A 503,737-nucleotide genomic window follows, 5' to 3' on the forward strand; every position below is an offset into this window, starting at 1 on the left:
TTTTATATTAAAATATTATAAATATTTATAAATTTTTAGCAATTTTTTAACAATTTAACCAAAATAAATTAAAATTATATATAAACAAATTATATAACTTCTTTAAAAATAAATAATATATATAAAATATTATAAAAAAAATAGGTTATTAAATATTATATATATATATTTAATAATAATAACTTAATATTTTTTAACATATTTTTTTTAAAATCTATATTAAATTTCATACAAACAAAATTACATAACGCCGTAAAAAAGTTTAATAACGTTATAATAATTAAATAATACTAAATTTAAATTATATTTAATTTATAAATACTTATTACAAATTAAAAATATATAATATTAAAATTTACGCAATTATTAACGCATACTTTTAATATATCCCTTAATTTTATTATAATATATTAATTTATATAACTTATTTAATATTTATATAATATATTTAAATTATTAACCAATTTAATTACACACTTTTTATTATTCGTTTAAATAAAAGTAATAAATTATTAATTATAATTGCATTTTATTATTACTTATTATAAAATATTAAAACTATACGTTTTTCGCATCGTTTTATATTTTATTAACGTAAACCTAATTTAATTAATACCAATTTAAAATAATTAACGCATTTTAAAACTTTAACGGAAAATTTTTATACCTTTACCGACAATATTTACTTTACTTCCCGAAAAAAAAATTAAATTAATATTAACACTATTTTAACTAAACTTTTTTATTTTTATAACTACTTTTTTTTTAAAAAAAGTATAATTAATTAACATATTAAAAATTGGTAATTACAACTTTATAATAGTTGTATAATCTTTTAAAAAATAATATACTTTTATACAAGTTTTAATTAATTTATTTAATACTAATTATATTATTATTAAAAATATTTTGGTTAATTATAACATAAAAATCTTTAAATACGCAAATATATTACTAATAAAATAACTTTATTATATATATATATACTTTTAATTTATTTTAAATTTGTTAAATTTATACAAATTTAAAACTTATATTATATATATAAATAAAAAAATAAACTTTATATTATTTTTAATAAACTTTAAATTTTATATAATATATTTAATCCCAAATTGGCCGAAAATTATTAAATCTTATTAAATTATAAAAAATAAATTAAATTATAACGTTTAATTAATTTAAACTAAATAAATTTTAACGTTTATCTTTTAAAATATAATTTAATAATTTGTAATAATATTTTAATATATATAAATAATATTTTTAAAAAAATAAATAATTAAAATAAAAATTTATTTTATTTAAATTAATATTATTACTTATAAAAAAAACTAATAAAATATAATTTATAAAAAATTAAGTTTAAGATATTAAAATTACTTCTTATTAATTATAATTAAAATTATTTCGAAATATTATTAAGGAAAATTAATATTAGTTTAAAAAATTTAGAAAAAATAAAAATAAATAACAAAATTAAAAATAAACTTTAAATAATAAAAATTTAATTATTATAATAAATTATAATAATAATAGTAATAAAATCTTATTTAAAAAATTATTATAAAACCGTTTATAAATTTTTAACCTGGTTATATATAATAAAATAACTACATTTAAATTAATATTAACTTTTTCGAATTTTACTTTAATGTTTTTTAACTTAATTAAATTAAATTTATTTTTAATATTATTATTTTTTATCTTTTTTTCCTCCTTTTTAACCTTTTAATTTTATTACTTAACTTTAATATTATTATACTTTATTTTTCCTTTTTTTTTTTTAACCTTTTAATCTTATTGTTTATTATTTTATTTAATTTTAATTTATATTTGTTAAGGTTTAATTTTAACAGTTTTTAAAAATCTTGCTTTTTTTTTTGCAAACTTTTTCTTAATTATTTTAAGCCTTTTATTATTAGTAATATTTAAATTTTATTATAATTTAATTATATTTATTACTACTTTATTTAAATATAAATTAAAGTAATAATTTTTATTATTAATATTTTTTTATTTAATTATAAATTTATTCTTAATTATTATAATTATATAAAATTAATTATAATTAATATTAAATAAATTAACTTACTTTATTATTTTTTTTAATATTACTTTTATAAATAACTATTTTTTTTTATAAAAATATAATTAAATTAAAAATTTTTTAAATAAAAAATTAATTAATTCGTAACAATTTTTATATATAATATTAATTAATAATTTTATAATTTATCCGGTTACGATTTGGATTAATTTAATAATAACAATTTTAAGATTATTATAAAATAATATTTTATAAAAATTAACAAAATATAAATATATTTTAATTTTATTAATAATAAATTTAATTAATTTACGGTTATTTATTAAATTAATTTCGTAAATCTTTTTAATTATATTGTAATAAAACTTAAAATTTAACCTTTTATTATTATTTAAAATAATAAAAATTAAAATTGTATAAGCAATTTAATAATTAATTAAAATTAAAATAAATTATTTTAATAAAAAAAAACTTTCGGTAAAATTAATAAATTTTAATATTTTTTAAATAATACCAAAATTAATATTATAAACCTTATATATTTTTAAATAAAATAACTACTTTTTAATATTATAATATATATATAAAAATACCAAGTAATAACTTAATAAAATAAAAAAATTTATTATATAAAATTACTTCTTTTAATATAATTAAAAATAATATAAATATTAATTTAAAAATATTTATATAAATAAAAAAGTTTATATAACCATTTAAATATTTTAAAATAATTATAAAAATTTTTAATTTACTTTTTTATAAATATATTAAATTAGCTATTCCTATTATAAAACTTTTAATTAATTTTTTAAATTTTGTATAAACATAATATAATTATTTTAAGGTTTATATTTTAAGGGGGGTAGGTGTATTAACATTTTTGAGGTTTTAGCACAGTCACCGCCTTGGTCAACCGTAGTCCTTTTGACAAGCGAATGCTGCCGACTTGATGGACTTGATGGCGCTAAAAGGTCCCAGCAAACGGAATTAAGATTTCATTTCAATGGGGACGTAGTGTACGAAGGTTGGGGCCAAAAGTTCCGCACATGTTTAAATCTTGGCATCGTATTTTATACGTTTTTCGACTTATTGGTACTGTATTAGCCACACGCTAAGCTGAAGGTCGGATAGTGGCTCGTTCACTAAGTTTAGGTGGCTTACCACTATATTTATAGCGATATTAGCCACTATAGCTTAAATAAGACCGTACAACCTCTTTTTTATTCGCACGTGGCTTTGCCAAGCTTAGATGTGCGAAACTTTTGGCCCCAACCTTTGTAGCACTTGCATCAAATACTTGCATAATACAAACGTAGCTCCTCCCACGAACAGCACGAACTGCACGAACTGCACGAACTGCTTCAAGAGTGGGGGAAAAAGTGGATGGTGCCATCAAGATCACCCGGATGGCGTAACAAATCATATTTCTAATTGGATTCGAAGGTTGACGCGCGACTTCCATCTGTTCTCCATCTGTTCTCCATCAGTAGAATGTCATGCATGTGCGTAATGAGTACCATAAGTCAAGTTCTCGGGGTTCATATAGAAACTCCAGTCTCCTCGGATGCATTAACCTAGTAACTTAACTATAAGGTAGATACCTATGAAATATAAAACCCAGAACCTTCTTTGCTTTAACTAGGTACTATAAAGTTGGAGAGAATTAAAAGATATTGCCGTGAATATCCAACATATCCAACCTTCAACCCCGCTTAGTGAACCAACCACTTAAACAGCCACTATCTAAGACATCACGACTAATAAACTTGAGACTCACGAAAATGGCTCCCAAGATCTTCCTGTAAGTAAAGGGCTAACGAAGACTTAGGCAGAAACAGAATAACTTGGAGTGCCTATAAGCTAATACATCTAATAGCACCGGTGCGACTGGTATGAACTTGACAGCCCAGCTATAAACAATATTTCATCGGGTCGATATGAATACTGAATGCTCTTAACAAATAGGCTACATTGGTGGTGATGTCCTCTACCAGCTGAACAAAGTCCACCCGGATTATGAGTATACACTACTTGTACGAAACGAGGAGCGAGCCAAGCCCGTCGCCGCTGCTTACCCCAAGGCCCGTATCGTCTACGGCACTCTAGACGACGCCGAGGTGATCGAGAAGGAGGCTGCCGCAGCAGATATCGTCGTCCGTACGTTACTATTCCAATCCAAGACTCAAAAGAGAAGAGCAAATAACTTAACGCCATCCAGACACTGCCGAATCGGCCGACAATGTTCCTTCTGCAAAAGCCATTGCTAAGGGTCTCGCGGCGGGCCACACAGCCGAGAAGCCCGGCTACTGGATCCATCTCTGCGGAACCGGCATCCTAACTTGGTACGACGTAGACAACAAGCGCTATGGCCAACCGCCGCTGCCGGAGCAGAAATACCACGACATCGACGACATCGACCGCATCCTCTCAATCCCTGACACCGCGCTCCACAGGGACGTCGACAAGATCGTGCTGGCAGCAAACGACTCCCCCGGGGTCAAGACCCTAATCGTCGGACCACCCACCATCTACGGCCAGGGCCGCGGTCCTGTCAACCAGCGCAGCATCCAAGTACCCATGCTCATCGAGTACACGCTAAAGAACGGTTATGCACCAATCCACCCCCCCGGTCTAACCGAGTGGAACAACCTGCACATCTACGACGTGAGCGACTTCTTCGTGCAGGCCGTAGAAGCTACGCAGGACCCTTCTAAGGCCAACAATCCCGAGATCTTCGGTCCCAAGGGGTACTTCTTCCTCGAGAACGGCGTGCACAAGTGGAGCGACGTAGCTAGGTGGGTCGCCGAAGAGGCCGCGAAGCAGGGTCTTATTCCCGAGCCCGCTACGAAGGAGGTCGACTTCCCCTTCTTCGGGGCCAATTCCAAGGCTGTCGCCGCTAGGGCGAGGAAGTATTTCGGCTGGACGCCTAAGGGTCCGTCCCTGAAGGATGATATCCCGTCAAGTGTGGCTCTTGAGGCGAAGAGGTTGGGCAAGGCTTGATTAAGTTGATCTGGAAGAGATATTACCCGATGCCGATTCTCTATAAAATTTGTTAGCAGAGAATTCCACGGTAATCTCGTAGTAATAGCAGGCGACACTGATGTAACTTAATACAATGCTCCAATTTCTTAATTAACGACTAAATATAGTGATCCAACCTGTTTCCACCTTGTACGTTCCATTCATTATCATAACGGTCATATGCCCAAATACATCAAAGATAGACATCCCTGTAAAACATTTCATATACTCACGAGCCTGTAATCAGGGATGTTCAATATCGAAGTACACCTTGACTTCGACCTCGTTGCTCCAACCAGCTGTTAGGCCCATCTCATTCCACGCCGTTTCAATATCAATTTCCAATACATGGCTGTCGGTCTTATTAACAGTAACAGTGTGAGGCGGAATTGGTTGTCCTTGAATAGTAACCATGAAATCCCGTTCGATCGACATGTCAGGGAGACTTGAGATATACACCCCTTCGACTAGTTAGTATAACAATTGAGTCACTAGCAGTAACAGGGACTTACCAAGAATCCCCAAGGCTTTGAGCCGTGTATCCAAGAGTACCCTACCGGTATGCAGGAGCTCAGACTCGTTTGTGGTGATAGCGGCAGCGCCCGTCATCTTCCCGATGAGGCCTAGATTTGCGACGTATATCCTACCGTTCGTCTCGCTGTCAAACCGTGTTATGGGGAAGGCGGTAAAAATTTCGTAGTCCCGGACATCTAACGATACCGCGAGGATAGCAGCAGCAGAGCCGGGTTCTACGACGGATGTTACGAGACCGCTGTGGTGGGCACGCACGACGTATAAATTCGACGCGGACACACCCGGGAAACGCGAGAGAGGGATGAGCTCCCCCACCGCCCGTCGCGATATGTTGAAGACGCCTAGTAACGGTGTCCCAGTTACAGCTCGGCCGTGGTAACTGCCAATTTTGAGGATTGCAGGCTCATCGTAACTAGTATACGCGTCGATGCTTCTACCTACTACGCTGGGTCTGAAAATAACGGTCTTACCTCGAGGCGTTGGTCCTGTCATCTCAGCAATGAGATCGATATTGTGTCTTCCAGGGGTATCGGTTATATAGATCGGCCCACCACTGAGACACCGCGCAGCAGCGTGGAAACCAGCAAACTCATGATCGGTCTGAAACATATCCCAATCTGGTAAGATGTTTAGATGCTGGGTAAGCAAGGCGTTGTGGGCGTTCGCGAAGAGATGCCACGGATGTGACTCTGGGATATCGGGATAAAAGTCGTCAGAGTTACGCGCGAGCATAGCTGGTCTGTTTTGCGGCAGTTGCTGAAGGAATAAGAGTTGCGGCGCTTGCGACATACACGATATGGCTTTAATGCTGAAATACCTCAAGGCCGATATTATCCAGCTATCAAGGTACGCCTCGGTAAGTTCTCGACGGTGTTTAGCTGAGACCCAGGTGTCTATCATGTACTGCACATCCGTTTTGACACCATCGATCCCACAGTCTGATAAGAAGCGATAAAAGTCGTTATAAAATTTCCCAACATCTTCTTTTGCGATAACAGTCATAGGACCGTTGAGGTTAGAATCAGCGCGATCAATTTGTACTGTCTTATAAGTCTGGGCGAGGTCACCAGTGCTTGAAATCCCTCCCCAGTAACCAAGCAAAGCATGCCAGACGGCGACGTGTTGGATACTTGGATGCTTTGAGCGGATGAGAGATACTGTGTCTTTGAGTCCATTCGGGAATGCGTTTGGTTCAGCTTCGAAACCCTTCCAACCATGTTGGTATTGATCCTGGCCCTGGTAATCAATATCTTGCCAGTTATCATCTATGATGAGACTGCTGATATTGATGTGGTCCTTTGCTAGTGCTCCAACGGCACGTATTATTTTCTCGTCTGTTAGATGTTGACCCAGAGCATTCCAGGTACCTATTCAAACAGCAGGGCTAAGTTAGACTCATCGAGAAAATTCAGGTGGGCAGATTGCTTACAATAACCCAATCCATCATACCAATTTTCGTACCATTCAGGCTTGATGTCATTAGTCAAACTCTGGATTTCCTTAGTAAACTCATCCCTGCTATTACCCGTGGCGGCCATAACGGCTCGAGCGTGGTACATGACGGCTGCTACCGCACTCTCGAAATCATCGCCAACAGAAGCCAAAACTAGACCGGTTGATTGAGCTTCGTTGTCGCTGCGTATCTACGAATCAAGCATGAGATGACTATCGTGGAACGAATTGGTTTGTGGGTTTGAGCTCTTACTTACATGTAATCTTACAGAACCTGTATCCGAGCTGCGGAAGAGCGTGGCTACGTTGCCAACTCCACTAACTCCTAGTAGGACAAGATGCTTTCCTTGATGACTTAGAAAAGAGCACATCACGGCATCCTTGTCCAATTTGAATGACTTCCTGCCATGCCTAGGACCTAACCACGGCGACCCATGGCGAACTAGAGCGAAATACCTACAACTCGGTCAGTTCCGCAATAATAATTAACGTCTATACTAGTTTGAAAAAAACAAACATCCTGACTTACCGCAGAGCACCACCCCACGGAGTCCCGAGCTCCACATCGGCATATGCAGAACGATCATCGCCGGCCGGATTCACACTCGCGCTTACAGTCCAGATTTGGGTATTGGGGGTTTGACTCTTCGCACCCGTGACCGTTAGCTCCGGGTTAAGCCCATGAATTATTTTAGAGAGATTCGTGTCCATTCCATTATTTGGGGATGTTGGGCTAATCAAAACGATCCCATCGTATATCCCTGAGACTTTGCGAGACCACCTCCAAGGCTGATTACGGCCATTGCGGAACTTCAAAGTAAATTTTAGGGATGATGATACAATAAACGGCGCTCCAAAGTACAGGCGAACATGCGAATTTCTAACAATTTGAAGTGCGGAGGGAGAATCGTTGACGGAAATGGGCGATAACGGCTTCTCCGTCCAGTCGGCACCGGAAGAAGAGTACCAGACGGCAACCTCCCAAGGATCTTCTGTACAGCTACTGTCTACTTCTAACAGAGCAAGAAGTTGGAACGAGTTGTCTTTGAACTGAGTGACCTGTCCAAGAGGTGGATAGCTTGATATGGTTGGTTCCATCCCGACGGCGGGAGCGTCCGGTCCAGAGACACGGACGGCGTGGAACTCGGAGTCGATATCACGTTCACCTTTAGACATAATTACAAGTGAAATAACTATTTCATTTTATTAAACAACGTAAGGGGAATGGTACGGATTATTATAAGCAGGATCAAGTAGGTAATTATTCAAATAAAACAGCGGTATTAGGAATTAAGAATCGAATAAAACATTCTTATGGTTTAAGGACAACTCGGCCAAGTTGCAACATTAAATTGTGGAAACTCTTAAGTTCTTGGGAAAGTCTTGAAAGTTCAACAGATGAGCCCAAGACCCATAAACGACCCATAAAAGCTACTTGGCCAATCAAGAGTTGATTATTTCTCGTCACAGTTACTTAGCCACAGATCGTTGACGCTAACCGGAATTTAGCGGGAAGAAAGTTAAAATTTTGAGGCTTGCGTCTGTGAATCCCACAAGCCGCCCCAATGCACCTTTGACTTGACGCCTCAGGCCAAACCCAAAATTTGAGCTTTCGATTACCGAAACCGAACCGTTCGTCCAAGATTTACATCAAACCGCTCACTCCCCGTAATTCCACCCTCCCGCACGCAACACCCTAATGGCGTCCAGGAGACTCGCTTTCAACCTCGCGCAGGGCATGCGCAGCCGTGCCGCGAATTCTGCCATACGACCATTACGAAGAGGTTTTGCAACTCCGGTGACGTCTCCCGTTGGCGCGAAGACCCAGACCACAACATTGAAAAATGGTCTGACGGTAAGCTACCCCCAGCGGCCAATTGGGCTAGTCAATGCTTCTTAAACTTGTATCTGACGGTAAACCGAAAGATCGCGACCGAATACTCCCCTTGGGCGCAGACTTCGACGGTGGGAGTATGGATCGATGCCGGTTCGAGGGCCGAGACGGACGAGACAAATGGAACCGCACATTTCCTAGAACATCTCGCCTTCAAGGTATTTACGGGCGTATACCTCGGCAAAATTACGCATTACTTATAGCTTCCATAGGGTACCCAGAAGAGAACTCAGCAACAACTAGAGCTCGAGATTGAGAATATGGGTGGTCATCTTAACGCTTATACCTCGGTGCGTTAAATATAGCCGGCAACATTATTACTCCCGACTGACATATGAATAGCGTGAGAACACCGTCTACTTCTCCAGAGCATTCAACTCCGATGTTCCTCAGTGCGTCGACATCCTCGCCGATATCCTCCAGAATTCTAAACTTGAGCCCTCCGCCATCGAGCGAGAACGTGATGTCATTCTCCGTGAATCAGAGGAAGTTGAGAAGCAGCTCGACGAAGTTGTCTTCGATCACCTCCACGCCACTGCCTACGCTCACCAGCCTCTCGGCCGCACTATCCTTGGACCTCGAGAGAACATCCGTGATATTACCCGAACCGAGTTAACCAACTACATTAAGACCAACTATACTGCTGACCGTATGGTTCTCGTCGGTGCTGGTGGTATTCCTCACGATAAGCTCGTCGAGCTAGCCGAGAAGAACTTCTCTAGCCTTCCTACTTCTTCGCCTCACACCGAAGCCTACCTCCTCTCCAAGCGAAAGCCTAACTTCATTGGTTCCGAGGTTCGAATCCGAGACGATACCATCCCATCCGCCCACATCGCTCTTGCTGTTGAGGGTGTGAGCTGGAACGACGACGACTACTTCACTGCTCTAGTTACTCAGGCCATCATCGGCAACTATGACAAGGCCATGGGCAGCGCACCTCACCAAGGCAACAAGTTGAGCACCTTCGTTCACCACAATGACCTAGCCAACAGCTTCATGAGCTTCTCCACGAGCTATAGCGACACGGGGTAAGCTCTCCGGTATTCTACATTTCTTGTATCTTGTACTAATCAGTTCCAGTCTATGGGGTATCTACCTAGTGACCGACCAGCTCACCCGTATTGACGACCTGGTTCACTTCACTCTTCGGGAATGGTCCCGCCTTTCTAGCAACGTCACTGAGTCCGAGGTCGAGCGAGCAAAGGCTCAACTGAAGGCCTCAATTCTCCTTTCCCTCGACAGCACATCCGCCGTTGCGGAAGACGTCGGCCGACAACTCGTCACAACCGGCCGCCGCCAGAGCCCTGGTGAGATCGAGCGTGTCATCGATCACATCACGGAGAAGGACGTAATGGACTTCGCCCGGAGGAAATTATGGGACCAAGACGTGGCCATCAGCGCCGTCGGCAGTATCGAGGGCCTTCTCGACTACCAGAGAATCAGGAACGACATGAGCCGAAACTTTTAGGCGGACAGTGATTGGGGACAGCGGCTTGAAGGGGGGGACTCGGTCATAGAGTGTATCAGATAATCACGCACTTATTGTACCATACCATAAAGATTTCTCATCTGTTAGATTCCCTCGACCGGCCCAGAAGATATTTTGTTTGTGTTACCTTTTCTGCATCGGTCCCTATAATGCATGGGTTAGGTACCCAGGACTGGTGTCATTGAGTTTAATGTGATATGTTAACGATCAAGTTAGCTCGCTTAAATAGCGAATACAAAGGCTCTTCAGAGTCGAATCACTAACTTTAAATAGAGGAGCATCTGTGAAAATTCTACTAAATTGATTCGTTGTCTAGCCGTCTACCAGATCGGGAATTTCAGAGTTCTGTACGATGGATGCTATATGTCCGAGATTTATATACTCTTTCCACAGGAGTATGAGATACAGGTCGCTATAGAATACGTAGCCCACTATCCCAACGTCCTATGCCAGGGAACATCGAGCCGGTACTATTTACCTCGATCAATGGAGTCACTCGTGCTTTCGACTGCCACGTATGAGTCAATACCCCTTAATCCATTGAGACTCCCTATTATACCGCCCATCGCTACCTAGGTATAGGTAGCTTTTCAGCATCGCCAACTATAAATGGCTAAACTGTCTAGTCAAAGCACGTCTGTACCAGATATTCCCTGTGGCCGTCCTCGTATCGAAGCATCATTCCGATGACTTATAGACGGCCTGCAATACTAGGTTTACAAGTGATCTTCGGTCACTCAAAGAGAAACTCATACAACTCAGTACTATTTTCAAAGGGAAATATATTAACGATAATCAATTAGCCCTTCTCTAGGCTAAACTATCAGCCCTTTTCAACACAGATAGAACGAGGATGGGATATTACGCCAATGAGTGGCATCATTGAAGCGCCGAATGAGACATATTGATGTCTTTGTAACTTATCTCAGGCTTAAACCGATACCGTACGAGAGATGAGAGGCGTGGGTTCCCAGTTAGTCATTTGCTCAAGAATCCCCTGATGTTCCCAGGTGTAAGACACCTTCAGGAACAGGTAATTCCTAGATTTTTATAGGATATAATCTCTCCTTGTCTTTGAGCAATATGACAGCTAAATCTGGGTCAGGGATGATTATGCTCAAAGTTTCTGCTTACTTATCTTAATGGAGGATGATACAAGGATGAGTTGTCACATGGTTTAGACAATAAAAGAACCTATTTTATGTTTGGGGAAAGGTCTGTCATAGTTTAGCTTCAATTTTGGCACTGAAGCTTAAAGAATCAATGCCATAAGGAAGGATGTGAATGGATGCTTTAAAACATACCTCCTAATCTACCTTTTAAGTAGCTAGGAGGTAGTTATCAAAGTGAATATAATAGGTATAGGAAAGAATAGTAGGTGGACGTTGACGAAATGAATAAGTCTAGGTAGCTCAGATTCTATCAAGTGGCAATATTTGACTCTAAATGCTAGGAAAGAGTCTCTAGGTATTCCCGTTAAATAGAAGATCACATTTCCTAGTAAACGGAATCTTAAAGGGGTGGATATAACAGCAGCCGTCAATATTGGAGCAAGACGAAAGGGCATTTTAACGTGATGATCCCTGGAATATATGGTGTGATCTATTGTTGGTGGTTGTAGATTAATATAATTAACGATACATTGCCAATGCTGCTGGCCAAGACTTCACTTAATGAGGCAGAATTCTCCCAATAGATATATTAGTTCCATAGCCGTGGATCCTCACTCTCGCTCGTACTCCGCTTTTCAAGTTTGGTAATCCCACCGCGTCGATCTATCATATCCTGGTGAAAAAGCTCTTGGCTCGCTTCACATAGAGGAGGGGAGGCTCAGCTTCTCCAACTTGGACCTCTTCACTTTGAGGGGTCCCATGGCCACACTGTAGCCAATACGCTCTCGAAACTGGCCAGGAATAAAAACTTTATACTGGAACATTTACCGAGACAAATTTAACTCCGTACACCTAGGCAGTAAAAGCTACCTAGTATTCAAGACAAGTACCTACGTGACAAAATATTCATTCAGAAACTTTAGCTAGAATTTGACGTGATGTAAGACCATATTGATCTTTTATATTAGAATATATCGCACGGTAATAGAAGTATTATTTGCATTGTAGTGTTGACCCGATAACATCACCAATAACAGCATACAATGAATCCATATATACAAACATAAGAGGAATTCCCTTCGGGGTTAACCTGCACCAGCTAGATAGCTCGCGTTAATAACCGTGATTCATACCCGTCGTAGTTTTAAGTCCTTAAGCCTTCACGAACTGACCAGATAGGTAGTAATATTCGGCATCCATCTCCTCCTGTACCTGTCTCCAAAGCCCCTTCTGCAGCGTGCCGGAAAGCCAGTAATTGCCGGCGGCATCCTTCCCAACGATGGGAAACGAGTTGCGCGTGGGCATGCCGTTGACAAGACCGTTGGGCTGGATGTACGACGGACGTCCGATCTTGTTGGCCCGCTTTTCCGGGTCCGCGCCGGGACGCACTACCGCGGCCGAGAAGTCCGTATCGAAAAACTTGGCCTTATTCCAGTTGGAAATCATCATGGGCACCATCGCGGGGTCGCCGTACAAGGCCGTTTTGCCCCTCTTCCCGGCCGCAAGGTCAACAGCGGCGCGTGCTTCCACCTGCGCTCGTGTCCCTTGTTCGGCAATGGATCGGCGCACTGCAGCTGCGACGTAGCCCAAGGGCCTTGCGAATAGGTCTCGCATCGACACGAACGCCCAAACGCCAGCAACAGCGTTGCCGACGTAAGCATGTGTCTGCGGAAGAAGGTCCTTAGCGAGTACCGAGCGCATGCCGAAGGCGTTCATGATGGACACCGTCTGTTCTGTGTGCTGGAGGTGTCGGAGGGCGAGGCGCGTGACCCAGCCCGAAAGCACGTCGCCTTCGCTGACGAACGGTTTCACCTTCTCGTCCTCGTCGGTCTGCGAGGCGAGGTAATCGAGTGCTTCCTTATGCAGGGACTGTACGTGGGCAGCTGGTACACAGACCATCCGCGTGTCCTCGCCGCGCGACCAAAATAAGGTTGTCCAGATATAGGATATGGCGAAAATTAAGGCTTGGATCGGGGCCAGGCGGCGGTGAGCCAAAACGTACGGTTCTTGCGGATCTGTTCCTAGCGATTCGAGCGGGTCTTGCAACACGCCGTAGAGCGGCTTCACGTCGTCATCCCTACCCTCAAGCACGGCTATCCAAGCATCTAGAAGCTCCCTTCGTCCCATCGCATCGAGTAGCGTGTGTGGCCACGATAGCGAGACGATCGTCGCGTCGGTAAAGGACACAATGTGTAAGCTTAGCTGCGGTGCGTCAGTGTACAAGTAGTCGCCGAGTCGTCGAGGAGCACCCCATCGGCGCAACAAAGGCGCAAACTCCTCCGGGTCACTCAGGACGGCAGGTTTCGCGGTAGCCCTAGGTAGACGAGAGCCGGTTGGGTGCCTGGCAATCTCAACATTGTGTTCTATGTGCGAATATGCGAATGCCGGTCTTTTCTCGCTAAAGGAAGTTGGAATGTGATATTCAAGTTTACCATCACCCTGTAAGTATATTTTTTAGTTATTGGAATCTGTTCTAGGAAGTTGAAGACCCTATGCTTAGACGACATAGTAAGAATAGCGAGCATACGGTGAGTCTCAGCCTTGCACCTAGCTTACGCCAGTCACTCCGGCTAAGAAGCTTCTCTAGCGATAGACGTAGCTTATCGGCATCCAACACGTCATCAAATCGCATGGTGAACTCGACAATAACCTTTCTGTTGATCGGTGTATCGTCGAACCGGTGTAGCGGGACGACTGTGTCTGACGATATTGTCAACGGCGACTTGATGGCCGGTTTGCTGGAAAGTATGTTCCCCATGTTGTGCGAGTGGCGCTACAGCACCAGGCTGTACTGAACACCGAAGGTCTAGACAAGAAGTATGTTATGTGCTTCTAAGTTACAGTCCCTACAACCCGGGTCGTCCACGGAGTAATAAATGGCAGGACAAATCTGGCCATTATAGATAGTCTACCGCAGCTGACAAGCTACCCGACGCTTCGGGGAAATTTCCGTGCAAATCAACTGCCTAGCGACCAGCTCAGTTGATATCCGAGATACAGGCTAGTTATTCCCTGACGATCTCTGTCATGTTTGGGTGTCGGGTCCACAGGAATATATAACATCGTCAATAGCAACGTAACATGTTTATATCTCGTGCTGCATGCACGGGAAGGAGTCGATAGGGGGATATCATTTCGAGATGCTCATTGGCCCAACCGCCGACCTTCCCCTTTCTGTGTGTCGATATCTTGGAAACACTTCGTATAGACGAAATATCACGGGCAAGGGTAACGATACGGATTGCGTAAGTATTTCTTGGCAGAGACGACTATGTATGTATATACGTATTCTTCACGTAGCTTGATGCAACGCGGCGCCCAGGTCCACGGTATGAAAGGTACCCGAGACAGGGGAAAAAGTGGCTAATAACACTATAAAATAATCTGGATGATTATCAGCACTTTTGCTAGCAGAACACCGGAGAAGGTCAGCTTTATGGCCAGAGGGAGAAAGCTAGCTCGCGATGTTTCTATGTCGAATGATAAATCATAGGTCCTAGGGTCTACCGATCGCACATGCTTTAATATGCTCGACGGAAACATCCGTAAGCGTTATTGGTCGACGAGCCAATGGTCGTGGGGGGCTCCCTCATATTGTACGAGGGTATAAATGCATGTACAATCTATGTAACGCACAATCCCTTCATCTGGTAGGTGGGACAGGGATCTTCACGGCACTTGAGTCGTGGTTTTAACGTTATCACGACGATCATTTTTATTAACTGAGGTGACATTTCATTACAGAGGATCACTATTTACCGGGTAAGCAGATAAGCGAAACATATTAATGTTTTCGTGCCTAGATTTATCTTAGGCGCCTCTTAGACTCTTCCTTGTAGTACTCAGTTTAGACGCTGGTGGATTTTTACTTCGTAGGGGTCTCTTTTTGACTTATACCTAGGTTGATAGCTCTAAAAGATCGGAGTGACAAAATCTCACGAGGCCGGATAGCTGCGTCTGAAAAAAGGATTTCACGGAGCTACCCCCCGAAGTCCCCGGAGCTCATTAGCCGGAGCTGTAAAAGCGGGTTCCCGCGGGTTTCGACATCGTCTAGCATGATTGCGTCAACCTCGTTAAGCATCTAACGGTGGTGGGCTTCTCCTACCATTTGACAATATAACATACGTAGACCAAGAAAGCTTGTCTGCGGTTGGATATGACCCAAGCACAAGCTTCATTAATTAAAATAAAACGATGATGTAGCTCCTTGCGTGGTTTAGCCTCGTCCGAACCACCTAGCGATTCCCATGTGAAGTAAAAGATCGGTATTACGGAACTTGGCCTCCGGATAGTTTAGTATTCTCCTTGTTGTCATTCAATTATAATACATACAAGACCGAAGTAGGTCGACGAAAACGTCGAAACGCCACAGATAGGCTTCGCACGGGCGGAACGGCTGCATTTTATGCATCCACCCGATGCCCATGCACAGACCATATTCTGAGAGATTACTTGAAATCTATGTAGTACCACGTTGTTGTAAACTGGACGACGCGTTCGTGACCCCGGCCCAAATAATGCCTTATCCGGTGACTACTAAATATTGGCTATTTCAGGTTTAGGAGCACGTGAATGACCAGCTCACACGCATATATAGTAGGTACCTTATAACATGAGACGGACGGGTTATGTTTAATTTGAAATCATCTTTTTTTCTCCTCTTCATCAATCCGTGTCATCCCCCACTCGGCAGAGTCATCTCCGGTTTCTCATAGTTAATAACTAAGCTAAACAGCTTACGTAGGTAGTATATCATATCTATTTCAACCATTCTCTATGAGTACAGCTAAACTTGTTTTACTATGTCGGGCTCAACGTCATTATGTTTCCTCTAAAGCTTGTCATGATATATGATGATGTCGCTTTCGATATTATACACGTATCAAATTTGAAAGTGTTGGAGCATAATCTCAAAGACAACCTAGGGTTATGCTATGCGCCATGGCATTGTTGGTTCTAAGTCTTTAGTACGTGAAGTAAGAGCGCATTGAATTACCAAGGTCTGTTAATGTTGAATCTTACTGTCAGAGATCACCCTTGGTATGTTACACCACCCACAGAGTGACAGGTAACTAGCTGGTATATAGCCCAAGCATGTAGTATATTGAAAGATACCTTAACGCCTACCTCTATATAAATCAGAGGGCACTTCATATTCCATAGCTAGCAGGTAGATAGTAAGGTGTAGTCTAAACTGACACTTACTCGCTGTCGCTTACAGCGTACTAAATAGCCCTCTCTCTATGACAACACTAATAGAATCAATCCTTGGCGTAGTTATAATATTACGAAAGAGTATATTGCTACTCATTATAGGATTATTATGATATGCCCGGGTAGGCCAAAGTTATATGTTGAAGATCATAAATTACCTAAGGATGGCTATCCGAACAATATATAACCAATAATTTAATACGCTAATTCGATAACTTGTAAGTCACTAAACCGTGAGATTCTTAATGAACTTTTCATATCCAATTCTTAAACTATATTCCTGACGCGGTAAGTACTGTTAGATAAAACTCTTGATTGGTGTCATACATAGAGTAAATGTCGGGATAGTTGAATTGAACTATTAACGCCTACCTATCCTCTTTCGAAGGCGCTGCGCGCCTCTTATGTACCTAATTCTAGTAGATCTACCCCTGAATCTACCCCTAACTCACTTATTTCCTAACAAGTACTTAAAGTTGCCATGGCTGGACTTCAACTTCCGTCACCCTTCCTACATCCATTTTCATCGCCGGGACAGTAGTAACGGTAAGTCTCATATTACTGATAAAATAGATAGGCAGTTTTCTTAAGGAGGAAGGGGAATATACTGGAGTAAGATGCTGTCGAGTAAGCACCAAGATAGATCGTCACTCATCACCAGAATTTCCCATCTAATTGCCTTCAAGATCAATTCTCTATTAAAGCCCGCCCTGTCGTATCCACTTGGTCGACAAGAATAACAGATGTGTGTTGTCCATTGTATTTCTGATTTACTATTTTGATTGATCTACGACTGCAACTATATGTTCTGAGAGGCTGTTCGAATTAAGCGGCGTATGAGTCTACTTGAGGTGGACGCATGAGTGTGAACGAGGCGTTGTGAAGAAACAAGCGGATGTTGTGATATTTATATATAGAGCAAGTATCGAGCGTCTCATCTAGGACCTAGGCGAATACCTTGAACTAATACAGGCTATCGTCTAGATAATCTTCATTGTGGGGTTGTGTGACTATAGTTCCCCAAGAGCTAGGAGCAATTATCGTGCTTGGAACCTTGGATTTTCTATCTTAGCTAGGCCTACGGAACTCTACTTCTAACTAGGCACATATATTAAACGTACGGTATGGCTTAGCAAGCACTATTCACATGACTGGCTGTATTAAGCCACAGACAACTAATCGCATATTAATATATTTATATTTACTTGACTTATATGTCCCGTTCTCGGGATTTGAACCATCGGCCCCGCCCAAAGCCTTTACGCTACATTTGATTCGCTAGCAAATAAAGCCATTGGATTAAGGAGATTGGGAAAGGATTGTGATATTGATTTTAGGGTTCGTTTGGCGGTTGATGTATGCAATGCTATGCTTTAAGTCTTGGAGTAAGGGGCGCGCTATCACGAAAAAGAGGACCATGGGGGGTCAATGAGGCATATCCCGCGTACCAATGAATAACTTGGATACTCCGGAGTATGTCGTTCTCCGGTATTCATTCTCAATTTCGAGTTGAGAACTGGCGGATTTGGGCTATGTATAGGCATGTGTAGACAATCAACGACTACTACGTTGGCCCTAGGTCATGGCCCAGCTGCCCGACCGCAAATAGGATTCTCAAAATGGGCCAATTAAGTATAAACACGCGCGGAACACATTCTGTGCGACAAGAATTCTGACACGGCCCTTCGACCGTCGGCTCGAAACATCGTGTCGTTATGGAAAGCCCCATTCACAGCTTTCCTCGTCACAGGTAGTTGTACGTCTAAACACCGATCATAGAGCTGTTGACTGAGTTCTTTAGGAACTAGCTCATCCTTCCCTGCTTCTAAAATGAATACCTCCGGGGGAGAATTGCCAGTTTCATACTTCCGTGATATAATCCCCAGGTTCTTCCAGCTGTCGAGGTGGTTCCGCAGAAACGGCCAGAGGTACCGATACGGCAACCACTTCTGCGGATAGAGAACCTCTAACATGGCACGAATTGACGTGAATGGGGTTTCGAGAATCAAGGAATCCAAATGTACGTTTACGGGTATTATGGCCTCGGCTGCGAGGTTGGTAGCTACACCCGCGCCAATACTTTGGCCCCAGAGGACGACCTTTGCCGAGGGTCTCGACTCTTGGTTCTCTCCGCCGTAAGAATTACGATGCAGCTGAGAAATCCAGCTAAGAGCGGCGGCAGTATCCAAATTGAGACCCCTTTCGGTAGGACGGCCTCGTGAAGTCCAATAGCCCCTATAGCTAAGACATGCAGTTGTGCATCGAATATTTCGATCATCCCATTGTGACGAACGTCTCTTTAGCATGCAGAGGATCGAGGAAAGGTCGGGTAAGCGAGGGGGGGTGGACGAGGCGTTCCCTATCGTTAATCGTGAGCTGATCTCGATCTCTACCCCACAGAAGCAGAAATTCAATGCAGACCCTGTAAATAGAGTATGTAGAATGCAACATTTGGTACCGTAGACGTTGCACCAGAACCAAGTTCCATGTCCGTAATACACAGAGCAAGATCTGTCCCGTCAGCTGCGCGGATTCTTTCTTCCCGCCACTTAATGCCGGCACACCGATTGGCATGATCTTCGATCTTCTCCCAACGCGCATTGGGTGGTAGGCCCGGCATGTATATGATTTTATTCTGAAAAATGACCAACATCAAACACTTCCAGGTCCACAATGCAACGAATAAGCCGCTGAACACTACGGGAGCGAGCACCAGACCTTCAACGTGGTACCTTCTCCTGCATGTAAATGAGTTGTCGATGCGGGGTGTCGTGGAATGCCGTGGCGGGAGAATGGCCAGGTTTGGGATACCCCGAATGGAGAACCGGGAAAGACGGCGAATTGAGAAGGACATCGTGATTGCGAACTCGAGATCATGGTTGAATGGCTGAAGGTCTTTTATGCGGGGTGAAGCTATGCGCGCGAAATATGCGAGTGGATGGTAAAGTTATGATGATGCATTTCTCGACATTAAAATGGTGTGTCTTGAGCTGCACGAGAGCACAAAGAGGGAAGAATTCTCGATCGAGAATTGTTATACGTTGTTCTCAACATATGGGATTTTACTTTTGCATATGGAGGTTTAAAGTTGGAGAATCTCGAGCTTTATGACGATGTCAGGGGGATGCCATAATTCTGTCCCATAAAAAAAGACTAGCGTCCCGCCATCAATCCCCAAGTATTTCCAGCACAGCTCTTTCCACATTTCAACCGACTTATGTGTACTTACCTTAGGTAATCTGACGCTTAAGTTATCTCGGTTACGTGCTGAATATACGGTAGCACAGCATTTAGGTATGTATACCTTAGGCATCTGAAGCACTATCTATCAACACCTAGCCCAACTAGCACAATATCCTAAACATCGTCGTCATCAGGGACCCTGCAGTACAGTGCTTGCACGTGGTACATGTCATAATGGGGCCAATATTCCCCGCTCTTAGCATTAACCTGGACTAACTAAACTAAAGTCTAGAACATCATTGGATTCCATAATCGATATCAGTGGATCGATACCACGGTACAACGACTTTACGAAATACGCTAGCGCAGTAACTCTACATACCAAATTCCGCCGTCATGTCTCCAAACATTCTACAACTTTCTTCTTTCTTAGCGTGTCCGTCACCGAGCCCGCGATTCTTCATCTTCCGTCCCTCCTCACAAACTACCACCAAATCTTTCAAGATGCCTGGCCAATTAAACGGCGACGCGGATCACAAGCCGCCCACCGACCACCATATAGATGTGGTTGAAGACGAGACCCGTTCCGAGCGGGGAGATGGCCATCCTAGCCCCGGTTTAAGAGACAGCAAAGGCTGGGACGGCAAGCTGCGAGTCGAACGCAACACCCTGTTTAAGAATCCTGAAGCTCTGTCGGATCCCGAATATTCGGACGATGAAAATGTACTTCCAGGAGAAGAAATAAGTGCAGATGAGGGTAAGTTCATTTAACACCATATCTTCTATTAGCACCTTTATCAGCGGAACTCCTTTATTGACCGTTGTGTGTAGACCTCCTTGACGACGAAGATCCCGATACGGATGATATTAGTCTTATACATTCACGAATCTCTTCTATCTCTGCTCTCCGGCTGGAACGATTTAAGAAGGTCATACGACTATGCCTGCGTCAAAACCTCGTCCAGCACATCGAGGGGCTCTCCGACTTAGGCCCCACTCTGGAGGAGCTTGACCTATACGACAACCTCATTTCACACATCAGGGGTTTAGACGACTTAACTAACCTCACAACCCTCGATCTCAGCTTCAACAAGATCAAGCACATCAAGCACATCGAGCACTTGACAGAACTCACCGATCTCTTCTTCGTATCCAACAAGATTAGTACCATCGACGGGCTATCGACTTTAACAAAACTCCGACAGCTTGAGTTGGGCTCGAATAGGATAAGGGAGATCAAGAATCTCGATGCGTTGAAGAATTTGGAGGAACTCTGGCTAGCAAAGAACAAAATTACCGAACTCAAAGGCCTGGCTGGCCTGTCAAAATTAAGACTCCTAAGCATCCAATCGAATAGAATCAAAGACCTTTCTCCTCTGCGCGAAGTCCCTCAGTTGGAGGAGTTGTATATCTCGCACAATGCCCTCGAAAGCCTTGATGGTTTGGACGGAAGTCCTAATCTAACCATCATCGACATCTCGAATAACAAAATCCAGAGCCTAAAAGGCATGAGCAATCTGAAGAACATCGAAGAAGTATGGGCAAGCTATAACCAAATATCAGACTTTGCAGACGTTGAGCGGGAGTTGGCCGACAAGGAGAATTTAACAACGGTGTACTTTGAGGGAAATCCTTTGCAGCTGAAACAGCCTGCTCTGTATCGCAATAAAGTGCGACTGGCGCTACCGCAAGTCCAGCAGATTGATGCTAGTGAGTATTCATTGCAGAGACAAACAAAGGATCTAATGCTAACACTGGGGATAATAGCTTTTGTGAAGGCGGTTTAACCGCGAACCTATTTTCATAAGATGGATATTTGTTTGATGTGGAGTTTCCATATTGCATAGCACGGCGTTCAGGAGGGGTTTACCACGAAGGATTAGTTTGGGATCGAGCGAAAATAAGCCCTCCTTGTATTGTCAGATTAAGTCGCTTTAGGATAAAATACTTATTCAGGAGCAGACGGCCTTGACATTTTCAAGCCACCGTTGGGATATGTAACTCGGCAAAAGAGGGACGAACAGTGCTCGACACTGAATCTATGTCAAAAATAACCATACGCTCACGGAAATGGAAAATTACGAGTTTCACAATGTATTCATCCCGTCGGTGTTGATATCACGATACAGGTCGGAAAAGTCTAGTCTACCTAGACACCGGTCTAGCAAAATGACTCCCATGATCATAACAGACTTTACAATAGTGCCCACAATCGTCACTGCCAACGACGAAGATCCTCTACCACTATTCATATTAGCTTACTCAAACCTGATTACGTCGAGAAGCTCAAGCGCAGAATACAGTAGAACCCGCTGTCCAGCCACCGGGTGCCTATTTAACCAAAGATCCACATCTTATCCGTGTCGAAGTACTAATTAGAGACATGAAGGTTAGCATATATTTAGATTTAGAGGCCAGCAGGCAGTAAACAAATGAAGTCGGAAATGTCTCGACTCACGTTAGAAGGCTGGTTGAAGCGAATGCCTGCATCCTTAGCAGAGATGCTGTCGATATCAGCCTGCTCGAGATCGAATCCGGTACTGTCCAAGTTCTGGGCCATGATCTCGGGACGGACCGTCTTAGGGATAACAGCAAGACCACGTTGAGTAGCCCATCGTAGTAGGATCTGCGAGGGCTGCTTGTTGTACTTCTCGGCCAAACTGGTAATCAGGTCGTCCTTCATCAGGGGTACGAGGGCCTTGGCGTGCTTGAATCCGAACTCGAGGAAAGAAGCAGGGCCGAAGGAGGAGTAGGCCGTGACGGCGATACCCTCAGCCTTGCAGAGATTCAGCAGCTCCTGTTGTACTAAGTATGGGTGGTGCTCGATCTGTAGAGCAGCTGGGGGAATGGTTGCATATCGTAGCATGTCGTAGATCAGTTGCGCCTGGAAGTTTGACACGCCGATCGACTTAGTCAACCCCTTGTTTACCAACCCCTCCATGGAAGCCCACGTTATGTGCAACGGAGTGTTGGATCGGACGATGGTGGACTTGCCGTCGTAGTGCCATCCCGGAGGATACCGCACGGCCGGGTCGACGTACTTTAGAGCACCGGGGAAGTGGATCAGGTATAAGTCGAAGTAGTCAAGACCCCAGTCGGACAGGGAGCGCTTGCAGGCGGGCTCTACCTTGTCGCCATCCTCAAAGACAGGCCATAGCTTAGACGTAATGAAGAGATCCTCTCTCTTCACGATACCCTCCTTAATTGCACGCGCCACACCCTCACCACACTCTTTCTCGTTACCATAATCTAACGTGACGAAGAAAGCATATTAGCGACCCATGATAGTTCCCAGGTAGACCTTATTGTATAGTGTAGATTAACACGCCTGGGATCTTCACATGAGATGCAGACCAGGGGGTACCCCTGAAATGCTGGGCAGCGGGGTAATAATACCCGAGGAGGGGCTCTTATTACTTCTGAGAACTCTTCACGCGCCAACCTCACGATAAGGTATGGGAAAATATAGATGGGATGGGCTAGACATACCGCAGGCACCATCAAATAACCGGTAGCCGGTCTTGATGGCATTGTAAACCGTGTCGGCGGCAGTAGCGTTGTCAACCTTCCACAGACCGAAGCCCACCTGGGGCATCTCGTGGCCGCTGCTCAGCTTGATAGTCGGAGCCATTGTAGTCGATTTTATACTAAAGTGACGATAATAAGTGCTAGTGATCGGATAGCAGTTCGATATCCCGGGGTACTTTAGCGGCACAGAGAACCGACGGGAGAGTAGACGAGAACTACGAGGAGAGAGAAACGTAATGACAGATCGCATGGTCCTCGCGGAGTGCTGTTGGTGGGAGCAAGTCTTTTATACCCTTTTTCCCTTCTAGCCACGAGAGTAAATAAGCTACCCTGTTGACTACATCTCTACATCAACAAAAACCCTACCACCCGCGACCGCATTCCTTATGTGGAGATGTGCGCTTGTTAAAACACATTCGCCAAAGGAGGAAAAATTGGGCTGGCCGTATCTCGCCGAACAAACCCCATACGCTACAGTACTATCGTGGGCTCATGACTTAACTGATTGGCATGGATAATACCTCCTCACGATAGAAAGAACTCTGTCCTCCGCACGAAGAAGATGGGGGGAACCATTAGCGAGCCTCTCATTTGCTCGTTTAAACGTAGGCGGGGGAGAAGGCGGGTGTAAGTTGCAGCTAGAAAGCTCGCTAGGAACAAAACCGACGAGACGAGACGCAGCTCGAGACTATCTCGAGAAAAAGGAAAAGAACATACCTAGCAGCAGCGTGGATTGCAACGCTATGATTCGCTTGGGAGAGTGATTTCGCCGAGACCCGACTTTGTTTACCTTACCCGTCGCCGATTCGTCGATTGGAATACCCTCGCTCCTATACAATTTAGCCTGAATGTCAATCGTGGATACCTATGGGGGTCCACTGCGGCTAATTCTCCATTATCTCTTCAATCTCTTCACGCCTCCCCAGTTATAATCAGCGTGTTCGATGAGTCAGTTAATAGCCTGACCTGACTCGGGCCTGACCTGACCTAGCCTGGGTAGATAGCTTTTTCGGGATATCTATACAGTTCAGGTATAAAAGATTTTTATTTGCCTAACAGGCAGATAAGTTGAGGCTGTTCAGGCCCACTTTAATATATATTTATAGGATATAATTGGTCGATTTAAAGCAAACTATGATCGGCAACGTTTTATATTAAGGTAAATACAGGGTTGTTTCTGGCACCTTTTTACAATTGACGTAATAATAAGCTATTAAGACAATTCTATTTTAATAAAAAAAAGGGTACGTACCCCGATACGTATAAGGTAATGAGGCTATTTGTAATCGTGTTTTTTAAGGTCACGATAACCTTTTGGTGTTTTGATTAAAAAAAAGCGTTAAGGGTGGGGTTGAGTGGGTATATATTTTAGATTACCCCGAATCTGACCAATTGGATAGCGCGGATTTTGATTACCTAAATTTTTGCCTGTATCGATAAGAGAGATGCCTTTAAGTGCCTCAGGCCAAGCCCACGATACTGCCAGGTAAGCCTCATTTTTAAATATATTTGACCTGACTCGGATAAGGTCAAGTCTTTACAGTTATCTGACCTGACCTGGCTCATCGAACACGCTGGTTATAATCTAAGCTCGTGCTTACTTCTGTCGCTTTCATCCCACGTTTCTTTGCTGGATGTAGACGAGCTCCTCTCTTTTGTTCCCCCATTTTTTGACATGTTACTAATCACAATTTCTTAAAAGTAAATACTACAGGTCCTAATGTACCTGGAAGACTCGAAGGTAGGTTTATTCGACCAATCACTGGCCGTTGTAGATCGGGCTTGGCGATCTCGTATATGTCATTCAGATCTTCGACTCTGCGGCTCCTAATCCGCGCAGGTACTCTTGCGAACGTTACCTACCCCAATTAATTCCTATTATTGACCTCCCAGTGGCTCGTCTAATCTAATGCAAGGTCTAGCATAGAGTCTTATAACAATAAACTATAATATAAACATGAGAGGATATAAAATAAATGTCCGAAGTTTACCCATCTATATATTCTCCATAAACCTCCCCCCTATATTGAGGTATTAGTAGAATAAGGTAACCCGTGCTATGTTATATTAAAAATTAGCCCATCGTATTTAGATATTCAAGTACCACCATTCACACAGGTAGGTACCTAGTTATCAAGGTATTTTTAGAGATTATTAGCGAGGATACTCACGATACCGGCGTAAACCTTTTATCAATGCTGGTTACTGTTTAACGAGGGGATATATCCATCTTTCCCTTCTCTCAGGAAATCATAATAGTATTATGAAATACCCCAAGTAGATATAGTATTTGCGTTTCAGCAACCCCTTATTGCTACCACATTGTTGTCTAATAGGCAACCTTTGAACTTTCAAATCATGTCAAAAATCGATTACTAAGTGTTAATCTTTTTATTTTATTTCCCCCCCCAGTAACTTTCAAGGTTGAAAGGCATTTTCCGGAAGCGATCTCTTCTTTATTCAGTTTACCTTAAAATGATATTCCAATTGTTCTTAGTATGTCCTTTGGGTCTTTGTCTGGCGGAACTAACCTTCTCAGCCTTACATACCTACCTAATCAACGGCCGCAATATTTCAATATCTGTATAATTCATAACCCTCATTAATATCTCTTTACAATTATAGGATACGCACAGGTAGAAACATATGGTGAAGTATTGATCTATCGTAATCACGAAGAATAGAGGAATGAGTTCCAACAGGCGGCAGAATCGGCCTTTTGGCAGTAATATGCTCTTGAGTAAGAAACCACCAAGAAATTTAAGCACACACCAGACACTAATGTTTGGGTTAAACTATAGAGCATCTTATGAAACGCCGTATAGCAGGATCTCGATCAGGTGAAGACCCGTCTTTTATACGCGCCCGAAGGTCGTTGAGAAAGCTCCAGCAAAACTTCGAAGAAAACTATCCAGGGCGTGCCAAATTTCAGAGGGTACTTGGCCATGGCGGTTATGGCCTTGCCACGATGGTATGTAACTTGAAGGATTTGCCAATTCCTCCATCCATCAACTTGGACATGAGCCCCCCTACTAAATATATTATAACAAACAAAGCGTATATACTATGGTTAACGGTTGGTGTTATAGTGGAAAGTGAAGACCCGCAGCGGCCGCGAAGTTGACGTTGCTGTCAAGACGAGTATTAGAAAAGGTGATGAAGAGAGAGAGTTAAGAACCGAGATCTTTATTCAGGGGGTAAGTGAGCGTGCGCTCTTAGTCAAGTTCGCATTATTGACTTTTCAATAGGAGCTACTCCTAGGTGCGGAACATATCGTCCAACTTATCGATATCGAGGAAGACATTCCGGATACCGCCAAGCTCTACAACAATCGAGCTGCAACAGTACCGGTCATGGTTATGGAAGTTCTCGAGAAAAATACACTCGCAGATCTTATAGATAGGATTAATAGGGCAAGAATTGCGAATTACCACATACTTGATGATGATGAAGCCGAAAGTCCTTGGGCAGAAGGACGTTACGATAGGAGTGCCTTCCAAATTGGTTATATTCCTAATCGAATACTATGGAGACTTTTCTTGTGTTGTAAGCCAAAGCAGACCTGGATTGTAGAATTTATTGGGCAACTACTAAAAGAAAGCATCCAGTGGCCAGAGGTGTTACCGGAATGGCGTACGGGCCTCCAACCGAATCAACTTATGTAGAAGGGCAGCCATATCGTGAAAATGTACGAGACCGGGCAGTTAAACGGCTACTTCACATGGATCTCGATATATATAATGGTTGGAGATTTCTTCATCATATAACCTAAAACTAATGTAGCTAATAGCAAGCAGTCCTTGTCGGAGATATTAGCCACAGCCTAATGGACCCCGAACATGTCATGGCCCCAAAAATAAAGGTTCGTTATTCATAAAACGCCTACCATACTACCGCTAACTAACTGTCTCTATAGATAGCCGACTTCGGGATTTCTATAGAATGGTTTGACGGGATGACGGTTCGCGAGTACGAAGCTACCTTTCCCGGTTCCCCCCGTTTTATGTTACCCTTTATACGATGCGCATTATTAGATTGCTAATGGCTAATCCGTGACTTAGGAGGGAAAGCCTAGTACAGAGAGGAAAGCGCGATTTTTACGCGCCAGTAAGTTGTGTAATTCCCATTTTAACTACCTTTAAATAGTAACTTACGTTATGAAGGAACAAAAAGACTTTCGAAATGCCGCGCGGGATCCTCGTGCTATAGGACCTGCGATCAATATATGGGCTATAGGATTAGTAAGTATACTCCTCTCCGCGAGGAACTCTTGAGTTTAGTAATAACCCATGGTTGTCGAGTAGATCATGTTGAACCTCTTAACGTTGGCACACCCGCGCCTTTCGTCTTGGGAGCCCAGGGTGAGAACATATAGCGCACCGCACCAAGGAAACCACAATTATCGACAAAAATTCATAACCTGGGGCTGGTTCCTCCTTGATGACGAGGAGCATCATCCTAGCCCGTTTATCATGTCATTCGACTATGAGCTTCGCCTACTAATAGCACGTTGCTTGGAGACTTATGGCCCAAGACGTCCAACGCCAGGCCAGCTGATAGCAGTGATCCTGGAAAACATCGCGAAAACAGACGCTAAATCTCAGAGACTTTCAGACGAAAGAATTGCCCGGGAAGAGCAGGATTACAGGCAGCGCCTGATAAACGAGGAGCAGAGGGAATCTGAAGCCATGCGATATTCTGATTTCTACGATCCTGATTTTGATGACTCGCGGGACTTTGGACACTCAACTCGTCCACGAAATATTCCTCCTGACGATCCGATGAACATGGATCCGAGTGAGTTGAATCAGTGGCTGGAACAGTTAGACCTTAATGCTCCGGTACGCCGCAATAGGCTCGGGCCGCCAATTTTCTTCGGTTCTCAGAGTTCTCAGAGGACTGTCGTCCCGAAGGAACCACCCCTAATACCCATTTCGGACGATATGCATATCAGCGGCGACCCATGGAGTTACCTAATGGGAGGGGAACCTCGCCCTCCTCCTCCGGCATACGACCCGATCCCGATATACGAGCAGCAGCCTATTGCGGGACCCTCAACCGCCACCCCGGGTCCGTCTGTGGTTGTTCCCGAGCCTCCACCGCCAAGGCCAAGAACGCCGGCAGCCCAGAGAACCATCACGCGCAACGACTACCGCCCGGTCACGGAATTCCAGACGCCGCCCGAGCTCGAAGACGTCGACCTGCTTGTGAAGTTCTACAACGACCACCTCCGCGACCCACCTCGGAGAGTCGATCCTTACGCGAAGCTATGGTCAAAGAACACTCCCGAACCGAGTATACAGAATCCGACACCCCCTAGAGTAGGGCGCCACGTCAGGTTTAAGTTAACCCCGGTCCCTCCCGGGGGGATTCCTTCTGCGATTTGGAATCCCCCTCCTCCTCTCGGATATCCTCCCGATCTTTCTCCCAATACAGAGCGGGAACGTGAAGATAATTTGAAGGAACCACCAGCAGTATTACCTTCTGACCAGTTCAATGAAGGTGACATATATGAAGGTGAGGCTTGATATCTCACGAGACATACCATATTACAAGACAGGCTGACCATATGCAGCCACTCCCCTTCCCCCCCGCCCCCCTCCCCATACGAAGTTTGCCGTATGACGTAGCTTACTTCAATCTAGACGGGCTGTATCGCTGTACAATACTATAGCACTTGTTGTTTTCTTCGCTTCACTCAGATGTTTCGTGTATCGAACATTTATTCGACTTGTTGGGGCGTTCAGGGGATGCTTAAATAAACATATTTAGATCATTTAAGTTGAGTTAGTTATGAAATACAATGAACCCGGGTCGGGATTTAGGGTATAAATCGGAACTCACTATTTCCTACGCCTTAAATTTATTCTTGTTAATAGATGATCAGACATGATAAATCTAGGGTATTTCTCTACTTAAGCCTTTGATCATACTTATAAGGGTCTTTCCGCTCCTGAATCCCTTTCAGGTTGCTATCAGAAATCCACCATACTCATCAGGCAATTCCTTTCTATCGATGCACAATAGATCCACCAATGCTTCCAGTATAATCCCTATAAATACGTATGATCTTTATACCGCTTATCCCTTTTTCTTCTCCTTCTCCTTGCCCTTCTCACTCATATCTTCCTAATCCTCATTCCTCTCCGTAACCACCAACCAAAAAGTCCTAGCTTCCAACTCAAGCGGGCCAAGAACCCGTACATTAAGCTCTGCAATATGTGCTCCCAGGGCAGCTAGCTGCCCTTCCGCGCTTGCGTCCTTGGCCCCGCGTGAAGTCTGCAGTAATTCGTCGGCGGACAGGCCAAGAATCTGACCTAGTTCCGCTGTGTCCAGCAGATGGGCGTCGAGCCCGCGCCGGTGCAACCACTCGATGTTCGCGGCGGCTGTGTATGCAATAGCGCGCTCCTTTGGCGTCTTCGGCTCCCGGCTGACGGCGTTTATAGCCGCGAACGGAAGTCCGACTGCGGCGCCGACGGCCCGGAGGGCGGTGGCAACTGGAATGACGATGGTGGCACCTACGACATGAACTGCGGCGCCGACCACGTTCCCCGACTTGGCGGTATCCTTAATGGTTTGGCCTGAGGCTTTAATGTGCGCCATCGTCTCCTTGCCGAAGCGCTTGGGCACGTCGCCGACGTGTTGCGCCATGTCGCCGGCATGGCTGACGGCTTTCTGTGAGACGGTCGCCGCTAGGAAGCCTGATAGAGTGCGGATGAATCCGAGCCAAGTCTCTTGTGTGATTCCATGGCGTAGTAGTGATGGCGAGGATGCTTCGAGGAAAGGGGAGGTGGGGTCTGCTTTGATCTGGGGGATTGCGATAGGACACTGATCGCTAGTGTTGGCTGCTAAAGCCGAGTATGGTGGTAGGTCACTATCAGGAGGGAAATTGAAAGGGGAGGCAGCTGTCGGCCCCGTTTCCGGTGTCTCTGTGACGATCGAGGGGCCGGAGACATCTTCATATGAAGGGAGTGCCTCACCCTGTGCTTCTTTCTCCTTTGACTGTGCCATGGAGTAGATATTAGATTATAAATAGTAGATTACCTATCTTTCCAAATTCAATATTTACCTAGTTATACTCTCCGGATCGACTGATGGATAATTCTTGACTAAACTTCTATGAGAAAACTACGAGTATTAATAATAAAATTCGGAATCATGTATTAAAAGAAAAATGCCGAGCTCCGGCATGGCGATGCCACTGCGCCGCTTTGGAGGTGGGGTAGCTACGCGTTGTGAGGCCTCTGAGAACTCAGCTGGTGGAGATTATAAATAACGAAAGCGAGAACGAAAACGGTGGAGATATGTCCATGGAACTAAGTAGGTTAGTTTGGTGAGATATTATATCTGTTTCTACTTTCTCAAGAAGTTGAACCTAACCGGTTAGTAAAGTTACGAACGACATTTTAGAATCGTTTACTTACAGCTTTAACAGAGCTAAGCCGCCAAGCAACGATAGGGCTGATGGATCATTAAAGGGTGATCTCTATAGTGATGTGTGGCTCTGTTCCTGTTCTACACTGCGGCAATAGAATAGCTAGGTCTAGGTACGGATCCGTACAGCCACTATTAAACCTGTTTACGCAATGCTTCTCATTTCACCACAACATAAATGCGGAACTTGACTATAATATACTTATTGAATATTCCTGTATTCATAGCCATAATCCGTATTCAATTTAACTTTACCTAATCCATATATCTTAATTAATGAAAATTGGTTTACACTGGTTAATACCATAAGCCCTTAGGAACGATCAAGGAAGCGAACTTGGTAAAGTATAGTCACATAAAATTCGTCTACTAGTATAGACACCGAGGTGATTAAGAAAGCTTAAATGAAGGGTATAGACTTGCATTAGACTTGTATCAAGGTCAGCCATCTGAGTAGCCAACTTCTTGATGTTAAGCTTTTACACATATGCAGGTCATCGGGAAACCAAGTCTAACTATTACCACTAGACAACAGAGTATATTACTCTGTGGCTTGCCAACACTATCCATCATAAGACTCAAACGGATGAGAGCTGATTGGAGGCTTCTTAGCAATTCCGTAATGTAGCACGGTTATGTGGCATTCAGATGAAGTACTACCGACGATCACTGCCAAGGTGCGTGATGTAATGTGATAAGGTCTCATCCCGCCCTATCCAAGTTCGCAGCTCCCTTTGGACAGCTTCTGCATATATATAGCTTCGGCTCTTTTTGTTTCATATTTCTAGGAGTCGCCGTGGATAGCACGTTATCGTTGACGTAGTCGGCTTTACTATCACCTTACCCCTGAGAACCTGGGGTAACGTTCATATAGACTTTCTATAATAGGCAGTTCAGAACATCGCCGACCCACTTGACTGACCACTTGAGCTATGTACATCGATACCCCGGACTTCCTTAATTACTTTCTTGATTACAAGATATTATAGTATTTAGCTCCTAGGTACACAACATAGAGGCAATCAAGAGACACTTCAGATGGCGAACTAAATATCACCTCTCTATAACGTTTGAGCGTATTTGCGGTCTTTGTTTGCTCTAGATAGGTAAATAACAACTTGAGCATGCTTTATATACGTTAGAGAATTATAATTGTCGCTCGTCTTGTGATATCAATCAAGATCGATGACTGAAACATGCGGGAAAAGGTAGCATATGCAAGACATTTAGGGTGGCATGAGGCTCTAGGCTGACAGCTACCTAAATCAAACACTTAATCTGGAATGCAACTACAAGGATAAAATAGGAGGTGCTCAACGTTACACTTCATTCCGGCATGCGGATGGTCTTAAATATACTCAAGGTATCTATATAGAAAGTACGCACCAGGTGTTGCTCGACCTTTGATTTCCACCTTGTGTCGTTATCAACTGGAATCCGTCCTACTCCTGAAAGATCACTTAGTCGTTGAACTCAAGCATTCGATCCCAATATGCATATCTCCCGAGCTGTAACAACCGCAACCGCTGCGGCGGCACCGCGGTTCGCCATGTACTACGACCAGTGGCACACTGCGTCTCCCAGCAAGGACCAGATGGCCGGAGTAACACATGTAGTCACCGCATTTGCCGGCACTACACTATTCACAAGCGATCCGGCTAGCTACTATTCGCCGTTCGTAGACGTAGGAACACTCCGCAGCCAATTCCCCGACGGAACCAAGATGTGTGTGGCGATCGGAGGATGGGGTGACACTTCTGGATTTTCAGTCGGTCAAAAGGACGATGCGTCGAGGAAGACTTACGCGAAGGGTGTTGCCGCGATGCTCGAAAGCCACGGTTACGACTGCGTTGGTGAGTAGCTCTAATTCCAAGAAGAAGAAAAAAAGACAACCGCAAGATCTATATTGTTAGTTTGGTGCTAAGCCTCGGTAGATGTGGACTGGGAATACCCCGGTGGTAATGGTGAAGATTATAAGCAGAACCCCAACTCGGGCAAGGTCGACGAGATCGCCAACTACGCCTTGCTACTGCAAGAAATCAAGTCAGCGATCGGCGACAAGGAGCTTTCCATCGCGGTTCCCGGCCTTGAGAGGGATATGATTGCCTTCACATCTGAGCAAGTCCCCAAGATCAACGATGCTGTCGATGTAGTTAACGTAAGTCGCACGTACACTAGTAACATACTCCAGACAGAGGCTAACAAGAGCTCCCCCGACAGGTTATGGCATACGACTTAATGAACAGGTAAACACTACCAAACAAACGCGATATCCGTCCAGTAAACACCCCAGCTAACCTTACCCTCCCCACAGACGCGACACCCAAACCACGCACCACACCTCCGTTAAAGCATCCCTAGCCACGGTCGACAAGTACATCTCCCTCGGCATGGACGCCTCCAAGCTCAACCTCGGCTTCGCCTTCTACGCGAAATACTTCGTCACCCAAGGCGAATGCACGCAGCCGATCGGATGCCCCACGGTCCAGCTAGAAGACGCCAACGGCGGCGACACGGGTAAATCCGGCGCCGTGACCTTCCTCGAGGGGCCCCCGGTCCTGTCCAGCGGGAAGGCCGACACCGAGGAGGGCGGCCAGTGGTACTGGGACGCGGCCGAGAGCAAGTTCTGGACGTGGGACACGCCCGACTTTATCGCGCAGAAGTTCGAGCAGATTGTTAAGGCGAGGGGGTTGGGTGGCGTTAGTAAGTTCTCACTCACTGCCTTATTTCTTGTTGTCTACCTATCCATATATTCTGGGAAAGGGGAGAAAGAAGCTGACTTTTGTTCGTGTACAGTGGCATGGAGCTTGGGTGAGGATTCAGCAGACTGGACGTACGTCAAGGCTATCCAGGCTGGTTTGGCCACACTATAAGCGGTCATGTCGTGATATTCCTCTTTACATTTCGTGTAAATCTTTTCAACTGAGACGCTGGGTCTTGGACCTTTGTATATACCATAACTTCCATGCATTATATTGAATTAGCACATCTCAAGCAGAATCGAGTTTCTACTACAAAAAATACCTATTAGCCTAAGAAAGTAATAATTGAATCCGATTAGGAAACGAGATTTCGAGAGAAAATATAGCTTCTACAACCTCACAGCTTAACAACTAGGTGGAAAATAAAGCCACATTCGATTTAGCACAGAATGATATTCGATATGGAGTAGGCGGTACCGCTATATTCAGAGATTATCGGGTATTTTAAGACTATACGAAAGGATAAGACCTACTATTTGCAGGCGATTTCCGAGTCATTAACAATTCTGTCCAATCCTACAAGATCTGTCCCACTACTCGTCGTCTTCGTCAGAAGACTCCTCATCCTCGTCGTCGAAATCCTCCATTTCTTCATCTTCCTTCTCCAATCGAGCAGCATTCTCTTCCAGCGCCTCTTGCTCTTCTTCCTTTCGCTTCCGCTCGTCCTCTTTCCTAGCCTGCTCTAGCATCTTAGCCTTCTCCGCCCCCGCTTTCCTCTGAGCAACGACATAGGCGCCAACCGGGGTCTTTTCCCACTCAAAGTCCTTCAGGAACGCATCGACCTGTGACCGATCTCTAGGCGCGAAGTCGACCTTGGCCCTTTTACCTTCGATGAACTTCACATTTGCCTCAAGCTTTTGAACTAGTAAAACGAGACCAGCGCGAACCTTGCTATTGTTGTTTCCACCTGTCTTCTTTCTTGACTGCTTGAGCCATCGCTTAAGCATGATGATGACAGGTAGGGCAAACTCGGGGAACGCTATATTCGTAGACCATAGAACAAAGTACTCCGAGAATAGCTCCACCACCTGTTCCCCGACTCCATCTTGATAAACTCGCGTCCGCAGATATGCCTTGGGGGCCTTGTAGGCCACGTGGAAATCGAGAGGCTTGATAGTTGACTGCTTTGGTGACTTTCTTATCTCTGCGGAGTTTAAGACTTCTAATAGAGCCGATGCTAGCGGGATATAAGTTCCAGTTGACCGTGAAACACGAAGAAGCGACCTGACCATATGAAATCGAAGGGGAAAATAAGTTGCGGTAGGTATTAAGCGCATGGCACCAAGTGTAACTTGGACAAGCGGGTAGATGAGGGGCCTGAGCTGGGATTGCTTCCCAGTTTCCGCCTCCTTCAGCGGACTGCAATGCTCCGATAGTACACAGGACCAGAAGTCTACTGAGTGTACATATTGCCAATTGTAGATGGTTCTATACGAGTCGTTTTGGTTGTGCACGATGCTGTTGCGTAGGTGGATAGCAAGTTGGCGGATGAAAGTGAAAGCCGTTGTATAGCCAATATTTTGATCTAGGGCCCAGAGCTCAGCGGCAGAGTTTTTCATTAAGTTGATTCCTTGTATCGTGTTGACGTTTGTCACACGAGATCCTGCGACTAAGCCTTGGTAGGTTGCTTTCAAGACAGCTTCTCTGATACCTTTGTCGCCCACGACGACCAGTCGTCGCAAAACTAAGAAGGCAGTAATTCGAGTTGAGTCGCTACTCGTAGACTGCGACCAAAATCCGACAACAGCTTTGATCAGATTTTTCAGTAGCTTTCGGAAACTCAAGAGGTAAGGGACAAGGGGCGTGATAGCGGATAATGTCAGCTTGAGGGTAGCGTCATCCGACAGCGTACCGACCAGGTATAAGATGGAGGATATGAAGGATTTCAGGAGCATTGAAAGAGTTTTAAACTTCTTGGTATCCGAAGGGATATGAACCTTTCCGGATGAAGACTCCTTGATAGGAATATGGTGCTGAATGACTTCAGGGATTTGCTTGAGCGCAACAATGAGGATGTCGTGGAAAACCTCGGGGTTTGATATCTTGTACATCTGTTTCCTTCCCTGCTCTTCGTCGTCCTCGTTCAGGTGTGCTGCGGATCTAAATGCCAAAACTACTTGCCTCGCAGCTCTGAGTGATTGTTTATCTGACAGTGCTGTCTTCCACCGTGAAACCATTGCCTGTGTTAGCTCGTTGTCGGCTTTATCTTCTTCGTCTGCGCCATCCGTCTTTCCTTGTTTCTTTTCCTTCTTTCGTTTCTTCTTGGGTTGGTCTTCTTCCTCGCTACCGCTCAACTCGTCTACTTCGGCTAGGTCTGCATCATCGAATTCTAATGCTTCGGGATCGTTCTCTTTTAAGAATTTGTAGAAATCGGGGTCTTCCTGAGCAAGGGCGTCCATCGCCTCTTTACTCATGCCGATATCATCGGCATCTTCGTCGCCTGAATCTTCACTTTCGCTGGCGACAGGCATTTCGTCGGCGGATATATCGATGTCGCTACCTTCATCCGACGTAGCATCGTCCTCGATAGGCTCGTCTCGCTTGCGTTTTCCTAGCTTCTTAGACGTCTTCTTGGCCGGTTGAGCTTTGTCGATTATCTCAAATCCACCGCCGAAGAAATCATCAACGCTCATTTCATTGACGTTGGATGTTCTCTTGGAGCCATTGGGCTTATTGGATTTCTCGCCATCCTCGGCGCCCTTATAGAACTCGGCATCTTTTGCTTTTTTGGATTGCTTCTTGGCTTGGACCTGATGCCTCTGCTTTATTTTTGCAGTCGATTTCCGTTGATCTAGAACACCTTTTAGGTGCTTCTGCTCGAACTTCTTAGTTGCCTTGAAATTTTTCTTTGCGCCCGCCATTGTAAGATTTGTCACGAAATTGTGACAGCGTAGTCGAACAATTGCGCAATGAACTTGGTAAGTGATTGATTTTACGGGTGCTGTATCGACAACTGCGACAAACCAAATTTTTTTTAGATAAGCTTATCGCGGGGTTCTTATCGCAATCTAGTAGTCTAATACATGTAATTCAATATGGTTGGCTCATGGCTGCACTGCATGGGTACCTCTAGGTAAAGTCCCTTACCTAAGCCATTCAACAAGGTAACTGCAAGTTGCTACTGAAAGTGAACCAATTACTTTACCATTAACTAACCCATTACATACTTCTCTAATATTAAACTTGGTCTCTTCCTTTTCAAGACTCATTAGGACTTATCAATATACAGGCTTTACAAGATGAATCCCCGCCAGGCCTATGCCCCAACGCCCCATAGCTATGTCCCTAATACCGCCCTATCAGCTACGATAAATCTAGATGAGGTATGCATTTAATCATCTATTCTACGTTACTCATGAACCTATGCTAATAAATCTATAGGAGGTGAAGCTAGCAGACACCCGCGCTGAGAGGGACCTACAAGATTCTCTTGCTGAGATCTTTTCTATCATCGTCACCTTAGATGAACTGGAGAGAGCATTTCTTAAAGATGCCATTCCCGAAACCGACTATACTGAGATTTGCGAACGATCACTGAAACAGTATAAGTCTATTCTAGCAGACGAAACTGTGGCTAAAGCTTTTGTGGGCCTGGAAGAGTTCAAGGCCGAGTGGGATGTAAGGAAATCTGTTATATTTCATGGCTAGCACTAATCGCATTCTCATAGCTCGAAGTTCCTAGGGCGACAGAGCGGCTTAGAGTAGGCATGCCATCAACTGCTGTCACTGCATCAACAGGGGCCGCTCAAGCATCAGCTTCGGCAAACAACAAGTCCGGTGCTCTCATCCTTGAAGCGACGCAGGACTTCATCACTTTCCTAGATGCCTTGCGCCTCGGACTTTTAGCAAAGGATCAACTACACCCTCTCCTGACTGACGTTATTCAGAGCGTCAACAAAGTCACTGACCGGGATTTTGAAAATCGCGGCAAAATTGTACAGTGGCTGATCACATTAAACCAGATGAAGGCGACTGAGGAGTTGAGCGAACAGCAGGCCAGGGAGCTTGAGTTGGACATTAACTCGGCGTACTTGGGTTTCAAGAACACGTTAAACTAATACGCCCCAAAAAGATATCAAAGTCATATATCGAGTTATCTATCAATGATATAGGCATTGAGAAAACGCTTATTTTTTTTAAAAAAATGACTGATGACTGATGACCACAGAAGGGCGTTGAGGAAGAGAGTGGGTCTTAGATTCCGCCATTTACTGGCCAATTGGCCTAAATGGACCCACCATTAGGGCGCGAGTCTGTCATGCCCAAAAAACATCTCACAGAGTATTTGAGACGAGGTTCGTGAGGAGTAATTTGTCGATGGACTTAAGAACCTCAAAATAACCCCCGAGCCGAGCCAAACGTATCCATCTTAAATACGAAAATATTAAATCCATTCGAACATTACACTACCGAAATCTTCGATATGCAGCGCACCTATCTCGCGTTCCATCATAACGCTAAGCTCCATACCCTACAAACTGTAGTCACTGCAGTCCGCTCAATAGCAGCTCTTGAGGAGGCTAACAAGGGACTTTTCAAACAAGCCAAGGAAGATGACCATGTTGTAGTCACGGAGAAGACTATATTCCACCCTCAAGGCGGAGGTCAACCTTCTGACGTTGGTGTGATGAAAAGCCCTGAGGGTACAAGTTTTGATGTGTCCATGGTGCGCACGAGTGCTACAAACGACGGCGAGATACTGCATTTTGGCAGGTTCGCGAATACTACGGCAATTTTCAAGGCTGGGGACTCGGTCACTCAAACCATTGATAGTGAGAAGCGGAATCTATACTCCCGGTATCATACAGCTGGGCACGTTCTCGGTGCAGCTGTTCGACATCTCCTCGAGAAAGAGATAGCCAACTTCGATGAACTAAAAGCATCACATTTCCCCGATTCTGCTGCTTGCGAATTCCAAGGTCTCATTGAAGGGAAATGGAAGGATGCTATTCAAACTCGGTTGGATGAGTACATTAGCAAAGACATGCCAGTTGAAATAGATTGGTGGGACGAGAACGACTTCAAGGTAAATGGACTTGAAAGATTAATACCCGATCGCAAAGCAATGGGTATGACAGACGATGAGAAATTCCGAGTCGTGAAGATTGTCGGAGCCGAAACCTATCCCTGTGGCGGCACGCATGTTGACAGTACAGAGCAATGCGGCAAGACCAATGTGAAGAAGATTAGTCGAGCGAAAGGGACAAGTCGAGTGAGCTATGTGCTACCTTAGCAGTTGGCCGTCGAAGCGGTCAAATACGGCCTTTCACAGCAAGAATAAAACTCACCTAATGTAACCTAACTGGACTAAAGGGTACGTGCTCAGAGCCTGGCGTGAATGTCAGACAACCTTACCTAACTTAAGCGTTGTCGCCCATTCGAATTACAATATTCTAGCACGTGGGTGTATAATTCTAGGCATAATCCTAGGCCGAAGTTCAAATTTTAACCCATCGACAACTTAAACAAGTCTAGATATCGGCTAGCTAACGTATCTTTCGATGATCGCAGTACGATGGAACAGGTAGACATCAATCCAGATGAATCAGCTAGAAACGGCTTTACACATACTCCCTTGCAACAAGGTACAGGGTATCATTTGACCTTTGGTCCCTGTGGGACTGCTGCAGGAAATCCAACGCCGATCGTGGGAACCTGGAGTTCAATCGGGGGCGTGTATGGTACATCAAGCCTATATTCTCCTTCGTATTCATCGCCAATATCGAATCAAGTATGCACATCAACCCGCGCACCACCCAACTTGAGCGGCTAGCGCGAATAGCTATCCTCTCAAATAGCATTATCCCACACCTTTTGTACAAGTAAATATCGAAGATGTTTAGCGTGGATGGGTCTTAGGCGATGCTGTGTAAGAGGTTTTGTTTCCAAAAGGCCCGGACATGTGGTCCAAATGATTGGCTAAGACAACCGTAAATGGCCATTGTCAACATGCCTAGGTTAACCTAAAGCTTTTATTACATTAGTGGGGTTTCCTGCTCAGTGGGGTACAAAGTTCAGGGTCTTTTCAATTACGAAGTACATGCATGCATCTTACATATACATGTCTCTTGTACATGCATGTGCTCAAGAGGCAGAGAATTCAGATACTCCTCAACCTACTACCTTTACTACCTTCTGCATGTGTATACCTACACGTATATCTAGTTGTCAGATTAACGATATCCCACTCACCATGCATGTATGTAAGTACTCCTTTTGGTCATGGGGTAACTCAAAATGCAAGTAGCCAAAGCTTTTCTGTTGGTAAGAGGTGGGCAACTAGTACGAAGGACTCTCTCATATATATTCCTCTATGGTCTACCGTTACTTTCCCCCCCTTTCTCCTTTTCTGTTCCTTATACCATATACTCTTACCAATTGCTGTAATTCGATTCAACATATCGAAGGAATTTCAACATCCCGCTCTCATTACTTAAGCAATGAGAGAGTATCATGGCTTCTCTTGGTGGTAACATCTTACCCCCTGATCCGCATACAAAAATATATCTTGCTGGAGTAGCAGTTGTCCTATTGGTAGGCGTATGCTACTCTACAATGCTTGCGAGGAAAGCAAAAGACAGCGAGAACCCTGGTCTCGTACAGTCGTTGTGGCTTTTCTTCTACACATGCTTCCTCAAACCGCATGATGGCGACAACAATGGCAACCAGCAGGATGCCCTTGAGAGCTTTTACAAGACGCAGGCCGGCGCATACGATGCGACGAGGAAGGCCCTCCTAAAGGGTCGCGAGGACATGTTAGCTCTTGCAGCTGCTCAGCTCTCTCATCGAGCAACACAAGGCGGCGAGAAGAAGAGACGTGTTTGGGTAGACGTACGTGCCCAATCACAATTACGGTCATAAATCACCAAGGTTACTAACCATACAAATAGGTTGGTGGAGGGACTGGTTGGAACATTGAATCCATGTCCAAATTCGTCGATGTTGCTCAGTTCTTTGACAGTGTGTACCTGGTTGACTTCTCCCCATCTCTCTGTGAAGTCGCTCGCAAGCGTTTCGAGAGACTGGAGTGGAAGAATGTCAAAGTTATCTGCCAAGATGCAAGAAATTTCCGCTTGGAAGACCACGAGCCTTCTTACCAAGGTAGACGCGCCTCCGATTCTCTGAATCGGAACTACTTCTTCCAGGAGAAGCCTAGACATGGCGGTGCCGACTTGATCACCATGTCATACAGCTTATCTATGATTGTGAGCATGATTCAACTTAGGCATATCGGACATTTACTTACAAAGTTATAGCCTGACTACTATTCTGTCATTGACTCGCTGCCGTGTTTACTGGCTCCGAATGGTATAGTTGGCGTGGTTGACTTTTATGTTCAATCTCAAGTCGATATTAGCTTCCGAAACTATACCGGTGGCCATGCTAACCGCCATGTCAACTTCTTCGGCAGGACATTCTGGCGTGCGTGGTTTGATATTGACCGAGTTGCTCTCGAACCTGGAAGGCGTGACTATCTCGAGTATAGCTTCGGTACAGTCTTGAATGTGAACAACCGAAACTACGCTCTAGGTGCAATTCCCTATTACATATGGCTGGGAACTCATAAGCAACCATCATCATCATCCAGCATTCCACACGAAATTGTTGAAAAGCTCGATGCTCTGGTTACCGAGTCACCTTACCTTTACCCAGCCAATCACTCAGCCGCTCTATCTCGCGCAGTCGAAAGGGCTACGCCAGAGATCCGGTCTAAGGCTTTTGACGCTGCTATTGTCAATCTTTCTTCTAACTTGCCTCTTCCGTCCTTTTTCTATCAGAACCATCACTATAGGATTTATTATGACGATCAGCTCAAGAAACATACTCAATTCAACGATGAGTATATCTATGCCTTCACCTGGGAAGATACTCGTGTCGATGAACGCATCCTCAAGCTGAAATCGGACGATGTGGTGCTGGCTATCACCAGCGCCGGCGATAACCTTCTTTCTTATGCTCTACAGGGACCAACTAGAATCCATGCGGTCGATTTGAACCCGACGCAGAACCACCTTCTCGAGCTCAAAGTAGCCGCATTCTCTTCTCTCCCCTATGAAGATTTTTGGAAGATTTTCGGCGAGGGCAAACATCCCGAGTTCCGCTCCTTGCTCATCTCAAAAATGTCTCCTCATCTATCTAGTCGTGCGTTCCAATACTGGCTTAACAACCACCACATCTTCACCAAGATTCAGGGTGGTCTGTACGACACGGGTGGATCGAAACATGGGATTCGCATCTTCCGCTGGATTTCTCGCGTATTTGGATGCCGATCCGCCGTTAAAGAGCTACTCGCTGCCAAGACCTTAAACGAACAGCGTGAAATCTGGCGCAACAAGATTCGCCCAGCACTCCTTTCCCGCCTAGTCTCCAAGTTCGTCGTGAGCCAGGAGTCCTTCCTGTGGACGGCACTTGGAGTGCCCAAGAACCAGCTCGCAATCATTGAGGAGGATCATGCTGTATCGGAAGTGGTCTGCGGCCCTGACGCACGGGCTAAGAATACGCGCTCCCACGCCATCTGGGAGTATATGGTCAATACACTAGACCCGATGGTAGAGTCGACGCACATCGCGGCTGACAATCCGTACTACCTGGTGTGTCTTGACGGCAAATTTAGTCGAACCTGCCATCCAGACTACCTGTCACCTCAAGCGCATGCCCGACTCTCTCGCCCGGGGGCGTTCGATGGGTTACGCATCCACACGGACGAGATCGACGAAGTGCTCGCACGCATTGCGCCCGGTACCCTGACAGTGGCTGTTGTTATGGATAGCATGGACTGGTTCGATCCAGGATCAAACGCTGCCGCGGCACAAATTGCTAAGCTCAACCGGGCGTTACGCATGGGCGGACGTGTTATGCTGCGCTCCGGGGGTCTCCGGCCTTGGTACCTAGCCGAGTTCGAACGGCACGGGTTCTCAGCTAAATGTATGGGCGAACGCACGGGAGGTAAATGCATCGATCGTGTGAACATGTATGCAAGCTGCTGGATCTGCACCAAGCGCGAAAACCTGCCTCCGCCTACTCCAGAGACGGAGTCGGTGGCTGGTTCTGAGATCACTTCTTTACAGATTTGAGATGTATTTAAATGCATCAGAGGGAAGAATAAGTCGTCGTGGTCTCCGAGAGGGATCCCAGAATAAGACCAATTCAATTACATTCTAATCGCTCATTACCATCATCCTTCGGCAGGAAAGATGTTCGTTAGCTACGGTATATATCATACTATTTATTTATTGATATGTTCCCCTCGTCGACATTGGAAGTTCATATGGCTCGAATTGATTTATTAACAAATGAGTTTGAAAACTTCACGATAACATTTATAACATTAAATTACTTAAACTATTTGGGTCGTGCTCGTGAAATGTATCCTTAATTGTAGTTAGTACCGCGCCACGAAAGTGTAATTTTGAATTAATTCGGCTGCCTGGAGCTGAGCTGCATGTACCGTGAAACTACATAAGGTCGTTGATGTGCATGGCGTGACTAATAATAGTCAGAGGCTTTTTAAAAGATAAGCACTCCCCTTCTAGTACCAAAACTTTATAGAAAAAACAACTAAAAGGGGACATAGAAGGTTTTACAACAAATGACGAGAATATTCAAATGAGTACCTACTTAATTTAGTAGGCCATTCTAGGTAAATTGCCGCCACCATGGCGCCTCTTACCAGTGAGCCCGATGCTATTCGGGTCGCACTTAATCTCGCTCGACGCAATGTATTTTACAGCCTCGTCGTTGAGATTGCGGCGTACATGCGATCGCAGCTAGAACTTCCCCACAGTCCTAACGGATCACCATCTCTCTCGTCCTCGTCAGGGCGAGCTCCACCTCCATATTCAGAGACAACAGATGCGTCTCTATTCGCACCCCGCACTAGCAGTCGGGACTCCAATCCTGCGCCGCCACCACAACCACCACGGCCGCAAAGAACGCCCCCTAGTCCAGCACTTTTTAGACTACGGAAGGCGGCACTGCTGCACTTCGACTCATGGCGCGACGAGACTCTCGCTAAACTAAGGGAGCTTGTAGCTAAGCCTGACGATCAGAAAGTCGTTGATGCCCGTCGGAAGCGTTCTGAGCAGATAAACGCTAAGACCAGAGAGGAACCATCCGACGGCGAGGACCTGCTGAGCTTCAGCGACAATAGCAGGTCTACTCAGACGTCAATGGCACCGGCACTGCCGCCCCGGTCTACCGGACCGACCAGTCTAGCCGCCTTCCAGGCCTTGTACCACCCCATCCCCACCCGGCTCACCACGATCCCCATGGAGGATCGCAAGGAGGTTCTAAGCGCCATGCTAATCCTACTATTGTCTATCGGTAACTACTCGGCATATTCGCGTACGCTGATCTGCTACCTGACTTCTGCGCTCGAGATCCCACCCGCGTTCCTCAACGCCGAGGAGACGGAGATCGCGACGACTATGGTCGAGGCCGCGAAGAAGGCTGAGCAACAGGGTGGCATGTCGGCCGAGGCCGAGGCGCAGAAGCGCAGGGAGCAGGGCCAGGTGGGCCGATTTTGGAAAGTTGGGTTGGCGTCCGTCGCGGGCGCCGCTATTATTGGTGTGACGGGAGGTCTTGCTGCGCCCGCTGTGGCCGGTGTGATCGGTGGTCTCATGGGGTCCGTTGGGCTGGGCGGCCTGGCGAGTTTCCTGGGTATCTTCTGGATGAACGGTGCTTTAGTGGGTACGATCTTCGGGGCGTTCGGGGCAAAGATGACGGGCGGTATAGTCGACCAGTACGCCAAGGAGGTTGAGGATTTCAAGTTCCTGCCGCTACGGGAGGAGTGGGGTGAAGGGTGGTCGAATAAAGAAGACGGTTCGAAAGCTCGCAGGCTCCGCGTTACTATTGGTATTAACGGCTGGCTTACGTCCGAGGAGGACGTGACAAAGCCGTGGCGAGCCCTTGGTGACGAGACTGAAGTATTTGCCCTACGATATGAGATGAAGAGTTTGATGGCGCTCGGCGATAAACTCAGAAGCCTCGTTGGCTCTACTGCATGGAGTGCTGTAAGAGCTGAGATCCTTCAAAGGACAGTGCTTGCGACGCTAAAAGGCGCGCTATGGCCTATCTTTCTCCTGAGCTCGGCTTCCAATATCGATAACCCGTTCAGTCTTGCGCGAAACCGATCCGAGAAGGCCGGTAAGATTTTAGCAGACGCACTGATCAATAAGGTACAGGGAGAACGACCAGTAACCCTAGTGGGATACTCGTTGGGAGCACGGGTGATCTACGCTTGCTTGCGAGTACTCGCAGATCGAAAGGCCTTTGGACTCATAGACAACGTAGTCCTGATTGGAGCACCGGTCCCATCCAACACAGGACACTGGCAGATGATGCGGACAGTGGTCTCGGGCAAGCTGTTCAATGTGTACAGCGAGAACGACTACATCCTGGGTTTCCTGTACCGCGCGACAAGCATGCAGCTCGGCATCGCCGGACTACAATCCATCGGTGATGAGATTGAAGGGGTCGAGAACCTGGATCTGAGCAACGAGGTAACAGGCCACCTGCGATATCCGGAGCTCACGGCTAAGATCCTAACACGGTGTGGGTTTCCCGACGTCCGCGGCGGCGCGGGCGCTATCGAGAAGGACGAAGGGAAGATCGAGATTGAGCTTCGCGATAAGGATTGGGCTGAGACAGGAAATCTGATCGATATTGAGGACAAGCCGGAGCGGGCGAAAGACGAATTCGAGACGATGCCGAATGAGAAGTTTGACCTGGCGGCGAAGAGTGTGCTAGAGCTGAAGAGCGATATTGGTGTGAGAAATGCGAAGATAGAGGGGAAGAAGGATATGAAAGGGCCTGCTGTCGTACCACAGCAACCAATGGCGGTGGCAACGACGACGACTGTATCTTCCGTATCGAGCTTCACTGAGACGCGTAGGGATACCCCTGAAGTTTCCTCCATCGCTACTTCGTCCAGGTCAACGAGTGCGACTCTGGTTGAGAGTCCACCGCCTGCGTACCCGGGTATTGTACCGAATACTAGCCGCAACGACTACCACTACGACGACGATTATGATTCAGATGAGGAGGGTGGCGGGATTAGGATGGTGGATAATGACTCAGGTGGAGAATTGACCTTCATCGAGCCGCTACGTATTGAAGATTGATTATGTATCAAGACGTGTTGAGAGGACGGCATATACCCAAGCATGGAGGAGGCAGGCCATGAGATTTTCATTGGAGACACGGAAGTGGTAGGCGAAGTGTTGGTATGAACGAAACATTCCTTAGGGAGGCCATGTAAAATAAATACACCATATCTAGTAGCTATAGAGTTAAGAGGATTTTAGCCGAAGTAGCCGTGATTAATCCTCTAGTCACAATGAGCTATTCACAGGTTACCAAAATATGAAATTAAATTTACTGCGAGATTGCTATATGTAGTATGTTTCTATAAAATGCCCGTAACTAAACTGGTTTATCTCCTCTACCATGTAATCATTACTCTAGTTAACTTCATATGCTCTAATATATCCCCTTTATCCCCGACACAATTACTCTTCATCACATCCGTTTTCGTGCGTTGACGCTGAACTTCTAGCCTCCTTCGGCACCTTAACGAAAAGTAGTAGTGTAGCAACAGCAGCAATAAGGATTGACAGCCCAAAATACGGCAGCCCAATCCATCCGCCACCCAATTTCATCCCAAGAGCAAAGAGCGCAGCGAGAAATAGCTGGGCATACACGCTTCCAACAACCTCGGTCATGGCGACAAGACTGAAAAGTCGAGAGCGATGCTCTGGATCGACATATAGACTCATCAGGCTTCGAGTTAGGCTATTGAAGCCGGAGCCAAGCGCCATGAGCATGAGCCCGAAAATAAAGCCCGAAAGTGTCGGCGCTAGGCCGAGGATGAATATCCCCACGGCCAGGAGCGTATATGACCAGCGCGCCAGGGACAGGTCACGATGATGCTCGTCGGGCGCTCGGATCCTTTTAGGTGTTGTGTCTTTCATGACATATCCGGTAACCCATGGTAGAATTATGAGGGCTTGAACAACCTGGGCGGCTCCATACGTAGACTGGATGTAGCCCGTCTTGTAAAGCTCGATGCCGTACCTCTTTGACAAAAATTGCACCATAAACTGAAGCGCCGCATACGAAACGGGCGGGGTTCCAAGGCATGTTATTAGAAGAAGGATGAGGGATGTGGACTTGAGCATTGAGAGCGACTCCTTAAACTGGGTGATGACATGCGATACCCGTGACTTGAGGTCTGTGGTTTCTTCTTCATATTCTACCGATTCCAGTTCATGGCCATGTTCTTGGCCTGGCTGATGCTTTAACGTTTCTGGAACGAAGAGGAAAGCAATGCCGCTTAGTGCGGTGACGGCAAAGGCAATCCAGATCGGCGGCCATGGTCCCGCCCTGGCCATTAAGACGGCAGAAAGTGCTGGAGCTCCAAGATTCCCGCATAGGCTGGCGACGTGGACACGCATGAATGCAATAGCTCTATAAGTCATGAGTTATGAGTGTCATTCGATCCTCGTGTAAGACTTAGGTACCTACCTACCTCTCTTCTTCGGTCGTCGAATCAGCGATCATACTCAATACGATCCCGGAAATAACCGCACTGCCACCGCCGAGGAAGTTGCCCAGGGACCCGAGCCAGATCAGCTCGACAGGGAATATGTTGTGGAAATATACTACCGTCATGGCCCAAATAATCCCGAGAAGAGATCCGGCTAGAGCGAGAGCGACTACGGGCTTTCGTCCGATTCTTGTGTGAGTTAGTCTAGTTGATAAGCTGAGTATCAAACTGTTCTACTCTACGCACCTGTCTGCTGCGAGACCCCAGGGAAACGCGGCGAGGAATCCGGCGGCAGCATCGGCGCTACTCTGAATAGCCAAGATGAAAGCTACCTTATTCTGGATTGCGTTCTCCTTGCAGTGTTTCTCGTCGATGGGGTCAGATGTGCTCCCATCGAGACCGTAGTACTGCCGACATGCTGCGTCCTCTAACAGACGGGTTTCCGGTATTCCGATGAGCCCAGTTGAGGAGGACGATATTAGGATAATAAGGCAGAGCAGGTTTACAATCGTGCGCCCGCTATGTACCTTGGGCACATGAACACTTGTAATCGATGTAACCGATAGCCTCTGGCGATGTGACGGCCGTCTTGGTCGCTCGTTTGTCAACAGGGGGGCTGTCTCGGTGATGGTGATCTCATCCGAGTCCCGACGATGAAGCTCGTCGCCACCCATCGTTATATTATTCAAATCGGAAAACCTTCAATATCATGATACCTTCAATCGATTCAAACCGCGTCTTCTTGATCAGATGTAAGATTATTTAAGATGACAATCTGAAGGAATGCTCAGCAACTGAAACTTGTTTACTCCCTCGTTAGCGCATTCTGATTCCGAACGGGAACCAGCCTAAACAGGAAGGATTCCGAACTCCGAATTGACGTGCTCGTCTAAGACTCGTCATACCCTATGATCCTTACTCCTGGCGAATCAATAGTTGATAGGGTTATTCCGATCGTGAATATAACTTCATCCGTCGTAAATACAGTATTAATATAAGTTTCGGGAAACCCTTTGCTTTGGTAGCAATAACAACGTGGTCACTATCACATCCAATATCATGAGCCTTCACATTCTCAACCTAAAAACTAACTTGAGAATTACATAGTTAAGAACAGTCAAAACCAGACGCAGCATTGGTCTACGCGAGACTATTACAATGACCAGATGAGCAGAGAGCTATTTTTTATCTCGAAGGGGCAGAGATATACCGTATTATTGCGAAGTACATCTGTTCCCCTTTTAGCAACTGCGTGTATGCTTTTTGGATACGTGCATCCTGGCGAGTATTTCATGCATCTAACTTTCGGGAGAGAAGAAACAGGGGGTTTATATATAGTTTCTCACCTATGCCACATGCATATTCAACAAACCTTTCATTACAAACATATAATACTCTGTCTTCAATGCTAGCAAGCTATATAGTATACTGTAAGTAAGAGGTACTTATTTTGACAAAAAGAAATATAATATTTTAACCTCCTCCTAATCACCTCGCTTTACAATTTGATCGGGTATATCACTGTACTAAATTAACTGTGTAAGTCGCTGGAATTGGAGGGCATATAGTAGTTACCTACGTACTTCCAATTATGTCTGTATATTTTATCGATATAAATTCTTAAGTACGAGTCATACCTTTCAGGAACGGGCCTCGATTATTGTAGATCAAGCCTCATACCTAGGTAGCTAATCTGTTACTTCCTAATACTTGGCATAGCAGGCGAGTCCAAATTATATTAGGTACCTAGCATGTTCTTGTCTGTGCTTTAAGAGACTTGTTCTAAAACCTACCTAAACATATACGGAGCACGGAGATTGTTCATTCGTGATGGAAGAATTTGCTCAATAGGTACCCTGGTATTATACCCGATCTGTCTCCGTGACGAAATGTTATCTTGTATAATTATGGCTTCGGGCGTTGAATTTGTCGACTGTAAAAGGCTATCCATGTCCGTGTTCCATTTTCATCTTCTATCATTCACAGACCTTCTCCATAGGCAGTACCAAACACCAATCTTTACTAATTTACTTGAACATTACTAACCTCAGATCACCATAGCCGTAAAGTGGACGAGTTAAAAATTAAAAATTCGTCGCAGGCTATGTCTAACACATGTTCTCATTGTAGATTAGCGTCGAGACTTATTACATATTTGTTGTGGCTACCTAAAGTAAAGGGGTGAGCTCTGCAGTGCAGACGCCTTTTTACGAGTATATTCAATATCGGCGTATTTATAAGCGATGCTTCTATGCGACTTCCATCAACATCTCACAATTTCATCCGAGTGTCGTGGTTCGTACAGGATATTGATAGCCGTGATACACAGACTGTAGCTGAGTAGACTCAGGTCTTGCCAGGTACTGGTGGACTCACTACAGCCCGCCCGTAATACCATATCACTATGTCTCAGTGATAGTATTTACCTAGGTACCTAATATAAATAGGGTTAACAGCGTTAGCCTTGTAGGGCTAGTTGATAGTCCTGTAGCCCTGTAGTTATCCCTAATACCGAGCTTCCTTCAACGACCTAACCACCCAACAACCCCACACGTTTCTACTAATTAATTACCTTTTTTTGCGGGCAACTTGATGGCTTAGCAGTATTACTTTTCTTCCTATGTAAGTGTGTTGAAATCACGACTCCAACCTTATTCTGCTGATCTTGCAGTTTTGGACTCTCGTACTCTTGGCTAACTGACAACTTAGATGAATTATTTGGTATGTACACCTATCTTGGCCCGCTCTCTCCTGTACCATCCCTGCTCATCGCGGATACGTCCATGCATCCTTCGTTTAGTTCCTCTATCATACTGTATTGAATCCGGACGTGTTGAATAAGTAGTCGGGTTGAGAAGTTATCATTGATTTCGTACTGTGCTAACTTACATCTATTCAAACTTAGCTTAACTCTTTCCTTAAGTTTCTATGACCAGGTCAAGCGACGAAGTTCATATGGATGGTGTTAATAGGAATCTGGCCCGTCTGTTTTTGGAGTTCATGAATTACCATAACTGAAGGCTAATACATCGATCTTGACGTACTGATCTGATCTGATCTTGACCGCTTGAGATCCCAACGTGCTTGTAGGGATTCCCGCGGAGATATCTGAGATCGATTCCGATTTGCACGGCCTAAAGATGCGGGCCACGGTACCGTTACAGTCTGTCAGCATTTCACTAGAAATCGGTATGTAACTCGATTGGCCCGTCACGCTTCATCTTACCTGTTTCCGGAAAGGTGAACTTACGGTGAACACATGCTTCTCCAAATACTGGGTAGCTTTCGTCTCATCTTAGAAACAACGAGACCCAATCAATATTAGGTCCAAGCTTCGGGATGACGACTAAAAAGCAATGTTGAGACCTTACGAATAAGTCCCAAAAGGGCGGGCGAGACTTCTAGGCAAAGCATAGCCTCCAGGCTGCCATACAACTAGACACGCGTGCGCCCCTCGTCAAGTGACCCCCCGGATACTGAAGCCATGACATATCATACTGCAGTACCCTGGTTCTATGACAGTCGAATTCTCACCAGTTTAGATCGTATATAATGGCCTTAGGCACGTCGACTTTTCTTTTACTACTTTGAAGTTATTTGATGTCTTTTAAAGGACTTGTCTTGTTATCCTACGGACCTACATTGCTAACTGTGTAGGCTCATCAATCTTTCCTATGCTGTGGCGTTGAAGGAATTTGATCCAATCCAGCCACTGTCTTAAGGTTAGGTACCTAAGGTAGATCGATTTAGATCTTATATGAAATTATCAATTTCTGGTTTGGGAACGATTGACAGCAACCTTGAATGTTTGAGAGATAAGTTATCACCTGTCATATACTCTTCCTTGTCATTTTCACGTCCGTTATAAATAAGCAGATGAAAATGACACAAAAGCCTCCAGCTACCCCTACAAGCCTTACCGAGGGGCGTTACTGCTACTATTTAGATGTATTCTTGTCCAATAGGCTGCACACCCCGTAGCCCTAACTGTACCGATATCTGCATGCTGCTCTATATGGTGTCGTGCAGCTAGGTAGTAAAATGCCAACCGCGGGATTTCCGGGGCCCCTCCAAAGAGTCACTAGCGCAACGTCCGCTCATTTCTCACATGTACTTCACAGTATAACATACTCCATACGATCGTATGTAACGTGGCTCGATGGCGTTACGAGCATGGAGATGGGGAATTCATTATACATAGGAGTACTTGGCTAGGGTTGCCTACGGCTTCAAGATCCTAGTTGAAACAAATGAGGAATGACACAACAGAGAACTACCGCTGTTAATATTATTATATCTCAATACTAAAATGCAGGGTGGCAGATTTGGAAATGCAGCTGCATCTCAAAGTGTTGTATTGTCTTAGCCAAGCTGAATGTGAGTACACATCCTGTCCCATTGTTTCTAGCCTGCCTTTCAGAACATCCTGATTATTCCCCAGAACAGAGTGTTTCACTAGTGACATGCGGCTAATAGCTTCCAGAAAACCCATAGTCCTGCTGGTTAGGGCTGCAGGATATAAGTTCGAGCGTAGGTCTCATGAGAACGTCTTAGACGAACCCGCTCTCCACCTCACCAGTTCCGTGTCTTATTTTATTCATGAAGATATTCATCTTACGAGAACTCCTTAGCCGTTTTATTAGAATATTATCTCTTTCACTTACAAGTAATTCATCCTCAATATGGCAATCAAAGACCGCTCGGAGTACGTCCAACCCTTTACGAGGGTCATAGATTTTGGAACCCAGAATGAAAAACGCCGTCCGCTACCGGTATTCCAACCAAAGCACGAACAGAATCTACAACGGCGAGCTCGAGGTCGGAAACAAAACCCATCCACTATGCTCCCGGTGTCGGCGAATCGATTCTCGAAAAGAACCCTGCGTCAGTACCTCAACACCATCACCGTGCAGCTCCCACTGTCCAAGGGTCTCTGCCATCTTGAGATCCTCCCTCAAGACATCATCAACCAAATCAGCCAGTACGTCCCGTACGAAAACCTGATTTACCTCTCCTGGGTATCGAAGGCACTCAATAAAATGGTCGACCCGCGCCTGGCACCCCACGAGACGAAGCTCTCGTTCGTGCTACGCGCCGAACGCGACTTCTACCGGCACTACAGCAGCAGGCCGTCCAGCCTCGGCTGCTTCATGTGTTACAAAATCCTTCCCGCGAGCGTCTTTGCCATCGACCAGCAGCTGCAAGCTGAACTGCCCGCCTCTGCACTAGGTGGGTCGGTGGTAGTGAATCTGCGGCGGTTCTGCATCGGCTGTGGTATCCAGTCCGGCTTTCACAAACCGGGAGACGAGCTGATCACGCGGATCGACGACCGGTTCTGGATTTGCGACTGCTTGTGTGTCCACGGCGAAAAAACGCTTGTCTGTCGGAGCTGCGGCGTGATGTGCTACCTCAGGCCGAGAAGGGCGAAGGCCGTGCCGTTGTTGAAGTCGACGGTGGGATATTCGGACTAGGACGTTGATAACGCAGTAAGGGGAACTACGCACAGTTTACTAATTCGTGCCGGAGGTAAGATTTGATTCAGTCTTTCCTCTTCCCCTTGAAATCTCTAATTCCCAGGTCCAGGAGAGCAAATCTGGGTCATGGATATATACTTGGTTAGATAAAGTGAGATTATTCAGGCTCGCTGTTAATATTATGTGAGCTTGATGCTCCAGGTGGGTTTTTGATTAGCGATTAGCATGTCGATGGATGGCAATAAGTGTGTTTTACTACAAGGGGGTAACAAAATGTGCTTTATTTGGATATCCAATGGGAGGTTGCCCCGGGTACCGTTGCTCTTTGTACAATACGATAGAAAATAACTATCTAACTTGGGTACTTTGTGTTGTATTCCGGTCAGCCGCACCCGTGGTTTTGTAGCTGAAAATGACTTGACAGTGATCTACATTTGTGGCGTTAAGATCAACCCCTGAGATTGATCAAAGCGTATTTATTTATGTACGGGGAGACACGCGACTTCTTGTCGTTTTCGGCCAAGTATCTAGCCTACTCGATTATTTTCAGTGAATGTCGTAATGCTTGCGTAGCATGACTTATTTCCTGCTATTAATAAGAAGGAGATATCAGGTAGGTAGGTAAAGTTCCATAGCGGAGGAGGGGGGTTTGGGAGAATGATTCCAAAACTGGAATGGTTCCGTATGGCGCAACGTTTTTGGGTTTTAAGGGCTCTGATTGGTCAGAATTTGGAAATAGTGGGTCTTGGTCCCACTTTTAAAATCTTATTTTACAGGAACCGTTCTATAACCGTAAAACCATTCCATCTTATATAATCGTTCCCATTTTGGGAACGATTGCCCGACTTTTGACTTAGAAAAAAATAAAAAAAAATAAAAAAAATTTTTATAAAATTTTTTTTTTCTTTAAGTCAAAATTTTACTTTGTCCGAAGTAAAGGTTATAAGGACTAAAATCAAATGAATTGCATCCTGAAATAATTCGATGAGATTGGCCACCTCGTCCCATTAGCTCAAACGTTTAAACTTTAAACCTTATTAATTAATTGTGGGGTTTACGGTTACACAGACGCGAAAGCTGTGGGTTCGAGGACCGGTCTTTTCTAATTTTTTTGACTTTTTCGACTTTTACCCCACTTTTTCACGTGAAAATCACGTGAAAGTCACGTGAATAGCAAAATCGTTCTATTTTACGAAACTATTCCGCGTTTTGGAATCATTCCACGATGTTGGAATGCACCAAGCTGATTCCGTTGTTACCATCATATGGTATAGTTTTTATATATGGAATAGTTTCATATTTATGGAATCATTCTCCCAAACCCCCCTCCTCCGCTATGGTTGGGAAGACCTAAAAAATATTGTAGTTTAGAATATCAGAATTGCGATAATAAAAGGTAAAGAAAATACCACAAAGAAGAAAATAAAAGAAAAAAGACAAAAAAGCTAAGACTCAAAATTCGACCCGAATCGATTGACCAGAACAAGTTGGCCTACTTGCCGCCCCTCATAGAAATCGAACCCAAGCCCTACGAAAAACTCCTCGAGGAATTATTTCTATCCCTACTTCATTACCACTACACCACGGCCATGTTGGTTTCGCAGCACTGATCAGGGGTGAAAGAACAGCTGCCTAAGGGGTTATTTAAGTCGACAGCGGGGTACGTGATGTTGCTTAGCAACAGCAAACAGCTGCAGCACCCAGCTTTAGAACCTTAGACAAATTAGCGGGCCGATTGCCGCCTCTAATAAAGGCCTGTAGGCTACGTAGAATTTCCCCCTTCCCCGGAAATGATGCATTGGGAGTGCGGCAGTCATATTTCAGGTAAATCTTGACTTGTACGGGAAGGCGAATGACGAAGAAACGTAAGTGAGCCCCTTTAAGCTTGTGTGTTGACGTATTCTCTTTTTAGTTATTTCTGTTGAGCTCATCATGTCTACTCTGGCGATTTCAAGACTTAATCTCAAGATCATCTTTTCCTCGACACAGCATTAGCTATCCATATTCCCGGATTCAATATGCAGATAGGTATACTAAAATTTACTTGGGAATTTAATTTACAAGGCTCAGTTATGATCAATCCAAGGAACTCTTAGAGTAGCATAGTTTCGTTCTATTGTAAGGGCTACTTTCTAAATTTGTATTCCGATCAAGTGCTTAATCCTATAACTATTCCTGCAACTAACATGGAAACATGCTGAGCCAAACCTCCTAGGTAACCAACATACAAGTCATCTCACTACTTTGGCCCTCAAAAGCCCTACTCATAGTCCTATCTTACAACTGCTCCGGATGTCATAAGAACTCCATTAGGTAATTCATCATACTCCTTAAGGTAAGAAATATTATTCAGGCCAGGTGTTGTCGACGAAGTGGAAAAACGACATAATACCAATTATTTCCGGACGGTAAATCATACCATGCCCATCTTATCCCGCCTAGAAGTGATGTTCTATATATGGAGTCGTAGTAATAACGATATTTCTACAATAACGTCGTAATCCAACATGTCCACGCCGTCTTGCAGGCTTGTCGCAATATACTTTCTATGTCACGATAGAGTACAATGATCGCCCATGATATGACTTCAACCAACAGAAAGCTCCCTTACTTACCGTTGGTCCGTAGAAATTAGTAGTTTCTGACTATCCGCGCCGTGCCGTGTTACACAATAGGACTTTAGGCAAACGAGATCACGTCTACCTTAGTTAGATAATCATCTCTAATCCGAGGTAGTCATATTAGTAGGAGCATTTAACACCTGAAGGATTCTGACGGCTCCTTTCGGAAGCCTTTCCGCGGTTTCTTACTCAGCGCTCTTAGCAAAGTCGATCTTGCGAGGTATGCCTCGTAATCGAGTAATCATAGAATTTATGATATTACAGTCCTCGAGATCTTTCATGTTACATCTATAGTCAGTCCCACTACACTGAGCACGATTTGGTGCCCTAACTAGGGGTACCTAAGGGTACGATCATCCTCGGTATATTAAATAGGAATATAGTATTTTATCAGCATGACTGAGGTATAGTTTCACGCCCAGTTTTTAACAGGTTAGGGCGAGTTCAAGGCATAAAGCTTACGACAGTGTTCTTCAAGTGCCACTTGAATTATTATAGGTATCTAGATTAGGTAGGTAGTGAGTGACGCCCATGCTATCTACCTAGGTCCATAAGTAAGTAGTCATGGGCTACCGGTGGGATTTACCTGAATTAGACCTATTATCATCATACGAGGCCTGTTGTCATGAGGTGAACTCCAAGTTCTAGGTGCGCCTTAAAACACAAAGACCCTGCTTAGCCCTACCTTAACAGAAATCCCGATGGAGCCCATACCAGACTATGGCGAGAATTGGCTCGAATAATCCTCCCGTCTGTGCCATACACGGGACTGTCCTGCTAAACAGGTAATATTGTCAGATCTTGGAACGTAATGCTACTATTTGCTGTCCTGATAGAATCCAAGCGACAAGGGCTAAGGAGGCCTCAACACGGCTGGGATGTTGGATGAGCCAGGGAAAGTTATAGTCTTTGTGGATGAGACAGGATAATCTGAAAATCTGAGGCGCCTAGTAGATTTACCCTTGCGTGCGGGATCGCCTATATCTATAACTTGAAGAGATATGCACTCGGTGAAAAATAACGGGAGGAACAATAGGCATACGACGCTAATGATCCTCAGGTAAGTTCCTCGTGCTTTTTCGATAGGCTCTGGTATTTTTATAAATCTATCGGGTCCGTATTCCAGGTCCGATAAGGTGGTAGATCGGCCCCTCGAACTTGGAGAATTTTAAAAAAGGAAAATAGCGTAGTAGTAAATGACACTAGCCGTCACTATATCGGGAATGGCGACGATGCTACTCACCAATACGGGCGATTATAATGCATGCAAGCTTGTGGAGGGGTATAGGCCTTGGCACAAAGTTCATAAATTGATCGCCAACGGGGGGACGACGCCTTATTAGGTTCCCATTTTGTATTCGACAGTTTGCTGAACGGGGAATGGAAACCCCCGAGAGAATATGATATAGAAAATAGGAGTCAAGTTTTTCGAATGACAAAGTATCATACGTGCTGGACCGCTTTAGACGCATCTTTGGGTAATGTTACATTGCATACTGGTTGTTGATTGAGCCTCTATCGAAACATGAAACATGATGACATGCAGCACCATTTGAAAATGGGTAGGGGTCCATAAAGCTGACATGCTAGAGATGGGCATATTGTTCCAAATAGGGGAAATGGCGGCGAAATGAGCTAGATAGGATACTACTGAGTGAGGTTACGCAATCTATATTTTGCATAGAAAGGCGACCAGTGGTGAGTGCGAGGGGTGACTAGACCGTAGCAATGCGAATAATTCATGGTCACGAGCTCGGTAGGAAAGCTGCAGCTGAAACCATTTGGTAACCTATAAACTGGGAGAGATATTATTAGATGATATGTGTTAGCAGGGCTCATTCTTCAATACGACTTGTTGACTCGGGGTCTCCTTCATGGTCTACCTATGCGTATAACCCCCACGGAATTTGAAATTCGCTACGGATATCTAGAATACCCCAATAGGGTGTCTGAAGCGCGAAAACGAGCTCATTCAGAGATCCGGTACAGAGGCACGACATGGAGGCGTTTTGGTGCATAGAAGTTTAGCTCGGTCGAGCTGAGTCTTTCGGTAGACCGGTAAGGCTGCTGATAATTTGACACAGATGACGTTGGTATCGAACGCACATGTTCCTGCATAAGGCAGATCGAAGGTGGCTGAGGGGTAAGATAAATTGATGCGCGACAACAGGCTGCAGTTACGTCCAAGAATGATCTGCATCCTACTTATTCTATGACTTACATCCGAAAGGGATAAAGTAGTGTAACGAATGCCCGCCGTATCGGAATCGCGAGACTCGGGCGCTGGGGATAACTTAGTCAGCTCATATTCCATGGAACACCGTCCGGTGTATCGGGACAGTCACCAAAGCCATGGTTCTTGATATTGTTAATATCGGTTACCAATTGTCCTTGGCAGAACGGCAAATAGTGTAGGATCAGCAGCAAGGTTACTAATGTCCGGGATTTTAACGGCATGTAGAATCTTCAATTGGTTAGGGGGCCCTGCCGGTAGCAAGCATTATACTTGACAAGCATTGAGAGCCGGCACGGCTCGGAACCGTTCGATAAATAGCCGTCTCAGGTCAGATGTTTATATCGATTTTTAGATTCCCGCGAGGCATAAACGGTCCTCCAATCCTCGATCTTGATTTTGAGTTGAATCGGCAACCTGTAACATACGCGGATTGAGGTTCCTTGCATTCGCCAGTCGTCATTCCTTTCCAGTCTGCAGCCAGAATAATACTCTTAACCAGCTGACTTGTGTCAACTCCGCAAACCCCGATCCTGTTAACCCTGTCGTCAACTAGCAGTAGGTATAGGTGTAATAATCCCTGAAAGGGTTTCGTGACGGAGGATTTGAATGCATCTTGAGCAATCCTATCCGAGAGAAACCCTGTAAAGTATAGACGTTGTGAAAATCAGAAGGTCGATCTTGACCATGCCGAGTATTGGGCACACCGCGCCCGTATACTGCGTATGTTGACTAGTGGTATTTTTCTAACACACGGTTAATCAATAGGAAACCGCTTTTTCTTATCTTGAGCCGGGAATAGCAGCTCGGGATGGCAGTTATATGCCTGTCATTGGTTAGCGGATGCAACGTCGCTCGTCGAATTCTTCGCTGTTTCAAAGGGTCCTCCGGGTTATTCTCAGGGTCGCATGGGCTTTTCTAGAAAGAAAATAGAAAGTTCTCCTTCGTAACGTTAGGTTATCGGGTATGTCGGCCGGGTAATACTAGCGAGTCTTGCACCATCCCGCTGCATCCCGTTGCAACTGAACTCCAGAGGCTGTAGAAATAGAATCCTAGCGGCTTGCTTATCCCCACGTGCGACGCGCTCGGTTCTTGACTACCTAAACTAAATAAGTCAGCACTGATTTGATCCGTCTACGGCGGGACGAGCGGGAGGCACTGAACCTTGAAGCTGCTACCTAGTGTACCCATCGTGAAATAGAATGACCTATTCTAGTCGATTGGGACAAGGTCTGTCTTCTATTCGGCCTGTTCGGTAAGCAAGGATTACTCATTTTGGATATGAACGGTTCACGACCGACTAGCATAGAATGTTTCTGATTGGTGTAGTATAGTAAGAATCTCAAAGTCTAGGCCTCGTTTGGCGAGACCCGACGGACATGCGAGATGCTGGTTGAGGAAGGATTGAGGATTTAAGATGGATTCCTTTGAAGATTGGGTCCTGGGTTACTTAAGGTTCTTATTGGCTCAGCAAGCGCGTAGGCTTCCTAATCAGGGCAGGGCTGTGGCTTAATTGAGCCTGACTGAAACTAACGGCCCCCACCTAGCCCGACCGCGAGGTAATATGTTGTACCTATTTTGATAAGGATATTAACGGGGAAAGGACTGGGACGTCTACTTCTGCCAAGGTTGTCATTCATCGTTAATACTTAAGTATCAGCCACACCGGACTCGCCTAGGTATACCCCCCTCTTTAGATGCACTAACTAGCATGTCTATAAGTGTTCTTTTGCCGAAACAGGTAACTTGAATAGTATGAACCGGACAGGCCTTATTACAGGTACATACATGAGGTAGGTAGTTTATGTACCTAGGTATTGGTGGTCTTTTCGGTAATACCTCGGTACGTAGGTACTTAAACTTAGGTAATGTAACACTAACACACGGGATTTTACATACAGGGCGCATATCGCTTAACGCTTACGACGCGCGCCTTGCAGACATGACATTGTTCTTCCTCCATTCGTCTTTGCCCTGCTTCAACCTCCCCTCCTTACCAATCCCCGTTCCACCAATCCTCGATGCTAGAAATTAACTATCACTACATACCTAGGTACCTAAGGTACCCAAAAGATATTTCAGTAGCCGGACCTTCACTTCAGCTACCGCATTAGGCCCAAGCTCCGATGATGAACTTCTCTCGTTCTTCCATATCCCCTTTTCTACGGATCTCTCCGATATAACCCACGCTTCATGACGATCCGTACTATTCGCTCCGGGTTGAATGCCTGGGTAAGTTGATATTATGAATCTATGAATCCATAATCCCGGTATCGTCCCAGGGACGTGGACTCACAAGATTCTCGGAAGTTATCATGACGCGTATCTGGACCCAATAGTTCAGTGTTTGGTTCTGTCATGTCTTAACTCGGCTCGACTTGAACACCAACATGATGTTGTAAGACGTACATGCCATGCTCCAACCTATATCATCTGTTAGCCTTATACGCTCAGCTCGCATGATTTTCTCCCGCTGTGCCCGATATCGTGCAGTAACTGCGGCGTGTTTAGTCTTAGATCTCCAGTCCAATGCTACGGTAATATACTCTGTGGTCGCGCTCCTCCGACGTCTGGTAAAGTATTGTCTTTCGTATCTTATTTTCTTTCGTGAGCAATGAATCAGACCTGTCCGCAGTGATGACTGCCTTTTCAACTCCAACCTGTTCCTCTTCTCGTCTTCAATGCAACCCCTCTAACTACATATAGGATGCGATCCTAACATAACCTTGTGCCTAGTCAGGTGGATGAGCTAGGCAGAGGGCGCAGGCTTCGAATCCCGGACCCCAACCAACATCCTCAGCCGTGATAATGTAATGTCAGACTTCTTTGCATGTTCATGAATTTCAAGGTCATTATCTAGTGTACCAAGGAAAATCTAAGTCCGGATCCAGCCTTCGATCCGGAGATGCTGTAGCATGTAGTGACTTTACCACCGTCTTACTAGATCTCACTTGTGTGTTTAACTCGACATGTTTCTTTTTTGGTTTCAAGTACGCAGTTCACGAACACTGATGGCCACTCTTTCACTCGGGTTTTCTGATCCAGATTCGTTTCGTACATGTGATGGATCATAGTGTTGTAGGCTGACTAGACTGGTATGATGTCTATAACGGGTATACGCCTTCAGTTATACAGACCTGGATCCATGGTGTGGTTCACGGGATCCTGCCGTAGGGCTGAGGCAGTGATCTAATCTACCGTAGGCGTCCAATTGCAACCTAGCAAAACTGGCCTCGGGACGTCAGATCGTTTGGTTACACGTGAACGCACTATATAACCCTCAAGCTTTCCCTTATGTCGTTAATCCTTTCCCTTGACACTATCTTAAGCCATCACAACCATCCCCGTCTCTCTTAGAACAGTCATCCTCATACGCATTCGTCTTCCAACTTATACCTTAGACGTCACTCATTGTACGTTCTCCTTGGTCATTTTTTGACGATACCAAGCATCAAGAACATTCAGTATGGCTTACCCCTTATTATAACCATCCCGACGTTTCTACCTATTAACATGAGCTAACACCCGCAGTTGCAGAATCACACCGTAACCCATCCACCAGCTTGTACCGGGAAACCCCTGGTCTGAAAATTCGCCATCAGCAAAGACACGGTAGTCAAAAGTATCTGGAGTCCGGGTACAAAAGGATCAATTTTCAAGGCACAGAAAGAAAAGATAAATCAACAAGAAATTCACTTCATCTACGCCAAAATGCCTGAATCAGGATCTGACGTCCCTTCCAACGACACCGGCTCCAACGGCTCTGATACTGGTTCCGAGACCAGCAGCACCCGTGGAAGAAGCCGCAGCGGTTACAACTAAGCTTGCTTCTTGTATCAAACTTGGAATTAGGCATACCCGGATGGAGTTAGGGGTTCGATGGATTCCCTTCTTTTAGGTTTGGTTGGAAAAAGGATATTATATGGACAATTTTGATTCGGATGGGCTATCAGGGGCAGAGTTTCTAAATGACTGACTTGCCTAGTCCGCCCACTTTCTGTACAACAGGGTATACACTTGGGTTTTCTGGTTTACTTCTTTTCTTCCGGCTCTAAGCTGCCTCCTTTACTCATAGACGATCTCTTTTTATCCTAGACGATATTCTGCATGTGGGAGTTTCACCCTTAGCTATAGACGAGGAGTCAGGTTTACCCCTGAGATCCATCTGCGCAAGCAGCGATACACCAAAAATTCATGTAGTTTAGAATAGACATTTTCATACATCTTTGCCTTCCTAAAAAGCTCGCATAAGAATAGAGTTCGCTTAACCTCGTGCACTCACGCTTCATACACCATGCCTAAGTGACACAAGCAACGGTAGAAATATTGAATGCGGTTTATCCTTTCTGCCTAGTAATATTGCTTGTGTTACTAGATATCAGCCTATCCATCCCTACATGGGCTCTGCCTTTCTCGAGGGGGACAGATTATAAAGAAAATGACTAATATATCTCGACCGTCCCAATAGGGTCCCTACATGTAGAGGGCACCGCCAGCGCCGTGCCCCTGACTAGAGCATGCAGGCTAGTGGAACCATAGAACTGCTCTAATGTCGTGGTTCTATGTTTGCCGCACGGGATGGGCCGCCCCCATCCACGATTGCGTACACGTTTGTCAGCTTATTTCCAGGTAGGTAAGATGCTACGGTATCCGAAGGTTTGGTTTCATGTATAAATGCGCTTCTCATCTTATGTAATACAGTGCTGCCGTCAGAGTTTCATACGTCGCCTAATTCTCGTTAGGTTGGACTCGTGCTTATTGCGCTGTGCTATATCGAGACTCGAAGCGCCATTCCAAAAAGGTAACGAGGGTAAACAGTAAATAAGGTCATTTAGATGCTTATTTCCGTATCCTACCCTCGACGCCAACGGTTTCTTCTAGCGGGATACATGATTATGTCAGTCGCGACCTTATAAAAGGCCAATATCATCCTACCTGACATCAAGTTTAATACTAAAAATCTTAAATATAGAAGATACTACTTTGCTAACGGAGAAACAACCACAAGAGATGTAGGATTTAAGGCGTATCTTCGCCCTGCCGTCATATCAAGTCCCACTAAAGCCAGGGAGCCTGGCTACGCACGGTTCATTACCTGCGCCTCCTGACCCATAGATATACACTATGTACGGGTAATTCTCCTCGCCTTCCTTTATTTTATGGCTTGGCTTTGGAATACATTCGGCGAGCGGTGAGTCGTAGCCGACGAAAATCACACACCTAGGTAAGAGGTAGGTAACCTTACAAGGGACCCAGAGCCGTATTCATAGATATCCTTGATCTATTCCTGGGGTATCATTGACATGTCAGATATACCCAAGTACTAATTACCCATACAGATCTACTACTTCCCAGATGGTCGAATGAAGTAAGCAAGACAAAGACAGGGTCAAAACTAGTGTACCTAGGCAAACTAGATTTATCCCCACCTGTCTAGGTAGTTAGAGGCTACGATATTACTTAACACAAAGAGCGTTACGTATTTCGAGATCCCATTCTAAGGAACCTCAAGGCGGAAAAAAAAAAACAGTGTGCTCCTAGACCGGGTTAGGAAAACGGAGTATCATTCGCCATGGTATTGGTAAGAACCTTATCCCAGTATTGCACTTCACATGTGAATCAGTCCCATTCTAGTAACGTGTGAAGTAGACCCTTGCACATATTACGATACGATATGTACCCGCAATACATTTAACTGCCGGCATTGGAAATTCTATTTCTATAAGGATCAGACGTCACACGGTTGCCGTTCACTTGCCCAAACAGAAGAACCTCTGCCTAATCTTGGACAAGGACTAAATGCTTTACCTAACTCCTATCTCCGTATACCGACTATGCCGACTATTTTAGTATTTTTTTCTATTTTATTAGCGACGTGCTCAGTATATCGAAGACCCTATGTTTTCTATAATTAGAGTCTGAAACTACCAAAGGTGTGGTAGTTGTAACGCGGGTCCATCTGATCGGGATTACATTCCTCAGCTCTTATTAGAATCATTCAAGCAAGGTAGCTTATACGTTCTAGGTTAAGAAAATAATAGTAATTATCGTGCACAGTAATGAGCGAAATCTCAAACAGTATAGGTACTCGAAATCGTGCTGCATATAATACCTTCTCTCTTAAGACTCTATCCACCCTATGATCCTTCCATATTCTCCTATGCTACTAGAAGAATTCGCAACTATTCTGCGCCGCTGATCTGCTTACATGTTAAACTTGCACTGGTAGCATTGCATTGTAACGTCCCGTCCCGTCCTCTCCGTGAAAGATGCCAGTTATCCGCCTCGCTCACATGTGACATCTGCAATATTTTACCTGACCAAGCTCCAACAAGCAGGTACTTTGCTTTAACAATAGATGCAAGAGGTAGGTTTAACTACCAAGAGATCATAAAGCAGATACGGAGATCAGACGAGAACTCCGAAAGAACATGTTGTATCATTACATTCTGATTTCTCGGTCATAGATTGCTTTCCAACATGTTTCCCTAGAATCAGGCACGTAAAATATAAAAAGCTATTATACTTTAGGCTATGCCATAGTCAACTCCTTTGAACTCTTCTGAGCAAAAACCACTCGTTTACTCCTGGTTCCGCATAGCTTAATCAATATTTATATAATTTAACCTCAAAAACCAACTGCGGTAAAAATAGCTACATCAAGTGTAACCATGTCAAATTTGTACCACTATAGAAAAGCAAGACAAGATAATCACAGTACCTAAGGACTTTAAAATATTACACATTATATACAAAAAAGGTGTATTCGAAGCAATAAGTTATAACATTTTCGGCTTCTGTCTAGTCGTGGCCTTTGGGGATTTTCACCAGTTATCACAACACATCACAATACGTATTATATCTATTTCGGATTAACACCTTGACCTCCTGACGTCACGGCGATCTAGAAGCAAGAACGCTCATTTCTACACTAAATTCTGTCCAATATATTCCAGATATATTAAGTATTCAGTCTGTAAAAGAGTTAAACCCCGTAGGTAGATATGCTTTTCGTGTTATTTGAAGTATAATGCTTTTGCTATTGTTTGCTACTGTTGTCATCGTTCCACTATATGACACATTATGGTGTAACAGGACTCTTCGGATATTTACGAACAGAGTCAGAGTCAACTCCAGGCATTATATTATGTAGATGCCTAAACTTACATTTTTTCCTCTATCTTGTGTTGTCATCTAAGGCTAACATTTAGTCTATATGCTCAGCTTTCTCTTTCTCTTCTTTTTTTCCCTTCGCAAATGATCACATTGAAAGACTGCTTCCAGATTACGTGGGGTTAAACACCGTTCGCGATCCTTTTACGTCACTTTCAAGCTACAAGTTAAGTACCAGTTTCTACCAGATAATGAAAGGCTGGAAGATTTTAACATTGTGAAAATTTACAGACCTCGGTTTAACTTTTTAACACCTTACCTATGATATAGTGAAAACTGACCGGAGCTACCAGAACTCCGATAGCTTAGGTTACCTAGGTAGGCACCTAATTATATTTCAGCATCTCATACCCCTTGATTGCCTTTAGATATTTTACAGTTTTCAACCTACTTCAGCAACTACAACTACAACTAAAGTCGTGATTCTCGGCCATGATCACCGGAAAATCGGGACGTCAGCACAGCTTATAACCTACGGTAACGCTCGGGACAGAGATAGCTTGACTTCCGGATGCCGACTCTAGACAGTCACGTCCCGGGGACAATTTAGGTAGGTACTCTTTAGTCCACTACAAATATTAACCCTAGTTTTTATCCACCATCACCATTGGCCATCAAATCCTTTATTTATCATCCTAGGCTCCGACTATACTTCATCAGGTACCTACACCAACCCAGACCTTGCACAGTCCACTTAAGAACAGTGCAACTCACAATCAACCATTCAAAACATTCCATCTCAACTTATTGTCAGACATTCTCTAAACTCCTTATCAGGCACCAACAACAGGTCTGCGTTGTTGATAGTCATCAGAGATCATTATTTCGCACCTCATTTTCCTTCTACTTCTTTGCACCCCATCAACAAGAATACCCCACCAATAAGACATGCGAAGGGTGATGTCCATAACATGAACCTGTTATCATCACCAGCTCTCGGGCTTCCTAATGGAGCAAAAGAAATTCGCAGTTACCAGAAGTCTGATAAATTTTGTATTGAGCATTTTCAACGCCAATACAAACACTGTTTTTGAGGAACAATACCTTATAGGTACTTAGAGTGAACCGCTCTGCTTTCGGTTCTGCTCCAGTCATCTGTCTTCGTACGTATTCCGGTCGTGGATTTCCTTCCTTCAGTCTTTCTATACTACGAATCGTCCCCCCCTCCCCCACCCCCTTTTATCCACACCAACCTTGAAGAAAAAAAAAACGTTCTGGTTCCATGATCTATCAACATACCATCACAATACTTTCTTTTTTCTATTCTTCCTGTTTTCTGTCCTCGCCATATCCCGACCTGCCGTGTACATACTAACGGTGCTATCTGGTCTGCATTGCACTCTACACGCAGGGGGGATGGCTTGGTAAAGCTGCATCTTCTACCCTTATTTTAATATCTTCTTACTCGTCCCTTCCTCACGTCTTACTAATATCGTTATTACTTTAACAGCTTTGACACAACTGGATCCATAAATCGCCCCTGCCTAACAATCCACCCCCAGTCTAACTCTAATTACCAATCGTTCTTTCATACTTTATATGTACGTTCATTCCTAAGACATAATGGACCGGCCCGACTTCCTAGAAAGATATTTATTACAAACTCCTCGGCCCTTCCTTACTACAAGACCGACATCTTACATCATCAATACCTTACCTACATCATCAACACCACTTTACATCATCAATCTCTCTACACCGTCGATACCGCTATCTAACTAAACCTTCAGTAGCACTACCTACAATGTCTGTACCGGTATCTGTCGGCGACAAAAGTCAGACCCCGGTCTCCATGACCGAAGGGAGTTCGATTCCGGAGACTTTGACCAACATAGATCTCAGCGACAGCAAAGAGCTTTTACGGCAGCTAAGGCGACATATCAGCTGGATTGTCGAATGGGTCGAAAAGAATAAACCCTTGTGCAATTCCAACAACGAAGACGAGTCTATAGGAGAGGTTGGTGGGAAAGCTAAGCTAGATGTCGGCCACTCAATCCAGCCTCCCATTCCGGCCAATACCGAATGGTATACTTCATCCTCCTATGATTACCAGAATACCGACAAGAGTAGGGAGGTTCTGAGTCACGACACGGGCGATGAAGCAAAAAATAATCTAGGTGACGAGGCTAAAGAACCAAGCACCGTCCCGCATCGCCTGGTCGACGCCCACGAAGCAGCAGCCAAATCTCTCGGGTATGGAAGGATCCCTTACGAGTACCTGGTAAATCCTGAGGAGTATGGAAACCAGTACTTCGAGGTCAAGAAGTCGCGACTTGGAGGGAACGGGGCTTTTGCAAAGACGGATCTGAGGAAAGGCCAGTTGATTCTCGCAGAACGTCCAATACTTACGGCAAGCCCTGTCACTTTATACCAGGATATAGAGTTACTAGCGCCGGAGCTTCAAGCTGCGTTCTATCGAATGCATGGGCACAAAAGATCCCCTGATCATGACAAGCGGCAGGCAATCTTCCTGACTAACGCGTATGTTTTATCTATATTATATTATACAACTACCCATCGAAGACCAATGTGCTAATCAGAACTGATAGCTTTGCGGTTAAGGAATCATCCTTCATCTACTTTATTGCCGCACGATTTAATCACGCCTGTGGCCAGGTCAGTTCTGTCAAGTACCGTATCGCTCAGAACAATATTATAGAGCTCCGAATGGCGAAGGATGTGCCCGCTAGCACCGAGCTGACCATCTCGTACGGATCGATGTCGCCGAGCAGCCTATATGCACTATGGGGGTTCCGCTGTGCTTGTGGTGGCTGTAGGCCCCTTACGGACGCTGAAGTCAAACGATTAGACAAGAGGGATGATGATGCATATGGAATCTGGTAGGGTACCGATAAGAGACGGTTAGACATTAGACGTGGGTGGATAGATACATGGGCCCTGTTTAGATGGGTGGCTTTTCGCGACTGGGTTTGTTCTAGCAAAGATTGACCCTGATTCTTTGATTTTTTCTTTTAAAGGGTACCCGATTAAGGGGAATACAGACTTTACTAAAAGCTGTTTTAAAGAGGTGGTGAAAGGAGGTAGATAGACCACTTTATAAGATAGGTACAAAACTACCTAATATATTACGTTGACTTCACACTATTCCTCTTTTCTCTTTTATTTTTGATTTATTTTACCATTATTTGTAAAAAGTGATGGATTCATTGTTCACCTCATGACAGGTATACTGAAGGCAGGGACGTGCCTGCCTTATTGTCTTGTAAGATTCCATTTGTATTGACCTCAATGTATGTAGGTAGGTACATATGTACGTAACCTCATGTATGAATCACGTGGTGTCGCGTTCAATATATGTACCTAAATTGGGCGGCATGAATGCAAACGCGATGTAGGTTCCTACATGTACTTTAAGTCTGTACAGAGTCTGTACAATTGGAGTCTGTACACAGTGGTTACTTTAACCTAAGGTTAGGCAGGCAGCCGCCCATGCTATGCTAAGCTGATAACTGACAAGGCAACTACCAAACGCTATGATAGAACTCTGGACTTGACTAATGCAACCTTCTTTTTTTCTCTCTACTAAAAACATGTCGTGAAACAAATGTGCGTGACTAAATCATTGCACTGACTTCCGTTTTATGTATGTTGTCCTAGAAACTCTCTTAGTATTACCCTTTGATCATTCTACATGGTATGCCCAGCAACGGATATCCATTTATATACCTATGTAGTTGCTACCCGGGCATCCAACTACTTAGGACCGTTCTCTACTATTACAACATCACACACCTAAGACATTTGCCTGGTCTGTATTTCTTGAGTTCCCTCTCCGTTTATCACTTCCATCACTTCCATCACTAGGATCAGGATATCTTCTTAACGCCGACACCACTATACCCCCTTTACTCCCTTATTCACCATATTAAGTATTTACATTGTCAATTCTACTTTGGTACTGTAATAAGGGACATCTTCACCCCATCATTAGGTTTTGATTCTTGGTTATTTATCCAAGATGCCTCCCTTTCCTACTTTCGACTGCTATGCCACCCTCGAGGTAGCAAGCACTGCAACAGAGCAGGAGATCACTGCCGCCTACCGCCGCTTAGCCCTTATTCACCATCCAGATAAGAACCCCAATAACGCTGAAGCTGCTACGGCAACCTTCCAAAAAGTACGTTCTAGTTCCTATCATTCAAGGCATAGCACTGAAACTGAGCTAATATCTAACAGATCCAACTTGCTTACGAGATTCTTCATGACCCTATTAGTCGTTCTCGTTATAATCATCACATAGCCTCTCGGAACGCCACTACACCCCCTCGGCCCGAATCTCAGGCGCGATCGAATCCTTCGGACTGGACTGATGTTGATGATGATGATGATGATTGGATATACGACGATGTGTTCCTTCACATCTTCCGTTACTACTTTTTCGGAGATGGGGCTCGGCAACCAAATTATCCAGGATCTTTCGACAGAGATAATGTCTTTAGCCAGTTTCAGCGGGAAAGGCGAGAGGAACGTGAAAGGGTCAGCGAGGAGACTCGTAAGCAAAGAATGGCCGAGGCAGCACGCAAAAAAGCTCGAGAAGACGACAAGAAATCTCAAGAAGAGATGAAAGCTAAGCAAAAAGAGGACGAACGAGTCACGGAAAAGTCCGACCAAGAGATGCGCTGGAAAAAGCTCAACGCCGTCACCAAGGACGAGAAGGTAGAAGCTTGTCTCCACTCTGGATTCTGCAGCAAGATCCAGCAGTCTAAGAAGTTCAAATGCGGCGCTTGTCATGTGAAACGAGGCATTATAGCTTTCGAATGTCCCTACTGTTTGTTGCACATCTGTCAGCAGTGCGTGTCTGACTTCGCCAAGAAGCGCTCCTTAGCCTCGATGCAGGACAGCTCTAAGCCTGAAGTTGATCCCAAGTCAACGGTTAAGCCCGAGCCAGAGCCAGAGGCAGAATTCAGGCCCGAGGCCGAATCATCAACTCAAGCGAAGGGCGGGCGCCACAACGAGGGACCCAACGCTAAATCCAAGGGTGGCAAAGGCCACAAAAAGAATGGATATGGGAAGAAAGGACGGAACCCAAGCTCGTGACTTTTACTGCAACGAAGCAGATGATGTTGCTCCCAAGTGTCCCAATGGCCCTAACCGCCAGGGCAATCGACACACCTCAGTAAAGGAGATGAGAGCGATGCAAAGCAAGCATCATTTAATAGTGAGGGAACTGAGACTGCGATGTTATGATTTAGGATTCATTACGAGCTAAGTTACGGGGTTTAACGGAAACTGACAGGATCTGGTGTTTTATGGGTTCCACATCAGAGGAATAACTACACCCCGGAGGAGTTTTCAGTACAGATTGGCGAGATACCCAAGGATGTTTGTAGTAATCGATGTTTTTTAACAGTATGTTCGGCGGGGCTTTCTCCTTTTACATGTGTCTACGTGCCTGATCAATTATGTGCTATGAAGAGTTAGTCTGATTGTTAGTGAAATTCATTTTTGTTATGGGAGTTCATATCGGCTACGTGGTTGTAAAGTAAGGCGATACCTATTCTCATCATGGTAGCTATGAAGATCTTGTGGGACTTTGCTGCTCAACAATGTAAATGGTGTAGACGTAATAAAACCAAGCTTTCCATACCCTCGTCATCAAGGCCTGTGAGATTAGTGTAGGAGTTGACGAATTATCTGCGAAAAGATTTCACAGTATTTTGGATTAAACCGTCACTTACATATAAAAGTTAGGTTGAGGGAAGTAATAAACTTAATTAGCAATTCGGACCCGAAATAGAGGCATAAATATGTAATGAGAGTCGGAGTGAAGGGGTGATTTCTTTAAGACTTGGGAGCAATGAGCGGCTTGGTCAAATTAGATACCTCCGTCATACCTATGACTTACCTGAGGTAGCCCCGGGAACATTATCATCAGCAAAACCGGCGGAACTCAAGAAACGCATCCATCAATATAGGTTAGGCACCCAAGAACCCAACATCGAAAAATACCCAACCCGTCCCTCAAACCTAGGTACCTTAGGTACTCTATATCGCAAAACCCGACCAAACAAAACCAAGTCACAATTCCCTAACCTCCGCTTCGCACCGGCTTCCCGCCTCGGGAGCCGGCGCGCACAGATAAGATATATATATATATATATATAGGTACCTTATATATCCGAGACGCGCCACCTGTATATCAGCCCATCACGCCAACTCGCTCGTATGAGTAGGTAGGTAGGTAGGTAGGTAAGGTACGGTACCTAACGCACGGCTAGAGACAGCACACATGACGGGCGCTGTAAGCGCCCCGGATGTCTCACAGGGGCAGTAGTACAGCGTCGGCAGCCACCGCTCGTTAACTCGTCGGTTTACGCACCCGGGAACGTAAGGGAGAATTTACCTAGGTTAGGTATGCTTCGGGTGCTGGAAGTAAGGGCGGAGAAAAAAAAGGGGGGGAAACGGGATGCTTTTTTTTCTTCTTCCTGCGGCCGGTTGGTTGGGTTGTTGTATGGTTCCAGCCCCTCGGGTGCTGTGAGTTTGACAGGATATAGTTATGTAGGTACCTCTTAGTATGCGTGTAAGAGGGGGTATGTTTGAAGGGTTTGGACGAGCCTCAGGGTCCTAGGGGTAATTTGACTGATTCGCACGTGATCTCTATTCACTTTGAAGCATGAGCTCAGGTTGCCAATACATATAATGGATATATTTACAAAAAACACAATACAAGCTCTGGTAGTCCATCAAGATTTAGAGAGGATAGTAAGATACGAATTCTGCGCACAATCAAGACTGGTCTTTTATTTCAGGGGTTTATATATCAATTTGAGAATCTGCCTCGGCCGGGTGTTGATCGGAAGCGGACAAATCCCCGTCATCCCATCACCCCTTTCAGGGTCCCGTTGAACTGACGCGAAGGAGCCTACATGCAAGCTCTACCTCTGGCTGCCACCGGAAAAAAAATGCAAGATGTGATCAGACCCGTAATAATGCTACTCATGACCGAATGTCCAGCTACCCGCTTTGCTTTCTACTTCCTCCTCTTTTTGCTTCAGCCTCCTACTATATCTGCTAGCAGACTCAGCTCTCCCCTTCCCCTCTCCTCGCGTGCGTGAAGCACATAAGGCACCATCGGTAACAGTAAAAAGAATATTAACAAAAGAAAAAGAACAAATAATTTGTATCGCTTTATGACGGCGGTAACGGCGTCACTCAACTCTACCCGAGCAAAGGCGTAGCGTCTGAAGACCCTCCTCTTTTCATGTACCAATATTTTATAACACCTATGTGCTAACCCGGGATCTCGTCCAGCCCATTTGTGTTCTCGCTGTATCTCGAAATGGCAAGCTCCTCTTATAGAATAAGTTTGCATTTATGTAGCTGATCAACTTTGGGTCCGTCCACCGAAGGATTGAGGAAAGGAGGCAGAAGAGAGGGGCGGCGCGAGCTCACGCAGCCTAACTCGGTATATAAGATTAAACTGTACATATACACCAAAAAATTCGAAGTTATTGTCACCAAACGCCCGCCGCTATGATGGCTACCCTAGGTAGTGTTCGGTTCGTTTGCCGTTCTCATAGAATAGAAATTAACTGAAGCTTAAAGAGTGACATCGAGAACTAGGCTGACGTCTTGAACGTTAGATCCGGCCAGGTCCTCGAGGACGGGTATCAAGTCTAATAATTCATTGTCGTGAGCATCCGAGAACCAACTGCTGATAGGCACAGCGTGTTGAGGATGGAAGATGTACGAGGTAGGCGAGTTGTCAATGATAATAGTATCCTTGAGGTCCCTGCCGACCTGGGAAAGATCCTTGACGTAGTTGCCTTGGTGGTTATAACAGCTCTCTCGGAACAGTCGGTGGTGGACAACCTTGTGGATGTCGAGCTGATCTAGCAATGGGTCGCCGTACTGTTTAACCAGATTAGAAAAATGAGACGGTAGTAGTAGTATATATAACGTACCTTAGAGACAGAGGCTGTGAACACTACGACTTCGTATAGCTCGCCCACACGCTTCATGAACTGATCTACACCTGGTCGTTTGATGACATACACGTTATGATAATTGCCCTCAATTTCAACTGGTATCGTGAAATCAGCTTGGTGTAGTATCTGCAACAGTTAGTTTGTTGACCACGTTTAGATGAACATTTCTATGACATACCTTAAAAGAGCTATGCACCAAAGTCTCGTCTAGGTCCAATACTAGACACTTTTTGCCCTTGAAACGGGGTTCAATAGGTGGTAGAAGATATTTTTGTTGACCTTGCTCCAGATCCACGGATTTCTCCTCTGGCGCAATGAGGACGGGATTGGCAACGGGGACCGGTCCGGGAGGTGGCGGCGGAACCGACTTCGCACATTCAGACTCGTCGTCCGTACCAGGTTGTTTAGCTAGTTCAGCTACAGCTAGTTCCGTATCTGCCATCTCAACATCGCCGTCAACGTCCCTGGTGGATGGCCCTTCGACAGCATCCGCCTCCGCTTCATGATCTTCTACAACAGGAGGGTTAACCGTGATGCTGGGACCCGGTACACCGACCAGGGTAGTCTGTTTCGACTCGCTCTCGCGTTCGCCGACCGTGGACTGGTCCTGAGTCGTTGACCCCGAGACCCGCTTTGCGGATTTGGATGCGTCTTGAGCAGCGGTGCTTGCTTGAGGCGACGACTCCTTCTCCTTCTCGTAAACTTGAGTCTTGCTACCACCCGTCTGCTCCGAAGGTGTTGTAGTTCGTCGGCTAGATGTCAGTGGTCTTTGAGGGAGCTTGTCGAGTTTGTGAGAAGGGAGTGGATCTTCACCACCTTCGAGGGTGCTGGCGTGATTAGGAACAACACAGCATCCAAGAAGAGCCAGTAACCCGCCCTTTTTCCGCCGTTGCGGAGCCCCAGCCGGGGAGTTTGGCAGCAATGTACTTGGTGTAGTCGTGGGATTCGTGGCAGCCCCAGAGTGATTGCTGGACGCACTACCGTTCCGACGCCGGCCAAGCATACTGTGTTTTGATTCCTTAGAATTGCCACCAATACTATCTCGCGGATCGTCAGCAGTCGTCCCGCTGAGACCCGTTGTTGCTGACGATGACTGTATCTTTTGCGATGAAGATCTCGACGGTACGTTTAGGAGGCCACGTCCTTTTCTTGAAGCTAATCCGTCCTCGGCCGTAACTGATTCCTTTTCCCTCGAGTTTTCGTGCTCCGCCAGTGCTTTCTCGTCAGCACCTCTGGACATTTTTCCCAATTAAAAGTTGATGCTTGCTAGCTATAGGAGACGGCAAGCTATCGCACTGTAAAGGTAAGATTAGCCACAGACACATGCCAAAAACTGGAGGCTTATTCTGCTTTAAGTAAGGCAGATTAACTGGCGCATAAGATCGCGTCGATCAATTGAAAACGAACGGCGCTTCTAGGAAGTAAAGGGACTCGGACAGAAACAGTCCCAATCAAGGCGTGGAAAAGCTTATCAATTGTTTCTTACCTCGATACTCAACGGCCGTTCACCTTAAATAGCTGCCTAAACCCCTGATGCAGCAATTGGTGGCCTTGAACGGCCGAGTAGTTATTATGGCCGTGTCGGCGACCGCGACCAGAGGAGAGGCTGGCTGATGCGGCTGAATCGGGAATGTAGATGGAGATTCTAAAAAACCACGAGACGAGCGAGGGAAATAAGAGGCGATGCGATGGAGATGTCGAGAAGAACGGCGCGTCGTGACAAGAAACCCTGCTGAGATTTGAGATAATTCGGGGAGATGAAGTGGGTCAGTCGCTTGGGACTTGCGAAGGAGGAAACAGATTGAACCCGGATGTAGACAGATGACGAGCCTCGAGGTACCTTTGGGGGGTCGGGCGGGTATCTGAACAAATAACTCCAAATCCTAGCTGTAAGAAGAAAAAAATAAAGTAATGGCACAAAAAGCCCAAAGATGTCCCGTCGAAGAACCTAAGTGAAAGGGAGAATGAAATGGATTGAACAAGTACAACGCTGGAAATGATACCTAAGGTAAGGTAATAGAGGGTAGTTATGGTAAGCTTAAGGCTTAAGGTACATACGTACAAACAGAGAGCTGGCTGTAAAAAAGAAATGAAGACTATCTCTTCCACTGCTCTGCGGGATTGTTGCGCGGAGGCTGAAGAAGTCTGGAATCGCAAGCGAAATGATTTCCGCAAAGAAACTGAACCACATTTGGGGGGGGCAGGGGAGGGCACGGAGCAATTTGAACAGGGGGGGGAAAGCCGCTAGCGTGCCTGCCTTGCCTGCTTAAATCACTTAAAATCACTTGAAGTCACTAAGAAAAGGGTGTGACAGGGGTAGTTTAGAGGCATCTGCCCAGTTGATTGCTACATTAAACAGGTAGGTAGCATGTACTATGTAGCCCACTGGCGGCTGGGCTAGTCTGGTTGGTTGGTGTCCAGTAGGATTGCTTATTACATCTACATGTACGGATTACAATGTAACTAATGAAGGTACCTATCTAAGTACTCCGTTTGATTATCACCCACTGTCACCGAAACATACCTACCTACATGTAATTAGGGTAGGGACTTGAGAGGGAACATGTTTATATTAAAATCTGTTAGGAAAGATATGAGAGTTCTCCATACCTCCGAAACAGAATCCATCCCGCTTTGGTACTGCATCAATCATCAATACCTACGAAGTACCTGCCTATGTTCCCATCCACCTTCCCAGCTTCCCTAGCTTCCCCCCCTATCTACCTACCTACTACGTTGTTATTATTATTATTATTGTACTAAAGAATCCACCAGAGAATAAAAAGAATTAGGTGGTTGCTCATTCAGTGGTGTGTAATTTCACGGACAGCTACTATTGTATATGGACTAATAATCATCCGCAATTGCATTTCAAGACTATTGGGTGTAAAACTTTTTTGGTGGCTTTATTAAGTGTGCATCAGTATATCCGTTGTCGTCCTTGCGCCTTTGTAAGGACAGTAGTGCAATGTAAATGGCTGACGAGTTATCATATTTGCCCAGCATCTAACTTACAGGTTCGGTGCCACATCAATGATTGACCTACTAAGTTAGGAGCTATGTATCTATATTTTATTGATCAGGAGTCCATCTCTACCTATCCTCGACCTTTTCGAGATGTCAGACAGATGAACCGTTTCAACATTGAAAAAAGTAGCAGCTACCTGTTAGACCATCTGTTTGCATGACTTTTTTATCGCCCGTCACATCCATGCGGCGTATAACGAAAGGGTTTCCGTTACTACTGCAGTCGTACCTACTATGCGTAAGGCGGCAAGGAGGACAGGAAGCTAGGGTAGCTACATGAACATTTGGACCAAAATTAAGAGTGTCGTGGAGAACGAGCCATGCAACTCTCCGAAGCCCGTTTTTGATTGGTTCCGTTGGCGCCCGTTGAGAAGTGACGGTTGAGAAATGGAGCCAGACTATTTGTTCACTTACCTTTTCAAGACACAAGCTACAGCCAACCGGCATTCGATCATTTACACGAATAACGTTGAGCATGAACATTTCAGTAACACAAGTACAAATCCGTATAAATCATATAATGCAAAGGATATTTATGATACCATTAAGATATCGTACCAGGCAAACGAACAGTTACAGCGTAAGACTGTCCGGTTATTTTTATCTTAAACGATCCAGCCAGTTGGGTACATAGTATATTACTGTCGTATAATATCCACCTATCACCTTTCCCGGAGTCGAATCATAAATATTTTGATATCTTATTGGATCAATTATGTAAGTCCAGTCCAGATGATATTTTTGGTACAACCGCTTTTAATACCAAGCTCCGATCTAAAAATCGTAAAGCGAGTGAAAAAAAAAAAAAAAAAAAAAAAGCCCCAATTTCTTTCCCCGGACTTCTAACCTGCAAAACAAGCCACAGCCTCGTGCAGGCCCACAAGCTGCAGGTAAATCGTGGGGGAAGGTGGCTCATACCTGGGGCTTCGGCCACGTGATAGCTTAACCTTTCAACCAATAACCGTAAAGATATCATTGACGGTTTCCGACTTCAGAGGATCAACCTCGGATCATCACATGCCTCAGCTTCGGTCGCTTTCAATCGTCACCAATGACGGAGTTACAAGCTATCCCAGTTCTTCTCCTCTATCTCAACTACCTCTCAGAGACATGTCCGTAGCATTTACTTCCATACCAGAAATTCAAGCAATTTTATCATTACTTCATTATCCTCGCTCTGTCTAGAAGTCCCTTAGATCCCATCGCTGTAAATGGCACTCGGAATAAACTAATTACAGGCCAGTCCTTATTGATGTCATGTCACAATGGCGGTGCAATCCACTCTTCGCCATTCGGCATCCGACGACATACTCGTAGCCTTTCTCGACAAGTATAGCAAACTAATCCGAGATCGCCTACGAAAGACCTCCCGGCGTTCCAAGCTCTTTGCAGCCCTCCTACTCGCCGCGTCGATAATACTCAGCGCTGAAGGTGGTCGGAGATGGTGGAACCGGAGAAGGCAGGAGAAAGAGCAAGGACGGAAGCTCTTGCGCACGAATTCATGGTTATTCAATAAAGATGGCTCGCGAACGATATACGTTCCGTATAAGGACGGAACGTCCAAAGTGGTTATTAATCGGACGAAACCTTTGACCTTCGAAGCGCATCGTAGGCTCTTCCTAAACCCGCCCAAGGTTTCGGGACTTGGCGATGGAACCGTTCCTTCAGCTCAAACCAAACCAGGCCTGAATCTTGCTTTCCTACATCAGTTTCTCAGCCTGATGAGTATTATGATACCGCGATGGACTAGCAAAGAGGCCGGGTTATTGGTCAGCCATGGCGCGTTTCTGATGCTTCGCACCTATCTTTCGTTAGTAGTTGCGCGCCTAGATGGTGAGATTGTTCGCGACCTGGTCGCAGGTAATGGAAGGTTATTCCTCTGGGGTATAGCAAAGGTATGCTACGATTCTATATCAAACTCGGTTGTGAATGTGTCACTGACTAAACTAAGTGGTGCGGACTTGGTGGTTTTGCCTCCTACACCAATTCCATGATCAAATTCCTCGAGTCTAAAGTATCTATCGCATTCCGAACTCGATTAACAAGATATATCCACGACTTATATCTTAATGACAATCTCAACTACTACAAGATATCCAACTTGGACGGCGGCGTCGGACAAGGAGCCGACCAATTCATTACACAAGATCTAACCCTGTTCTGCGCTTCAGCTGCCAATTTATATTCCTCACTTGGGAAGCCATTCATCGATCTCTGTGTTTTCAATTATCAATTATATCGCTCACTAGGTCCACTCGCGTTAACCGGTCTTATGAGCAACTACTTCCTGACAGCAAGTATTTTGCGAAAGGTGTCGCCTCCTTTTGGAAAGCTCAAAGCAGTTGAAGGACGCAAAGAAGGAGACTTTAGAAGCCTTCATGCCCGTTTGATCGCAAATGCCGAAGAAGTCGCTTTCTATGGTGGTGCTGAAATGGAAAAGTCTTTCTTAAACAAGGAATTCAAATCCCTCAAGAGTTGGATGGAAGGAATCTACCTACTTAAGATCCGTTATAATATCCTCGAAGATTTTATCTTGAAATACAGCTGGAGTGCTTACGGTTATCTCTTGTCATCTTTACCGGTCTTCCTCCCAGCTTGGGGCGGCTTAGGAGGCGCAATGGAGATGGTTGACAGCGCCGAAAGGGGTGGCCGAGAGCGCAATCGTATGAAGGACTTCATCACGAACAAGCGACTTATGCTCTCGCTCGCGGACGCGGGTGGGCGCATGATGTACTCAATTAAGGACCTTTCCGAACTGGCTGGTTACACTAGTCGCGTTTATACCCTAATTTCGACGCTACACCGCGTGCATGCCGACGCATACGTCCCGCGACCAAGCGGCAACGAACTATACTCGCTTTCCGACGTCCAGGGTACCGTCCAGAAGGGCTTTGACGGCGTACGATTTGAGCATGTACCTATCGTTGCGCCTGGGCTATGGCCTCAAGGTGGCGAGGAATTATTAGAGTCACTATCCATGATAATCCACCGAGGAGAGCACTTATTAATATCCGGTCCGAATGGTGTTGGCAAGAGTGCTATTGCTAGGGTCCTTGCTGGACTTTGGCCAGTCTACCGTGGTTTAGTGAGTCAGCCCAAGTCGATTGGTCAGGATGGAATTATGTTCTTGCCTCAGAGGCCGTACTTAAGCGTGGGCACCTTGCGTGATCAAGTCATCTATCCAGATGGTGAACTAGACATGCGCCTCAAGCGTAAATCCGAGGATGAACTAAAGCGAGTGTTGGATGCTGCCAAGCTTGGCTACTTACCTGACCGAGAGGGCGGCTGGGATACTCGGAAGGAATGGAAGGATGTTCTGAGTGGCGGCGAGAAGCAAAGAGTTGGCATTGCCCGGTTACTATACCACGAACCCCGATATGCTGTAATCGACGAGGGCACGAGTGCTGTCTCAAGCGACGTCGAGGGTCTACTATACGAAACATGCAAGGAAAGGGGCATTAGTAAGTCACGTGATAAATACCTCTTCTACCCATAACTAACAAATCGCAGCTTTGATTACCATCTCGACACGTGCTTCTTTGAAGAAATACCACACCTTTAACCTCATGCTTGGGATGGGTGAGACCGGCGACAAATGGGAGTTTGAGCGGATTGGAACAGAGAGGGAGAAGATGCAGGTAGAACGGGAACTACAAGAACTTCGCGAAAGGCTGTCTCAAGTTGAGCAGTGGAAGCAACGGCACGAGGAGATCGAAAAAGAGCTCGCACAAGTATGGGTCGATGGCGATGCCTCCTTGGATCCGCCCCCGTATGTGGAAAATACTATTGAGCCCGAACCAGAGAAGGGTGAGGCCCAGTGATGTGATCTGCGAGAGTCACGACATTACTGAGCGATGCTATGTAGTTATGAATTATTGTAACTAGCAAATTTACCTAACGTACTGAGCGATGTCATCTCTGCTGTGTGTTGGATTGAAGTTCTGGGTAACGCAGGCCATATACCTAAGCGGGGACGTCAAGATGCTGGCTAGCGTTGACCTTGAGGGAGTTAGAATAGAAGAAAAGATAACGGTTCGTTCGGTCATATGAAAGGCTTCCTCTATATTATTCTCTATATTATTGTGCCAGATCCCAAGGCATAAAAGGTTTATTGCTACTAGTGAAGCTCTTGTATTACAACTCGACGAGGTAGGACCTAAGAGTCAAAAGCCCCTTATGACTAGCCCATGAAGTCTCCCAGGATATTTCCGATAAACTTTAGTTTCCTATAGACTCACGATATGCACGATGTAGATAAGATGTATTGTATGTGCTATTAAGCACGCTAGCTACTCATATATCTTGGTTCACGTCTAGCCTTGTTTATTCCTGTCTGTGAACTTATTTTGAGGCATACATATCTTAAATCCAAGCAAAATTTAAGCTAAAAGGGGATCATGGATTAGGTAGAGGTTATCTGTAAATCTATATCAACGCAAAATATTCTCTTTGTATTAATCTATTTATCGGTTACGGCACTTAGCCAGCTGTGTTACAGATAGGTACCAGTCGCTGTAGTCTTTAGATCTCGCTGCGTCCACTGCCTAAGCTGTTTTTGACAACTGTAGCGAGATAGTTGCGCCTTCCTAGCACCCAAATTAAATGGCTACCTGTTTATTCTGCCAGTCGCCGGACTGGCCTGCCGGCTGCCTTGGTCGCCTAGGCCGCCGCACTGAAGGATATAAGGCCAAAAAGCAGAGCAACTTTCAGCCGACCCCGCAAAAAGGAAGTAACCCTGGGTGACTGGAGGCTAGAGAAAACTGCACCGTGGTGTCATATGCTGGACCGGTATGCCCGTGACTTGACAGTACGATGCTTACAAAGTAGTTTTTCGTAGGTCCTGGGTTCAACACCCAGACCGAGCTTTTTTTGCTTTTCTTTTTTCTTTTATTTCTGATTCTTACGTACATCCTTTTCATTTATTTTTTCTGTCCTTCGAGTTTCTCTTTTTCTGCTTGGCCTCCTGTATTTTTTGGAGGGGAAATTTATGCGAAGACGTAAATACAAAATAGCCTAGGTACATTACCAGTCAACGCGAATTAATTTTTAAGATACCGGTTTGTTTTCCTTCGTACATCCTACTTGAATCTAGTATTTATAGTTGACAGAAGTGTACCAGACAATATTTTAATGATCAGCCCCTTTTACCCCTTTTCCGCCCTTACGGTCTCTGTTGATCACACGGGAAAGGCTACGAGTACCAAAGTTCGAATAGCTTATCGAATTACTTCCAAATATATATCTACCTACATAACGTAGTTTAATTACTCAAGTTTTAGTTAAAGCAAAGGGTATTCAAGATTAAGCTCTAGACAATGTTGAACGTAGGAATGTGTAGTCCCATTTCAAATCCGAACCACCGTAGAAGCGGGAGCGAATCGGTCGAAAACCCGGCATGATGTAGATTTCTCATTAGAGCATGAAAGTATCGTGATGTTGTATGTATTGTTTCTATGAAACGTCCTTTATCTGATCGTATAACTCCATCTGTATCATGATCGACGCATATAGTGGGGTTTCTATAATTACTTCGCCGCAATACCATATCGTAATGTCGAACACAGCCTCAAAACACCTGATTCACGCCACGGCAATAAACTTATAATCGAACCTTCTTTCCCTTCTTCTAAATATCTCCTAAGTTCCGATAATTAATTCTACCGGCGTTTGCATTGTCGTCAAAAGGCTTTAACCGTAGGATCACATCATGACAGGGCGTCTTCTAACTTCATCGGAGAAGCCGTGGCGGGACGACCCCAGCGACGAGCCGCCGGCATACAAATCAAGCAAATTCCAGTCAAATAAAGCTAGAGATGATCTCCAATCGTACCAGGAAGTTGTCGGAGATGATCATGACGAAAAGAGCTATCAGGATGATAAGAAACCTACAAGTTCCAAACCGAAGAATAATCAAGACCTTCCACCTTGTAGCCACTGGTCGGAGAGCGGGTGTAATATGACTGCCAACTCTAGACAATGCTGCTCTTGTGCCGACGATCGGCCTAAAACGGAGTCTGGACTCTATCCTATGTATGTGGATCATGAAGGCTGGGTTGAAAAGGCTACTAGGTGGAAGTATTACTGCCCGAGCTGTCAAGGTACGTCTAGTTACCTAGTTTCCTTGCTAGTGAAGTCCGCATACAATCTACTAGGGGCTTCCTATTCTTCATATTTCTTCAACTAACTCGAAGTAGAATATTTCGACCCGGATGCTAAGGCAAGAAGTTTGAGAGACCAGTGCGCTTGGGCAGAGAAACGCGCACAATCCTTGGCTGACGAGCGGGACCGACGATATTTCGGTCTCGGGCGCTGGATACATGTCTGCAGCGAGTCAATAAAAAGTTGCTTGCCAGAGTGATCGATCGTAATACTCCAGTGGTTGGGAACGTTCGATTGAGGAAACACTTTCTAGGATGGTTCAAAGAACAACATATCAGTGTATATATGTGTATCTATCGCGAGAGTCGTCAATATACCCCATATGTACCTGTTTAAAATTACGCAATTTCGATGCAAACCTTCCCCTGGTGCTTCCCTGAGGCTAGATATTCATATGCCTCCTTCGTCTGTTCCAGCGTAAAGATCTTAGGGTCGACGATAGGGCGCAACTTGTCTATATTGGCCTCGATAGCGCGGCACATATCTTCCATCTGGAGCCGAGTGCCGAGCCATAGACCACGAGCCGTGAACAGTTTCATCCAGCAATCCAACAAGACGGGCATCTCCGCAGCCCCGTCACCACCGCCGACACCTCCTAAGACGCAGACTACGCCATCGTGTTTTACAGCTGCGACGCTCTGCTTCAGCGAAGTCGGCCCCACGACATCAATAACATAGTCAACCCCGAATCCTCCAGTAAACTCCCTGGCTGCGGAAGCCCAGTCGGGGGTCTCGCGATAATTTATGATATGGTCAGCACCCAACTTCTCAAGAAGTTTCGCTTTCTCGGGTGAGCTCGTCGTCGCGATAACCCTGGCGCCGACAAGCTTAGCGAACTGAACGGCAAAGATGCTCACCCCACCAGTGCCTTGCGTCAAAACCCACTGGCCGGCAGCGACTGGTTTCCCAGATAGGCCGAAGAGCGCATTCCAAGCCGTGAGTCCCGCACAGCTAAGCGTCGCAGCCTCCGGGAAAGTTAGGCCCTCGGGCATCGAGACAAGGCCTTGCTCGTCGAAAACTCCGGCAGTGCGTAGGGTGCCGTCCACTGAGGCACCAAGACCAACTTTTGACAACTCTTCGGTGAACGATCCTGCGATCAGCCGAGGGTTGAGAGCGGTAATGACCTTGTCGCCTGGCCGGAACCGACTAACGTGCCTCCCAGTAGCTACGACAATTCCCGCTCCATCGGAGCCAGGAACGACGTTTGGCTTGGTGCCCCAGGGGAATTTCCCCTGAGAGACCACGATGTCTCGAAACTAGATTTGAGGTTAGTTTTGTGAGTAGAAGGTAAATATGCGAACCGACATTTAAAGAGGCACCATGAACTATGACCAATAATTAGTAACGATGCAGATAAAAGTATCGACCGAGTCTACTAACTAGAAACTTACTTCTAACTAAGACTTCGGTATCGCCGAGTTCAGGCACTGGCTGCTCTGAATATTTCAGGGATTCAAGGCCATCGTAGCCTACGACATTCCACTGCTTCGTGGTCTTTGGGACGGGCTGGGCCATTGTAAGATGTAAAATATCCCGGTAATTAATAGGTAATTCCTGCACACCAGACTGATGTTTGGCGTCTACATAATAGGTAGATTGATGTTCAATATATACTAAGAAGAGGTTAAGGGGGTTTATATGACATTACATAAGCATAACCTAGGGCATTGAGATGTTAATATTCAAATTTATAAGCATGTCCGTGGAGTTCCGTGGATCGCACCATCAATTGGAGCTAAAAGCACATCATGGTCAAATTCATACTGACTTATAAATAAGTTATAAATAAGGTGATTTCATACTCCCTGAGCCAGTTAGAAGTAGTCGTATAGAGTAATGAAGGTAAGTTATGAAAAGGGGCTTGCATATTAAATCCCGACAACTGCATAATGTACTAATACGCATAACTAAATGCATTCTGTATTTGATAATCGAATTATATCAATTGACAGAGATTTGAAAAGAGAAATGACAAACGAAATCTTGACAACTTCAAACGTCATCGCATTCTTAAAGAATCGCTCACATCTACTCTCATTTATCTCTGACTTAGCTTGGCTGTTATAAATACATTTTACTATAATTCCTGATAAGATAGCACTTCTCTTGTTACAGTTAGCCTAACCGATCAATACCGAGAAGACCCTGTCGCATGTTACATCAAAGCAACCTATGCTCCATTATGTTTATACGTGTAGACAGTTATGACCATCCATCTCCAACTACTAACTAGAGAGATGCTACGATACAAGGGAGTTTCTACATACGTACCAACGAGCACTTACACGGAGGCCGAGGGTAGCAACGGAATCATATGGGTTGACCATGAATCTCCTCTAATCTGATTGGGTGATACACCCCAGCTCTATGCAGCGCGACGAGTGGGCAGATCGTATCAAACGGAGATTGTCTTATCTTACTTATCTCTTCATCACATTTCAGCAGCCAGGGATCAAGATTCAGTTGCATCTAGGCTGACGGACCTACAAGAATGAGCGTGCCACTGCATCTGCACAGAATTGCATATGCCCGCAATGGTCGATTCGATGTCGCTTATCTGATCCCGAGCAACCCCCCAACGTATACTCTATACTTTGTTGCTTGTTACTTTCTATAAAGCAAAGACTTGCCACTCATTTCTTCAGTCGGTTCTGTTATTATTAAAGTTATTATTAAAGTTAAAGAGATCTATACATTAGACACATTTAAGAATCTAGGGTATCAGAGTCATAAGAGCAAGCATGACGGGGAATACACCTACTCTCGACGAGGAAAAGAAACCCGAACTGGGAGGCTTGGACAACGATACAGTTGTCGCTGTCGACCATGGCATACAAGTCAATGCCGCAGGATATAAAGATCAGCTAAAGCGTCAATATGGTCTTCTCGGAATCGTCGGTTTTGCCCTTACCGTTGATAACGCCTGGGCAGCTTTAGGATCTTCGATATCAGTTTCAATTCGTAAGTAAAGCCCTACTCATAACTGGATACATGATTTCCTTTTTTTCTTTTTTTCTCGATGTCGAACTAACGTGAGCTTGGTTATCAACAGTAAGTGGGGGGCCTCCAGGTCTGATTTTTGGCCTTGTTGTTGCTTTATTTTGGTATTCCTTTATAGGTATGAGTCTGGCCGAGGTATGTTGTCCTCCAATTTCCTCTTATAGAGACCCAACAGACCTGAGAAAGTTATGGGAAATTAATTTGGATGCTAACTTCTCTTTAAGCTTGCCTCGTCAGTTCCCACCGCTGGCGGTGTATATCATTGGGCGACCATCGCAGCCGGGCCAAACTGGGGTCGAACCGTCGGGTTCTTCACAGGTTGGATCAACTTTTATGGCTGGATGTTTGACTTGGCAGCCCTAGTTCAAATCACCTCCAATATTCTTGTTCAGATGTACGCGGTTTACCATCGGGACACTTACGTTCCAGATTCCTGGCATGTCTACGTCACGTTCATTGGTGTCCTATGGACTTCAACCTTATTCGTTATTTTTGCGAATAGACTCATCCCATATACCCAGAATTTCGGAATGTTCCTCGTCATGGTCGGAGGTATCGTGACGATCATTGTGATTTCGGCTATGAGGCCAGGTTCTCACGCCTCTAACCATTTTGTATGGGGTTCGTTCGAGGAAAACAACTGTGAGTATCATTCAAAACATAACCTTACTCCTTGAGCACATAACATCTTCGAGCTCATAGATATAGTCCGTAAATTCGGCTTCTTCCCAACATATTCTCTATAATGTTATTATGTTACTGACTTCGATATGATAGTGACGGGCTGGCAAGGTGGCGTTGCATTCCTTCTAGGAGTGTTGAACGGCGCGTTTACCATCGGCACGCCTGATGCCATTACCCATATAGCAGAAGAACTTCCACACCCAAGGAGAGACCTTCCAAAAGCCATGGCGCTTCAGATAGGTTTAGGCTTCCTGTACGCGTTTGTTTTCGCTATTGCGCTTAGCTACGCCATTACAGACCTCTCAGCGCTACAAGGTGGCATCAATACCTATCCCCTTGCTGTCATATACCAGCAAGCGACAGGTAGCTCAGGGGCGACCTTCGGCCTCTTATTCATCCTGTTCCTCACCAGCATGTGCTGTTGTGTTGGGACGGTGCTAACGAACTCACGCACGTACTGGGCACTGGCTCGAGACAATGCCGTGCCGTTCTCTGGCATTTTCGGTAGCGTTAACGAAGAGCTTAGTTGTCCTATATACGCAACCCTATTCGTGTCTGTTGTCGCTACTGGTCTTGGTGCAATCCCCTTGGGAAGCTCGAGCGCCTTCTTGGCTCTAACGGGCTCTTTCATCGTTTTAACGACGGTGTCATACGCAATTCCGTTTACTGCCAACATGATTACCGGACGAAAATATTTCCCCGCAGGGCCTTTTCACATGGGGAAATTCGGATATGCAGTGAATATGGTAGCTGTTTTGCTTATAGCAATGTTTGTCATATTATTTTGCTTCCGTGAGCTACCCCCGTCCTTCGTGTGAGTTGACTTGCTAACCTCTTTTCGTAGCGTATGAGATACCCACAACCGTCGAGGCTATGAACTACAATAGCGTGATTCTTGTTGGGACTCTCACGCTTTCGTCGATATGGTGGATTGTGCATGGAACTCGGCATTATCCGGGGCCCAAGGTGATGAAGTTATATATTCATGATGATTTGGTCCCCACGAACAATGTGGGAGTAGTCGAGAAGTCCAATACGTCGATAAATAACGGGGGCAATTAAACAACCTAGAGTTCACAATAGGGAACTTTGAGAGTATTAAAATAAGACAAAAGATCGACAGTTGGGATTGACTCGGTTATTCCTGACTCGAACCACTTACTCACTAATACCATGAGCATTGAGTTTTACACTAAAGAATTCCGAATATGGGAGTACACTTGAGCGATGTATCAGCTCTCGGAGACAGCTATAATTATTCAAGAAACTACCAATTGCGTTTAAACCCTTACAGCTACAAATAGAACTGGCTTGCGGGCTTAGGTTGCGATTTATGTTCGAATCAGGAGTCTCGGAGAGCGTTGCGCCGACTTCATCTCACCCCGATTGGGGAAGCCCCAGCGAGCCTCTTAAGTCTTGCTCCGCGATTCAAGCCATTGTTATTCTAGTCTTAGAAAGACTAGATCCTTTTCAGGCCGATTATGACAAGGATCCTAGGATATCACCCCAGAGATTAACTCGGCCATCATAAACAAAAGCAGGTACTCATTTCCAAATCTTCAAATTCCAATCAGCAGATACATTGGTCGCATAGGACCCTGATGTACATCTGGCCTTTTATAATTCCGTACCTGACTTTGCCGTGTGGGGAATTCATGGGGTGATGCTCGTGGTGCCTCGACCGTTCGTTGCATTGCATCCGCAGAGATGGACCTAGTTCTAGGCCGTCGAGATGATTGGAGGTGCCATCCATACAATTTAAATAGCCTTTCTCCATATGTATGGATGGAGCACGTCGATCCGCCTTGATCGATAGCTTGCCAATGAGGGCTTCACCGGTGATGTCTGGACATTGGCTGGGCGGACTACGCATAAGTATTTCGTAGTTGCTTTAAATATACATATACGTAGCTCGAGTTGCCTCTTTATTAGAAATTGTTCGCACTACTTGCTACTTCGTATTCAACTTCCAGGTCAACTCACTCAACATGAAGTATCTCGTAGCCGGACTTCTTTCGCTCGCCGGCGCTGTCTCGGCTGAGGGGCAACTCTGGGGACAATGTGGCGGCCAAGGCTTTACGGGGCAGACAGCTTGTCCTTCGGGCTCTACTTGTCAGATCTCGAATCAATGGTATTCACAATGCGTTCCTGGTAAGAATAGAGAGAAGTGGGCATACTACACAGAGAACTAACACACATTCAGGAACCGACCCAGCGAACAGCGCATCAAAAGTAACTGCCAGTCCTACTAAAGCTATTTCTCCCGCAGCAACGGGCTTCGCAAAGACGGACGGTCTGCTCTTCAACATCGACGGCGAAACTAAGTACTACGCAGGCACAAACAGCTACTGGGTCAGCTTCCTAACCAATAACGCCGATGTCGACAAGACGTTCGACCAGCTCAAGTCGGCGGGCCACAAAATCCTGCGCGTCTGGGGCTTCAACGATGTCACGTCTCAGCCAGGGTCCGGCACGGTCTACTTCCAATACCTGTCGGCAAGAGGCTCGACTATCAACACGGGAGCCAACGGCCTGCAGCGCCTCGACTACGTGGTCTCGGCTGCCGAGAAGCGCGGTATCAAGTTGATTATTAACTTCGTTAACAACTGGGGCGACTATGGTGGGATGGCGGCTGTAAGTTGTTGTTGTTGCTGTTTTTTAACATATAAATCCCACGTTTCCCTTTTCCCCTTGAAAACGACCCCTTAGGTAGATCTAGTAGTAGCGAGATCGAATACCTATTAGGTCCTTGTTTGATGATATATATATAAAAAGACAACTGACCTCGCGCCCTAGTACGTAACCGCCTTCGGCGGCTCCCAAAAAACCTGGTACACCAACACCGCCGCGCAGAACCAATACCGCGCGTACATCAAAGCAGTCGTATCGCGATACGCCAACTCCCCCACGGTATTCGCCTGGGAACTCGCCAACGAGCCGCGCTGCAACGGCTGCGCGACCAGCGTCCTAACCACCTGGGCCAAGTCGACCTCGGCCTACGTCAAGAGCCTCGACCCCAACCACATGGTGACGCTGGGCGACGAGGGCTTCGGCCTCGGCGGCGGCGACGGCAGCTACCCCTACCAGTTCGGCGAGGGCCTCGACTTCGCTGCGAACCTTCAGATCGACACGCTGGACTTTGGCACGTTCCATTTGTACCCGAGTACCTGGGGCACGCAGAACGAGTGGGGGAACGCGTGGATCGAGGCCCATGGCGCGGCTTGTGCGGCCGCGGGGAAGCCTTGCTTGTTTGAGGAGTGTGAGTATACCTACCTACCTAACCTAGTCCGTCCTTGATTTTTGATCTATAGGTATGTATCGGACACTGACTTTCGAGACAGATGGATCCACAACCGACCACTGCGGCGTCGAGGGCAAGTGGCAGAAGACCTCGCTCTCGACCAAGGGTCTTGCGGCAGACTTGTTCTGGCAGCTGGGGACTACGCTGAGCACGGGACAGACGCACAATGATGGATACACTATTTACACAGGTTCGTCGGAGTGGACTTGCCTCGTTACGAACCACGTCGCTGCTATTAAATAGATGGGATATTATCATTAGTATTGGTTAATTAGCCAGAGACAAAGCAATATCAATACGGATCGATACTATATAAAGAACCGTTATGTTTCTGTGTATGAATAATGCCTCAGATATTGTAGTATTACGGACTCGAGAATAGCGTAGATATGTATACTGTCTAAGAGAGAGAGAGAGAGCAACATTAAGAGACATAGGCACAAGACTTATCCGGTAAGACTCGTCATAGCTTGATATTAAAGAGATTATGATGGTAAAACCCTGCAATGTATGATCATTAAACGCCGTCATGAGCTTCCAGCCAATGTATACCGCTCTAGCAAACAAAGGATATCACGATGGAACGCCGATAACCAAAGACCGTAATCAAGACCCGTAAAGTATTACCCGACCCAATGCTATTCATACCGTCATCAATGCTTCTTTGAATCATTTGTCGTGTCGCTATTCTTTTGACCAGATGGAGTCCTCGGTTGGAATCCAAACCTCTGCAATTTCTGCGTAAACTTGAAAGTCGCCTTATTCTCGACGCGGCGGACCTCTTCCTTTTCCCTCTCCTTCTCGAGAACTTTCCGTTCCTTTGCTGCGCTTTCGCTTGTATCGAGCTCCGCCTCCTCTTTCTTCCGGGCCTCTTCGGGGTCGAACAGCTTCTGCTTCTGGTGCGTGAGCGTCTGCATCGCCTCTTTGCCCTTTTTCTTCGTCTTGACGTATGCCTCCAGCCCGACTAGGACGGCGTAGCTTTTGCTGATGCTCACGTGCGACATGTCTACGCCTTCTTCCTCTAGACTGTGCACAAAGGCGCGGAAGTTTGAAGCCGGAGGGCGGTAATGGCCTCTATTTAACGAGTTAATGATTACTTCTTTAGTAAGGGGCTTGGTGAGCCTAGCAAGCCTCGAGAGCAATAATAACTCCCGAGGCAGGCCGAAAAGGGGGAAGGAACTCTCAATGTTACATACGAGAGTGGCGACAGGCTTGATAGCCGGCCGTTTTTTATCTTAATCAACCCGGCTGCGGATATCCGCGATCCTTGTAGGAACGAGCTGTGCTGGAAGGCGCCACTGTTTTTGACGCCGACATACAAGCGGAACGATGTGTCGGCAACAAATATCCACGTATTTTTGCGGACCGTCTTGCGGAGGAGCTTGTTGAATATTGTTGCGGCTGATACGTGTCGGATTTTCCTAACACCCTTTCGGTCGTCAAAGTCAGGGTCCGCGTACTTTGCTGCCATTGCAGCTTCTAGCTCCGACTCTCGTGAAGACCTCAGAGACGACGAACCTGAGTGGCTGTGCGGCTGTGGGGGCGATTCTACGTTAGATTTGACTTGTACGTGTGACTCGATATTTGCTGAGAATGAGGGCGTAGGGTCGTCGATCGGGACGATACCATGAATGCTGTCCTTCCACTTTTCTGTGGTGTCAATACGCATGCCATTCTTGGCCCAAACTAGACGGCCTTCCACATCGACTTTCACTAGATAATACTGCCTCTCCTCTCGGCTCAGATACCGCACCTGCTCGCGATCCAACCTTTCCCTAGGACAGGCTGCCAAGTCGATTTGCCTACCTTCACCATAGTCTAGCCAATAAAAGAAGTTCTCGTTGGTATTAGATTTCTTCCATTCTTCGTGGTATGCTCTCAAGTTAGACCCGTACCGATGCTTAAGGTCGACCATTTCTAGGAAGTATTGTAGTCCCATCATTCTAGCGCGTTCTCGTCTCTTTGCTCGAGACTTCATCCGCTTCTTTCTCACTTCTGCCTTCTTTTCGGCACGCATACCTTGCAAATCCTCTTCGTTGAGTGACGAGGATGAACTATCTTCCGCATCGTCAGAATCCTCATCTGCCCCGGCGTGGCGGGCTATCTTGGCCACCCTCATCCAATTCCTCCGTGCTGTGGATCGGCTACTGCTAGGCGTCCTTTGGTTGCCTGCGTCACCGTTCTCAATGCTTTGCGAGCTATCCTGTGATTCCTGTCTAGCTCGAGGCGTGTTTAGGTCTTTCCATTGTGCGTCTCTGATTGCATGTGTCCACCTGGTACCTGCATCTAAACCTAGCCCTTGCATCTCTCTGCGCACACGATATCCACGATAGCTTCGTTGAATTACGGTTGCCGCCTTCGACCTGATACAGTCATCTGCGGCTTCGCTTTTTCCGTTAGACATTGCATCCTTGCTACTCGGCCTGGAGCGCGATTTAAAATTTGAATGTTTATGCCTGAATATAGAGTGATGGTGTCCTAGACGCTCCTCTTCCTCAGCTACCTTCGATTGCATGAAGTCTCGTCTTGCCTGCATGCTCGTGTGGGCAATTACTAAGCTTTGGCGGCGTAGCTCTTGATCGCGACGCTTATGCTCTTTTTCGCGCTGTTCTTGTAGTTTTGTTAGACGCTGGAACTCCTCCTTGGATGGCGGTTGCAGAGAGTCTAAGTATTCCTGGCGACTCTGGTGACTCAGGTGTGATGTAGTAGTATCCGGGGAATTTTTAGATTCCCTGTACGGACCGGGCGATGACGGTGGGGTTAGCGGGAGAGACCCCGGTGTAGCGGCGGCGAGCTGCGGGGCTAACGAGTGAGATGAAGATAGAGATATGGATAGGGATGGAGATCGTCCACTTGCGGGTGACAGTATTGGCGTAACATTATGGGCCATCCTGGCCATCTTACGACTTATATCGTCACAGTAGAAAGGTCACCATTAAAAATGAAGACGAGGAAGCTTAAGGCTACTGTATCGCTGCGATGCCATGTGTGGCTACTGATAGGTTTGATAGGTTACCTAGATAGTTGAGAAGTTAAACTGACGATATTCGGAAAACCTCCAGGTAATGCGTGTAATTGTAGGTGTATAGGGAATTTTGATATGTATAAATGCCTGATATCGTCAGTGGCTCTGTCCAGAATGACGTAATTACCTACCCAAAGGTACCTATACGTATGTCGGTTAAACGGCATACTATGTGCGTGCCAGATTTAACATCTGTTTCGTGTAACATGACAGCGAGAAAGAGGAATGGGCTTACTTAACGGTAGAGCTTACTAATTACATAGGTTAATGTCATATGTAATGCTTGTGATAATAAATAGGAGTATACTTAACTGTATGCAATGAGGTAGTCAGTCATATTATTTTCAAATGTAGTTTGCTTCTGTGACTTTTAATATTATTGACATTCGTGAAGTTATATGCACCTACATCTTGCTATAATTATAGCGTATCTGTAACATATACCTGCTGTATTAACATGGTATCAAAAGACACAGGAGCTACAGTTGCATATTTTTTTACTTATTTATACAGTTAGAAACTTCATAGTTTTCGGATATAGTTAACTAGTAACTATTACCAAAGCGAAGACTGGGCTACACATTGTAGAAAATCCGAGGACAATTAAGAGTAAAGAGCTTGTAACTTGGACATGTCCCCTTCATTACTTCCTTCGGAATTCAGATGAAGATTTAGACGGTCTCGCCTATCATCATTGGTTTAGACCATGGCTTCATGTAATCGACCGTTTACAAATAGCAGACATGTTACCAAGATCAGGCGGGCTTCGGAAAGATAAAACCTGCAGGTGAACTAAGGTACGTTTCCCGGCATATCTCGCTTCGATAGCCCTATGGTGTGACATCAGTAAGCCTAATCCGTTGTGACGGTATTATGTGTGGCAAGATTCATTATCTCATTAAGAGCGATCTGCTTTGTATATCATTTAGGAATTGGGATAGTTGTTGCTGATTTGATATTTGGAGGTTGAAGATTTAAAGCAATTGTTACAAAACAAAGATTAGGTTGCTCGGTTTTTAAGAGTCTGGAGTCAAACAATACATGTACATCTAAGATATAAATTACTGAAGTTACGATGATGAATACATTGCTGAATACAGTCCCGTACATTTCATGCTGTTACTTCCTATGTTTTAAATTAGAACATCGAAAGAGGTAATCAAGTACATATTTACGGCATGTGCATGGGGGGGCTTGCATACAGTTTAACAGAACAGTGCTTAGATGACTCATCTAATGTTCAATAGTACCTACATGTAAGGTTTAAGCTAACTACCTGTACCTATACGAACAACGGAACAAGGAGGCGGCCTCCAAGTCTGGGGGAGAGTGCCATAGCGAACGCCCAAACCATAAAGGAGCTGCCTAGATGCGCACTGTACATACTACAACTATAGTTGGGTACCATAGTAAGAGTCCAGCGTTGCGCGCGTGCATCTGTAATAACTAAAAGAGTGATCAATTGATGACAGAGGCGCCCAGAAGTTTGATTTTGGCCCCAAGAAATTTATCTAATTGCTTTGGTACGTCAATGCGCATTTCGTAAATACCATATTAATCTTGTCCTGTGCCACCAGCGATCATTATGATCATTATGTCAATTCATACACCACGAATTGATGGCTACCTCTTCGCGACGACCTGATGCGCTCCAGCGCCCCCAGCAGCAGCACTACCAGCGACGCGCCCATCCCCATCCCCATCCCCATTCCCATACTCATCCTCATCAACAGCACACAACTAACCACACAATTAATCCTAATATTAAAAACATCAATCCAACTACTGCAAGTCTTGACGCTAATAGCGTGGCTGCTAAACATGCTCATGCCATCGCGACACATATCAAAACGCGAAACTCGCAAAACATCCTTCAACAGACGAGTCCTTCACGAATGAAGCGCCCTCTAGATTCTATCGCTAATAACTACGACCCTCCCAAGACCAAAAGAGCCCGAATTACTGTCGAAATTCTAGCAAGACCCATTCCTCCTACCAATCCTCATAGATCCATCACAGTGAACACGGTGAACACGGTGAAGCCACAACCCCAACTTCAAACCGAAACTCATACGAACGAGTTTCCGGTCGCATCAACGCAAATTCTCCCTGCTCAACGGGAAACTGCCAAGACGGCGACAGTAGTAGAACCTGGTTTAAAAAGGCATAAGGAAAAAGCTATCAATGGGATTAAACATGAACTTGATAGATTACAACCAAGTGCAACCGATACCAATTCGGCAACAGAACGGCCCGGTCGCAAGTTGCGGTCACAAGAGGCAACTCGCTTCAAGAGCGAGTTGTCAGCATATTTCCCCGATTATGATGAAGTAATCGGTAATGATCCTAAAGAACAACGTAAGTGCAACTACGGAATACTACAATTCCCAATTTCTAATTTCCCAATTGAAAACTATACCTATATTATTACACTTTTCTCAAGATGTATTCCTTCAGTTGCTAATACCAGAAACTAGACGTTCTTAACCTCGATACCCCAATTGTCCTCGTCGATACCAATCCCCTCTCTAGTAGTCATCAATCACAACCCCCTGTACCCCCTCCAGACGCAACGACAGACGCCAGCGAGCGACCCCACACTATATATAATACAGTGCGAACTTACGGTGATAATCTGTTCGCTAACCTGTACGACTCTCAACGAATTGATTTCGCCTTTCTTGAAGCACGATATAATGGCAAAGATGTTGAGGATCCCCTACCAGATGCTTATTTTGGACCAGCGCATAAAAAAGCTGAGAGGTTAGAAAAATCGATCCGAAATACAGAAAAAGGTCGCGCACAACATGAGAAGGACCAAATCATTCGGCTGCTCAATGAGCTCCAAGGCCATGACTGGCTAAGAACAATGGGTGTCAGTGGTGTCACTGAAAGCCGTAAGAAGACATTTGAGCCTGCCCGAGATCACTTCATTAAGGGTTGTCAAGCGATCTTGGAAAAATTCCGCGTATGGAGTCAAGAAGAGAAAAAGAGGAAGCTTATGAAGGAACGCGCGTTAGCGGAAGAGGCAGAAGAAAACGAAGAAAAAGAAACTGAGGAGGAAGATAACGATGACGAGCAACTAAGCCAGGAGAGTGCTTCAGATGCGGATGAAGAAATGGGCGACGTTGAAACAGACGACGATATCCGGGAAGATGTTAGCGACGGTGATCCCCCAGACTATAGTGATGCCGACGCATCTGCAAGGCAACTTCTTGACGAGGCGTTAGCACGGGCTAAGTACACTGCATCGAGCTCTAAGAGATCTCGGGGTGAACCACCTCCAAAGTCCCCAGAACCATATGTGGCAAAGGAGTTTACGTCGTTCTTTGTCAAGAAGCATCAGCGTGAAGCAGCTCTCAACAAGGGCCGGCGAAGAGGAAGGACTATTGTAGCCTGGGGCCATCCTATCCCAGATATGGTCGAGGACGACTTTGAATTACCCGAAGAATACCGTGACATGGAGACTTTGAAAGCCCACGAGAGGCAAAAGAGGCGGGAAAGGCGTCAGCGTCAGCATTGATTTATTGAATCGGTGTTAGGGCTTTCATGTTTGCCTTCGGGATATAAGGCAACACTTAGCATATATGTTTATTGCTGGACTATCGGGACACTAAAGTTCCTATTCACTCAAGTGCGACTGAATGTGGCTCTGGATTCGAACCTTTGTTCGTACTATATAACGATGCGTTTGGGCATTTGATGTGATGGCCTAATAGCAAAACTCCTGCTAAAGCCTATAGTGATACATGAAATGATATTGATGGCAGTGAACCTGAGAGACTTATCTGCTAGGCAAAACATAATAGGTGTCAGGTGGATTAGGTAGTAGGTAGCATCAAGAACAATATGAGACATGCAGCAACTCGAGCGTTTAACTGTCCCGTTGTGATATGTACCTAACTAGAGGGGCAGAGTTTGGATGCTGCGTACCACCATCTCGGGACCTCGCATCTTTTAGTTTAGGTAATATATTAAGTACAGGTACCGTAAGAGGTACATTATGGGGCTGGGGGGGTCTATTGACATGGTGTCAGCATACGTGTTGAGGTGTGGACATAATGTCGGCCATGCGCATGTCAAATGACTGTTACTACGGCGATTCGCTAGTATTTGTAGTATGGTCACCCCCGGGGGTGATTATATCCAGATTATAAAGATGACCAGGTCTGAAATAGCTACCGTACGTATACGATTATACCTTATTGTAATCGTATTGCTTCCAAAATACTGATATATTGGGAAAGAATAGCCTTTTAGAGATCGTCACCAACGGTAGTCACAGTCACCTAATCGATATATGTCATATATAAGACCATGTCAGGCCAAGAGACTATGTCAGGCCAGGTAATCTAATATATTAAAAAAAAAAAAAAGAATAGAAGGCCTTGTAATCTAATACAAGGCCTTCAACATACTTATATATATACAGCACAGGCACAGGCACATGTAAAAGTCAATTGAAAAGATTACTTGAACTATTATTACGAGATTACGGGCTACGTGTTTTACCATTACACTACGAGGTCATTACGATTACGAATAATTAAAGTCTACTGTATTGCAGTATATATGCATACTCCAGGCATTTATTTAACCTGTATATACCCGGGGCTGACATTATGTTGAATTCCTGACATCGTTGTGGACATAGTGGCTATTTGGACATCGTTAACAGGCCTGGCAATTACGGCGAAATAGACAGTACCTTTGACATAATAAATACCTTGACATACTGTCTATTAGTATTGACTTGTAAGTACCTGCAATGAAATCGGTACAACAAGCTTTGCAGACATTGTATTGACCTGTTGACATGGTCTTAAGGGCCTGTAATTATGTAATTACACTGACACCTTTGCTGACATAATGTCAATAGACCCCCCCAGCCCCATAATGTACACAAGTAAAGTAGGTGGTACTTAGGTACATGAGAGTATGCGGCGCTTGCCTAGAGATGCACGGACCTTACATGTACTATCGATTCGTTAGGCCGTTCTTACCTTTGCAGCTTTGTAATATGGTAGCTACGTAGGTCAGGTCGAGGTGGGAGCTTTCTGAAACTGCGCGAAGCTCTTGTTGATTAACCGACCTTTTTTTTCGACAAACCACATTTTTCTTCGCCTTTATGCCTGCGCATCAAGACTGATTATTTGGAACTCATTGTTCCGCACAATAGCTAATAGTATTACTTCGTACTCTGCGCGTATTGTAGCCGCGATCCTTCAGCGCGCTCTACAATCGCGTGTGAGGCTAACCTAAAACACCGACATTTATTCCACTAACTATCTTCGATATACTTTGGTGTATCTGGAAAACTACCCCCCGCAGGTTTACCTCTTTCTAGTGTCATACATTTACAACAGCTCCTAGAAAGACCAAACTTACCGATGCATACGACCATTACGTAGCATAGCGGCTTCGCAGACGCTCAGCATGCCTGGCATCGCAGAGCCAGAACATATCGAGGCCGGCGATACTCCTCCCGTTGAGCTTCCTGTCGATGACACCCCTCCTCGCCCTTACGTCGTCTTCACCCAGAATGTCGATCTCGAAATCGATTTTGCCCAAAAGCGCGTCCACGGGCGATCCGACATTCTAATCGTTCCTTTCCTCGATGTTTCCGAAGTCTTTATCGACGCCCGTCAGTGTGATATCGATGTGGCTCAAATCACCGTTAGCAACTGTGAGGTGGAGGCCTCCTACACCGATCCTTGCGAATCAATACGAACACCTGAACACTACCGATGGTCAGCACCTCAGTGGCCGATTAAGAAGCGCCGCATGCAGCCGTTGCTACACCACAAACGCAAGGAAGTGTCAGCGCTAGACCATGACCTAAAGTGTTGTACTCCTCTTGATGGATCCATTAGAGTCAAACTCCCGAGTGTAGACGAAGTGCTACAGAAGAATAAAGACTCTCAGAAATCCGACCAGCAAGATATACTCCTACACTCTGACGGCACGATAGGCGGCTACAGGATTCGCATTCCCTTCAAGCTGAAAAATGTCTGCGATGGTCTCCAATTCGTTGGTGTTGATGAGGCGGATATCCGATACCCTCACGTCTATACCCGTCACTCTATCGAGCCTGGTACGGCATCTTCTATCTTTCCGTGTGTCGATGATCCGGGCTCGCGAAATTCTTGGAAGATTTCTATCACTTGCCCTCGGACACTCGGCGATGCGTTCCGCAAGCCGCTTACGACGCAACAACCTAAGGGAGTTGGTCCTACTAATAGAAGCCACAAAAGGAAACACGGCGAGGATGAACCTAGAACAGTGGATATCGCCCTTACGGAGGAAGACAAAATGCTAGATATGACCGTCGTCTGCTCAGGGTATTTGACTAGCGAGGTGGTTCACAAAGACGATGAAACCAAGAAGACTATGACTTTTGAGATCGATCGTAACAAGGCGGCAAAGCATATTGGTTTTGCCGTTGGGCCTTTTGAGCACGTAGACCTGTGGTCGGAATTCCGCAGTGAAGAGGACGACACTAAGCTTGGTGTCAACGCCGTCAAGGTCCACGGGTATTGCCTTCCAGGTCGTGCGGAAGAGGTTAGAAACACGTGTTCTACTCTCGTCACGGCGGTGGATTACTTCGTACTCACTTTCGGTCGGTATCCGTTTGAGAGCTACAAGGTCTGCTTCGTTGATGACATGGTTGAGGACACTATACCTCTGTGCGCCTTTTCGCTATGCAGCACTAGGCTACTCTACCCTGCGGATATTATTGATACCGAAGTGGAAACTACAAGGACGCTGGTGTACTCGCTAGCAAGCCAGTGGTTCGGCGTCAACATCGTTCCTAACACAAAAGGAGACATATGGCTCGTCGTTGGGATAGCATGGTTCTTAACTGACCATTTTATGAAGACATTGTGCGGTAACAATGAATACAGGTTTCGGATGAAGTCGATGTCGGATCGGCTTGTTGAGGTCGACATAAAACGTCCGTCTCTGCAAGACATCGGCGAACACCTTTACTTGGGCAGTTTCGAGGTGGATTTCATGAATCTTAAGGCACCTCTAGTACTGTTCATCCTAGATCGCCGTCTTTCCAAATCATCTAGCTCTACAGGAATCTCCAAAATCATATCTCGAATGGTCAGCAAAGCAAATACGTCCGGCCAGGCCCTCGACGAAATTTTAGAATCCAATGCATTCCGCAGAGCTTGCGAGAAGGCCGGAAACACGAGGCTGGAGCACTTCTGGAATCAATGGGTGCTCATGTCTGGATGCCCGAGGTTCGAAGTCTTCCAACGGTTTAACAAGAAACGATTATGTGTTGAGATGACAATTCGACAAACTCAAGATATAGCTTTTCTCAAGGCCAGGCCGCTCGACAAGAATGACTTCTGGAGGGATGTCATGGAAGAGAACCATGCCGTTTACGCAGCCGAATTGCAACAGTCTTTTACCGGGCCCATGACTATCAGAATTCATGAAGCAGATGGCACGCCTTACGAACACATAGTTGAAATTCGAGAGGATACTGCCAAATCTGTGAAGTTCGAGATACCCTACAACACAAAATACAAGAGGCTCAAGAGGAACCGTCGGCAGCGCGAAAGGGCATTGGCCAGCAGTACGAAAGGGAACGAGGATGGGCATAGGGATCTTTATTATTTAGGTGATGTTATGCAGCACCAGGATGAGATGGAAGAATGGGATTTCCGTGATTGGGACGAAGAAACTGAAGCGAAGATGGACCAAGAATCTTACGAATGGATACGAATGGATGCCGACTTTGAGTGGATCTGCGAGATGCAAACAAATCTCCCTGCTTACATGTACGCATCGCAACTGCAACAAGATAGAGATGTTGTTGCACAGCAAGACTCCATGCTATTTCTTCACAGGAGCTTTTCTAAGACAGGACCCCACCCTCTCGTCTCAACCATACTCGCTCGGACTGTATTGGATCCTCGATATTACTACGGGATACGCGTCATGGCGGCCGATGAGCTTCCTCGCCATGCGGTGAATGAGCATGTGAATTGGATAGGGCTTCGGCATTTGATGAAAATCTTCCAGCATTTCTTTTGTCAGCCGGGAACATATACCCCCTTGCCGAATGACTTCTCAAATAAGCGCCAATACCTAATTCAACGTACTATCCCCGAGGCTATATCCCGCGTCCGTGGCGAAGACGGCAGGTGTCCTAAAGATGCGCGCATGTTCATCCTCGAGCAACTTCAAGCCAATGACAATTCGACCAATATCTATTCCGATCAGCCATATATCTGCAGGTTAATCAAAGCCTTGGCTATTTGTCAAATTCCAGACGAGAAGAAAACTAAACAACAAAAGTCCATGTCATTCGCCTTCGAGGACGCCGACGGTGACGAGGTAATGGCCGATCCTATCGATTCAGAGCCAGAGGAATTCCGTAGGCTGGCAATGGAGGAGATCGAGCGATATCGTAGGATGGATGAGTACTCTCCTTCGTACCAGAACTGCTTCACCACGGCCGCACTCGATGCTCTCTGCCGTTTAATGAAAGCGGAGGTTATTAAAAAGGACCCCGTCGTATTTGTTCAATACCTACAGGACCAGACTTATGACCTTGTCCGTGTCAAGGCCTGCGAATCACTTATCGAACTAGGAATGCTGGAAAGCCCTAAGTTCCTGCAATTTTACCTGAATTTGACCAGTACCGATCCTTCACCATTCGTCCGAGACCGACTATTCAAAGCCCTCTGTCGTGGCTTTGCCAGTATCGCTATTGGAGAAAACGAACGGCCAGAGGAGCGAGCGCCAAATCAGCCAGCGGGAGATGACCTTATCGTTGAGCGTGACGATGAAACGATGGAGGCTAGAAAAAAGGCAAAGGCCCGCAAGGAAGATCTCTCAGTAGCGCTTGCGGCCCTGAAGAGGGAGACTACGGACAATGAGAACTTACAGAAAGCCATTTGGAATGCGATAGACTCGCCTATCTTGACTGTATCAGAGCGAATTAATCTTCTCGAGCTATGCTCGATACTAGTCGAGGATGAACCATCACTAACTTTGTCTTTCGATTATCCTACCTACTGGACCGTCGAGCGTGGCGAGAAAAGTAGGTCTAGATGCTTGGTGACATTCAAGCGGCATTTTAGGAGGAAACCACGCAAGGTATACGCTACACAACCGTTGCCACCCAAACCAGAACCCAAGCGAACCATCACTCTAAACCTCAACCGAAACATCAGCTCAGGTTCGAAAGCTGCAACGCCTTCGGCCGCCCAAGCTCCTCCGCTACCTGCACCAACTGCTCCCACTCTAAAACCTTTGGAAGCTGTTCCTGCACCCAAGTCTACTGCACTTCCTTCTTTAAAGCCCTCGCTTACGTCGAAGGAAAGAGAGCCTGTTCCTCCTGTGAAGCAGCCCGCTACCCAGGAATCGAAAGAAAAACCCATTCAAAAACAGGCAAAGCAGCCCACCGCCGTAGCCACATCCCAAAAAGCTTCTTCGTCGAGTTCTTCTCAGGAAAGGCCCAAAATAGGCGATTCTCACAAAGACAGCATTTCCGTCCAGGCCCCCGTACGACCTACGGTCGAACTTCCGCAACCCGAGCCAAGGCCAGCGCCTTCGAAGGTTAATGTAAGCAGTCATTTAGCCCCCCCGAAGCATTCGAAGCCCCTTAAACGGGCGAGCACCGAAGGCGATGGCCCTCGGCCGACTAAAATGGTCAAACTTGATACCTCTAAGATTCCCAGGGCGGAATTGGAGAAACTTGGAAAACGACGGAAGCCTAAGATGCTGGTCACAGTGAAGTTCAAGGCCTGGGACAGATTACGTAGACGCAAAGACAACGTACCTCAAGCTGGTTCAATCCGAGCTACGCTTAAGCATCGTAGACCAGAGGATAAACTAGGCGGCTTCAACCCACGTCAAGGCGCTCGTCCGGCCTCGCCTGCGGCTAGGGTTTCGGATTTTGCTCCTATGAAATCATCTTCGGCAGCACAATCCTCCTCTCAGAACCCCCCTGCTAGACCCAATTCTTCCTTCAAGGTACCGTCACATTCCTCTCAGTCAAGCGGAAACAACGGAAAGCCTAGAAAACCTCTTCCGGAAATGCGCAAGCCGCTCCCGTCAGCAGCGCCGGCCAACCCCGCGCCGCCGAAACAACCTCAACCATCCTCGTCCCCTCCGGCACCGAAAGGCCCTCCCAAGCTAAAGATCAAGCTGAAGCCGCCTACGTCGGGGTCACCAGGGACTTAATACGGTAATGAATGCATCGTCGTTTGTTTTGCTTGAGTATACGGAGCTACATGGTACCCGCTAAGCTTAGTGGGATTACCTGGCCCCCTTTTGTTCGCAAATATATTCACTTCTTTTTTGCAATGCATGGCATCGGCGTTAGGAACAAGAGGATATGACTCCGGCCAAAATGCGGTTGCCTTTTTTTTTTTTTTTTTTTTTCGTACGTGTACATTTCACTAGGAAACAATGAATAGGTGGACAGTGGTTAGTGAATGGACGGAGGGGCGGATGGATTTAACACCTCAAGACTTGCAATGAGTAGCTACTGTTGCTATCTGCAGGTCCTGGCATCGAGTCCTAGCAGAGGAGGAAGGAAGGAAAGCAATGGGCCAAGTGCGTACATTACTAGTTAAGCCTAGTAGGTGGCGTTGATTACGAAGTCTTTTTTTAATGCAGAGTACAGTGCTCTATTGCCTGTAGACGTGTAGCAGAACGTAACCGTGATTTGTCTATGTGATATACTACAGACCTAGCCCCAGGCTCGTAGATGGATAGTATTCCCCGATACGCTCGATATATCTTTTTCGGTTATTGTTTTGACATTAGCGAATATGGCTTCAGCCCCGACTGATTCAATTACTACTTTCTAGACATCCATCTATTATACGTAGCTTTTGTATCCCACATGTTGGGAACGCTAACAAGGTAGGCAATGATCTCCAATCTCTAATACAATCCAATCGCAGTTCTCAGATATATATCTCTTCCCCTTCCTCTCCTTCATTCGAGTCCGCTTTGCAGCACTACAATAATAGAGGTCAGCATGTTTCTTAAGGACACGGCAAAGGGAGTCTTAGGGGGAAAAACTAACCTCAGCCTTCGAGAAGCTCTAAGTTTGGGGCGAATTGGAATCGACATACTCCTGATCTTAGTAGCCCCTTCTTCGCCATCCTCGCTAGATATATCGTATTCACTCTGCTTTCTGTTTTCGCTAAAGCATTTGAGAGCTCACATAAACAAACAGATACCTGCCCATCTACCCTTTCACCCACCCCGTCCCACACGCAACAAGCAAGACACGCAAGCACCCCTTAAACCCACCGCTCCAGATATCATTTCCTAGTCTCCGCCTCTCCTGTAGGAAGTTCCATCTTTGTCACATTAAATCGCCTCTGCTATGCAATATGCAGCTACCTGGTTCGGCAGCGCTTGACTGACTAGCAGGGACGAAGTCGCTCTTGGGGCACAGAAGAGCCGTAGGCTATCTCGCGATGCGAGATGCTGGGGTTCTGTGCGTGCGAGCTTGTGACTAGATGGAACTTCTTCTGGGAGGGGCTTCGCTGTACTTTGATAGATGGGGAGATGGGTGGGATGGCTGGTTCTTGGTTTGCTGTGGGGAGAAGAGGGGAGTGAGGAGGGTAGATAGATAAGATGGCTGTTGTGGTTATGGTGAGCTCAGCATGTTGGATTTGGTGTTGAACGATGGTGAAAATGCTGGACTAGCGATACTTGCACGGGGGCTGCGAGAGTGTTTGTGTGTATCTTATATATATTGGAAGTCTTCACTGTGGAATAAATGTGAGTAACGCATTCGTTTAAAACAGGGTCCTAGGTATAGGATTGCCTCTAAACACAGGTCGACCACGTTTCGAGACTCGGGAACCATGAAAAAAGAAAGAAATAAATAAGAGATAAGGTAGACTTACTATTTCGCTCTTTCTAGCATAGCTAGCATATCAAATCAAGTGTGTCCTTAGTCATTGCCCCCATTCCCATATGATCCAGTTCCTTAATCCTTAAAAGGTAAGAAGCAACAGCCAGATTACGCCATGCCCACACCAGCAACGCAAAAATTAACGGATGATCGCAATGGCAGGGTCCTAACGCCGTCTCGACCCCGTCCCCGCCGTCGACCCCGCAATACCTATCCGCTCTTCTCTACTCCGCGTCATCATACGCGGTGCTTGTGACGGGGCCGCGGTAGTTGGCTCCGTGCTTCCCTGTCTGCTGGTCGCTGATCGAGCCGTCCCCGCCGTCCTTCCTGTCTGCCCTGTATTCCCGCTCGCGCCCGTGATCCGCTGCATTCGTGTCGAGGGGGCTGGTGCGGTTGGAGTGGTGTGTTGGCTCCGTGATGCTCGCATTTGCTGAAGGTATGCGGCGCGTGCCTGGCCGGGTGACTGCTCGCGCCTGCTGAATTGTTCGCGGGCGGCGCGGCGGGGCGCCATTACGAAGGGGTCGCTTGTATCGGCTTCGTCTGCGTCCGCGTCTACGTCTGCGTCTACGTCTGCGTCTACGTCCATGTCTTGCATATCTTCGTCGTCTTCGATTCGTGGCGGCGACGGAGTTACGGACGAGGAAGAAGTGTCCATTGCGGTAGGTTGCGGTTGTAATGGGTGAGAGGGAGCACGTGAGCTTGTCTGGTTTTGCGATTGGGCTTGCATGGCTGCGAAGCGGCGGTCTTCGTACGCGGCGACATCTTCGGCGGTGAGGGTAAGCGTTGTTGGTGGGCGACGGAGCATTGTGTGTTTGGTTTTTTGGTTATTTTCTTTTTGGTGAGGGTCTCGGTTGCTATAGTGTTGGCTTTGGTCTTTCGTTTTGCTCGTAGTGTTGCGCTGATCTGAGGGTTGTCGCTTAAAGAGAGGATAGCGATACCAATAAAAGAAGGCAGATATTTGATGTTTTTAATGAGTGATACGAAGTAATTGATTTAGAGATATTGATCCAATTGTTAGTGAAGAATGCTTAGCAATGTAGATACAGGATAGACTGCGAGCGCTGAATATTGCAATGTGTTTTGTTGTTGTTGTTGAGGTTAAAGGTAAACATAAATTTAATTTCCATAGCGACAACCTTGAAATTCACTACTGGCAGTTGCGGGGTCCAACTTTGGCGGTGATGTTGTACGTACCTAGGTACCTTTTGGTGGGACATCCCGCACCTACGCGCTTACGCGCCTATTTTTCAGCCCTATTAGTGGGACAGGTACTTAGAAACTACATACATCAAGTTTTGGGGTCCTTTTGTAACGAAGTATGATGATATAACTGGGCAACATGAACTTGCATTGTACATGCACGTTAGGTACCTGATACCTTATAGAAAACGTTTTAGTAAAGTATTGTATTGTATTTTATAAGGCAATTTTACAGCTTCTTCCAGCCCGGATCTCTCTACATCGTTGTTATATATTACTTTTGTATAGTGCTTAATAAGGTAGCCAATATTTACATAAATAGGTATGTTCCCAAAAATCATCCTATGATTCTACATATATGTTGATTGATTTAATCTGGTGTCAATTTTTAAAACATCTAGTTTAGAAGCATGGCATTATTAAATTGTTTCCCTGGCGAAACTTTAGCTAATATTTAGATCTTTTTTATGAAAGTATATCTGACCAAGTTCACGATCTAATTCTAAAATATCTCCCCTAGAGTATAATGCTAACAATACGGGAGGGTGTCTCTAACATAAGGATCTAAACATGTTGCATGATCTCTAGTTTGCATATGCCTTTTTCGGCAAGATCTTCGTTGAAGAATGACAAGGCAGGTTGCGTATTCCGGAGATGTTGGCCCAGTCCTTCGGGTCGGGTACTTTGCCTCGCTAGTCCGGGAAGTCCGGGGGAGAGGGAAATACCTAGCCACAGCTCACGGAAGGATCCAATAGTAGTATCACGTTGATAGTCGTATTTGAAGGAGTACTTGAAGATATGGGGAATACTAGGGTAAAGAATTACACGCTGATACTACCACCACGGATTCAGCGGATAAGGAGCCGGATTGCAACCGCAAGCCCTGGAATATAGCTGATTAATGGTTAACCCAAGGATATGGTTGCCGGAATTCGTCATCATTCAGGGTGCCATCGTACCATATCATCCATATAAGTTAGCCGACTAACGCATTATGGCAATATAAATCTTCTAAGTTAAGATCGAGATACATACATAGCCCATTAACAAAGCTATTGCCGGAAGTCAAGGGCTCGCTTCCGGTGAGCCGTATGTGTGCACATAACGGAAGTCGTGGGATGTACATAGAGTCCAGGGGTCCGTCCTGAAACATTCTACCAGCTATTACGATGATGCCTACAGCTTTTGCTATCACTGTAGTATAACTCCTTATAGAACCGCTATGGCTAACGACTTAGCTACGCCTAAGTATTCTATGAAGTGCTCAAGTTTAAGATCGTGATATTTAACCTCTTCATTATATGGAAACAAAGCCTATCGTCTTAACCATAAGACGGGATCGTGTATACAGGACCAATTTAAATGAGTTGATAGGCAAATACAATTTTATGATCTTTCCATGGGCAATCTCTCATTCTTCTTTTAATATGAGCATTTAGACTCTCTTCGCATATGAGACTGAGAAGCTAGACTAATACCAATCCCAGACCACTACTCTAGGAGACCGTGGTTTAAAATTTGGGCATACATCCAACTTAAAGAATCATAGGAAACTTACTAGTTATATCGTATCGTATCTTTACGATTTAAACTATTTAAATTGTGTTCGTAGAAAAAAGAAAACTTCATGTTCAACCAGATCAATAATACCTGGTACCTGAAAGTAGCACCAAGACAATCGACTAACAGTTAGGTTCAATGCAATTAAGCGATATACGAAGGTTGGGGCCAAAAGTTTCGCACATGTCTAAATCTTGGCACCGTATTTTATACGTTTTTCGACTTATTGGTACTGTATTAGCCATACGCTAAGCTAAAGGTCGGATAGTAGCTTGTTTACTAAGTTTAGGTGGCTTACCACTATATTTATAGCAATATTAGCCACTATAGCTTAAATAAGACCGTACAATCTCTTTTTATTCGCACGTGGCTTTGCCAAGCTTAGATGTGCGAAACTTTTGGCCCCAACCTTCGTACATAACTCAATTAAGCCCACTAAAATTTTCCTGTCTTTCAACTTTGCGCCGAATGCAACTTTCGGTGCAACTCTCGTAAACCATCATTAATACAAAAACACAACATGCACCCTTAAGATAAATTTTAGGAAGGGCATATATACAACAAGCCCATAACATACCCGTCCGACCGACAGTCAATCCTACCATTCTTATAATGGACGCGCACGCCCTGCTAACCGCCCAAGGGTGGCGGGGCAAAGGACACACGCTGCACCCGACGAGCGACAGCACGGGATTGACGCACCATTTGCTGATGAGGCGCAACGACGACGGTAGCGGGCTCGGAAGCAAGAAAGGCGATCACAAGGCCGAGGCATGGTGGCTGAATGCCTTCGACCAGGCTCTCAAGGGTATAGACACCAAGACCGGCACCATGAAGCAGACCCTAAAAGGCGGCGCGCTCGAAAAGATCACCTCCCGCGGCGCAGCTAGCAAATACACAGGCACAAGAGGCCTATACTCTTCGTTTGTGCGCGGCGGAGTCATAGAAGGGACCGTGGGCCAAAACCTGGTGACGGGGCTTCCGACGCCCCCAGATAGCGGTGTTGGCACGCCAGAGGCTTGTGCCAGTGTAAATGGAAAAGAGACGAAAGAAGAGAGGAGGGCTAGAAGAGAAGCTAAAAGGCTACGGAAAGCAGAGAAGCAGGCGAGAAAAGAGGCAGAGGAACGAGCTACGAGGAAAGCCGAGAAGAAAAAGGCGAAGAAGGCGGAGCGGGAACAGATAAAGGTCGGAGAGACGAAGGAAGAGCGTCGCGCGAGGAGAGAGGCGAGGAGGAAGCGGAAAGAAGAAAAGAGACGGCTTAAAGCGGCGTCTGGGGGATGAGCAAGGGATGCCGAGGGAAGAAAGCGATTTACTCATTGAAGTTCTCATACCCGGAGCTTCTCTCCTCAGATTCATGATGGTCGAGATGCGATATACTACCTCTGTGGTGCGTTCTGCGGTGCACCCGTGGACCTACGCCGAGGGGTTCATTAAGTTAGCGTCCTTTCAGGACAGGGTTAATCACCAGAGATAGACAGCCGGCTTACTGTTGTAGCTCATGCTCCTCTTGAGCAGGTTGCTGTTGCTGTCTCCGTTGCGCGTCTCCGCAATATTCCCATAATGCAGCATTTATAGCCGCGATAACGACGAGGAGGAAAATTACAACTAGGATTACCCCGATGATATCCTTGACCTCCCAAGTATATACTATGACCTCTTGTCTAGGTACTCGTAGATTGCTTCCCATTGTGCTTTGAATTATGTTTGATTTGATACATCTCTAAAGCGCATGCACGTGTACACAACTTGATTGGAGTAAGGGGGCGTTCCAAGTTGGTTCGAATAGAATTTATTATGTTTCCTTGGGGATCTTGCCTGGCTTATTTGACAGTATCCAAGGCCGTCTCTCCCAGAAGTCATCCTTTATAATGTCTACATGGTCGACCAGCACTTTCGCCTTCGCCCGTCGCTTTTTGTCTTTGTCATCCTGCGTTTTGGACTGTCGTACAGCTTCTGCCAACTCATCGGCGGTCTTAGCTACGTCGTGGTTGCCAGGCTCGACGAGTTCGTACTGTATACGTTAACACTGCGGCCGAACTATATGGAGTACCTAGTGAACATAACTGACATCTCGATATATGACGCTCCCTTTCTTGAAAATCTCAGGCTCGTTGTTATAGTTGATTTTGAACCTCGAGAAAAGAAGCTCATGCTTATCAGCTGCGAGAGTACCCTGTATGCCGGTTAGGCTAGCTTGGTCGTGGGAATAAGGCAACTCACAGATAATAGCTGCTCGGCAGCCTTGGCGTCCATCCCGGGGGGTAGTTGGACGAGCGACCAGAACGTAGTGTTATACAAATTGTTGATGTGGCCTATTGTTTCATCAGCGTCTTTGATTTGGCCGGATACCGAAAGAATCCTCACAGTCTACTTGGCGCCAGCTCATATAGTCTCGTAGGTTCTGTACGCTGGGGTAGCAAACAGCCCGGCCATCAAAGCTAGGAAGCGGTGGCGATAATGGCGTATCTGGAAAGTAGGTTGACCATAGGTGGATGTAGTATGCAGTAAATGTCGAGACTATCGTCGAAACGATTTTGCTACACACTTTGAGTAAGACGTACTTAGACGATGTGGCTCTTGAGTAGCTTACCTCGCCCTCCTTTCGAATAGAGTACATGTCTTATGGAAGACAAAGCTGGTGAAACTTAGTATCGGCCGTTTATCTTCCTACGGACAGCAGATAATACCTGAACTCATCGCTAACACCATAGGCGATACTGATGTCGTGGATTTCAGTTACGACGGCTTTAGCAGCAGCGTTCATCAAGTCAAGAGCTCTACGGTCATTGGGTTTCTCGAAATTATATTTGGCACATAATCTATCTCAGAAATACACATCAGAATAGGATCGAGACAGGAATGTTCATAGTTGGGAGTATTACTTTGTGAATCCTCTACCGTCTATTCTAACCACAATCCAGGTATTCGGCAGTAGATGGTCGACTTGCTCAAATTGTTTGACATATTCAAATCTGAGGTTAGGGTTAGATTCTATAATATCAACATATTGGACTAAAGGGAATAACTTGCCTCGAGTTAGCCATTTTGTTGGCTTTATCATAGGAAATATACTATAAATAGATGCATGTAGAGTAGATACCTATTTCATGTTTAGATGCAACCTTGGAAGATTGTATATAAAAGTACTCTGATACTTATAGATTATTACTGCTGAGTCATTGATGCCCACTGCCAGGATTGTCGCAGAGTGGGGAACCAGTGGGGACATCTGAGAAGTACCTGTCAAGATCCCTGCAGGCTATCTGCACGTACTGCAAGGCTACGAAGGTACCTACCTGCCTCTGCCACATGCTTGATGGAAGCTGAATTTGAAAAATATCGGATACAACTACAACTTTAAATTGCAATACCTATTCGATAATTATTCGACAGTTGTATATACATGTCTCGACACCCAATCAGCACGTTGCAGACGAATTAATACCATTTCCCGAGCCGCAAGACATGAACGCGCCGACATGAATCTGCTGCTTTCCGACGACTACCTGCTCCAGGACTATCCCGAGAATATCACAAATACGATCCGGTCCGGTCATACGACATGTCTCCGCTTCAATCGCAGAGGCGACTACTTGGCATCAGGTCGCGTCGATGGCACAGTAGTAGTTTGGGACCTCGAAACGATGGGCGTGGCGCGAAAGTTAAGAGGTCATAGAGCGGCAATAACTTCACTTAGCTGGTCCAGATGTGGTCGTTATTTGCTATCTGCTTGTCAAGGCTGGAGGGCCGTTTTATGGGATCTTCAAGATGGTACGAGGTATCGAGAAGTGCGCTTTCGTGCCCCCATCTATACGGCAGATTTACATCCTTGGAATCAGTAAGCATTGCCCATATTCACGATTTAATAACTAGAAGCGCTGACCACAGCGCCCATTATAGTAACCTATTCGTTGCGTCCGTATTCGACGAGGCCCCGTCTATTGTTGACATGAGTGGCCCGAGCGATGTCAAACATACCCTTCCCTCTGCGCCGAAACGAGCCAATGCCGATGTCGATGCAGCGACGAAGGAGAAACATGCCAAAGAAGACGCAAAACAGATGACAACTGTCACCGTGTGGACGGCTACAGGTGATCATGTCCTAGCAGGTACAAATAAAGGTCGCCTCAACATCATAGACGCGACTAGCCACGAAATCATATGGTCAGAGAAGATATGCAGTTCGGTAGTGACTACATTACGGCTGACAGGGTCTGGTCGTGAATTATTGGTCAATTCACAGGATCGGATCATCAGAACCTTCCACGTACCAAACCTATCAGCAGAGGATCTCGACCCCGATACGATACAGGTGCCATTAGAACACAAGTTTCAGGATGTTGTTAACAGACTTTCTTGGAACCATGTCACATTCAGCGCCACCGGAGAATACGTGGCAGCTTCTACATATAATAATCACGAATTGTATATATGGGAGCGAAATCATGGTAGTTTGGTACGAATGCTGGAGGGGCCCAAGGAGGAGCAAGGGGTTATCGAGTGGCACCCGCACCGAGCTGTACTAGCCGCCTGCGGACTCGAAACCGGTCGCATCTACATATGGTCGGTGACTACGCCACAGCGCTGGTCAGCACTGGCACCGGACTTCGTTGAGGTTGAGGAGAATGTAGAGTATATAGAGAGGGAGGATGAGTTCGATATCCACCCCCAGGAGGAGATTAACAAGCGTAGGCTGGACAGGGAAGACGAGGATATCGACGTATTAACATCGGACCTAAGCAAGGGGTATCACGAGGAGGTCGACGGCGCAGAGTTCCGGATGCCTGTACTATTTAATCTTGGCGAGAGTGACAGCGAGGAGGAGTTCGTTGCAGTGTCGACGGGTACGGTTCGGCGAAGAAGCTTGGGCGAAGGCCATGAGGGCGAAGCTCCGGTCGAAGAAAAGGTAGCCGGAGGCAAGAAAACAGCCGCGAAGGGTACAAGAGGTAGGAAGAAGTAAGATAATAGTACCTTCTAGTGGCTTCCTAATGAGACGAATCCCCTAGCAGCAACAAACTGCCCAGTAAAAGCAATTATCTAAGCACTGTTACACTGTGTGTTTGTAGAATTAGTCGTATCATGGTATGTGCGTGAGTTAGTGCGTGAGTTAGTGAATTAATGTTGCGCGGCAGATACCTGTTGCCCGTTTGCTGGGTACCTAAGTACTTCCCTAACGTACCTGTCTATATTGACCATTTGTGGAATGCAAATACTCTCTGGTCGTTGTTGTTTGACTCATCGGGCAGCTGCAATTTTTTCGCCAAGGTCGCACGACCAAACCTTAAATTGAATTCTTGAATACATCCTACAGGTAAGAGGTACCTACATGCATTGATCGACCTGAATATTTTAAAGTTTGGGTTGCCTGTAACTTTGAAGCTACACCAAGCCTCTGGCGTTAATTTACATCAAGCTTTGTGTGGGGGGAACCCTAGGTACATACTTGTTTCGCATCGCATCTTTTAGGGGACTTTTAGGTAGGTACATATGTACCTAAGGTACCTACCTTGCCGATTGAGGTCTCGATCAGCCGCAAGGAGAAATTTGCTTCCGAAGACCCATTGTTCCATATTTGGCTTAGCGTAGAATCGTGGCGGCTTCTGCCTCACTATTCCTTAGTCCTCTCAACTCCTTCCAAGAAAGGCTTCTCACAACCATAACAACAATCTTACGATTGACGAAACATCACGACGCGCTCCGGATACCGAATCAGTCCCCTCCCTGCGACTGACCGAAACTAACTATCGCGTCTGCATAGTGATTTTTCCATTATCGCGATTATTTTTCGACCTGCGCGCGCGCTGGAACGGTACTAATCGTGTTCCTCGGGCCTCTGGCCTGGTTGGAAACGGCCCTCCAGCGCCATTCTTTCTTGTATCAACGACCACGCCTATTGTGCCTTTCGCTGCCGGTTGTAAATAATTCAGCTGCCTGGCCGGCATTATTTCCCCTTCTACGAGTCACGATCCGACGGAATAATTCAACTCACTACCTTTTTTTTTCCACCATACTCTCATTTCGACCTAGGCCTTTGCACACACCGCGCATTACCTGAAACCACTCTTTCAACGCGATCATAAAAATTTTCCATCAAATTACGAACTCAACTACTAATATTTATCAACCAACGAATCTATCAAGATGGCGAACCTTCATTTCGCGCACTCCGATGCGCCTCTCAAGGACATCAAAGAGATTCAATTCAGTCTTCTCTCGCCCGAGGAGATCAAGGGTGCGAGCGTTGCGGCAATCACTTACCCCGAGACTATGGACGAAACCCGGACGAAGCCTCGTATGAATGGTCTAAATGACCCCCGCCTGGGCTCGGTAGACCGCCAGTTCAAGTGTGCCACTTGTTTAGAGCCTATGGCCGAATGCAATGGCCATTTCGGTCACATTGAGTTGGCAACGGCTGTCTATCACCCGGGTTACATCAAGAAAGTCAAGAAGATACTAGAGATCGTCTGCCCGTACTGTAGCAAGGTTCTGGACGACAGAGTCAGTATCTTCTTACTTCCTGGCTAACCTGAATCTTGTTGATGCTGACCCTACCTAGAGCAATCCAGAATTCCAGGCTGCAGTGAATATTCGAGACCCGAAAAAGCGTTTCCAGGCTGTCTGGATCGTTTGCAAGGGTAAGAGAGTTTGTAGTAATGAGACTCCAAAGGACGAGGACAAGGAATACGAACCAGGTAGCAAACCAAAGACGGAAGGCCATGGCGGTTGCGGCAGCCTCCAGCCTGCAATCCGTCAAACAGCTCTCCAACTATGGTCCCACCAAAAGACGGTGAACGAGGATGGTGTTAAGGCCAACGAGAAGAAGGAGCTCAAAGCTACCGAGGTTCTCAACATCCTAAAGCGTATCACTGATGATGACTGCCGGGATATGGGCTTGAATACGGAGTATGCTCGACCCGAGAACATGATTCTTACGGTGTTACCTGTCCCACCGCCTCCAGTTCGTCCCAGTATTTCTATGGATGGTACCGGCCAAGGCCTAAGAAACGAGGACGACTTGACCTACAAATTAGGTGATATTATCCGTGCCAACAGCAACGTCCGCCAAGCAATTCAGACAGCTGCACCTGCTCATATCCTTGAAGAATTCCAACAACTCCTCCAGTACCATGTTGCCACCATGATGGATAACGACATAGCCGGCCAGCCTCAGGCACTCCAGAAGAGCGGTCGTCCGGTCAAGTCTATTCGAGCACGTCTAAAGGGAAAAGAAGGCCGACTGCGTGGTAACTTGATGGGTAAGCGTGTCGATTTTTCAGCCCGTACTGTCATCACTGGTGACGCAAATATCTCGCTCGACGAAGTTGGTGTTCCCAAGAGTATTGCACGAACATTGACATACCCCGAGACCGTCACGCCGTACAATATTTCTCGCCTCCACAAGCTTGTCCAAAACGGACCCAACGAACACCCCGGCGCCAAGTATGTTGTCCGAACAGATGGATCCAGAATCGATCTGCGACATCACAAACGTGCTGGTCAAATCAATCTCGAGTATGGTTGGAAAGTCGAACGACATCTTCAGGATGGTGATTACATCATCTTCAATCGTCAGCCGTCCCTTCACAAGGAGTCCATGATGGGTCACAGAGTCAAGGTCATGCCTTATTCCACCTTCCGACTGAATCTATCTGTCACCTCACCTTATAACGCCGATTTCGATGGCGATGAGATGAATCTTCACGTACCGCAGACTGAGGAAACGCGGGCTGAGATTCGCGAGCTTTGCATGGTGCCTCTGAACATTGTTTCACCCCAACGTAACGGCCCGTTGATGGGTATTGTCCAGGATACTCTGGCTGGTGTGTACAAGATGTGTCGTCGGGATGTATTCATGACGAAGGAGCAGGTCTACAATATCATGTTGTGGGTGCCTGATTGGGATGGCGTTATCCCCCAGCCTGCCATTCTCAGGCCGAGACCTCGCTGGACAGGAAAACAGATTGTCAGCATGATCATCCCGAAGGAGATCAGTATCTATACCAAACCTCAAAGCGGCCCGTGGCTCCCATTAGTAGATGACGGGCTCCTTGTCCAGTCTGGACAGCTACTTTTCGGCCTGCTTACAAAGAAGAATGTCGGTGCCTCTAGTGGAGGTATTATTCATCTTTGTTACAATGAGCTCGGTCCTGAAGGCGCGATGGCATTTCTTAACGGGTGCCAACGCGTTGTGAATTACTGGCTCTTGCATAATGGTCATAGCATTGGTATTGGTGATACAATTCCAGACAAGGCAACAATTGAGAAGATTCAGGCTCACATCAACGAACAGAAAGAAGAAGTAGCCCGGTTGACTGCACAGGCAACAGCAAATGAGCTAGAAGCTCTCCCTGGTATGAACGTTCGAGAAACCTTCGAAAGCAAGGTTTCTAAGGCTCTCAACTCCGCCCGTGACAAGGCGGGTACCACCACTGAGAACAGTCTCAAGGACAACAACAACGCTGTAGTTATGGCTCGTTCTGGTTCGAAGGGTTCGTCCATCAATATCTCTCAGATGACTGCTCTTGTCGGCCAGCAAATCGTCGAAGGCAAGCGTATTCCCTTCGGCTTTAAATATCGAACTTTGCCGCATTTCACCAAGGATGACTACTCGCCGGAAGCCCGTGGATTTGTCGAAAATTCGTATCTTCGTGGTCTAACTCCTTCGGAGTTCTTCTTCCACGCCATGGCAGGTCGTGAAGGTCTCATTGATACTGCCGTCAAGACGGCCGAAACTGGTTACATTCAGCGTCGTCTTGTCAAAGCCCTCGAGGATGTTTCTGCTCGATACGATGGTACAGTTCGCAATTCGCTTGGCGATATCATTCAGTTCATCTATGGTGAGGATGGTCTCGATGCTATGCACATCGAGAAGCAGCCCATGGATCACTGGGTTATAAGAGATGCCGATTTCGAGGACCGGTACCGCATCGACGTGATGGAGGGTCTTCGCCCGCGTGTGCTCGATGCTCTGGAATATGGGCAAGACCTCATTGGTGATGCACATGTCCAGGAACTTTTAGATATGGAATGGGAAGCCATTTGCAAAGATCGCGAGTACCTTCGAGATCTGAAGAAGGATTCCGAGAAGCTCGAGGAAATGTTCCAACTTCCCCTCAACACAGGTCGTATTATCGAGTCGTCCAAGAAGCTACTTAAAGTTGATGATGCGAGACGAAGCAACCTCTCGCCTCAAGACGTCATCCCCGTAGTGAAAGATCTATTAGAGCGAATGGTCGTGGTTCGCGGCTCTGATGACGTGTCTAGAGAAGCTGACGATAACTCAACAAAGCTCTTCAAGGCCTTGCTGCGTTCGCGATTGGCATTCAAGCGTCTTGCGGTGCACCACCGCCTGGACAAGCTGGCTTTCCGCCACGTTATTGGCGAGTTAGAAAACCGATGGTCTAGAGCAATGGTAAACCCTGGCGAGATGGTTGGTGTGTTGGCTGCGCAGTCAATTGGTGAGCCTGCAACACAGATGACTTTGAACACTTTCCATTTCACGGGTATCTCCTCGAAGAACGTCACTCTCGGTGTGCCTCGTCTGAAGGAAATTCTCAACGTTGCCAGCAATATCAAGACACCTTCAATGATGGTTTACTTGGACGGTAACACCTCCCAGGACCATGCAAAGAAGCTTCGAAGTGCGGTTGAGCACACTAATCTGCGCTCCGTCACGGCGATGACCGAGATCTATTACGACCCTGACATTGAGTCGACTCAAATCGAGCAAGATGAGGACTTTATCAGCTCATATTTCTTGCTTCCTGATGACAGTCAGCCCCCTATTGATAGGCAGTCGCGATGGCTGCTTCGTTTCGTCTTGGATCGACAGAAGATGCTCGACAAGGGTCTCACCGTGGAAGATGTTGCCATCCGCCTCAGAGAGGAATATCCTACTGATCTAGCCGTTATCTGTAGTGACAATAACGCGGATCAGCAGGTGATTCGCATCCGCCCAATGCCGGAAGATAAAGATGATCCCGAGAAGAGCATCGAAGACGATGTGATGCTAAAGAGGCTAGGCGAACATCTTCTGGAGAACCTTACACTCCGTGGAATCAAGGGCATTGAGCGTGCTTTCTTGAACAAGGGGACGAAGATCGCCATTGACAAGAGCGGCGCTATGATTCAATCGAAGGACAGCCCGCTCTGTGAGGAATGGTACCTCGATACTACTGGTACAGCTCTACGAGATGTCCTGGCAGTTCCTGGTGTAGACGCTAAGCGTACTATTACGAATGACTTATGGCAGACTGTTGATGTCTTCGGTATCGAAGCGGCTCGATCTGCGCTTCTCAACGAATTGAGACGAGTGCTGGCTTTCGACGGTTCATACGTCAATGAGCGACATCTTTCTCTCTTGGTCGATGTCATGACATACAGGGGCAGCATTGCCGCGGTTACTCGTCATGGTATCAACAGAGCTGATACTGGAGCCTTGATGAGATGTTCCTTCGAGGAGACTGTCGAAATTCTCTTAGAAGCTGCTGCAATGGGTGAAGTAGACGACTGCAAGGGTATCTCACAAAACGTTATGCTTGGTCAGCTTGCTCCCATGGGAACAGGCCACCTCGATGTTTTCCTGGATCCTAAGATGCTTGAAACGGTCATCTCAGATAACTCCAGGATGGGTTTGATGCCTGGAATGGCTGTCAAAGGGGGTTCGGTCGAAGGAGCTGCGACCCCATACGACACCGGTTCGCCGATGGCCGATTCTGGTTACGGAATATCCCTGGCTTCCCCATCCATGGGTATGGGCAATTTCTCGCCTATCGTTGGAGCCGGCTCCGACTCGCCTTCGGGCTTCGGAACGGAATATGGAGGGTTTGGAAGCGCTAGCCCGTACGGAGGACGAAGCCCCGGTGCTACAAGTCCATTCTCCGGTGGTGCCTCTCCGTCTTCCCCTTTCAGCAGTTATGGTGCTGGTGGCTATTCTCCAAGTTCACCTAGCGGCAACTATTCGCCGGCATCACCGATGATTGGAGGCCAATATAACAGCTCACCACGCTTTAGCCCATCCTCTCCATCCTTTTCCCCCAGTTCGCCTCAGTTCAGAGGTGCAAGTCCGTCAAGCCCGAACTACAGTCCCACGTCGCCTGTCTACTCTCCTACGTCTCCTACATCGCCCAGGCATTATTCTCCATCGTCACCTAATATGAACTCGCCTACGTCACCGAGTTACTCTCCGACAAGTCCCGCCTACAGCCCCACATCTCCTCATCATGTAGGCGCTACTTCACCCAGCTACTCTCCTGTGTCGCCGAACTACTCACCCACCTCCCCGACGGGTTATTCTCCGACGAGCCCGCTCCACAGAGCTCCAGGAGCGCAGCAATCCCCAACGAGTCCCAAGTACTCGCCTACGGTTAGTCCCCAGCCTATTACTACGACTTTGACCCCGTGCTAACATCAGCCTAGTCTCCTCAATACTCCCCTAGAACCCCCGGTGCCGGCGGCAGCACCAGCCCTAAATAGTATGTTCTAACATTTTAACACTTACTCCCCTGATCCTATATCGAGACTAACCAACTTGACAGCTCTCCTACATCTCCCAAGGGTGATTAAGTCACTTATGCATAATATACACCCACGGCGTCTTGCGTGTCTTTTACACATGTTGCATTTAAGGGGTTTTCGTTTACTTCTATTTCTCCCGCTCTGGTAGCTTTCTACTGCTAAGAGCCCTAATGCATCACCATAGAGGAAAGACGATTTCCTTTTTTGGCATGACCGTGGCAATCACATCTTTACAAGATTAGAGAGTAAAATATGTTCTCGAACGACAAAAAAGTAAAAAAAAGGTTTTAGGCATAGCGGAGGAAAGGATGGCGTCTCTTCCCCTCCAGGTCTATGCTTGTACAACTAGTAAGAAGGGAAAAGTGGCATTGTTTTGGCTTTTTGAGTTACCGTTATTTGATTCAGTCTGTTACTCTTTTTTTTTTCGCACCCGCAATCCCCCTGCGGTAGACGACGGGCGGCAGATTGGGCTTTTTTTTAACCCCGCCACATAGTAAGTTCGAGTCCAAGTTTAGTTTATAACGACCGTCTAGGGAGGCAAAAAGAAAATGACGGCGACGAGATGAGAAGAGCTACGAGGTGGCGGTTCTGGCTGGCTGGCAGGCAGATTAGGCAGTTAGAGCATCATACACCATAGTGAATGCAAATGCCTCTATTAACTTAATAATCATCCAAGCTGTTTTAATGATTGTGAGTGATTGGTTGATAAGCTAGACACATTATAGCTCGTAGGAGTTAAGATAATCGACGAGAGCGAAGAAGAAAGCGAAGTTCGCTATCGCAAAATCGCGAATCGCTTCTAATCGGTCATCTGTCTGTCTACCTACTCCCGCCGTAAAGACGAACTAAGCTATTCGCAAACGTACCAATTGCCTATTACTAATTACGATACCTTTGTAAATACGCAAGGTACTCAAGCGACGGGCGCAGACGTAGAAGGTTTGGTGTCTAGGGTGAATAGTACCTTATGCAATGCATGGATCGACGCGATCCTATCTGTCTATTCGTACATGCGTCTCTTGTATCTATCTGCCATGTAGATACCTAAAATACCTACATCTACCTAATATAAGCATGCACATGGTGTACTAACGAGGTCGTATTCCGAGATCCACCAGGTTGGCTCGGGTCCGTAGGGAACCATCTATATGGCCAGGTAAGAGTCGAGGGGGAGAGAAAGGGGGGGCCGGTTTCAGAGTCCCTCGGGGTTCCGTGTGTGCTGCGGAATTACGGCACCTCGGTTTTGCATTGGAGATAGATGCTGGGCCGCATGGTATGGGATGTAGGTATGTATGTATGTAAGATTGAGAAGCATCTCACCCCTTAGTATGTATTCGTACGCACGTAAGATATAGCATTTTAGCATGGTGCCTCGGCTGCGACGGGGTCCTTGGTTGTTTGAACTTGAAGTTTTGCCTCTTACCTACCGCTCAGTCGGTGACATTGCGTCGGGCCCGGCAGATGAAGGGATTTATTTGGTAAAGAGTAGCGAATGATTATAGTAGAAGAATAGGTAGGTAGGTACCTAACGTATAAAGAGAGGTAATAAGCAATACCACGTTGTGTCAAGTGGTGGCAGAAGGTGGCGGCCGGCGCGTAAATGAACAAGTAACGGACGAATTAATTGTGCGTCGTGCGTCCAGGCCACATGTAGACCACGTGAGGTGAGCATTGGGTATAAAAATGACCACGCATCAGACACATGGCACTTCCGCACTTCCGTATTCTCTCAGGGATGAAAAGGTAAGATTTCGGTTGGGGTCCGGGGACGATTATGGGAGCGTTTTTTCCCAACGTGACGAGATTAAAAACGATCGGGTTGACGTAAAGCTGGGATCTGGGACCCGTAGGGCTGAGAAGATGGTGTTGGTGGCTTGGGGTCCAGTCCCGCCAACGGTAGTTTGCGGCGGGCTATGCACCGTGGCTTAGGGACGAGGCACATTACACCACTTCTCACTTCTGCATTTTACCCAGCTAATTCCGGCTTTTATGTTAGTATAATTATAGAATTTGGTACCAACTCGACTCGACTAGGTGAGTATATCGGTGAATGATATTTCGAGTGGAAACGGCCTCATGACTTAGGCAAGTGTTCAAATACGAAAAGGGTGCTTTTCTTAGCAGCAATTTTGGCTGTTGGCGGCTAGGTACACCATCTAGTCTGACTTGTTTCTTCCTTTGCTCACACCTCAGGTGGCCCCAAGTCGATCAGTGGTTTAGGTACAACAATGTAGTCATAGAACAGGGCGCTCAAAGCTGACCACAACGTAGATATTCGGAAGGGATAGTTGTTGCACCGTTTTCCACAATTGACGATGCCCGAGTCGGCAGTTGTCGCTCGGGATTGCTTTCCCGCCGATGATGAACAATCTCATTTGACCGAGCAGTGCGCCGTGTTCCGTGCGGCCGAAACCTGGGAAAAGCCGATCTACCTGCACGACGGCGGTGCGACACGTGCCGAAGGATTGGACGTGCAGAAGATTTGCCGGGGTTCGGGTGTGTATATAAATTTGACTGCCGGGAACGATACGTCAGCTGGGATATATTCGTTGGTATCGGGGAGATGATCATGATAAAATGAGCTATTCCTTTCCCCAATCCTTCTTGCCCACGAGACACTGGATCCTCATGCGACTATAGGCGAAACCCCATGTAAATTAGGTAGTTACCTAGGTAGTATCATTAATATATCCAAATCAATGATATAATCAGAGGCCAGACTAGTAACTGTCTTACTATAAATCTGTTATAGGGTGCGTAGTTATTGTCTTTATCTTAGCAATGCGAGCGGATAGCTATTGTAATAAAATCCTCACGAGGTCCCAGTTGACTATTTCGCATTGGTTCACATATTATAAAGCCGAAGTTAAGAGGTATTCAGGCAATCTTAACATCTCAGTTTGGTATATAGTGGTGAGTTTCAGAGCTGTAAGATTGTTAGCGAGATTGCCTTTAACTAATCTTCAAATCTGGTCGATTCGAAAAGTTGAGGAAGTATAGTAGTTGTCGATAAGGCTACTATAATTACGAAGGAATTGCTAGGTATGCATATATTTGCATCGGGGTTGTAGAGTGCGCTTTCGTAAGCCTAGCGATCGAAGTAGTTCTGCATAGGCCGTTAAACACATGGCAATGGCCGATACGTTAGAGTTATAATGATAAAAGCTCCGAACTTTTGAACAATATGCGGAAGAGTTCCCTTATGGCCGAACGAGAGTAATTATTTTCGAAGAGTATTCTCCTTTGACTAGACTTCAAGGCTTACGTTAGGAGGTAGTTAGTGGTGAAGACATAACCCACAGATGAAGTCGCGAAATTCAACTGTACCCAAAGTGTATACAACTCGCAGGGTGGTGCGTTAGCTTAAAAAGCATATCCAGTGCTGATAGGAACGCTGGTTATGAGAGTTCCAATAATCAACCAACTAGATGATCTCGAGAGGCTGGGAAGTTTCTAAGCTTAGCGCATTTCCACTTGGACACTTCGCGGTCGAACTCGACGAGAACATGGAATTTCGCCAAGAGTATATTCGCCAAGCTTGGTCGAGTGAAGGTTTGCTAGGAAGACTACCTAACTTGAGTAATCCGCCAGTCCGAGTTGAGAGTGTAACCTCGGAAAGGAGTCAGGCACAAGAACAGGCGTCCAACAGGGTTTGTATGACAGGAAGCAAGATTCTGTTATATTCGTTTAACATTGTGTCGAGTAAATTGCCTGCGTGATGTCAATCTGCAGTTGCGCTTCATCACAGCAGCATAGCCAGATTGCGCGCTAGGGTATTGCCATTACCAAGCTGATACACAGGTAGATACCCAACAGCTTTCAAAGATGACTTGAGATTAGTGCCGGAATCGTCGGTCAGGAATGATGCCTTGTACATCATGGCCGCGTTGGTGATTCAGGCATCATTCTGCCCTATTACACATTTCACATACTGCTTCGCAATCCGGTAAATCCAATTATTCGATATGGTGTTGCCAGTGTAGTGTATATCTAACTCCGCAAAGCTAAAACCACTTTAAGATTGGCGAATAGGATTGGGGACGGCACCTCGCGCGATTGTGGAACTTCCCCTTTCTCTGTTGATCCCTGCCAAACTTGCACAAGAAGAGAAAGTTCCCCGGTGACTTGGGTGGGCCATCAAAGTTAAAACTCGCAAACTTCGCTTGGGTTGGGTGCCCTATAACTCTGATACAAGGCTGACAGGGCAAGTTTCGACAGAGTCAATATTATAGGGTAAGCCTAATGTGACTTCGTATAGTGCAGCGTAAATTCGAAGCCTAAGGAGTTATTAGGTCGTCTATTAAATCAGAATAACTCAAGGGGGTCGAATATCTGAGTCATCTGGTGTTATCTATATGACGGTAACCTAATCTCTAGAGTTAATGTAAGAATCTAAGGTTAAGTTAGTGACTAGGTTAATAAGGCTGCCCATCCCCTTCGGCTTTTTTTGAAGTTGGCACTATCGTAGACGCCTTGGAGGGGTTTCAACCGCTCTGGATAATCTTATTGGTTGCTGACACGCCGTAACCGCCATACATTTAGATTATCCTGGCCCTGCAAGGATCGCACATGAGGCGATGAGAGATGCAGGGGTAATGACAATTCTTGTTCGGGACAGGCAGATGGATTACCAGGTTTAACGGGAAAGAATCCATTCTAGCCGATCTATGACGGCAACGGTGTAGGTTGTAGTAATGAACACTTTTGCTTTTGCTACGGAAGGTCCCTGGATAGGTCCCTAGGTACCTAAGATATAGAGTTGAAATTGTCTCCAGTTCGCCGTGAATCATATTACGCCCCTTGCTTGACTTGTGTGATGCTACTTATTGAGGCTGCCACCATCAATTGCTCCCGAAGGTGATATTGAAAAAGGAGGGCGACTGCCTTGTATGTTACACGATGTGGTTGTGTAATCCATGTGTTCCTAAGGAATCGAGGTGATGAAGTTATTATTTGTCAGTGATTTGTCGGTCTGATTCATAGTTGATTACCTAGACAGGTAGACAGATAAGCCATCTAGGCAGTGAACTGTTGATTGATATTTCCCGCTCTATTCGGTAAGCGCATTGGCCCAATTAGGCTCCGAGACGCAGCTTTCCATCATTCTCCGACGTTGGTATCAAAGGTAGTCGAATAGGTAGCGATGACGGGTTGCATAGGGGTAGTAAGAGCTCATTTAAGTCGCACAATGCTAGGAACGGGAGAGGATAGTATAGGATAAGATAAGAGAAGGGAGGAAATAAGGGGAGGTAGGTTGCCTCGGGGAAGACTAAAAGCTCGTAAAGATGCTGTGTTATCCGACGTAGTATGCTTAGAGAACACCGACGGATGTCGTATCTGCCCGGGACCGGGCCGCTCTAACGGGCCAACGCACATCTGACAATGGCGCGGCTTAGACCAAGTAAAAGGCGAGGAGTTAGTGACTAGTGCTTAGGCTTAGACTATAGGCTCTAAGTCTTTGTATTAAACCGTCCACCAATTGCAACTAGATATAGCCAGATGGCTAATGTAAAATCGTCGTAGCATTAAAAAGTAGCTTAGTTAGCCGTCGGCCCGAGCTGCATACATGCGGGCGAAGTCATGTTAAAAGGCGCGATGCAACCGAACCGGCGCCCGTGTAGGGTCGTTATTGGTTGACGAACCGCAGTAAACGAAGGTCATCCCAACTATGACCAGGCCGAATGACATGGACAATAATTAGGATAGGTATAGTGAATCTATATCTATTAGTTAGTTTATCAAGGCATACTCTCGAGCTCCATCGGGCGATAATTGATTTTGATATTTGATACAAATGTGGTTGATATGTGGGGGGGATGCAAGTCAGTTCCATCCCAAGAAAAAAAAGACACGGGGATAAGTGAGATCTGATAGTCCTTTTAATTACATTTTGAGCCCCCCTTTTTTAAGTGAGATTTACTTCTTAGTAGCTCCATAGTTGAATAAGCCTCCAATTTGCTACTTAATAAAGTAATATCTACGAAGTACTCGGTTTTAAAAGGATTAAGGTTTTAAACAAGCAAGGGATTGAAAGTATATGGAAGTCACCATCAACTACATGAGGTACCTAAATACCTCGTACGTAGTAGTAATATGCAACTGCTGCCAGGCACGCAAGGGACAAACCACCAGAGATGCAGCACTTGCCTGATCTGGAATAGACGATTAACCGTCTACTCTAGCTGCAGCACCCTGTTAGAAACCATCAATCAAACAATTTTCCCTTTTGTAATTATTATCTTTTTACTTGCACCTTATGAATCACATGATACAGTACAGATGCGAGTAGTCCTTCGCTACCTGTAATATCAGGTACATTTCAATCCAAGACCACCGTAGGATCCTTCCAATGCGGCGTATTCTCTTCACAACGTCAGCTTTGCCATCTCGTCGCCTTTCGAGAGCCTTTGCGCTGTTCCGGGCTGGCCGCCAACACCACTTGTTGGTTACCAAAACGATCCCGCGCATTGCGACCCAACCGACATTACAAGGCTGCTCTGCTTCCCTAAATATACTGACACATACTTTACCCTGCATTGATTACCTGGGCCTTCGGGTAGATGCTTTTGACCGCGGAATTGGCCGTTATACTTCCATTCCGTATGCTCGGTTGAGTTGTGTCACGTTTTACGGCCGCAACTGGACCGCATGTCGCTAACCGTCTCTGCCATGCCATTCGACGCGAATTTCGGTGAATACCTGCTGTTAAAAACCCATAATGAAAGAGTAAGTAGATATAGATAAATGCAATTGATTAAAAGGAGATCAAGGGCTGTCTGAAATTATCCCACACGCATAACACCTAATAAATAGTCTTTCAAATCCGGCCCCTAATAACCCGCACCACGACATCGTGGATTTCGAATCGAAGAATGTCTAGACAGAAAAAGGAGAGGGAGTCGACAGGGGGGAAAACTCCCCATTATGCCACAACTTCGAGGGAATGTGGCACTGTCAAACGCTGACACCGGGCCAGATCTTGAACAACATCGGGAAACAAAATAGGAAAATTCAGGTATCTATGCGATCGCTCGCAAGTCGCTCTTCCATCCTACCATACACGCTTCTCAACCATTCATATACTTTCATGTTCGTAAGACAGTCTCAATAAATATTTCTGGAGAGGATGACAGGTTAGCATAAAGCCCGTGATAGTCGTAGTTGAAGTGTAAAGCTCACATGCTTGCCTTTCGTTAAGCATGAGTATCACATGGGCCGTCGTTGCTGCCATACTCCTTAGCTACTCCCTTGGTGCATCCTCCCATACTGTTTGGCGACTCGGCACAAGGAGTCTCGTGATTTTGAGTGCAGCCGCACGAGTACTCGATGACGTAGACTTTGCACATGATGAACTATTTTGATAGTATGGGGCGGTAGAGTTTGTTATAGGACCCGTTTCGCAGAGGGTTCGACTCTACTAGCTTCTCTGTTAATAAATATTCATACAATCCCACGCGATATAGACGAACAAGTACGTTGAATTTTCGGTATAAGCTTTCCCGGATAAGATAGCCGCGGTGTTCTTGAGCGAGGAGCTAATATAGCACGATATGAGTTGTTACTAAGAGTTGACTGATATGGTTTGAGGTCGGTGTTGACTGGAGAGTGTGTGTGATGGTGAGGAACAAGATATGAGCATCGTAGTGGGCGGAAGCTTAGAATTTATAGATGTAGAGAAGGTTCATGAGATACCTTTGACGGATGAGTAAAATGGATATATGTCAGATCCCTTGTTTGTTACAAGAGGCCGGCCAGTCTGAACTGTAAGCGGATTAAGCGCTGGTAACTTGAGGTGGGCAGACTGCGTCGAAGACTTCGCCGCCGCAGCAGTTCGACAGAATATCTTGTTGGGGATAGAATATTTTCCTAGACTAGAGTAACAGGTGGTGTGTGTAAATTACCTAGCGGCTGTCACCGGACCATGATGGAGAGGTCACCCTCCTATTACCAACAGGTATCTATACGATCGAAGGGCTTTTAGAGGAAAGTAGAAAATGGAATATGAAGTGTATGCAGTTAGAACTCTGGTTGCAGCCGCCGACACGCGCGGTTCTGCGGCAGCCGTTGATGCATCCGCGGGTTCGGTGGAGAAGTAGGGTTTGGAGTCGACCTTGGAACGAACCATTGGGCGTGGCCGTGAACGTCATCTGGTAAAAGTACTGGAGTTGCCGGTCTCTCCTTCTAGGCACTTCACGAAGCAGGCCGAGGGCTCAGTCCCGCGCTAGGGTCGAACTACCTACCCGTGGAAGGAGCAGGGGTCTTGCGGCGTTCCGATCAAGAAGGCAGATAAAATAGAAACTGGTGGAGAGGAATATGAAATGAGCTGAGTTCGAGCCGGGCCAGTAAGCAAGCGAGTGCGGGCGTTCAAAAAGTAAGGTTATCCAAAGGCTTCTTCACCACCCAGGCGATCCGATTAGGCAATTAGGGATGGACGACGTCTGCCCTAGCATGTAGAAATAGGCGTCTGACAGGTTCCTGCAAATCAGTTGGCAGGAGACGCGAATGATCTGGGGCTATTGCGTTTGCTTGTTCCTTTGATTGTAACCGTTGGCTGCGTTGATTTCATCATTATACCTAGCTATTATCATGTGTTACCACATCGCCGCTAAGGACCAGACGACCCATGAATATCCAACAATAGTAGTAAGGTCTCCTCTTACTATTCTATCGAAGGAACCCGTAGAGCAACTTGGCTAGTCGAAAAGCCCCCGAAAGTGTGTTCCTAGCTTAGGAGCGCCACAAAGGCAGAGCTCGATGTTTGTTGTAGGTAACTAGGATATTGGACCCGATAAGTTATTGGGGGTGAAGGAGTTACGTTAGGTACTTAATCCGTACATCTTTTCCCGATTGCTTGCCCTGGTCTAACTCCAAGGGTCCATACAAGTGGGCCAGATGAGAGACAGAAAGCGAGATCTAGATATCGAGTGGAAAAGGTGTCTAAGATGAAAAGGGAAAACATGAATAAAAAAAGATTTTCAAAAAAATAAAAAATTGTCTAGATAGGTGTACTTTTGAATCCTTCCCGTTGGGACCAACATGCATAGCTGTAGGTACCGAGCATGCCTGCAGCATGTGTCAAGAAGTGAGGCACCAATACCCCTGGCATGAGAACACCCATGGCCCGGTTTGTGCCACTTACATCGGAGTGGCTTTATCGACGAGCCCTAACACACATGGGGAAAAATACCTAAACTAAAAGGTAAGATGGATGAGAGAGAAAAAAAATGGAAAAGTCTGGGGGCAAGGAGTTTTAGTTTTGGTACGTAAGGTAGGTATATACTACCTGCCTCAATGCATCGTTGAAATAGCAAGGAAGGAGTGAGAGAGAGGTTTAGGGTAAGAGGTAACGTTGGAATTGGGTACGTTAGGTACAAGGTATGTACCAGGTACCTTATGTAGCAATTAGGTACATCTTGGGCAGGTCAACTAAGTTTAAGGTACAAAGTTACTTACAATCAGGCAGTGGTTTCTCAAATTGTCCCCAGAATGTGCACTCGCATTGTACATGTAAAATACCTATGTACATGTAAATTCGCGTAGGTACCTAGGTACCTAACATATGTACCTTGAGTTTAAATCGCAACTATTGCCTACAAACCTTTCAAACCTTACAAACCCTACAAACCCTACAAACGCGCTCCAACATCTCTTCCCGGGCATGATGCTTGCAAATGATACAAACAATGGTTTCCCACGCCTCGTAGCACGCGAGAAGGTCGATTGCAGAAGAGACCGGGAGATAAAGGGTCAGAGCCCAAAAAATAAAAAATAACCCGATGTGTGTGGTACTAAACTGCCAACCATCGGCCCCCATTCATCACCACGTCTCATGCAGAGAACATTCTCTCGCCCAGTTTTGCGGAAGAACGGTAATCATACTCAGGAGAAGTCATTCCAGAAGGCTTCTCGACGCGACTGTCACATGGCCCCCTAGACGCTATATTGGAATTCATATCGGTACCTATTTCCCAGTTACATAGGTGTAGGTACCACTTACACCTCCATCATCACCGGCCTAAACCACGACCTCCTTAGTTGTGACGACTATGATACCTACTTTAGCTACCTAATGGGACTGCCTCTCACATACCATGCGGCTAGGCATATTCTTATCCGCGATTCGTTAGTTACCTACGGGGCGTATCTATGCTAGCCGAATGGGACGGGCCGGCTGCCGTCTATCTCAATCTGCCGGGCTTGTTGTAGAAAGAACACGGACATTCTCCAAAGCAACTGTGCACTAATGCTGTCGAAATCATGGTACACGGTCTAATATCGCGCTATTATAATACCTCTCTAGATGAAGAACAGCCCTGCATGAAGTAAGGGACAGAGTCATGTTGAGCGGGAATCTACGGCACATACACTTTAGTCCATTCCCCTGACTAACCATGCACCGACGACCCCTTGATCCCGAGACTTTCTGGTGGTGGCCGTTGTCACCCGATATGTGACTCGGGCGCCAGTCTCATTCTAGCTAGATGTCATGAATCGACCGTTATAGCTTCCTAGCTACTTAGCGTTCCCGTACTCATACGCTGTCGCAATAACTTGTATTCACCGGTTCGCCTTGACTAACTTTGGCCTTCCAATGGAGACAGCATCTTGATCCGGCCTCGGGCAGTAGTACAAATTGAGGTACACCTAGTCCCACATATGGCAATCGACATTATAACTTTACGAATATGAAAACTACCTAGTGAGTCATTGATTTGGATATTACCGTGTTGATGACCCCCCGTTTGAGAAATAGGGGGTGAGAGGCGCAATTCAAAAGTCCAGCATAATGTTGATATGACTTTTGATCCATCCAACCAACATCTATATAGTAGAACAGCCTTACGGCCCGCGAGTTATGCGGCCATCCCCCCTCAGAGAGTGCGTCCCGGCTGCCTTGCAGAGCTGCGGCCAAAACGCGACCTCTCTTGACCGACTGCATCCACATGTCGCCTCCAACGCCATGGTTCTCTCTTATTTGACTTACAGCGACATTGAATCAAGTGACCCTTTAATCTCCAGAAGTCATCAAATGCTAGCTAACAAGATCTAGCCGAGCGGCCGCCGCGCTGAATTCTCTGCAGTAGTAAAGACCGTAGCCACGGCCTTTGAAACCGAAAGGTGGGGAGAATAACGGCATATCAACGTTGCTTGACCTGTTTGGAAGCCTTAATAATAATCTACAGGCAAAAATGTTTCAAATATGGCTCTAAAGTGTTAAGTAGCATTAAACCCGAGGTTAATGACTCCGCTTGGCTTCTTAGTCCGGCTGACTTCGAGATAGCCAAGGGAGTGGGAGATCTCTACGACCGGTCAGTACAATGGATGTAGCCCTTTGCGCCTGGCCTCTTGAGGCTAGTACAGGGTCGACGCGGCTGATTTCTCTAACGCTATCATACTCTACTTTGTTAGAGCCTCCAATTTTTTATAGATCGATAATCTATATCGTAAAAAAGAAAAGAAAACCTTGCATAGATTCTAGCTCAAGCTGACAGTTTTGGGGGCAGTGAAATATTAGATGCCAACCAGCACACATGCGCTTATACTAGGCGCGCTTAGGTTAAGTGTAACACCGAAGAGCCGCCCGAGACGTCCCATCACAAACATCATACAACATCTATACATTTCTCATTACAATTTTCATACGTGGCAGGGCCTAGAAACTCTGGGTTTTAGGCGGCTGTGCGCGGAAACTAGCCAATCGCCTTGTCGCGTTGACGAAATAAGCGCCTGCTCGTAGCGTACCAGAGTGTCGGGTCTGGCTACTAATGTCATCACTCTCTCCGAAAATCTCACTGCGTTTCTCTATGCATTTATCATAAGCTTAGATGCTCAAATACGAAGAGGGATAAGCTATTTCACTTGCCTCGAAGCGGAATGCCCCTCAGCCTACCTAAGAATGTTGGTGGACTGTTCCCTAGCCCTTACTCGGCGCAAGACGCTATGTCTACTTTCGAACATGGAACATGGGTGATAAATATGTATACTTCCAACTAACTCTGCTGCTAGCGGAGTAGTATGGGTGCATTCCTCGTGGGTTTCGGGAAGCTGCCTGCTATGGATGTGGCGTTGAAGGGGTGTGAACTCGGCTCGCTCAAGTCGCTCGCGGGGCTAAGAATCCCGAGATATAATCGCTACAAACCCATCTACCTACCTTAACCACCAACAGGCACTACCTTTCTTAGAGCTCGTGGGCCGCTTTTAGCCTTACTATCGATGTCGGGCCGATCCTCCTCTATATCCATCCCGTGTTGCTAACAAGTTCTCCATGTAAAAGAGGAAGTGACTAGGGTACCGGGACCTGTATGATGCCTGAACCAGACATAGACGGACGGTAAAACTAGAAATAGGTAGAGTATTGCCAGTCGCTTGCAGCTTCCCCATCATTAGATTAGTGTCACGCTATGCAGTTAGTTGATCCTCGTCACATTCGTCTCAACAGTAATGGAGGACCCCCTCCGATTTCCAAGCGTGCCCATCTTCACATCTCACTGACTTGAACCGATGACAACAAGGTTCTTCTCGATGTACCCCAATATTAAGGATCTGCCTAGTACTAACTGGTTACCTATGTAGGACCAAGCCGGAGCTGACTGAATTTACACAAAACTTCGAAATGCCAAGGGAGAGATTTACGCTGATAATGACTGCCCCAGAGATGGGGGTTCAGCGATCCTACGACTCGTCACTAGTTAAAAAAATAGCGTATCTTTCGACTCATAAAACCATCTCGATCACACCTCGCCCCTTCATATGCAAGTCCAAGCAGTTGATGGTAGCAAGTACTCCAACATCTCTACCATCCCCTCCAGACACCCCTATGTTCCTACATACCACGCTCCCACCCTCGTGGGGTCAGCAGCTTGTGATGACCCCAAGGCTCTAAGATTAGTGTCTAAGGGATTCCGTGTGATGTAACTAAACTTCACTTTAGGAGTGAACACCAAGTTCATCATTACTCCCTCGTGGCCCTGCAGGGCCAAGGACACGCCATTCATAAACGTCACGTAGTAAAAGCCCCGGAAACTCCGGTCAACCAACTTAAGATTCTCCCTGGTCTAGTCTACTCACACTCGTCCTGCGAATGATGCCGATAACACCCAAGCCAAAATCAGGCTAACAGCTCCTGGGTACGCGTAGCCTCCCCAATGTGCGCTATTAATGACAGCATGGCGTTGACTGCCCAAAACCATGAATTTCTATTGTACAGGACTTGTCGACGGGATAGGTAAGGGTTAGGGTGGTTAGGGGGTATGGTGCCCAACGTTAGCGGATGGATTCTTAGTAACCCCTGAGTGCTACACCGGAAGCCGCGTCTACTCTATTTTGGACCAAGACACAGAAAATTCATCGCGTAGCCCGGCCCTTCCATCCTCTCAAAAAGATATCTAAGGAGTAAGCAACATCCTCCGACCCCTTTACCGTCAAGAGGATGTTAGTAATTCATGCCTGCTCTACCTGGATTATCTGTGTCAAAGTCGAAAGCCGCAAGACAGACGACCAAGGACAAGTTACCACAGCATACCAAGTAAACTGAATTCCAGTTCACGGGGAGTCTTGACTGGAGAACGGTACCTAATTCCTAAAGAGTACAGCAACTACAGCAAACCTCGAGTGGTCTGCCTCTACAGGCATCTATTTCTCAGTACCAACTAAAGACAACGCACTTTCCAAATAGTCCTAGCCAGTTCAATTATACCAAGTGCCACTAGCGAAGCCTCTTTCGACGAAGGTAATTAACTCCATCTCTTCACTTGGGATCACCCACCACATATAAAACCAATATCTCAGTCGCTCAAGGGGCGAAGGAAACTAGACAGACAGAAGCCAAAGACCTCCAAGGAACTTTAACGCTAGTATCGCTAACTCGAGTTAGGTATGAATTGCCTCCTACTAATCCTAAGTTTCTACCGATACACTCAAAGACCGAAAGCTCAGCCGTACGTCCATATTCCAATAGGGGTATGAGAAACGAATACTTAGACAAAGCAATACACGATCTCCCCCGTTCCCTCTTCCCAAGCCTTTTAGAAACCAATATCTTGGTATACAAGAGTAGCAGAAGCACCACCTTCACAACATTGAGTCACTCCTATATTAGTTACTCTCCATCCGTATACCACTTTTGCGTTAGGCTAGCCTGGATTGACACACACGATATAACTACAAGATTGAAACTCATCATGCTATCAGCTACAAAGCCGAACCTTTGGGACTTCATTAGTATTCAGAACTACTTTCATTTTTGTCCACGTCTTATTGCCACCTTATCCCCTTTTATGGATAACATGCCAACTAGCCGGACAATGCTGTCATGTTAACGGGCTCTATGCATAATTCTCCTGAATTGAATGGTCCTTGCTTTGAATCTACGATCACCACAATCACACACACAGCCATCAGTATGGGGACACGAGCAAGAAGTGGGAACATGGCTATATCAAGGTATAAAGGCTATGGACTTAGCTAAGATTATGCTGCTCATATAGCTGCATGTGCACTTGTCCCAGACATCTCAGTGGTCCACGAACCTAGCAGTCAGCACTGACCTCAGCTCTTACCGAATAGGGGCGTGTTCGCTAGAGACGTTGCGCCGTATATCATTGGTTCTGGTGTACCTGTTTACCGGCCTAATAAGCCGCTAACCCCCGTAACTTTCACCTGCTTATTTGTTATAAACAGGCTTAGGTTGAAGTAGACTAGGTATGGGTGATAGTTATCTTGAAGTCAGCTATTGCGGGGCAAGTGATAGGAGTGGTATGCGGATGAAGGATTTTATTAGGGCTTTATTTAGTAGACTTTTTAACCCTCCCCAAACGCAATAGGATGTGTGACCATTATATACCTTAGGTTAGGTCGTTACTATACATTGTAAGTCAGTGGTATAAAACACCTCTGGAAGAGGAAGGATATATCAATTAGACAAGTATCAACGGACTCGACGTATTTAGGACCTCCGTTTGCCCGCTTTACAGAAGTTCTAAGGAACGTGGTACGTATTATATAAGGAATACCATGCAATATTCAACATCTATAAGCTCAAACTTGAGGATGGCCAGGAGCACAACAAAATTCTTAGCTCGCATAGTTGATTATGGTGTCAGATTACTGGATCACTGAGGTATCTGGGATAGAGATTTTAGCTATATGACTAACACAGTCTTTTAACGTTCTTAAGTTAATAGTGAGAAAGATCGTGTTGCGCAGAGTGAAAGACAAGGGTCTAGCAAGGTATTTTTGTGACTATATTGACCAATGCCTCATTCCAAAAATAGGGGGAGGGGTGCCCCCCTTATCTGGACCTGGCATCTATCTACTGCCATACGGTGGAGCCTATTATATTCAGAGATATATATCCATGTAGTTCAACGGGTTTACGTACTAACATCTTGTTCACATAGATGGTGAACTTAAAGGAGAGTTGTGGAGGAAATATATTAGCTCTACGAGGCTAGCATGTCATATTCTAAAACGGGGTTTTTATTGTCTAGATCCCTTAACCTAATTATCACCTGCTATATACGAGCTTATGTAAAGGATCTAATAGAATAACTAAAGTATTGTCATGTGTACCACAGTACTAGGGCTATATGATAACTTGGAAGCTTTGTTTGGTAAATATATGCGGACCACACTTACCTGGCTCTGTAACTACGTCACGTTATAACCTTAGGGAGGATAGGTCGCTGCCCTATACGCCGTCGTGGAATTTATGTATCTGCAAACTAACTCTATAGAATCCTATATGCCATTTTTCTAAACCAACTCCTCGATTAGGGCTTCCTTGGACTCTAGTAGTACAAATAGAATTCCTAGCTCTAGGAATGAAATGTGATATGTGACCTAGTAGAGTGGCTTGAACTTAAGAATAAATGACATCTAACTTAACCAGTAGGATGAAACTGTCTTATTCGAAAGAAACCCAGCACTTTACTCATCATGAATTAATAAATTCAACCGAGTCTTGAGGTTCTTATAAGGACTAGAAGTAGGAGAGTGTCATTACGTGATATGTATACCTCTATTCAACAGAGGCTTACCGTGTAGATACGTAAGTACAAGCACCTATCCTTCAATATCCGATACTGCCCGGCTACGATAGAAGCAGCTTCTTAAACGCATCGTGAAATAGAAATCACCTCTCACAAGTCCTTAAACCCCCGTTTTAGGAAACCCGATATCTCCGGGGCTTCCCTGTGATCCCTCGTAAGGCCTCTCCGGACAATCCCGTTAGCGGCTTGGCCCACCCAATCGCAGTCTGTCTAACCTCCCGAACTCAGTGTCTTCTCGCCGTGATGCCCCGGGGGACCGGGTGTCTTGCTGTTGATTTAAAGTCAAAAGGAGCCGCATCGCGCTTCTCCACACCTTTCTCGTCAATATCAGATCGTCGTCGGTTAGTCCTGAGCCTCAGAACGATGCTCGAACGACTCCGAGCCCACACGACCCGTTTGCCACCCGCTCGCCCGCCCACCGCGTGGAGCCGAGGATGTACCCAAGCTTACCAATGTCTAATCGGAATCGGATCATTTCCCTCTCTGGGCCTCGGATATAAGATAGCAAAAGGCCGTTTTTTTTTATGCTTATGCTTGGCTAATTCGTCGCCCAATTGTGCACCCCACGTGCGAAGTGCGCGTTTTCTCTCGTTCTCTCGTGCTATGCGCTGATGGCGCGGAGGTGTGCACCCTACGTCCGCGGGCAATGACCGCCGCGCCCAATCACAGCAATACGGAGGAGCAGATAGAGCCTAGCGAGTCTGTCACCCCGGCCAACATTCTCTTGTCCAACAAGGGTATGATGCTTTAGGATTCCTAGGGTGTGGAAGTGGGAAGTGGGAAGTGGGATGTGTGCTGACTGCTGAAACTTCACGCACGTTGCGGCATAAATAAAAAGAAGAAGAAAAAGTAAACCGTTATGGCAAGTCTTGGCGATTTCATTACTAGAAACGCATACCAAGAGACTACATGGTATGCTTTACACACTACCTGAGAGTGTGTGTGTGTGTGTGTGTCTGGGTTATCGGTGTATAGACATAGACATGTGGGGGGACACACAAAACCTTGGCGGAACCTTGGGACCATCCTTGAACTATGCTCTGCCTATCTAATAAGGGTCTAAGGGGTGGCTATTGTCTATAAAGGACGCATCCCATTCTCTCGAGGAGCTACTGATCTCTCTCACAATCGTTCTTCTTTCTCTAACACAGACAAACAGCTCCCAGACAAAGCCAGAATCCTAAAGCACTTCATAGCTCCCCGCTAGTTACTCAGACTAAACTCTATCGTCACCATCGACTTAAGGAATATATCTGCTTAGCATTTATACTATCTACGAATACCCCCCACATATTCTACCAACTACTTCTACACTCTATCAACAACCACAGCAAGATGTCTTCCAACACCAACACCATGGCCCAGCAGGTTCGCAACAGCCAGCCCCAGATGTTCCTATCTCTGGCTCCCACGACCTCTGCCTCGTACCCTACTGCTCAGAGCATCAAGCCCGCCCTCCACGCCCGCCGCAGCTCCAGCCAGAGCAGCGTCGGAAGCGTGAACAGCCTGCGCTTCCTGAAGCTGGGTCCCGTCCACTACGGCGAGCACCCCGGCGAGCACAAGGAAGACTTCCACGAGGTCGCCGTCGAGTAAACGGGTCGCTCCCCCCCGGGAAACTTTTCTGTTCCATCACCGTTTCGTTTTTCGCAAACTAGAGAAAATTGGCACATGGCGACATCATGGCTTAGCTTCACGACATGAAAATTTATTACGATCTACATTATAGCGTGCACACCCGATGGAGGGAGGGTTCATTAAGGAGGGTTGCGTCTGGTTCTGATTTCTTCGTTCGTCTTCCGCGGGGCGTTTTGGGATGGGAATTTGCGATGGGATGGGACGGGTTTTGAAGATTAACACGGGATTGGATAGAATATTGCCCAGAGTGCATACTTGGTGTTACGAACCGTACGCACGCACACCTTGATACCTTGATGGGTGCGGATCATAAAAGGGCAGATCCCTTGGCGGTTATTTGCGGCAAATTGATGCCTTATCTCTCTATACTAGCATCGTGTTATGTATGCAGTTGGCGCTTGATATAAAAAAAAATACAGTATTTTCCAAAATCCTAAACAAACCGGTTCGATTTTCACATGTGGGAAAGAAATCATATGTCCGAAAATTCAGTCACCCTTGTTCTCTGCACGAATACGTAGATTCTGGCCAGTCAGGGGATTAGCCAGCTATGTTGCCATGTGCGCTAGACCACGTCCGAGGTATCAGTCGCATTAATCGTATACACATACATGGGTCCCCCCTTTGACGTGTTCTAGCTTTAGCTCTGTACAGAATAGTAGGATGGGGAGGCCGCATATACCATCCACAAGCAGTAAGAGGATGAGTAGGTCGTTCCCCATCGCATATTTTTTCTCCAAAAAACCTCAGTGCAACTCATAATTGGTCCGAGCTGACACATGCTTGCCCGCCTATCCCTTGCTCTTCGAAATAAGCTCAGGGCTTCTAGAGTCTAGACAATCAGACTTGTGATGAAATGTTATTTGATGTATGCTTTTTCATTAGACGCAAGTATCCATCCATACACGACGATGACCGCATTTTCAGGTGGCTGATCTTCCTCCCCTATTACAGAACAATTTGCAAACACCACAGCCAAGCGAAAACTAAGACGGGATTTGAGAGGCTTGGCGGGGGGGGGGGGGAGGGTTACGTGGGTAGGTTAGGTAGGCCAAGGCAATATGTCATAGGTATTATTAGGATACGGAGTTGATATTGTCGATCTAATACCGTATTTCGACGGACCCTTTATCCGCTATCATGGACTGACCCACCGCCGATCTGATATGAATGCCTTAAAACCCTAGCTTTAAAAGCTTGGACAAAAAGCCAAATCGCCCAGGAGTATCACAAGCTTTGTCTCCGTTCTAAAGATAACACTCAAGTTTGAAACTAAATCTACACTACAATCTAATATCCCAAGCTGCCAAGATTGCCGAGCGACGCTTGGCGGGAATGTTTTGTTTTACATAGCATTAGCTACTCGCTGCGACGTCTCTTGTTTCTTTTCCTTTCCGAAAGGCCGAGGAAACGGGGCGAAACGTTTCAACCGTTAAGATAGCCCGTTTCTATATACATGAGGATATCCTTACTATTGTTAGTAGTGTATACACTACGCTGCATAGTATAGCGTATTATATCTTAGTAAATATAGATACCGCACAGTGTAATAAAACATGTCATAAGAGGCTAAGATATAATAGCCCACCGACTTTCGAAACCACAAAAACAGTATACAGATAGTTACTACGTACAAACGGGCTTATCAATCCGGCAATCCAAACACATGTGTTTTATTCAATCTTCATACAGCTACGACACATGTGCATACGCTAATTTTTATGTATGTAGGCTGTACAATTAATGCCGGCATGATCCCTACCATGGCAAGCGCAAGGTTAAAACGGGCTGGACTTGTCCCGTCTCGCTACCTTATCCACGGTCTTGGTGCTCGCCTTATCCTCTTCCCTTCCCACCCCTCCACCCCTCCATCCCCCCGCGTCGACGCGCTTTGCCACACTGCCAATTTACACTACCTACTACTACTACAACCACACGCACATACACGCATACATTAGGGTTTGATGACGGTACTAGCAGCAGCAGAGGCAAATGTGACGAGCAAGTCAAAGGACCTCCGGTCCAATTGCAACAAATGCGTCTATCCCCCCCTTTCTGCCCCTTCCTCTCCTTCTCGAGAAGAGGTATCCAATCGAGCCCCAAGTCACACCTACACCCACCTACACTATTGCTTATCTTGCACGTTTTCCTCGGCTGCCTACCGAGCGGCTTGGAGAGGTCTTACCCTGCACGTGCGCAACTGATGAGATGGGGGAGAGCAAAGGGGGCGATGCGTGCGGGTGGTGCAACTCTAGGGCGAGATCGCGTCGAGACCTGTCTAGGCTGCACTCTGTCTTACGATAGATCGATTGATTGAATCGCACATACGTAATTGTTGGAAGGAAATGGTAGCCTACTGGTGCGTTTCTTCTGACACGAGCTCATATTGTAGGTCCCTTGCGTTTGTCGCCTTGGGGATTTTGCCTTCACTAAGCTTATTCAGTTCTTTCACCATGAGCACATGATGAGCGGCACCTATTATATTATCTATCCCTCTTATTGATGATATACACTACTATACGGACAACCACCTTAAGTCCGGGTATATACGCCCACGTATGTAATATGAGACCGGGGATCTATGTACTCACCAATCTATTCAATGAGACCCTGCGGGATTTATATGAAATGCTGTAAGATGAGCGCAGTGCAGGGTAACATGAACTTAATCAGCCCTTGCTTGTAGCGAATGAGAACGTGACGATCCCAACGCTTCGCTTTTTTCTCTCTGTAAGTGCAATTCTGTTAAGTTGGGGGAGTTCTACACTACATAGGTTTTCGATCCCGTCGCGCGGGGCAATGATGAAATGAAAGACAAATAGGACAAATAGGTTATGTATGTAGTATATCACCAGATGATGCTAGTTATATGTACCAATGTATAGACGCAGCTAGCTAGCTTAAACCCGCGCTCGTGTGACTACGTTAGCTCTACGAGAGATGGAGGAATGCAATTCCAAGACAGGTATGGTAACTCGTCCCCTACATATATACATTTAGGTAGCGCAGAGGCGTAGAGGGACATGACGTAGGACTTCCTGATTATTAATAGAGCGTTATTGGCAGGCATTCCCCGGACCCCAAATCTAATATAATCTAATAAAATCTAATAAAAGCACGCTTTAACGCTACTAGCGATAAGCATTAGGTATTTTGTATTTGTAACTAACATCTTGAATAGATATCTAATCTGCACATCGATGTTTGCCATCCGCTGAAGATATCAAGAAATGATATCGGTAAGGTACGTTGATGTGCAATGCGGATGGCTTATTACGCCCCCCTTGATTAAACGTATCTCTAAGCCCTTCTTGGCATACGCAAACACCATCTTAACAGAAAAGCCCGTATTACCATGCTCGGAGATTCTGTTGAGATGCCTAGACGGTTGTGTTACGTGTCCCCGCAACAGGGCGAAATAAAGTAAATGGTCTAGAATATGGTGCGAGAGACAACAACACATCTTGCCATGTACTATGTAAGCACGGGGTAAGAACGTGGACGCCCACCGCGGCTGGCATGCCGATGGAACTACCGCAGCGGCAAGACAGGCTGGCGGCAGGAGGCTTTCTCTCGGCGGGGCGGAGTCCGCGATACACCGCTCGAGGAGCAATGTGCCAAGTTGATACCAAGAATACCAAGAGTACACAAGACGGGTTTATGCAAGTCGCACAAACTTTGGTGGGTGTAGCTTGTCTCGATTCGTCTGTATCTACTCTGATAATCCGAGTATCTGTAGGTAGAATAGATGCTTTAGGTATGATTAGACCTTAGTATCCATCGACTGTCTTCCCCCGAGCGTGACATATCTAGCTAGCCCGGGTCGCTTGCGGTCGATACGTAGGAGAGCTGGCAAGCATCTAGGCTTCGAGGTAGGTGAGACTTGGCGCGGTGGTGTGCCGGGGCAAGCTGAAGTCATGTTTCACAGATACTGAGCGCGGGTGATCGACAGGGCCTTGCTCTAGTTTCTACCAAGGGAGTGCCGACACTAGAGAGTAGCTTGGCGAGCTTGGCTGCATGTTCTATCTGCGCTGAATCTACTTGGCAAATTTGAAAAAATTGTAGTTTTGCACTGTTTCCTGATCATATATTGTTGACCATATTAGGTTGCAGAAAAGTCCGAAGTGTAACCTGCAATAGCCATAGCGATGTGTGTGCCGTTGGTCCACGGATGACTGAAGACAGAGTTCAAAAGTCAATAGGGGCTTAGCTATAATGGCCAAGCATTCACTAAGAGACATAGATGATGGAATAGCACCGATAAGGGGTATATTTCTCGGTTATAGTTGGTGTAAATAGACCTTATAATTCCTGGTGGGTGCTTAACAAGCGCACTAATTTGACTTGACCTAGCGTCTGTTGGCTGGCGACCTCTCGGCTGGAACTTAGTAATGCCACTGGATTTAGAGATGGGTTGTCGACTTACGCGGAAATATTCCGATTTATTTAAGCCAAGCAGTAGTAAAGCATCTGTCCCACGGATGTTTCAAATTGCTCGCCCCGCATAGTCGAGGCCATCTCAATAGGTTCGTTCACCAACTCTCACGATCTTCTGACCGACACCATACATCTCGGCCATAGCTCTCCAATTTAGTGAAACCCAATCAGGGCCGTTCCTCAGAATGGCTAGACCTTGGTCATCGATCGATTCAGCATCTGATTTAATATCCATTCTGATATCTGTCTTGATCGATGAACTTGTCTTCCGGTGAAACGGGCAGAAGACGGTGAGATGAACCTTCCAGGCCAATAACTCGACTTTTTCCAAATAAGGGTCGGCTAGAAGCCTCAGCAATGCTTGGAAAGGGGGCCGTTGTACCATATCGGGGTCAGGCATTCTATTTGGACCACGCCAACTTGGTGGTCCCATACGTAATCTGAGCTCTCGCAAGCTTCCACTAAGAACCATATCAGAGAGAGCGGGCCCTAAGACACGCTCAAACTCTCCACCTACCCTTGTAAGGTGAAGGGTCAAGCTGCGCACCCGTCTCCGGGCATCCTGTCCCTCTTCGCTGAGAAATCCTCCCCGACTGGTGAGATGTACGGGTAGCCGGTGACTCTGCGCGTTCAAAGTGAAGCGGTTTTGAGAGTAGAAGATGGCAGATGCTTCTTGGTACATCTGCATATTGACGAGGAATACGTCTAGGAAATATGCGGAACCAGAGACCGATGCCGATGGGGCGAAGAGAGTTGTGTTATGAAGTATAATGGGGAAGTCTGAAACGAGGAGGTGAGAGAGAATAGCATCTCTCAACTCAGGTGGGAGGTCGAGGAAGCGGAAGGTCTTGCTCGCCGCCGCCATCGTTTTAGTCGGTCCTGAAGCTGACTCTTATGTAGATGATGTTGACGTTGGTATTCATCAAACCAGGGGGGGTATTTCCAAAGAATCACCACGTATATGTTTAACTCTTGCTAGAGTTCTTGTTAGGGTGTTAAATCTTCGATATTAATAGTGAGATCCATTCGTTATTTCTTTGTTAACTGTAAAAGTATTGTGATCGTTGATCATTAGATGATTTGAAGGTCTACGGTTTCGTGACCCTCGGTAATTCATCGAGTGGGAAGATGCCACCGGAACGAATAAACGTTACCAAGACAAAGGAAGGTTATCTTGAATTAGCTTCCAATTTGTGGTAACTATTAAAGATTCAAGACAGGTTAAGCGTAGTTAAGTCTTTGTAAGATTGCTAACAATAGGTATGAATTTCGAAGTGAACTAGGGACGAGGTTCACCAAGTACCGTAACCGGTCCTGGAAACATGACGATGTTACAGTTGCATCATTAGGCCTTTGCCCATTGAGTACGCGGTTAAGATGTTGATTAGGTTAGGTAGTTATAGCATATCTGGGGGTTATTCAAGATACGCGTGCATGGAATGTAGGATCTGAGGATATAGGTTTATGTGAATATGCATATACTCCATAATGTACTATCTTATCTAGATCCCGGCTGCTAGCTTCATGCAGGTTGCACCGTAGCTTAGGCCTTGTAGCGCGCTTGAGCTTCAACTTTCCCATCAACCATTTCTATTACCACTGTTTTTATAACGTTTGCGCCTTGCCAACGCTACTCCCCTTAGCATCGCGTCTGAAATGAGGAAAAAGGGTCGAGGATGCAGTGCTATACGGAGCTGACGCCGCCTACGGCTGTCACACATTCCTTATGTCTCCCGTTTATCACGGCGCAGAGCAATAATCTTGTTGTCGCAAGAGCATCTCTCCTTCAAATCTTCACGACCAAATCAGTATCTGCCGAACTCGACAAGGCCCAGAATTCCCAATTGCAATCTTCTAGATTAGCTGACCACTACGATTCCCGAAGTAATGACGATGATGGCCTCGAAGCCTCCTTTCTTGGCGGCGATTCCGTCCTAGTCAGGTCTGACCGTTCGAACTATACGAAATTGGTGCTCGTTGCCGAGTTCCCGCTGGCTGGAACTATCACTGGACTTGCGCGCATAAAGACCGATACAACTGCGTCGGGCGGAGAAGCCCTCTTGTTGGCATTCAAGGATGCGAAGCTTAGCATGGTCGAGTGGGATCCAGAGAAGAATTCGATAAATACCACCTCGATACACTACTATGAACAAGAGGATCTTCAAGGAAGTCCATGGGCTGCACCTCTGAGCCACTATGTCAATTTCCTAGCAGCAGACCCGGGTAGCCGGTGTGCTGCTCTGAAGTTTGGGGCGCGGAGTCTTGCTATCATCCAATTCAAAGTTCAAGAAGAAGATATAGATATGGAGGACTGGGACGAAGACTTGGATGGGCCACGCCCAGTAAAGGAACTTTCCACTACGCTCCCAAATGGAACTAGCAGCAATGAAGAGACACCATATTCAACCTCATTTGTCCTTCGACTGCCAAATCTTGATCCTAGCCTCATCCACCCTGTGCATCTTGCCTTCCTTCACGAGTATAGAGAACCAACGTTTGGCATACTGTCCTCGACTTCGTCCCCATCTTTAGTCCTCGGTCGAAAAGATCAGTTATCATACATGGTGTTCACCTTGGATATCCAGCAAAAGGCCTCCACAACCATTCTGTCAGTGACAGGCCTCCCACAAGATTTATTTCGGGTAATCGCACTCCCTGTGCCGGTTGGTGGTGCTCTTCTAGTCGGTACGAACGAGCTTATACATATCGACCAATCTGGAAAGTCACATGGCGTGGGCGTCAACCCATTCGCAAAGCATACTACCTCTTTTAGTTTGGTCGACCAAACCGAGCTTGGACTAAAGCTGGAGGGCTGTGAAATTGAGGCATTATCTGCTGAAAATGGAGAATTTTTAATGGTCCTTAGTGACGGTCGTATGGCGGTTATCACGTTTAGAGTCGACGGTAGAATCGTATCGGGACTAAGCCTTCGATTAATCGCTCCAGAGGCCGGTGGTGCTATCATACCAACTGGTGTTACGACATTGAGCAAACTAAACAAGGCCTGTATATTTGCAGGCAGCGATGGTGCTGACTCGTTAGTTATCGGTTGGACACGTAAACAGGCACAGGCTGGAAGAAAAAAGTCTCGTCTACACGACCCTTCTCTAGACCTTGACTTAGATGACGAAGACATGGAGGATCTAGAAGATGACGATGATTTGTATGGCGACGATTCCGCACCGGCTAGACAGTCATCGAATTCTGCTGGTACGCCAGGCGGCAAGTCTGGCGAGCTCGTCTTTCGTATACACGATCGGCTTGTCAGCATCGCGCCTATTAGGGATTTCGCACTTGGACAGGCGGTATCATCTAATGAGGAAGAGCAGAATAATCAGAATGGTGTTACCAGCGATCTCAGCTTTGTCGGCGTCTGTGGCCGAGGCAATGCTGGCTCGGTTGCTATAATCAATAGAGAAATACAACCGAAAGTCATTGGACGTTTTGAGTTCCCAGAAGCAAGGGGATTTTGGACTATGGCCGCGCAGAAACCAATACCAAAGTCATTACAGGGTGACAAGGGAGCTACGTCCATGGGTGCTGAATACGAGACTTCCGTCCAGTATGACCGTTTCATGATTGTGCCCAAGGTGGATTTGGATGGATATGAGACTTCGGATGTGTATGTTTTGACGGGTGCCGGATTCGAAGCGTTGACCGGAACGGAGTTTGACCCAGCCGCTGGCTTTACTATCGAAGCCGGTACTATGGGTAATCATATGAGAATCATTCAAGTTCTTAAGACTGCTATCCACTGCTACGACGGAGGTATGGACGTCTCCTATCTCGAATTGAACAACTACTAATACGGAGACAGACTTCGGGCTTACTCAAATCCTGCCAATGCTCGACGAAGAGACAGGTGCAGAACCCAGGGTGGATTGTGCTAGCATAGCCGATCCTTTTATATTCCTAGTTCGAGACGATGCAAGCGCATTCATTGCGAAGATAGATAAGAACTTGGAGCTTGAAGAACTTGAAAAGGAAGACACAGCCCTTAACTCGACAAAATGGGCAACTGGTTGTTTATACGAAGATAGATCCGGCGTATTCTCTGGAGCCCAGACGGATAAGGGCGCAAAATCAGATGAAAATATAGTCATGTTCTTACTCAGCAAGACTGGTGCCCTACATGTATGTGTTGTGTCAAGATTCCCGATTTTGTTGCTAATATCTCTAGGCGTATGCATTGCCCGATCTCTCCAAACCTATATATGTTGCAGAAGGCTTGCCCTTTGTGCCACCACTCCTTTCGGCAAACTACGCCGCTAGACGAGGAACCGCTAAGGAAATCATCAAGGAGATATTGGTCGCTGACCTTGGAGACATGACTTCCTCGTACCCGTACTTGATTGTGAGTTTGCACAATTCTCCAATGCATGGTTCAACATTGCTTATTATGTCTAGGTTCGCCATGATAATGACGACGTGACGATATATCAACCCTTCCGTACACCTTCGGCTACTACGCAGGAGCTTTCTACAACGCTTCACTTTCAAAAATTACCTAACCCTATCTTAGCAGAAGATCCAGTTGTGCCAGCAGATGATGAGGATGACGAAATAAGAAAGGCACCTCCGATGAGACGATGTGACAACATTGCCGGATATAAAACTGTTTTCCTCCCCGGCAGCTCTCCGAGTTTTATTCTTAGATCATCAAAGACTTTACCTAAGGTCCTGAGGTTACGGGGCGATGGAGTTCGAGGAATGAGCCCGTTCCATACTGAGGGCTGTGAGCGAGGCTTCATCTATGCAGACTCGAAGGGCGTTGCGCGTGTTTCTCAGATTCCGGTTCGCAACAGAACCTATGCCGAGATAGGCCTGGCCCTCAAGAAAGTACCTTTAGAAGCCGACATGCACTCTATCTCATATCACCCTCCGTCAGGTACCTTCGTCGTTGGTTGCGATACCTTGGAACCATTTGAACTACCAAAAGAAGATGACTACCACAAAGAGTGGCAACATGAGAAAGATCTTGCTTTTAAGCCTATGGTTGAACGAGGTCAGGTCAAACTAATAAATCCTAGCAGCTGGACCGTTGTTGACACTATCGAGATGGAGCCATGCGAGACAGTAATGTGTATCGAAACGCTCAATCTAGAAGTCTCAGAGTCTACGAATGAGCGAAAGCACCTTATTACCATCGGCACGGCTATATCCCGCGGCGAGGATCTTCCCATCAGGGGCAGAGTTCTCGTGTACGATGTAGTGACAGTCATTCCAGAGCCAGGAAAGCCCGAAACAAACAAGAAATTAAAATTTGTAGCAAAGGAAGACATCCCTCGTGGTGCGGTCACGGCCATCTCTGAGATAGGGACTCAGGGTCTGATGCTGGTTGCCCAAGGGCAGAAGTGTATGGTGCGCGGTCTAAAGGAGGACGGCACCCTTCTGCCTGTTGCATTCATGGACATGAGCTGCTACGTAACCGCGGTTCGCGAACTTAAAGGGACCGGTCTCTGCCTCATGGCCGACGCGGTCAAGGGAGTTTGGTTTACGGGCTACACGGAAGAGCCTTATAGGATGGTGCTCTTTGGAAAGAGTTCTACTAGGCTAGAAGTGTTAACGGTAGACTTCTTACCAGATGGGGAGGAACTTCTCATTGTGGCCTGTGATTCTGATGGCGGCATTCATATTCTCCAGTTTGATCCTGATCGTAGGTCTTCCCCTCATATCCCTCTAACCGTGCCATAGGCCAGAGCTAACAACGTAACCAGATCCCAAGTCCCTACAAGGTCATTTGCTCCTCCACCGCACCACATTCTCCACCGGCGCGCACCCTCCTACGCGTAGCATGTTACTCCCACGCACACTCCCATCAGACTCGGACTATCTCTCTCAACACGTCAATGGCACCTCGGCCGACGACGACTATTCTTCCCCGGCACCACCCTCTATCCTCCTCCTCGCCTCCCCCACCGGCGCCTTAGCAACCCTAGCGCCTCTCTCCGAGCCCCAGTACCGCCGCCTGTCTCTCCTAACCGGCCAGGTCCTCTCCTCCCTACCGCACTATGCCGGCCTCAACCCAAAGGACTACCGCGCTCCCACTTCCACGGGCGTAGTGGGTCGTCTACCACCCGGCGTCGATGCGGGTATGGGCCGCAGCGTCGTAGATGGTGCCCTGCTCACACGCTGGAACGAACTCCCTGTCGGTCGTCGCGCCGAGATCGCGGGACGTGTTGGATTCGCAGGCGTTGATGAGGTGAGAGATGTGTTGAGGGAAGTATTGGGCGCGAGTGGATTGGGATATCTTTGAGTAATTGGACTGACTATTGGCTGTGTGTAATAATACTACGGACCTATTCACTTTACCATTAGATAGACTTCGTCGCAGAAGTTCTGGGCGGCGGTGTTGCAGTTGTCTATCAGGTAGCTATCAAGTTGGCTTAGAATCAATCAGCTTTACAATCTTTGTACAAATAGGAGATGAATCAATTCATTTGACGCAGGACTAAACCAGATTGTATGGCTTGAATGATTTGGTTGTCTGCGAGGTGTTCCCCTTCACGTTTGCATTAGAAATAGGTAGCTTTTGAATTGTTCCTGTTGAAGGGTTTGTATAATTCAAACGTCCTTCTCCATTGAACTCATTCTGCTAGTTAGCCCTCGTCCTAACCCGCGTGCATATCTGCCAAATCGGAATCATTCCGCATCTCTGCCTTGCTATGCCTAAGGAAAAAACAAACCAAACAAGCCAAGCCAACTCTATAGTCCGCCGTTCATATTCCCTGAGGCCCCAGATGCCAGTACCAGTGAAATCCAGACGCGACGTTTCCGTAGTCCCCCCTTAAAACAACCCAAAATGCCGCAGTGGCAAACTAACCACCGCCAGTTAGTTACTCCTTCGAGCCTTGTCCCTATCTGTGTCTTCACGTTGTCCGTGATGCATGCAGATGACGACGAGTACTGGTAAATAAACACCTTCTTATCCAGCCCTCTTGCAGCGGTTTAGAGCCGCAAATTCAACCCCGAGGTGTGACCATCTCGTAACTTTCCCTATTCCCTTTCCATCCCTCTCGATCCATGTCTTGCGCATGTGCAAGATCAATCACTGGACTCTTTCATATGGATGAGGGGGAGTTCCGTTCCTTGTGAATAAACCAAACGCAAGAGAAAATCATTCCCGGCGTAGTGCCAATCCTATATGGTAACGCCTCGAGAAATCAAATCGATGACATAAGAAATCCTTCCGATCGCAGGCCAATCTGTGAATATCGGTGTAACTCATATCGGCGACAGCCCTAAACCAAATGATCAAACTAGGATAGAGAGCATCTAGATGTCGTCGTGCTTGCGTCGAATGCTACCAATACGGCGCTTAATGCCGTCGCTAAGTCGCTTCCCTTTGGAACTACTAGACGGACCTGCCGATTCCAGACTAGTACTTCGTGGTCGGACAACAGTGACGTTGCCGCCCTTGCCGGCCATTGCAGTGCTGCGGCCCGTGGGCTGCATCTCGAAGGTGTTAGGTTGACCGAGCGATTTGCGTTGTAGATGCTTCTTGCGCTTGAGGTCTTCCTCGATGCTGTATGCGGGTTCGCCCTTACCCTTTAGGTCATTTGGGTGGTACTTCTATTGGCATGTTGTTAGCAGGGTTGACTGGTTTTGTCTGAGGAGTGTCTGGAAAGAGGAAGGACTTACAATGTGATCCCATCGCTTGTATGGGCCACCTGGAGCGTCTTCCTCACGCATGAGATCGGCGCCCTCTTCGTAGTGCATGACGCGACCGCTGTAGTCTAGCTCACCGGGCGGAATTGTCGCAGTGCCCTGTAGAGGGACATGGCGTTCTAGGGAATCGACGATATGCTCACGGGGGGTGGCTTTGAGAGCTTCCATGTTGCCATACTTCACGGCTTCCACGGGAGCGTATCTCTTATCGCGGTTTCGGGCGGCAAGCGTGGCGTCGTAAGGGCCGTCATGGTGGTAGATTCCGCCGAATCCGGTAGTGTCGAGAGCATCGACAGTGTCTGCACCTGTGCGGTTCTTCTTGCGAAGATGAGGGGCACGGTCGGCGGCCTTTGTGGCTCGCTTGATTGCTTCGAGAGGTCGCTCAGACATCTTCTTCAAATAAGCACGAGTGCGAGAGAAGGCGGTTCGGACACGGAGCTTGAACTTTTTGATAGTGAAGTGTTGTAGCTTAGGCTTAAGCTTCGGACTTGGGGTCTCTGTCTCTGAACTGAGGTTGTTTGAGGTTGAAGAAGAGTCCTTGGGGTCTGTGGGTGTACTATCTTTCTTAGTAGATTTAATAGTATTTCTTCTTGAAACCTGAGTCTTTTTTGAGGTAGCTTTTGTAGTAGAAGGGTGAGTAGATTGTTTGGGTGCAACTCTTGGTGCGGTAGCAAATTGCTGATAAGGTTCACGTTCAAATTGCAAACCAAAAACCTCGTAACTAGGCTGATATAAATTTGAAGGATTAGTAAAAAGCTCTTATGCCAAGTCAGAGTCCGGATCCTGCAACACGCGCGTTCAAGACATGACTATGATGTAACCGGCGAGAGCCGAACAGATACATCCAACCTTCCAAAGTACATCCAAAGCCTATCTCCCGCTCTTGCATGGAACCATACCCCTGCTCGACCCACTCGTCGATGCTAGCGTAAGATATGACGTATGTGACAGGGGTAGCTCAAGGTAACATCAAAAACGGTTGGCAATCACGATCGGCAAGAACGACGACTTGCTGTTGAAGTCGTACAATAACTCCAGTATAAATGCTCGTGTCAATATGTCACCCTTCGGCAGTATATATCACGGATAAATAGTATATCAACGTGGTATAGGTAGCACATGTGTTTGAGACAATTCACATGGGTGATTGTTTGGTTCACAAGATCGCGACACAGTATAGCGGACACAATATAGCAGATAGAGTATAACAGACAAAGCATCGCATCACATCACATATACACGAAGAATCAAGTGTATTTTTATATGGCAGAGATTTTGTAGGGGGAGGGGATACACTCAGTTATACTTACCCACGAAGAATGGTCACCCATGGCGCCGACTGATACAGAAAGGTATATCTGAAGAGAATATTGTTGATAGAGGTGAATAAATCGTCTTGATGTTGCCAAGGCAAGGGGAGTGTTGAGTATAGTAAAATCGCCGACCGGAAAAAAATGAACTGTGATGTTTTTAGGAAAAGGTAACTTGGTTGTGGGACGGCGAAAGAAATTTGGATGTTGTGGGATCTAGGGTCAAGAGTTGGAAGGGGGTGAAAGAAGGCAGGCGCCGATATGAATGATAAGAAGGAGCGAAGTAGGGGCGCCATATCGCTGTAATTGAATTAACACCTGCTACTGAACTCTCTCAAATTCTCTTAGGGCAACTACGGCTATGGTAAGTAACCTTATTTCTTTGAAGACGCTATTACAAAAGAAGTAACCCTCCAATCCTTAATTCTTGATTACTTCTAGGAACAATACTGGATGACTAAAGCATTGAAAATTTGTCCTCCTATCATAACTCCTTAGTTAGGATATTGTGACCTATGGATATCTTCAAGGTTAATCAGCGCATGGTTTCCCAAACCATATTTAGCTATACCTTATATATTATTTTGACCTTCATATACTAGGTATTTCTGCTAATATAAGTACTGTCTTTCTCTCTATATCCTTTCTACTTGTCAGGGGCAGCCCTTGGTAATATATACCACTACAGAGTGACAGGTAGCTAGCTGGTAAATAGCCAGTATATATTATATATTGACGAGATCTTAACAGCTACTCCTCTTGAATATCAAGGACACCAAGATTCCCTTATATACAAAATAGCAAATGACTAGCTGGTAGATAGCTTTAGCCTAAAACTTAAGACCCTTATCACGTCATACGCCTATCGCAATACTAGTCATCTGACACTACTTTACAAGGTAGGCAAAACCCATCATTATTCTACTAAGGAACTTTTTAGAGCCACTCCTGTCCTATATACTGCTGTGTTGTGCTGTTACCAAATCTTAATTAACTTTCTAGGAATAGTTTAGATTAGATAGAATTATACTTTTGCTTTTCATCAAGAATCTCTACTACAAGTTTCTCTCACTTCGAAGAAACAGTGGACAATGCTATAATTATGATTAATGAATAAGAAATATTTCAACCCACACATGATCTATGGTGTATCTCAGGGGTCTTTACATTTCACAAATACTTTCTAGTAATTAACCATAAACATAAGCAAAGTTGAATTATAATAAACATACTGTTATTGTGTATCGTTAAATGAAAAATATTCACCAGTTATATAACGTTAGCCAGGTATTTAACAATTGTTGGCTGATGTCCAGCATTAATACCATTGCTTCTAAATTGAGAACGTAAAAATGCTAACATGCTAGCCTTTTCTTATACCTATACCTTTTTTTTCAGAGCCTTGCATAATAGTAACTTATACAGCTGGCTATATGACTTGAAGTGTTACTAATTCTAAGTCAAACAATTAGTTGCTATTACACCTACGATTGCTTTATACTATATACCGCGCAAGGCTTATATAACTACCTTATAAGCACTTAAAGATAGTTTTATATAGTTGTAAAGAGTGTATATTGATAGGAGTGTTAATGCCACTCTTTTATTTGAAACAAGAATAGGTACCTCTTAGTATAGTATGTAGGTATACGTCGATATAAATATATACAACTACTTTAATTAGATAGAACTTAGCAAGGAAGATTATATAAAACATTATACAAGTGTATAGGAATTGTCTACCTCGCCTCTATACTTTTTAAAGATAAGGTATATTACGGAGATACCCTGTCTACCTGCATATGCCCCTTCAGCCCTACGGGCTGCCGCCGCCGCTAATGCGGGTCGGGTAACACCAAAAGCAGGAGCTAATGTGAAGGGGCACCGCTATCTCAAAACATGCTTCAAATATCCGTTGGTTGCAGCTAACGAAGTCCGATAATTGTACACCTGGGTACCTAGTACTTACAGATTCACTAAACCATCGAGTGTCTTACTTTTTAAGAAAAGGAAATACAGCAATGCGATAGCTTGAGCATATAGCTAGATGGCGTTAGTAGACTACCCCTCTTCCTCCGACTCGGAGTCTGAAGCTGGGGAAGCAGCATCTGCAACTAAAAGGCAGAAGACATCGCATGGCAAGACACCAGCGAACTCAGCTGCGCTCCCGCCGCTCCCCGATGCGTTTCACGACCTATACGCGTCCACCGTGCGGGTGAGCACATCCGACGACCCAACGCTGCACCAGGGCCGCAAACGCGTGAATCCGCACAGAGTCGGCAGCTGGCCGAGCCACTTGTATATCGAGTGTAAGTCGCAGTATCGCAGACCTCAGATATCCGTACGAATAACACGTATGGAGAGGATACCTATTGCTTATCAGGTACTTATCCCGGACTGCATACACGTCGCTAACGAACTCCAGGGCACCCCACAACTTCCCAGCGCAATGTTTTGTCTACTCTGCTTTCGGATCTCCAGACAGCACTCACGCCCCTATCCGTGAACATCACGTCCTTCCTGACGTCAGACTTAGACGCTCCGCAGCCGCTGCACATCAGCCTGTCGCGGCCCATCGTGCTGAGCACCGCGGAAAAGGACGATTTTCTGGAGCAGCTAATCTCACGTATCAAGAGCAGCAGTATCGGGCCCTTTGATCTCGCGCTACGGGGTTTGGAATGGCATCGCACGAGCGAGTCGGAGCGCTCATTCTTGGTATTTAGGGTGGGGAGTGCTGGTTCCCGTCCTACTCCCGCTGCTGTTGCCGCTCCTACTGCCTCGGCTCCGGTGGCCGATGGAAGAAGTAGTAGGAAGCGTGTCGGTAAGACAGGAAAGGGGAAAGGAAGTAGTTCCGAGACAGATGCACCTACCGCCGGCCCCTCAGATAACCCATCCCCATCCCCAACGCAGCAGCCGCATAACCCAGAACTAGCAGCCCTTCTCCAGCGATGCAACGCTCTTGTGCAAGAACACCAACAACCACCCCTCTACGCCTTCTCCGGCGGCAGCGACGACGCCTTCCACATCTCCATAGCGTGGTCCTTTGCCGCGCCCTCATCCGACGTCAAGGGACATACCGAGCGTGTATTCGCGACCGGTCCGCAAGCCGAAGTGTTATCGATGCGGGTTCCGGTGCGCGGCGTCAAGGCCAAGATCGGGAACGTGATTACGCATGTCGAGCTGCCGGTGCGTGGGAAGAGGGGGGTCGGAGAGGGATAGCTGGACCAGGAAGGGGACTATGGTAATATGGGGAATTGTAAAGAACTTGATTACGGATATTGAAGAGGAGATATGGATAGCCCTTGCTTGGTACGGCAACAAGGGAGGATACGAGACATGGATATATGTTTATAAATGGTATGTAATATGCTATTCTGCCTTCACGAATAGTGATATGACCTTAATTGTTATAGACATGATGATATAATCCTATTTCTTTTCTGCGGTCTGCAAATACCATTCTATCCACAAATCAAACGCCAAAACTCCGCCTATGGATGCTAGCTTGATGCCATCGTTAGTAATGTAAGCGCGTATACAAAAGCGCCTGGTGACTATCTAACCCTGAACAAGTGCCGCTGATTCGAATCCCAAGTATACAAACGCAGCTCTACAGCTCATCGAGGCTAGGCCGCGCGAACCCCCAGGAACGGGGTGAGATGGGTAGACCGATATAGAACTCCCAGAGGCGTTTTAACTCTGAGAGTACGATATAGAACCTAAAACATATTAGCATTTTGGTATGAGAAATACAGCAAAGGTAATTTCGACTCACACTGTCTTCGGGAAAGTTACCCAAGATTTTAGGACAATCTTAAATGCCTTGTATACCCTGGAAAACTCCTCATTGAATACTTCACTCGCCGTCTCCGGGTTGCGGCGTTCCCTTTTAGGTGACACATCGTCTTCCTCCTCCCACTCCTCCTCGAGCTCCGACTCGGCTTCTGGTGTTGCTTCTGGTGTATTTTTTGAAATGCCCACCGCATGTGGCTTTTTGGCCCGGTCAGGTATTGCCTGTGTGGACTTCTCTTCAGCCTCGACCATGCTCCTAAATCTAACAAGAGCTTCCATAGAACTGCTTAGTCTGGCATAGGTGTTGAACAGCGCTACGAGTTCTGTTCGCTTGAGCACCGGGATATCCTCGCTGTCGTTATCAAACTCGAACAGCACCTTCAGCGCTGCACCGTATCCTGCAGTCTGCAATTTGCCCCATAGCCTACATTTATCGCAACCCACGCAGTCCATCACGCGGCTGACATTCCGGAACCGGTTCTTGAAATCCTCCTTTAGAGACGGACCCTCACCATTCTTAAACATGAGGCTCTCGTCAAAAATCTGAGGTACTGAGGCGGCACTCTGAGTTACAGCGAGGACTTTGGCCTTTGTAGCTGCATCCTGCTCTTCATCGCCAGTGCAGAACGTGTAGTTCTGCAAGTGCGGGCCAATCTTGGCAACAGCACGGGTGACGAGAGCATAGTTGAAATATAGGTTGGAAATACGTTCGGGGTGGGCATGTAACCTTGCTTTGTAACATTCTAGATTGGGTTGCCACTCGCCAGTAGTCTGGTTCAAGAAGTCCCAGCAAAGATGCGTACTAATGCTCGCGTGCATACCGGAGACGACACGGTAGAACACGCGCTTCTCTAGACACTCTCCTTCGTTCTCTAACCCAGTCTGCGTGAAGGTAGTGCTTGGATTTTGATGATGCAGTTGCAATATTTGCTGTCGTTCTGCATCCTGAAGCACGTTGCGGAAGTCCTGTGCGGCTGGTCCTTTAGCCACAGGGCTGGTCCCAAGGGAGGCGGAATGCGGGAACGAAGACTTCTGGAAACAGTTCTCCCTGTAGATGGCGTCCCATACCATCTTGGCACCTTCGCCGGCGTATCCAGTGAAACGCTCAGGGTTGTGGACTAAACTAACGTAGTCGCCTTTGCCGGTTGCGCTTTCGTCCTCCGGTACGCAGTAATCTCGCTCGTCACATTCATCGTCGTACTCCACTACACAACTCTCGCCTACGTTCTCTCCCAAGAGACCTTGTAGTGGCTTCTTCGGTCGCTCTTTCTGGACTTTCTTCCCGGGATGCTTCGCAGACGGTCCCTCTAACTTGCTGAGTTCGCTTGCCCTCCATATCTTGGGTATATCTTCCTCGTTATCTATTGTGTTCACTGCACAGGCTATATTGCCACACATGGCATTTTCGTCGTTCCAGAAGGGGCATTTTTTATTAAACAGGTTGAGGCGATAGTAGGAGAAGAAGTCGGTTTCTCTGATTAGCTCGTCTAAGGCTGGCTTGACTTTACGGTTTAGTCTCTCGAGTGTGGAATAAGAGGCACAAGCATCGGATACGATGGCGCGGGGCGAGATCTGGACAGTTTCATTTTCGTTAGAAATAATAAACTGATATTGCGATGTCGTCGCTGCCAGAGAACTGGCGGTAAGACATAGATAGACAACTACGTTGTTCAATGAAGGCGACATACTGCGCATGAATCATCTCGAGCTTCTCTGCTCTTACATTGCCCAGGTGTCCCCCAAAGCGCAAAGAGTGACAGGTAGAAGAGTTTCGCCGACTTCATAACGGCGGAATCGTGCCGGGTATATAGGTGGAGGAATGGATGATACCTAATTATTATTAGATTGTGAGGAGAAGACAAGACAAGGCCTGGCCTTTTTTCTCTTGTCGGTATTTGATGGTAATGTGGTAAGGAACTCGGAGGAGCAACTCTGATACGCTGCTACGGTTAAATTCCAAGTAGGTAGGTAGGTAGCAACTAGGGATAGGTACATAATATCATGTACCTAATGTATAATGCAAGTACGAAGTACAACCTTAGAGCCACCTAACCTTTAACCTTTTCAATATTTCTTGTTGGAATTCGATGGAAAGCAAGACTTAATAATTATGAAAACCGTACAAAGTAGAATGGAGAATATTATACTCGTAATATATTTTATTGATAAACCTGCCAGCGTGTTCACTTTTCAACGTCATACGATTGTGGTCTGTAGACGAGCCCGTATTAATTTTTTCGAACTACGGATAATGTAATGTTGCCAGTTTGCATTGCCCCAGGATCCATTTGTTGAGTGATACCTACATGAATTAGGTACACTGATGATACATTATACCTACATACATAGTACCTAGGGACGTACCTACCTGTCTTCTCTCCCTGCATGTGCATATTAACCTAATTGGCAGCTCCCGGGGTGGAGGTGCCTATTACGGGAGGTTCTAGAAACGGTGGCCCGGAAGCTTCCACTCATCTGCAACCTGCCGATACATACCTCGTACCTGGTCACACAGAGAATAGAGTGGAGCGATGACACCTGCGTCTATGTATTGACACTACAGTCTTTACTAATCTATATCTTATGCAGGAATTCCAATATTACTTCACATTATTGCCTTGGTATCCTTTGTGACAACTTGCCACTTTAATTTGTCGGCTCAGCGAGTATTGGTCGTACGTTAAATAGATTAAAAGAGTATTGTTATTAATTAGCAAACCGTTATACTGCAGGATCTTGGTTGGCTTACCAGTGATCCCGTAGCCAAGGTTCAAAGCCCTGCCTACCTAGACCAGTAAGAAATGCAGATAAAAATAAATGTCCGCTAATAGCAAGTACAGATAAAGTTAAGCTGTCCAAGATCTTAGCATGTTTAAATATTCAAATCGTTACTGTATCTGGTAAAGCTAAAAGCTCTTCCTGGTATATTCTATTATGTATTATGTGATGTCCATGTCCCTGTCATGCAGGCTTCGCCGTGTTTGTTAAGAGGTAGCTTATCATAATCAAACCATAACTACTAACAATTTTCCTAATCAATGGCATGATGCTCTATTCATTCAAGTTCCTATGGATCTCTATAACCCAAAGGTAACTGGCCAATGTGTGGTTATTTATGTCCCAACAGGAATAGAGCGCGGGCTCGTAGAGAATCTAATTCCTTATAATCACTGAGTATCCGCTGCCATCACAACCGAGCCGCTTAGGTCTCCTTCGTGCCCTGGAATAGATGCCAATAACCACCATTCTCATCTGTACGTGTTTCACGCCGCGAGCTGTCGTATAGTTTTATGGCCTTCTAAGTTTATGAACGACATCGACAGGGAAGAACAGCCCCGTTTGCGCCTCGGCGGGTCGAGCAAGAAACCAGATGGGTGAATAGACTCGAATTGATTAAGAACGGCCATAAATCGTCGCGTAGCATTATCCTCTAACAAATGCAGATGTCGCTGTGCAGTGGATGGGTGTATCAAGAATAATTTACAACGATAGTCGAACCCCACATGAGGTAACAGGTCAGCGTTCATATTTGGATTGCTCATAGATCACTGAGGTGCTTGATAATTGAGAGGTCGCCTTGGCGGGGTTAGCATTATTCGGCTAGGTAGATTCGGCGTTGAAAAGCTTACTTGAATAGTAAGATGTGCGGCTCTGGTTCGTGGACTTCATAGTGCTCCCAGCCTAGGCTCTGTAGTTTCGCGTCTTGTTAGTCCACATGACTACCGCTATGATCAATAACACCAGAGCAACCTACCTGAGTAATGCCGATCGCACGCCACTCATCTTCCCACAGTAGCTTCAATGTGCCCTTGGATGGGTCGTGGTAGTCCTTGGGAATGGCCTTCAACATAGCTTTCGGCAGCTGAACATGACGGTATTCGTATTCGCTGTCCGAGTAGCTAATCCTCTTAGTTAGTAACGCACTATAGATCCTTGCACTACCGAATTGTCTTGCAACCATACCGAGCAGAGTAGTGGATCGAGTCGATGAATTCTTCAAGACGCGCGCGCTCATCGTCGGTCAGAGGGCGAGGCGCCTTGTTGCGACGCGTGACATCAATATTCATGGGCGGCATGGCTAGCGAAATAATTAAGTCTTATGGTAGGGTTCGGAACGGTAGCCTTCTAATCGTGCAGCTTATTAGGTAGAGGAGCTGGCGCAGATTTCAGAAGGCTATGCGTGCGAGAATAAATGAAAAGGGAGCGTGAGATTAGGTGTCGGCTGGCCGAAAATGTATGCTGTCGCGTGAGGAGGAGGGGAAGAGTAAAGACGCTCCCGTCGCTTGTCGCTTGTCGCTTGTTGCTTGTTAGAGTGGATATGCGTCCTCCAACACTGCTGTGCGCGCAGATGAAACAGAATAATCAAACGGTAAAATGTTTGAAGAGTTACAGGCAAACTTTGAAGTAGCCTAAACGAATAAAAAGAAGAAGTTACAACTTGAAGGTTGTAGGGTTATTGGTATTTTGGGAGGATAAGAGCGCGATTCTTAAAGGTCGAAGTTGCGGTCCCTAAATTTTGGTTGCATGGAAGGTGGAAGTAAACAGTGCTTGAAGTGGGGGCTTTAGTTGAGGATAAGCCACATACAGTGAAACCTGTCCATAACGAATCTACTCTATAACGAATACTCTCCTTAACGAATCGATATTGGGTTTTTTTGAATTTTATATGTGAAATAACGAACTTTTTTATATAACGAATTTCGTTAGCTTCGAGGCTTAGTCACCACCTAATTCGTTATGAAAAAATAAAGTTAAACCGGTTTAAGAATATTATTAAGCCTATTTTGGCTTAGACTTTTAGTAAATTTCGTTAAGTTACTATTTTGATTGCCACTTTTCCGTTTTGGGTAGGAGTATGGTCTGTGCACTTACCTACTCTATAACGAATATTTACCATAACGAATCCGAATCGATGTTTTATTCAATTCGTTATGGCCAGGTTTCACTGTAGTAGCAAATTCGTACCTTATCTGAGGGGCAGGGGCTGGCAGGACGACACTGGGATGCCTAAGCTGAGGTAAGGAATGGACAACAGACAGGTACATATGACATAGGTACTTAGGCCCGTGCACTCTATCTTTTTTCTTGTGGCGCATTAGTGCTGTAACAATTGTGTTACCTCAGGTGAGGAAGGAGAGATCTGGGCTTCTTTGGTTGCTAGGCACGGTGGGCTGGGCTGGCTGGACTGGCAACATCGAGTGTCAACGGAAGTTGGCAGCTGGCAGTTGGCACCTGGTGCCCTATTACTTTCAACGAACCTTTTGCGCAGAAGCTTTCCCCATAATATTGTTGTGCATCGACGCCTTCGCGGGACGACTAGACATGCGTATCGTATCAACTCTCTGCATTGCGACAATACTCTAGGCTACAATACTCCATTCTTCTTGGCGTTGATTTTTCAGTGCGGGATGTTCGTCTGCTGAGGTAATTCGGTTATTCTATATCGATAGGTACCTACCTATTGACCAAAGAGGATAGGTAGAAAGGTTTCCCTCTCCTATCCGTCTTACATTATTAGTAGCGGTACCAACAATCCGCGTCGGACAACCCACATATCATCAACCACCATCGCATCGCGTCAAAGGCCCTGCAACCCCATCATCCCAGCAGCTAAAAGCTTATTGACTTTTCCATTGATCGCGCAATACGGCAAGCTATAAGCTGCAACACCTCGGTTCGCTTCTGGATGCGCCCGCGATCCTTTTTCCGTCGCGGCAATGGAAAATAAGAGGAAGGCTAGCGGTGCAAATGGCATCGACTCGTCGGCAAATGACTCTAATGACCGAGCTGCTAAGCGTCGCAGACTAGTAGAGGTATGTTATCTACTTCGAATCTCCATTTGACCTTTCACAGCATTTTGCGCGTAAGCCTTGCCGCAGCACGGCTACATTGCCTACATCGGGTTCCTGTGCACTGTAGCCGCGATGCGATGCGATGCGAACCTGTCGTGGATTATTTTGAAAGATGAGAGACGAGAGTTAGAGCTAGGGGGGGCGGGGGTTTAGGACAAAAGCTACGAATGCTATTCAGATGCAACGCCTTTCCCGCCGAACACCCTGTCTGTCCTCTATGCATGCTCACAACCTCGAACCTCCAAATTCTGCAGTTTTGGGGCTCTTGTTCCCCTATCCCTCCTATCTACTTGTTTCTAATTTGATTGCTACTATAGGAATTCGGGGATCTCATGAATGGCGAGACTAAAGAATCAACTACTGCGTACGGATTAAATATTTTGGAATCAATCAGAGCTACTACCGACAAGAAGTATGCGCAGCTCCTTTATTATTACTTGCATGCAATAATATATCCCCCCGACACCCATCTTGAGCTTCGCTCTTAACCTGCATTTTACTTTTTAGAGCAAAAATGCACTTTGTAAACAACATAGCTGACTCCTCGTCTGTTACAGTGGCCGTCCAGTTTCACCTTACTTTGAGAAGCTTCCTTCCCGAAGCAAGGATCCGGAATATTACCAGAAAATACGCCTTCCTCTCTCCTTAGAATCGATCGAACAAAAGTTGAAGAATGGCGAATATACCAACTTGTCTGCACTGGAGGGCGATCTCAAACGTATGGTTCAAAACTCAAAAGAGGTCAGCGAGCGCACGTCTATGACTTTTGGCGATGCCGAACGAGTGCGTAAAGCTGTTAGCAACTTGATGACAAAACACAACCCTGCGTATAAGACCGGCACCTATACTGCTGTTGCTACTCCACTACCACCAACCCCCGAGCCAGACGATAATGAAGGCGATGAGGATGCCGAGGGTGAAGAAGAGGAAGAGGAAGAGAATGACGTCAGCGTACAGAATCTACAGACCAGTCGGGAAACCGATACGGAAGAGGTAGCCCAAGATGAAGAAGCCGAAAATGAAGAAGTTGAAGGTGAGGAGGGTGAGGAAGATGAAGAAATTGATGAAGAGGATGAGGAGGTCGACGAGGATGACGAAGACGAAGAGGATGAAGAGGATGAAGATGGAGAAGATGGAGAAGATGAAGATGGCGAGCCAAGCCCGGCAGCCCGAAAACGGCGACGACCTGGCCGACCACCGAAGAATCCTGTTGCGCACGCTCGAAAAGTCGCAGCCCGCGGACCGACGCCAGGCAAAGCTGATACTCACTATGAAGAGGTCTCATACAAGGGCTTGACCTTTCAACAAGCACAGGAGAAGATCGTGGAGGAGCTACTCCGAAAGAAAGACGATACGTAGGTCTATCTTCCTAACTCTTTGGTATGCAGTTGACTGATAAGCCTGGAGTGGCGAATATCCGTATTTCGAGCCGTTCATCTACCTACCACCTCGATCCCTTAGGGACTATTACGAGGTCATCAAGGAGCCATTGTCGCTCAAGGCGCTACAGAAACAAGTCCGAGGTCAACATGGCAGAGGAGGGGCAACGTACATGACCGATTTCAAGAGTTGGGCTACTTTTGAGGACCAGGCCAGTTTAATCTGGAAGAATGCCTACCATTACAATGAAGATGGGAGTGAAATCTCCCTCATGGCCCAGGAGCTTGAAGTAGGGTTTTCTATCCTATTTGATCAAAATTTGATTGACTGACTAACTGTTGCAGCAACTGTTTCAAGAGCAACTGAGGGAGGCCAAGCTTCATGTCCCAGAGCCGCCTCAGCCACAGCCGAAGATCAAGCTGAAGATGCCGCCCAACTCGGAGACTCCTGTACATCCTAAGAAGATTACCATTCACGTTGGCGGTAAGAATAGCGCTACAGGATCGCCGGCCCCGGTGACAGGCCAATCCGGCGAAGGGGAGATCACTCGTAACGGTACACCTATAAGTAAAAACCCCTTTGGCGGTTCGACGGCAACTTCGGTCAGCCTGAGCCAACTCGAGAAGGCCAGAAGCATGTCAGCTTCTGCAGGCCCTCCTAGTCCGTCGGCCGCAGGACCAACGAAGTCCGAGGATGCCGTTCGACCGTCCCCAGCGTTCACGAACCATCAGCAATTCGCACCCCCGGTGATACCACCTGCTTCGAATGCTCTACCTAGCGCTCTGCCGAACTCCCTACCTAACGTTATACCAAATGGTGCCCTTCCTACGCCGACGCCGCCGCCGCCACCGCCGCCACCACCACCAGCTCCAAAGTTATCGGCTGCAGAAATCCTTGAAGCCCAGAAATACCGACCGCATCCAATTAGTAAGAGTTTTCCTTCCGATACCATGTTTGTATATTATTGACCAGATCACAGAGGAATCGGAAGCTATCATGCCCAAGCTTATCATCATGTCTCATCCTGAACTCCAGATTGAGAATCGAATGTCAATCACGATTCCGGCTAGTCTTACTGAAACCCAGCAAGAGCTTGTTTTGAATGCCCCTACCAGTTATTACCGCCTCCGACTTAAGCCAGAGGTGGCACCATTCTTGGAGGCTCAACAGCGTGAATGGAAGTTGAATGTGATACATAATGGTGCGCGTCTATACCCTCCCCAAAGTCAGCCTAACAAACCAGGCGAACCGGTTTTCGACGTTACTCTACAGTTTGGCCTTAATCGCCTCGAAGTATCTTTGGTAGCAGCCCTTCCGAAAGGCCAGAAGGCACCCAACGGATTAACTATGGAAATGGAGAAGTTCGTGGTACATCTTAATGTACTTAGACATTGATAGCGGGCGTTTTGATTGAACGTGCTGGCAACTAGAATATAGTTCAGTCGTTGTCTTACATGGAATTATTAGTCTGCGCCTCTTACGGTTAGCTTTTGGAGTTGTACTCGGTGGAATCGGAACGAATAGGTTCAAACTAGTCAGGTACATTCTGGCCAATGAGGCAATCTACATATTTGTACGTCTAGGAGGTTCATTGTGGTGGAAACTTGGTGGCAGTCGCCCTAACAATTTTGGGAATGACTCGTCAGTTAATTGCGTTGCCTTAGTTTTAGTTATAAGAATGAATCTCAATTCTTGCAAATCAACTACTCTACGGGTCAATGCAAACAAGGGTTATCCAAGAGAAAGTATATGCAACTAAGCCTACATAAACATACCATACATAACATATGTTTACATCCGTACGTTGGGAACTGTTGAACATGTCTTGCTCAAGTATTTTCAGCAGCTTTTAGAAAAACATATTTGAGGGACCCTTTTTTGGTGGGGTGGAGATAGGTTAGACAATTAGTTCAGCCAGTGGCAGCCCAGTCCAAAAGGCTGGACCCTGAACTTAAACGGTCCCTCCGAGTACGTACCCTAAGACGCTAAACCGGAATTATATTAGTTCCGGCGGCAAAGGTGGGATGGGGAAAAACAGAAAAAAAAATTTGAGAATTGTAATTATTTTTACCGCCCGCATAAAAATTCGTGAAATCCCCCCTCCATAAACATCCCTCCATACCTTACCTTCTGGTCCATCGTCCCCAGAACAATTTCTTCCCGCAACACCAACTGTATCTGTGAACTTGTTCAGTTGAGAAAAGAACCTTCACAATGGCGGAAGAAGTCTACGACGGTGCTATCGGCATTGATTTGGGTAAGTTTTCACAATCTCTTCTTCACCATTCACCCCGCACCTTGACATGTCATTCTGTCGCATTACGACCTGTTGGGAAATTTTATGCTGCGATGGGCACCCACTAACATTTATCACCTTTGTGTGAATAACAGGCACGACCTACTCCTGTGTCGCTGTCTACGAGGGCAACAATGTCGAGATCATTGCCAACGAGCAGGGTAGCTTTACTACCCCTTCTTATGTCTCCTTCAACGAGAAGGAGCGCTTGATTGGTGAGGCTGCCAAGAACCAGGCTGCTATGAACCCGCGAAACACCGTTTTCGATGTCAAGTACGTTTTGACCCCGCGCCCCAGGATTTCTCTTTTTCTCGCAGGACCACGCAGCTAATTTGTTTTGCGACAGGCGTCTGATTGGCCGACCTTTCAACGACCCCATCGTCAAGAAGGATATTGAATCATGGCCTTTCAAGGTCGTCGAGCAGGGTACCAACCCTCTCGTCCAGGTTGAGTACCTGGGAGAGACAAAGACTTTCTCTCCTCAGGAAATCTCTGCCATGGTCCTCACCAAGGTAATTCAACACCACAATGTATAGTGCTGAATAACAGACTCTAATGCAATCTTTATAGATGAAGGAGATTGCCGAGGTCAAGCTCGGAAAGAAGGTTGAGAAGGCCGTCGTCACCGTCCCGGCTTACTTCAATGACAACCAACGTCAAGCCACCAAGGATGCTGGTTCCATTTCTGGACTTAACGTGCTCCGTATCATCAACGAGCCTACTGCCGCTGCTATTGCGTACGGCTTAGGTGCCAACAAGTCCAACAAGGAGCGCAATGTCCTTATCTACGATCTTGGTGGTGGTACTTTCGATGTGTCGCTTCTTAACATCCAGGGCGGTGTTTTCACCGTCAAGGCCACCGCTGGTGACACCCATCTTGGTGGACAGGACTTCGATACCAACCTTCTTGACCACTGTAAGAAGGAGTTCCAGCGTAAGACCAAGAAGGACATCTCTGGTGACCCGCGAGCCCTCCGAAGACTTCGGACTGCTTGTGAGCGTGCCAAGCGAACCCTGTCCAACGGTGCCCAGACCACCATTGAGATCGACTCGCTTTTCGATGGCGAAGATTTCTTCCTTCAGATCACCCGTGCTCGTTTCGAAGACCTGAACGCCAAGGCCTTCAACGGCACATTGGAGCCTGTTGCCCAGGTCCTAAAGGATGCTGCCGTCGAGAAGAGCGCTGTTGACGAGATCGTGCTTGTTGGTGGCTCTACCCGTATCCCTAAGATCCAGAAGCTCCTCAGCGACTTCTTCGATGGTAAGAAGCTCGAGAAGAGTATCAACCCTGACGAGGCTGTTGCGTACGGTGCTGCCGTCCAGGCCGGTATCCTCTCCGGCAAGGCCACCTCGGCTGACACCTCCGACCTTCTCCTTTTGGATGTTGTCCCTCTATCCCTCGGTGTTGCCATGGAGGGTAACATCTTTGCCCCTGTCGTTACCCGTGGTCAGACCGTCCCCACGATCAAGAAGCGAACTTTCACCACTGTTGCCGACAACCAACAGACTGTGCAGTTCCCCGTTTACCAGGGCGAACGTGTCAACTGCGAGGACAACACCTCCCTTGGAGAGTTCACATTGGCACCCATTCCCCCCATGCGTGCCGGAGAGGCCGTTCTTGAGGTCGTCTTCGAGGTCGATGTTAACGGTATCCTGAAGGTTACCGCCACTGAGAAAACCTCTGGTCGCAGTGCCAACATCACCATCTCCAACTCGGTTGGTAAGCTCTCGTCGACTGAGATCGAGAGCATGATCACCGGTAAGTTTTATCCCTTTGTCGCTTAAGCCGCTAGAGCGCAGCTAACTCTCTACTTAATAGACGCCGAGAAGTTCAAGAACAGCGATGAGGCTTTCAGTAAGCGATTCGAGGCTAAGCAGCAGCTTGAGTCCTACATCAGCCGCGTTGAGGAGATTATCTCCGACCCCACCATGTCCCTCAAGTTCAAGCGTGGCCAGAAGGACAAGATCGAGCAGTCTCTTAGCGATGCTATGGGTCAGCTTGAGATTGAAGAGTCCACCGCTGATGACCTAAAGAAGAAGGAGCTGGCTCTGAAGAGACTTGTGACCAAGGCTATGTCCTCCCGATAAAGGAGTCTCTCATTATTTGGCGAATTAGGTCATGGATTATAGATGGGCGGCTGGCTAGGGTCCCTAGAGTCTCCCATAGGTGTTTTTGATGCACATCTGCGCTGGATTGACATTGGCATCCAGAGGGGGGAAAATAGGACTTGATGGTTCATTCGGCTTGGTGAGACACGAGGGAAAACATAAAAGTCTTCCAGGATGGTCTTACGCTTCCATGGTCCTGTTACCCACTATATCCCCTTCCCCTCACGAAAAACAACCACCATCGGCTGGTTGGCGGCGTATTTGCATGTAGACTAGGGAAAAAGTGACCCAACAGGGATGATTGCACAATGAATTTAATGTCTCTCACGTTAACCTTTTTTATCTTTCTCATTTTTAGAGTGTTCTTTTTGTCTCTGTAGATGGTGTTTTAAGACGAATACCTTTCGGTTCTCTTTAGGTAAGGTACCTCTTCTTGGATATGTCGTGATGTGACCTAGTGACCCCCGCAGCTATCGGTACTATTTAACGCGATTCTCCAAGGTCGGAGTCCCGCATATTAATGTAGTTTCCAGAGGGGGATAGAAGCAGGCCAAGTGAATAATACTAAATACAAGCTATCCTATTAGGTTATGATTTCAACTTATACACAACACATTCTATATATACTTTCTCTTCTATTATTGACTTAACAACCATGTCATCAAGTACTCGAAACGACAAAGACAAGTCCCAAGCGGATGCGGAGCTCAACGGGGACTATGACTTGTCACAGGCGATCGACTCACGGCAGGGGATGCGGCAGGGACTGACGTCGTACGGGGACGCGCACTTCTCGCTGTTCCTGCGCAAAGTGTTCATCAAGGCGCTGGGGTATTCGGAGGACGCACTGTCGCGGCCGATTGTTGGTATCGTGAACACCTTCTCCGGGTTCAACCCGTGCCATGCCAACGTGCCGCAGCTTATAGATGCGGTGCGAAGAGGAGTGCAACTTGCGGGGGGGCTGGCGGTGGATTTCCCGACGATTAGTTTGCATGAGTCGTTTGCGGCGCCGACGAGCATGTACCTTAGGAATCTGATGAGTATGGACACCGAGGAGATGATTAGGGCGCAGCCGGTTGATGCGGTGGTGTTGGTGGGAGGTGAGTGTATTGATGATTTTGTTTGAGGCGTAGTTGCTGAACAGAACAATAGGATGCGATAAGACGACGCCGGCGCAGCTCATGGGCGGGATATCGGCAAACAAGCCGATCTTGCATCTTGTCACGGGGCCGATGATGCCGGGTAGCCATAAGGGAGTCCGGATCGGGGCGTGTACTGACTGCCGGAATAACTGGGCGAGCTTTCGGGCTGGTGTTATTGATATCGAGGAGATTGCGGCGCTGAATGAAGAGCTTGCGCCGACGGTAAGTTCTATGGATCTTTGTTAGAGGAGATGTGCTGAAGATGGAAAATAGGCTGGCACGTGTGGAGTTATGGGCACGGCGAGTACAAGTGAGGATTTTTCAAGATTGTTTATTGCCCCTTTTCGCTATTTGCTTCCTAACTGAATACCTGGTTTATAGTGGCGTGTATACTAGTCGGACTCGGCCTCATGCCATTTAAAGGGGCAACAGCACCAGCCGTATCGTCTGCTCGCCTACGAATTGCGGAAGAGACGGGTGCTACCGCTGTGAAAATTATTTCAGCCGGCGATAAGTTGAAACCGCAGGCTTTACTAACGCGAGAGTCGTTCCTCAACGCCATTACTGTACTACAAGCCATTGGTGGCTCTACAAACGCTGTGGTGCACTTAATGGCTATTATTAATCGGCACCCTGACGTTGCGGGAACAATCACTCTTGATACCTTCGACGAGATCGGACGCCGCACTCCTCTCCTCGTAGACTTGAAACCTAGTGGTTCTTACTACATGACCGACTTCCACAATTCAGGAGGCATGGCTGCGCTGCTACGGGAACTGAGACCACTCCTACACTTAAACGCACTGACGGTCTCCGGGAAGACGCTGGGTGAAGCACTAGACAGTGAGCGCTCAATATCGGTGCCGCAAGAACTACGTTGTATCCAACCCTTCGACACCCCTCTTTATCCGGCCTCCTCGCTGGTCGTGTTACGCGGTAACCTCGCACCCGGGGGCGCCGTCATGAAAGCGAGCGCGTCCAAAGACCGCCGGCTCCTAAAGCATTCTGGGAAAGCCGTAGTATTTGCCGGGTCCGCGGACCTAGCCGCACGTATCGATGATGAGAATTTAGAGGTCACGCCCGAGAGCGTGCTAGTGCTACAGAATATTGGACCGGTGGGCAACCCAGGTATGCCGGAGGCCGGGCTAGTACCGATCCCACGGAAACTAGCAGCGCGCGGAGTCACGGACATGTTGCGAGTTTCGGATGGACGGATGAGCGGTACTGCTGGTGGTACCATCGTACTACATGTCTCACCCGAAGCGGCGAACCCGGAGTCTGTGTTGGGGATCGTGAGGGATGGCGATGTGATTACGTGCGACGTAGAGAAGCGACTTTTGCAAGTTGAAATTGGCGATGAGGAAATTGAGCGTAGGAGGAAGGCTAGGCGCGCGGAGGTGGAGAAGGCTGATTCAAAACACCCTTGGAAGGCGAGGGAGAAGATGAGAGGGTATAGGGGCTTGTATATGAGGTCGGTTAATGAGGCGGATCAGGGGGCGGATTTTGACTTTTTACGTGCTGAAGGGTCGGGATGATGACAAATTATGTAGGAAGGTCTACTATGCTATTGTAAGCTGTGTATCGATGGTCGTCGTCAGGGGCGCCATTGAAAGTAGTGCATTTATGAATCGGGTAAAGATGCCATATAACCAGAATACAACGCCTATGGTTTCTAAGGGTTCATTGATCTTTAACAACTAGAAGAGGTTTTCCAATTTTCTTCGCCTCTTCATTTAACGCATCGACCTCAGCCTGCACCAGCGGGATTCCCGTCTTTTCTCTCTGCTCCTGCGTCAACTGCTCGATCTCTCCCGGGAAGTATATCCGTTCGACACCGGCGGCTTTATCCGAACCAACAACACGTTGATATAGAAAGTCCATCCTCTCCCGGAACTCGTCGTGGCTCATGAATAGATCCGGCTTGATAGCCACGAGGAAGTGCCCGACATCTGATGCTCTGCTTGGGTCGTATGGACCTGTAACTCCGCCTGCGAATGCTGAGCCTATATGTCAATATTAGAAGAAAGCTAGAGTAAATATGTTGCGCAACGGTTTTCTCACCGGATAATACCCCCGAGAATACATCCATCATGATAGCCAATGCCGAGCCCTTAGGTCCTCCCATAGGAAGCATAACTCCCTCCAAAGCCGCGCCCGGATCATCCGTTGGTCTCCCTTCAGCATCTAAAGCCCAGTCTAAAGGGATCTTCTCTCCTCTTCTCTTAGCCTTATAAATCTTACCCCTGGCTGCCACAGATGGCGCCATATCCAGTATAAACGGCTTCTCTTTCCCCCCAGGAGCACCGCAAGCAATAGGCGACACACCCATGAGCTTGCTCTTACCGCCGAACACAGGCAGCGCGGGGCTCGAATTCGTAAAGACCAGACTCATCATTCCCGCGTCGATAGCCTGCTGGACGATCCAGGCGCTCATGCCGAAGTGGTTCGAGTGCTTGACGCTGACCATGCCGATGCCGAACTCGCGCGCCATGTCGCAGGCCGTGCGCATCCCAACCTCCGCCGCCAGGAATCCGAAGCCGTTGCGCCCGTCGACCTGCGCGACGACAGGTGTGACTTTCGAGACGTCTGGGGACGCGGTAGCGTCTAGTACGCCGTTGCGCACTCGCGCCATGTACGACGGGATCCGGTTGATGCCGTGCGTATCGACGCCCCGCAAGTCCGCTGCCACGAGACATCGCGCTACAATGGCAGCGTTGGGCTCCGGCACACCGTTCCCCGCGAGGATACCCTCGATGAACTTTCGGGCCTCGGTGGCTTCGACGTGGAGTTTGGGTTGGGCTGCTGATGTCTCGGCCATGTTATGTTGGTTAATACGACTAGTACGGTACGGAACAAGGAGATGCTGATTTTCAGTGTTCAAACTTGAGATTCTGACGGTTAAATTTGAAATGTATAAGTCCGTATACGTAGCCCGGATTACTTGTTCCGAAGATAGACTCGTCCGACCTCGGACTCGGTGCCGTTGCTGAGATGACTCCAGCGGAGCGGAGCTATGCCGAGGTTCTCCGCTTCTATAGGTGGTTACTCAGGTAGTATAAGGCAAATCCCTTTATAGGTAGTTAAGAGGTTTCTAAGAATAAGCCAGTAAGACTGTACTAGTTCTCCTTCGGTACGGTAGTTTTTTTTTCCTTTCGAAATTGCAATTAATTCGGTGTTGCTGTGCTTATAGAGAGGAGTTGAACTGTTATGTCCCACAACAATACTATCTTACATCGCATACACCGAGTACCTAAACTAAACCGAGGGCCCCCCCTGTGGGGACCACAAGAGCCCGACTTTTAGCAAGGCTTATGTCATCCCTTATGTCATCCCCTTATGCCATCCCCCATCCCCTTATATCGTTTTCCGAAATTTAGCCGCTCATCCCACAGGGTCACGTGCCACCACGCCAGACCGCGCCTTCCCTCGCGCGGCCCGGCGGTGGCACGATGCTCTGGCTATGTCTCTGGCTATGTATTGTATTGTCGTCTATCTTTTTTTAAAATAAGAAAAAAAGGAACGTGTGGGATTCGAACCCGGCTTCCTGTAGAAGTCATATGGCGTTGTCCCGAAAGGGTTTAGTTTTGCACTTAAGAACATGTGACCTGTATGTGGCCTTGTATTGGCATATGGCCACCTAATGTGATTGGTTAAATTTTTAGCCTAACCTGGTGCACAGGCCACCTTTTTCCCCAATCCTTTTATCTCTCTTATCAAAAGCTTTATCCTCTTATCGGCTTATCAAAGGTCTTATCAAAGGTCTTATCAAAGGTCTTATCAAAGGTACGTACTACCCAAAAAATTTCCAAATTAAAACTAGTCTAACACTAGTCATGCAGCTAAAACCTTAGCTCCATATTTTAGCCTATTACAATACCTGGGACCCACAACTAAAAGGCACTAGTGGGTGCACAGACGAATTGCCTAATTAGGAAATATCCTTAACTTGGCCTGGCACAATAACCCTCCTAAAAGTCGGGCATGAATAAAAATGTTCTCATCGTGCATAATTACCTATGTTAGGGTGTCGAGGGTAGTCTAGTTTCGGAAACATTCTGGCAGTAAGACAAGCCCGTAAAAGTGACCGACCGTATATGTTAGCGGCCTGCGGAAACTTTTCCCGGACACTTTATAGACATTTTGGCCTAGGCATGGATGAGGAGAGTAGTATTTAAAGATCAAATAGAACCTCTCCTTTAGAATATCTAGAATATTGTTATATTGCCAGTCGAATTTTAAGAAAATATGGCGCACCTAGAACTTTTTGTCTTCACATGGGGCCTCTACCCCCGCCGTATACTCATCTACCTTCATGAAAAGGGGCTCCTCAACTCCCCACACATTAAAGTCGCACAGGTGACCATATCTCCTACTGCTGAAATGATAGCGCCAGGAAAACCCAAGGGTACCGTGCCTATTCTAGCCTTGCCAGATGGAACTTTCATCAAGCAATCAGTGGCGATCCTGGATTACTTCGAAGACATATGCGACAATCCTGAGGAAGACTGGCAAAAGGATATTGCAGCCGTTGCGAAGACCTCTATGAGAGGAAGAAATGCGCGTGATAGAGCAACGACAAGAGAGATTCTTGCGTTGGCGGATGAAGCTACATCTATGTTCGGGTTTGCTTGTCATAAAGGCAGCAAACTCTTCCTAGAGATGGAGCTTACAAACCCGGTTGCATCGAGCATGGCTATCGTAAGGAGGAGCATGAAACTCCTCGAGCCTTACTATGAGGGCCGATTTGAAGGAGATAGTTCCGAAGCCGAGAAGGTTACTATAGCAGACTGTGTATTTTTCTCGTTTCTGCAGTTCTCCAAGGAACTGTATGGGGTTGATCTGGTGGCAGATTCGGAGTTGAGAAATCTGAGGAGGTTCTATGATGCATTTAAGGAGAGGGACAGCGCTAAGATCCCGGAGGACTTTTATCCTCGGTATATTAAGGAGCTTGCTCCTGTCTGGCTGGAGTGATGGTTATGATAGAAGGTGTATATAAGGATATTGTATAGAAGAAGGATCACACAAGAGTAGAAATAATTGACTCTAGGTATACGTGTCTGCAGACTTGAGCAAGTTAACATTGGACCCGAGATTAACGATGGATCGGGAGAACTGGGTACTATGCATAATCCTAAAGCGCTTTTCTTTAGAGATCCGATTTTAGTCTTACCTTGGTGCTATCTACACCATAGGTAATACCTATAGCAGTTGTCGCACACGTGTCAACCTACTTGAATAGTAGGTAGGTACCTATGCTTTACCGTATATTTTTCACATATGTAGAACCCCAAATAAGAGGTATTAAGTCTACTTTTGAGCTTAATATTACCGAAACGGAGACACTATCATATCCTTTTAACAGAGTACGCAAGTTAAATGTGACTTTATAGTGTAATAAAGGCACTCCCGAGAGCACGGTTATAACTTATACTATTATAAGTTATCGGTAAGGCGCTACTTAGTTGTGCCCAAGATACCTAGCTATCCGAATCCGGTTCACGCTTGACTATATCTGGGACGATGCGTATTCCATCATACATTGAACCTTGCCAACGCATAGCGGTGTGTATATCATCCACCCATGCTGTTGGGACCACGTGTCAGTATAAAAGGGCTACAGCTCAGCTTAACTTATTGTTTTTGCTTTTTTTATACTCTTTGAAGGAAAGGATCTGGCTCTTCTAACCACGAGTCAATGACTACTTGTCCAGCGAATTCAAACTAGGTAATATCTCCGTAGGAAGCGTAAGTAATTCAGGTTTCACTGTGAGCGGGTTTATCAAAAGTCTAGTAGAACTAGTTATCTGCATGGCTACGCGGCTTGAGTGGGCATATGCAAAGCATGTGTCAAGAGCGAACACAAATCCACATTGAAGTTGGATTTATCATGGGAAGTCATGCATGAGCGGAGTGGAAGAGACGACCTATTTCCCATTTCAATATACTACTTCCACGTAAATGCATTAGGCACATACAGTAATAGTATCGAAGCCTTAGTATCCCTGCCCATGTCCGCCGAAACAAGTTCCTTTGCCAGATCAAATAAAACTCTCAGCAACAGCATCTAGTTAAGCAATGTTTGGAGGTTCGTTGACCACATCGTCCTTCTTGGCGATATTCGGGGGCTCATTGACTATGTCCTCCCTCTTCGCAATTACCGGAGGTTCGTTAACCAATTCCCCCCGCTTGGCGATGGCTGGTGGCTCATTGACTATATCTTCTTCCCGCTTCGCAATAAATGGAGGTTCATTAACTACCTCGTCCCACCTAGTAACGAGAGAGCTCTCAGCGATCGCTGCCTCTATAAAAAAGGTTAGTCCCCGAAGGTTGAACATGATTGCCACTTTTTATGTGTCAAGTGCTTAACTTACTGAATGGAAGCGCTGTGGCTGCTGATATAATGGCATATGCCAGTAGGAGAGGCTTGCCGAGAAACATGTTGATATGGGATGCAATTCGTACGCGAACACAAAATTATTGCGTTATGTCAGTATGATATCTTCGAGTTGGAGGTTGTTTTAGTATCCGTGGCCCTGGAGTTCTTGGCTAACCGTCAGTTCGGGAGGATGCCAATATATGCTGAAGAATTTCCAAAACTCGGGTTCGCATAAACAAAAGTAGGTGATATGTGACTGTCCGTACAGGGGCGGGTCAACTACTCCATGAACCACGGGCGTGAATTGTCTAGATGAAACTATTGGCTGTGACGGAGTTGAATAGATGTGTCTATGCAAGACGAAGGCGCTACGAGGAAATGCCGCCGTCACATCGAAAGGAACATTCCGCTGTCTGCCTTGGCATATGGTTGGCGATTGTTATGTGGTTTATTCTTCAATGTGACGGCGGCGCATATCTGTGCTACCATGTGATTCCCTAATATATCTGGATCCCGCCTTATGCAAGCCCAGTGCCGATGACACCCTGGACACCTTATACGGAAGGATCATCCGCAACCGTTCCATTGGGAGATTCTTGATGTCTATACTCGCACGATAGGACTTACCGACTTGCTCCATCTTCTTTACATTTACTTGATGCTAAAAGGTTTCCCTTCATTTCTTTTGTTTGTTGTTTCTTCGATATAGCGAACAAAAATCGTGCCCAGGCTAGTGCTCTTCAGCTACAATGACCGAAAAACATGAGTATAAGCCCTTGATGGGCGAAGAAATAAGTGAAGAAACCCAAGGCCTCGAAAACCAACATCCTACGAGTACAGCAAAAGACACCAAACGGTCAAATCGGTTTAACATAGTTCTAATAATACTCATTGTCCTCTCACTTTCTTTGAATATCTTGCAGATCAGCCTCTACAAGGTATTACTCTCACATAATGCTCGGTGCGAGTCTGGGACATATCGAACAAAATATGGTATGGTTCTTACCTCTCTCAGGAACATGAAGGAACTTTACTTACCTCTTCCTCTAGCCGGGTTAAAAGAAGGCGAAGTAGATGTATTTTGGAACCAGAAAGGCGCCTACACAGACTCTGACGATGATGTACGGGATCGCCTTTGGGATAGCCTGGACTTCGACCCGGGTGTCGTCGCCGTACCTAAGTTATGGGCGGCAGAGAAGGGCTTGGATGAAGGCGCAACCTTTCCTTGGGATTCCAGCAAATCTCTCTATTTCGTGAACGCTTATCACAGCTTACATTGCATCGTATGGGACCCAGACCGCTTCAGCCAATTACATGCTAAAACTCCTCGCAGAAACAAGTTTATCGAGCTTTCAGGGACTACCGAATGGGAAACCCTCCATCGATATCGAACGGACACGTAGTGCACTGCTTAGACCAGCTGCTTGCGGATATTAAGTGCCAAGCGGACGACACGCTCCGCGCCACAAACGTTTCGACTCCTCATAATTCGGCTGTATATCAAACGCACAAGTGTCGCAACTGGGATGCATTAGAGAAATGGACGCAGACTTATCCGAGCTGCTACCGCTATGGAAACGGCACCTTCGAGGACAATCAGCCAAGCCAGCTTCCGAGATTTAGGTTCTGTCAGGAGGGTACCCCTGAGTTGGAAAAGGCACGGAAGTATTTTGGAAAGGGTAAGGACTGGAAGCCTATTGAAGAGAAGAAATTCAGCTGGGTTGATTGAGGTATAGCTCTACGCATGCTAAATCAAGCTTGTTCACTAACTACTTAAGTTCGGATATATGATGAAATATCGCATCTAATACGATACCCCAGTTCTACCATATATCCCTCCTCTCATACCTCGTCTTACCTTGAAGTTTGAACCCATACCATAGTCGGCTATCGACGGGTTAAATTGTGCTCTATCCAACTGAAAACCTCATATATTTGCCTTCGGAGTTTATTATGGTGGCCTGACGTATTGTCTCAACCATAAGGGATGGGTGCTAGCTTTAGTTTCTCGTCGATGCTTGCTGGGCTCTATATATTGGGTGGTACAGCATATGTTCGGTCATCATCAAAGGATAACACCCCGCCGGGAAGCTTATGCCCGGAAAGATGCCCTTACTTGCTATTGTTTAAATGTGATACACGCCGACTCTCACCCCCAGTCCAAATTCTTGGAGTACGCTGCTATCCCTCAGTTGTGGCGCCTGCAGCCCAAAAAGAAATGCCGTGGGTGTTGCCGATCGTTCACAACCGGAGTCGAAAGACTTCTTATGACTGTGGGACGTTATAAGTTGCGAGATGCATTGTGCTGTGCCATCGGCACGATGCCTGTTGTTCTAGAGCGCAAAATCTGATCGCCGTTAGGAACCTTCAGGATTGACCCATCGAACTGAGATCTAACAGATCTAATAGAGCTTGATCAAGTAACAAAAGGCGAAACAACAGATCCTTACTCGTAAAAACACTAAATCCCCGACATTACAGAAGGCAAATTAGAATACGTACGAGTTATGCAAAAGCAAAAGTGACAGCCAATGCTCTAGAAGAACAGGTACATAGTGCTCCATTTGTATTATACCATGTCTGTGCACGATCCTTCCGGGCCGTGCCACACACCGACGCGATGCAACGCAACGTCGGTAATCATCTGACTAGGTAGGTATGGGGGGAGGAGATATGTAATGGAGGTCAGCACTGTAGTAATCCGCAAACGCCACACCCGCTGCATGTTGGAGGCCCTGTTGAAGTGTTTTAGTGCTTATCCATCAAGCCTACAATACTGTTCAGAACACTAAATAGCACCGGTATATAGACATAGTGCGGCTTAAACCTTTGATAAACTGTGTTTGGATATGCCGTCTCGTCTGTATGAAGACCCCGAAAGTGACAGCTGTAGGGTTATTTCCAACCTTATTTTATCCCCGCATATAGTGTCTTCTAAGTAAGATTATAGAGCATAGTGAAATAGCCTTAGTCAAAGGTGAGCACAAAGATAGTAGGTACCTAAAGTATATATACAAGGTATATATCGATATTTAATAGAGGCGTGTACCAAAAGCTCTACGTCTAGACTAAGAGATTGAACTAAAACTTATGACGGGATATCTTGACTTTCTCTTATGCCGCGAATTTTCGTTTGTCCCTTGATCTCAATGCTTGACCATATCTCATCAAGAGCAGCGGGACGGGTATGAAGGCTAACGCAATAAAACCCAACACCGAGTTGCCCCAGCCGAGCCCTAGCTTTTGATATAATGGTGGCCCTGCGAGTGGAACAAATGTTCCACCAAGATTTCTCAATACAGCACACCCGGCAATTGCGCTTGCAGCGTATATTCCAAATGCGTCGACTAGGTAGCTTCGCACCGGAATCGTGGTGGAAACAAGACCCATACCCAGGATCCCGGTAGCGATTATTGGCGCCAAGAAGTGCGTGTGAACCTCGGCTGTCCAACCGTACATGAACAGGCCAACAGGAAGAATAAACCCGCCGAATATAACGGGTGGAAGACGCTGTTCAGGTTGAACTTGTCCGGATTTGGCCTGACGACGAACCCAAAGATCGAGCGTGGCTCGACAAAAGAAAACGCCAATTACACAGCCAATACCTACGTAGAGGTTAGCAAAAACTATGACAGTTCGACTCTAAGCTGCAACTCACCAAGTCCCAGAAAGCTGAGGCCGACTACGGTTGATGAGAAATTGTAAACGGATTCGAAGACAGATGTGATGGTTGTCATAACGAGGTAGAGATATCCATAAACCACAGCAACATACAGGGACATTAGGAATAAAATGGGTGACGTGAAAAGTAGTAGCAAAGGTCGTACACACGCATTTTGAAGCAGCTGTAGCGCCGTGTGCTCTGTTTCGTACTTAGACCTTATGTTAGGGTTATTCGTTTCCTTACGAAGCCGCTGTGCTTTGCCCTTGAGGATCTGTACGGAATAAGTTTCACGTAACAAGAGCAAAAAACCTATCTCGAGAAAGCCGCATAGAATGGTGATGAGCCAGAAACACCATCGCCATCCCACTGCGCCGCCAAGATAACCTCCTATAATAGGACCGACGACGGGCCCCAGCATCGTAGCAAGACCTACTATTGACATTGCGCTTCCTCGCTGCTCAACCCGGAAGAGATCACCAACAATGCTGGGGTTGAGCGCCGTAGACACAACTGCCAAGCCATTCAGGAAGCGGAATGCTACCAACATCTGGATATTAGTACTCAAGGCACAAGCGGCCGAGAATATAATGGAGAGGATATTGCCGGCATGGTAAATATACAATCGTCCGTAGAGCTCAGAGAGAGGTGCGACGATGAGCGGTCCGAAGATTTCGCCAAGTTCCCAAACCGAGACAATGAAGGTTATGTAGAAGTCGTTGGTCTCGCTAAACTCGGCCAAGATCTGGGGTGCGACTGGCGCGCAGATGATCGTCGCTAGAGATCTGAAGAGCCACGTTAGAAAACCAACTTGTGCAGATAAGATCGGGCAAAGACTTGCACTGCGAAATCCAACAGAGAGACCAAAACAATTAGCGACCATTTGAGCTTCGGGGACCAATTTTGAGGATTTGATAAGTCTGTCTCGTCGCCGAAGTCAACAAGGCCCCCTTGCCCGGCTTCTGATCCTTCCCGATCCACGTCAATCGGCCTGGACGAAATTGAGGGGGAGGGGGCTTTTTCGGTTGCGTTTGAGGCTTCTACTAACTTGGCCGACTTGACATCGTCGGGGGATAGGTCGCTAGATTCGACCATTGTAGAATGATTACCTAGTGTTAACGCGTGTAGCTACATAGAAGTAACAAAATGTGAAATGTATGCCAAGGAAGAAAGTCTCGGCTGCAGCATTCAAATGTTCAACCTACTTTAGGGGAACTGGTTGCGTGATAGTCTTCTACCACATTTTACCTATGTATCTACCACCTTAAGCCACAAATCGCGACGCAGGTATCTCTCCGTTAGAAGATCTTCAAACAAACGGCCAGGGTATCTTTTAACATGTAGATAAGCTGTGAGATGGCTCCAGATAGGCTTCTTATTACGATACAAAGCTCTGATTGGCTGATGCATCATGCCGCATTCCGAAAAGGGTATACGCTAAGCCCGGCTCAAGCCCTGATTGGCCAGTCTCCGTAGTTGGATTCTCCCGAGACCCTTCAGTTTACGAGATGTCATTTTCTGTTTGCAGGAGTTGCTGATGTGCATTATTACATGGATTCGATACATCCATGTAATTCTCAAGTTGCGGGACTTGGGGTGGGAAGAACTAGCATGGCATGTTCAATTTTAATCAAGCAACAGATATCTGTAATTCTATGTCTATATTCTATTGGGTAGATTTAGCATCCCTCGCATCCCTTGCATCCCTCTTCATAATGAACCCATGGATAGGACACTCGAGCCTTTCTCTCTCCGCAATGAATTCTTTGCTTGGATTCTCTTCCTGGGCGTCTAGGTAGAAATCGCCAATAACGTAAAACCCTTGCTTTTCGTACGTGCGGCGAGCCATCTCGGTAGATTCGACGAAAGATTCCAGGCCGAGTTCATCTGCTTTTCGCGTCCCCCACTCCAGCATCAAGCTTGCGGCACCCCGGTTCCTGTGCGCTGAATGCACGAAACATAGTGATATCACTGTATATAATTCCCCGAGTGGTAAGCGGCCACACGAAGCCAAGAGATATAAGTGAAACGTACGTATGTGCGGCTTGTTCATCAGGACTGGGCGATGTTTTCCTAGGCAGGCGAGGAGATGATCTCCAACCTGTCTTAGAGGACCTGGTGAATATCCTCGTTCAGTACCTGCATGTCTTTCCACTCTCTTGACTCTTTCTGCTACGCACCTTCAGGTAGCCAAGACGCCTTTCGTACGGGTTGTTCGACCGCGTATGGATTTGTCTCGTAAATAATATATCGCGTACCCCCAATCACTTCACCAGTACTTTCGTCGGTAACATAGACCCAATGACTACCAGGCTGGATTTTATGCCAGACTAGTTGACGGGCGCAAGCCTCCTCCGGCGAGGTGCCTTTGGTAAGTTCGAAGACGCCATTGAACGGGTTACTGTAGGCCTCGTGCTCTGTAGCGTTTATCGCCTTGAAGTCCTCATCGTTTGTAAGTTCGTGGAGCTTCAAAGACATGGCGAATGGAAGCAGCGAGAGGGTATGGGGTGAGAAACCGGAAACCGGAGTGAAGACAAGTTGAAGCTGAATATCAAACTCGAGATAAAGCCTTCTCATTCATTCCCCTCCAACAAGAATAATAGCGGCCGATCCGATGTAGGACACCGTCACGTGTCGTATTCTCTTCCGTATACCGTACCGTACTATAATCTCGCTCATGATGTACAGGTACTCAGGTAGATTAAAGCCGGCTATCCAATCGCGTTCGGAATAGAATAAATCAACTGACGTTATTATTCGACAAACGTAAGTAACGCTACAATATTCGAAATGCGACCAATGATAAGTCTTTGCGCCTACTTATGAAGGTTACATCTTACCTACATATCTGCATGTATACGGTGGATAGAAGTCCTGTAAGCGTTACATCCCCAATGCTTAGCTTAATGCTTAGCACCTAAAGCACCCTATAACGGCTCCCTCGGCTTGCATTTTGGTAGCAGCCAAGGTGACAGGCAACCTTCCTCTCGTGGTATTTTCTCGCACATGCATCGTCCTCGAGAAAACGTGTGTTCAATGTAACGCTTCTTTCCTTTTCTCTCTCTCTTCTCCCGGGATTATGCCTGCTTCTTGTAATCTAGCTGTACGCATCGCCCGCCTGAAATGCCAGCCATCTAATATGATCTACATCCAGCACAGGAGCTGACCCCTCGGCTCGTGTTAGAAGACGTTTGGGTCGCCCGCTCTCTTTGGATCGCCTGAATCCTTCTGTAGCAGACCTGCACGGCACTCACTCAGCCTACTGCTGAATTAATTACAATAACCAGCCCACCGAAAGTTTATCCTGCCTAAATCATCTTGGTTATCTTTTGATCGCACCGCTATTTCGTACTAGTATGTGATATACCCGAGTAGGCGAGAGACGACAATAGAGGACCATGATCACGGCTCAATGAACTCCTCCGATACGAACGTCTCCCTGCACGACAGTCCCGATAACCACGGGTCGGTGGTTAACCTGGTATCATGGTTCTTCATCATTTGCAGCTTTCTCCTGGTCTGCACTAGGCTGTCAACGAAATGGGGGGTCTCAAAGTCGTTCCATTGGGACGACACGATGATTGTAGCGTCGCTGGTGAGTCGCCTCTATCAAGATTATAATAACATTATATGGTATTCTAATTTCGCTAGGTATTTAGTATTGCGCAAACGATAGCGGCATCTATCGCGGTTGGGAATGGGCTGGGACGACACCAAGATACCCTCTCTAATGACAACATTATATCCTTTCAAAAGGTGCGGGAGCCCTTTCATAGGTCAGATTGGCAACTTCAAGCGCTAACATCTAACTACCTAGTCTTATTATGCGGCGAATGTTCTTTTCGTAGCGAGCCAGGCTTTCTCTAAACTCTCCGTTATCTTTTTCATAAGAGTTATATCGCCCATCAATTTCCACAGGATCCTAACGTGGATACTCACGGGGGCTACGCTTGCCTGGGCGTTGACCTCGACATTAGTATTAATATTCCAATGCGATACGCCGAAGACGTGGGAAATTCTTGGGGACGAATGCATAGATCAAGATGCAATGTGGGATTATATCAACGTGGTCAATATCGTGCTCGATTTCTTTCTAATATGGTTGCCATTTGTGGTCGTATGGAAACTACAGACTCATTTAAAGCGCAAGATTACGGTCATATCGTGCTTTGCGACTCGAATCTTGTAAGTCTCTAGAAGGATCGCATCTCAGAATCATACACTAACATAGACTTCAGGACTATCGCCGCGCTGATTTGGCAGATGATAGAGTCTCAAACGGTATCTAACCATCAAGACGCTACATTTGCATACTGGCTCATTGGTGTTGCGATGACACTGACCCAAAACCTGGGCATCATGACTGCCAGCGCCCCATATCTAAAACCGTTCCTCGACAGTCTAGAATCTGGAATGATCCGAAGCGACGATCTTCGTCGCCGTGGGAATATTACGGGAAAGTCGTACGGGTACGGACGAAAGCAAGATGGCTCCGGCGCATCTAAATCTACGCATTCTACATCGCACGAGTTGGGAAACCTCGGAATCGCAAACTCCCAAGTAACTACTTCGATTACCGTTGGAACGGCGCACACCACGCCTGATTGGGATGCCAGCAGCCGCTCTAGCCAGGCGAAGCTCATTAAGCAAGTTAAGAGCTGGGGGGTTACGAGTTCACCAACCCCGGCGGGCGAATAGCTAATTTGCACCAGGGGGTACGAATCTGTAAATACGCCGAGTAATGTCTCTCTTATGATAATATCAAATTTCACCTTTTTCCCCTTGTTGATAGCTTCAACTGCGGCGGTACTTACAATATCGCTAACGCATGATGGCGGCGGGACATCCCGCATTCATCCCCGCTATCATAGATAAGGACCCACATTAGCCCCACATACGTATCTACATGTATTATTAGAGCTAGCATCTTGCAGATGCCTCGAGGAACCTCTCTAATACATCTTCATCTCAACCATAATCATTGTAAGCCTACAATTTTTCGTATGGTTTCCGAAAAACAATTCTTGTATGGTTTCCAAGAATAGCCTCTGATCGTATTGCTTGAGGTGCTACCAATTATCACAATATTGTATGTATTTGATGTTCATGTTGTAATGGCTAAGTTACAGGAGGGAGGATCTAGCTTTATATACATGTGGGTACCCCACATGTCATGTGATATATGACACCCGCGGTGGCTTATTACCTGTCATACTAATGTACTAATGCCTGTATGCGGCGAGGTTCACGGCCGAATCATACTATTCCCATTGTGATTTCGCCACCGGATTCTCGCGCAAATCGCGGCCTTTTTGCACACTATATCTATGGCCAGTTATTGAAATATCCGAGACTGGAAATAACTAACGAGCTGAACTTAAAGGCAGATCTTAGCTGTGATATAAAATATAATAGGAGAGGAATACGTCTCTAAATTGTATGGCAGAGTAGATCATTCTGCTTACTTGAACTAGGTATATGATAGGGACTTGATGGGTAGGATCTCTATTACGTGACATCTGTTGGCTGTGGTTTGTCGAATCGAGTAGCATACCCGGGCGAATCCTTCCAATGCGATGCACGGTCATCCACATCAGAAGCTCGTCCGGGGTCATGGTATGTAGAGAGCATTTCCGGCTAACGACCGAAGGTATTGATACTCGACCAATCCAGTAGGTCGCGCAGAATAAACGTCGTATCCGTTATCTCGCAAACTCCCTTGCCCATATGTGCCTTTCGAAAGAAAACGCTTCTTCTGTACGTATCAGCCGTTACTGACGACTGTGGCGCGATATGTACGCCAACCCCCGACGTCGCAAGCATTCTAGAACAGGGCATGTGAAAGCTGCGGCCCTGCTGGAAGCTTCAATAATTTCAATCCCTCGGTTTCAGCCGGGGCTGAAACCTTCCGCTCAGAGTACATGCACGCTTCTCTTCAAGCTTGAACATATTCTTAATTACCTATACCCCCATAATATCACTACTACTACCACTACTACCACTACTACTTACCCACTTCCCATCCCATGCCTCTATTTCCATTGAACGCCGTCGCAAAGAACTAGAGCCCTGCGAAGCTTTGTCGCCCTCTGGGTAGGACGCGAAGGAAGTACAACTAAGCTAAGATGGCGGACGACTACGAGCTCAAGTCGACCAAGCGCGACGACAATGAGGCGACGTCTACCGAGCTCAATATCGAGCCGACGGAGACGACGGGAGGAGGGAAGAAGTCGATTATCGATCGCGACAACCAAATTCTTGCTCGACTTGGGAAAGTCCCCGTGCTGAAGGTAATGCGTGATATTTACTTCCATTAGCACTAATAAGCGATTATTAATATTTCGTCTTATAGCGCAACTTTGCCCTCATGTCCATCCTCGGATTCAGCTGCACGGTTATGAATACTTGGGAAGGAGAGCTGGTGTATGTTTCTCCCTCCACCATGCGCATTATTCTTTACCAAGACTTAACCATTTTCATAGGCTTTTCCTTCAAGCATACGAGAATGGTGGTTCCGCAGGGTCTATATACGGATTCATAATCGTCTGGATTGGCACTCTCTGCGTCTTCGCAACTATGGGTGAACTGGCATCGATGTAAGCGCATCACCTTTCACAATCAAGGCTCGAAAATAACTAATACTCTACGCAGGGCGCCGACGTCAGGAGGTCAATATCACTGGGTATACATGTTGGCGCCGAACAATTGGCGCAAGTTCACGAGTTACTTCATCGGTATGTCTGAATACCTATGCACTTATTCACTGCGAAGCCTAGGCTAAGATGTATAAGGCTGGTTGACGGTCATCGGCTGGCAAGCTGCTGTCGCGAGTCTGGGTTATCTTGCTGCCGGTCTCATCCAAGGCGTCGCCGTGATGGGAAATCCGGACTACGTACCGCTACCTTGGCAGAAACTCCTCCTACTGTATGCCTCCGTCGCATTTGCGGTGTTCATCAACACGGTTGTTAGTAGTGCCCTGCCAAAGGTAGAAGGCCTAGTCTTGATCCTCCACATCCTTGGATTCTTCGCTATTCTCGTGCCGCTGGTCTACTTGAGCCCTCATAAGAGTGCCGAAGAAGTCTTTACGTCGTTCTCGAATGGAGGAGGGTGGCCGACGCAAGGTCTTTCTTTCATGCTTGGCATGATAGCGGCTGTGTTCAACTTCCTCGGTATGTTATTACTCCTTCTCATGCGTCGAAAGTATATTGCTTGGCTAACAGGAAAATAGGCGCGGATGGTGCTGTGCACGTAAGCACGCTTGAATAACTCCCCCCTATTCAGGTCCACTAACAATTTTCTATAGATGTCTGAAGAGATTCAGAATGCATCCGTCATTGTCCCACGAGCAATGATTTTTACCGTTCTCTTGAACGGTACCCTAGGGTTTGGCAGTCTCCTTGCTTTATTATTCTGCATCGGCGACATAGATTCTGCTCTAAAGACACCCACTAAATACCCCTTCATGGCGATATTCCAAGAGGGCGTAGGGTCGCGACAGGGCGCTCAGACCATGGCTTCGATCCTTGTAGTCTTGAATCTTTTCGCTATGGTATCCCTAATGGCTACTGCCTCCCGAATGACGTGGTCCTTCGCGCGAGATAGGGGTCTGCCGGGTTGGTTTTACATTAGCAAGGTGAGTATCGTCACTAGTATAAAGTCAGTTACCAGGCTAACATCGAATCCAAGGTTGAACCTAAAACGTCTATTCCGGTAATTGCAATCGTTCTTACGACTATCATCTCCTACCTTCTCGCCCTTATCACGCTGGGGTCCTCGGTAGCATTCAACGACATCGTTTCCTTGACTGTAAACGGCTTAGATGGCGCATACCTCATCGGAAACAGTCTTCTCCTCTGGCGCCGATTGACTGGCGGTATCCGCCCGTATAACCGGGAGAACACGGCGTTGACCAACACCAACCACGAAAACCTATCGTGGGGCCCTATGAAAATCCCAGAACCATTTGGAACTATCGTCAATGCATTTGGCTGTGCATTTCTTGCAGTCATGTTGTTCTTCAGTTTCTGGCCGACTCATATCAACCCCACTGCCGAAAGTATGAACATGAGCGCTCTGATGGTTGGAGCGACGCTGATCTGGTCTGTGATATACTACGCCGTCTGGGCGCGGAAAGTGTATTCCGGGCCGGTTATTGAGATTAATAATAGTTAGGTTATTTCTAGGAAGTAAATAATATTAAATTTAAAGATTATCTACCTAACCTTTCTCAAAGACGTTACCTACGTCTCCTAAAGTCCTATCTTGTAGGATTGCAAATGTACCTCTTGGTATCACATGGGTGGGATTTGTGGAAATGTAAACCGCCAAGCGACGCAGTACACGATCTCTTATACAATGACCAAGCTTGCCAAGAATACCGAAGTACGCCGAGTCGTAGCCAAGTACCTAATATATAATAGTAAGCCTTAAAGAACGGGGAGAGCTTATTTTAACGACGATTCTCAAGGGTTTTCCATACTATATAATATATATATTTCTGGAGAAACCTTCTTACGCGAAATACAGTTGTTATTGGCGTGTAACCCCCAACGTGGCGCAGTTGCTCCTTAAAAGATGTCTCGAGGCATATTTCCCCGACTTTGTCTGGATTATTATTTTATTCCCCTTCACAACACAGACTTGTCTATTCCCTACAAGAGTGTCTAGCATGGACGATGTGAAAAGGGCACTGGAGCAAGGTCTAGATCCTAACGTCCAATGGAAAGAACTCGAGATTGACCGCCCACGTCCTACTGGGGGTTGCGTGCTTATTAGTTCTGATCCTTATCGTTCTTGGGCAAATTATAACACGCCGCTCCATAAATCTTTGTGGTATCGACATTACGATGCGGCAGCTCTCTTGCTGGAGAGCGGTGCTCGGATCAATCTATACAACGCACTCGGGAGAACACCGCTACACGAAGCTCTGCTACACGAAGCTATGCCACATGAAACTCCTAACCAATGCTTCGATTATACTTCTTCCCGTTATAAAAAAGTTAATTTTCTTATTGAAAATGGTACAAATACCAATGCAGAAAGCGAAGAGAGGTCCTGTGACGACCAGTATACACATCGCTCAGGGGCTGCTAGAATCGTACCCTAGCACGAGGCTATCAGGGCCTTGGATCTCCAAATGGTGAAATTGCTAGTGGAAGCAGGGGCAAGTCTTACCCAGATGTCTCCAGGATGCTTTGGTTCATAAAACTGGTAGATGGGCGGGCCGCAGTTCGGTGAAGTCTACAAAGTTCGGAATAACACCCAAGATTATACTATTACCAAGTGAGAGGTTATGGTCTCCCGCGATTTTCATAATCCACGAGAACCAGTCCGAGACTTTGATAATTGACCATATGTCTAGTATGTTTCCTTCATGTCGTGCTATGAGATTTAATAGTCGATATCATGGCTTCGACGTTCAATACCACTAATCTCTAATTCCACCCACAGATTCTTTTATGATAGACCTACAGTAACATGCCTCGAAATTTCTTATATGACTTATTGCAACCCATAATAGATGGGGAGACTGAGTCTAGGTGGCAAGCGGTTCAATTGATAGTTAAAGCATTTCAGGACATCGGAGCCGCCTTGCCAGAATCACAGGCTCTAGGTACTTGGGAGGATTCCGGAGACGACATTTATTGTTTAGTTGTTGCTCGTATCGGCGTGATACCGCCGCCAAACTTTGGGTATCCCGCTTTCCCTGGTGGAAGGCCTAAATCCCTCGTCTGTATATGCCTCACCCCTGTACATCGTGATGAAGGAACCGAGACTAAGGCACCGCACAACATGTATCGTCGTGTAGGATTGTGTGAGTTTTGGGATCGACCGGAGTTCTGGAAGGGCGCCATGAAGGATGAATGGGTGGCTATTATATGAACCCTAGCGTAGAAACTCGATTGAAATATAGTAGTTAATATTGGACTAGGTTAGACATATTGTAGAATATATTCAATTACCCCTTACTTCAACCCCACCTTCAATACTTAGGTAACTATGAGCGTATCCCTTGTTAGATCTATTAGCACTTAACAAACTCTTAAGGATAACTCCTTCTTTTCCATGACATCGTCGTTTCATTCTCACTAAGAAAACGCCGAGCATGGTCGTCACTTTCGATGTTTCCCCGGAGAAGGAGGGGAGCGTATTGAACTACTTCTATCGCCAACTTACGCAAACGCCGGCCGAGGTTCGTGGGATCGACCTTGGTGGGAAAACAGCAATCGTAACGGGATCTAACGTCGGAATTGGCCTCGAATGTAGTCGTCAACTTCTGGACCTAGGGCTGAGCAAACTTGTTCTTGCCGTCCGAAATGTCTCCAAAGGCCAAGCTGCGGCTACCGAGTTGTCTAAGGATATAAACCTCAATCCAGGTACTATTGAGGTATGGGAGCTAGACTATGCATCGTATGACTCGATTTGCTCCTTCGTAGAGCGAACCAAGGGCCTCGAGCGTCTGGACATTGTGATTCTTAACGCCGGTATTATGGCGACGGAGGCGAGGATCAATCCGAGCACCGGCCATGAGGAGACTATACAGATAAATTATCTTTCAACAGCTCTCTTAGCCATTCTACTTCTTCCCGTGGTCAAATCAAAGAGGCCATTAGCAGAACAGCCAGGCCGTATTACCATCACGTCGTCCGATACAGCCGCTTGGGCAAAATTAGACGAGAGAAACGAAGAACCCCTATTATCCTCTTTTGATAAACCTGGTAAAGTGGACATGTTGAACCGCACTTTTGTATCGAAGCTATTGGGACAATTATTCTTGGTCGAGCTAGCCAAACGCGTACCTTCATCCGTCGCTGTGATCAACATGGCGACGCCGATGATGGTTTATGACTCGGAAATCAATCGTGAGACTGCTCGCTCGCTCATGGGAAAGATTGTAGAGGTATTTAGGAGAAGAATTGGTTATACGGCGGCAGTTGGCGCTCGTATGGTAGTTGATGCGGCTGTGAAGCATGGCGAAGAAACACACGGACAATATTTAGGACTTCAGAAGCTAAAGCCGTAAGTGACACCTAACTACCTTTGGTGATATGACTCTTTAATATTTACATGGGTATTTAGGATGGCACCAATTGTTTATTCATCCGAAGGCGATCATTTACGGAGTGTCTTATGGAGGGAAACACTTGAAGAATTCTCGTTTGCGGGAGTTGAAGATATTCTCAATGAGGTCAATAGTGACCGGAAAGAAGTATGAATACCTCACAGCGTATCATGTCACGCCAGAAACAGGCAGGCCATAAATGGACTTTGGAGTGTGGTACTAACTGAATTGCGAAGATACTCTAATAGAGATTCGTAAGTTGAGCCTCAATCTTTGAGGGGCGAATGGGGACAAGTCATTACAAGTTACTTTATGAAGGAGTACCGAAACAGTCGGCGCATACCAATGTATTAAAAAGTGATTTGTATTTTATGTACTCATATGAGTTAGGTACCTACCTAACTCGTGTAGGAACTATGGTACGAGGCTGCACTGGTATCTCATTGTTGTATGCCTAGGTTGATAACGATGGCTCGGTCCCCAATCGGCCTGACAGAGACGGTCAGATGCAGCATTGCGGCTGTTAATGAGCCTATCGGTATTCCTAACAAGGTAATTTATGAGGGGGTAGAAGATGACTTATCATAGGAGATATTGACCTGTAGAATATAATAATCAGAGTACGACAACTTACAGCCAATACTTCCCGTTCTCAACGGGAGAGGAGAGAAGTATGCATATCGACGAGTTTTTATACGACTCCCATTGGTAGTATTGATATATTAATTGGACGCACGGGATTTACACCGCGAAGAAATGTAATAATACGAGCATGAAACCCTACGTCTTATATCAGCACAATTTGTCTCCTAAAGTTGCCTACTTAAGCATATTCTTAACTACCTACCTAGAAGGAGAAAACGGGCCCCAATTGACCTCCCCTCAACTGACAGCTGAGGAGCGAATGTAACATTGAGTAGTATAGAGGTCTAATATTGCGACCATCACTGGAGGTGGATTATTTCTTCGTCCAATCAGAACACAGGGGAAAGAATATCTACAGATTTTACTAATGGAATCATCTAACCTAGGGATACAGTTCCACACTTCAACTAAAATGCCTTTCTGGTATCAAGAAAACGGACTCTAATAGTCACGACCGCTGACGAATATCTACAAAAGTCTTTTGACAGTTTAAATCATAGAAGTATATACGATGCGTGGAAAGTAAGTGATGAGGCTGCTCCACCGTGGATGGTGGATGCCTTGATGGAACGCGGTAGGACTTGTTTGTACGGTTACTTTAGGGTATCGGAAATAAGGTCGGCCGTAACATTACTTTGCAAAGAGGAGTAACATACGTGAGGCTCTTGTACAAACCCTAGGATAAATGCATCGGTCGTCGCATTTCAGTAGGTAAACATCGAATTCAACCCCTTAATAAATGCACTATTAACTATCAAGTTCCATCAGTGCCTACAATAAGTCTTCCTATCGAGTAATCAATGGATTCCCCTTCGAATCAGTTACCACCGGAAACCGACCTTTGCAAAATACCGACTGGTATCCCTCCCCCTGGACAATCTTCTGACCTTGACAACGCAGACCTGAAGTCTTTGACAATCTCCCTCGGTGTTATCTTAACGACTATCGCGGTGGTCTTCAGCCTTGGTAGGCTCTACGTCAACTTCCGAAAGTTGACAGCGGGTGATTGTGAGTTATCTAGGTACCTAGCCTATCACTTACACGAAACAGTGTTAATGAACATCGACCAGTCTTCGTATTTGTTGCCATTATATCCAATACTGCCACAGTAGTTTTGATGATTATCTGTATGACATATTGTATTATGCATTCTTATTCAGTCGATAACCTTCCCACCCCTAGATGCCAAATACTTCCGGCATATATGGAACATGCCTTTATGCTGGATCAATGATAACTTCGGAAAGGTGAGCAACTGTCATACCCTTACCTTTATGTCTTAGCCTAGAGATTACTAACATCACAATTTACCACCTCTAGATAGCATATGCCTGGGAGATGACCGCGACCTTCAGTACCTTTCCTGGTAGAGCCGCTACTTTACTACTGTTCTACCAGCTCTTTACCATATCTCGCTCGATAGGTATAGCTATATGGATCGGCATGGCTATTAGTCTCATAATTACAGTTTGGACCATATGCATATTGTCTTATGGCTATGCTAACGAGAAAACTCGGGATCATCCTGACGACACTGACGGCATTATAACCATGTGGATCCTACGATGGTCACTTCTCTGGGGTACATTAGATATCTTGATCGACATCTATATCTTCATCTTGCCACTACCTATTATCTTTAAGCTAAACCTATCGAAGAAGAAAAAGCTGCAGGTCTCGGCCATATTTTTCATAGCGTTACTGTAAGAAATGACGCTGTAGACGATGCTTCTTTGGGTATTTATAACTAATGTTCTCCAGTGGTATCGCCGTCAGTATCTTAACGCTTGCATATAGAATAAAGGCACTGCAGAGCCACAACTTCGATAGCACATACAACACTGGAGTTTTGATGATATGCGGGTAAGCCTTCTATTTACCTTCAACTCCCTCTTTACCTATCGCGATGAAGAAAATACGCTAAGGTGACATGAACAATCTCCCCAGTCTCGTGCAGATGAATGTGACTCTCATAATCTGCTCCACCCCGGGATTCGTGGGCTTCATACGTCTCCATATCTTAGAGTCACAGACCATCAAGGCTCTCCGGTCGATGCTAAGAGCCGGCAGAAGCCCACACAGCCAATCCAGCCTGTTCAAGTCCTGGCAGAGCCCCAATCGACCTCGTACCGGACGTGATGAACCACCAAAGCAAAAGCGGAAAAGTTTAAGGAGCATGACTGATTGCGCCGAAGTAAGCGACACATGCTTACTCAATAGCGGGACTACGATAGATCCAGAGGGGCAGAGAAATACCCTCGCGGTTAGCGGCGCGGACAAGGAGAACGAAATCGTCATGAATGTACTTAAAACGGTGGATGCTGAGCATTCCTCTATTTCACCCCAGCTTTTGAGTGATGACAACTCGGCCTTGTGCGAAAGTTCCAACGGACTAGAGGATGGTGGTTAAATCTAATCTAATACTTCGGTCTAGAATGACCTGGTCAATTATTTCGTTTACAAAACCAAACGGACAAGAGAAATTCAAAAGTCTACATAATTTGATCCAATTATTCGGACATTGTTTCGAGAAACGATTATAGGTGACGAGGATACTGGCTTCATACAAGAGTAATATAATATATTTCATTTTTAAGTATCATATTGTTCCTTAAATACACATCAAGTACTACCTTATTCCGGCTCGCACCGCTGTACAAGAAATGTAATTTTACGGGACATCAATGAACATGCTTCTTGGGGGACTTTAAGCGATATGGTTGTTAGGGAATTATTTGCGAATAAGTTATTAATTTTTCAACACTATTTTATTTCTTTACTAATGTTATTCATAGCCGCTCTACTAGACCAGTCCTTTTCTAATCTCATCACGTACCTCTTGCTACGTCCCGTTTTCATAACTTTCAATTCGTCTTTTCATACCCCTTTTAGTCCAATATAAGATACCGGTGTTCGGTTAACAGTCTTGGCTTATCAGAATGATACGATCGTATGGATAGGGGGGCGACTAGGATAGTATTTTGTGGAGTAATCTACTCAGGAGAGCCAACAAACTAATTTTTTTTATAGATATACGCTGGAGTATACAAGCCTAGAAATTAGTAGGAAGTCCCTATATCATACTGCTTCGTGATTTGAGGGTTTTGGCTTGGCTATGCGTACTAGATGCACCTCTTGGTTTTAGCTAGTGATACGGCCTTTCGTATATTGTCTTTATAGTCCGTCGTGTAGATTGCGATTGGCCTACAATGATATCACCTCTTCGGCAACATTATCGACTTCTTCATTGTGACCTGTAGACATTGATACTCTCGGTGCCTCTTGCTGTTCCTGAGCCTCTGAAGCTGGATCTATCCATCGCTGAATTGCTTTCAATTTACCCTGAATATCCTCTACGAATTCATTGGCAAATCTTGACTTCAGAGATGCAAATATATTCTCCGCTTTCAAGTAGTACTTCTTCGCCATTTCGACATCGTGAAGATTGTGTCGATCTTTGGACCAATGCACGAAATACCCATCGGCAAGGTCCTTGTTTGCAAACCCAGCCTGTAGTGGATCGCTATTCCGAAGCTCGTAGCCCTCGATCGCCCGTTGAATTTTCCTTCGCCCATCGTAGAATCTATTCAATCTTATCAACCAGGTGCCATATGTACGCATACTGTGGAGGGTTGTTGCGTTATTCCTAGGCAGGGAGTTTTCAAGATATTGGATGAATTCTTCGAAGTCATCACAGGCCTGTTGCACAGCCGTCTCGTCAACATCTTGGTGTTTGCAGCACTGTGCCATGCGGACCGAAAGTCGGTGCCACCGCAGGTCGAGAGCAATCATACCGTCTGCTGCACAATGTTCTCCAATATACTTCTCAGCTTCTTTGAAGCATTTACTGGCCTCATCTAGGCTTTCTGTAGTATTTTGGAGAAGGAAAACAGAGCCAAGTTCCTTTTCAGCAAGTGCAGACTCTAAGGAGCTCCCTAATGTAGCTTGTAGTCTAAATGATACGAAGCTTAAAATTTCCGATGCGTCATTAAGTTCGCCTCGTAGTTTTAGAATAGTACCCAGATGTCTTTCTATTTGGAGCTCTTGCACTCTGGCATACTCTTCTGATAGCCCTCTGTAGTGCTTCTTTGCTCTACCCAATAAAGTTTCAGCTTCATCAAGTCTGCCTCGTTGTATAAGGACGAGCGCAAGATTGATATCCAAGATAGAATTTGAAGAGTCTCCTAGGTGTGGTTGCGCGGGGGTACTATCAATAGACTCGCGTATTTTTTTGAAGCATGTCTCCGCGTGCTCGAACTCACTCCTATCCTTGTATATTGTGCCCAAGTTGTTAAGGATAATATAGTAATCTGCATCCTGATAAGGCAAAGTATTCACCTCTTGGGTTTCACCGTCAGTGGAGACAGTTCCCTCTTCATCCTCTAAGTGGTCCATAAGTGACAGTTCTTCATGAGTTCTTAGGGCCCAAGCATAGATTCTTGCTGCGTCGTCCAATTGACCTCTTCGCTGAAGTAGTAGTCCAAGATTATTAAGACCTGGTAAGATCCCACGGCGAATATTTAGGCCGTAGCTCTTGAGGATTTCCAAATTCTCCTTACACTGCATTACGTGGGGGAGAATCCGGCGCTGTTCTTCCGCAGCCTTTTCGTTATGATCATTCGGTACCGCTCGTGCGACATTAAAGATTGCAGAATTGATGTACAATTCCACATCGCTCCTCTGAATCGCAAGCGAAAATAATACTTTGTGGACCGCGGGATGAATGGCGATGCCGCCTTTTCCAAATTCTCGATTCGGTGCTTGTTTAATCAAGGACAATGCCCCAAGTTGCCACACAAGATAGTTAAACTTACCATGGGGCAGATCCAGGAATAGCTCGGCCCAAATACACCCAGGATCCAAAAAGGTGCAGACCAGGAGAAAACCCCGGGCCTCTAATTCGAGCCTCTCGATGGCTAAGCTTATAGTTTTAGTAAGTGTCCGATTTAGGCCAAGCTTGGAGTCGTCAAGAATACTCTCGTCTTGGGACTGCCAAATACTAATATAGCCTTCAACATCTGTTCTATACTGTTTCATATACCGGGCTGCGCTATCAACTGACAACGCATGGTTGTCGAGGAGTTTCGTCAATTTGAGGTAACCTAGAATTTTGTGAGTATATAAGATCGTATTAGGAATCATGTGGCATACTGCTGTCCCCCGATCCTTCTCGAAGACCAAGAACCTTTTCTATTAGATGTAGGCTTTCAAAATCTTCTAAGCCGTCTACGTGGATGCTTGGATATATTTGTGCGAGATCCCAACTCTGAGAGGTTATTATAATGGTCCCCTGGTGAATTCTCTCAACAAAGTACTGAACCCAGTGTTTACTCCCGCCAACCACAGATTTGTTGAGATCCTCAAGATAAACGTCATCTATGAGGATAAACCACTTAGTATTACCTTTTGCGTTAAACCATTGAATGATAGCGTCTATATTTTTCTGTTTTCGGTCTTGAAGCTCGCGGGATTCCCCGGTCGCTGAGAGGTCCCACGTTAAATCTACTGGATACGATGGTGGAACGAGACCGGGTATATCCTCTGCGAACCTAGCTAGCGTTATGTTGAAATCGATTTCTGATTTTCCGGGAAGCTCAAAGCGAGCAGTAAAGTCTTTTGACCTCGCAAAGTGACGAGCCATTAACGACTTGCCACATCCTGCTATTCCGTATAGACACAAAATAGATCGGAAATGCGGAGTTGTACCAATCTCTTCGGTCATTCTGCGTAAGAGACCAGATCTGTTTATAAAATTCGCTGCCTTCTGCTCGAAGCTATCGGAATGAGTCTTATCGACATCGAAGCTTCCGGGAGTCGGTAACGCGGGCTTCGCTATATAGATCAAAAGACATTATTAGGTATGAAAATTTTCTTTATCCAGGGCTAGGTGACTTACGGGTTTCTCTGCCGCTCTTACTCTCTGATATTCCGGAAATTAGCATAATCCTGTCAATCTCTTCTAGAAACTCACCAAACTTTCGTTTCTCTAACGAGTTCTTCCAATTGGTGTACATGTTACAAATCTCACCCGAAACGGTTAGAAAAGAACGGTCATCCGGACCCGAGAACTTGTTCAGCTTCAAGTGGTCTGAATATAGGTTGGATCGCTTCCAGCCAGGGACATGGGCAGAAGTTTCGCCCACCACCTATGTAATATTCAGTTTGGCGCACTCTTCATTAACCTGTCGTAAGAACATACCCTTCCTCGAATCAGACCTGGAATACCGAATCTCTTCCCATAGTCCGTATCGTTTGTTTCAATAAAACACCATATAGGTAAGTTCAACCTTTCCCGAAGTTGGCCAAAAGCATGTACTTTGTCTTCCAGATGTTTATTGTGACGACCTAAATCTGTAATAATGCCGCGGTTGGAACCTGCAAAACTCATAAGCCACGCGGACATTGCGGCGACACTTTGCATCTTCGTGCCCCTGAATGGTGTCCCGAGAGCCGCGAACCCAATCGTCCGTTCGGGTAGGTATCCGTATCTTTTATCACGGTCGGCATATAGTAAGCCCTACAACGTCAAAACCACATTTAATCAGATACGACACGTGCAAGAGGTCCTATTGACTTACGTGTAACACGACCAAACCACCGAGACTATGTGCGATAAAGATCAAGGGGCGATCCGAGACATCAGTACGAAAATTGTGCAAACTGTGAATTAACTCCTCACCGCAGAGCTCAAGGCGAATTTTAGGAGCTTTAGAGTGCCATCTCGATTCGTAACTATAAGTCATGATTCGCGCATTTGGCACTACAGCAGGAAGCATTTCGGGATCTTTCAACCAGTGGACATATGGCGGTTTCCCACCCTCGCCTTTCCAGGTCCACGACCAGTCTACATTAGAACCCAGACCATGAACCGCGATTATACTAGTCAGGGCAGTCAGTTGAGCGAATCTATAGAGACAGATGGGGACTTACTCGATTTCAACCTCCCCAGCGGTAGCACCCGTTGGACCATTATATAATATTTCAAAGGGTCGTCGGTTTGTAGATGTCTGCGGTATTAAACTTAGTCATTTATTTAGGGTATATTGATTAACTACGTGGGATTCGCTGACTAGTTTCCTATCCCCGAGAGAGAGCCCAGTGACACTATCCTCTCGTTGCTCGCTCTGTGTCGTCCTACTAAACGAGGATCGCATGCGCTGAAAAGTGTGGGACATCCTTGAGACGGTCGACAAGGCTGGAAGGCGAAGCGTCTAGGCCAAGGACCTAAAGCTCAAGTAGTAGGGCTCTTCTGACTCGTCAATGACTGCGCCAAGCAGATCGTAAAATATTATACAGAGAAAGCGAAGCGAACGGATTGGATGATGAGATTTCTAGAGGGCTACACGATGAAGGAAACTTGGGTGCCATGTTGATAGTGTTCATAGAAATAAAATAAAATGACCCCTGGTAATCCATACAGAAGCTGACTGATAGGGTTACATTTTGGCCGCCGTCCCCCCTGTAAGTCTTGGTATATTTTCTGCCAATGGCTCTTGTACTCGGAAGCCATCTTTCGAGAGAATGCGGAGTCAGCGGTCCAGCGCTTAATGCTCCCGATCGGAGAGGTCAGTTATCCCAAAGTTAGATGTTTAATACAAGAACTGGCCATTTCAAGGGCTATTTTTAGATGATTTATATATTAATCCATTTCAACCATTTTTAGAGGTTCTCAAAATCTTACCCAGGTTGGTTTCTTCATTTCCATAATCTTACATATAATCTGTCCAATCAGAGTCTCGCTCCTAGGACCCCTTTGGAGTTGGTTCAGGGTAAGGATAACTCAACCTTGATCCATATTGACCGGGTACTCGAAATTATAATTAACGAAAATTCCGATGTAAAAATAAAATAAGTCTTTTATCGTCTGGGCACGCAACATTGTTACCTAAGTCCCCTTCACCGCGACCCTACAGGCTTAATATTTTCGCTGATACTTAAGTGCCCATATCCCATCGCCTCTTGTCGGCTCCTGGTTTGTGATAAGACCTTTTACACTGTTTCCTTGTAATGAGATCATTTGAGGATCCCGTTACTAATTTTTGCCATTTCTAGTCTAACGGCCAGCGACAGTAACTAAGTTAGTGTTAAAACTCGATGGTAATACGCCACACTTCATGTTCTTGATATTTTTTACCCATTATATACCGACTACCAGTAGTTATAAAGTCTGTCAAGCAAATAAAACGTGAGCTAGGGATGCTATTGTAATTCTCTATAATATTTCTAAAATATCTATCATCATCCTCGAGCGATAACACATGAGTTTGTGTACGGCGTCCGAGGTTTGACTCGTCCTTTCGATCAAGTGTAGATTGATGTGTAGCAGCAAGCGGCCAGTCTCAAATTTTTCATACAATACAAGCTAGTGCGAAACATGTAGAAATATCTCGCCCTCAATAATTCAAGCTTCAGAATTGATTGCCCAGCCTTTCCTAAAAGTAGCATTTCGATTTCGGGACGATTAAGGTTAAGCCCTCCCCTTGGACTAAACAAGCCCACAGATCCAAGGCACTTTTCAGCATGTCGAGGAACACCTAAGAATACAAGTACCGGTGTAACTCCGTACATAAAAGTCCCGGCTAAGATTCCCCTTCTAGTAAGATTTGAAGGTTCTCTAATTCCTGACGATCGAGTTTTTTCGCATTAAAGAAATATGTGAGGTATGCTGATTTACAGCTCAGGGCTAGGGCTACAGAAGCCTCAGGTGAAAGATAATCATGTAGCTCAATTAAGATATCGAGTGGTTGATTTAGTAGTAGGGATGTAGGTTGTTGATTTATATTGCGCCCAAGCGACTCGGGAAGAGAAAGGCTGTTAGCCATTAGGGAAATGTAGCTAAGGGTAAAAATCCCTAGGAGACTATGTATAGTATGAGGATATTATTACACTAGAAAGGAGTTTGCATCCTGACCCTTGAAGAATAAGAGAAAAGATGTCTCAGATTTGTCGTCGTGGACTTAGGGGATTGACTGCTTGCAGGTATAGTATGTGACATGTTTGCAATCGCTTTTCAATTACGGCGGGCTATCCTACCATTTATATAGTCATTCAGGAGCATCAAAGCAAATAGAGGTGTGTCGTAGAGTTTCGAAGTTGATAAGGACCAGTCTGTGTCCTCAGCCAGGGCCTCAACTCTATGTTATGTAACTATCCATAACTATAACGCCGTCTATTAATATATCATTCTAACGCTACATAAATGCTGGGATATATTCGTCTAGACAGAAAATATCGATTTTTCAAGTTTATGTAAAAGTCGAGGAACATCGAAACTTAAGGAATACGTCATGACAACGGAAGCTCGAGCAAAGCTTCCAGCATCATCATCATCAACAACAACGCTGGCATTCCAACATTCAAGCTTCTATGAACGCGGGGTAAATTTGCCTCCGTCAAGCTTCCCTTCTCCAATGCTCAATTATTATTTTCCATTCTAATTCTCAATCCTTTCTATTAGTAGCATCGAGACCATAAAGTATTGTTCTACTTCTAGCATCGTCGAAAATGGCTGCCCAAGGCTATGTCCAGACTTCCCTTATCTGGGTGACTTACGCCGTTGCAATTTTATTGGCCTTAATTGCTGCTAGCATCACCACTTTTATATGGCAGACCCCACGCGACCGATCTGCGATCGTTACCATCGTCGCCATTGTCAGCTTTACCTCCCTCTTCGCGACTGTCTTCCTCCTCCCTGTCGACATCGCCCTCGTCTCCTCGACTACGTCCACGGCCCTCGGCGCTAAGAAGGACTGGGCTACCCCCGAACGCGTCAACAACATCCTCCTTACACTCAAGATCGTTTATTATTCCCTCTACAGCTTCGATGCCCTGCTCTGCCTGCTGATCATTCCTTTCTCTTACTTCTGGTATGAGGAATATGACGAAGTCGAGGAGCAGGAAGGCAACCAGACATTCGGCTCGCGTCTCTGGGGAGCTTTCAAATATACCATTGCTTTCATACTCTTGATCGTCATCATATTCCTCGTCGGTTTCTTCGTTCCTGCTGCCGGCGCCCACGGCGATGGCAAACACCTCGATCTCGACTTCTTCAAGAAGCTCCTCGACGAGAACCATGGAGAGAAAGCGCTGACGTTCGGTGTCGGTCTACTGGTTACGCTGGGAACCCTACTATATGTTCTCTACACCGGTGCTGGTCTCGCACTTTTCCCCGTCTCCTTCATCAAGTCCGCACCCTCCGTTTCCGCGCCGCAGCTCTCCGAAAACACTGCATCCCAGCTCGAGCAGAATAGGGAGCGCCAGAGACAGTTAGAATTGCGCAGTGCTGGTCGATCAGATGGAATGCCAACCAAGGACAGGCGTGAACTAGAGGCCCTTGTTCGCGAAGAACGGACTCTGGTGCGTCGCGAAAGGCTTGCTGCCGAGGCGCAGGGCGAAGGCAAGGGTTTCATCGTCAGGGCATGGTCAAAGATCTGCGCAGTTTTCAGACCGCTGAAGCTCATCGGAGGAGTCCTACTTATCGTGCTCGCACTACTGATCTGGGTCTCCATGCTAATCACAGGCATCGACAAGGCCGCCAACTCGGTCTGCAAGGAACACTGCGGATACATCCTAGCGCATATCAACGTATTCCAGCCCGTCAACTGGCTTTTCGTACAAACGGCCCGTGCATTCCCCGTGGACTACGTGCTCATGGCGCTCCTAATCCTACTATTCTTCAGCAGCTCCGTGTCGGGCCTAGCCGCTATCGGTATCCGGTTCTTATGGCTACGCATCTTCCGGATTAGCAAGGGTCGCACGGCGCCGCAGGCTCTACTCATCGCGACAGTCATGCTGGCACTTATCATGCTAGGTATCAACTACGCTATAGCTATGATGGTAGCACCGCAGTACGCGAGCTACGGCACCCAGACATTCTGCGATCTACCGCCGAAACACCCTCTCGGACGGCCCGACTGCACCGACGCCCCCGAAGCTGTTAAGCCGTGCTCGGAGTGGGCGGGCAGCGCGTCGCGCGGGCGGTGGTCGGTGGAGCCGCAATCTGTGTGCACGCCAACTGTTATGTCAACGTTCCTTAACCGCATCACGCTTAACTGGCCCGTGTTCGGTGCTATCGCCTTCTGGGCGCAGTTTGCCTTCCTCGGCGTCTTCCTGCTCGTGTTCCTGACAAGCCTATTCCGCGCCCCAAGGCTCAACCTCAGCGAGATCGACGAGGAAGCCGAGGCTGATGAGGAAGAAGGTCTGCTGGCGAGTACCGGGCGCCGTTTCGGTGCTACCTGGCAAGATATTACCGGCCGGCCGAAGCGCGGGAACGGAGCAGGTGGAAATGGTTCTGGTTACGGCTCTGGAGCGTAGCTTACCTTAGGTACCTAGTTACTCTAAGTCGTTTAGCTATGGATGGCTTACGGTGTGATAATGGATATGTTGTCTATCTATATCATGCCGAGTGGGAAGACTTGTTTAAACAGTTTGATTTTAAAATAGTAGCCGGTCTTCCCTTCACCGCGTTCTAGGTATGCAATGGAATGAATGGGTTCATACATGAAGGACATTACATCTATCTAGCTTTATTGTGAGGTTGTCAAAATACAAGGGATACGTGTGTACGGAGTACGGGTATTAGCTTGCGGGCAAACGAGCAAAATGGACTGGACTGGACTGGACTTGACTTGACGGCGTTGTGATACTTGTGATACTGAGGTTCTGCTACTACTACTACAAATTGGGGCGTGGTGCGGATAGGTTAGGTAGGGAATGTTAGAAATAGGGAATATGATATTTCTTCCTACTGATATACGTGTAGCATACGGTATTTATGCATGTACAAACCATTGTGAATATTTGTCTTGTTGAACAAGTAGATGATGGCTTTAAGGGGGCTCCTCTCAGGAGGTATTGCGCCCATCTAGGTTTTGAGAAGGGGCTTACTCTAGGACTTCTTGTGAATGTAAAACTGGATGACTGGCGAGCATTGTTCGCTAGTAAGTACATATTGTGCTATGAACTCTGAGAGTGTGTTGGGCTATACTATAGTGTTGCGTGAATTGTCTTATGACTGGGTTTAGAGTTCTAGTGTATACTGTCAGATTTTAAAAGTTCGAACCAGTTTACCCATCATCCTTTCTGTCCATACACAACCCAATTCTGATGTATCATCCATTAGATCCCGAGCTAAGATGACTTAATATACCCGATGTGTAAGGCAGAATTTACCGTTGTCAAGGCGTACTCACCCTCGTTATCCAGCTTGCTGATGCCAAGAACTACATTATCTACTTGTTTACCCGTATAAGGAAATAGTTGCGAGATGATCACCCCATGGATGTATGTATTGTCACGTTAAAATAATTAATCCGACTCGAGTCCATCGAGGCCTCCGTGGCTAAGCACTGAACCAGCAGATCTCTCAGATAGGTAGTATCTCGTTTTCGGGAATGGCATCAAGGGAAAGGGAATATAGGTCACAGCGCTGGGTATCTAGATATAGTTACAACTCAAAAACTACAATGTCAATCCAACCTAACCGTAAAGGAACCAATTATGGATCGTCAGCGTCTGACATACTTCTCCCAGCGGTGTCCGCGCTCATCATACCCGGCGCTAGGACCAACATGCATCTCCTTCCAACACCTCGCGCAGTAGACGTCGCCGTCGCAGTCTAGACAGCGAATGGCGCCGTCCTCTAAACATACGACGCACCACGTCTTCTGGTCCTCGTCTGTGAAACCAAACCGCTTGATGAGCCCCGGGGCAGGTCGATCAGCCGGTGCGAAGGTAGGCGCCGAAGGGAGGCCTAAAGAATCGATGTCTGCTGGTACTGAAGGCAGATCCGGACCAACAGGTGTATCAACGTTGAGCGCAGCCATGCGAGACGTGATGGATGCTGCAAAGTCGGTGTCGTTCTGCGACGCTTCGGGATGATCTGGTTGGTGTTGGTCCTGGAGATCTGACGGAACCGTAGGTAAGTTAAAGGGGTCGCTTTCATCGAACCCTTGTGCTTGTGTACTTTCATTTGCTGCCTTACCGCCTTCGGTACCTGGTTTTGCGGTGTGGCTTGGTGAAGTGGGTGAAGAACCAGGCTGAGATGGAGACTCATTGGCCTGATCGTATTCTACCTCGTCAGCTGTTTGGGCGAGAATATCGTCGGCTTCACGAGTCATCCGTTCACCCTCGGAGTCATCGTCGCTACTGTCTTCACCTTCGTTCTCGATACGAGATTTCTTAGTCTCCGGACCCTTTTCTGGATCTTGGCTGGTTTTGGTAGCATCCCCAAGTTCCTCGAGAAGTGCGGTTACCTTGCGATGCTCGTCTTCAGCTAGTACCTCTTCGAGCCATTGCTGGTCGGATTCGAGGTCTGCAAGAAGCTCTTCGAGCGTCTGGTCGTCAGTGTAGAATAGTGGATCTTCATCTTCGTTCGCATCTTCTGTAGATGAAGTTTGTGTTGCGTCTACGCCCGTGCCCGAACTTTCGGGATTAGGAGGTGGCTGTGGTGGTGGATTTGAAGATGGCGAAGTGATAGTCCCGTCGTCTCTACGACTTATCCCTGAGCCGGAAATGGTATGGATGTTACTATCATTTTGGTTTCGAAGACTCTTTAGCCTTTCTGTGAGAGCATCTTCTTTGGATAAAGGCTTAGCTGACTCTATAGTAGATGCTGCAATTGACCTAGACACGCTTAGCGAACTTAGAGTCTCATGTAAAATAGAAGTTATACAAGGTTGCCCTACTTTGATGACGGGCTCAGATTGACAGTGCTAGGCTTAAGGGCATTTAGCCTCTCAAGAAGAGTTCGATCAGATCCCGGGAGGTCCGTCATGGTCAAGGTGAACTTCGCGGAGTGGGGCGATACACTGATGTTGTTGTGTTTAATGATATTAATAAGTGGCGGTACGAGGCGTCAACTTTGGTTTCCTATTGGTTTCCCAAATGCTGCTAAGGTTGATGCTGACAACTGTAAGGCTGAGCAGGTGGTCCGGAGATTATTGTGTACCGAACCTAGATACATGTAATTAGTGTATCTTGCCAATCGGGGAATGTGATGTCACTTTCAGATCGGGCTCAGTTTAAGTTGCACTAACAGGTACCTGATGTAGTGGACTCTTGACAGAGTTATTACATAAGTGGCATAGCCCTTAAATGGATAAAGTATTCCAAATCAGGTTCCAGTTCTGCTGTAAGTCGTTGTACCACTTACATGCTTACACATGATAGGCTATAAATTGAATATCCTTGATGATTTGACATCGTGCTCGGACTCTATCGTTTCAATTGGGTATTGAAATCATATCATCGAAATGTTATTACTATCTTACTGCAGGAGTCAGCCAGATCCCTTCTAGAGCAATTCTAGAAGTGAATCTATTGAAGTCATGAACAGGAGGCTTAGACAAAGGCTTAACTCGATTCTGTTAAACAGTAGACGTCACGAGAGAACAAAGAGGCAATGATGAACCAACCCGCCTAACCTAGGAGCTAAAGAAAGTTAAAAATTGGCCACGCCCGCCACCTCCCAGTTGTTGAACTGCCGCACTATCGTGTGTAGTAGTTTGCCAAGATTTGCTTGGCACCGCAGTTTGGATCATACGTGCCCAAAAGAGAACTATCAAGAGTCATACCTACATCAACCGTGCATCAATCTAGTTACATATATTCCAAGTTTTCGCCTTTTTCTTGGTTATTTCCGATTTCATCTAGATCCTCCATCATCGGCATCTCGCTAAATCCCTAGCTAAATCCAAACATTGCTGTACCTCAATATCCTACCGGAAAGCTTTGACCTCATTGCTTAACTAATTGTTTACAATTGATACTATCGATACCCATAACAAACGCGACTCTCATGAAGACTTCACATTTCCTCTTCGGCCTAGTCGCCCTCGGCCAAGGCATCAACGCCGCAGCCATTCATAGTGTTGAAGATGTCGCGTTAGATGTAGCGACACCGGATATTCCGATAGAACAACGGGATCCGGAGACGTTTGCGCAGAGTGAAGACCTGTGGAAGCGCAAAGGCGGTGGAGGAGGTGGTGGTAGAGGCGGCAGTGGCGGCTCTAGCGGTGGCTCTAGCGGTGGCTCTTCAGGTGGTTCTTCAGGTGGTTCTTCAGGTTCGTCCGGCGGTCGCGGTGGTTCAGGTTCCTCAGGTATTTTATATATGGCAGTGTATTCGTCAGGGACGCATATAAGCTAACAATCCCATTACAGGTAGCTCCGGAGGCTCTTCTTCTAGCGGCGTCCGACCTAGTTACGGAGGCGGGTCTTACTATGGCGGTGGTGCAAAACAGCCGTATGCGTCCGGCGTCAGAAGCCCCTCAGGCATCTTGCCCTTCGTCCTCGGCGGCGCCGCGATCGGGACCCTTGGCTTCGTAGGCCTGAGCTTGGCCTACAACGCATACGCGTATCCCTACGCGAACCGTTACTATTACCACAACAGCACGACCAACCAGAACGAAACCAAGCCTGTTACGTGCATATGCGACTACTACGGCGTATGCGGCTGCGACGACAATGGCAACCAGACGTATTTCAACTCGGTTATCGGAGACGGCAGCTATCAAAACCTGAACAAATCGCTTGTTACGGTAGCTGAGAACGAAACTACGCACGAGAAAACCATCTACATCCTCGGCACTTTGCCCAATGGCACAACCGATGGCACCGAGGATGCGGGCGCCGGCTTGCAAACACTAGCTCGCGCCGTAGGCTGGTGGCCAGTCGTGACGACGGCAATTGCCATCGTATGCCTTTCGTAATGACGAAGGTTTTGTTTTGATTTATAGCCTACGCTTTTTGTATATATGACTTCGTACGTTCTTTCACGCATGACCGCCATGAGATAAGATTTGCGGCAACGCCTCGAAATCAATGGTTGATATCCCTATAGGCGTTCTGGTTTTGTCTAGAAAGAGAGGGTCGGTTGGGGGTGGGTCGGGGTAAAGTTTATGACCATATGGCTACTGCATGATGTGAGGCAGTAGGAAGTAGCCTTGTGGATCTACGAGCTATGCTAACCGCAGACATGAAGTTAGAGGTTTTCTCCTAGACAAACAACAATAACATTTTACTTACCTAATATGACCATGTTTTATTAAGTGATATATTATAAATAAGCATTTAGGTACAGCTGGTAGCTGTAGCCCTTAGCTAGATCGAGTTTCTCGATATATGTTCAGGGGTATCTCTCATGGAACAATTCGCCATGCATCGCTATATATCATAGTCCCCATCAGCAGTAAGAATAGCAAATAGCGAGACATTCTCCCTTCTATGCCGGATCTGATGTCTTAGGATCCTTACTATCCTCGGTAGAAGCATCCTCTCTTTCCTTCCGCCTCTTCACGCACCAATCTCCCAAGATCTTCCATATCCTCTCCTTTTCCTCTGGCCTCAACGTAGCCGCAAGTCCACTCGTACTAGTCGCTACAAACACCCTCGTCCCCTCCCAAGGTTCCTCCTCCCCATGTCCCTCAATAACACCCATCCTCTCCTCCTGCCACCCATACTTAAACTCGCCCTTCTTCATAGCCCGTCCATGGCGCACACGAAACACACTTTCCCAGATACTCTTGCCCGTGATACACGCGACCTCGGGCCGCCACCGGCGACACTTGTCCTCGAGAATAGCAACGCCCTCGTCCATCTCGGCCTTGCTCAGCTCGGCGCCGTTGCGCGACGGGCGGGCCACAATGTTAGTGTGGCCGAGCGCGTACCGCGCCGGCATGGTTTGGTCCTCGTACGCATGACATCGGACCGGCGTGATCCCGGACGAGTAGAGCAGCTTCCAGAAGAGGTTTGATGGGTGCGCGTATGCGTGCCCGACGCGCGCTGTCTGGAGGCCGGGATTCAACCCGATGAAGAAGATTAATAGGTTTGGCGCGATGGCGTCTGGGAGTAGGGGTAAGTGTGCGTATATTGAGGGCGGGGCGTATGAAGACGGTCCTCGAGATGGCTTTTTTGGAGAGGGTGAGGCTGAGGCTGGGGGTGTACTTTTGCTGCTACTCTCATCTGCGTCTGATACCCCCGAGGGCGTTTTGCGCTTCTTTGATTTGGGCGGCGCTTCTGATGATAGTGAGGGTGAGCTCTGAGATGAGGCGGCAGACTGAGGTGTCAGTAAGCTCTGGCTTCGGCGTGGTGATATAGACGATGAGTTTTGGCTTGACCCCTTAAACATGAAATTCCTCAATTGAAGACGGCCTTCAAAGCTTGTCTCTCCAAGTGAATTGTCTATCTCTTGATTATCTTCATCAGCCGCCATCATGCCGGTTTATGACGAATATGAGCCTACTAATTGCTCCCGTGGGTGGCCAAATTGGTTAAAATTATAGAAGTAGTTACGTTTTTGTGGAAGCACCTGAAAGTGAGAGCCTTGAAAAGTTTGGTCTATGTTAAGTTAAACTGCTGTAAATCTTCACGTCAGGGAAAGAGAAGGCAGATACTAGATACATTGTCACTCTATTAGTTAGATTCCCGGGGTAGTCGCCCACTCTTGACTTGCCGTATGAACATAGTAGATCTGCTAGGGTCTTATGTAATTACCGAGTTATGTGATAATCGATAAAAGGTACTTCGTACATGTACTAATCTTACAGAAGGTACGGATTAAGGTACTTTAGGTACCTACTTTGTATACTATGTAGCATCTTACAAATTCGTATACCTAAGTCTAAGACTGATTGCAAACGTCAATTGAACAGATGGCATCACCGAAGCCTTCGTGTTGATGTCAATCCAAGACCATCATTCCTATCCAGGTCCTCGTATCGAATGCCAGATCGGAAGGACTTGTCAGGGATTGTTGCAGGAGCCGGCAGCGACGCGACCCAGAGCTTCCAAAACTGCGGGCACACCTGCAGATCGGATACGGCAAGTCAGGTACCGCTAGTCTCCTGCGAATTCAATTTACAACTCGATATATTACGTATGTTCATATAGGGTAAAAAACACATTTTCGGGAAAATGCCAGGTGCAACTACGATTGCAATATCACATATATCACACGTCGTCAGCCCGCCAATCTATGTACAAATATATACAGCAAACGGACACTATGCAGTCTCTAGGCTAGTTATACGAAATGTGACTTTGAACAACGTAGCGAATAGGAGGTGGCTGCGTCGCCGCATGGCTTGTCGAAGCGGTGAGATGCGAGATACAAGTATCCAACCAGATAATCGAGATGAATAGGAGGGCGGGAGAAAAACAGGAGATGCTGGGTGATGGTGTCACTAATGCACTAACACGCTTAAATGGAGGGGCAATGCGAAAAGCTGAAGCTGTTAAATTCCCCTCAACCCCACTAAGTCTGCATGTGTCATGTGATATATGACAGCATGTTATGCCGGGTTATCTAGCCTCTTTAGTGGGTGGTTAAGTGTAATGTACGCTAATGTACATGCAGATATACACTAGGATCCCTTGTTCCTGCCCCTCAGCCCCTCAGCTCTTACAGCTTATTCGTATCCTAGGGGGATCCCTTATGTATTTAGGTACTTATTCTTCTTTTTTCTTGACTTCTCAACCTCAAGCATCTGCTTCTTCCATAAAGTCAGCACTAGCTTTAGGATTCTAGGCTGTTTCTTGGCAAGCGATTGGTATATTTCCTACCTGCTTTCCTCTTTTTCTATAACCTTTATTCATCCTTACGACTCCTAACACCACTCAAGATCACCATGCCAGAATTCACTCCTGCCGAGGTCCAGAACCTCAAGTCCGTATACGAAAAGGCCGGCCAGGGCCACGTATTCACCTACTTCGATTCCCTAAGCCAGCCCGAGCAGAAAGCTCTCTTCGAACAGCTCCAAAAGATCGATCCCGCCAGAGTTCACAAGCTACGAGACCTTGCTCTGAACCCACCGACAGAGGAGGGACAGACCGTCCTTGAGCCGCTTCCCGAGTCCGCAACCGCTAGCATTTACGATTCGAAGCCGGAGGATATTCAAAGGTGGTATGATCTCGGTCTAGAGCTGATTGGGAAGGGCGAGGTTGCCGTGGTTTTACTGGCTGGCGGTCAGGGTACTCGCCTGGGAAGCAAGGCCCCAAAGGGAGCCTTCGATATCAAACTTCCCTCCCATAAATCCCTCTTCCAGATCCAAGCCGAACGAATCTTAAAAATCCAAAAGCTGGCTGCTGCGCGGGCCGCAGACCCTAGTAAGGCTGTGATTCCATGGTTTATCATGACCAGTGGTCCCACACGTGGGCCGACTGAGAAGTTCTTCAAGAAGGAAAAGCTAGACGAGCTTAGCGCCGAGGAGAACGCAAACCGAGCCAAGGGCGAGCCTTATTTTGGCCTCGACCCCAAGAACGTGACCATCTTCGAGCAAGGTGTGCTCCCTTGCATCACGAATGACGGAAAGTTTATGCTCGCAAGCAAGGGAAAACTTGCAGTTGCCCCTGACGGCAACGGCGGCCTATACAAGGCTCTACAAGACGAAGGAGTTCTCGAAAAAATGCGACCCAATATCAAGCATGTCCATGCGTACTGTGTTGACAACTGTTTGGCCAGGGTTGCGGATCCGATCTTCATTGGATTTGCCGCCGAAAAGAAGGTTAAGATTGCCACTAAGGTTGTGAGGAAGCGAGATGCCAAGGAGTCGGTCGGTCTCATTCTGCAGAAGAATGGCAGGCCTGACGTGGTCGAATACTCAGAAGTTGACGATGCCACCTGCCAAGCAGTAGACCCCAAGCAGCCCAGCATCCTCAAGTTCCGCGCTGCCAACATCGTCAACCACTATTACTCATTCGAATATTTGGACAGCATGGGAGATGCTGTGAATAGCTTACCACCGCACGTTGCCCGAAAGAAGATTCCCTTCTTTGACACCGAGAAGGGCGAAGCTGTAGATCCCAAGACACCCAATGGTATTAAGTTGGAGCAATTCGTCTTCGACAACTTCAAGTGGCTAAACTTGAACGAGTTTGCTTGCTTCGAGGTCAAGCGTGAAGAGGAGTTCTCCCCGCTAAAGAATGCAGACCCAGCCCAGAAGGCTGACGGATCATTCGAGAAAGAGCCTGAGGACAGCCCTACAACCAGCCGCAGACACATCAAAGAGCAAGGTCGACGGTGGGTTGAAGCCGTTGGCGCAACCGTCAAGAATGGAGATGCCGATGGGGGTCTCGAAGTTTCCCCACTCACAAGCTACGTAAGTCTCCATACATATCAAGACCGTAGAAACATTCTAACCGGATACATAGGGCGGCGAGGGCCTAGAGGGATTCAAGGGACAGACGATCGAAAAAGCTACTATTTAGATAAGCAAAAAGACAGATGTTCTGATAGACGAATTAACGTAAAATCTTGAATACCCAAAAAGGGGTAATGCTAGAGCATACCAGTCACCCGATCCTACTAGAGTTGCGATATTCCTATGCCTAAGAATTTAAAAAATACAAATATGAGTAGTGGTATAACAGTAGCACCCTCGCTATATCAGTATCACTAACCCGGGTACTCGTATAAATGAGGTATCCATGAGACCTATGTGCCGGTGCACCGTAAGGCTTAGGTTTACGTGCTACCCGCAGAGTGGCCTTTTGTCATACCACTGTCTAAGACATCGTCCCCAAAGTGCTCCACCTAGTACCTAGGACATCGTAAGATATTCTAATTTAAGTGCTCAGGTAATGAATAGGAAAATACCAAGGACTTTGGTTTAACGACATTGGCGCTTACCGAAACCTATCTACGCCAACATTGCACAACGTAAGCTTTTTCGAAGATCGTACAAGGTCCAAGGATGAGACCAAGCTTGAAATACTAAAAAAGCAGTTGTGTTTCCGATAGGAGGTTTTAAACTTCCCCCAGTCCCCTTCAAGAAACGAATTCCCCCCTACTTCTTCTCTCATCGGAATATATATAGTTCGAAATCAATAAGTCCCTATACAGCACTTTTACTATACCTCAGCGCTATTCCAATGTCTTCCCCATCAGAGCAGACGCTAATTGGGTCAAGTATCAACGATTCTGAACCCAGTGACCGATGCTCACAACAAATTCCTGTATCACTGCCGCTGTTAGAGCGGCCTCTTTCCACCCGCATCTACCGTCCGCACGATGAGTGGCTAGAAAACGATAGCTTGCAAGAATTCGACACCACCGATAAACCCTCGTGGTTGTGGGCACTCGGAGTCTGGAAATACCGACTTTTTGCCTCGCTTCTGTCTTCAGCAGGCGTCATTGGCCTAGCTATAATAGCCGCAACTTTCTCCGAACGCCCTTTATCAGACTTTTGGTATTGTATGCAGGGCCTTACTGTCAGTGTAGATTCAGGTCAACATAAACAGACAGTAGCACTTGCCGAAGAAGTCTCATCAGCGAGGGTTTGGACAGACCCATCAAAAAAAGGAGGTGCATTCAGCGACGTCCCAGGTTTCAATATAATGGGGCGTAATTTTTCCGCGGCCACTCTAAGCTATCCATCGTTGAGGTTACAACAGGGAGATAATCTACTGAATGTCACTATGCTTTCAGTGATAGACTCAATTTCAGCAAGAGAAATTACCTCCGAATTGATGTACGAGAATGGAGCACCGATATCCGAGGTACTTGTTGGCATTAGTGAACCTCCCTTCTTCCAGGCCTGGAAGTACACAATTGATGATCGCCCCGCGTGGTGCAACCGAATTGCTAAGAGCCCTGCGAATGCGATACGTCTACCAAACCAGCCCGGACGTGCGTCTATACCGGAAATGTCTGGATACATGATATTTATATTAGAATATCTTGGCCTTGGATCGCTTATCCCATTACGATACTTCTAGCCAGCTTAGTCCTCTTCACTGGCAATACATACAGGTCATTAAAACCTGGTCAGAGAGCTTGGGGGAATGGAACGTTAGCCTTACTATTGTCTGATATTGACAGCTTAGTTGAAGTTTTAGTTGAAGTTCTAGCAAAGGAATCCTATCATTCAAATGATGAGTTAATAAAGGCCACCGGGAAGGCAATGGTTCGTCTAGAGGAAGATGGATCGGGCTGGGCATTTCGACATAAAAAAGGTTAGTTGTTCGGCGTCAAAGGTATCATGAGAATTACCGGCCCAGAAGTCTATTTACCATTAGAAACTAATTCATTCTATGGCAACACCTGAGCTTGTAAGAAAGAAGTGAGAACAAAATGCTGCTAAAATAGGTAGTAATCATATAATTGCCTACGTTGGTAATTTTAGAGAGGGGGGAGGGGGACGGTGGATGTCCGTGTAAGAATGGTAAATCGCTGTAAGATCTACCTTTTTACCCAGTATTACCTATCACCACGGTATTTCCTTGTTGTCTATAGCATTGAGAAACTTCCCAGAGCTATTCTCGCGACTGGCGTTGTCAATCTAGCCAAGTTAAGCGCTAGCCCAAGTAAAAATCAAAATTGGGATACTTACCAAGCTTATGATTCTCTCGGCGCTATACTTTTTAGTATAAGGTGCCCTCTCTAAGCCTAGATACTCAGCCGTTCCCTTTCCCATATCGGTATCGACAAGTCTGGAGTCAAGTCAGTCCTACCCTCGAGGATATCCTACGCTTATTATGCTGACCCTGGGTTCACAGCGATGGCAGTAAGCCACTTGTTACCACAGTGTGCTGCCCTATAATGAGTTAGCCACCATTTATCTCCGTATTCTATGCGGAAATGCAATGTCTTAATACATGGTAATCCAATTAAGAGCAGCTTTTGAAATACAGTATGCCGGCGCAACGTGTGCGTTATAAGGTTCCATGGCGCTAATGGAGCCAGCAGCACTGCTGATAGATACGAACTTAGCATTGCTAGACTTTTCGAGTAACGGATGGCAAGCCTGGTACAGGGCAATAGTACCGACAGCGTTGATGTTGAACGCGCCGACTACATGTTCAAGATTAACTGTCTCAAGCGATACGATCGGCGGGCTAATTCCAGCATTTGCTATCACGATATCGATATGGTCAATGCCTGCTGCCTTAATTTCGTCTGCTGCACGGTTTGCGTCTCCAGGCACGGAACTCTCGATCTTGACTAGGAGGAGTTTAGATCCGCTTCCTTTTGGAGACGCCTTCAACTCAGCAACGCCTAATGCTTTCTCGTCGCGAATGCTCCCCACCACCGTATAATTTGGACGTGAGAGATAAATCTGGGCTAAGGCATTTCCAATACCTGATTCATTCATTAACTTAAATACCACTGTTATAGGCATACGTTGACATACCTCTACCAGCGCCAGTAATGAGAACTACAAGCTGATTTTCCTTCCTAGATGTGCCGCCGCCGAGTCTTATTGTAACAATTGGTGATGGCTAGTTTGAATTAATGAGAACGTATGAACTACCTATAAAATCGGTGTATAGCACAGCTACCTGTCAGTAGATTATGTACCTAACTCAGAGTAAGAAGATGAATGAGAAGGAGTTAGAGGGCGGGGATGAAATATTACCTAATCTAACCCATATATATACAGACGCAGAGGGGAGACTATGCTCTAGCGGAAACACATCCTTATTGTGAATTTCTAGTTAAGATATCTTGTCTTGATTACCAAAGTAATATCAAGAAATTAGTTATAGTTTAGAGCTTGAAGGCTCTGAAGATCTCTACCGTAGAATTTCGAAATAATCTAACTGTATGAAATATTGCCCAAACTACATTGTTATGCCTTTGTAAACCCTCTGATCGGGCTATTGTATTTATAAACGAGAGCGAGAATATTTGCTAAAGCTTTTGCTTAAGATAGCCTATAATACTAAAAGGCACCAACCCGCCACCTGATACACTTTTATAAATGATAGGGTATACATAACCAGGTGCTGTCCATGTCATCCACAAACTTAACCAAATAAAGCTTAAGAAACGTTGCACAATCTGCGGCAGTAGGGCAATACCAGGCGCAACGCTGATTATATCTTCAATTAAAATACCCAATGGCTGGATTAAGAAGAAACGCAGTGCCCCAGATTTAGAAACCGGTATTCCTATATTTACCCTCTTTAGTCATGATTCTCAGGTAGGGTAGTGTTTATCTTAAGGTAACGTACCCGAAGAGAAGTCAACGGCAATATGGATGACTCCAGATATGGCGAACATCAAGCATATACGCATATATCGAACCAGACTGCCACTTTTTCGTAGCCGGAAGATGTTATACACGACGTAATTCGCCAATGCATGCAGCCAATGGCTGTTAGCCTGAGGCCAGAATACGCTAGATACTGGTTAACTCATTGATAACGAGCCCAAGGCTTGCACACATACCTCCAAATGTATCTTAAACTAAACGACGTCAAGATAGGTCCGTTAAAGGGGGGCCAATCCCATGGAGAACTTAGGCCCATAGCCACACAGACAAAGGACGCAATCGCGTACACTCCACGCTGGAATGATATGAGGCTTACACCTAGTCCAATAGTAGCGAAGTATCTCTCTCTAAGCGAGACTTCCCCGGTTCTCGAAAACGGGTTAATTTTATCTAGCAGCCAGAATTTCGTAGTGACATTCTTGTCTCGCAAAGAGTTCATTGCATCTAGTACTAGGTAGCAAGCAAGTATCGTCCAGCCAGTGTAGAAAAGAAAGCGACTAGACGAATACAAAGTTTTGTCTAGCCGGGGCACGATCCCGACCTGGTACGGTGTATTAACAAAACGCCATGAGAAGAAAGTTGAGAAGCCGAACTTCAGGCGAGATATTATGTTTAATTGGTGTGATCCGCTCGACTTTGGGTATTTCTTTGAATTGTGAACCCGTCCATTTCGATTTATTAAGTCATTAGTAGGACCCCGAGCGTCGAAGCTCCAACCACTGAGTACAGCAACATCTAGGTAATGCAAGAATGAGAAAAGTGTATATCCTCCTAAAGCTGCAGCCCAAGTGCTCCTTTTGATATACTCTGGGCAGCTTGAAAGACAATGAAATGTTAAATAGGCCAAGGCGAATAAGGAGATTCGTCGCAGTGGTGATGAAGGGGATGTAAGCCCTATAACAATTGGTGCGAGAAAAGCAACCGCGACGGTATCAAATATAGGATGATAACTCATCTTGAGAGGTAATCAATGTGAGTTTCGAGGAATCAAAATAAAGAGGGTTGAGGATGGTGAAGTAGTGAAAACATGACTTAAAGCCGGGTTGTTTTCAAAGGGGGTTAAGGTAGGTACCTATCGCTTTTGGACATTACGACAGGTAGTTGAAAGAAGGGCAATGACCTAGTCAATAATCGTATTGACAAGATTCCAGACGAGGCATCCGAAACAAAGAATACATACTTTCCGTACCTAATGTAGCTTCCATACATTAGGTATGTACATGATGTAGGTACATGTACCTAAATAGGTTAGGCCCCCAGATTTAGGGTTGCTATAAGATTTTGATTTTAGAAGTTGAAGCAGTCGCGACGGCGTTAGAATTGAGTATCATCGATGGAAGGTACATTATGAGGAAAGTGCGACAAGACAAGCTTCTTCATAAGCGAAGGTAAAAACCCTAAAGCCTGACTCATATATATGTTCTCGTTAAGATGCCTCATATTATACCTGGCAGCAGCCTCTCAACTACCTGTGTCTCGGGTACTCGTGTTATCGTCTTGATCATTTTCCTGGTAAAAGTCAAACAACCTTCCTAAAACCATGGATCCGGTCAGCCAGTCTTTAGGGATTCTCGATCTCCCTTGCGAACTACTCTTCATGGTATTCGAGGAGCTTAAAGCCTCTTGTTGGGATCCCGACAAGAGGAAAATGCGAATCTACAAGATCCAGGCTATCAGGAATGTGCGTCTCACCTGCCAAAGATTCTGCAGCACCAGCTCCCATCTACTCCTGGATTCCGTCACCGTCGAAATGAACTTACGTTCTGTTCAACGATTCCAGGATATATCGCAACATCCTCTCATAGCCCCCGGGGTGCGGTCAATACGTATCCTACTACACTACTATAATGGCTCTCTGGTTGAAGACCTGAGTGCTTATGAAATATACAATGCGGGCAAGATACGAGGTATCGTCCGTAACTTGGAATGGGAAATGAACCATCATTCTAGACAATACACGGATATCTTCTTAAACCGAACGCGCGAAGGATGCCGCCAAGCGATGAAGATAGCTGAAGCATGGGAACATCCAGGGCAAAGTGACGATGAGGGACTGTTCAAGCGCATGGCTCGGTCGGGCCACGACATCTACCGATCCCTTTACGAAGAACAAGAGCTTCTGCGAGAGCAACGACGTTTCACCAGGCATGTGGCCGAGGGAATGGCCAGAATGTCTGGTGCCCGAGAACTAGAATTCTGCGACCCTGGATTCTCCTACAAACCAGCTTCCAACTATGATTTGATGGAATATGGTAAAATGATGAAGATGTTGGCCTCACCATCACCATGGGATGACGGGGAGGAATTCTACCCAGCATCGCCACCTTGCGAGATCGTTTTTGATCTACCACTAACTCTCCGTGAAATTGGGGTTCAGCTCACCAGCCTTCGGATCGATGTTTCATTACATAGGCCAGAGATAGATGTACCAAGTCAAGAGCACTCGGCCAATTTAACGGCAGCAATGCAGAGCTTGAGAAGGTTCAAATATGTGTACGGCGAGCTCTGCTATGGACAACCAATATACCATTATACCTTTGCTGTGCTGGATAATTCAAGTATCGAAGAGATCCATCTAAATCGCTTCCCAAATCCGTCGGAATGTGTTTTCGAACAGATGATTCCACAAAGAGATTACCCGAGCCTGAAGAAAATGCGGCTGGAATCTTGTCTCTTCCACCTGAGATGTCTAAGCCGATTTTTAAATGGCTGTAATCCGGCCGTCTTCAAGCACCTGGATCTACATGTTATGGACCTTTTGGACGGCACCTGGGCTGAGACCCTGGGTATCCTAAAGGGCTCTTGTTTGGACTATTTCTCTATTGGCTGTCACATGGGTGGAGGGAGCCTGATTCTTGGTGATGAGTTATGGCAAGTCAAATGGGACGATGATTGCCCAATCCAATTCTGGAGGCAGCTTAACATACATCATGTAGCGAGAGAAATCTCCTCGCACGACTAGGCTGTCCAGGGAGTACCTTAAAGAAACTCGGACATTGTATCATGAGGTGGACCCCGAAAAAGAGGCATATTACTTGAGGGTTATATTATGGTAGCCTAACATCAAGGTCAGTTAGAGTCTTTACTATTGCACTTAGAACCTTCCACAATAATAATTTATCTCTTTACCCTCTTTACCACCTGAGAGCACTTACTACTTTAAATACAACCCTCTAAATCTAGTGTGGATACGGCTTTTTAGTGTTGAGAACTAGTACAGAAGATAACAGTCATCTTATAAAAGCCAAAGAAGGCTTCGAAACCCCCTCCTCCCAATACGTAATCAGAAGGTAGGAAACAGGTAAGAGTAGAAGATACCGCGAGCTAATCTTAGAATCTCTGGCTCTTACGAATATATGCATATGGCGATGGATGGATAATATTCAGGTACCATACTTCGTACACTAAGGGAAAACGTCGCAATAAAGGCCGCCATGACTATTAATTCATTCTAGCGATATTAATCAATGCGTATTCTACTCGTTTTATAGAATAGTAGATTAGAATATAAATACGAAGACCAATGCCTTCTTTTCATTCGCTACCGACTACATCTACTCCGCACTGAGATCCTACTCACATACACAGTACGCTACGTCAACAGACTATACATATTACTACAATTTATATATTAGCCAATGCTTATTTGCTGTGATTATTAACTATTTAAGCTATTATGGCAGCACAAGGGCCCTTATTATCCTAGATAGCGACCTTTACATCTCACCGCACTGGGCAATGACCACGTCCATGTCTGGTATATCCCGTCCACGTCTGCCAGTCTTCGTTTTTTCCATCTTCTCGACGACGTCGAGGCCATCGACAACTTTACCAAAGACAACGTGTTTCCCATCAAGGTGGGGAGTAGGTACAGTGGTGATGAAGAATTGAGACCCATTGGTATGCGGGCCCGAGTTCTGATCTACAGTCAGTACGGATAGGGGAAGATAAGATAGGAGGACTTACAGCCATAGAGAGAAGTCCCTTCTGGGTGTGTTTCAAGTCGAAATTTTCATCTTGGAACTGTTTAGTGCCGTAGATACACTTAAAAGGAAAATCAGCATTTGATCTACCAGTGCCTCCCTAGAAACTTACGGTACTGCCAGTGCCATCGCCGTTGAGAAAGTCTCCGCCTTGAATCATGAAATTGCTAATCTGTGACTCGTTAGTTTGTCATTATGTTGATAGCAGCTGTAGAAGACGTACAATTCTGTGGAACTTGCTTCCCTTGTAACCCTGACTCTGGCCTCGACTGTTCTTGGACTCGCCGGTGCAGAACTGGCGAAAGTTCTCCGCGGTGCGAGGCACAGTATCCTTGAAGAGCTCAAAGGTGATCCGTCCGAGGGGTTCACCTGCTGCTGATCAGAACCGGCGATAATGTACAGTATGAGAAAACAATAATATGAAGAAAGCCTCCTAGCCCCTATGTGAATACTTCATGAGGTAGACAATGGGATCACGTGATATATATTAAGACTGAAGCGATACTATAGATTCAGGTCTTGGCCTGCTGCTGGAAAGAAAGCGTGGGCGGGAATGGATTCGGAAACGCTTACCTCCGAGCGTAACGTCAAAGAAGACCCTAGTAATTCCATCTGATCAGTAAGGTAGCTCCGGAAGGCCGGGTACGGCTGACGAGGCCTGCTCAGCCACGGCGGGTGAAAGAAAATGGCTTAGACTTACAGAGGGTTTCCGGAAGCTGGAAGTTGTGTTGGCGCCATTGGACAACCTAAGGAGTGGTGTGAATGAGGTGATAGGTGATGATATACCAAAAGCGGATAGATTACTTAGGTAGTATCTCAGTAAGCTTAGATAGCGTAGGTGTAGGTACGGTAGGTGTAGGTGTGTGTAGACGAGAAAATGATCGGGTTCGGGTACACGGTAGCCGGTGGTGAAACTCGGGGGGGTGGGGGTTATGGAAGGATAGCACTTCCCTCCGTACTAGTCTACCAGATTTAGGAAAGTACAGTACACCAGCCAGTCAGCTGCCACGATCGACTATACATGCATATGTATATCCATAACAAAAGGTTTTACGGTCGCGGGGCTAGTGGAGCCTAAGAAGAATCGACTTAGTGGGGTTTGGTATCAAACCTCTGGTAACTTCCGTAATCTGGGGGAAGGCATTCTCTAGTTGTTATCACTTTGTTGCAACCTTACCTGTTATGTCCCTAATTTCTTCTCCTTATACTACATACAACTAAATACTTCTCGGACACGGTCGGGACGCCTTAAGCCTTTAACTTTTTTTTATTAAAATTAGAAGAATCATATTTAATGGGCCTTATTCGATGCAAGTCGCGCTATGTGATACTTAAGCGGCTATCCTACATTAGCTCCTTAAAAGATCGACATTAATCGCCTGTTGTCGAGAATGACCTCATGGACGACCTATACGACCTTAACAGACCAATACCATTGTTCTCCCCGCCAGTCCACCTTTAATGACACCTATTAGCTATAATAGAAGGTGGCCGTTTACAATTAATGTCGGTGAATAAAGCTCGACGGAATTTGATTACGGAATGGTGGGAAAACGGTTTTATACCAATTGCTTCGAACATATCACTAAAAGATAAGTGTATTAGTTTAGTTAGACGGAGTGGTACTTTTAAATTCTCGTTTCTGTCCACGATATTCTTGGCACTCTCATCAGCCTCATTGCTTTTCGGTTGCTACCCTACGTGCTATTGGTTTAGCCGTTGACAAATAAACACACCATACACTTGGCACGAATCGGCCAGCCGTGACAAGTTCTGGGCACCAGCAAAGAGGCACTGCCAAACCGAGCTATCCGAATGGCCTCGCATATTCCCTATGTAGGAATGAGGTAGAGATAGAGAAGCACTAGCCGGTGAGGTAGTGTACAAGTTTTCAGTAAGCTTTACGCCTTACTTCGCCACTAATTGACCCCCACAGCTAGGAGAAGTACGAAGTATCGCGAATATACCTAATTATTAGAAGAAAATACCTCCTCTAAGATCTGATAACGACTAAAACTTCAAAGCCCCTCGTCTAAAAGGTATACCTATTCCACCACCCTAACATTTTTGGCGGAGCTGGTTTAACTCATGTACATAGAAAGGGGGTATGCGTTTGAGGCTGTCCGCGTACCGTATCTATGATTCGTGGAGCGGCGACAGCAACCGCATCCGATCGGCGCAATAAAGATGGCCGAGAATCACTAGAACGACATTACCTATCGCGTGTTCGCCAACAGCCAGCCACGAAGCACATGCTACTGGTATGTATCCAAAATAGCGAATCATGTCGAAGTAAATCTTTGACGTCCACTATTTAAGTTAAGCAGCAACGCAAAGCCCGCGCTGAGCCTAGAACTTTGGATGAAGTCAGGAGTAACATGAAGACGTAATTCGTGCCTCTTCTTGACGCAGTGCATTGATCATTCTGAACCTCTGTGAGCAGTGATGAGTTATCAGTGAATTTAACTGGGAGCTATGTCGATAAACTAGCTTTCTTATCATCGTTCGATGCGATGCTATTCGACGCTGGTCATCTAGGCTGTTGATGTTCCCTTTAAGAAGGATGTCTCTTACTGTGTCATTGCGGTATCATTCCCGAATGCATGACTTGGGCTCTGCCACACTTACGTACCTGTATTGGGAGGTCTTAGATAGATCTGTACTTCCTTAATTAGATCCCGATATCCACTAAGAAAGCGGTAGTCTTGGAATCCCGAAGGTTGATGCAGAAATGCAGCTTTAGGGTATGACTGTCAATCAACCAACGAACTATCTTACTTGCCTATACAATCTATAATTTGATACGAGGTACTTTAGGTGCTTGCGTCTAAATATAATATAATACTATACACACGATAATTCGATAGGAAATGTCAAGTGCAGCAATCATATTCTATTCTGTATTATGCTGTAGCACACTAATACGCCTAAGATCGTTTTCTTCTAACCAGGTTCTTTTTTCGCGTTAGGGTGTCTATAAAGTGCAACGGCGGCGCAAGAGATTGGATAGTAGAATAGACCTCGAGACACTTAGTCTTGCGCTATTACCTAGTTTATAATACTAGTTGGACAAGAGGGTGTATTATACATCAGGCTGTATCATAAGCGCCCATCTAACATCTCCCTGGAGATCTAGAATGCCTGCGCAACTAACAATAATATGTTTTGGAATGTGAAATTAGTACTCCCATACATAAGGAGATTTGAAAACCGCCACTATTACCGAAACCGTGGGGTTTGAAGAGCCTTGTACCTACGACCTGTTTTAATTTCGAGATTCTGAAACCGCAATAAAGTCTAACTAGCCCTTCTTATCAGATAAACGATCTTATCTTGCAAACGATGCTAGGTAACTATTTTGCGTTTTGATACCACTCGGTTTAAAACTTAATTTTATGTACCTAGTAGATTGTACTAGTAAATTGTACCAATAACAATCTCACTAACCCTGGGTCTCTGCAAGTCACATTGTGGATCATTTGTCCTGTGCTCCCACCATGATTACTGTGAATGGTTCATGATGTAATAAGACAATATGCATACGGGCGTCTATGTCGTAAAATCATTGTTTGCTTAGGTGTCGTCGTCTGATCTGCACCGCTGAGTAGGTACCTTAGGTACTTAGGCAAATAGTGTAGTGTATGTATGTAGATTTGACAAATATTTGAATGACAGTTTTGGACAATGATACATCTCATTCAAGGTCTAAAATCAGGAGCCGAAACGGGTCGACTCGAGCTACGTCTCTATTTCCTTGTCTGGCTTAGACATGAGTGCTCCTGCTCCAAGACTGCTAGAGTAGGTACTGGGACTAACCTTTTGATTGGGTAATTGCGGTTCCACCACCACCTATCAGTGAAGCCGAAGCGTCCAAAACCGCCCCAGCAAGCCTAGCCCGTCCAGCCCCGACAAGGACCGTCTGCAGCGTCTGCTATGTATGTACTTCCCACTTCCGTCTCAAAGTTGGCTGCTTGCGCAGCTGCGAGTTTATTACATACCTACGTATCAGTGTACCTATCACAGGACCTGACGGACTAAACAGTCAGACTTTCTACCCCCAAATCCTTCCTTCTTATGCGCTTCTCCATCCACAAAGTTCCCTTGTCCTTTTTTTATGGTCGCACCTCTTTCTCCACCCTTTTTCCCTTGGCTGAAGGCCTAAACTAATAACGTACATTACAACTTTGACCACTATTCCACTATTCCACTATTCTAATCTTCTGCCAACTTCCAACTTCACCCGTACCTTGGCACTCCCGCCCGCGGATATTGCGACGATCGGTATCATTTGCTATTTTGCTTTTTTCCTTTTTTCCTTCTCGAAGGCATAATCGCAAAGAAAAATAGAGAGGACGTAGATCGTGTTTCAATTCAATTCCCCACCCGGCGATTTTGACAGTAAATGGCATCTTTGCTCAGGATACGACAGTGTTGATACGATTCTTCGTCGAGGCCTTTCGCCGATGACCCCCTCGCTTAACGATTAATCGGCAGTTCCGATATTTGTTTCAATTGTAGTCATCTCATTTGCGAAGATGGCCGATTTCAACCAGGTCTTGGCGGGTGGCGCTCATTTTGTCGCAAGAGCGATTGAACATCAAGTTCGACAGGCCGCTTCGTCAGCGGACCCGACGTCCTCGGTCTTTAGTTCTGCATCTGGCACTCCTACACCATCGACAGCCTCGCCTCCCGCGACTCCAGAGCCTTCTACGGGTAACACCAATAACGGCGATCAGAATAATGGTGGCCAGTCAACTAATTCCCCTCTGCTATTCTTTGTGGCCTTGGGGTTTGGTGTCGTTTTTACCAACCTTTGGTGAGCCATATCTAGCGGCATAGCCGTCGGCTGCTGCTTCACAATCTAACATTTGGGATAGGATTATCGTTGGTGTCAAGTACTGCTTTCGCTACAATGCACGCAATCGACAGCTGCGAGGATTGGATGAAAATGGAGAACCTATCAACCTCGAGAACATGCCCGCCAGACCACATCGTCGACGTCGAGAAAAGAAGTTGATGACGATGGATGAAGTCAACGATAAATTTCCTATGATGAAATACAAGGCTTGGGTCTCAGTACGTGCAAGCGAAGGGTTGCCTACTGCTGGTGGTGTCTCTGCCCCGCCCAGCCGCGCCAACAGCGTAAGAAGCGTTGAAGGTATCGTGCCGGAAATAGCGTCCAAAGAACAAGAACCAAACGAGGATCACACTAATCCCAGCCCTATCCCAAACCCTACGGATCGAGAAAGGTCGCACGCCAGCCAAGAGAGCCAGGACACCACACACGACAGTAACCCAGCTGGTGACAACACACTTACCCATGCGCAAACCGCGGAAAGTATAATAATGAAAGACCATGATCATCGTGCGAGTATCGACGAAGAGGATGATGATGACGAACACATAGACGCTGCTCTGCCTCCCGAACTGGTAGGTACTCAGGGCGATACGTGCGCAATCTGTATCGACACACTCGAAGACAACGACGATATTCGTGGATTGACTTGCGGCCATGCTTTCCACGCTGTTTGCATCGACCCTTGGTTGACCAACCGGAGAGCGTCGTGTCCCCTCTGTAAGGCAGATTACTATACACCTAAGCCACGCCCGCCTCCTGCAGACGGTGATCCGGCAAATCCTACATCTCACAATACCGACCCATCCCGAAGCAATGGCCGAATGAATATGCCGAGGTCTCCGCAGCGCACATTCACATCATGGAGTAACTTCCGGGGGGCTCCGCGTGGTATGATTGCGGGTCGCTTCGGAGGTGTCGGTTCGGATTCGGCGAATTACAACCGGCAACCACGGATATGGGAAAGAAATCGCTCAGAACACCCACGAGATCATCATCGTCGTCATAACCCTCAACCTGAGCCTCAGCCAGCTGCAGCGGAGAACGCCGGGATTTTTTCAAGAGTTCGCGGTCGTTTCCCACCATTCCGACTGAATGAGCTGATGCGGAGGGATCGTAACGGGCAAGCCCCCGATGCAAGCGGGGTGACTGCTTCTGGTGCCAACGGCGGGGCGAACACCACACCGTCACAATTGGAAGCGGGTGTACGACCGTCTACGACCGCGGTCAACTGAGGAATTTTAATATCCATAGACATCGGCTTAATCCAAGGAATATATAAATATTGCATTGTTTCATAGTCTTTTCAACCATATCCTGTATACGACATCGCGAAATGAGTCCGCATACCCCTGTATCTGCTTTCTATAAGTTTCTTTTTCCACCACCACCACCACCACCACCAACAACAACACCTAGCCGCCTGAAGATCAGCACATCGCCCAGCTTACCTGCCGACCCGGAGAGAGTCGCGGAGGCTATACGGTAGGAGGCCGGCGGGCACGAAATTATTGAGGAATTTGCGTTGCGGACGGAGGGGAAATCAGTGACTTTCATCATTACTTTTAGGTTTTTGTTCAAGGTTGATCCCGGCCGGCACCCCGAACCTTTGAGGGCGAAGGACTGAAAAACATGGTCGGGCGTCGCAATGCATTGATTCGCGGGAGTAGGCGGTGTTCCGAGGTATTCTCCCAGTATAAACGTCAGGGTTTCCCCCTTCCTTTTGAGGAGTTTTAGTTGAGGGCAGATACGTATCGTATCGTTGTAGGGAGGCAAGAGGGTTTGCTATTCTCTTTTTTTCAGTGTTCCCCGGAGCCAAAGGAGTAAAGGAGAGGTGGGAGTGTTGTCGAAATAGGAGGACTCCCTGCGTGAGCCTTGTATGTACCTATCTACCTCTGTTAGCTAGCAAATACGCAAGCTAGGAAGAGAGCAATGCTAGAAAGCAGATTGCGATGAATGGATTATATTCATATTCATATTTTGATTCGTGGCAGATCAGGCCTCGAGTGCATTGTTGTATCATACTCTTTATAGTATAAGCTTGGCTTAGATGCAATTCTATACATGAAAGATCTTGTTGCCCTCAGCCCCTTAGTTCGTGGATATGGGTATCTTCATAATTTGACTTAAATATATCCCTATTCTCCATCTTCTATCCCCTTCACTTCTTACTTCAGGCACTTCCCTTAATTCAAACCTATACTCTATACCCAATCATGTGCAGACAACCACCAAACCCCCCTAGAGGTACTTCCCCTTCGCAAACCTCCCGCCGAAATCCGCAGCGCGATTCAGCAACTCCCGGCGCTGCGCGGTGCCGATGCGCCCACCGAGCTTCATATCTTTCTCGCGGTCGAAGGCGCGCTTGCTCGGATCGTCTTCCTCCTCGTCGGCCTGTAATTTGCGCCCTTGCCGCGACGACTGGTGTTCCTCGTACAGGCTGCGGCCGCGCGTCGCCTCGGTGTAGCTGCGGACGCGGTCCTGCTGCTCTTGGGCTTCTTTCGATAGGGGAGCGTCTGCGGCGGCTGTACTACCCGCACCTCGGGCGGCGCCGCTGCTGCTCGTGGTCCGCGCCTGCGTGGTGTCGTCGCTGCGCCCTAGGACGGCGTTCTCGAGGCGCTTGCGCTTCTGCTCGGGAGTCTCGGTCCATATGCTGCTGATTTCGCTGCCGGGCGCGGCGGCGCTGGACGCCGCTCGCGGACCGCTTGCGAAACGGCGGTTTTTGAGCTTGGTTGGGTCTGGCGCGCGGTATCCGCTGGCGGTTGGGGGCGCGAGCATCCAGTCGTCGCGCTGGGGGCCGGCGGCTGCTTCGGCTGCGCGAGCGGCTTCTTCGGCGGCGCGGGCTTGGGTTTGGCGTTGGATGTGGGAGATTGATGTTGGGAGGGCGGGGCCGTAGTCATCGTCGTCGTCCGAGTCTGAGTCTGAGTCTGAGTTGGCGGATGTGGTTGGTCGCTCGGAGAGGGGGGCGGGTGGAGGCGCGGGGCCGTGGACGCGTTTTGCGGATGGGGGGGCTGGAGGTGGTGCTGGTGCGGCCTCGTCGTCGAAAGAGTTGTTTTTGTCTTCTAATTGGATTTCATCTTTGTTTGCGGGCGGGAGAGTAGGTCCTATAGATGGTCGAGTATTCGTAGGTGGCGGTGGAGCAGATGGACCGGTGTCATCGTCGTCGCTGTCGTCTAATTTGATCTCGTCTGTGTTTGAGGGCGGTAAGGTAGGCCCTATAGATGTTTTTGCTGCTGGCTGAGGAGCAGGTGGACCATAGCCATCATCATCATCATCATCGCTGTCGAGATCTATTTCGTCCTGGTTGGTTTGCGCTCCTTCTGTAGCTCGTAGCTTTGCGGCAGGAGAATCTGCTGATTCGTCTTCTGGAGTACGCTTGCGCTTAGAAAGGTGCGGTGGCAATTGAGGCCCTACGGACGACATAGTGAAACTAATCAAATAGATTTAATGTTAGCAGTTAGGATTTGTAGTCAATTACGACTTGAGATCTTGGAAGTCTGATGGTATGTAACTAATAAATAATCGATAGAATAAGAATGTACTAAACAAAAATGTATTCCGTACCTTTTGCAAGGCTATGCTGATGTCAAATGAGCTAAGATATCGATTACACCTGTGATCCCCGTCTTGTTGGCTCGTGCGGCGCTTATCATTAAGCGGGTTTTAGTGGAACCTTGTTTATGATTGGTGATGTTCCTCACTGAACTTAGCAGCCCCCTGTTCCTACATTCACTATGCCTGCTAATAGTAAGGCTGAGCTAGGTACAGTAAATGAATGGGTTTGAGAGGAGCTGCAATAGCGTCTGATAAAACACCTGTACTACTTCACTTCTTCCTCTACTCCTACAGACAGCTTAAAGAGAAACCCGTCTGCCATACGGTCCTCCACCCCGCGATTTTGTATCGATAATCACCGTCTAATTTTCCACGTCCGATAGAGCCGTAGAGCTAATACTTACCTAAAGCTTCGAGCTTACTAGGTACGCATAGTACGCAGCAGTAAGAGTGGTCTCGATAACTACGAGATCGTGAAGCCGACTTATCTAAAAGCCACGGCGCAAAATAATACAAGAAGTAGCGACCATATTTGAAGTCATGCGCCCGATGTGGACGTCTCGATGAGCTTGCCTTCCCCGGAGAAAGACGATGGGGCTGCCAGCATGGACGATGATCATCTAGATCTGTCTCCTGATGGAGAGGGGGTATCGAGCGACGATGAGACAATTAGGCCGGAACGTGAGGTGGAACAAGAGCAATTAGAAGAGGATGTTGATGGAGAGCTAGGGAGCATTGTGTCCGACCAGCCTACTGGAAATGGGGTTGTCGCGAACCGGTATCGTCAACTTCTACGAAATCGGGATGATGTCTCGGAAGCAGGATCCAGCGAAGGTCTACCTAGAAGAGCCGGGAGCCCTATCGATTCGTTGCTTTCCATACCCGACGATTCGCCTTCGGTTCAAGTAAGCTTTTATACTTGCTACGATTCTACTAAGAAGAGGGAGAGAGTATAGGTTAGCTAACAGCTTCAGGGCTCCATGATATCTTCCCTTGGGAGCAGTAGAGTGCCCTCTCTCGCTTCTCGCCCTGGGCTTAGCAGTCCTACGCCCTCATTTAGACCCTTCGACCGACGATTCCAATCTCGTATAGCCTCCCCTTCGGCGCTATCTCCGCGGCCGTCGTCGCCTGCTTTTCTTGCGGGACATAGCAGACAGGCATCCATGAGCAGCCAATTCTTACTAGAATCCGGCGAAACCGAAACTCCCACGCCCCCTTGGGAAGTAGTACGATGGACTAAGCTAAAGAAACTAAACGGACAGGTATTCTCCGAAGCTGGGAAGCGTAACTTTGGTTCACCTACGTGTATAGCTATTTCTGCGTCCATCGTGTTGGGCACCTCCAAAGGCATAATCCTAATGTTTGATTATAATCAGAATCTTAAGATGATTATCGGCCCAGGCACGAAAGGTTTGTACTGCTTTTAGCCCCTTTTACAACCATTTGTTAACTAGTCACAGCTGTTGAATCCGGGTCTATCACCGCCATCGCTATCTCTGCAGACCACACCACGATAGGCAGCGGTCATGCTAGCGGCGACATCTTCACGTGGGACACTAGCCGAGTGTCTCGGCCCTTCCTCCATATTCCACCCCTTGACTCAACCCAGTTGCAAAACCGGACGACGGATGGCCATATGCCTAATGTAGCAATAACCCATATAGGATTCCTAGGCACTAGGCACACTGCCCTAGTCTCCGCCGACGACCGCGGAATGGCATTTTCACACCTTGCGACTCGAGGTACTGGCGCTCTTGGACGGACGGTCAAGACGGTGAGGATATTGGGCCGCTACCCTGATGCTCCGCCTCCCACATCAGGGAAGCCCCTGAAGCCTAGCACCGTATTAGCCTTTTCTCCATTGCCGCTTGGGAATGTGGAACGAGCAACAGACACCATGGGCCTCACGGCAATGCTTACCCCTTATCTACTTGTCATAGTCTCGACGACACCAATTGCGCAGACTCAGCATAAATCGGCCAGACCAAAAGACGTAGCACCGCACAGTGCCATGACCGGCTGTTTGGCGTGGTTTCCTGCCGTCAAATTGAAGGTCCCCGACCCTGTCACTGGTAGCACTATGTCCAAAGTCAAACTGGTCTACTGCTGGTCGAATGTGCTCACCGTTCTTGACGTGGATGAGGTACCTACGGATGGCAAAGATAAGCCTCCCGCCCTCAAATTCAAGGCGCGTAGTAGATGGACGTGCGAAGAATCAATTGTAGCAGTCCAGTGGCTGAGTCGCTCTGTTTTGACCGTCCTGACAATCTCGCAGAGACTTATTGTTCTTGAAGACCGCTCGATGAGGATGACGGAAGCTTTCGATCTCATCCATAAGTACATATATCACGCTGATCTCTTTTCCGCCCAATTACACAATCTAGTTGAGCAGCTTGATGAAGATGATACATCAATGCATGGTGTTGTCGCAGATGCTTTCTACATGAGTTTCAAGGCATACAAGGGCCGCATCTTCCTGCTAGGATTCAATGACGTATCCATCGGTGCGTTATCGAACTGGGCTGATCGATTAATAGCATTGATGGAGAACGGCGACTACATTGGTGCAATACAGCTAGCAACCACTTACTACACAGGGGATGCAAATAAGCTAACAGTCGGCCTTCCTGAAGATGCTGCCTTGAGGCATCGAATGGTACGTGATAAGATAATGGAGATCATGAGTGCATCTCTGAAATATGCATTTGGTCAACGGCAAAAGAACAAGGCCTCAGTAGATGATCAGCATCTACGACAACTTGCAGAAACCTGTTTTATCGCCTGTCAAAGCGTAGGGGACCTCGACTTCCTCTTTGATGAGATGTACGAATGGTACGAAGACGCCGACGTCGAAGGTGTCTTTTTGGAGGTATTAGAACCGTATATCCTCGAAAAGACGATATCAATTGTGCCACCAACCGCCGTCAAGGCCATGGTTACTCACTATGTCAGCAAAGGCTGGGAAAGCCGCCTAGAAGAGATTATTTGTCATATGGAAACTACTACCCTTGATATCGATCAGATAACTTCGCTTTGCAAGCAGCATGGCCTTTATGATGCCCTTATATACGTCTGGAATCAGGCGTTATCCGATTACATCACGCCTCTTATCGACCTACTTACTCTGTTGATACCTCTAGTGCAGAACACCGAATATACAAACTCTGGAGATCTAATGGAAGATGAGATATTTGGAGTTAATGCCCTTAAGATGTTCCCATATCTCTCTTACACGCTAACTGGGAGGATCTATCCTACGGGTGGTAGGATGGAAGACGGAGTGGCCTCCCGGGCCAAGGCAGAGCTTTACTGGTTTCTCTTTTCCGGGAAGAGCATAAGTTGGCCTAAAGGCAGCAGCAAAGTATTTCTCACTCGTCCAAAGCAAGCGGAAGAACCATCTTTCCCGTATCTCAGGATGATACTACAGTATGATGCGCCGAGCTTTTTAAGCGCGATGAACGAAGCCTTTGAAGATCCCTTCTTGAACGAGTCTCAGGAGAAACAACTCAACGGTGGCACTGGAAGAGACTTACCAGAAGAGCAAATTTTCGGCTTGACTGTCGATCGCCAGTATGTCGTGTCCATCCTATTAGAGATCATGAATCCAAGCGACTTTGCACCAGAGGATACTATATATCTGGATATGTTTATCGCGCGAAACCTTCCTAAATTCCCACAATATCTTCTCATACCAGGTTCTACCCTTGACAAGGTCTTGGCTGGGCTATGCAACTACCCTGGCATAGATCTCGCCGAAGATGCCCAGTTGAGTGCGGAATATCTACTCTCTATATACCAGCCACCAGACATATCAGCAACGATACCCCTATTCAAGAAGGCATGTTTTTATCGTATCCTAAAGCGGATATACAGGAATGACAAACAGTATGGGAAACTATTACAAACATACTTCGAGGACCCGGAAGACCAAATGGACGTTTTCGAATGCGTCGCAGAGTGCCTACGCCCCCAAGCTAATCTCACTAAGAAACAGATTCAAGATGTGCACGATGTTATTAAAAATAACTCACGGGACTTAGCCGAGCTTGACCCAATCCAAGCTGCCCAGACCCTAGCTACGTACGCACCTAACTTGCATAGATTCGTCTTGAACTCGCTTGAGGAGGGATCAGAACTGCAGTTTGCGTACCTCCGAGCTCTACTTGAACCTGACTCCGAAACCTCAAGACAACCAGCTGCGACCCTAGACCGGGATTTCATTGAACAATATGTACAACTCATGTGTCGGTATGATCCTTCCCATGTCTCAGATTACGTCGGCATCGTACAGGCTACAAATCTTAGGCTAGACAAATTACTGCCGGCTATGGAAGACACAGGAGTAATCGACGCAGTAGTTATTCTTATGGCCCGGGAGGGGCAAGTTCAAGACGCTATGGGCCGCTTAACTAAACATTTGGAAACTTTGGAGTCGGCTCTTCAGGGATTAGTGGCAAATGAAGATGAGCATTCTGAGGATATAGACGTCAAAGGAGCTGCCGAAGATCTGCTCAGAGGGCTGCAGAAATATACGCATGTTGGTATCTGGCTATGCCAGGGACAGATGAAAACAACTAAGAAGATCAATGCGGCCGGCCGACGAAACTCGCCATCGCCTATCGAACTTTCCCCCGATGAAGCGTTATGGCTTGAGTTAATAGACACCACAGTCCAGATCACGCGGCGTTTATCATCTGTCGTTGCGCCATCTAAACCAACTAGAGTCTCTAGTACTGCTTCTCCATCACCGGTCCTTGATAGCGACAAGCTAGTAGGACTCCTGCGCTCACTTGTACAGCACACATTCACAGCGCTTATGACTGCAACATCCACTCAGAATGGTGTTCTTCCTACCAATCGCATAGCAAGCTCGGGAGGTAGTCTCACGTTCCTCCGGATCCTCCGAGCCTTCTTGACTCGCGCAGCCGCCACTTCCCCTAACCTTGCCGACCTGCGAGCTGTTCTAACTTCGATATTCTCGGCCTATGCATATGAGGAATCTATACTACAACTTTCAAATAGGCTCCTCGAGCAGCAATTGTTTGTCAATGTTAAAGAAGCGGTGGAGCTCCGCCAACGGGGATGGCGACCTAGGGGGTCCACGTGCGAGGCTTGTGGGAAGCGAGTTTGGGGTCCTGGAGTTTCCGGGAATGTCTTCGAGGCCTGGGAGGAGAAGCAGGCTATCGAAAACAAGAAGCGAGAGGAAAAGAAAGCCGCCTTACTCAGTCGGTCTATCGCGCGCGGAAAGGGTAAGGCCGATTTCCCGCAAGAGGCCGAATCCTATAACGGAAAGGGGAAAGGTAAAAGCACGGAACGAAGCGATGGTCCCAGCTCAATAGATAGGCATACGGCAAACGGTGAACAGGACATCCATGGCTCTGCTCTCGAGTCGAATGGAGACGCTTATGGACGGCGAAAAGACCAGCCCCTAGGTCCACTCGTCGTCTTAGCTTGCAGACATATATACCACAAGGCTTGTCTAGACGCGCTACAAGCGAAGCGGACAGCGAACGGAGACCACAGAGAAGTGGACGAGTTTGGTCGCGAGACAGACTACAGATGTCCTATTGACGGTTAGGATGGGGAAAGGATAAGATAGGCACGGTCTGGCCGTTGTATTTACGATGTACACTACGATAGTTACAAAGCCGTCGACACTTGATTGAGCGGTATAAATATAATGTTGGAGATGTTTAAAGACGTCTGGAATTTCGTATAGGTTTATCGTCTATCGTCTATCGTCTATCGTCTATCTACATTACAGCAAAACATGATGCAAAAAGGGCAAAAATGGCAAAACGTACAACACCGGGGATTCGCTGGTCGTCACCGACCCAACTACTAATCCGGCGATATCGGGCTTATCTAGGGGAGAGCGGACGGGATCCCGAGTTTTCCAGATTCTATGGTCGTACGTGATAGTTTGTGGTGTTTTTGAGGTTTTTATACCTGGGTACTCTTTCGTCAAAAATGAGGGAAGGCCAGTCACCAAAATCGAGACCCACCAATTCTCCCACCCCCTGAGCAATTTACATTGACATTGGCACTTTTCAAATTCACAAGACGCTACAATCAATGGTCAATCAATATTCGTCCTCGAAGAATCTATGTCCTTTTGAATAAAATTACAAATGCGCAAAGTTATATACAAGAAGAAGAAAACGCTGTACGTTCGCGACGGCCTCGAGCTGCTGGGTTAGAGCTTCTCTTTCCCGTCATTTGTCTGTTCGCCTATGGTATCTCGCTCTATCTAGGTACCTAACTATTCCATATATCTCTCGTGGGAAAAAGAGAAACAAAATACCCCCCTTCCCTTCCTTTCATCGTCATATCTTATACACTACATACGACCTAGGTAGGTAGGTCGTGACAACTTTTTACACAAATAGATATTAACCCCTTTTTAGGGGGTGATTGTTTTTTTTTTTTTTTGCATCTGTCTAGTCTAGTCTAGTCTAGTCTGTCTGGGCAATCCGCGTGTTTCAGCAGGACGTACCATGGACTAACCTAGACTACCATTCGGCTTAGAGCCAGAGCAGGCTAGAGACTAAAGACTAGTAGATAGCCCGACGCCGCCGCAGCGATGGCGATGCGCGCTTGGTGTGCGCGTCGGGGCACCGGGTTGTAGTTATGATCTCGGTCTTGGTCTTGTAGATGACAGACGGCTGGACGGCGGCGTTGTTGTTCGCGTCTGCGGGAAGAGCCGGAGCTGGGGCAGAATCGTCCTGGGCTACGGGTTCCGTGGGGGCGGGCTCGGCGGGTGAAGGAGCTGGGGCTGGAGCTGGAGCTGGGGTTGGCTCTGGCTCTTGCTCCGGCTCGGGGGTCTTCTTGGCGCGAGGCGTGGCCTGGACGCTGGTTGCGGTGGGCACGACGACTAGAGGGTCGATGGATAGGGTGTTGACGATTGGTGCCGTTAGGCTGTTCAGCGGGATGGGGTTGCCGCGCTGGAGAGGGGTGGTGGCGTTGGCGTAGGGAGCGCCGGTTGCGGAGATAGGGCAGTGTGTTGTGGTTAGTGTGGCGGTGTCGTCGACGACGACGATCTGAGTCAAGCTAGCTGGGCAGTTCATGACTTGGGCGGCACACTCCGTGATGGTATACCTGCCTGTCGTCGTGTGTTTCTCGGTAACCAGGGGCACGGGGCAGGCCAAGACAGAGGTTGGAGGCGTCATCTCGGGAGGTGCGAGAGAAGTCGAGCCGGTGCCAGTAACAAGTGGTTTTCTCGTGACGGTGGGCTTGGCCGGCGCCTTCGTCTTAGACGACGCTCTAGTTCGAGTGCGGATACCCGTGCCGACGGGCTTCTTGCCCGTTCCCAGCGCAGGAGTAGGCTCGGGGGTTCCGGTGGCAGTCAAGAAGCAAGTGCTAGTAGACGCGGTGAAGACGGTAGTACTGAGCGTAGGGTTGAAGTCAACAACGGGGTTGTTGGCCACGTCCGCGCCGATGTCGACGAACACGCCTGCGTTAATGTTAATATCCGCGGACGCGGGAAGCAGACATTCGCCTGCCTCGGTGATGCTGCCGTTGCGGTCGAATTGTTGCGAGAACTCTTCCGTGAGTGTCACCTCGGGGATGTACAGGAACGCGCCGACGATGGCCTGCGCATCGAAGAGCTTGTTACCGGGTAGATCTACACCGGCCTGGACACGCAGACGCAGCGCCACGGTGATCTCAGCGGGAGCGTCAACGGTTAAGGGGAGAAGAGTCGTCTGGGCGCCGTCGCTGTGGTGGTGGTTAGAAATTATATTCTTATCGAATTTGATTTGGGCTTCCCAGTCTGATCTGATAGTTCAGGGGTAAGGGATGAAGGTAGGAGAAACTTACAAGTTGGCAGTGTTGGGGATGCTAGGGTCGAGAGGTATCTTATAAGACGATCCATCAGGGATAGTAACTTCGAAACCAGTCTCGGTTGAGATCTCGGCCGTCACACTGACGATGAGGTCCGCGTTGAAAGTAACACCGACTTCGAATCCAGGGCCCTATATTCGTTCTCTTGTTAGTCTACAGAGCCTCTTGACATCACAGGCTTTACTCCGCTTCCAGACTTACTGAAATGCCGAGGGGTGTCTCGGACTTGAATAGCGGGATGGTGAACTGGCCATCACCGTCGACGGCCAGCCTTATGCCGATAGTAGCACCAACTCCTTCGAAGCCAATCGTCAAGCTGGCGTCGTTAAGCGGGTTCAAGTCTTTGATGTCGTGGAGGAAGTCCCCGAGATCATCCGGGAATTCAGCAGACGCCCTGATGGTACCGGAAGTACTGCACTCGCTGCAGGATAGATCCAGCGAGATATCAACTCCCTTTGCGGCGGTCCAAGCACTATTACTGGTTAGCATATATGTTTGCAAATATAATTATATAAGTGAGATATAGGAGAGAGGCAGTTAAAAAGAATCACATACCCTGAAAACAAAGTCACATCTGAAAAGTCGTGGTCGAAACTAAAGGTGGTATCGGCATCGCGCTTGATCATAGACCTCGCCCTTATCGGCCGCGGCGCAGGTTGAATATCGCGTCGTTCCCAAGGCATAAGCAAATCCGAAAGAGGTGAAGCAGTCACCGGCGCCAGCAGCGACCAGCAGGTCAAGGCGAGAGGCAGTAAGCTATGCATGGTTGCCTACTGTAACGAAAAAGAATGTATATATATGGTCGGTTGCTGGCCGGAGCATCCACCGAACGATCGGATAACAGAGAGTGAGAGGGCGAAACGAAAAAAAAAAAAAAGAGAGAGACAATAAACGAGAAAGGGTTGGAGGAAAAGAGGGCTTCACCACAAACTCATTATGTACAACACAATGTTAAGGAAAGACGTAGGTAATATACCTAAACAAGAGGTAGGTAGAGGGTAGAAGTAGAAGAAGAAGGAGTAGAAAAGGAAAATATTAGATTCCTTCTTCCCTAACCCATCACACATATAATAACAACAGAATAATAGATCCTCTCGTAGAGTCAGTCAGTTACTCCCCTGGGCCAGACCGTCGTCCCCTTCTCCCCCGTGGTCTCGCTAAAGCCGAGAGTGGCTTGTGGTATTTGGTATTTGGTCTTTTGCATCGTGCGTGCGTCGACGGCCCACGGATCGGGCAGAAGGATTCGGCGCAGGGTCAGACTCAACCGTTGGCTCACCCCGTCATGAAACCGAAACGAGCATCTGCCAAGACGAACGCTCCGTTGAACCACCTTTACTTATATTAAATGTGCATGTGTGCAATCTACATAGCACACGCGAACAGCTAAATGGAGATAGATGGGCTGGCTGGCTGGCTGGCTGGCTGATCTAAGCTGCTCTGCTCTGGTCTGCTCTGCTCTCGCAAATACTCACCCTGAGATGAATCTGGCTTTATAGTGTCCACCGAGCGATCCCATATCCATATCCATCTCCATCTTCATCTTCACCTCCATCCTCCCCCATATCGTATACTTGCTTCGTAGCTATGCCGTTCGATTCCCTGCGCACTTATAAGGTCTTCCACTAAAAGCCTTGAGCCTCACACCAAACTGTAAAAACCCCCCCGGTCCATATCTCCGAACCATGACCCCCCCACGACACGATAGCCTACTATACTCACTCACCTCCTGCATGTACATGTACGCCATCTCGCCCTTCCGGTTTTGAAAGGCGATGGATGGGATGGAACGGGGTGCTGCAAGGCTGCGACAAGTCTGTCTTTCCGCAAAAGGCAGTCGGGAAATAAATATATAGATTTATTTAAGCTTACGGGGTTTTTTTTTTTTTTTTTTTTTTTTTCAACCCTTTTTTGAGATGGATAAGTAGATCCGTCCGCTGCACCGGGTTCCTTAAATTAAATTTAAATTTCACGAATGACGACCTGCTCAGCGACTTACCTAATCGGGACTGCGCCACCTCCCTCTTCGAGCCTTCCAGCTGTTAGGGCCAGCCCGTGTTTCATGTCCGTTTATATAAGGTAATACATGGCATCTATACTGCATCCGATGCATATTTTATACGTAGGTACCTACGTATAAAAGGATTCCTTATGCCGTAACCTTTTTTTACTTTTTGCTTTTTTCCATACTACATAATTTACATACGTTAGGTACCTACGTAGCATTCCCTATCCTATCTTTTTTTTCCTTTCGTCGTAACGTTATTTTTTTTATTACACTTTTTGTGCCGTAAGGAACTAAGTAACCCGACCTATGCCCCACTCCCCACTTTACTTATGTAAAAGCAGTTTATGTAAAAAACTTAACATAACTTAACTTATGTAAAAATTCAGTAAACTTATAAAATAAAATTTACTTAATTTATAAACTTTTACCATTTAACGAATTTTTATAAAATATTACATAATATATAAAATGTAATTATTATATAACAATTATAACATCGTTTTTCGTATTTAATAATAAATAATGATTTAATTATAAATTATTATAAAATATTTATTAAATATTTAATAAATATTATAATAACCGTTATAAAAAACCAAATAAAATAAATATTTAATAAATATTTAATAAATATTAATTAATTAATATAAAATTAAAAAAAATTATAAAACTTTATTTATTTATATATTTAATTTTAAAACTTCGTTTTTTTTTTAATACTTTAATTTATAATTTATAATCGTAACGTAATTTATAAAAAAATAAATATTTAATAAATATTAATTAATTAAATTATAAATAATTAAATTAATTTATAAATTAAATAAGTTTTATTTTACAAATTTATTAAACTTTTACATAAATCAAGTCATATTAAATTTTTTATACAAATTGCTTTTACACAAGTTAAGTAAAGTTAAGTGGGGAGTAAAACATAAGTCGGGTCACTTATACTTTTTTATGCCGTACCTTACCGTACCTGACCCAAGTCCGATTTAAAGTTACGCAAAACGTAAGCACGAATAAAGTACATACTTACATATTAATGTTACCTTTTACAAGATATGTAAAATATAAATAAAATTGTTTACCTTTTATTTTAATAAATTTAAACTACATTTCGTAAAAACGCGGGTTGCGTTTATTTACGCCATTTAACATATGGTTTATATATTTATATTTATAAATTACAAGTATATTATTTTATAAAATGTGGTTTAAAACTGGTTTAAACCCGAGCGTTTATTGTAAAAAAATTTTAATAATAAATAATTAAATATTATATTTACGATAATTTAATATAATATAATAATATATAAAATAATTTTAATTTAAATGATTTAAAATTAATAATATATTATATTTATTTGTGATAAACATTATTACTACAATAGCTTACATAAGCTATTAAATAAGCTATCATATTTATTTTATTTATACATTAACCATATCATTAAAATAATTTATAAAAAAAATCTTTTTTTTTCCTTTTTAATTCATTAAATTTCATATTAAATAAAACCTTACAATTGGTAGCTCCACTTTAATAAGTAGCTTTTAAGCCACTAATATAATATTTTATATTTAATAAAAAATACCATATCATTTTCTTATTTCTCTTTTTATTATTTTTTAAATTTGCTTGTTATAACGGTTAAAACACAAAAAATCACCACGAACCCACCCTTTCAAAAACTATATCATTAATGCCGAAACCTTTATATAATATTTTAATACTATTAAAAATATATTATAACCCTATCAAATAATTAAAAGATAATAAATATAATATAATTATTTATTAAACAATACTTTTAAATCTTTCGATACTTTCGAATTTTACAATTTACATTTACATAATTGCCAGTTATTCTCGATTAAGTTTTTAATCAAAATTAAAATTAGTTTATTTTACATTATTTTTACCTTTGCTATACGGTGCTTTTACTTTAATCAAAAGATCACCTTCTCGATTAAGTTGGGAAAATACACCATACTTTCCTAAGGATTCCAAGTAACCTTTTTAAAGATTCCAGTACTTTCCACACAAATCCTACCCCGATTACCTAATACCTTAACTAAAGAATGAGCAAGAATACGGATAACGTTTTTAAAATAATAGCCTTTTTAAAAAAAAACTTATCCCTTTTAGCAGTACAAAAACTACCACAAAACAATATATAATAAATTCTCTTACATACAAAAAACTTTTAACACCTTAAACAACAACGTTTTTAACAACCTTTACAAGGTCATTAAACATAAAACTTTATTAAACCCTTAAAAAATTATAATCCCAAATAAATTATCGATTTATATAAGTTTTGTAAAACATTTGACTTTATACGAGATTATATATTAGGCATAATACCAATACCAGCAAACAAACCAATTATATTACCAACCAAAATACCATTATTATTACCAAAAGTCTTAACACCATTAATAATACTATTACCGTTAATAAAAATCTTACAATTAACATTAAAAATCCTATTATTATTGTTAAAAATCCTATTATCGGTTCCAAAAATCCTAATATAATTAATTAAAATTATATTTCCACTAAAAATAATTTCGCTATTTTTTACAAAAATATTTTAACCTTTATAAAACTTAATTAATTTATAAATATAACCCTAAATTACCAAACCAATACTAATAAAATTATAAATAATCTTACCCAGCCTTAAACACTAATTAAAAAATAATTTTTAACTACGGGAATTTTTAAAATTATATACATTAACATAATAACCATTAATTTTAATACAAATACCATTTTAAACAATAATATTACCAATCAAACCTATATTTGTAAAAATCTTTTAAAATAACAATAAAAGGAATATTAAACCAATTATTAAACTCTTACTAATAATAATAATATTCTTTACATTATCGGTTATTAACTCCGTTATAACATTAATTAATAATTTAGCATTACTTATAATATATACATAAAATATAATTATACCGGATAAAAATCCCACCTTATTTAATAACGTCAATAAATAACTTTATATATTATAAATATTATAACTTACAAACCAATTAATATTAATAAATATACCACCAAAATTAATTAAGTAAATATAAATTTAAAAATAATAATTACTATAAAATTTATAAAACAAAACTTTATTAAAACTTTTGGTTTTATTAAAAATTAAAACATAATAACTATATTAAACATATTACCAAAAAATACCAAATTAAAAAACTATAATACTTAATAAAAACTAACCTTTTTAACTATTATTATAACCAAATTAACTAGGTTAAATTAACCTATTAATCTTATTATATTACAATTTACCAACCACATTATTATCCTCGTTTATATATAATATAATAAAGAATATAAAACCAAATAATAACGGTAATAAAAACTAAAATTAATTACTTACCCCACTAACATTATTAAACGTTAATAAAGAAAAACGATAATAAATTGCCAAATAAATTATTACATTTTAAATAAATTTTGGCTTAACATTAATTATAATTAATAAATTTTTTATAGAAATATATAATAACCAACGCAAATAATAAATTACAACCAAATAAAAATTTTAATTAAATAATTTTAAAATAAAAAATATAAAAGTATTTTACCCTAACCTAAATAAATTATATAAAATAAAAGATATAATTATTATTGGAAAAAACATTATTTTTTATAATATAAATTTATTTATTAACGCAATATAATAAGTAAAGACAAATAAAACTTGCAAAAAAGCTATTATTAATTATATATATAAATTATACCGAAAAAAAGTTTAAAACTAATATATTAAAATATTTTTGCAAACCGATTAAGATATAATGTTTATAAATAATAAATATGTTTTAAATAAACTTTTTAATAAATTTAAAATAATTCCTAATAAAATGTAGAAAATATTGTAAACATTAAAATATACCGCATAAAACACTTTTAACGAAATATTAATTTAAAATTGGGCCATAAAATTTATGCAAATTTATTAAATATTTTAAATAAACAACAAAATTTAATAAATAAAGTAATTATATTATAGTCTTAACTTTAATTTTTGATATATAATATCCAATCCATTTAATTACGTTAATATTAATAAATATGTCAAATATATTGTTAAATAAATTAGTAAATAAAAAAATAATATAATTAATAAAAGCAAAAAAGTTAAATTTAAAGTAACATTAAATAATTATATTAAAAATTTAAAAATTAGCAATAATATAAAAAAGCTTTTAATAAACAATATATTTAAAATTAATGACAATAATAATAACAATAATACATTTTAATAATTTAAACGTAAAAACAACCGTAAAAATAATAACAAAAATAAAGTTAAAAAAAACAATAACCGTAATAATAGTAAATATTAATGCAATAATTACCGAAATAACAGTTACCGTTATAGTAAAAAATATTATCGCGGCAAAAACCAAAATAACTATCGTAACAGTAAATGTTATAATAATAATAACAGCTATAAAAGTAATTTATATAATTACAATTAACAAAAAAGTTATTATAACAAATTTGGAAAATTTAAAAAACGATAACATTAGCGTTATTAGGTTAAGCAAGGAAATAAAAACGGCAGAAATTTTTTAAAGCATAAAATATTTTTCGAATAAGATAAATTAAACTGTAAAACAAAAGAAGAAAAATTAAAATAATAAAGTTATTTTTTATTAAAAAAGTATAATAATAATAATAAATCCGAAATAAATTTAAACTATTTCTTACCATTTAAACATAATAATAATATAAAGACCGCAAAAAAAACATATAAAAAATGTAGCAAATTATTTAATATTTATTCCAATTATTTTAAATATATATACGCAAATAAATATATTTTACTTAAACCGCTTAAATTAAATTTTAACGATTTAATAAATATTAGCAAAAAAGAGAAAATTATACTTAAAAAAAAAATAAAAAAAAATAATTTAAATAAAAGTTTAATAAATAATCCTATAAATAAAAAACATTATAATATTTTTTTTAACCTTAAAATTATTAATATTAAACCAAGAAAAAATCCATAAAATGAATTAAAAAGATATTTATACCTTGAAATTAATATTATAAATAATAATATAAAATTAATTATATATATAAACTTTAAAACTTTAAACAAAATAGTAAATATAAATTGGTTTAAATTTTTTATTAAAAATTATAAAATTTATAAATCATAAATAACATTAAATGTCAATAAAATAATAGGAGTAATAAAAATGAAAAAAAAAGCTTATTTCGTAATTAAAATACTTATAAAACTAAAATTTAAAAAATAAAAATTAATTTATATATAAATTAACGTATAAATATATAAATAAAATCTAAAATTAAACCTTTTATTCGGTACCAAATTTTACAAAAATATAAGTATAATTATTAATTAACTTAAAAAGATAATAATAATAAAAATTTATCCAAAAAAGAAATTTATAATTAACTATTTAAAAATACTTATAAATTTTTATCGTAAAATCATTATTATTTATAAAACCGTTATTTTACCAAAAATAATAATAACAATATTAATATAATATACTAATTTTCTAGAAAAAAAAAATTATAAATTTACATTTACATTTCTAAAAGTATTATATAACATATATATATTAAATATTATTTATATAGTTGTTTTTATTAATTAAAACAACAAAGAAATTATAATACCTTATAAAATAAAAATGGGCATAATTAACAAAATTATAACAAATAGTTTTATAATAATAATTTAAGAAAAAACAAACGTTGTTTAAGTAATATCCGCCATCTTTAATAATAATATTAACAATAATTTCTTAACCAAAAAATTTAACATTAACAATCATATATTATATACTTTATTATCAAATATAATAACTATAAAAGATTTATGGTAAACCATAAAAAAAAAAAAACTAAAATTTCGAGAAAAAGCTTTTAATCTTAAAGTCCAAAAACCTAATAATACTTTAAAAATAATATTTAAAAACAAAATACATTATTATAATATATTATTAACATTTAGTAAAAAATTAGTCGAAATAGTAAAAAGTTACAACTTATAATATAACCGAAAAATTATCAATATTTCCAAAGAAAAAAAAATAACCGTTAATTTTATTAATAATTAACAAAATAAATATAAAACAAAATAAATATATCCATTAAACGTTAAAAACAAGAAACTCACAAACGCCACTTTCGATAAAATGTATAATAAAGGAAGATTAAAATAAATAAAAAAACCAACACTATTTAATTACCCATATTTTATAGTATGGAAAATTGTAAACAGAAAACAAAAAAGCCGTATTATCATTAATTTACAACCTTTAAATAAATGCGTTTTATTAAACGTATATCTAATATTTTAACAGAAAAAAATCGTAAATAAAATAAAAAAATAATAATATTTTATAATTATAAACGGATCGGCTTTTTTTTATTAATTTCCGGTTATTAAACAACATAAAAATCAAATAATAATAATATTGCTTAAAAGATTTGAAATTTCAAACGTAATATTTATAAATTTTAAAAACTTAAGTTTATACGTTTAACAATTTATAAACCAAAGATTTTACCTATACGAAGATTTTGCCAACGCATATATAAATAATGTAGTTATATATAACTATACTATTAAATAATATAAATAATATCTTAAAAAAGTTTTTAAATTATTTAAAAAGATTGGATTAACTTTAAACCCTAAAAAATCATTTTTAAATTACTTATTGGTAAAATTGTTAAAATTTATTATTAACAAATCAAAAATTGCAATCTTAAAAAGTTAAATAAAAGTAATTAAAAAAATTAAAATACCAACCAATTTAACTAACTTAAAAATTTATATAGGAATAACTAAATTCTTGCAAAAACATATTCCATAATATTTATAAAAAATCTAACCATTTTAACAAAAGAAAACTACATTATTAAAACAAAGACGTAAAAATAAAAAAATACCAACAACATTAAACGCGAAAAAAAAATATACAGTAAAAACCTTATTTACTTTAATACCAACCAAAATCTAAACATTCGAAATCTTATAAAAGAAATTTACAAACTTTATTTTCTTATATTATTAAAATATAAACCAAACTATATTCTTTAAAATTAACATATTTAAACAATAAGGTTTTGGCGTTTTTATATTTTATCTCGCACAAAAATAAAATAGAAAAAATATTTTTATCCAAAATATTAAACCGGTAATGTTTTTATTTAAAATCTTTACCAAAACAAAAAGCTAATATCAAACAATAAAATTAAAAATAGCATATTTCATATAAACATACCGTTAATATTAGATATAATTATAATCTTGTAAAAAATTAATTATAATATTAACAAATTACAAAACAACAAAAAACATTATCAAACAAATAATATTATAAATATTAAATATTAATAAAATAAATAATAAATTAATGGTTATTTTAACTTACTTATTATAATTTTGCTTAAAAATTTATTATATATTAAAACGATTAAACTTAATACCCAACGCATTATTAAAGCTACTTATAACCAATAATTTAATAAACGAAAAAAAATAAAAAAACGAAACCAAAACAATACTTAAAAATATCGTAGAAAATTTCGATTATATAACAATAAAATTAACTATTAATAAAATATTCAAACTTTAAATAATCCAAAGATATAAAAAAAACAAATAATTATACCAATTGCAAAAAATATTAAAAATAATAAAAACAATTAAAAAGAATATAGTAAAATGGTATAAATACAAACTTAAAAATAAGCTTATATACCACATATCCAATATTAGCCAAAAATGGTTAATAATACCATTAACTTGCATGCAAGACCTGTTAAAAATGGTATATAATTGATAATATTATTTTAAACTTAAAAGGATAACCCACAACTTAAAAAGCGTATATATATAAAACCTATTTTAAAAAATAAAAGAATACGTTAAATACTGCCTAAAATGCCAAAAAAATAAAAACGATAAGTTTAAAACTTATAAAAAATTAATGCTTATTAATTTAATAATAATACCATACTATATAATCGTATAAAACTTTATTATTAAATTATTAAAAATACCATTAAAAAATATAATATAATTTATCAAAAGATTTAACCACTTTGATATAATAATGGTTATTATATATAAATTTAATAAAAAAGTAATATTCATTTTAAGCCATATAACTTATAAAACAAACCAATAAGTATTATTAACATTACAATCCTTTTTATTTTACAATTAAAGATTACCCGTAAAAACAATATTTAATAAAAACCCAAAATTTATATTAGAATTTTGGCAAACCTTATTTGTAAAATTAAGAACAAAATTAACAATATTAACCAACTATCACCCACAAATAAATAAATAAACCAAAAAAAAAAACTAAAATATTAAAATAATTATAAAATACCATTACGCCACATCCCAAAAACCATAGATTAATATTATTTTAACCTTATAACATAATTCTAACAATATAAAATTATTAATGTTATAATATAACCTAAACAAAATCGTATATAAGTTTAAATCAAAAACTATAATCTTAACAATAAAGTTATTAAATAACTTTATTAATTTTAATACTTTAAAAGAATTATATTAAAAAAAAGTAAAAATTACAATAAACTTTATTACAACCAATGCAAAAATAAAATATGATAAAATTTACAAACCGATTAATTAAAAGGTTAAAAATACAATATATTTAAAACTGCATAAAAAATATAATCTCCTAAAAAAACCCTTAAGAAAATGGTTTATTTAATAAATTAACCCGTTAACAATATTAAAACGCATTAAAGATTTAATATACGAATTAAATATCTTTAACCATTAGAAAATATACAAAGTTATATTAATAACTTAACTTTATAAAATTCCGTAAGGAATAAACTTATATAATAAATAAAAACCTTAAACTAAACGCATTATAATCAAAAGTAATAACAATAAATAACTATTTTATAAAATTAAAAAACTCTTAAAAAGGCGGATAAATAGATAAGGTACACTAACATTAAAATACCTTATACAATAAAAAAAATACGCCCCAATATACAATTAATAATATATTAAAAAATTATTAATATAAAATGTAACAAAATTAATTAACCAATTCAATAAAACAAATAAATTAACATTAAAAGAATTAAAACTATGTAAAGAAATTAACAAAAACAAAAATAAAGAATGGAAATTGATAAAGGAAATACCAAAAACAAACGTCAAAATAAAGTTAAATACCAGACCAACAACATCATTACCAACACAATTACCAACCACATCATCGCTAACACAATCACTAACCATACCGTCACAATTAACCATACCAACAATCTTAACAACAACACAAACACCAACTACAACACCCCCAATTTCGAAAACCAAAATGGTATAATTCTTAAAACCAAACCTAAATACAAATAAACGGAATAGAACTAATCTCAATATAAATAAACGGAGTAAAACTAAACTTGATATAAATAAACGGAATAAAATTAAACCCAATATAAATAAATAAAATAAAACTAATCTTAATACCTAATTAACTCAAAATTTAAATGTTAAATTGGGATATTGGTTTAAAAATCAATTTCTAAATTAAAATAAATGCAGTTAATTTAAATAAATACAGTTAATTCAAAAAATTAAAACTTATTAAACAACCATAAAAGAAATTCCTCCCACTAACATTACCAAAAATATTTTTTTTTCTTTTATATTATCTTTTAAATTTAATATAGCAAAAATATTACCCAAAAATATTAATACTACCCAAAAATATTAATACCATCGTTATAAACTTTAAAAATATAATCTTTACACCATAAATTTATATATTCTTATTTAATCATATCCTTAAAAACAAAATTGTTATACACTTATAATTATATTCCAATTATATTACCAATTAATATAAGTCCTAAAATTAAAATACTTAAGGTTAAAATATTTTAAAGATTTAGCTAAAGCAAATACCAACCCAATTTAATAATGACCTAAAATATCGCTAGTTTAAACAACGTCAAAACATTAAAACAATACGGAGAATTATTATTTAAAAAAGTACGCCATTAAAAATAAATAACCATATTGTCAAAATAAACAATCCTTGACCAAAATGCTTACTTTATGGCAATAAAAGAATGCTTTTATCTTAAAAGAAAATAAATCAAAAACCTAAAAACATATTAAATTAAAACAATATATATCGTAAGACTAAAAAAATAGTTTAACCTAAGAAAAATCATCGATATACTGGTAAGATTTAACCTTTACAATCAACCAAATAACAGCTTATTATACCGTAAAATAATGGTAAAATTGCAAAAAATTTATATAATTAAATTAAAAAGCAATTAAAATCTTAAATAATACAAAAGAATCTTATCACACATTCTAACCAAAAAATACTTTAAAATTATACAAATAAACAGAAATTCTTTATTAAAATTTGGTAAATTACCAAATAATATTACGGAAACATTACTAGCATTAAAATTAATATAAATTATATAACCTTTAAAACATTAGAAAATCCTTATATTTTGGCAATAAATAAAAAAATAAGAAAAAATACCAAAAATATAATCATATAAAAACGCAGTAAAATTTATACTCGATAATTATAATGCTAATACCCCCATATTTATTATCGAAAATAATAAAAAAATCGATAATAAAAACATTATAACAAATAACAAAAATAATAACATCAAAAATATAAAAACGTAAATAAAAAATACCAAAAACGCTATTAATAATATATTAAAAAAGATTTTATAAAACCAACAACAAATAAAACAAATATATATAAACCAAGTTAAAAAACTAAACAAATTTAAAAAAATATTTAATTTTTTACGCGAGCAATTAAATAGTTTAAAATATAAAATTCTCCAGTAAAAAAGAAATATTTAATAACTTATAAAAGCTATACAATTAATAAAAATATCAGATAAAATATAAAAATATAATTAATTAAAACAAACAATATATAACTTAAAAAGATTAAAAAGAAAAAGAGTATTAATTATATTTATAACCATATTAAAAAAATCAAAATTATCATTAAAAAAATTTAAAAACTACAAATTAACAATTAAAAAAAATAAAATTAAAAATGTTAAAATACAAACAATACTTGCAAATACACCAAAGAAATAATTACAAATTTTCCCATAACAATCCAAACTTAATAAAAGATTTTAAAATGCAATAAATTAATATAATAAAATGTAATAAATTAATACAATAAATTAACACAATAAAATGTAATAAATTAATATAATAAATTAACAATATAATAAATATAGTAAATTAACAATATAATAAAGAAATACAATACATTTATAATAAATTAAATTAATAAAAACGTTGGAAATTTTTTATAAAAAAGCTATTAATAAATATTATTATTATAATAACTTATATAAGCTATTAAATAAACTACCATATTTATTTTATTTATACGTTAATTACATTATTAAAATAACCCACGAAAGAGATTTTCTTTTTTCTTTTTTAATTTATTAAGTTTTACATTAAACAAGACTTTACAATTTGTTTAAACTTTTTACATATTTATATAACGTTACGTTTTTATATTATAACTTTAAACGTTAAAATTATTTTATAATAATAATATTATTACTATTATTATAATTAATAATACATATAAATAAAATAAAACGCATTATATTTTAACTTTAATATAATAATTTAAAACTTTTTGTTTTTTTTTATATTTATATAATATTACGTTATAATATTACAAGTTTTAACGTTTAAAAACATATTAAAATATAATCATTTATAATAACATTTATAACCACGGTTATAACCATGTATAAAATAATTTATTTTATATTCGGGAATAATAATAATATTATTTAAACTTTTTTACTTTTTTTATATTTATATAATTTTGTTACGCGTTACGCATTACATGTTACGTGTTATAATTACCGTTATAACCAATATTACGGTTATTATTAATAACCGTTATAATTATTTTTAACATTTTAAAAAATTTAAAATACGTAAATTTAATTAATAAATTTAATAATAAAATTAATATAATTATATAATTAATAATTATTTATTATAAAAACGTATTAACGTTATTATTTTTAATAATTTTATTAATTAATAAATTAATTATTATAATTAATATTATAATTAATATTATAACCGGTGTTATAACCGTTATAACTGTTATAACTTACATTTAACATTTTAAAAAACTTAAAATACGTAAATTTAATTAATAAATTTAATGATAAAATTAATACAATTATATATAATTATTATTTATTATAAAAATATATTAACGTTATTATTTTTTTAATAATTTTATTAATTAAATAATGTTAATATTATTCCCCGTAAAACGATTTTTTAAAAAAAACGTATTTAAAGTAATTTTAAACTAAAGTTTTAATTTTTTTTAAAAAAAGTTATACGGGTTATGATTGGTTGGGAAAATGGTGTGGTTAAAAAAATACAACCTTATAAATTAAAAAAAATCGAAATTTTAATTTAAAATCATTTAAAATAATTTACCCCGTATTATTTTTACATTTTACAACCTTTAATTATTATACCAAAATTATTTATTTATAAATACGTATTATTACATATAAAATGGTTAAATTTTATAATGTTTTTTAATTAAAAATCAATATTACATAATGTTTGATTTTTACGTAATGTTTAAAAAAAATATAATGTTAATAATAATAACAATAATTAATATTTTAAAAAATTTAAAAAAATCAAAAAAAAATTACCTTTTTTTTTTTTAAATGATTTCCAAAGCGCAATATTTACCATTACACCATTTTACTTTATTAATTATGTAAAATTTTAACTTTATATATAAAAAACATAATTTAATACTATTAACGTTGCACTTTCCGCAACCATTGCGCAAAAATCAAGCATTGTGCAATGATCAGGAAACATTATAAACTTCAAGCATTTTAATATTACAACGGTTAAACCCTACCATATTTTCCCGCTATGGTAAACTAATAAATCGCACCATAAAGTAGGCACTCTACATAGTATAGTGCACATGAGAGGCTCAGCTAATATCGTTGATCATAAGCTGCCATATGTAGATCAATCAGCCCGAGACACAGATGCTGATGCGACATGCCCACTCAACTACCTAGGCAGCCCAGTCCACAAATGAAAAGCGTGCACATCATCAAAACGCATGGCGCCAACAACACCAATTCTAAAGTCTCGGATGCTCACGTGTACGCAACCTCTCATCCTCTCATCCTCTCACCCCCTCACCAATTAATCATCACCGCACCAATATGATATAAAAACCTATCACCAGCTTCACCGAGAACAAATGAGAAAACTCCAAAACTCCATTTCCAAAATCGTTCCAAAAAAAAAAAAGTCAAAGTAGTCTATTTTCGCCGTCTCAATTCCATGGTGACGAATGTCTCTTCTATGATAGAACCTAAACCCTTCCTCTCCCTTTCTCCCTAGTATCGTAGGCACCTAGGTATGTAAAACCGCGACTCCTGGTCTCCCTTCTCCACCCCTTGGATTTGATCGCTTGTGATACACCGGCAAGACCCTAGTTGCCATAATACACTTGGTAAGTTTAAACAAAAGAGAAGCGTTGCCAAACATTTGTTCCGTCCGTCCATGCACTGGTTTTTCGTTAATCGCCGCTGCCGCTGCCGCCTACATGATGCAACCCATCTCTCTATTTCTCAACCTTCTGCTGCTCTTGCTGCGCATCCTTGGCTTGAACCAGGTCGGCCTCGGCATGGACCGCTTCGCCCACCACCTCTTTGTTAAGGCCCTGCTCTGCCGCCGCCGCCGCCGCCGCCGCTGCCGCTTGAGCGCGATCCTCTTTATCGTCAATGTCTTCCACATCCTTGGGCGTAGCGAGACCCGTGTCCTGGTTCTCCTGGTTCTGCTCGTTCTCTTCCTCGATCAGATCCTGTTGCTCCTTCAGAACCTCGAGTCGTTGCTTGTTGGTCGCCGCACCCTCGGCATTGTGCACCTCAAGCTCGATCTCGTGGTAGAGTTCCTCGGGGATAGATGATAGCACACCAGTTAGGGCCTCGATCTGGCTGTGGAAGCCACCCTCTGTCTTCTCGCCGTACATGTAAGCATTGCTTAGCACGAGCAGCGTCGAAGGAACCCCGTGCTTTAATCGTAGGTCTAACCAAGATTGAAGGTCCTCTCGTAGTCGAGCGGGCGATACTGTATGCGTCTTAATGCCTCGGCTGGCACATGCAGTCTGCAGCTCTGCGACGTTAAGACTGTCAACGCCTTCGTAGCTGATCGCCTTGTCGTCCCTCTTGATTTGCCTCATTCTGTGACGAATTTGGTACCTGAGCATGATGTCCGTGCCGAACGTATTCAAATTCAGGTACCGACACATAGATACGAGCTGCGGCCTGGACAAATTGTCAAGAGTCAGGTCGTCCCTAAAGGCCTTGCAAACCTTAATGACGTCGTCTGTGCTCGGCTTCTCCCCGGTGGCCCGTAATTTTCGGAAGAACGTGGCGAACTCCTCCTTCTGCGTCGTCGTAGGCGACAGAGGAAGCCCCGTCTCCTTCAGAGTCTCCCGGAGGAAAGCGCTGACCTCCTTACGAGTCGCACGTAACGTCGCCGCCTTCTTGTCCTTGGACTGCTGGGCTTCGTATGTACTAGGCAGCATGTTGGGGAACAATTTTAGGGCGATAGGTAGGAGCGCTTCGGCAAAGGGAACGATGACGAAGACTGAAAATGGAACTAAGCGTCCAAGATCCTGAACTGTGCGTTGCAGTTGTCGGTTCTCTCGTCGGGTCAATTCGTAACCGGCAGCCATCTTTAAAGCTAGTTTGCTGCTGATCCTGACTTCCGTCGCCAGAAGCTTTGTGCCGTCCCAGTAGTGTTGGATTTCATGCTTGATCTTTTGTCCGAGAGTCAACTTCTTCTCCTGTTTCCCCTCCTGCTTCTCAACTTCTGCTGCCTTTTTCGCGGCCAACTCGGTCAAGGACTTGGGTTCGGCAGAGGGCTCGCCAGTGGAAGATTGGGTTGCCTTTGCAGCGTCTGTGTCCTCGGTTGCTTTTGCTTTAGCCTCAGACGCCTTCTTGCTCGAGGCAGGCGTGTCTGTCTTCGGGAGCGGCTTCTTGGCCTGCTCTGCGTTGAAACCAGGGGGTGGTACGTCGGAGAGCCCAACCGAATGCCGTTCGGTTGATATACTTCGAATAGGAATTAGAAGGGCTCGCACAGCGAAATCTGAAGGAAGTTGCCGGCTCTGTCGCCCAAGGTAGGCTGATGGAAGAGCAAGGCCCGGTCGAGCAGCAGTTCTCCCTGCAAAGGGGTTTATTAAAACCGCCTTGCGGGCAGCGGTTCTAGAGGATGCGCTCATATCGATAAGGGGGCGAAAGATAACGGTGAACTAATTAAGCATACAAGAATAGGGAGATAACTTTGGGAATGGCAGTGGGTGTGTAAGTGCGAGGGTGTAAAGGCGCGAGTGTGTGTATGTATGTGTGTGTGTGTGTGTGTGCGTGCGTGTGCGGTTGTTGCAAGAAAGTTGTGTACAAGAGTAAACGTTGAGAAAGATAGGAATGAAGAAGTAGCTTTTTCTCGCTCCCAATGCAATCGGGTTATTAAAGTAAGGTTATTACATTGCATGACCCGACCCCCGAACGACTAAGTCCGGTCGACTTACATAGTACAATGTTGGTAAAAGCCTAAATCACGTGGTGATAATGACCGATAATGACAATCTACGTTTGTCCGCCCTGTCTAGGCCTTTCTCTACTCCATAATTCCACATCAAGTCTAGGTATTTAGTCGGACATTTCCGGCTCGGACCATGCTTACTTAAGGATAAGTACCCAACTCAACAACTCAATTACGTCAGGAAATCTGCCGCTGGTGCCATCTGGTCTCCTATCTTCCATACATATTTTACTCCACCACTAGAGCAAGTATTGATGTCACCAATAATAGTCGTAAAAGAAATTCAAGCATATCAGGATCATACTAACTACCTAAAGAAGGTAAGTACAATAGTAATAAAATATATTACGCCAGCCCGGGTATCTAGATATACAAGTAATTTAGTAAGTAACGATAATGACTTGCTAACTCCAAATGCTCGCTTCGCCAAATGCTATATGCTCTCTCCTTTTTTTCCCCGCCCAGGCCGTAAGGTGATTAAAGGATATCTTCAAAACGGTACAAGTATCATGCTTCGAATTAGAATATAATCAATGAATAATCATTCCTGATGTTGAGGTTCTTGCCGTGGTCTCGTAATGTTCGGGCCTGTACCGATTCCCGTCAGCCTTCGCATCGCCCAGTGTAGCCAGCTTTCTGTTTCAAGTTGTATCTTGAGCTCGTCCGCCCTCCGTTCTACATCGTCCACTTGTATCTCGAACTGCGCAACGCCCTCTTCTACATCTTGGACGCGGGAGACAAGAGCGTTAATCTCGTACTCGAGCTTGGCCGCCTGTACTCCGACGTCTCCAAGTGCTTCCGTGATACGCGCCCTTTGAGCTGCGATTGTCTCCTGCGAATCCTCTTTGGTCCGCCTGTATGCATCAGTGAGCTGATCGTATAGCGCCTGCAATTCCTCTTGTTGGCGTGCGTAATAATCATCCAACTCCACGACTGATTTAACCTTGGAATCGACCCACGGCTCAATGCTCTGCTTAACGTCCAAAACATTCACGTACAGACTCCTGGCAAGTTCCGTCAGGTATGCATGCTTCTCCGGCACTTCTATGCTATCCGAATTCGCGTTCTGGTCGAGGCTGATTACCTCCTCCCACCGGAGGACGGCTTCTTCAGCGTCTCCGAAGGAAAGTCTCCGCGCCCATCTAGCCTCATTCAAGGAGCATCGTTCCGGAAGCCGTGAAACCCCGATACTGTGACGCCTATATAGACTGGGTAGGTCGGTACTAAACTGCTGCTGCTCCGTCTCGACGAACGGTCCTTGAAGATCACTTTCGGCCACAACCGAGTTTGCCACTGAGGATTCAACCACCGCTGCTACTTCATTTCGCATCTCTACGGCTTGTGAACCACGTTTGAAGTCCTCATTTATCGATCTTTGCACGTGACCATTCGCTTTAGGCATTGACCGTAATTCTTTAACGGGCGTTTCCTCTATCCCCAGTAGGGCTACCGAGGCCGGGGCGGATTCAATTTCCCTGTCTCTCCTTATGGCGCTTAGGTACTCTTCCGGCTTAGTCTTCCAAGTAAATGCCCTACCAACCTGACCTGGACCCGGAGCAGAACTTGGACTTGTCATAATCCCCGTAGAGGAATCGGAGAGCATAGATGATCGCGGGCCGGTAATCGTGGTTTCCGAAGATTCGTCTTTCGACAGCCGACTGTTGTGACCACGTAGACCACCTCCACTATAAACAGCATCCTTTATACGTCCAAGACCTGAACGAGCATCTCGAGCGACGCTCTTGAATCCACGCCGGATAGTATCCTTGTCTCCGGGGTTATCCACTATGCTAACCGCGGACCCGGGAGCTGGAGTCGAATAAATAGGAGTGTCTTCTCGCCGGCGAGTTTCTGTCTCTTCTTCCAAAGGTGTCGAATGCGTCCTCTTTACTTGACTAGAGGGCTCCTCCTTGCCGAATAGGATATTACTCATATCGGGAATAGGCTTTTCGTGATTGTCAGCCGTAGAACGCTTAGGCTTGCCAAACCATAGCCACTTCGCTCGCTCTCCAGAGGCTAAGTTGATGAACCTATCAAGATCCAGAGTCTCGATATCTCCGATCCCACCTTTGTCGCGTCCACTGACCATCCCAAGGACAATCTCGCCTCGCTTTCCACCTATTTCAGTCATTGTTGATTTAACTGCTTTCTGTACGCCCCAACCTTCGCCTGCGGCTGCTTTTGCAGTCACGGTATGAAGCTTGTGCATAGTTTGCCGATCTAACCGGCGTGTTCTCTCCAGCTTCTGGTATTTTTGGAAGTGAGAAATACCTTTCTCGGTGGCGTCGATGTCGAATACATCTTTTGGGACAGGTGCTCCAAAGTAGCTCAACCTATTTCGCGCGCCCATCAATAAACCAAGCAATGCAGCAACAGTCGTCGGACCTAAAATCCCATCCGCCGGTTCTATATTGTAGTATTCAGCTCCGAACTCCGTCCACCAATCCCCAATGGCAGTCTCGGTTACATCGCAGAGCAGCCCATCAATATAAACCTGTTCCAATTTTCCAAACAATAAGAGAGCCACTTGACAAATCTTAACCAATTCAATAACGACGTCTGAAAACGGCATCTTCTCAGTTGTCTTATATAGCTGGTAGAACTTGGCTTTGGCGGCTCCAGTAGGCTCGGACAGGGTCATGCCGGATCGACCAGAACATCCGAGCCTCTTGAGATCTTCAATGACGATAAACTCCCTTCGATGTTTTTTGATGTCGCCGTCGGGAACTAGTATAACGGTTAAAGCAGAAGGAAAGCTACTCAGGTTTGTTACCATCAACTCGCCATAATCCGTTTCTTTCGGTCGTGCATGGTACTGCTGGATAGCTTTGAAATAGAGACGCAATTTTGGTGACCACGCTTTTTCGTCGGCCGGAACACTTAGTACACCCACAACGACGACGTGTTTGTTGTCCCCGGTATATGTAACGATGACGACAGTGGGCGACTGGCGGGAACAAGCCCATTGTTCAACTAGGTACAACTCGTACCCTCGGATTTCTCGACTTTGCTCAGCGATAGTAACGCACGGGTCCCCTTCAAGATACCTGAAAGCCACGGGGTCTGGAATAATGACACGGCGGCGCGTAGATGTAATTTGTCTCAAGTCAGGGGAAACTGTCGTCGCCCGATCCAGCTGGCTCGAGGCCATATTCCTTTGCGCAGAGGTCCTCATAGCTGCCGATTCGTCATCGCGTTGTCCCCTATGCTCAGTCGAGGATATAAGCGGTCGCAACGACATGGTTGCACTCCTAACCCTCTGTCTCGTACTAATCTAGAGTTCATCATGCGCTGAAATTCGATAACAAAAACATAGCGACCGGATAAGTTAACAAAGATGACGCAGTAGTACAATGGAATTTGGTAGGCAGTATTCCGTATTCCGTATTCCGTATTGAAAGCTGGCATGTGACGAGGGTGGTAACGTAGGTGGTGTCGGATGTTACTTTGAAATCCAAAAGGTGAATTAGTTGAGTTAACGGGTTATGTAGCTACCCCTACCTAATCAAGAGTTACCGCTTCGTTGGTCCGTGTAGGTACCACGGTAAAGTAATAAAGGGAGCTCCCCTGAAGGCTGTCTGGGCTGTCTGGGCTGTCAGTATTGGAGCCAACTAACAAACGTAGCGCAGGGGAATGCAACTAAGTGGGGTTATATGCGTCATTGCTACCTAGGTAAGTAACATCCCCACATCTGTAAAAGAGACAGTCCACAGACAGTCCGAGTACCGGCTAAATCATGCGATTCTGGGCAGGCCCGACTGTTCAGATGAAGAAATTAATATCCGGGGTTACCGCGATGCCAGGTATGTAACTAACCTAACCGCTTAATCGGTATCGTAACTGGCGCAAAACAATGCAGGTCGCCATCATCTGACTTTTGAGTTTGACCGTACAACTGTTAACCCGCTACTTCAATACGTTATTCCGACAAACCCCCCGGGCCTTGGAAACTTTCTTTGTCTTGTTATAAACTCGGCGGTTCGAACCGTTTAACTCTCCCGCCAATTAGTCTAGCACATTTTGCCAGAATGACAACTATCTAGTGGTTCTCCGAGACGAAGTCACGTCGAAAGTCCTTTTTTGCGCAAAGTTGAAACCTTCATCACGAGGACACAAGTACAGGTTTACCAGCCATTCTCGAGAGTCTCGTGCTCAATTTCAAAATGGCCTTTTTACAATTACAGAAGGACCTCGACAAGCTGACCGGCTCAGCTAAGTTGTCCGATGCGGTACAAGATGTCGACAAGGTCATAGACCTTCTCACCGCTGCGCGGGAAAAGGTGGCATCAGGTAAATAGGAGATCCTCGAATTGACACCGTTTCCCCTCACGACATTAGTACTAACTCGAACGCCGCAGCAAATAACCCTCATACTACTAATCTAACCCTCGCTAAACTACAAAATCCCATAAAGGAGCAACTAGACGTCTTAAATAGCAATTTAAGACATGTCTACAAGGCCCAGAATGAGTTCAACAAGTCCCTAAAGAATGCTTTTCCTAAAGCCCAGGGCACTCTGCCTACCGAACACGACCCCATGGAGTCGCACTCGACTCTTATAAACCGGGCTATCGTCATGCATCTACTACGAGAGGGCCAGTTTGGCGTAGCCTCGACGTTTATCAACGAAGCACATCAACAACCTGACTCTCGACAACAGCCCGAGCCTACGCAGATTCAGCAGCCCGAATCTCAACCATCTGACTCCGACTTTCATCCAGTCATGTCTCCTGAATACCTACCACCTACCGACGCCATCATATCCGATGCCGATATCCCTTCCGACCTAACGGCATTCCATTCTCAAGCCCTCCAGTCCTCCTTCGCCGACATGTATTCCATTCTCTCCTCCCTCAAAGCACACAACCTATTACCTGCTATAAGCTGGGCCAGAGAGAACTGCGTAGAACTTGAGGCGAGGGGCTCTAACCTAGAGTTTGAGCTCTGCAAGCTACAATTCATATGGCTGTTCAAAGGTCCTGAAATCAATGGGCTGCCTAATACGTCAGAGAATGGGGTACAGGGCGCATTACAATATGCTAGGGAGAACTTTGGTCGTTTCCAGCACCGCCATCTGCGCGAGATTCGACAGCTCAGCGCCGCAATAGTGTATTCCCGGAACCTAGCAGACTCGCCGTATAGTTCTATATTTGACATCTCGGCAGCTTTTGATGAGGTCTCAGCATCATTTACTCGAGAATTCTGTTCACTTTTGGGTTTATCAGCCGAATCACCCCTCTACGTCGCAGCTACGGCCGGGGCTCTGGCTTTGCCTCAACTAGTCAAGTACAACTCTAAAACAAAGGCGAAGGGCACCGAGTGGACAACGGCCAACGAGCTGGCCTTCGAGACGCCGCTTCCCCGGAGCATGATGTACCACTCCATTTTTGTGTGCCCCGTGAGCAAGGAACAAACTACGGAATCGAACCCGCCTGTCATCCTACCTTGCGGCCACGTTTTAGCAAAAGAGAGCTTGCACAGGCTAGCTAAAGGTAGCCGGTACAAGTGCCCGTACTGCCCTAGTGAAGGTGTTGTTAAAGACGCAAAGGAGATCATATTGTAAGCATATTACAGAACAAATATTAATTCGTTAGGAAATGCGTGCATTATTTCTCATGCGTTTGCCGGAAATGGGATTGATTAATTGAATTCGGCGTATGGCGATAGGGTCGGTCAGGGGATGTCGCTCTCACGAGGGTCTTGGAGGACGGTGTGCCAAAACTCAACTCGGGCGTCAACGCGCCAGAACGTACTTAACGTACCTATTTAGGGACATTGCTTTACATGATTATAATGAAGTCTCCGGGGGTATATTTATTCCATCCTCCTTGCTAGGATATGAGATTTAATACAGTTAAAGATCAAAAGTACATGTCGTAAAAGCTAAGTGCCTTCAATATTCCTTTATATACGAGGGACGTTTTCAAATAACTAGTATAAATTTGTCTTGGACTGTTTTGTAGATATCATTTCGCTTCATTTAGAGGAGCTTAATAATTTAATACTAGTGGAATAGTTAGATTACTGTTTTGAATAGTAGCATTACACCTTGCTGTTGAGAATTATTACTCGTATGAGATAAGGATTAAGTTGTAACTATACGCCTAAGTGTAAACGGACAAAGCAAGGAGAGTATCTTAACAAAGGGAATACAAAAGAGGAACCATACGATTGATTGACTCTGGAACGATGATTATAGCCTTTTTCTCACAAGGGGCAAGGTAGTAAAAACACAGGTAATGATAAATGGAACTAATAAAAGCTCATTTGATAAAGGACCTACACCCTATCTTATGACTAGTTAGCTAGAACGTCTTGTGGCTTTTGCTTAATAAATATTTATAGTTTTCCAGTAGAACCCATCTATTTTATTGTCCCTTTTACCTCGCCTGTCTCGTGCTAAACCGTCTTATATACCAAGCATAAAATTATATTTCTTATGCCTTTTACTTGGATCGACTCCTTTTTAAATCTAGCCTCGAAACAATCATACTCCTTTTATTTCATTTTTATTTTATAACTAATTCTATATGTACACAGTAAATCTAATAAGCAAGGTTAAACTTTAATGCATTTCATGTATAATATTTATTTATTATTACCTTTTAAAAAAGATTTGCCTGTCACTTATATAACCCTTTCTCGCCATTCTCGAAGGCTAATTAATATTAAAATTGATATTTTAACGTATTTATTGTAGTCGTAGGATCTCAAACAGAGTTCTAGCTTCATCGTGTAAAAAGACGTGTGCCGGTTTCCCGTAGCCGCAGCCGGACTGTGTAGTTGGTTCACCTCCCTTTGTACCCGTTGGGTAGCGGTATCAAGCAAGTCTTACACATTTAGTTACTAGCCGGTATTCCGTCTCCTGGTATTGCAAGTGGAGTCTCATTCTATAAGTCAAAGTAGACTAGATACCTCGTTTAGCTTGCTGCCAGCAACGCCGAAGAAAGGCAAACCGGATTTTTGAGATAGAATTTAGTCCTTCATATGATTCATCCGGCTATACGGCATCTACCCCCAACTTCGGATGATAGGTAACTCTACTATTCCTACAGCCTTACCATTAACTCTTAGCCCTGCATGAGTTTTTGGGACTTTACGTTTAATGTTATTAACCTACTGTAAGGGCAAAGTTACCTTAGGTAGTCTTTGGTACTATTAAAAAAGTTGACATATAACGAATCAAACCGCAGAACATCTGCCTCTATTCTGCTAGGTAACTACATAGACTATATGCTTATAAGTCTGACTTCGATGTTTGTCATCATCTCTACCGGAAGAGACCCGCGAACCATGCAACCTGAACCCCCCAGCGAGAAATATCGAACTGGGGATGGGGGTATTCCCTGATCACCTGAGTACCTGTCTACTACTAACGCGCTGGTACAGCAATGACCTCTTCCCCGTCGGGTGAATGCTATCCAGATTTCCACCAAGTCTGACGCGACACACTTGGAGCGCAGAATGTTTGTTCCGTAACTCCATCGGAGGTCGAATCCTAATTTCGACCCGATTAAACGCCAGAAGAAGACAAACGAAATTCGCAAAAATCATTCCTCGTTGTACGAGAAAACTACAATACTTGGGATATCTGAAAAATAAAGAAAATGCTCGAAACTAAAAGGTCGTTTAATCGTATCGCTTTGTACACCTATTTGCTACCTCATGACTAGTCGATCGTCATTCTGGTCGGCAGCTGCGGCTGTTTGACATCGTGCATGGAATAGCTAGCTTGGTCCTTGTCGATCTCTTCTCGAGGAGCATTGAGGTGCTGCTTCAGACCGGCACCGAAATTGAACATGCAGACCAGAGCGTTGATGATGGTCAGAATGATTAAGACAATAGTGAGTACTGCAAACGTCGTCAAAGATTTGCGAACGGGTAGGTAATACTTGGATTCGTAAGGATCGAAGATTCGCTCAAGCTTGTAGATGAAATACGTAAGACCGCCGAGATAGAGGACCATGATGATTATCATGCCTATCTTCCATTCCCGTCGCGTAAATAATGCCGCACAGAGGAGAATGGCGATGGTGATAGGGATGGCGGCAGCAGTTAGGCCGAATTCGGTAGATGTCTTGCCTCCGACCACGACTAGGAACTGGATAGTGAAACCGACAAAGAAGAAGAAATCGAATTTTAGAAGGGCAATGTAGACCTGCCAAACATGATTAGTCGTGTATAGGAGCGATATGGCATGGCATGTGACAAACCTGGTAGTGCAGGAATCGCTTCTTCATCCTGTAGTCGGCTCCTATATGCTTCAGGATATCCCAGGCGAATTCCTGGTAAAGCTTCCAAGCAATGAAACTTAGAACAACGCTGGCGAGGGCAATGATGCACGGCATGGCGATGAGAACACCTTGGACTTCTTCCCATACGTCGAGGTCTTCGAAAGCATTATACTGCTTTAGTCTAGCAATGGCCACGCGGATCTGGTCAATTTGGAGGGCGCTGTAGATGAGAAGAGCAAGGTTGGCGACACAGAGACCGATGACTTGAATGGTGTTCTTCATGCGCAGTGCATCCCAAGCTAACACTACGTCGTACAGGAAGCCAAGAATTAGTAGGCCGAGGAAGGTTGGGATGGTTCTTATTTGAGCCATGCCATCTTGCATATTTTCTTCCGAACCCCAGTCTTCTACAGTCCTCATGTGTTTAAGGCCAGTTTGAAACTGGGCAAAGGCGTATCTGGAAAGGAGAAAGCAATTAGTTTGAGACTGGAAGAAGTATTCGGCGATAGCAACTTACGCCTCAAAGACGATTACGATAACGGCTTGTATAGCAGCAACAAGGAAGAATAGGCGCGGCCATTTCCTAGTGAATATCTCGCCGGTAGATTTCGCTAGGCTGCTAGCCCGATTACTCTTGTTCGCGGCCATCTTGGTATCGCGACGACCAACGTACTGCTGTGGATATTGCGCTTGCGAGTACTGGGCGTATTCTTGCTCTGGAGAGTGAAATGATTGATTAGAGGGGATTTGCCGGAAACCCGCTGAATCCCCAGCCAAAAAGGACGGAGATGTATGTCCGAACGCCAGATTGCTGGTACTGGACTCCCCCGAAAGTGAGGAGTCGGACAAATAGCGAGCGCGAAGAGAGGATGGGAACGATCGAGATGCTTATTGGCGAAGTTATTGTTACGACTCGGTCGATGATTTCAATTCGCTTAACCGTTAACCTGTTATCCTCTAGTTTTTTCTTCCACTGCCTCAAGCAATGCGAATAATAGCCTGGCGGGGCTGGGCTGGGCTGGGCTGGGCAACTGAGTAATGAAAAGGGAACAAAGGAGCTAGTTGACGACAAAACAATCTTGACGTTAGTAGAGGCTATCAACGCCGATCTACGAAAACGTCGCGATGTATTGTGGATGATGAAAGGTCGATGGCGAGGTTTAATTATTGTTTGCGAGGTCGATAGAAGTTTGGACGTGCTGGACGTGCTGGACTGCCTGAAACAGATTGATGAGTTTGATCCGTGACGAGGGTGAATGAAGGCAGGGGGGTTGTATTCGGTTCTGTCCGCGGCCTAGACTGGCAGTCCAGTTGCTTGGCGGGCTTTATGTGTCTTGAGTATGCGCGCCAAAAAGGAATCTCTTGGGGATTATTCGGTGCTTCTTGTCACAGTTATTTTTGAAGGATCGGCTCCTGGTTACTCGACAGGTCGAAGTCGAAGACAAGGTCTCAGCGAGCGGTAAAAAAGAAAGAAAAAAAGAGGGCGGCAGATCAGGTTAATTGCTTCGCATCGTGGCTTTACAGGTGCAACTAATAGTTCGGTCGCTTGCTGCTTTGCTGCTTTGAAGAACGAGGCGCAGTTGGAGACCAACACGGAAAATAGGGAGAATAGGGAATCCGTGAACTAAGCGAGGGAACAGTCTCTGTAGGAAATGCGACGAATACCGTTGTGTTGTTTCTTTTGTCTGATTCGTCTGATTCGTCTGATAGTGAAAGGGATGAGAAATTGAGTTTGAACGGTTATTCGGATTGAATGTCAGATGTTCCTTTGCTGACGGGTGGACGGGGACGCGGATCAACAGCTGTAATTCAATCCGAATTTCAAATGGGCTGTGCTGACATTGACATTTGACTCGACATTTGGAGCTGGGGCTGTTTTTTTCTTTTTTACGGGGGTGACAGGGTGAGTAGGACGAGCCATGCGCTAGTAGTGGGGATGTGGGCTTTTTCGGTAACTTCTGTTAGTGACATTTGTTAGTAAATTTGCTATGTGCTTAGTGCCATGCTAGCGAACTCTACTTTTAGAGGTTTCCATCCCTGATGTCGGGAAAGGGCATGCCATGCATCTCGACCATCTTTTCGCCCTTAGGTACCTTAACTGCCTATTGTATCTACCTAGGTAGGTACCTTGAATTATTGAATACGAAAATACGTATGTATGCAACGTTCGACATGGAATCTATACATCACTGATAATGAAGATGACGTGTGTCTAATGCTTAACCTATATGGTATCTTGTGCTTCATTGGATATGTACCCGGATAGGTATACAAATAAATTTCTTTGGTAGTCCATATCCACTCGAGAACGCCTCGACTTCGTATTTATGAGTCTGTGTAACTACTAAGACTACTTGGCTGAACTGTGTCATTTAGGTGCGTATAGGCATATTCTTTCCTGTTCACTTTAACAATTGTACTGTAAAGCCATTAGGTTGATCGGGGGTTTCCTTTTCGAATAAGCCTTACGCGCAATACGGAACTGGCTCATTTGTACAATGTGATACATTGCGTTCCCATCTACATAGTACTAAACCCTGTGAGGACCCTTATGCAGCAAGTTATTTACAACCTGCTATTATCTGGGTAGTCCCCGATGCACAGGGACTTTCAGCCTAGCGGAGTCCCGCTCGCAGAATGATCCATGGAAATATGAGGTAGACAGGGTAGAGCGCAATGCCAAGATGGCTCAGCCCCTTAGATGGTCAATGTTGATCATCAAGCTACCTAATGTCTCCATCCTTTTGTGTAAGTTATAGGCTATTACAATTGTTGTGAAGGCTTGAAATAGTTACTATATGAATGTTATTTGATACTTGATACTATTATGTGCTTGCAATGCAACTTCTCTTAATTGTCGGAGTGGGCGAGTTGCAAGGAGAAACTACCTGTTATAGTATAATTGACTAATAAACTCTGAAACCAAACTCCACACTTCATAACTCGGCCTTTTGCATTCCCTCGTGTTAGTTACGTACTTATCCTTGCCAAGTTGCGAGAGCCCTTTTATAGATTTATGTATCACACAAAATTTGGTTATCCACAACTTAATCTGTAATTTGGAATAAATGCACCTAATATACCAATGTAAGTTACACTGTGATGGCTTGGTAGAGAAGAAGCGGTCCGAAGAGATAGCATAGGTAGGTATCTAATTGAGAGTATGGCTTGCAGTCTACCTTATGTAATTGTATAGGATAGCTACAGGGGTACCTACAATTCTCAAACCTGTTAAGGAGGCTGAATAAAAATCTCCAATGGCAGGGTAGCTTGGAAGTTGAAAGTTGGAACTCAGCCTCGGACGATCTGCACCGCCACGGGTTACCTCCTAGCTACATGTACCTAACCTAGGCAATTACCTTAGGTAATATTGAATTAGTTAATCGATTAGTGGAGGCCCCACGCAGCTCTCAAACGCGCATCCGCGCATCAACGCAACTACGTCAAAAAATACCGAAGCTTTTGGAGCTACCTGACACGCGATTCGGCATCAACGCAAAAATCTACTTACTACTTACAACCATACTTACTTTACAACCGTAGCGCCTTAATACTACTCCCGATATGATGGAAATTGACGAGGAAGATGTCTTACGCGCAATCGCGAACGGTGGTTCTGTTGACTTGTAAGCATACGCCAATGGCTTTCCATTCACTTTCACGGCAGGGTCTCTTACTATTGGGAACAGTTCAATATGGCCAGCTCTATTATCGGGAATAGTGGCGCGAATCGAAAAGGTCAGTATTATATGTCAACTTTAGGTGATCAAGTATTAAACTCTGCAAGTAGATCACACATCATGAATTCCCAATACCTAACCTGCCATCCACGGCGGTTGCTACTACTGCTATTCCATCTTCGATACCACATCCGCCCTTAGTTCGACGCTATTCAGAGCCGACAGAGAACTTTCTATCGCCACTGCCGTCGTCGCCTTTAGAGCCGCCGAGCTCAGCATCTTCTCAAGATAATAAAGAAAATACACCCATTGCGCCACGGGTAAACCCGCTGTCTACATCAGCTCCCGCCTCTTCCACAGCCCTTCCTCCGGGCACGCTACCACCACAAATCATCTCTATGCTTACCGAGATAACCTCTACTTTAAAATCCACATTCCCCAAGTACCCTCCACATACTTTACAACGCTTAACGGAGCTTGTCCTAGCACCTAGAAATCACTACCGTACATTGCCAACATATCTTCATGCCCTCGATAGAGTTGTCCATGTGACTTCGGGTCTTAACATTTATCCACTCCCTCCGGCGATACCGGATATGAAAACAGCATCGCTGCTGACAAATGGAATATCCGATGCCATAGCCTCGCCGTCGCCCTTCGCCGCACCCGGCAGTGACGAAGCTCTAGGCGGTGCTCTCTTGACTCCCATCCCCTGGCTCCAGCCAAACCAGCATGGAATTGGTGGGCCCTCGCAATCCTCACTGGGAACACCGGGAACTAGAAGTCCTAACAGCCAGAATAGCGGAGCAGTCGGCCCAATAGGCGGTGATCTCGAAGGCGAGGTACGTACGGAAAGCACCGAGACCATCGATGGTCCCAATGGCGTCGGTAGTATCGAGACGGTATCAGTATCGGTGAATGGTATCCCCTCAATGGGCGCCCGTGGTATAGGCGTGACTCAAGGCGAGCTACTGAGGCAGGAACAACGAGCTGGCGTGGTCCCCGTCAGCCAGCTTGTGCCTAGCCACCACGTACACGGCGGGAACCCGCACGCCCAGGTTCACCGGCGAGCGTCCACCTCTCCGAGTACCGAATCACCTCAAAATGCAGCGACGCCGACTTCTTCATCCGGCAGTCCCGAGGCTGACAGGAAGTCCCAGTCTCCTCCGAATGTAGATACCCCTACTTCTACTAGCGGTACTGCTACCCCTACCGTAGATGCCGACGCCCCTCTGGGCTCGGTAACCGGCACAGACGACGAGAAGCCGCACGCGCGCGGGCCCGAGGAAATTGGCCCAGAGGACATGGGTCCGCAGCACGGCAACACGAGTCTCGGGAGCACTACGATCGGCAGTCCAGGTGGTGTCGAGATGCAAGGCATCGACGTCGAAGCAGCGGTTGGTCGAAAAGCGGTAGGGGGCCGTGGAAGTAGCAAGAGTCCTCCGAAGACGGACGCGGCGGGCGATAAGATGGACGTCGAGGCATCGGAAAGCGAAGGCAGCGATCGAGAAACGAAACGTGAAGCGGAGGACGAGCCTGAGGGCGCTGCGGGAACGAAGAAACTAAAAGAGGATAAGGAACTGGCGTCCAAGACGACTACCGAAGAAGGACAGACCGAGGCCGAGGCTATGGATACTTCTTCCGATGGCAAGGAAGAAGCGAAAGGGGTGCAGGGGAGCGTCTAGGATAGGCTCCCTAATCTCCGCAGATGGCTGTAGTCGTTTGTTTATTACAGAAGCGAGAACGGAATAAGGAAGGACTATCCGGTCGCGACACGCGGTCGTTGGTCGCACGTAAGATAAGGACCGTATTCCGAGGTCGAATTTGGTTGGAACTGGCACAGGAGAAAGGGGAGGGGTATACTGTATTTTTTTTTTCTCGTTCGGTCTTGGGATTTTTGGAACTTGTGACTTGATACCAGACGGAGGTGGATTATGGACCGTCGGGGACCGTAGTATAGTCATTTTCTGCCGTGACATAGGATACTTTGTATGAATGGACAACGCGTCGGTTCAGCCCTGGCCCGCATTTATACGCCGTGGATCAATCATTGCATGGAATGTTCACTGCATGGGTATTGGTGACGATGGGACAGGATGGATTGTCCGTACATCGTGATATTATTATGTTGGCTACCTAGATCTGTACACGTATGAAATGCTCGTTCCAATCCATGCCGAGTGTCTAAGCTTCCCTTGGTGAAGCTGGTCAGAGTATGGTACATGATTCCGTAGTCCATTATTAAATCTCAGTCTTTTCGCATAGCGCCAGCAAAATTTCACAGCGCAAACCAAATCCGAAGCGCAAATGCATGCAAGCATCTAACGGAATACAATAAACGGCCACCTTTCAATCAAGTAACTACTGAGTCATCAAACACGAGCACTTTCCGCCTTAAAGGACGGTAGAAATGCTCTCGCGCTCGATAACGCTATTCTGCTTGTCATCACGCTTCACGCGGTAAAAGTAGTCGCAGAAATCTGAGCAGCGCATGTGTCGGAGGAATTCTTCGTCGTGTGTGATGACGATGAGCTGGAAGTTGGCCTGCGCCTTTCGCGCCTTAATGATGGAATGCAAACTCTCCGCTAAGCTTCGAATATTATCGCGGTCGAGGTTGGTCGTAGGCTCATCGAGCGCGATCAGTCCGCAGCCGATACCGAACGATTCTGCCAATGCTAAGCGGATGATGATACTTGCTAGTACCTTTTGTCCGGCCGAACATCTTCCTCGCATGTCCATCTCGGTGTCCTGCTTCACCATGCAAACTCGGTAGTTGTATGAGCTGCGGCCCGTCGTGACCTCGCTGTCCGACTTGATTAGGATTGTGTCTATGTCCGTGCCCTGGTATGTGCTCTGCCACAGCTCGCCCGCAATCCGGTTCACTTCCTCCATCTTGAGTGCGTGGTATCGCATAATGGCATTGCTAAGCGCTGTGCCATACTTGCCTATATCCTCGATCACCGCCTTGGTCGTCTCCACCTTGATATGTGTCTCGCGATACTTGTCATTTGCCATTTTGTACTCGGTTTCCCACTCGTCTATTAGACGCCCTAACTCGCCATCCTTGCTCATCATCGTTCCCTTTATAGAACTTATATTCGCGTTCAGCATATGGCTTCGTGATTCCCAGTGTTTAGCCTCGGCATCGAGCCGTTCGTAATCCTCGTTAGCATTACGAGACTCAAGCTCTTCGATGTCTCGTCTGAATTTTTCGATGTCTCGAAGAGTTTTACGGTAGGTGAGATTGTCCATGATATTCTTCTTTCTCAACTCACTATTGCTAACTTCTTCCTTGATTTTGTTGGTTCGCGCTGTCAAGTCGTTCATGTCCTTCTCGATACGCTTAATGACTTTATCGAGTGACTGAATTTGCCGCTCATTAGCAGCGAGGAGCGCCGGACCGCCGCGATCCAGATAATCTTGTATGTCATTGCTAACCAACTTGAGCTTATTCATCGATGTCGCAAGCCCGTCCCGCTCATCGGCAGTTTTCTTCTCTTTCGCACGTCCCCTCTGCTGCGTATCATCTCGGATAGCCTTGGCCTTGGAAATCTCCGGCTCGATTAGCCCTATTTCTTTATCTGCTTCTTGGATAACTTCTTTTTGCTTGTTCATATCATCTTTCTGAGCTTGAATCTGGTCTTGGAAGTACTTCTTCCTCTCAAGCTGCCGACTAGCATCGCCGATCCTATTGTTTAGTCGACTCCGCTCAAGTTCAAGAGAGCTTATTAGATCTCGCATACGCTGCCTGTCACTTGATAGCTGCGAACAATTGTGCTTTACTCCTTTCATCTGCTCGGCGCATTTGTCTTGCAGTTCATGGATCTCGTGGGTGCTTCGAACCGCACCGCTGGACTGCTGTTGAGACATAATACTCTCCACCTGAGCTTCAGCCTCTTCGATCTCTCTCTGTGTCTGAGAGATGGTGTGTACTGTTTTGCTCATTGACTCGAGGTCTTGCTTTTCCTCTAGTCTTCCTCGGACAATCTCGTCCATCTCCTCAACGTTTTGCACCAAGACCTCTTCTCTTTCTTTAGCTACTTGGATCTCCCTGTCGGTATCGCCCTTTTCCGACATCAGTCTAGCGTATGTTTCACTTTGAGGACGAACAGCTCGAAGATTTCCTAACAACTCTTCGCACTCGGCCAGCTCGGTTTGCATCTCCTCTTTCTTAGCTTCCCCGAGCGCTTCTTTAATTTTCTTAACCAAGCGCGACTTCTCACTTACGTCGACAAATGTGCGATCGCAGAGTTTACACCTATTGTGTTTATTTAACACTTTCTGGCATTCTAGATAGTAGTCCTTGAAGTGTTCGAAGAGGGCTAGATCCTTCTCCAAGGTAAGGATCTCCTCTTCGAGGCGCTCAATCTCTTGAGGTAGCTTATCAACGCTCGGTTCGGACGTAGAACCTGCTGCCTTAAGCGCACTAAGTACCGCTAACTTGCATCGCTCCATCTCTTCATTATGCTTCCTGGCCGTCGCCTGTGAATTAGAAAGTGTATACTGCACTTGCTTAAGTTGCTGAACAGTATCGTCGCGCTTTCGGACTGACTCGTCATAGGCCTGTGTCTTCAGCTGTAAAGCATTCTGAAATTCGCGACTGATGGTGGAAGGCTCCCACGGGCCGCTGACCATGCTAGATATCTTATCGCTCCAGGTGCTGGTGAGGGTATCTAGTTTCCGCTTCTTGTCAGCCAGCTCCATCTTGCGAACATCTAATTGCGCTCGGTCAGAAAGGAGCTTGGTAGATTCCATGAGTTCGAGCTTAAGTTTATTATTCTCAGCCTCGAGTTGTTGTAGTTTGCTCTCTTCCTGCTGTAATCTCGTATCGAAGTCACCTTTCTGCAATTCCTGGGTGGCCTGTCCGAGCCGTTGCTCTACATCCTTGAAAGATGCGTCAAGTAACGCCTTGCTGCCTTCGTCAACCTCCACCGAGCTGAGGTCTTTTTGCAGGGCTGCAATTCGTTTCTCTATTTTGCCAATTGCTTGCCTCGCAAAAACGCGGTTTTGCGTATGGCGAGCCTTCTGATTGTCCAAGTCGCCAATGGCGGCTCTCTTCTTTTCGAGCTCGTCAGCATTTTCTGACTGCAGACTCTCAAATTCTCGCTTCTTGTCTGCTAGAAGAGTTTGAATTCGCTCCTGAAATGCCTGAACTTTGTGGTCATCCAGATCTCCATCGAACCCACGAATACTATGTAATTGGGCTGCTTGATGGATGTGCTCGATCCGCAAAGCAAGCTGGCGTTCGTACTTGGCTTTGTCGGATTGGTGCATGCCCTGTTCTGCCAGCTTCTCTTTTATCTCATCACCAGTCCTCGAGTGATCCTTCTGGTACTGTCGGAACTGCTCAATGTTCTCCTTATGTTCCTGTTCAAGTCTGGTAACCCGATCTTCGTACTGTGCTAGAGTGTCCTGCAACCAGTCGTCGGGCTCGTCCATCTCAGTCATTCTGGATTTCGTCTCCTCTAATTTCTGTTGAAGGTAGCCGAGTTCTCGCTGGTTGCTCTTCAAGTCGTTCACGATGTTAAGAAAGCTGTTCGCCTCCCGGTGCATCTCGACAGCGTTCTGATCAGCCTCGTTCTTCTCCTTCTCCATCTGTTCACATTCTTTCCGTAACCGCTCTATTTCTTGGAATAGTTCCTGAGATCGCTTTTCACACTTGTCGGCCTTCTCCTTGTTAGCCTTGTCTTGGCCTTCCATGATCTTATATTTTTGTAGGTCTTCTCCCTGTTTCTTTTTTAGCAACTTAAGGTTATCGATTGCTTTGGTATATTTCATAGCCTCGAAAATCTCATCGAACCGTTTTTTGAGAGCTGAAGGTTCACTCATAGGCCATAACGATTCGTCTTGATGGCAGAATATCACAGCGTCGAGGATAGCTGGGGCGACACCTAGACTGGTAGGGACGGCGGTGTCGAGGTTAATTACTCTAGAAGAGGTTGAGTTCTTTTCGCCGCCGTGGTCGGTGAGGAGGGTACCCTCGAGGGTTTTCTGGGACCTCGTGGTCTTCTTCACGGTGAGCTGTAGACTACGGGTGACCACATAAGTAGTATCAGGAGGAACTTTGAACTTGAGCTTGACCTGTGCTAAGACCTCTCGCTCTCCGCATAGCTTAGGATCGTGAATGAAAGCCCCCCCCTTGCTGTTGGGAGGTAGCTCGCCAGTGGTGGCATATTTAAGACACTCGATTATGGTAGTTTTACCTGAGCCATTATACCCCACGATGAGAGTGAGGGGAGTGTTGAACTGGATAGTCTCTCGAGTGAGATGACTGAAGGATCGGACGCCCGAGATGGACAGTTTGTCTATCTTAGACATTGTGACGGATCAAAGTCCCGAGTTTTCCGGACTACAAAACGATCGTCCCATACTATGAGACCAATACTATCTAGTAGTTGCAGTCTAGAGGGCTTCGCTAATTAATGGGAATGCTTAAGATGCGTATTTCTTTATCTGGTCCTTTACGTGGTAGAAGTGGTTTATGAAGTTGCTTATGATTAATTTTCAATCGGACGCGTTGTGGTACAATTTTTGGAGGGGGACGCGCCTTAGGAATTGTACGTAAGTTGAGCTAGGTACATGATGTATCAATGTATATCTGGTACTAAGGTAGGTAGTACCTGCAGCAGCCTAAACTTAATTGTCTAGGCCACCAGAAAGCAGGAGCAGGCAAATTCAATCCTAGATCTGCCCTCCCGCTGTAGTTCCACTTTATGTATAACAACATACCCTGGTAAACGTAATAGACGTAACAGACGTAGCAGGAGGGGAAGTGCAGCTTTCATTGGCATGTGTTTAAATGGCATACCTAAAACCAATGTAAGAAAGGGCTGCATTATGCAGTATACTCTGGTTTTCCCATCTACTTAAACCTACATACAACATAAAAAAGAAATTCCCTATGGCTGGCATAGCAAGATGTCTACATGGTATTGGAGGTTACTCGTAGGTAGTACATGTAAGAAGATATATGTAGGTATTAGTGACCTAGCAATCGTCCGACCTATGGGTCTTTTTCTTAGATCGCCTTAGCTTTTTGAGGTATTGGTATTGTGAATGGGTATGTACGTAAAGAGCTACCGCCGTAGTACACTATATAGTAGCAGTAGCTTCCAGGTTAGTAACGTACCTTGTATGCACATAGTAATTGACCTTCCCTACAAGTACAAGTACAATTCTAGGTCACACGGCAATCCATTTTGTTAATCGAGAAAGTGAAATCCCATCCCGTTTTCTTCGATATGCCCCTGCCCCCTTTATCAATCCCTCATGCTGTTATTGCTGCTACCCCAGCTTAACATCTAGAAGGTAGGTATGCTTTAACATATGCTTGAAAGTTACCTACCTTTAACCTATGATCTCCCATCTTCTACCTGGCTCTTCCATATCTAATTCTATCCCACATCGGGATACCCGGTTCATATTCATATTTGTGTGGATTCCCTCATTCTTTTTTTAAAATCTTCTATCATCTGCGACCATCCTAAATCATAGTTCATCTTCGACTATCTGATCTGCCCCTCTCATTCGTCCTTTTATTGTTCGAGTGCGATCGACCAGATGCCCTGGCTGCAGAGACCCGAATGCTCTCCATTCCCCAGTAATAAGACACACTACTGCTGCGTCGCATTTAACTACGATTCAGATTCAAGCTGCCGCCGTGGTCGCCGCCACAATCCACTATCGCTGTCATGGACCACGGACCACCACCAAACTCCAATGACTTATTTGAGTTTACTACGCCGGTTACATTGAACCCGGTGAGTACTAACGGCAGTATGCTCTCATGTCTCAGCCGTGGCGAATGCCGCTAGTCTTAAACTTTGTGCCCTAGCCCTACTAATAATGAGCTTTATACATCAGATGACAGCCGCCGACCAGAACGAAATGATGGCGCTCTACGATAGCTCCATGTTCACAAACTTCGACGGCTTGCCAATGAGTATTGATGGCCTTCATGATATGACTGCTATCTCGCCGCAACCATATACATCAGTTTCCGCTACGGCAAACCCACAGCCCGCGCTTATCCATAATGACGCTATGCAATTTACATCAAATACCGGTGATAGCGCAGTCCCGCCGGCGCCGAGTGCGGGCGTTGCTCCGAGCTTCCCTACCCCCGCGCAGCCTACCCTACAAGGAGGCAGTACTTTGACCGAATTCACCAAGAGGAGGAATTGGCCCGCAAAAGTTGTGGAGGAGCTCAAGGACTTTTTGCAGATACTGGATGCTCACGGTAGAATCAAATATGTGTCACCAAGCGTCACGTCCTTGACTGGTTATGAATCGGAGGAGCTAGTCGACCGGTTCGTTAAGGATCTAATCCATCCAGATGACCTTGGAATCTTCACCTCGGATATGAACGAATCTATAGCCACCGGGAACCCGCTGCGCATGTTCTATCGTCTTAAAAAGAAGGATGGCAGCTACGCCATATTTGAGTCTGTCGGTCATGCACATATCGCCGCAGCTAAATTCGCGCCAAACCCGGAAAATCAGTCACCCTTCTGCCAATCCGTATTTATGATGTCACGGCCGTATCCCACCAAGAATGCCTCACTATTAGACTCATTCCTAGAGCACAAGATCGAAAACGAGCGACTAAGACGCCGAATCGCGGAGCTCCGAAGGGAAGAGGAGGAAGAGGAGGCATCTCAGCAAAGCTGGTTCACGAGCCAAGAGGGCCGATCAGATATCGCTCCATCAGAGGATACGGTGATGACATCTTCTCAGAGTCCTGCTTTGTTCACCCACACAAGTATGGATTCACAAGCCATGCCGCCTCCAGAAAGACCAACGCCGCTCAACATAGCATTAACAAGGGAGAATCTCGAGGGGGTAACAGCAGGAAACCGGCCAGATTCGATTAGGGATAAAATGGCAAGATATGAGGGCGCGTCACATACCGACACTATCGAGATGCTGACTGGTCTGAGATATGTCGAAGGGGAACGAAGCCGTGGTATCACTACCGGCAATTCTAGTCCGACCCTGGTCAAGGGCGACGTTGGTATTGCAATACCGATCGATAGAGACCCTAGAACAGGAGAGAAAAAGAAAAAGCTCAAAGTCGCAGAAGAATATGTCTGTACTGACTGTGGTGCGTATAACAAATCGTGTGTAAGCCGCACGGATCATCGTTCTAACATGGTTCAGGAACACTTGATTCCCCAGAATGGAGGAAAGGTCCCCAAGGACCCAAGACTCTTTGCAACGCTTGCGGCCTTCGATGGGCGAAAAAGGAGAAGAAGAAGAATGCTAATAGTGGAGGTAATATGGGCAATTCCGGTCCTGGGCATATTCCTATGCCTATCATGGAACATCAGTGAGCGTCTCTTGAGGTTTAATGGTTTTCGTCCCAAGTGAACCGGTAATATAACCCGAGGTGTATGGCGTATGGGCATTTCCTGAGGTATATGATAGTGCTTTATGCACAGCGGGCATTTCAAATTGGTCGGGCTATGGACACGGAGTCGGAATAAAATCACGGTGTGCTGAGCTTTTACGAACGAGCTTATTACACGACATGGTCTTTTCTCCTTTTTTTCTTCGTTCTTTTCTTCGAGATACCTGGGAACGAATATGGTTCGGGCTGTACGATTCACGGGGATATCTCACAGGCAACAAAATGGGTGGCTATGGACTACTTAGATGTATACGGTATATCATGAGACAAGGAAACAAGAATGCTAGTACGGGTTTTTATCTATTTTTTAATTTGAGGCTGACATAGTGAAGTAACGCGATAATGAGAGCTTCCAGCAATTTTATTCCCCTTTAATCATACCAAAGCTTTCTATCTACAGCACTATCTAGGCCCTTGACCCTCTACCATTCAGATGCGATAGCTTTTATCCTCTATAGGAAGCTCCATTCCTGCGGGAATTTTTAACATGATGGTGTATGTGACATATTCTCATGTACTGAGCGCCATTTTCGACTGCGCCGACTGCGCCGACTTCGCCATCCTCTCTTCAAGCGTCCACTCATTAAGTCGTGGCGCAAATCCCGCAGCGTAGTAGCTACAACGGCGGCAATAGGGGCTCGCGGCAAATGCTTGACAACACGGAATGCAACAAGTAGTCATGTTTATATATGCTACATAGGATACGCTCAGTTGGTTGGTGGGCTGTTATACGCATTCATTTGTTGGTCTAGATCCTGCACCTGGAATGGTCTATATTACGGGGTGATATATGGTTACACGATCTCGATCGCATCTTCGCTCAGTAAGTCAATGATCGGCGCTCTTAGGAGGTCAACTCCACATGGGATTTCGTTTGATTTTGGCAGAACCGCAGTTTAACTAGATACTACTAGTATAGACTGGGCTTCCTTTCATAACATCATGATGTAAAATATCCCTCAAATTTCCGGGCTAGCAATGCGACCGTCCCGTTGTAGGAAGCTCGCGGGACGGGACCTTGCGGGACCTTTATGCGAGGAACTTGGATGCTAGACCGAGGATGCCTGATCCCGAGGACTGCGCCTTGCCGCCGCCTTGGCTCTTCAGGTACATCTTTAGGGCCATCTCGCCAGCTTTCATCACGGCGGACTCCTTGCTACTATCACTGGAGACCTTGCCCTGAGAAGCCTTCTGATCGAAGAGCTGCAGATGAGGGTTTAGCACGGTATCCACAGTATAAAAAGCAATATCTTAGGAATACGTACCTTGCTAGCTTCAGCCATGGCGAGACCTACGAAAGCACTCTGGCTGCTACTCTCCTGCGCATCCGTTAGTCTTCTGTCTAGTAACACAGCGTTTTGCAAGCGGGGTTTTGGTCGTACCTGGGCGCTCTCGCTCTGACCACTAGTAAACAGCTTGAGAGCTTGCATGGCGGCGGCAGAACCTAAGCTCTTATCGTCCGCCTCGTTATCGTCATCGTCGCCCTCGAAAAAGCGCTTGTGCTGCTTCACAGCGTCATCCTCGTCTACGTCTTCATCCGCAAGGGACTGCTTCTTCTGGGTGAGGGCACCTAGTAGGCTAGAGAACAGGTCTCTATCGCCGGAGCTCCCCGCATGTCGAGTCGCATGCTCGGCCGCTCCGCGGAAGTCATCGTCGTCAGAGCGAGGATAGCCACCACCAGCGGGATATGCGCCACCGTGCGTCACTATAGGCTCGTCGTTAGAACAGTATTCGGTACGTATGAAGTTGATTCGTAGTTAAGCTCACCGTTGCCGCCGAAATCTGCAGTTACATTGGAGTGGTTAGCTGCTGATTTGACCCTGAGGATCATACGCATGCGGGGCAGGCATATCGCCAAGCTTACCTTGCTGTCTCTCCCCGCTCATGTTGAAAGTTGAAAGTCTAGGCCTAAGGTTAAAAGTGACGAACAGTAGGGGTTTAGGTAAAAGATAAAACTGTAAATTCGGGACGATGAAGAATCGAGAAAAGCAAGAAAGCACAAAGAGGATTATGTATTTTCTAGGTTAGAGGCGCATTAGCTAAAAGGGACAAAACGTTTATCTAGTCTCAGACCGAGACACCTGCGTCACAGCTATAGCGACCTAAGCTTAGCACCATCCAATCCATTGGACGATGACGTGTGCGGGGCATTCACACTATGTTTAGGATTGACCTGGGCATTGTCTGGGGGCTAGCAGCAAGTAATACATAGCAAGTCATTTAACAGGTATATACATACATCTAAGCCGAATATACTTGTACTCGGAGTTGAAAGTATGCGATACTCAATATGTAGATTAATACCTGATATGGGACTAAATCACTCTTAGTAAATGCATTTCAATATAGCTGCATATGCTCAATTATTAAGAAACAAGGATATCTCCGTCTTGAAACTCCCAGACTCCTAAGAGATTTATTTCCCTTCACTTTTCAACCATTCACTCCAGCATATCATGATCAACATGATTAATATGATTGACATGATCAGCATGATCAGTAAACTCGACTAATACGGCAAAATAATCATTCCCCTCCTCTTTTCCCTAAGTACATTGACTTGGAGCTTTTAATTTGGAGCTTTCTCAGCTGCATGCATGTCAGCTTTCAGATCTCCCCCAGCCCAATCACGCATATATATCACACATGCAAATGGTCGAAGGTAGCTTGACTATTGGTTTCAGTCTTCTTTTCCATTACCTGGTTACCCTCATAAGCTGAAAGTGCATACTGTCACTTCTCATATTCCCCATTTAGAGCATCCCGAGATAATCACCGCCTCGTATCAACTGGCATCGTGCAGCACGTGGACCATCGCGTTAATGAGGGCAATTCTAATAATATCGAGTGGTATTAGTATCCAGAGTGGCTTCGTGGTATATTAGAGTACCCCTTGCGACTTGGTACAGTACCTTAGGAGGTACGTAAAACTTCGCTGGAGAGCCATTATTCATAGGCAGGTAATTATAAAGACTCGTCGCAAGATCTTTTCCTGTTATTATATTTACTGATGAACTACAGCAAAGCCTGCCTACGTACCGATATTAGATTATACTACTAGTTGTAGTATACAACCAAACCCAGTTAATGGGAGGTTAAACATACTCTACTATTTGCTACCATTGTTCCTTAAGCAAGACAAGTATTCCGTATACGAATGAAACATGTGACTTCACGTGAGAATGCCTACGATAAGGTCAATCTCTCCTATAATAGAGCTGCCGGCGGAACGACGTCAGTTCACTATGTATATAGGAGGGTAACAGCGAAGTCCAAAAATAGTTCTCGGCTAGCATTTCGAATTACCATTCCGAGAACCACTTAACCCCTTTTATTACTTGATCAAATTCTAATATACCCGATGTATCGTCCACCACGTTTCCTTGTTATCACTCCATGTAATTCTCCGAAACGTCGCGTATCTAAGAACTATGTGTTAGATCTCTTAGATTACTGAAATATCTACGACAAAGAGCTTGTAGCTATATCAGTGACCCCCCACGCAAAAACTGGGTTGATTTCCCACACCTTGCTCTCATCTTTACAATCATGCAGGGAGACGTGGAATGTGTCGATGTGCTCATTATCGGAGCCGGCCCTGTGGGCCTCATCACGGCGTTCCAGCTTGCCAAGTTCGGCGGTGTCTCCGTCCGAATCGTCGAGAAACATGCCAAGTCTGATCAAGATGCGTACGGCCGTGCTATTACGCTCTTCCCTCGAACAACAGAGATGCTTGACCAGCTAGGCCTTGCTGATGAGCTGCTGTCAAGTTGCTTTGCCTGTCGTGATACGGTCACCTACGATGCTCAGGGTGACGAGGTCGACGGTCGTGGGTGGAGTTTCATGAAACACATGAATGATACGGCGTTCGATTTCGCCCTTGTCCTAAGACAAAGGTTCCAAGAAGAGATATTTCGAAACGCATTGAAGCAGCACGATGTGCATGTAACAGCGCCAATCGAGTTAATAACCGCTTCGGTTGATAGGAGCATCCCTGTTGGAGGCCATAAGGTAACAGCAGTTCTTCTCAACCGCCAAAATGGAGTCTACGAAATTGTGAAATGCAAATACTTGATTGGTTGTGATGGAGGACGCTCATCTGTCCGGCGTATCTTCAACATTGCCTTCGAAGGTTCCATTAGTGAAGATCAATGGGTGAGGATAGACGGTCAGGTCCAAACTGACTTGCCCAAACCTCGCTCTTACTGCTCGATCGAGTCCCCAACACATGGAAACGTGCTCTGGGCTGCCTTGGATCATGGAGCTACAAGAATCGGCTATGCATTTACTGACGATCGGGCCAACGCATATCATGAGTTCGACGAGGCCGCTGCTGTTAAGGAGGCTATTGCCGCAGTTAAACCCTTTCACCTTGAATTTGAGCGTGTCGATTGGTGGACAATATACACAGTAGGACAGCGCATAGCAGAATCCTTCTTCGCCAAGGGCTGTATCTTTCTTGCCGGAGATGCCTGCCACACCCACTCATCAGCCGCAGCGCAAGGAATGAACACCGGTATCCACGACGCTGTGAACCTCGCTTGGAAACTAAGTCTTGTCCTTCGCGGATGTGCAAAGCCTGAGATTCTTGAGACATATCATACGGAACGGTTCGTAAATATATCAAAACTTATCGAGTACGACAGAGATATCAGCCAGCTCATGTCAAATCACCTACCTGAGAAATGGCAAGGTGATCCAGATGCCGACATCAATGTGATTCTAGCGCAGGTCTTAGAAGAGATTGGAACTTTTACCAATGGACTTGGCATCTCCTATGAGATTCAAAAAAACAACCCCTTGAATGTAGAGGGTTCGTTTATCAGCGCGCACCAACTAGTTAAGCCAGGAATGAGAGGCCCGGATATTACACTCCTACGCCCGGGAACACTCGAGTCGACAAGGTTAATCCGTGAGCTACCTAATACCACCAGGTTCGGCGTCTTGATTTTCACGAGCAATCAAGTACCCGCTATTCCGAAGATAGTGTACGACGATATAACACGCTCGCTAGCCCTAGAACGGCCCATTCTTATGAGTGCGTATCTCAATATCAGAGACCATATATTATAGAGCTAAGCTGACAAGGAAATAGGTTGCTTGAAATTCATCACGATTCTCCCCAAACCTACGCCTTCGCCATATGAAATCCTCGGGCACGAGCCTATCGGGCGTGTTTATTTCGTCAAGGAAGACGGAGCTGCGTACCACCGATATGGAATTGACACCTCGCGGGGCGCAATCATAGTACTAAGGCCAGACGGCTGGGTTGGTACGATGATTGAGTTGGGAAACAGGGCTGCTTGGGAGCTTGAAAGTTATTTCGACAAAATTCTCTTCTATCGTTCGGCTTAAGTCCGGGGTAGAGGTTGTATTCTCGGAGGCTTCGCTTTCGATGGTGCTTCGATGTGTCGTCTGGTATCATTATAAGGTACCATTACACTTATCAAGAAGGGAAATAAATTTAGATACGAAGATAGCAACCTGATAGGTACTTAAATAGAGTAATGTTTTCTGATGTGTACGAACAAGTCCTAGATTCGAAACCCGATATCGTATTAGAGTGCTGACAAAGGTAAGAGGCTGGGGGTGCAACGCCAAATCATACGATACAATATAATTGCCAACATGCCTAGGTACCTACCTCTGTATACGTCGGGACTCATGGTAGTTTAGGAAATTCAAGCCAATTTTCAGTTTAATAGAGTGATAATACAATTTCGATTTTTAATCATTTACATCCCAAGACATACCTACCCAATTCAAGTTTCACGGATTATGGAGTATTATGATTAAGCCTTAGGTCGACTTGGGAACTGGCATAAGTAGAGGTATAATCTAACCAAGATACTTAAAATACTGCTCATATTTACTTCTAGTGACTAAGCATATTCATGCCAAGTACATAGGTGTCGAGCTAATAGCTAAAGCTTCATAGCCGTGATAGGGCAGTGGGGTGCAGCAAAATGATATATTATAAGTGATAACCTCACTGCCGGCACAACCGTTAGCCTTCTAGAATCAGACCAGAAACTGAGGGGAAATCCTTCTTATGAACGGCTACTTCGAATCCGTACCCCTAGGGGTTATCGTAGGGTTAGCTACCGTTTCCCCTAGCCGAATCGTTAACCGTTCGATATACCTGCATACGTATGTGCCCAAACATGCCCGTTTAAGAAGTAGGGGTCGACCGTAGTTGTTTATGGATTCTAGACTGACTATTTTGACAAAATATGAGACGGTCTAAACCCTATTGACCCTAGGTACGTATGTAAAACTGCATCAAGTTTCAAACTGACCTAGGGTCCTGCGTAAGCGGCAGGGTATATTTCAAAGAAGCGCGTGGGTATTTTCGTGACCGCCTCAGATCTATCTTAAACCGAACAGCTTAGTAGATAAAAGTAGATAAAAAAGACTACACAATCCTGGTTTTGCTTTTAGTCATGTCAAGGAGGTGAAGGTGGAAATACTACGAATCGGGGATGGATATATACAGGCTCTAGTATCACTGAGTTATAGTCAAAGAGAGATCGGGTATGAGGGGAATAAAAAGAGAACCGAGGTGAGCTTTGTAGTTGTTGCGATGTTTAAAGAGGTTAGAGACTTAACCTCGACCGTCGAGGACGAAGTATGTTGGCTAGTCGTGCTTTACACTAGTAGAACGGTCGAGAGAGTTTCTAACTCCCAACAACCCCTGTCAGGATTACGGACGGTTCTTGAATTTAGGTTAAAGCATATATTGAGCATATATTGGACGACAGTATTAAACTAAACACCACGAACCCCTGCTCCGACTGGACTCACGATGCCGAGTACCGAAGACCCCTAAGACCCTGAGACCCTGAGACCCCTATGTATGTAAACACGGCCAACCTTCTTGCATAGGTGGGCCACCACGTGGCTTGGGGAGTTCTTTCACCCATGTTCCCGGACAGCCACGCTTGCAGGATCTACATACACACGCAGTAGTGGACACAGACATGAAGTTAACCAAACTGAGATCCTGTATGTCTCGATGCAAAGTAACCTACGCAGGCGCTCTCACCGAGAATAATTAACGCATCATGGAGACCCTTACGTAATGAAGCTGAAGCAGCCGGTGTTACATAACTACATACCTCTTATAGGACTGGGGTGGCATGATAGTGGTACGATGTCGTAAAAAGAGTAGGTAGGTATGGAGAGAAGATGCATAGTGGGCTTTATGTATACTTGATTAGTAAATATCCTATATATAGTTCTATAATGATGTGATCTATCTTAATACGATATATCCTACATATTTTATCCTGTATCCTCACCCTCCTTTTCTCGCAACTCCCTTCGCCATCGCATGCCCCTTTTCACGACCAAGTACAGACAAGGCGAAAACAACAAGTAAAGCACCGCGATGATGGTGTAAGCTTTACCCGGCCCTACGGCCCTAATGAGCGGGTCGATACCTGCCGCCATGGCGGCACCTAAGAGGAACTTGATAATGTTATTTGCTGCACTCGCAGCACCCGTCTTCCCCGGCCGGATGTCTGCGATGAGCGCGCTGAAGACGCTAGTGACGCTGACAAGACCTAGCCCGAGGAGGAAGACAAGCACGCATACGACAGCTACCGAAACCTCGTCTTCAAGGGTCCATCCCCAAGCCGTGATGACGACCATGCTTAGGATAAGCGGCGGGATGGCGACCTCGATCCGTGCCCGTTCAATAGGGAAGTCTAATAGATCCATCTGACGGGTCTGATCTACCTCTATTCCCAGCTTTCGCGCGTGCCGCCGATAATTCCAGTTCATTCCCTTCCCGACGAATGCGACGGAGAGGATGGATCCGACGGCCATGGGTAGGTAGATCAGGCCAACTTTGAAGCCATCGAAACCGTATATCTCAGAGATTAGGGTTGGGACGGCGGTTGCTACAGCATAGACACCCGCGAATACGAGACCGCCATAAAAGAAGAGCAGACTAAGCTCCTTCTCGCAGAGGAGAACAAGAGATGTTAGGAACTTGGACCAGGCAAAGTTCTTCTTAGGAGAGGGTTCGATCGCCTCAGTAATGGTTGCAGTATTACTCTCGGTATCAGAAGCGTCCTTCTTCCGCTGGAAGTTCCGGATCAGCTGCACTACCGTCTGATTACGTTTCCGCGGCAGGATAGAACCATCGCCCACGACCATGCGGCACGTCTCCGGGAAGAGGAAAATCAGGACTAGGAGGTTGGCTACGGCACATATAGCCAAGAACCAGAAGATGGTCCGCCACCCCAGGTACTGCGCGATAGCACCGCCGATGACGGGCCCCAGACTCGGCCCCAGCGTGACTGGCACAGCGATGAGAGCCGTGTACTGGCCACGCTCCGCGCTGGTCGCGATGTCCGCCACGACGCCCTGACATAGAGCCTGCGTAGCGGATATAGTAGCGGACTGGAAGCAACGGAGGCCCAGGAGACTCCCGTAACTATCGGATTTAGCAAGGCCTACATTGGCAATGATGTAGAGCACAAAACACGCCAGGTAAGCCGGCCGACGGCCCGAGCTATCAGCGAACCCGCCAATGAAGATAGGCGTAACGCCCTGCAGAATCATGTAGCTGGTGACTGTGAGATTGATTCGAGTGGTTGAGACATGCAAGTCAGCAGCTGCGATATTCAGCGCAGGTAAGTAAATCTGTGCCGTCCAAGAAGCGAACAACGCGCTGAAGGCGGCGCTCAGGACGATCAGCCGCTTCTGCCACGGCTTGTATACCGTGAACTGGGGCGGGATCTCCTCGACCGGCGGAGTATCCGCCGACTCCTTGGGCACGGCATCGTCGTCGGTAATGGCGATGACAGTGTCGCCGCTTACTTCACTGGGCCTCTTGGGGTCCTCTGGGAGGTCAAGGGGCACCACCGCCGAAACATCCTTCTCGATAACCACTGTTGTTATTTCCTGCTTCTCTTCCATGATTGGTTGTTCTCCGGTGTATAGAGGCGGACCAAAACTCACGTGAAATTCACGTGAAGTTCACGTTGGAAGCTGCGCGGTGGTCAAAGCTGGAGAGGGCTCGCCAGCAGAGCGCAGCCAAAAGCGTTCCGGGGCGCTGTTTAACTTCTTTTAAGAGTATAGAATACTCTTCCGGTACGTCACGTCGTGCCATGGCCCATGGGATGGCGGGATTAGCTTGTATGGGCGAACAACGATGCTCGGTAGTTCGTGGTAGAGCTGTAGTCTCGCCCCCAGAGGACTCCTTGTCGGCCCTTCAGGCGGATGACAGTCAAGCCTAGATTGTGGCTCGTGTAGAGGGCTTTTCGTCTGTCCATCTCGCCTCTGGAAGTCTTGGCGCCTCTTATGAACCTTGAAGGGCTTGAGGACCAACAGCTCATAATCCCACGGCTAGAACGTATGCTGACGAGAATAGACTCGTCTAGGCCCTAGCTTCCGCCAATGGCAGAGGTATAAGGTGCCAACCAGGAACAGCAATGGTCTCGTCAACGGGAGATTCGGGATCTATGTAGTGTGGTAGCGATGTTGGATTCGTGAGACGCGTCGGCCCACCAGCTCTATGTACGTGTCATGCTACAAATACGTACCAGCTAGCCCAGCCCTACATATGTATGCTCTTCAAAGATACATGGCTTGCCGACTGATCTTATCTCTAGTAGATGCTGCTGCTACCTATAGCATTTACTTATAAGCACCCATGAGTCTCTTTGCACAATATCGCCCCAAACTCAACCTATGCTGTGCTCTACTACCGAGGGGTTTACTCTTGTAGGCTCTAAGACAACCATGGAGGTTCTAGCTCTCGCCGATCACGCTTTCACCCTAGTATACCACATAGAGTGGCGTAACTTGGACAGTTCTCGACTAAGCATGTAAGCGATCCTCGACTACCTATCACACACAGGCGGGAAGGAAGGTAGGATTCGATTCTAGCAGACCCTTCCATCTGAGACGCAACCGAGATGTGATGAGAGAAGCATTGCACCCCAGAACGAGAATGGAATTCAGATCGCGGGCGACCGAGACCGTGGGTAGCGGAGCCCTGGATTGAAGGAATACGGGAATGGGGGACTGGAAGAGGAAATAGGGCACGGTATGTACACTTTGGGATAAGAGTCAGAGAAGCTGCAGAAAGATTATGCACAGATATATGTAACTACCTAATGTATAGTCAGATTTACGTAGAATATCTGGTGCTGGGCGCTCATGTCGGTAGTAGTTGGGTTGGAGCGCGTGTGCGAATATGTAGGTACTTACAGCACAACGTGTATAATTTCGGCCGGGATTAACGGCACCGGGAAATACGATATTGATTCAAGGTTGGTTATAGGTAGGTATCGAATCGGAATCTCGCCCGCACGCAGATCTGTCCTAGTAATGGCCCTACATGGTCCCAGGGGCTTAATACAGTTAGAGAGCTATGTTACTTGATAGCCGCACTCCCCTCCGAATATAAACCCGTAAGATACTACCTACATAACTACATATATACATAGTATATGCGGACCGCAATAATAAGGCACACCTAGGTGAAGACACTACTCCGGCCGAGCGGGACGATGTCACATTCATACCGATCCTGCAATCCCGCAACTGCCGCACGATAAGGGCCATAAATCAGGATAAATTAACGACCGTTGCATCGGCAAATAACTCGCTTCCAATGATAGTCTACGCCATAGATTGCCGATGCCCTTTGGTTGGGCGCCTTGTGAGACCTCCGTATGTAATACAACCCCTAGACGTACACTCAGTCAGTAAGTCAGGTACTAAATAAATTGTCGAACCGATTTTTTGGGCTCGTCGGCGATATCCATACATATTACATACCAGACATGCGCGCCAATGGAGACGCTTGTGGCGAAGCGAGGAGCTGATGAGGACGGGGATGTGAGGACGGGGATGTGAGGAGGAGGATGGGATTTTTACCCTCAGGTCTGTTCATGATCAGCGCAGCCTCGCGCCGATCTTACGGAGTTCAGCTTGGGGTTTTTGGCTTGTGGCGTCTGGACTACATATCTAGATTATAGAGGTACCTAATGTAAGTAGGTAGAGCCTAATTGAGATGATAGTAGTTATTAATTAGCAATAATCTTTACGTAGTAGATGCTTAAGTAGGTGATATTAACAGTTGGAAGCAAGCCGTCGTATACGGTTTAGAGAAATTTAAACGTATAGTGCACGTATCAAAAAGCAATAGGAGGTAGTTAATAGCAACGCCAGAATGAAGTTTATGTAAGACCTAAAAACCCAGTATTATTACTATTTGCCTAGTTTACTACCTATACTACGGCTTTGCTTTTTAAGCTATGCGCTATAGTATAAACATCCCATCGTCGTGTAACAATCAAGATCGCCTCACAATGGAGTCGTGTATGTATGTACATATTTTCTTAGTGCCGCCTTTCCCCCTACCCTAGTTCGCCAGCGGTGCTACGTATTTCTGCTGTGGCCGCCACAACTTTACCGGTTGTGCTGCACAACAACCTGTCAGTACAGAACCTCCAAACGTGGGGTACGTCGAGGCGTGGGGGGGTGGAAAGGGGGTAACTTACTCAGGCTTTCGCGCCAGTGAGCCAACGCGCCGGGAGTCCTCGAGAGGATGGTGATAGCGATGATCATGTCAGTGTCAAAACCCCTAACCAGGTAGGTAGCACAAAGTCAGCATGGGATACGTCAGGTGGATAGACGAATGATGATGATGATGATGATGATGGAAGACAAGACCCGGTTGTTACACGCCGAGAGATGCCATGCTACGGTAGAGTCGCACTTACATGGCAGTGTAGAGGAAGCAACCCATCAGGTCGGCATTTGCCTTGAGGCCTCTCTCAGTGAAGTAGGCGTCCTGGTTGGCGTACTTGTCGATGGCCATGGCCACGCGCAGGAGGGGGTTAGCATCGACGGCATCCTGGTGCTCCTCTAGCAGCTCCTCGATAAGCGCGACGCGAGGGTCCCGCGTCTTGTACACACGGTGTCCGTAGCCGAACAGCCGCCCGCCCTTTGCTTTGATGCGCTCGATGAATGGTGGGACGCGCTCCGCCGTGCCGATCTGCCTGAACGCCTCGTACGCCAGGTCGATCGCGCCGCCGTGCAACGGTCCGTATCCGCAGATGATGCCGGCCGTCACCGCCGATACCGGGTCGATGAGCGTCGATCCGGCGTGCAGCACGGCAGCAGTCGAGTTGGTCATCTCGTGGTCCGCGTACAAGATCCAGAGCTTGGCCAAGCACTTCTCCACCTGAGGATCTGTGATACCCATCATCAGGAGCAGGTTCTGGAGTAACGACCGGTTTGGTTCGGGGGCGTTCCATTGCTTGTCGTTCTTGTGGCAGTAGACGAGCGAGATTGTGGCTGCAAGATACGCAATCGTTCGCGCGAGGGCCTCATCGGCCACGTCGAGGTGTCCGTGAAACATGGCGCTCTGCTGGTGACGCGTCTTGCAGATAATGCTGTCGCTAGCGGCAAAAGCGCTCATTCCAGCGATGATCATCGGGAACGTCTCCGCGTCGCGGCTGGGATTGGAGTTAGTGATACTCTGCCATGCCATGCTACGTTTCTTGCTTTATCAGTAAAATAGGGGGTAGCCGTACGAGAACGATGAGATAACATCCTTGACGCTTTGAGACGGGTTCATAGCAACGCTCATGACCTCTCGGACATGATCCTTTTGTTGTTGAGTGGGAATGCTGCCCCAGATAATGAGGTGCATGATGTCTTCATAAACGTATTGGTGGAATAAACTCTCGATGGGAAAATCCCGGTATCGAATAGTGCCGCGCACGCCATCACTGTTCATCAGAGTTATAAGTAAGTGGGAAAGATAATGAGTAATAGAAAATATAGTATTATAGAGACATACATGTGAGTGATGCTTGACTCCATGCAGGCTGTATATTGAAAGCCATTGTCGATGATGTGGAGTGGACGAGCCTTCAAAGAGGTAGCTAGATCTTCTTTACTGTCCGGAGCACCAATTCGGGCAACGTCAGCAGCACGAATATAATCTCCTTGTATTGGGATCGTATAGGACTTTCCCGTGCGGGAGTCTGTGACATCAAGGTGGTGCTCCGTTATTCCCGGCATTTTTGGGTCGATGTGTTGAATAGTTTAAGATAAGGCGAAAGAATGAGAGTAAGAGCGAGTACTTCAAATATAGGTACGATAGAGTTTAAGAGTAGGAATCGTTCGAAATGATTATTTCGCAAACTATTTGAGATGATGGGTTTTCTGGTGTCTACCCCCTTTCTCGTGGGTAACACAGGTGTTCAGTATTTCGTAGGGCTAGACTTTGGGGATCCCTGAATCCCGCAATCCATTAATCCCCTGTTCCCCTGAATCCCCAGATCCTGAAATCCACGAATCCTGATCTTATGCGATAGAGCTGTTGGGTATTTTAGATGTTTAGATAGGCACTTCAAAATAGCTATATAATTCATTTTGACTCTGACCTCACTGTTGGCTCTCATTTCCTAGCATCGCGCTAGTTCTCAATATCCTCTTCGACCATCAAGACCTCTTTCTCGCTCTAGACTTCTCGCTCATATTTAAAATGGCTGCTGCTGCTGTTGCTTCTACCACTGGCTCTATGGGCATGTGGAATGGTACTAAAGATGGCAGGCAAGAAGGATACATTGACTGGGCTACCGGCTCAACCAACGTGCAAGACCCTCTACAGGTCAAGATCGAGGTCGAGGACATCCGAACACTGAACCCCCAGCCAAACTACGAGAATAACGGATACGGGATTGTGAAGCACAAGTCTTCCTTGACTCCCGAACAGTTCTTAGCTGGTAACGACCCTGAAGGTACGTTTTTTTACTCACGAAACTGGCTATCAAAACATCTGGACTGTTCTTGTTAACAAGATCTTACCGTCTTAGGCAAGAAATACATCGAGGATGTCTACTACAAGGAGGTCACGGAGCTGGTCAAGCAGATCACCGGCTCTGACATTGTAGTCCCCTACATATTCCGCATCCGCCAGAACAGCCACAAGGCCGGCGAGTTTTCTCCCACCCAGCTTTCGCACGCCGCTCTTCCCGTCGCTCACGTCGACCGAGACCCGGTGACAGGAGAAGATGGCGCACGAGAGGTCCTTGGCGAGCAGGCGGACGAGCTGATCAAGCAGGGCAAGCGATTCGCCCAAGTCAACGTCTGGCGCACAATCGACTACCCCATCCAGAAGTGGCCTCTCTGCTTCATCAACCACAGCGGCGTCGACGGCTGGAGTTACGACACGCACCTGGCGCGCGTGTACCCCACCAACGACCCCAGGATAGTCATCCGCGGCAACAAGAAGCACGACAGCGTCGTGAAATACGACCCAGGGTGAGTACAAAAATCCCACCCTCTTAAACTTGCATGTGGCGAAGCGGGGCTAAGAACGGTATGAACAGTTACAAGTACCACTACGTAAGTAGGCTCGACCTAGACGAGGCTCTTGTCTTCTCTTCGTTCGACTCGGACGTGAACAAGGTCTGCCCGCACGGCGCCTTCTGGGACGATGCTAGCCCGGAGGATGCGCCGACGCGCCGATCCATGGAGGTTCGCTGCTGGGTCTTCTTCGACTAAGCTTGACCAAGTTAATTGTCGCTCGATCGACAAAAGGGGAGTTACTCGGGGTGATCGAAGACACGGGATGGCTATTGATTCTTGCAGGAGAGGGCCGTCCATCATTTCTACATCAGGCGTGTCTATGTCTCTCGGCCATTTCAAAAAATAAAAAAAACAATTAGTAGTAAAATAGTTAATACAAATTTCAATACGCTGTTAATATACTAGAGAGATAAGGTGCCAGCCAGACTAGTAGTAAGAATAAGAATTGCTTGAGGAGGGGATGTTGGCGCTTCTTTAGGCAGAAGTCTTAATGGGGGCTCAGGGATAAATTAGCGAGCGAGTTGAAGAAATCTTTGGATCAAAAAACCTGATTTCTGATGGAGCTCGTGGCGATTACATGGGAGAGTACCAGCGGAAGCATATATTAAACGGCACGGCGAGACGGGGCCGTAATGTCGATCCTGTCCCGGTATCGTCTTCGCCTTGTGTCCAAGTGATCGACGCTCCTCGACGTGGACCCAACTACGGACGAGGGAGCGGGTTGATGCGGAGCAACACGGCCTGGTATAAAACTGCCCACCACTAGAATATTGCCCATTCCGCCGGCACTTGATGACACGAAGGATCATAGCGAGTAATTTGACCGAGAGCACCCATAGTTTCACCTTTTTCCCCCCTTATTTCCAAATCTGTACTTTTCAGCTCTTAACTTTCCCTTCTAACCTTCTTCATCCGTAGATAGGTAGGTTAGGAGGGACCCAGCGCCGTGCCGTGTTTTACGCGATCCACTCACTAGGGCTAAGTGCACACCCACCTCAGCACGCAGACACACACTGCTACTGTTTCCGGATGCAGATGTCTAAAGTCTTGGCAAGGTCACCAGGTCATACCAAGCCGCAGTGACGGGTCCCGTATTTGTTCGATGGTGAGGGTCCCCTAGCCAAGTCCAAGTCCGCGAGCCGCGACCCGCGGGATTGCTTGAAGGAGGGATGGGGGCCAGCAAAACGCAAGTCATGCTGACCTGCAACTCTGATCTGACCTGACCTGACCGATGAGTTACATAGTTTCTCGTACGTTTTCCTCCTCCTCCTCCTTCTCGCCCGGAAAGCCCGGCCGATACGGCGATCGAAGACTAGGTGCCAGGATGGTAAGCTTTTTTCGCTTCGTACCTTGGTCACCTGAACGCCGAAATAACCTCGACCTCGAAAATGGAATGGGTGAGTGACGATGGTATACCACCTTACATAAGTAGTAGGATCGGGCGGCCCCGGCTCTCCAGGCTATGTGACGGAGTGACGGGGGAACCTATGGGGGGACTGAGTCGGGGGGGGACTGGGTCGACGGCGACCTAACCTATAATTTTGTGAAATTTTCCGAGAGTGTGGTTTGCCATCCTTCGGTAGCTTCGCAGGTGTTTCGGCAGTTGTGTTTCATCATACATATCTGTATGGGAGGTGTTATTGCAGGGAGCCAGGCGCGTGATTCCGATTGCTTCTCTCGTACTGCGGACTAATTGCTCAGTTCCATGCAGGTGGTAAGTACCTACGTAGGTAGTAAGCACAGCGCCAACTAGATTTTTTTTTTTTGGTTCGTTCTTTTATCCTTTTTTTTTTCCTTTCTCTTGTCCTCAAGAGGCTATCGTATTGGAGGATTGTTAGCTGAATACGGAAATAATTGCCGATTTCTCTTGGCATCAATATGTCGATTGGTTCTAGATGGGGTTTTTTTCGCAGATAGCATACGAATACTTTGGGGGCGCAAAGTCTCGCAAAGTCTCAGCTTAAAAGCCTAAGACTCTTTAGATTATTAATTATCTGTCAATGCATAAACTAAGGTAGGTACCTGTCAACTGAAGCTATTCCAAGTACTCCCGAAACGCCGATATAGGATCACGACTTACACAAGTCATTTGTAAGTTAGTTCAATGATATTAAAGAGTTTTATTTATATTATAAAACTCTCTTTAGCTTTACCTAAGTACCTAACCTTCTCTGTCATACCTAGTTTATAAACTTGGAAGCTTAACTAGGTATTCGGAATCTGGGGTTTATAATGGGTAGCAAGCTATACTACCGAATAGATTACTTTAGGTAGTATATGCACGCGTCATTACTCGTATACCATCTCTATTAGGATACGCGCCAATGAATACGCGTCAATGACGTTTTTAATTAACTTTGTGATATATCTTCTTCTTGCACACCTTAAAGTTGCATCGGGAAAAACCTCTGATACCTTCGAATTGGACACCCTCAAGATTTCCCTAATGGGGTAAGTGGGTTCCATAGCTTGGGTGAGCTCCGGGGTACTCCGGGAGGTGGGGATTGGGACTACGGTACTTTAATACCTCGAATTCCCAACAGTAGGAGCATACTAGGTTCTTTACCTATCGGGCGTGAGGAAAACCCGATTATGTAGTCGAGACGCGTGCTTGTGCCCTACTTGTAAGCGCGCTTTTATACTCACGGTATAGGGTGCGTTAAGAATCAACACCAAAGTTTTAATTGGTTCAAATAAGAAAATAAGATATAGGCAATAGTTAGGGGTAGTGGCAACATCACTTGTGTATAAATTGGCCTTTATACATAAAACTTGTTTTATTACCCCCTTTTTTAATAAACTAGGTACCTAACCTACGTATTCATAAGTGAATTCTTTCAAGGGTCTTCAACGTAGCATTATACCCCCCACCTAAAAAGGCAACTTAAAAGGCTCTGGAGGAATTGGGCACCGATCTCTACCACATTTCACAATTGTGTGGTTACAGTGATCGATGGAATTATTCTTATTATCTTGATGTGATCGTGATCTGCGCCTGCTACTGTAACCGACAACGTAGCGCCGCTCTCATAGGTATTCTCATGTCCTCATACGCCTACGTATCTGTCCTGAATTCCATGACGGATCTTCAATGACAGGGGGTATAACCAGTTTGTCTCCTAAACTTCGCCTGAACCTAGGTATTCGTACCTGGGCGTTCCCATCTAATTACCTACCTACCAATACAACCAATACAGTACCTGCGAGTTGTCTCGCCCTACGCGCCCTGCGGTAGGCATTAATTCGGAAGCAGGAATCCGGCCGCTCCTGAGTCGCCCATGACGCCTACGCCCCAGTCCACCGCTTGCCAATGGATATCTTGGGTGGCTGCCGCTGCAGCAGCAGCTAAGCGGGGATTGCCCAGGACTGCAAGCCGGCTGGGACGCGGTCGACCATTGGAATATCGACGGATCCTGTTGCAGCTCTGCTTGGCCAGATGCGTATCTCTAGCAGAGTTACGAGTGAAAATCGCCCCGCATAGGGGACAGACACCCTTGGTGCTGGCTCCTGACCTTTCCTTTACGTGCCTCACGAAGTTGCTCTTGGATGAGAACTCGCGCCCGTTGCATCCGTGATCCCAACACCGATGTTTCCCATTCCGGTCCATTGACTGGTCATCCGCACTCTGATTGCTTAAGAACTCTGACATCCCGCCGCTTAACTTGTCCAGCGTATTTGAATAGGGGTCTACCGATGCCATGTTTCCTGATATGTGTTGTATAGATGTTACTGGTGCTTCATCTCCATTGATACGATTCCGTGAAGAATCAGTGTCGTCGATCCAGTAGAGACTATTATATACAAATTAGATAAAATATTCTTAAGCGTAGTCTACGGCGTCGGCTTACCTTTTGTGGGACAACTCGTCGAAGATTGCTGAACCGTCCATGATGGGATCCACGAAACCGGCGAAATCTGACGGCGTAGTGGTTGTTGAGCCATAGTAGTCTACATGTTCGGCGTGGCTGTGAGATGTCCTACTCTTCAAGCCATGGGTATGCTTCTGTCTCGCCATTGTGATGTTGGTAGAGAGTAGTTATAACTACTAGTGGACATGAGGTAGCTGTAAAGAATGTTGAAGAGGTTCTGCTACGCTACTGTGGCTGGTTTCTAATAATTGGATCTTGGTAGCGAGAGAGGCTTACTTGAGATGCTTCATAGTTCGTGGGCGTCTTACCCGCCTGGCCGGATATTAAATACTTTCTGAGATATTAAATACCCTGAACCATCTGTCCGGCTGGAGTCCATTACTAGCCGAAGGCAATGTATCTTATCATGGGAATCTGGCAATATGTCTGGGTCATCGGATTCTAATACCAGCAATCCAAACCTCCAATCAATAAACGCGGACTACATACCGAGTTGACAAATTAGGAACAGCTCAGAATCGAACGTCTTCTGGTCTGACAGAGGTTTCAGTGAACCTTTGCGGCCCCTGGGGAAGAGTATTGCAGAGCCGAGCCACGAGGGTCTTTGCAGCAATTCGAGAACTCGGGATCCGGTCTAGAACATATGTAGTACCTAGGACGTCGGGGTCGGTCCTTTTTGCACACAGCTCATAGCAGCCCCATGATTACCAGCGCTTCTACGCGATAAGAGGGCTTCATCGAGGAGTGGTGGGCCTCTAACGACCCCAGGCCAGCCTCACTGCGGTGTCAGACTCTGCTCCCGCATCAAATCTAGGCCCGCGTAGATCCACAAAGGATAGACATCTCTCACCCATTATCCTTTGTCCATGATCCTATCCAGATATCTAAAGGTCCCCGGCCGAGCTGCGATACAACGCTCTTTGTTGGTACCGTCTAGTAACGTGACTTTAATGCAGGCTCGTCGGTTAAAGTCAACCTTGTCACAGTTATAGACTGGGCTGGCCAACCAAGCTGTGTAGAACCGTTGGAACGTTAACGGACTGGTCCGTAAAGCTCTGACTACGTATGTGTTTTCTCTGGTTTACATCCTGCAAAGTCAAGATAAGCATAATACTAAAATCAACCCATTTTTTCCGTATCAAGTAGTATAACCCGGTGGCGCTCTATAATGGCTATACGGTGCCAGCGTATGGGGAGCCGCTAGTTAGGATAAACAGACACCATAAGATTTTAGAAAAGAGAAACGTAGAATCGAACTAGAAATATTAGAACCAAAGGATTAATCAGCCTATAACATCCAGGTCAGATTATCTTTAGAATCTCTTGTACTATAATGGCTTTTAAACTCTCGGCATATTGTCTTATTAGCTGTCTGTTATGATTTAACTCAAGATTTTCTAACAGGGTTGACTATACTCGAGGTTATACACACTAGAACGCCTCTGGAAAGGTCAATTTGACATATCGTGGGGAACACGTTGTTTAATTTAAAATCTAGATCGAGTACAATGTAAATACAAGTCCCAAAAAGGTATGCAGCGAGAGAGCTGATAAACCGTATTCGTAGAGCCAGTGCGGCCATCCTGCAGCCAAGCAACGTATATCACATATGTAGTCCTGACATCACGACAAAACCCCCCCCCTCGGACCCAAACATCGAGTCAAGTGACGCCGCACATCATGCATTCTGCAGAACCATGCGAAGGGAGGGGGGGGCTTTCCGTCGCAACGTCGCTTAGAAAGTACGGGACAGCAAGAAACTTCGGGATACAACTTCTAATTATATATCGTTGACAGCGGACATGAATTTTCCTAATTGGATGCTTTCTAATGCGGACCCCAATAAAAAAACATCTCTCTTAACGCCGGTTCCCGGGATATACACCACCCCCTTCGATATTCGATATACCCATCACTATCACTATCAACATCACGACATCTTGTAATTACTCCCAGCCTTCTAGAACCTTGCCGATGCGAGGAGACTGGGTCATGCTATGTACATATTCAAAGTAGTCCCTTGTAAGTTCGAATGGTCTAGCCGTCAGATTCGGTACGTACTTGCCGACGAGCTGTTCCGGGTCGATGCTCTTCTCCTCGAGGTTCTTGAGCAAGAACGAGCGGAAAGATTGTACTCCGGGTCGTAGGTACGAGCTATGAAACGGGACATCGATCCCCCGGAGCGGTACCGTAGCTCGGCCTCGTGTTAGCTCAAGCGGCATAGGCTTAGCTCTCGAGTGCCGGTCTGCCTTTTCGATCACTCTGACCAGGAGATTATGATTGTCCTCTGATTCCAGATGACGCACATCTACATTGTGTGCCTTAATACCATCCATAACATGGCCTAGCACGTCTAGACCACGCAGGTCGCCTGCACACACATATTGCATGTTGCGGATATTGTAGTTGACGATCTCTAGGAATGAGCCCGTGACATCGCCGATTGCTTTGATTACGCGCTTGAGCGCCTGCTCGTTGAACCGTGTACTGGCCCGCGAAGGATCAACTGCGCACATTGAGTAGTTCGAGCGGCCAGCTTCGTCTCTTTCAACGGCAACTTGCATGCACAAGCCGCGGTAGAACACCACTGACACGAGCGTCTCAACCGGCATCACCTTGGCGATGGATGCGAGGGCGCTGTATTCGCCTAGAGAATGCCCGGCGAAAACACTGTGTTTCTGAATGGCGCCTTGAGCTCGAAGGTCCTCAAAGACTGCCATTTGCATCAGTGTAAGTGCTGGTTGTGTGAACTGTGTCGCCGAGAGCAATCCGGTCGGCGAGCGGAAGGTATACGACGTAGTATACTCCGTTATAGTCTTAAACACCTTCTCCTGTTTAGGGCTACCGTCTGCAGCCGGCTCGAGGCTTTGGTAGGTCATGGCCATGTAGTTTTGTCGGATGGCTTTGCCCCGAGCGCCACCGAAGTATACTGTGAGCTCTTTTGGATCGTTGCGAACGATGTGAAGAATAGAGAATCCTGCATGACTAAATTAGTATTTTGTTCCAAGGTGCCTTAGGAGGTAGGTAAGGGGTGAAACGAACCAAAAGTATCAAGGAAATGTTTGTCGGCACGGTCCCAGACGTCTCTGGCTACCGCACTCTTCTCATACAATTCCATTCCCATTCCCTTCTCTTGAGAACCCTGGCCCGTGAATATATATGCAGATGTGGGTTGCTCGATGATGGCTTCACCAACTAATACCTTATCTCTTGTCTCGCCGCTCTTGACTACCTCAATTTGGATAATCATGCGGCCAGACACCATACCAATGTGGTGCAGCTGGACCTCGAGCCGATCTCCAGGGAGCACCATCCCGACAAACTTGACATTATAGTCACGCATCCTGTAAGCATTGTTCTCCGTCGCCCAGGTCTCGACTAAGCTCCTGACCGCACCACTGGTGTACATGCCATGAGTTATCGTGCCTGGTAAATTGACGTATTTGGAGAAGACGCGTGAAACATGAACTGGGTTGAAATCTCCCGACACACGGGCATAATTCTCGTTGGAGACAGGCGCTTCGATCTCTAGAGGAGCTTTACTATAGTTGTTTTGTATCGGGATCGGGTGCTTGAAATAAACAGGCTGGTCCAGCTTAGACCCGTTCCGAGCAAGGTATTCCAGGACCGGGTTCCCGCGCGAAGGCCCATCAGACACGTAATTCACCGTTCCCACGCGGACCAGCTCCTTGGTAGTCGGGACTTCGATCTCGACCGTACCGCTAGTTTCAACAGAGGCAAATGTGACCTTGTCGCTGAATCGGGTCGAGGTGTGTAGCTTGAATACGACGTTATGACCTAACAGAAGATCGTCGGCGTCTCCTTCTAACTTGAGCCACCTCTTTGCTTTTAGCACGGCAACTTCCTTGGGGCCCTTGAGTGCTACTCTGACTTGAGGCTCAGCTTTACGCTGGAACGTCTTCTTGTAGTCAGCGAAGATGCCGCGGTAGAAGAACTGCGACATGACCTCCATCACGGGGTTTCCGCCGTCTCGCGTGATCGTGCCGCAAACCTCAACCATTTGACCGGAGTCTTGGTTGATAATAGCAGTGATCTCAGAAGTTGCGCTTAGAGTGTCGCCCTTTTTAAATGGAGTCGCGCCAGGGACCATGCGGAAACGGTTAGAGAGGTGGACAAGCTTCAGCAGGTCTCCGTCGACGGCATGGAATAGGGGCTCCATGAGAGCCTTCCAGCCGACAATGATAGCGAAGTCCATAGGCGCGAGATGATCTCTCCCCGGCCGTTCAATGTAGGCTTCAGCAGTGTTACCCACTGCGCGTGCGAACTCACGTATCGCTGGGCTAGAGATGGTAGTTTCGCCGCCATCCCAGGGTTTGACATGAGACATCGCTGCATCTAAGCGGATATCAGGTCTATCAGTACCAAACCAAAGCTTGTAGTAAAAGTCTTTAATACGCTCGTCTCGGGAAGCCATTTCCTCATGGATAGGCGCGTATCCCGCTTCAGGATGATAAGTAAATAAAAGCGGGAGTACGACTGGGCTGCCTAGTGCGGTTCGGTGCTCAATGAGATATAACGGAATGACGTTGCCAGACAATGGACCGATTTTCATCGTCGGCAACTGTTTTCCACTGACGTTTTCCTCAACAGTAATAACTGTCTTGTCCGAGTCATCTGGTTGTGCTATATGTATGACCATCCCGCGAGAAGGGGCAAGAAGACGGCGTAGTGGATTAGCTTCAAGGCGATACCCCTGAACGAAGACATCCGTAGTAAATAGAGCGCGACGCCACGTAGTCTGATCGCCTGCAAGTAATTGCATCCACTCATCTCTATCTGGAACGGTTGTTCCCGGAATGAATAGTCTTAACTCATTCCTGGTCTCAGAAATAGCGACTCCCTCGAGGATAAGGCGAGCATCGTGAGCAGTGTCTGCAATCTTGTCTCCGAAGTACTCAACAGTTGGTATCTTCTCCCCACTGCCATTATAAAGGTCTCGTGTGAGGATTCTTATATGACCTTTGTGAATGTGATCGAGAATTTCTTTGATGGGTTCCTCGGTAGTAGTTGAGTGCTTGGCAGCAACAGGTCCGTGGAGGACGCAGACCCTGCCTACATCCTGGTTGACTACTGCGTCGAGGTCCTCGGACTGCCATAATGAGTCCTTTTTGAACCATACTTCAAAGTCTTCATCTAGACATGGGACGAATGGCACCGGCTTTTGGTTGGGGCGCTTGCAAAGACTCAAGAAATGTAAGCAGTCCTGAGAGTTCATAAGCTGCTTAGCCGCCGAGGGGTATATTGTGAGCAGTCTGTTGACGATGGGTAGTGGGTCGACAAGTTCCCTGTACGTCTTTATAAGTTGGCTATTGGCCGCACTCGCGTGTGTAGCAAGGCGCTGCTCGACGTAGCTAATAAAGTCCCCTGTTAACTTGGCAAGAGACTTATCAATCCACCTCTTCTGGTGTTTAATGAACATAAGATCGATCATCCTGGAAATAACCTCGACATAAGTCATCTCCCGGAGGTCAACCGCTTTGCCGGAAGCAGTGAGACCAAACCATGGTTTCTGGAAGTCGGCATTAAGCCGTCGAATAATATACTCGCGAGTATCTTTTTTCTTTAATTCAAGAATGCGCTTCTCCTTAGGTAGGCTAAATATTTTCTGATCCATCTCAGCCCAGAAAATGACGCCGCGCGTGGCGAGCTTGTGGATAGACTCTCCCATCTCGGATCGGACGGTGATGATCCCGCCTCCGCCGACAGGCTTCTGATACGTTTTCTCCCATTCTCGGTCATCAAGGCCATGCGCATCGACGATGGCTTGCTTTGCTCCTTTAGACGTATGTGCCTCCTTGGCCACCATACATCGACTTCCAAGGAGCACCCCGTCAAAAGGCATAAGCGGGAGACCGAATTTCTTAGCCCAGGTGCCGCTTAGATAGGGGTAAGTATCATCCGGGCCACCAAACCCAGAGCCGGCCACAAGCACAATATTAGAACAACGCCGTATTTTGCCGTACATCTCTAAGATCGGTTCGTGAAAGTCTTCACATGAGTGGTGCCCGCCACCACGGCCACCAGTCCACTGCAATATTATCGGAAACCCTGGATTAGCCTGGGCGATCTTAATAACCTGTTGGATGGCTTGGACGGACCCAGGCTTGAATCCAATTTGCCTAATTCCAAGCGTGCAAATGTACTCATTCGCGATATCGAGAGATGGAACGCCGGCGCCAATAGTTAGCCCCTTTATCGGCAACCCTCTCGCACATAAATCGCGTATAAGTGGGATCTGCCAAGCAATGGCTTTAGGACTGGCATAAATGACGTTGAGCATTATGCCGCGGCCGGGAGGAATCTCCTTTGAAATCTTTGTGATTGACTCAGTCAAGCTATTCGCGTCGTAATAGCCACCGCATGCTAGCTCGACTTCATATCCCGCCTTCATCGCAGCGACTACAAAGTCCCAGTGTACTGTTGTAGGGGTCATTCCAGCGATCATGACTGGCGGAAGACCGAGTAGTCTGCTCATCTTGGTATCGACGAACGTCCGGCCAGTAGAAGTCTTGATTAATTTTGGACCATATTGCTTAGCCCAGTTCGTGCCGTATGTAAGATCTGACTTCTTTCGAGCAAATATCTCATGCTTGCAGCCAATCTCGGGGTGTGTCGGGTTAGTGATGTTGGTTGCGAGGATGACACGGGCTCCGGTGCCGTCCTTAATGCGGCTTGTGAGGCCAGCAACACCTGCAGTACGCCCAGGACCAAAGTCCAGTATGTGTGTCGCATCAGGCATTGCGATGGACTCATCCCAATGTACTGGATCTTGACAGATCATCTTAACCAGGGAGGGCACAATGTTGTCTGTCCCCTGTAGTTCATTCCTAATGTCTTTTCCGCTGAAGGTTGAGTATACTGGGATGGCGAGCTCGCTAGGAGATATGATGGTCTCTCTTAGGTCATCTTGAAGCGCTTCTATAGCCGATCGTAGATAGGGACTATGGAATGGGGCCGTTATTGGAAGGAATCTGTTCATGATGTTCAACTTTCTTTGGCTAAATGGTATGCGAGACTCGTCCACATTCTCGCTTGCTTTCACCCGGCGAAGTTGCTTATTGAGCCCGTACAATGCCATCGGCGGGCCAGCAACCACAAAGTTCTTTGTGCCATTCACTAAGGCTATAACGATATGTCGGTCTTCCTGGAGCACCCCATTCACTTTCGCAATGTGCTTTTCGAGGACTTCTCGAGCCATACCCCTAATAGAGAGGGCAGCGGTTGGTTCATCCTCGCCATGTGTTACCGAGTCCTCCAGAGCACTTGGTGGAATGGAGGGGAGTGGGTATGCCTCCTGACTGCGAACGCCAATCCAAAATAGTATCGTGAGCGCCTTTTTGCCCTGTATCTCAAAACTCTGCCAATCTGCGGATGCGGCAATTATGGCTGCGAGGATGACGCCCTGAGAATGACCTGTTGTACCCGAAAGGCGATTTCTCATGCCGCCAGGATGCGTTCCAAGGGACGAAGTTGTGACTATATAATGAAGAATTTGCAGCAAGCCAATGAGAGGAAAGCTCACTGGTGCCGAAACAAGGTAATCGTAGTCCGGCTGGGAGTCGGGTTGTTCCAGCCAGCGCATGATATCCAGGCCGTGTACAAAGGCCTGAGAAGCCCTGATATCGCGTGAGAGGCGCTCAAGGAAACGCGCCGCAGGGACAAGGAACCGTCTTGTGAGTGTTGGGTAGACATCGTAAACATCCCGTAGTTCGTCAAGGTAAGTTTTCGTATTACCCTGGCCGCCGAATACAGCATACACACGAGCGGTGCCTTTTAGAGCTGCACGCATGAGGGCTGACTCTGGCGCACCAGTAGGTCGCCTTACTGCTCCGACGGCGATATAATATGACCGGATTACCATAAGTTTATCAATATCATCCGGAAGCCCAGCGACGAACGCATGAACTTCCTCGCCGTGCAGTAGCTCCCTTTCGAATGACTGGAGGACGAAATTAAGCACCTCCTTGTCAAAGCTAGGATCGATGTGTGTTTCTACTTCCTTGGCGATGAAGCAGAGGAACTCCGAGACGAGCTCAATAATAGATAACGGACTATAACCCTCATTATCCTGTTTGTTTGGGTTGATAAGTGTTTTGAGAAATCTATCTCGCAATTGAATCGCGTTGGCGTACAAGAAGGTGGGTATTATGAAGGTATGTTCGAGGGTATTGTTGATTAGAGTGAGTGGTTGAGATTGAGATCCCGTCTCAGGTTCGGGGGTGAAGATTTCCGGACTTGAGTCCGATCCATCTAAGTCTATCATGACTGTGGTTTGGAATTGGAATTCCTCTTTGTTTGTTGGCGTCGGTTCCTCCAAATGTTAACATATATCGTGTAAACCGCCAAGCCGGGTGGGTGCAGAATATTTCAGAGGTCGATAGATGTGAACTAAAGCAAATAAATGTAAGTTCGCATTAACTCGTTCAATATAGGAATTATATTTTGGATTGTATAAGAAAGGTATTCATGAGAGACGTGTAAGTATACGAATGATCAAGCTTGCTTGAGAGAAGTTTATACCATTCGTATATCAAGCAAAAGGCGAGGGCTTAGAAATGGCTATGTGCTTCATCTAATTCTGCCAAGATACAATAAAAATGGCCTAAAGGCTAGGCCTGTTAATAACTGGAATGCGGGATTATGGGAGGGTAGTAGAGCACTGGAGCCCTATGATTTGGGAGTTTATCGCCAGTGTAACCGGAATAAGGGAATGCAGGATTTGGGGATTCAGGGAATTGGGGATGCTGGGACATTAGGCCTAGAGTGAATAGAACTTCAAGTTGAATACCTTGAATAGCAGCATAACTACCTGCTATTACGAAGAAGCATGCTGTTTTATTGTAAAAATTTCAATTACATATTTTCTCTGTCGTGTTTCTCATCGTTGCGCAAAATCGAGTAATACCTATCCTCCTTCGCACATGAGAATTACGCTCGAGTTGGACATTATAGAGTGCTGTCGATAAGCTCAATAGTGAAGTTCGTCAAGATGACACACCAACAACATGAGCGAGAGCTTGCTCATGTGCTCCTCACGGAGTTATTAGCGTAAGTTTCTCTTAACCAAATCGACTTATATATATGTATGACGGATTTTGACACAAGAGATAACAGATATCAATTTGCGATGCCTGTCCGGTGGTCAGAAACTCAAAGCATACTCTTTGACAAAGTCAATGTTGAGAAACTAGTCGAGTTTGGTCCATCACCTACACTATTAAATATGGCAAAGAAAACTCTAGGCCAATTCAATCTCGAGTCGGACGCTGTCAATGGGATTAAGCGGTCTCTTCTCTCGACCAGCTCCAACTACGACGATCTTCGTTACGATATACCTCCACCCCCAGAGCCGGAGAGGGTAGAGAAGCCGATATCACAGAGTAATCCGGAATCAACTCCGGGGGCGAAGATACCTACTCCCGAGGCACCTCCTGCGAGCACATATATCCCTACAAAAGCAGATAGCCCAATCCCCGATGTCCCAATTACTGCGTTAGAGTCAGTTACGGCACTTATCGCAAGCAGTTTGAAAAAGTCATCTTCAGAAATTAAGCTTGATGAAAGCGTTAAAGCCATTTCTGGGGGTAGGTCAATTGTACAGAACGAGATAATAGGGGATATGTTAGAAGAATTTGGGCCGTTAGCGGATGACGTCGAGAACATACCCCTTAAGGAACTTGCTGCAACAATTCAAGGCACTTACGACGGAAAGTTGAAGAAGTGTTTACGCACCCGGGTTGAGAAGATGGTTGGATCGAAAATGCCTGGCTCATTCGACTTGATCTCTGCCAGATCCTACCTAAACGACAAATGGGGCCTCGCCCCCGGAAGACAAGATTCAGTTCTCTTACTAGCGCTTGGGCAACAACCAGCAGCTAGATTAAAGAAGAACGAAGATGCTGAGGCATTCTTCAACACCATCTCTCAGGGGCATCTAGACAGTGCAGGCCTATCTAGACAAGGGAGCACGGCTGCAGCCAGCCCGCAACAGACTATGCTTGATTCCAAAGTAGTACAACAGCTGCGCGATGAGCACTCACAATTAAAGAAGAAGATTGCCGCCCTTCTTTCCGATGACGACGAATCTGCGACATCATCCGGAGCTATCGATGATTCCGCAGAAACACAGGATAAAATCGATATGTACGAAAAAGAACTAGGCGAAGACTTCTGCAACGGTATCAAGCCGATCTTCAAAGCCAATCATCAGCGATCATATGACTCTGTCTGGAATTGGGGCCACGTCGACCTACTCGACGAGTACTACAAGCTCTTAGAGGGCAGTGAGAACCAGGATGGTCTTGAATCGGCTATAGCAGGCCTTAGAAGTAGGGCTGGCAGCAGACTCGAGAGGGCCGGGCAGTACTTGCTTAGCAAGGTATCCTCCAAAGACAGCGGGATCGAAAGAATCGAAACGATGCTTAACAAGCTCAATCCTAAAGATACGAAGCCTATAAAATCCAAGCCGCAAGAAATCTACCAAGGCGTTCCGCTCTCAACTCCAAAGCAGCAATCAGAACCCGAAGCCAAAGGAACAAAGTCCCCTCATATACTTCGGAGGAAAGGGGCTTCGTGGACTCCGGACCAACAACTAACGACCCTCATGAGCACAGACGACCAAATAGCGACGAAATTGTTTGCCGGAAAAGACGTCCTGCTGACAGGCGCGGGTCCAAATTCGATCGGCATAGTCCTTCTCCAATCGCTTCTCCAGGGAGGAGCCAGGGTCTTAGTCACAACCACCAGGACCATGTCCGAGGCGGGCCCCATTTATCAGAAGATATTCGCGAGCTACGGGGCAAACGGATCCAAGCTCGTTGTTCTTCCATGTAACCAGGGAAGTAAGCAGGATATAGAGAATCTGGTCGCCCACATCTATGACCCGGTCAACGGTCTTGGATGGGATCTCGATTTCATTATCCCGTTTGCGGCACTGCCTGAAAAAGGCCGTGAGATCGATAATATCGATTCGAAGTCGGAGCTTGCGCATAGAGCTATGCTGACAAATGTATTGAGGATCATGGGTGCTGTTAAGCTCGCAAAGGAGTCGAAAGGCTCTCGTACAAGACCAGCGCAGGTCTTGTTACCCCTTTCCCCCAACCACGGCACGTTCGGGAATGATGGTCTATACTCCGAATCCAAGATCGGACTAATGACATTGTTGAACAAGTGGTCCTCTGAGAGCTGGAGCGATTATCTATGTCTTTGTGGCGTTATTATTGGTTGGACTCGAGGCACAGGCCTAATGGCAGCTAACGACGCAATTGCAGAGGAGATTGCTAAACGCGGTGTGACCACCTTCTCGACGGAAGAGATGGGAAGACTTATAATAGGACTCATGTCGGACCCCGTGGTATCGATCTGCCAGACTGAATGTCTCTTGGCGGACCTGAGCGGAGGCATGGGTAGCGATCCCGAGCTAGCAGCATTCATTGCTGGAATAAGGAATTCGATGCGCCAAAACGAGGAGATCAAGCGGGCCCTAGCTGAAGAAGAAGCCCTCGACGAGATCGCTACTCGAGGCAAACCCACCGCGACGTCGCAATCGAATTCGACGCTACCTAAACCACCTCTGGTTGATCTTGACCTAGGGTTTCCAACACTGCCTGACTACCCGACCAAGTTGAAGCACCTGAACTCCAAGCTAGATAATATGGTCGATCTAGATTCAGTCGTAGTTGTGGTCGGCTTCGCCGAGATTGGACCCTGGGGAAACTCTCGGACAAGATGGGAGATGGAGCTCAAAGGAGAGCTGTCAATCCAAGGCTGTACTGAACTGGCCTGGATGACGGGATTTATCAAGCATAATCCCAAGCCAGCTCCTCCAACAGACGGCGCAGCACCCGCATGGCTCGATGTAGCTACCGGTACACCTGTGCACGACTACGAGATAAAGGCGAAGTACGAGAAGCAGATTCTAGAGCATACAGGACTTCGCCTTATCGAGCCGAGTGCCCTGGACCACCCTAACCGGGATAGCAAACAGTTTCTCCAGGAGGTGATTGTCCAGCACGACCTAGAGCCCTTCACCGCGTCATTCGACACGGCCATGGAGTTTGTCCGAGAACAGGGCGACAAGGTCGATATTAAGCAGATATCCAAGAGCGATCAGTTCTCCGTGCGTCTCAGGAAAGGCGCTACCCTGATGATCCCCAAGGCAAGAATCTTCGACAGGATCGTCGGTGGTCAACTCCCAACTGGCTGGGACCCGACAGTATACGGGCTCCCACAGGATCTCCGCGAGAGCGTGGATCGATGCACACAGATGGCACTTGTCTGCGCTGCCGAGACCTTCCTCTCGGCAGGAATTACCGACGTATATGAATTATATAAAACGATTCACATCTCGGAACTCGCCAGTTGCGTGGGATCAGGTATGGGCGGCGGCCAATCTCTACAGAAGCTCTACCGCCAAGGGTATCTTGACCGGCCAGTACAAAGCGATATCTTAGCCGAAGTATTCATCAACACGACAGGTGCATGGCTGAACATGCTCCTCATGTCGTCGGCGGGTCCGACAAGAACGCCTGTCGGTGCCTGCGCGACAGCACTCGAGTCTCTCAACCAAGGATACGATCTTATTACAAGCGGCGCTGCGAAGGTATGTCTAGTAGGGGGTTTCGACGATATGACTCAGGATACGTCGGCAGAATTTGCCAATATGAAAGCAACAAACAACAGTATGGCTGACATTGAGCGCGGCCGCGCGCCACATGAGACGTCTCGCCCGTGTGCCTCGTCCCGGAAAGGATTTGTCGAATCAGAGGGGTGTGGCATGCAGTTACTTACCAACGCCAAAGTAGCCCTAGAGTTAGGCTTGCCCATCCGATCTATTGTTGCGCATGTTCAAACGGCCAGCGATGGCGTCGGTCGCTCAGTTCCTGCCCCTGGAAAAGGCATCATGGTAAACGTCCGTGAAAGCCCTAGCCTCGGTCCATCTCCACTTCTAGACATCAACTATAGGAGACGGCTACTCGAGCACTCCCTAAAGTCAATCCGCGAGCGTCAAGAGCTTTTCGGCCCTCTGGCGGGATCTAGTAGCCCGGTTGACGAACTCGACCTAGCTGCTCGGCGCGAGGAGAAGGAGGCTCGACGCAGATTTGGCAACGCCTTCTGGACGCACGACACGCGTATTTCGCCCTTGCGCGGTGCCCTAGCCGTCTGGAACCTAACTGCCGACGACATCGGCGTCGTATCTCTCCACGGTACCTCAACGGATCTTAACGAGAAGAACGAAGTAGAAGTACTCCACCGACAACTCAGTCATCTTGGCCGCACTCCCGGCAACGCAGCCCTAGCCGTGTGTCAGAAATATCTAACCGGACATCCCAAAGGTGCCGCAGCAGCCTGGATGCTCAACGGGTGTTGCCAGATTCTCGACACGGGGGCTGTTCCAGGCAATAAGAACGCAGACAACATCGACGTCGCGCTTGAGCCCTGGGAGAACCTCGTGTTTCCCAATCGAACTATCAAAGTTGACGAGGTAAACGCGTTCAGCGTGACGAGCTTCGGCTTTGGCCAGAAAGGGGCCCAAGCGCTCGGAGTACACCCTAAATATGTCTTGGCGACAATTGGTGAGGGACGGTATGACGAGTACTGTCGCGTCCGTCAGCAACGATACTTTAAGGCAAAGCAGCACTTCCAGAATACATTATATGGAGGCAGCATGGTGGTGCTAAAAGATGAAGCGCCCTATCCCAAAGCTCGACTGTTAGAAACTTTGGTGGATGCATCTGCAAGATTTGGAGGGGAAGAGTAGTATGCTGTAACGAATGACTTGCACTGCTCTTTGGGATTCTATAGTTAGGCGTTAGGTCATAATTCCTGGAGTAGGGATCGGTTTGAAGACTTAGATACATATTAATGGGAGAGATATAGCTTCAAGTATCTTATGTTCCGACCTATTTTTAAGGCTTATATATACCTCTGATACACCATTAATGCATCAGTGCGCGTATAGTGCCAATTAAACTCCTTTTCTTCCTTGCAATATTCGCAGTCCTTTTTCTGCTCACCTTTCTTATGCCCTAGGTATCCGCGCCTACAAAGAACACACCAGTGGTCGTGGAAGTACTTGCCAGCACCGAGCAAGTCTTTACAGCGGTCCAAGATGGTCATCTCGGCTACCTCTTTATCTGTTACGAAGCTTAGCTACCTAGGGTATCAATTCTTGGAAGTAAGGGGACCGTCAAGTAATTATAACAGGTAGATACCTTCAAGCTTTCTAGCAGCTTCTATCATCATCTTGCGCGCCTGGTCATAGAACTCGGCTATAGGAGAGTCTTTATTACGAAGCTTATTTATTAATGCTTCATCTATCGCACTAACGGCAGCCCAATCCCTCAACCGAGGGTCAGCACCGTGATCCAACAGCCACCTCACTAGATCAAGGCTTTCGTAATGGTCCAGCGTAGTCATAGTGCGCCAGTCGCGATTTTGGGGGTTCTCAATCGCTTCTTGCAAAGGCCGGCTTGAATGAGGAAGCAGTTGGTTAACGTCTAAGCCGGCGGCGATAGCTTCCTCTGTCCAAGTTATTCGTAGCGCGACGGGCGCAAGCGATTGGCAAATACTTTGGATTCTAATTTCGGGTCTGCTCCCAGGACGGTTTGGGTTATCTCTGGCCCAATATTCTATATCTTCTTGAGTTATAGGCCTTTATGACACCGCGACATGGGCCATGTCTTCGATTTGAGACCTGGAAAAGCATTAAAATGAACGTTAAACACTAGGATGTAGAATAACATATAACTAGCAGGGATTTGAAACTTATGTAGACAGAAGACTAGAAGACTCAAAATATTTAGATTAATGATGTTATCCTAGATATGTCTTGAATCTTGATAAGATTTGGGTTGACGGGGGGTTTGTGGACAAGGCCAAGTAGCATCATGGAATGTTGTGGCTTGAACTTGAGGCTTAGCTAAGCAACCCCGAAGTATTGGATGATTCCCATTTATATTGAAGATCAAGTTGTTAATTACCTAGCTTTGATGATTGATAAACTCTTGATCTTAATAACTTGTATCGCCTAGAATCATGTGCAAATATGAGTATAACCTTCATTATCTCAGTTATATTACCATGGTCTAAATACCTCAGAATCCATTACATTATTAGAAGCTTCTTACTCTAATCCCAACCAAATCTTTTTTTAAAAGGGTTTTTTAGTTACTTATAGAGAGAAATACACTTTAATTATATGCTAGTCTGTTAGTTAGGCCTCCTAATCTTTTAAATTAGTTTAAGAGTTGTGCTAGGGTTCTAGATGAGACATCCAGAAGGATACCTTCAGTATATATAACTGACCACAAGCCTCCATAGCCAAGTTCAAAATTCCTTACGGAACAATGAAGTTGTTACTACGCTTTCCAGTTCCAACTGGTGAATGTAAGTTGAACTTATTAGCTACTGAGTTGGCTAGCTAAATGGATGGGGCCCTTTAGCCCCTTCACCTGGCAGTGACTGGATACATATATTGAAAAAACAACTACAACCATCACATACGACCATAGGATCTGGAAAACTCGGGATCCCGTCCGCTCTCCCATCGATAAACCAGATACCGCCGGACTAGTAGTTGGGTCGGTGACGACCAGCGAATCCCCGGTGTTGTATGTTCTGTTTTTTTTTATCTTTTAGTTTCGTTTACTTCAAGTTCTAAGTTACGTAACAAACTCCCTATATTAGTTCCGTTTTCTATGACATGCAAACACCGAGAAAGTAAAACATGGAAAACAATTCACACCCTCTCGTAATAAGTAGTACAATAAATTAATGAACCCCTTTTTTTTCTTTTATTTTACTACTTTATACTAATAATACACATAGTCAAGCTAAACTAGCGATATTTAAAGCCGGATGGACTGTCTTTCGTCCCTATACGCGAGTAGAAAAATTAGTTATAGTAACTCGGGTGAGGGTCAGCCCATCCGTGGTCCTTGCGAAGCTGTTCCTCTTCCTCCGGGGTAAAGTCGTTCTCGACTTCGAAGTACTCACGCATTTGCTCAGTCGACATGTTCTCGACGACCGTCGCAATCGACTTAGCACAGTAGTCGAAGAGCTCATTGATATCGAAGAAGTTCGCGGCCGTGATTAGGTCGAACATCTGGTCCTTAGTGAGCCTGCCTAGGAACGCCGTGTCCCATTCAGGAATCACGGTAGCGGGCTTTTCATAGACAGTGGACCTGATGGGTTCATGGTCGCTCTCCGAGTCATCGTTGGCTGGCTCCGGGGGTCCGACCTCCTCACCCTGGGCTTCGCGCTCCAATCGAGCCGCTTCACGCGCTTCTCGAGCCTCCTTTCGCGCTCTTCGACGATTCTCCTTCGCAATCCTCTCTGCTTCATTTCTCGCCTCTTCCTGAGCTTTCTTTATAGCTGTGGCCTCGCACCATTCAACGATGATATTCAAGGTCGCTGAGTTAACTTCTGAGATAGGGATTTCAGTGGTACCCTCTTCGTCGATATCGTTCATCATGTCGGAAAGGACCTCAGATAAACGGGCAGCCGCGCGGCTAATTTGAACGACTACACCATCGCGGGAGCGAAGGCTGAGCATATCTGTGTTTCCAGAAGCCATTTTGATCAGATTTATTCGGTGGTAAGACGTGGTCAAAGGGAGCTTGAATTAATAAAGTGTTGTAAGTGTTTCTTGATGTTGCTTTAAATGATAAAGTTCGGAAGATTCTTGAGTTCTCACAGAAGGATAGATCTTGTGATGATGGTGGGAAAAAATGAGAAGAGACTTGGGTAGAAAGCGATGTTTATATATCGTGGTTTGCTAACACAATGTGCTAACACGTTCATCTACAATCAATTCAAAATATGAATTTCATATCCGTGATCAAAGGCATTGTCACAGTCAAAGATGAACAATTCGATTGATTCAATACAATTCGACATCTGGGGAACAAGGAGATTATTGCTATCTCGTATAAATTTACAGTGTTTGCCTTTCAATCAAATCTTCATTGTTTCTAATAGAGTAAACTAAATTACCTACCTGTTACAGATAACTTCTACTATCGTAAATCTAAACATACACATAAACACAAAACTGTACGCTGAAAAAATGCCACCAAAGAAGGGAAATAAACCAAAGGAATGTACACCAGAGAAGGAAGATAACGCCTTGTTTTTCCGACTGCTAGGTGTCTATGAGCATTATGCAGTACTCACAGCCTTGTATCGAACATATATGTTCATCTTTTCGGGCACGCCAAAAAAGGAGCGTAAACCAAAGAAGTAAGATCATTTGATGTGTGAGGGTTATCAATTAGCCTTAGAAGGCTTGTGTTATAACCCTGACAAGCACACTGTAAACCATAACATATTACCATAATCTGTACATAGCTCTCTCTCATAATAAAAAGCATATCCACTCTCATCTATTACATCTTTTATTGTATCATAAGTAACTCAAAAATAATATTTAAATACGCCGGTAACAACGTCGGCGACGATTTTGCGCAAGTCCTATATACTAGGCCGCCATATTTCTTAAGGAGATAAAACCTCTCGTGAGCCATCTTCGTAAACTTTCTCCGCAGGAGTCTGTTTTCATGTTAGCGTATTCTACGTAGGAAAACTTAAATGACCATGAAGCAAATAGTCGTGGGCATCAGAATTGACTCGAGCCTGGATCCCGGGGATGACAGGTTGACTAGTAGACATACTACAATAACCCTCGTTACGGTAATGTTTGACTAAGGAACGAGTAAATAAAGGTAGCTTACTAAGTCAATCCCATGAGTATTAACAAAGGCGCAATTAAGTCTTTGGCACTTCTGATACTTGCAATGATGGCCCCAATAACAGTCAATGCTCTTACAGGAGCTCTTGTAATTGCATAAAGAGCCTCTGGCTTTAACTCGTAAGATGAGCTGCTCGCCCGGGCTCAGGGGGTCCCCGTGGTAGTACAAGCATGCATTTTCCTCGCAGATACCATGTAGATGGTATCTGTTGCAGGGCTTCCTGCTTCCCTCTTCTTCGCAACGGTCTTTGAAACGCTGTTCGGAGTAGGCATCGGCTTGCGGTAGGGGCCCATCGACACGCTGACCCGAGGCATTAACAAAATAAAACTTGCGGGGAGATGCTTTTATCGATTTCACCGGCGTGGCCACAGGCTTTTTGAAGCTATTGACAAACGGAATCGTGCTAGTCCACGAAGAAGCGATAGCGGAATAGTTGATTGCCTTGTTTACTGAGGATGGTGTTACTGGGGTTGGTTTGCTTGTCGACGGTGGAGGAGTTGGCGGAAGCCAGCCTTCTGGAAGGAGTTCGGAGCGAAAAACATCGTTAAACTTGACTCTGCGGAACGCCAGCTCGCTAAATTCGCGCGGGGGCTGGGTAGTTTCAAGTAAAGTGATCTTGTTAAGAATAGACGTCTCGAGCTGATAGGGCCTGAGTTCGACGATATAACCTTTGTCGTGGCAAGGCCCAAAGATAATATGCTTGCACTGAAGATTATGCACCATCAAGCGTAGCGTTTCGCGGACTTTAAAATCGGCCTGCTCCTTGCCCTTGCCGACGTCGATAAAAGAAAAAAGCCCCTGAGCACGACTAAATCCACGAGCGAAGGCGGATAGCTCGCTCATGCTCTTTGCGAGGTCAACACAAAAAAGCTTTCTAGAGAGGCCCTCAAGGTTAAGAACGACCTGAACCATTATATGCCACGTCTCGATGTTAACATCGGGATAAGCTTCTTTAAGATGCTTCTTAATGTCGTCGCGCAATTGATGGGCGGCCATCGCGCCGCCGTCTTCACCCTTCCTAATCCAATCGTCACGAAAAACGGCGCCGTCGCCATCGATAATAGCAATAGCAAAAGAATTAACATCCTAGATGACTTTAGTATGTCTGATACCACGGGCTATAAGGGCCTAGGTAGTATGCTTTACCATTTTATGTCGAATATTTGTGAGCTTCGTGTCAGCATCATTGGCTCGAGATTGGTATATAGAGCGTGTTTGAACCTCATTATCAAATTCTTTACATTTCAACTCGAAGCGCTGCTCGAGGTCATCGTATTTAGCTATTAAATCTTTAATCATATCCTCCCTCTCTTTATCGAGCTGATGAAAATGTTCAAGGCGAGCTAGATAGCCAACGCCACTTTTAGATTCGCCGTTATTCATTTTTAAAATAGGGATTGCGAACTAGCTAAATGTAGAAAGATGATATATAAGGTGGTGGGCAATAGCTATAGATTTATTGAGAAGTAGATGGTGTAGTGGATTAGGTTAGTAAGGTAGTTGAGATAAGTCAAGTTGAAGATTTGGGTCCGATTTGGAGTAGAATGCAATAAAAAGTGCTACCCAATCTGCCAATATTGCGTCCTAATTGATGACAAATTGTCGCCCCCCCCCCCTCTCAGTTCTTCCATTAGGTACAGGAATGTGGCTGGTGTGGTAACACCACAAAACAGGTAGGTAACATACACGGAGGGCTTTGCCACTGGCATACATGTAGCTTACCATCTTGAGATTATCAACTTCATCCTTTGAAGAATTCCAGTATACCAATCTCATACTGCCCCTAAGAGGATTTCGCATCAGATAAATGGTTCGCTACTGAAAGCACGGGTCCTATGTAATTACATACATGCAAAGGGACCGCAGATCCATGCTCCATGCTCCATGCTAGATATATCTAGAGAGACTTATTGGATTCTAGATCTATGTGCACGCTATATAACATTTCCCATTCGCGGGGCTATACGCGCTAGAACGACATATAAGGTCTGCTCGATACCTGGTTGCGTAAAGATAAGACGTGGAAACGCGGAAACATCTACTTACAAGCAAATTTGACAGACCAGCTGATGATGGACCCCGAAAGTCACGATGCTGCCTCGGATGGTTGTTACATGGCGCATGTACATAGAAGAAAAAAAGTCTAACTAACTAGCAGAACTAATAGAATTGTTCCTGCGGCCGACATCCGAAGCTAGTTACCCATCGTGAGGCGCGCTACTGTACTGCCCACCACATGATAGAGGTTTTGCGGGGATAAGACCTTGACGATGTGCTGTGCGACAAGAATAATTGGTGCGGTAAAGAGGACAAACTTGTCCGTCCCCATATCCCCCATTTTTAATCGGACGTATAGCAACCGAACGTCATCGCGTTGCTAGCCCCAATTCAGCACCCTACATCCCCCCCTCATGCAGACAGAGCACAAAACATTCACAATACCATTGACCTACTAGGATTTTATACGTGTGCGCAACGATGATATATAATCCCGATGTAGGTATAGTTTCCGATCCATGTAGAGCCATAGCTCGGTGGCCGTATTAGACCACGAGCTAGATGAGAACTTATCCGACATCGTCTTAGATCAGCCAGTTTCGGGTCAACAGTCTAGAATTCGACAAAATACTGGGGAACGGAAGCGAAGGGGTCGGAGGACATAATAACGGGCAGGCCCCTCCTTTGAGCTCCCCCTCCTAGTAGTTTGAAACTCTCTTTGAATCTTCTCTCTCTGTTCGTGGTTGTCCGTCCTTTGTCTTGCTTCATTTTCTTCTCGAAGCTGTCAAAATGAGCTCGACTACAGTTGAGACTGTCGTGAAGCCTTCCAAGGCAAACATTGCCGTCTTCACGAATCCCGCCCACAAGCTATGGATCAACGAGGCAGAACCAACAGTGGAGGATGTGCAGAAGGGAGAGAGCCTGAAACACGGTGAAGTCACTGTTGCTATCAAGAGCACTGGGATATGTGGGTCAGTAGCCTTTGTATAAGACAAGTAAGACTGTCTTGCTAATCGTTACGCAGCTCCGACGTCCACTTCTGGCACGCAGGATGCATCGGACCTATGATCGTAGAGGGAGATCATATCCTGGGACACGAATCTGCTGGCCAGGTTATCGCGGTGCATCCGTCGGTGACACACCTAAAAGTTGGAGATCGAGTCGCGATAGAACCGAACATCATTTGCAACGAATGTGAGCCTTGCCTAACGGGCCGTTACAACGGTTGCGAGAAGGTCCTATTCCTATCGACACCCCCGGTTCCGGGCCTATTAAGGAGATACGTAAATCACCCAGCCATCTGGTGTCACAAGATTGGAAATATGTCATACGAGAACGGAGCGATGTTAGAGCCTCTCAGCGTCGCACTAGCTGGTATGCAAAGAGCCGGTGTTAATCTTGGTGACCCGGTACTGGTTTGCGGTGCTGGGCCGATCGGATTAATCACATTGCTCTGCTGTCAAGCTGCTGGAGCTTGCCCTCTAGTCATCACCGACATCGATGAAGGACGACTGAAATTCGCCAAGGAGATCTGCCCGTCAGTCATAACGCACAAAGTAGAGAGGGCGAGTGCCGAAGATTCGGCTAAGAAGATAATAGAATCTTTCGGTGGCATCGAACCGTCTCTGGCTATAGAGTGCACTGGGGTGGAGAGCAGCATAGCATCGGCCGTCTGGGCTGTTAAATTCGGAGGCAAGGTATTCATCACCGGTGTTGGAAAGAACGAAATCAACTTCCCCTTTATGCGAGCTAGCACTCGAGAAGTTGACGTAGAGTTCCAATACCGATACTGCAACACGTGGCCTCGAGCTATTCGCTTGGTCGAGAATGGCGTAGTAGACCTCTCAAAGCTTGTTACTCATCGATTCAAGCTTGAAGATGCTCTTGACGCCTTCAACACGGCAGCGGACCCCAAGACGGGAGCCATTAAGGTCCAAATTCAAAGTCTTGATTAGCTTGAGTTCCGCTATACCCATAAGAGAGTGTGCGACAGGGTTGGGGGCAGGCCATTACATATAGAGTAAGGCTAGGGCCAAGGTCAAGTGAGTCTTTGGGAATATAGGTATCCTCTTAAGGTAATGATACAAAATAAGGCATAATAAAGACTATAGATTAAGCCAACCGTTATAATATTAGAGATTCAATGTGAAAATTACCATAAAGTAGGAAAATCAGTATAAGATAAAGATAAAAATGAAGCCATAGGGTCTAAAAGGTGAAAAGGTGAAGGAGACATGGGATGAAAGGTAGAATAAGTGAACTGAGAAGGAGGCCTTTCTTTAACCATTACTAATATGGAACTTTCTTTACTTACTAGTAATCTGATTGGCCAATTGCTCAAGATCCACGGGTTAGGTACCGTTGTACCTAGGTTTTTAACCTTGAAGTCCAAGCTCGGATCGGGTTTTTCCGCCGGGGGTACATTTTCGAACAGCCGATTTAGCGGGAATCTTTTGAGTGTTTTTTTTTTCCAGTGCGAGAAACAACTTCCCCATCGACGACGACCCTTGCGAACTCTCACCCCTTCCCTCCGCAACCCTCCCATTCAATTCCCCGGTCAACCGACACGACCTAGGCCTCTTACTCGTACGTCTCAGAGTAACCCGAATACCCGAGTCCAGCAATGTCGTCCGCTCTCGCACGTCCCCTGCTTCGGCAATCAGGAGCTTGGGGTCGCATGGCGGCCCGAAGGTTCGAGTCGACCACCACCGCTAAGGCTTCCGAGGCGGCTAAGGAGACGGCCAAGGAGACTGCATCCAAAGCTTCTTCGAACGCTTCCCAGACTGCCTCTCAATATGCGGCAAAGGCGTCCGAATACACAGCGAAGGCAACCGAGTACTCGACTAAGGCAGCGCAGGGTCTCTCGAGGGTCACCTCGACGGCTGGACCGGCTATTGCAGGCGCCGCCAAGGGAATTGCGAACTCGCTGGGCAAAGTTGGTGGTCGCACCGGAAGATTAGTCGCATTTTTTGAGAGTACGTGGAACCATGTGATAGCATTACGGGTTACTTAGGAGGGACGTATGTGTGTTTGTTTGGACAGCGACTGATGCTTTGGGCTTGCAGGATCAGTACCTACGATTGTCTACTACTCCAAGGTCGGCTCGGAACTCGCCAAGATCGTCTTCAGGGGCCAGAATATGTCACCACCGTGAGTTCGAGGTATACTTACAGGTTATTGCTAATGGATCTAACGAGATACTCATAGTTCTCTTACTACTGTCCAAAGCTACTGGCAGAACGTGTTAAAGTCCGCGAAGAACCCGAACTCTCTACTTCAGAAGGCATCCAAGATTGCAGATCAGCCCGCCACTATCATCCAGCAAGCGAGAAATATTAGCAGAGCCCAACTTATTACTACCGGCGTTCTGCTTGCGGAATGCCTTGGCTTTTTCACCATCGGTGAGATGATCGGTCGCTTCAAGATAATTGGGTACCACGGCGGCTCTCAAGCCGAGCACCACTAATGCAGCATCTCGAGAGAATGATTAACTAAGATACCTCTGTATTACGCATGGATGGGGGGGAAGTTATAGACGGAGTGGGTGTCGTTCTTGCATTCGAGGAAACATAGTGGGTAATACGAAGGGACGAAGGGACGAAAGGTCCGAGTTCGGACTCTCTTACTAGACAACTACTAGAGGTGGTCATATGCCCCTAACAGGAAGACCAGGCCGTCTCCATAGTCGGCTACGGCATCGTGGAAAGTGCAAAGGGAGAGAAGGCCGGAGCTAGGAACGAGTGTCCTCACCCTGTATATTCACTCTCGCCCCCTTCGCGCGCTCTACGCCGCCGACCATATTTTCCTTTGTTCATGTCATCCTGTACAACAACTATACAAACTTGCATCAAGATGGGAATCCCGCTGTCAACGAATAAAGTAATTGCCCATCGTTGTCTCGTTTAGTGCTAGCCGCTACCTCAGCGACTTACCTCGGAGTTATTCACTGTCGAAAATACGAAGGTTGTGTTTCCCTCGCCCACTCGGGCAGATGTTGGTTTTATTTATCTCATTTTGCGTAACATCATTGCCGCAGCCTCGGACCTGCCTACCTCGGACAAGCGCTCGAGGCGAAATAATCATGACCCAATCGAATTTTACGTATCATATCGAAGGCCGGCGGCTCTCGTCATTGCTATGCGGAATGCATGTGATTAGAGGTGTTCCCTCTCGAATCAACCTCGTCTTTGTGTAAGTGGAAATACGTAGTTTGGTTGGTGTTAGGCCGCTCAGGTGACGGCTTACGGTAAGTATCCAAGGGGCACAGCATGTTGGACGAGGAGGGGCGGGAGGTGCCGCCGGAAGGTGTCATTACGTACGTAGATCGAGCCTCATATATTTCTTTAAGAGATAACGGTGATGACTTGAAGAACTATTCATTTTCTAGGTTAAGAAACACGTGATAGTCATGTTGCTAATGGTCATAATATATAGTATCGATCGACTCGAATGAAATGTGGCGTTTCGTAGTTTGTATAAGCTCCTTATAATTTATACTAACACAGTTGCTTGTTAGTAGCAAGAACCTAGCCGACACACCCGGTCCAAATATGCAGAGATCGGCCAGTCTTGTTACTCTCATGTTACTAGTCGAATTAAATCAAGAAAGTGCCGAGGCCTGTTGATACCGTTGGTCGGAAATGCAGGATTGCCGAGAATTCATTGTAAATGACAGAAAAGGGAGAGCGGGCCAGCCCCGGTGCCGATATTGTAGGGGATTAGTGATAGTGAACAGCAACTACTTGTAGCTCGCAAAGCGTTGCTCGCTGGCTGGTCTTATGGATGCTAGCTTGAGGTGTACACATTGCGTAAAAGCCGAGAGGAATTCGAAGAGCTCAGGGGGAAAGGAGTAGAAGAAAGGGGCATTGAGCCGGTGGCCGGAACGGCCTCCCTTTACCCATCCGTTCGCTCGCTTCACTCCGTCCGCCTCACCGCGACGAGAAGCGATATCATCAGATGCGACCCGGTACCAACTGCATAACAGCTAGCATGACATGTTTGTCGTTAAGAGGAAGATTGGGGGCAAGAAAGCAAATTATATGTTTTCGTATGTGATGTACGGTGATATAGAAAGGAACCAACTGCATGAGAGAGCAGATCTGCTGACCTCCTTAGAGGATGGAACGCTGGCAGCAGCAAGAAAATAAGGAATATCTAATACGCTACTGCATATAATACAATACCTATCCATGCACGAATCGAGCTTGTATACCGCAAAAGGGTATCGTAGCGTGGTCTACAGTGTATGTAGTAGTAGCTAGTAAATAAGCCAGCCAGTTACGGGGCAACACAGCTCCCGAGACTCCACCGTAAGAATTACTATCGGATAGCATCAGGAACTAGACAATGTCGGGCCGGTTGGTAGTGCTGAGGAAGCCGCTCCTATAATTATTCGTCCGCTTATTAGGGGGGAGGGGAGGGGCGTGCGTAATATCTACCTAGGTACTCGGATGGGTAGTACTCGCCTCTACCCGTCCGACTAAGAGCGCCATCGTCATTAGCAACGAGCCGATAGCCAAGAAAGGTGGTAGGTGTGATTGAGAACGACGACGCCACGGACGGACCCCATCCCCCCTTTATGAAGCTAGCAGGGGGAGCCGCCCAGGAGAGGCAAAGACAAATAAAGTCAGCGCGGATCAGATTAATCCTCTTAAAGATTTCGTGTACCAAAGGCGAGGTTGAAGAATAGCCGGGGCGCCTCAGATGTGCGTCATTCGAGATGCAGAGCCGTGAATAAAGTGTGGCACCTTCATCTATACCCGGGCGACTGGTTTGAAGCGATGAGTCTAACCCTGGTTGGAGAAGGTAACGTTGAAGGTTAGGCGCGTGGAGTTGCATTCGAAGCCGAACAGAAAGTTCCAATGGAAAAAACCAAGGAAAACGACGCAGGACTTTACTTGGGTATATGCAGTGGAATATACAAATTGGGTTACTTATGGGTCGCCAACATGAACCCACATAATGATTCTTAAAAGATCTCGATATGCTCAACGTCGATCATGGTTGTTACAGATCAACACGTATATCGAAATGCCTACGGACGTAATACGGGAGTTGTGCCGATGAAAACACTTTTTAAAAGATTATATCGTTGGTCAGACCAGAACTCGGTGCTCGCCGGTTCACGTAGCTACCTACCTATGCAGTAAGTCACATAATACAAAAAAAGACGCACGAGAGACGAGAACATCGAGGCCAGCTCAGTAAGTCTCGGAATTTCTCAAAAATAAATGCTATCATTTACACGAGAATCAAAATATTTACTGCAACGGGGTTTGCTACAATGGCAATAACACCAACATCAAATAGTGTATAGGCCTCTGATATGGCCCCGGCCTAACTTGGCCGCCCCTGCGGGTCAAACTTTTCCAAAACCGCCCACCCTCGCCAGGCAACACGACACGACATAACACCCGCCGACTGTACAATGCACACAATCAAGAGAAAGTAATGCAGAGATGACCCGGAGCGCCGTTTCGTCTAAGACGGAGGAAAGCAGTGTAACTCCTACTGCCCAATGCGCCCCTATTGCTTAGGTGCCAAGCTCGCACCGCCAATGAAGGTACTTTTTCCCCCGGCTCAAAGTTCAACTTCTCCTGCGCCAAACATAAAACAACCAACCAATACACCTAAATTGGAATGGTTCCCCGGGAGCGCGTGACGTCGTGGCCGGGACCGCTTCGGTTCCAGATGAGAAAACGTTAACTGGCGATGTCAACAAGGCCAAAGTGTATAAAGTCCATGTCATTCGCGAGTCGAGAACGGGGAACGGGGAAATGCACCGTGAGCAAAGTAGTGTACATCCAATATAACCTGCGCTGGTCCTGCGTATGTGCGTATGCACGTGCAGACGCATTATCTCCGGATCTAGCCAATACCGGAGAAAAAGGTGTGTGAGCCCGTTAAGAAAGGCATGCGGGCCTCGCTCCTTATGCAGGGATATGCCAAATGGGCTATGGTGAAAACAAGATGGCCCACAAGTCCTATGGAACGACTATCGTAGCGGTCATAGAATAAGACCGGCTTGCATGGCTGAAGGCACTGCTTACTTAACACAACTCTTGTATTTGCTCGTAGACATAGGATAGCTGACTAATGAGGCAGTCCAACCTCGCCGGGGTTGACGCTCGAGATATGGGGGCGGAAAAGAGTTAGACAAGATCCTAGAGCCTGCCTTCTAGTAGCTCCTAACTCGACTAGAAAAGGCGGGAGATCCCTGCATAGGAAGGAAGTAATACGTCTTTTATGCAAGCGCCGTAGACGTCCAAGGTAGGCTTATGGCCTCAGAGATCACCGAGCAGAAGCTTGGTTCCAGTGGCGTGTAGATAGATACCGATCCAATGGTTGCGTTGCAGGCAGCCGGAGCGATCACGCTCGTTGGCCGGGTATAGATGGCCTTCGTGCTGTCCAGATATACCTACTCCCTGAATCAGTTTCATCAAAAACGGGTAGCGACATCGAAACTTACATGGTGCAGTAAGTTCTCAATCTACGGGAGCACATTTCCTTCCGCACTTTTGAAATTAGGTTCTCAACATGTTCCGGGTCGTAACCGTTCATCCTAGTTAAAGGAGCTATTGTTATGGCGTGCAGCCCTTTCGTAATACCGAGGTTGAACCACCTACCCATCTCCTTTTCTTGTGCATCTTCAGGCCAAGAATTGAACGGGACCCGCTTGATTGTTTGCTCGACGTCGACGTAGCCGAGACGCTGTAACATCCCTACAGTGTGGGGGTTCGCTTTTAGAGGTCGCCCAGCCCTCTCCATAGCCTCGGTCAGCTCGTGCGCCCATATTCGAAGCTGAGAGTCTTCGGGTAATTCGCCATCTGCGGACTTAGGCGTAAGATCAATCTCCACATGTTCGAAGAGTCCAGTACCAGGTTTGAGGTATCTGTCCGTCACAATCAGCGATTAGCAACTACAAAGGTTCGCTGGTCAGATCACAACCATGGCCCGTACCTGAATGCACGGTCGTATAAAGCCGTCCAATTTGCTATACCCCCAGCAAGCATTTTCATATGAATGAGATCGAAGGAATTCTCTTCGATGCCGGTCCAGGGATCCTCTATATCACGTCGCTGAAACTCAACACCTGGTGGAATCCTACGTCAAATCAGCGAAAAGAACGATTACAAAGGTAAGTAAGTAGCATTACCTAAGAGGTTGTATTAAAGAAAGGTCCCAACCGAGAATATTGGCTCGTCCTTGATGGCGACTATGAACAGGCCGGTAGGTTAGCCAGGAGCAAAGTTAGTATTTTGTTGCAACCATGGAGGAGACTCACTCGGCCATATCAATCACCCAGATACCGGTACCGCATCCAAGATCTAAGATTCGAGGGTAGGCGGGTAGCGGTCGCTGGCATAGACCTCCGTAGTTAGAGCTATCCTGCCGCGCCACTAGAAAGAACTTATGGAATATATCCATCCTATCCATTTCGTCCTAAAAAAAAAAAGTACTTTAGTCGAAATTCCGGCAATAAGCCTGCTCTATGGGCTCCATACCTCATCCATTGGGAACAAATACTTCCCCCTCCGAAAAGTATCGTAAGAGCGTCCATTTTCCGTATACCACCATTCCTCCGGCTTTCTGTTTTCGTTTCGGTTCGAGGCGGAAGAGGGTAAGACGGGTCCGCTAAATAGTTATAAAGGGCCATATTAGCACAGCTTAGAGCATGGGGGTAGACACTTAGAGCTCGACCAACATACCCATTCTGGGGGTAAATAGAGCCGTTGCCATTGTGAGCCATGGCGGACACGGTGTAGCCCGGTCAGGGCAGAAGAAAGACGCGCAAAAGGTCGTACGCGAAAGGAACCTGTTGTGGAAGCGCGGCGCAGGTATGAAAGAGGGTTGCGACTAGGGCGACAAGCTCGAGTCGGCGATGCGCTAAGTCCTACGGATAGCTTCAAGAAAAGGCGGATAGATCAAAGTAGCGGCTCTTGGCTGCAGGTGCAGATTTCGGTAAAAGGCGCGAACTTAGGGAGGAAAGAAGGAGCGGAGGAGATCAAGAGAAGATATAGAGAGTGATATCGAGAAAAATAATACAGGATAAGACAAGACAACGAGGGACAAGGAAGGTACGCGTGCTGAAGAAATCGCGGATTGGAAGATGATATGTGACGATGGCAGTTAGCGGTTGGTTAGCGGTTTAGCGGTTAGTTATGTAGTTATGTAGTTAGTGGGGACTATGTAGGATAAGTATTTCGACCCGAGTTTCAATCGAACGAGGTACAACATAAAATTATTTTAGTGCCAACCCTAGCTTAGGTACCATCTAGTATAGCCTAAGTACCGAACCGAACCGAACCTCAACTGTAATGCAGATCCGTATTCCTCGGGCATGCAAAGACTCAACGGTGGGGAGGAAATAATGAATAAGAGAGGAGGGCAAGGACATAAAAAAAAAAAAAAGGTGGTAGACAAGCGAGACCTTTTAACGTCGAGATGGAGAGATTTCCCAACGACAAGGGGACATATGTGAAAAGTGTAAAAAGCTACAAGTCATAGGCCATAGGTCATAGGTCATAGGTCATAGTGGAAAGGGGGAAGAGAAGACTAAAACGGACGTTGGAACATCGACTTTTGAAATTATAACATCTACCTCCTATGCATTTAAATATGCATGTAGGGTGTGCATGGACAAGCCATGGACAACCTAAGCCATGGTGCTCACTGGTTTAGATATACATATGTATTTATTATTCCACATCGGCTAGCGATGGATGATGAACATGTAGGTACAGTACAATCGACATAGCTAACCTTAAGGTATGTGGCGATACTTCTTAGGTACGGCTCATGCATCTCGGAGAAGTTATAGGTGGGTCTCGAAGCAGCCAAGGAAGTAGCGCTAAACTTGCGCTGTACTGTATACAATACCTAAGGTACAGGTGCAGCCCCTGTCTCCAATTATTCTTTCTCTCGCCTACGCCTACGAACTCCCAAGTACCCGGACCGTCCCACGAGACAACTCTTCAACTACACTACGTGTACATAGAGAAGGTAACCCGGATTTCACCACCGCCATCACCACCGTCAATGTCGACTTAAGTAATATGTAAGCAACGCAACATTCGTGTGAGGTGGACAAGGTATTCAAAGATGCGCCGGGTACGATTTCTTGGCAGAACATCTCGACTCGAACCGTCTCAGCTCGTAGCAAGCGGTCTCGGGAACGGTACTACCAACATACATATCTACGTAATGACACGCCCCGTTGCCGTGTTTCTTCGATCCGTCCACTTGGTTACGGGTCAAGTGGCTCCTGTAAGGCTTCGGGAGGACCCAGTCCGCTAAGGCCTAGCCCCACCGATATAGCGCTCCCCCGTCCCGAGGCAGAGGGTCGTGTCTCCTAGATGGTGTGCTGGTGACACAATGCTCAAAGGTAAGGTACTAGTACAAGATCGATCTTATGGTAGAGCCTGTGAGATGCAGCAGTAACTAACACATCTAGTATAGCCTCCTCCTCGACTTGTCATCTCCTCAATGGCTTCCATTATACATGCTCTTAGACTACTGAAGCCCAAGGACATGTGTGCGTACTACAGAAAATAAGTGAAAACCATTACATGTGTAGCAACATGTATCGTCGGCAGGCCTGTTGCTACTAGTTGCTACTGGACTGGTAGCTTCTAGTTTTCGCTCATAAAATTGTGTCTCGAGAAGACACAGCAGGTTCCACGGCTAGGCAGCTTGGATTCGTCTATTAAGATGCCTTGCTAGAACATATAGGCCAAAAAACCAAACAATACGATGGCTTCGAGATATGGTAAGCCGCTACGCTACGTCAAGGGGTAGATTCTGTGCGTCCAAGCCGAAGTGCCCTCAAGAAGGCTCCCCTTAATGCGCCATTGCAAGGTCGCCACAAAGTACAACCTGGAAAGGCGACACCAACAAGGACTTCAGACCTCCTTAAGTGGATTCCCGTGAACGTGCATTACTTTGCGATTGCGACTTGCAACAAGCCACCTCGAAGTCAGACCACGAGACTGTCTTAGTTACGGCTCCGTACGGATCTAAGTCACAGTACTTTCTCGCTTCCAAGCACTCCCACCAATGACTGGTCACTTGCGGTCCCCTTTAGGATAACCAACGACCCTGGCATCCGCTTTCCGCAAGGTATTCCTTGTACTTCCCCAATAACTGGACAGAAGGCACGTAATGCAGCGCTTCTCTCAGGTAGGTTTGTGATCATTGGCCGCGACCAACCCTCTACTCCCAGGACACCACAATTTCCTCCCGCAGCAACGCTAATAAAGCACATGTAAGACTACTAACATTCGAACTATTCAGTACCCCTATGTAGCTATATGCTCACTAGCGATACCTTTACACTTATTTTATAGCCTCTAGGTATCAGTAACTCAAGTCACGGAGTTTCTACTTAGGTTAACTAACAACTTGAAACCCTGAGAGTATCACCTATAATTGAGATTAAATGCCATGGCGACAACTAGGCAGGGTTGTTTTAAGTCAGCAAGCTTCACCTTGCGCTGTTACTTAAGGGAACGTTGATGGTCTCGTCAGGAATGGAAACATATCCTTACATCGCGGGGCGTTGAACCATAGGGGCGGTAGCGACGGTAAAGATCACCGCCTACATATGGAGTACATGCCCCTAATAAGGATTAGGGGGTTTAAAGGGGTACCGAACAGGTACTTGTTGTGCCATGCACTTGCAGACGCAACTACGTTAGCCTATCCCATCCAGTCCCTCTTGCATACCTAGGAAAGCATTGTATGGTCGTATCGGTATATACAAGCCCCTACGTACTATATTACATCGCTAACAAAGCTGCTCGCATTCCCTGTAGGTGCTACCAACTACGTTGGCCCTTGTTCATATTGATTACCACCAAAATCAGGCAACTATGCGATAAAGCTGCCCGAGTAACAACCAAATTCGACGTCACAGTCCTTAGCTGGCTTTTCCTAACGACTACAAGGAAACGCGACCTACACAAATACAACCTTCACCGATATTCTAGCATAGATACTATATTTCTTTATTCTGGAGGCAGGAGGCAGGAGTTCCGCAAATCAACAGGCCAATATTACAGGTATTACTATATTACCTGAATACATTTCGCGTACTAGTATAATGGATAATGGGCTATTAGGAATTGTTACAAATCTTATCCAGAGGATTATATTATACTGCTCACTAACTAGCTCACGACGCGTATCACCCACCTACTATCGTACCCAGGTCATAAGTACTCTCGGCCAATCGACTTCACATGGGCTTGATTACCTAGGTAGGTATTCGCGGATGAGCCCTTGTAACAGAAGCCAATCATAGCAACGGAGTCGAACCCGACACTACGGAACGCAATTAAGTAAAGTCTTGGCATTCTCCACTACTCAAAGCTGCGTTGGCAAGTTGTCTCGGGACTAGAAATCTTTAGTGAAGACATTGTAAACCCAGAAACCCAGAAATGATACAACCGCTTCCGACAAGTCAGTGGTCTCACAGCCCCGTACTAACCAAAGCTTTGTTCCAGGTCATATCCACTCTTCTTCGCCTCGTAGAAGAAATTAGGTCATCTTCACCTCAAGGCAAATGCAACTAGTCAGCTTAGATGCACATCTACTCGGCACCACCCCTGCTCTCGGCCCGGTGTCCATGCCCGGGGATCAAACTGACCCGATAAGGCCATAGCCGACCCGACAACTCAGCTGAAATGGCTACTGGGCTAGGTAGACCAATGCCGATCCCTGATGCATCTACGATTCATATGTTACCCTAATGCATATTTCTTGATTTTAGAATCGGATTACACCGCGAACAGCAGACCGCTCTTGATGCCGATGCACAAAGCCCATTGTTACAACTCTGTCAGCTTAGGCTAGATAGATAAATATTTTTCATGTTATATTTGATCATCCTAATTCACCGGTCCTTCAAATACGAATGTACGACGTTTGTCTACGTTGAGAGCTGTCTCGGTGCCATTTCATTGGACACCGAGCGACCGAGCTGAGCTTGCGACGGCCGGCCGCATATCAAATGACTAAGTCGTCTGTCGTATTATAACTACAAAAAAAAATTGATATCGGTTATCTTACTGGTACCTGCATTCCTGCATTGATGACTAGCAGGATAGATCTCGCAGAAAATAGACTTGGAGCTGCGATAACCCGTCGCATTACTAACATACTAACATATAGACTCACCGGTGAACGTTAGAAGCTTATTAATTGTCGATCCTGGTACGCCGCACGGTCTACGCGAGAACGTATGTACAGTCATCAATATACCTCGGCAAGCGCCCTACCTTAGTCATCGCAGTAACAAATGTTATATCTCAAGCCTGTGGCTTCGCGTGGCTAATAAGTAACCAAGCGCGAACGATTACAATTGGAAGTCATTCCATCGAGCCATCACCTAGCCATATTTTTATATAATACACAATAATAGTATCGGTTATCATAAATAACTACCTAACATAATGCGACGGCCAACTACACTTCAATAAACTCCTAGTTGGCCTTATTCTAGGATCTACAAAGGTCAATCTGTTAGACTGACCGCTTCTTGAATTAACATAACTCATCTCTCTATTCTAAAGATCTCGGGAACACCGCCAACCTAAGACGAGCGTAGGAAGAGACCATGTGCATTGAAATGTTATTATCAGGTGATTGGAAAAAAAGAAAAAAAGGAAAAAAAATTTAACAGACGAAGGATTTTATCAGTCAGCCGGGATTTTCACCTTCTTTTCCCCGAGAGCTACGGGTTTACCAGACATACGATAAAGTAGGGCGAAGAATTTGGCACCCTGGTATGCAAAAAGTCGAGATTCTTGCGAATCATAATTGTCACTACCGGACGAGGTTACATCGAGCTTCCTAGTTAGGGCCGGACGCCCGAGGACTAATCCCGAAATGCCTGTCTTTAGATATAGATTAACAGGCCTGTAGCTTCGCGTCTCACCGCCCAAGCGTTCGTTACCAGTCTGTCGGGTCAACCCAATTTTACCAATCTCCATTTTTCTCGTCATCCGCTTGTCCCGCATTTTACATTACGCCAGCTCCTTTAACCCTTGTCCTTTCGCATAAGTAGTGTATGTACTAACACTAACACTAACACATCAATACATCATCCATACATACGGATCCGTACACTAGAGCCATATATGTATAAGAAATGCGGGTTTAAATCTCCACATCTACGAGATGGATTCCGTCAAGGATCATGTTACAAGGTAGGCTCGAGGACTTCTCCCGTCAACCCCGTGTTTAGAGCTACCCATTTCTTCCAGACGGATGGATATTCTCAATACTAGCGGCAGTCCGCGGAAGACGAGTTTCGCCGACAAGCCACTTATTCAGACCTGGGCATATCCTGGGCATATCCAGAATCACCAACAAGCCATACATAGGTAGACTCACTCACCTACACTCCACCATTACGTAAATCATGAAGATTAACACAATTGTGGCTTTAACCCTGTCGCTCATCTCCAACAAGAGACAAGAGACGCATGAGAGCACTATATAAAACTAAACGATATCTAGTATAAGTCGCATATTATAAACACCACACCGTCACTTATTAACCTAATCGACCTATATTAGCACACGGACAAAAGTTATCGAGAGCGAAAGTCTTATTGACGTTCGCCAAGCTCTAAGGCATTAACTCTGTCCAGCTGAACCCTTGCCTACCCAGACAGTTTCATAAGTCCTAGTCCACTTTGTTGAGGATTATATAGGCGGCCTAAGCTGATTAACCCAACCCCAGTCTACGCTAAAACTTAAACGGTCTATGCATAATGAAATCAGGAATAAGGGTGTGGGTAAGTATTGTACAGTGCTTGTGAGCAAAGTCGAAGACCAGTATTCGAAGCCCCTGCACATATGTGAAGATTAAAGCAGAGGCATCACGAGCGGATGTACCAACTAAAATTGGAATACAGGAGCGACCCAACACCACGGTACCCAATAATGTCGTGTAATCATAACAACATACTCGGCTTCAAAACGCGAGATGCTTTGGTCTCTCTTGGTTCCCGGGACAAAAAGAAACAACGCATGATTCTCGTCATAGTTTAATTACCACATGCCCCAATACATAGTACACGTGGAATACTCGCTAAATCCAACACAGCAGGTCAAGGCGAACGGCACCTAGATCATAGCGGTCGTAAAGAAGCCGACCAGTCCCACCCAATGCTGCCATACGAATACAAGAGACCCCCAATTCATCATCAATACGGAATACGCCAACGCTATATCACCTATGCGTTGGTCAACGGCATTTATACGGGTCACGCCCGGTGGCCCAGCTACGTTGGCCGGCCGAGGCCAGCATAACGAAGGATGCATATCCATACACGTAAAGAGCTGAACTTCCACATACGACTTAGCTCTTCATCAGACAACGAGCTACTTCAAATATCTGTATAAACATATAGATATGACATCCAACATACCATCGAGCCCAGACGGTCAATACCTGGTTGACGACCCACGTGTCAGGCTAGAGCGACTGGCTGCGCAAGCATCTCATAGTGTAGATTGACGATCGACGTACATAGTACCGTCGCGGGGATTAGGCGGCAACTAATAGGAAAGGCTAGTCGTACAGCAGTGGGGCATCCATCTTGTTTCGAATACCACGCAACCAACATTCCTTACCAATTCCCATAATCCCGGGGCCGGCCTTCCAACGACACCCGCCGGCGGTTTTACTCGGAGGGACTAGCTCCCTATCAAGTAACTTTCTTAATGCCGGAAGCTGCACGGACTCGCAACAACTAACTGACACCGATAGCTCGGAACGGTAATTTAATCCATAGTTTCACTTTCGAGGTAAGAGGCAATAGTTAGCGATTTTTTTGCTAATAAGCCATTAATCGATGTTAAGTCATGCCACTATTATGCCGAGACTTGATGCCCTGTTTCCTCATCTATACCTTATATCAATAGAGCTTATTGAACACCCTGCCGACAACGTTAATTTTCCTTGGTAAATAACAAAGTTAGTGTCGTAAGAGAGCGGTCCTTTGCTAATTTCTCAGGAAATCAGCGAGGCATGATATATAAATGAGGTACTTTTTTCTTGTACTCTGTTAACCCCTTTCTTCCTAGAAGTCCTACACCTCGTGTGTTTTAAGAAAGGTCAGTGACTGTTTATAAGTAAAGAGCAGCCTGAGAGTAGCCCCAAACTTCGTGGAATGTCCTTTGGAGGGTACATTTTGTTAGGCGTAGATGCCCACGAGAAACAAGCACATTGTATTCTTATGCTTGGAGGTTTCGTTTTACTTTTACTGTTGCCTAGATACCTAAGGTACCTAGGTAAGTAGGTAGAGGCTCTAGGGAAGATTTAGGCATACACACGCTGCCACTTGCATAGGGTCACCGGGGAGATGCGTGGTGCGCGCACAGGCAACAACATATATTTGTAAAAAGCAGGATGTCCAATACCCAACAACGAAAAGGCCTGGTGGTGTAGTTGAAGCACATTCCTCACTCGATATGTTGCGCGCGTCCCCCCTTTTACATCCACAACCACTATTGGGGAGGAAATGAATGGGTTCGAATCCCATCCAGGTCAAATAACTTTTTTTCTTTCTTTATTTTTTTTATTTTTTGAAATTCTTCACTGGCAGCCTGGCACAGTAACCCTTTAGGCGGCCTCGGTGACAACGTAGCAACTAGGTAACAGCTATTGTAATAAGACCCTGCTGGCGAGATGGGCAAGAGAATAATAGTTTTCGAATCTCACGATGAATACAAAATAGTCGGCTAGAGCTGGTGTAGTCTTGCTACTCTGATGGTGCTTGCACCGTAACTTCTTCCCTATATTTTCTACATTAGGTACCTCTCTATGTGATGAGCATCTAAATTATCATTATCACCACCACTAACTACTTTTACGTCGAAATTCTTCGTTAGTTGCCAGTTTCCAGTCGTTATTAAATCCAAGTCCGCATGTGTACTTGGTACCTAGGTACGTATCTAATTAATACGCGAGGCGGCAAAACAAAGGTTATATACCTAGGTAGGTATATATATATTCCAATACGACACACATTCGCACGGGCTAGGGTGGTCATGTGGTAAAAATAGCATAAGCCGATTCTTTCGCCAATTGCTCATATTCCAGTCAGACCCCCTAGTTCGACCTTCTTTTTTTCTTTTCTTTTTTTCTTTCTTTCAATTATACCTACGTACGTACTTAGAATATAGCACACATACATATCCCAACAAGCTACAAACTCATATAGATCATGCGGTCAAATGGTAAAGGCAGCTGACGATGAGATGTTTCCGGCGCCCTTTACCTCCGCTAGGATCACTTGTAAGCCTAGTTCTCTGTTCAGTTTAGGAGGGGTTTCTCCAGTCTCCTTTAGTCTTGAGCAATAACCCGTGAGGTTTAACGATGTTATAAAGTGTTTAAATGAGCGTATGCTGGTGATTAATATAGGTAGTGTTTTTGTAGCAGCAACAATTCTGTCAACGAGATAGAGCCGGGTCTGATGGGATTGACTGGTCTTTTTTAAATGTGTATTTACTTCTATTGCGTTGTTCAAGTGTTTTGCAGTTGTACCTAAATACATTACCATTGTAAAGTATTCTGATTTCGAATTGCAACTTATACGTCAAACATCCTTCTTAATCGATATAATGTATCATAACTCAGACTGCGTAATATAGAAATTCAAACTTTGATATCTACCTAATTATATGATGTGCTAAACATTGGTGTTTACCTCGAGGTATAGCAGTAAGCAGAGTAGAATTTTATTAGGTACCTAAGATATAAAGAGAGAAACGTAGCTATGATACGAGCCGACTTTAATATACGCCCGAGTATAGTTTACTCGCCAGTCTATCAATATTATTCCCCTGTAAACATAGTAACTCGTGCTTTCGAAGGGGGTAGCTAGTAAAATTATAAAGTACATTTTGCCATTCAGTCGCCATCAATATTTATGTATACAGTATATTCACGTCTAAGGAGAACGCTTTGTAACGCAACAATGTACCCGTAAGAACCTCCTCAAGGAAAGGCCGTATTCAAGAATATAACTTCCCCAACTACCTACATCCGTGTTCCAGTAGACAGCACAGCATCACGCCAAGCTCGAATTAGTCTCAACCCATTCCTACAAGCACTGTATACCATGCAGCCTCATATAAATCAACCCACGCCAGCACCATATACACTTTAACCCACGGGGCGTCTATGTAGATAATGCATAAACGGATTATATATAGTAAGCACTTGATACGCATACAGATGGGGCCACGCCAGTATCAACAAGCCCAGGACATGGGAATAGGCAAGTATTCCCTCAACCATTGGGTAGTTCTATCTACGACGCATACACGTCCTCCCTCCCTACAACCCCCCAACTCTGAGTCATGCTCCCGTATACCGACTAGACGTTGAGTCACAGGCCAAGCTGTGTGCCAACCCGATGCTTGACGGAGACAATGTTAGGCTGCTGACGTAGTACCAGATCGATGGACGGGACGGCCTTGGTCATAGCTTATTGACTCATACTCTCCTATTATACATTGTATATCTCTAAAAGCGTTCAAGCGGTAGAATCCAGCAACTAATGCAGCCGTCCGGAGTCCGTCCTGGCCAAAGCCGAGCCGAGCCGAACCATATTCACAATACTTCAGCAACCCGAAGACATACTTTATATCATAAACAGAATTTCATTGCGAAAATTATTGCTATTAGTACAACCGTCCTGGAGTACTATCTATCCATACCGGCAGTAGTAGGATAGGTCTATTCCGCGCCCCCCTGCACGCTTTTCATCCTGGCGGCCAAAATGCCCGAAACGAGGATCGACTTTCATCGTCAGCATCACCAAACAGATATGATGCCATGGTAAAAATAGAAAAAAGCAATGCGAATATCCCTTAACGAATCATGCCTCCCTACGCAAACTTGCATTCAGTGAAGCTCACTGGAGTTCTACCTTATTAATATCGAGCAAGGCAACTTTTTATCCTCTATTTGTAATCATTGCCCAGATGCTTCTTGTCAGGGGTGAGAGGACGAAATGCAGAAAGGTGAATGTTGACGCGGTTGGATTTAATCAAATACGCGCCGAGAACAAAAAAAAGAAACGAAAGCAGGTCTTGTACAAAATCGTGCCAGCATGGTGGCGTAAGTTCCGGTTCGCAATCACCATTCATACTCGCCCGTCGCTTTGTGGAATACGTAATCCTTGCCGTTCACACTCAAAACGCCATCCTTGAGAACACACTTCCTATTCTGTTGTGAGCGACTACAATGGGATTTATATCTCGAGATAAGGGAAACTTACCACTTGTTCTTGACTCGCTGGACCTTGTCATACATGCAGAGCATGATCTGGCCGCCATCCTCGTCCTCGTCATCATCTTCAATATTGTCGTCGGGATCGTCGAGGTCTGAATTGATAGCGTCCGCGTCATCGGATGCTTCGTCTTTCACGCCATCATCCGTGCCGTCAAACTGGGAGATACCTCCAGGCAGGGGTATACTATGTTGTGAGAGAGCTTGATCTTTGCCTTTACGTTTAAGGGGTAGCATCAGACCACCACCTTCCATAGCCTTAGCCTTGGCCGCGATCTGGGCATGGAGCAAGTTGTCAATCTGAACTCGTCCCATTTCCACATTTTCACCAGCAGAGGTACGACGCATGACAACACCGACATGAGATTCGGCATCATCTGCGCCATCCAGCTGAGAGGGCGGAGGTCTCTGTCCATTCGGCATGGTCATGCGCTGCTGCTGCTGCTGCTGCTGTGGATTAGGGGGCATGCCAGGTCGGTACTGCTGTTGAGGGTGACCCTGCTGATATTGGCCCTGATAGTTGGGTGGGATAGGTTGGTTACCGGGCCTCTGTTGGTTCTGAGGAAATGACTGCTCTCTTAATTTGTTGATGGAAGCTGCTGCGCGGTCGCCATACATGGACTGGAGCTGTTGAGATACCCGCTCTTGTACAACGGCGGGGCCACTTTGCTGGGTCATCATAGATCCATTGTCAAGGCCAGGCTCTGTCTTAACGCTAGGTTCGGGTTTGACCCCAGGACCATGCGAAGGCTGACCACCAGCCATAGGCATGGTGAGACCTTGAGGTTGCTGAATTTGAGGAACATGTTCCTGGATAAATGAAGAGCCGTTAACTTGGGGAATAGGCTCAGGGGCCGGTGCAACAGCAACAACAGGAGCCGGGGGCGGAGGAGCAGGGGCGTCTGGCTTCGGATCCCAGGGGAACGTAGCCAGCTGCTGTTGAGAGAGCTTCTTCTGCCATCCCTGATAAAATAATGTTAGCCAAGTAGTCCATATTTCTTTGTTACTCGGTGACAAGTTTAGCTGGTAACGAAAGAATTGTTCCTTGCAGGGTGATTTTAAAAAGGAGAGGAATAAGTACAAAAGTAACGAAAGTAACGAAAGTAGCGAATGAGCTGATAGGATAAACGCGCACAGTAAGAGGCACGTGAGTGGACTGGGTCCCAGCCAATGAAAAATGACGTGAGTCACTGGGAGATTTGCAGCGGGCGCAGAGGCATAAAAAGCCCAAATAGTGCCTGCCCGCCCCTCACGAAATCCGCCAGTTCTCACCAACCTCGGCCTCGCCTATAACCAGCACAGTAAAGTGGCCTATAATAGTGCCCATCATGGCTTGGTCGACAACTCATCAAATCTCGGAAAATAATTCCTCAAATATTCAATATTTAAGGAAATCCCCGTCCAAATGAAAGAAATAATAACAATGCACTAATAATCGTTGATCGCCGATCGCCGATCGACTCAAGGGAGAAGCGGTAGAGGGAAGAAGAAAAAGAAAAAGAAAAACAAGAAAAAATGCCAATTACTCACCCTCTTCAGTTCGTCCAAAACACCCTCGTCCACGCCGCCTTCCTCGAAATCGACTCGCGAAGCTTCGAGGACATCGTCGATGATCTGCTGGTAAACGTGGCCGACCTGCGAGTTAGACATGGTGGCGAATGACCGCGGGTTGACCGACTATTCGGGTCGATCAAAAAGGTTGGGTACGGTATTCGGCAACAGGGTTGTGTAGTTGTTGGTTTACGTAAAATCCTGTCTGACGAACAGGTGGAATACCTAAATAATGTAGGTACGGTCACAATGAATACCTAGGAATGCAATGTTGTGCAAGGTTGCAAGACCGCAGAGTTGCGAAGCTGGAGTTTTGGACGCGGCTTGCGAGTCAAAGCGGTTGCAAGTACGGAAGACGAAACCAAGGTTTTTGTTTTGCCCAAGCTTCCTCCCCGGTGCGCCCTCTCAAATCTGGCTCAAAATTCTGTCTTTAGTTTCTCTGGTATTAACTTAACAACTGGCACGCAGTTTTCTGTCGTCGTACACTGGCGCAGCGGATTTGGCTGACGATGGAGTGTCTCTGGTTGGTGATGTTCTCGTGAAGGTTGGCTTGAAAGTGCCTGGTTTGTTAAAGTGCCGCTTACGCGCTTACTTAATCGCCTTGGGCAGTCCAGATAAGATAGGTAGTACCTAAGTCACTGTGCCGCCAGCGCCGCTAAACCAAACCCGGTACGTACCTTTTACCACTACCACCGCACGCCGCACGTCAAATGAAATAAAATGAGGTAATGACGACTGCCAACAAATTACATGCTGCTTAATTGGATCGAATTTGTAGCATTTAATAAGGAACATGCACCTAAACATGTACAAGACATCGGAACAAGACATCATCGATTGAAATATTAATATGACTTCATTATGCCGCGCGTCAGCTACGGCAAATAAGCGAATACTAGTCAATCTCATATCATATTGATATGCCGACTATCTAGCTACCCTTATTCCTGCCTTATTATGCGTAATTGAATCCCCCTAAACTCCGTAATTATAATACAATCATGTTAACTCCATCCTTGCGGTCTCCCGTAGCACGCATTATCGCTTCGTAGCTCATGACCAAGTCGTATCCTGATTAAAAACCTTCTAGGTCTATATCGTGAGGATACCCCAACGCCATGCTAAATGGACACCAAATGCAGTACCCAGAGATGCCAGAGCGAAATTGTACCTACTGTTCGTTGAGCATTGATGATGCTCCTGACATTCACGAGATCTACATGGTGCTTTATCGGATGGTCATCTGCTTGGCCATCTGAGCCTTGCTGGAAGAGCCACTGGCACCAACACCCGCGGCAGGACCAGCCTTCTTCTCGAACACCTTCCAGAACTTCAAGCTCTCGTCGGCAGCTATTGAAAGGCATTGTTAGCTAAAATTCTTGAGATTCAAAATTTGGCACGTATATGGATTATCTCTTACCTGCGGTAGCAAGCATCTGTCCATCGGGACTGAGGCAGCTGTGGAGAACTCGGCTCTCGTGAGCAGGGATCTCGACATTACGGACGAGAGTGGGGTAGCTCCAGATGCTGAGAGAGTTGTCAGGGAATCCGCTCGAGCTGACAATCTCACGGTAGCTAGTGCTCCATCGGAGACTGGTGACTTGGGAACCAGTGTCGATACTGTTCACTCTGGCACCAGAAGTAGTGTTCCAGAAGTGGATGTGGCGGTCGTAAGAGCCACCACCAGTCGCGAGGAGGTTCATGTTCCACGGGCACCAGGCCAGAGCCTTGACTGCCGCCTTGTGGTTCGTCTTGGTGAACTTGGGGACAGCCAACGATCGAGCATCCCAGATAGAGACAAGGTTATCGTTGCCTCCAGTTGCAAGCTGGGTACCATCAGATCGCCATTCAAGACCGCAGACTTCAGAAGTGTGAGACACAAGTTCAGCCACCTTGTGTTCGGCAATACGAACATCGTGGTTGTACACGAGTCCACTTCGGGCACCAGTAGAGAGAAGGTGCTTGTTCCAGCCCATCACACCAACGCGAGTGTCATGGCCGAACATGCTGCGCACCTTCATGCCTTCAGCAACGTCCCAGATCTGGACCTCACCGGTTCCAAGACCAACGCCAACGTAGGCGCCATCACCAGACCACTTAACGCTGCTGACGTATGTATCAGGGCTGGTCTCTAACAAGCAGCTTACTGAGCCTTCATCGGCTGACCAGACGTAGACATTACGCTCCAGGCCGATAGCAACTTGGTTGCCGGAGCTCCAATCGAGCAAGTTCAAGTAGTAGTCGTCAATCAAACCTGGAGCATCTAGGACTCGTTCAGGGGCAGTCGCAATGCGGCGTCGGGACTGAGCAGAACTAGCATTAGCCGACTTAAGTGGTCGGTTGTACTGCTGACGAAGATCGATAGGCTTGGAAGACTCTGGGGGAGCAGGCTTGAATTGGAGAATGCGAGTGTTTAGGTTAACACCACAAGCATTTGCTAGGGAATCATGATAAGCTACTGTGTTAGGCGACGGGCGGGAGTAGCTGGTGGCTTCGTCGTCGTCGATGTTAAGGCTTTCAAGCGCGGCAATAGCATCATCGGTAGCGGAAGATAGGACAGCAGAGGCTTCACCACTGTTGGCCCTTGATCGCTGCTTCTTCTTCTCTTGAGAATCAAGCTTTCCAGATCCAGCATTAGCAATGGCAGAGCTGTTGCTTCGGTTAGGAATGAACCGATCCCCAGTGTAAGAAATGGTGGTCTTGTTTGACTTTGATCGTGAAGGCGCCGCTGTCTTCTTGGGCTTTGGGCTAGAAGATGTCTTGGTTTGTCCTGTACCAACAAGGGTGAAGTCGGATACACCAAGCTCAAGAGCCTTGCGGGGGGTAGAAACACCGCGGGCAAGGTTAGACTTGGGTGAATTACGGTGAGACGATCTTGAGGTTGTCTTGGCAAGGTGTGCCGATAGGTTTCCTCCATACACTGACTTGCTAGCTAGGCGGGATGTGTCACGACTAGAAGACTTCCTGTCGGGCGTGAAAGGGGACGAGTTCACGTTGATAGGGACATTGGCATTTGTGGTACGTTGACGGGGGGATGGTGTGAGGGGCATCCGTCCGCCAGCGGTACGAGAGGAGAAAAGTCCCTTGTGGGACTTTAAGGGAGTCGATACTGCAACAGATGCCATAGTGTCTAATTGTCTAGAGTATGACGATTATTGTGTATCGAGACGAGAAACTGTTAACTCCGACGAAGAGCAACCGAATGTCTCGGGGGAGTATTATATGAGTAAGTGAGAGCTCCGATAGATCGAACGAGCTCCAAGAGACTCAAGTGAATGGTTCCTGGATTTGGTTATTGGTTAGTATTAGACGTTGTGTTCGATAATCGAAGAATGCCTTCGCGTAGAACAGCTTTAAAGTCGGCGGGGCGATCAAATGACTGTACGTCCTCAAGGGAAAGTAGCAGCGATGAGATCTAGTGGACTTGAAAGTATTGTGCGAGAGGCTTTGGTAATATTTTGGCCTTAGACGGCAGTGGACTAGAGGAGAATATGAGGATGAGCGGATGGGTAGAGTTGAAGGGTTGTAATGAAGGGAAGAATCAAATGTTAAATTCGTCGTGCACTTGGTGACTTTAAATGTTTACTAGAAGTGGATCGGAGGGGTTTTAGGTTGCGCAGGGCAACCGCCATGACCCATTGCACTACGCCGAATTTAGTTTGGACATCTGCGCACCTACCCAAGCCATTTCGGGTGTAGGTATTGATGTATTTTCTTTGATGGCTTGTGCGTCATTCAATGCTATCCACTTTGAGGCGTTTGACTGCAAGTGAAACACCGCCGCATGTGTATTTACATAAGCATCCCCCACTTTCATAAATCTTGCTGGCAAACCCTTGTACAACCGGAGATAGCGAAAGAAAACAACCCTTGCCATTGGCAAATACCTCTGCACCCAACTTGACGAAATATTGGTTGATACAACAGGACGACCAGCCCTTCATCCCCGATATTCCAAGGTCTAAGATCCACATTGACATTATAATCTTCCTTGAAACTAATCAGCTTGTCTTGTTGTTAAGTTCTTTTCCCCATCGCAAACCCTTTGCGAACAAATGGGCTAGAAATGTCGACGTAGCCTTGCGATCGATTTCTCATTCTCTATTCGCAGCCTTATAGTAGCCCAAATCATGGCCCATCCCTCAACTCCATCCGCAATTGCTCACTCCCTTTTTGGTGGACCCATCAGCTCAACACACCATCATCCGGCTCTCCCTTTACCGGCTGTCACACCAGCGACTTCGAATGCGCCGACCCCCGTATCCGCCTCCGCCATGTCTGCCGTATCCTCCAACAACACATTTGTCATGACGAATTCGCCTATGAAGAGTAGGGCTATAATGGATAATTACCGGCCCAAGGTCACACGAACCCTCGGCCAACGACCCGCCTGCTTGGTGAACGCCTCGGTTACATATTGCGGTAACAATCAAATATATGCATTCGGCGGTTTCGACCAGTACACGGATGAGGTCTACAACCACGTACTAAAGCTAGACCTCGTCAGCCATCAGTGGAGCCTGGTTGATAACTATGGAGATATCCCTGGTGTAAGAATGGGTAAGTTGGACCATCATGTCTTACGGTGTATACCCTCGACTCACGTGCACCGGTAGGACACACTGCGACTTTGTATCAGGGTGACAAGCTTCTTGTCTTCGGTGGCGAGAATGAGCATAGGACATATCTTTCCGATTTGATAATATTTGATCTGAAGAGCGCCCACTGGACCCAGCCTCACGTTTCTGGTCCCGTCCCAAAGGGCCGAGCCAGACATGCGGCTGTCCTACATGAGGACAAGTTGTTCATCATTGGTGGCATCACAGGTCATGAGAGCTATGTCTCGGAGGATATTTGCTACCTCGATTTGAAGACTTATACTTGGTCGAGGTCATGGCGCTTCGTTCCTAGATTTGACCACTCGGCCTACGTATGGTATGTTATACACTTCCTATATCTCCTCTAAATGCTAACTCTTTGCAGGAATGATCGGATTTGGGTATTCGGCGGATTAAGTAGAGACATGGACAAGATAGGCGACCTGTGCTGGCTAGACTTGAAGGGTAGCCCGGATTTTGAGTCTCCGCCTCAGATTGGAGGTTCCGTCGACAGGCACACTATAGCTAGCCGCTCAAGCGATTCGCCGCGAACTCCTTATTCGCTAGGCTCGGCTCCGCCCCTCTCAGCCTCAGGCTTTGCGGCCAACATCCGGGCAGCTCAAGTCAGCACTCCCTCGTTCCACTTGAAAAAGCAAGTTCCAATGGCTCCCGGGGCCATCTCTGTCCTAAGATTCGTTTCCGGAGGCAATGTTCCATCACAAGGTTCTGGCATTCATTTCCATATTTATTCTTCCGGAAGTCTTCTAGACTTTGTCACCCCTGTTGCGACTATTACCCCGAAGGAGTGTTCCCTTTCAGCTTTAGATTTAAATACTCTACGATGGCAGAAATTGGCTGATGGCCGTGAGATTTTTAAGCCGGGTTATCAATGGCACTATTGCACTATGAATGAAGATGGTACTAAGGCCTGGCTACTTGGATGCCCAACTGACGCTATCAACGATGTTGGCCCCGGTGGCTTTGAGGAGTATCTAAGCGATATTATGGAAATTGACCTACGACGCTACGGGTTTCTAGGAAATAATGCAGTTTCCGAGTCTCGAGCGGAGTATGCTAGACCAACCGCGCATACCAGAGTTCAAGACCAGCCATCGAAAGGGCTTGGACATGATCTCGCGAAACTCTTTAACCAACCGCCGGAGGCTGGAAGTGGAACTGACTTTATCATTACTGCTCTCGCTGGTGACGACTACGATGATGACGATATGATGGGTTCTAGTCTCATTCGTGCAGGAGAGTCCCCAATGGATCAGAATTGGCTCACACCAGACGCGCCTACTTCTGCTCCTATTCATGTACACAAGCTAATCCTCCAAGCTCGATGGCCTCATTTTGCCCGTTTGTACAACGCGCAAATGGCAGAATTCCACACTAAAAAGATGCATATCCCGGAGCCTTATACAGTCGTTAAGGCTTTCCTATACTACCTCTACACGGATAGCATCCACTCCGACGACGGCGCAACTGATCTTTCAGATGTTGCTGGCCTATTGGTAATGTCAAATATCTACAACATCCCTCATCTACGTCTCCTCTGCGTGAATCGGTTATCAAAAGAACTCGATGTAGAGCACGCATGTATCATTTGGTATTGCGCTGGACTCGCGAGCGAGGAGTGGCTGCGCAAACGGGCCGCGTCATTCTGCTTGACGCATTGGGGCCGCATAGTGCGGACTCAGGGGTTCCTACGTCTACCACGATCAGCTCTCGTCGAGCTATCGCAGGAAATCGATATGGAGGGTCGAGTCATCGCGGGCGAAGAACTCGAGTACGTGGATAACTGCCGCGGCCGGTTCGATACCTCGGGCGTCTCGCGGAAAGACAGCATCAGTAGCGACCACACGCAGGCTCTGCCTTCGGACGTGGAAGACTCGGAAGGCATGGATATGGCCTGACTCTTTAGGATACTACGGCGAAGGATTCATTTTGGACGGACTTGACTATGCGATTCCGGACCTTGAATACTGCTTTTTTAATCCGCATTTTCAGCTTATCTCGCAAGGGAAAGGGGTATTGCATTTTATGGATATCCGATGTGCACCTGGCGTGTATCCGGTACGAAGCAATGGATATGAATTCTGGGTTTTGCACGTCTGTTCTTTTCTAAACACGGGGTCGATACAATCAAACATCAACCGTGGAGAGGTTGTCGGACTTGGACTTTTAATCAGCATGGTTTGGCGTTCGGGGGACGGGGGACGGGGGTAGGTTAGGTCAAGTAAGGTAGTCAGTCAACAGGTCATCACAGAACGGAATCAAGGGAAGATGCATCGAGCTAGGATATGTTAAGCTGAGTTGTTAAAGAAAGGGACTTATTTGTGCGTATGCGCCTACATGTGGCTTACTCTACATAGGTTTAATACTACTTATACTCAAGGTCCACTTTGCAATTTTCATATTTGTCTTACGTATGTATGCGTATGTAGATGTGGCTTGTGATGGTGTGCATGTGATAATCACAAGGACGAAGGCGCTAGAGAAGGAGAGAGGAGACGGCTAGGCTAGGCGAGGGTATGATCGTTATTACGGAGCCCGGTGTAGCCTACGTTACACGGACTAAAGCGACTCGAGACCCTGCATTAGCCTCCGTCGGTGTCGGCATCGAGGCTAGAACCCTGAGAAGCATGTTAGTGTCGTATTTAAGTCAGCTGGGCCGGAGCGCGGTGGGTTACTGCGCGAGTTAATACTTGGCTTGGACTAAGATGGCGGGCTATAGTGTAGGTAGTTAGTTAGGTAGTTAGTTGGTTAGTTAGTTAATTACATGTAGGTATATGTAACTATGTATTTCTGGAACTGCGCTAGGAGGCGGCTCGGGTAGACTTAGCTTGGATCAATATTTATTTGGATGGGCTACCTAGGTTTAGTGTAGAGGAGGCCCCGGATGGTACATACATACATACATAGTAAGAGGGGAGGGAGATGGAGGAGGAGGAGGAGGCTCGGCGATGCTAACTTGTTGGGGAAGAAGGAGTGAGTGGGCTGGCGGGCTGGCGGGCTGGCTGGCTGGGCTAGAGGTTGTGGGTTTGGTGTTGCGCGCCCTTGGTTGGGTTTGGGTGAGGTGGGCCTGGGCTAGCTTGGGTCTGCTTAAGTTGACGTGCGTGGACTGGATGGATGGATGGATGGGTATAGGTCCAGTTGAGTAGTGTAGTGTATATTGGAGTCGTTGGTCTTTTTAGATTAAGGATATTGGTGTTACGGACTTGAGATCTGGAGATGTAAGGTATGTAGATAGGTATGTATTGTGTGGGAGAAGCACATAGGGAGGTTGATTGGGTCCGGGGTGTAGTGGATAAGGGTCGGGGGGCCTGGGAATCTATTGCTTCTGGTAGATAGAGTGCTGAGCAAAGATTGAAGATTGAGTAGCGTCTGAGGTGATATATCACGAGAGATCAGTCATTTGAGGTCTTACGTAGGTAGAGTTTCTTATGGTGAGCCCAGGCATAAGCCTACCTTGTAGGAAATTAATTCTCAAGGGGCTACTTTACGAGTTTAAGATTAAGAGTCTCTCTCTCAGAGAGGTGTTATAATAGAATGGTTTGTATATACGCATTGATAACTCTGCTTCACCTCGTGTCCGAGTTGAGATCCTGTAAGCTGACGTACATTATCATCCGCGTGGCCTAGCCGACTGACAAGAAGTTCAGTAAGACGGAGGGCTTGTTAGGTATGTGTATCGGACGTAAAACATATAGTCCTACTAAACCGGCCAAGAATATTCGGTTTATTGGAGCGGAGACAAAGACAATGATACCCGAAAAGTGAAAACATCTATAGTGGCCTCTATCATGAGCTTAGCTACTAGTATAACTAACATAGCTTAAGCATAGTAACCAAATCTAATATCATAAACATAGTATGAGAAGCACACAGCTGTAGAACAGAATCATTAAAAACATCGCGAATTCATTAGTTACACACAGGAAAGTAGCAGCCGGTATACCCAGCTGCTCCTCATCTATAAACAAGTTCCATTCCCTTCCCTTTTCTACGTCCTAGGGGACGTACATTATAGGTACTTTTTCCGCCGCCTTTTTATTTTCCCTCTGATCTTCCTTTTAAGTTTTTCTTTTCTTTTGTGTGAACCGAAATCGAAGGCTGGAAAAAAAAAGTTTACCGCTGGAACGCCTGGCTACCCCCCAGACCGTTCCGAAAACAAAGACGTAGAGGACGGAAAAGATAGCTTTTTCCATCGGCCGTGAGGCACAACATTCTCTGTAAGCGAGCGTATCCCCTTTTTGTTGCGAGTAAAAAAAAGTAACAAAATAAAACAAAACAAGAACAGCAGCAGCGAGTCTAGGTCGCTGGAGTATAGTAACCTCGCTATTAGGCTGCCGTTTCACCGGCCGTATCTCATCTCTCAGAGCACGTCAATCGTCTCTCTAATTTATTCCCTTAATTCGTAATCTCCCCATCGGCTTCGTAATTCTTCCATGTTCGATCCAGTCGTAGAAGGTAAATTGTCGTGATTAGAAAAGACGGGGAAGCGGGATGTTGAAATCATGATGTTATGAGGATATGTAACGGTGACCGAACAGACGCGCTCAGCTCTTTGTAAACAGGAGGGGGGGGGTAGGAATGAGAAAAAAAAGAAAAGACGACGAGTTCTGCATAGAAGTCTATCGAGGGTATATCTTAGACTGGACGCCTTATGCAAGAAGCAAAGAACGCCGCCAAGATGACGTAAAGAACAAACTTTTCCGAACCGAGAGAAATTATGGCCGTATGTACAGTTGCCACGGTATGTGAGGGGGTATCCAGTCTATATGAACATATCTATGCCGAAATATCAATGCGGGACCAGAAACCTCCGGTTCAATGAAGGCCATCAACGCCGGGTCGCAACTCGAGAAATTAGTAGTAATCGCCGTGGTTGTTAGCAGGCAGCGGAGAGAACAGATGACTCTATAACTGCATCTCTTCACCAATTCCGGGAAGTCCGTGGCTGATGTTGCCCATGTTAAAGGACATCTGGCTGTTGGCTGCAAGGTTGGCGCGGATGTTAGCCGCTTGGGCTTGGATCTCGCAGGCAGACGAATGTTGCTTATGCTGTTTGGTTGTTAGTCTCTGTAGATATAATGTACGGATAAAATAGTAACATAGTAAACCCGGGGTGGCGTACGTATTTAAGACCGTTCAAGTTCTTGTAGCGCTTGTGACAATATTCGCACTTGTGTGGCTTCTCCTTCTCCATACCCGTCTCGCCCGGATAAGGCGCAGATGTCTCAGGATTTACGATGGAGAAAGAACCGTCTCCGTTCTCATGGAGCTGTTGATTTTGATGACCATGTTGTTTGTGGTACCTGCATAATCAATTTAGCGACATGTTAAGATAAGGGCCGGGAAATTCAAAATGGGGAATGGGGAATGGGGAGGGGGAGGAGACAAAGTCTCAGGCGGAAAAATGGAACAAAAGTTTAACTTACTTCAAGCCGTTCTGATTCTTGTAAGCTTTCTCGCATCCAATAACTGGACACTTGAAGGGTTTGTCCTCCTCCGGCGGTATTACCAAGGAACCAGGGTTCGCGATCGCACGTTGCAGCGCTGCCAAATGGTTGGGATCCGTGATGTTTCCAAACTGACTTGCGTCGAGTCCAAATTGAGCCATCTGCTGCTGCAACGCTCTCTGGCTTGCCGGTCCACCGTTCGGGCTGTAGAGCCTCTTGGCCGGGTCGTCGATGAAAAATTCGGAGAGACTAGAACTATTAAAATCCCCTATGTTGTTGAGGTTTAGGCTATTGAGCGAAGAGAAGTCCATATCCCCCATCCCATCCTTGTTTCCACTCATTTGTTGCCCTAATGCGGCTTGCTGCGTTGTCAAGGTAGGCGTGTTGACTGACGAGACTGTAGGATTGTTCTGGAAGCCAAAGTTATTAGCACCGGGTGTGGACGGCTGCGACGTTCGGAGAGCCTGGTGCTGTAGCCCCGGGGTGGTCAATTGTAGTTGAGGCCTTTGTTGCTGCCCGAACATTTGTCGGGTCTGTTGGATAGTTCGTTGGTTATCGTCCATCTCCATCATACCGACAGTGTCATCCATTTCCATGTCGCCAACAGCATCCATCTCGTCGTTGGATTGCATTCGGTCCAGCTGCTGTGTTCGCTTCTGGACGTTGGAGTCCATGGCCGAAGACTGTCTTCCCATCTGGATTCCACCGAAACCCATTCCGGGGCTGAGGTTGCTGCTCCCTATATTTCCGAACCTTTGACTCGATCCCATCTGCGACTGATGTTGAAAGCCTTGCGAATCATGTCGTCCAGCTCCCATCGACATAGACTGTCGGCTGCTAACCGAAAGCCTATGGGGCATCGGGATACCGGACCCATTCCGGTTCGGCTGGGCATTCTGGCCCGTGTGGACCGTCTCATAGTGGCGAAGCAGATCGTGCATCGTGTCCAATTTCAAGTCGCAACATATGAAGTTGCGCAGATACTCGGCCTCCATTTTAGGAATGTATGAGTTGGAGTGGAATGAGGGCGATTGATGAGCACCGGTAAACGGCGACGTGCCTGTCATTACGAGGCTATTCGTTTCGAGACATGATAATTAGCCACTTGCCGCCGGAGGATTTTCACATGCAGGAACAGGAACAGGAACAGAAACGTCTCATAAAATTATTAAAAAAACAGCAGGTCGGGTAAAACGGAAGCGCTGCGTAACGAGAGGCATAACCTCGATGAGTAACAGACAGAGGGGGGATATGGGGACATGAGGACAAGGAAATTGATAACGAGTAAAGGAGAATTAAAAATAATCGGTACGACTTACTCATCTCTAATGAAGCTCCCGACTGAGATCCCGCCCCAGCTCATACCATTCATTAAACTGCCGGCCAAGCTCTCCCGTCTACCGCGATTAGCCTGTTCGCGATTCGGGTTGATCATGGAAATGGGCTTGGGTCCAGCGCTGACGAAGGAGTCCTGGCGACTACGGCTCACGGCCGAGTCGAGCGCAGGACCTGTGGTCATTTCGAGGTCGAGGTCGCCGTCGACGTTAACTTGAAGCCAGTCCGGTTCGATCGGGTTGGGCTGGCCTGAAGGCGGCGAGGCGGAGTTGGAGTTGCGAATCTTTGGGTTATTACTCGCGATGTCTATTGGTTTAGATGCGGAGAGGGAGAGGGGGGATGCAGATGCAGATGCAGATGCGGATGCGGCAACAGATGTAAAGGCAGATGCGCCGGTGGAATCGGAAGCGAAATAGGTATTGCGACCGGGGAAATTAAATTGGTCGTCCGGAGTTGCGGGTTGTGGTGAAGGTGACGGCGAGGTGAGGGAATGTGAGGAAGTTGGTGTAGGAGCAGCGGCAGCGGCGAGGTCAGAGCCAGCGCCAGAATTATTATTATTTTCGGCGCTGCTGCGGCTGCTAAACGGATGCTCGGTGTCATTAGTCGCTGGGAATGGGGTACGTGTCGTGCCTGTTAGCCATCTACCCAGGGCGCCCTTCATGGTGATTGGTGCTGATTGGTGCTGAGTATAGTGGACCCACGACCCTTGAGAATGGTCCTTCCTGGTCTTCCTGGTCCTCGGTCCTTGGGCTGGGCTCTTCGTTGGATGTCCCTCAGGTGGGCAAAAAAAAAAAGGTACTTATCCAAAGTATCTTTGGTACTTTGTTGTAAGTACCTAGGGTAGGTAACAAACGGAGGTAACTCGACTTGCGGCTTTGGCTTTGCCTCTAACTGTAAGTAACAATAGGTAAAAGTGTCAGTAAAATATTCCAATTGCAAGAAGCAGAAATAAAAACAAGTAAAAATAGCGAAAAGTAATCTCAAATATTATAAGAGATAATGACGAACGGTAAGACGGAATTATGAATCCAACCCGAGATTAGGTCAGTTCAATGTGTTAGTGGTGGCATGTTTTTTATGAGTAGTGGTAATAGGTAGTGTTGGTCTCCAAGGTGAATATGGGAATAAACCCGAGTTGGGGAACTGGTGAGAAAGGCAAAGAGATGCTTGGAAGATGCTTAAAGACGGGGAGCGAATGGATGAATCCTAAGGGGAAAAATACAAGGTGCCTTTCCGTCTGGTCTTGACTAAGGTACGTACATAAGGTACGAAGTTAAGTCGAGCAACTTACAGGATTATGACCGCAGTCTGTGTATGTGTGAGGTATGTTTGAAGAGTCGTATTGTAGGAATATCCGAGTTCTGCTGTACCACTTACAACTTATGCGCGTAACTCATGCGCGCATGTGTGTGTATATATGTATGATATGTATGAGAGTATGTGCAGAGGTAGGTAGTAATGTATGTAAGCTTAACGACGACGGGGCCGGGGTCGCTTTGAATGCTGTGATGCACTGGGTAGGTCCAGATTAGATGCTACCTAGGTGACTGGATGGATCCCGGAGGAGGGGGGCAGATGCAAACTGTAACCAAACACGGTACGATCGATTTAGCTCGAAATATCACGTTGGTCCGAGCTGTCGAGTCTCCAGCTGTCTCCAGAGTGGTGGATATCCCAGTGTATCCAGCGAGATCCAGCAGCGTATAAAGTAATAAAATAATAAAACGTACGGCGGCAAACAACCCCACGGCGTAGAATCACACGGAAGCACGAGCTTCGACCGAGCAGCCGGTAATGGCCACCACGGGAGTCAAATCACACTAGCTTGGGACGGAGGACGTAGCGTTTCGCCTCTTGCAGGTAGTGCTCTAATGATCTGAACTCCGCGGATACGTGCTGCCAAGCTAAAGCCAACTATAACTCTAATACTTTCAAGCCACTCTTGATTTTGGCGAAACCTCGTCCGTTGCGGCTAGTTTCAGGGGTTAATAGTTGACGGACGAGCCGGCGGTACTTAATAGCCCTAAGAGATAATCGTGGTCGCCGTGGACGCCTGGATTACTTAGTCAGGTTGTGCAGCAGTTACTACCGTAGCGGGTTGCACGACAGCCAGATGGATGGAGGAGGATTATGGTTATGGCGGGATGATCCCGAAATCAGATCTGGCGGTAAGTCGATAAGTGATGTAGGTGGTGTTAATAAGTGGTTTTTGGAGGCGGCTGTTAACACGGGCCGGGGGGGTAGAATCGAGAAATCGAGACACCCGAACAATATGTCTAAAGGAAGTAAGTGGCGTAAGTGGTATTGTTGGTATGCGGTTGTTCATGCGAGCACATTGGCACGTTGCACGTACATATGTCCAATGCGTAGTGTATGTATATACGAGAGTTAGAAACGTGGGTTGTCGTATTTTAATACCACGACAGCAATTCCACGGACTAACTGAGGTGACAATATCGACCTACTTGGATCAAACTTGGATATAACAGGTCTATTACAATTTAGGCTCACGGGATAGGACGAGGCTAGTTACACAGACGCATATGTTTGTGATCACTACCGAACTACGGTACCTAATCTAACGGCAATCTCCCAAACCAAGTTAGGACCAGTCAGACTATTCTATAGACAGTATGATGGGCAAACAAATCCACCCCAGCGGTAGGCAGTTTGAGTCTACCGCGATTCTCGTACATACATAGGTAGTGTACTGTGTATGTAGTAGAGGGTAATAGAAACTCCTGCTACTCCTGTAGGTTAGCTGGGAAATGCTAGCACCTCTCCACCGAGAACGGGCTGTCGAATCCATGGCGAGTAGTATCGTCAGGTTTGTTGATCAGTGACGATTAGTCCCCATCGCCGGGGAAAGGCTAACGAGGCTAGGCACGTACATACTATGTACATGGCTCAATTTCATCCACCCGGCGATTCCACACTAGGATAGCAGGGATATCGAAGCTTCGATGAAGGGTTTGGGTTGTTTCTAGTCCGGTTTCTAATCAAGTTCACGTTACTCAAAGATCGAATGGGAAACTAAAAACAAACGACTATGACAAGTTCACCAGTTACTACTTATTGATAATATAAATGCAGAGAGCTGTATCGGGCATCGGGGCATCGTATTGTTCTTATTATTCAAACTCGTTTTTTTGAAGAGATGGTGTGGAACTCACATGGCTCGATGTTACACCCAACGGCTAGGTCTATTTAGTGGTCTGTTTAGTCTAAGTCTGTTACGGAGTTAAGGATCCAGGGATGTTGAGCGACTCGACACCGATTTAGGGAAAGCCGATGCGTGTGGGACTTACTAGGGTCCTAACTTGGGGGGGGAGGGGGTTCAAGCCTCCGTTTGCTACTACATAATAGATGTCAATAAGTTTCATCTTTTTTGAGACTATTATTATTATTATTCAATCCTAATAATAAGTTTGATCTTACATTACTGTTGAATTCGAGTTTTGGGGAATCAATGATTAGGTATGATGATGATGATGTTGCTAAATGCTACTTATACACGACGTTTGGTGATGGAAGATAGACGGGAGGGATTTTGATGTCATGCTCGTGCGTCATAGTACAAGAATATAATAATAGTTGCTACCATCTCGGCCTGGCTGCCGTTTACCTTCACAATATTTCCCGTTTACACAACTTAGACGGTTAAAATAAGTTTGATCTAAACAAGGCTATACCCAGCCTTGGATCTCAGCCAACTCGACTTACCCGCGAGTATCACGATATGTGTTGCATTCGATGTTGTATTGACTAAGTTATAAAAGGGAAGATCTAGTGTTTATATACATGTGGGATACACATGTGGGATACACACGTGACAGCAAGTATCATGCTTTGCGCGCCGTATGAATGCGTAGGAGACTGGGGGTACCGGTAAGCAGGCAGGACGGGCTAGTACCTAGAATGACGGGCAGCATGCGTGTATGACTCGACCGCGGACGAGGCCGTATAAGCTCATTCTCACGCACGAATTGCCGCACAATGCGGCCATTAGCAACTTCACCCTCGTTAATTTAACTGCTTGCATGAGAAGATGCATATATATTCGTACTGGGACAAGCTGGGGATAGGCCAACGCAATCGGGACTTAAGTTTCTAGCTACATATTCTGTACGGAATAGGTACACTTATACAGTTACAGTACCAACTACAAGAAAATACAAAAAACAAAAAAAAAGGTTCTCCTGTCAAAATTGGTTATACGGGATAGGCCTGTTCCGTACGAAGAGTTCCCATTTACCTAGTGCGGCAATGTCCCATTCGCTAGATGTTGCCCTGACTCATACCCTGGGCGTCCTGGCATCCCGTCGAATTACAATCACATGCTGTATGTAGCTCTTGACTATCTTGACGCCACTTTATGAATCAAATCAGAGCCTCTCAGACGCCACCACTAATTCTTACTAGCAACCCTCCAGTCCTGATAATGGTTGATAATAGTAGATACGGCGCTTAGTCTCTTACTGATAGCTTCAATATAAACCCGTAAGCCGAGGAGGTCTTGCGCTCCGCCGTCTCGTTGGTGCGCGTCTTAGACCACTCGACGTTTCCATTTATAATCCAATTCGAAGCCATATTCGGTTCGCCGGCTCTTCTCATTGGTCTCGGCTAGTCGCACGAGCGGACGCAAGCAAGTGCGCAAACAACCTTAATCTAGCCAATACAGTATTAGACCATTCTATCAAATAAAAATCAAATACCTAATGGAATTCAAATAATTACTACGGTAGGGGTTTGTGGTTGGTCTCGAGACTTGGCAAACCCACAAACATCGGCCTCGAGTGCCTCATTACCTAAACGGGCAGGCAAGGCTTGGGCTAGTTATGCTTGTTAATTATTGTTGGGACTTTTCGTATATTTTTTTTGAGGTTCAGCTGATGCGGCAATTTTCGTCCTCGAAGCCTTGCGACGCCGAGCTGAAAGCAGGAACAAGAAGTTACCGAATATTCGGCCTTCGGGTATTTTTATTTGTCTTCTGAGAATCGAGCAAACCAACCACCATAATACATCACAATACATACCTAGATAGGCTATCACCAACTCAAAGCTACCTACATATGTAGTATCAGCCTACTAGCCTATCCACCTACGTAGCTCTCCCACCCTCTTGGTTATAAGTGATAGGTCAAGACAAGGAGTGATAGATAACATTAGGCTTACTTGTATATTAAAACGTCTACGACAACGTAGTATAATTGTATAACTCAGCAACCGGATGGCACCCGCGTATGATTTATTTCGGTCCATGTATATAAGCCGCCTGGTCACCTATAATATGCCCGTAATATGCAGGACGATATGTAGACCGGGGATATTCGATATGCAAGAAATACCATGTTGTTCAACCCCATATTCTATCCTCGTCGTAAGCCTTACGTGCGACATTACGTTGCGACTTCACCTCCACCTTATATAGCAGTAACATAGCTATCCAGCAGTGCCTAACTACCTGTTTACGGTAAAAGAGAGGCTTGGAGATAACGTATTATAGGTCCATGAGTATTAGAACGCCGCAAATCTATCCCATCGATCTCGAAAATGATGATCTCCGATCCAGAATGATGGTTTCCAAGGTTTCTGGGAATCTGTAATTATCCAGCTAGCAGCCAACCCCGCGACAAATGGGCGCAGTTCCGCATTTATGACGGAATTGAAGGCTTAAACAGGTAGGTCTAGATACTAATTGGTGATCTCGACCCTACTTGTCTTCCTTTCCATTTGACTGGAAACTCATCCCAAACCCCCTCAATATATCCGCGTGATATTGATGTCAACTCCGCCGGGGGTAGCTTGTCTGGGAATATCCTCCATTCAAGTTTATAGCTGAAAATGTGACGACCTACACCGAGTCATATACTACCACTACTACTACACATAGTTAAGTGTGTTACAACAATTGTATACTCTAATAATATTCTGACCTCAGCTTCAAAGTGGCATTCTTACATATTAGACAGAGTCACCCGTTTGTGTGCTTACATTATGAGGTACCTAATACGGGTATGTGTGCTCTATGTATGTATGTACGTATGACAAAGATGACGCTCGAGCGGAATATTCACCGCTTTTTAGACGGTCGCATGTGGAAGGATCGAACTGCCGTGTCCAATCAACCGTTCCGTTATATATTCTTATTCGCTGATCCTCTCCCCCGGGTGCGGATGTGCGAGGCACAAGGCGAGGGCCGAGAGGCACAACTCGTTGCGGTACGTACCCTAAATCTAGATGTACATGATGGATGTACATTTTCCGTGTTAACGGCGCTTGCTTTTTTTCTTCTTCTATGATGTGCACTAGCGCATTTGGACCCTGAATTAAGATTTCCGCAAAGAGCACTTTGGCACGCACAGGACGCAAGTAAGGTGCAGCGTGCTTCCAAGCATGTTTCCACTTTTATATCTCGTCCCCGGGTCCCTGCAAGGGGAGACAAGGGGGAGAATACGCTAATCATATTAACAACGCTAACGAGACCTAATTCCCAATTCCCACTTCGAATTTCACTGGCCCAGAGGCGCCAGCCCCGGAATAAGCCTCACAGCTCACAGAAGCATCTTCCACTCTGCAGTCCGCACACAATCTCGATCCTCACGATTCCCACCTTACAGTCAACTAGCTAACCTAGCAACCCAACATTCGTTCTAGATGGACCGCTAACTATATAGAGATGGAATAGAGATGAGACGGCGTCAGTCTGTTCTGAAACCATTTTTTTAAAGCTGTCACTCAGAGAGACGGTCTCGTGGCTAATGGCAACCTATTACACAAGATGCCGCTGAAGTGCCGGCTTAGCATTTCTAGCCATCTTTTGGCATTGTCGTCTCAAAATGTCAGACTTCATCTCCGAGCCGCGGTAACACAGTAGCGAGAGCCACTCTGCTCGCTTCAGCGGATTCGCGTGGGATTGGCTCTCATAACTTGCCATGCGCGCCACGGCGCCGGCTCGCCTGGGGGGGAAATTGTGATCGATCATCCTGGAGCAACCCCGTTTCGTGCGGCCATCTGGATCTCCTAGTGATCTATCGGATCAAGCCTTCCTTACCAAGTTGCCTACTTAACACGGACGTCTTATTGCCAGTCTTTTCCGGAAGAAGGACCGACGATACTCTGTTTCTAGTGGCACTTTGGTCTTAGATCCTATATTATTGCGGACTAAAGTCATTATTACGCTTGCCCGCATGGTCGGGGTAGGTGCATATGAGTTATCAAGGTAAGTAAATGTTTCAAATCCTTATAACTAAAATGACTAAGGTGTGTATTTCCTGGTTTCATACCGAGCAATATATTTTGAATGCTGTCTAGATATCTAGGTACATATTGACAGAGAGACTTAACCTCTCCTTTACATAGGTAGAATATTTCCAGAATTTGTTGGCTCTAGCTCCGTCGTCTGACTGCGTGTCAGCTTTAACCGAGCCTTACCAGACCCACCCGCAGCAGCAGGTGAGTTGCAACGCATAAAACGGTATCTCCCTGCGCTTGTCCCGCTTAGCCCTGGCTGAGCTAAGACAGTTCGGATGCATTGGACACGGAGCTGACAAGAGACGCCAAGACGATCATTTACGGCACGTGATAGACTTGTACCATCAGGAAGCGAATGGTTATACTGGAGCGTAAGCTCCGATGATTTGACCGAGACCCCCGGGCTTCTACTCCTTCACGGACCGGATTCCACGAATGTTTGGATACGCCGTTCCTTGTGTTCTTCCTAGGCTGCCAGGTAAATTTAACTGAGTATTTCAAAGCCTCTATCCGGATTAACTATAGTTAAGAATAGAACATTGAGGATATCCTAGGTCGTTACAAAATCAGATGGTTGGGTCAAATGCTGTAAATATCATGTGCTTCGCCCGAGCTCCATCTATTCGACCTATTCAGCTAAGTCCGCGGAGGCAATTATTGAACTATACTGCTATTCGGAGTTGAAAATCTGAAAGACGCGCCGCACCGCCGATAAAGTTCACCTGAAATACCGCGACAACAGCCGCAGCCTTACGGAGGTTTGTCGCTAAGTAGGTTGAAGACGGCGGCTGTCGCATTCTATAACGACGGAAGTACGACGGAAGTACGACGGAAGTACAACGGAAGTACGACAGCTGAGTTTGGCGGAAGACGCCGAGTTGGCCACTAAATGCGAAAACTAATTGCCAAACCCCGAAAGCCCTTGTATTTAACGGCGAGCAAACGGCGAACAGCGGGCACTAATTTCGTAATAGGTACCTTTATGAAGTTTAAGTGTGGCTTCAGTGCTCCTCTAGGCCTTTTTAGCACACTTTAGCCTGTAAGGCTTATACGACTGCTGCGTAAGCCACAAAGTATTAGCCACAATACGGGAATAACTCGGGCTCTGCTCTATTTGGCCGACCCACATTCCATCGTACCAGAGTGCGCCAGAGTTGCGCCGGAACGTGCCATCAGTGGATTACATCATGTAATTTTTTCCCGGCTTTCTCCTTTGCGAACAGCTTCGTCAAGTTGACGTTGTGTTATGTTACTAAGAGTCAGTCACCGCTTGAATCCGCCTGAATCCCGAAGAGGAGCCAATCGCAAACTGCTCAATTGAACTCTGTCACCGTTCAATTTCCATCTTACCGGTTCCTCAAATATAATACCCCGCGTACCGACCTGGAGACACCAAGCTATCACGATAATATACATTCAAAGCAATCATACCTATTAGATATTATCCTAAGATATCCACACTTCGACCTAGAGTTATACAGATCTTGTAATACTAGAGACAAGACAAGACAAGACATCGGACTCCCTACGATATAAAGAAGTATCGGAGTAGTCGAAAGAATCGATAAAACCCCGCACTACATATAATCATAAAGCCGCAGCCATGAAGATTATTTCGAAAGAGGAAGAACAAGCGCACTATCGCGAAGTTCTAACGGGTGGTATCATCGGTGGCACCATAGGTCTCGGTGCCGGCTTAGTTGGCGTCATGGTCGCATCGCGACGGTACCCAGCCTTCCGATCGCTCACGCTCCCCTTCCGCGCCTTCCTCGTCACATCCACAGGTACCTTTGGCGCAATCGTCAACGCCGAGCGGTATTCGAATGCCTTCCACAGGGCCAACAACCCCATGAACTTCTACGTCGACGAGGCCCAGCGCACACAGGAGCTCATCCGCCAGCAAGAGACTACATGGGAGCGCTTCACCACCTGGGGCCGCGAAAACAGGTATTCTATCGTCTTCGCCTCCTGGATCGCCGCCATGGGCGTCGCGCTGGGTATCGTCGGCCGCAACAAGTACCTCTCCACCTCGCAGAAGCTCGTCCAGGCCCGTGTGTACGCCCAAGGCCTAACGCTAGCCGTGCTCGTCGCCACCGCCGCCTTCGAGACGGCCGATGCCCGATCCGGAACCGGCCGGTGGGAGACTGTCAAGGTGCTCGACCCCAACGACCCCGAGCACAAGACCCTGATCGAGAAGCGCGTCCGCAAGGAGGAGTACGAGGGCCAGGATCTGTGGAAGGATATGGTTGCCGCTGAGGAGCGCCGGCTCGCCGCCCAGAAGACGCAGAAGAAAAACTCGCAATAAAGCAGCTGGTGGGTAGGTACCTAGCGGCTGAACGCCGCTAGGGAATGGGATAATTGGAAGACATGATGGGAGCGGGCTGCTAGGCTAGGCTAGATGAGGCGCCGCCTGCCGAGCGAGTAGAGCGGCTAGGCATTTCCATTGCGTCCCGGATTCACCTGCATATTTTCCTTTGCATCAATCATTGTCCCGGAGTTTCGGCCGTGTGCGGTTGGGTTGGGTTAGGTGATTCTCATCATTTCACTCGTCTCTTGCTCTCTTCATGTACCAATACAAAAAGCAAGCAAGCAAGCAAGCGTGGAAGACTACGTCGCTTTTTCTACATTGCGCTGCCGTCGAAGGTAGAGATTAAGGGAGGGGGTGGAGGAAAGGAATGAAAAAAGGCCATGGATATTATTTTTTAGCATATTTAGGGGGGACGGAGGCGATATGATTGATAGACGATGATACATCCATGCTTTAATATTATATAACATGGACCATATTACTTGTAGGTACTGGATTTGTATGCCATCCTGTGACCTGATCCGACTGTACAAGATATCAATCCACCTTTCTTTACCCATTTTACGTGTCCCGGCGCCCCAAAAGACCCAAGATCAGCAACGGCACGCTCAAAGCAATAATATCATCCCGATCCCAATTCAAAATGATGTCTAATAGCTACATTTGCGTAGATATGTAGCCCCCATCTATCCACAACGGCCTACAGGTGGCCAAAAGAGCCCCCAGGATGGGGTGTCCTTGCGTAGACATGGATGGCACTTGATGAAATAAAGGCCCAAATTGGGCCGTCTTAGACAAAGAACAACGCTATCAGAATGATATGTAATATAGTCCAAAGTCCACGCTAGACTAGGCTGATAAATAAACCAACATGGCCGCATAAATCTGACCTTCAGCGGCCCCTTGGATGCTAGCAGCCCGAACCAAGATTCTCCAAACTCGCAGCGGTAAACTCGAGTTTGGCCTAGACTTCGATAGTAAAATGGCTTATCTGCGAGTAATACGCGTGTACAGCTAACTCGAGGATCCAGACGTCGCTGAAAACCTCACCGCCGTCGAAGCCACCGATTACGATGAGCCGGCTATCATGTAACACAGTGCCATGGTATCCGCGGCCGCTGGGGGGGAGGCCGTATACTCTCCGCTTGTCCCAAGTCATGGTAACCAAGTTGAGAAGCAGCACATCGTTGGAGTACTCATTGCCGTCGTGGCCCCCGACGATGAATAGATATGAGCCTACGATCGTCGAAGTGTGTGACAACCGCCTAAACGTCACGGGGATGTGCACCGCCTTCCAGGCATGCGTGTCCACGTCGTATACCCATACGTCATTAAAGCACTCGCCGCCGTCAGATCCTCCAAAGATGATCAACTTGCTTCCTACCATATTCGCTGTGTGGTAGCCCCGCGCTTTAGGTCGGCTAGTATCTTTGACTGCCGCTCCATTCGAGCTGGTTGGCGAGGGGCTTGATACTAGCTTCCAGCTCATCTTATGCACATCTGTGACATCGAGCCGCCATATATCGTTCAGAGCACGTATTCCGTCTCCACCGCCAAACATATAGATGCCGTTTTTATACAGGCAGGCCGTATGCGCTCGCCGCGCACTCGGCGTCCGGTCCCCTACTATCCGCGGCAGATGCCACCGAAAGTTAACCGTATCCAGCACGTACACGTCGTTATAATAAGCCGGGCCGTCTCCACCACCAAACACCACCAATTTCTTACCAACGGCTGTGCACGTCATGGCACGCAGTGGAACAGGTATATCGCCCGACACATGTGGGCTACTCCAGTGGAACGAGTCCGCATCTAAGACATATAGCTCGTTGAAACAGGCACGCGAGTCGCAACCCCCAAAGACGTATACGTTGCTCCCGATTAGAGTCGTCGTGTGTGCACGGAGTGGAGTGTGGGGGGCTCCGGATACCGGTGCTCGCGACCAATACATGCCTGATGAAGGTGCAGCGGGCACATCGGGTGCTGTCTTGGGATCTTGGAGAGGTGGAAAGGGGACATGGGGACCACGCGGCCGTGGAGCGGCGGACGCCTTGCGAGATCCACCAGAGGCTCCCGACCCCGTGCTCGCAGTCGTGGCCCGGCCGGCGATGGCCGATGTCGAGCGCATAGCTACCGGCCGCCGCCCATCGTCTAGGCTAGATGATCCGACCGGCGGATCAGACGGTATGGGAGTAGTATAGTCACCATGGCGCCGAAGGGTGAGAGTAGGGATAGGCGTCGGAGCAGACTGGGGCGGTGGCACGGCAAACGCGGATTTATTAGAGACGGACTGCGAACGTGAACGTATCGAGGGCTCGGATGCCTTGCGTTTACTCGAGGAAGTTCCCTGGCTCTTGGATGAGAGGTGACCTGGTGTGTGGCTTCGGGTAGGGGCAGCAGCTCGGTCTTGGGCCTCGTTTCCACTGTCGCCGTCGGCGGAGGACGGAGCGATCTTTTGGGATCGGATGGTCCTCGACTTGTTGCTTGAGGGCGATCGTGGGTTATCGGCCATAGTTTCGTTAGCGGAGGGCATGGTTCTCGAATAACATGGCCTACGTTCCGCGTCCGAAGCTAGGGGGCTCTAAATCGTGGTCTGCTGAAAATACGTCACACGGTCAATTGCCCAGCCTATCCACCTAGCCTAGTCTCTCGGTAGTCAGTAGGCGAGTCGCGCAAGGGCATGGAGAAACTTGAGCAAAGATTTAAGGCATGGGGTTTAAAACTACAGGGTAGAACAGTTAAGGTAGGGCAGTTTCAAAAAAAGGGCGTATTTGACCCTTAAGCAAAGGCTGAAACGGGTTGAAAGCTATTCAAGGCCAAAATAGATGATGCCAGTATGAAATCCGGAGCACAGAATGATGACAGATTAATAAAAAAACGGTTCTAATACAAAATGGTCAAGGTTGAACTTGTTGACGGGCCACGCGGGCATCCCTTGCTTTCTTCAAGCCCCTGCATGAAATTGGGCACTTTTCTAGAAAGAGAAGATGAAGCAAGGAAAAAGTGGTTTGAACGAGTCGGAAACTTTTGAGCAAATGGGTACCACCTTGACCAATCCCGCGTATTCCCCCCCCCCGCCTTGCCGGGGGCTTATACGTACCTGCACTTACTGCAACGGGGTGATAACGATAACGGCACCTGCCTTTTATCCCACGTATATTTGTATATTATGAGTATAAACTACCAATAATAGTATGCCACCAAGCTAGTAAAGTTAATTTATATATTATATATAACATTAACGTTAATATATTAAACTTTAAAACCGTATTAATACCGTATATCCACGGTTTAATTGTTTAAATAATTACATTTTTTAATATAAAAAAAAAACGGTAATTAAATTTATTAACGGTATTGTTTTATAACGGTATTTTTAAAGTTAAACGTTTTTTTAAATTAACGGTTTTTTTATTATAAATGGTTTTTTTTAATTAACGGTTTTTTTTTTAATTAACGGTTTTTTTTTAATTTTAATACGGTTTAAAAAAGTGTAATAAATAAAATATATATATATATTACCGCGTATTTACTTTAAATTAAAACGTATAATAAATAATTAATTAAATTATTATTAAAATAAATATTATTTTACTTTTAAACATATTATAGTTACGGTTACGGTTACGGTTATAAAATTATTATTTAAATACATTATTATATATAAACGCGTATAATTTATAATTATTTAAATATATAAAATAATAATCGCGATTTTTTTATTTAATTATTTATTAATATTACATTTTTTTAAATTATAAAAAAACCATTTGTTAAAAAAAACCATTTATAAACATATAAATTATTTAAATATTTAATTAAATATATACCATTTAAATAAATATTAATTAAAATATTAAAACATTTAAACATTTAAATAATATTAAAACTTTAAACGGTAAATTTACGGTTTAATTTTTATTTATTATAAAAATACGGTATTTAAACCTTATATTTTAACGTTAATAAAATTACATTTAACACGGTTATGTTTTTATTTTATATATAATTATATAATAATTTATTTTATTTTATTAATATTTAAATAAAAGTTAAATTATGTTTATTTTTAATGTTTTTAATTAAAAACTTTTATTTTAATAACCGTTTATTTAATACTTTAAAAAATGTTTAAAATCGGACTTAATAAATTATATATTCGATTTTATATACCAAGTTAATAAATTATCGGAACTTAATAGCCGTAACCAAATCTCTTTAAGCTAAGCTTTATATTTTAAGTCAATCATGTGTGGGTGTAACACACGAAAAGAGGCTCATATTTAGTCGCCTTTTTTCGCCGCACGACTGCAGTGTATCATTTACTAACCTTTACATATACGGACACGAGGCTGGTGCGGGAGATGGCCAACGCAGCACATCGTGTTCGTGTCATCTGACCTTTTAGAAGATATCTTTGCATGGAAGGTTATATGGTTTATGTACATTCATGTGAAAATAGGATGGTAATCCTTGTTGGGGTATTTGGAGGTTGACTACCTCATGCTCGCTGTGTTATCTGATGTAGATATGGTATACAATGAGAAATACAACTGTGTAGCCAAGTTACTATTAGGAATACTCTCTAATAAATTAATCACTTAATCATCGATTTAGCATTGCGTTTATCTCAGTAGCTCAGACCAGTGTTGGAAAAAAAGTTCGTTTCGTTGTACCCTTTTAGCCACATCACTTTTTGACCAATCACAACCCTAACTTACCTTTCCTCACAATTTTTCTAACACTGGTCTAAGTTAATTTAATCGTTTTTACCCCTAAATAAACACTCATTAAAATAGCATTAATTATTAACGCGTTTAATGTAAATAATAATTGATTATATAATAATTACTAACCTTTTTATTAAGTCTATTGATTAAATTTATGCCTTTTAAGCTTCTCGGGGGTGTTGAAAGTGGCCGCAACACCGGTCGCAACACCGGTTGCAACACGCGTTGCAACGCGGTAGCCGCAACACGCAACAAGATCGTACGGGTATAAAAAAAAGCCGGGAAGGTTTGGGCAATTAAATAGTAGCCTTTAAAGCATTTTATACGTGGTTGCGGGTGTTGCGGGTGTTGCGGGTGTTGTTGTAGTGTTGATGAAAGTGGCCAATATTAGCTGCAATACCGGTCGCAACACCGGTCGCAACGCGCAACACGCAACGAGGCTGTACGAGTATAAAAAAAAGCCGGGAAGGTTTAGGTAATTGAATAATAGCCCCTAAAGCATTTTATACATGGTTGCAGGTATTATGGGTGTTGTTATAGATGTTGTTGTGGTGTTGACTGCGGCTTTTTTGGTAATGTACCAACATTATCTTTTCAACGTCAAGGCCTGCAATATCACAACGCGATACCGTACGGATATGCAAAAAAGATAAAAAGGTAAAAAAAGTAAAATATTAGCCCCGAGTCATAAAAATAGAAGCCATCTTGTACGTTATTATTAAATATTAAGTTATTATAAACATGGTATTTTTGAAAAAGTTGTGCCACTTTTGCGGCCTTGGCGCCCAAATTGACTCAAACCAAAATTCGAAAAATACTTAACTCGTGACCCACAGATACAAACACATGGACCATGCGTTTTGTGGCGTTTGTGGCGTAAGCCAGCGGGCGAAGCCCGCTTTTCGAATTCTGGTTTAAGCTATTGAAATAACATTGCGTATATAAAAAGTATCTTTACTTTTATCTCAGTAAACTTAAACTAAAATTCGTTAAAATCAAGCTTACGCCCAATTGCGCCACAAGCGCCATAAAACGCCTGGTTTGTATTATTATATTTATAAGTTTACAGGTTTAAAAAAGCAATTAAAACATAAGTTTTAATAAATTTTAATTTAAAACAACTCGGGCGTTTTTAACCACGTTAAAACAAATCTTTTTAAAAATTAAACTTTATATTTACAATAATTTAATATTTAATAATAACGTATAAAATAACTTTTATTTTTATAATTTAAAGTTAATATTATGTTTTTTTTACTTTTTTATTTTTTTTTTATATTTATACGACATTACGTTATAATATTATAAACTTTAACGTTTAAAAACACGTAATAATACCAAAAATAATGTATTAATATTTACATCCGTACATTTACATTTACAATTACATTTAAAATACTTTTTATTTTTATAACTTAAAATTTTTAATTTAATTATTTAAGTTTTTTAATTATTTTATATATTTATATAACATTACGTTATAATGTTATAAACTTTAACGTAATATATTTTTAAAAACGTTATAACCGGTGTTATAACCGGTGTTATAACCGGTGTTACGATTAATATAAATTATTTTTAACATTTAAAAATATTTAAAACGCGTATATTTATTAATAATAAAGTTAATAAATGTTTTAAATTAATTAAAATTTATTTTTAACGCGTTAATATTATTATTTTTAATATTATTTTTAATATTAAATAATTTAATATAATAAAAATTGCTTAAGTTATTTTAAATTAAAAATGTAAAATTTATAAAAAAAATAAATTAAAAATGTAATTGGTTAAAAAAAGGTATAACAAGAAAAGTATAACGAAATTTACGTTATTAATTTAAGTTTATTAAAATAACTTTACTCGTAATTGTTTCCGGTTAATTAATTATATTAATATATTAATTTTTATAATTTATTATTAATTGCGTTACTTGTTTACGCAAACGTTTACGGGAAATGTTTAAATAACTTTAAAAATGTTTTTTACGCCACATATAAGTTTGGTTTTTAATTGGTTAACCATATTTTAACGCACGTTTAATAAATTTTTTATAAAATTAATTAAATAATTTTATTATTACGTAAAAAATATAATAATTAATTTATTTTAATAAATTTAAACCATAAATTTAATATTATTTATAAAATTATATTTTTTTTAATTACATTATTTTTTAACCAATTAAAACTTAAAACAACTTTTTAAAATAACATTAAATTTATAATTTAAAATAACTTTAAAATTTTATATATTAAAAATATACGTTTAATATTTTAAAAAAATAATATTAATAATAACATTAATAATATTATTAAAATAATAATATTAACATACGTTTATAATAAATAATAATTAATTATATAATCGTATTAATTTTATCATTAAATTTATCGATTAAATTTACGCGTTTTAAGTCTTTTAAAATGTTAAAAATGGTAATAACAATCGTAACACCGGTCGTAACACCGGTCGTAACGCGTTAACCGTAACGCGTAACAATAGCCGTAACAAACGTTAAAACTTAATATAAATATATAAAAAAAGTTAAAAGTTTAAAAAATAATATTATTAACTTTAAATTATTAAAAAAAAAAAAGGATTTTATATTACGTAATTATAAAATATTAAATTATTATATTTAAATATTTTATATAAAATTTAATATTAAATAATTAAAACGTTAAAGATTTTTAAACGTTAAAATTTAATATATAAAAATGTAATGTTATATAAATATATAAAAAAGTTAAAAAAATAAATTAAATATATTATTAATTATTAGTAAATACATACGTATGGTAAAACAATAAATAAAGTAATTAAAATAATAATAATATTAAAATTAATATATTAAAAATGTTTAAAAAAAAGAAATTATTTATAAAACCATATTAAAAGTATAACTTATTTATATACGTATGTTTTTCTTTTATTATAAAAAAATAACTTTTTTTTTAATTATTATATAATTATTATTTATTTTATTTTCTTTTTATAATTAATTAATTATAAATTTTCCCGTTAATTAATTTATTTTATTATTTTGTAATTTTTTTTTTTACTTATTTTTTTAATTTTAAATTAATTTAATTATTTTTTATTAATATTTACATAATTTTATTTAACAAAACTTTCGTCATTACATTGGTTAAATTATATTTGTTATAAATTTAACAAATATTATTAATTTTTTAATTTTTATACAATTATTATAAAGCCATAAAATTAATTATTAACTTTTTTTTATTAATGTTATTTATTTAAATAAAATATTAATATAATAAAAAAAAGTCGGTATATAAAATAAAAAAAACTTTAAAAAAAACTTATTTAATTAAAAATTATATTAATTATATTATAAATAATATAACTTACGTTAAACCTTTATACCATGCCATAAATTTTGTTTATAAATATGTTATAAATAATTTATTTATATTTGGTAAATAATTAATAAACGATATTATTTATAATACATATTTTATTATTATAATTTATAAGTTTTTTATTATTAAATATAATAATATAATTAATTTAAAAATTTATATTTTGGTTATTAATAAACGATTTATTTATAAAAACGTATAATTATAAATTTTATAAATTTAATTTAATAAAATTAAAATTTTGGTTTTTATATTTCATTTATTATTTAATTTACGCGTTTAATACTTTTATTTCTTTTAAACCAAATTTTACGTATTATATTGTTATAAAATAGTTAAAAACTGTTTTAAATTAATAAATGGATATAATATAAACGTTTTTTATTTATTATTTTATATAATGTTTTATTATATTAAATATTTTTAAATTTAATAGTTTTAATTTTTTAATTTAACTTTTTTAAATGGTAATAATCGTTTTTTTATAAATTATAATACATAATTTATTAAAGTTTTTAATTGTTTCCGGTTTTAATATTTTTTATGGTTTTATTTTAATATTTGCTTTTATAAAAGCTTTATTTTCTTTAATTAAAAAAATTATAATATTAATGTTTAATATATTATTTATTTAAAAACTTATAACGTTAAATGGTTAGTTAAAATTTACAATTAATAAATATAAGTTAAAAGTTAATAAAATTATGTTTAATTTTTTTTAATAATATTTAAAATAAGTTTTAAACTAATATATGTTTAATTTTATTAGTTTATATAAAAGTTTAATTATTTATAATAATGTTTTTTTAAGGTATTTTATTTTTAATTTTAAAAAAAAATATATATATATTATCTTTTATATAAAAGTTTTAAATTATATATATGTTATAATAATATTTTAAATTATTACTTTTATATTTTGTTGTTTTAAAATAAATGTTAATGTAAATATTAAACGTTAATTAATATATTAAATTATAAAAGTGTATATTATAATAAACTTTTTATTAAAATTTTTATATTTTTATATTATAAATTAAAACTTTTTATATAATGTTAACGTATTTTTACTTTTAATTTTTTAAATTATATAAAATTTAAAAATGGTTACGTTTTAATAAATTATTTTATTATATATTTTAAACTGTAAAATATTATTAATAAATAAAATATTTAGTTTTTTTATATTAAAAGTTTTATATAACTTTTTTAAAGTAATTATTTTTTTATTTAATTTTAATTTTAAAATAAAAGTATAATTATTTTTCTTTTTTATGTTAATATATATTACGTTTATAAAAAATATATTTAAATTTTTATCAAAAACGACTTTATAATTAGCCAAGTTAAATTGTGGTAATAATAATAATAATTCGATTTTAAAATTTATTTTTAATTATATATATAATTTAACGTATATATTATAAAACGTAAAAATATTTCTTAACGTATTTAAAACGATTGTTATGTTTTTATTTATAATTATAATAATTTTATATAGTTTTTTTTATTTATTTTTTTTTTAGTAAATTAATATATTATTATTAATTGGCAATGATATAAATAACGTCTTTAACATATTAAATTTGTTTTATATATTTAAAACGTTATAAATGGTTTTTTATACTTTAAATTTTTTTATTTTAATTATAATTTTTTATATTATTTAAATTTTTTATAATTATAATAACATAAAAAGTAAATTTATATTAATTTTAAAGTAAACGTTAAATATTAATAATATAAATATAAAATTATTAAGATTTGTTATATTATTAATAGTTTTAATTGTTATTTAAAAACGGGTTTTTTTCGATTTTTATATTTTTTTAAAAATAATTTTATATATTTTTTAAATTAAACCATGGTATTTTTTAATTTTGTTAATAAATTAATATGTTTTAATTAATATTTGATTATAAATAATGTTTATAAAATAAGTTTTATTGTAAAATTTAACATTGTTAAAATTAATGTTTATATTATGGTTAATAATATTAAATAAATTAAAGTAAATATTAATTTAATATTGTTTTAATATTTTTTAAGTTTTTTTTGTAAAAATGTTATGTATAAATTAAGTTGTTTAAAATTTTATTATTATGTTAATTACGTAAAAGATTGGTTTTTTATTTAAATATATAATATTAATAATTATTTTATAATTAAAATTTATATTAAAGTATTTTAAATTAAATTTAAAACGTTATAATGTTTTATTTTTAATTTAATAATAATGGTAAAATTTATTGATTTTTTTAAGGTTTTTAAGGTTTATTTTATATTTTGTTTTATTAAAAAAATTATAAAGTTTATTAATAAATAAATAATTAAAGTGTATATATAAACGGCGTAATTTTATTTTTGTAAAATAAGTGGTATTATTAAGTTAAAATTATGGATATTTTTATTTTTATATAATTTAAATTATTATACCATTTTTATTAATTAATTGGTTAATGATATTATTAAAGTATACTTTTAAACGGTTTATGTTTTTAATAAAAAAAAAAAATAAAGTATTAGTTTTTATTATATAAAAGTTTATTTTATTAAATAAAGTATTAATAATTATAATTTTTAATAATTTAATAAATAAATCGTTTTTAAAGTATATATTTATTTTATTAATGCGGTTTATGTTTAAATTGTTATAATATTTTAAGTTTTTATTAATAAAAGTTTAATATTATTTTTTATTTGTTATTAATATATATGTTATTTTTATATTTAATATAATTTTTTAAAATATATTTTTTATATATTAATTAAAAATAAAAATGGTGTTAATGTTAAGTTTTTTATTATGTTTTTTATTAAATAATAGTTATAAATTAAATTAATGTTAAAATAATTGGTTATAAAAATAAATTGTAATTATATATTGTTTATTTAAATTTTTTTTTTTTTAATAAATTTTTTAAATTTTTTTAAATTAAGTTTATTGATATTTTTATAATTGGTTAAAAATGTTAAATAGTTTTTTTTTATTTAATTTTTTTTGGTTTTTTATTATATTTTGGCTTTTTTACGTTTTTTTTTCGGGTGTTTAATAAACTAGTATTTTTTTTTTTTATATATTTAATAATAATGTTTTTAATGTTTAATTAATTTTTAATAAAAATTATATTTGTTTTTTTTATTATTATAATGGTATTTATAATTGATATAATATTAATTAATGTTATATTTGTTATTATTATTGTTTTTATTGTTAATATTAACTATATATTAACGCGTTTTTTTAAAGTTTTTAAAAATACCGATTAATATTTAAAGTTTATTTACTAAATTTTTAAATTAATATAATGGAATAAATAAAATATGTTATAATTATAAGATATTACGGTATGTTTTATAAATAGTTGTAATAAATTATTGTTTTTTTTTAAAGGTTAGTTTAAAAGTGCGTTAATATAATAATAATTTATCGAATATAATTTTTAATATTTTTAAGTTTAATTTACCTTTATTTTTTTTTTTAATTTTAATGTTAAAAAAAGTAATGGCTGTTTAATTTTAATAATATTATATTTTATTTTGTTTTATATTAAAGTGTTATTTTATGGTTAAATATATGTTTGTAAAATATTAATGTTAAAATATATTATAAAAAAAGTAAATTATTATTTTTTTTTTAAAAATGGTGGAAAATACGGTATAAAATTAAATTTATTAAATTTTTATTATATAATATACGTTTAAAAAAAATCGGAATTTATTTTTTAAAATGTTATATGTTTTATTTATATAATTGTTTTTATTATTTTAAGTTTTTTTAAAATAGTTTATAATAATTAAAAGGTATATTTTGTTAAAGATTTATGTTAAAAAAACGTTGTAATAAATTTAATTGTTTTGGTTAATAATAAATATAAAGGTTTATTTTAATAAGTTATTTACTGGTAAAAGTAATGGAGTTATTTAAAAAAAAAAACCGTAGCTTTTTATTAATTAATTTTTTCCATTTAATTTAATGTTTAATAAAATTGTTAATGTTATATATAAATTATTTGGTAACGGTTTAAAGGGTTTATATGTATTTTTTAGGATTAATTAGTTAAGTTATTTTTTTTATATTAAATTATTATTATGTTTAAAGTTATATTTTAAGTTATATTTTTATTAATTTATATTTAAAAAAGTATAAAAGTAAACGTTGTTTAAAATGGTTTAAAAAGGTGTAATTGTCTTTTATAAAATTAAAAAAAGGGAAAAATTAATTAATATTTAAAGGTTATTTTAATTATTTTGTTAAAAAAAAAAAAGGAAAAGTTTGGTAAAGTTTAAGCGTTTATTAAAAAAAAAGGTTATGTAATAAGTTTTTATGGTTAAATAAATGGTAAAATATAAAATATTAATAATAAATTGTTAAAAGTAAAAAAATAAAGTAATATTATTTATAAAGTAAATAATGTATATTATAAATGGGATAATAATATTCCGGTAAAAGTAATGGATAAAAATAAGTTTTATTTTACGTATGTTATTATATGTATTAACGTTTATAAGTTAAAAATTGTTAATTGTTATTATTGTAACGTAATATACGTATGCGTAAATATTTATGCGTTAAAGTAAATTAATTTTTTTTCGGTATTATATACCGATATTTTTTATATTAATGTATTAAGTTACTTTTTTATGGCAGTTTTTAATTTATTAAAATTTTATATTAATGATTTATTTAATATTATAAAATTAATAAATGCTTTTAAATAATTAACATTATATTTTTTTATATAAATGTTTTTTTATATTAACGCGTTTTATAATGTTAATTATAATTGTTTTAATATAATTTTAAAATTATTTATTATAAAACTTTTAAAATATTTTTAATATTTATCTATTATTTTTTTAATTATATAAATATGTAATTTATTTTTATTAATAATTTTAAAATTTATTAATATTATTAATATTTAAATTATTTTTTATTTAAAAATAATTATTTAAAGGTTAATTAATTTTTATTTTATAATTATATAATTAAATTATTATATAAAAAATATATATTAATCGGAAATAAAAAATAATAAATTTTTTAATTTGTTTATGTTTTTTATTTTAATTAAATTGGTTATTGTGGCGTAAGTTTATACTTACGTTAAATTTTTTAATTATAATATTATAAAATATATAAATTATATAAAAAATAAAAATACGGAAAATAATAAGTTTAAATTATAATATAATAATAAAAATTTAAAAAGGTTATGTAATTATATAAAGTAATAATTTATTATAAATAAAACGAAATATTTTAATAAAAAATTAAATGTTATTATTATATATATTATTATGATAAAGTTTTCCGGATTATTGTAATAATAATTTTTTTAACTTTATTAATTTATATTATTATTATTTAATAATATTAATTAATATTAATAAATATATACGTATAATAAAATAATAAATAAAGTAATTAAAATAATAATGGTATTAAAATTAATATATTAAAAATGTTTAAAAAAAAGAAATTATTTATAAAATTATGTTAAAAATATGGTTTATTTATATGTGTATGTTTTTTTTTTATTATAAAAAAATGACTTTCTTTTTAATCATTATGTAATTATTATTAACTTTAAATTATTAAAATTAAAATTATTTTATATGTTATTATAATATATTAAATTATTATAAATATAATATTTAATTTTTTTATTATTAATAAAACTGTTAAAAACTTTTATAACGTTATGTAATTTTAAATTAAATATTTTTAAATGTTTTATCCGTGATTTATAAATATAAACACACGGATTACGCGTTACGTAACGCAAGTAAATATAACCCGTTTTAAAAATATTTAATTTAAAGTTATTTAAAATAATAATTAATATCGTTAAATAAAACTTGTTTTATATAACATTTTTATTTTATTTATATGTGTTTTAAATTTTATACGATAAAATAATAAAAAAAAAAGTCGTTAATTATAAAGCGATTTTAAAAATTTAATTAATTAAAAAAATTATAATAATATTAATAAAATATATAAAAGTTAATTATATAACATAAATATAATTAATTAATTTATTTATATTTTTAAAATATTAATTAAATATAATAAAATATTTTTTAAACTTTAAATATTTATATGTTTAATAAATACTTTATGTTTAATTTATTTAAAAAATTTACCATTAATTTTAATTAAACATATTTTTATAAATTTATTTTATCGTGTTTTATTAACATTTAAAAACATAAAAATAAAATTAAAATTAAAATAATAATCGTATAATTATTTTAACAATAATAACATAAACTATTCGCTTTATACTTAAATAAAAGTATAAAATAAAAACAATTAAAGCATAATTTTTTTGCAAATTTAAAAGTTCAAGTTTTAAACATGTCTCTATGTAATGGCGGGGCATTTGCCAATCAGAGCGCGGGGCTTTATGTATTCGGTACGAAGTACATGTACTTGGATAACTTTAGTACAAATAAAAGTAAAATAATAAAATAAAAGTACAAGTTCGACACGCGAAACAAAAATTCATCAAGCCAAAAACTTGCAACATTTTTGTAACTTCACTGCAAAATCCTCAAAATGGCGGATGGACAACTTGTTGAGGATAACAAGGCTACTACAGTCGCAAGTAGCCTAGGCGAGTCTCTGAAGCACGATGCTAATGGCAGTGCACATACCGAGACTGATGGTCCCGCGTCTAAGAGACAAAAGCTTGATCATGAAGAGACAAAACAGGAAGACCGGCAAACTCAGTCGAAGGACAGAACCCGAGGTGTTGCGCCCGTGAAAGCTGAGTAAGTTTAAGACCCGTTCGCATCTCTACTCGGAGTTAACAAAATTTGCTAGATATCTTATCTCTGCTGAGGCTCAAGCTAAGGTCGTGGATGATGATGCAGCAGAAGCTGGTATCGCCACAAATGATTCTGTCAATGGCAAACCTGATCCTCGGGACGGCCATGGTAAGAAGGGAAAGAACAGGAAAAAGCAAGGCGGTCAAAATCAGAACCGCAATTTTGGCAACCACGAAGATGCATTCCGCCTATGCAACAGCATTACCTACTCCGACGAATTCTCACCTAAACCGTGTAAATTTGGCGAAAGGTGTAACTTATCTCACGACCTACGCAAGTATCTCAAGGAGGGTCGACGTGAGGACCTCGATACTCTCGATGGCAAATGCCCTGTTTTTGAGAAGTATGGTAGGTGTACCGCCGGATGGAAGTGCCGTTTCGTGAAGAGCCACTCTAAGGAAGTCGAGCGAGAAGACGGACGAAAAGAGCTTATACTTCTCCGGAATAGTGATGCTATGGAAACTGACGAAGACCCCGATCAACGACCGGGCGTGGTCAACGTCGTATCTACCGATACTAAGTGGGATCTGGCCAGAAGAAAGGTCAAGTTCGAAAAGTCTGAGCCGTATATAAAATGGCTAGAAAAGGATACTGAGCTTATGAGACAAGTACACAATCAAGCCAAAAAGCAAGAGGGTGACGGTACAAATGCTGATATCAGGGAAGAGCTCCGGGCTCAATTCGTGGACCCGCCCCTTAAGCCATCCGAGAAGAGGAAGATTTACTTCGGGAAGGAAACTCCGGTATTAGCCCCCCTAACTACGCAGGGAAATCTACCCTTCCGACGGCTATGCGTCGAATTAGGAGCTCAGATTACATATTCGGAAATGGCCATGGGAATGCCCCTCGTACAAGGACAGAAGGGCGAATGGGCACTTATGAAGGCCCATGAGTCGGAAACTGTATCCCCACGATTTACACCTAAGCCGGGCGCAATCGTAGAGGATTACGACAATACGAAAGACCTCAAATTCGGAGCCCAGATCTCGGGTAATCAACCTTGGGTGGCAATGAAAGCAACTGAGGCCTTGACCCAATTTCTTCCTCACCTTCGAGTGGTAGATTTGAACTGCGGATGTCCCATCGACATGGTATACGAGTCAGGTGCTGGCTCTGGACTTCTTGACACGCCTAGCAAGCTGGAGAAGATGGTTCGAGGTATGAATGTCGTCTCTGGAGAAGTGCCTATTACAGCAAAGCTACGAACAGGGGTACGGGACGGGAAGCCGACAGCAGACAGGTTAATCGAAAGGCTTGCCTTTGGGGGTCCGGACACACGGGACAGACTTGGAGCACCCGGGTGCGCGGCCATTACATTGCACGGACGAAGCAGACAGCAGCGATATACGAAAAGTGCGAACTGGTCTTACATCGCCGAATGTACTAGCCTAGTTAAGTCATACAAAGCTAAGAAGGATGAGATAACGGACACGGCCAAAGAAGCGGATGAGAGCACTCAGGCAAACACGGCCGGCGGTAAAGTCTACTTTATCGGCAATGGGGACTGTTATTCACATGTGGACTACTTCGAGCATATTGACAAGGCCAAAGTTGATACTGTCATGATTGCGCGAGGCGCTATGGTCAAACCGTGGTTATTCGAGGAGATCGAGAAGGGTCAATATCTGGATAAGTCTGCGTCCGAGCGACTGGGCTATATAGAGAAGTTTGTCCGTTACGGACTGGAAGCATGGGGATCCGACGAGCTGGGTCTGGGCTTCACGAGGCGGTTCTTACTTGAGTGGTTGAGCTTCACGTACCGATACGTGCCCATTGGGGTCTTGGAATATCTTCCCCCTAGCCTCAACGACAGGCCACCGCTTTACAAGGGACGGAACGAGCTCGAGACTCTTCTAGCAAGTGACAACTACAAGGACTGGATCAAGATCAGGTACGTCTCGATTTTCCTTCCTATTTTCTGTCTTTTACTATATCGAGTATACTAACATAAAATGCAGCGAGATGTTCCTAGGCCCTGCTCATCCGGGTTTCAAATTTCAGCCCAAGCATAAGTCTAACAGCTACGAGATTCAGGCGGAAGGATAAAGTCTAGTTTATCTTGATGGGTTATGTATTGACTCATTCGGTTGCAATCAAAGCCCTAAGCTCAGATGATATTCCTATTTCCAAGCAGTTTTGCTAGCAGATAGATACCTGTGTATCACAACCAATACAATGGAGTAATTTGCTACATTTGGTATGAACTGTGGCGCAGAACACGCGGCCCTCGGCCTTCCATCGTAACAGGCCAGATCGCATTTGCTTCTGCATGGTACAGCAGTTAGGCGGCAGCAGACCTACACGTTTCAATAGAGAATGAATAAACCCATTCGGAATATTTCTTGATGTATGGCTGAAATGACATTGCAAGTATACCAGTATTTGTGACGTATGATTCAAGCGGATTGTGGTAAAATGATACGGATGTTGTCTGACGGCTTTAAATAATGTGCTTAGGTAAAAGCAGCGTTAGGTAGGTACCTACCTTAGGTAGATTTGCTGTGTAACTGCAACGTCATTTGTTCCTCAGTAAGAGCTGACGTAGTTGACTTCCAAGCTTTAATACTACATAATTGAACCTACCTACTAGGGTACCTGCCACTTTCAGCCCCACCACTCACCACCTAAACCAGCTCAGCAGCAGCAGCCAACAGCCAGCCAGCAGCTATCACTCGGTAACAACTTCTCGTGAGACAAGGCCACCTTTCGACCTTTTTCACCAATTTTCCCTCATTTTCCCTTAAGACTCATTTATAACCCAAAAGCTTCATTGCAACTTAAGACAGGAATCTCTACCTGATCTTCGTCTTTGATACGTCGACAATTACCACCATCTGCATATATCGACAACTACGTCAATTTCTCCCCTTGACAACGCACAAACATTTGGGCATTGCTGCACTAAGTAACACTACACACACACACACACACACACACACACAAAATAATTTCCTTCCCGACGCTTCCACGAGCTGTTCGCCCAAGATGACGCTCTATTACTCGCTTGTATGTTCCGCATCCGCAATCTTCCTTTGAAGCATTCTCGAACAAGAGTCTATCGAATGCTGCTAGCTGTTGTGGCCCACGATGAATGTATTCGACTTGCTAATTTTGGACAACCAGGTCTTCGTGCTCCTCGTAGCGGAGATGTCCCTCTTCATGCTACTCGTCGTCCCCATGCCATTCACCTTCCGACGGAAGATGTTTACGTACGTCGAAAATGAATATTCTCTCCCGTCTAAATAATTTGTAGCGTTTGCTAACCGTGTGTTACGAACTACTACAGCTTCCTTTCCGAAAACCCCGTCGTTGCTAAATTACAGTATTGGCTGAAAATTACCTTCGTTTTTATTCTTATCCTCTTCCTAGACAGCGTTAACCGCGTCTACCGCGTGCAACTCGAGCTTGCCGCTGCCACCGACACAGCGAAGGGCACTGCGTAAGCTTCCCCTCCCCCCACTAACTCTCCCGCTCTCCCATAACCTTATACTAACCACCCCCCTAACAGAGCGGTGATGGGCCACGAACGTCTCGAAGTTCAAGCCCGCAAGTTCTACAGCCAGCGGAACATGTACCTGTGCGGTTTCACCCTGTTCCTATCGCTGATCCTGAACCGGACATACACGATGATCCTAGAGGTTCTCCGGCTCGAGGAGAAGGTTAAGCAGTACGAGGGCACGGACCGCAAGACCAAGGAGAGCGAGAAGCTGGCCGAGGCCGGTAAGCCCGGCGAAATCGCCCGCCTCCGTACCGAGATTGAGAAGCGCGACCGCGATATCGAGACCCTCAAGAAGCAGGCCGAGGGCTTGTCCAGGGAGTACCACGACCTCTGCGAGAAGTATGGCGAGACCCTACCTCCCGCTGGCACCCGCAAGGACAAATAAGCTTTCGATGCGTTGCTGTGATGCCGCGGGTCTAGTGCTGGAGCTGTAAAACACTATCTGAGGTGAATTGAGAAGTGTGTGGATGTGTGGATGTAGGGTAGATGGCATATGAGTTCCGAATTTCTTTACCAACGTCCGAAGCGAACATCTCCGTTCCGCTTCCGAGGCTCACTGGCGTATCGGGAGAAACTACGGGTCAAGGGAAATATTTGCATCCTCGGTTGGACCCGGACTGGTCCGACCAGATTGTTTTACTATATGAGAAACATGGCTTTGACTACGTGTGGATGGCCTGGTTATTCTACTCGGCGGCTGTACGCTATATTAGAGGATGCTGCTCCGATGAATAGGAAAAATCTGGTTTTCCACCGCATCAGTCTGCAAGATGATTTTATGCGTGACAAAGAGGACTATTGTGTGATTTGATATGGCATAGGGGTATGCCTATTATATTGGTTTGAAGTGCTAATATTCCTATCTATATTACTCTAAACGAGTTTAGAAGGTATGGACATGCTTTCTTGCAACTGACTACAATGAATAACGCTGCGAACAACGAAAGAAAAGCTAATGAAGAGAGAGATATGTCCTGTCTATAAGTCAACGGCGTATCCCGCTATACATAGAAATATGTCCTTAGCACCCCGCTTAAAGAAGTGGTTAGCAGGAAGAGGATGATACCGTAAGTATAACTCATAATTCCTGACAGTTGTTGGTTATTGAAAGTCTAGTAATCCCAAGTAGTGACGGTAAAGTCCCAGTTTATCACAAGCAGTTAAGTCTCGCTCTGTATAATACCTTACTCTAATAGACAACGACCGATTTAATAGTAATTATCGGCCTAGCGTCTGGTTATCTACATGGTAATAGTTTTCACAACTCAAAAGGCCTATGTTATGTATACCATTAGGATAGTTAAATCCATTAAATTCATAATATCTATTCCTCGTCTTGCTAAATTAGCAGTATGGCATAACATAGCATATAAGTTTCCGGCCACTTCAATAAATGATGTTGGCACCAAAAGCACCCATAACATAAACGAGGCCAGACAGGTCAGGTACGCAGGTAGCTGTTTTTATCGAGCAACCTGCTTCTTTCTTCTCTCTTTTTTATCTCTCGGTCTCAGTCTCAGTCTCAGTCTCTCTCTCCAGTATAATGCCTCCAAGCGCCGCGCCGCATAGTCATCTGGCTTCGTCATCCGTGAGGAGTAAAAAGGGGGTATCTTTAAAGCGAGGGCAAAAAAGCGAAAAAACAACAAGACATTAATAAGTGAAATGAATAGAACCTCCAACCCCCCAGCCCTTATCCGCGTTAAGATTCGTGATGCAAGATGTGAAACATATCTTTCCCGTTCAAATTATATAGTAGAAACGAAAGACGGGGGAGGGGATAGCCTGCTCTCTATGATTGGTTCATCTCATGTTGCCTCCTTAGACCGTGATGTTTATGGTCCTACGCCCTTCGGCTTCCTCAGCCTGGAAACCGAACACGAGCTTGAATAAGTCTCGCAAAAACCCGTATTGACTCGAGCGGTGCGTCATCCATTCCACGCTCTTGGCTACGTCGGCCGCCGAGACACGTTTCCCACGCGGCGGTAACGCTGTAGCTTGTCGAAAGGGGGAATCGCCTACTACTAGGTTCTTGTAACTCTGTAAGAGCGCCGTGTGGCTTGGCAACGAGCCGAAGGATCCGCTCGGCAATGATTTCACGAAGGATTGCAACGATGCTGCACTATTGTGATGGTGTCCGTCCGGCCCGCTGCTCTCTCGTGAGAAACCAACATTTAACGCCGCCTTCAGGATAAGTACCTTTATGCGTGTGATGTTAGGATCCTCGTTCGTCGTCGCTGTTGTGGCTGTGCTGGACGTCCTTTGGCTGCTCTGTGAGTAGCTCGAGAAATTTGAGGCGCTGCTAGACCACCTTCCGCCCCTATTACTTTCTGTTCCTAGTACTAAGATGTTCGGTACTTGCGGTGATTCGGTATCGGGAGAGACCGGTGTGTCCTCGAACTCGGTCACGGGAGTCTCGGGCACAGGTGGTGGTTTCCGTATTGCCTTTCCTCCTTGGGATGAGTGGTTCTTGAGGCTACCTGTCTTCGAGCGGTTCGAAGCTCTGCTCTCTCGTCCATCTACCATCTCGGCTATCTCCCGTTCTCGGTTAAATGAGAAAAAGTTTGCCTGACTAGGACGTGGTGTCCCCCTGTCAGGTCGAATCTGCGTCCATCCTTCCCTAAATATGTCGCAGAGCTCCCAACAAGCTTGGACCGCAGAACCAAGAAGCTCTCCGTCCGGCATTCTTCTATCCCTCTTGCTCTGTCGTAAGCTAAATAGCATCTCTGCAAGAGACCAGCAGGCGGAAAGGAGCGAGTCTGTCTCCTCGCCCAACTCACCGCGCTGCTTCATGAGTCGATGGCATAGCGTGATATAGAAGTCTAAAGTCCGCTCTCGGAAAGCCTCCGGAAGAGTTCGGTTGTCCTGCGCGCTGTATAGACTGGATCATTGTTAGTATAGCCACTTCAAAACATCGTAGAATTGGTAAACCAACTGGTTATTGAGTTCGAAGCTCACGCGTAAAACTGAATCTGACACCTCGTCCCCGCGTTGCCGTATATCGAAGAGAGCCTGACAGAAATCCCGACACAAGTCTAAGTTTTGACGGACGTTAGAAGACTCATCAACTTCATCTCGGCTGTTGTACAACCGCTGGCATAGTTTCCAGCAGCATTTCCAGGCTCTTTCATGACCATCAGGAGTTCCTGATGAACTGAATACTCTTTCCCGATGATGAGTGCTAAGACTTGCCAAGGTATTGCATAAGGTCCAACACTCTTGCAGGGCCGATTTTAAAGACTTGATCTCTACGTCCTCGCTGCCCTGCTCCTGGACGTGTGTGGCGTACTCCTCATCATCGTAGCTTTCTAGATCAGGTTCAGCATCTGTCTCTGGCTCCTTAGATTCTGGAATTACTAGCGAGCCGTTAGCTACAACACCGAAATAATCAGAAGAGCGGCTGTGCTAACATTCGAGGCTACTAGCACTGCTGGACCTGACTCTTGATGACTCGCTCATTATTTCCCGGAGATCTTGAGCCCTGGGTGTTGCACTATCAATACTATATCTGACAGGTTTGACGTCTGTCGATAGAGGGGGTGGTGTTGGTAGGCCAGTAGTTTTGGACTATAGGCATTAGTTTTCACCTTGACCATCTTCGGAGGACATTACCTTTGGGGCTTGTCTACTAGCAGGTAGGAATGCAGAATCCTCGGTTTTTGAAGAGATAGGAGACCTAGGTGATGTCCTCTCTGTCGATTCTGAGTACTTTGGCGAGTTGTCGGCAGTTTTCTACAATGTCACTTAGTATAATCTAAGCAAGATAGATCCCGGATTCTCGACTCACCCAACTCCGAAAGCTTTCTGGGGCGTGTATGACTGATATCGCCTCTTCGTTTGTTGTCTGCCGTACTTGATCGGCAATGTTCGTCCTAAGCATAAGCAGCTAGCTTAAAGTCAGCATTAATTCAGGTGCTTTCCCATCTTCAAGCCACCAACCTGAGGCTGCTGATCAGGGTTCGCTGTGGAGGATTGGGATCGAACCTCGTCAGATGCTTCGTCGTCTATTTCTGTTACCTCAGTCCCGACAGACGTGACTGGAGAAGGGCCGACAATATCGCTCGGGCTCATAAGATAATGATTGGCGGAAGATGGCCGGGCAAGAGCAGATGACGGTCGGAGGGAACCGGACTCTACAGAGCTAGTAGACCTGATTCATGTGAGCGTAAATCCCCGACGGCGACGTTTAGAATAAGTTAACGACGGACATTGGACGAAACTGCGAATGAGGAGCCGTAGACGACTCTGACGAAGATATAGACATCTCCATGTGTGGTGAGAAAGTAGATATTATACTTCCGGTTGATGTTCTCAACGGAGCTTCGAGAGCCATGGCTGGCTTGGCAATGCTGGGATGTGCTGGCCGCGGTGTAGGTCCGGCAGCGTTAAAAAGAAAAACTGCACTTGATAGCAGCTTTCTCTAAAATGTATTGCGAATGTATTGCGGCTGAGAAGGCCGTGGTGCGCTTATGATCCACGCGGCGACGGATATGTATACCACGTATAGCGGTCGCGTAATGGGTCTGATCTGGGTCCTTCAATGGCCAGAGACCCGGAGAACACAAGTTGACGTAGAGCTTGATGAACCAGGGGATATGAACAGTCCACGAAAAAGCGACAGAATTTGGATCAATCGTAGGCCTTAACGCTACCGGGGACTAAGCCGATCGACTTATGCGACACTCAAACTAAGGACCAACAGCTTGGTCGCTTCTAACAAAGGAAGATCCGTAGAAGTACGGGACAGGGGTGGAAGATGAGATGTACGTATGGGTTTTCGAGACGACAGAGTTCGACGTAACTGGACAGATTGAACGTGGTGGACTAGGTCGATTCAATTGCTGGTCTGAGGGAGGAGGGGCTATGAAGGACATCAGCATGAGATTTGTCGAGGGAGCTCCACTGCGACCTAAAGGACGTGGAGCGCATCCGCATACCCTAGGGCTCCTTCGAGGCTGAATTAGATATGAGGACCGAGATGATGATGTTGGGGAAAGATACCGATGAGGGGGAAATCCTGATTTCGCTGTTCTACTGCCTAAGTAGGTAACTTCTGGTGGTACGGAGGCTCTTCGCTTGTCTTATGGATGATGCTTCGGGCAGAGTTCGACGGCTTACTCTGGTTCTTACTCTGGTTCTTACTCTGGTTTGGCGGCCACCTTTGCGCTGTCCGGTTCCCAGCCTGCAGATGCGCGTCTTAAACTCTTTTGCACCTCGAGTGCAGCTTTTCAACCAGTAGGGAGATAGCAAGGGAGGGAGTCGGATGGTGGGCTGCAGGGGGGAGCGAGACAGGGGTTTCGGCGCTTAAGCCACGGATGGATCGCTTCAAATCAACGAGTCAAAATCAACGAGTCACAGAAGGGCACCGCGATCTCTAGCACCCTAGTCCAAGACTCGGAGAATGAGCTATTAGCCCACTTCATCCCAGCATGTCGGGGTAAAAGTGCACAAGGCGCAAAAGAACACGACAAGCCCCAGACTGACCGTTGTAGTTCGCGATGATGTACCTAGCCAATAAATTGGCGACATGATAGCGTAGACCGAGCGTAATAGGCTCCATATTGCTTTTTTCCCTCGCTTCCCTCGGCTTGTATCACGACAGTTGAATCCGTTGCTAATACGTTGCGTAACCGGTGTGGTTTGGTATGGCTTAAGGCGATATGAATACACCGTAACATAGGTATATTTGCCTATGTGTGAAACGGATAAAACTAGTCGGTACACCCAAAGACAACTGGACCTGGTACGAGAGACGGTGAGCTCGTCTATCGCCCAGCCAGATGTCAAAGCTATCTTGATATACCTAATCACAAGGCTGCCCAATATGCTGCAGCATAATACATACATGTCGTATGTACTAAGGCACTAATAAATGCGTGAAAAAAGGCCGGTGCGAAAAGTTGCGAGTATTTCATGCATCATAAGAACCAATCCTTGGACAAAACCCGGTATGATAGTGTTCCCGAAGATCTGGTACCGCGTCTTTTATTAGCTCGAACTGGGTCTACCCATGTGGGCCGAGAAGGATTATTGGTGTATGAGCGTCGAGAGGGTGTGTGCACCTTGCTGTTAGGCTGGGCCGATCACGTATTGCGGGCCTCGACACTGCATACATAGTACACATCCGTACTTCGTACAGGCCATGGTGCTTCTCGAATGGCCATCAAAGCCGTGTTAGGCTCGGCATCCCGAATCCTCCGGCATCACTGCATCGAAGAGGACAGAAACACGACTGATATGGAAAGCGATGCTAGCTAGGATCTTTAGACTCGTTTTGATGTCACCGCCGGAGCCGACGACAAATGCGCAAAAGTGTAAAGGTGCTAGCAGCTAGCTTCCCTGACTGCTGCCTTGCCCTACAAGCCGAGCTGTTGGGGGCCAGAATTTCTATACGGCCGTTGACCATGTGTTGCTTCTCAGGTGAGCGGCCATTGATACTACTATAGAGTGCGATACTATAGAATGCAATGATGGGGCCAATTCGCTGGCCAGCTGTTCTTATCGGGCTGAAGCTGACGAATCTGATTTTTCCTGGTTCCGTTTGTGTTACCATGAGAAAAGTTGTAGGTTACAAGACCGTTGAAAGGTGTTGGAAGTCCCGGACCATTGTCCGCTAGGTTAGGTACCTAAGGTATACCGTACCTCTCGAACTGCTGCTGGATCTTTCCCTAACCCTAGTTTATTTTTTAGTGTCGCTTGGGGTATCTGTCTATAATTCTATTGGCTGGTCTTAAAGTTCGCCAATGGCAATTACGTAAGGCAAAGGAACGTTTAGGTACCTAGGCATATGCTGTTACCTAGTTTCGTACCTACATAGGTAGGTGACATGCATACATATGTATAAGAGGTATTCAGATACATAATAGTTAACGTATACCAATTAATGGGCCCAATTCGTAGCAAATTAGGTATTCTAGGCACTTCTATACCCTTGAGGACGATAACTAATTGCAATGCCCAGTCTCTTGGAACATCGAATCGCCATATTTCTTAGGAGATACGTTTGTGTCTCCCTTGCATCTATTTCATGTAGCTATGGTACGTATCGTAGCATATAAGATCCACACTCGCTTGTCCATTGGGGGCTTCTTCCAGAACGTGGTGTTAGTCGTGCGTGCATAGGCGCCGTGATACCAACCTGCATATCGTTTGCTGCATGGAAAGCTGGGAGCTCCCTGCCATTTCAATCCTATTTTTTTATATTTTTTTTACCCTCGTTGACAATTAAGGCAGACCTTGCTTAATAATTGTCGGAGGAATTACCTAAGTATATTAATTCAAGGAGCAACGTTGAATTCGTTTTTACATAAGACTAACCAGATATTATTATCAATTGTCATATAACTTACCTAAGGTAGCCAATAAGATATATATTATAAGATGGAACATATAGAAATATAGTACCCGGATAAGTATCCTTTGCCGTGTAAGATGTTGGAACAAAGTGCATCAATTAGCGTCGAAAGGGCATGTTTGCTTTTTAGCAATGAATCGATACGTAAACATGCGGTCACCAAGAAGGATTTGACGCCGGTTAGGGGATATGAGTCCAGCTCAAGTTCAATGTGTAGCGCTTGCGGCTGTTTTGGCGGCGCCACTTGTGAAAGCCAACGTGGCACTATCCCCTAGGATGATCAGTCATGACATGACAGGCGAAAACAATAGCCCATTTTAAAGCAAGGCACCGATCGAGTCCTTTTTCCCGGTGGAGAGATGCAGAAGAGCGGATTCGGTTCGTGATGACTATTTGTGGCTCGAAGCCTTGAGACAAACAAGAAAAGATAAACATCGTAGGATGTTAGCTAGGGTTGAAAATTAGTTTAGAAGCAGATTAGAAATATAGCCGCGGCTAACATGCATGGCGTTCTTCTTCGCGGCTATTCAGCATATGCTAACTCGAGGCCATATGGATAGGCCTTTCGCGTATAATGACGAAGCGGTCTGGCTTGCTTCAGCCTCAAGGCGGATTTATATATCAGCACGGACATCTCCAATACCCAAAGCAGATAAATTCACATTGCAGTCTGTCTAAACTGTCGTGACGCCACTTAAGCAGTCTCGATACGCCATCCTGGAACTGCCAGCCCAACGCCATAGAATGCAATCTTTGTGCCAATTATCTCGATCATCAAAACTATTAACCTTCATCCATACCAATACGATCGGAGCTCATCTCTGCTGTAGTTGGATCTTCTTGTCGTTTCGTCCGTCAGGGGTATACCTTACGTACATGTTAGAACATTGCTCTCAAAGATCTCACTTGACTCTAAATATGCTTGGTCTTACTTTAGTAACTTCTCGATGAGGTCAACGTGGGTCATGACCATTCGGCGACAGCAGTATCGCTTCAAACCTAGCGAGTCCATGGCATCGCTTTGAGAACTGGTTAGTACAAAGTGTGAATATAAAGAGTAAGCGCAACGAACCCATCCTGGACGCCTTCATCGATGAGCTTGAGATATCGCTCCCAGAGGTCTCCCGTCACCTATTTATCCTTCAGTCAACACAAAGCAAGTCTAGCTGGAGAATAACAAATGCTTACCTTCCCGCAGGAAAAGCATCGAATAGGAATAATCATCTTGTCGAATAGAAATATGCGTCTCGTAGAATATCGTGAATATCGCTGTTGGGATCGTTCTGTAGAAGTCGTAGCTAAAAGCGCGATGTGTAGTTGACCGTCGCGAAAAAAAGAGCGTGGTGTGGCCAATGACTGTGAAAGAAACCTCGAAGTTTGCGAAAGAGAAGTTGAATTGAATGGAAATTTGTTATCGATAAATGAATGCCAAGCAATCTATTTTACATATGTAGATCATGCCACTTAAATCACTAGTTCCACCAAAACTCTCTTATCGGATCACCTTATCGCGTTGTCCCGCAAAAAAATCTCGTGAACTTTTTGTTGCTTTTGGTTTGTCAATTTTGGCGACGCTTAAAAGCTGCCTTTTAATAAGCTGCAGCATTTGCTTTCAAAATGGCCCCCATAGCAATCAATGAAGTAAGCGAAATTTGCGCCAGAAAGAAGCTTTTATAATCTTGCTAACCTACAGCTTTTATTTCTTAGGATCTTAGTGCAAACAAACGCAAAAGGGATGTAGACGAGCACGGCAAAAGGAAACGACCGAAGCGAGACTCACAGAACGCCATAGCGGGTAAAGGAAAAGGCTCAGCAATACTGTCCAAAGAAACCGGCAATATGACAAGCACAATCTTGAAGTCTGAAGGCTTTGTTGTCAAATTAGAGAAGAGGCGGCACCGGACAGAAGAAGAGAAACATGGAGATCACTTGTCGACCTGGAAGGTTTCAAAGCCAATGGGCGGCCGAATTATGGATGTGGACCCTATATTGACGGAAGATGAGAAGTAAGCGCTGAATAGAGCCTGCCCGGGGAGCTACGGGTAGGATTGCGAGGCTAGGAGCTAACATGGATATCAGGCACTTGATACTTGCATACAACACCTCCATCCAGGTATACTCGACAGCGGATTCTCTTCTAATACGCAAGATCCAGCTGGAAGAGCTCGATGTGGAGAATATACCGGGACAGATCATGTCTATTTGCATATCTCCAAGCTCGCCGAATCTTATATGGGTTGCTTCGTCTGATGGTCATGTCTGGTTGATTGATTGGACGAACGGCCAAGGTTCCGAGACCTTATTCAAGCTACAATGTAGCTTTCTATCTGATATGTCTGTCGAACATATCAAGTTTGGCACGGAGTTCAGGGATGTGCCGTTAGTTGCTATCGAACATAAGAAGAAATGGCGGATCGTCGCCTGTGATGTGCGCCGATCCAAGTTCAAAAGCTCCAACTCGCTCTTAACGCAGGCCATGCCTATTTCAAATCTGCGTTCTGTTCGAAACGGATACGCTTTAATAGCATCAGCAGATCGTAACATTCTCCTTGGTACACTTAAGACCTCATCAATCCAGCACGTCAGCGAGCTCGAATACGAGTTCTTCACCCTTGACTGTAGCGACGAGATTGTATGCTTAGACGTACGAGCAACGGACCGTGTACATCTCAATCGAAAGACGCAAGTGGAAGCTGGTAATGAACCCGTAGTAGAAATCGTCGTAGGCTGTGCTCGTGGAGCTGTGTTCTTCTACAACGATATCTTACCTCAAATCCGTCGGTTACATAGCTCCAAGGGGCACAGAGGCTCCCTTCAACCCCGCAAGTATCACTGGCATCGCAAGGCTGTTCATACAATCAAATGGTCACGAGATGGTATGAAGCTTTTCCTCATTCTCAAATATTGATAATGGATCTCTAACTCAGTTTGTAGGTCATTATATCATTTCCGGAGGGTCCGAATCGACACTGGTATTATGGCAGCTAGACACGCAGAAGATGGATTTCCTACCCCATCTCTCTGCAACAATCGAGAATATCGTCGTTTCGAAGCGTGGCTCTGCATACGTTCTCCATTTAGATGATAATTCGGTCATCGTTTTATCGACAGCAGAAATGAAGCCGACAACATACATATCTGGAATTCAGACACCCATTTCCCCACAGCCGCTTTCCAAGGATGACCTAGTCAGAAGAATAGGCCAGTATACTCCCGACCGATTATTAAAGACGCCGGCAGCAGTCAGTCCAGTGGATTCCTCGCGGATTCATTTTTGTGTGGGGAACGGGCAACGATTAAGCCACTCTGGGAGCGGCCCCTCTACTCCTTTGATACAAACAGTAGATCTCACTACCTTGCAAGGTATCTCAAAGCAAGCCCTGACAAGAACAAACCCGACAGATGTGAATACGACAGCTAAAGGATATGCCATAACGGAACCTCGGGTCACCGGCATGGCATATTCAGCAGATGGGAAGTGGCTTGCCACTACTGACGAGTGGCAGCCGCCTTCGCGGGATATCAACTCTCTAGAAGGATCCCCTGCCGAAAGGCGTGAGGTCTACCTCAAGTTCTGGGCCGCCTCTTCGGAAGACCAGAGTCTGGAGCTCGTGTCTCGTATCAATGCACCTCATTACACAGGTCGAAGCGAACCTATTTACGGCCTGGCCGCGGATCCGCATGCGCATCGTTTCGCTACTATCGGTGAAGATGGAGTTGTTAGGTTGTGGGAACCAACAATCAGGCAACGCGACGGAGTACTAGTCAAGGGCAAACTAGGACGCCAGCTACATAGCTGGGGGTGTTCCCGAACTATATATCTTCAGGAAAACGAGGAACCGGTCGATCCAGATGCAATAGCTACCAGCAGTTCCATACGAGGCTCGGGTGCAATTTCTTTCTCCGAAGATGGGTCTACCATAGTCTGTGCTATTGGAACCGTCCACGGCTCGGCGATCCACGTCATCGATACAGAGTCTGGCAAGATTCGGAATTCGATTGATGGATTAATAATCGGGGAAATCCGCGATGTCAAGATCCTGTCTTCATCCTTAATTGTACTCTCAGATCGTCTTATAGTGTATGATTTGGTCTCCGACGAGCTACTGTACGGCGTTCAACTGAGGACAAACGAAGATTCATTCAGCCCAAGCGCAGCTATCTTGACGCATATGGCAGTTGACCAGAAGACTTCGACATTTGCGGTGGCTGTTTCACGGGGCAAGCCAGGTTCGCCCTTCCTCGCTTCCGAGCTGGCAGTGTTCTCTCCAGACCGAAGCGAGCCGGAGATAATTCACAGGTTCCCATACCCTATCACGTCAGTCGTTGCCTCGGTTGGGTCTAGTGGCTACCTTGTTCTAGACTCTGCCGCCCAGTTATGGTCAGTCAGAAGCGAAGGCATGGATACCAAATCCCTTGCCTTTGCCCAGCCACTAGTTGATCTCAAACTTGACCAAGTGAACACCGAGGAGCCTCGTGAAGATAGGCCTTCTTTGGCATTACTTTCTGGACAAGATGATGAGCCAGCAAGCGGGGACGAAATGGATGTCGATATGCCGGATGCCACGGCCGACGGGGACGGGGACGGTGACGAGGCTTATTCGGCTGTTATTCCACCACAAAAACTCTCAGAACTATTCGATACTGCGCCGGCGTTCGCGATGCCACCGATCGAGGACATGTTTTACCAGGTTACAAAGCTATTCTCGTCGAACTCGGCTGTTTCAGCATCATGAGTGTTGTCCGTCGAAAACTAAGATAGCAATTTAGAGACACACGCGACTTATAGTATCGATACTATTGGTTCTTCCATCAGTACTTTGTGGACAGGGCTCAATATCTAAGGAGATAGTTGCAGATACCATTGTTCTAGGAGCTTGTTAAGCACCGCCTCCAATTATTTGGAGAGGGAGAGGGAAGGGTTCAGAAGCCAAAGTTGAAGCTTGAGGGGTTAAGGACACCTATGAGGTACTTGGAGGCTTTACCGTTTTTGAGTTTCGTACCAAGATAGCCTTAGACGTCTCATACCAGTGAGTCTTTAGCTACTCGCTAAGACTCCTTGGACCTGGGAGTTGATCGAGCTGAGTTAGATGCGCTTTAGCGCATCTCGTGTGTGCATTTATTAGTGAAGACTTGTTTTCACCCCTGTCACATATGACAGGTCACAGAGGATACTAAAAACCAAGTAAATACCAAAGTTACCTCCTACTTTAATTGCAATATATAATACTCTTTGTTGCCACATTAGTCCTTGAGATCCTACAGCATAACGAGACGTGTTCCACTCCTTTCCCATTATCAGGTAGGTAGGTACCTAACTAAAAACCTGTTGACCTGATTGGGTGCAACGATAAATACATTCCGTAAAAGGCATGTACTAAACCGTCGCTGGTTCTTCTAATTGGCCACTTTCCTTGTTATAGCCGTAACTGGTCGTCCGTTCCAGTATTGCGTCCCCGTCCATAGGACGAGGCCGGGGCTGATAAAGAACAGTCTTGACAACGTAAAGCACAACGTAAAGCATCTCGGAGTATAGGCGAAACCCTGAGGAACCCAATGCTTAACTACTTGTCTACGACCATGTCAAAGTAGGTGGTTTAAAGGAGCAGTCCTACATGTAGACCAAAGGTTTGAACGATAAGCTCTACTTAAGCAGGGTAAATATATTATATTAAACTATTTGTAAATTAAAACGGTCAAATCCCAATACCACGACTTTTTACAGAATATCCCGTCGAGAAACTCCAAAGCAGCCTTCAAAAACAGTTAGCAGCTTTTCCCTCCCGATATCTTCAGGCTCGCGCCAATCCCAAGTCCGATCTAATTATTTCCGCCGCATGCTCCGCGAGGGCATAGACGCTCGCCACGGAACTAGCACCGACGCTAATAGGGAAAATACTCGCGTCGCAGACGCGCAAGTTCTCGCACCCGTAGACCCGCAGGCGATGGTCCACAACGCCGCCTAGTTCCCGCGCCATCATCGAGCACGTCCCCGAGAAATGATGCGAGCCCGTCGCCCACTCGCGCACATACCGTCTCGCGGCGTCGAGGTCTGGGAACGACGGCGGCGACGGCGGGGCGCTGGGGTTGCGTTTCCCGCCGGGGACGATATGGTTGGCGAGGGGCGCTGTGGCTGTGATTGCTTGGAGGAAGTGCACGTGGCGCGCGAGGATCTCGACGTCGAGGGGGTGGGAGAGGGATTTGGGGTCGATGGAGGGGGGGGATGGGGATGGGGATGGGGATGGAGAGGCGGATGTTATGTGTACGGAGCCGCGGGAAAGGGGGTACGCGAGGGTTATGATGGCGGAATAGTATTTCTCGTTGCCGGGGGGTGGGCCGGCTATTGTGCCGTCGGCGGCGTAGGTTGCGAAGCCGGGGATTGTGAGGTATGTAGCTGAAGGCTTGGTAGGCGAGATAAGTACCGAGCTTACGAAGTTTTCATGTGCCTTTGCGAAAGCTTCTGTTGTCTTTTCTGAGTCGTTTCGAAGACCCTTGTTACTTAGTAGTTTCTCGATCTCCTGTTTGCCTTCGGGGGTTTCGATTCCGGGCACAGGCAGTTGTGCCGCGACTTCAAGGTTGCCTTTTGTTCCGAATCCGATCTGTTTCTCATAATCTGCTTGTACGGCAGCGAAAGCAGGTGCTTCGCCCCTTAGAATACCATCCATTGTCTCGAAGCCTTTCTGATCCACAACCTCGAAGCACATACCAACAGTGGGATGGTTTTGAAGGTTTTCACCAACATGTTTGTTATCGACTATCACATTGATTCCGAGCGATTTTAAGAGCTCCGCGTCTCCAATGCCGGATAATTCGAGTATTTGCGGGGAGTTGATTGCACCAGCACTGAGTACGACCTCTTTCCGAGCTGTTGCTATTTTGATTAATCCGCCTTGACTATACTGAACACCAGTCGCCTTGGTAGGTTTTGATCCATCAAAAAGGACCTTCTCTACATGTGTCTCAGTATAAACAGCCAGATTAGGCCGCGGCCGCGCTCGCTGAAGGTATGCATTGCCAGAGTAGCTTCTCTGCTTGGTGGCATGATCAATGCTAATAGCAGACAGATAAGCGCCATAGAACTCCCCAGAAAGAGAGTCCAAAGATGTTGGATATCCTAGGTTGGCCAGTGTAGCTTTCCATACCCTTAGCCACTCGGTATCTTCAGGAAAGCTAACTTCGAGGGGACCATTGCCCTGTATCTCCTCGGAAGTCTTTGTCAAGGTATACGTTCTTCTCAAGGAATCGGAGAAGGACGACCAGTCCCAGCCGGGATTACCCAGATCAGCCCAGGCGTTAACGTTGTATTTAGAGGGTGCAGCGAAAAGAAAGTTATTAAGTGCACTGCAACCCCCTAACAATCGTCCACGAGGGACAGTTATCTCTCGGTTTCCCAGTCCTATCTGAAGTAACTAATGAGCCGGTGTTTTTATCATGTTATTAATTCATAAAACATACCTGAGGGACAGTTCTGAATTGCCAGTCAGCGGAGCTACGGATGAGAGAACTCCCCAAAAAGGGGGTGCTAACTCTAGGATCCTCGGTTAAGTCCTCGCCGGCCTCAAGGACTAATATCTGCAAGCTAGGGTCCTCGGATAGCCTAGTAGCGAGCGCGAGTCCGGCTGTTCCCCCGCCAACGATTACCACGTCGAAGACTTCGGACATTGTGAAGAACAGGAATATGGCGAGCTCTACGAAACGCGCTAGCGAGTTGGAGAGACTAATACGACAATTTATAAGTTCACATCTAGCAAAGGCGATTCGGTGATAAGATTTATTAATCCCCAATTACACTGTGTACGCTCATTTTCGGATATTTTTCACGGTTACCGGATTCGTACATATCAGCCCATATGGTACGATTTGCAAATAGTGATATACATACAAATATATTGCCCAGGGGTTAGATCCATTGAGGGGCATACCGGCTATTGGTTTTTAATTTGAGAGTTCTTATTGGAAGAGAATCCAAGAGCCTCCCTTCTACCCTTGGTAGGTATTACTCGAACGAAGTTCTAGAGATCACTGTATTAATTGATATCTACGTGGTTTTCCTATTTGGGTATTCGCTGCTTCAATATCTTCGAGAGCCCGAGTATTGAGCTTAGTGGTCCTGCCGATAACCTTGGCAATAATAGCTCTAACATGCTATGCTTAGTAATACCGTTTCCATCTGCTATCTCAATCTTCTTGTCCCTAAATTCTAATCTAGCGAAGCCGTCGTCGAATACTTACCAATATATAGTATATCGATTCGTGTCATCTATACGCTAGCATCATGAGGGTAGGAAACCCCATATTTATCTAGTATTAATTATAGCTTTGATGTAAGAGTAGTGAGAGTGAATCCGCGTTAGTTAGAGAATTGCATATCGTGGTCTGGAATGCGAAATTAAATTTAAAACTTGGATTTTTCGTATCGAACAAGCACGAACAACAGAACCAGCATCGTTCGCTTACAATTTCATCCCAATTGCCTCTGCCATTTGCAAAGGACGCGGCATAAATAGCAACGATGCCAAACAAGTCTCCTTGTATGTTTGTAGCGCATCATTAGACGTAGTGATACCTATTCATAAAAATATCCTTACACTCTTCAGTCATTTTTGTAAAGAAAGCTATTTCTGAATTTAATTTTGGCTCCTTGGAATTTCTTGACATCCAATATGGAATATTTTCAAAAAAGACATTAAACGCTTGCGTAGTGGTTGGGGTGGGCGTGAAAAAAAAAAGTGTGTTGAAGTGGCCATCTGAGGAATCGAACCCCAGGGCCTAGCGATGTTCATAAGGATATTGTATTGCATAGGTAGTCGGTAGAGTAGTTCTTAGGTATGGCGGTATAGCGGAGAGTTATGAATGATTCGCTAGGCCGTTCCAACACGGCCATTGACCATTTGTTAAAACCCCTACTTGTTCTTTAGACTTATAAGTTCATCTTCTGTCTGGCAAAATACCGGATGTGGAGGGTGGCTTGGTATAGGATTCTGCTAGTTGTGGCTATTAAACTTTACTAGAGGGCAAACATGTAATTATTGTTTGAGTTGGCGGTTGAAAGTCAAAGGGCGTCATTTCTGGTCCCATGACTCCACGGACCTGATATATAATCTTATTGTGCGAGCTGGCTTCGTTTAAACATAGTAATGAAGCAAGAAAGTAGGATATATACAATGAGGGATGCTGTACTTGATATTTAAGCAAAGATTATTTGCCTAATAGGATCGTATTTATAGCTGGAGGCCTAGTCTGGGTTCAAGCGACACAGTTCTTAGTATGCGATAGACGAATAGGGGCCTATTAACAAGTGACTCAAGAAAAGGAATGTATCGAAACTTTATAGTTATGACTAACTAGTTAGATAAAAAGTAGAACAGAATTAAGGAGATAATAAGGCAAAACGTATGTGAAGAAAATGATATTATAATGGGAAATATTAAAGGTTCGATTTGTATAGAGTTAACTCTAGTTACTACTTAGTATAATTGGTGCTTACATAATGCATTGCTATAGGAGGTTAGGTATCTCCAATACTAGATAGAGTTTCTTTATTTAATAGCCAATGCCGATAAGCGGAATGACGCCATAAAAGAAGTGGGGGTACATCATGAGATACGAATGTACATGTAACATACGGTTTAGTTATAATATGTATGTATACGTATAGTTATTCAACTTAGTCATTGATACTTTTAGATTCCTCTTAAACTGCTCTTGTGCCTGGATCCGGCAGCTCGACTGATACCACTGATTAATTATTGGAAATATCTACAATGTCGTTCACTTCGATCCCGATATTGGATCTAGCCCTCTCTAGGGACGCGCAGACAAAGCCGCAGTTTTTGGCCGATCTACGACATGCCTTAATGGAGGTCGGCTTCCTATATCTCAAGAACGTCGGCATTCCGGACGAGCTCTGGCAACAAGTCATATCGGAAGGAAAGGCGTTCTTTGACATACCAAAGGAAGAAAAGTAAGTCTAAATATATATATCATATTAATAACGAGAGCACGCAAGAAGTATAAGTCGTTCTACAAGCTTATGCAAACCCGGATTTGAAGGCTTAAGATCGAGATGAAGAACGCGCCGTCATTCCTAGGCTACTCGCAGCTCTCAGCCGAGATAACAGCCGGCAAGATAGACCATAGGGAACAGATCGACCTGTCTACAGAGCACCCTATCCCGAAGCCCGACGCGCCGCTATACGAGAATCTACTCGCGCCTAATCAGTGGCCTTCGCAAGAGGTATTGCCCAACTTCCGCGCAGTCTACACCGACTACATAAGACGTATGGGTACTATCTCGATAGAATTCACATCCCTGATCGCAGAGGCCATCGAGCTACCTTCCGATGCGTTTAACCGGTATTTCGATCCGGATCAGCAGCACAAGTTGAAGATCGTTAAATATCCCGATGTATCCGAATTAGGGCTGGGTGACGGTGTTGAAGGCCAAGGAGTTGGTCCACATAAGGACAGTATGCTTACAAGTTACCTACTGCAAGCAAGTAACCACAGGGGACTGCAGGTCCAAAATATGCAAGGTAAATGGATCGACTGCCCACCGATCGACGGCACATTGGTGGTGGCCATCGGACAGGGCTTGGAGGCCCTGACGCAAGGAGTTTGCGCGTCGACAACCCATAGGGTCCTCTCACCTGAGGCGGGCAAGGGTGCGAGATTCTCAATCCCGTTCTTCCAAGGGGTCCGAGCCTCTACGACATTCGAGGAGTTGGACGAGGTCGGTGTCGGACAAGTACCAGAGGGGATCAAGCAGCGGCGGCAGAAAGTACTAGAGGCGAATGGAGGTAGGCTTGACGACGTCGAGTTTACCTTTAGGAAGGGCGGTGTAGCATCGACGCTAGGCGAGGCAACACTAAGAAACAGAGTCAAGAGTCACCCAGACGTGGGGGAGAGATGGTATCCAGACATCCTGAAGGACATACGAGAGGAGCAGGCCAGAGAGGCGGCTCAGAAGCAAGAGGCGCAAGGAACGTCGAACAATACCAACACCCCTGCGAGCGGAGGGGTTGCAGATATCAACGCCCAGGCGAAAGCAGTGGAAGCACACTAATAACGTGTGCACTACCATATACAAAAAGCGAATCATCAAGACGCGAGAAAATCTCAGTTAACTCAGTGCAATCTCATTAATCAAAGTCGCGTCGTGACCTCATATCAACACACCCATATAAGACCTCTCTGCTAAACACCAAGTGCGCCAATCGCTATGCCCATTGTTCACCTGTTCGATCGTTCCGTACAAATACGGACCATCGTTTTGTCTATTTGGCTGGAGGAGCGTCGTGGCCGGGGAAGCAATCGGCGATGGACTTATTGTGCTTATTGACAGCGTGCTCAGTGAGCCTGTGGGAGAGGACGGTTAGTTAGAGACGCACAATTGTGTATTATTAAAGTAATCTAGAAGGGAGTTAGTTACGTACTGAGGCGCACGGGTGGTCTTCAGGAAGGTCGATTTGCAGATCTGGCACTGGATATCCATAGCCTTGACATTCTAAAAGATCCCATGTAAGTCAGTGGAGATGATCTTCGTTAGAAATACGATCGTCATATCAAGACTTACCGACTTCAACTGCGACTTGGCGACCTTGCTGTCCTTCGCATTGCGCTCGCGCTTCTGCGCAGCCTTGGCTCCCTAATTGCGAGAATTAGTACGTTGTTGTCCTCTATTGTCGGAGTTGGCCGGCTTTCAGGCTGTCCCTCCTCCCGTCTCCGAATAGGAGCGTTGTTGGGACGCGGATAGGAGAACTTACGTTACCCATTATGTTAATAGAAGAAGAAAAAGGAAGGTAGACTCGACAGTAATGCAAAGACCCTCTTTAACTAGCGACTGAGGTATGGCGGTCGGGATGGCGGTTAGGTGTTGCGAAAGATGGGAAAATTCGGGGATTCAGGATGGATTTGGAAGGAAATAGATTTTACTTTTTCTAGAGCCGATGCAAGAGAGGAGCAGGGGTCTCGGCGCTAAGTTGAATCTAAATCTATTTTGGGGGCCGTTTTTACTTCTAGAACGTTTCGGGCAAACACACGGGCCACTTGCTCTTTTATCTAAAAGTTAGGAGGTATGTATTACCTAACACATCCTTATGTGATTTATTAGGATAGATTTAGGTAGTTTTTGACGCTACTATTCACATATCAGTCTATCGCTGCCTCTATTGCCTGACTGTCTTAGGTAAACAATTCAGCTTCATCGTTTAGAATACCTATATCAGCACATAAAGTCGTCTTGTTTCAAGTAAATGATTGCTCATAACTCAGGCCATCTTCAAATAAACATATGACTAAAGAATAGTAGTGTCATCAGTCTCACGTTCAGCGAGAATACCAAACAATCAAGATTTAAAATGCTGGACCAGAGTCTACTCCCAAACAACATCTCGCTTGAGCAATTCCAACAACTATTAGGCAGATATGAGTCTTTAATTGAGTCGATATCGTCAGCTAAAGGGGGTACGTGTTCGAGATAGTCACATACCTAATACTAATTAATATTCGCGGGGCTAATCACTACAAATAGCCAAGCCCGGCCAAAAGACTCTGCTGGAGCTGGAGCAATTCAGATACCGTGATGCCGTCACCGCATATGGCTCAGAGGGGTCAAAGAGCACAATGGCTCTTAACGACGTTAAAACCTTGGTTGATTGGAAGCTGTAAGTCTAGTCTGGTTTGCCAGAATACCGCCATTCGGCACGTCTTATTCTCGGGCCGTCCTGGCTCTAACTTATTAGTTCAGGCGCCATGGCAAATTCCGCCCGACCCTCATGAAACTCGTTTCCTCAAATGACGATGCACTTGTCGAGCGCATTATTCGGGAAGCGGTAGAAGAGTATCGAACCAGTTTAGATACGTCTAAAGCAGTACGCACCATCACGAATCTGAAAGGGATTGGCCCTGCTACAGCATCCCTTTTGCTCTCGGTGCATGACTCCCATGGTGTCATCTTCTTCTCGGACGAAGTATTCTATTGGCTATGTTGTAATGGACAGAAGTCTCCCATCAAGTACAACGCCAAAGAGTACCAGGAGTTAAGCACTACAGCTCAGGTGCTAGCCAAACGGCTAGGGGTTGATGCTGTTGATGTCGAGAAAGTGGCTTATGTATTAATAAATGAGGGAGCATCAGATGCGACGTCCGGGGATGCAAAGACTACTTCCCCGTCCGACGTCAAACCTGCACAGGTGGATTCATCAAGGAAACCGGCGAAGAGGAAGAGTAATATCTCCAACGACGCCACGGATCGTCAAATACAAGTTCGCCGATCAAAACGAGGCAAAGCTTCTTGAAGGCTAGGCACTCGATGCACTCAACGGGACCACTAAGAATTCTCAACCATTCCAAAGCTGCCACACCAATGCAATCTGGGACGCCGGGAACTGTATCTCAATTTACGTGATTGCATAAGCTCCCGTGTAATCATCGGCGAATATAGATGATACGACGTCGGTGAGCCCGGCAGGCTGTCTGACATATCCGGGATGCTTGAGGCTTTTCTGTCTTGTTGACATGTCAGCCTACTCAGCGTATGATCGGACCAACGGCCCGTGGGAGCGTCGTTCAGGAGCCGCATTGGGCTAACCAATAGCCAAGCCGCCCTAGACTCGTATCGGCTCTAGTAAATTGGTGCCAGGGTCTGGGTACCAAGCCAAGAGATCTCTATTTCGGAGTCCGTTGCCGAAGATTAACGCACCCAGGATACCAGATGCGGTTCAACGTTGGACAACGTGACAACGTCTGATTGCGTTTCCTTGATCCCTTCTAGACCATCCCTGTGGGTCTTCGCTTCTCAATGCCTAGCAATGCCTAGTATAATCGCTCCATATCTAGACGACCCAAACAAAACCTCTCTTTTACTTCGCCGTCCGACTACAGATGGCTAGTACTCGTGCCCCCCACGGGAGATTATGCACCCCCACGGGTGTATCGTCGCTGTGCTTCTTATACGTACTAAGAGGATGGCTCTCCCATATGAGTTTCTGCTCGTACATTTTGTTTTGGTCAGGTAACAAGGAGTTCTGCTTTAAATTTATGGGAAAAGAGAAATTCCTTTGATATACCTTGCTACGAAATTAAAGAATTAAATCCGACCTTACGCGGTATCGATGGCAGTCGACTTATCTCTACCAGACTTGGATCCTATTCCGCTTCCCGAACGATTCGCTAATATCAAGCGGAAATTGATTGCTGGCAACGAGAAAGCAGTTGCCGATTCATTCTATCGTCTTCTTGGTCGGTTGAGGAAAGAGGCAGAGCGTATCGTAGCCACTAAGTCCGATATAATACCGTCGATTGACTACCTAGATATATATGATCTAGCTAAGGTAGCCATTTTCCGGGACGCACTAAAGGAGAGAGGCGTTGCTATCATACGAAGGGTTGTCCCATCGAACGTAGCCGTATCATGGAAGGAGGAGACGCAGGAGTACCAAAGGCATAACCCGCCTATCAAAGGCATCCCGCGTCATGATCCGCAACTATACGAGTTATTCTGGAGTCCGGGGCAAGTTCGGGCTCGTGCCGACTCACGGCTACTCGAAGTACAGAGATTTATCATGAGAGTGTGGCATTCGAATAATGAGGAGGCCCTCGTGAGTAGCAACCACGCGGTAGCCTACGCAGACCGCATTAGAATGCGGAAACCCGGCGATACTTTTCTCGCATCTGGCCCACATATAGATAATGGGAGCGTAGAAAGGTGGGAGGCGGACGGCTACGGACGTGCAGGCGTCTACGCCAAAATCTTCCAAGGGCGATGGGAAGAATACGACCCCTGGGATAGCGGCGCCCGCCTTCGTGTAACTTCAGACCTCTACAACGGCGCCGGTTCGTGTAGTATGTTTCGAATGTTCCAAGGCTGGCTTTCACTATCCTCGATCCCACCTGGCGGCGGCTCCCTCCTCGCCTGCCCCATGCTCCAACTCACAACCGCATATCTTCTCCTCCGCCCCTTCTTCTCCCCACGCCTCAAGTCAGGCCCAAACTTCCTCCACGAGGATAACTGGAAGCTGCACGTGGCACAGAACAGCGTTATCCAGGGTGCCGTGCCAGGGAGCGGGATTCAGGAACTGAGCGATGCTCTACACCCGCATCTAAGACTAAATAAGACGATGGTGTCGATTCCACACGTCGAGCCCGGCGACTACGTGCTGTGGCATCCAGACGCTGTACATGCGCCCGACGCCATCCACGCCGGGGTATCAGACTCCAGCGTGCTGTACGTCCCTGCGTGTCCATTAACGCAGACCAACGCATTGTATCTGGCACGGCAGCGCAAGGCGTTCCTCCTCGGCGACCCGGCGCCCGACTTCGAGAGCGGCGGACGTCGCGGTGAGCGCGAGTACATGGGCCGACCCGGGGTCCAGGACGTCAACGACGCGGGCGGAGAGGAGGGCCTCAGGTCTATGGGTATGTTGCCGTGGGACGAGAAGGCAGGCTGTGTGGATAGAGCCGAGGCGGAGTTGTTGAGGCTGGCGAATGGGATATTGTTCCCGGATCGCTATGATATGATGGCGAGGAGGGGGGCTAAGAGGCTTTGATGTGGTGATTGGATTGTTATGATACTGGCTTGGGTTAATGGGTGCAAGGCGTGTTATGAGAATGGTTAGATCGGGTTGGGTTGGGTTCGGTTGGGTTGGATCAGGATTAGGAGGGAGTAATTTGGGGTTAGGATATTTGGTATTAGAGGAGGAGTTAGTTATACTAATGTCTGAACGTATACCTACCTAGGTAGGGTAATATATTATGAATTCCCCATGTAATCTAACTATTGGACTAGATACCTACCTATGGATGATATTCCTATGCGACAACAGTATAAGTGCTTGCAACAAGCATTTCGTACATACTACAGCATCAGGTCATTTTCAATCATTCACCACATACAACTCTCCATTTCTCTATCCCATCCCACCATACCAATACATTACCCCCTCCCCCCAACTCTCAATCCTCAAAAGTCGCGATGTTGTCCAAAAGCTCAAGCCACTACATGTACGTAGGTATATGAAGCCTCTTCACAGCGATGAAGTCCCATGGCTACCCAAACTCCGAAATTCCGGAATCTTACATCCACCGCCTTGGTAGCTCAATTGGCTAGAGCGTGGGACTTTTAAAAAAATAAAAAAAACCGGACTCTCCGGACTATAGAGGTATCCCAAGGTTGCGGGTTCGACCCCCGCCTGAGGCGTTTAGTTTTGCCATGAATGCCCACTTAGTGCTGTGGGCTACATGGTATAGTGCGGGCTTTTGCTCTTTTTTTCTTTTTTTTCTTTGAAGAAATGGGGAGTTGATTGGTTAAGTCTAGGGTTATATGGCCGGTCAGCCCTAACTATATATGTCATAGATTTTAATAGCTTTAAAGTACTGAGTCTTTAATTATATTCGGGTACTTCACCTAGGTCTAGGTATTCAAGATTCTAGCATTAAGGAGTTGACAATGGTTAGTTTCCAACTTTTTGAAACCAGTTGGATAAGGCGAGCTATGTAAGAAGCTATTAATAAGGTATTGCTAGGCGGTGGGCTAGAGCGAGACTAGCGCACCAGGTTCTTCCCCCCTTTTCTTGTCGGCCCTATGAAGACCATCAATGTTCACACAGGCCGCGATATAGCAAAAGCACTTTTACTGTTATCAGGGTATCAGTGTGAGGCTTGGCAGTTGTATAAAAACTAATGATGATAGATTTGAAGAGATTCCTCTTGGATAATTAGCTATGCATAGAATACCTAAGTAATACCGACTGCTACAAGACGAGGCGTCAAGGTCATTGCTTGAATCGCCAACCAGGCCTCTCCCATCTCCCCTTCCCCGTATGTCCTTTAGGCAAGAAGGACGGAGACAGCTTCGTTATCCCGCGAGGAACTCTAAGCTAACTATAGGAGCCTGTGGCTATACATACTGAAAGTGTCCTTTGTTCTAGATGAGGTAATCTTCAACTTCTAGTGCAGACCGTGTTTCTTAAATCTAGCATTGATAACTCATGATGAATACCACGCTTCTTCTTCAAAACGATTCCAGTGCATCATCTTCTTGGCTATTGCCAATAATGAATAGAGAAGAATGATTTATCAGGAAGTAGCAATCTTCAGGCAGCTCTCCTCTGAGAGGGTCTCACTGCACCCCCGTTCTAGCGTCAAGATAATTGCGATGAAGTTTTCCATGCCCTATTATGTCTAGTATTGCCTTGGACATCTTTGGGATGTCGTGACGGAGCAGAAAATTCCTAAAAAGTCTTTAATCCCCTGGATAAGGGTTTTCTGTAGGTGTCGCTGTATGTCTTTGGCATCTTGGAGTTGCCGTACGTACGGTATGTATGGGGTACTCAGGAACATTGCCAAGTAATAACAGCTTGAACCATGAGATGACTTCGTCATTTTCGCGTCCAGTTAGTCCCTAGGAAATTACACCGATAATATTGTAGGGTATCTTGGATTCAACCAGGGGACCTATACTAGGGTGAGCAATTAGATAGCATGAAGGGTGATAGCGTAGCTAGATACGTACGTAGTTCTAAAGTCGATCCTAATAATCAATACCTCGGAACGATCATCGTTAAAGGCCCCTGTATTGAATAGCTCCATAGTGGGTTATAGGTATGGAGAATAATAAGGTAAGTCGGTATATCATTAGTTAAAATCTTCTTTGGTGGTAATATGTAAAGCTCCAACTCTGTAACTACTATCGTTGAATTGGAATAAAAGTGTTGTTCCTTCGTTGAACGGGGAGGCACCCATACGATCGTCCAAGCTCTCGTAGCCTGGCTTGTCGCCCGGCTTCTTATCAGCCTGACCAACGTTGGTGTTGTTGTTGGCGTTGGCGTTGGCGTTGGCCAGAGCATCGTGATGGTTAACAAGTTCGTCTTCCATCTGTTCCACGGACATAAAGCCAGGGATGTCATGTTCCTGGACATCCTCTTGAACATCCATCGGTTCTGACACTAGGATTTCCTCGTGCTCCTGGAGATGCTCCATGGATGTTGTGGCTAGAACTACAATGTCTTTTAGGTAGTCAGTCGGCCGGTCATTCCTTGAAAGTGGACGTGGCAGACTAATAAAACGTACTTACAATTGTAGGAGAGGCGTATGTAGTTAACATAATGTTAAAAAGAGGGTGTGAGTAACGAGGTATCCCAGATCCGTGTTAAAGTGAAAGGGTATTATGTAATAATAGAAATTATGGTAGGTTATCTGTCAGGCAGTTCTTTCGTCACCATGTCAATTAAGACATAGATTCAAAGTTTATTGTAAAAGGGTATAAATAAATAGTTAGACTAATAGGAGTTAATTAATGAGGAATGTGAGGAGGGGAGTTGTAAAAAAAAGAAAGAGAAGATGAAAACAGATTGGATGCGACAAACAGGTAGCGTAATTATAGGAAAAGTAAGAGTTCCTGGTGCCCTGAGCGGTGACTTTTCCTGCCGGGCAGAAAATACACTAGGTAGGTACATAAAGCAGCAGCTTCCTCAGGAAGTAAGTTGAGCGGCATGTACATGCAGCAATCAACAGTACAGTCAAGTGTGACTCAACCACCAAGGAAGGTTCTTACCCTTAATGAAGATAACATAATGCAGTAGCAATCTAAAACTTTCACTCTTGTGTAATAGACAAGGCAGGAACCCAAGCAATCATACGCCCAAGGTAGAACAATCAACAAACTTAATGAGCTGAACTTAATTGTCTCGGAAGGAAGAATACCTACCACAACCGTACCTTATAATCTCAGAAGATGCCCATAACTGACAGAAGAAAACCCCATACATCCATCCCACAACATTTAATTAATAATTACATGACAACGATAATACAACTTTGATACCTCAAAATTAATAACTCTGGCACAATGCTCCATCTTAGCTGGTAAACAGCATTAGACAGTTATCGACCACTATTCATTCGGTGCTTGCCTGACTATATCTCCAGCTGGCTGAGGCGTCAAGAAACAACCCAGCAGTACTATCACAATATTTGGCCCTGAACAAGGCTCTTGACAAAGCCTTTTTGACACTATCAAACCACTATCAGACCTTTACTAAAAACACTCTCTTGTCGAGAAGCTCTCGACAATACCGGATTAGTCGGAGCCGGGCTTAATGCCTCGATATACAGCTCGGCTCGGCACTCCTAGAGCATCCTTCGCCTAGAAACTTTAGAGCAGACTCCATGGCATCTCAACGATCAAAACATAGGAGGCGATCACTTCATTTAGAATAACATTCACCCTGTCGGCGATGACTAAAGTCCGTATGAAAACGACACGGGGATTCTCATAACTTCAGGCGATATGATTAGCGACAACCGGGCCTGTCACGGGGTGGGGAAAGAGGTATTAGAAACAACTTAACTGTCACAAGCATTGAATTATAAGCTAACTATGGGAACCCGTAGCCATACATACTGGACGTATCCTTTGTTATAAATGCTACTGGGACGTGGATAGGATCACCGGCAAAAAGGTCGTATTTCGGGGGTGACGAGGAGGGCCCAATAAGACGGTGCCGTGCATGCTATCGAAGATGACCACCGCAGCCGCTACTATCACCACCACCATCACCACCGGCCTGCTCAGATCATTTGTTGTCCCCCTTCCCCCGTCACTAACGCCAACGCAATCGCCGCTCCAACCGTGGTCGGTGCCGTCGTGATAACTACCTACAGTCCATGGGATTACGATAGCATCAGGCCAGACTACTTTCTATACGCGCTCTTTCTTGGCCGTCTCTAAAATAGCTGTTTCTACGTGCGCTGTCTACGGTTCGAACCCATTACCTTACTGCTACCAGCGATGGAACTACACGATACTTTTAGAAGGCAACGAGGACGTTGACCTTTTTTTTGGTAGGGGGCATTTGATAAGCTATCATTAGCCTATCTCATCTATACAGCTACAGCTGAAGAGACATCTTTTCCTTTTACATCAGTTCATCAAGTTCATCACGATTCAGGTCCTCACAATTAGTAGCTCCAGAGCGAGGGATTCATTTCCTAGGTTGGTCAAAGGCAAAGCGGATGATCGAGACAAGGAGCAACGGGCAATGCTGGTGAAGTATATTACATAGTATATACCCATGAGACATCATTCTCTACCAAGTCAAACACATACGTGGGATGTTAAGTTAGTAATATCAGAAGGGTCAAACGATCGAGTTATCTGAAGACTGTATTAGCATAGCGAGTCGGTATTCTAACTAGTAATCATAGTCTATACTCACTATAATACTCAGCTGTGTCTAAATACCTAAGAATACAGACGAGGCTGATGTGGATAGACTTGGATAAAATCTCAATATTGAGATAGCTATACTGAGTTTATTTATATTTGAGGCTTCACTGCTATACCGTAGTAATATCACTTATATTTGTTAAACCACAAAAGTATAGTAACAAGCAATAAAGACTTATACAAATATAGCACCCTAAAACATGCATACTTTGGATATCTAATACATAATGACTCTAACAGCATTAATGCCCCAGCCATGATAGCAGTGTGAAACGTCTTGCTAGTTTCCCGCAACGCCAAACGCCATCTCTAACCCATCACAAAAACCAGGCGCTAGCTAGGCCTCAACGTCCGTTTGATATGTGACTCACGTTGCTCGCGTGTGCAATCAGAAACTTGCAACACGTAAGTGCAAACTTGCATGCCTTGGTCCAGCTCTCGTCATTGTTCATGCCCAGCTTGATACTGAAGTGGCCTATCCGGTCGTCGCCGATCTTGTCTCCTTCAATCTTGTAAGGGAGCGCTAGCGGGTTTGCTGCGTACTCGCCCCGACTGCTACTTTCTTTCGTTTGTTGATGGACGAAGACCCCAAGCTGCCTTACCAGCTCCAAGAATGCCACCATCCCTTGATCGAACTTGCGGTTCCACAACATTTGCAGAGGAAGGTCACCTGAGGAGAATAGTTCTAATACCGTCTTCTTAGGTCCTGGTGGAGGCCCGATTCGATGTACGCCTAGTCGACTGGAAGATGGGGATGGGTAATCGTAGCGGATAATCTTGGATGTTGAGCCCATGGGTAATGGCTCGTATCCCTCAAATTTGTACCCTAGCTTATCGGCAACGGTAACGACTAGTAGTAATGCTTGACCCCAAGCGGCATTGATTTCCGGCCAGTCTACGGGTTTTGCTGATAACCTACCAAGCCTAAGCCCGTTGATTGTCGCGAAGTGGCCGTCGTGGTGTATCGAGAATGTATCATTATAAACGTTTGCTCGCTGGAGTTTCGTAAGGAGTTGCGAGTCGTAGTCGAACTTGGAATTTATGCTGTCCCTTTCGTTCTGGAACTCAGAGAGTTTCACTGCAAATGCATTGCGCTCTCTCCAGAACTGCTCCTCCTCGGCATCTAGTGCCTGCGATTCCCCCTCGAGAGCTGCAATTTCGAGGTCAAGTGCCGCTTTTTCTTTCTCCAGCGCCAATAGCTGCTTGAATGACTCTTGCTCTTCCTTGCGTGCTATTTCTACAGCCTTTTCTGATTCGGCAATTTCCTCTTCGCTGGGCACGTCGGCTTGGACTTGCTTGAGGAAAGCTGCATAAGCATCTCGTTCCCGCGCTGTAGATTCTAGCTTCTTCTGGAGTCCGTCTACCAACATCTCCGTACATTCAACACAGACAGGATGGTCTATATCTGAACGCGCAGATAAGATCTCAAACAGCTTATTAACGCGCTCGGCTTCGTGAGGTTGCGCAGGTTTCCTCCCATCATTACGTTGGCCACTGGACATCGATGTTCGGCGTTGCTGTCTCGGAGTTTGGGACTCTACTGGAGGCGTGAGCCTTGGGGGTGCTACTTGAGACTCTGTAAGGAGGACGAAGGACATGGCGGAACTATCGCGAGGTTGGCCATCGCCACGCAAAGCACTGCTATTTCTTTTGAAGGTTGCCGGTCCGGCATCCTTAGATACTCTATCATATAGTGCTCTCCTCTCGGTATCGTTCGGGTAGGTTAAGCGCGAAGGGAGCGATCGCTTCGGATGCTGCTGAGAGGATGTAGCTGCGAAATGTTAGTTTCATGCGACGATTCTTTGGGCGGGCTATCAGACCAACGAGTAGATCAAATGCAGCTGGGTTTAGGTCTGCTAACGACCCATCTAGCTTTAGTGGAGTGCGGCACTTTTGGCAATACATGGCGAATTTGGGATATCAGCCATTAATTCCATGCTGCTGCGATTGTCTTTAAGGTATTGCAAGAAAGAAAGTTTGGATGGCGGCCGTGAATTGAGACGTCGACTTATGCATGTGCTTAGTACGTCATCAGCTGATCACTCAGGCACCTGTAGCGCTAGTAAATAAGCTGTTTTAGGGGTGGTTGCAGCTGAGAAACATCTAGGTACGTGTGGAGTATGTACTGAGTAATCAAGAAAGGTAGAGAAAAGCGAGCTAAGTACTTAGGGAAAGTACTATTTTATGTACCCAGCCAGCAGCACCTAAGCGCGTTACGGGAACTCCTTCCATTGCTCGATAAGATACGGACGTGCTTATCCACTTTCATATCATAGACGCCTTCATCATCAAAATCAAAGCAGTTGCACATATCGAATTATGAACCTTTTCATTCCACCTTTTGTCTTCTTTTTAGAGACCGCATAAAACGGATTAAATTGCAGCCGTCGAATTCATCTCGATACGTGCCGGCTATTTAGCCATGGCAGGGTAACCGGAATCATGGAACCACCTTCAAAGAAACCGAAACTTGGGCAAGCCCCTTATGATGATGACGACGATGATGAAGCAAATCTAGATGAGCTCTCTATGAGCCCCACCCAGTTTGATGCCAGGCAAGACCCTCTTTACCAACTTGATAAGGGGAGAGCCAAGGCTGCGACAAGACTAAAGTCGGCCTTTGAACGTATCTTTGAAAAGTATGGGAGGGATTTCACTGGTGTTGGTGATGAGATTGACCTTGAGACCGGGGAGGTAATTGTCAATAATGGACATCTTCTATCTCTGGACGACGAGAAAGATCGGACTAGGGAGGCTTCCGTCTTAAGTAATGAAGAAGAAGGAATTATGAAAGAGAAGGATACCCGGCCGATAGAAGGCTCTGGCTCTAAATCTTTGGTACCGACTAAACCACCAATACATAGTCCTTCTCCAGGGCTACATACCGGACTGAATCAACCCATCATGTCCGGTGAACTCAATCATCAGCTGCTATATCCTGGGATGCAATTGCATCCATTTGGTTCCCCTGATCCGTTCATGTTCGGACCCCCAATGTTCGGTAGTAGCTCTGTTGATCCGCTCTGGCAGACCCCAGAGCTTCCACCACCCCCCTACCAGGATAGATTTGGCTTTATTGGCCAATCCATGGGGTATCACAATCAACTCGGATATGGTCCGTCAATAGCGCCAGGGGGTTATAATAGTGGTTTCCTCGGTCCTCCTTTTCACCATCAGATACCGAAGAAAGTTTCCCATGCAAAGACAACGGGGCGAAAAAATCTACATCCAATACCGGCTACTAATGATTCCGACGAGGATGACATACTTTTGGGGGATAATACGCAAGAAATTGCCAAAATTACAACTACGGAAAAGAACAAGTCCTCTCCATTGGCTTCGCCAACCAAGAAGCTAAAGCAAACGGGCCGGAAGGATACGAAAGTAGATTCCGAGACTGTGGCTGAACAAGCTTCTCATACCCTTCAGAAGTCACAGCGTAGGCGACCAAGAAAGGTAGCCGTGTCCGTAGAACAGCCATGTTCCAATACGAGGATAATATCACCACCGCCGCCATCAGAAAAGGAGTCCACGGTAGCGGAGCAGAGAGCTGAAAAGCTAGCCCAGATTGAGGTCTTAATTCGGGCAATGCGCCCTTCTGATGTTCAATACAGATCTTCGCGGAGTCGTAAGCAGATAGACTCCTACGGCCAAATGTCGAAGACCAAGAGTCGGCAAGGGTCAAAGACAGTTGATTTATCAAATTCCCTAGAAGATGTGCCCTCAGAAGCTCCCGATTCTTCTCCAGGAGTAGACGAATCTAAGGAACATACAGAATCTGACACCTCTCAGCATGGGGAGGTCGCGCAGCTTACGATAAGCGAAGACTTCGAAGACTTCGAAGAAGTTATCGATAAAGGGCTTGTTAGACAAGCCGATATCACTATTCCGGATGAAGAAAGTCATGATGACGGGCTACTAGTGGGCCATGAAGATACAAGCAATAATGAGAATGTTGAAATTGAGGCAGCCGATCTCCCTTCTAGTCTTGATAACTCGGGGGAGATGGATCCCTTGTTTTTGAATAATGAGATCGACACGATAGTGATGGAAATACCGACAGACAGCAAAACACCTCCGTTGAGCGAACCTACATCGCCTAGTAGCCATTCTAATGAGGAACAAGTACTCGATAACCCGCAGGATTTGGGTCAGACCGCCAGCCCCGATGATCGAGAAGTAAACTCGAAGAGCAACGCTATAGAGAATACGAACTGCGTAGTAGAAACCATATCCTATGATATTACGAGCAATGAGATTCAAGACACCCCCATAGAAGCTCAGGAAGTCAATCTTGCACGAGATAATTCTCGTGAAGTAACCCCGAGTCTACCTGCAGCGATAGAGCCAGAGGAGACTGCTGCCCAATTGCCCGATCTAGCACAAGAATTTATCCAACCTGTTAGCTCTCCTACTCTGGAATTGGAGTTACCCTTCGATCATGCTGTAATCCAGCCAGATTCCATAGAACAAGACCCAGGCCAGCCGTATTCCCACGAAGAGGAAGAAGTCATATTTCTGCCCGCGCTAGAACCAGCTATACCATCTCCACGACAAATCAGCCCACCTACCGAAACGTCTGAACTAGTTCTACGGCCATTACCGGTCCAAAGCGAACAAAGCAAGGAGGCCGATCCAACGGATATTCCGAACTTACCTATGAATCCACCCTCTTCATCCACACAACCCGCCTCCAAAATTACAGCCCCTAGCACGCCAAAGAAACGCAGCAAAACATCAGCGGCCCTCGAAAAGACAAGCAGCAGCCATCGCACTCCGTCCACCCGTAGAAACCGAGCCCTAACATCCCTCATCCCCGACGACCCAGACCAAGACGACGACGAGCTAAGCGTCCTCTCGTCAAGCGTCACAGCAAGCCCATTCATCACCCGACCTGACCGCAACATCATCGCCATGACTTCCCACCACCCCCGCGACTCCTCCACACCCCGTAAATCCAACCATCGACACGGCTTCCTCATGGGCTCCAGCACACGTACACCCCACCGCACCAGCAAGCACGCCGCCCCCCCTGCCACCGATTCCCGCGCGTTCCGCGGCACAAAACGCAGATTCATGGCTAGTAGCCCCGTAGCACAGAGCTCGCCGCTAGCGCGCACGGTGGTGAATGTTGATAGCGTCAGCATTCTCACTTCTACGCCGTCGCGGCGGGCAAAGATAGGCGGTGGCCCGAGCATAATGCTGGAGAGCAGCCCGGTGCGCACGCCCGGCGGCTCGGCGCGTAGGTGTGGCGAGGATGGGTTCGTGTGTGATCGGGATTTCTGCTTTACGTGCTGTAAGTAGATGGATGGATGGATGTGGCATACCTACTAGTTTGAGGGATGAGATAGGATGGGGTTGAGCTGAATCGAGTTGAGGCGGATATAGCTTGATTAAGCCCAAAGACGGGTTATAGATGAGGAAGAAGTGCATATAGCTGGCTGGTATAACTGGCAGCCTCGATTAGAATTAGAGTATATAGTAATAGCATACCATGGCATATATTTAGTACCTAGGCATGGTTTACGCTTGCTATGGCGTGGAGCAGTGTTTGTTGTGTGTCCAGCGTACATACATACTATTTGCCTACTTGGCTTTTCATAAGACTACGACCTATAGGGACTCAACGTGATGTGGTTTATATATATACCTAGAATTCATCCCCTATAAATTCCCTCTACAACTACGAACATAGATAGGTACCTATCTGTATACGTATCCTTGGAAAGTAAATCCAGGACACCATCTTCACGAAACACCACGCACCCCCACGAAACCAGTCAAGACACATCATCAAACTCGTCTGTGCCTGTTCGCGTAAGCTACTTAGCTAATCTTCCTATACTGGCCTAGTCTTATAGTGGTAGCAGTAGTAGTAATCTTGCTATACCCGATACTCACCAAAAAAAAAAATGAAAGAAACAAAATTTCAATACCCCTTATGCCGAGATATCCCAAGTCAGAAAAAGAAGCAGCCCGTCTCAACACCCCCTTTAACAAAAAATCCCGGGAACGCCAAAAGTCCGGCTAGTTAGGTCACTTAATTCACGTTTAATCCGCTATGTTCCTAGTACCAGAACCAGACATCGGAATAATCTCGTGGTGTACTAAGTAGGAACTAACGGGGTTTACGGGATCGTAGCAAAATAAAATATCGCATTCATTGCTTTCTTATCGGTATGCCACGTCGTGGTCTTGCCGCCGCGGAGAAGAGTGACCGCTGGTCAAACGCATCGCACGGGCCTATTAGTAGAACTACCTAGAACTAAACTTCCATCCGGTTTCAGCGGCGTGTAGCCTAGCATGCAGAAATATGCAATGCCATTAGCACGAGATGCGAGCGCACATACTCATAGCGGAGGCTGGAGACTAATTGAACGACGAGCGGGGATAGGCCCGGGTATCTTAAGAATTCGTAGGGGAAGAGCTGAAAAGAAGTACGCGATCGGTTGGGTAGGCTGGATTCTTAAGACTCTGAGCTAACAGTTGCGCCACCAAGATACTCCTTGAGAGTGGCTTCGTCCCGGATCGGAGCAAAATATGGATGCGCCATAGCCTCCTTCGCAGTAAGACGCTCCTAAATAACCATTAGAATGTATTAGAAAATGACCGAGTGGCGGTACAAACCTGATGATCGTATCGCAGAAGCTTGTCTAGGAAATCGATGGCCTCGTTGCTCACGAATCGTTGGTTCTCAGTATTGACGAAACTGTGCCAAGGCTTCTTCGTAAAATGACCGAGGATATCATCGTATTGGGGGTCAAGCTCTATCTCGTACTTGTCCAAATAGTCAAAGAGATCATCGGTACCGAGAACCTTTGCAATCTTAACAAGCTGATCTGAGTTGCTGTTCCCATGGAAAAAAGGCTCTTTTCTGAAGATCATAGAGGCGAACATGGCACCCAGACTCCACATGTCCAAACTGTAGTCGTACTCCTGGAAATCAACCAACAGTTCGGGCCCTTTGAAGTAGCGAGAGGCAACCTAAGAATAACATTAGCATGTACGGATTTTATATCCACACCGCTGGTTTAAAAAATCGATAGTATAAGCACACGGGCATACGAGTAGGCAACCCATCGCTTCTTGAAGGTCGAGGGGACGCGGGAGCTACTTGATGAACTTACGCGCACGTTATATTCTGTTCCTGGATGGTAAAACTCGGCTAGGCCCCAGTCGATGAGACGTAACTAGCGAATACGTGAGCAAAAACGGCCGTGGCAAGGACGTAGGTTACATACCTTTCTGTTCTCATGATCGATCATAACGTTATGAGGCTTTACATCTCGATGCATAATACCCTTGCTGTGGCAGTAGTCAAGAGCCTTGAGCAGCTCGTAGATGTAGTAACGCACATCGATGTCGTTGAACTTCGGGTAGAGGCTTCGAAAGTCCGTGTTATTCACATATTCGAAGATGAGAGACGGGGTCTTGCTCTGCGCGGGGGTAAATAGAGTTAGCTCTTGATATGATCTGACAGCGCCTAACCGTGGCATCGGGGAAAAAAGGTGGCTGCTTACCTGATTGTCTCTGACGACGTCCAGGAGGGCAACAATATTGGGACCACCCGAAAGGTTCTGGAGGATTTTGATTTCTCTCTTGATCTTCTTCTTCTTAACTGGCTTCAGGACCTTGATGACGCATTTCTGATAGTTAATCACGTTGATACCCTCAAAGACCTCGGAATATTTTCCACGGCCTGATCACGGTGAGAAATTAGTCGGCTATCGGTATTAGGAAGGATACGGGACGCGACGTGACGTACCAATTTTGCGAACGACCTCGTAGTTTTCTAGGATTCCCCAGCCTGGTAGTACCAAAAACGTCAGTCTTTACACTATTTGCTAGCAGATATTGATACGAAACCGCGAGCCTTGGGAAGATTTAAAACAGAGATAACGAGGATATTGTATTGGATAAGATAGGAACATGATGCAAACATGGCTCTAAGTTCCTCGATGTTGAAATGGACTCACTAATGTTAACACTATCATAGTCCCAATAGCTTCTGGGCATATTCTGGTTGACGTCGGCGTAAACCCGCGCCATGATGGGCAGCGTAGGTATCCTTTCGGGATACGAACAGCGTCAAGGGGAAGAATAGCGGCGGGTAGAAAAAAGTCGGGATTGGGAGGTCGTCGCTTGACCTCGAAATGCCGGCCGGAGCGGAACGTGGCACGCGATGGCGCGGTTATAGAGGAAGTTCCCGAATTCGTCTTGGTGCTGGGTGCTGGGTGGTGGGATGGGAGATTTGAAAGTGGGATGTCGATAACAAGGTTCTGGAAGGCTGGAGGCGCCTGAGTGGAGTCTCTACCCCGGCCGAACTGGTGGCCGATTGGATTAGGACAGTACTTATGTACCACAAAAATTAAATCCACACGGTGTTGTATAGGCGCAACTTCCCTAACCTAATTACTTTTAACTACTCATTTTACAAACAGAAGGGTCGAACAATAGGTGCTTGTATGATTTTATTATAGCTCGTTGTCTACCTAACCTAAGGTAGGTGCATATGTATTATTTTTGCAATACAGCACCTAAAACAGCTCATGCCAACAATAAGAAGAGCATGGAAGCTCTTTGTGTATGTACTTGTATACCTAGGTAATTATCAATAACGGCACCTTTTCTTATTCCGTCATGCAAGGGAATGCTAGAGTAGCAAATGGCCACCTCCAGAACTAGATAAATTCCATACATTCTAGTAGTAATCCCACTAGAACCTGTCCGACACACTGCAGGTAAACTATAGGTACATATGTCTCCTTAAGCTATGTAGACAATTCCCGAACAAAGCCTTTGATGCAAGCCCGTTGTTTGTAATTGCAAAGTCTTTGCACTATTCACCTAAAACTCGCAGTACAAGTAGTCAGCAACAATGCTTGTTGTAGTAGAAAAGGGAGAATACACAGAAGGGATGGTATAACGCATTCAGAGAGAAGATTAATTATTCGACATGCATCCGTTTAGGTAATCCAACCATCCATCAGCCAGAAGCCAACTTCAGGTGGTCCCGGACTTCAGACTAAGGATGACGATACAAAGGTTCTCATCACGGAAACAAAACAGACAAAGAGGAATTGAGAATGCAACACTAACCTGGCCAAATATCACTCAACCACGTATCAATCACGTATGAAGTAGTTATTTCAGGATTGGAATACCATAGAGAAATACGGAAAACTCATTTCCTTTCGTGAGTCTTCAATCGTCGTATGAGATCCTTCGCCTCTGTGCCGCGGGAGTGGCAGCCGTGTCTTGGGCCGTTTCATCATCGTAGTACAGACTGTCCATACCAGTCTCGACTACATCCCACGTCCTCTTTCGTAGATCGGGCTTCTTCTCGGGATGGAACTTGCGCTGTTCATGCTTCTTTCGTCTCGCACGTTGCTTTTTCTCTCGCTTGACTTCAGCTTCGCTAGGTTTAGGTTTAGGCATGTCTTCTTCGATTTCTCCATCCTCGCTACCATCCTGCGCCTCTTCTTCTTTCCCTTTGTATTTCTCATGACTCTCATCTGGCATTGTAGGCAACGATATTGCTATCGAATCGGGATTAGGCTCGCTGGTAGATGCGGAATCATCTTCCTCGGCCGCTTGCAACGGTGCGGTCGACGTCTCCCCGAGCTTAGCGGCTCTAGTCTTAGCACGGCGAAGGGCTTCAATTTCAGAATGTCGAAATATAGCGATTTGCTCATCCGTAAGCGTGCGTTTGACACCATCTGGATAATAGCCTAAGCCGTCATCCTCTTCTTCATAATATTCTTCATATTCCTCATAGTACTGATTTTCATCCTGCTCATCTTGCGCATTTTCCGGTCGGAAGAACTGTGCATTGAAGAGTTTGGTAGCCGCGAGAGAGAAGTGCGCGTCGTGAAACGAGCTTATCTCTTCCTGCCTAGGAAGTCAGCATTAGCCAGCTGAAGAAAAGAATCAGCAACAGAAAAACATACCTGTGATACTTCTGGTACTTGGAACAAGTTGCTTGTGGCCTGTAGAGAAGTAGACATTGTTACATAAACCAACCGCTACTAGCGGCTAGATAGGTGATGTAAGTTGTGAAAGAGAGATTGAAAAGGTGTAGGTAGCTTTAAATTTCGAGGTAAAGTATTGATTGAGCTTTGGTAACAACTGAACGTTATCGATAACCGGCTTGGTTGCGGCCGAACCGCGTCGCGTTTGACCTACCTACGTATATGTACCTATGTACCTAAGTACAATGTATTCATTACCTGAGAACGAGGCATACCAAATGTCAAGAAGACATCAATGTAAAATATAGATCATAAGGCTAGATACGGTAGCAAATTGTATGTATGCAGCTAAGTACAAGTTCATATCGTAATTAATTCATAAGCATCGTAAAAGTCGTCAAGTCGTAAACCTCACCTATATTCATTGTATGCACACTGATATCATGCACCGCCATATAAACATATAATACGTGGGCTTAAGTTGATCTTAGAAGTGCCAGAGCACTCTGGAAGGCCTTCACTACTTCGGATACTACTTACGTCAGCCTCGGAGATCTAAGAATTAGGGGCATCAATACTCACGATGTTGCTTCTTTTGTAAGAGTGCTTGCTCAGAAAGGCGCACATGTCTTTCGCGAGTTTGTAATCTGCCAACTTTTAATACTATTCTTATATAGAAGTACACGATGGGGGATGACAAACCTTTTGACCGCTCTCTCATTATCATGGGCGGACGAAGCTGACGCCCAGACGTTGAAGTACTGATTTTAGTGTTAGACATAATTCAGTGAGTCGCTGATGGCTATAGGACAGCTTAGCTTACCTTGACAAGAGTATCAAACTCTTCCAAGAGCTGCTTCTCTTGCTCATCAGCCTCTTGTAGAGCTTTCTCATAGCGATCCTCGAAGTCTTCCCAATCAAATGCAACGAGATGGCCGGGGCTCTGCATTTCAGACCTATTACTCCGTCGCTTTTGTGGCTCGGGGGTTCGTGTCTGACGTTGACGGTCCAACTGTCTAGCCATAAGCGATATGTCTTGGCCCTGATCGACCTTGGGGCCCTGAGTCCGTGGAGGCGATCGCGGCTGTGATTGTGATTGTGAATGTAGCTTTACCGTCACATCTTCCTCGGGATCAACGAACTCAGTTTGGTCACCCAAATGAGTTGGTAACTCTACCATCATTGATTGATCACCTGCCATTTCATCCTGAGAAAGTGATTGTTTCACTGGTGATGATGATCTAGGTGTGGTAGACATGATGACAGCCTTGGCAGTAGTTTCAACGGCTCTGGCAGCTGTTTATGTCGACTTCCCGCAGACAATTTGGACAGCAATCGTCCAGTGTCGAGAATAATCTGTTACTGTAGAGAATAGACGACGCGTGACACAAGTAGAATTAGAATGAATCGAAGGGCAGCTGAGGCTGAATAAATTGATCACCTGATTGTTTTAACTCCCACTTTAGATTCATATATAAACAGATCAAGGCACAGAATAATATAGATTAAGGAACAACTTCTTACATGTTACATTATGTAACTACCTAAAAGACGACAAGAGAGACGCGTCGCTGCCCAAGAATTAAGTTAATTGAACGAGACTCGAAAGACTTGGCAGGCAAGCGCAACAAAGGTTGATAGGCTACTGATAAGAGCCCGATAAGGTAAGCACACAGGCACAACTACTTCGTACCCCTGCATGCATACCTCTAATCCATACCCCTGCACCTCTCAACGTCACAAGGAGCATTGAACCATTCTATCCCATCATCTTCCATCTTGCCATTCACGTCTTCCCATCAATGCTTATTCTATATCGCCTCTTTTCCGTTGATATTTATATAGCCTTCTGGCAAGTCGATATGCAGGTTGCTTACCTCGCAAATGTAATAGGAGTTCCTCGATCGACCGCTTGCTATCCGTAGAAGCGCGTCTCTTGATTCCCCCCCCTCCCCCCAGACATCCCGCACCATCGAATCTTCGTCAGTTCCACCCCAAGTCCCGCCACCATGAATTGCGACATTTGTCAGCGGATGCACCACCCGTCGAGGTTACCCTTCTTCTGCGCGGTGGATGCAAGGAACGAATTATACGAGAGACGAATAGCCAATGCTCGGATTCTCATGGAAGCCGAGGAGCTCGAGTCTCGAGTCACCAAGCAATTGTCAGACAACGATGCGAGCGCCGGAAACCCCGTAAACGATCGCTCTACTCGATCCTACGTAGAGAACTGCATCTCGGAGGAACGTAAGGCTAAAGAGAGGACGGAGCAGATCATAGCGACGGCAGATAAGCTCCGCGAGGAGGTTGACGCTGCAAAGAAAGAGATCCAGGAGCGCAAGGCTAGCATCGCCCGTAAGAAGTCGGATCTTGCCGCCGCAGCCCAGGGTGTTTCTGTGCGGCGAAACCGGGAGCTTGAGGAGACTAAAAAGGCCTCGAAGATGGCCAAGTATACTTGGGACCGAGAGTACGACGCCATGACCCAGTACCGCGCCGCGCTGTGCATGGAGGTAGCCAAATTATATAGACTACAGCGTGTCCGTCGCGGGAATCCCGTCCGGTTCGAGTATAAAATTGGCGGCATCGACATCGTCGACCTACACAATTTGAACAGTAAGTATCTTGTCTATACGTAACTCGTAGTTGTTCAGCCTAGTCTAATATTAACCTAGGCGCGCAACCTGAACTTATCTCCGCTTCTCTCGCACATATCACCCACTTATTATGGCTTACCTCTCACTACCTATCTATTCGCCTTCCGGCAGAATTTACACTACCGCACAATGACTATCCCAAACCTACCATCTTTTCATTAACGTCTTCCTACCACCATGGCGACGTTGCATTTCCCGGCACCTCTCTCATACCCCCTGATCCACGTGACCGTCAATTTGCCCATGTCCCGCACCCCCGACCCCTTTTTCTCGAGAAGCCCCTGTCGGTCCTTAGCAAGGAGGACCCGTCAGCGTACAATTCCTTTCTCGAAGCAGTTTGTCTGCTAGCCTACGACATCGTCTGGCTCTGCCGGACACAGGGCGTGCCCATGAGTGATAACAGCAATAGTCTCGAAGACTTCGCCTGCCTAGGACGCAATTTATATAATCTCCTAATCAACTCCTCCTTGCAACGCAACCCCCAGCAGATAGCAGAAGCGCCCGCCCAAACCAATGGCAACAACCCGGCCGAACTGGGTAGAACAGCACCTCGCATGGGGCTGTACTCGCACGGCACGGCCCACACCTTTCTCGGCAGCGCGGCGGGCAATGATCTTACGCGCAGCTTTAAGATGCCTACCGTGATTAAGATGGTCGACAAGCTGAAGGCCAAGTTATTGCGCGAGAACCCAGTTCCAGAGTGGGAATTGCTAGAGGACGATGCATGGACACCGGACGACGCGCTTGATGATGGTGTGCTGGTTGGTGGGACTCCAAACAAAGGGCAGCCCGGTGTCCCAGGCCACCGCTTCGGCATCGAGAGTTACATGAGCGTCAACACCGTTAAGAGTGGTAGTAGTGGCGATCATAATTCAAGAGTGCCTAATGGGGCCGTTGCGGGAAGAGAGCGCGAGAGGGAGAAGGGTACCAGCGGTTGGACGAAGATAAAGCCTCGATAGATCGCCGAACCCCAAACTAGAGTAGAGTCCAGATAGAGTAAGTGTCTTGAATAGAACGTACCTGTCTACAAGTAGTGCGCTGTTCTTGTTCCCTCTAGACTGTTTTGAACATTGCTTTACGTGATGAAGATAGAGGTGATTGGGATGGAATGGATTACGAGACGTGTAGAGTGAGATATAAGTTCTCTATTAAACCCGCTGCTACGGCGCTTGGGTCTATACTTGCGTTCTAGATACATGTAAAAAGTACGGATATATATCATTATCTCAAACCACCCTCGAGGTTGATCGAGAACATCGGCATGCTGTATGGAAGTGCGTGAGACGGACCGCAGAAGTCCTCCTAGCACTAGGCCAAAATGATTAGGTAGTCAAGCAAGAAGGTAAATAGAGGGTAGTAAGAATGTTAGACGGGTAAACTTATCTTCTCTCTCATCTGCCCATCATATAGCGAGCCTTAATCATACCATCACCACCCCTCAGAAATCTAAATGTTAGTAGTAATCAATCCAAGTAAATACTTCAAAGCAGAGATCCAGCTTAGAAACACGGTTTTACCGTGATCACACAATTTCATAGCCCTACAAATCTACCTAACCTACCACTACTTAGCCAAAAGGCCTCAAAATATTAAAATGTAGCCAGCCGCCTGTGCGAGACACGGAATAGTAGAAGCCGAAGCCCCCTCCGCGCTCACGACAATTGGCAGTGGGCCTGCTAAAGCATTGATCTGGGCGTCGTTGTCTATGCTCGCATGATGCGGGAGAACAAGTCCCCCTTCATTTGAGCGTGAACAATAACAGCTTCGCCGTGAAATAATAGGTCCTTGGGATCCAGTGCTGCTGCTGGTTAGTTGCTGTTGGTTAGTATCCTTGTGTCGATTATTGTTGTTGTCGTCCTGCTGCTGTTAGTATTCTTGTCCTTGGTCTTCTTCTTCAGCTTCCTCGGTGCTGGTACTCGTGCTCGTCTCGGTGTCGATCTTAATCCTTAGTTCTTATTCTTATTCCTCGGTTCTTATTCTTATTCCTCGAGTTGTCGTGTATCCTTAAAATTCTTATCTTGCTACTCGGAGCAGATGTCAGCAGTCGAATGAGCTAGGGGGTTCTGCAAATAGTTAGCGTCACCATAATCGGCTATAAATCCATTGGGAGACTATACCTTTTTGCTCTACTAACAGTATGTTGACGATACTCTTGGTCTGTCATCCTAAGCTGTCGGGAGGTCTGCTCGATGGCGCGGCGAGAAAGGAGAACCGCGACGAGACATTGTCGAAAAGGGATAGAATGCTCGAAGGACGGCGGCGAGAACAAGGCCGTACGAGACGTTGTCGGTGAATACAGTGAACCAAGAGATAACCGAGAGAGAGAGAGAGAGAGACAGACAGATAGGTGACAGTTGGGTAATAGAGGTAGAACAAAACCAGACAACTCGAAGTAAGCTGTAGCGAAGTCCTCGCAACCTCCTGATCTAGGATCACTCGGAAGACTCAGAACCCGCCATGCGCCGAACAGGACACGATCCCATGGCACCTTCACCAACTACCACGAGATCGCACCTGACACCAAAAGCTCTCACCCTTCTCCGAGGTTCCTCAGGTTCATCGAGCTTCATGTCCCGCACACTTCTGCTTCAAGTTCAAGAGGCGCAAGAAGAGACATGCTTCTAGACAAGGGTGGGCGGCCAGACGTGCATTTTATACCAATCTCCTGCTTGCGCGGGTATCAAGGGTCCAGATCATCACGAATGGCGGCCGGCCGACCCCCTCCGTCGCCCAATGGGTTCCTGGGAGTGGTTTAAGCTGTCAATATAGCATCGACCGGCCCAGCGCTAGGAAGTTGCTAGTTAGTTCAAATAGAAGAGAGAGGGAGCAGGGTCTCTGTGCTTGAAGAGCCGACCAGTACCAGGTGATCTTAGCTGAGTGAGGATGAATGTGGCATGAGTACCAGGGAAAACAGTGTCGAGACCGGACAATAGTCACGTTCAACGACGGTTTAGTCTTCGCTGGTTGAAGTAGTGTTCTGCCATCGTATAGGCCTGTTCGTGGCTCAAACCACCATCCATAAACTCACAGACCTTGTCTTCAAAGTCATCTTCCTCATCGACGAATTCCGGTTGCGATGCCGCGGGCTTAGCTGCAGGACCTTTGCCCTTAGAGGAGACGGGCTCGGTGTAAAGGGTCGACGTGGCATTCGCTGGCTTGGATTTTCCCGGAAGACGAGGGGCCTGAGGCTTCTGAGCAGGCTTTTGGGCCGCCGTCGTCGAAGATGGCTTCTCAGCCTGGTTGATCAATGCCTTTCGCGATTTTGGCGTGGCCATTCGCCTTGCTGGTGCCATTGCCTTCTCGGCCTTTAGCATCGGGGGCAGTGCCTGCGACGATGGCTCCTGCGGGGTTGTCTGCTTAGGCTTAGGCGTCGATGGCGTAGTCTCGGGCCAGGTCAGTTGCGATGTTGTCGGCTGAGGCTTGGGCGTTGGGGGCAGAGCCTGGGTCGATGGCTTCTGCTGGATTGTCTGCTGAGGCTTCAGGGGGGGCAGGACCATTGTCTGTTGAGGCTCCGATGTCGGGGGCGCAGGTTGGGGCCAGGTCAGCTGAGAGGTTGTCGGCTTCGGCTTCGGCGTCTGGGGCAGAGCCTGGGGCAGCGGCATCTGCTGGACTGTCTGCTTCGGCTTCGGCGTAGAGGGCTGGACCTGGGGCAGTTGTACCTGCGGGACTGAGAACTCAGACATTGGCGCAACTGGCACCGGAGAGAATACCCGAGGGAATGCCTGGGCTGCCGAGGCTGTAGTTGAGTGAGCCTGGAACTGGGTCTGGGGCAGTGGCATCTGCGGGACTGAGAATTGAGACATTGGCAGGGCGGATGGCGACTGAGCGATTGTCGGCTGAGCCTGAGGTAGTGGCATCTGTGGGACCGAGAACTGAGAGGACGCCTGGGTCAATGGTGACTGGTTGGCTGTCGGCGTCGACTGCAGTGCTGATGGCAGAGCCTGGGACGATGGCGTCTGCGCTGCGGAAGCAAGGTTGTTGGCATTGTACATGCTTGCCTGCAGCCCACCACCAAGGCTGTTGCTTTGCGACGTCGACGAAGACTGTACAGAGGGCTTGGAGACAGCCTTGCCCTTAGAGTGGTACCTGTATGTAGAGTCTTGCGTCGGATCGTCGTTGCTCGAATCGCTAGAGGAATCCGAGGAGTTCAAGGCACGAGGCTTGAACGACTTGGGCTTGCGCATGGGCCGCGACTGAGATTTGGTAGGGGTTTGATCCTTCCTGATCTTGCAGTCGTTGAACGGGGAGGCACCCATACGTTCGTCCAAGCTCTCGTAGCCTGGCTTGTCGTCCGGCTTCTTGTCAGCTTGACCAACGTTGGTGTTGTCGTTGACGTTGGCTTGGGCGTTGGTTAGAGCATCGTGATGGTTGACAAGTTCGTCTTCCATCTGCTCCACGGACATAAAGCCAGGGATGTCATGTTCCTGGACATCCTCTTGAACATCCATCTCTTCTGGCAGGAATTCCTCGTGCTCCGGGATATCCACCTCCATGGGTGTTGGTACAATTGGCGCTGGCTCTTGGGGTGTGACATAGAGAGGCATAGCGTTGTAGTTGTATATGTCAATGGCTTGGCCCAGCGCGGGAACGGCTGGTTCACAAGGGGTGTTGACGTTGACATTGTTAGCTGGATACACAACCACTGACGCAATCTGGGGCGGCTGAGACTCGGGCACCCATTCCAGCTGGTGGAACACCTGCTGGTAGATTGGCTGGGGGGGTAGCTGAGGCTCAGGAACCGGCACAGGAGCAGGTGCGGTCAGCGCACCGAGGACAGGGGCACCGTTGAGGAACGTAGGCGCGGAATTCTCCAGACAACTCATGAACACATGATGATGCGGAAAGTCAGCCAGACTGTACCTTTTACGCTCTCGACCCTCGAGACGCCTAGAGAAAAGAGGCCTAGCGGGAGGGGGAACAGCAATATGACGACGAATTGGCCGGTAGGGTTTGTCATTTCGCTGTTTGCTCTTCTCTTCCAACCATTTGTCGCAGAAGTACCTGTCGCGAGCAGTCTCAGGTAGGAAGGGGCGGTGCACTCTCTGCATGCTGGAGAAGGCTTCAGGTTCGGCAGCCCTATGAGTGATGACCTGCTCATAAGGAACCATGGTACCATCGGGATTCAACAGAGGGGTTGGCTGAGGGAGAGCGGGAGAGAGAGAACGAGCGGGAGGGGCAGGGAGAGCAGGGGGGATAGGGCCAGCAGGGGGGGTAGGACGAGCAGTGAACTGTCCTGCGACTCGACGAACCAGAGTCACAGACCAGTCTCCCCATTGGAAGCAGATATCCTTAAGTTCGCGGGTGTCAAGACTCCACTCAAGCTTCTGAAGCTCATTGTAAACGTAGGTCACACAATCCGGAGAATGGCGATAGCCAAATTGACGAATGTGTTCCTCGTTGAGGTCAGAGAACAGTCTAGGAATAAGTTAGTATGTGTTATTCAAATAAGACGTGTCGCAAATAATGGGGGTGACAAGGTTGGTAGGGTAAGAAGAGTATAGGGGTAAGAAGAGTATAGAGGTAAAAAGAGTATAGGGGAATAGGGGCATAGGGCATAGGGGTAATAAGAGAATGCAAGCCACGTGAGTACCAGGGCAATGGGAATACAAGAGTATAAAGGATACAAGAACCAATACGATAGAAGAGTATGGTGAATGTTGAATAGTATAAAAGTATGACAACAACAGTAGCAACACGATATGAAACCATAGCAACAGGGAAAGATAGAAACAAAACAAAACAAAAAAAGTTTACTTACTGCTTGAACCACATAGAAATGAGGATCTGTGGGATACACCAGACAGGAGGCGACATGCCGTAGTTCTTGATGGCGATAGCGATAGATGCAGCCCACCAAGCATACCAACCGTAGGATGTATACACCCACAGGCCAGCCTGCGCGATGAGCCAGGGGATCACCAACCACGTAGAGACGTCAGCCTCGTCGGATATACCTAGAACCGTGACCGCGAAGAGAGAGAAGAAGGTAATGAAAACAAACCCGAGTGCTGGGTGAACCTTGAAAAGGTACGTGGCAAGTCCCAGCACAAAAGGAATGAAATCGGATAAGGAGGGCCATCCTAGGACGCGCCCGAAAGCGATGATAATACCGGCAAGAAGAGGGGTGATGATGACAGCGGAAGAAGAGTAAAGGGGGGTGACTAGGGTAGATAGAGAGGGCATCGTGATAGGGCGGATAGAAGGCATTGTGATGGATCGGATAGAAGAGATGATGGAACGGATAGAAGATAGGGTGTGTGTGAGGATAGAGGTAAATGCGAGTGCAAGTGTGATCAAGAGGATCAGAGCGTTGGTAAACATTTCGTAAACGTTGTGCGTAAGAGTGCTTATTGCAGAGTGCGTAGGCAGAGAGCAGTAGGCAGTATGTATGCGTGCGTAAACAAGATGTTTGGTGAAGAAAGAAAAAAGAAGAAATTCTGAGATTGAGGGAGGGAGGCCTTGTTTATATAATAATTTCTTGGGCGGTGTGGTGCGTAGCAGGCGGCAGGAAGGTTGGCGATGCTAGGCAACGGAAGTCCTAGGAGACAGGTGACAGACGCAACCGGAGGTGGTAACTACTGTAGACCTGCGCAACCACTTACACAACTACTGTTCGTACCTTAGTACCTAGCAACCAACTTGAGATATGGAAAGGAAGGTACGACTGCAGTTGCTATGGGACTCTATGTTTTTAGGAAGTTGCCAGTTACAACCAACTTAAGTCAGTGATGCATTGACACATTTGCAGTAGTTCAAGATATATACAACGCTTCAATGTGTATGTATGTATCAATACATGGTACGTACACCTACGCAAGTGTATTAGATACATGTACGTACATAGAAGTAAAGAAACGATTCTGTAAGTAAGTACAACAGGTACGTGCTATGGTGCACACCTTATATATGTCTACTCTACTCTCGTAACCATCTTAGTAATGAGGTAGTCATTACATCCCATGGTTTGCTAGAATACATTGAGAAAACATGTAAATACACACGGAACTTCAGACTTGCTTGCTCAGCTGTACGTACATGTAGAACATAGATAATTACCTAGGTACATACCTAGTAATGGAGTAGAATATTATTATTTTGCAACAACAATGACTCTACTCAGTGATCTTTAAAAAGGGGTAAACAACGTGGTGAGAGGGTACTTCTCCTATCTTCGACGATATTAACTACTAGCCTAGCATCTAGAGCCATCATATAGCATACAAATAGTAGGAATAATTAGTAGATATGTTTACGTATTATTCATAGTTTAAAATAGGGGTAGCATTACAATACTCCTTAAAGCCAGTAATATTATCTTTCAGGGCTCGGTTATATTTGATATGTTTACCATGGGCTTCCTAAGGCTAATTCACCTATGTGGATTATTTATGTTTCTAATTCTCTTATTGATACTCTGTTATGGTACCTTATGTTAAATATTCAGCCGCCTTTTCTCTAGTGGAACTGGCTTCAGCTTTCTAGGTAGTCTCAAACTACATTATTTGCTTGGAGGATACACTAATTCTTCAATTCCCAATTAACTACGTATTCCCAGGCCAGGTACCTCAAATCCCTCTGTACCTAGTTGCCAGGGAAGTTTTGATCTTGAACTGTTGTCAGATGAGTCAGGAAAAAATGATTAAGATGGTAGATCTGGGTGAGATCAGTAATTGGCCACCTGGTAACCAGTTGGTAAGTCTTTAAGGATAAACTTTAGCTAAGAAAAACAAACATCAATAGCTTCGCGAATTCCCTGTCTACTAGCTCGTCACGGCTGGCTGTCTATCACTCTGTATATGACTGTATTCATGGGCTTACACCTGGCAAAAATCAACACGTATTAGGATATTGCTTTCAGGGGCTGGCTATCTATGCAAGTAGGTTAGGTACCTAAGGTACCTAAGTAGCTAGCTACGAATATCTAGACAGAAAGGCTCCTGCATCTAATCCTTAGTAAACCTACGTATAAACAAAAACAAAACAAAACAAAAAGTTTACGCGATAGCATCTGATGCTTCGTTGGTCGGGCCGGCTGTAAACAGTAGCTGTCTTCCTGTTATTTATATCTGATGAACTGGCCATTCTTTAGTCTTAGGTATAGTTTTCCGGGTATCGTGGGGCATAGAGTGAGAAGCAAGGGCCTATTTACTAGTATAGTAGTGTATTAGTGACTGTATCAACCTATGCCCTTCCAAAAATAGGGGGAAAGCATAGTCTTCATATAAATCTGGTATCCAATAGTCTAGGTACTCTACAAGGCAACCCTATTACATCCTGACAATAATATTTACCTGTCACGGCATATCAAAGATGTGCTTTACACTAGAGACTGCCTTAGGTACCTAGGTAGGTATGTATTATAGACCTGACGAGAAGCGGAATTTTTACACTGGATCTTCATAGTAAAATTTCTATCAAGTAATTATGTCGTGAAGCACTCTCATGCTCATCTAAGCTATATTCCTCAATCAAAACCACATAACTTAAAGACCATACCTACCATGTCACGATCTTTGCAACGATGCTAATGAGCAAGCCGAATTTAATCAAAACTTTTGTATTGGTACCCCAAGGACAAGATCTTGGGCTAGAACAAGACACAAATAAACCAGACAATGGTATATAACCTAACAATACACCAACAAACGCCCTCTACTCGTCGTATCCTCATCAAGACTATCCCCGATACGCGCCAATTCTGGTCATAAGTCATTATATCAAGACAAGGCAGAAGCCAGACAGACAGGAAACATGCTACCCGTTCACCTTTATTTCCGTCCCCGCGCAAGCAGTCTTTCCTGGAGCTCAACAAGGACCTCGACCCAAGGCTCAAAAGTCCCGCTCTCTTCTTTCGTAACCACGCGTGTGCCTATCTTCGTTGTGAGGAACTCAACAATCTTATCTTCCTTAAATTGCTCTCCGTAAACCACTCGTGCCTGGGGCGTAATGGTGACCTCTACGCCATCTGGAGTACTCCGACCATGTAAGCTGAGTACGACCTCCACTTTCGTCTCCAACGGGACAAGCAGTACCCATGAGCGGATCGAGATAGACGAATCTGAAGTTTTGGTGACCTTGGTTCGGTAGGTAGTATTCAGGAGATGCACGTTTCTCGCAACGTGATTGGCCATCTTCCAGGCCGTACTAACCATATCTAGGAGATTCTTGATCTTGGTCTGCGCTTGGGCCAATCCTCGGATGTGATCCCGCGTGCACTGGATAAAAAATTCCTTTTCCGGCGTGCTTGGCTGTGGGTTCTGCTCCCGATTGGCTGCGATATACCACAGATCAATCCTAGAGTTATCGGGCTTTAGACCTTTGAAAGCGCGGACGTCAAAGACGAGTTCGATCTCTCTTCGGTATGTCATCGACAACGAGGTCCCAACTACGCCTGTAATGGCCCAGCCATGCTGCTTCTCAATTGCTTCGACCCGGGCTATGTTATGTTAGCTCTCCATCATAGTAAATTTTAGACTAAAAGAAATACTAACCTTTGAGGGCGCTGACTTCATTAGAGGTCCAACCCCTACATTGCTCACGAACTTTTTCAGCTTCTTCTATATCAGCAACGCATTCCTTCTTCTTTTGTGATAGCTCGCCGATTCCAGATTCAGTCTCGCTCAGTTGCTGCCTTAGTTGCTCGATTTTCTTCAGTTTCGCTTCGATATCCGAGTCAAGGTCTGTCAGCTCGGATCGAGCAACTTGTAAATCTTCGGGGTCGCAATCCGCTAGCTCCTGCGCAGCAGATTGCAAATTATCATGTTCTAGCTCTAATGATGCGAGCTGCTCCACTAGCTTGGGCAAAATCGAATCGAGTAATTCCTGCTCCTGGTGCAATAGCTGCTCGTCGGCTGCCATACCTTCTTCGATCTTTAGTAGGCCCTCCTTGAGCCCATCTTGAAGTTTCATGCGCCATTCATACCACATGGCTTTACTTAGTAGTCGTGCATGCGACTTGACGTTCTTGAACTGATTGTCTAGGAAAAGCTTGTACTCGGGCGTTGCAGTGATGTATTCCTTGAAAAGTGGCGGGTTCTCTTCCAGAGTCTCTGTTTCGATCTCACGAACTATTCTCCTGCCTTCTGAAATATATTTTTTTAGTTCTCGGCAGGACTATTAACAATTAGTATCTCGCGGTTCTCAAAGTTCAAGGCATCCCTTACATGTTGGTACAATTCTAGCATAGGAACCGTACAAGCACCTGCTACGACGCATTGCTCTAGGGACATATCTTCCTCTTCGGACGCAGCGTTATCTGCTACGTTGGCGGGAGCTTGAGTGTGTCGCCGTTTTGTTGTCGTTAACTCCATGAAGCGAATATTTGTCATATTCAAGAAGTCTTGTAGATGCATTTGCTCTCCGTCATCATCCACCTGAGCTTCGGCATCAGTCATGACATGAGACTCGTCAAAATTGAGAGTACTAGTAGGATGATTGGAGTCGACTTCTTTGAAGCGTCCTCTGGCATGAGGAGATGGTACGCCTGTAGGTGTTTTCTTAGGCGAAAATACTGGTGTTGAAGTGGCCCTATTGTCGCTGATGTCCTCTAAACCTTTGCTGGAAGAGCGAGTCACTCGCCCCGTCGTTTCGGCTTTCGAAGGAGGTGCATGTAGGCGTACGTTCTTGACGGGGCTGCTCTGATGATTCTTGAGTCGCTTGATTCCATCCCTTTCCTCAGCTTCCTCTTCGTCGTCAAGCTCGGCAGGACGTTTTCCAAGAAGGCCTTTAGCACTGCCTACATGCAGACTTTTCCGTCCCTTCATAAAATTTTTCTTGGGAGTCATACTAGAGATCATATCTTTTAGACTTGCTGTATTTTCTTCGTCTCCGTCGACTTCCCTCTCAAGTACTTTGCGGCCATTTTCCTTGTCTGCTTCCAGTTGGCGATCACGGTCTACTTCATATTCCATAACACGGGGGTCCGCGAAGGCAACCGATCTTGAGGGTTCGCGGGGAACAAAGCTATCTGCCGCATCGCCAATGGATTCACGCCGGTCAAAGATAGCGGCCACCTTCGGTGATCCGAGACCAGGCCTATCAGCACCTACACCTGACAGTCGCCTCTTCTGAGGGGTCAGGATAACCCGCGGTGTCGACACCCCAGTCTTAGGATCCTGTTGGAAAACAGACAACTGGCTCTTTTTAGAAGCGGATTTGGGCGTAGAGGATACACCAGAACCATTTTTGCTGGCCGTAGCAGGTGATTTTGGCATCCTCAAGGGCGAATTTCTCAATGGGGTTCTGGGTCCCTGGGTGTTGGGAGTGCCCACGTTGGTTGGATTTGTAGATTTAGGTGTCGTTACCTCTCGAACAGGCGAACTGCCCGGTGTGACAGACCTCCGCCATTCACTAGTACGACGAAGTCCTTTGCCTTTAAACGCGGATAATGCAGGGCTTCCCGACTCTGATACGTTCGTACCAGAAATAACTGCGGATAGGCGTCGCTTTGCGGACGAGTTTAATGCTGGTACATTGTCATCTTCATCAACCTCCCGTTCCATCTGGCGCCTGGCTTCAATCCGGTCCTTTGCTGAAGGTGGGCCCTTGATGATTCCGCCCATCGCCATGGTCATGTCCATGCCCATTGTAGCATCTTCATCGTTCTCGTCATCCTCATTAGAGGGAAGAATACGGCCCATTCCGACTGTCATGTCCATTGCTGTCATGTCCACCGTTGCTTCGTCATCGGCAGCAATGGTACGACGTCGGTCTTGAGACGCTTTCTTTGTAGAGGCATCGAGTCTTTTCCCAGAAAGAACACCACCTACGACAGAAGTGAACTCCATTGACATGTCCTCGTCTTCATAATCATCATCGGGATCAAAGAGGTCCTTGTCGGGTTGCGAGTCTTTCCGAATACCACCAACCGCAACAGTAAAATCCATAGGGGCATCCTCGATCAAGGATTCCTCTTCAGTTTTGGTTGGACTAGTTGGCTGTGTATTCCGCGCGTTGTTAAGCGAAGGGAGAATGCCACCAAGCGCTCGAGTGACATCCATCGACATCTCTTCCTCTTGGGCATCTTCTAGGGAATCAGCGTTGGCTTTAATGATACCACCAACAGCATTTGTCATGTCCATATCCATGTCCATGTCAATACCACCGGTGTCTTCTTGCCCAGCATTCTCTTGATTTTGGGTAGGGCTCGCTTGTTTCGGAGCGGGCTTTTTGGCCCACCCAAATGATGGTATAATCTCTTCCTCTTCGTCGAGGCTCTGAGTTTCGGCGCGACGAGATGCGAGTCGGAGAGCTGTGTCTAATGTGTCATTAGAGTCATTAGTCATAGCCGACCGAGCCGACATAGCAGATGCGACGGAGGTGCCGGTAACCTCATCGACGTCCAGGTCCATGGATACACCGTCGGCATCGGAGTCGCTACCGGAATCTGAACCAATCTCTTCATGGGTTTCTATCACATCATCCGTTCCCTCGGAGTCTGAACTATAGATACTTGAGGCCATCGTGTCATCGTTCTGGTTGAAACCTAGGTTGCTGACGCCCGAGCTTCTGCGTCTTCTCTGGTCATGCGTATCTTGTTGCTCTGGCGAATTGGGAACTAAATCTTCAGCTTGATCTGCGTGACTAGATCGTGAATCAGATGCTTGTCCCTGAGCGGCGAGCGACGATGCTCGTCTTGTAGAGTCAGTCGAGGTTGTAGAATCTTGCATATACTCGACTTCATGAAAAGTATGAAGGGTAGCTTCAGCTGCAAACGAGACTCTTCGATTAGCAAGAGATTTTCTTCGAGCCTCTCGTCGATCATTAATCTCCTTTTCCATCTCTGCTCTTTCTCGTTCTTCTCTTTCACGTGCAGCAGCCTGTTGTTCCTCTTCGGTGCGTACGGCGATCTTTGTTCCTGATGATCCAGAGTCGTTGGTTTGAAATGGGTTAGGTAACTTGTCTGCTCCTTGGGTGGTAGACGAGGCAGGCGAATTCCGGGCAGGTTTTTTGGATTTGAAGGAGGGGATCTCCGGTAGTAATGGCATCGTGGGCTTAAGAATTGATCTTGGGGGTGGTCTGGTGGGAGCTGCTAAAGACTGTTTTGAGAGTATAAGTTGGCTATGCGCTTTAGGGCTATTAGGAGTTGGGGGACATACCACACGTCTGTTACCCGATCCTGGCTTTAGAGCATCCAATCCACCGGGACCTATACTCTTGCTTCGTGACTTCTTTCTACCCCCATTACCGGCTAAAGAACTAGCTACGTCGACAGTGATGTTTTCTTTCTCCATCTTCTTCCGCCCAGGCGACAATCCGACTGACTTTCTTGTTCGTCGCGTGGACGGGATGGTTGCGTCGTTGCGACCAGACATATTGGTAACAAAAACGGATATAGGTTTATGTTAAGTTTCGGCAAGGGAGGGAGAGATGTCCCATAGTCTAAGATGTTACTACCGTTAAGGAGTTATCGTACTGCGTTACTGGCAGGTCAAATGGAAGAATCGCAATGTCCTAAGTCTGTATAGGAACTCTATGAGCTAAAAGTTGTAAGGAATGTAGAGATGCCTCATCAACTCTGTATGTATGTATGTAGGCGCGTTTGATGTAGATAACGTCGAGCTAAATTGATTCCCATAGGCTCGCGTCAATTGAGACTAGGGTTGTTTGTAAACATTGAACATTACGTTGGTGGGGTTTCATTACGATAAAGGATCCACTCAGTCTATCTAACTTTTATCGTTATGCGTTATGGGTGGTCTGAGCGCCATTTCAAGGTGCCCTTACAGATGTACCTAGGTACCTCATACCCCTACCAATACTAGCGTCGAAGCCACAACGGGGCTGAACCTCTCTACCATGGTGGATCCCCACACATCCCACAAGCGAGCCCACACAATAACTTTTTGAGATTTTTCCTATTTTCAATCTTGGTAAGTTTCCGCAAAATCGCAACCACCACCACAACAACACCACGATTCCCGATCCCAACCACCTTTGCGACCTCGACAACACATCGCAAAAATGGCGACGGAATTGACTGTTCAGTCGGAGCGTGCTTTCCAGAAGCAGCCCCATATCTTCCAGAACTCCAAGGTCAAGGCCAAGTCCACGAGACCCGGCAAGGTGAGGCGACACCATTCATCTGTTTGTTCTACTAACAAGGTCAATGTGCTAACGAATCTCCTCTCCAGGGTGGTCGACGATGGTACAAGGATGTCGGTCTAGGCTTCCGAACCCCCAAGACCGCGATTGACGGCAGCTACATCGGTATGTGATAATATATGAAGATTTTTGGAAGAAGGATTTAGGATTATTTATGTCGCGCCGGCTGCATTATACGAATCGCCTCGAGAAATACTCAGAACCATGCGAAGCTCGCGACTCGATATGCCGAATTTTAAGAAAAATTGTACCAGAAATATGAAGCTAATTCTACTTTCAACATAGACAAGAAGTGCCCCTTCACTGGTCTCGTCTCCATCCGTGGCCGTATCCTGACCGGCACCGTTGTCTCCACCAAGATGCACCGAACCGTCATCATTCGACGCGAGTACCTCAAGTTCATCCCCAAGTATGCCCGATACGAGAAGCGACACAAGAACTTGGCCGCGCACGTCTCTCCCGCTTTCCGTGTTGAGGAGGGTGACCAAGTCACAGTCGGCCAATGCCGACCTCTTAGCAAGACTGTACGTTATTCCTATCGCCCTACGAGCTATGTGGGATCTATGCTACGAATAATGCTTCCGAGGGTTGAAACAAATTACTGATTAGTACGGTATATAGGTCCGATTCAACGTTCTTCGTGTGCTTCCCCGAACCGGCAAGGCGGTGAAGAAGTTCAGCAAGTTCTAAGTTGGGGATCTTTCCTGGGCATCGATGGCGTTGTTACTTCATGGTTCTTCACGATCTCAGATACGGAACGGGTGATTCATAGGCTTTCTGCTAGTGCACAGAGATGCAACATTGGCAGTTCTGAGAAATAAAAAGGATATACCAGACGCATCGTTTTGTTTTCCAACGGCGTGAATATGGTTTGCTATAGCTTACCTCTGATATACAAGCGACCAGCTTGACAAGGAATCCTCTAGGATTTCTTAATTCTGTTTGCCGAGCCTCCAGGTGGATCGAGACCGCGGTATTATTGGAGGTCCATTCTGAGTTTGTATCCGCAATAGATTCACTATGAAATTCATCGGTTGCCTACGGTATCCTGACTGACCGATTCTTCGCGACCATTAGTCTTCGGCTTATTTGACTAGGACACCTCCTTGCTAGGCATGTAGGTAGTTGAATTAACAAGAGATGTAAAAGATATAGTAACACGGGCGAAGTTATCAAGGCCGATTCCCTCAAACCATATGGCAAAGCCATTGTTAGATATTTCACCCTGTGAGGCGGTAAGCATATCGTTTTAAGACTTCTCATATCCATCACCCTCAAGGATATAATACTCGCCAATTAAATATCGGGCACTAAGCATACCAACGTTTTCATTGAGTTCATGTAGGTAGGCTAGCTTCTCAGACCCCTTTGCTTTTCCCGTAGAATTTCACCTGCACTTGGGCAATACTGCTTGAGGTAACTATAGGCGGTATCGCCAATCGGTTGAATCACGCTTTCATTGAATCCAGCATTGAGCGGCTGTATCCTATAAATCGCTCCCTCTGCCGAGACAGATGATATAGCTTTACCCATTCTGTCCCGCCTCAGCGCCCTTGGCCGCCTTATAGATAATTCCCTAACCGAATAAACAGCCAGTATAAGTTAGAATTGGCATGTAACATGAAGCGGATGTGCAGATAACACCCGCTCGATCTATTCATAGGTAGGGTCCAAGTGAAACCTATGGAAGCTTCTAAATCAAGTTTTATCTTCTCTCCGTTTTATTACGAGGCATGTGTAAGTTATGCTACTGGCCCTTCTCTTGAAGTGTGCTACCACAGCTTTCAGATCCTTCAAGCTATTAGAACGCCCTGTACGATCTAGCTTGGTGGCTAGATCAGCGTAGTATATCTCTTCTAGCGAGCGGATAGAGTCCTCTAATATATGATAGGGCACACAAAGCCTTTCCGGGGGTTATACCAAGGCATCCTGCATCTACTTGATCCTACTTGTACAACTCTGTCGGATGCTATCGGTATTTCCTGATCCCAATATGCATTACAATATCAACACGGCTTAAAAAGCCACGTAAATCGTTGATTCGACGCCTTCTCTATCGCGATACTTGTTTACTGCACGACTTAAGGTACTACATCAACGTTGTTATACTTCCTCCCACGCTACCCCATAACCGCTCATTCTTCTCATGTTCTAATTTTAGCCACCATGCCTCCTACTTGAGATGCCCCCCTCTTTTTATATTTCAGCCCTATGCTACAATAGCGGAGGGTCGATAATGCAATATGTATTCAGCTAAGCTGCTGTTACTACTCTATATACTTTAGGTAATAAAATATAGCGATCAAAAGAAACATGGCTTCATCCCCGATGCATCGCCGCTATAACGCCTTGATGAGCATTTCATGAAGGCAGCCCGGATTTGACAATGGCTAGGGTTTTCCAAGTAGCCTTTGCTATTGCCCCCTGTTTCTTCGCATGCTCGGATCGAACGCCATTGACGATATCAAAGACGATATACAGAATTTAAGACCTCCTTCCAGTCATAATAACCTCGTGAAAAAAAAAAAAACTTGGAATACTACCTATATTAGTATGACTAGCTCATAGAGTAACTCGGCCTGGATAATCAATGAATTCATAGGAAAGACCAAACTGGACGGAATACCCCACGGGAATCGCTGCAAGTGGCTTCAGCCTGGTACCTAAGTACGTGTTATTCGTGGAGATCTCTTAGGAGATCGGTATAAAGAAAGGGAAAGAGGCGTAATGGCTTTATGTTGCACTACAGTCCATGGTGTGTCCAAGCCCAGATGATACCGGAGTCTTAGCCGTGTTCAAGCGGATAGCTGCAGAGCCACGAGTCACCCTGGTCACTGTAATTGCAAGTATTCGTAAGCATTGTTATTATCAATTTTCATTAGCAGTAGGTAGGTAGTTATGGTAGAATATGGGGTATAAGCATTCCAATACCTATATCCTCTTCTCCTTCTAGACCAGAAATCTTTGTATTCTAGTTACTTATCTAAACTTTACACATCTAGTATTGCCCTTTTGGGGGCTAATAAATCGAGTTCATAGGTACCTAGCTATGGATAATTTTAGCAATGATAATCCAGGGAACTTAGGCCCTTCCCTGCTCGCTGTTGAATGGTTATTTACTAGTATATCGACGCTAGTTGTTGCCTTACGACTTTACGTTCGTCTGCGTGTCTTACGGAAGTTCAATATTGACGATTGTATGATTATTATTACTTTAGTAAGTTAATGGTTCTGTTTCGTGAGCCGAGTTCCCGCAATAGCTTACAGATGATCATATTCTAGCTATGTGCCATAGGCAATGCCGTATTTATCACAATCGCAGTCTCTTGGGGCTTTGGGAAGCACATGAGTAGTCTCGCGTCTAATCCCATCGCCGTCATGAATTCCACAAAATGGTCATACTTGTGCGAATTCTTTCTTATCATGACACCCCAATTCGGTCGCATCTCCTATGCTTTCCTACTGTCGAATCTAATCCCACCATCTAAGTCACGGCGAACATTCCTATGGGTTTTGGTTAGTATCCATTTTGTGGTTGATGTTGTGATGGTCGTTGTATCCTTCGCGCAATGCCGGCCATTTAGGGGTTTCTGGGATAGGAGTATTGAAGCCGACTGCTGGCCTCCGACTATACAGCTGTATACGAGTTACGCTCAAGGCTGTAAGTGGCTAACTCGAGAGCTTCTAGGTGTAAAACTTTCTAATTAGTAGTAGCCTTAGGTTCCGTAGTTGACTTGGTCATGGCTATGTTCCCGTGTAGTCTTTTCTGGAATTTAAACATGCACTGGAAGCAGAAAGCTTTCTTAAGTTCAATAATGGGGCTTGGAGTATTGTAAGTCATTCATAGAGTGCACCCTTATAGCTTTGAAAAGACAATTCATTAACACGTTTTAGTGCTATGATCGCTTCCATCGTCAAAACAGTCGAACTCCAAGCTCTTACACATACTAATGACCTAACTTGTACGGAAAGAAAATATATTTAAAATTTATCAATCCAAGCTAATGGTATATCTATGCTAGACTTTATGGCGAGACTTATAATCTGCGCAACGTACGTTGACACTATCTTCACCGCATGCCTCAAATGTAGCGTCATATGCTGATAGCTTAGTGCATAGTCTCGAAGGGCACCTCGTACTTCTTTCTGCCTCAATACCGACTGTCACGCCTATATTTAAGCCATCGGGAACCTGTAGCAATGACCGGAGTGGCCGTGTTAACAACATGAATACTTTCCTGTCGTGGAAACACGCTCAGGCAACTAAGTCCAAGGGAAGCCGTGGGCCATTTGAGCCACTCCAAGATCATGGATTGACTACCGAGATTATTGTCAACGAGGAACAAAAGATACCCCAACCTAACGCGTACCTACCGAGGATTTTAGATGTTGGTGATACTAGTGGTAGCGTGACTGGCATAAGAAAAGACATAACGGTATCGATTACATTCAATTCGAGGTCGTAATAAAGCGTATAGTTATAGAGAGCTGAAATATGAGGCATGAAGTTAAACATATCTCCGATGTAGCCTGTGGTTACGAGTCTAATGGGTTAGTCTTTAATCAAGAGACATTATATTTACTGAGTTTAGTCTCACGACTTGAAAGAATTTCAGTAATTTTATCACAGACTAGAGCAGCGTTAAAATAGGGGAGCTTATGGAATATTCGCGCCCCGATATATAAGAAATTCTTTTTAAATAAGAGATTCTTCTAAATACATATCTACTTCGTAGATCTGATAACGATAACGAATTTTGGCATTGCGCACCTCTCGAGTTTCTAAGCTTCTTCGCAAAAGAGCTCTATGGAGTGAATCGACAATTAACTTTATATAGACCTCGTGATCTGCCATGGGCTGGTGGGATAGTCTCTGGGCGTCGAGCTCGAACAACGACCCGCTGCGAAAGCTCGACCCGAAGCTCCGCGAATTCCTCGAGCGAGAATCACCTGTGAAATACAGCGCCGCGCAGGAATCACAACCCCGCGCAAAAGAGGAGCAAGCGGCTACGACGATAAGGGAGGTAGAAGAAAAGCAGAAAAAAGCACCAGTTGTTCCAAAGGAAAGTCAATTCCAAGATGGCAGATATGCGCATTTGTGGAAGACATACAGGCCGTTAGCCGAGATCGAGGCCGAGACCAAGAGCGATCACGAAAAGCTAATGGATGTGCTGGAGGGGTATAAAGAGCGCAAGAGCCAGATTGGCAAGGCGGCGCTAGAGAACTGCGCACTCGAACAGGTCGACTGGAGGCAGTGCATGGCGAATCCGACAATGACGGAGCGTATGACTATGTGCCGCGATCAGATCAGGAAGTTTGAGAAGTGCTACATGACGCAGACTGTAGGTGAACCGTCTTTTTCTCCTTTCCCTATCTTGACCTTTAGAAGAGCTATGCTGACTGTAACTATCTATTTGCTGTAAATAGAGACTACTAAAAGCCTTGGGTTACCTATCAACACTCGACCGCTCTCCCGAAGCCGAAGAAGAGATTCAAATGCATGCCGACACACTATACCACCGCATGCTATCGCAAGAGGCCGAGATCACTGCAGCAAGGGAGGAGGGTCGTCCAATTCCTCGGTTCCCCCCGATAATACCGAGACTAGAACAACGGCAACAACAAACTCAGCAGCCGGTAGAAGAGTTAACACCAGAACAGCAGGAGACTCTAAAGGCGCGGTTAAAGAAAGTGGCCGAGGAAGACCGAGCCGCGGAAGAAGAGGCCGTCAGGGCGGAGTTCCGCGTCAAGGCCGAAGTCGCATCGCGGGTGCAGGACTTGTGGAAGCAGCAGGAGCAAGAAAGACAAGCGCGAAAGGCGAGGGGTGAGGAGACGCTGTGGGATAAGGTCACTGGAACTTTTCGTAGTGATAACCGGAAATGATATACCGTATCCTAAGTCTATACGTATGCTGCGATATGAAGTTCACGACGCATTGAAGGGATAATACGTATTATGTAACTCTCGCCTCTAGTCTAGGGGGGTGCGATTGTATTATACTTGTATTGACTACTCACGTTTATACCTGTGTACATTGCAATTCTCGAGAAAATAGTAGAAGCCACTATTAATGTAGGTTGATAGGGGCAGAGATCTGATCGGCTGGGTTTAGTATGAACAAAAAGAACAATTAAATCCCCCAATTCTAGCTAAATAAAATAGTATAATTCCAATGTACGGAAGAGCAGCGAATTTATATGCCGGATTCGACAAAATCGACAAAAAGATACACACGACATGATTTAACATATAGATAGGTAGTATGCGAAAAAAGCAAAATGAAAGGTCTCCCTGGGAATCGAACCCAGATTGGCGGAATCAGAATCCGCAGTGCTAGCCATTACACCAGGAAACCATGTGACGGTTGTGATTGGACCAATTAATGATTTTCGGTTTCGATAATTCGACTTATATCCGTGGTACTAATTTGCCAAAAACCGTTTGTCATAGTAACGTCTTGGCGCGAAGCTATCGTTAGGGTTTGCGGTCTTCACGTTACCTAGGTACATACAAACTACCTACAGCATAAACAGTAAATACATACGGCGTTAAAGAATTAGGTACTGGTATCATCACATATATTTTTTGCTAGAATAACTTCCATGTTCTAGCCTCGGCTACCTAGATTTAGCTTTATGGCCTGAAGAAATGGCTATGAACTCATACGAGGCAGGTAATCCACACGCTCCCCTTAACTCCACTAGATCTAACCTAGCCCACTACACTCTCTATATACTCCATCACCCCATTAGACTGCTTCAGATCCGCATAGCTCTCCAGCTTCAGCGCCGCCTCAATCTCATCCGCATCGGGTATCGGCGTCCTGTCATACTTCACCGGCCCGTCTGAGATCGAGTGCGGGATGAACCACGACCCGTTCGTCGTGATCGGCGTCTTGTCCTCGCGGATCCCCATCCCCGCTACGTCGCCGTCGATGAACCATAGGCCTAGGACCGGGTAGTACGACGTGTCCTGCTTGTCCTTGAACTCGGGCAGCAGTGCGAGCTCTTGGATGATGTAGCCTTCCTTGCCGTAGTACCCGGTTGTCGCATCTTGGATCACGTGTCCGTCCGACTGCAGCAGGACGTCGGCGCCCTCGCGCGCGAAGATCGGCTTCCGTGCGAACCGGGTTAGCGAGGCAGGTGCTTCGTTCTCGAAGTATGTCGGGAGCAGCCATTTGGATCGGGGGTCGTCCTTGAAGAGGTCCCATAAGATGGCGAAGAGGGCCTTGTTGCTCCAGAGCATCTTGTACGGCGGCTCGATCCAGACCGTGCCGCCGATGTATTCGCCGGCCGCGCTGCGCTGCCCGACCCGCTCCATGTCCTTGAAGCATGCTTCTCCGAAGTCTTGCTCCACCATGAACTCCCACGGGTAGAGCTTGAAGATGACGTCGATGTGCTGGCCGTCTTGGTCGAAGAACCGACCGTCGGGGGACTTGGCGATCTGCTCTACGTACATGGACTTGGTGGCCCATCCTGCTTGCTGGCAAGTGTCCATTAGCAGCGTGGTGTTCATGGCATCTTCTCCTGTTTGCTCGCCATGTCCGATGGCAAAGTGGACGGTGGGACGATGGCCTAACGTTTTCTCGATCAGAAGTAGGTTCCTCTTCCAGGCGTCGATGAGCTTCTCGGTGATAGAATTGAGTTGGTCGTTTCCATGGCCTGTCTGCTCGAGCCAGAACCATTGTATCGACGCAGCTTCTACGACTGACGTCGGTGTGTCTGCGTTGAACTCGTAAAATTTGGGCACCCGCAGTCTCGGGTCCGGATGGTCGAGCCCACCGAAGCAGATATCGAAACGGCCGTAAATACTCCCCCAGACGGGATCCCGATTCCATGATTCCTTGATCTGCTTGAGTGCGAATGCGGGAATCGCCATTTTGCTTGTGATCACCTCCGGGGTTTCCACGAGGATGTCGGCAGCTTCGCAACACATGGCGAAGACATCTTGCCCGGCTTTCTCAAGAAGCTCGATCTCTTTGCTATTGAAAGAATAGTATCTGTCGTCCGGCCAATATGGGTCTGAGGTATCTCCAGGCGCGGGCGTCTTGCAGTAGACAAGACCTTGGCTCTGGACGAGCCGAGTCGCGTTAGGTCGCTTTTCCACTTGTATACGTCGCATCTTGGTTGTCTATAATACCGATACCTTTACTATGCTAAAGTGTCTAGATCGGCGAATCGCTGAAGATGGTGGGTTTATGTAGGTTAGGTAGTTATTTGCCATAGAGTGCGTTTACGATTATATGTATAGAGTTGGATTGGGAACACACGTTCACCGGAGCAAACAATAACAGGTCATGCTTTCCTTCTGATATCCACTGGCTCGGCCTTGGCTTTTGGGCTCTAACGTAAAATACCAGGAGAAAAGGATTGAAGGAGCTGACGAATGGCAAATCAGGGATGGAGAAGGCTCAGACTACCATATATACAGTCAGCACGACTACCAAATTGTGTACAATCATGTTGATCACATGGGGTGACGAGGGTATCGCGGGGCATGACGGCGCATTGAATGGCACCAGTACCAGTAACTTAACACATCTGGAGACTTCATCCTTCACGCGTCAGCGAAACCCACGGACTTGAACTGACATTCGCCGGCACAGCCCCATGACATCGGCAAACAATGACTTGGCATGGGCAATCATAGGAAAGATCACCCTCACTGGGGTAACTACGGCCGAACAGTCATGGATTTTGATCATAAACCATGTGTCATTACACCGCTACCAAAGAATATATAAACCGGACCTCTCCCAGCCATCCCAAGCCTCAAGAAGAGAACAATAAACCCACATCTTCGAGGTCTCAATCCCAAAACTCTCTATCTTCAAACTTCCATCCATCTATCATACCAAACAAACAAACAAACAACCAACCAACCAACCATACACCCAAGCCTCAACTAGGTGTCTACCACCACCATGAAGCGTCAGCACATCGCCCTGCCGACCCTCCAAGTCGCCGCAGCGGCCTTCTTCGCAGCCTCCGTCCAAGCCGAGACGTACTGCGTAGACGGAGCCACCAAGGTCGTCGCCAAGACCGAGTGCGACGCCGACACCGCGCGCGCCGTCGGCCAATTCTTCCTTCACCAGGGCCCTCCCGGCTTGACCGTCGGCGAAGTGATTCCCCCTCCGGCCGAGCCGGGCCACGTCTCCGGAGGCTTCGGCCGCCGCTCCGACGACAACTGCGATCCGAACAAGGACAAGGACTGCCACAGCGGCGGTTAAATAAGTCCCGTCCGTCTATCTATCTACCGCCGGCCTTCCATGCATACGTCCTACCTACCTACCTACCTAGTCGCGGAGGCTTAGCGAGAGATCTCGGGTTGTTTTCTTTATACCCATCATGCACACGTACACACGCACACGCACACGCACATGTATGCACGATCAAGCTCGGGTGTGGAAATGGGGGCGATATTCAGGGATTTCAGGAGAAACGGGTGGGGTGTGTTCAGGGGCCAAGTCTTGCAAGGCTGAGGGGAGGTGAAGGGACTTTGTGTGAACTGATACCGGGCCTATGCATACCTTATACATACATAGCTACCAGTACCTCGTTTGATATCTTTACGACAGGACGAAATACACTCTCGATATATCCTTACTGTGACATATTATAGTCTTTACAGATGCCAGTGACTGTATAATGTAGTTAGTATAATTGTGATGTTAGATTTGTTCCATTTTGCGATGTTGCGAGCAGAGACACGTAGTTTGCGATCCCATATATTGAGGCATGCTTTATATAAGGTAGACGACTGTTGAAATGTACCTAGTGTATGGTATGTTACCTGTTAGGGTCCAGGCATGCATGAGGGAAGGATGGCGAAATCAAGGTCCCATTTGATGCCAGTTGTCGATGCGCCGCCAAGAACCAAGAGCCAAGAGCCAAGAGATCGCCAAGGCATGAGGCAAATGCTTAATTCGACTGACGAACCCCCGAATAGAGCAGATCAATCCTTTTAGCTTCCTTCGGCCGTCATTTTCTTATCCCTAGCATCCTTCTGGACTAAAATTTAACGGCTGGGACCGAACCTCAGTATGGGGATATGGGGTATTCAACGTCAGCGTAACCACGAACAGCGTCGTGAAGTATTGCGAAGGAAGAAAATATAGCGCAAGTACTTATATCGACTAGCTGAAGACTGAAATGGTGGTATATTATTCAGGTTCTACCCTTATTTCTTACTTTCTATCTTTGGAGCTGGCGCCATTGAGGAGTAGTTCGACTTCAATGTTGCTTAACTGATCATTAAGGTCACCAAAGATCATCGACATCAGCGTCAACGTCAGCGTCAGCACCAGCATTACAGTTTAAATGGAAGAAATCACGGAAGAAGAAAGCTGTTAGGATTAAACGTGGAACGGAAATTAATGAAAAAAAACATCGAATTTTTTTTATAGGAATAATTCTATTGATAAGACTCCGCACTACCAAAATTCAGAGTTCGCCCCGCTTGCTACCATCATCACTAGGAAATACCGGTCCTTTCTCTCGATCCCGAATGCCGCGATATTGTCGGAGGCCTAGATGCTTGCGCTGACTCATCCGTGCATGAGTATTTCTTCACGGTTATAGTAGGCGGGGTACGAGTATGAGTTTTCCGTGCAACATGTCAATTGGTTGTGGTGCTCGTTCCACTGCATCGCGGGGACTTTCAATCCGACTGCTCAAGCAAGTGTAGTAGAGAGTGTGTCGGCAGTCGAGTGGCGAGGCCGTCTAGCAGCAGCCCTCGTCGCAGGCGCAAAGACCGCAGCAGATCTCGCAACCAGCCTGCAATAAGTCAATGTTTGAGACTCTTGGGGTTATTCAGAGAAGAACAAGCTTACCTCTTCACCACCACGCATGCTGCCGAACTCGGGCTGGGGTTCAGCGGCCTGTTTTAATGTCAATTGGACTGCCTTCTGTAACCCGAAGGGGATGGGGAAAGGGAAACCTACAGGCTGCTGCGTAACGACGCCGTCGACGGGAGTCATCTCCATGGGAGCTTGCTGCTGGGGCTCTTGAGGGGAAGGCATGTTGATAAGTCTTTCGAAAAGAATCGATGGTAGGAAATGACTGGGTAATTGATTGCAAATGGGCGACGAAGACGATGGTGATGGTAGCAAGGAACTAAACAGGATTTCGAGAGCGGTGAGGAATCTGTTTCGTATGTGAGAGAGTGAAAGAAGGAAACAAGTGTCCTTTTTCTAGGTAGCTGACGGATATAGCGGCAACACGGGAGGCAGCCCAATGATCCTATGGCTGGCAACTACGATGTGGATGTACAAGATACCTCACATCCACACGTCGCAAACAAGGGGAAGGAGAGGGGCTTAGAACCCCAGACCGTGACTAACCTATCCTGATTTTTAGGGACCTATACATATGGAAACCTTGACTTGTGATGGAAGGCGCACAACGCCTATCGCGCGCCTAGCCAAAATCTGCTCGCTTCAAAAGCTTAATGGTGTTAGTCTGACCCTAGTCGGGACGATCCCCCATTATGTAGAAACATGCGGCAAGAGTACCGGGCATGCACGGACGACAAGTCAATAGGAAAGTACATACTACATAGGTGAGCCGGTTGGCGGTGACAGTACCTACTTCACCAATTCATACATGTTGATAGTAATGATGGTGGTCAGTCCTGTCGTAATCAACAGCACACATAGTCTAATCCAATAGGTGCAGACGTCCCATTGAAAAGGTGCCGTCTAGCCAACCATCTGCATGGAACTCCAATCGGACTGGAGTTGCAGCTCGTACTGAACCAATCATCTGCCCACGATGCCCAATTCAAGCTACTCAATACGGGCAAGTTAGGTAGGAGCTGGTTTGTTTCTAGGACGTGATAAGTCGTCGTCCCTGATCCATATTCAGCTGAAAATTAATGACTTGTCATGCAGGCAGTGCTTATATTCAAGTTGTTTGGTAAGGTAGCATTATAGGTCAGGTACACTCATATGATAGATACCTAGGACTGTTTAATATGTGATGTCTTAAGTTTCAGGTCTGGACTAACGTCACATGGAACTTTGAAATTCACCGTATTCTGAATAATTCAATTGGTTAACTGGAAGATTATAGTGGTGGCTTCGACCTTTGTACTTGTTTGTCGTATCTATGTAAACTGCCAACCCTGTTTAGTTAATTCCTCGTCATTCTCCACGAATCCATCGGCAGTAATACACGTAAACTGGGGCAGTGTGTCGTATGTTACTTAGGTACCTAACATTAATTTCATAGAGAGAATTCTGATTGGCTTAGAAGCCGACTAGCCTATCGTACGCGTGTACTATGTACATGTATCTTGCTTACATGTAGGTAATATGTAAATTAGTATCGAAATAGCCGTTTAGATACAAGATAAGCTAAAGTCATCAATTGCTTCCCTGTTTAGGCCTTAAAAGACAAATGTCTTAAATGGGTAACATTTTCTGTTCCCTAATCCTGATATCAGGGAGTATAAGTGACCCGACCTATGCCCCGTTCCCCACCTAACTTCACTTAACTTATGCAGAGGCAATTTGTGTAAAAAACCTGATATAACTTATCTTGTATAAAAGTTTAGTAAACTTATGGAATAAAATTTATTTAATTTATAAACTTTTATTATAAACTTTTACTATTTTTATACCGCATTATTAATGGGTATTTATTAAATAATTACGTATTAAAATAATAAATTTTTATAAAATATATTTATTTATATAAATAATAATTTAAATAATAAAAAATAACTAATTATTTAAATAATAAAAATTTTATTAATTTTAATTAAAATGAAAATATTTAAAGTAAATATTTATTATTATTTAGTTAATGTTTATAAAATATTTATAAAAAAATTATAAATTATTAAATATAAATTTTACCTTTATTTATGTTATAAATAAATATATTTTTTAATTTATTAATTTATTTTAATTTTTAATATATTTTTAATAAATTTTTATTAATAAATTAAACCGTAATTTAAAATAATGTTTTAATAAAAAACAAAGTTTAAAAAAATGTTATATAATATTTAAAAACTATTAAATTTTTATTAAAAATTTTATAATTAATATTAATTGAAAAAATTATATTAAATAATAGTTTATAATATAATAATACTATTTATATTAATTATATTTACGTTATAATTATTTTTTTTATATATTTAAAAATATATTTTAATAATATATTTTATATATACTTTATATAAATATTTATTAAAAAATTTTAAAATTATTTATAAATTAATATTAATTTTTTTAAAATTTATAAAAATTATTTACCAAGTATTTAACAATAATTAACTGTTTATAAATGTAATATAATATAAAAAATAAATATTTAATAAAGTATATTATTTTAATATTATTAAATAATACTTTTATAATTAAATTTATTTAAAAATATATTAAAATTAAAATTTATTTATATTTATATTTAAATATTAAAAATTACTATTATAAATAAATTTAAAATAATAAACTTATATAAGTAAAAATTATTAAATTTAATAAAATATATAATAAATATTTAATAATAATTAAATCAATTATTTTTAATTAAACAACTTATAAATATTAAAAAAATAACATAATATATTATAAAAAACTTATTAAAAACTTAACAAAAATATTTATTAAAAACTTTCCGTAATAAATTTATAATTTAAAAATTATAATAAAAAATAAAAATAAAATATATACTCATTTTATATTTATTAAAATTTTATTAAATACTTTTTTAATATTTTAATAATAAACCTTAATTATAAATAAAATATTACAATTTAACAATTAACCCATTTAACCATATATATAAAAAAATTCCATTTTATTTTAAAAGATTTTATTTCGAAAATTATTTTTTTATAAACTATATTATTACCAACAATCATTTAAATCAGTTTTTACTAAATAATTTTAAATTTTAAAAAATAATTTTTTAAAAAAAAAATTATTATAATATAATAAATATTATAATATTATAAACCTTTAAATATTATAAATATTTATTAAATTTTTTTAATATTTTTTATAAATATTTATTAACTTTTTACGCAACAATTTTCCATATTAATAATAACATAAAATTAAAACGCATAAATTACAAAATCATATTCCAATAATATTTTCTATTAAATAAATAATAATATTTTTAAAAATATTTAATAATTTATAAAAAACATACGCATCCGTTAAACCAACTTAAAAATCAACCAAAAAATATAATTTATTAAATAGTTTTTACGGTTTATAATATAAAAAATCTTAACTTAACATTAAATAAATTTTTAATTTTTTATTAAATAATTCCTTTAATATTTACCAATTATTTTAAAAATCTTTTATAAAAATAACACTTTTTAAAAAATTTTAAATATATTTAAAAATAAAATTTTAAGTAATTTTTATCCATATTTTTTTAACAATAATATAATATATTAAATCTTACGTTAAAAAAAAATAATACACTTTTTAATAAGTTTATTACGCTTTATTATATAATATAAATAAAAATTAAACCATAAAAATAACTTTATTAAAATAAATATTTATAAAATTATTAATAAATAATTATAAAATACTTTATAAATTAATTATTATAATATATTTAAATATTTTACAATAATAATATTAATTTAATAATTATTATATTTTATATAAAATAAATTAAACTTTTAAAAAACGTTAATAATAAATTTATTTAAATAAATATAAATTTTAAACATTTAATTAAACCGAATAAGTATAAAATTATATAAAATATTTTTAATTATTAAATGTAAAAAAGTATATATATTTTACGCGTATTTACAAAATATTTAATAAATATTTATAATAATATTAATTTATTTTTAACCAAAATAATTATTAAAATAATAATTAATTTATAAAATATAAACATATATTTATTTATGTATTAATATATATTTTTTTATATAAAAGCCGTTTTTAATTATAAGTTAAAAGTTAAACATATTTATAATAATAATATTATTAATATTATTATTAATTAAAAATAAGTAAATGTTTAAAATATATTTAATTAAAAACTTATAAAAAATTTATTAAATATTAATTTATTTTTAATTTAAAGGTATTATTTATTTAAATATATTAATTTATAATAACAAAATTAATAATATTATTATAAACGTTTAATACGTTTTTATTATATTTATTATAAACGTAATATTTAAAAATTACTTAAAAAAAACTATAATAAATATAAAAACTTTTTATATAATATCTTTTTTTATTTATTAAAAACCAAAACTGTTAAAAAATATAATAAAATTTATAAAAAATTAAAAAATATTTCGTAAATTTTTATTAAAACCTTTATTAATATTAATTTATTCTTTAAAAAAATAAGAATTTATTAAAAAAACTTTTAAATTAATTAATTAAATAAAACATTTTTAAAAAGTTAATATTATTTTAAATTTTATTTAATATTATTTAAATATAAATTTTTTTAATTAAAAATTTATAAATTTTTATATAAATACCATTAAATTATTTTATAAATTAAGTTATTAATAAAGTAATAAATACCGCTTATTTTTTATAATAATTTAAAAAAACATTAAATAAAATATTTATTATATTTAACAAATTAACATTTATAAACGTTTTAATATTTATTATAATTAAATTAATATATTATTTAAAATATATTAAAAAAAAACTATAAAAAAAAAAAATTTTATTAAATAGTTATTAAATATTACATAAATATTTACCAAAATTTACTATTTAATAATATAAAAGGTTAAATTTTTAAAAAAAAAAGTTATAAATTATATAATTAAAAAGAAATTTCCAATATTTAACGTTTTAAAAAATTTTCGTATATTTTAAAACCTTTTTATTAATTTTATAATATTAACGTTAAATTAAATATTAAATTTTATTTTAAAGTTTAATAATTAAAAAGCAAAAAAATTAAAAAAATAAATATTTATTTAATAAATTACAAATATTTAATAAATCTTTTTTAATTATTTATTAATAAAATTAAAAAAAATGCAATTTAAAACGTATATAACAAAATTACGCGTATAAAAGATAAAGTTTTTATGTAACGTAAACGCAAGCTATTATTATAAAAAAAGTAATTCGAGTTTAAAGAAAAATAAATTAAATTAATTAAAAATAAATAAGCTTTTAAACAAAAAAAATAACGTAACATTAAAAAAAAATAAATAAATTTTTTATTATTTAATCTTACAATTAAAAATTATTTATTATTTTTTAATTTTTAAAATTTAATAAATATTTAATTAATATTTATTTTTTAAAAAATTTATAAAATTTAAAAAAAAATTAAATATATTTATTACTATATTAAATATAACGCAATTAATTTATCCAAAATTAATAAAAATAAAATAATATATTATTAATTTTTTATTTTTTTATTTTTTTTTTATATTTATCTTTTATTACGTTTATTTTATAACAATATTAAAAGATTTAAAAAAATAATAAATTAATTTTAAAAATTATTTAAAAAATTGTTAAAAAAAGGATTTTTAAATGGAAAGGATAGGTTAATTAAATTAATAGGTTAATATTAAAATAAATTTAAAAAATTATTAAATAAAAGATTTTTAGTTAAAAAAAATAAGTTAATTAAATTAATAGGTTAATGTTAAAATGAGTTTAAAAAACTTTCAAATAAAAGGTTTTTAAATTATAAAAAAAAAATTTTTAAATTATTAAATTAATATTATAAATTTTTTTAAAAAAATTTTAATAAATTTAATTAATTATAATTTTAAATAATTATTATATTATTATTATTTCCGGTAAATAATAAGTTAAATAATAAATTTATAAAATTATATTATAATTTATTAATAAGGTTTTATAATAAAAATAAAGTTTATATTTATTAATATTTTTATATATATTAACAAAAGTTAACGTTAAAAATACGCGGTTTTTATATTATTGTATTAAATTTATGCTTTAATTTTTAATAAAGTTATTTTAATTATTATTATATTATTAATTATTTAAATATTATTTTATTATATATTATAGTTTAATTAATTAAATTTTTTTTATAAATATTTATATAAAATTAATAATTATTAAATTATAAATTTATAAATTTTTTTACGTAATAATAATAGTAATTTTACTGCAATTATATATAAAATTTTTAAAATTATTTTTTAAAAATAAACCGTTTTTAATAAATTATTTTTATAATTATTTTATTATTAAATTAAATTAAATAATTTAATCATATTTTTATAAATTAATAAAAAATTAAAATTAATTTTAAATATTAAATATTAAAATATTAAAATAATTTTAGCCATTAAAGAATCGGATAAAATATATTATTAAATTAATATTATAAATTTGGTCTTAATTTTTAATAATAATTATAATAATAAAATTATAATATAATATAGTTTTAATAAATATTTAAAATAACAACCTTGTATTATTTTACATAATTTATTATAAAAATGAATAAAGTTTATATTTAAATTAATATTTATATTAATTAATTTTTTTAATTATATTATAAATTAAAATTAACATATTATATTAATCTTTTTATAATATATCTTTAATAATTAAAAAATAAAATTAAAAAAAATATTTTTTTATTTTACCGCAACTTAATTTATTACATAATATATAAGTAAATTATTTAATAACTATTATATAAAATTAATTAATTATTTAAATAATAATATTATTAAAAAATATTAAATTAATATTAATTAATTAATAAATTTTATTTATATTATGCGTATATAATGAAAATGTAAGTTTTAATAAAAATAATAAAAATTAAAAAAGTAAGGTAAAAAATAAAAAGTAAATAATATTATTATTTAATTATTAATTAAATTATTTGTAACTAAATTTTATTATAAATTTAATAAAAAAAAAAGGTTAATTTAATTTTTAATTTTGTTAATATTAAATATAAAAAAAAGGTAAGTTTATTTTAATAAAAAAGATAAATTTATTAAACGTTTAAAATTAATTATATTAATTATATATTATTATATTATTATTTAATATTTAATAAATAAATATTTATTTAATATAATTTTTATTAATTATTGGTTTAAATTTATTATAATTTGGTTATAATTTTTTTTATTAAAATATTTAATAATATTAATTAAATATAATATTAAAAAAATGCAGTTATTTTTATAATTTATTTTATATTATAAATTAAAATTTAATATTAAAATATATAATAATAGGTAATATATTTAAATATAATATTTTATTTTAACTTTTAAATATATAAAACGGAAAATATATATATAATAAATAAAGTATTAATGTAAAAGTATATTAAATTAAAAATGTTAAGGTAATAATATTTTAATATTAATAATAATATTTATTTAATAAAAAAAATAAGTTTTTAAAAAAAAGTAAAAATAAATAAAAAGTAAAAATAAGTAAAAAATAAAAATTAGTTAAAAAATAATAATTAAAGTTTATTTTATTAATTGTGGTAGTAATAATTAAAAAAAAACGTATTTTTAATTTATTATATAAATAAATAATAAATAAAAAAAAGGTAAAATTTTAACCAATAATTTAAATTTTAATTTTATTAATATAAATTTTTTTTAAAATTAAAATTTACAATTTTTTTTTTTAAATAATTATATATTATAAAAATTATTATATAATAATAATTATTAATAATAAAATTAAAATTGTAAGGTTAAAGTTTAAAAGGAAAAAAATATAATATAAACAAGTAAATATATTTAACTATATTATTAACGTTAAAAAAACGGCTTTGTATAACGTTATATAAATTATTACGTAAGTAAAATTATATGGTTAAAATTATGTATATATAGCCCGTATTTTTCCAGTTTTTTTTTCCGGCTTTTTTTTTTTTTTTTTTTTTTTTTAAAGTATTTGCGTTTACATTTTATAACACCGAAAAAAAGTTTATAACATTTAACTTACATTAATTAAATAATTTTACTTACCATACCATTTATTATAATAAAAATTATAATATTATTATATTATTATTACATTATTTATTATAATATTAGCTACATTATTTATTATATTATTTAATATTATTATATTACCTGTTACAATATAAATTACATTATTTAACGAAATGGTAATAATAAATAAAATAATGGTTTTAAAAGATTTTACCACTTTATTAAAATTGGCTAAATTAATTGTTTTAATTACTATTACCGCTTTAATTACTTTTATTATTTTTATCAAATTTATTATTTTTATTGTTTTGGTAATTTTAACCATTTTAACCACAATGATTAATTTAATTATTAAAATAGTTATTAATTTATTTACCGTTTTAATTAATTTTATTATTTACATTACCGACATTATTTTAAACGTTTTAATAAAATTATTTAATTTAATTAAAAAAATAGTTTAAAAAAAAAACGTTAAATTTAATAAGAAAAATAGGTTTATAATTTATTATAAAATTAAATATAGTTTTTTTTTCAAATTAATTATAATTTTAAAATAATTGTTATTAACATTTTTAACAATTATTATAATAATTAATTTTAATAATTTTTAAAAAAAAATACTGTTTTTGGTAATTTTACGTTATATTTTACGTTTATATATTAATATATATTTTATAATCTTTTTTTAAAAAATTTTAAAAATTTTAATAATTATTATATATTAAAATATATTATTTTTTATCTAATTTTTTATTTTTTAAATTTTAATATTAATAATATATTAGATATATATTTTTACGTAATAATAATAGTATTAAATAAATAAATTTTATTATTATTTATTTTAAATTTATTTATTTTTTTTAATTTAATTTAAATAAAGTTTTAAAAAATTGTTTATTTTAAAATTATTTATATTATTATATTATTTAAGTTTAATATAATTTAAGTTTTTACGGTTAAGAATTGTATAATTAATAAATTTTATTTTTATTAAAACAATTTTTTAATTAAAATTTTTATAATTAAATTATTTTAAAATATTTATTAAGAAAAGATTTATTTTAAAAAGTTTATAATGTGTATATTATATTAAAATGTTATAAAATGCTATTTTTATTAATAAAAATATATTATTTAATTAAATAAAAACGTTATTATTTATAATAACTATATTAATAAAATAATATTAATTATTTTATAAAATTTTATATTTTATTAAAATCTTATTTTTATTATAAAAAATGTTTATATAAAATTGGTAATAAAATGTTTATTTAAACGTTAAAATAATTCCAAAATTTTAATTTATTTTATTTATATATATAAATTATAATAAAATTTTTAAATATAATTAATTATATTAAAAAAAAGGTTAAATATAGATTTTAATTATAAGTTTTAAAATAAAATGTAAAAAGTAATAAGTTTTTTTTGGAATATATTATATTATTATTTATTAAATAAAATAATTAATAATTTTAATAATATTATTTATTGTTATTATTTATTATAAATAAATATAATAAAAATTTCAAATATTTTTTTTATTTTTAAAATTAAAAGTTAAAATATAAGGTTTTTAATTGGTATAAACGCCAATTTCAAATTTCTATTTTTTTTTAATTTAATTAATTATAATTATATTAAATATATATATAATAAAGTTAATGTTAATAATTAAATAATTGGTTATATTATTTATACGTTTAACAATTATATAAAAAATGGTAATTTTTATTTGGTTTAATATAATATATTATTACTTTTAACTAATAATATAATATAATTATAATAATTAATTAATTATTATAATATTATGTTATTTAAAATAATAAATATTAGAAAAAATAATTTAATAAATTATTTTAAATAATAATTAAATAGTTAATATAATATAAATTTTTTATTTAAAATATTAAAAATTTTACTGTTTATTTATCTTAATATATTATAACTTTTAAAAATGTTTTAAATCCTTTCGTTAAATAAATTAAAATTATAAATTAATTTAAAAGTAATAAAAATTTATTAAGTTAAATTAAAAACGGTTAAAGTTTATTTATTTATTAAAAAGTTAGTTATTAAAGAATTAAAGGTATAAAAGTTGTAAAAATCTTAAAGCCATTTTAAACAATTATTTAAAAAATTTGAAAAATTTTAATAATTAAAAAATGGTTACCATTTACAACTTTAAAAATTAATATTATATATTAAATTATATTAAACTAATATAATTTATTTTTATTTATTATATTAAATTTTTAATTTATATTATTTTTTTATATTTAAATTATTAATTATTAATTATTAAATATTAAATATTAATTATATTATATATATACTTATGTAAATAATAAAATATATAAAAAGATATAATGTAATTATTAATTTAATTTATTTTAAATTAAGTTTTTTTATTTTATTAATTAAATAATTAATATATTATATAATAGTTAAATACTTTATTTTTATTAATTAAATAGTTAATATAAAAATTAAATAATTTAAAGGTAAAAAGATAAAAAATAAAATTATTATTATAAAATATTTATATTAAAATTTGCTATAAAAAATTTATATTTTAAATAATAATTTTATTTATTAATTTATTTTTTTAATAATATTATTTGTAGTTTTATAATATAATTTATAATAAAATTAATAAGTAATTAATAAAAATGGCTTATTTATATTAATGTTTGTTTTTATTTTAAATAATGTCACTTTTTTTTTTTTTTTTTTTAATTTTTATATTTTAAATTATTATTATTATTATTATTATTACCTTTATTTTATTTATCTTTTATTTTATTTTAATAATTTACCATAATTTTTAATATTTATATATATAATGTTAATTTTATTTCCAACCTTTATTTTTTCTTTTTTTAAATTTACTATTAAAAATTGCGTTTAAATAATAATTGATTTAAAAATTTAATTATAACAATTGGAAAAAGTAATAAAGGTTAAAATCCAAAATTTTAAAAGTAAAATAAAAGTTAAAGTATAAATTTTTTAAAAAAAAAACGGCTGTTTTAAATTACATTTAAAAAAATAAATTATTATATTCCGGTAATAAAAATAAACAATTTTAAACAATATTAAAAAAGTTATATAAATATTTATATATTATTTTATTTATTTATTATTATTACTTTTTAATTTTATAATATATTTTATATTATTTTATATTATTTTATTATATTTGGTTAATTATTTTTAATTAAGTCTTTTTATTAATATTATTACCTTTTTTTTATTTAATTTTTTTATTTTATTTTTTTATTATAATTATTACTATTAATATTAATTTTAATTTTTAATATTAAATATAAAAAATTAAATAATTATTTTTTTAATTATAATTATATTATAAATTTTATTATTCCTTTTTTTTAATATTTAATAATATTGTCATTTTAATAATAAATAAAAAAACTTTTTTTAATTATTATTTACTTTTAATATCTTTTAAAACCTTAAATTATCAGGTAATTTAAAAAGTATTTTAATATTTTAAACTTTAATTTAAAATATAATAATTTTGCCAAATGTACGTAATAATTTAATTATAATTTCTAATAATAATAATAATAAAAAAGTTTAAAAAAAAATTAAAAAAAAAAAAAAAAAACGATAATAATAACAATAATAACGGTAATAACGGTGATAACGGTAAAAAAAGGTTTAATATTAATTATATTTTTACTACTTTTATTATCTTTACTTAAAACAAGGTTAAAGGCAAGGTTAAAAATCAGGTTAAAAACACGTTTATTATATTAATAAAGGCAATTTTAAAAAAAAAAAAGGAAAAAATAATATAATTCTAGCGTATTTACGTTATTAACGCGGTAATAATAATTAATACCCCTTTTTCCTTTTAAAAAAAACAATATTAATAATATATTTATTTATACCATGCCGTTAATTTTTATAATAATTATTAATTTATCTTTTTTTTTTAATTTTATTTAAACTTTTAAATTACTTAAAAGTTTATTAATATCTTTTATTTTTAGTTATTTATTTATAAATTATAATAATTTTATTATTTAATCAAATTTAACTTATAAAATATATATGTAAATACAAAAACATAACGCAAAATATTATATTAAAATATAACATTAAATTATAACATTAAATTATAATTTAAATCTATTTTTAATGCATATTTATTTACATTAATTATTAATTATAACTAATATTTATTTTTTTATATTTACTTTATTTATATATCACTTGCATTTTATTTTTAACTATAACTTTATAATCTTTCCGTAAATATATCCGTAATTACAAACATTTAAAAATATACCAGTAATTTATAAAAAACTAAATTATTATAAATTATTAAATACTTTTATAAAATATTCTTTATCTAATAAACCAATAACTTACTAATAAATAAAAAAATAAACAAAAATCTTTTATTTATTAATTATATTATTTAACTTAACCAATAATTCTTATAATAAAAACTAATAATATTTAACTTTTACCTTTTTAACAATTTTTTACAAATACATATAACACAACATTTCCGTTATATTAACTTTTTAAATAATATCTTTTTAAATTAAAACTAAACTATTTTATAAATATTATTTCTTATAATTAAAAAAATAAATAACCAATTTTTAAATATTATTTAATTATAATTACAAAAATAATAAAATTTATTCTTAAATTAAAACATTATTAAATAAAAACTTAAATAATTTAAATTATAATTATATTTATTATTATTATTATAAATTACGTTTAAACTTTTTAAACCGCATTTTACCGAAATAATATTACTCGCATCGTTATTTACATTATTTAAAAAAATATTTAACTCTTTATTTAATAATATATTATTTACCTTTAAAATTTTTATTATTAAAAATTTTTAATATATTTTAATTACAATTTTATTTAAATTATTAATTATTATCGTATTACCTTTTTTACCAATTAATATTATAACTTTTAATAATAATTTAAATATAATTTTAATATAAAATTACCCTTTAAACGCAATTATTTTAATTTCGAAAACTTTAAACGTATAAATATTATTATTATATAACTAAATATTAATAATATTAAAACAATTTACCTTTAATTTATTTATAATTAATTACTTAAAATTAATATCTTTATAAAAAAAAATAAAAAATCCTTTTTTTTTATTTATTGCTATACTTAAAACACCGTTTTTAACAGCTTTAAAATTTAATATAATTATTTTTTTATTTAAACATATTTTACAACCTTTTTATATAAAACATTTACATATTTAATAATTAATTTTCTTTTTTATTTTGTTTTAACTTTAAATACATTTTATAAAAAACTTTAACATATTTAAAAATAAATATAAACTTTTAAATTAATTAAATAAATATTTTATTTAAAATAAAACATTTAATTTATATTTCCAATTATAATTAATAATATATAAAAATTTAACCTTTTTTTCTTTATTATTATAATAAATCTTTTAAAACGTAATTTTATTTCAAAAAAAGTTTTAAAAAATATTATATAAATAACCTATTATTTTATATACTTAAATATTTTCCATAATATATTATAACAACTTATTAAAATTATTTTTATTTATTTTTACATATTAATAAATATTATATATAATAATTACTTTAATAATAAACTTTTTTTTATTATTTTTAATAATTTTAATATATAATATAAATTTAAATAAATTTAAATATTAAATTTAAAAACAATAAATAATATAAACTATATTAAATATTAATAATATTAATTAAAAATTTATTAAATTTTAATATATAATATTACAAATATAAATTTACTTTTATCCATTTATTTTTTACTTAATAAATCTTAATATATAAATTTAAAATAAAAAAATAAAAGGATAAATTAAAAGTAAAATCCCGAAATAAAGTTAAAATTTTAATTATAAAAAATAGTTAAAAAAAATAAACTATTTATTATAACTATTATATTATTATTACTAATAATATTACATTATTACATACCGTTATTTAATTTTATATCTTTTTTAAGTTTATTACATTTTCTTTTATTTAACTTATATAACCGTTAACTTTTTTTACTTTTAATAATTAAAACGTTATTTATATTTAAATTAAATAAATTTTATTATACCAATACCCAAATAAAATAAATAATTATATTATTAAAATTATTAATTTTATTGTTTATTAAAAACTTTATTTTAATAGTAAAAATATTTAACGCATTAAACAGTTTTTTTAATATAATACGGTTAATTAAACGTTTTTTAATAATATTATTATTATTTATTATATAATTTACATGCGTAATTTATAATATTAAAACATATAAATATTTAAAAAAATTTATTATTTTATTAATTTTTAATTAAAAAATTATAATAATTTAAATAAATATTATAATTTTTTAATTATTATAAATAAATATTAATTTATTATTATATTCCTTATAATTTATAATATTATAAAATAATACGTTATAAATTTAATAAATGTTTAATATTTTTTCCTTATTTTTATAAATAACTAATATTTATAAAATATAATTAATATTATATTAAAACTTTATAATATTTAAAAAAAAAAATGTAATAAAAGTAAATAATTAAAAAATTAATTAAATTAAATTAATTATTAAATACGTAATAACCTTAACTTTATATTTTAAAAAAGGTATAAAATATAAATAATTAATTATATTTATTAAAAAAGGATTATTATATATTATTAAAATTAAAAAAATAAGCCATAAATATTAAAATTAATTATAATAAAATAATTTATTAAATTTTATATAATAATTTTATATTAAAAATATTTTATTTTTTAAAAAATATTATTAAATTATTATAAAAAATATTTAAAAAATTTTTATTTAATATTTATATAAATTTTGCCTTTATTTGCTAATTTTGCCGTTAAATATTTTATAAATGTTAAAATATTTACTATTTTATTTTTATTTATAATAAAAATATATATTAAATATTAAAATAATATTTAAGTAATAATTAAATTTTTTATATTATTAATTAAAACGTTTATATATAAGTTTATTAATTATGTTTTATTAGTAAATTTTGAAAATTACGCAAGTATTTTTAAACGGAAAATTTATTATTTTAAATTTAATATATTATTATTATTTATAAATTTGTTTTAGTTAAAAAGGTATTTATTACCGGTTAAATAATAAGTATTTAATAAAAGTTTTAGCGAAAATTTTTTAAAATTGTTATTATTATTTTTGGAAATTATTTTAAGATTTTTTTTAAAATAAATTTTAAAGCGTATTTATAAGTAATAATAATGTTTTCGATTAAATGGATATATTATATATTTAATTAAATATTTAATTAATATTTAATAAATAATTATTTATTATTTTTTCTTATTTTTTAATAGTTTTAATAAATTTTTAATTTTTGCATAATTATTTTTTTTATAATTATTATTAAAAGTTATTAAATATTAATTATTAATTAAATATTTAATAAATAATTTAAAATTATTTATATATAAAAATATTTTTTTTTAAAATTTAATTATAAATAATATAAAAAAGTTTTTAATTTTAAAAATATTATAAAAGTGGTTATTTAACCAAATAAGTGTTTAATTAATTAGTTTAAGTTTTTTGTTAATTATAAAAATTTTAATATATTTTTTAATTATATTTTAATAATTTAAATATTATATAAATATTTATTAAATAAAAAAAAAATATTTAAAAAATATTTATTAATTAATTGGTAATAATTTATCATTATTAACCCGTTTATCTTATTTTTTATTAATATAATAAAAACATTTTTATCTTTTACTTAAACATAATAAAATTTAACGTAATATTTTAAATTAATTTAATAAAACTATTTATTTTATAATAATTTATAAATATATATTAAAAATTTAATAAATATTTAATAAAAAATATTATATAAAAATATAATTTAATAAATTTATTTATATTATAATTTATATTAAAATAATAAAATAATTTTTTATTTAAAATAATTATTATAAGTATATTTTAATTAAATATAAATATTTATTAATAATTAAAAAAATATTTATAATATTTATTTTTATGTTAAAAAAAAAACAATTATTTGGTTAAATCTTATAATTTAAATATTATATTTATTTTTATTATAATATATAAATATTTATTAAATAATTAATAAATATACGGTAAATATTTACCAATTAAGTTTTATATAAAATATTTAAAATAAGTAATATTTTAAAAAAAAATTAAAAAATTTTAAATATTTAATAAATAATATAATGGTTATTATAAAAAACTAAAAATAATATTAAATATAAAAATATTTAATAAATATTAATAAATTAAATTATAAATAATATATAAATAGTTAAATTAAATTATATATTTTATTAAAGTAATAAAATATTTTTATAATTTTTAAAATTTTTTTTTTTTTTTAAAAAACGGGGTAAATAAAAGTTTAAAAAATTTAATTAATAAAATTTTACAAATTTTTATAAACTTTAATTAAATACCCATTAAATACTTATTAAAAACTATAAGTAAAATAAACTTTATTCCATAAATCTACTAAACTTTTATATAGGTTAAGTTATGTTAGGTCTTTTATATAAACTGCCCTTGTACAGGTAGGGTAAGGAGTGGGGCATAGGTCGGGTTACTCAGTTCCCCCTGATATCACTTACGCTTACGGGGTTACTATCCATGATACAACGTTACACTATGCACCTCTGAAGTAAGGGACTTCGGTACAGGTACCGATATATAAATACCTATATATGGTATGGCTCCCACGTGTATGAACCTCGTGCTAAATGACCATCTTCAAAGGGAAGAATTCACAATCAGTGCAATCATTGAACGTGGAAGCTTTGATGTAAGGGCTTATGTGAGCGCCCTGTTCTAATGCATTTATTTCTATCGATAATCATAACCGCTACCATGCCCAACGCGAGACTTTTAAATGCAGCATAGGAATAGGTATCATAATTAACAGCCAAACAAGCCGAGCTTAGCCGAGCTCAGCAAACAGCAATGCATCCTTAATATGCAATCTAACAGATAATACTAGCCTTTATGCCCGGTACTTTTTCTAAAGGTTTCGGGCTCGGCTGTCGAGCTCGTAGGAGCCTGCAGGCACCTGTGGCGCGTAGACATCCCCGGCCGGGTTTCCATACTGGGGCGGCGGCGGCGATGCAGCGGGCGATTTGTACTCGGTGTTGGTGGGGGGTGGGTAGTAGTACCCCGGCGCCGGCTGGGCGTATACGCCCTCCTCGAAGCCCTGCGGGTTGACGGCAGGCGCGTAGTTGCCGCCCGTTAGGGTGCCGCGTCGCTTGCGGTGGACGATGATCGCTGCGTGGATAAGTTGGGTCAAGGACGACGCACTATTGCCGTTGGTGTTAGCTTCTTATTCCAGTAGCATCATCTCCGGTTATGAGCCGTGGTAGTAGCAAGAACTGAGTTCTTGCTACCTCTCCGTCGAAGTTCCTTGCTAATATGGGATGATAGGCCGCGTATACGTACAATAGGACTATAGTCAGGATTATGGAGAGAGCAGAGTGTGCGATCGCGTTCAGTATGAAGATGATACCCCAGATTCCGGTCTTGATGCAAGCGCTCGTGAGGAACAACCCTGGCGGCATTCGCTTCTGGGAGATTAGGATGATCTCGACTACGTTCATGACGATATTAAGGCCGGTAATGCCGATTTGAAGGCCGGCGGAGGCACTACAATGGTTCATCCCAGTCAGTCAGTTTATCTTCCCCCTAATTTTTCTTATTGAAAATCACGGGAATGCGTACGTGAAAATTCCATTATAATCACCCAAGAGATCGTCAAGATCTTGCTGCTCTGAAATCCACAACAACCACGCCGACGCAGCTAGAAGCACTATGCACACCAAGATCTGCAGGATCCAAGCGGTGACGTTAACACTCTTCTTGTACGGATAGTCGTGCTTGGCCATGGCGTCTGCGGCTAGGAACGGTCTCGTCTATCGTGGAGTAGCGGTAGGGGATGACTAGTAAGTTAATACTAGCAAGAGATGAAGGCCGAACGAAGGACGAAATAGAGATGGAAGAATAAAATACAAGAACTAGTTAACAAGACAGCCCCAGGATGATATCTAGTTTACAAGTCTCCTTATTATCCCATGCCATGAATGTTGAAGTGTTGGTTTTGGAGCTTGTGGGCTGAGCCATTGCCAAGCTGGCCGGTGCGCATTTTAAGGCAGCACTTTTTCAGGCGCAGTTATTGGAACTTTAGAAGTTGGAAGGCTCCATGAGCGGGTAGTAAACTACATTGCGGCCCCAAATTATTTTTAATCGTATGCATCTTCTAAATTCTCGAAGATTTGCGCGACCTTCTGTGACGTTGAGGCTTGTTTTATATCAAGTAATACAGAAACACGAAGACTGAGAAAAGGTCTTTGGATTAGCTGACTACATAGGTCTACTGTTTTTTCCCCCCTGAGACATGCATCGCGATGGTTTTGTGGAGTTTCTATCTTCTGTTTTTGTTGGTCCTAAGGCTGCAAGGGTCTTTGATAGGTCGCGGCTTTTAACCATTTCCATTTTCATTAAGGAGCCAAGTCCCGGTTTAGTGGCTTCCAGGCTTGTTATGCCAAGGTTCAGGGCTGAAGCACTGAAGAAAATATACCCCACAAGTTGCATGTGTTGTTGGTTTGATATTGCTTCGAGTGCTAACCGAATACCGTGGAGTTCGACACCGACATTTATTAGCGGTGTTAGCATATTCTAGTTGTCTATCCGTCGATTATAAAGATCATGTTGGCTTCTCTGACACTCTTTGATTGACATGTATCCACCTTATGAACAATGACGATATGGCAAGGCGGGTAACACTGAAGGATTCTTTAGTTATGTCGATCATCCGTATGTGTATGCATATCCCCGATGTCGATACGGAGGCTTGGCGGTCTACAATGCTCGCCCTCAAAACATGGCCACTCCCTATTGAGTTCTTATGTTATACAAAATATCTAACTAATCATTATTCATCTCATGTCCCAGAGTTATCTTCGAGGACGAATTATACCTCGAAAACGTTGGTGGTTGGCATTACTTTGATGTAATTGCAAGACACTGCAAAATAGGAAAAGTCGGCCAGTCAGGTTAAGTCATACATCATCTTCCCTCAAGAGCAGCGGCAGTACGCTCGAGGAAAGCATTGAAGTCCTTGATTTGTTTGAGACTTCCACCACCTTCACTGCCACCACTGGCTTGACTAGCCACTCTAGAAATCAACAATTCCAGATTCGAAAGCTCGGCTGCTTTCTTTTCTTTTGGGTTAAGGCCTGGAGCTGATTTCCCATTTTCGATAGCCAATTCAATGTCATCCATTGCAGAGGAGAGTTCTAGTTGATGCTGATATAGAGTTAGCGAAAAAAAAATAACTTCGTGAATTTACTGAATTGATCATCTTAGACGCACCAGTGTTTCCTTGCTCGCCATCTCGTGGCGCATTCTCACCGCATCCATCTTCAGAGCTACTTGCTCTCTCTCGGCACGGATACGCATTATCTCGGTTCGGAGTGTAAGCTTGTCCTTCTGGACCGATCGCACACGCTTCTTAAGCGCATGCATGGTGTCGAGGGCAATAGTCTAAAACTGTTAGCTAGGACGCACATTCTGATGCCAACATGGCAACTTACGTGTTCCAAAAGGCGTGTTCGTAGTTCCTCCTTAAATGCCTCTAGAGCTCGGAGTTTCGTCCTAAACTCCTTTTTCGTAGCCGAATTCTTCGCATTAACAGCGGCTTCGTGAAGCGTCTCCAGGCTAGACTCGACGACTTCGTCGCATACTTGCGACAAGACGTCAATCACGTTGACGCCGCCACGGTTAGAAAATGGTATATCAGCGTTGAGAATATCACCGTTAGTGTCATCTTCATTCAAATGCATTCGCTTCGTGTATCTCTGCACAATGATAGGAATTGCTTCGCCGTCGCTCCGTCTTTTCGGGGGTAGCTTATTCTTTTTCTTAGGGGGTTTAGGGTGCGACTGCACTGCTGGACTACCTCGCACTTTTTTCTGTCTTCTTTTCTTTGTTGGTCGATTATCCTCAACTCTGGAATGTAGTTCTGGGGAGGCTTCTCGAGGTGGACTCTCCCGTGGGCGCTTTCGGCCGATTTTCCGGGCGGCCGTCTGGACGTCAACTGCTTCAGCCTCCTCTTCATCAACCACAACTTCTTCCTCTCGAGTTTCCTCTTCAGCTGCTTGAATTTGAATTTCAGGCAGCTCAGCCATGGGCTTAGGCTTCACCCTCGGCTGGGGTTTCCTGGGACTAGCAGTACCTGCGGCTTGGGGGGGTGAAGACAATTCATCTACTATACTAGGGGTGGCTAGTCTAACTTGGCTTCGTGTAGATCGTATAGACCCGGTAATTGCCGTAGCGTCACTTCTTTGCGCTGGCGATGGCTCTTCAATATCACCAATTTCTAGACCTCCCAATGCTCTCGTCACTGTTCGTGTTGATCGCGCTGAAGCAGCGCCCAAGGTGGCAGCACTAGCCCTGCTTTTTCGTGCTAGAGGTGAAGAATAAGTGAACTCGCCCGTAGCTCCGGCTTCTTCGTCTGTCACAGCCTTCAATAGTTTCGCGCTCCGGGTGATACTCTCGGGAAGAACTCTAACCGAACGTCTATGTCCACTTCCCGGAGCTTCGGCAGGACTTTCAGTAACTTCTTCTGCAATATGCCCTGGAGACAATCGAGAAGCTACGGATCCACGTGATTCAGGACGCTGTATAACAGCCTCCATAGACTCCAGAGTCTCATCTTCATTCTGTGGTTCCTGGTGCTCCAGACTTAGAGCTGCTAGAGGTCCTGATGCATCCTCGGGACTTTCTTGTTGGACGGCGGCATAGGGATCAACTCTTGACCCACTCAGCCGCGCCGATGTTCTTCTCGAGGCTCTCAGCGCACTAGAGGGTGGTTGCGAGCTCGTCAAATCGGCTTCAGGGTTCAGTCGGCGTCGCTTCGCAGAGGTATTAGGTTCCGATCGCGCTATGGACGACGGCGGAGGGGGGTCCGAAGCAGGGTCCGAAGAGGCTTCGGCACCCGGGAGGATAAAACCAAAAGAATCATCGGCAACTTCGTGACGTCTAAGTTCTATAAAGTTAGAGACACGACGAGATTCAAAGCAAAGAGGGAAACACATACCCAGCTCCACGCATGCGCTGTTGCATGCGCTCTTCACGGCCTAGCGTACCCCTGTATTAGTTTCTATTTCGTGAAGATTGTGGTTTTTACTCACTGGTGGCCATTTCGCTTTCGGACGTGAGGAATTTGGTATATTACGGTTTTTACATAAAATCAAGTTTTAAAGCACATCGTAGACAATGCAGTACGTTTAGCGAAAGTATACAGATATTCGAGATTAAAGCGAGTTGTAAGACGCGTCGTGATGCGCGCGCCACAGTTGACGTCGGTTTGCTTAAAGTAGGTACCTAGGTACTTAATTGGTGCTAACATGCGGAGCCCATTTATTCTTTTCGGCACTAGGGCGGCATTCGAAAACGTGACTTTCTACGTGCTTTATTCCCCCGAACGCCACAACATCGTCAACGGAACCAACTACATCCCATCATCCTCAACTACCTAATATATATAAACGATATTCGATAAAAATTTAGAGCCAGAATTTAGTATATGGCATATAATAGTCAATTACTTGGTAAATACGCATGGGAAGCTAGTTAATGGCAGACAAGCGGCATCGGGTTTATTTGCTATAGCCTACGGCTTGATTAAGTGCCTAACAGTTAGGAAAAACAGACGACTAACCTAGGAAACAGATGAATAACGAACGTTGCGACAATCTGGATTTTCGTATTATTTTTTTCTCTCCTGAAACATGAAACATGAAATCATAGCCTTCCCGGCTTGCAAATCGGCCATGGCCGTAACGGCAAGAGAATAGCATAGCAATCTCTGGAGTTTCTTCTTCGCATTCGGCGGCAACAAATCTCCGGGTTTTCCGGTCTCCTTCTGAACAAAATCGCCCATGAGATTTTATCTGACCTCACAATACGAATTTTCTCCTCATAACAAGCCTAGGAGGGTAAGAACTCCGAAGTTCTTCGCGTGTTTCTTGAAACGTCCCCAAGTGGACGTAAACACAGTCTGCGTCGATACTTCATCTTCATTCTTTCGGTGTCGACCATTCACAGTCGCAATATTGTTGACGAATGTGTTCTGTAACGAATGCAACGAGGATAGCTAGTATCGCACACTTAGACAGCCGGGCCCGCTGGCGAAGGTGGCGGCGGTGGACCCTGAGGTAGGCCTCCAGTCGGGTGGTCAATCCTAATGTTGCCAAAGATAACATTGTTATAGAATACATCCAGCTTTCTGGTGTCTGGATTGTAACAAACCTTCGTGAGACCATCGTTTTTGAACAGTTTGTTGAATCGTTCCGGAATTCTCGCGCGTTTCAGACTCGTAGACATCATCGGACATGCATCCAAACTACCGATAACCTGATCGTTGTACTTGACAATTCCATAGACGATAGATCCAATGGTTCCGTAGGATTCAATCTTAGTTAAGCCATCAGGCTGGAAGAGATGTCCTGGTAGAGAAGTCATTGGGGCAATGGATCCAGGACGCGCGTTGTCGGGAGGCGCAGCAGCCACATTGACAACAGGCTCATTAGCATAGGCTACATTGGAAGTAGGGTGCCCGCTGAGTTGTTCGTCGACGGGAGGTGCGTTAGGTACATCCACCGGGGGTGCATTGGAGCTCCTAAGAGGGGAATGAATCTGGAATAGATCCGTACGAGACCCGTCAGGGTTCGCGGGGAGAGGGAGAGGCATCGGCATCGGCATCTGTCGAAGTTCTACAGTGCCGATAGCCTTGCTGTCGAACTTGATGAGAATACGCCAGAGAAATGGCCAAGGTTCCAGTCTGGTGCGATCATGAACTCCGGATAGGACATATGTGATTGTCATGGCCATGTCATACCCAGGGACCACCGGAAGTAAGTCTGGAAAGAAATGCACTACGCCAATTTGTTGGCCGTCAAACCGGATGATCCGAGACGAGGGGATATAACCGTTGGGAAGTAGCTTGGTGCGATCATCGCAGAATAGGTGCGGGTACAGTCTGGCCAATTTTTGATACTTATCGAGGTCAGCCTGGGTAGGATTCTGCGGACTCAGACTCTGGTAGAGGTCGTCTAGGTTGGAAGCTTGTCCAGCTATCTGCGAATTATTGCGTCTAGGTGGATGCACAAGGTCAAGTCGTTGGTTGCGGCGTGCAACTGCCCCTTCTTTGTGTCCAAGGGGGTTTGCACCAAAGTTCCGCGAGACACTCCGTCTAGATACATAGTCCTCGTCCGAGCTATCATCATCGATCACTATCACGACTCTTTCCTTCTCTTTCCCTTTCCCTTTGTCGACTCTCGGTTCATTATCCTCAACGTCCGAACTGGCATCCGGAAGGTCATCGTCGATCATTATCACCACATTCTCTTTCTCGACTCTCGGCTCATGATCTCCGACGTCCATCAGGCCCATGCTGGCGAGGCGCTCCGTCATCTCCCGTTCGCCCCCAAGCTGAGAACCTTCGGAGTCAGATTCTTCTGGAGTATCGGGGAACTGGTAGGCGTCATCGTCCTCGAGGTATAACTCCTCTTCATAATCCTTAATAGGTTCAAGTTCTTCTCTTAATCCGACACCAAGAGGTAACTTCAACTTGTAATCAGGTCCTACGTCCTTCAGGACCCAAAAGCCAGAATCGAATAGCTCAAAGGTTCCATACTCTGTCTTAAGGAGCTCCCTTGGAGGCTCTTTCGCATGGGACCGCGCAACAAGATAGTTGTCTGCAAATAGATTATCTGGGTCGCACTCTAGTCCTTCAAATGGGGTTCCTTTGCGAGGGTTTTCATTAGACCGGCTTCGTTTGGAAGGGCGAGTGTGAGGAGGATCGTGAGGAAGAGAGCGGCGAGGTCGACGAGGCTGGCGAGGTGGAGGAGGCTTAAAACCGAAATGTTTAGCATTTAGTCGGTCATGCATTGCATCTAACTGTCGCGCGGCCTCTAGCGGTATAGTAGTAGATACGTATGAGACATCAGCCTCTTCAGCAGCCTCTTCGGCATCCCGTTCAGGTAGGAATTTTTTGTGTTCTTCCTCCGGAACCCAGGGGAGAGGAGAACGATGGGCAACTGGGTCGTTTCGCCCCTTAATTCCAGCAAGGCGGTGCCATTGTGACAAGTCCGTGAATGAATCTTTGTGGAGAGTGAACGGTAGAGAACATTCGACGGGAAGATCGAAATCCCAAAAGAAATTCCACTCTACTTTGGTCCTCGCCTTCCAGCACGTCGCCATATATTCTTTCATCTCCCGCCAGTTCGGAGGCCGGGTATTAGGGAGACCCTCGTTAGGCAACTCGTGTTGCCAGAAGTTAACTTTCCCTGCGCATCGTAGTGTTATCCAATTCCAGACTGCCTAAGTCTCGATTGGTTTACAGTACTTTATAAACTTGGACACCTTGGCACGGAGTACGTTTTCACGATTGAAGCAGGTGTTGCATGGCTTGGAAATGAAACCCGTAGCAAGGCGACAAGAAAGTGCTTCTCTTCCTTGCCTCAGCCAAGTCCATTTCCATAGCGTTGAATTAAATTCCATCTCGACATCTTTGATGCCGAACTTAACTTCCTCTTCGCCAGGCGTTTCAGTGGCCCTTTGGAAAAAGAATGCGGGTTCCTGACAAAGATGGCAGTAAGGGATCCGGAGAGTAAGTATTCGGTGCGGTGCTTCGCTCAAACGAGCCGACCAGTGATTGTGCATCATCGTTCCCTTTGAAACCAATGTAACAGAGCCATCTTCATCGATCTTCTCCTTCTGGACTTCGGGGCCACCGACGCATTCTTGCACCCCCGGGTGGCGTGCGAAAGTGCAGTCGTCGCATAATTGGTTAATTAGAGAGGTGGGATCGGTCGGCGGCCAGATGAGGTTCGGGCAGTATATACGAACAAATGGCCCAGAGATGTTTCGTCTGCTGTAGTCACTGCGGTCCATTTCCTTCTCTACTATATCCTTACAAGGGCGAATACTCCAATCGGCAACCTCGTGGCATATGGGGCAACGGAGACGAGATATACGGCACATGATGATGAAGAGCGAAGATAGTGCGTGTATAACAGGTCTGTAGGTACGTAAGGGGTATACTAACGATTTAGTTAGCATCTTTACTTTCTTCGATGGATATGCCAGCTTTGGGATAGACCTCTGGGTTTAGAAGCAATACTCACGGTAGATAGAGTCCGGTCCTTCAAAGTAAACGCCAATAATACAAATATGTATTAGAAGCTTCTTGAGAAAATTGTTCTTGGTTTCCTAAACGGCTAAACAAGTCGTGTGGCACTATTAGACACGGGTTAGTTTGTTTAATTCAGTAATGTGATCAATCCTTTACTCGAGTCAACATTAGGGATTATCTTACAATAGTAATTCAGAAGTCCCAGGACAATAGATGGCAGAAGTGAGATCTCCGGTAGCGGTGCGTATAAAGTAACAATGAAGGGGACAAGGTTGGAGAGAGAGAACGATTCGATAGGCTTTATTTGCGAAACGGAAGACGCGTGGAAATACTAGGCACCAAAAGCCTAAAAAGGCTCATGTTAATACTAAGATTTCCACGGAGATACTTCCAAGTGCTGCTCGTTGGCCTATATGGGAATGATAGAAATTGCGATAGAAGTGCTTGAAGCACACCTAGATCGCGCCTAGTAGATGTGTTTAGTTGAGGGTATCGCGAAAGGTAGGAAAAGAAGGTAGGCAGAAGAACCTTTCAGCGAACAAATATTGGAACGACCATGGACATTAGGAAGTGTTGATGTAAATTTTCTCACTTTGGTTGCCCCATGATACATTCAGGCAGAAAGGTACCTAGATTAGTATAAATGCATGGTTAGGTACCTAGTTCCTAGCTGGCCGTGAGAGTTCTGCAGCTTTAGACAGGCGTAAAGCTATTTATCACAGGTGTCAACTGCGCCTATCAACACGTCATTAAATGTAAGGTGTCTGTCCATTAGAGATCCACCCGTATGGGGTAGTAAATAATACCATTAAACCTGTCTCCATGCGTAAGCCGACTTAATCTGAACAGCTTTTGTTTTGAGTCACTGTAAAATTTCAAAGCAGGTATCTGCAAGAGGTTATGGTTATAAGTCTCACGTCTACCCGTTATATGCGCCATCGAACTATATGAAGCAAATAACATTGCAGTCAAGTAGTGTGAAAGACCAGTTTATTCGTCTAAGAGTGTATTTTTGTAACTACCTAACCGCTAGATCCACCTTTTGGCACATACCTACTTTGTGGCATACTTCCCACCAAAACACTACCTTTTCAACCTCGAATAACATTACGTATATTAATATTATAAAGTCGAGATTAATACAAATCAATAAATAATTAATTTAAGTTTATAATTATATATATAATATTAAAACCGAAATAGTAGTTATAATAAAATTGGTACTTTAACATATAATATAAAAAATATATTACTTTTTTATATAAATTAAGTATAAAAAAATATTACAATTATTTATTTTAAAACGTTATATATTTAAAACTATCGTTTTAAAAAGGTTAATATAATTAATTTTAAGTTATACATAAAGTTTTATAATTATAATTAAATTAAGTAACATATTACATAAGTTAAAAATTTTACTTATATAAATATAATAAAATTTAATATAAAATTATTTTTAACTTTAAATTTTTTAACAATAAAAAATCTTATAATTACGAAATATATATAATATATATAAAAAATCTCGGGCATTTTATTACATGTTTTAAATTTAAACATTTAAACGTTATTATTACAATATTCCAATTTTTTATATTATAAAAAATATTTATTTTTATACTAAATTTATATGTAAAAGCTTTATACTTTTATATTAAAAAGTAATTACTTTAATTATGTTACGAATAATTTTTTTTATTTAATAAAAGATACAAAATCAGTAATAAAGCTTTATAAAATATTAAAAAAATTTAATTACAAATCTATAACATTAATATATGTAATGTTATTTAAGGTTGAAAAGGTAGTGGTTTTGGTGTAAAAGTGTGCCACAAAGTAGGTATGTGCCAAATGGTGGATCCAGCAGTTAGGTACTTTAGGTAACTAGAGTTCATATTTGCGAGGCAGGCTCCAATACATCATTATTCTTAAGCTCTGGTGTCCAGCGTCCTTGTAAATTGGTCTTTAGTCCCAGCTTGGCAAATATGACAAATCAATATAATAAAATAAAATAAGAATGCCGTCTGATTGGTGAAAAGGGGTCTGAGGTTATAATCGGCAAAGTTGTGCACCCATCCTTCACATTAGATATGATTGGTATGTTCCATTCTAGTGGTCGGCTTGCGGCTCTGCTGTAAATTATGTGTTACAGTGTAAGCTGAGAATACATATACTACCTCCTACACGTAACCTACCAGCCTGCCTACCATGTATCTACCGGATATACACGACATCTACTTTTATGTACACTATGAGTGAGTAATGTGCCAGAAACAACCAGCCTTATGGAAGTTGACGTGGTATGATCATATTAGGCATGCATATGAAAAAGAAATCAATAAATGGGAAGTGGCGGTAAGTTTCTAACTGGCGGGTTGGGTTTCTACTATCAAAGGCCTGATCAACACTAGTTGGTGGCTTTCTTGATGTATTTTATCAGCAAACCAATGTACTGTCTATCTCCTATACCGGGAGCCAGATAGAAGAATAGTATCTCGTAGTGTGATATAGCTGTATCCTGTACAGACTACTTGGGATTTAAAATGCCACCCACGTAGTCTAGTAACACGAATTCGGTATTTAGACATGCCGTGATAGACAAATGCCTATGCAGATACAGAAGACATTAATCCGACATTATGACTGGCTACAGGGACGTCCTTGCCTGCCTTACGAGATAGCTTTCTTTTTTCTTGTACTACCGAGGGACTGCTGCTACGACACCCGTTACGGTTATCTTTCACGTATTGGTCTACAAAACCGATCAGAATATATTGGAAAATCAATTCTTTGAGTGTGGCTATGTCAGGGTATAAGTAGAACTAGTATAAATTAGGTATAGATCTATATCCTTAACATCGCGATGTCTCACCCAAACGCAGACATCGTAATCAGCGCGTACGTTGCTACGGCCATTCATTTTCTATTTTCTGTTTTGTCTTTACCGGGGATGCTTGAGGCTTTACTTATTTCGGTCCTAGGTTCAATGGTGCCTTGGCTGTTCGCGATTTTCCACATACTCAACGAGCCTTTGCATTCGAAGTAACTTTCTTTCTGGAAAGCCTAGGGTCTGGCAGGGGAACGGGATCCCAGAAGCCACCTTCACATTTTCATCCTTACCAAGAAGAATATGTTGAAGTCCTGGAAGGGAATTTGATGGTCGAAGTCGACGGGCGAGAGTATCTGTTGAGTCCCGGCGATGGTGAATTTCAAATTTCTCCCTGGAAGGACCATCGGTTGTACCAGCCTCTTGACATTCCCGATGACACAAATTAGCCTGGGAACATTTCAAAATTTATACTCTCAGCACAGGACACGCCCATGGCTTATAAGCTCGATGCTATCTTTTTCCAGAACTGGTACGGTTATCTTGATGAGATTGCGCTAACGGGGGAGAAGATGAATCTCATTCAAACTATGTGTGTAAGTACAAAATATACCTAGCTCTCCGCCTCTAAATCCTCATGCTAATTTTTATAAGATGTTTGATGCAGGGGGGACATATTTATCACTCCCACGGTGGATACCCCTAAATAAATGGATTGCATGGGCACTTGGCATAGCGATGGGAAGATGGCTGGGCGGCATTCTAGGGTATCAGCCGTTTTATCGAAAGTGGACGACAGACTGGCAATTGGCTTGCTGGAAAATGCCCTCTTCCATCATTCAGAGAAGGTTCATAGATACTACAAGGGAAAACTGATGACTTGTAGTTGTCACTGGATATAAATATAACGGAGACAGGTATTGTCAGGTTATATCAAATCCATCCTTAGTTAGGATTGGGTCGCCGATATGATCCCAGAAGTACGCATTACAAATGATGGTAGCAAGAGGTGGGTATTCTCCCTCAGTGATACCCCTATGGATGCTGCTAGCAAATTCATGTACGGTAGTAAGATTCGCCAACACGACACCTCTTTTGTTGTGATACCCCTCAAACGACTACTGAGGGAAGTAGGATTTGTGTAACATTTCTCGGCGGTGCTTAAAGTAGCGCCGTAATACCTACCAAGCGGGCGGAAAGTTACATTTAATGTGAAAATGATAAGCTGTTTTCTTAGAGTAGTGTGCGGAAACTGGATGGCGTTGGCATCTTGTTCGGAGTAGAGTTGTATCCAATGCGTTCCAGTATAAGAGGTAGCTAGTTAGAAGATCAATAATATCTTAATATACACAGAAATAGCATTCGTACATCTCAATCTTGTCTAATACACTCTTCGCCAATCAATACGAATCAAACTCCCTACACTAGGAAATACTCACCGAGGAAAGGGGTTATGTAGGCTGAGTTCCCAAATCAATATAGGGGTAACCATGCTAAAGGATGGGTCTCTTACCTCCCACTCTCCTGGATTTCTTATGTGCAACTGGCACGCCTTAGCTTCTGGTGGCTTGTATATTCAAATGGGGTTATTCTACTATTTATTTGTTGTGATGGGCAGCTTTATTTCATTGGGAGCAATGATCAGTTCGGTCAAACTTGACGACGCCTTAAGTTGTTGGTGGTGGTTTCAATGTGGTTTCAGGGTTACTGGTGGCTTTACTTGTCTCGGTCATATCTTAGAGTATGCATTCGCTGAGTAATCCCAATTATAGAAGAGCTCTTATAAATAGGTTATATATTCGGCTTTGGTACCTAACCTTACCCAGTAGGCTGTATTGTAGTTAAAAGGTACCAGCTGTTCTCTTGTGCTTAGGATTAGATAATACAAGGTCAATGTGTACCGTACCTTTTACAAAGCGGTATCGTTAACGCAGCACCTGTTCGATCCACTTTTTTAACCTTCTTGTAACTTTTGGACTTTATATCCTTTATACCTATAATGGCGTTTCGCGGCTAATTTAAATAGGTATTATTATTTATAATATAATAAATTTTCGAATTTTATATCGCGTTTAAGTTTTATTTTTTATTATGCGTTTTTTTTATTTTTTTTAACCGCGTTTTAAAAAGATTTAAAGTTTTAAATAATTGTAAAATAATAATATTAACGAAAATTATAAGTAAATTTAAAATTAAAAGTTTAATAACGTAAATTAACCGTTATTTTAATTATATATTGCAATTTTTTATTTATTAACGTTTTTATTAAAATTATTATATAATTTTTAAATTTGGTAATAATTTTAAAATAAACATTTAAAGTTTAATAATTTACTATTAAATTTAAAATTAACATAATTATATTATTTTTTGTATAAAATTATGTTATTTTTATAAAATTTTAATATTTTACGTCGGAAAATTTAAACAAGTTTTCGCGTATATATATAATAACTTTAATTATTTAAATTAATTAATAATAAACTTTATTTTATTTCTTTTATATTTTTAAATAAATATATAATTAATATTTAATTAATAATTTAATAAATTTCGATAATTTATATTTTTTTTAATTTTAAAAATTAATTTTGGTTAAATTTGTATAAAACGTATTAAATTATAAGTTAATAACGTATTTAATAATATATTTAATTATATATTTAACCGTATATTTGGTTATATATCCGGCAGTATATTTGGTTATATATAATTATATATTTGGCGGTTTTATTAAAATTTTTATTATTTTAAAATTTATAAATTTTTAACCTTTAAAAAAGCTATATTAATTTTTTTTTCGAACGGGTATATTATTTATTTAAAATTATATTATAAATTATAACCTATTAATTTTAAAATCTTTTTTATTAATAATAACGTATAATTTTTGTTAATAGTAATAAAAAAAACTGTTTAAAAATTTATTTAAATACGGTTATTTATTAAATTTTAAATTTTATATTATTGATTTATTAAATTAAATATTTAATTTAAGTAAATTAAAAAATTTTAAAATAAAAATAATAATTATATTTATAATAATATAAATAATTATAATTTCTTAAAATTTTATAGTTTTATGTAATTTAAACAATTTATTTAATTAATATTTTATTAATATTTAACTTTTATTTGACTTTTATTTTATTATTTTTAAGTTTTTTAATTTATTATAAATTAATATAATATTTTATATATTTTTTTTTTTTTTAATTTATTATAAATTTATAAAAAAGTTTAAATATTTAAAAAGTTAACTGTTTTTTTTTTCTATTATTTATAGATTTAATAAAGCTATTTTAAATTAATTTATTAATTTATTAATAATTATTTATTTTAAAAATCTTAAATTTTAAAGGTTAAATATTATTAATATAATTTTAATTTTAAAAAAAAGCTATAGTTTTATAATTTCTTTTTATTCCCAAGTTTTTATTTAAAAAACTTATATTAAATTAAAATTATTATTTTAAGTTTAAGATAAAAAAAATAAAAAAGTTTTTATTTTATTTAAATTTTTATTAAATTATAAAAAATTAATAATTAATAATAAAAAACCTTTAAATTTAAAATTTTTAAAAATATTATTACGGTTATTTATTTTTATTCCAATATATTTTAAATTTTTAAGATGGTAAAAAAAGTTTTTTAATTTATTTGATATAATTTAAATTAATGTATTATTTATAATATTAATTAAAAAATAATATTAATTTTAATTTTAAATTTATTTTATTTATTATATTTAATTTAAAAATAAAAGATAATTAAATTTTATTATTAAACTTTTTTTTTATTATTAATATTATTTAAAAGAATATTGTAAGTTAAAAGTAGGTAAAGATTTTTTTAAACGTAAAAGAAAAATTATACGGTAAATAATAAATTATAAAACGTGTTTTTTTATTTATATATTATTTATTAATATAATTTATATATAAAGTAACGGTTTAAATTATTTTTATAATAATTAAAAAGATATAAATTATATTAAAATATTAAACGGTTTTTGCATTTAAATTTAAACTTAAGTTTAAAATTAATAAATTTTAAAATAAATTAAAAAATTATTAAACGGTAAAAAAGATAATTTATTAATTTATATAACTTTTTAAGATTGTAAATCCCGATATATTAAGATTTAAAATATTAAAAATATTTAAAATAATATTAAAAAATAAAATTTTAATAATTTTCCTGTTATAATATTTTTTAATATATTTGATTTAAATGCCAATAAATTGGCTTAATTTGCCGTAATTTAACATTAATTTAACGAAAAAAATTAAGTTAAAATTTATTATTACTAATTTATTAAAAACACATAAAACGGAATAACTTTTATAGGTTTTATTTAATTTTAAAAATCGTTTTTAATTATTTTAATTTATTATAAAGTTTTAATTATTATAAATTTTATTTATAATATAACGTAATTTAAATAAAACTAATATTTTTTTATTATTATAATTTATAATAAATATAAATTTTAAATCTTATATATTTTTTATTATTTTTGGAATTAAAATGTAATAATAATTAACGTAATTTTTAATATAATTATTAAGTAATTTAATAGTTTTAAATAAAGTTAATCTTTTAAATATATAATAATAAATAACAATTTTATAAAATAAAAAATAATTTATAAAAACTTTTTATATTTAATATTAAAATTATTAAAAAGATAAAAAGTTTATACGGTTAATTATAAGTTTTATACATATTATATTAAAAAATTTCTATTTAAACGTATTAAAATTTATAATTTACTAATAATAGTATATATATATATATTAATAGCATTATATAACCGGAAAATTAAAAAAAATTATATAAAATTTATTATTTAAATAATTAAAATTTGTAAAAATTCCAACTTTAAATTTAACGTTTATTATATAAAGCGTAAATATATTTTAAAATTTTAAATGTAGACTTATTATATTTAAATTAATGTTTTTTTATTTTTTTAATACTTTATAACAAATTTTATAAAAAATTAATATAAAAAATTAAAGTTAAACGGCATAAAATAATAAATAATTTTTATTAAAATATTTTTTACGGAAATTATTACAGTTTAATATATAAAAAAAAATTTATTAATTAAAACTAAAATAATTAATAATAAAACAAATAAAAACCAATTATTTTTTAACAATAACTTTTTTAATTAAAATTTTAAAAGTTTATTTTTTAATACATAAAATATAATAGATAAATAGTTTTAAAAGGTTAAAAAGATATAAAATAACAGAAATAAAACTAAGATTATTTTATATAAAAAAGTTATTATTTTAAAATATAAAGATTTTATAAAAGGAAATTTTAAAAATAATAAAAAGTTATAATTTATTATTTTTAGATTAAAAAAGTTTTTATTTACCAATATTTTTTTTTATTTTTATTTTTAATAAAAAAAATAACAATTACCTTATAAATACATATTTTTACATTAATTATTTTACAGTTTTTTAATTAAAAAACATTTTAATTAATTTATTTATTTATAAAAAAAAAATAAGTTTAAAATTTACAACAAATTTTAATATTTTTTTATAAGTAAAAAAATAAATAAAATAATTAATATATTTCTTAAATTAAAAATTAACTTTTTAAATATAATTAAAAATTTTTAAACAAAAATTTACAACATTTACGATACTTTTTAATATATTTTAATATTTTTTACCAAATATGCCAAAAAAATAAACGTTTTAAAATATATAATAAAATTTATATTAAAGTTAATTTAACGATTTAAAATTTAACCAAAAAAATAAAATAAAATAATTATAAATTTAAAAGTAAAATTAAAAATAATAATAACATATTTAAAGGTTAAATTTAAAAAAAAGTAAATTATTAACGATTTAATAATAAAATTAAAAAGTAGTTAAATCGCTTAGGATTTACTTATTAAAAACTTTTTAATTATAACATACATATGTTTAACTTTTATTTAAATATTAATTATAATAATTATTACTTATATTATTACTAATATTTAATAATATAATAATATAATAAAATTTTATAATTATATATTTAATTAATTTTAAAAAAATATTATTATTTTTATATTAATATAATAAACTTATATAAATTAATATTTTTCTTTTTATCGTTTTATTTTTTTTTTATTACTTTTTTATCTTTTTAACCATATACTTTTATTATTTAACTTTTTATTTTTTTTATTATTATTTATTAATTTAATTATTTATTTATTTTAACGCAATTATTTTTATAAATAACGTTATTTCGTTTTTAAACATTAATTTTATTTATTTTTTATTTTATTTATTTATTAATACTTTATTATTATTACTTTTTACCAATAACTTTAATAAATTTAATTTAAATAATTTTAAAATAAATTTTATTTTAAACTTTATTATAACCTTTACTTACATTTTATACTAATAACTTAAATGGCTTTAAAATAAACTATTTATTTTTTTATTTATTTTTTATTTATAAAAGGTATTTTTTATTGTTACCTTAAAAGCGTTTTTTTATTATTATTTTAAAAACGTTTTTTCATTATTATTTTAAAATAAAACACTTTTTTATTATTATTTAAATTAACCAAATTTAAAGAATTTTTAAAATAAATTTTATTTCGATTATTATTTTAATTTTATTATCTTTAAATTAATAATTTTAAAAAGTTTAAAAAATAAACCTATTAATATATTATTTTTTAATATTTAATATATAAAACGTAAAAAAAACTTTTAAAATTACTTTTATTACAATTATTTATAACATTTTTAATTTTAATAATAATAATTATATTTAAATATATATTTTTTTTTAAAATATTAACAACAACATTATTAATTTTAAAAAAAAGTTAAAAAAAATAATATTATTATTTATTTAATAAAAACTTTAATTTAATAGTTATTATATTATATATTAAATAATATAATTATTAAAATAACTATTATATATATATAATTATTATAATATATTTTTAAAAATAAATTTATTTAATTAAAATAATATATAACTTTTTAATTAATTAAATTATAATTTTAAATTAAATTTTCTTATATTTTACATATTTTAATAATTATTTATTATATTATAATATAATAATTTATTTTTTTTTATTATTTATTACAATTTTTATATATTATTTTTAATTAATAAAATAATATTATTTCATTCGTTTTATTCTTTTAATCTTTTTTAAATATTAATTAACAATAAACGTAAAAAATTTTTAAAATTTATTAATATTTATTATTTAAAATATTTTAATTTAAATTTATTATTTAATTTAAATATATTTAATAATAGCAGTATTTATTATACAATAATATATTATATTTATTATATTATAATTAAAAATGTATAAAAGTTAAATAAAAAAAAAAAAAAAAATAAAAAACTTTTTTTATTTTTAACCTAAAGGCTTTAACTTATTATAATATTAAATAATAATATTTTATAAAATAAGCAATATTATTTTTACGTTTTTAACTTTAAATATTTTAATTGTAAATATATTTCTTTTAATTTTTAATTATTATATTAATTAATATTAATTAAATTATATTTATAAATTATTATTTTATTTTTTTATCCTTTAATTATTAAATCTTTTTTAAAAATTTACCGGCATTTTAAAAATCTTTTAAATTATTAATTTTCCTTGTAAATTAAAATAAATACATTTAAAAAAACAAAATAACTATTAAAAAAACCGTTAAAAATAAAAACGTTAAATTTTTTAACGTATCGTTTTAAAAAAATCCCTTTTTTATTATAATATATTATACCAAAATTTACCAAATTATTAACCATTTAAACAGATTTAATTTTACTTATATTATTTTTAAAACCTTTAAATTATAATTTAAAACAAATTATATACATAAATATTTATTATTAAATATTATATACAATAATTTTTTAAACAATTCGCTTAACATTATACCTTTTCGTACAAATTTTTATCGTTTTTTAAATAAAAATTAATTTACTTTAATTTTAAAATTAAACCTAAAAACTAGATTTATTACTACCCGCTTTTATACTTTAATATTACATATATTTTAACCGTTTAAAAAATTAAACAAAATTAACTTTAAAATAATTATATTTTATTATAATCTTAAAATTTATATTTTTATCGGGAACTTTATTAAATATCTTTTTACTTATTTTACGTAATTTTTTTTTAACAATATTATTATATTACTTTTTTAACTTAAAAATACAAAAAAAACAATATTCTTCGTTATAATATTTAAAAAATCGAACAATAACTAAAAACGTATTTAAATATACCGAAAATTTAAAAGAAATTTACTTTTATTAAAATTTAAAATCCGGAAAAAACAATATAACACTAAATATTTTTTACTTAATATAAACAATAATATTAATAATATTAATAATATTAAATTTATAAATTTATTTAATTTTACCTTTTATAACGTAATTTTTAATAATATATATAATTAATATAATATTAATAATATATATTATCCGAAAAAACATTTTTAATTTTTAAATTTTAATAATAATAAATATATTAATTATAATTTAAATCTTAATAATAATTATAATTTTAAATTTACGAAATAATTTACATTTTATATTTTAATTAATTTAAATAATAATAAAAAAAAACCTTTAATTAAATTATTTTTTAAATTTTAAAATATTAAAAATAATAATATAAATAATTATAATAAAATAAGTTTAATTAAAAACATATATAACTTTTATAATATTAAACGTTTTAGTTTTTAATAAAAATTAAATAATATTATAATTATTAAATATATATTTTTAACAGTTTTTATTTTTTTATTTAAATATATTATATAAAAATAATTTTATTAATATATTAAAAATAAACGCGTAATATATATTATAAAAATATATATTAAAAATTTAATTAATTATTTTAAAAATATTCGCAATTATTTAACTAATAAATAATTACGGCATTAATTTTACTTATAAAATTAGTAAGGTAAAAATATATAAAGTATATTGCAAAAAGGTCGCAATGTATACCGTGCCACTTATAAACAGGTGCTGCGTTAACGGTAGCCCTACAAAGGGCATACTATAACTAAGTTGCGCTAACCTTATTGTAGTTACTCTTGTGTAACTATTTGACCCACTTCTGGGATACACGTAATGACGGTCATTGCCCTGTCGCCGTGCATTCGATTGTGCATCTACATCACCTTTTCGCGACACATCTCCTATACTCAGCTTACAATCTATTAACTACATAATAAGACCACCTTTCTCTTCGTGCATTCGTCGGAAGTCTCTGTGAGAGTTCCTACAAGTTTTACTATCCCACCCCTAAAATACTAGCTGCTTCTGCGGCTCTGACCTGCAAATCAGGGCCGCCGGATTTACCTTTAATCATCCACCTATCACCAAGAGCTGCGATAGCTCCTGGCCAAGTTCCCTATCAAAATGACTGCATGGAATGTTAGTACCTATAGTTTCCTTATCGATTATAAGATTTATACTAAGAAAATATCTTTTAGATATTTCGAATACTGGGAGACTGCTCCCATCTGCTCTCGAAATGTATCCTGATCTTCGCCATCCATCGAAACCGGAGCGCTGAAGGTAAAACCCCTCCAAGCAAAACTTCCCCCTCTATCCCTGAGCTTATGTCAGCTAACATGTCCTATGTAGGTGTCTCTATGATCACTCAAGCCTTCTATGCTGTCGTCTTCTGCACGAGATACACAGATTTCTTCCGCGAGACGTCTAACTGGAACTACTTCTTCAAGCTCTTCTACATCCTGTCCTCCTTCTATATCCTCATTATCATGCGATGGCTGTTCCCTCGGACCAGGGAGCGCGAGATATCCTGGAAGTTGGGCGCTGTGGTTCTAATGGGATCGCTGTTCATATCGCCCTTCGTCATGCTGATCTTTGAGAAGCGCTGGGGCTTCTTCACGGTTAGTCCGAATATTACTCTTCTTCTAAACTACTACTCCGTGCTTAGTCAACTAATGCGCGCGCAATATAGTGGATGTACGACTTCTCTCTCATCCTCGAGTCCATCTGTGTCCTCCCCCAACTACTCCTTCTGCGCCAGACCAACGTCCCGACCGTCATTGACTCCTTCTACCTATTAACATTGGGCTCATACCGTGGCCTATACATCCTCAACTGGATCTGGCGAGAACTCGACGTCAACGACCGCAAGCCGAACGCCGTGTCCGTCATCTTCGGTATTATCCAGACGGCCTTATACGTCGATTTCTTCTGGGTATACTACACGCGCCAGCGCGTCAAGCTCCGGGCTGGCGGTATCGTCGACTCGGACGACATCCGTCGCGGCTGGCTCCTCGGCCGCATCTTTGGCAACAAGCGCTTCCAGGCTGCCGAGACGGACGACGAGGAGAGCGCCCCTGCCCTTGGCCGCAATGGCAACGGCCAGCAGCGCAGGTCCAAGTGGGGTTCTAGGGGTATCTCGATCAGCGCTGATGAGGGCATCCGCGAGCACGAGCAAGAGGAAGAGCAACAGAACCATAGCGATGACGACTTCAACGACGCAGCTGTGGACCCAGATGCGAGGATGAAGGATCCCGACGAGCTTGCTAGAGTTCTTGATGACGATGACGATGACGATGACGAGGGATTGCCAGAGCCGGCATCATCGCACTCGGAGCCGAGTAAGAATACAAATGGTGTTAGCAATGGAAGTGAATGGCGGGAGCACTAAGCCGAAGAGTCTTCAGAGGCACTTATACCTTGAATGACTACGGGGAAGATGAGAGGGAATACGGCCAAATCGAGCAGACAAGTTCGATATCCGCGTTTTAAGAGAGGCTCAATAGGGGATGTGTTGCCTAATTGTACTTTTTACATAATGGGGTCACGGACGAGGCGTACGCGCAAAGGGAGTTAGGCTTTTATTCACGTTAGGAAATGATTTGAAAGGGTATTTGTCCGAAGATGCTGGTTCACAACCCTTTGATTTCCTCAGTTTGTGCAATTCCAGACCCTATTGGAAAGGCAAGGGACGAGTTGTGTGCGGTTTAGTCATCTCAGCCAGGTCAGGTCAGGCTAGGCCAGTTAGATATACATGCAACCATTATATATCCCATGGCGAGCAGAAGTAGGGTATCGACTACTTTGATGAAGTTGTTCTAAGGAGTAATTACGTGATTGGATGGTGTGTCTGTATTGCTTTTTTCTAGCTTGGTTCTGACTGAATTCCCGATATCAGGACAGACAGACCTAAGGGCAGTTGGTTTTACAAGAGGATTAGAAGCACGAGTCAGGACATCTAGCATAGCACCAAGCTTAAATAGAAGCTATCCGGTCAGACAAAACTGTACCTTACGCTACCTAGATCCGTCGTCGTCGTCTCCAGAATAATATGTATCTAACCGCTAGTCTAGTGTTTGTATGTGTGTACCTATGCTTAGACCTACCTCCTAATATTGCGCCCACTCTAAACCAACTATCCACTCCTAACGATACCTAGGTATTCGTATATGTATGTACACGCGATGCGGTTCGATATGGAGAGACTATCTGACTTGCTGACTCTCTTAGATCGGATTATATACCACCAAATGCCAATAATAAATAAGCTTACGACAGCACCCGCTCTATCTGACTAACTCGACCGAAAAGAGTCGCTGACGGCGCTACCTTACTAAGGCGCGTGCGCGATCTTCCAATACGCTCGAAGCAGCGCCAGTCCGCCGCCCTGGGTCTCGACTGTTCTGCCGCGGCCGCGCGTGTTCGGGTCTTTCGAGCTGGAATCTTGCGCCTGGCGTTTCTTTTTCTCCGCAGAGCCGTGCATGGGTTTCTGCGCTTGATCTGAATCTGCGAACGGTCTTTCAACTGGCAAGTGGACGCCAGGCTTGTCTTTACTAGGCGGCGCGGCCCGCCATGTGGTGTCGTTCGGCACGCCGTAGTTGCGGTAGTCGATGCCGTTTTTATGCGGCACCCCGTCGTCCTTCATGGTAGGCCACGGGCCGGCCCAGCGGTGCGCGAGTAACCCGGCCGTCCACCATTGCCCGAATTTGCCGTGTTCGTCGCGGGTGCGCAACGCTGCCTGCGCGTTGTGTTTTAGCCAGCCGCTGTAGGTTGAACAGGCTCTGCTGTGGGCACTTTTGACCGCGTCAAAAGCGCGCTCGTCGACGTTAGTGTCGGGCGCGACCAGTGGCGCGCAGAAGGCCGTGAGATGGTGGAAGAAGACGCCTTTGAAAGTCTGTCCGTCTTGACTGCAAGTCCCGCTTGCGTCGCACGGGTCTTCCATCACGCCTGCTCGGCCTAGACCGTGCCATCTTGGGAGCTGCCCGGGATACAGCCTCATGAGGGTTTCGAGAGGCGCGTCCCAGGCAAGACTGTAACCGGTTGCCTTGATTACGTTCTGGATCAACTTGTGCCCGTCCAAAAGGAATGAGGAGGCGCCGGTTGCTTCCCATAGTCCGCGCAGTCCCGTGAGGAGTACGCCTTGATTATACGAGAGAACCATGTTATTCCGCTGATCGCACTTCGTGTTATTATTCCCAGTGTCGCTATACCCGCTAACGTGGAACCCGTCAGTGTAAAGGCCCCTACGGTCGGTCATGTTAGAATCAACAAGCCACTTATAGCCTTCCACAGCAGCTTTCAGGTATTTCGCGTCTCTCGGCCCGCTAGGCACATGAAGAGGGGATGCCTCAGGGTTGCCGGCACTAAAGAATGGTGAAGTGTTGTCATCTCCAGGGAAGTATAAATACATGGATATGGAAGCTGCGATAAATAGCTCGTTGGTAATGGCATTTTTATATGGCAAAAGACGAGGGTTCCAGACCATCCCGCCGCCGCACAGCTTTGTATCCCACCCGTGGGTTGCTAGATCCCAAAAAACTCGCGCACGATGAGCAAACGCGGGAACCCAGAGATTTCCATGGTAAGGCTGGTTCGAGAAGAAGTCATTGATTCCTCGATGTTTACTTGTCTCGGGCTTAGCAACCTCCCCTTGCTCATTTGACTTGAAATGAAGATCGCTGTGCATGCTCACCAGCTGAATGGTCTCGAGCCAGCCGAGCACCACCCAGAGGATATCATCGTATGCCTCGTTGCGGATCGCAAACGCGTCCTGTCCAAAGTAATACCCCGCAATCTGAGTGAAGTATTTGTCGACCAGATTCAACTCCAATTTCAAGTCTATAGCGCTTTTTTCGTCTGAGTTGATGTGCACCAACGCCTCGGAAAGGCTACGCACGGCCCCCGAGACGTAGGTACCCATAACGGCCGCGGTCCAGTCGATGGACTCGGGCCAGGTCCCGAGCCACGTCGCGAAATATTGCGTCTGCATGACATGCATTGCGTCAAGAAGATCGACGAGGACGTTCAGATCTGGGGAATGAGATCCTTTGTCCTTGTCGAGTCTCGCCAAATGAGGAGGCAAGAAACTTTCAGGCGCGATAGGATCGCATCGCTTGACCGTATCGAAGAAGATCGGGCATTCTTGTATCAATGACGACTTGTCCACGCCGGGGCTGGATAATCCATAGGTAGCGCTACCGGCAAACAGGACGGCGAGGAGGCATTTAACGCGAATGAGCGATGGAGCCATCTTGATAGCAAATACCTAATTCTAGGGGCAATGGGAAATAAGGATAAAGAATAACTAAATATCGTAAGCGGAGTTCAAACCATAGCGATCGGTACTATCGATATTGACTATTTAACGGAAGTCTGTATTCAGACATCAACATCAAAATAAACACGAAACAACAGTAAGCGTAGATAGATAGTAATTTAGTCGCAGATCGCGTCGTAGTACCGAGGTCTAATGAGGGATATCTCGATTTGTGCGACTCGACTGGAGCAAGGCTACGCTTCGGCGAAACGAGTTGAACACTCAAATCACCATCACATTACTTGTACGAGATACTTATGTAGTTTCGAAGATTGAGGCTGTAAAAGGGCTAAGTGAGATCTAAGATTCGAGATTCTGTGGATTCTGTGTGGTCGAAATTGTTGCCGCTAAAATGCCCGAGTTTACGAGGGATATTGTCAGACGATCTTTTTGCCTGGCCATTTTTCGAAAAATAGGAAGTTCGTCCGTGCGCAGCTCTGGAGCGTTTTTATTGGGTGCATCCTCGAATTTTCACGTGCTTTTCCAGATCCCCACTTTCATTTTTTTCTCGAAATACGTATCTTTTTTTTTTGCCATAACCTGGCTAGCTACGGTTACCAATTACGTAGCCACGTATTACATAATCCAAGTTTTACAAGAGCTTGGGTTCGAATCCTACATGCTCCTTTTTTTTCTTTTTTTTTTATCTTTCATTTTTTAAAAGAATTCTAGTAAAGCTTAGTGTTCGAGGTTGTCCCCGGCAGCAGCGGCACGTGATTCGTAAACTCGGGCTATTGTGGTGCCCCGCAGGGGTGCCCTCCTGTGTCAGCTGAGTGTGGGGTATATTGATCTAACCCAATTAGTACTAGCGGGATTAGTATGTTTTCAAGATGTCTTCAAGATGTTTTTTATCTTTTTTTATGACTCGAACTTATCTAAGTTGAAGTTGATAACCTCTTTTTGACTTTATTTTTCATCGTGATGCATACATCCCTAAATGTTTTTACACTTGTATATCAAGACTACTCTTAAATATCCTTGTTTGTAAGAACTAGGCCCGACCTTCTCTAGGTAATTATACGTACTAAGACAGTATTAACTTGTTAATCTTGTGCCTAGTCTCATCCCATCCCAGTAGCTTCTTAACCGCTTTCTCAACTTGATGAAGTACAGTTCATCCAACTCAGCTCCCAGTAACAATTTCACATTAACCCCCGTTAGCACAAAGACTCCAGGCATCAGCCCTATGAGCTGGCATTATTAATACGTCCAGAGATTAGCGGCTTAACTTGAATTCCGAATTCCGAATCCCGTAAAGAATACTATATAACTATATGCTGTGTCCTACTAACTCTGAGTAACTCATGTCTATAGCTTGGAATCATTCATTCTATACCTACTTATTCCTAGTTACTAGGTTCCATCTATATGATACTAGTTGAACAGCAATTTAGAAATCACCCTTCCAATGAAACAAAAGACTTCCCCTAGGCAATTTCCTGACATCATGTCTCCTATCAAGAAGGTCGCTATATTTGGTGTAAGTAATCATTTATTAGAATAATGAAGTTTATATCTTCCTCTTTATACATATTGCCTTACAGTACATCTCAACTCACTAACAATACTAGGCAGCGGGAAATTTCGGTACCCCCATCACAGCCGCGCTTGTGAAAGCTGGCTTCGATGTAACCATCATCACTCGTATTGAATCCACGTCAATCTTCCCGCCGGGAATTCCCGTTATCAGGACGGAATACACAGTTGAGAAGTTGACGACAGCACTGTCAGGCCAGGATGCAGCAATATCTGTTATCGGCCCTGCCGGTATCTCATTCCAGACCACGTTGGTCGACGCTGCCGAAGCTGCGGGCGTTCAACGCTTCGTATTAGACGACTTCGGATGGGGTCCTGGCTTTAACAGCTTACCTGAATTTAAACCGATCGGTGCTCAGAGGAAGGTCGCTTGGGAGCGAGTAAAGGAGCTGTCTCAAGCTAATTTTAAGTTTACCTTTAGTGGAATAGCTATTGGTAACCCTATCGACTGGGTAAAGTTCCTCGGAGTACACATCGTTTGACGATGGAATACTAATTAGAACGTACAGGCGCTCAAACGCTTTCCCTTAATGGGATTCGATGTCCAAAAGCGCTCTGCCGTCATCTACGACGACGGTACCGAAGAATTCACCGGGACAACACTAGAAGGGATCGGACAGGCTGTCGTTGGCGTATTAAAACATCCAGAGGAGACCGCAAACCGGTTCCTCAAGGCGCGCTCGATCCAAGTCAACCAAAACCAACTACTAGACGCCTTCCAAAAGGTCACGGGCCAAACATGGGAAGTCCAGCGTGGCAGTGCGAAAGACTTCCTCGAGAGCGGGAGGAAGAAGCACGAAGCAGGAGATAAGGGCTGGGTACTAGAGCTTCTCGTATACCAGCTATACGCGCCTGGAGACGCGCGCTGCATCCTGGCGTCGAGGGAAGATTCGGATGCGGATCTCCTTGAGATTAGGGAGGAAACTGCTGAATATATTGCTCGCAAAGTGTTGGACTCTATTGAAGATCCCTAAGGGGAGGGTATTATTTTCAAGACTAAATTTCACATATGTATCGAGTGCTTTGACTCCATTGGTCTCATTCTAGGAGTGAATGCATCTAAACAGTTGGTTAAGCAAGACTAAGTGGTTGTCTCAGGGATATATTGAATTCATTAGTAAACTCATGTGGACTCTGTTAGGAGAGAAGAATGAAGACATACCCACCTACCAGGTAGGTTAGGCATCTGATATGAAGAGAAAATTCAACGTATCACAACATAATCCCGCTTACATTGCATTAAAGCAAACCAAGAACATTGAATCTGAGGTTTAATAGGTAAAGCGTCACGTGATAATGACTTGATAAGGTGCTTTTGGTTATAATAACGCTTAAGAACTTGTAAGCCTTTCTGTGAACTTGCAACTTGCATCAAACTACAACCACACAAACGTACCTCTTCGGCTTATCATGATACACCTTTTCAAGGCATCAGCCCGTATTAATTGTGTTCCATTATCATTTTCTCTTCGATTTCAAAAAGTTAGATCGAATTTGAATACGCGGCTAAGCGCTGCATCTTTTCACACATCAAATGCGATGGAGGGAGACAATCGCTTCGAGTACAAATGGATCGATGGTGTAGAGTCGCTTGAAAAATACAGGCCTGGAGGCTATCATCCCATCATGATTGGAGACATGCTCCACGATCGATATCGCATTGTGGATAAGTTGGGGTTTGGAGGCTATTCTACAGTCTGGCTTGCTCATGATAGTCTCTTGGGGCACTATGTCGCCGTTAAAGTCGGCATAGCAGATTCACTTCCAAACGAGGTGAAAGTTCTTCGAGCGCTTTCTACAGACCTACCTTCGTCATCGCCAATTCATCGTGGCCGCAATTTAGTCGCTTCGCTCTTAGACGAATTCAAAATAGATGGGCCGAATGGGACGCATCAGTGCTATACGATGACCCCCGCACGATGTAATCTCAGCGAGATTTCCTTCAGCCGTCTTTTCCCTCTTGAGGTCGCACGGGCGCTGTCCTTCGGGCTCGTGCTAGCCATTGGGTACACACATTCAAGAGGCTACGTTCATGGAGGTCCGTTAGAGTGATGATTATGATGTTTGCGACTTTGATCTCAACTAACGCCGACGGCATTTCTACACAGATGTTCATCTTCGGAATGTACTGCTTGGACTACCTTCAAGCTTCGACCAGCTTTCAATTCAAGAACTATATGAGGAATACGGGGAGCCAGAAGCTATTCCTATTGTGCGACGCGATGGAAACCCGCTTTTGCCCAATGCCCCAGCGAAGGCAGTGACGCCGCTCTACCTTGGCGAAGATGCAGGGAAGCTCTCACTATCCGATGTACGTGTGCTTTTAAGTGATTTTGGGGAGGCATTTACACCGACCTCTGAAGTCCGCCGAGGAAAAGACTGCCATACGCCACTTGCTATGCGACCCCCAGAAGCCCGCTTTGAGCCCGAGGCTCCGCTCTCATACTCGGCAGATATTTGGAGCTTGGCTACAGCAATCTGGGATATTATTGGCATGAAGGCTATTTTCAACGGTGAATTCGCGACTGCGGATGATGTTGTATCACAGCAAGTTGATGTGCTAGGACCTATGCCCTCAAAGTGGCGAGAGCGCTGGGAGGAACGGTCTCGATTTTTCGATGACAATGACCACCCAAAGGACGGCCGGTATGTGTGGCCTCCGATCGAAGAAGCATTCGAAGAAGGCATCCAGAAATATCGCCGGAAGTTAAGAGTGGGGGAGTTTGACAAAGAAGAAGCCGCAGCTATTCTTGATTTGATGCGCCGGATGCTGACGTTTCTACCGGAAGAACGACCGTCGATAGAAGAAGTTCTAAAGTCGGAATGGATGGTTAAGTGGGCTTTACCCGATTTTGAGAAGGCTCTACAAACCCATACTTAGGTAAATAACATTGTCATGCTATCAATTTAGACATTGGGGGACATGTTCTTTCTAATTAGATGCAACGTAAAACCCAAGATATATTTCCAGCTATCTAATATGAAGTCTAAAATTCATGCTCATCTCTCCATTTCACATCCACTTTCTCCTTAATCCTAGGGTTCCTCGGGTAAATGCGAGTGGCCTATTGGACTATATTTGTATTCTTCAAGAAGATTTGCAGACGGCCAAACGACTTTGCCGGAACTCCTGCCTCCCCGAGGAGTAGTGTCTGCTTTCTCAGGAGTATGTGTTGCCTCAGTAAGATCGAAGCTTTGTTGGCCACCAGTGTATCCATGCGATACGACATGATTTTCGGTCGTCACATGGTCACCATATTTGTAGGCAATAGTAACGTGAAAGCCTAGGGGATCTATCGCATGCTTCCCGTCGATAGTAGTAGTATCATGAATTCCGGATCTAATACACAGCCTTATTAGCAATGGTATTATGTCAACGGACATGATTTTGATACATGATACATAGGTATATGCTAAAGTTATAAAGTAGCTAGGAAAAAAGTACTAGCGAAGAAAGCAAAATAGGAAGAAGGCTAGGTAGCGGTAGATCGAAACGGACATACCGAATGAGAATTGCTGTAGGGGCCAGTGTCTTGTCTCGAGCTGTCGCGTAGGCCAAGCCTACTAATTTCTCTTTTATCACTGGGTCTATTGTGTTGCCAGCATAGAAGTAATACCTCACGAAGTGGATCCCACCTCTAGCAGCCATTGTATTTTGATATGATAAAAAGCTAATCCAAAAGCTGGAAAGAAATACGAGTGATAGTATTGACGAGTGATAGTATTGGCACTAATCCAAGTCTGTAGTTCAGGCCAAAATGATATCAATTCAGAAAAAAGAAGGGATGGAAAAGCAATCTTTCTTTTCTTGCGTACTATACAGGACTTTTAAGGGTGTGTGTGCATACATGGATTGCTTACCTTACAGCTACTTGAAAATATAAACCTGTCATGAGGCCCAAGAAGTGCAAATATAATGATAACTGCAGCTAAGTACCTAAGATTGTAAGATATTTTTATCATCACCGGGTTGGTTATCTTTTTCTCAGGCCAATGATCTTCGACACAGTCATGCAAAGGGGTCATCACACCATACGTAGAATACTAATAGTCGAGTTGTACAAACATCATAAAGAAATAGTATGCGAGCTGAGATATTGAAAAAAATACTTTATTGTTTTAGCGAGTGACCAAAAGTTGTACTTGGCTGTAACTCACTTTTAAATCACAAGTACATAGTGTGTTGAAAATAGCTATCTTCGAACTGTGAAAATCAACTTGTTCAGTCTGTAATTCTAGTTGAAGACTTCTGTATAATGTACGTACCTAGGTAAGTACAAAATGATTAGTCTTAAAGGGTACGCGCCTATATGTAGAGCAGCTCTTATCCAAAGGGCTATGAGCGAAAAACCGAGTTAGAAGCCCTGCAACAGTTATATTCGTTACTCCATCCGCCAGCTTCAACCAATGCTGATTCGAAACGCCCGAGTTATTAACCCATGCATTCGAGCCATCTGCTGATACTTCGTTATGCCCATTTTCATTGGCATACTCAAACAACTTTCCAATTCCCAGTTCAGGGGACCCGTCGAGCCCTAGTATCCCGTACAGAGTCGTAACAGGGTCCCACGACTCGCGAGTGGTGCTGCACCGGCCCACGTACCATTGATACGCCGCGAGTACGGGCGAGTCTGGCAGCGCGTAGTCTGCGAGTTTGTCGCCGGAGAAGATGTTGTCGCTGAGCTCGAACCCGGAGTATGTAATGGGCACGTGGCGCGGCCAGTTATTCACGACGTCATATGTGGATGCGGGATCGAAGCCGGCAAAATTGAATTCCCACCCGGAAGGGTACCGGCCGCCCATGACCACTAATTCTTTAACCTTTGTAGATATGAGAGAGGCTCCTGTAAGAGACGCAATGTCATCAGAAGGGCTATTAATTAGTGTAGCCAGGTTAGTCAAGAAGCCAATTGAGATTAATGTTATGCTGTGATCTTCTGCAGAGGACAGGATCCTGCGGTACATCTCAACCGGCGTTGGTGTTACAGATGAGTCGTTCAGGGAACGAGGCCAGTTATGAGCTGTCTTGCTGGCATATTCGCTTAGACTATATTATAAACCATTAGCATATTTCGCGAACTGAATTGCCATGTACATAGGTAAGGTAGGTAATTTACACGAAGTCCCGCTTATCGAAGAACGTCTCGTCCGTGAACGGACGGATTGCGGCGATAGGGACATCTCCATTTCCAAAGTACGTATTAATAACACTAACGGCCAATGCGCCGTACTCCGAGTGCGTATTCACAGCGACTCCCCGCAGGTCCGCCAGGCCGTAGTTATGCAGCACATTGGCAACGGCCAAGGAGCCCACGTCGTCGACGTCGGAGAAGATGTCGGTGTCTATTACGATAGGCTTACCGAGACGATTTGAAATGTCCTCCGCGAGTGCGGACGAAGAAACCGTCCATAGGAAAAAAGCAATTCGACCGATAAGCATGTCCGCGCAAGCAATTAATAAGCGGCTGTACGAAGTATGCGTCTTGTTAAAAATTAAATTAGAGGTACATGTAGGTAGGTACATAGGTAGAATGAGCGGGGAAAGTGATGGCTGAAAGTAGCGGACAAGTTAAACATACAGTTCGGCAGCTACATGTACCCAGGCCGACTTTTATGTCGGTAGCTTAGACCGGGAAGGCAAGGGGGGTTACTTACCCGTCGATACAAACGACGAAATATAGGTATATATGAGGTAGTTATGTACGTAGGGGCTTTTGCTATATTAAATGTGAGTTACACAATTAAAACCGAATATAACAATTATATACTTTACTCCGTAATAGAGACCTCTATACTTGAATCAATTAACTTTATATATATCCTTTTCGACAACCAAAACTATAAGTCTAAATTCGCACTCAAGGCGATAATATATTAAACCTCAAGCCAATCCCACCATGCCTACCACCTCATCCCTCCACGCGCAACTCGATGCCCTCTACGCCACATGGGCCAACCTCTCCCCCTCCTCACCCCCAGCCGAATTCGACAAATTCGCCAACTTCTTCGACGACAACTGCCGCGCATGGCTACTAAGCATGCGCGAGCTCACAACGCCCAGCATCGGCCGCCAGGGCGTCGTCGACGGCATCAAAGAAGCTCTCAAGGACCAGCGCATCGAGGAGCGTCGCGTAGTTGATCGGTTTGAAAGCGCGGATGGGTCGAAGATCTCGGTGGAGATGAATAATCGGCTCGTAGTGCACGGAAAGGAGTTAGATCCGTTCCCGGAGACGGCTACGGCGGTGTTTAACGAGAAGGGTCTTATTACGGACTTTAAGGTGTATTGTTGTCGGAGCCCTGTTGTGCAGATTGTGCAAGATGTTACTGGCGAGGGTCCTTATAAGTGCCACCCAGTTGATGGCTGAGTGTGTTAGGTTGAATATTAGATGGGAATACGGATATAAAATAGACAAGCCGTGAATTGTTATAATATATATGCTAACCCTAATCAGAGAGCTGCTAGATGCGAGCTGGGAATAATATAGTGAAGACATGATGGAATGATGGAATTGTCCTCTCGTAACGTCTAATCTTACACAGCCTCAAGCTGAGACTTAAAGCAAAAAGCGCAGTATGTAAATTCTTAATCATAAATCGATCCCACTCCCGAATACTCGAGTAGTATTCTTTATAAGTTAGTCAATAGTATCAAGATAGATCATCTTCGAATGGAACTTCGAATTGTAAATTTGTTCCAGAATTCGTCTCATATAAACATAGGTATTCAAATCGTCCCCATAACCCTACCTACCTTACCTAACCTAGGTAGGTTTCCGCCGTAGAGCGTCCACTGTTCGTCCGCTCACGTTGTCCAGTCCCCTGAACTCCAGTTGAGCTTGAAGACATTGCTCATTCAAAATTCCCACATGATATACAGCCAATTTAAGTCATTTCACCAGTCCTATGTGCCGTCCTGATCCCAGATCAAAAATTCCAGTATATTCATAAAAAGCGACGTTCAAACTCTCGGTAAAGTTTCGGGCTGATCTCATCACTGCTCATGCCGTGGACCTCCCATAGGACACCCTTTTTGGCGTAGTGTTCGAGTAAAGGTTCGCTCGTTTCCTGGAATTTCCGGAACCGCGCCCTATACACCTCCTCGGTATCGTCGGCTCGTTGTACTAGAGGTTCTCCCGTGATATCGTCGAAGCCCGGTATTTTTGGCGCATTAAATGTGGTGTTGTAGATGCGGCCGGATGGCTCATGAACCCAGCGAGATGATATGCGCTCCATAATGACGTCGAATGGCGTCTGTAAGGAGACTACCCAGTTAATAGGTACAATGTCGTCTAATCGTTGAGCCTGTGCGGCGGTACGAGGGAAGCCATCAAGTAAAAATGAAGCAGCGGGGTCTTCGGATGCCTGCGGAGATAAGCTTGCCCCCGCAAGAGGATCGACCTCGAGTGCGGACCCAAAAGCATCCACGCCATCTAAAGAGGCGGCCTCGGACGATGACGAAAGGGTCATAAAATTCGGTCGTCCGCCATAGAGCCAACCACGACGGCCCAACTCGTTTGTAATTAAGCGTAATATCAGGTCATCAGAGACCAATTCGCCAGTCTTCATCGTCTTCTCGACCTTGATACCGAGAGGCGTCCGATTTTTAACATTGTGGCGAAGCAAGTCTCCAGAGGAGATAGCCGATAGCTGGGGAAAGCGGGAGAGAAGTCGCTTGGACTGGGTGCCCTTCCCTACGCCTGGTGCTCCGACGAGGATGACGCGGGCGGCTCGGCGGAGGCGCATAGTACGCAGGAAAGATCTGGGGAAAGTTGAGATGCGATCGGCGATGATATCCGCGAAAGAGGGTCGCGGGAAGATTCGGGTGTCGCGAACGATGTAGTGTAACGCAGGAGATCTAAGATTAAGCTTCTAGATCACGATGGCCTTGGGCGACGATGCAGGACGGTTCGGCGCAATATACTACTGGAGGAGTATATGAGCACAGGGCACTCGGCGACCACGGAAGGACCTAGGTGGGAGGGAAGACGGCGTGAATCAAGAGGAGTCCATTGTGTTAAAAGGGTATAAAATTTTATATGGTAGGTAGTAGTATAGTAGGTTAGGTATATTGTAGGATTAAGGGTATATAAACGTAAGAAAGATGGGCGATGGGCAGATGCGACTGCGCGTTGCAGCAGAGGGGGAAGGATTCCGTTTATGCAGGAAGGGAAAGATCAACCAACGAGATTTGCGTAGAAACTCATCAAAAGCTTGTCATACAGTCCCACCAATTGTTGAGATTATTCGATACCCGAAGACCGGACTTTCCCCAGCTTAGGCTGCAAGGCCCTGAAGACCCACAGAAAGCTCGGGCCAAGCTTGGTCGGGGCAAGTCGGGGTTACCAATAGGACGGCTAAGGTTAGATGGTCGCTAATCTGATAAGAAACTCCGGACAGATTAGATACGTACCATCATATGCTTATTTCTTAATATTGACTTATGGAATATCTCGAGTCAAAACCATCATAATATTAGGTACTTAGGAATATAATTTATATATATAATTTATTAAGAATTGAAACGATCATTTCGGCAATCTAGCTTAGGTTACATGATCGTTGTCACATTTTAACATGCCTTACGTAGGCTGTGCAATTATATGCCGTATCCCCGTAACATCTCAAAGAACGAAAATACTAAATACCTAGCTTTAAACGTTTGTAGGTAATATTTGTTCTGCATCTCTTACCCCGCATACCCCAGACTCGGACGTCGTCATGCTAGAGTTCAAGACATTCTAATGTTAGTGTTCATGTTCCGTAGCCCCGGTTTATCCCGGTAACATGTGAAGCCGTTCGTCCTCGGCCTTCATAACGTGATCGACGTCAGGGCTCGTCAAGTGCATAGGACCGGTCTAATACTATAAAACCTACGATCTAAAAATTGTACTATATCTAATTCTTGACACACATGTCAAGCCTAGAGTTAAAACTACCTAGGCAAGAATAAGCATAGCATGATTATTGGCGAGGCTATCCTATTGTAAGGTCTGTCGATAAACTTTGCCGAGCTATTCCCAATATACGTCAAGTATGTCATTTCTGGGAAACTATTATCGTGTGTGTGTGGTAGCGATGGACCACAGCGGCATCCTTGGTGCTTTAGCATGGCAAGCCCATTGTCTTCCAACACGTCTGTTCTACGTGTTCTCGGGGTCCAACTGACAAGTTTTGATTCTTTCGAGGAAATAGTACGATATGAAGTTAATGAGGAGAATATTCATTTCTTGAGCCAATCCGATACGGCCAAACTAATCCATAGTACAGCCCCAGCGTATTCGACAGGCCAGCCAAATACGTCCCCCAATCCGTAAAGAGCTTTTGGATATACCATATCATTAGACGTGTCCTAACGTCCCGGTATCCATATCGTACAATCGTTACAAGGGCCCGCTGTGGCTTCATCGCATATAGGTATAGCATCATAAAGCGCTCTTCCTTCGCATTAACCACCAAAGCCAAACCCGGCGCCGCCAGCTCCTTTACTTTGCATTTCTTGCTGCAATAGTTCTGATACCTTCATATGTACGTCGAAAAACTTTGCGGCACATCGGTCGAGGCAGACGCTTTCGCCCTTGTTGAGGTCGGATTCTCGGTAGTCATTGGGGACACATTTCTTCGCACATGCTTTTGTGAGACTATGAGATGGTTGGTATTAGCCTTAGCCCGTTCTTGAAGGTTTAATTGTCAAGGCGTGACGCTTGGACACCCGGGACAAGAATCTTACCGGTCGTGCATCTGGGTTAAGAGCTTCATCTCAGCTTGGACAGCTGCGATCTTCTCCTCCGAAGTGGGCTGTGGTCTTCCGAAGCCGAGGAAAGACATATTGGGCGGTTGATGTAGGACTGTTTTATGTGTGACTTCTTGGTTTGCGAGCTTTTATTTTCGTGACGCAGAACTTGAATAAAGTGTCTTGATAAGCTTGAAGCTTTTCGATAAAAGATATCAAGCTTAGGTAACCAATCGTCAAATTTAGAAGGCGGCGTCCGGATTAACAGCAATCCCCGGAGAAACTCCGGCAAAATAGGTAAGTTCCAAGAAATCATGCAACTTAAAATCTTTTTTTTCTTCACTCCACATTCATTTGACAACCTGAATAAAAGCAAGGCGGTATTAGTTGTCAGCGTTCTTAGAGGTAGCTTTGCGGTAGCGGAGCAGGCCTTTTCTAAGTGTAAGTACAATTATGAATTTCTTATAATCGTCAAAAGTTCATCGTGATGATACCTACTGCTTTAAGAACCGTTGCGACTGACACCATTTTGTGGTGCTTGATCTCAATTAGCCAACCTATCTGAATTTGTTCCATCATCTTCTTTATAATTTCTACAATAAGATTATGATTGTAGCTAACATTCTCCAGTCTCTCAATGGACAACGGGCTCTACTTGAAGTTCCTGCGCCCATATCTGTTCCAAATACCATCACCCCGGGCACCTGTCTATGCACGGTTCTTTTCTGTCGGTTATCGTGATCCGGCAAGGAGTAAGGCCTCACACAGCCCAAAACCACATAATGTATCCCGGCACAGATGTATACATAGCTCAGTACCCAAGAGGTCCGCAACGGCCAACTCTGATGCGCCCACGAGTGATCCGGTAGCCCCAATCACCCGTCAGGTTAATGTTGATCTCCGGGTTCAGAAGTTAAAAGAATACAATGTGCTTCATTACCCAAGACTTGGCTCCCGACCTAACCGGATAAGCATACCTAGCTTTCAGGAAAGGTACCGAGATGTAGCCACTACACCAGCCTCCGAGGAGGTTGTTCTGGAGGGCCGGGTCATGTCCGTAAGAAGGTCTGGGTCGAAGCTAGTCTTTCTCTCCATTATGGGTGGATATCAACGAGTCCAAATTATGATTAGTCTAAGTCAGCTTTCAGATCCGAAGCCTGAACCTCAGCAATTCAAGGACGCTCTCCATCCATTCCTTCGTGGTGATATTATCTCAGCCAAAGGTACGGCAATACGAACAGACGCCGGTGAACTAACATTAAAGGCAACCGAGCTCCCCACACTGCTTAGTCCTGGTCTAGCACCACTTCCCGAGAAGTTGGTCAACCAGGAGACTATGGTCTTGAATAAACATTTGGATCTGCTCGTTAACCAACGAACCTCGGATACGTTTCGCCTCCGCTCTAATATCATTAAGTGCATGCGGGATTTCTTCCACGAGAAAGACTTTTTAGAAGTTCAAACCCCTGTCTTAGCGGACTACGCTGGTGGGGCAGCAGCCCGTCCATTTCTGACCTCAGCCACGGAGTTTGCTCAAAAAGAGCTTGCATTGCGAATCGCCCCTGAGTTGTGGCTCAAGCGCCTTGTCGTTGGTGGAAATGATAAGGTCTTCGAGATTGGCCAATGCTTCCGCAACGAGGGTATCGATACTACCCATAACCCAGAATTCACCATGTGCGAGTTCTATTCTGCTTATTCCAACCTAGACGATTTGATTTTGATGACTGAGGATCTAATCACCCGTCTTGTCAAACATGTTGAACACCTTGCGGAGAGTCAACTTAAGTCCCTTGAGAAGTCGAAAATACAGTTGCCCCAGGAAAAGTGGAAACAGGTTGAGTTCATTCCAGCATTAGAAGAGGTCCTCGGAATCCAATTCCCAGATCTCTCAGAAGATGACGCGCTTCCTAAACTCATAGAACTCCTAGACGGTCGAACGAGTTTCGCTCAAGGGTCTCAATTGACACTAGCCAGGCTTCTAGATGATCTTGCTGGCGAATATCTAGAGCCGTCGTCTCATGATGAGCCTCTTTTCATTATTCACCATCCTGCTTGCATGGCGCCCCTCTCTAAATCATTTACATGTCCTAAGACCGGCCAACTCGTATCCGCTCGCGCCGAGTTATTCATACAAGGCCGCGAGATTGCTAATATGTACGAGGAGGAAAACGACCCGTTCGAGCAGAAGCGTAAGTTTGAGTTGCAGCTTGAGTCACAGAAGGACAAGCCAACAACAGCAGGCGAGGGGCCCGCCGAAGTAGATGAGAGCTATGTCCACGCTTTGCAGTACGGACTGCCACCCACAGGGGGCTGGGGTTGCGGTGTTGATAGGCTGGTAATGATGTTCTCCGGGGCACCGAGGATTGGTGATATTCTCAGTTTCGGGACGTTGAGGAATGTTGTCTCGATACGCCAAGCTGCCAAGGAGCATTAATGGCTACACAACTAGACAATATAGAAATAGAAACGATACCCTTTGCATATAATACCAAAACTTGTCCATTCGTCAGCAGTGCATGGCTACATAATTCGTCATTGTGGAACCTAAGGACAGAGGCCTGTGTAAATGTATCAGTGAGTGCCCATACTCCGTCTTGATGGGCGACTTCGATACTGATGCTAAGCTGTTCTAATTACTACGTGAGTTGAGCGCTGCAGCCAATAAAAGAAGACTAACAAGCTAGAGACAATAATACAAGCAGTAGTCTAGAAATCCGCACTCGAATGACCTTCTCAAGATGATATCAGAAGAATCGGAGAACCTGACTTTTTCACTCAGGTTAAATGAGCTTAGGATATTTTAGCATAATATATCATGTAATTTCCATGCAAATGCTATAGCGTAGCTTCCTAAGAATTCCCATGAATATTGCGTTACTACTTCCTAACTTTGCAATGTGTCTCCGCCTCTAAAACCTTTCCGGGTCGGTGTGGGTCCAACCGGCACGGAGCCGATTAAGTTTTTATTTCCTATTACAGTAACCCCCGCCTCCGCACCCCGTGTCTCCTTAAAGTCGCCATTTAGGGAATCCCCCGAGCCCTAGAGTTAGCCATTCAGGCCCGTTTCAGCGTCGTAGCTATTACTTTCTAGTCCATTTTATAAGAAGCACATTGTCACCCATAACAGTGTCTGTAATCTCGCGACATCATCAATTTACTACCAGAAGTACCGATAGAGTAGATATACGCGAAAATAGCAGAAGGAAGTAAATAAAGCATCGCATGCACCCGAACTCCTCTTGACTCCGCCACTATTCTGTGGTGTTTGGGTATCATCTCCTCCCATATCCTGCGCTCTGTCCCAGTCTTACGCCAAGGCTCTCTGAAAACCCGACTGTCTGCTATATGGCCCGTGCTGTAAAATTCTGGGTCTATCTAATAGGTTAGATACCTGGCTCTAGTCCTAGTTGTCTGATTTCCACCGTATGATGATGTCCAGATGGTGTATAGGACAGCTGAGGAAAATGAAAACTCCAGAGGAGCGCAGCGCAATGTATAAGGATGTTGGCCCTTGGTTCTTGGCACTGTCTGTATGTCGAAGAAGCACAAGCTGATTCCTTGGGAAATAGAATGATGAATTCATTCATAGAGCACGGATGCGTGTATTACGCCGCTTGTTGAAAGCTGAAAGGCGTAAGGAAAGGCATGTATATAGCCTCCGAGGATTGGGCTTCGTGCTCAGGGAATGAATGTTGAATGATTCCATGGTGGCCGTCAATAGCGGTCACTTAGAAGGACAAGCTTGAAAACTTTCCTTTAAGCCATGAAGAAGCAAGTAGGGAAAATGTAATAAGAGCGAGCTTAGAAGATGCCGCCCCGAGTCTCCCACACATGGCGAGGGCCAAGGTTTTCGATCAGTCCAGCTTCGATCTGAACAATCTCTCGGTACTTCTTGATCTCGTCGTCCCAGTTAGCAGCCAGTGTAGTCCCGAATCTTCCTGTCATCTGCGCCAAGCCGCACCGGGCGCGTTCCTGCACGATGTAGCGCTCGATGCTATCCACCGTGTTACGGTTCTGTCTAATCTCGAAAGCATTCTGGAGGTGTCCGTTGTAGTATAGGTCGTCTAAGATCCCGATATCCTTCCTACAGTCGGCAATGGCCTCCATGGATTGTTTAAGCCCCTCGTCTATGTTGCGCTTTGCGTATCGCATCGCTTTCACGACGCGCTCTTTCCACACCCAGATCTGCTTCGCCTCCTCATCGTGGCTGGGACCGGGTCGCCAGTCCAGGATAAAAGCCTCTTCGTTGTCGGGTCGTGCTGCTAATACTTCGTCTTTTGTTTTGACGGATATGAGCCAGAAGTCGAACTTTGGATTGCGAAGTTCTTCGGGCGTAGCGGTCCTCTTGGCGTTGAGGAAACTGCTAATATCCGTGATCTGTTCGTCATCGAACAGGAAATGCATAACTCCCTTCCTCTCCTGGAAGAAGTTATCAACATGGTGCTCCAGTTGAGTGCCGAGTTGACAACCGCAGCACTCAACTTGGTCCGACTGGCGGTCTATCGATTCCTGCGTAAAGAAATACGCGGGCAAGGGGGTTGCGCAGAATGCACATGTTATAAGCTTGGAAAAGCCTTCACTCATGGTTATGGCCACCAAGCGGTCCCGTTGCATGGGTTTGCCCTCAACCGCCAGTATGAGATCATTATAGACGGTGCAACGCATTGCTTCGTGTCGGGGCTCGTTATTATCGAAGACTATACCTTGTTTTAAAGCATCTTTAAGAAACGGGTAGTATAGACCATGTTCGTGGTAGTAGATGTTATAACAGGCCTCGAGGATATATCGAAGTGAGCCGAGGGCGAAGGGGATTCGTTCTAGATACTGTCGCATGGCAGTGCCAGGTGTGAACCAATCTATATCATTCTTCAAGGCGAGAGAGACAACCTTACGCAGTACTGCCACAATGGCTCTGCGAGTATCTATCAATCCTTGGTCCGACGGTATGACCCCGTATTCTCCAGTTCTCCCTTCCGAACCCACGGGAAGTCCGGGGTAATAGACAGGCGAGAAGTCAGATCGGACGAATTTGTTCCCGGGCTTCTTGTTGTGCGCGATTATGGCTTTCAGGAACGGGACGGTCTCGCCGAAATGCAAAAGTACACAATTGTAAACTCCGAGTATTTCTAAGTTCGGCATCCGCTCAAGACATTTCTTGAGAAGGGGAATGTCGAAATTTGGAACGGAGTGGAGATGGAGGATTTTGATCTGATGGCCACGAACATCGATTGTTCGCACTAAATACCTGTTAGCTATACAAGTCACCTCAGATCGAAATACAGACTTACAGAATCGGTAAGTATCAATTACTCTCCTCTCTGCGGTCGGCCTGGAGATCTTTCCCTTTGGACGAGCGGGAAATCCAAAGCTGTCCGGCTCGTCCTCCCCGTCCTCCGGGGCCTTGTAGAGTGGTCTGACATTCGAAAGGACCAGGAAATGCGGTGAGGAGGGCTTTATAAATTTACCCTGCTCTATCTCTTCAGGGGTTAATCCGGCGTTGGCTTTATCGATCTCGGCGTCGCTGAATTCTAGGTTGAGGAAGTTGCCGCTAAGGACGTCTACACGTGTCTACACAAGTGTTAGTTTCCGGTATAACTCTTTACTTCATGTCGGGTATCTTACTGAGATAGCATTGAGTGCAAACATAATAGTTTGACATGTGCGACTAAGGTTAGACAAGTCTCCCCAACGATGGCCAATCTCTAGCATGATCGATATGCAAAGTTCTGGTATCTCAAACACACTGGTAAGAGCTGTAGGTTGTGTATGCTTAGGCTTAGAAAACTGCCCTGGCTTAAGGCCGTCCTCGGGTATTGAAGAGATAGGATCACACCGCGGCAACAGCGGTGCCTATGAATAGGTTAGTGAAAGCCAAGGATATCTTCGATAGGTTTACTTACACTCATGACCGTGCCCGGGATTGCCGGGTAATTGTTTAGGCGAAGCAGAGCCTTGACTAGACTACTGGTAGGGGCCCGTTGCTTGGTAGCGTACTCCGGATTATTGAAGTCATCACGCAGGGGATGGCGTAAGATGTTCATCTTAGCACATTCGTAGACATCCTCATTAGATCGAGCAAGTCCATGATCAAAATCACCGCGGTCGCGACGATAGAACATAATGAAGTGGGATCCTTTCCCGGCCCTGTCTTTTCGGTATATATGAGTGGTGGAACCGAAATTTCCAAAGCGGAACTTGATTGCATTCTCGATAGAGGCTTCTACTGCCGTTTGGTACTGCTTACCAGCACCACCTTCCGGGGAGGGTTCCTCAGGCTCAAGGAAGAAATGATGTTGGTTCGCCGTTGCGTAACTCTGAATGAGATTCGGGTAGGGGAGGGTGCCAGAGCGGCGAATGTCTTGGATGTAGTCCATCGCGATGATGAAGCTTTTGAGATTCAGTGTTGCTAGAATACGCAGTTAGCTCGGGCCTTATCAAGCCCTCGAGAAAGGCAAATAATAGTTGGAGTGTCAGTAGTAGGATTCTATTCTTCAAGGTAAGTCATGAAGTATGTATGTCCGGTTGTACTGAAGTAAATAATGAAATACCAAAACGTACTATGACCAACACTGATCTCTAGTTAAGATTAACCCAGCTTCAAGTATCAGACTCAACCCTTGCTGATCTACGAGTTAGCGTATAGCCGCATGCAGATAATTAGATCATAGAGTTTCAATACAAATAAATATGATCTGATGTGTTAAAGGGGGAAATATTAAGTGTTGGTAAATGCCAATGGCATCACTAGAGACGGTAAGAGGAAGGAGCAGAATGTGGTGGGGAAGGGGGAAACCGGTCCTCTTGAGCAGGTAGATACCGCGTATTCATGCCCATGACTGTATGGCATTGGCCAAGGGGCAATTAAAGGGGCGGCTGTAGCGCTTGGTAATAGTACTCAGTGTAGGAAAGGCCAATGGCATTAAACATTCATTGGGAACTCGGTGGGCAGCAGAGACGATAAATAGCAGAAAAATATTATGACGAGGCGAAAAGGGAAGTCAATTGCATACCTGATTGAGAACGAGGGGGCTTTCGGGTTGAATCTTGCTGCAGAAGGGTAGGTAGATTACTGCGTACGACTGTTAGTTTCAAGCGAAGACGAGGCGATGAGAGTAAACGACGTTGAATAAGGCCAATAGAGATGCTTGGTACTGAGGGATGGGTCCAAGGATGAATATGAATATTTAGGGAAAATTAGGATTGAAAAGCCGGTAGTTTTTGAGAGTTGTTAGAAATGGTATGTGAAATAAATACCAGTGCGAGTCGATAGAGTTTAGGGATGTACATAGAAAACGTCTGTTCGAGGCAAATGTGAAACTACTTACTTAGTGAGCGATCAGGTGATCGAGGCTAATACCAGAGACGATCCTGTATAAACTAGGTGTTAGTGCTTGCTATATATGGGATTAACGGTGGAAAGTCGTTCGTGTGTACGGTGTAATGTTGTACGGGGAAGAGTTTTGCCAATAGCTAATGTTTGTTATGACCATTTGTGAATGATACACCACCGCTAGGCAAAATGGGGTATGGTTATGATTGATGATAATGGTGACTTCTATTAGATACTAACGCTGTGGTATCGTGAAGGAAGTTGCTTGGGGAGTGATGGTGTAATAGGGGGAAACGCAAGTCGGGATACACAATTGCTGGTAGTAACAGAGGATAAAATACGAAGGACTTACATTCGTTTCGACTTGAAAGAGCGCGTAGAATAATTTATTCCAATGGGGAGGATATAAGTGGCAACAATGTGTACGAGGAAGGGACCTAGAGGGTTAGTTACCTAAAATAATCAGATTACTAAATGTAAGGTCGGTAGGTTAAGTCAATTCAGTTAAGAATGTGTACGCACCTATAACCTAAGCCATGAAAGGCCGAGGCAGGGCTGTTGCTGCATGAACTGACGGGTCGGATACGATGGTGTTTGGATTGGAAGGCGGGTCTTAGGGAAGGATACCACGAATACGATGAAAAGTAGGGTAACGTAAAGAAGTGTAGTAGTCAAATAGACCCACTAGCTAATCGTGGGATCTGCTAGATGATATAAAATCAATTCCCCGTGAGTCTAGGAAAGTGAAGCAGGAAGGTAGAGACTGGGAAAGGAATGTTATACGGTGTGGGTGCCAGATGTTTTTCGAAATTGGCAAAGCTCTCGCGCCCAACTAGAAGAAATAATAATATCATATCTAGGGAAGTTGTACTTCGAGGCCAGTTTATTTAAATTAAATAAAAAGTAAACGATATGGGGAGGTAGTTACGAGGAAAGAGGGAAGTGTCCACGTTCAGCTAGGAGAATACCCAATTAGTGTACAGAGCACAGTACCATATACGTACATGTAGTCCACCGTAGGCTACGTACCTGACATATTTATCTAGCTCATCTTATGAAAAATATAAGGCCTAGGGAAAAGCGTTCATGCCGTTATTATCGTTATTTACGTACCTTGGTAGCCCTGGGGGATGTTGGTGATGGGCATTTAGCACCTACCTGTAGTGAAGTAGCCAAAGAAGAATCATCATTAGTTTATAGAAGCATTCGTAGATGATATAGCCTAGGTATATAGGTACACATTCTCTAGTGCCTTGCAATAAATGTCCCTTCATATGACGCGTCTTAGTTGACGAAAGAGGGTAGGCAACGTACATACCCCATCATATTCTCGTGAGAGGTATGGCCATCGTAGCCTACACTTGCCCTCGAAATATTTATGGGGGATTAGTGGCTAATACACAGTGTAATAGACGATATAATTAGTGCGGCTCATCGAAGTCACTTCCGAGTACCTGGGTGGCTTCTCCTAAGATTGACTCCCATCAATGCCTACAATACCTTTCCCCACGAGTCACATTGAAGTTTGATCATAATAGAGAGGCATAGAGACTTGCTCGGATTAACCAAAGTATTTAGGAAATATAACAATTTATAGCATATCAACATAAACTTTTGTCGTACTAAATATCTTATGCCCACGAGATTCCTCTTCCCCACGCATCCACCCCTCGAATTCCTCGCAATTGCACCTACCTCAACCAGCATGGGACTTGCTTTACCAAGCGGTACATTTTGCCCCTCGTGTGACTTAGGTACGAGAACCCCTATTATTCTCTCCGTACTAATTGAGAATGTAGTCAGTCATACTGGCTATCTTTAATTCTTACCATACTGTAAGAATCTGTCTCTGCTTGTTATTTTGTCTCCTATCTCTTCCTTTTCCTACCAGTAGGATAACCTGGGATAGCACGTGCTAACTAATTCTGCAAACTAGAAATAATGAATTCAATAACGAACAAAGAGAATTTTCTACATTCAAGACCAAACTCCAATTCAAAACCATGACTTTATCTTCTGTCGCAAGAAGACAAGCCGCTGGAGAATGATTGCTGGAAGAAGATAGAGCCAAAATATCTATCTAGCGAAACATAGATGAGGCTTATACTACCTTCTCGGGGATTTCCGACGGCATTGTTCGTCGCTTTATGGCAATCTTTGGCGAAAGCATGCCGGCGGCAGAATAATATCGAACCGAAAGCAATCAAATAGCAGCGGCGCACGTTTACGAATGCCGCAACGACGCAGAGACAGGCGCGCAGGCTCCACACAAGGGAATACTCTCCTAACAAAAATGAAGGCTCTACAAGCCTGTCTATTGCAAAAGAATCTAGAGATCGGACATGACCATATACATAATGTCGCTAGAGATCATTCTTCCTTCTGGGAGCATCTCTAGCCAAGGTTCAGTACCTCTACTGTCCATCCTAGACAATAATGTGCTGACTCAAGGTCTATAAACCAATATAGGGAACCCTGTCCGAAGACTATGAAGCTGACGCCGCATGGAAAGCCTCCTAATTACAACTATTAGAGTATATTTGACTATTTAGTCTCAAGGCTCCCTATCGCCGTTAACAGAAGACTTCATTGTGGCAATTATATCTACAAACAGCGACCATATAGAATATTGCAGCGTCATTTTCTATCGGCGGAGCAACAGTACTCTACAGCCCAACAAACAATATTGATAAGCCATACCGAACCGTTGACGATTCGAGGAAGTCTGTGGTGCTAATAGACTTAAACTTGTCGGCACTGCTCACTGACATGAACGGGACGAACAAAGGAATAATCAACTTCAAACGCTGAAAATAATCCTAGCCGTTAGGCATTCTGAAAGATCCTAACCAAGCCGAGAGACGACAATAAAACCGAGACGTCAGAGAGAGCATAGCAGAAGAAAGAACGAAAATCACTTGGCACCGACGTCTGTCTACAGTTAACACAACTATAGCAATACTCCGTCCGGAAAGCGTGGCCCACGGACCGGCCGACCGAAGCTACCAGCTCGCACCCGCTACCGTTATCAGGGTCATGTGCCCGGAATAGGGCAAGGTGTGACACCAGAGACATCCGGGTCTCAAATCACGTCAAATATGCAAGAGGTGTCGGAGGCAAGCGAGAATCGGAACGATGTTACCGGGTATGCCACTCATATTATTAGTCCATGCCTTACCGCCATTTGGAACCAGGCCTTTTTGAGGGGGAACCAGGTTGATAGTGTATTCGAGACTGGGGTAAAACCGTTGATCAGAAGCGATGGGATATGTATAGGATACGACTAGCCGACGGTAGGCAGCCATCAGGTAGCCTTTTTTGATAACGGAATCTCCCATCGGCGGCACATGCCATGCCATGCCATGCCACGCCGTCTGCTCTCCTATACCGTACATATGATCGATGAGGGGAATGGTAAGGAAACGCAGCTACCTACAGCGTGTATCACATCCTGCTTGGCAGAAGGGTTCCTCCAATTCGGATCCCTTCGAGACCATTGAACAATCTGGCACTAAAAGAAGCTGGCGATGTCGTGTGCTCGTCACGCGCGAAACCATGCGCACCGGCGGATAGATAGGCAGATTTGGGGGGGGAATACGCCTGACTGATATAGAGAAATAGGATCTTCGCAAGCTAAGCAAGCCATCGTCTTACGTATGCTACACTACTGTGGTCTGCTGCCAGGAGCTTTGTCCAACTACACCATGCGTCTGCGACACACACACACCAGAAGCTGCAGGCCAGAAGTTGGGGATGCATGAACGTCCGCGCGGGCTGCAGGGCATCAGAAAGGGGAGAGAAGGGGGGTAGGGGGTGGGGGAAAGGCACTGGTGGGATGGAGGTGATGGTGCCAGGTGCGCTAGTTCTATATCGGGGAATGAGCAACTGGCCGTTCTGACTGGTAAGCAAATTCTGATAACGATCTGGGATGTCTGTCCTGTCCTGCCAGTTAGCGGTCACCGCCTGTTGCAAGTTTGCGAAAGAGTGTTGCAAAAGGGGGTTGAAGGGCAAGACCCTTGCCGAGACGAGGTTCCAGATGCCTCTTGGGGATTCCGAAAGGCGCACGAATGGGTGGGCGGATCCAAGGACCAAAAAGGTGATCTGATGATGCCCATAAACGTTCGTTCTTTTGTTCGTCTGGCTTTCGAACGGAATCGGAGATTTCGACATTCGCGGCTAACGGGTTTTACGCGACAGGGATATTTAGAAGGGGAATACGTAGCAAGGATCACGAGCTTCGAGTCAGAGCTCGGAAGGGCAACCATTACGTCCAAATCTGGCCTGGATAGAATGTAACACTGTTGATACTACACGGAGATTGTCTCACCCAAGCCGCATGCTGCTCGACGACTTTTATTGATACATAACCCCCCAGACGGTTAAAGAATTCTGAGACAGGGAGGAGACCAGCACTTTAAAAGTTATCAATAAGCGACACTCGTGACAATGGGAAACCGGAATAATCGTCGATGTCGATATGTGATAGTGGGCAGGAAGAAGAATGATGAGGGAGAGAGAGAGAGAGAGAGAGAGAGAGCGGGCACTACCGATGATGATGGCTCATATCGAAATAATTCGCTAAGAGGACGTGCTACCATCCCTGTCGGGCCAAACCAAGACGCACACTCACTCGAATCGAGCATCTTCTAGCCTCTCGATTTCAGGACTTTGGAAGTGAGGGGATGAGCAATACACGCGAAAGAAAATATATCTCTGACAGCCCAATGCCGGTGGATATGTAATAATGATAGTCACCTGCGCATGGAACGCGAATGAACGTCGTCAAGAAAAAAAAGTTGCCGGTTGGTTACGCCCTGCCATTGAAGGATTACCCTTAAAATTTGCTCGTGTCCTCGTTTATCGTTGACTTGCCTATAACGACGATAGCCCTAACCAGAGTCACGGTCAGCCAGTGAATGGCATCTGAGCGTCTAATTCGGGTTTAAACTACCGTTATTTTTTTAAAATCATGTCGCAAGTCGCCTAGTTGTTACTCACTATACCACCCCACCTTTTGAATATCATCTTCGGCTAGACTCGTGATGAGCTCACGTAGGGTATTCTGCATGATATATAGCTTCTTGTTTCGGAGTTTTCTCCTGTAGTTATTAAAGAAAAGCAAGGGGGTTTCCAGCTTTTCCGGTAAGAAAAGTGAACCCAAGCTTTTACAGGGTCCCGAGGACATACCGTATCGGAGGGTATTTCAGGACAAGCAAGGCAATGTGCCGCACACGTTCGGCATGATCAGATCCAACATCTTGTCTGTATTCCCAAAGGGCTAGCTCGACGTCTTTAACTACCGTTAGACGGTAAAAAAAAAATCCCTGCGAACGGCGAAATCCTCCCAGACCGGGAGGAATAGCGGACCCGGGGGGATCGATCTGCGGCGTCCCTAATATTTGCATAAACCCGTGCTAATAAAAGGAACGACGAAACTGAAACAAGTTATTAGGTGGTGCTGCTATATGATAGGGCTCTATGTACATATTAGATTGACTTCATATAACTAAGTGGAAAAAGCTCAAGTATAGGACCATGACTAACAATACGAGTTAAAACAACTCAAATACGATGCTAGTTATTGGCTAATGGCCACGCGGGATGAGGGAAAAGCATTCTAGAGAATATATTGGCGAGGTCAGGCGCTTATTCTTAGGAACTGAGGTCCCTTGATCGGGATTCAGGTTTCGAAGGGCTATAACATAGCGGGGATTGATAGGCGGGGGACCGCGGTAAACGCAATCGCAAAGATGGATGGTATGTTTATGTCATGTACGAGTCAGGAAAGTTCGTCGCGGGGAGATCAAATGTAACCTAGCCCTGGCATTCGAAGCGTACGGAATAAGGCCCATCCATGATGATTACGCATACATGAGTGAAAGAATATGTTATATTTCAACCAGCTGAACATCAAATTTGCTTAATGCCACATACCAAAGGATGTATGGGATAAAAATAACAGACTACTTTACTTACCATCTACTCACATGGCATTCTTCATATCCGATCTAGGAGTAGAAGTTGTTAGACTTGAAACTTCGTGTTACAAACGAAAACACCGTTTGCCGGGTCTTGTCAACTCTTCAACCGATGTGTTCCATAGATCGTGACACACGACCAACCAATTGCGACAACGTTATTTGGCGCCGGTGACTTAATCCAGCCGCTTATTAGCGTATACACCTCGCTAACCGCCTTGGCCCGCGAGGCGAGGCTGAGATATTGATGTAGGGGTTTGTGCAAAGACGAATGGAAAGCTTCTAGATGTCTCATCGATGCTCTTCGCAAATCCTATCAATTGTATATAGGAACGTCGATCTGTGATTGTGGATATCATCACCAACATCGCCATGTGGACCAGATTGGTGTATAATTAGATTACAGACAGATTATCGAAAGAAATTCTTGAATGATGATTGAACTGGTCGAAGCGCTTGTTCCTTGGTGCATATATTCGTTCCGATATCATTGACTCTAGTGCCGTTATTACGTATCAAAATAGCCTAGGAGTGTAATAACAAGATGAGTCTAGATAGCCTAGAGAACGGCGCCCGCGACCTAATTATTTAGTTAAATGATTTATACAATTCCAGTTCCAGAGCTGTCAAGTGGATCTTGAAACTTGAAAGTGACTGTTTTTGCGCGCGGACGCCAAATGTTTATGGGGTGAAAAATCGGTTAGTATCGTATCCAATCGTTCGACTGGGCGTAAAAATAAGGAGAGGGCCGCGAATCTCAGTAACGTCCTGCGCGTAACATCACACTACATGTTTAGGTATATGTATATCCACGCAACTAATCGCGATCCTATCTGTTAGTGACTCTGTTTTGTATGTACCCAACCAACCTTGACCAAACCATGTCGCGTATTTCGCATATTTCGTGAGCAAGAGAAGTGCTTTAATATTAAACCGAGCACACGTTGTACTTGATAGGTGAATAATCCATGCTGCTCAACTCGAACGGCTCGTTGAAATGAAGTTATCCAGAGAAAAACTCCGGTACGCTCCAAGTTGGAATATCGGGATCCACTTCTGGGGTCCCCATTTCAGGGATTCCAGGGATTTCAGGGTCGAGATCTAGTAAAATTGAACCACCAAGAATCGACCCAGGTGTCAGAGATAGATGATAGCCTGAAACAGACACTGTAGTTCAAGGGATAGAAAAGGGACAGGAAAGAAAGGCTATTCTGGAATGACTACTCACTTTTAAATGCGATGGAGCCTGCGATATTATGTAGTAAATCTCAAGAATCAAATCCTGGCTATATCGAGTCCCCTTTTCTTCCTTATTTCGGTTGAAGGGTGGCCCTCTGATCGACAAAGCTCACAGACGGGGGGGCATCCACATCATTCTAGCAACTACCAGGTAGCCCACTCAGCTAAAATTATCACATGGGGGCAGACGAGCCAGGCTGTAATATGTACCTAATGTACGCTCTTCTGCAGTGGATGCTGCGTCTACATAGATAAACGTGCTTTAGCGGTAGTAGGGGTTTTGTAGGGAAAAGCCATGAGAAGCTAATGAATGTCGGTACTTCTTGAACGAGTACCCATCTTGCCAGCCAGCCCAGCTTACTCCTGATATTGCACTGGAGATCTACTCTCGCATATCCCACAATTCATCCGAATTATTACCCAATAAGCATAATCTGCCAACCCTCCTCGAAGACAACCCAAGACAGAAAAGCTATCCACACCCTTGGCCCTATGACCGTGAGTTGCAGGACAATATGCAGCGAGCATGCCGCAATGAGTGCATCTTGCATATCGGCTTCATTGGATGGATGTAACGGATATTTGTGTTGGAGTGGTATCGGCGCGATCACCACCGTCCTATCATCAGCAATGTCGTCCGATTCCAGAACCGAACCGAACTTGCTAGCTGCCAGGTTCGGCAAGCGGTGTCTTGTCAGACTGTGTAGAACATGTATTAGGGACATGTATTAGGTAGGTAGGTCTATTAGGTAGGTCGTAATTGATTTGCTCCTCCGGTCTATTCAATAAGCAGGCAAAAAGGGGTGCTCATATGCGCTTGGCTTCAAGCGAGAAAGATGGTATGGTACCAGCCAGATACACATACGCGGATCATAAGAAAAAGAAGGCCAATAATAATATAGTTACCACTTGGCGACTACACACTACCTATGTACTCCATGTACTTCGTTTCTAACGTTTCTAAATAGAAGGATATCAGTCCCCAATATGTACATAAGTCCCAATATTCCGGGATCTCGAACGAAGCTATGGTCATCAATAGCAAGTTGGATCATCTGGGTCTCATCATGCCAAAGAGGTCTAGTAATCCAGCATAATACTCCGTAGTTCGAAGCTTTCCATTTCGATGGGAAAGGTTTCCGTTCTGAATTTTCTAGGAGGGGTGCTGGGAACAATTCTTGTCCCCCTTTCAGCCCCCTGTCAATAGCCCATGGCCACTAGTACGCCGGTGCATATTAAACGACATTGTAATTTCGTCGAACGAGCTAGACAGGGCCTTCATTTCGAAGAGAAGAAGGAGAAAAAAAATTAAGTTGCAGGCACAGACCATAGCTGCAAGATTTGCAGAGATGACCCAGCAACGAGTTAGGTACCTAAGGACTGGGAGTTCATGCAGAAGTGAAAATGAACAACCCAGATACCTAATGTATTGTTGTAGCATATAAAATCCCTTATATCCCAGACATCAAGTATCGGTTAATCTGATATTACTCTGAGGTAATGGTAGCACAAACACGGTACGGCGAACAATAATAAAAATAACAACAATAATAACAGGACGGGATTATGTAGTGTGGATGTAATTCTTGAATAAGGTTGGTCAAATGGTTACTATATTGTAAAAACGTGTGCCATTAAGATGGCGTAAGGTCTATCTACAAAATGGAACAATAATAATATTGAATGACAAACGGTCTATCGTTATTACTCGACTTTAGGCCACACTCCTTTTTTTTTTTCGTCCCTTTCTCCCTTAGAACAGGGCAGGGGACACAGGGGATAACGGCGGCAACTGCCAATCACTGCTAATGCACTGATGTGGGTCATCTGTTTTCGCTCAACACAACCCGCGA

General features: G+C 43.8%; 136 protein-coding genes, 2 non-coding genes and 1 pseudogene across 139 annotated transcripts; 72 read left to right on the top strand and 67 right to left on the bottom strand.

Moving 5' to 3' along the window:
• The first annotated feature begins 3,534 nt into the window (after positions 1-3,534).
• On the top strand, positions 3,535-5,203 carry F4817DRAFT_329010 (NAD(P)-binding protein). Its single transcript, XM_049302216.1, has 4 exons — positions 3,535-3,854; positions 3,930-3,943; positions 4,019-4,210; positions 4,272-5,203. Exons 1-4 carry the CDS (start codon positions 3,835-3,837, stop codon positions 5,051-5,053), a joined length of 1,008 nt encoding a protein of 335 aa, XP_049161607.1. The 5' UTR covers positions 3,535-3,834; the 3' UTR covers positions 5,054-5,203.
• Positions 5,204-5,317: 114 nt separating this feature from the next.
• F4817DRAFT_356969 (glycoside hydrolase family 36 protein) lies at positions 5,318-8,158 on the bottom strand (the record flags this gene model as incomplete). The annotated part of the gene is made up of 5 exons (XM_049305863.1): positions 5,318-5,535; positions 5,587-6,975; positions 7,038-7,251; positions 7,318-7,516; positions 7,590-8,158. 5 exons carry the CDS (start codon positions 8,156-8,158, stop codon positions 5,318-5,320), a joined length of 2,589 nt encoding a protein of 862 aa, XP_049161608.1.
• Positions 8,159-8,444: 286 nt separating this feature from the next.
• On the top strand, positions 8,445-11,083 carry F4817DRAFT_329016 (mitochondrial-processing peptidase subunit beta). Its single transcript, XM_049302217.1, has 5 exons — positions 8,445-8,915; positions 8,987-9,112; positions 9,167-9,244; positions 9,297-9,982; positions 10,035-11,083. Exons 1-5 carry the CDS (start codon positions 8,760-8,762, stop codon positions 10,420-10,422), a joined length of 1,434 nt encoding a protein of 477 aa, XP_049161609.1. The 5' UTR covers positions 8,445-8,759; the 3' UTR covers positions 10,423-11,083.
• Positions 11,084-11,245: 162 nt separating this feature from the next.
• On the bottom strand, positions 11,246-12,209 carry F4817DRAFT_329018 (uncharacterized protein). Its single transcript, XM_049302218.1, has one exon. It carries the CDS (start codon positions 12,008-12,010, stop codon positions 11,771-11,773), a length of 240 nt encoding a protein of 79 aa, XP_049161610.1. The 5' UTR covers positions 12,011-12,209; the 3' UTR covers positions 11,246-11,770.
• A 173-nt stretch (positions 12,210-12,382) lies between these two features.
• Positions 12,383-15,025, bottom strand: F4817DRAFT_329020 (uncharacterized protein). The gene is made up of 2 exons (XM_049302219.1): positions 14,083-15,025; positions 12,383-13,994 (listed from the first exon to the last, which is right to left on the bottom strand). Exons 1-2 carry the CDS (start codon positions 14,311-14,313, stop codon positions 12,708-12,710), a joined length of 1,518 nt encoding a protein of 505 aa, XP_049161611.1. The 5' UTR covers positions 14,314-15,025; the 3' UTR covers positions 12,383-12,707.
• A 3,372-nt stretch (positions 15,026-18,397) lies between these two features.
• F4817DRAFT_356972 (Alpha/Beta hydrolase protein) lies at positions 18,398-19,623 on the bottom strand (the record flags this gene model as incomplete). Its single annotated transcript, XM_049305864.1, has 3 exons — positions 18,398-19,128; positions 19,191-19,501; positions 19,595-19,623. The coding sequence occupies 3 exons, from the start codon at positions 19,621-19,623 to the stop codon at positions 18,398-18,400; spliced, it is 1,071 nt and encodes a 356-aa protein (XP_049161612.1).
• Positions 19,624-20,456: 833 nt separating this feature from the next.
• Positions 20,457-21,739, top strand: F4817DRAFT_313179 (protein phosphatases PP1 regulatory subunit sds22; the record flags this gene model as incomplete). Its single annotated transcript, XM_049300214.1, has 3 exons — positions 20,457-20,709; positions 20,784-21,662; positions 21,720-21,739. The coding sequence occupies 3 exons, from the start codon at positions 20,457-20,459 to the stop codon at positions 21,737-21,739; spliced, it is 1,152 nt and encodes a 383-aa protein (XP_049161613.1).
• Positions 21,740-22,287: 548 nt separating this feature from the next.
• F4817DRAFT_313180 (Aldo/keto reductase) lies at positions 22,288-23,583 on the bottom strand (the record flags this gene model as incomplete). Its single annotated transcript, XM_049300215.1, has 3 exons — positions 22,288-22,323; positions 22,411-23,201; positions 23,442-23,583. 3 exons carry the CDS (start codon positions 23,581-23,583, stop codon positions 22,288-22,290), a joined length of 969 nt encoding a protein of 322 aa, XP_049161614.1.
• A 2,439-nt stretch (positions 23,584-26,022) lies between these two features.
• F4817DRAFT_369297 (kinase-like domain-containing protein) lies at positions 26,023-29,008 on the top strand (the record flags this gene model as incomplete). The annotated part of the gene is made up of 10 exons (XM_049307338.1): positions 26,023-26,220; positions 26,282-26,451; positions 26,570-26,677; positions 26,729-27,026; positions 27,089-27,168; positions 27,271-27,342; positions 27,397-27,449; positions 27,542-27,587; positions 27,644-27,721; positions 27,785-29,008. Exons 1-10 carry the CDS (start codon positions 26,169-26,171, stop codon positions 29,006-29,008), a joined length of 2,181 nt encoding a protein of 726 aa, XP_049161615.1. The 5' UTR covers positions 26,023-26,168.
• Positions 29,009-29,265: 257 nt separating this feature from the next.
• On the bottom strand, positions 29,266-30,636 carry F4817DRAFT_329028 (uncharacterized protein). Its single transcript, XM_049302220.1, has one exon. The coding sequence runs from the start codon at positions 30,489-30,491 to the stop codon at positions 29,610-29,612; it is 882 nt and encodes a 293-aa protein (XP_049161616.1). The 5' UTR covers positions 30,492-30,636; the 3' UTR covers positions 29,266-29,609.
• A 1,573-nt stretch (positions 30,637-32,209) lies between these two features.
• Positions 32,210-33,922, top strand: F4817DRAFT_329031 (glycoside hydrolase family 18 protein). Its single transcript, XM_049302221.1, has 5 exons — positions 32,210-32,767; positions 32,849-33,072; positions 33,135-33,160; positions 33,229-33,617; positions 33,711-33,922. The coding sequence occupies exons 1-5, from the start codon at positions 32,407-32,409 to the stop codon at positions 33,785-33,787; spliced, it is 1,077 nt and encodes a 358-aa protein (XP_049161617.1). The 5' UTR covers positions 32,210-32,406; the 3' UTR covers positions 33,788-33,922.
• F4817DRAFT_297882 (Noc2-domain-containing protein) lies at positions 33,887-36,738 on the bottom strand. The gene is made up of 2 exons (XM_049299753.1): positions 34,150-36,738; positions 33,887-33,925 (listed from the first exon to the last, which is right to left on the bottom strand). Exon 1 carries the CDS (start codon positions 36,535-36,537, stop codon positions 34,210-34,212), a length of 2,328 nt encoding a protein of 775 aa, XP_049161618.1. The 5' UTR covers positions 36,538-36,738; the 3' UTR covers positions 33,887-33,925; positions 34,150-34,209.
• A 24-nt stretch (positions 36,739-36,762) lies between these two features.
• On the top strand, positions 36,763-37,987 carry F4817DRAFT_297937 (ESCRT-1 complex, Vps28 subunit). The gene is made up of 3 exons (XM_049299755.1): positions 36,763-36,999; positions 37,058-37,294; positions 37,345-37,987. Exons 1-3 carry the CDS (start codon positions 36,916-36,918, stop codon positions 37,732-37,734), a joined length of 711 nt encoding a protein of 236 aa, XP_049161619.1. The 5' UTR covers positions 36,763-36,915; the 3' UTR covers positions 37,735-37,987.
• F4817DRAFT_297943 (ThrRS/AlaRS common domain-containing protein) lies at positions 37,918-39,076 on the top strand. The gene is made up of 2 exons (XM_049299756.1): positions 37,918-38,990; positions 39,042-39,076. The coding sequence occupies exon 1, from the start codon at positions 38,100-38,102 to the stop codon at positions 38,907-38,909; it is 810 nt and encodes a 269-aa protein (XP_049161620.1). The 5' UTR covers positions 37,918-38,099; the 3' UTR covers positions 38,910-38,990; positions 39,042-39,076.
• A 523-nt stretch (positions 39,077-39,599) lies between these two features.
• F4817DRAFT_297922 (uncharacterized protein) lies at positions 39,600-40,356 on the top strand. Its single transcript, XM_049299754.1, has one exon. The coding sequence runs from the start codon at positions 39,721-39,723 to the stop codon at positions 40,111-40,113; it is 393 nt and encodes a 130-aa protein (XP_049161621.1). The 5' UTR covers positions 39,600-39,720; the 3' UTR covers positions 40,114-40,356.
• F4817DRAFT_329035 (uncharacterized protein) lies at positions 39,742-43,018 on the top strand. Its single transcript, XM_049302222.1, has 3 exons — positions 39,742-40,507; positions 40,567-40,881; positions 40,933-43,018. Exons 1-3 carry the CDS (start codon positions 40,130-40,132, stop codon positions 42,748-42,750), a joined length of 2,511 nt encoding a protein of 836 aa, XP_049161622.1. The 5' UTR covers positions 39,742-40,129; the 3' UTR covers positions 42,751-43,018.
• Positions 43,019-43,140: 122 nt separating this feature from the next.
• On the top strand, positions 43,141-46,060 carry F4817DRAFT_329036 (DUF726-domain-containing protein). Its single transcript, XM_049302223.1, has one exon. The coding sequence runs from the start codon at positions 43,333-43,335 to the stop codon at positions 45,796-45,798; it is 2,466 nt and encodes an 821-aa protein (XP_049161623.1). The 5' UTR covers positions 43,141-43,332; the 3' UTR covers positions 45,799-46,060.
• Positions 46,061-46,074: 14 nt separating this feature from the next.
• On the bottom strand, positions 46,075-47,988 carry F4817DRAFT_329038 (MFS general substrate transporter). Its single transcript, XM_049302224.1, has 3 exons — positions 47,469-47,988; positions 47,205-47,411; positions 46,075-47,143 (listed from the first exon to the last, which is right to left on the bottom strand). Exons 1-3 carry the CDS (start codon positions 47,894-47,896, stop codon positions 46,186-46,188), a joined length of 1,593 nt encoding a protein of 530 aa, XP_049161624.1. The 5' UTR covers positions 47,897-47,988; the 3' UTR covers positions 46,075-46,185.
• A 3,579-nt stretch (positions 47,989-51,567) lies between these two features.
• Positions 51,568-52,841, top strand: F4817DRAFT_297964 (uncharacterized protein). The gene is made up of 4 exons (XM_049299757.1): positions 51,568-51,599; positions 51,706-51,752; positions 51,854-52,748; positions 52,806-52,841. The coding sequence occupies exon 3, from the start codon at positions 51,905-51,907 to the stop codon at positions 52,691-52,693; it is 789 nt and encodes a 262-aa protein (XP_049161625.1). The 5' UTR covers positions 51,568-51,599; positions 51,706-51,752; positions 51,854-51,904; the 3' UTR covers positions 52,694-52,748; positions 52,806-52,841.
• A 13,626-nt stretch (positions 52,842-66,467) lies between these two features.
• On the top strand, positions 66,468-67,692 carry F4817DRAFT_369300 (uncharacterized protein; the record flags this gene model as incomplete). Its single annotated transcript, XM_049307339.1, has 2 exons — positions 66,468-67,204; positions 67,273-67,692. 2 exons carry the CDS (start codon positions 66,468-66,470, stop codon positions 67,565-67,567), a joined length of 1,032 nt encoding a protein of 343 aa, XP_049161626.1. The 3' UTR covers positions 67,568-67,692.
• Positions 67,693-68,489: 797 nt separating this feature from the next.
• Positions 68,490-69,806, top strand: F4817DRAFT_298046 (DnaJ-domain-containing protein). The gene is made up of 2 exons (XM_049299758.1): positions 68,490-68,861; positions 68,921-69,806. Exons 1-2 carry the CDS (start codon positions 68,703-68,705, stop codon positions 69,779-69,781), a joined length of 1,020 nt encoding a protein of 339 aa, XP_049161627.1. The 5' UTR covers positions 68,490-68,702; the 3' UTR covers positions 69,782-69,806.
• Positions 69,807-72,283: 2,477 nt separating this feature from the next.
• On the bottom strand, positions 72,284-73,912 carry F4817DRAFT_356982 (NIF-domain-containing protein; the record flags this gene model as incomplete). The annotated part of the gene is made up of 3 exons (XM_049305865.1): positions 72,284-72,595; positions 72,649-72,798; positions 72,851-73,912. The coding sequence occupies 3 exons, from the start codon at positions 73,910-73,912 to the stop codon at positions 72,284-72,286; spliced, it is 1,524 nt and encodes a 507-aa protein (XP_049161628.1).
• Positions 73,913-76,696: 2,784 nt separating this feature from the next.
• On the top strand, positions 76,697-79,790 carry F4817DRAFT_329061 (ABC transporter transmembrane region 2-domain-containing protein). The gene is made up of 3 exons (XM_049302225.1): positions 76,697-77,594; positions 77,651-79,160; positions 79,210-79,790. Exons 1-3 carry the CDS (start codon positions 76,965-76,967, stop codon positions 79,518-79,520), a joined length of 2,451 nt encoding a protein of 816 aa, XP_049161629.1. The 5' UTR covers positions 76,697-76,964; the 3' UTR covers positions 79,521-79,790.
• A 1,497-nt stretch (positions 79,791-81,287) lies between these two features.
• F4817DRAFT_329062 (uncharacterized protein) lies at positions 81,288-82,117 on the top strand. The gene is made up of 2 exons (XM_049302226.1): positions 81,288-81,797; positions 81,894-82,117. Exons 1-2 carry the CDS (start codon positions 81,407-81,409, stop codon positions 82,055-82,057), a joined length of 555 nt encoding a protein of 184 aa, XP_049161630.1. The 5' UTR covers positions 81,288-81,406; the 3' UTR covers positions 82,058-82,117.
• F4817DRAFT_329065 (putative alcohol dehydrogenase) lies at positions 82,118-83,850 on the bottom strand. Its single transcript, XM_049302227.1, has 5 exons — positions 83,661-83,850; positions 83,582-83,593; positions 83,250-83,517; positions 83,164-83,183; positions 82,118-83,114 (listed from the first exon to the last, which is right to left on the bottom strand). The coding sequence occupies exons 3-5, from the start codon at positions 83,371-83,373 to the stop codon at positions 82,197-82,199; spliced, it is 1,062 nt and encodes a 353-aa protein (XP_049161631.1). The 5' UTR covers positions 83,374-83,517; positions 83,582-83,593; positions 83,661-83,850; the 3' UTR covers positions 82,118-82,196.
• A 613-nt stretch (positions 83,851-84,463) lies between these two features.
• On the top strand, positions 84,464-86,740 carry F4817DRAFT_298135 (putative choline transport protein). The gene is made up of 5 exons (XM_049299759.1): positions 84,464-84,819; positions 84,911-84,993; positions 85,083-85,500; positions 85,636-86,334; positions 86,387-86,740. The coding sequence occupies exons 1-5, from the start codon at positions 84,600-84,602 to the stop codon at positions 86,602-86,604; spliced, it is 1,638 nt and encodes a 545-aa protein (XP_049161632.1). The 5' UTR covers positions 84,464-84,599; the 3' UTR covers positions 86,605-86,740.
• A 205-nt stretch (positions 86,741-86,945) lies between these two features.
• On the top strand, positions 86,946-89,143 carry F4817DRAFT_298203 (carbohydrate-binding module family 1). Its single transcript, XM_049299760.1, has 4 exons — positions 86,946-87,693; positions 87,746-88,176; positions 88,339-88,801; positions 88,884-89,143. Exons 1-4 carry the CDS (start codon positions 87,531-87,533, stop codon positions 89,084-89,086), a joined length of 1,260 nt encoding a protein of 419 aa, XP_049161633.1. The 5' UTR covers positions 86,946-87,530; the 3' UTR covers positions 89,087-89,143.
• A 4,056-nt stretch (positions 89,144-93,199) lies between these two features.
• Positions 93,200-95,778, top strand: F4817DRAFT_329073 (something about silencing, SAS, complex subunit 4-domain-containing protein). Its single transcript, XM_049302228.1, has 2 exons — positions 93,200-94,226; positions 94,346-95,778. The coding sequence occupies exons 1-2, from the start codon at positions 93,488-93,490 to the stop codon at positions 95,389-95,391; spliced, it is 1,785 nt and encodes a 594-aa protein (XP_049161634.1). The 5' UTR covers positions 93,200-93,487; the 3' UTR covers positions 95,392-95,778.
• A 1,146-nt stretch (positions 95,779-96,924) lies between these two features.
• On the top strand, positions 96,925-102,278 carry F4817DRAFT_329075 (uncharacterized protein). The gene has a single exon (XM_049302229.1). It carries the CDS (start codon positions 97,305-97,307, stop codon positions 102,075-102,077), a length of 4,773 nt encoding a protein of 1,590 aa, XP_049161635.1. The 5' UTR covers positions 96,925-97,304; the 3' UTR covers positions 102,078-102,278.
• Positions 102,279-103,473: 1,195 nt separating this feature from the next.
• F4817DRAFT_298326 (uncharacterized protein) lies at positions 103,474-104,689 on the bottom strand. Its single transcript, XM_049299761.1, has 2 exons — positions 103,766-104,689; positions 103,474-103,619 (listed from the first exon to the last, which is right to left on the bottom strand). Exon 1 carries the CDS (start codon positions 104,576-104,578, stop codon positions 103,940-103,942), a length of 639 nt encoding a protein of 212 aa, XP_049161636.1. The 5' UTR covers positions 104,579-104,689; the 3' UTR covers positions 103,474-103,619; positions 103,766-103,939.
• A 2,301-nt stretch (positions 104,690-106,990) lies between these two features.
• F4817DRAFT_298336 (uncharacterized protein) lies at positions 106,991-108,245 on the top strand. The gene has a single exon (XM_049299762.1). It carries the CDS (start codon positions 107,146-107,148, stop codon positions 107,812-107,814), a length of 669 nt encoding a protein of 222 aa, XP_049161637.1. The 5' UTR covers positions 106,991-107,145; the 3' UTR covers positions 107,815-108,245.
• A 1-nt stretch (position 108,246) lies between these two features.
• On the bottom strand, positions 108,247-109,707 carry F4817DRAFT_298338 (tRNA guanylyltransferase). Its single transcript, XM_049299763.1, has 8 exons — positions 109,564-109,707; positions 109,416-109,505; positions 109,221-109,352; positions 109,124-109,168; positions 108,898-109,070; positions 108,754-108,845; positions 108,602-108,706; positions 108,247-108,544 (listed from the first exon to the last, which is right to left on the bottom strand). Exons 1-8 carry the CDS (start codon positions 109,575-109,577, stop codon positions 108,326-108,328), a joined length of 870 nt encoding a protein of 289 aa, XP_049161638.1. The 5' UTR covers positions 109,578-109,707; the 3' UTR covers positions 108,247-108,325.
• A 73-nt stretch (positions 109,708-109,780) lies between these two features.
• F4817DRAFT_329088 (WD40 repeat-like protein) lies at positions 109,781-111,626 on the top strand. Its single transcript, XM_049302230.1, has 2 exons — positions 109,781-110,371; positions 110,434-111,626. Exons 1-2 carry the CDS (start codon positions 110,013-110,015, stop codon positions 111,491-111,493), a joined length of 1,419 nt encoding a protein of 472 aa, XP_049161639.1. The 5' UTR covers positions 109,781-110,012; the 3' UTR covers positions 111,494-111,626.
• Positions 111,627-112,575: 949 nt separating this feature from the next.
• On the top strand, positions 112,576-118,228 carry F4817DRAFT_298371 (DNA-directed RNA polymerase II subunit RPB1). The gene is made up of 4 exons (XM_049299764.1): positions 112,576-113,031; positions 113,090-117,898; positions 117,952-118,007; positions 118,071-118,228. The coding sequence occupies exons 1-4, from the start codon at positions 112,675-112,677 to the stop codon at positions 118,096-118,098; spliced, it is 5,250 nt and encodes a 1,749-aa protein (XP_049161640.1). The 5' UTR covers positions 112,576-112,674; the 3' UTR covers positions 118,099-118,228.
• A 16,995-nt stretch (positions 118,229-135,223) lies between these two features.
• On the top strand, positions 135,224-136,176 carry F4817DRAFT_329100 (uncharacterized protein). The gene has a single exon (XM_049302231.1). It carries the CDS (start codon positions 135,435-135,437, stop codon positions 135,690-135,692), a length of 258 nt encoding a protein of 85 aa, XP_049161641.1. The 5' UTR covers positions 135,224-135,434; the 3' UTR covers positions 135,693-136,176.
• Positions 136,177-140,082: 3,906 nt separating this feature from the next.
• On the bottom strand, positions 140,083-141,624 carry F4817DRAFT_298611 (uncharacterized protein). Its single transcript, XM_049299765.1, has 2 exons — positions 140,161-141,624; positions 140,083-140,097 (listed from the first exon to the last, which is right to left on the bottom strand). Exon 1 carries the CDS (start codon positions 141,034-141,036, stop codon positions 140,254-140,256), a length of 783 nt encoding a protein of 260 aa, XP_049161642.1. The 5' UTR covers positions 141,037-141,624; the 3' UTR covers positions 140,083-140,097; positions 140,161-140,253.
• Positions 141,625-141,701: 77 nt separating this feature from the next.
• Positions 141,702-146,939, top strand: F4817DRAFT_298650 (CPSF A subunit region-domain-containing protein). The gene is made up of 5 exons (XM_049299766.1): positions 141,702-143,939; positions 143,989-144,305; positions 144,352-144,525; positions 144,579-145,827; positions 145,889-146,939. Exons 1-5 carry the CDS (start codon positions 141,848-141,850, stop codon positions 146,425-146,427), a joined length of 4,371 nt encoding a protein of 1,456 aa, XP_049161643.1. The 5' UTR covers positions 141,702-141,847; the 3' UTR covers positions 146,428-146,939.
• Positions 146,937-148,665, bottom strand: F4817DRAFT_298653 (uncharacterized protein). Its single transcript, XM_049299767.1, has 2 exons — positions 147,813-148,665; positions 146,937-147,743 (listed from the first exon to the last, which is right to left on the bottom strand). Exons 1-2 carry the CDS (start codon positions 148,227-148,229, stop codon positions 147,447-147,449), a joined length of 714 nt encoding a protein of 237 aa, XP_049161644.1. The 5' UTR covers positions 148,230-148,665; the 3' UTR covers positions 146,937-147,446.
• A 194-nt stretch (positions 148,666-148,859) lies between these two features.
• F4817DRAFT_329110 (uncharacterized protein) lies at positions 148,860-149,471 on the bottom strand. The gene has a single exon (XM_049302232.1). It carries the CDS (start codon positions 149,443-149,445, stop codon positions 149,146-149,148), a length of 300 nt encoding a protein of 99 aa, XP_049161645.1. The 5' UTR covers positions 149,446-149,471; the 3' UTR covers positions 148,860-149,145.
• A 1,596-nt stretch (positions 149,472-151,067) lies between these two features.
• Positions 151,068-152,644, top strand: F4817DRAFT_298715 (uncharacterized protein). The gene is made up of 2 exons (XM_049299768.1): positions 151,068-151,458; positions 151,575-152,644. The coding sequence occupies exons 1-2, from the start codon at positions 151,197-151,199 to the stop codon at positions 152,366-152,368; spliced, it is 1,056 nt and encodes a 351-aa protein (XP_049161646.1). The 5' UTR covers positions 151,068-151,196; the 3' UTR covers positions 152,369-152,644.
• Positions 152,485-155,134, bottom strand: F4817DRAFT_329113 (endoplasmic oxidoreductin). Its single transcript, XM_049302233.1, has 3 exons — positions 154,630-155,134; positions 152,925-154,513; positions 152,485-152,868 (listed from the first exon to the last, which is right to left on the bottom strand). The coding sequence occupies exons 1-3, from the start codon at positions 154,723-154,725 to the stop codon at positions 152,760-152,762; spliced, it is 1,794 nt and encodes a 597-aa protein (XP_049161647.1). The 5' UTR covers positions 154,726-155,134; the 3' UTR covers positions 152,485-152,759.
• Positions 155,135-156,486: 1,352 nt separating this feature from the next.
• On the bottom strand, positions 156,487-157,017 carry F4817DRAFT_313215 (regulatory subunit of cyclin-dependent kinase; the record flags this gene model as incomplete). Its single annotated transcript, XM_049300216.1, has 4 exons — positions 156,487-156,517; positions 156,571-156,629; positions 156,696-156,840; positions 156,905-157,017. The coding sequence occupies 4 exons, from the start codon at positions 157,015-157,017 to the stop codon at positions 156,487-156,489; spliced, it is 348 nt and encodes a 115-aa protein (XP_049161648.1).
• A 1,093-nt stretch (positions 157,018-158,110) lies between these two features.
• F4817DRAFT_329117 (Bromodomain-containing protein) lies at positions 158,111-161,872 on the top strand. Its single transcript, XM_049302234.1, has 6 exons — positions 158,111-158,754; positions 159,111-159,205; positions 159,351-160,148; positions 160,201-160,462; positions 160,518-161,100; positions 161,153-161,872. The coding sequence occupies exons 1-6, from the start codon at positions 158,659-158,661 to the stop codon at positions 161,566-161,568; spliced, it is 2,250 nt and encodes a 749-aa protein (XP_049161649.1). The 5' UTR covers positions 158,111-158,658; the 3' UTR covers positions 161,569-161,872.
• Positions 161,873-162,387: 515 nt separating this feature from the next.
• Positions 162,388-165,041, top strand: F4817DRAFT_369308 (hsp70-like protein; the record flags this gene model as incomplete). Its single annotated transcript, XM_049307340.1, has 5 exons — positions 162,388-162,430; positions 162,565-162,742; positions 162,816-162,981; positions 163,040-164,228; positions 164,289-165,041. The coding sequence occupies 5 exons, from the start codon at positions 162,388-162,390 to the stop codon at positions 164,555-164,557; spliced, it is 1,845 nt and encodes a 614-aa protein (XP_049161650.1). The 3' UTR covers positions 164,558-165,041.
• F4817DRAFT_298771 (dihydroxy-acid and 6-phosphogluconate dehydratase) lies at positions 164,937-167,440 on the top strand. The gene is made up of 4 exons (XM_049299769.1): positions 164,937-165,678; positions 165,731-165,942; positions 165,994-166,030; positions 166,102-167,440. Exons 1-4 carry the CDS (start codon positions 165,234-165,236, stop codon positions 167,253-167,255), a joined length of 1,848 nt encoding a protein of 615 aa, XP_049161651.1. The 5' UTR covers positions 164,937-165,233; the 3' UTR covers positions 167,256-167,440.
• On the bottom strand, positions 167,328-169,065 carry F4817DRAFT_298774 (putative malate/L-lactate dehydrogenase). The gene is made up of 2 exons (XM_049299770.1): positions 167,782-169,065; positions 167,328-167,723 (listed from the first exon to the last, which is right to left on the bottom strand). The coding sequence occupies exons 1-2, from the start codon at positions 168,536-168,538 to the stop codon at positions 167,401-167,403; spliced, it is 1,080 nt and encodes a 359-aa protein (XP_049161652.1). The 5' UTR covers positions 168,539-169,065; the 3' UTR covers positions 167,328-167,400.
• Positions 169,066-169,808: 743 nt separating this feature from the next.
• On the top strand, positions 169,809-170,840 carry F4817DRAFT_329123 (uncharacterized protein). Its single transcript, XM_049302235.1, has one exon. The coding sequence runs from the start codon at positions 169,966-169,968 to the stop codon at positions 170,689-170,691; it is 726 nt and encodes a 241-aa protein (XP_049161653.1). The 5' UTR covers positions 169,809-169,965; the 3' UTR covers positions 170,692-170,840.
• Positions 170,841-171,600: 760 nt separating this feature from the next.
• F4817DRAFT_298946 (uncharacterized protein) lies at positions 171,601-172,312 on the bottom strand. The gene is made up of 2 exons (XM_049299772.1): positions 172,092-172,312; positions 171,601-172,021 (listed from the first exon to the last, which is right to left on the bottom strand). Exons 1-2 carry the CDS (start codon positions 172,156-172,158, stop codon positions 171,789-171,791), a joined length of 300 nt encoding a protein of 99 aa, XP_049161654.1. The 5' UTR covers positions 172,159-172,312; the 3' UTR covers positions 171,601-171,788.
• A 533-nt stretch (positions 172,313-172,845) lies between these two features.
• Positions 172,846-173,825, top strand: F4817DRAFT_357002 (uncharacterized protein; the record flags this gene model as incomplete). The annotated part of the gene is made up of 3 exons (XM_049305866.1): positions 172,846-173,089; positions 173,147-173,379; positions 173,430-173,825. 3 exons carry the CDS (start codon positions 172,846-172,848, stop codon positions 173,823-173,825), a joined length of 873 nt encoding a protein of 290 aa, XP_049161655.1.
• On the top strand, positions 173,753-174,895 carry F4817DRAFT_329128 (uncharacterized protein). The gene is made up of 2 exons (XM_049302236.1): positions 173,753-173,775; positions 173,833-174,895. Exon 2 carries the CDS (start codon positions 174,084-174,086, stop codon positions 174,381-174,383), a length of 300 nt encoding a protein of 99 aa, XP_049161656.1. The 5' UTR covers positions 173,753-173,775; positions 173,833-174,083; the 3' UTR covers positions 174,384-174,895.
• Positions 174,896-175,111: 216 nt separating this feature from the next.
• F4817DRAFT_329129 (MFS multidrug transporter) lies at positions 175,112-177,079 on the bottom strand. The gene is made up of 3 exons (XM_049302237.1): positions 176,599-177,079; positions 175,755-176,542; positions 175,112-175,701 (listed from the first exon to the last, which is right to left on the bottom strand). The coding sequence occupies exons 1-3, from the start codon at positions 176,850-176,852 to the stop codon at positions 175,211-175,213; spliced, it is 1,533 nt and encodes a 510-aa protein (XP_049161657.1). The 5' UTR covers positions 176,853-177,079; the 3' UTR covers positions 175,112-175,210.
• A 276-nt stretch (positions 177,080-177,355) lies between these two features.
• Positions 177,356-178,326, bottom strand: F4817DRAFT_329132 (uncharacterized protein). Its single transcript, XM_049302238.1, has 3 exons — positions 177,938-178,326; positions 177,792-177,872; positions 177,356-177,728 (listed from the first exon to the last, which is right to left on the bottom strand). The coding sequence occupies exons 1-3, from the start codon at positions 178,233-178,235 to the stop codon at positions 177,424-177,426; spliced, it is 684 nt and encodes a 227-aa protein (XP_049161658.1). The 5' UTR covers positions 178,236-178,326; the 3' UTR covers positions 177,356-177,423.
• Positions 178,327-178,628: 302 nt separating this feature from the next.
• Positions 178,629-180,732, top strand: F4817DRAFT_329135 (uncharacterized protein). The gene is made up of 4 exons (XM_049302239.1): positions 178,629-179,352; positions 179,409-179,513; positions 179,575-179,942; positions 179,996-180,732. Exons 1-4 carry the CDS (start codon positions 179,170-179,172, stop codon positions 180,453-180,455), a joined length of 1,116 nt encoding a protein of 371 aa, XP_049161659.1. The 5' UTR covers positions 178,629-179,169; the 3' UTR covers positions 180,456-180,732.
• Positions 180,733-181,627: 895 nt separating this feature from the next.
• Positions 181,628-183,952, top strand: F4817DRAFT_299041 (amino acid transporter). The gene is made up of 8 exons (XM_049299773.1): positions 181,628-182,047; positions 182,110-182,180; positions 182,240-182,353; positions 182,409-182,491; positions 182,549-182,926; positions 182,986-183,005; positions 183,061-183,390; positions 183,444-183,952. Exons 1-8 carry the CDS (start codon positions 181,883-181,885, stop codon positions 183,927-183,929), a joined length of 1,647 nt encoding a protein of 548 aa, XP_049161660.1. The 5' UTR covers positions 181,628-181,882; the 3' UTR covers positions 183,930-183,952.
• Positions 183,953-184,425: 473 nt separating this feature from the next.
• Positions 184,426-184,863, top strand: F4817DRAFT_313227 (uncharacterized protein; the record flags this gene model as incomplete). The annotated part of the gene is made up of 1 exon (XM_049300217.1): positions 184,426-184,863. One exon carries the CDS (start codon positions 184,426-184,428, stop codon positions 184,861-184,863), a length of 438 nt encoding a protein of 145 aa, XP_049161661.1.
• A 185-nt stretch (positions 184,864-185,048) lies between these two features.
• On the top strand, positions 185,049-185,750 carry F4817DRAFT_299350 (uncharacterized protein). The gene has a single exon (XM_049299777.1). It carries the CDS (start codon positions 185,235-185,237, stop codon positions 185,637-185,639), a length of 405 nt encoding a protein of 134 aa, XP_049161662.1. The 5' UTR covers positions 185,049-185,234; the 3' UTR covers positions 185,640-185,750.
• A 1-nt stretch (position 185,751) lies between these two features.
• F4817DRAFT_299121 (NAD(P)-binding protein) lies at positions 185,752-187,550 on the top strand. Its single transcript, XM_049299774.1, has 3 exons — positions 185,752-186,776; positions 186,837-186,966; positions 187,056-187,550. Exons 1-3 carry the CDS (start codon positions 185,863-185,865, stop codon positions 187,062-187,064), a joined length of 1,053 nt encoding a protein of 350 aa, XP_049161663.1. The 5' UTR covers positions 185,752-185,862; the 3' UTR covers positions 187,065-187,550.
• Positions 187,551-188,264: 714 nt separating this feature from the next.
• Positions 188,265-189,874, top strand: F4817DRAFT_313229 (uncharacterized protein; the record flags this gene model as incomplete). Its single annotated transcript, XM_049300218.1, has 6 exons — positions 188,265-188,472; positions 188,535-188,591; positions 188,647-188,711; positions 188,785-189,167; positions 189,226-189,327; positions 189,412-189,874. The coding sequence occupies 6 exons, from the start codon at positions 188,265-188,267 to the stop codon at positions 189,872-189,874; spliced, it is 1,278 nt and encodes a 425-aa protein (XP_049161664.1).
• Positions 189,875-190,517: 643 nt separating this feature from the next.
• F4817DRAFT_299343 (uncharacterized protein) lies at positions 190,518-194,721 on the bottom strand. The gene is made up of 8 exons (XM_049299776.1): positions 194,535-194,721; positions 194,395-194,471; positions 194,043-194,343; positions 193,664-193,981; positions 193,436-193,610; positions 193,361-193,384; positions 192,616-193,296; positions 190,518-192,566 (listed from the first exon to the last, which is right to left on the bottom strand). Exons 1-8 carry the CDS (start codon positions 194,637-194,639, stop codon positions 190,669-190,671), a joined length of 3,579 nt encoding a protein of 1,192 aa, XP_049161665.1. The 5' UTR covers positions 194,640-194,721; the 3' UTR covers positions 190,518-190,668.
• A 2,060-nt stretch (positions 194,722-196,781) lies between these two features.
• On the top strand, positions 196,782-199,260 carry F4817DRAFT_329163 (LMBR1-like membrane protein-domain-containing protein). Its single transcript, XM_049302240.1, has one exon. The coding sequence runs from the start codon at positions 196,969-196,971 to the stop codon at positions 198,775-198,777; it is 1,809 nt and encodes a 602-aa protein (XP_049161666.1). The 5' UTR covers positions 196,782-196,968; the 3' UTR covers positions 198,778-199,260.
• A 710-nt stretch (positions 199,261-199,970) lies between these two features.
• F4817DRAFT_357009 (uncharacterized protein) lies at positions 199,971-201,238 on the bottom strand (the record flags this gene model as incomplete). Its single annotated transcript, XM_049305867.1, has 2 exons — positions 199,971-201,087; positions 201,150-201,238. 2 exons carry the CDS (start codon positions 201,236-201,238, stop codon positions 199,971-199,973), a joined length of 1,206 nt encoding a protein of 401 aa, XP_049161667.1.
• A 478-nt stretch (positions 201,239-201,716) lies between these two features.
• F4817DRAFT_299629 (uncharacterized protein) lies at positions 201,717-203,502 on the top strand. Its single transcript, XM_049299778.1, has 2 exons — positions 201,717-202,562; positions 202,624-203,502. The coding sequence occupies exons 1-2, from the start codon at positions 202,262-202,264 to the stop codon at positions 203,169-203,171; spliced, it is 849 nt and encodes a 282-aa protein (XP_049161668.1). The 5' UTR covers positions 201,717-202,261; the 3' UTR covers positions 203,172-203,502.
• Positions 203,460-204,991, bottom strand: F4817DRAFT_329172 (DNA glycosylase). The gene has a single exon (XM_049302241.1). It carries the CDS (start codon positions 204,674-204,676, stop codon positions 203,684-203,686), a length of 993 nt encoding a protein of 330 aa, XP_049161669.1. The 5' UTR covers positions 204,677-204,991; the 3' UTR covers positions 203,460-203,683.
• A 623-nt stretch (positions 204,992-205,614) lies between these two features.
• On the top strand, positions 205,615-207,943 carry F4817DRAFT_329176 (nucleotide-diphospho-sugar transferase). Its single transcript, XM_049302242.1, has 2 exons — positions 205,615-207,557; positions 207,610-207,943. The coding sequence occupies exons 1-2, from the start codon at positions 206,088-206,090 to the stop codon at positions 207,664-207,666; spliced, it is 1,527 nt and encodes a 508-aa protein (XP_049161670.1). The 5' UTR covers positions 205,615-206,087; the 3' UTR covers positions 207,667-207,943.
• Positions 207,913-209,183, top strand: F4817DRAFT_299694 (uncharacterized protein). Its single transcript, XM_049299780.1, has one exon. It carries the CDS (start codon positions 208,330-208,332, stop codon positions 209,173-209,175), a length of 846 nt encoding a protein of 281 aa, XP_049161671.1. The 5' UTR covers positions 207,913-208,329; the 3' UTR covers positions 209,176-209,183.
• Positions 209,184-209,663: 480 nt separating this feature from the next.
• Positions 209,664-211,893, bottom strand: F4817DRAFT_313237 (NAD(P)-binding protein; the record flags this gene model as incomplete). Its single annotated transcript, XM_049300219.1, has 6 exons — positions 209,664-209,738; positions 209,790-209,889; positions 209,943-209,993; positions 210,055-210,538; positions 210,591-210,678; positions 211,771-211,893. 6 exons carry the CDS (start codon positions 211,891-211,893, stop codon positions 209,664-209,666), a joined length of 921 nt encoding a protein of 306 aa, XP_049161672.1.
• Positions 211,894-212,873: 980 nt separating this feature from the next.
• F4817DRAFT_369380 (uncharacterized protein) lies at positions 212,874-214,560 on the top strand. Its single transcript, XM_049307341.1, has one exon. It carries the CDS (start codon positions 212,995-212,997, stop codon positions 214,414-214,416), a length of 1,422 nt encoding a protein of 473 aa, XP_049161673.1. The 5' UTR covers positions 212,874-212,994; the 3' UTR covers positions 214,417-214,560.
• A 523-nt stretch (positions 214,561-215,083) lies between these two features.
• F4817DRAFT_329190 (putative U-snRNP-associated cyclophilin) lies at positions 215,084-216,598 on the bottom strand. Its single transcript, XM_049302243.1, has 6 exons — positions 216,138-216,598; positions 216,011-216,036; positions 215,661-215,806; positions 215,550-215,609; positions 215,421-215,498; positions 215,084-215,371 (listed from the first exon to the last, which is right to left on the bottom strand). The coding sequence occupies exons 1-6, from the start codon at positions 216,173-216,175 to the stop codon at positions 215,171-215,173; spliced, it is 549 nt and encodes a 182-aa protein (XP_049161674.1). The 5' UTR covers positions 216,176-216,598; the 3' UTR covers positions 215,084-215,170.
• A 2,823-nt stretch (positions 216,599-219,421) lies between these two features.
• F4817DRAFT_329195 (uncharacterized protein) lies at positions 219,422-221,696 on the top strand. Its single transcript, XM_049302244.1, has 2 exons — positions 219,422-220,253; positions 220,315-221,696. Exons 1-2 carry the CDS (start codon positions 219,973-219,975, stop codon positions 221,525-221,527), a joined length of 1,494 nt encoding a protein of 497 aa, XP_049161675.1. The 5' UTR covers positions 219,422-219,972; the 3' UTR covers positions 221,528-221,696.
• Positions 221,697-222,069: 373 nt separating this feature from the next.
• Positions 222,070-223,873, bottom strand: F4817DRAFT_299862 (uncharacterized protein). Its single transcript, XM_049299781.1, has one exon. It carries the CDS (start codon positions 223,713-223,715, stop codon positions 222,534-222,536), a length of 1,182 nt encoding a protein of 393 aa, XP_049161676.1. The 5' UTR covers positions 223,716-223,873; the 3' UTR covers positions 222,070-222,533.
• A 165-nt stretch (positions 223,874-224,038) lies between these two features.
• Positions 224,039-229,681, top strand: F4817DRAFT_329198 (Golgi CORVET complex core vacuolar protein 8-domain-containing protein). The gene is made up of 3 exons (XM_049302245.1): positions 224,039-224,752; positions 224,822-225,257; positions 225,308-229,681. Exons 1-3 carry the CDS (start codon positions 224,411-224,413, stop codon positions 229,423-229,425), a joined length of 4,896 nt encoding a protein of 1,631 aa, XP_049161677.1. The 5' UTR covers positions 224,039-224,410; the 3' UTR covers positions 229,426-229,681.
• Positions 229,682-230,401: 720 nt separating this feature from the next.
• F4817DRAFT_313243 (uncharacterized protein) lies at positions 230,402-232,453 on the bottom strand (the record flags this gene model as incomplete). Its single annotated transcript, XM_049300220.1, has 4 exons — positions 230,402-231,563; positions 231,666-231,820; positions 231,891-232,161; positions 232,245-232,453. 4 exons carry the CDS (start codon positions 232,451-232,453, stop codon positions 230,402-230,404), a joined length of 1,797 nt encoding a protein of 598 aa, XP_049161678.1.
• Positions 232,454-247,249: 14,796 nt separating this feature from the next.
• On the bottom strand, positions 247,250-249,384 carry F4817DRAFT_299920 (LETM1-domain-containing protein). The gene has a single exon (XM_049299782.1). The coding sequence runs from the start codon at positions 249,109-249,111 to the stop codon at positions 247,450-247,452; it is 1,662 nt and encodes a 553-aa protein (XP_049161679.1). The 5' UTR covers positions 249,112-249,384; the 3' UTR covers positions 247,250-247,449.
• Positions 249,385-249,713: 329 nt separating this feature from the next.
• F4817DRAFT_329211 (uncharacterized protein) lies at positions 249,714-252,982 on the bottom strand. Its single transcript, XM_049302246.1, has one exon. It carries the CDS (start codon positions 252,670-252,672, stop codon positions 249,973-249,975), a length of 2,700 nt encoding a protein of 899 aa, XP_049161680.1. The 5' UTR covers positions 252,673-252,982; the 3' UTR covers positions 249,714-249,972.
• Positions 252,983-253,044: 62 nt separating this feature from the next.
• On the top strand, positions 253,045-255,480 carry F4817DRAFT_329212 (CTLH/CRA C-terminal to lish motif domain-containing protein). The gene is made up of 3 exons (XM_049302247.1): positions 253,045-253,103; positions 253,184-253,721; positions 253,790-255,480. Exons 2-3 carry the CDS (start codon positions 253,595-253,597, stop codon positions 254,992-254,994), a joined length of 1,332 nt encoding a protein of 443 aa, XP_049161681.1. The 5' UTR covers positions 253,045-253,103; positions 253,184-253,594; the 3' UTR covers positions 254,995-255,480.
• Positions 255,481-257,076: 1,596 nt separating this feature from the next.
• Positions 257,077-258,978, bottom strand: F4817DRAFT_299961 (uncharacterized protein). Its single transcript, XM_049299783.1, has 3 exons — positions 258,183-258,978; positions 257,645-258,122; positions 257,077-257,589 (listed from the first exon to the last, which is right to left on the bottom strand). Exons 1-3 carry the CDS (start codon positions 258,311-258,313, stop codon positions 257,101-257,103), a joined length of 1,098 nt encoding a protein of 365 aa, XP_049161682.1. The 5' UTR covers positions 258,314-258,978; the 3' UTR covers positions 257,077-257,100.
• Positions 258,979-260,914: 1,936 nt separating this feature from the next.
• On the top strand, positions 260,915-263,447 carry F4817DRAFT_329216 (uncharacterized protein). Its single transcript, XM_049302248.1, has 3 exons — positions 260,915-261,291; positions 261,355-261,403; positions 261,456-263,447. Exons 1-3 carry the CDS (start codon positions 261,230-261,232, stop codon positions 263,028-263,030), a joined length of 1,686 nt encoding a protein of 561 aa, XP_049161683.1. The 5' UTR covers positions 260,915-261,229; the 3' UTR covers positions 263,031-263,447.
• On the bottom strand, positions 263,448-267,859 carry F4817DRAFT_329218 (putative RAD50 protein). The gene has a single exon (XM_049302249.1). The coding sequence runs from the start codon at positions 267,661-267,663 to the stop codon at positions 263,740-263,742; it is 3,924 nt and encodes a 1,307-aa protein (XP_049161684.1). The 5' UTR covers positions 267,664-267,859; the 3' UTR covers positions 263,448-263,739.
• A 631-nt stretch (positions 267,860-268,490) lies between these two features.
• F4817DRAFT_329220 (uncharacterized protein) lies at positions 268,491-271,135 on the top strand. The gene is made up of 3 exons (XM_049302250.1): positions 268,491-269,105; positions 269,209-270,448; positions 270,505-271,135. Exons 1-3 carry the CDS (start codon positions 269,037-269,039, stop codon positions 270,675-270,677), a joined length of 1,482 nt encoding a protein of 493 aa, XP_049161685.1. The 5' UTR covers positions 268,491-269,036; the 3' UTR covers positions 270,678-271,135.
• Positions 271,136-272,976, bottom strand: F4817DRAFT_329222 (uncharacterized protein). Its single transcript, XM_049302251.1, has 5 exons — positions 272,619-272,976; positions 272,522-272,536; positions 272,137-272,459; positions 272,020-272,073; positions 271,136-271,957 (listed from the first exon to the last, which is right to left on the bottom strand). The coding sequence occupies exons 1-5, from the start codon at positions 272,638-272,640 to the stop codon at positions 271,784-271,786; spliced, it is 588 nt and encodes a 195-aa protein (XP_049161686.1). The 5' UTR covers positions 272,641-272,976; the 3' UTR covers positions 271,136-271,783.
• Positions 272,977-274,303: 1,327 nt separating this feature from the next.
• Positions 274,304-276,109, top strand: F4817DRAFT_357025 (3-propionate hydroxylase; the record flags this gene model as incomplete). Its single annotated transcript, XM_049305868.1, has 2 exons — positions 274,304-275,792; positions 275,850-276,109. The coding sequence occupies 2 exons, from the start codon at positions 274,304-274,306 to the stop codon at positions 276,107-276,109; spliced, it is 1,749 nt and encodes a 582-aa protein (XP_049161687.1).
• Positions 276,110-278,038: 1,929 nt separating this feature from the next.
• F4817DRAFT_313254 (MFS general substrate transporter) lies at positions 278,039-279,682 on the bottom strand (the record flags this gene model as incomplete). Its single annotated transcript, XM_049300221.1, has 1 exon — positions 278,039-279,682. The coding sequence occupies one exon, from the start codon at positions 279,680-279,682 to the stop codon at positions 278,039-278,041; it is 1,644 nt and encodes a 547-aa protein (XP_049161688.1).
• A 2,264-nt stretch (positions 279,683-281,946) lies between these two features.
• Positions 281,947-284,113, bottom strand: F4817DRAFT_329238 (putative citrate synthase). Its single transcript, XM_049302252.1, has 5 exons — positions 283,584-284,113; positions 283,315-283,512; positions 282,499-283,236; positions 282,277-282,359; positions 281,947-282,196 (listed from the first exon to the last, which is right to left on the bottom strand). Exons 1-5 carry the CDS (start codon positions 283,805-283,807, stop codon positions 282,138-282,140), a joined length of 1,302 nt encoding a protein of 433 aa, XP_049161689.1. The 5' UTR covers positions 283,808-284,113; the 3' UTR covers positions 281,947-282,137.
• F4817DRAFT_300206 (uncharacterized protein) lies at positions 284,041-285,486 on the top strand. The gene is made up of 3 exons (XM_049299784.1): positions 284,041-284,529; positions 284,605-285,052; positions 285,121-285,486. Exons 1-3 carry the CDS (start codon positions 284,274-284,276, stop codon positions 285,293-285,295), a joined length of 879 nt encoding a protein of 292 aa, XP_049161690.1. The 5' UTR covers positions 284,041-284,273; the 3' UTR covers positions 285,296-285,486.
• A 2,459-nt stretch (positions 285,487-287,945) lies between these two features.
• Positions 287,946-289,474, bottom strand: F4817DRAFT_300442 (uncharacterized protein). The gene is made up of 2 exons (XM_049299785.1): positions 288,949-289,474; positions 287,946-288,891 (listed from the first exon to the last, which is right to left on the bottom strand). Exons 1-2 carry the CDS (start codon positions 289,113-289,115, stop codon positions 288,339-288,341), a joined length of 720 nt encoding a protein of 239 aa, XP_049161691.1. The 5' UTR covers positions 289,116-289,474; the 3' UTR covers positions 287,946-288,338.
• A 1,259-nt stretch (positions 289,475-290,733) lies between these two features.
• Positions 290,734-297,626, bottom strand: F4817DRAFT_300492 (fatty acid synthase beta subunit). The gene is made up of 2 exons (XM_049299786.1): positions 292,012-297,626; positions 290,734-291,946 (listed from the first exon to the last, which is right to left on the bottom strand). Exons 1-2 carry the CDS (start codon positions 297,251-297,253, stop codon positions 290,916-290,918), a joined length of 6,273 nt encoding a protein of 2,090 aa, XP_049161692.1. The 5' UTR covers positions 297,254-297,626; the 3' UTR covers positions 290,734-290,915.
• A 353-nt stretch (positions 297,627-297,979) lies between these two features.
• On the top strand, positions 297,980-302,749 carry F4817DRAFT_313259 (putative 3-oxoacyl-synthase; the record flags this gene model as incomplete). Its single annotated transcript, XM_049300222.1, has 2 exons — positions 297,980-298,038; positions 298,105-302,749. 2 exons carry the CDS (start codon positions 297,980-297,982, stop codon positions 302,747-302,749), a joined length of 4,704 nt encoding a protein of 1,567 aa, XP_049161693.1.
• On the bottom strand, positions 302,743-303,830 carry F4817DRAFT_300530 (uncharacterized protein). Its single transcript, XM_049299787.1, has 3 exons — positions 303,204-303,830; positions 302,848-303,125; positions 302,743-302,787 (listed from the first exon to the last, which is right to left on the bottom strand). Exons 1-2 carry the CDS (start codon positions 303,406-303,408, stop codon positions 302,905-302,907), a joined length of 426 nt encoding a protein of 141 aa, XP_049161694.1. The 5' UTR covers positions 303,409-303,830; the 3' UTR covers positions 302,743-302,787; positions 302,848-302,904.
• A 1,055-nt stretch (positions 303,831-304,885) lies between these two features.
• F4817DRAFT_369392 (Skp1-domain-containing protein) lies at positions 304,886-305,566 on the bottom strand (the record flags this gene model as incomplete). The annotated part of the gene is made up of 1 exon (XM_049307342.1): positions 304,886-305,566. One exon carries the CDS (start codon positions 305,564-305,566, stop codon positions 304,886-304,888), a length of 681 nt encoding a protein of 226 aa, XP_049161695.1.
• A 371-nt stretch (positions 305,567-305,937) lies between these two features.
• F4817DRAFT_329248 (uncharacterized protein) lies at positions 305,938-308,343 on the bottom strand. The gene is made up of 3 exons (XM_049302253.1): positions 307,887-308,343; positions 306,723-307,826; positions 305,938-306,540 (listed from the first exon to the last, which is right to left on the bottom strand). Exons 1-3 carry the CDS (start codon positions 308,121-308,123, stop codon positions 306,487-306,489), a joined length of 1,395 nt encoding a protein of 464 aa, XP_049161696.1. The 5' UTR covers positions 308,124-308,343; the 3' UTR covers positions 305,938-306,486.
• A 1,184-nt stretch (positions 308,344-309,527) lies between these two features.
• On the top strand, positions 309,528-312,204 carry F4817DRAFT_357033 (GroES-like protein; the record flags this gene model as incomplete). Its single annotated transcript, XM_049305869.1, has 5 exons — positions 309,528-309,709; positions 309,763-310,682; positions 311,360-311,713; positions 311,804-311,888; positions 311,946-312,204. 5 exons carry the CDS (start codon positions 309,528-309,530, stop codon positions 312,202-312,204), a joined length of 1,800 nt encoding a protein of 599 aa, XP_049161697.1.
• A 3,646-nt stretch (positions 312,205-315,850) lies between these two features.
• Positions 315,851-317,870, bottom strand: F4817DRAFT_300681 (methyltransferase LaeA). The gene is made up of 7 exons (XM_049299788.1): positions 317,447-317,870; positions 317,243-317,372; positions 317,023-317,180; positions 316,894-316,953; positions 316,698-316,841; positions 316,207-316,629; positions 315,851-316,155 (listed from the first exon to the last, which is right to left on the bottom strand). Exons 1-7 carry the CDS (start codon positions 317,485-317,487, stop codon positions 316,107-316,109), a joined length of 1,005 nt encoding a protein of 334 aa, XP_049161698.1. The 5' UTR covers positions 317,488-317,870; the 3' UTR covers positions 315,851-316,106.
• A 7,312-nt stretch (positions 317,871-325,182) lies between these two features.
• Positions 325,183-325,299, top strand: F4817DRAFT_t40 (annotated as a pseudogene). The gene has a single exon. The product of its transcript is annotated as a tRNA-OTHER (tRNA).
• A 2,305-nt stretch (positions 325,300-327,604) lies between these two features.
• Positions 327,605-329,011, bottom strand: F4817DRAFT_329275 (transcription factor IIA, alpha/beta subunit). The gene has a single exon (XM_049302254.1). The coding sequence runs from the start codon at positions 328,816-328,818 to the stop codon at positions 328,033-328,035; it is 786 nt and encodes a 261-aa protein (XP_049161699.1). The 5' UTR covers positions 328,819-329,011; the 3' UTR covers positions 327,605-328,032.
• A 301-nt stretch (positions 329,012-329,312) lies between these two features.
• On the bottom strand, positions 329,313-330,429 carry F4817DRAFT_329276 (uncharacterized protein). The gene is made up of 2 exons (XM_049302255.1): positions 330,067-330,429; positions 329,313-329,993 (listed from the first exon to the last, which is right to left on the bottom strand). Exon 2 carries the CDS (start codon positions 329,695-329,697, stop codon positions 329,509-329,511), a length of 189 nt encoding a protein of 62 aa, XP_049161700.1. The 5' UTR covers positions 329,698-329,993; positions 330,067-330,429; the 3' UTR covers positions 329,313-329,508.
• F4817DRAFT_329280 (WD40 repeat-like protein) lies at positions 330,430-333,182 on the bottom strand. Its single transcript, XM_049302256.1, has 2 exons — positions 331,019-333,182; positions 330,430-330,948 (listed from the first exon to the last, which is right to left on the bottom strand). The coding sequence occupies exons 1-2, from the start codon at positions 332,721-332,723 to the stop codon at positions 330,827-330,829; spliced, it is 1,827 nt and encodes a 608-aa protein (XP_049161701.1). The 5' UTR covers positions 332,724-333,182; the 3' UTR covers positions 330,430-330,826.
• Positions 333,183-333,331: 149 nt separating this feature from the next.
• On the top strand, positions 333,332-336,596 carry F4817DRAFT_329281 (galactose oxidase). The gene is made up of 3 exons (XM_049302257.1): positions 333,332-334,158; positions 334,215-334,533; positions 334,582-336,596. Exons 1-3 carry the CDS (start codon positions 333,729-333,731, stop codon positions 336,110-336,112), a joined length of 2,280 nt encoding a protein of 759 aa, XP_049161702.1. The 5' UTR covers positions 333,332-333,728; the 3' UTR covers positions 336,113-336,596.
• A 2,523-nt stretch (positions 336,597-339,119) lies between these two features.
• On the bottom strand, positions 339,120-340,728 carry F4817DRAFT_313270 (uncharacterized protein; the record flags this gene model as incomplete). The annotated part of the gene is made up of 3 exons (XM_049300223.1): positions 339,120-339,263; positions 339,337-339,517; positions 339,641-340,728. The coding sequence occupies 3 exons, from the start codon at positions 340,726-340,728 to the stop codon at positions 339,120-339,122; spliced, it is 1,413 nt and encodes a 470-aa protein (XP_049161703.1).
• Positions 340,729-340,852: 124 nt separating this feature from the next.
• On the bottom strand, positions 340,853-341,859 carry F4817DRAFT_300894 (uncharacterized protein). Its single transcript, XM_049299790.1, has one exon. The coding sequence runs from the start codon at positions 341,655-341,657 to the stop codon at positions 340,977-340,979; it is 681 nt and encodes a 226-aa protein (XP_049161704.1). The 5' UTR covers positions 341,658-341,859; the 3' UTR covers positions 340,853-340,976.
• A 7,994-nt stretch (positions 341,860-349,853) lies between these two features.
• On the top strand, positions 349,854-350,555 carry F4817DRAFT_357040 (uncharacterized protein; the record flags this gene model as incomplete). Its single annotated transcript, XM_049305870.1, has 1 exon — positions 349,854-350,555. One exon carries the CDS (start codon positions 349,854-349,856, stop codon positions 350,553-350,555), a length of 702 nt encoding a protein of 233 aa, XP_049161705.1.
• Positions 350,556-351,027: 472 nt separating this feature from the next.
• Positions 351,028-353,543, bottom strand: F4817DRAFT_329312 (galactose oxidase). The gene has a single exon (XM_049302258.1). The coding sequence runs from the start codon at positions 353,089-353,091 to the stop codon at positions 351,523-351,525; it is 1,569 nt and encodes a 522-aa protein (XP_049161706.1). The 5' UTR covers positions 353,092-353,543; the 3' UTR covers positions 351,028-351,522.
• Positions 353,544-365,144: 11,601 nt separating this feature from the next.
• Positions 365,145-367,949, top strand: F4817DRAFT_329314 (FMN-linked oxidoreductase). Its single transcript, XM_049302259.1, has 3 exons — positions 365,145-365,460; positions 365,513-367,408; positions 367,476-367,949. The coding sequence occupies exons 1-3, from the start codon at positions 365,246-365,248 to the stop codon at positions 367,561-367,563; spliced, it is 2,199 nt and encodes a 732-aa protein (XP_049161707.1). The 5' UTR covers positions 365,145-365,245; the 3' UTR covers positions 367,564-367,949.
• Positions 367,950-368,089: 140 nt separating this feature from the next.
• Positions 368,090-369,401, top strand: F4817DRAFT_369403 (B-cell receptor-associated 31-like protein; the record flags this gene model as incomplete). The annotated part of the gene is made up of 3 exons (XM_049307343.1): positions 368,090-368,726; positions 368,804-368,956; positions 369,026-369,401. The coding sequence occupies exons 1-3, from the start codon at positions 368,605-368,607 to the stop codon at positions 369,399-369,401; spliced, it is 651 nt and encodes a 216-aa protein (XP_049161708.1). The 5' UTR covers positions 368,090-368,604.
• A 744-nt stretch (positions 369,402-370,145) lies between these two features.
• Positions 370,146-373,346, bottom strand: F4817DRAFT_369405 (uncharacterized protein; the record flags this gene model as incomplete). Its single annotated transcript, XM_049307344.1, has 7 exons — positions 370,146-371,894; positions 371,949-372,369; positions 372,424-372,580; positions 372,626-372,745; positions 372,801-372,899; positions 372,953-373,163; positions 373,222-373,346. 7 exons carry the CDS (start codon positions 373,344-373,346, stop codon positions 370,835-370,837), a joined length of 2,193 nt encoding a protein of 730 aa, XP_049161709.1. The 3' UTR covers positions 370,146-370,834.
• Positions 373,347-376,630: 3,284 nt separating this feature from the next.
• On the bottom strand, positions 376,631-377,735 carry F4817DRAFT_329328 (DNA-directed RNA polymerases I/II/III subunit 10). The gene is made up of 4 exons (XM_049302260.1): positions 377,556-377,735; positions 377,440-377,498; positions 377,300-377,386; positions 376,631-377,234 (listed from the first exon to the last, which is right to left on the bottom strand). Exons 1-4 carry the CDS (start codon positions 377,589-377,591, stop codon positions 377,183-377,185), a joined length of 234 nt encoding a protein of 77 aa, XP_049161710.1. The 5' UTR covers positions 377,592-377,735; the 3' UTR covers positions 376,631-377,182.
• Positions 377,736-377,861: 126 nt separating this feature from the next.
• Positions 377,862-381,614, top strand: F4817DRAFT_329330 (WD40 repeat-like protein). Its single transcript, XM_049302261.1, has 4 exons — positions 377,862-378,008; positions 378,061-378,373; positions 378,447-379,243; positions 379,302-381,614. Exons 2-4 carry the CDS (start codon positions 378,207-378,209, stop codon positions 381,101-381,103), a joined length of 2,766 nt encoding a protein of 921 aa, XP_049161711.1. The 5' UTR covers positions 377,862-378,008; positions 378,061-378,206; the 3' UTR covers positions 381,104-381,614.
• A 339-nt stretch (positions 381,615-381,953) lies between these two features.
• Positions 381,954-384,109, bottom strand: F4817DRAFT_329331 (putative GMC oxidoreductase). Its single transcript, XM_049302262.1, has 2 exons — positions 383,823-384,109; positions 381,954-383,767 (listed from the first exon to the last, which is right to left on the bottom strand). The coding sequence occupies exons 1-2, from the start codon at positions 384,027-384,029 to the stop codon at positions 382,160-382,162; spliced, it is 1,815 nt and encodes a 604-aa protein (XP_049161712.1). The 5' UTR covers positions 384,030-384,109; the 3' UTR covers positions 381,954-382,159.
• A 1,933-nt stretch (positions 384,110-386,042) lies between these two features.
• F4817DRAFT_329333 (Clavaminate synthase-like protein) lies at positions 386,043-388,154 on the top strand. The gene is made up of 4 exons (XM_049302263.1): positions 386,043-386,331; positions 386,421-387,725; positions 387,803-387,873; positions 387,943-388,154. Exons 1-2 carry the CDS (start codon positions 386,132-386,134, stop codon positions 387,430-387,432), a joined length of 1,212 nt encoding a protein of 403 aa, XP_049161713.1. The 5' UTR covers positions 386,043-386,131; the 3' UTR covers positions 387,433-387,725; positions 387,803-387,873; positions 387,943-388,154.
• F4817DRAFT_357049 (DUF1479-domain-containing protein) lies at positions 387,589-391,915 on the top strand (the record flags this gene model as incomplete). Its single annotated transcript, XM_049305871.1, has 5 exons — positions 387,589-387,605; positions 388,741-388,832; positions 388,900-389,032; positions 389,116-389,621; positions 390,489-391,915. 5 exons carry the CDS (start codon positions 387,589-387,591, stop codon positions 391,913-391,915), a joined length of 2,175 nt encoding a protein of 724 aa, XP_049161714.1.
• A 537-nt stretch (positions 391,916-392,452) lies between these two features.
• On the top strand, positions 392,453-392,565 carry F4817DRAFT_t41. The gene has a single exon. It is a non-coding gene; the product is annotated as a tRNA-Lys (tRNA).
• A 4,088-nt stretch (positions 392,566-396,653) lies between these two features.
• On the bottom strand, positions 396,654-398,713 carry F4817DRAFT_329347 (APG6-domain-containing protein). The gene is made up of 2 exons (XM_049302264.1): positions 398,415-398,713; positions 396,654-398,365 (listed from the first exon to the last, which is right to left on the bottom strand). Exons 1-2 carry the CDS (start codon positions 398,497-398,499, stop codon positions 396,939-396,941), a joined length of 1,512 nt encoding a protein of 503 aa, XP_049161715.1. The 5' UTR covers positions 398,500-398,713; the 3' UTR covers positions 396,654-396,938.
• Positions 398,714-398,842: 129 nt separating this feature from the next.
• F4817DRAFT_301299 (uncharacterized protein) lies at positions 398,843-402,184 on the top strand. The gene has a single exon (XM_049299792.1). The coding sequence runs from the start codon at positions 399,037-399,039 to the stop codon at positions 401,896-401,898; it is 2,862 nt and encodes a 953-aa protein (XP_049161716.1). The 5' UTR covers positions 398,843-399,036; the 3' UTR covers positions 401,899-402,184.
• An 876-nt stretch (positions 402,185-403,060) lies between these two features.
• F4817DRAFT_313288 (Pkinase-domain-containing protein) lies at positions 403,061-404,643 on the bottom strand (the record flags this gene model as incomplete). Its single annotated transcript, XM_049300224.1, has 7 exons — positions 403,061-403,171; positions 403,222-403,578; positions 403,722-403,784; positions 403,836-404,030; positions 404,115-404,293; positions 404,360-404,401; positions 404,571-404,643. 7 exons carry the CDS (start codon positions 404,641-404,643, stop codon positions 403,061-403,063), a joined length of 1,020 nt encoding a protein of 339 aa, XP_049161717.1.
• A 409-nt stretch (positions 404,644-405,052) lies between these two features.
• Positions 405,053-406,755, bottom strand: F4817DRAFT_329352 (uncharacterized protein). Its single transcript, XM_049302265.1, has 2 exons — positions 406,545-406,755; positions 405,053-406,485 (listed from the first exon to the last, which is right to left on the bottom strand). The coding sequence occupies exons 1-2, from the start codon at positions 406,599-406,601 to the stop codon at positions 405,799-405,801; spliced, it is 744 nt and encodes a 247-aa protein (XP_049161718.1). The 5' UTR covers positions 406,602-406,755; the 3' UTR covers positions 405,053-405,798.
• A 21-nt stretch (positions 406,756-406,776) lies between these two features.
• On the bottom strand, positions 406,777-408,114 carry F4817DRAFT_329354 (uncharacterized protein). The gene is made up of 4 exons (XM_049302266.1): positions 407,389-408,114; positions 407,268-407,326; positions 407,148-407,212; positions 406,777-407,097 (listed from the first exon to the last, which is right to left on the bottom strand). The coding sequence occupies exons 1-4, from the start codon at positions 407,821-407,823 to the stop codon at positions 407,042-407,044; spliced, it is 615 nt and encodes a 204-aa protein (XP_049161719.1). The 5' UTR covers positions 407,824-408,114; the 3' UTR covers positions 406,777-407,041.
• On the top strand, positions 408,115-410,250 carry F4817DRAFT_329355 (UV radiation resistance protein and autophagy-related subunit 14-domain-containing protein). Its single transcript, XM_049302267.1, has 3 exons — positions 408,115-408,229; positions 408,459-409,178; positions 409,238-410,250. The coding sequence occupies exons 2-3, from the start codon at positions 408,575-408,577 to the stop codon at positions 410,176-410,178; spliced, it is 1,545 nt and encodes a 514-aa protein (XP_049161720.1). The 5' UTR covers positions 408,115-408,229; positions 408,459-408,574; the 3' UTR covers positions 410,179-410,250.
• A 1,908-nt stretch (positions 410,251-412,158) lies between these two features.
• Positions 412,159-415,426, bottom strand: F4817DRAFT_369421 (uncharacterized protein; the record flags this gene model as incomplete). Its single annotated transcript, XM_049307345.1, has 2 exons — positions 412,159-414,634; positions 414,978-415,426. The coding sequence occupies 2 exons, from the start codon at positions 415,424-415,426 to the stop codon at positions 412,159-412,161; spliced, it is 2,925 nt and encodes a 974-aa protein (XP_049161721.1).
• A 2,255-nt stretch (positions 415,427-417,681) lies between these two features.
• On the bottom strand, positions 417,682-422,837 carry F4817DRAFT_329360 (Spc7-domain-containing protein). Its single transcript, XM_049302268.1, has 4 exons — positions 422,317-422,837; positions 419,383-422,256; positions 418,711-419,332; positions 417,682-418,655 (listed from the first exon to the last, which is right to left on the bottom strand). The coding sequence occupies exons 1-4, from the start codon at positions 422,530-422,532 to the stop codon at positions 417,988-417,990; spliced, it is 4,380 nt and encodes a 1,459-aa protein (XP_049161722.1). The 5' UTR covers positions 422,533-422,837; the 3' UTR covers positions 417,682-417,987.
• Positions 422,838-423,086: 249 nt separating this feature from the next.
• F4817DRAFT_329362 (ribosomal protein S17-domain-containing protein) lies at positions 423,087-424,499 on the top strand. Its single transcript, XM_049302269.1, has 4 exons — positions 423,087-423,283; positions 423,352-423,427; positions 423,608-423,846; positions 423,944-424,499. Exons 1-4 carry the CDS (start codon positions 423,182-423,184, stop codon positions 424,010-424,012), a joined length of 486 nt encoding a protein of 161 aa, XP_049161723.1. The 5' UTR covers positions 423,087-423,181; the 3' UTR covers positions 424,013-424,499.
• A 1,872-nt stretch (positions 424,500-426,371) lies between these two features.
• F4817DRAFT_357060 (uncharacterized protein) lies at positions 426,372-427,788 on the top strand (the record flags this gene model as incomplete). The annotated part of the gene is made up of 6 exons (XM_049305872.1): positions 426,372-426,539; positions 426,605-426,983; positions 427,031-427,154; positions 427,217-427,284; positions 427,324-427,375; positions 427,443-427,788. The coding sequence occupies 6 exons, from the start codon at positions 426,372-426,374 to the stop codon at positions 427,786-427,788; spliced, it is 1,137 nt and encodes a 378-aa protein (XP_049161724.1).
• A 307-nt stretch (positions 427,789-428,095) lies between these two features.
• On the top strand, positions 428,096-429,569 carry F4817DRAFT_301417 (uncharacterized protein). The gene is made up of 2 exons (XM_049299793.1): positions 428,096-428,664; positions 428,750-429,569. The coding sequence occupies exons 1-2, from the start codon at positions 428,176-428,178 to the stop codon at positions 429,203-429,205; spliced, it is 945 nt and encodes a 314-aa protein (XP_049161725.1). The 5' UTR covers positions 428,096-428,175; the 3' UTR covers positions 429,206-429,569.
• Positions 429,570-429,605: 36 nt separating this feature from the next.
• Positions 429,606-429,677, bottom strand: F4817DRAFT_t48. The gene has a single exon. It is a non-coding gene; the product is annotated as a tRNA-Gln (tRNA).
• A 106-nt stretch (positions 429,678-429,783) lies between these two features.
• F4817DRAFT_301426 (Glutathionylspermidine synthase) lies at positions 429,784-431,737 on the bottom strand. The gene has a single exon (XM_049299794.1). It carries the CDS (start codon positions 431,441-431,443, stop codon positions 430,034-430,036), a length of 1,410 nt encoding a protein of 469 aa, XP_049161726.1. The 5' UTR covers positions 431,444-431,737; the 3' UTR covers positions 429,784-430,033.
• A 508-nt stretch (positions 431,738-432,245) lies between these two features.
• On the top strand, positions 432,246-432,551 carry F4817DRAFT_313298 (uncharacterized protein; the record flags this gene model as incomplete). The annotated part of the gene is made up of 1 exon (XM_049300225.1): positions 432,246-432,551. The coding sequence occupies one exon, from the start codon at positions 432,246-432,248 to the stop codon at positions 432,549-432,551; it is 306 nt and encodes a 101-aa protein (XP_049161727.1).
• An 18,753-nt stretch (positions 432,552-451,304) lies between these two features.
• On the bottom strand, positions 451,305-452,508 carry F4817DRAFT_301492 (uncharacterized protein). Its single transcript, XM_049299795.1, has 3 exons — positions 452,108-452,508; positions 451,829-452,032; positions 451,305-451,689 (listed from the first exon to the last, which is right to left on the bottom strand). The coding sequence occupies exons 1-3, from the start codon at positions 452,269-452,271 to the stop codon at positions 451,398-451,400; spliced, it is 660 nt and encodes a 219-aa protein (XP_049161728.1). The 5' UTR covers positions 452,272-452,508; the 3' UTR covers positions 451,305-451,397.
• Positions 452,509-453,254: 746 nt separating this feature from the next.
• F4817DRAFT_301495 (uncharacterized protein) lies at positions 453,255-455,756 on the bottom strand. The gene is made up of 5 exons (XM_049299796.1): positions 455,578-455,756; positions 455,484-455,523; positions 453,979-455,425; positions 453,758-453,928; positions 453,255-453,691 (listed from the first exon to the last, which is right to left on the bottom strand). The coding sequence occupies exons 1-5, from the start codon at positions 455,585-455,587 to the stop codon at positions 453,452-453,454; spliced, it is 1,908 nt and encodes a 635-aa protein (XP_049161729.1). The 5' UTR covers positions 455,588-455,756; the 3' UTR covers positions 453,255-453,451.
• An 800-nt stretch (positions 455,757-456,556) lies between these two features.
• On the bottom strand, positions 456,557-459,433 carry F4817DRAFT_313302 (uncharacterized protein; the record flags this gene model as incomplete). Its single annotated transcript, XM_049300226.1, has 2 exons — positions 456,557-458,736; positions 458,791-459,433. The coding sequence occupies 2 exons, from the start codon at positions 459,431-459,433 to the stop codon at positions 456,557-456,559; spliced, it is 2,823 nt and encodes a 940-aa protein (XP_049161730.1).
• A 3,017-nt stretch (positions 459,434-462,450) lies between these two features.
• F4817DRAFT_357064 (uncharacterized protein) lies at positions 462,451-463,290 on the top strand (the record flags this gene model as incomplete). Its single annotated transcript, XM_049305873.1, has 4 exons — positions 462,451-462,485; positions 462,569-462,789; positions 462,895-463,010; positions 463,069-463,290. 4 exons carry the CDS (start codon positions 462,451-462,453, stop codon positions 463,288-463,290), a joined length of 594 nt encoding a protein of 197 aa, XP_049161731.1.
• Positions 463,291-471,452: 8,162 nt separating this feature from the next.
• F4817DRAFT_329384 (ER lumen protein retaining receptor-domain-containing protein) lies at positions 471,453-473,726 on the top strand. The gene is made up of 4 exons (XM_049302270.1): positions 471,453-471,894; positions 471,954-472,038; positions 472,108-472,376; positions 472,448-473,726. Exons 1-4 carry the CDS (start codon positions 471,880-471,882, stop codon positions 473,144-473,146), a joined length of 1,068 nt encoding a protein of 355 aa, XP_049161732.1. The 5' UTR covers positions 471,453-471,879; the 3' UTR covers positions 473,147-473,726.
• Positions 473,727-476,464, bottom strand: F4817DRAFT_329385 (glycoside hydrolase family 76 protein). Its single transcript, XM_049302271.1, has one exon. The coding sequence runs from the start codon at positions 476,003-476,005 to the stop codon at positions 474,089-474,091; it is 1,917 nt and encodes a 638-aa protein (XP_049161733.1). The 5' UTR covers positions 476,006-476,464; the 3' UTR covers positions 473,727-474,088.
• Positions 476,465-477,518: 1,054 nt separating this feature from the next.
• On the top strand, positions 477,519-478,581 carry F4817DRAFT_313306 (NAD(P)-binding protein; the record flags this gene model as incomplete). The annotated part of the gene is made up of 3 exons (XM_049300227.1): positions 477,519-477,551; positions 477,643-478,059; positions 478,117-478,581. 3 exons carry the CDS (start codon positions 477,519-477,521, stop codon positions 478,579-478,581), a joined length of 915 nt encoding a protein of 304 aa, XP_049161734.1.
• Positions 478,582-478,874: 293 nt separating this feature from the next.
• F4817DRAFT_329395 (kinase-like protein) lies at positions 478,875-480,610 on the top strand. The gene is made up of 2 exons (XM_049302272.1): positions 478,875-479,645; positions 479,716-480,610. Exons 1-2 carry the CDS (start codon positions 479,018-479,020, stop codon positions 480,486-480,488), a joined length of 1,401 nt encoding a protein of 466 aa, XP_049161735.1. The 5' UTR covers positions 478,875-479,017; the 3' UTR covers positions 480,489-480,610.
• Positions 480,611-480,643: 33 nt separating this feature from the next.
• Positions 480,644-481,309, bottom strand: F4817DRAFT_369428 (uncharacterized protein; the record flags this gene model as incomplete). The annotated part of the gene is made up of 2 exons (XM_049307346.1): positions 481,111-481,309; positions 480,644-480,947 (listed from the first exon to the last, which is right to left on the bottom strand). The coding sequence occupies exons 1-2, from the start codon at positions 481,254-481,256 to the stop codon at positions 480,644-480,646; spliced, it is 450 nt and encodes a 149-aa protein (XP_049161736.1). The 5' UTR covers positions 481,257-481,309.
• A 113-nt stretch (positions 481,310-481,422) lies between these two features.
• Positions 481,423-483,222, bottom strand: F4817DRAFT_329396 (nucleoside hydrolase). Its single transcript, XM_049302273.1, has 4 exons — positions 482,725-483,222; positions 481,874-482,654; positions 481,766-481,811; positions 481,423-481,716 (listed from the first exon to the last, which is right to left on the bottom strand). The coding sequence occupies exons 1-2, from the start codon at positions 483,129-483,131 to the stop codon at positions 481,874-481,876; spliced, it is 1,188 nt and encodes a 395-aa protein (XP_049161737.1). The 5' UTR covers positions 483,132-483,222; the 3' UTR covers positions 481,423-481,716; positions 481,766-481,811.
• Positions 483,223-483,288: 66 nt separating this feature from the next.
• On the top strand, positions 483,289-484,038 carry F4817DRAFT_329401 (uncharacterized protein). Its single transcript, XM_049302274.1, has one exon. The coding sequence runs from the start codon at positions 483,505-483,507 to the stop codon at positions 483,970-483,972; it is 468 nt and encodes a 155-aa protein (XP_049161738.1). The 5' UTR covers positions 483,289-483,504; the 3' UTR covers positions 483,973-484,038.
• F4817DRAFT_329402 (adenylate kinase) lies at positions 484,039-485,828 on the bottom strand. Its single transcript, XM_049302275.1, has one exon. It carries the CDS (start codon positions 485,348-485,350, stop codon positions 484,550-484,552), a length of 801 nt encoding a protein of 266 aa, XP_049161739.1. The 5' UTR covers positions 485,351-485,828; the 3' UTR covers positions 484,039-484,549.
• A 1,224-nt stretch (positions 485,829-487,052) lies between these two features.
• Positions 487,053-487,432, bottom strand: F4817DRAFT_357069 (mitochondrial import inner membrane translocase subunit TIM10; the record flags this gene model as incomplete). The annotated part of the gene is made up of 2 exons (XM_049305874.1): positions 487,053-487,245; positions 487,335-487,432. 2 exons carry the CDS (start codon positions 487,430-487,432, stop codon positions 487,053-487,055), a joined length of 291 nt encoding a protein of 96 aa, XP_049161740.1.
• A 246-nt stretch (positions 487,433-487,678) lies between these two features.
• On the top strand, positions 487,679-489,843 carry F4817DRAFT_329405 (lysyl-tRNA synthetase). The gene is made up of 2 exons (XM_049302276.1): positions 487,679-487,778; positions 487,968-489,843. The coding sequence occupies exon 2, from the start codon at positions 487,975-487,977 to the stop codon at positions 489,769-489,771; it is 1,797 nt and encodes a 598-aa protein (XP_049161741.1). The 5' UTR covers positions 487,679-487,778; positions 487,968-487,974; the 3' UTR covers positions 489,772-489,843.
• Positions 489,844-491,138: 1,295 nt separating this feature from the next.
• On the bottom strand, positions 491,139-493,711 carry F4817DRAFT_369430 (uncharacterized protein; the record flags this gene model as incomplete). Its single annotated transcript, XM_049307347.1, has 4 exons — positions 491,139-492,574; positions 492,626-492,905; positions 492,960-493,187; positions 493,238-493,711. The coding sequence occupies 4 exons, from the start codon at positions 493,709-493,711 to the stop codon at positions 491,139-491,141; spliced, it is 2,418 nt and encodes an 805-aa protein (XP_049161742.1).
• Between the last annotated feature and the right edge of the window lie 10,026 nt (positions 493,712-503,737).

This window comes from Daldinia loculata (assembly GCF_022478755.1).
Source record: "Daldinia loculata strain CBS 113971 unplaced genomic scaffold F4817scaffold_9, whole genome shotgun sequence".
Lineage (NCBI taxonomy): Eukaryota > Fungi > Ascomycota > Sordariomycetes > Xylariales > Hypoxylaceae > Daldinia > Daldinia loculata.

Coding starts and splice junctions, on each gene's coding strand:
- F4817DRAFT_329010 (XM_049302216.1), top strand. CDS start 3,835: ATGGCTCCCAAGATCTTCCT. Junction 4,211..4,271: donor CGCAGCAGATATCGTCGTCC/GTACGTTACTAT, acceptor AACGCCATCCAG/ACACTGCCGAATCGGCCGAC.
- F4817DRAFT_329016 (XM_049302217.1), top strand. CDS start 8,760: ATGGCGTCCAGGAGACTCGCTTTCAACCTCGCGCAGGGCATGCGCAGC. Junction 9,245..9,296: donor ATCTTAACGCTTATACCTCG/GTGCGTTAAATA, acceptor ACATATGAATAG/CGTGAGAACACCGTCTACTT. Junction 9,983..10,034: donor ACGAGCTATAGCGACACGGG/GTAAGCTCTCCG, acceptor AATCAGTTCCAG/TCTATGGGGTATCTACCTAG.
- F4817DRAFT_329018 (XM_049302218.1), bottom strand. CDS start 12,010: ATGCCCTTTCGTCTTGCTCCAATATTGACGGCTGCTGTTATATCCACC.
- F4817DRAFT_329020 (XM_049302219.1), bottom strand. CDS start 14,313: ATGGGGAACATACTTTCCAGCAAACCGGCCATCAAGTCGCCGTTGACA. Junction 13,995..14,082: donor GTGCAAGGCTGAGACTCACC/GTATGCTCGCTA, acceptor ATATACTTACAG/GGTGATGGTAAACTTGAATA.
- F4817DRAFT_329028 (XM_049302220.1), bottom strand. CDS start 30,491: ATGGCACAGTCAAAGGAGAAAGAAGCACAGGGTGAGGCACTCCCTTCA.
- F4817DRAFT_329031 (XM_049302221.1), top strand. CDS start 32,407: ATGCATATCTCCCGAGCTGTAACAACCGCAACCGCTGCGGCGGCACCG. Junction 33,161..33,228: donor GCATACGACTTAATGAACAG/GTAAACACTACC, acceptor CCCTCCCCACAG/ACGCGACACCCAAACCACGC. Junction 33,618..33,710: donor GAGGGGGTTGGGTGGCGTTA/GTAAGTTCTCAC, acceptor GTTCGTGTACAG/TGGCATGGAGCTTGGGTGAG.
- F4817DRAFT_297882 (XM_049299753.1), bottom strand. CDS start 36,537: ATGGCGGGCGCAAAGAAAAATTTCAAGGCAACTAAGAAGTTCGAGCAG.
- F4817DRAFT_297937 (XM_049299755.1), top strand. CDS start 36,916: ATGAATCCCCGCCAGGCCTATGCCCCAACGCCCCATAGCTATGTCCCT. Junction 37,000..37,057: donor CTACGATAAATCTAGATGAG/GTATGCATTTAA, acceptor ATAAATCTATAG/GAGGTGAAGCTAGCAGACAC. Junction 37,295..37,344: donor AGTTCAAGGCCGAGTGGGAT/GTAAGGAAATCT, acceptor GCATTCTCATAG/CTCGAAGTTCCTAGGGCGAC.
- F4817DRAFT_297943 (XM_049299756.1), top strand. CDS start 38,100: ATGCAGCGCACCTATCTCGCGTTCCATCATAACGCTAAGCTCCATACC.
- F4817DRAFT_297922 (XM_049299754.1), top strand. CDS start 39,721: ATGCATCTTACATATACATGTCTCTTGTACATGCATGTGCTCAAGAGG.
- F4817DRAFT_329035 (XM_049302222.1), top strand. CDS start 40,130: ATGGCTTCTCTTGGTGGTAACATCTTACCCCCTGATCCGCATACAAAA. Junction 40,508..40,566: donor AGAGACGTGTTTGGGTAGAC/GTACGTGCCCAA, acceptor CCATACAAATAG/GTTGGTGGAGGGACTGGTTG. Junction 40,882..40,932: donor CATACAGCTTATCTATGATT/GTGAGCATGATT, acceptor ACAAAGTTATAG/CCTGACTACTATTCTGTCAT.
- F4817DRAFT_329036 (XM_049302223.1), top strand. CDS start 43,333: ATGGCGCCTCTTACCAGTGAGCCCGATGCTATTCGGGTCGCACTTAAT.
- F4817DRAFT_329038 (XM_049302224.1), bottom strand. CDS start 47,896: ATGGGTGGCGACGAGCTTCATCGTCGGGACTCGGATGAGATCACCATC. Junction 47,412..47,468: donor TGGGGTCTCGCAGCAGACAG/GTGCGTAGAGTA, acceptor AACTCACACAAG/AATCGGACGAAAGCCCGTAG. Junction 47,144..47,204: donor TCGACGACCGAAGAAGAGAG/GTAGGTAGGTAC, acceptor CATGACTTATAG/AGCTATTGCATTCATGCGTG.
- F4817DRAFT_297964 (XM_049299757.1), top strand. CDS start 51,905: ATGGCAATCAAAGACCGCTCGGAGTACGTCCAACCCTTTACGAGGGTC.
- F4817DRAFT_298046 (XM_049299758.1), top strand. CDS start 68,703: ATGCCTCCCTTTCCTACTTTCGACTGCTATGCCACCCTCGAGGTAGCA. Junction 68,862..68,920: donor CTACGGCAACCTTCCAAAAA/GTACGTTCTAGT, acceptor AATATCTAACAG/ATCCAACTTGCTTACGAGAT.
- F4817DRAFT_329061 (XM_049302225.1), top strand. CDS start 76,965: ATGGCGGTGCAATCCACTCTTCGCCATTCGGCATCCGACGACATACTC. Junction 77,595..77,650: donor TCCTCTGGGGTATAGCAAAG/GTATGCTACGAT, acceptor GACTAAACTAAG/TGGTGCGGACTTGGTGGTTT. Junction 79,161..79,209: donor ATGCAAGGAAAGGGGCATTA/GTAAGTCACGTG, acceptor AACAAATCGCAG/CTTTGATTACCATCTCGACA.
- F4817DRAFT_329062 (XM_049302226.1), top strand. CDS start 81,407: ATGACAGGGCGTCTTCTAACTTCATCGGAGAAGCCGTGGCGGGACGAC. Junction 81,798..81,893: donor TTACTGCCCGAGCTGTCAAG/GTACGTCTAGTT, acceptor AACTCGAAGTAG/AATATTTCGACCCGGATGCT.
- F4817DRAFT_329065 (XM_049302227.1), bottom strand. CDS start 83,373: ATGGCCCAGCCCGTCCCAAAGACCACGAAGCAGTGGAATGTCGTAGGC. Junction 83,184..83,249: donor TACCGAAGTCTTAGTTAGAA/GTAAGTTTCTAG, acceptor TATTGGTCATAG/TTCATGGTGCCTCTTTAAAT. Junction 83,115..83,163: donor TTCATGGTGCCTCTTTAAAT/GTCGGTTCGCAT, acceptor CCTCAAATCTAG/TTTCGAGACATCGTGGTCTC.
- F4817DRAFT_298135 (XM_049299759.1), top strand. CDS start 84,600: ATGACGGGGAATACACCTACTCTCGACGAGGAAAAGAAACCCGAACTG. Junction 84,994..85,082: donor TAGGTATGAGTCTGGCCGAG/GTATGTTGTCCT, acceptor CTTCTCTTTAAG/CTTGCCTCGTCAGTTCCCAC. Junction 85,501..85,635: donor TTCGTTCGAGGAAAACAACT/GTGAGTATCATT, acceptor TCGATATGATAG/TGACGGGCTGGCAAGGTGGC.
- F4817DRAFT_298203 (XM_049299760.1), top strand. CDS start 87,531: ATGAAGTATCTCGTAGCCGGACTTCTTTCGCTCGCCGGCGCTGTCTCG. Junction 88,177..88,338: donor ACTATGGTGGGATGGCGGCT/GTAAGTTGTTGT, acceptor CTCGCGCCCTAG/TACGTAACCGCCTTCGGCGG. Junction 88,802..88,883: donor GCCTTGCTTGTTTGAGGAGT/GTGAGTATACCT, acceptor CTTTCGAGACAG/ATGGATCCACAACCGACCAC.
- F4817DRAFT_329073 (XM_049302228.1), top strand. CDS start 93,488: ATGGCTACCTCTTCGCGACGACCTGATGCGCTCCAGCGCCCCCAGCAG. Junction 94,227..94,345: donor TAATGATCCTAAAGAACAAC/GTAAGTGCAACT, acceptor ACCAGAAACTAG/ACGTTCTTAACCTCGATACC.
- F4817DRAFT_329075 (XM_049302229.1), top strand. CDS start 97,305: ATGCCTGGCATCGCAGAGCCAGAACATATCGAGGCCGGCGATACTCCT.
- F4817DRAFT_298326 (XM_049299761.1), bottom strand. CDS start 104,578: ATGCTCCGTCGCCCACCAACAACGCTTACCCTCACCGCCGAAGATGTC.
- F4817DRAFT_298336 (XM_049299762.1), top strand. CDS start 107,146: ATGGACGCGCACGCCCTGCTAACCGCCCAAGGGTGGCGGGGCAAAGGA.
- F4817DRAFT_298338 (XM_049299763.1), bottom strand. Junction 109,169..109,220: donor GGTGTTAGCGATGAGTTCAG/GTATTATCTGCT, acceptor AAGTTTCACCAG/CTTTGTCTTCCATAAGACAT. Junction 108,545..108,601: donor GGAGCGTCATATATCGAGAT/GTCAGTTATGTT, acceptor TAACGTATACAG/TACGAACTCGTCGAGCCTGG.
- F4817DRAFT_329088 (XM_049302230.1), top strand. CDS start 110,013: ATGAATCTGCTGCTTTCCGACGACTACCTGCTCCAGGACTATCCCGAG. Junction 110,372..110,433: donor GATTTACATCCTTGGAATCA/GTAAGCATTGCC, acceptor CGCCCATTATAG/TAACCTATTCGTTGCGTCCG.
- F4817DRAFT_298371 (XM_049299764.1), top strand. CDS start 112,675: ATGGCGAACCTTCATTTCGCGCACTCCGATGCGCCTCTCAAGGACATC. Junction 113,032..113,089: donor GCAAGGTTCTGGACGACAGA/GTCAGTATCTTC, acceptor GACCCTACCTAG/AGCAATCCAGAATTCCAGGC. Junction 117,899..117,951: donor GTCCCAAGTACTCGCCTACG/GTTAGTCCCCAG, acceptor ACATCAGCCTAG/TCTCCTCAATACTCCCCTAG.
- F4817DRAFT_329100 (XM_049302231.1), top strand. CDS start 135,435: ATGTCTTCCAACACCAACACCATGGCCCAGCAGGTTCGCAACAGCCAG.
- F4817DRAFT_298611 (XM_049299765.1), bottom strand. CDS start 141,036: ATGGCGGCGGCGAGCAAGACCTTCCGCTTCCTCGACCTCCCACCTGAG.
- F4817DRAFT_298650 (XM_049299766.1), top strand. CDS start 141,848: ATGCAGTGCTATACGGAGCTGACGCCGCCTACGGCTGTCACACATTCC. Junction 144,526..144,578: donor CCTCGTACCCGTACTTGATT/GTGAGTTTGCAC, acceptor TATTATGTCTAG/GTTCGCCATGATAATGACGA. Junction 145,828..145,888: donor TCTCCAGTTTGATCCTGATC/GTAGGTCTTCCC, acceptor CAACGTAACCAG/ATCCCAAGTCCCTACAAGGT.
- F4817DRAFT_298653 (XM_049299767.1), bottom strand. CDS start 148,229: ATGTCTGAGCGACCTCTCGAAGCAATCAAGCGAGCCACAAAGGCCGCC. Junction 147,744..147,812: donor ACAAGCGATGGGATCACATT/GTAAGTCCTTCC, acceptor ACATGCCAATAG/AAGTACCACCCAAATGACCT.
- F4817DRAFT_329110 (XM_049302232.1), bottom strand. CDS start 149,445: ATGGCGCCCCTACTTCGCTCCTTCTTATCATTCATATCGGCGCCTGCC.
- F4817DRAFT_298715 (XM_049299768.1), top strand. CDS start 151,197: ATGGCGTTAGTAGACTACCCCTCTTCCTCCGACTCGGAGTCTGAAGCT. Junction 151,459..151,574: donor GAGCCACTTGTATATCGAGT/GTAAGTCGCAGT, acceptor AACGAACTCCAG/GGCACCCCACAACTTCCCAG.
- F4817DRAFT_329113 (XM_049302233.1), bottom strand. CDS start 154,725: ATGAAGTCGGCGAAACTCTTCTACCTGTCACTCTTTGCGCTTTGGGGG. Junction 154,514..154,629: donor CTCGAGATGATTCATGCGCA/GTATGTCGCCTT, acceptor GAAACTGTCCAG/ATCTCGCCCCGCGCCATCGT. Junction 152,869..152,924: donor GTAACTTTCCCGAAGACAGT/GTGAGTCGAAAT, acceptor AATATGTTTTAG/GTTCTATATCGTACTCTCAG.
- F4817DRAFT_329117 (XM_049302234.1), top strand. CDS start 158,659: ATGGAAAATAAGAGGAAGGCTAGCGGTGCAAATGGCATCGACTCGTCG. Junction 160,149..160,200: donor CTCCGAAAGAAAGACGATAC/GTAGGTCTATCT, acceptor ATAAGCCTGGAG/TGGCGAATATCCGTATTTCG. Junction 160,463..160,517: donor TCATGGCCCAGGAGCTTGAA/GTAGGGTTTTCT, acceptor TAACTGTTGCAG/CAACTGTTTCAAGAGCAACT.
- F4817DRAFT_298771 (XM_049299769.1), top strand. CDS start 165,234: ATGTCATCAAGTACTCGAAACGACAAAGACAAGTCCCAAGCGGATGCG. Junction 165,679..165,730: donor TGCGGTGGTGTTGGTGGGAG/GTGAGTGTATTG, acceptor ACAGAACAATAG/GATGCGATAAGACGACGCCG. Junction 166,031..166,101: donor TATGGGCACGGCGAGTACAA/GTGAGGATTTTT, acceptor CCTGGTTTATAG/TGGCGTGTATACTAGTCGGA.
- F4817DRAFT_298774 (XM_049299770.1), bottom strand. CDS start 168,538: ATGGCCGAGACATCAGCAGCCCAACCCAAACTCCACGTCGAAGCCACC. Junction 167,724..167,781: donor ATTCTCGGGGGTATTATCCG/GTGAGAAAACCG, acceptor ATTGACATATAG/GCTCAGCATTCGCAGGCGGA.
- F4817DRAFT_329123 (XM_049302235.1), top strand. CDS start 169,966: ATGGCGCACCTAGAACTTTTTGTCTTCACATGGGGCCTCTACCCCCGC.
- F4817DRAFT_298946 (XM_049299772.1), bottom strand. CDS start 172,158: ATGTTTCTCGGCAAGCCTCTCCTACTGGCATATGCCATTATATCAGCA. Junction 172,022..172,091: donor AGCCACAGCGCTTCCATTCA/GTAAGTTAAGCA, acceptor CCTTTTTTATAG/AGGCAGCGATCGCTGAGAGC.
- F4817DRAFT_329128 (XM_049302236.1), top strand. CDS start 174,084: ATGGGTGCTAGCTTTAGTTTCTCGTCGATGCTTGCTGGGCTCTATATA.
- F4817DRAFT_329129 (XM_049302237.1), bottom strand. CDS start 176,852: ATGGTCGAATCTAGCGACCTATCCCCCGACGATGTCAAGTCGGCCAAG. Junction 176,543..176,598: donor TCTCTGTTGGATTTCGCAGT/GCAAGTCTTTGC, acceptor GTGGCTCTTCAG/ATCTCTAGCGACGATCATCT. Junction 175,702..175,754: donor CCTCAGCTTTCTGGGACTTG/GTGAGTTGCAGC, acceptor ACCTCTACGTAG/GTATTGGCTGTGTAATTGGC.
- F4817DRAFT_329132 (XM_049302238.1), bottom strand. CDS start 178,235: ATGTCTTTGAAGCTCCACGAACTTACAAACGATGAGGACTTCAAGGCG. Junction 177,873..177,937: donor GGCGTCTTGGCTACCTGAAG/GTGCGTAGCAGA, acceptor GATATTCACCAG/GTCCTCTAAGACAGGTTGGA. Junction 177,729..177,791: donor GATGAACAAGCCGCACATAC/GTACGTTTCACT, acceptor AATTATATACAG/TGATATCACTATGTTTCGTG.
- F4817DRAFT_329135 (XM_049302239.1), top strand. CDS start 179,170: ATGAACTCCTCCGATACGAACGTCTCCCTGCACGACAGTCCCGATAAC. Junction 179,353..179,408: donor CGATGATTGTAGCGTCGCTG/GTGAGTCGCCTC, acceptor TAATTTCGCTAG/GTATTTAGTATTGCGCAAAC. Junction 179,514..179,574: donor ACATTATATCCTTTCAAAAG/GTGCGGGAGCCC, acceptor CTAACTACCTAG/TCTTATTATGCGGCGAATGT.
- F4817DRAFT_299041 (XM_049299773.1), top strand. CDS start 181,883: ATGGCGGACGACTACGAGCTCAAGTCGACCAAGCGCGACGACAATGAG. Junction 182,181..182,239: donor ACTTGGGAAGGAGAGCTGGT/GTATGTTTCTCC, acceptor CCATTTTCATAG/GCTTTTCCTTCAAGCATACG. Junction 183,391..183,443: donor GTTGGTTTTACATTAGCAAG/GTGAGTATCGTC, acceptor ATCGAATCCAAG/GTTGAACCTAAAACGTCTAT.
- F4817DRAFT_299350 (XM_049299777.1), top strand. CDS start 185,235: ATGCCTCGAAATTTCTTATATGACTTATTGCAACCCATAATAGATGGG.
- F4817DRAFT_299121 (XM_049299774.1), top strand. CDS start 185,863: ATGGTCGTCACTTTCGATGTTTCCCCGGAGAAGGAGGGGAGCGTATTG. Junction 186,777..186,836: donor GGACTTCAGAAGCTAAAGCC/GTAAGTGACACC, acceptor ATGGGTATTTAG/GATGGCACCAATTGTTTATT.
- F4817DRAFT_299343 (XM_049299776.1), bottom strand. CDS start 194,639: ATGTCCCACACTTTTCAGCGCATGCGATCCTCGTTTAGTAGGACGACA. Junction 193,385..193,435: donor GTTAGAGAAACGAAAGTTTG/GTGAGTTTCTAG, acceptor CCGGAATATCAG/AGAGTAAGAGCGGCAGAGAA. Junction 192,567..192,615: donor AGAAGGATCGGGGGACAGCA/GTATGCCACATG, acceptor ACAAAATTCTAG/GTTACCTCAAATTGACGAAA.
- F4817DRAFT_329163 (XM_049302240.1), top strand. CDS start 196,969: ATGGCTGCCCAAGGCTATGTCCAGACTTCCCTTATCTGGGTGACTTAC.
- F4817DRAFT_299629 (XM_049299778.1), top strand. CDS start 202,262: ATGAAGACTTCACATTTCCTCTTCGGCCTAGTCGCCCTCGGCCAAGGC. Junction 202,563..202,623: donor CGGTGGTTCAGGTTCCTCAG/GTATTTTATATA, acceptor ATCCCATTACAG/GTAGCTCCGGAGGCTCTTCT.
- F4817DRAFT_329172 (XM_049302241.1), bottom strand. CDS start 204,676: ATGATGGCGGCTGATGAAGATAATCAAGAGATAGACAATTCACTTGGA.
- F4817DRAFT_329176 (XM_049302242.1), top strand. CDS start 206,088: ATGCCAGAATTCACTCCTGCCGAGGTCCAGAACCTCAAGTCCGTATAC. Junction 207,558..207,609: donor TTTCCCCACTCACAAGCTAC/GTAAGTCTCCAT, acceptor CCGGATACATAG/GGCGGCGAGGGCCTAGAGGG.
- F4817DRAFT_299694 (XM_049299780.1), top strand. CDS start 208,330: ATGTCTTCCCCATCAGAGCAGACGCTAATTGGGTCAAGTATCAACGAT.
- F4817DRAFT_369380 (XM_049307341.1), top strand. CDS start 212,995: ATGGATCCGGTCAGCCAGTCTTTAGGGATTCTCGATCTCCCTTGCGAA.
- F4817DRAFT_329190 (XM_049302243.1), bottom strand. CDS start 216,175: ATGGCGCCAACACAACTTCCAGCTTCCGGAAACCCTCT. Junction 215,807..216,010: donor CTTTGACGTTACGCTCGGAG/GTAAGCGTTTCC, acceptor GATCAGCAGCAG/GTGAACCCCTCGGACGGATC. Junction 215,499..215,549: donor GCGATGGCACTGGCAGTACC/GTAAGTTTCTAG, acceptor TTTCCTTTTAAG/TGTATCTACGGCACTAAACA.
- F4817DRAFT_329195 (XM_049302244.1), top strand. CDS start 219,973: ATGGCCGATTTCAACCAGGTCTTGGCGGGTGGCGCTCATTTTGTCGCA. Junction 220,254..220,314: donor GTCGTTTTTACCAACCTTTG/GTGAGCCATATC, acceptor CATTTGGGATAG/GATTATCGTTGGTGTCAAGT.
- F4817DRAFT_299862 (XM_049299781.1), bottom strand. CDS start 223,715: ATGTCGTCCGTAGGGCCTCAATTGCCACCGCACCTTTCTAAGCGCAAG.
- F4817DRAFT_329198 (XM_049302245.1), top strand. CDS start 224,411: ATGAGCTTGCCTTCCCCGGAGAAAGACGATGGGGCTGCCAGCATGGAC. Junction 224,753..224,821: donor ACGATTCGCCTTCGGTTCAA/GTAAGCTTTTAT, acceptor TAACAGCTTCAG/GGCTCCATGATATCTTCCCT. Junction 225,258..225,307: donor TATCGGCCCAGGCACGAAAG/GTTTGTACTGCT, acceptor AACTAGTCACAG/CTGTTGAATCCGGGTCTATC.
- F4817DRAFT_299920 (XM_049299782.1), bottom strand. CDS start 249,111: ATGAGCGCATCCTCTAGAACCGCTGCCCGCAAGGCGGTTTTAATAAAC.
- F4817DRAFT_329211 (XM_049302246.1), bottom strand. CDS start 252,672: ATGTCGTTGCGACCGCTTATATCCTCGACTGAGCATAGGGGACAACGC.
- F4817DRAFT_329212 (XM_049302247.1), top strand. CDS start 253,595: ATGGCCTTTTTACAATTACAGAAGGACCTCGACAAGCTGACCGGCTCA. Junction 253,722..253,789: donor GCGGGAAAAGGTGGCATCAG/GTAAATAGGAGA, acceptor CGAACGCCGCAG/CAAATAACCCTCATACTACT.
- F4817DRAFT_299961 (XM_049299783.1), bottom strand. CDS start 258,313: ATGGCCGCGAACAAGAGTAATCGGGCTAGCAGCCTAGCGAAATCTACC. Junction 258,123..258,182: donor ATCGTAATCGTCTTTGAGGC/GTAAGTTGCTAT, acceptor TCTCCTTTCCAG/ATACGCCTTTGCCCAGTTTC. Junction 257,590..257,644: donor AGCGATTCCTGCACTACCAG/GTTTGTCACATG, acceptor CATGTTTGGCAG/GTCTACATTGCCCTTCTAAA.
- F4817DRAFT_329216 (XM_049302248.1), top strand. CDS start 261,230: ATGATGGAAATTGACGAGGAAGATGTCTTACGCGCAATCGCGAACGGT. Junction 261,292..261,354: donor AACGGTGGTTCTGTTGACTT/GTAAGCATACGC, acceptor TATTGGGAACAG/TTCAATATGGCCAGCTCTAT. Junction 261,404..261,455: donor TAGTGGCGCGAATCGAAAAG/GTCAGTATTATA, acceptor CTCTGCAAGTAG/ATCACACATCATGAATTCCC.
- F4817DRAFT_329218 (XM_049302249.1), bottom strand. CDS start 267,663: ATGTCTAAGATAGACAAACTGTCCATCTCGGGCGTCCGATCCTTCAGT.
- F4817DRAFT_329220 (XM_049302250.1), top strand. CDS start 269,037: ATGGACCACGGACCACCACCAAACTCCAATGACTTATTTGAGTTTACT. Junction 269,106..269,208: donor CGCCGGTTACATTGAACCCG/GTGAGTACTAAC, acceptor TTTATACATCAG/ATGACAGCCGCCGACCAGAA. Junction 270,449..270,504: donor ATATGTCTGTACTGACTGTG/GTGCGTATAACA, acceptor AACATGGTTCAG/GAACACTTGATTCCCCAGAA.
- F4817DRAFT_329222 (XM_049302251.1), bottom strand. CDS start 272,640: ATGAGCGGGGAGAGACAGCAAG. Junction 272,074..272,136: donor GTCAGAGCGAGAGCGCCCAG/GTACGACCAAAA, acceptor ACGGATGCGCAG/GAGAGTAGCAGCCAGAGTGC. Junction 271,958..272,019: donor CCATGGCTGAAGCTAGCAAG/GTACGTATTCCT, acceptor CCTCATCTGCAG/CTCTTCGATCAGAAGGCTTC.
- F4817DRAFT_329238 (XM_049302252.1), bottom strand. CDS start 283,807: ATGCCGGGAATAACGGAGCACCACCTTGATGTCACAGACTCCCGCACG. Junction 283,513..283,583: donor GAGTCAAGCATCACTCACAT/GTATGTCTCTAT, acceptor TCTGATGAACAG/TGATGGCGTGCGCGGCACTA. Junction 283,237..283,314: donor GATGTTATCTCATCGTTCTC/GTACGGCTACCC, acceptor CTCCAATCCCAG/CCGCGACGCGGAGACGTTCC.
- F4817DRAFT_300206 (XM_049299784.1), top strand. CDS start 284,274: ATGGCTGCTGCTGCTGTTGCTTCTACCACTGGCTCTATGGGCATGTGG. Junction 284,530..284,604: donor AGCTGGTAACGACCCTGAAG/GTACGTTTTTTT, acceptor TTACCGTCTTAG/GCAAGAAATACATCGAGGAT. Junction 285,053..285,120: donor GTCGTGAAATACGACCCAGG/GTGAGTACAAAA, acceptor CGGTATGAACAG/TTACAAGTACCACTACGTAA.
- F4817DRAFT_300442 (XM_049299785.1), bottom strand. CDS start 289,115: ATGGCGAGACAGAAGCATACCCATGGCTTGAAGAGTAGGACATCTCAC. Junction 288,892..288,948: donor GACGAGTTGTCCCACAAAAG/GTAAGCCGACGC, acceptor TGTATATAATAG/TCTCTACTGGATCGACGACA.
- F4817DRAFT_300492 (XM_049299786.1), bottom strand. CDS start 297,253: ATGATAGACTTAGATGGATCGGACTCAAGTCCGGAAATCTTCACCCCC. Junction 291,947..292,011: donor ACATTTCCTTGATACTTTTG/GTTCGTTTCACC, acceptor TTAGTCATGCAG/GATTCTCTATTCTTCACATC.
- F4817DRAFT_300530 (XM_049299787.1), bottom strand. CDS start 303,408: ATGACTACGCTGGACCATTACGAAAGCCTTGATCTAGTGAGGTGGCTG. Junction 303,126..303,203: donor AGCTGCTAGAAAGCTTGAAG/GTATCTACCTGT, acceptor GCTTCGTAACAG/ATAAAGAGGTAGCCGAGATG.
- F4817DRAFT_329248 (XM_049302253.1), bottom strand. CDS start 308,123: ATGAATAACGGCGAATCTAAAAGTGGCGTTGGCTATCTAGCTCGCCTT. Junction 307,827..307,886: donor CAAATATTCGACATAAAATG/GTAAAGCATACT, acceptor AAAGTCATCTAG/GATGTTAATTCTTTTGCTAT. Junction 306,541..306,722: donor ATACTCATGGGATTGACTTA/GTAAGCTACCTT, acceptor ACATGAAAACAG/ACTCCTGCGGAGAAAGTTTA.
- F4817DRAFT_300681 (XM_049299788.1), bottom strand. CDS start 317,487: ATGGCTCACAATGGCAACGGCTCTATTTACCCCCAGAATGG. Junction 316,954..317,022: donor TGGGTGATTGATATGGCCGA/GTGAGTCTCCTC, acceptor GCCTGTTCATAG/TCGCCATCAAGGACGAGCCA. Junction 316,630..316,697: donor TTATACGACCGTGCATTCAG/GTACGGGCCATG, acceptor TGTGACGGACAG/ATACCTCAAACCTGGTACTG.
- F4817DRAFT_329275 (XM_049302254.1), bottom strand. CDS start 328,818: ATGCCTATGGCTGGTGGTCAGCCTTCGCATGGTCCTGGGGTCAAACCC.
- F4817DRAFT_329276 (XM_049302255.1), bottom strand. CDS start 329,697: ATGTCTAACTCGCAGGTCGGCCACGTTTACCAGCAGATCATCGACGAT.
- F4817DRAFT_329280 (XM_049302256.1), bottom strand. CDS start 332,723: ATGGCATCTGTTGCAGTATCGACTCCCTTAAAGTCCCACAAGGGACTT. Junction 330,949..331,018: donor ACAGATGCTTGCTACCGCAG/GTAAGAGATAAT, acceptor GCCTTTCAATAG/CTGCCGACGAGAGCTTGAAG.
- F4817DRAFT_329281 (XM_049302257.1), top strand. CDS start 333,729: ATGGCCCATCCCTCAACTCCATCCGCAATTGCTCACTCCCTTTTTGGT. Junction 334,159..334,214: donor TATCCCTGGTGTAAGAATGG/GTAAGTTGGACC, acceptor GTGCACCGGTAG/GACACACTGCGACTTTGTAT. Junction 334,534..334,581: donor GACCACTCGGCCTACGTATG/GTATGTTATACA, acceptor AACTCTTTGCAG/GAATGATCGGATTTGGGTAT.
- F4817DRAFT_300894 (XM_049299790.1), bottom strand. CDS start 341,657: ATGAAGGGCGCCCTGGGTAGATGGCTAACAGGCACGACACGTACCCCA.
- F4817DRAFT_329312 (XM_049302258.1), bottom strand. CDS start 353,091: ATGCCCTCCGCTAACGAAACTATGGCCGATAACCCACGATCGCCCTCA.
- F4817DRAFT_329314 (XM_049302259.1), top strand. CDS start 365,246: ATGGCGGATGGACAACTTGTTGAGGATAACAAGGCTACTACAGTCGCA. Junction 365,461..365,512: donor GTTGCGCCCGTGAAAGCTGA/GTAAGTTTAAGA, acceptor AAAATTTGCTAG/ATATCTTATCTCTGCTGAGG. Junction 367,409..367,475: donor AAGGACTGGATCAAGATCAG/GTACGTCTCGAT, acceptor CATAAAATGCAG/CGAGATGTTCCTAGGCCCTG.
- F4817DRAFT_329328 (XM_049302260.1), bottom strand. CDS start 377,591: ATGATTATTCCTATTCGATGCTTTTCCTGCGGGAAG. Junction 377,499..377,555: donor GATGCTTTTCCTGCGGGAAG/GTAAGCATTTGT, acceptor AAGGATAAATAG/GTGACGGGAGACCTCTGGGA. Junction 377,235..377,299: donor CTCATCGAGAAGTTACTAAA/GTAAGACCAAGC, acceptor CATGTACGTAAG/GTATACCCCTGACGGACGAA.
- F4817DRAFT_329330 (XM_049302261.1), top strand. CDS start 378,207: ATGACAAGCACAATCTTGAAGTCTGAAGGCTTTGTTGTCAAATTAGAG. Junction 378,374..378,446: donor ATATTGACGGAAGATGAGAA/GTAAGCGCTGAA, acceptor CATGGATATCAG/GCACTTGATACTTGCATACA. Junction 379,244..379,301: donor AATCAAATGGTCACGAGATG/GTATGAAGCTTT, acceptor CTCAGTTTGTAG/GTCATTATATCATTTCCGGA.
- F4817DRAFT_329331 (XM_049302262.1), bottom strand. CDS start 384,029: ATGTCCGAAGTCTTCGACGTGGTAATCGTTGGCGGGGGAACAGCCGGA. Junction 383,768..383,822: donor AATTCAGAACTGTCCCTCAG/GTATGTTTTATG, acceptor TAGTTACTTCAG/ATAGGACTGGGAAACCGAGA.
- F4817DRAFT_329333 (XM_049302263.1), top strand. CDS start 386,132: ATGTCGTTCACTTCGATCCCGATATTGGATCTAGCCCTCTCTAGGGAC. Junction 386,332..386,420: donor GACATACCAAAGGAAGAAAA/GTAAGTCTAAAT, acceptor CCGGATTTGAAG/GCTTAAGATCGAGATGAAGA.
- F4817DRAFT_329347 (XM_049302264.1), bottom strand. CDS start 398,499: ATGTATTGCCAAAAGTGCCGCACTCCACTAAAGCTAGATGGGTCGTTA. Junction 398,366..398,414: donor TGCATTTGATCTACTCGTTG/GTCTGATAGCCC, acceptor AACATTTCGCAG/CTACATCCTCTCAGCAGCAT.
- F4817DRAFT_301299 (XM_049299792.1), top strand. CDS start 399,037: ATGGAACCACCTTCAAAGAAACCGAAACTTGGGCAAGCCCCTTATGAT.
- F4817DRAFT_329352 (XM_049302265.1), bottom strand. CDS start 406,601: ATGTCTACTTCTCTACAGGCCACAAGCAACTTGTTCCAAGTACCAGAA. Junction 406,486..406,544: donor AAGTACCAGAAGTATCACAG/GTATGTTTTTCT, acceptor CTTCCTAGGCAG/GAAGAGATAAGCTCGTTTCA.
- F4817DRAFT_329354 (XM_049302266.1), bottom strand. CDS start 407,823: ATGTCTACCACACCTAGATCATCATCACCAGTGAAACAATCACTTTCT. Junction 407,327..407,388: donor AGTTTGATACTCTTGTCAAG/GTAAGCTAAGCT, acceptor CACTAAAATCAG/TACTTCAACGTCTGGGCGTC. Junction 407,213..407,267: donor AATGAGAGAGCGGTCAAAAG/GTTTGTCATCCC, acceptor AAAAGTTGGCAG/ATTACAAACTCGCGAAAGAC.
- F4817DRAFT_329355 (XM_049302267.1), top strand. CDS start 408,575: ATGAATTGCGACATTTGTCAGCGGATGCACCACCCGTCGAGGTTACCC. Junction 409,179..409,237: donor CGACCTACACAATTTGAACA/GTAAGTATCTTG, acceptor ATATTAACCTAG/GCGCGCAACCTGAACTTATC.
- F4817DRAFT_329360 (XM_049302268.1), bottom strand. CDS start 422,532: ATGTCTGGTCGCAACGACGCAACCATCCCGTCCACGCGACGAACAAGA. Junction 422,257..422,316: donor GATCGGGTAACAGACGTGTG/GTATGTCCCCCA, acceptor CTCTCAAAACAG/TCTTTAGCAGCTCCCACCAG. Junction 419,333..419,382: donor TGCTAGAATTGTACCAACAT/GTAAGGGATGCC, acceptor AATTGTTAATAG/TCCTGCCGAGAACTAAAAAA.
- F4817DRAFT_329362 (XM_049302269.1), top strand. CDS start 423,182: ATGGCGACGGAATTGACTGTTCAGTCGGAGCGTGCTTTCCAGAAGCAG. Junction 423,284..423,351: donor AGTCCACGAGACCCGGCAAG/GTGAGGCGACAC, acceptor TCTCCTCTCCAG/GGTGGTCGACGATGGTACAA. Junction 423,847..423,943: donor GCCGACCTCTTAGCAAGACT/GTACGTTATTCC, acceptor TACGGTATATAG/GTCCGATTCAACGTTCTTCG.
- F4817DRAFT_301417 (XM_049299793.1), top strand. CDS start 428,176: ATGGGCTGGTGGGATAGTCTCTGGGCGTCGAGCTCGAACAACGACCCG. Junction 428,665..428,749: donor AGTGCTACATGACGCAGACT/GTAGGTGAACCG, acceptor TGCTGTAAATAG/AGACTACTAAAAGCCTTGGG.
- F4817DRAFT_301426 (XM_049299794.1), bottom strand. CDS start 431,443: ATGCGACGTATACAAGTGGAAAAGCGACCTAACGCGACTCGGCTCGTC.
- F4817DRAFT_301492 (XM_049299795.1), bottom strand. CDS start 452,271: ATGGCCAAGCACGACTATCCGTACAAGAAGAGTGTTAACGTCACCGCT. Junction 452,033..452,107: donor GATTATAATGGAATTTTCAC/GTACGCATTCCC, acceptor GAACCATTGTAG/TGCCTCCGCCGGCCTTCAAA. Junction 451,690..451,828: donor ATCCTGACTATAGTCCTATT/GTACGTATACGC, acceptor CAACGGCAATAG/TGCGTCGTCCTTGACCCAAC.
- F4817DRAFT_301495 (XM_049299796.1), bottom strand. Junction 455,426..455,483: donor CAGCGCATGCGTGGAGCTGG/GTATGTGTTTCC, acceptor TATAGAACTTAG/ACGTCACGAAGTTGCCGATG. Junction 453,692..453,757: donor TGGCGAGCAAGGAAACACTG/GTGCGTCTAAGA, acceptor ACTCTATATCAG/CATCAACTAGAACTCTCCTC.
- F4817DRAFT_329384 (XM_049302270.1), top strand. Junction 472,039..472,107: donor TCGAAACCGGAGCGCTGAAG/GTAAAACCCCTC, acceptor TGTCCTATGTAG/GTGTCTCTATGATCACTCAA. Junction 472,377..472,447: donor AGCGCTGGGGCTTCTTCACG/GTTAGTCCGAAT, acceptor CGCGCAATATAG/TGGATGTACGACTTCTCTCT.
- F4817DRAFT_329385 (XM_049302271.1), bottom strand. CDS start 476,005: ATGGCTCCATCGCTCATTCGCGTTAAATGCCTCCTCGCCGTCCTGTTT.
- F4817DRAFT_329395 (XM_049302272.1), top strand. CDS start 479,018: ATGATACACCTTTTCAAGGCATCAGCCCGTATTAATTGTGTTCCATTA. Junction 479,646..479,715: donor AAGAGGCTACGTTCATGGAG/GTCCGTTAGAGT, acceptor ATTTCTACACAG/ATGTTCATCTTCGGAATGTA.
- F4817DRAFT_329396 (XM_049302273.1), bottom strand. CDS start 483,131: ATGTACCTACCTACATGTACCTCTAATTTAATTTTTAACAAGACGCAT. Junction 482,655..482,724: donor TTCGATAAGCGGGACTTCGT/GTAAATTACCTA, acceptor TTTATAATATAG/TCTAAGCGAATATGCCAGCA.
- F4817DRAFT_329401 (XM_049302274.1), top strand. CDS start 483,505: ATGCCTACCACCTCATCCCTCCACGCGCAACTCGATGCCCTCTACGCC.
- F4817DRAFT_329402 (XM_049302275.1), bottom strand. CDS start 485,350: ATGCGCCTCCGCCGAGCCGCCCGCGTCATCCTCGTCGGAGCACCAGGC.
- F4817DRAFT_329405 (XM_049302276.1), top strand. CDS start 487,975: ATGGACAACGGGCTCTACTTGAAGTTCCTGCGCCCATATCTGTTCCAA.